This window comes from Rhinopithecus roxellana, chromosome 6 (genome assembly GCF_007565055.1).
Source record: "Rhinopithecus roxellana isolate Shanxi Qingling chromosome 6, ASM756505v1, whole genome shotgun sequence".
Taxonomy (NCBI): Eukaryota; Metazoa; Chordata; class Mammalia; order Primates; family Cercopithecidae; genus Rhinopithecus; species Rhinopithecus roxellana.
This window is the reverse complement of record NC_044554.1, coordinates 125,531,886-125,997,804: the sequence shown is the minus strand read 5'-3', so window position 1 is coordinate 125,997,804 and position 465,919 is coordinate 125,531,886. Positions and strand designations below refer to the sequence as shown.

Below are 465,919 nucleotides of genomic sequence, written 5' to 3'. Positions count from 1 at the left end.
TCTTCACTTGTTTGAGATTTTATGGAAGATCAAGTTTTCATGGTAAAAACACTGACCAGGCCGGGCGCGGTGGCTCAAGCCTGTAATCCCAGCACTTTGGGAGGCCGAGACGGGCGGATCACAAGGTCAGGAGATCAAGACCATCCTGGCTAACACGGTGAAACCCCGTCTCTACTAAAAAATACAAAAAAAAAAACTAGCCGGGCGAGGTGGCGGGCGCCTGTAGTCCCAGCTAATGTAGTCCCAGCTACTCGGGAGGCTGAGGCAGGAGAATGGCGTAAACCCGGGAGGCGGAGCTTGCAGTGAGCTGAGAACCGGCCACTGCACTCCAGCCTGGGCGACAGAGCGAGACTCCGTCTCAAAAAAAAAAAAAAAAAAAAAAAAAAAAAAAAAAAAAAAAAAAAAAAAACTGACCAAAAATCTCATAACGCGTCCATTGCCCTGCCTGCCTCTTAAAGAGCAGTTGCATTTAATGAGAGAGCATCCTGGCTTCACTTAGCCTTGTCAGTCACTGAGAACAATTCTCTTTAGTGAATAAGAAGCCAGGGGCCCCAGGAAACCAATGGAGGTAGGGCTACATGTCTGTGTTTCCTTAAAATCCTTGCTTTACTCTGTTCAGGGATAGGCAGTGATGGGAGACTTTGAAGGAGGCCTGATTTCTTTCCCTCGTGGTTCTGCTCAGTGGGTGGTGTTACTGTGACATGCCCTGAACAGGACTGCAATCACCGTGTGGTGAAAACCACTGTAAAATTTATTCTGGGTTTCCCTTCTTTCTGGTGACAGCACAATCCGTTGTTGTCATCAGTGGTGTGGCTGTTGTCGGTGCTGTGGGTCGTTTCCCTCTGTAGGGCTGAGGAACTGAAGGTGGTAACTCTCACATGCCTGCCTGCTTGCCTGCCCACCTGAGGGGGCCAGCCTCCCCTGCTCTGCCTGCCCCGAGTCTCCACTCTGCTCCTGGTCCACCACGTGTTTCCTTGGGGGGTGGGAGAGAGGTCTGACTTTCGTAGCAGCTTTTTTTTTTTTTTTTTTTTTTTCCAAGGAGGGGAAAATATGTGAAGCTGACCACAAAGTGAACACACTGATTCTTGGGTTCCAGTCATGGCTGGGTTTCTTGAGGCTGGGTGGCATGCTGTTGCCAAGCTCCTGCTACACCTCGTAACCCACAACCATTTGCTGAGCTCCCTGGGGTTGCCTTAATCCCAGAAGCCAGGGTCGCACAGAGGAAAATAAGAATTCTGGCACAGAAAGGAGTCATTTAAGTGCTTATTGCATTTCAAGCTTTAGTTTCTACTTAGCTAAAATATTTACCATTGCTGGAAAACAGTGTTTAAAATGTTGTGCTTATATGTTATTTAATGGCGTGGCCTATGTAAACCTCAGGATGCTTACATTTTGACAGTCTTCTGGAAATGTTTAACAGCACATAACCCAGTGAGTGGGGAATCAAAACGGGAACAAATGGTGCTTGAAACTGTTTGTAATCTCCTCCAACTAGGTATACAGAATGCAAGTCATGCTGGAATGCTTCAGGTAGAGGGAGGGAGATCTCAAAAAAGAAATTTGATGAGTCCTGTCTTATGACCCCATTTATCAACCTTCCAAATAAACTGTCCCTAACAGTCATCATGTGCCTTTTACCACAGAAGGCATACTTGTGGGGATGAATTTGTATCCTTGCCACTGAGCAAAATCCTATTCTCAATTCAGGGTAATCAAATGCTTTCAGGATGTGGATTTTTCCAAAGATTTTTAAGAGACACGTTCCCTGGTCAGAGCAGTGAAATGTTCTTCCCACAAATGGTACTGCCCACAAAGGGGTGTGTGCCTTTTGTTTTACCTTTGGGGAATAACCTTCACCAAAGAGTTCTGTTATGTTAGGAAGACCATGGGGAGTTCATTGCTTCATTTTAATGTCTGAGGCATCTAACAGCATTGTCACCTCTGCCTCTTTTTTTTTTTTTTGAGATGGAGTTTTGCTCTTGTCGCCCAGGCTGGAGTGCAACAGCGCAATCTTGGCTCACTTCAACCTCCGCCTCGAAGGTTCATGCGATTCTCCTGACTCAACCTCCTGAGTAGCTGGGATTACAGGCATGTGCAACCACACCCGGCTAATTATTTGTATTTTTAGTAGAGACGGGGTTCTTCCATGTTTGTCAGGCTGATCTCGAGCTCCCGACCTCAGGTGATCCGCCCGCCTTGCCCTCCCAAAGTGCTGGGATTACAGGTGTGAGCCACTGTGCCCGGCCACCTCCGTCTCTTGAAACAGGCAGTCTTCAGCTTGAAAGTCCACATCGGGATCCATGATGGTTGGGATTGTGTCTCTGATTCTCTTAGTAGAGGCTCCTAGTTATTATTTTGAAGGATGGATGAATGGATGAATTTTTGAGAAACACTCTGAAAAGCGCATGTTACCCTATTGCTGCCTGCCCTATTCCCGTCATCTCCCCATCATTGGCACCCATTTGCTTTTAAAATTCACTTTATCTTGAATCATGTAAGACAAATATATTCTGACATAAGTATTTAATTTCATGGTGCCTTGCATGATGATCAGAGGCACATGAGTTTGTGAAGGTGGAAATAAACTATTTGTATTTTTTTCCCAATGAGTGATCTCCATTATTGTCCTACTTTGCAGGCCTTTTCTACTGCTGGAGTTAAAACCATAACTGAATACAATCACAGTTTTATGTATTGATCATTTACAAGTCATAAATAAATATTTTGTCAAAACAATTAGAGCTATTTAAATTTTGTTTTAGTTGAGTCAGGAATTGTCACATAAACTATATGATAAATTTAAATTCCCTGGTCTTGGTTAAAAATAAAGCTTTTTAAAAATCACATCCTTTGAGATGAGTTTTACATTCCAACACGAGTTGAAATGTATTAGTACAATAGTTGTTCTTATCAATGAATGTATTACTGTTTACAGCTCACCTCTCCTTTTCTGAAGCTTTCCCTTCGAAGCTGCTGAAGACAACGGGAACTCTCTTTTAAAAGGGTTTGTTTTTAGCTAATGCATTAATTGACTCCAAAAAGAGTCCAAATGGAACACTCTGCTTTCATCTGCTAGGGTAACCTAATAAAATAATGTTGTTTGCTTTTAGACTCCCGGCCGTTAAGGGGGTTTTGCTCAAAGCAAAACCACAGTCCCGTCGAATAACTTTAGAAGGAAAATTAAGAAGACACAGTAATTGTACTTGTCTGAGCCTCACTTCTCCTGGGTCACAGACACACCCCCAGCACACTGGTCTGGCCACCAAGGCTCCGGTGCCTACCGCTGCTTTGGACAGGGCTCTGGCCCTTCAGAGGATGCTCCATTTTACAGTGGAGCATTTCTTTAAGTGCTTTTAAAGTAAAGTCAATATCCCAGAACAGACTAGTGCAAATATGCTACAGTCTATTCTATAAGATGGGGAAAGGGAAATACAGCTTGAGGAAAAGAGCTGAAAACATTATTTGTTGTCTTCTATCATTCCCCCCCACCATCCCTAGCTACTTACCCCAGCTCTTTTATTGGGCAGCATTCAAATGAGAAAGGAGCACGTAATTCAACTCCAATCCCAGATTTCTGTGGCCAGTAAGGACTCATTAAATATGAACTACTATGTGCCAGGCATGATCTCATTTAATCCTCTTTATCACCCTTAAGGTAGGTACTGTTCTTTTCCCTGTGTTACAAATGAGGAAACCAAGACAGGTTCATCTTCTTGCCCACAGTCTCTCTGAGCTAGCAAGTGATGGAGTTCAGATTTGCGTCCAAGTCTCATGGCATTCTGTCCTCCCTTGAAGATTTCTCAACAAACTATACCGAAAATTCTTATGATAGTCTTTGTCCAGTATTTCTTACTGTCTCTATTCTCAGTATCAGATATATCATTCTAGCTTAGAGTAGAAGGGAAGAATGATCTCTGTTTACTTACCATAGTAAATACATTTGCTACCTCAAAGAATTCCAGGGCCTGAGGACCAGGTGAAGCCTGACAAGCCTTTTGAGATTCCTCTTAAAACTATTTTACAGTCTATTAAAGTCAGTAAAGAGAGGAGTAAGGTAAACTTGAAGCATTTGCCCCACGGGGGTAAAATTGGAAGGTAATGTGGAAAAAGCGGAGGTAAATTTACAAACTGTTACAGTGCAACATGATATGATGCGAACTGAATTGGACCATCTTAAAAATCTCTACTATAATTAGAAAACGCCGTTGTTCAACAAAAGTTGGAAATAATGGAAAACCAAGTTAAAAGTAAATATCTATGGGTACTTGGCCTCAAAGTGTGTCTGGAGGGAATGGAGACAGTTTACAGAATGTGGGATTTGCTGGAATTACTTTTGGACATGAAATCCTCATCACCACTAATGGTGGAAAAGTCTTACTGCTACCCCTAAAGTTAAAGGAGAGGACACCTACCACTGCATTTTGGCAGCTCTCTGCCCCCTATTACATGAAGGAGAAAAGGTAACTGAATGACCCATGCCAAATATTCACAGCATATTCTTCCTGAGCAAAATAAAAACAAAAACATTAAAATGTAGCATTCGTCCTCTATTCTCGAAAGAGTAGTATATTTCAGAATGTGAATTTCTGTTTTGAAGGAGAATTTACTTACATAAGTTCTAAGCAGTAAGACATGCTTTATCACTTTGAAAATGTATGTCTCCTGACAATCAGCTGCTTAATGTAAGAGGCTATTTTTTATAATAAACTCTTCATTCGGGCTAGCTCCACTGTTATAAAAGGCTTACCTGTTACAGTAAAATCAGCAAAATTAAAAAGTGGACATAAAGAAAACTGAAGTAGGCATTTGTTTTTCTTCTGAAGACAGAAGTGAAGCCACTGTTTATTGAATTTTTTTTCCTTTTTTGCTATGAAAAGTAGAGATTTCTCTAGATTTTCAGTGTCAGCCTTTTTCCTCCCCACTATGTGGTACACGTACCTCATTCTTCCTAACCAAAGAAGCGGTCATACTTAACCTGAAATTTCGACTTATCCTTTGATCACTGCTTATAAAGTAGGTGATTATTTATTTATTTATTTTTCACGTTTGCCCATGTGAGAGTGAACGTAGAAAAACCAACTGTGTTAGTCCATTTTCAGACAGCTATGAAGAAATACCTGAGACTGGGTAATTACAAAGAAAAAGAGGCTTCATGGATTCACAGTTCCTCATGACAGAAGGCAAAGGAGGAGCAAAGGCATGTCTTGGAGGCAGGCAAGAAAGTGCGTGCAGGGGAACTGCTCTATTGTAAAACCATCAGATCTCATGGGATTTATTCACTATCTCAAGAATAGCAGAGGAAAATCCACCTCCATGATTCAATTACTCCCACCGGCTCCCTCCCACAACACGTGGGGATTATAGGAGCTACAATTCAAGATGAGATTTGGGTGGGGACACAGCCAAACCATATCACTGACTATTCTGTCTCTTTTTCGTACTTGAAATTAAGCATGTCATTCTTTCCTTTAATTCAATTTGGAAAGTGTCTTTATTTGGCTTTAATGACTAAGCTTTCTGATACTACACATATCTGGCTAAATTATTAAAAATGATAATGGCATTTGGCATAAGTTAAAAGTTATAACTGCCATATTTTATTTCAAAACTTTTAAAATAAATTTAAAAACAAACATAGCAATGTACCTTCAAAGCCCCGAAGTAAATATTAAAGAAATACTTTGGCCTCTATTGGAATCCAATTCTAGTTTACCTCTTTCTGCCTTAAAAATTATACCTTTGGGAGGCCGGGCGCAGTGGCTCATGCCTGTAATCCCAGCGCATTGGGAGGCCAAGGTGGGTGGATTGCCTGAGTTCAGGAGTTCGAGGCCAGCCTGGCCAACATGGTGGAACCCTGTCTCTACTAAAAATACAAAAATTAGCTGGGTGTGGTGTCAGGCACCTGTAATCCCAGCTGCTTGGGAGACTGAGGCAGGAAAATCACTTGAATCTAGGAGGTGGAGGTTGCAGTGAGCCGAGATCGCGCCACTGCACTCCAGCCTGCGTGACAAGAGTGAGACTTCATCTAAAAAAAATATATATATATATATATATGCATGCCTTTGGGAGATTTCTGCATCTGGCCATGATAGAATTGTGGAGAAAACTAGAAAACTGGACAAAAGTATGCAATACAATACATAGAAAACTGGACAAAAGTATACAATACAATACAATGTTTTTTATTTCTGTTTTCTTTTTTTTTAGAGATGAGGTCTCACCATGTTGCCCAGGCTGGTCTTGAACTCTTGAGCACAGACAGTCCTCCTGCCTCAACCTCCCAAAGTGATGGAATTACAGACCTGAGCCACTACACCTGGCCCTGTAATACAATGTTTTCAATCACTGGATATGAGGCAAAATAAGACTGTGAACTCCAAAAGAAAGGAAAGAGGTGAGACCTACCATTGCCCCATTTTACTGCCAGGAAGCAGTTTCCAACTATTGCGCAGAGAAGGAGAACCCAAACAGCCCAGCAGCAATCTCCCCAAATTAAAAAGATGGACATCAGAAATGGGGAAGACCATGATTGTTAGAATTTGTAAGACAAAATACCAAACAGAAGAGAGCTGCTTCTAGCTCTGGAGTTTTTCAGAGTTCTCAACTCTTTGGCCAAATATTGATCTATTCATTTGTAAAAGGAAACTATCTAAAGCTTGGGAAAGAATCACTAGAGAGAAAGAAGCAGAAAAATTCTGGAACTCACAAAGGGGAAATAGTTTGCATTTGAATCAGCCAGAATGCAAGGTCCTCATAATACATAGAACATCAGGAAGAATCCTCAGAAGAGTGTCACAATATAAATAAGGCTAAATTCATCCTAAAAGTTACTCTGCTCTTAAAGCTTAAAAACAAGACTTGACAGAATCCAATTGATTCCAAGTAGTTTAACTGTCAGAACAAAATTTAGTACTATTTAAAAGAATACAACAAAATTGCATAACATACAATGCCAAATTTACAATGTCCAGGATCTAAAACAACAACAACAAAAATCACTAAGCATAAAATGAAGATAGAAAATACAAACTGTAGCCAGGTGGATGGCTCAGGCCTGTAATCCCAGCACTTTGGGAGGCTGAGGTGGGTGGATCACTTGAAGTCGGGAGTCTGAGACCAGCCTGGCCAACATAGTGAAACCCCGACTCTACTAAAAAGACAAAAATTAACCAGACGTCGTGGCAGGAACCTGTAGTCCCAGCTACTCGGGATGCCGAAGCAGGAAAACTGCTTGATCCCAGGCGGTGGAGGTTGCAGTGAGCAGGGATTGTGCCACTGCACTCCACCTAGGCAACACAGCAAGATTCTGTCAAAAAAAAAAAAAGAAAGAAGGAAGGAAGGAAGGAAAGAAAGAAAGAAAGAAAGAAAGAAAGAAAGAAAGAAAGAAAGAAAGAAAGAAAGAAGAGAAAGAAAGAAAGAAAGAAAGAAAGAAAGAAAGAAAGAAAGAAAGAAAGAAAGAAAGAAAGAAGAGAAAGAAAGAAAGAAAGAAAGAAAGAAAGAAAGAAAGAAAGAAAGAAAGAAAGAGAAGAAAGAAAAAAGAAAAGAAAGAAAGAAGAAAGAAAGAAAAGGAAGGAAGGAAGGAAGGAAGGAAGGAAGGAAGGAAGGAAGGAAGGAAGGAAGGAAGAAGGAAGGAAAAGAAAGAACATATGAACTGTAGCAAAGTGAAAAACCAACCAATAGAAACAGACCCCAAAATCAAATGTGATGGAACCAGCATCAAGGCCATTAGGACAGCTGTTATAAACAATCCATACAGTCAAGAAGGTAGGGGAAAATGTGGTATGTAGAGAAATGAAAGATATAAAAGACACAAAGGAAATTTACAATATCTGAGTTGAAAACGCAGTGAGAATATAGTAGACACTGAAGAAACGAAGATTAGTAAGCTTGAAGGCACAGCAAAGAAAATTTTGCAAAATGAAGTAGAAAAAGAAAAAAAATCTTAAAAAAAATTTAAGGACAATATAAAGCAGTAGTGTGTGTCTGTGGCCCAGAAAAAAGGAGAACAGGAAAAATATTTTAAAAAGTAATAGCTGAAATATTTCCAAATTTGAGAAAAACTATATACCTACAAATCTATGAACCTCATTGCACCCCAAGAAAAACAAACCTAAAGAAAACTACACCAAGGTACATCATAATGAAAACGATGAAAGCCAGTGATAAACAGAACACCTTAAAAGTAGCCAGAGGAGAAAGGACCTATAAACCTCCAGAGAAAGATGATGAGAGAAGATTTTTAGTTGGAAAGTATATAAGGCAGAAAACAATGGGGTGATATCGTTAAGAATTGGAAAAAACAATGTCAATGAAGAGATACATACCTAGTAAAAACATCTTTCTTAAATGGAAGCAAAATAAGACAGAAAAAAGAGAATTCACATTGCTGATAAACTAAAGAACTGTTAACTATAGTTCATTAGGCAGAAGGAAATAATACCAGATGTAAATGGAGATCTATACAAAGAAATGAAAAGTGTTACAATGGGAAAGAATGGGTAAATTTTTAAAACAACTTTCTAAATTAGTTTTGGAATTTCTTAAACAAACAATTGACTCTTTAAAGCAAAATCAATAAGTATATATTGTTAGGTTTATACCCTATGTAGTAGTGAAATGCACAACAATAGCACAAAGGAGAAGAGGGAGAAATGGAAGCATAATATGAAAAGGTTCTTATACTATACATGAAGTGGTATACTATTATCTTAAGGTAAAGTGTTATAAGTAGAAAATATATGTTGTAAACTCCTAGAGCAAATGCTAGTAATAATAAAAATACAAAATAAATGAAGCAGATTTGGCTAATAAGACATTAGTGGGGGAAAATGGAAATCTTAAAAATAAAAATCCGAGTGAAGACGGGGAAAGAGGTAAAAAAAGAACAAAGAAGAGACAGGGCAAATAAAAAACAAAGACCAAGACAGTAGATGTACCTTACCATATTGATAATTACATTAAATATAAATGGCCTAAATACCCTAATTAAAAGAAAACATTATCAAATTAAATTTTAAACTGTAAGACACAGCTATATGCTACCTAAAGAAACCAACTTTAAATGTAAAGACACAGATAGGTTGAAAGTAAATTCATGGAAAAAGCTACACTATCTAATCACAAATTATAAATAAAAAGCTGGAGTTGGCTATACTGATATCAGTCAAAGTAGATTTAAGCAAAAGGACTATTACCAGGAATAAAGAGCAGTATTTCATATTGATAAAAGGGTCAGTTCATTGCAAACACATGAAATCCTCAATGTGTAGGCACCTAATAACAAAGCTTCAGATACATAAAACAAAAACTGATAGAACTGAAAGAACGAAAAGATATCCACAATTATAATTCCAGATTTCAGTACACGTCTCTCAGTAATTGACATAACAAGTAGGCATAGCTTGGCACAGTGGCTCATGCCTGTAATCTTAGCATTTTGGGAGGCCAACACAGAAGGATTGCTTGAGTCCAAGAGTTTGAGACCAGCCTGGCAACATAGCAAGACCCTGTGTCCACAAAAAGAAAAAAATGTAGGCAGAAAATCAGTACATATATAGAAGATTTGAACACATTTATCAAATAATAGGTGCAATTCATATTTTTAGAACACTCCACCCTACAACAGCAAAATACATATTCTTCTTAAGTACAAATAAAATTTCACCAAGGTAACCCATACTATGTGCCATAAAACTAGTCTCAATAAACTTAAAAGGATTGGAATTACACACATTATATTCTCTGACTGTAACAGAATCAAACTGGAAATAAATAACTGAAAGATCTTTGGAAATTCTCCATATATTTGAAGAATAAACCATATACTTCTATACAACCTATAGGGAAAATAAGAAATCACAGCAAATATTAGGAAATATTCCAAACTGAATGAAAATGAAAACACAACATATACAAATGTATGCAATGCAGTTACAGTGGTGTTTAGAGAGAAATGTATACCATTAACCGCTTACATTAGAAAGATGAAAGGTCTCAAATCAGTTATCTAATTTTTCACCTACATAAACTAGAAAAAGAAGAGCAAGTTAAACCCCAAAGATGCAAAACATAAAAAATAATGAAAAGCAGAAGTCAACGAGACAGAAAGCAGGAAAATAATCAAGATAGACAATAAAATCAAAATCTAATTCTTTGAAAAGATCAATAAAATTGGCAAATAAAAATCAGAAAACGAGGGAAAAAAACCCACATAATCATTATCAGGAATTAAAGCAGGGACTGAAGTACAGAGTCTACAGATTGTAAAGTGATAAGAGAATGTCATGCACAAATTTATGCCAATAGATGAAACAACATGGATGAAATAGATTCCTTGAAAGATATATCCTACCAAAGTCACTGAAGAAGAAATAATGTGAATGCTTGTATTTAAGTACTTGAATACTTGAATTCCTAGCTTAAAAATCTTTTTTTTTTTTTTTTTTTTTTTTTTTTTTTTTTTTTGAGACAGAGTCTTGCTCTGTCGCTGAGGCTAGAGTGTAGTGGTACGATCTTGGCTCACTGCAACCTCTGCTTCTCGGGTTCAAGCAATTCTCTGCCTCAGACTCCCAAGGAGCTGGGATTACAGGCACCCGCCACCATGCCTGGCTAATTTTTGTATTTTTAGTAGAGATGGGGTTTCACCATCTTGGCCAGGCTGGTCTTGAACTCCTGACCTCATGATCCACCTGCCTTGGCCTCCTAAAGTGCTGGAATTACAGGTGTGAGCCACCACACCTGGCCTAAAATCTTGCTCAAAGAAAAATCCAAGCCTAGTTGCCTTCACTATTGATTTCTACCAAATATTTTAAGAAGAAATAATGAAAATTCTGCAAAAATCTTAGAGAAAATGGAAGACAAGGGATTACTTCCCTAATTCATTTTATGAGGACAGCATTGCCACAGTATCAAAATCATATAAAGACATTGCAAGGAAAAAAAAACAAAAGTCTTTCTATCTTGTAAAAAGAGATAGAAATATCATTTTTAAAATGTGGCAATTTGAGCTCAACAATATAAAAAGGGGATAATCAATCCATTATGACCAATGGGTTTATCACAGGACAGTAAACATAACACTCAAAAACAATTGATATATTACACTAATTAAAAAGAAAATCATGATTATTTAAATTGAAATCAGAAAAGATATTTGACAACATTCAACATTCATTTTTTTGTAAAGTCTCACAAACTAGGAATGAAGGGAAACTTTACCTGATAAAGCCTGTAGCTTATATCATACATCATGTGAAAGATGGCATCCTCGCCAATACAATAAGATATGTAAAAGAAATGAAAAGCATAACAATTGGGGAAAAGGCAGCAAGAGAGAAGCAACTCATCACATATAAGGGATCCTCAATAAGATTAATAGTTGATTTTGTCAGAAATTATTGAGGCCAGAAGGCAATGGGATGAGATATTCAAAGTAGTCCAAACAACAACAACAACAACAACAACAAAAAAAAACCTGTCAATGAAAACTGATAAAACCATTCCTCAAAAATGAAGAAGGCCAGGCATGGTGGCTCACGCCTGTAATCCCAGCACTTTGGGAGGCCGAGGTGGGCGGATCACGAGGTCAGGAGTTTGAGAGCAGCCTGACTAACATGGTAAAACCCTGTCTGTACTAAAAATACAAAAATTAGCTGAGTGTGGTGGCACGCACCCGTAATCCTAGCTACTCGGGAGGCTGAGGCAGGAGAATCCCTTGAACCTGGGAGGCAGAGGTTGCAGTGAGCTGAGATCGTACCACTGCACTCTAGCCTGGGCAACAGAGCGAGGCTCTGTTTCAAAAAAAAAAAAAAAAAAAAAAAAACCAAGAAGAAGAAATTATGATATCCCTAGATAAGCATAAACAAACTTTTCCCTAACCTGTGCTACAATAAATGCTAGAGCAAGTCCTTCAGGCTGAAATGAATGGACACCAGAGGGCGATTTCATAATAATAATCAATTTATCAGGGGGATATAATAACCTTATAAGTATGTATCTAGTAACAGACCTTCAAAACGTATGAATGAAAAATTGACTAGGTGCAGTCGCTCATGTCTGTAATCCCAGCACTTTGGGAGGCTGAGGTGGGCAGATCACTTGAGGTCAGGAGTTTGAGACCAGCCTGGCCAACATGATGAAACCCTGTCTCTACTGAAAAAAATTCAAATATTAGCCAGGTATGGTGGTGGGCACCTGTAATCTCAGCTTCTCAGGAGGCTAAGGCATGAGAATGACTTGAACCTGGGAGACAGAGGTTTCAGTGAGCCAAGATCATGTCAGTGCACTCCAGCGTGGGCTACAAAGTGAGACTCTGAAAAAAAAAAAAAAAAAAAAAAGTATGAATGGAAAATGGAGAGAACTAAAAGATCAAATAGACAAATTCACAACTGTAGTTTCTATCTCAACATCACCTTCTCAATAATTGACAGAATGCACAGGAAATAAAAAAAAATTTATGGAACCACATACTTATGATCTGAAGAATTCATATTCTATTTAAGTATACATGAAACATTCAGCAAGTTGTTCATATGCTAAGTCATAAAAGAAATCTTAATAAATGTAAAAGCATTTGAAATACAGGGTATTTCATATTATATATGTTTTCTCACTAAGCAGAATCAACTAGAAATAAAAACAAAGTTTCTGGAAAACTTTCAAAATATTTGGAAGTTAAAACACTTCTGAAGAACTCATAGGTCAAATAACATACTACAATGGAAATTAGAAAATATTTTGATCAGAATAATAATAAAATCTGTTGCAAAATTTGTGGAATATAGTAAAAGCAGTATTAAGAGGGATTTTTTTTTTTTTTTTTTTTTTTTTTTTTTTTTTTTTTTTTTTTTTTTTTGAGACAGGGTTTCACTCTTGTTGCACAGGCCTGAGCACAATGGCGTGATCTTGGCTCACTGCAACCTCCGCTTCCTGAGTTGAAGCGATTCTCCTGCCTAAGCCTCCCAAGTGGCTGGGATTATAGGCGCCTGCCACCACATCTGGCTAATTTTTTGTATTTTTAGTAGAGACGGGGTTTCACCATGTTGGCCAGGCTGGTCTCGAACTCCTGACCTCAGGTGATCCACCCGTCTTGGCCTCCCAAAGTGCTGGGATTACAGGTGTGAGCCACTGTGCCCAGCCTAAGAGGAATTTTTATAACTTCAAAGGCTTATATTAGAAAAAAGTGTTACATCAATGATCTAAATTTCTACTTCAGGAAGGAAAAAAAAAAAAAAAGCAAATTAAGCCCAAAGTGGAAAGAAGAAAAAGTGAATAAACAATAAAGAAAATTAACAATTTAAAAAGCTGGTTCTTTGAACAAATTAATAAAATAACTCTCCTAGCAAGACCTTTTTTTTTTTTTTTTTTTTTTTTTTTTTTTTTTTTTTTTTTAAAGAAAACATAATTTAGCAACCTCAGGAACTTAAAGAGATGTCATTATGATTCTATGTACATTATAGGGTAATAAGAGAATAGTATGAACAGCTTTATATGGATACATTTGACAAATGAAATGGATGCATTTCTTGAAAAATACAACTTGTGAAAAACAACTTACCAAAATGGAACCAAAATGAAATAGAAAATCAGAATCCCCTATTTCTATTAAATAAATGCACTTGTTACCAAAAACGTTTCTACAAATAAAACTCAAGGGCTAGATGGCTTCAGTAGTAAATTCTATCAAACATTTAAGAAAGAAGTAATACCAATGTAAATGTCTTCACAAAATAGAGGAGGTCAGAACACTTCCCAGCTCCTCATGTAGGCATAATCATGTTACTAAAACCTGACAAAGACATTACAATAGAAAATTATAGATCAATATTCACAAGGAACAATTATGGGAAAACCCTTAAGAAATTACTAGCAAATAAAGCTTAGTGATATGTTAAAAGACTAATACATGTTGACCAAACGATTTTATCTCAAAGTTGGATTAACATTAAAAAATGTCAACCAGTATAATTCACATTATCAAAATAAAGGATAAAAATTATGTGACCATGTCAATAGATGCAGAAAAGAAGCATATGATAAAATTCAGCATCTACTCATGACAAAGCCTTTCCTAGCGAATACTGTAAGGCAAAAAAAAAGAAAAAAGAAGAAAAGAAACAGGAAAAAAGATAAGATTGGAAAGGAAGAATTAAACTTCATTATTTTCAGGTGGCATAATTGTGTATTTATTAACCAATTATATCTAAAAAATCTACAAGTAATAAGTATATTTAGCAAGGTTGCAAAATATAACATCAATATACAAAACTAAATTTATTTCTACAAACTAGTAAAAAATTTTGTAAAAAAATTGAAAAAAATAACAATAATATTTACAATAGAATAAAAGATTAGTTGTTATCTAGGAATAAATTGAAAAAAAATGTTTGCACAACCTATTGGTGAACTCTATTAAAGAAGACCCAATAAGTAGAAAGTTATATCCTGTTCTTGGATGGCATTGCCCCAAATATACAGATTCAGTGAAATTCCAATGAAACTCCAAGCAGTATGTTTTTTTAAAAGAATTCCACAGTCATTCTAAAATTCGTGTGCAAACACAAAAGACCTAGAATAGCTAAAATAATCTTTCAAAATGAGTAACAAAGTTGGAGTACTTACAGCACTTGATTTCAAGAATTAATATACAGCTATTGCAACCAAGACAGTGTGATATCATGTAAGAATATATAAATCAACTAATGAAACAGAATAAAGGATACATAAATATGCCTATACATATATGGTCAATTGTCTTTCCAAGAATGCTAATTTAATTTAATGAACAAAAAGAAAATAATCTCTTCAGAAAATATTGCCAAAACAGCTGGTTATCCATATGTTTAAAAAATGTTTACCACTATCTCATTTCATACACAAAAATTAATTTAAGAACCATCATTGACCTAAAGGTAAAAGCTAAAACAATAAAATATCCAAAAGAAAACATGAGACAATATTTTTGTAACCTGTGGCAAAGATTTACTAGAAGGTATGATATAATACTTAGTATAAAAGATAAAAATGGATACAATAGACCTCAACAAAATTTAAAATTTTTGCATATCAAAATATTATATTAAGGAAATGAAGTTCTAAAGCATATACTGGGAAAAATGTTTGTAACAAACATATCTGGCAAAGGAATTATATCCAGAATACATAAAGAACTCCTCTAAATTAATAATTTTTAAAAGCAGAATATATAAAAAAAACTCTTCTAAATTAATTTTTTAAAATACTATCTGATTAACAATAAAAAGAAATAATTTTAAAGTGGCCAAGATGTGGCCAAGATACTAGAAGGGATATTTTACAAAAAGAAGAAATAATATAATATTAAATGTGGCCAATAATCACATGAAAGGTGCTCAAAATCATTAGTCAGCAAGTATATGCAAACTAAAACTACAGTTAGATACCATTTCATACTCACCAAAATAGCTAAAATAAAAAGACCTACAATACCAAATATCAGAGAAGCTGTGGAGTCACTAAAATCCACATAGAGCCCTGGTGCGGTGGCTCACGCCTGTAATCCCAGCACTTTGGGAGTTTGAGGCGGGAGGATCACGAGGTCAGGAGATCCAGACCATCCTTGCTAACATGGTAAAACCTCATCTCTACTAAAAACACAAAAAATTAGCCTAGCGTGGTGGTATACGCCTGTAATCCCAGCTACTCGGGAGGCTGAGGCAGGAGAATCGCTTGAATCCGGGAGGTGGAGGTTACAGTGAGCTAAGATCATGCCACTGCACTCCAGCCTGGGTGACAGAGTGAGACTCCATTTCAAAAAAAATAAATAAATAAAACCAAATAAAATAAAAATTAAAAAAAATCCATATAAAGCCTATGGGCCACTATAAGGATTTTGACTTTTATTGCAAGTGATGTGAAAGCCATTGGTATGCTCTGAATGGAGGAGTTAAATGTTCTAACAATACCACTTAGGTGGTTATGCTGAGATGAGATTGAAGGGGTCAAAGGTGGACACAGGGAGACCCGTTAGGAGGCTACTACAAGAGTCATGACAGACATAATGATGGCTTGGGTTAAGTTGCTAATTCGAATATAAACTTACTTCTGGCCACCTCTTCTTTCACACAAAGGAGATAACTGGGTGCTCAACTCATGGCTCTGTCCATTGAAAAGCCTTTCCCTCTTTACTGTCTTTCAAGTTTCATCCCGAATGTGGTATAAAGTAGTTAGCTGTAATCCATTTACCACCTGTACCCACAAACTGAACAAACCCATATGTAAACCAAACTCTAACCTTTTCCTCTTCTTTCAGCTGTTCGCACAGAACTCACCCTCCCCACATATGGCCATGTATGCAAGCATGGAGGAGGTGTGCTGGTAAAATCCTGTTGGGTGATAATGGGTTTCTGAGCTACTTGCTTATGCAACTTACTTACGTTCAGAGCCCTCGGTTCTGTACATCCCAATGCACAGTTTCTATCTTATAAGCGGTTTCTTTTAGGTCTATCCAACTTTATGACTTGGTATAGCTGACAGGGCTCAACTTATAATGGGCTGTTTGAATGTGTAAAGTTTATATCCTATGGTGAAGAACTTCATTTCTACCAGGATTCGCTAATATGCCATGTGCTGTTTTTGCTTCAGATGGCATGGTCTTCCTCTAGAATCCCATGGGCCACTACTATAATTTTCCAGCTGGGACTTGCCAAAAATTCTATGCCACATCTTTTCCCACCATTGACACCACTAATACAGCATCTGCTGATTTTATGGCCCATGCAGCAGAGCTCTTAGCACTACAGTCTGACCTGCTGCAAAGTCCTTTCCCATTCTGAGTCTCACCCAAAACTGTGCATGCCAATTAGTAGATGCACCAGAGCAGTATTCTTAGATATGGAATATGTTAACTTCAAAAACCAAAGAGGCTTACCAGGTGCTGTGCTTCCTTCTTTGTGGTGGGGGCTCTAAGCTTCAGCGGTTTTTATTTTACTTTGGAGGGGCTTGCCCAGCATGCTCTTAAACATTCGGGAGATTCCAAAAAGCTCCACTGAAGTAGCAAGTCCTTAAATCTTCCTTGAATTTATTCCCCACCATCCGGAGTGCATATATCTTACCAAGGCTTCTGGTACATTAGTTAATTCTTGCTTATTCTGCACAATCTGTGTGATGCCATTGATGTAATGGATCAGTGTAACATCCTGTGGATGATCAAGCTGTCTAGGCATCTTTGGAGTATTATAGACGGAGAGACATTAGCATAGCCCTGAGGCAAAATTATAAATTAAAATAGTTCCTCCTCATGAGTGTAAACTGTTTCTGATCTTCTTTTATAGGTGGAATGAAAAAGAATGCATTCATCCATCAATGGCCACATACCATGTACCAGAAGCCTTATTAATCTGTTCTAGGAATGACACCACATCTAGCTCGGCAGCTGTGATCAGTGATCTTACTTGGTTGAGCTTGCAGTACTCATCAGTTATTCTCCAAGATCCATTTAATTTATAAAGGGGGCATACTGGGTTATTAAACAGATATATCGTAGGGAACACCACTCTATATCTTTTAGGACTTTAAGAGTGGCACCAATCTCTGCCATCCTCCTAGCTCTACTCTGAGATGTAATATTTTATATTTGCTATCTTGGCAGGGGAAGATGGGAATGTGGCAATTTCAGATGTCTCCATTTGGCCCTTCCTTCCTTGAGAGCTCTTATCGCAGAGGCCAAGTAAGTATAATTGATGTAAGTATATCAATTCTAATTGAACACTGAAGGATTGGAGGAATGATGGAATGGCCCACTGTGTGTGTCCATAGACCCAATGAGCCCACTGAGACCTAGACTTTGGTAAACACTCCATTACATTACCTTGTTGCCGTAGGTCACCACTCCCGTAACATTTCAATGTGAACTCAGATAGTGTACCCAATAGTCTTCAAATGTTGATTTGTTTCTTTCTGCATTGTATGTTCACCTGAATAAATGCCCATAAGTCCTTTTGGGGAAGGACCAGGGAGATCATCACAATAGATGTTAGCAGTGGTGTCCTCCCTCCTGGTGTCCTCCCTTCTAGCAACCTCCTAGCAATCTTCAGTCAGTGGGTTCTGGACTGGAAAACTGGCTCAGAACTGGACTGGACAGTGAGCAGAGGTATGTGGCTTTTTATTGAGGTAACAGTCTTCAGTCTCCTGCTTCTCCATTCTTGCTTCTATGTTTTTGGTCATAGAAGTTAAGCAACACCCTTTTGGCTGCCTGTCTGTTTTGCCACTAGGGATGCCATGTTCTTTTAATTACTCCCACAACTTCCTATGGGTAAAGCCTTCTTGGCTGCTTCTCTGATCTAGCTGGTCATTATGGCAGTTGTGGCTTCCTGACTTCTGGTGGTGAACTGCCACCACCTAGCCACTATTACTCCGGGGTCTCATCATCCCCATGGATATTAGCAAGCCCCACTCTGTGACTGCCTCTCCTACCATCAGCCCTGACCCACAAAGGAAAGCTACTGCTAAACATTCTAGAGATGCCAATGCCTCTCTCACCAGCTCATTGCTAATGGTTTTGAAGGGTGTGTACTCTGGGTGTTCCTATGTAACATAGCCCTTGAGTGTGTCTTCTGAACTTAAATAATGTATCTATTCTAACATATCCATTTCCTTCAACCTCTTTATTCCTTCCTGTACTATCTACCAGGGCAACTCAGGCATTTTCACTCTAGTGAATGTAGGCTACAGCTTCTTCAGACTTCTAAGAGTGACCCTATTCCTTAGGCTCTGTTCCAGAGTATAAAGTCATATAGCTTCCCTCTTCCTTACACACACACACACATACACAACCCTCAAAGTCAATGAGGGTTGACTTATCTACTTTTTATTTTACTTTGGAGGGGCTAGCCCAGCATGCTCTTAAACATTCGGGAGATTCCAAAAAGCTCCACTGAAGTAGCAAGTCCTTAAATCTTCCTTGAATTTATTCCCCACCATCCGGAGTGCATATATCTTACCAAGGCTTCTGGTACATTAGTTAATTCTTATCTAATCTAATCAACATTCTGGCTCCCTTGATCAAACACCTCAAAATCCAATCCCAGTGCTACTCCCCGGGCTCCTAATGGCACACACTATTTTTTGCAATTCTTTTGTGGTATAGTTTCTTTGTTCTTTTGTAAGGCTTAGGACATCCCTAGCCAGCTTAGGCTGGATAGCCATCAGACAGTGATGTTTGTCAGGCCTCAAGAAAGAGAGAGGGAAAGGGAGGAGAAGAAGGCAGGCAGGCAGGCAGGCAGGCAGGCAGGCAGGAAGGAAAGAAGGAAGGAAGGAAGGAAGGAAGGAAGGAAGGAAGGAAGGAAGGAAGGAAGGACGGACAGATGGGAGGGAGGGAGGGAGGGAAGAAAGTTGTCTAGTCTTAGATTGAAGTACAGTTCTGAGAAAGTTTTAGCAATGCTGACATAAAGTCCTAGAGCCAAAGTTACTTTAAAGAAGTCTTATGTCTCCTAGATACAGGCCAGCCTTAGGATCTTTGCCATACTTAGTCTTGGCTGGCAAGAGCATGCAGGAAGCATGACCTTGGTCAAACTTGGTGATGGGTTTCAAAACAAAGCAGCATAACTGTCATTCAACCATGTTCTCTGTAATAGGAAATCTGAAAGGCACATCTTTCTGGCTACCACATTTCATCTGGGACATTAGCTGGGGTGACTTAAATGGCTATGGACTGGCTGTATATTTCTCTTTATATCTACATGACCACTCCATGGTCAGCTTCTGTGTGGCCTGGAGGTCTCAGGGTAGTTGTACGTCTTACATAGTAGCTCAGGGACCAAGATTGTTTGTGCCAAGAAACCTAGATGGAGGATATACGTCTTCTTATAACCTTGCCCTGGGCTATGGACTGAATGTTTATGCTCACTCCCAAATTCATATGTTGAAGCCTAAATTTTCAATGTGACAATTTTTGGAGGTGGGCCTTTGGGAGATAATTGGGTCATGAGGGTGGAGCCCACATAAATGTGATTAGTGCCCTATAAGTAATGACATGAAAGAGATCATCTCTCTCTCCTCACCATGTGAGGATTCAATGAGAAGACAGCCATCTGCAACCTAAGCAGATGGCCTTCACCAGATATCAGATCTGCCAGCATCTTGACCTTGGATTTCCCAGCTTCCAGAACTGTGAGAAATAAAGTTCTGTTGCTTAAGCCACTCAGTCTGAACACCACAGTATTCTGTTATAGCAGTCTGAATTAACCAAGACATCCTGGAAACCACGTAGCAGTCTGAATTAACTAAGACATAATGGAAACCAGGTAGCATCACTTCCTGGCATTGTATCAATCACATAAGGTCAGCCCAGATTCAACATGGGATGGCCTGCACAAGAATTGGGAACTGCCTTGGAGACCAGCTACCACAGTGGGATATATAAGAACACATGTTCTTGTAACATTTTATGTGCCTAATATAAGTGACTCAGGTCTTTGTACTTTTCACATCATCACTCATTGAATCATTCAATTTGGTCTATCATAATAACTCACGGGTTTTGAATTTTTATTCTTAGGTACTTTACTGTATGACTGTGAAACTTTTTTTCCCAGTACTTTTCATTCAAATGCTTTTAAACCTATTTCAGATACTCATTTGTTATCTATAAAATTTTTATTGTTTACACAGGATTTCAATATCTAAATATTGTAGGATACTTGGAGGAAAGGAATACACTATTTTAAAAATAATAGAAACCGTACAGTTCAAGGAATCCCTACCAACAAAGCCCTAATGGAAATTCCCTTCCTAAAAAGCCAAAGCCTGTCTTCGAATGTTTTTCATGACTCAACTGCTATTTGTTTTCATTTTTCCTGGGCATAAAATGACCTTTTGAAAAAAAAAAGTTTATTAAAGTTGTTTATAGACATATTTCCTAGTCCAATAGTAATAAACATCATTTTTTCTGGTGCAAATTGTTTTTAAAAAGATATGTGTAGGACATTTGGTATTTGTTCATCTTAACCTACCTTTCTTACTCCAACAACTGTCTTTGGGCAAGGGTGGCTTTGGTAAAGGTGAGAAGGAGGAGCTTTCCACAAAACCACACACATTCCCTCATAAAAATAAAACTAGGAGTCTTGGTTTAAGTCTGGCCAGGTTGGCTGCTCAAATAAATTCATGATCGGTCTTTAACATGGCTCTAATGTATCTCTCCCACCTCTTGTCACAGCAGAATTCCAGTCAAGTTTTCCCCAAGCAAAGGATTTACTTACACTGGTGCAGACCTGGCTTGAAACATTTTATTGGCAACACTGATGTCATATTTAGGAACCATAGACTTTTGTCAGACTGTGTTAGTTTCAATGACAAGTATTAGTGGTCAATGATATTTGAAATATTGTTAAAGTACCTAGAAATAATAGGCATTAAAATTCATTTCGTTTACTGCAACAAACCTCTAAAGATTTCATGTCTTCAGTGGAACTGGCATACTGTAATTGTTATTTGGAACTTAATGTAACCTCAACAGCAACAGAGAGAATACAGTCCTCTCATTATGCACATGCTCTAGGATCGTTTATTTTAATGCTTTCAAATAAATACGTTCCATGCAGCACACTACAATAAATAAGGAGCAGCAATGTTCTTCTAGTAAATCCATTCATAATGTGAGTCACCATGTAAAACACCACATCTCAAGTCTTTGGCCCTGTACCATAACATGAGGCACACCACATCTGCACCCAATCATATCTGGCTTCATATGGATTTAATAGGACTATGCCAGGAGTGCATGTAAGCACAAATTTAACCAGAGGTTTCCAGCTATTAAATACAGCTACTAAGTAGTTAAAAGGCAGCAACTTAACCCATAACCCCCCTCCCCTTCATTTTTGAGACAGAAATATAAAGATAGAAACGCTCTGGTGAATTTTGGGTCAGTGGAAAGCATGGTGGGACACATTTAGAATGCTTAGAGCAAAGCTGGCACAATATGGCACCCAAAATGTCACAGCAGTACTGATACTGAATGGACACCGAATACAACAGACTTGACTGCAGACGCTGAGCTCTAGGACACAAAGCTGGGGGCTGCAGTGGGGGTGGCTCATTTCCACTAGGCAGATAACTCAACAGTGCCTTCCTCCTCGCTATCAGCTCTGTTAGCGCGAATCTCCACAAGGGTCCTGGCAAATCGGGTCCATTCATCATTGTGGGGAACTGCAAGCTGCAAAGCAAATCAATGGAGAAATGATAAACAAGATATCTTTCCTGTCTGAAAGCCCTGAAGCCTGAATGACTATCCCTTTGCCCTCACCCCCTCCAAAGCAGATATTTCCCTTGGAATGTAAAGGAAATCAAATATTCTTCTTTGGATCAAGCAGGGCCTGAGGTGTTGCTCTTTAACAAGAGAACCATGTCACTCTTGGAAGCAAAAGCACTCACAGAATTTATAAAATTTTAAAACCTATGTAAACTATACAGTTACAGTAGCCACATTAAAGTGCTTTTAGTAATGAAATTTTTTCATAAGAAGAGCAGACTTACAGTGAACACAGCAAATAAAAACTGCATTATTGACCAAGATTTTCAAATAACTGTATATTTTATTCCTAGTCAATGGTATTAATCCTTTTTCTAAAGTGTTGCTGATGGGGCAGTATGAAGGCAAAAGAATAGCTTATATATACAAAGAAATATTCCTCCTATGAAATAGTACTTAGGCCTTTCCAGTAAGATTTATATGATGATAACTATGAATAATAGTAATAGTAGCTATTATTTACCGAGAGTTCTGTTCTAAGTACATTACATGTATTAACTCATTCATCATAACAATCCTATTGTGCCTCATATTCCTAAATCAGAGGCACACAAAGATTAAATAATCTTACTAAGGTTGCATAGCTAGCAAATATCAGTGTCTTTTTGTTTTTGTTTTTGTTTTTGTTTTCTGAGACAGTCGGGCTCTGTCTCCCAGGCTGGAGTGCAGTGGCGCGATCTCGGCTCACTTCAAGCTCCGCCTCCCGGGTTCAAGCGATTCTCCTGCCTCAGCCTCCCGAGTAGCTGGGACTACAGGAGCCCGCCACCACGCCCGGCTAATAGTTTTTTTTTTTTTTTTTTTTTTTTTTTTTTTTTTGAGACTGAGTCTGGCTCTGTCGCCCAGGCTGGAGTGCAGTGGCCGGATCTCAGCTCACTGCAAGCTCCGCCTCCCGGGTTTACGCCATTCTCCTGCCTCAGCCTCCCGAGTAGCTGGGACTACAGGCGCCCGCCACCTCGCCCAGCTAGTTTTTTGTATTTTTTAGGAGAGACGGGGTTTCACCGTGTTAGCCAGGATGGTCTCGATCTCCTGACCTCATGATCCGCCCGTCTCGGCCTCCCAAAGTGCTGGATTACAGGCGTGAGCCACCGCGCCCAGCACAAATATCAGTGTCAATGGAATCTGGTTATGAGCATCCCTAGCCAGTATGCTATACTGATTCATCAAAAAGGGGATTTATAAAATTTCCAAAATATCTCCTGAGTACAATTCAGTGAGGAGGAAATTAATGCCTCTTCCAATGCAAACTGAATCTATGAATTTTTGTTAGTGGTTCTAAAGGATAATGTTTTCTCCACATAACATCCAAAAATAAATTGCTTAAAAATATGCAAGTATCTGGGATAGAATATTTAAGGATGAGAAACAGGATTTCATAGAAGTCTGAATGCTTTTCATAGAGAATAAAATTGATTTAGATTTTAGACGCATTTTCTTGGAGTTTTACCCTATAATATAGTGTAATTCAACCGTAGGTACTAGTGCTACAGTACATTATCCACATATTCCGTAAACATTAAGAACACACAGGCATCTCAATTAATATACTTTCTAATGAAGAAAGAGGAAGCAAGTAAACTTAAGCTTTGAGATTGCTTCTGCAGCTGGAAAATTTCTCACCACACAGAGCCAAAATGATTAGAACTTAACATTTTTATTACAAGGATAATATTCTCAAATACTATCTGTCCAAGAAAACTTATTGGAAAGTGGCAACTTCATTATGCAAAGTATATTCTTTTTTTTTTTTTTTTTTTTTGAGACGGAGTCCCGCTCTGTCGCCCAGGCTGGAGTGCAGTGGCCGGATCTCAGCTCACTGCAAGCTCTGCCTCCCGGGTTTACGCCATTCTCCTGCCTCAGCCTCCCGAGTAGCTGGGACTACAGGCGCCCGCCACCCTCGCCCGGCTAGTTTTTTGTATTTTTTAGTAGAGACGGGGTTTCACCGTGTTAGCCAGGATGGTCTCGATCTCCTGACCTTGTGATCCACCCGTCTCGGCCTCCCAAAGTGCTAGGATTACAGGCTTGAGCCACCGCGCCCAGCGCAAAGTATATTCTTAAATTAGTGTTCTGGTATTAAGGCTAAATGTTTCAAGTATATAATTCTGGAAATGATATACAGGCAAGGAAGGTAAGTTCCTTGACTTATTTTGCGCAGTGCAGTACCCATAAGAATTCTTACTTGGTCACATGAATGAGTTTCTGAATGGTTAAATGCTACTACAGTTATGGAAATGAATCCAAGTTTCTTTGTAGGCAATCACGCAAGTTCACAATAGTCTTGAATGATGCTGATAACTTTTTGCTCAGTCTGTTTTCCCTGCTTTGGGCTCTTATCCTGTATTCCACGATTCTTCATTTTTCTCTTCAATTTTAGAAAATACTGTACCTGGGAAATGAGGCCCCCAAAATGTATGATAAAAACAAACTCACAAAAAACATAACCAGCAAAGGGTTGGTATCACATTTACGTAAAAGAATAGGACCACTATTTCTTTTCTCTCTTCCAACCACTGAGCAAGCCTTTCCAAAAATAATCATGAAACAAAAGCCCAAGAAGAGACAAAAGCCTAATCATGACAACACATTTATAACTTTTTCCCATATAAAGTAAGAATCAAACTAAAGCTGAATGCCCCATAACTTCATATAACTTTAAATATTGGAGGAAAAAACAGGTCTCAATAGTACACAGTACCTTGCTCATAAAGAGCTGAGTTTTGTTTCCAAACATAAAGCTATATTATTAGTTAAAATGGTACAAATTTAAGTTAATATATGATGACCTATGCAATATTTTATTGATAGCAATGTGTATAACAATAAAATAGGTAAATGTATTTACATAGTTTCACATAGTAGTCATGGCAAGACTGTTCAAAAACAGCCCTAATAAAGATTATGGAACATTAAGATTTGAATAAATGTCTAGATACAGTTTAGAACATTTACACTATATAAAATTGCACATCTCAAAAATTACATAACTGAACTTCTCAAAATTGAATTTTATCAAATTTAAATGTTTCTTTTAAACACACAAAACATAAACCAGCAAGTGAACTATATGTGACTTTCTTTATGGGGGTGGGAGTAATAGTGCTGTAATACTAACACATGCCCTTAGAAATATAGATTCACCCAAAAGTGTCACAGTAATCTAACACATCTTGTCCTCTTTCTGATCTGCTGAAGTTTCATTTAGATTGGCAAAATGTTTGAAGTTGGTTTTTTAGGGATATTTGTTTTGCCAAGTCTTTTCCTCTTTATGGTATTATAATTTTCACATAAATATTTATTTTCTTGGTTCACAAAAAATTCTAGAGTAGAACATGATGAAAACACAATTCCTTCTAGAAACTTGAAATTAATTTATCTACCTCATCCTATTACACTTTTCATCTTGTTGACTGTAAAAATAACCCAAGGTGATTGTAATGCTAGATTTAGAAGGTGAACTGCAGACTGCCCCATTTTTAGAATTAAATATCACCATCAGGAAGTACTTTAAGTATAATCTTAGCTTGAACGTGTGAATGTGTATTCACAGGCTATTTCTACACCCAAAGTAATAATTTTTGACATTAGAATTACTTGTAGGTAAAACCAAACAGGTGTCCTAACAAACAAGAGAGCCACTCTTTTCACTTTGCTGTTTCCATGACTGTAAACAGCATCCGTTTGGACAGAACTGCCCTTCCTATCCTTGGCAGTTCCTGGCTCTTCTCACCTGGTACTCTCTGATTAGAAATGGCTAGAAAGGAGGCTCAAGAACATAAATGCGTTTATGATTTTCTCTAAGAGATTTTTAAATCCCATACTATCTTAATCATTAAATAGGAAAAATCTTTGTTCATGTTTCTTACAGAACAGACTGATCTCATGTCCTACCTTGCATATAAATTTATTCAATACTCATTCAATCAGCATTGATTGAGTACCAATTATATGTCAGGCACTGTGTTTGAATTAAAGATACAATAGTGAATTGTTTTGGAATATGATGACTATGAAATACTGACAAAAATTAATTATGTTTTTTGTAGGTCAAACTGTGTGAATACTGGCAAAAAAAAACTTCACTGACATTAAAATATGAATAGCCTAAAATTTACCTTCCTTCAGTGACAACTGTAACATTTCCTGTTATCTGTTGTGTGTCAAGCAAGTAACAGGGAAGCAAATGGCATGTTAATAACATTGCTTCAGCATCTCTTCAAGTTTCTATTAAGGCATTAAAGGCTAAATCTAGAGCATCACTATGGATTTTTTTTTTCTCTGAGAATAATAGCTTAGAATAATTTCCAAACAATTTACGTTTGTGATAGGAAAAAAATTTGTAAGTTATTTTGACCAATTAAAAATGTATAGTTAAGTTAAGGGAACACCATTAAAAAAACAAAACAAAACAAAACAAAACTTCAAAAATTGCCCAGCATTGTTCTAAGTCAAAGTGGATCTGGAAACATTTTCTGCCTCTAGATTCATCTCTGATGAAGTCTGCATCATAGGTTAGGGATGACTCAGATATTCCAACTGCTTCATCGACTGAGTTCACCAACAGCCAGTCCATCTCCTGATTCAATGACTGTTTTCTAATTTTTTGCTAAACATATAAAGCACTTTCATGCCAAAGCACTAGAGGTTCAGATTCCTGAGATAATAAAATCTTAACTCTAAGAGAGATCACTTTCTTTTCTTTTCTTTTCTTTTTTTTTTTTGAGATGTCGCCCAGGCTGAAGTGCAGTGGCGTGATCTTGGCTCACTGCAACCTCCGCCTCCTGGGTTCAAGTTATTCTCCTGTCTCAGTCACCCAAGTAGCTGCGATTACTGGCATGCACCACCACACTCAGCTAATTTGTTTTGTATTTTTAGTAGAGGTGGGGTTTCACCGTGTTGACCAGGCTGGTCTCGAACTCCTGACCTCAAGTGATCTGCCCATCTTGGCCTCCCAAAGTGCTGGGATTACAGGCGCGAGACACCGCGCCTAGCCAAGACATCACCTTTTATAGATATGATATGATCCTATTTTTATAGCCAATGAAACTAAGGGCAAAGGTAGTTACTGAGGTAGCAATTTGGACATAAGAAAGAGGTAAAATGAACCTCCGATTTGGACAGGAGACTCAAGTGCTGTTCTCATCTTGGTTGCTGGCAATGGTCAGGCACTTACCTTCTCATTGCCTCATTTGTAAAGTAGGGATGCTGATGTCTGACCCATTCATCAACAGAGATGTGGAGAGCATAAGAAAGGTAATCTAAGTAAAGGAAGTACTATAAGTTCATCATGGATTGTCATGCATTCTTTTTCTTTAAATTATCAGTCAAATTGAACAGGCTCCCCAAAATGATATGTTTTGTGGCATACATACCCATTTTACAGTATTTTTCTGTTTTTTTAAAAAAATTCCTTGGGAATTAATTCTGATTGTTATGTGAGGATGTTAAGAAGCAGGGCATAGACTTTTCTTTAACAGGTAGGAGAGGACAGTATAGGGAGCTAAATGATTTGCTAAAGACCACGTAACTTTCATCTGTTAGTGTGGGGCAATCAAGCCTCACCCCTTTGAGAAATGCCAGCATTCCATGACAGAAGGGCAGGCAGGTAATGTGTTTTGAATCACCTGCTCAAAGATTCTAAAGATTGTTTTAAATCTTCTAAGATTCTTGGAAGACAAAAGGTCAACAAGCAAAAGCAAAAGTGCAAAAATTGTGGAAAATTCACGAAAATGTATCATTTTAGCCTCCCAGAGCCCCACCCCTCAGGCTACCCCACTCTTTCTCTGACCATGTCAGGGATCTGTCCCCTCCTCTCTGCCTGAGTGGATTGGAGACTGCCTCTGGACCCGGTCCCACCTCACCCCTGAAAAACTTACCAGTCTAACCCCTCGCTCGCCTTGCCTGGGTGTCCTGTATACCTAAAGGGAGGCACAGATTGTGGAGTAATAACATTTGAGAATGGAGCCAGGGTTGACTTTTTTCCACTTCACTAGCCAGATCCTGCTTTTTTTTTTTTTTTCTCCAGATTTGCCATTAACTTGCTGTGTGTCTTTAGGGAATGTAGGGTTTTAACACTTCTGATCTTTATGTTTTTACTTCCTAATTTGTGTGAAATAAATTATAAGATCCATCTTCTAGGACTGAATATTAAATAAAACAAAAAAAATGTAATGAGCTTAACATAGTGCTTGTACATTATAAACCCTGAATACATGATGCTGTTTTTCCTTCTTAATGTTTATTCCTCTCTTCTAATTTTTTTTTATTTTCTTGCTTCCTTGCCTCTTCTCTTTCTTCTACTTTTTTCTTTTTACCTATTCAGAGTTGTACTTTTTTTTAGAAGTTTACCTTATATTTTATAACATTTTATGTCTTAAATATTCACACAAATAATTTCCTAAGTAATCAGGCTTTTAATAATAGCTAACTATCATGAATGGGGGACAGGGAAAGAGTTCTTGCAAATCACAAGAATTCTTTCAGAGTTGCTACTTTCCATTGTTCATTTAAAAATCAAGTTTAAAATATAACTATTTATTGTAACTATACACATCCACACACATATGTAGACATGCACTACATATTTTTTATTTTTCGCATGTGACTAATACATCCTAATCCATCTATTTCCTTGTGGCACTTTCCACAGTGGGATTCTTCATTTTTACCTAAACTTGTAAGGATTTATAACTGATGTACATGCTGTTAAAAAAATCAAATGACTTTTTATAACCAAGGTTAAACATGCAAATATCATTCATATGTTCCTTTTTATAATCACATGGCTAATAACCATTCTGAATAGTTCTCAGTCAAATCTTCCTCATTTTTTAGTAATTGCAGCTATAATAATTTTAAATAGCTGCATTATCTGCAGTAACGTTCACCATCCCAACGCAATATTTTTCATAGTAAAAATATCTGTCTCAGGTATTGCTTACTTTAGTTTTTTTTTTTTAATCTAGCATAATTAAGATGTTAGAAAAGCACTCTGATTTCAGTTGGTTTCTCACATACATGAAGTATGGCCAGCACATTAAGTGAGTAGGACTTTAAGTTTCAAGATAAATATTCCATGGGATGTGTGGCTCATCAGCCTCTTTGTAATTTTTCAGTTAGATGAAGTAATTTTAAAAAGTGTGTGAGACTATCATGTTAACCATTGATTTCCAAGAGATACACGACAATTCACCTCTGTATTAATCTAAAAATTAAACTTTTCTGTTAAGAAGATATCTTACAGATTTCCTTTCACTTTAATACACATTATTTTTTAAAGCATTTACAGAAAATGTAGAAGTGTACATTGGTTTCCACAGAACGACTGCCAACCCCCTCTAAGCTCTAAAAGCCTTTTTAAAAGGACAATTATTAATGGCACCCAAATTCAGGAGATGGTTGACTTACTGGTATACAAATACACGTCTGTGTTCAGAGGAAGCCTATATTTTTTAGGACAATTCCCTTTACCACACACACAGATGGGAGCAAAGTGGGAGGTAATATGCAATGAAACAGCCACTGAACGACCAAGCATACCCGCTTCATATAAATACAGCCCCACTGTATTTAACTCCCGGGAGAGTCTAGCATCACGGCTAACAATGGATGAAACCACGGACCAGAATTCCAAGCCAGAATGCAATATGCAGAGGGTGTAAATATACTACAGTGTTCTACCACAAAAAGATATATGGTATGTAACTTATTTAGAGCAGTTTCAGAGAAGTCGACAAAGTAGGAGTTACATTAGTCTCTGTACAGCACAGTCTGCTATTACCAGTCAATAGGTAAAAATTTCTGTAAAATTTAGCAACACTCTTACCTATGGTGGACAGATGGTATTTGATTATTTTTGAATTTCTTTTCATCTGGAAATCCCATCTAAGGGAACCCTCATCCACCCATGAAGCTTCAGACCTCTCTGCCAAAGGTCTCTTCCCTCATATCTTTAAAGGAGTGGTTTATTTTTACCGCATTTTTTTCAGGAGTAACACTTTTTAAAAAATCCATTACCACCTAATTAAGGACAGAAATAAAGGTAGGACATAAAAGTCAAAGTAAATAGTAACAAATATGAGTCTCTATCAACTTCAATAAGCCAGTGAATACAGAAAGAATATATATCCTTCTCCTTAAACACTATCTTAAGAAAGTAATATGTAAAATATTTTTCATGTTAAAATTTAGCATTATAGGAAGCATGACAACATTCTGAAGGTTTTACCTTTGGAAGAAAAACAACAACAACAACAACAACAACAACAACAACAACAAATAGCCAAAGAAAGAGTTAATTCACGAAGACCTAAAGATGAATAGTCTTGTTTCACATTTGTATTAAAATCTTATCATCATTTTTTCCTCAGAAATCTTTTAGCCTTATTGTTTTCCTTACTGTTTGGAATAATCTATTTCTCTGCCCAAAAGATGGAGAAAATGCTAAAAACGCTGGTTGATGGACAATAATGAAAAATAAACTTTCTAAACATGGATAACTTCTTTTTCCATAACACAAAAGATCAAGAAAATGGTAGGAAAAAGCAAAAGCATGTGCTACACAAGCTCACCTGTCACATAAGCTACTAAACACATATCCCTTCTTTTCCTGATATTATTAACTATAGGTTTTCTAGTAAATTCTTAGCAACCGCTGCGTCTAAGCAGTTTTGACAAAAAGAAGGCTTATTGCTAAACACCTTAAAAATATTTACCAAGGTAATAAAAGAAATGTCATTCCCTCCTACGGAATGTTTGGGCATAAAAGAGGTATTTTTATAACGCAGTTCATGATTTACCATATCTATAGTGTCCAAAAAAAGCACAATGAAAAGGAAGCATTTTTCCAGTGGTTTGACAACTGTTTGAATCAACTGTTATGCTTTTATTACACTAGTGGCCAACTGCTCACTTTTAAAAGCATAGGAGGGGAGGGAAACTGGGAAAGAGATTGGGGGGAAGGATAGGCATGCTTTTCTAAAGATACTTTCTAAATATCATTTTCCCTGCAACTACAGTTAAGTAATATTTTTCCTGTGCATCAATCTGTAGCCATCTTGGAGGCTACATCCTGAATGCTCTAAACAATTAAATTTTCCCTTACCTTTTCCTCAAATTTTCACATATGAATCATTCATTCACCCATCAAATATTTACTGGGTGCCTATTTTGTGTCAGGTACTTTGCTAGACTGGGTTATTGTGTTTTAATAGACAATCATCAAATAACCACTTTGTGTACAATTCTGTGGATGTGGTCTTCCAAAGGTTAAAAAAAAAAATCTGAGGATGTGATAATCAAGGGAGGGCTGACAATCTGAATTTTTTTTTAAGTCACAAGGGTAACTTTTTTTTTTTTTTAAATCAGAGAAGGTTTTCACTTTCTTATTTATTTATTCACTTTAAAAATATTCATTTATGTTCACTTTCTATCTAAGGGACCTTAATGCTGAGACCAACACAAATAAAAAATTTATTCTGAATATTAAGAAACTATTGGTTGGTTATTAGGAGAAAGAGCTTAGAAATGGTCGACTGTTTTATCTATTAGGTTAAAAGTACGAAATTGCTTTTACAATGTTAGCAATTTGGATATTTCTTAAGTGATAAGTAACTCATGCTTTAAAACTTAAAAGATGTTCTGATAGCTGACGTTCTCAAAAATTCATGTAAGCTTTCCTTGAAAGTGAAATATAATGATTCATTCACTTCCTCACTTTTATACACACTCACGTGGTGTATAAATATTTACACAGGAAACATGCATAAGCAGATACTTGATTATGTATTATATTTTAGATATGCCAACAGTAGCACACATACACGTGTAAGAAACAACTCCATTCTATACAGGCCAGAGTTAATCTAGATTCACAGATGATTGGAGAGACTTCACATTTAGCTTTTAAAGCTGTGATTTGAGGCTACTGCTCTAAGCAGCAATTTTTCAAGATAAAATTTAGCAATTTTGAAATTATAGAACCAAACACAATTTTGTCAGCCATAAAAAAATTAACACTATAATTAACAACTGCTTCATAATCCAAACTGCTATTGAAGATGACAGTTTGAAACCACAGAAGAATTGTGAAGATGATTAATTATACAAACTGGTTTTTCTTTCAGAAGGTTTATATTCATAGATCATTTATCACCAAAATGAGAATATATGAACTTCATTGAATATTGCAAATTACTATACACACATTAATTTGCTGTTTGTAGTATTAGATATTAGGGCTTTCTTTTCATTGAGTCAACTACTCCATAATACATGAAGTCATAAATATTTCTTGTCAATTCAGAAAAAACATTTGCTTGAGAAGATATTAATCCTGTAAGTCCATTTTCATATACTAATGCTACCTGAATAAGCATACTATTTATATAAAAATTAGTTTAATCATGGTCTTTTACATATATAATTATCAAAGTGAAAGCCACTGCTATTACACACACTATAAGATGAATACTTATAACATTAATTGGAATTAATTGCACCTTTTCTTTTTTAAATTAAGCACTTTTCCCAGAAGAAATAAAGTTAATACTAACATTACAATCATAGATTTTACCCAAAATATTTAATTTCAAATACATATAATTTATTATGACAAATGAATTAATATATTATTTCAAAGAGGCTTATTTTATTTAATTATATTTATTAGCATCCCAAATCTGCCCATGCAAATATATCTTTGTGCCCTTTGACTTAATAGCACAGCATTGTGGCTATAACACTAAAAATTCAAGTAAAAACTGAAAAATCTAGTTGAAAATCTTGATGCTTTGTTCCTACGTCATCAACTGCTATCTAGATGTTATAGACAGAACCAGGTATTTGGATTTTAACATTTTATCTGGATGTTTGGTATCACTGGAAGAATTTATGCCTAAGTCTTTTCTTTTTCATGAAGGGAAAATCAAAGGAAGTATTTGGTATCAGCTAAAGAAAATAATATTATTTATCCACCTAAGAATAAGCCAGTACTTGCAAAGGCCTTCAAGAATCCAGGAAATTAATGGCCACACTCATGTAATGAGAAACACCAATGTTTCAGATGATCATACCTGGATCTTGCTAAGCTGAGACCAACTCTGCTCTTCTGGAGGCTGCAAAAACTCAGCCATGCAATCAGGTTTGCCTTGTGCATGGGACAAAAGCCTTCATAAAGCACAGTTATTAAAACTGGATGATTGCAAATGCAGCTCTTTTTATTAAGGGACTCTTGTTTCAATTAACCTCCCAAATCCAAGTTTAACTTTTCAGTTTTTTGTTTTGTACACTCACTTCCTCAAGGAGGAGAATTATTTATATTCAAGGCACAGGCTGCTTATGGAGAATTGACCTAGGCCCTATACTACTGGAAAACATGAAGGAGTTCCACAAAGTAAACAAGTATTGCCTAAGTGTGATCCCCTTAAAAATCATTATTGTATTGTATTTATTTTGTGTCACTCAAACCCTTTTTAGCTCCTAGTACTTCCAGTTTATCAGATGCCACTACATCAAACTGCTGTTGAAAGCATTAAAAAAACGGCCCGTTGAATCTCTTTTCTTTTATTCTTATTCTTGCTGGCTATGAAACCTTATGAGGCACCTATTAACAGTTCTTACATGTAACACCTTGACCATCATTCTAAAATATATTGTGTAGGCCATTTTTCCTGTTGGGGTTACAAATAAACTTTTCACTCCTGATTTTTCGTTTTGGCTTTAAAATATATTCAAACGGACATTTAAAATCATGTTTTACTTTTTTAGCAGTGTTACATTTGATCTCTCATGTTAACCCACATCTTTCTTTTCCAAGAATTTTTCAAGGCCCATATTTCCAATGTTAAATGTATTATACTTATTGAAATTTATAATAAAATGAATACTATTCTTTTGGCCCCCAAATAGTCATATCAAACAAGCTATTTGAAATGCTACCAAAGTTCAGAGTTCAAATTTAAAGATTTATGCATATTTTCTTAGGTAATTAGTGAATAGGATATCAAATCAATAAAGCTAGGATAAGATTTGTCCATCTCTCAAACCATGGTTTTTAAGTTGCCATTTTATTCTTCAAATCCTACTTTGAGCTGAAAATGATTCTGTAATTTTATCATTTGACTACTGTAAAATATAATCAGGGATTTGAAACCTGTGTGAATTTATTACAACTGAAAACAAAATCTTCCCTGGAAGAGGTTAATGGAAAAAGAAATAATAGGAGGTGGAAGATAAACTGCTTCTTTCAAAACTGGAGCTGCAAACAGCATTCTAACTAATTCAGATAAGCAGCAAACATAGTTGTTAGGGGATATTTATGACAGCCGCATCTGTGTGACAGCACTGAAGCCTTAACAATGGCGGCAGGCTTTCTATAAAACACATCTGCAAGAAAGACAGGTAGATAGGCTGGCTATCAATCATCAGGACACATGAATTATTCTATACATACTGGCCTATGTGCTGTTGAAGTCAGCTCTATATATATAGAAAAGCTTGCTCTTCGGTAATGGAGCCATGGCAATGAGTAATTTTTATTTTTAATTCTTTAAAATGTGTGTTCATACATCATTTGAAAAAAAACCCAATAATACCTCTCTTTTCAGGTATATTAATAGTTAATTTTTGACTTATTATCCTACCCATGTTTCATTTAATTGCAAGGAATCCTTCCTATAATCCAAAACAAACAAATTGTATCCCATAGTTTGGAGATTTCTCAAAACTTATTCAGAATCTAGGCTCATTTTTAATTTTGAATCTCAGAAAATTTAAATGGTGCATGCAACCACTGTCTATGTAAATTAACTTTTCAAGGCACAAATAGAATAAAAATTATAGCCAAATAATAAAAAGAGGTCTTCTCTGTCTTTTGTCAGATTCAGATTCGCATAACTTCCATTTATGCTAATGGGAGTTCAGCACCTGCTCTGCAAAGAAAATAGACCCCTATCTGTGAAAATAAATGTGTACAGTGTATTTTCCAGATATAATGCTGAAATCAAACAACCAAAAATGTGAGCTATATAAACACAGCCTCATGTGACCTACCTGAAAACATTGCTGTTTTATATTTTACCTCTTGAGTAATAGGTTGTGGGATATTACTCATGTCTTTGTCATTTAAATGTAACAAAAAGAAAAAAAAAGGGAGATGGACAAACTCAGTCTGGTGATTTCAGTGAGCTCATACACAATCCTATGTTTACCCCTTCAGAAGTTCATAATAAATTGTATCACTAAATCTGGATTCAAGCCACTGCTCTCTGCCATCATCTTAAGTCATAGAGGATAAATGTACATAATAAGAGGAAGGCCTGGTCATGGGGGCACTGAGCTGGGGCTCCCCGCAGCAGCTGCAGCCTCAGCTGGGACAGGAGATGAGACAGATGATTGTCAGTGGCTGGTGACACCAGAGTCCCTTTCTGCAATGCCCTAATCAGGGAGTGCCAGGGCTCACAGGAAGGCAAGTCTACCTGGGCTTGAATGGAGATGTTTCCATCAGTGCTCACAGCAGTCTCCCTTCAGGGAGATCTCAAGAATGGTGTGGTCAGAGAAAGGCTGTCCCACTCCACTCCAACTGGGGTAGGCATCTCAGAGATCTTTCCCCAAATTATATTATTAATACATTTTTCAGGTAAAACTATGATGTGATCAAAACAGAGTTGTGGGAGGTGAACTGGGATCTTCAGCATGGCTTTAGCTCTATATGTACCTTGATGTTTATAATGGTAGAGTCATGGCCCTTCTCACTAAACATTTTTAAATAGTTTTAAGAAATAGGTAATGAGGCCGGGCACAGTGGCTCACACCTGTAATCTCAGTACTTTGGGAGGCCGAGGCGGGTGGATCACCTGAGGTCAGGAGTTCCAGAGCAGCCTGGCCAACATAGTGAAATCCTGTCTCTACTAAAAATACAAAAATTGGTTGGGTGTGGTGGCGTGTGCCTGTAATCCCAGATACCCTGGAGGCTGAGGCAAGAGAATTGCTTAAACCTGGGAGGCGGAAGTGCGCCACTGCACTCCAGCCTGGGCAAGAGCAAAACTCCGTCTCAAAAAAAAAAAGAATAAAAAGAGAAATAGGTAATGAGAAGATTGTAGTGTGTCCATCCATTTAACTACATTTCTAGAGCTTTCTCTTTCTTCCTAATGATCTAGGTTACGGTCTTTTTTTTTTTCTGATTTGCCTCATGAGTGGCACTAAGAGTAACACTCTAGTGGACAGGACCGGCTACATAATTTGCAGGGTTCAGTGAAAAATGAATATGTGGAATTCCTTCTTGACAAATTTTTAGCAATTGTAAGACAATTACCCAAACTCAGGGCTCCCCTAAGCAAGGGGCCCTATGCAATTGCACAGGTCCTATACTCTTCAAGACAGCCTCACTTGTGGAACAGGGTCTTGGCAAAAGCTAGCCTACAGGCCGCTTTTTTCTCCCCAGCTTAGAAGAAGTCTCCTCAAATCAACACTGGGAGAATGAATGCAAGATGTCTTCCCACAGACATCTATTCAATGTACTGAGGAAAATGGACCAACACTGTGTGCTCTAAAAAACCTACTATCTACTTTTTAATATAGATTGTATTACAAAGCCTATCTAAAAGCATTTTGTCTTCTTTCTAGAGGGTTCTATAAAGCAAGGTTTTCTATCTAAAGGCTAGCATGACCGTGGTTACCAGTTTCGTTTTAATAAGGACCAGGGAACCAATTTTGAATATTGGTAAATGGTGGCAGAGCCTACTGGCAATTTAGTCTTCAATGCCATATTTGTTTCTTCTTAAATAGCTCTCTGCTCAACCACCCTCCCTGCAGTCAGTCATGTACCAGCCTTAGATAGGACCTCTAATTCCAAGTGGGCCACCCTGCCGTGAAGCATTCCATCTGGCCTTTCACAGTTTAGGTGATTTGGAAGACTCAGAAGGCACTTGTCCAGAGGGTACACTTCTCTTTAAGCACAGTTACGTTCTGTCAGTTCTGGGCTGGTGAACGATCCTATAGTAATCACAATAACAGCAGCATTTGCCCTTAAGGGATCTACCCCTTTCAGAAGCAGGCTGCAGCTAAGCCTCAGAGGTAGGGAAATCATTTTTCCTTTTAGTACATGGTGCCTCTACAGACTAGGTCTTCAGCGATTTAGAATAAAGCTTAGTGGTGACAGAGAGAAACATAAAAATTCCCCTTCTCCCCAAATAAATATAATTTATAAAAATACTTAGAAAAAAAACACAGTTCAGGCAATTATTTTGTTAAGTCTGAGTTTTTCTGAGCTATGGATTGCTTTGTATATGATCAACAATACCTAAAGAATTGTTCAAGTGTATAAGCTTATCCTGATTTCCGGTCATTCAAAGAAGGGCTAGAGATTGTAATATTACCTACTCTCAATCAAATAGTATATCCTTTCTTTTTCTTGGTAGTGAATTTGTAGGGATAAACAACCCTACAAATTGTTTGGCCTATTATATGTCACAGAGATTTTTCTATAGCCTGTCTAGACTCCAGACAATAGGCGAGACTGGCCTATAGTTGCAGACATTTCTATAGTCTGTAATATCACTTAGAAAAGTAAGGGCAATAACATAAAAATGAAAACCAGCCTGACCTGCCAGTACGATAGTAGAAATATGAGTATAACAACACTTTGCAATTTAGAAATGATGATAGCATCCTAGAAAGAAATTTTAGCAGTCACATATCAGCCAGAGCAACTTTTGTAAAATCATATATACTCACAAAATATGTCATATTCAAGTAATTCTGTCCAAAAGCTATAAAATCACTTTTATTGCAGAAAATTCTGTATATATGTCATGTTGTTTCCTTATTGCATAGAGACTGTGTATGAATGTATGTGTGTGCATATATATAGTGTGTGTATATATAATATTTAAGTTAAAATAAAAAGACTTTTCAAAAGGCCTTTTAAAATATAAAACAGATTGTTAAACTATTCTGTTTTTCAGTCCTTTTAGAATACAACAAAGAGGGATAAAATAATTATATTGTATAATTAGTATATTGTATATAATTGTATTGTATTGTATATAATTATATTGTATATAATATATTGTATATAAATTATAAATAATATATTGCATAAATAATATATTGTATAACTCACTTAAGTGAGTTAAGGGACATTATGTATATGCAAAGGAGGTAAAGCAAAAAGTTTTTACATTTTATCTATTTTCTGCCATTGTGTCTCTGAGCATGTCTTCATGTCTATTTCTCTCCCACAATTACACTTGTTATAAACAAAGGAAAGGAAAAGGAAGAAAGGAAGAAAAGACAGAAAGAGAGAAAAGCCTTTTTTTTTTTACATTCTCCTTTGCTCTTTTTTATTTTTTAGGAAGTGACCAATAAAGAATATCTGTTTTTGTTATTGTCATTTAGTTTTACTTTGATGAAGGCCATGAGAAAGATACATCAAACATAAAGAATACTCATTTAAGAAAAAATACTGCTGTAACACTACTGGCGGTATTTCCGACTCAGAGGGTATTCTCTTTCCCAAAGACTCCAAAGTATATCGATAGTCACCAGACCATTTGCATCTTCATCACTGGGGCCAATATTAACAGAGTTTTTGTCACTGTTGGAACAACTCAGCTTGTGGTATCAGTAGTCAAGGGGGTGTCAAATGAAATAGATAACATGCAGTAAAAGAAAGAGATTTTTTTTTTACTTAGAATTATGCATCCAGAATAGAAAACTTCCATTTCTAAAGTCATTCGGTTTTTGTCCCTGGCTGAATTTTTAAAAACACCATCTAGCTTGTTTCAACATAATCAACTGTACCATATAGCAGTGTAAAATATGTCATCAAAAGTTCCATTGTAGAACAAACCATTTAGGATTGCCAAATTTATAGAATGCTGATTGATGAAACCATAAAGAACCCTTCTCAGTGTGATCAGCTAAACCCATCCACCAGGCACTCACAGAGTACTTTCTAGGTCTAGGATGCTATGCATACAAATGTGGTATATTTTCCCCCGGAATGCAAATGTTAGATTCATATTATGCCAAAATAGCATTACATAACACTCTTATTTTGTTTTGCTTGAAAGTTCAATATTTTCTTTTCCTTTAAGGAAAAAATTCTTTATCTCACCAGAAATGAAGGTTTTGGTCAACACTTTCTCATATAGTAAAAATAAACAGACAATCTTAAGTACAATTGACTGATAATGTAACATTAAATTAAGATCGTATACAAATTCAAGGAGATTTGTCTGAAATAAAAGATGTAATTTTTTTTTTCCTTTTTTACATGCCACGATGTTCAGGAAATTTTGAATATCACCAAACAGCACAAAATTCTAATTAATCTCATTTTCAATTGGCTACACTTTAATTAAAGAAAAATAGTATATATATTAATTGAACATACCAACCAAAACTTTACTTTTCAAGTAAACAAAAATTTCCAAATTCAATTTTAGCATGATGTATTTGGCAAACTTTTCTTCCTTTTTCTTGAGATGGAGTCTATCTGCCACCCAGGCTGGAGTGCAATGGCGCAATCTCGGCTCACTGCAACCTCTGCCTCCTGGATTCAAGTGATTCTCCTGCCTCAGCCTCCCAAGTAGCTGGGATTACAGGTGCCCACCACCACGCCTGGCTAATTTTTGCATTCTTAGTACAGACAGGGTTTCACTACGTTGGCCAGGCTGGTCTTGAACTCCTGACCTTGTGATCCACCCACAGCCTCCCAAAGGCTGGGATTACAGCCGTGAGCCACCGCGCCCGGCCTTGAAACTTTTCATTCTCATGAAATTAGTGGGAAGTGCCACTCTCCATCACAGGATGATGGGACATTCTACAACATTCTAAAAGGAGCTTAGATCATTAACATAAGTGTCCTGTGCATGGAGACAGAAGATCAAATTAGGCCCTAAGGAAGTCTCGCCAAACTAGCACTGAAGTCAATGGAAATCTGCAAGCATATTATAGAGGGTCCTTGTGGCCTACAAGGTCTTGCCAATAATTTCACTAGGTCTCTAAAGTCAAAACAATAACAACAACACAAACAAATACACATGTACCTCTCCAACATCATAGACCCAAATACGGCCTTCCGAGTCCCCAACAGCAACTTCTTTGCCGGCTTGGGCCCAACGAACACGGTTTAGGGCGGATGCTCCCTCAATGGCCACACTTGCTGTTGGAACCTGCCAAAGGGTTTGCAACAGAATAAGAGAATCTCTGAATATGAATTTAAATATACAAATTTGCAATAATACTTTTAACTGGGTGAGTCACCAACTGCCTTCAGGTGCATGAAGTAATATTCATCCCTTGTGCCGGGGGAAAAAGGGCTCATTGTTCTTAAATCATATGCTCCACTGAATTAAGGGGTAGAGAGAAGAGATATTTTAACAAAAAAAGAAAAGGAGGGAGAGTCTTTTTATATAGTCACCAGGCAGTAAGTGGCATGGATATTTCTTTGGATTACGACAAGTGTACATCCAACAAAAAATACAGGAGCTAAATGGGATCCTTCCCCATCGGGTCATAGTTTATGGACAGATGGAGAGAGAGAGATCTCAGGATTTACCAAAATTAAGGATACTAAAAAGGCAGAAAGGGGGTGTGTGGTGGAATAAAAGTCATATTAATGTGAGTCTTCGAGGAAAATGTAAACATATGTATTGATCCCTCAAAACCTCATCAGGGAGGAGATGATCAGAAGAAGAAAGGAAAACATAAAGGTAAAAAAAAATTTCAAAAAACTCAAATTATCTCTCTCTCTCTCCCTTTCTGTCTCTTTTGTTAAATCTGTCTTCCTCCCTCTGGCAGTACCGAAGTGTAATAAGCAATCCACAACTTTGGCACTATATCCAGGGTGACATCGTGATAGAATACAGCCACCCACTCATAGAAAATGCCTTATATCTCCTTTAATAAACACTTCAAATCTAAAAGCATTGATAATTATAATAGTAATAATAATTAAAGTGAACTGGAGGTGCTGCAATGGAACCTGTAGTATTTGTTCCAAGAACCTCAGTATTTGGAAAGACATTTTAGTGTGTCTACCTCTCTTCCATTATCTGTTGTGTGAAAGCTTGTCTTCAAGGTTAGAAGTTTATAATTGACATAAAGCTCAGATCTCTTGAGCCTTTTACAAGAATGTTGAATAGGAAATGACAACATGCCATTAAGAAAGGAAAAGGTAAATATTAAAACAAAAAGAAAAAATATGGTGAAAAGGGGGCCACTAAGATCATCTCATGCCACTGTTTAAGACCTGTGTCTAATAAAAATGTCACATTAGAATGGAAACACAACATGTACTGTGGCTTAGTACCACTGGCATTCTGTTATTCAGGGAATTGAAACCATCTGTTTATACAAAATTATTGACCCAACACCTATCTTTAAAATAGCAATAAAAACTCCATTATATGTAAGAATCTATGTTTAAACTTAATCTTGAAATCAATAAAAATTCTTTCACCTGCTTAAATCACTGTATGTCAATTGTCAACAACAACAACAAACAAACCAAAAGTTCCCGGCTAATTTATTTTTTAAAAATACACAATTTCTATAATAAAAGTACCTGTTGTGCAAGCTAGAGTCTGAATTTTTAACCAAATCTATCAAAGGCTGAAACAATGTGAATTTAGATGGATCATAATTCTGTCAATACATTTTATTATTACTGTGCTGCCCAGAAAACAAATCTGTGATTCAGCTGTAGACTCTTCAAAGTTAATTTTTAATACCACAATTTAGAAGGTTCATACAGGATTCTTACTTAATTCTACTACCTAATTCCATGAACAATCTGATATTGAATAGAATTAGGTAATCTATGAACAATCTTAAAAATAGAATAAAATGTTTAATCTTAATATGAATATAACAAAAAAAAAATGAAAATAAACTAACATTGTGACACATTTAAAATAATGCCTAATACATTTTCAAGAATTTTATTTATTTGGAATATAACTACTATAACAAACTGAAACAGTATTTTAAACATTTAAAAATAGATTCTTCTCATAGATATTATAAATGATAGAAAATAATTATCACAGCCTGTATTATGCTAGAAAATTCATAAATGCATGAAGAAAATGACAAAATATATTTGCATTAATCTGATCAGTAATGACTTTTCCAAAGTTGATGAATAATAAAAAACAATTCATATGTTCTCTCTGTCTCTTATTTTGTATTTTGTTGCACAAATATTTCCACAGTTTTCCTGGCTCAGTCATTTTAATTGCAAAGACAAGATTCATATATCATAAATTATTACATTAAGCAGTAGAAATCAGAAATACCAAGATGGGAAACATGAACTATCCTTGCATAGGAACAGATGGAATAACTTGGTCCAAAAATGTAATAATATGAACAACAACAACAAAACATACTGCTGTACTATAATTCAGATTTTTTAAACAAATCTAGTTTTTAATCTGACAAATATTTGAAAAATCTTGTTCAACTTGCCAGAAGGCAAAAATGATTTGAAGGTTTTAAAAAGTGTTCGGTTAATTACTGGATTTGAGCTGGACTCAATGTAACTCTACTATTATTGTGAAAGCAGAATTACGTTTACTATAAAACTAAACAGTTTGCATGACCAAAACTGATTTTAAAAACATGTTTAGCTATAAAACTCTTAGGTGGTTGTCTCTTGATACCTAGAGAGAGAAGGGAAAAAAATTACTTTTATCAATGTTGAGACATTACTTTCATTTTACCTAAGAAAAATTTTTTTAAAGAAAAACGGTTACATAGGAATTATTAAGGAGTTTGTAGAACACTCACTCTCCCTTCATATGCATTGTAGTTGGGTATCACCTAAACATTATCTCAACTAAGCTGGATTTCTAATACAGCGGTCTCCTAAGTCAATCAGGAAAATGTTTTTTTTTTTTTTGGTTGCTTTAAATGAATGAATTTCTCCTAGCAAATAGAAGCAATATGATTTTAATAAACAGTGATGAAGACTCTGGGAAACCCTTACAATATAGGGTAATAACATCTTTCTAATAAAAACAATAATGTTATAAACATTCCAATATCCAAATGATGGGGCATTTCACATACTCATGCCTTTTGGTTATTTTCAAAGATGCTTCATTACATAACTCTTTCTTGTTACAGAGTTCTTGTAGCTAAAAGGAAAAACAGACTCAAATTGAAAGATTTTTAAAAGATAACTACTTGGCAGCGATTATAGGTGTATATACCATTGAAGATACAACGAGTCAATAATAACACCTGAAGAATATTTCCCTGCCCCCTCCCACACATATGCAAAAAAAAAAAAAAAAAAAAAAAAGGGAGGGAAGTATGCTCCTCCTCAGATCCTCCAGCTGTGGGCTTCCTAATTAAAAAGGCTGAGCTGTTTCCTGCTCAAAACACTTCAAAAGACCTTTCTGTTGTTCTCCACTTGACATATAGTTTGCAGCACTTGTTCCTCTTACTTGTCCATTCTTATTTATAGAGAGCTTTCTTGGGTCAGAAACCAAGAAGTGATGCAGAGACCATTTTATTTTATAAAGTTGAAGGACAATAATATTTATGTTTAAAAAAAAAAAAAACTCAAAACATCCAAGTAGCTGAATTAGCAACTCAATAATTTTGCAAGACTGGCAAAAAGAAACAATGCATGTGGCATAGTTTTTAAAACATACAATTTTATAGCATAATTTAAAACAGTATTACTGGCTGTTTTTTAAAATAAATGGGTACTTTCACTTACTGTAAATGTGACATGTTAAAATCTCTTTTAAAAAAATACTGAGTTTGATATTCATGTTCAAAGTTAGAGGCTGTTGTAAAAGTCTGCCTCTGAGTTTGATATCTTAGACAAGGAATATTTACCTTGGTACAAATCAAATGGATGAAAGATCTAAACAAAAAATAGTCAACAGAATCGTCTTTTATGGATTCAAAATAGAAATGGTGCAAGTAGCAAACACTGACAAATAACCCCTTTTAAAAGCCCAATCTAAAAATCAACGTCCACAAAAGCTTTCTTTTCCAAGTGTTTGCCAGTAAAGTTATTTCAACACGGCTCTGACAAATGCCTGTGTGTACTGTCCCATAGGGAAAAGGTGTGAACGCATAACGTTTTGCTCTTTGCAAAAAAGGGTGGTTAATTGTCCAGGAGCTGCCACCGTTTAGGGATGAAGGGAGATTAAGTGATTTTTGGCCTATGCATCTGCCAATTCCCTTCAGGGTAGTCAAGAATGGGGGGCCGGCAACCCTGCTGCAATTGGAAGGTCTGTCCAAAAAAGGCCGTTTTAGAGAAAGAGGGAGAGACTGCGAGTGGCCGACTGCGCCCCCCTCCCAGCCCTCCGGCCCGGGCGCCTGAGCCGCCGCTCACCTCGGTGTCATTGTTGAGGTTCCAGAGGTCCAAGCGCCCCATCCCGTCCACGCAGGCAAAGAGCGCGGGATGCACGGGGGACCACATGACATCGTACACATAGTCTGCATTGTCTTCAAAGGAGTAGAGCGGCTTGTTGTGCTGTAAAGCAGAGAGACCGTGAAGACTTTGTGGCGCTGCTGCTGCCTCGGGCTGTCTAGAGAGCCTAATTAAAAACTTTGCACATTCACAAAGTGTCATAAAACTTCCCGAGATGAAAGTCCTCGAGAAGGTGAACCGGAGCTTTAATGTGACTAGAACTGTCCAGTGGCATAAATAAATACCGGGGGGAGAGGGGGCCTCTGAAGGGGCTGGGGGCTGGGACCGGGGGTGGGGAGGCGGTTTCAGACACAGTCGTATGAGGCATTCCAGACAGGTGGACGGGATTGCCCATTAATTCGGAATTCTCTCCCGGCAACGCTTTGCAAGATGCTCGGAGCCTAAACCCAACCGTGGTCGGCCCGGCTTGGTCCCGCTGGGATGTTCTGAAGCCCCGGCGGTCCCGACCGCCCCGAACCCTTTCATTGAAGGCAACCCCTGCCACCTCGTGGTCCTCATCTGTAGCTGCAACAGCTGCTGCTACCTCCAGTCCAACTCTAGGCCAAATTCACATTTTAAGGGTTCTTTTGCAGCGAGGAAAGCGTACAAATATTTTAAAGAGGATTAGTGCTCTTCCAGGAGGTAATCATTTCGTGATCCTACGCCTTTAGTCTCTCTGCATAGGGTCAGCTCACCCCAATCAGTTGAACTAGTGTGTCTCATTGAAGTGCCCCTGAACCTCTGTACAAAATGAACCGTATTGCTAGATCACCCAGTGTTTTCAGAATCCCGAAAACTGACTTTCGGGTGTTGGGGGTGTGTGTGTGGAAATGCGTTAACAAACCCCGAGTGCATACAAATGCTTCCACTCCAGAGGGATACAATAAATTAAAATGGCACTCTTGATTTCCAGTGAATATTGTCACATCAAAATAGCACAGAAGTCAGAGGCAAGTTTGAAAGTACACCAGAAATAAAACGTAATTGGACTTCATGAATTATTCATTCCATCTGGCTTGTCTTATTCTAATTTCTGCATAATGGCTTTACTAATCCCTGATCAATTAATGTAAAATGAAATTTAAATGATAATGAAAGCCCTAGAGATAAAAGAAATTAAGTATTCTTATATCCTCTGACAGAAATCTAAACAATGGGAGTTTTTTTCCCCAATGTCTTCTTCATCCAGTCAGCTGTCTGTACTCTCTTCATGGGTTCCACTGAGTGCCTGTACAGGCCAGAGTAATAAGATCAAGAAAAGATAACATACAATATGAACAATCAGATCCTTCCTGCACAGTAGGTTTCAAGAATGTATCTGTAGGGAATCGGCTCCAAATATTAGAGTGATCTCTCCAAGTGAACTGTTAGTTAATATAAAATGCACAAAATACATCTGCTGAAATGAAAGTGAGAAAAAGCAGTGTGAAAACAATAAAACTTCTGTAACCTAAATATCACGCAAAAATTTAATGTAGTAGCTGTGAGTCCTTTTTCCATGAATTGTATTTCTTTGACATTTAAAAATCACCGCTTAGAACTGAACAAACTTTTAATACATTAAAGCAACACAGAATGTTTTAGATGGGCCACTATGTGGATACAGTGAGATATGTCTTATTTTTAATTCAAAAAGTATCTCATGGAGGGTGTGATTTGAAAAGAATTATATGACATTGCGATAACAAAATGATCAACTGGACATTAGCTTTATAGCTTTTTAAGTTTTATGATTCTATAATACTTTTATGCCAAAGTATGTATTATATACCATATTTGCAGTGTTACTTGAAGCCAGAATTATTTGCTTATTGGATATTTCTGTAGCATCTTTCTTTCTCTCACTGTTTGGACTAGATGATTCAAACTACTTTCTCCAAAAAACCTAACTGTCCAATGACACCTGAAAATAGCATAATTGTATCATTTTTCCTTATTAATATTTTTTAAAAGGCAATGTGGAGTGGCTGCACGTTCACTGACTACTTATAAATATTAAATTGTAACTCTCAACAGAAGATTATTCCCACTGCAAATTCTTGATTTTATAGCTAGCCATCCCACTATTTGTTAAAGAACATGAATAACACATTTTTCTTAAAGTCAAAGGGTATTAAAGATTTATATATGTTTTAAAAAGTCAATTGTCAGGATCCTCATCAACTCGGATGATAGTATATCTGAGGGTATAGAGGTCTTCATATAGATAGACACATACAGACCTATAATAAACACGTAACACAATTGCAAATCCTTATTTTGATCAATTAAAAGACCACCCAGCTTTAAACAGTCATTTTCTAAGGAACTGATATTATTGGATACATTCATTCTTTAATTATCCTGTAAATCTTTAGTGTCTTGTTTATTTCCTTTTTTGTTTTAGTAGTTTCTTCTCTGAGAAATGTAACCAAAACTGTAGTATATTCTGGAGACTTCACATTTTAAGTATCTGGAAATAACTGCTATTGTTCATGTTACCAAAACCCAGTTTCTTATATTTAATAGTATTGATTGAAATGCTATTGCTCTTTAGGCTTTCTCCAACCTCCTTATCCCCCTTTACCCTAAGACTGAACCTTTTATTATAAAAGTCACTATGCAAGTAATTCTAGGCTACAGTACATGTGTGTTTGGGAGAAAGGAGGAAGGCTTATATTTTCAAAGACTCTGTTTAACATTGATAATTTGCAGGTTGGGAAAGTCTTGATCAGGATTGATTGAACTTGTTATCAAAGTACCACATAGGCTGACATCTATGAACCACTAATTGCCAAGTAAAGCACAGGCATAACCTATGGGCATAGGCAAATGTCACTTGCAATAGTGCTCTTTGAATATTAGTTGTATTTTTTGATAAAGGGATTTTATTAGTTTATTTTATTCAGGCTCAAAGGGTAATCTGAAGACCTGATTTAAAAAAATCAGTCTCAAATACTTTATATAAAAGATTTTAAGGTAAACTCATGTATATCATGAAGTATTAGAATTGGTAAACTCATGTATTATCATAAACTCATATATATTTTAAAGTATTACAACTTTCATAAAGAAGTTAAAAGCATGAGGTTCTAAAGATTCTAAAGATTTTGAATTTATGAGACATAAATTTCTGGATCCACAAACATGTTATAGCTTGCTTGTGCATTACCACTTATTTTAGAATACTACAAGTTTTGAAAAGGTTGGAGATGATGGGGGCAAATTTGACCAATACTTTTGAGAATGAATCTTATAATACTATTTGTACATATGAAAGCTACAGAAGCTTCATGATTTTAAAGATTTACTCTACAAAATTCTCAAGGCCATTTAGCAAATGAAATATTGTTCCACAGCAAGTTACTGTAAAAAACATTTTTCAAAACAATCAAATTTCACTAGAAAAAAACCCCCTTCACCTGTGTTTCCTTTTCTATGCCATGTTCAGTATCAGCAAAGTGTTAAAGGGGAAAAGGAAAACTAGACTGTTACATGGCCTACTGCACGTGTGGTACATGCCAATGAAATAAAGCTGTGGCACCTTGTGCTTCCAGGGCTGTTACAATAATGGTAAAGTATCCAGGCACAACCCAGCTTGATTTTAATACTCGGACTCAAACAGAGCAGAGAAGCAAGCTACCAGTCACCTCCCAGGCAGACATGAAGGGCAAGGGAGGGTAAATTGTTGGGTGTTTGTTGTGTGCCTCACTCTATATGTACATTGTCTAATGTAATCCGCATAAAATCTCTGTAAAGTAGACGGTATTTACAGAAAAGAAAATTACAGTTCAGGAAAGTTAGTAACTTTCCCAAGGCCACAAAGGTTGTTAAGTGGTAAAGCTGGATTTGGTTCTCAGGTTTTCCTAGTTGTTAAGCATATCCTCTATTTACTGGGACTATATGGTCCTTCTACAAAACATAGCAATGAACTTCAGTCCTTACTTAAAAAAAAAAAAAAAAAAGACCTGTTACCTCTATTTTTTTTACTCTTCCATTCAATTCAACCAATATTTACTAAGCACATACTATGTAACTTGTAGAAACAGTTTAAGAATAATGCAGTCAGATGCTTATTTCATTTCCTGAGTCTGTTGTTAATGATCCTGAGGATGTTATCCATATATTTGCAGGAGTCTTTAGCATCTTGTGAGATGAACAGGAATCTTTTTCTCCTGAAAGCTAGAAATAGGATAGGAATGGTCCTTTAGACAGCAGAGATGAACAGCAGGCTATGCACTGGAGAGTGGGAAAAAATGATGTTAGAAGGCAAGGACTTGGGGTCCAGTTCACTGAAGGTTTGTATGACTCTGGGTGAGGGACTGTAATTATATTATCTGAAAGATGGGAATAGCAAAGGTAGCATGGAGCAGAAAAGGTAATGGGAGACAGTGGAAAACTACAGACCTTGGGAAATTTAACTTAACATCCTTGGATCTTACTTTTCTCATCTTACGATGGAAAGCTGGAGCTACTGACCTCAAGGGCTCCTATTAGCTTTGTGATTCTTTATTACGTGCTTTGCTACCCTGCGGTAAGGATAGAATGGAAAAAAGTATGGAAAAATATTTTCCAAAGGTAACTATTATCATTAAAGCCATCCTCCTTTATGTTTTGTGGAGTTCATATCACAGTGATTTTTTTCTTACTCTGTATTTCATGAAAACATACATATAAAATGCACCAGGATGGTTTTCAATGAAAAAGTTAAAATTATGGAATTAGTAATAAACTTCTTATTTGATCAATTAGAGAAGGAATAAAAATATTAAATTCACATAGGAGAGGCAAGTAGTGAAATCTGTTTAAAAAATGAAACTCACAACATTTATCAATGTTTTACAATAAGACTTGATCTCTAGATTGAGCTTTAGTTTTATAAATATGTCTGAAAATGAATAGACCTGCTGATTTTTCTGATCAATTAAACAAAATGATTTCACAAGAGGTGAGTTTCTATTTCTGATGTCAGATATGTGCCAAAGTTAAATCTAGAGAATATAATGGTTGTTTTCCTCTGTATTATTTACTTTTCTCTTATCGGGCGCCTCTAGGCATCCCAATAGGATTTAGTGCTTTGAAGGCTGGTGAATAGGAAGATTTGTGTTAAAATGTCTCCAAACACCTCCAAATATTGTGGTTCTTGAGGTTGCATTTGTCTCTAAGTGACCCAAACCATGAAAATATCTTTTGGGTGGGTAGTGTGGTAGGGGGCACCATGTGGGTTGGTGGGAAAAGGGGCAGAAACTAAAAGTAAAATTTATAAGTTATAAATTCTGAAGTAAAAGGAAAACTCATGGAATCTTACCTTAAAAACTATATCCTGTTGGGAAAAATGATGACCAAAATAATAAACAATGAGTAATAAGAAAATGTCCTTCAAAAATTGTCATGTGGGTTCCTGTGAAGTAATTAAAATAAATAGCTAGCTAGTTCTTCCAGGAAACATTAAAATGTGAGACCACAATATCACTTTTAAAAAACCACCAAAGGACCCCAAAACTTCAGGCTCACACAAAAATGGAGGCTTCCACCATAAAAAGAAAGTGCTTAAACAAACAAGTAAACCAAAACTCACAAAACAAACCAAACCAAACCAAAAAACCAACTCTTTTGGCCCAAGGGAGGTGTTATGAATTTGGTACTATCACTGGAAAACTTTATTTGCAACTTAATTTGAGATCCTTCTAATGGACAAAATATCCTATATTTATCTTAACTTCTGTGACTAATATTCAAACAATACTATGATCTCTAAATGGTATCTTTACCTGTTTGTATCATGGTGAGAAATTCAAAACCGGACATAAACAATTTTGGTGAACTATTCTCAACAGACTATGTATGGTGGTCTATTTATTTTTTGTGTGCATTAACCAAAAATATGCAAGGACTTTAATCTGAATTAGTTAATATGGAACGATCTGAAAGAAGGCTATAGAAATTCAGGAATTTAGCATTTACTTCTCTATAAATGTAGAAGTTTTGCTAAATAAGTTCTGAAGCCACATGAAAGGTGTTCTTTGTTGCACTGCTTCTCTCTACTGCTTATTTGCATGGAAGAATCCTCCTAATCCAGGAGGCGCCACCAATAAAGAAGCTAATTATCCATATAAAAGAATGTATACATATTCACAGGTTTTGACTAGTATTGAGTGTTTAAAGCCATGGAAAAAAGCTACAAGCTTTGCTTAATTCATAAAAGGAGTGTTTCCCTCACTGGCATGATTTTCATGAATATCAGCTCCACCCAAGGTTCTCATTCAAAACTGGTGTTTTAATAGCACAAATCTATATAGAACCATTGTGAAAACAGGAAGCAAGGAAGGATGTTCTTTTGAATTCCTCTTACAGCCATTTCAACGGCTATGGCTCCACTGGCATTCTGGTTTCTTGCTTATTTCAGTCGAGGAGGGCAGAGAGAGTCACTATGTCTCCAAAACCAGGTTCAGCCAAGCTGGCTCATTAGCAAAATTGAGGCAGCTGTTCTCTGGATTGCTATTCTCATTCTGGACTGATAGTCCTTCTCTCTGAAAGATCATGTGGCAGTAAAGGAGGCAAGCAGGTTCAAAAGAGCCCCTCTTTGGTTGCTTTGCTCCAACTCTATTTTTACCATGGCTGAGTGGTTTCATGTCCAACATGGTATTATTTAGACAAAGAAGCATTCTATATATCTACGATGGCCAGGTTGATTAGAGACTGCATTAGGAGGTTGGAGGGAAGAGGTGGACACTGGTATTAAGGATTAGGAGGGTGTACAGGGATGAGGATGAACTGGACCTAGAGGCAGCTAGACATGTGGTTGTATCAGCGCCTTGAAGCTTTGAAAATTTAGAAGAATGAGCAAATAAAGTAGAATATGCAGGCTTGACTTATTTTGTTTATTTATTACTTATTCAATGTCAAATTGTGCAAACATATTTTAGTAGTGGGTAAGTTAAGTAGCAAAATACTTTCACTCTTGCCCTTAAACTGCCAACCTTTTACTCTAACATCTGGCTAACAACCCATTTCATGTATATAAATAAATTAAATATACATATATACATACACACACAATTCTTTTTTTTTTTTTTTTTTTTTTTTTTTTTGAGATGGAGTCTCACTCTGTCGCCCAGGCTGTAGTGCAGTGGCATGATCTCAGCTCACTGCAAGCTCCGCCTCCCAGGATCATACCATTCTCCTGCCTCAGCCTCCCGAGTAGCTGGGACTACAGGCGCCCACCACCACGCCTGGCTAATTTTTTTTTGTATTTTTAGTAGAGACAGTGTTTCACCATGTTAGCCAGGATGGTCTCAATCCCTGCCCGCCTCGGCCTCCCAAAGTGCTGGGATTACAGGGTGAGCCACCACGCCTGGCCTACACACACAATTCTTAAAGAAAGGCGTAAATATTTCAAATATAAACTCAGATCCATGGATTACACTTTGATTTCCCCTTCATATTTATTTCTCACATGCTCAGGTTAACATTTTCTAATTTCCAAAGCTAATCTGACATTAGTGATCTTGCTACATTTAGTAAACATGACATTTAGACAGATTTTATGTTTTTCAAGAAATATATACCAAAGTGCCCAGATTTATCCTATCAAACAGGTCTAATAAAATCTAATGGTAAAATTATCTAAATGTTTAATTCTATTTCTTGCATCAATAATAGACCATATATATAAAGCACACATTTTCAAAGAGTCAAGGAGAGGTTTTTTATGTAGCTCTGCACTCCCACATCTCCCATTGCTAAATGTTATGTATTTTACATCATATCTAATATGAGTACAGATATTACTTGTATTTATTTTAATGGTGGAGAGAACCAGCGAGGAGAATCACAAATAGCAGAAGTTCAACATACTTTGTTCAAATGTAAAATATATTTAATACGCTTCCTGCTTTGCAGCAGATTTGTTTACCTTATTCTGTTTCACTAAAGCCAAATGGAATCAATTTCTGTTCAAGAAACAAATATACTCTAAATGTGAGGTGAGGTGATTCAGGATGCTGGAAGTGGCAGTGGGAAAATAGTCTAGTACTAATTATGGGTCCTGGACAATTTGCAAGGTTCAGGTCACAGGAGGCTGGTCAAGATGGACCCACATTGGTTTGGTACAAAAATGGCTACTTTGGGGATAAAGATGAGCTTTAATTTATCTTCCAACATTAGACTAAAATGTAGGTTAGAGCAGAAAAGTGGGGTGGGGACATCTTTGATCTCATAATTATGTAGATAGTTGTATTTGTTATTCTCATTCTCTCTCTCTTTCTCTCTAAGTGTGTGCACTCTCTCTGCAATGTTATTACTTAGGAGGAGGATGTTGGGGAAGGCAACTCGTTTAGTATATCATTACAATGAAAAGGAAAACATTTCCACTCTGGTTAAAGGAGCAAAAGAAAGGACTCACTAAGTCCCTACTTGTTGGACAATGGTAAAGCCCAGTCAGCTGAATAAATTTCAAGTCTCAAAAGTGTCTGTACTTTTATGAATTATTCACAAGTCTGCATAAATATTTAACAGCCATAGGTATGTGTTGGTGGATGAATGTATGAATGTTTGTGGGTGGGTAGGGTAGAGATGGAGGTAAAAGGACAGGAAGTATGAACATAGGCCAAGTCTGGAGGTGACTTTTTGATTACATTCTTGTGGTTTCTTTCAAAGTCAAACGATTCTCCCTGGGTGAGCTTTAAGAAGAAATAAAAAAAAAAGGAAAGAAAGAAAAGAATTTGATGACTGGCACAGGTAGTTTTATTGAAAGCCAATTTTAATGTTTGCCATCTTATGTTAGGAAGGGGGAGTGAAAATGGGGATAAGGGAAGAAAAAAAAAAATAAGTCAGACACCACCTGAACATTGTGTTTATTAGAAAGGCAGCCAGCAGGGCTTTGGGGTTGCGGGGGAAAAATGCACTCTAAGTGTTACTGGCAGTAAACTATTGATTTTGTTAATCCTCTTGCCTGTTTCAAGTCTTATGTCTAGATGCCAGTGATAGCTAAAACTTCAACTTTTTATTTTTATCATGTTTTTCTTCTGATATTTTGAACATTTTTTTACCAAAATGTTCAAAATATCAGAAGATGTTTATTTCTCCTGCCATTAGCAGAAATAAAACACGCTAAGGTTCCTTTGTTAGAATGATGTCATTTTAGGAGATGTTTCTGTCTCAATTTAAAATAATCCAACTTACTTTAACAAAGCACATATTTCAGCAATGATTTTTTAAGGACCTAACATATGCTTTCTACTTTGGGTAATCAAAAGAAATACAAGATCTGATTTTGTTCTCAAGAGCAAACAATCCAGGTAAGAGAATGAAAATTATGATATAATAAGAGAAGAATATTGCTTATTTGGGGATCTGTTTTCTTACTTTGTTCTAAAAGGATTTATAGAGTCTTACAAGTTAAATATACTGCAAAATTAAGAACAAACACACAAAAGAGTTCTAAAGAAGGCAGGTAGAATACATAGCTATTACCAGGATCCTGAGATAAGCTGATTATTACAATATGGTTTGAAACAGCTCTAAATTTCCTGATAACTAAGACAAAAGGGAAAACACATCATATCACAAGGAGGTACCCGGATTTTTACCATCTGAAGAAAGGAAGAATACAAACTCCCCCTCAAAGACACAATTCTGGGAACAACTCTGGGACAAATCTACCATGTCTGCGAACCACTGGAAAACAGACTGGCTCTCTGCCTTGTTTATACCAAAGAAAGAGAACAAGTATGTAGCCAGGTGCTAAATTCTGTGGTACAGATGTTAGGTGCCAGAGGAATGTGAAGATTGGGGGCAGTAGCGGTGTGTTGGTGTTACCAGGGTCTGATGTGGTCAAGGACGGTGTTATCTAGGGCAGGTGAGGGGACCTGCCTTGAAAGATACATTGACTTTGACAGATGGTAAGGAAAACAGTCAAGAAGAGGAAAGCAAAACATGCAAAAACCTGGCTAAGTCAGTATGTTATTCCCAGACGGATATAAAGGTGAGAGGTGGGGACAGCTTGAGTGAACTCTGAGGATTTGTCCTAAGAAATAATGAAAACAAAGACATTTTGGTTTGGGTAGGGGAAAAGTGGGGTGTGTTATGAAAAGTCTTGGGTATGTAGTTAAGCCTTTCTGCTGCAATTACCTATTAATGTATTAAATGTGCATTGATAAATGTGCTATGTGCTAAACAGATTCAGAGATGTTTAACATTCACGAGAGTGTTTTCAGCTTTTCTAGTGCAGTCAACTGAATGATGAATACCATTAAATGAGTAGAAAATAGAAAAAATGGAGAAATAGAGGAAGATCTGATCTGTATTTTAAACACAATGCGTTTGAGCCTCTTGTGGAGACACTCAGGTTAAGCTGACAGTGGAAGTGCAGGTCTGATGTTGAAAGAGAGGGTGGGCTTGAAGTGCACACTAAAGAATCAGTCACAGGAGGTGCTGTGGGAGAGGAAAGAGCCGGGATGCTCGGCATGGTGGCTCACACCTGTAATCCCAGCATTTTGGGAGACCAAAGCAGGCAGATTGCTTGAGCCAAGGAGTTTGAGACCAGCCTGGGCAACATGGCAAAACCCTGTCTGTACAAAACAAACAAACAAACAAACAAACAAACCAAAAATTTAGCTAGGCGTGGTGATGAACACCTGTAGTCCCAGCTATTTGGAAGGCTGAGGTGGGAGGATCAACTGAATCCTGGAGATAGAGGCTGCAGTGAGCCGTGATTATACCACTGAACTTCAGCCTAGGCCACAGAGAGAGGCCCTGTTTCAAAAAGAAAAAAAGAAAAGAGTGGGGAGGATGGAGAAGAAGGACTATGGAGGAAATTTTGAACATTTGGGCTGAGACAGTAGAAGAGACAGAACCAGTGGAGAGGACCTAGACAAAGCAGGGGAACATAAATGGGCTAGAGAGAGCTGCAGGAATGAGGGGTGGATGATACCAAAAAACCATTGCATGTAGCAGCAATTAGGAATTCATTGATGGCCTTGAACAGAGAAGTGTTGGAAGATTGATACGGTTGGTTGAGGGTGGTTGGGAAATGTGGTAATGGTCCGTGTGGATGCACGCTGATTCTTCATGTGGTTTGCAAGCTAATCCAAATTTTAGGCCACGTTTGTGATATTTTAATCTAACCCATCTAATCATCAACCACTAATATCTAAGCAGATCATAATACTACTACATGAGTGTGTGTCTAGAGACCACCCACTGTCCATTTAGATATACATCCTTGATTTTTTGGACCATTTCTTACTTGGCGTTGTGTCTCAAGCACTTTGGCGTACAGTCTGGCAAATGGAAGGCAGATAAGATGGACTGTAATTAGGTGGTGAATGCAACCTTGAGTTCAGTCCTATTTCTGCCTGACACCTGTGAACAGAGCCTTCAGCCTTTCTCTGATGCTCTGGGCTTGGGCTTTCCTAGACTCCCCAGGACTGAACCTCTACTTTCTCAAATCAATTTTTGATTTGGCATCCTCCTTGGGTTAATGATTGTGCTTCCAGTATGTTACGTCCCCTTACTTTGGTACCTTGAGATCTAACCTCTGATGAAGGTCACAGTTGCTGCCCAGTCATGGCAAAGATTTCAGCATGTTTGAACACCATGGGAAAAGATCAGGAAACTGCTTCTGAGCAAGAAAGCTATATGAAAAATAGTAATGAAACGCAGGCCACTAGTGAGTTGGATAGTAGGAAATCTAGCCAGAAATATCCTGTGGACCACAGGGACAAAGCAATGGAAACTAAATGTGTGATTAATTTTATCTCATTAAAAACAAATAAACTTATCCTTTGACTTAAAGCATCAGTATGTACCTGAAACACACAAATTTCAACTGGAGAGACACTGAGAGAGAGAGAGAGAGAGAGAGAGAGAGAGGAATATATCTTTCCATGAAATATTCTGATATGTTTCGTCTGGAGAAGAACAATGATGCCTGGAAACAAGCACTGACTCTAAAGAAGCCTGAATCCAAACCAGCACCACAGGGCAACTAAATACCCTGCACCAGTCAGTAAATGTATTCTGAAGATGGTGATCATCGGTCTCTGTATTCAGCATCAGCCAAGCCACCTCTCATGCTAACCACATTGCATCAACATTCCTGCTACTTTCCCTTGACATCCTTGGGTCCCTTAAGGTTCTGTTGCCTCTGGGATTCAGCCTTGGAGAGACTGGAGCCCTTCAGTACTAGGATTAGGAAGTGGTGGTAGTGAAAAGGACTTATAGGAAGTTCATTATGGTTAACTTTTTATTTGTCCATAACCAAGAGTCAATTGTGATAATGTAATATCTTTAGCTCTTACGGGTGGAATTACCACCCTCTCCCTCCATCACCAAATTCATATGGTGATATCCTAATCCCAGTACCTTGGAATATGAGACTGTGGAGGTAAGGTCTTTAAAGAAGTAATTAAGATTCAGTGAGGTTGTATGGGTGGGCAATAATCCAGTATGACTGGTGTCCTTATAAAAAGAGGAGATTAGGACACAAATGTGTACAGAGGGAAGCCCGTGTGAAGACACAGGGAGAAGGCAGCCACCTACAAATCAAAATGAGAGGCTTCAGAGGAAACCAACCCTGATGACACCTTGATCTTGAACTTCTAGCCTCCAGAACTTTGAGAGGATGCATTTCTGTTGTTTAAACCAGGTTGTGGTAGTTTGTTATGGCAGCCCTAACAAACTAACGTAACTCTCAAAGGAGAAGAGAAGGCAGACTCTTTTTTCCCTCTTGGCCTCTAATGCACACCTACATGGGCACACTTCTCCACAATTCTGCACTTATGTAATTCCCCCAACAGTGCAATTTGAGAGAGACAGAAGGCAATTTCTGAGCAGCTATTTCTCTCCTTCCTAAACACATCCCTTTGCAATTAATGACTATGGCTCAACCATCAGCTATACTGTGCCTCCATTGAAGAAGGCAGGCTGCCTGTAATGAAAGAAAAAAAAAATATATATATATATATCCACACACACACATATATTCCCCTTTCTGAAGACAACAGAGCCTCTTTTCAACTTAGCTTTAAGTCATACCCATAGTTCTGTGATGTTCTTGATACCATCGGGACAAATATGGATGGCCAGTGGAAAGCTAATACAAACGGGTCAAACCACTCCAGGGACACAACTCAGCTTGAACCAGATATTATAATTCAGTTCAATCCAGTCAGTCAGTTTTGCCTTGAAGACAGCTACTTTTTCCTGAGACAGAAGTCTTCTGCACTGGAGTTTAAAGTTTCATTTGGTTTAATTTTGTCACCCTCTGCAGACTTCTTTTTATTTTAGAAATGGTGGCTACAGGGTGAGATGGGGAGTGAGTTGGGAGAGACGGCACAAAAAGACAAGGCAAGCAAGCAGGCTAGGGTAGGCAGAACTTGACCCGAGTCCTAAAGCTGAAACTCACTCACACAGAGTGAGTGTTAACCTTTAAACTCAAGAGCAGCCCCCTACTGGGGTGTCCTTAATCAGCTGCCTTCAAGGCTAATTATCGTTGAATAGGTTCCTGAGGTTGGAAAAATTATGAAGAATTTTTGAATACATTTCTGCAGTTCTCTTCTCTTAACAATAGGATCTATCAAACAGCAAGGCGAAGGCTCTGTTTAAGAGCTAAGACAGAAGATCAGAAGAATATGTGTGATTGCCAAAGTGACTAACTTATCTTTACACAGTATTAATGATGCTACAATAACCAATATCCATAGCCTGGTTTTGACAGTTTACTGCGAGGGTTCCCATTGTTTAGAAAAAAGAAAAAGAAAAAAAAAAAAAAAAACAAAAGAAAGAAAGTATTCTATTTTGCTAAATTTCCATTGTTAACAAAACTCTCCATAAGCAAAACCAGAGGTCATTAGCAAACAACCAAAACATGCCTGTCTCCAGAAGAATACAGGAATACAGCTCCCTTCATCATTTAAAATACAGCTCTGCTGAAAACCCAAATCATGATAAATCCTTAACATGAAAAATTCAGTGCAGACTTGAAACCACCTGACTTTACTTTAGGTTTGTGCTCCTTAAAATTACCTAGAAAATACCATCATCTCTTTGTGCGGCTGGATGTGGGCCAGGGCCCTGGCTCCAGAGGCGAAGGGCAAAACTAAAAATCATGTCTCAACAGACCACTCCACCCTCTCTCCCAAGTCCACTTGGCTTTGTGACAAAAAGTGAGGTATAAAGCACACTCATCCAAGGCCTGGGTTTTTGGCTAAAGCTCAAGACTCTTATAGGACAAACAAAAATGAAATCCAAAATGTTATCACCCCGCCTTACAAAGTCAAATGGGTTTAAATGGGTGAACTGCACATGCCAAATAGTCCACATTTGCAATTTAATAGGGAACCCATAGAACGAAAATGCGACTTTTTTATTCTGAGAAAGGTCATCAGCTGAGATTTAAAATTCCAAAGTGATTTTTGATAAATTGGAGTGTGTGTGTGTGCGTGTGTGTGTGTGTGAGAGAGAGAGACTATTTTTCCATACCAAATCAAGCACTCTGGGAATGAAGGGCTCACTATTGGGAAGTGTGAGGGTTCAGAGATTCCACTGTGGGGGCCTGCTTGCCTGACATGACTGCCGCCCAACTCTGGGTAAGCCTCCTAATGCCCTTTATTCTCCTTCACTGAAAGCTCTAGTTCTTAAGAATTCACTTTCCCCAACGCCCACCCACTCTGACACTCCCCACTCTCTCTCACGCTTTGGATGGGTGAGAGCCCGGAGAGACTGTCAAGTAATTTCCACCTCTCACCAAGCTAGTGACAGGCTCAGTACAAATAGCTACATTGAGAAAGTACCTCCATGCTACAGATCCCACAGCTAGCACTGTAACAAGACAGTCCAGGGCTATGAATACCACCATCTGATCCCACTGGGCAGATTCGTGCTGAAATGGCAGGACCAGGCGTTCCAAGTGTATTTTCCCCATCGCTCCTTAATTAAAACCCTCTGCTCCAGCCAGTCAGCTGCATTCACCATCTCCTCCACACACTGAATACATTCTGGTCTCCAAGCCTTTGTTCATGCTGCTTTCTGCTCTTAGATAATGTACTATTCTCTCTCCTCGCAAAGGGTCTGATCTTGCCAGCCAGATAAAGTCCTCCCTCACCCCATAATCCCCTCTCAAACACTGACAGAACACACAGGGATGTCTCCTTTTCTCCAGGCCTCAGCCACTGTTTTCTGACTTCTTTTCCGGTGTTCCATTTTGGGGCTGCCTTGGTGTCTGTCTTATGCTGTTATAGTTTTAAAATATATTCTTCCTTCATTACTGAAGTGTCATTTAGTTTTGCATGTAGAGCAAGGGTTTTTTTGTTTTTTTTTTAGACTTCATTTTTAAGAGCAGTTTTAGGTTCGCAGCAAAATTAAATAGAAAGTATACAGAGATTTCCCATATACTCCTTTCCACCACACATGTACAGCCTCCCCCATTGTAAATATCTCCTACCAGACTGGTGCATTTGTTGCAGCTGATGGATCCATATTGACACATCATTGTCATCCAGACTCCATAGTTCACATCAGGGTTCACACTTGGTATGGTACATTCTATGGGTTTGGATATATTTATCATGACACGTATCCACCATTACAGCATCATACAGAATACTTTCACTGCCCTAATAATCCTCTGTGAGAGCAAGGTTTTCAAACAATTAGCAGGGATGTGGGTTTCCTTCTTGAGGGATTGTGAGGTACCTATGAGTTCTCTAATGGAAACATTTATTCTATGTTTTCCTTTAGGTGAGAGTCAAAAAACCATGCTAGGGATCGCCTGCTTCCTGCTGCCTTATAACCATGTATGTAGGACTCCAGGCCTGCTGGAGTATCTTTGCTACAGTCGTAACAGACTTGGAGGAAGAGACCACACCCAGGAACCATGAATATGTAATGATGGACTTGTGCCACAGGAGGGTGGTTCTTGGAGCCATCACCCACACAGGGTCACGAAGGCCGCTGAACTGGGAAGAACCTGCACCAGGGAAGTCAGCCGGAGAGTCACACTGTGAACAGAACTTTAGTTTCAGTGAAGCATCACTTGTCACATTAAGTTAATATGATTCATTTAAATGGTATTTTTTGGGGGTAAATTTGATTTGTAAACTTTGGGGGAGGGCTGTAAAATTATCTAACAAGCTATAGCTCAAATATATTTTAAACCCCTCAGTGTCTTCTCATTACCCTTTAGAACGAGTCTAAACCACTCAGTGGACCAAAAAGACCATACATTATCTCACCTCTGATCAGCTTTTCAAGCTCATCTTCTGTCGGTTCAGTTTTTTTTTTGTTGTTGTTGTTGCAAGCATGAAGACCTCTGTCCTGTTCCTCACACAAGCCAAGTCAAGCTTGCTCCTGATTCACAGACTTTAACACTTGCTCCCTCTGTCCTCCACCTTCACAGGGCTAACTGCTTTTCAAGATTCATATCCATTAAAGCGTCCCCTCTTCAGGGCAGACTGTCCTAGTCACCCACTTCAAATAGTTCTCCCAAACCCCCATCAGTCTCCAGATCTGTTTCATTTTTTGGCAACATTCATTACTATCCGATATTTATTATACGCAATCATTCCTTTTTTTTCATGGATTCCATGGTTGCAAATTCTCCTACTTTCTGAAATTTATTTGTAACCCCAAAATAAATATTCCTAGATCATTCATGAACAAGCAAAGAGTGGCAAAAAATTTGAGTCCCCTGATATACCTGTTCCCAGCTGAGACAGAATAAGACTACACTCCTTTCTTGTTTCAGCTCTCATATTGTAAACAAATATCTTTTATTTTTTTGTGGTCTATTTGGTGCCATGGTTTTTGCATTTTTTTCCCCCAATTTCGCTGTTTAGAATGGCCCCAAGCATAGTGCTGAAGTGCTGTCTAGTGTTCCTACGTGCCAGAAGGCTGTGATGTGCCCTACTGGAAAAATACATGTGTTAAACAAACTTCCTTCAGGCATGAGCTACTGGCTAAGGATCCCAATGTCAATGAACCAACAATACATACTAAATCAAGTGTCTTTAAACAGAATCACACATCCAAGAAGATCATGTATTCATAGGTTGATGAAAATGTTGTAACCAGAAGCTCATAGGAACCAAATCCAGTATCTCCCTCAGAAGCAATGGTTCATTTAGTATTTGTCAATTTAGCATTTGTGGCAACTTTATAGAATACAACTGTTGTATATAACAAGAATTAACTGGCCGCGTGTGGTGGCTTACCCTGTAATCCTAGCACTTTGAGAGGCCAAGGTCAGTGGATCACCTGAGGTCAGGGGTTCCAGACCAGCCTGGCCAACATGGTGAAACCCTGTCTCCACTTAAAAAAAAAAATTAGCCAGGCATGGTAGCACATGCCTGTAATCTCCTGCTTCGGTAGGCTGAGGCAGGAGAATTGCTTGAACCCAGGAGGCGGAGGTTGCAGTGAGCTGAGATCACACTGCTGCACTCCAGCTTGGGCGAAAAAAGAGAATTAACCCTATTTGTTTCTTTGGTTTCCACACTGTTTCTTCCCACCAGAATAAACAGTTTGTGAAGTCAGGGGGGTTTTGTCTGCCCTTGTCACTGTGATACTCCCAGTACCTGAACTATAGTAAGCTCTCAATAAATGGTCATGTATTGAATGAATAAATATAAGGAATGTATAACTTGTTCTTTGTCTAGATGTATTTAAGTTACATTATAATGAAACTAACTTCAGGCAATACTAAAGGTGGCCAAAAGCCTTTCTTTTAAAAGGAGTTCTATTGATACAAGTTTTAGTAGTAAGATGTAGGCTATGAACCTGTTGGCACCAGAGATCGTGTCACGTTTTATATTCTTATCAAAGTTAAAAACACAAAGCATGAATTTAAAAACACATTACGTTCTCCATGAATGCTGCTTTAATGAATAAATAAATGACAAAATCTAACAAATCTAGTATTCTTTTGACTAGAAGGATAGAGAAGGCAATATTTGCCTTTACTTCATGACAGAATATCAATTACATTTGCACTGCTATTCTTGCACGTTTTGTAATGATAACATGTTGGTTGGTATGTGAACACTGTACATTTGATTGGACAGAAGAGGAAAGATCAATGGAGTAAAAAAAAAGGTGATAAATGGAGAACGGAGTAGTCAGAGACATCAATATGGAATGGACTGAGGTGTTTTCGTAGGTCCGTAGGAGTCAGTTGTGTTTCAGTCACTAGGGTGTCCAAATGAGGATGGAAATAAATTCACAATAAATATAAAACCTCAGAGATTACCCTGTCCTATAATTGTTGCCAGAAATATGACTGCTGGTAGCTTAATTTAATTGATATGTAATTGGTCAATAAGACAATCAGCCTAAATGACATTAACCATTTAGTACCCTGACTGAGAGCTATGGAGAGTAAAGGATAGATGTAAAATATGATTGCTGACCTTAGGAAGCTATAGTTTAGTGGAAAAGAGGGAAACAACACATAAATACAACAAAAATGTTTACATTGCATTCAGGTATTAAATTTTCTGGTGCTGATTAAAATTATTACGATAATCATTTTCTGACTATAGGAGTGTTGCATTATTGAGCCAGAAAAAACCTGGTAGATAATTTAGGCATCTGAGTGCACTACTAAATGGCATGGAAGAATAGGTGGACAGTTCAAAATATTAAACTATTTTATTTAATAGACCAAATTCTAACTGACCCAATTACAATTAACATAAGATGGGAAAAATATAGGCCTAGAAGGATCTCTAAATCACTCCTTTCTAGACATTTTTTTCTTTAACTTCTACTGTGAAAACTGGAATCTTCATTAGAACTCAGACTTAGAAAAGGTCCAGTTTCAAGGATTCTGACTCTCAGAGACTGAGCACACCCGTTTCCAGAAGTTCAAATACTTTCCTCATTCTCCTCAACTTCTGATCTCTCCAGTTCCAGTCAAAACTCAGAAGCTTTAAGGGGTTCAAATTAAGGACACCTTGTTTAACAAGTTCTTTAATTTTCCCTGGAGTTCCTACACCAAGGAGCACCACACACTTCTCCAATAACTTCAGCTGCCCCTGGACCTTTATGTGTCTAGTTTATGAGACTAATGGTTAGACACCTGTCTAAAAGTGTGAAGAACCATGAAATGCAGGTGGAGGTGTTTGAAATGATTAAGAAAGCAAGCAATGCAATTATCCATTAGTTTCCAGAGTTATGTTTTTCAGGACTACTGTTCTTTCAGTATGCTGCATTTAGGTTACTCTGATAATCTTCACATGCCATATATGCAGCTCATTCATGAAGAATAAATTTAAAAAGACCTCCCTACTAAAGATGCTTGTTGACTTTAACATTCTGCATATATATATACACACACACACACACACACACACATACATACATACACACACACACACTATATAGTAAATATATGCATATGGGATATGCATATAATATATAATATATATAGAGAGAGTAAATCATAGAATTCCTGCCCTTGAGAAAATGCCTGTTACAGTTCCACAGAATACACACTACTGTATGTTGTAGTATAAGGAAATGGCATAATGAAAAGTATATTTTGGGTAGATTATCTAAGAGGATTATGTAGGAAGAATGAGCATGGGGAGAGACCTACCTCAGAGAAACTGGTAATAATTTTATCACAAACTTGATAAAGAAGATACAGTCTTTCTCTGCTAAGAACTATTTTCCCAACAAATAGACTTTCTTGGGTGGAGCTGGAGGAGGTCATCCTTAGAGAAAAGCATGACCACTTTAATTTATTACAGATCAAGATAAACATAAAATACTGTAAAAAAAAAAAAAAAAAAAAGAAAGAATATCACACATAGGCACACACTCATAGACACAAACACACTTCATTGTGATGGTCTGTGGATTGCTATCTTAAGAAAATGGTCCTAATAGCAGAAGACAGCAAAACTCAGCTCATTGACTGGCCTTTGTTAAAGGAGGGTGATTGAGGGAAAAAAAGTCAAACCAACCAGACATAAATTAAATTCCATAGGTGGGTGGAAGCCAAGTGTCTCATGCATAACCCTGCTGGATTGGTGACCCGTCAAATCCCTTAATGTAGTTGGGTCTGGCAGAGAAGTAAAGGGGAACTCTGGTTTAAAAGTTAAGTTTTTAATCCTTAAGGAAGGTCCTAAGTGAGAAGGAAGTTGACAGATTATAAGAGACCTCCTCTTACTTTTGCCTTGGGCTTAGTTCAAGTCAGTGAACCAGGGGACAGGAGAGAAAGCTATTTCACTCAATCGCCAATTCCACAACATTCCTTTCCAGAAACTTCCACAAAGCTGGTGCATTTCCAGTAATAAACACTGAGGCCTGGTTCCCTAGAATTTATGGGAGGGCCAGTTACTTCACTCTGGAAAGAAAAAGAAGAGTTTTTTTCTTAGTATATTTCAATATTTCTTTTACATCTATGTATTTCTTTACCTTGTTTCACAATTTAGTGCATATTTACACTTTTTTTTTTGGAATAGGATATTGCTTTGCTCATCTTTATCCTGTGTCTAAATATATTAGTTTGCTAGTATTACACACAATATGGAATGAGTAGGATTTTCCCATTAGAAGTAATTACTACTTTATTATCAACATGGGACAAAACATATTGGAAGATTATTCGCATTCTTCTGGTACTTTGTTAAGAATAAATATAATAAGAATTTTGTAGTGGAAAAATAAATATAATTATTTTTTGAAAACTATTCTTTTTTATTATACTTTAAATTCTGGGATACGTGTGCAGAACGTGCAGGTTTGTTACATAGGTATACATGTGCCATGGTGGTTTGCTGCACCCAACAACCCACCATCTACATTAGGTATTTCTCCTAATGCTCTTCCTTGTCTATCCCCCAAGTCCCTGACAGGCCCCGGTGTGTGATGTTCCCCTCCCTGGGCCCACATTTAATAACTGGTGTTGGGAAAACTAGCCAGTCATATTCAAAAAACTGAAACTAGACCCCTTCCTTACACCTTATACAAAAATCAACTCAAGATGGATTAAAGATTTAAACGTAAGACCTAAAACCATAAAAACCCTAGAAGAAAACCTAGGCAATACCATTCAGGACATAGGCATGGGCAAAGAATTCATGACTAAAGCACCAAAAGCAATGGCAACAAAAGCCAAAATTGACAAATGAGATCTAATGAAACTAAAGAGCTTCTGCACAGCAAAAGAAACTATCATCAGAGTGAAGAGGCAACCTACAGAATAGGAGAAAATTTTTGTAATCAATCCATCTGACAAAGGGCTAATATCCAGAATCTACAAGGAACTTAAACAAATTTACGAGAAAAAAACAACCCTATCAAAAAGTGGGCAAAGGATGTGAACAGACACTTCTCAAAAGAAGACATTTATGTGCCCAACAAACATGAAAAAAAGCTCATCATCACTGGTCATTAGAGAAATGCAAATCAAAACCACAATGAGATACCATCTCAAGCCAGTTAGAATGGAGATCATTAAAGTCAGGAAACAACAGATGCTAGAGAGGATGTGGAGAAATAGGAACGCTTTTACACTGTTGGTGGGAGTGTAAATTAGTTCAACCATTGTGGAAGACAGTGTGGCGATTCCTCAAGGATCCAGAACCAGAAATACCATTTGACCCAGCGATCCCATTACTGGGTATATACCCAAAGGATTATAAATCATTCTACTATAAGACACATGCACATGTATGTTTATTGCAGCACTATTTAGAATAGCAAAGACTTGGAACCAACCCAAATGTCCATCAACGATAGACTGTATAAAGAAAACGTGGTACATATACACCATGGAATACTATGCAGCCATAAAACAGGATGAGTTCATTTCCTTTGCAGGGACATAGATGAAGCTGGAAACCATCATTCTCAGCAAACTAACATAGAAACAAAAAACCAAACACTGCATGTTCTCACTCATAAGTGGAAGCTAAACAATGAGAACATATGAACACAGAGAGGGGAATATCACACCCCAGGGCCTGTCGCAGGGTGAGGGTCTAGGGGAGGGATAGCATTAGGAGAAATATCTAATGTAGGTGACAGGCTGATGGGTGCAGCAAACCACCATGGCATGTGTATATAACAAACCTATGGCACCTATGTAACAAACCTGCACGTTCTGCACATGTATCCCAGAAGTATAATAAAAAAGAAAAGCCTTCAAAAATTAATTATATTTATTTTTCCACTACAAAATTCTTATTACATCTATTCTTTACAAAGTACCGGGGGGGCGGAGCAAGATGGAAGAATAGGAACAGCTCCAGTCTCCAACTCCCAGGGCGAGCGACACAGAAGACCGGTGATTTCTGCATTTTCAACTGACGTACTGGGGTCATCTCACTAGGGAGTGCCGGACAATCGGTGCTGGTCAGCTGCTGCAGCCCGACCAGTGAGAGCTGAAGCAGGGCGAGGCATCACCTCACCTGGGAAGTGCAAGGGGGAAGGGAATCCCTTTTCCTAGCCAGGGGAACTGAGACACACAACACCTGGAAAATCGGGTAACTCCCACCCCAATACTGTGCTTTAAGCAAATGGGCACACCAGGAGAATATATCCCACACCTGGCCGGGAGGGTCCCACGCCCATGGAACCTCCCTCATTGCTAACACAGTAGTTTGCGATCTAACCGCAAGGCAGCAGCCAGACTGGGGGAGGGGCGCCCGCCATTGCTGAGGCTTAAGTAGGTAAACAAAGCCGCTGGGAAGCTCGAACTGGGTGGAGCTCACAGCAGCTCAAGGAAACCTGCCTGTCTCTGTAGACTACACCTCTGGGGACAGGGCACAGTTAACAACAACAACAACAAAAGCAGCAGAAACCTCTGCAGACGCAAATGACTCTGTCTGACAGCTTTGAAGAGAGCAGTGGATCTCCCAACGTGGAGGTTGAGATCTGAGAACAGACAGACTGCCTGCTCAAGTGGGTCCCTGACCCCTGAGTAGCCTAACTGGGAGACATCCCCCACTAGGGGCAGTCTGACACCCCACACCTCACAGGGTGGAGTACACCCCTGAGAGGAAGCTTCCAAAGTAAGAATCAGACAGGTACACTCGCAGTTCAGCAATATTCTATCTTCTGCAACCTCTGCTGCTGATACCCAGGCAAACAGGGTCTGGAGTGGACCTCAAGCAATCTCCAACAGACCTACAGCTGAGGGTCCTGACTGTTAGAAGGAAAACTATCAAACAGGAAGGACACCTATAACAAAACCCCATCAGTACGTCACCATCATCAAAGACCAGAAGCAGATAAAACCACAAAGATGGGGAAAAAGCAGGGCAGAAAAGCTGGAAATTCAAAAAATAAGAGCGCATCTCCCCCTGCAAAGGAGTGCAGCCCATCGCCAGCAACGGATCAAAGCTGGTCAGAGAATGACTTTGACGAGATGAGAGAAGAAGGCTTCAGTCCATCAAACTTCTCAGAGCTAAAGGAGGAATTACGTACCCAGCACAAAGAAACTAAAAATCTTGAAAAAAGAGTGGAAGAATTGACAGCTAGACTAATTAATGCAGAGAAGGTCATAAACGAAATGACAGAGATGAAAACCATGACACGAGAAATACATGACAAATCCACAAGCTTCAGTAACGGACTCAATCAACTGGAAGAAAGAGTATCAGCGATTGAGGATCAAATGAATGAAATGAAGAGAGAAGAGAAACCAAAAGAAAAAAGAAGAAAAAGAAATGAACAAAGCCTGCAAGAAGTATGGGATTATGTAAAAAGACCAAATCTACGTCTGATTGGGGTGCCTGAAAGTGAGGGGGAAAATGGAACCAAGTTGGAAAACACTCTTCAGGATATCATCCAGGAGAACTTCCCCAACCTAGTAGGGCAGGCCAACATTCAAATTCAGGAAATACAGAGAACGCCACAAAGATACTCCTCGAGAAGAGCAATTCCAAGACACATAATTGCCAGATTCACCAAAGTTGAAATGAAGGAAAGAATCTTAAGGGCAGCCAGAGAGAAAGGTCGGGTTACCCACAAAGGGAAGCCCATCAGACTAACAGCAGATCTCTCGGCAGAAACTCTACAAGCCAGAAGAGAGTGGGGGCCAATATTCAACATTCTTAAAGAAAAGAATTTTCAATCCAGAACTTCATATCCAGCCAAACTAAGTTTCATAAGTGAAGGAGAAGTAAAATCCTTTACAGATAAGCAAATGCTTAGAGATTTTGTCACCACCAGGCCTGCCTTACAAGAGACCCTGAAGGAAGCCCTAAACATGGAAAGGAACAGCCGGTACCAGCCATTGCAAAAACATGCCAAAATGTAAAGACCACCGAGGCTAGGAAGAAACTGCATCAACTAATGAGCAAAATAACCAGTTAATATCATAATGGCAGGATCAAGTCCACACATAACAATATTAACCTTAAATGTAAATGGACTAAATGCTCCAATTAAAAGACACAGACTGGCAAACTGGATAAAGAGTCAAGACCCATCAGTCTGCTGTATTCAGGAGACCCATCTCACATGCAGAGACATACATAGGCTCAAAATAAAGGGATGGAGGAAGATCTACCAAGCAAATGGAGAACAAAAAAAAGCAGGGGTTGCAATCCTAGTCTCTGATAAAACAGACTTTAAACCATCAAAGATCAAAAGAGACAAAGAAGGCCATTACATAATGGTAAAGGGATCAATTCAACAGGAAGAGCTAACTCTCCTAAATATATATGCACCCAATACAGGAGCACCCAGATTCATAAAGCAAGTCCTTAGAGACTTACAAAGAGACTTAGACTCCCATACAATAATAATGGGAGACTTCAACACTCCACTGTCAACATTAGACAGATCAACGAGACAGAAAGTTAACAAGGATATCCAGGAATTGAACTCATCTCTGCACCAAGCGGACCTAATAGACATCTATAGAACTCTCCACCCCAAATCAACAGAATATACATTCTTCTCAGCACCACATCACACTTATTCCAAAATTGACCACCTAATTGGAAGTAAAGCACTCCTCAGCAAATGTAAAAGAATAGAAATTATAACAAACTGTCTCTCAGACCACAGTGCAATCAAACTAGAACTCAGGACTAAGAAACTCAATCAAAAACGCTCAACTACATGGAAACTGAACAACCTGCTCCTGAATGACTACTGGGTACATAACGAAATGAAGGCAGAAATAAAGATGTTCTTTGAAACCAATGAGAACAAAGATACAACATACCAGAATCTCTGGGACACATTTAAAGCAGTGTGTAGAGGGAAATTTATAGCACTAAATGCCCACAAGAGAAAGCAGGAAAGATCTAAAATTGACACTCTAACATCACAATTAAAAGAACTAGAGAGGCAAGAGCAAACACATTCAAAAGCTAGCAGGAGGCAAGAAATAACTAAGATCAGAGCAGAACTGAAGGAGATTGAGACACAAAAAACCCTCCAAAAAATCAATGAATCCAGGAGTTGGTTTTTTGAAAAGATCAACAAAATTGACAGACTGCTAGCAAGACTAATAAAGAAGAAAAGAGAGAGGAATCAAATAGACGCAATAAAAAATGATAAAGGGGATATCACCACCTACCCCACAGAAATACAAACTACCATCAGAGAATACTATAAACACCTCTATGCAAATCAACTAGAAAATCTAGAAGAAATGGATAATTTCCTGGACACTTACACTCTTCCAAGGCTAAACCAGGAAGAAGTTGAATCCCTGAATAGACCAATAGCAGGCTCTGAAATTGAGGCAATAATTAATAGCCTACCAACCAAAAAAAGTCCAGGACCAGATGGATTCACAGCTGAATTCCACCAGAAGTACAAGAAGGAGCTGGTACCATTCCTTCTGAAACTATTCCAATCAATAGAAAAAGAGGGAATCCTCCCGAACTCATTTTATGAGGCCAACATCATCCTGATACCAAAGCCTGGCAGAGACACAACAAAAAAAGAGAATTTTAGACCAATATCCCTGATGAACATCGATGCAAAAATCCTCAATAAAATACTGGCAAACTGGATTCAGTAGCACATCAAAAAGCTTATCCACCATGATCAAGTGGGCTTCATCCCTGGGATGCAAGGCTGGTTCAACATTCGCAAATCAATAAACGTAATCCAGCATATAAACAGAACCAAAGACAAGAACCACATGATTATCTCTATAGATGCAGAAAGGCTTTTGACAAAATTCAACAGCCCTTCATGCTAAAAACGCTCAACAAATTCAGTATTGATGGAACGTACCTCAAAATAATAAGACTTATTTATGACAAACCCACAGCTAATATCACACTGAATGGGCAAAAACTAGAAAAATTCCCTTTGAAAACTGGCACAAGACAGGGATGCCCTCTCTCACCACTCCTATTCAACATAGTGTTGGAAGTTCTAGCTAGGGCAATCAGGCAAGAGAAAGAAATCAACGGTATTCAGTTAGGAAAAGAAGAAGTCAAATTGTCCCTGTTTGCAGATGACATGATTGTATATTTAGAAAACCCCATTGTCTCAGCCCAAAATCTCCTTAAGCTGATAAGCAGCTTCAGCAAAGTCTCAGGATACAAAATTAATGTGCAAAAATCACAAGCATTCTTATACACCAGTAACAGACGAACAGAGAGCCAAATCATGAATGAACTTCCATTCACAATTGCTTCAAAGAGAATAAAATACCTAGGAATCCAACTTACAAGGGATGTAAAGGACCTCTTCAAGGAGAACTACAAACCACTGCTCAGTGAAATAAAAGAGGACACAAACAAATGGAAGAACATACCATGCTCATGGATAGGAAGAATCAATATCGTGAAAATGGCCATACTGCCCAAGGTTATTTATAGATTCAATGCCATCCCCATCAAGATACCAATGAGTTTCTTCACAGAATTGGAAAAAACTACTTTAAAGTTCATATGGAACCAAAAAAGAGCCCGCATTGCCAAGACAATCCTAAGTCAAAAGGACAAAGCTGGAGGCGTCATGCTACCTGACTTCAAACTATACTACAAGGCTACAGTAACCAAAACAGCATGGTACTGGTACCAAAACAGAGATATAGACCAATGGAACAGAACAGAGTCCTCAGAAATAATACCACACATCTACAGCCATCTGATCTTTGACAAATCTGAGAGAAACAAGAAATGGGGAAAGGATTCCCTATTTAATAAATGGTGCTGGGAAAATTGGCTAGCCATAAGTAGAAAGCTGAAACTGGATCCTTTCCTTACCCCTTATACGAAGATTAATTCAAGATGGATTAGAGACTTAAATGTTAGACCTTATATCATAAAAACCCTAGAAGAAAACCTAGGTAGTACCATTCAGGACATAGGCATGGGCAAGGACTTCATGTCTAAAACACCAAAAGCCAAAATTGACAAATGGGATCTCATTAAACTAAAGAGCTTCTGCACAGCAAAAGAAACTACCATCAGAGTGAACAGGCAACCTACAGAATGGGAGGACATTTTTGCAATCTGCTCATCTGACAAAGGGCTAATATCCAGAATCTACAAAGAACTCAAACAAATATACAAGAAAAAAACAAACAACCCCATCAAAAAGTGGGCAAAGGATATGAACAGACATTTCTCAAAAGAAGACATTCATACAGCCAACAGACACATGAAAAAATGCTCATCATCACTGGCCATCAGAGAAATGCAAATCAAAACCACAATGAGATACCATCTCACACCAGTTAGAATGGCAATCATTAAAAAGTCAGGAAAGAACAGGTGCTGGAGAGGATGTGGAGAAATAGGAACACTTTTACACTGTTGGTGGGAATGCAAACTAGTTCAACCATTATGGAAAACAGTATGGCAATTCCTCAAGGATCTAGTACTAGATGTCCCATACGACCCAGCCATCCCACTACTGGGTATATACCCAAAGGATTATAAATCATGCTGCTATAAAGACACATGCACACGTATGTTTATTGCGCACTATTCACAATAGCAAAGACTTGGAATCAACCCAAATGTCCATCTGTGACAGACTGGATTAAGAAAATGTGGCACATATACACCATGGAATACTATGCAGCCATAAAAAAGGATGAGTTTGCGTCCTTTGTAGGGACATGGATGCAGCTGGAAACCATCATTCTTAGCAAACTATCACAAGAACAGAAAACCTAACACCGCATGTTCTCACTCATAGGTGGAAACTGAACAATGAGATCACTTGGACTCGGGAAGGGGAACATCACACACCGGGGCCTATCATGGGGAGGGGGGAGGGGGGAGGGATTGCATTGGGAGTTATACCTGATATAAATGATGAATTGATGGGTGCTGACGAGTTGATGGGTGCAGCACACCAACATGGCACAAGTATACATATGTAACAAACCTGCACGTTATGCACATGTACCCTAGAAGTTAAAGTATAAAAAAAAAAAAAAAATCACCAGAAGAATGAGAATAATCTTCCAATATTTTTTGTCCCTGTTGATAAAGCAGTAATTACATTTAATGGGCAAATTCTACTCATTCCACATTGTGTGTAATACTAGCAAACTAACATATGTTAGACACAGGATAAAGATGAACAAAGCAATATCCTATTCTTAAAAAAGTGTAAGTATGCACTAAATTGTGAAACAAGGTAACGAAATACATAGATATCGTAAAAGAAATATTCAAATATACTAAGATATGCCTACACATACTTTTCTTAGATCTAAGACAAATGAAAGTACCTCTGTCTTTTTGTCTTGCCACATTTAAATTCCTTTTGAGAAGTCAGGACTTCGGAGAGCAGGTGTGAAAAGACTAATGGGGTTTTGGGTGAGGATTAGAAGTACTAGTGACAGGAGTTTGTTGGAACCAAGAAGCATCAGGAAGGGAATATATGTTTGGCCTCCAAATTTAAAAACAATTATAAGTTGATAAAAAGAAAAGCCAAACTGAAGATAAAATATAGAAGCCACTAAACATAAAGCTAGCAGAAAGGCCAGATGAGATAATTCTGCAGTGATCCATTCCAGAGGAGGTCGTGTGGCAGTGTATTTACAGAAATACACTTAAAATTATGTGACATCAGTGGCATAATGCCGGTCACATGTGATTATTCAGTTAAATGCAGCTACAATTATTATTATGACTACTGTAATCATAATTGGACTTCGTCTGAAAACTTAGATGTAGTGAATTGGGAAGGGCAGTCTCGTGAAGGATTGCAAAAGTTAATACTCCGGTCAATCAAGTTGCTGTCATTTTATGAGGTGGAATTGTGAGAGTGTACATTCATAATCCAAGCAACTACTGTGGAGATAGGAGGGAATGCATGGGATGTATCCAGGGGCTCCTCTGGAACACAAATACTGCTGGTAAATTGATAGAGCAGTCATCAGAGGTAGAACATTACACTATCACTGCTGTTCAAAATACTGAGGGGAAGGTGAGATGCCCTCCCTGCCCACCTTCACTCTACATGACATCAGGCAAGAGGTGATGTGGCCCTACTTTCACATAAGCTATCACTTTTGTCATCTTCAGAAGAAAGTCTACACCCATCGCATGGCATCACAAGGCTGCCTTTTTGCCTTTGGTCATCTGATCCCATTTTGTCCCCAGAGCTGTCCTTTCATTATTCTCTTCCAGTCATCTTGTACCCACTGCTCCAGTCTCACTAAAGCATTTTAGCATCCAAATAACAGCAACAATTACCATAATATTTAACAGTAATAATAGTAATTATTATTATTGCTACTTCTTTAATATTCTTACTCTATGCTTAGCATGGTTTAACATCTTTACAACTATTCACTCATTTAATCTTCACAAGAACTTTATGAAACAGGAGGTATTTTTTTTTTTTTTTTTTTTATTATACTTTAAGTTCTAGGGTACATGTGCATAACGTGCAGGTTTGTTACATATGTATACTTGTGCCATGTTGGTGTGCTGCACCCATCAACTCGTCAGCACCCATCAATTCATCATTTATATCAGGTATAACTCCCAATGCAATCCCTCCCCCCTCCCCCCTCCCCATGATAGGCCCCGGTGTGTGATGTTCCCCTTCCCGAGTCCAAGTGATCTCATTGTTCAGTTTCCACCTATGAGTGAGAACATGCGGTGTTAGGTTTTCTGTTCTTGTGATAGTTTGCTAAGAATGATGGTTTCCAGCTGCATCCATGTCCCTACAAAGGACGCAAACTCATCCTTTTTTATGGCTGCATAGTATTCCATGGTGTATATGTGCCACATTTTCTTAATCCAGTCTGTCACAGATGGACATTTGGGTTGATTCCAAGTCTTTGCTATTGTGAATAGTGCGCAATAAACATACGTGTACATGTGTCTTTGTAGTAGACTAATTTATAATCCTTTGGGTATATACCCAGTAGTGGGATGGCTGGGTCATATGGTACATCTAGTTCTAGATCCTTGAGGAATTGCCATACTGTTTTCCATAATGGTTGAACTAGTTTACAATCCCACCAACAGTGTAAAAGTGTTCCTATTTCTCCACATCCTCTCCAACACCTGTTGTTTCCTGACTTCTTAATGATTGCCATTCTAACTGGTGTGAGATGGTATCTTTGGAGATGACTAAACTGCAGCACAGAGAGGTTAAGTAACTTTTCTAAGTTCACACAGCTAGAGAGTACCAACTATCTCATGTGTCTGTGTTTTTGCATACTCTGTTCATTCTGCTTGAATGCCCTTTCCTTTCTCCCTTTACCTAACTAAATCTCCTTCAAACTTCTGCTTTCTTTTTTCAATATTATAGTTTCTTAAATATTTCCTAGTAGGATTTTTAAAGCTTAACCTCAGTTTTCTAATTATTATATTTCTAAATTACAGCTATGAATTTTACTGCTCAAAACCACTGCTAACTAAATATTTGTTATAGTATACTTTCAATGTACATCTTTTTAAAAACCAGCATTTATTTATTCATGTGTTAACTCAGTGATTTAACTCAGTGCCTACCAGGTCCCAAGCACTATGCCAGTTAATGGGATGCAGACAAAAAACACAGGGACTTACTCTCAAGGAGCTCATAGTCTTACAGGGAAAGGATGGCAATTCTATCCCAATTTCATACTCACTGTGATTCAAGAGATAAAAGTGTTTTTTTAAATCATTGTATTATTTATAATATACCCATACTTAACATTTATTGTAATATATAATCATTTTAATGAAGATATTTGAAAAGTCATAACTAATGTTCTTCCTTAGGAAAAATTGTTTCTTGTCTTTTTTATTCATAAAATTCAAATTACCGTTCTTTTCTAGTAGCTAACAGGGAAAACAATCAGCTAAGACAGCCATCTTATATTTTAACCCTGGCAGAGGATGTAAAAGTGAAATAGGTAATATTTATTGATTTCACAGTAGTTGCTTGAAAATTGAAGATTATCTTTCTAATTTGCGCAAAGACATAATTCTCCAGTCACTTAGAAAATTTTATTCTCAGAGCAGAGTCACTGTTAAAAGATTAGAGGACTGAGATGCATGTTAACTGCTAGGAAAGATTATACAATGTCTAAAATGTCAAGATGTATTCGGGGGAAGTCAGTGATTTCCATCAATCAAATGTGTATCATGAAAGGTTCTTGGATGACAGCACCCCAGGGTGGTGTCCAAAATCCACACCAAATACAAACACATGGGTTAAGTTAGGCCATATACCTGATCAGTTGATATAAAGGAACTGAATTTTAAGACCCAAAAGTCGAGAGCAGAAAGGATTTAGAGGATATATTCAATACAAATAGAAGAAACATAAGCCTGTTGAAGTCTGAAGAAAGGGACTGACCTGGCAAATACATAAACAGTATCGTGAACCTAAATCCATCTGAAGTTGTACCAGGACCAAAATAAATATTAACCCAACATTTAATTGGAATCCACTGAAACTTTCCAAACTGGATGCATTGATAAAAAAATCCAAAGACTCAGAACTTGTCTAGCCACTAAACTAAACTGCAGCACAGGAAAAAAAAATTATCCAAAACCTCAGCAAACAGACAAGCTGAGTGGAATAATGAATGTCTTAATCCAGCCAAGAGTACATACTTTATTTCTGAGCATCAGCTCCAGCATGTTTTGATGGATGGGAAATTTAATGTGCTAAGATACAGTAAAAGGTAAGAGTTGGTACTCAACAGAATTAATTCAGGCAATGCATTTTTAATACATTTTTTAAAGGATCACAAAGGGTAGACTAAAATATGTAGTTTTTTTTTTTTACTATACTCTAAAAGCAGCCTCATTGAAAAAAGGATGTTCCAAGGGACTAATCAACATTATTAAAGTAGCAAAGTCATCAAAGAAAATGAAAATGGCAAAATGACCCCTGGAACAGGCAAGAAAGCAGGTCAGGGCAACTTTTGAAGAAGCAGGTCTAGTGGCAATCATGGGGATAAATACAGGCTGTAGAGGGTGAAACTGCAGTTTGGTAGAAAAAGGCACAAGATAAACAGGATGGGAAAGGGTATTGTTTAGGACCTTAACATCCCAAAATATGCAATATCACGTTTGTCCTTTAGCCGCTACCACTTCAAAAACTTAACCTGTTCAATCCTCAAGGAAAGTTTGAATAAAACCATATAAAATAAATGGAAATATTAACTATTCAAATCACAAAGAGAATTGACAATGATTACATTTTCTCTAAATATGCTTTTTTTTCATTTAACTGCAATATTTCTAAGATCCTATGTAGAGAAGTTTCATTTTAAATTTGGAACTTTAAAATCATCACTTCTCTCAGGATGTGAAATGTTATTGTCTCTCTGGCAATCATTTAGCTATGCAAAGTGAATTCATATGGACTTTTCTATAGGCTTCAGGGTGAGATTCATTTTGCTCACTGTGCTAATTCCAGTTGACATTACCCCTGGAATACAGAATTTCTTTTTAAGTATTTTATTATTGTGTTAGACATGTGAATTCTTGGGCAGTAGAGTGTACAAAATACATATTTCTGTTTCCAAATTTTCTTGTTGTCGGGTTGTTTGCTTTTGATCTTTTTTTGGTTATCTTTTCGAGCTTATTATTATTATTATTTTGGGACGTAGCCTCTCTCTGTTACCCATGCTGGAGTGCAGCGGCTCACTACAACCTGTGCCTTCCAGGTTCAAGCAATTCTCCTGTCTCAGCCTCCCGAGTAGCTGAAACTACAGGCATGAGCCACCACACTCAGCTAATTTTTTGTATTTTTAGTAGAGACGGGGTTTCACCATGTTGATCAGGCTGGTCTCGGACTCCTGAGCTCAGGTGATCTGCCCGCCTCGGCCTCCCAAAGTGCTGGGATTATAGGTGTGAGCCACTGCACCCCACCACTATACTATATTTTATCAACAAAGTATTAAATTGCAGCCTTTTAAAAAATTTGATTTCATATTATTTCATAGTGTTGTTTCTTAGCACCAATTGTTTCTATGATTTGGAGGATTTTTCCTTATGTTATTTAATTTACAAGGTGAAGTGTGAGGCTATTACTAATCCTATTAAGACTCTATTACAAACTTCTTTGCCTTGTTTAAATGATAAAATGACTCCAAGTTATCCAATAAGTTTAAAGTAAAGATTACAAAGGTAACTATTATTGTCAGAAGGGACTAAAATAATTACCCATCTCATATCTTTGGCCCTGCTACACTTCTGTGAAAATTCTCATTGTCAGTAAGATGGAAAAAGGCCAAAAAACTCAATTTCCAATATTTTCAAGACAGCCTTCTTTTTACTTTGCCTCTTTTATTAAGATAAAGGTTATTTTCAGCCACAGTCCTGCAAAATGTCATTAGTAATATATATATATTAGTAATGTATATATATATATATATATATTTTTGAGATGGAGTCTTGTTCTGTCACCCAGGCTGGAGTGCAGTGGCAAGATCTCGGCTCACTGCAAGCTCCGCCTCCCAGGTTCATGCCATTCTCCTGCCTCAGCCTCCCGAGTAGCTGGTACTATAGGCACCCGCCACCATGCCCAGCTAATTTTTATATTTTTAGTAGAGATGGGGTTTCACTGTGTTAGCTATGACGGTTTCGATCTCCTGACCTCGTGATCTGCCCGCCTCGGCCTCCCAAAGTTCTGGGATTACAGGCGTGAGCCACCTCGCCCGGCCTGTGATTAGTAATTTTAAGAGATGTGACTGCTTCCTTTAAATTTTATGCTCATTGAGATTAAGAAGAGGAGAAAACCACTAGCCCATATTGTCAAGGGTTTCAAGCATAACTGTCTAGAACACCATAAAGGGTCATAATTAATTTGGGGTTTCAAACACATACACAGTACAAACCTCTGTCCAGAACATGTAGCATATTCATTATATGAGGAAACCCAGTTGGAGGTGGGACAATAGCTTTCATTCTCCTGTCTGAACCCTAAACTAGATCCCCAGTTCTCTAACACAACCCTGGGAGAAAGGAGGGATCCCTCAACACAACTGAACTGCCCACCAGCTCTGTAGGATGGGAAGTTTGAAACAGAACTTTACGGAGGTTTAGGGCATGGCTCTTTATATTTTAGCAACGTCTGGATTACCTGGAAGGCTTCTAAAACACAGATTGTTGGCCCCCATCCCCAGAGTTTTTGATATAGAAGGTCTGGGGTGGGGCCCAGAGAGTTTGCACCTCTCATAAGCCCCAGGTAATGCTGTTGCTGCTGATCTGGGGCCACAGTTTGAGAACACTGGCTTAGAAGAATTGTAAAGAAGTGGTGCATCTCCCAAACCTGGATCTGTTCACCTGCTCTAGTAATGGTGGGGACACACTGTGGAGAGCTTTGAATGTCAGATTCAGGAGATTTCTGTAAGAGACTCAACAATGGCAATTTTACACAATTCCTGGCACTCTTCTTATCACCTCATAAAATTTAAATTAGATATCACCTATGAAATACATCTGTGATATTCAGCCCTAGCAGGTTTTCAAATCTATGCAGTTCAGATATCCTCTGTAGTCAGGGCCCTGTCCCATCTCTTACAGGGCCTGGTCTAATCCTCCTTCCTCTCCCTACCACGTCCCAGTTCCCATCACCGTTAACAGATAACTGCCTCTGACTCCACCGAAGAAATGGGGGACCTTCTCTTCTTTCCTCCTTCCTCTTCCACTTCCATGTAGCTAAACCTACCTGTAAGCCTTTTTTTAGTCTCACCAATATTCTGCCCCTTCTCCCTATCCTAAACCTGACATGGTCACTTGGAATCATCTTCCTCTGGTTTTTTCTTTTAATTTAATTTTTATTCCAATAGCTTTTGGAGTACAAGTCGCTTTTTGTTACATGGATGAATTATATAGCGGTGAATTCTGTTCCTCCATTTTTTAAACCATACACCTTCTATTGGCTCCTCTTCAGGCCGCAAATACACTCAGGTCTCTCAGAGAGTATAATAATAAAATCCTTTCTTGGCCTGGCTTTCCCTGCTAGTCGCCTCTCTATCTCCTTATGTTCACTGCCTCATGTCTGAAAGACTAGTCTATATTTTCTGTGTCGACTGTCTTCCCTTTTCACTCCACAACCACTCACAATCTGTCTCTAGTGCTCCACTAAAATTGTTCTCACTGAGGTCCACGTGACCCTCTTCTTGCCTTGCCATCTGTATATTTCTTGATATCTCTGGTGTTTAACAGCCTTTATCACATTCTTTAACGAGCATCCTGTTCTCACGCCTCAGCACCTGAAGCATTAGCAGCTCCAAGATTGCATTCATAGCCTCTTCAATGCATGTTCTATTATACATTTCACCTTTGGAATAAACGACTGATCACTGTCATATCTATATTTCTAACTCATCCTTTGCCCCTGAGCCTCGGTATTGCTGTCAACTGAATATTTGTGTCCCTCCAAAATTCCTGTGTTGAAATTTGATCCCCACTGTGATAGTATTAAAAGGTGGGAACTTCAGGAGATGATTAGGTCATGAGGGCTCCACCCTCATGAATGGGATTAGTATCCTTATAAAGAGGCTTGAAGGAGACTGTTTGCCCCTTCTTCCATGTGAGGATGCAAGAAGAAAGCACCATCTATGAGGCAGCGAGCACTCACCAGACACCAAATCTACTGGCACCTTGATCTTGGACATACCAGCCTCCAGAACTGTGAGCAATAAAGACTGTTGTTTATAAGTTACCCACTCTAAGGTGTTTTGTTATAGAACCCTCAATGGACTAAGACAAGCATCTTCGATTACCTTGTGGGAATTTCCAGACACCTCAGTCTAAGCATGCCCAGATCGCTGATTTCCTACCTCTAACCCAAGCCCACTCCTCCCCTTGTATGTCCTGTCTCAGTCACTGGCACCACCATTCTTCACTCAGATGCTAATGGCAGAAATATCAGAATCATCACTGACTCCCCTCTCAAATCAGGTCTGCTGGTCACTGCATCTGATTGATTTTATTTCTCAGATTGGTGTTCCCCTCTACAAGCTCACTGCCTAAATTCTGGCTCTCACCTGGTTGACCAAACTAGACTTACAACTGGCTTCTTCTCTCCAGGCTTAACACAATGGTATGGAAAAGAACATAGTCTTTGGGGTCACTCAAATCTGAATTTGAATCCCAGTTTCCCCAGTTATTCACTAAGCACATCAGGCAAGTTATTTAAGCTCTCTTGTGCCTATTTCCTCTTACATAAAATGTGATACTAATATCTACTCACAGGTTTATTGTGAGCATTTAATGAACTAATGTATTTCAAATATTTAGTGCAATGCCTAGTACACAGTATGACCTCAATAAGTGTTGATCTTGGCTCCCCATACAAATTCATCTTCCATAGTATTCCAAAGCAAACTCCTTAAAATCAAATTTTGATTAATTCCCTCCTAAAATGACTTGCCATCACCTAGAAAATAAAAATAAATCAACACAATCAAGTATAGACCTATCTTTCCAGCCTCATTCCCTAAATGGATCCCAACCTTCCAGTCATTTGGATGAAAATGGCTGCTTGGACATTTGTTGACTCAGCTGCCTGGAATGCAGCCTGGTTCTCTGTTTGCCAGGTAAACCACTCCAATAAAGTTTCTGCTTCAATGTGGTCTTCCCTGACAGTGGTTAATAACGAAACTTGGTGTGGCAGGGGGTGCTGTGGGAGTAAAGGGAGGGCAATGTAATGTGTTTTAATTCCCTCTCCCTTCATGCTAACCTCATTGTGCTGGAATATGCAATGATTAGCATCCTCTTCTGAATCCTTGGCCCCTTTTATTCCATCTCCCCTTCCCATTCCCAGTGGGATCTCAGAGCATTTTCTAGAAATCTCTATTAGCACTTATTTCACCTGAACAAATCACTCACTGCACTCTCCTTTCCTGATGTTTCTACAACTCCCCTGCCTCACATCTCTTATTCCATGATACATGCCTTTGCCTCCATCCTCAGCCTTCTCATGGGAAGCTACCTCTCCTGCCTGCCTCAATGGAATCCTGACTCTGCCCTAACCTCACCACCTCTTCTGCCATCTCCTCAGGTAGAAGCTGTTCATTATCATGTATTCTATCTCAAGATAGTGAGAGGGTCAGCTTCTCACTTGCTCTCCAGGACTATTTTATCACTCCTTAGTCCTCCAGTAAAAAGTCCTATTTCTTTTAAGCTCAGGCCATCTGGCTGTATCATTCTCTACCTCTTTTGGTCTCTCCTCCGAATTCACTGAGGACTTTGGTACTGTGATCACTGTTTCCTTTTCCATCCCAGTCTAGCTATTTTCTGGCCCACTCCAAAGCCCACAGCACACCAGCACCTTGACCTTTTGTTTCTGTGACCTCCTCATTTGCAGTGAATTCCACCCTCACTAGACTTCAGCTATACACATGACCACATCCTTGACTTTTTAAAAAAATCACTTGGAACTATTTCTGTTGTGAAATGCTAAATCAAAACATCCCACATTCTAACAGTAATCTCTTATGTTACTAATTCTCTTATTCAATTACTTCCTTCATCTTTGTTCTTTGATCTTATAGGGGTGTCCAATCCCTTGCTCCCTTTACTTTCTCCTGTCTGTTTTTATTTCCTTTCTGCTCCAGCCTAACATCCTTAGCCTATAACATCAGACACTTTCTTGTCCATATCTCCCAATTCCTTGCTCTATTTTCCCTCCATCGCACTGTGGTAAGGCTCCTGCCCCATATCCATCTAATTCCCGTCATTCATGCCCATATTTCCACTGCTACCCTTTCTTGGAGGAAATCGGTCCTGAAGATTGAAGCTGCTAAAACATTCTGGTTTCTGACCATAACTGGACCCACCACACTGACCAGAGTCCATCTTTCATTCCCCAGTCAGCTCTTCCTATTCTTCTCTGTGATCAGCTGAAATCTGCTCCCTTCAGTAGCTCCACTTCCTACTCAGCAGAGTATTTAACCCCCCTACAGCGTTAAGAAAATAGCGATCACAGGAGAGTTTGCTCTGCCTTCCTTCACTAAATCTACACACGGACACACACATGATCCCATCCTTACCTGCTCTTCTGTTACAACAGAAGAGATGTTGCTGCTCAGATTTAAAATTCACTTCCCTGCCCATGCTATGAATTCATTCACAGCAACCTTTTCATGGCCCTTTCTCTACCTTACACGTACAGATTTTCTACTCTCCTTCACTGGCTCTTCCACAGCAGCAACATCCTTGAGCTCTTTATAATCTCAAGAAAAAAAAAAAAAAGGAAAGAAAACATCTTGATTTTAATGCTTTCTTGCTTTCCACTCATTCTTTAAAGCATTGTAATTTTTGTCCCACCCTCAACAAACTCCAAAGACACTGCTTTTGCCATGGACACTAGTGGCTTCTGAGTTGCTAAATACAATGGACATATTCCCGTCTTGATGTTTCTTCTCTGAAGTATTTGCCATTATTACTAATTCCTTTTTCTGCCTTTTAAAGGTTCTTTATTAGAGAAAATTTTAAACATATTCAGAGATAGAGAGACTAATATCAATCATCCAGCTTCAATAATTAGCAATCATGACCAATGTTAGTCACCTACATTTACAAGCTCTCCCATTCCCAACTGCTTATTTTGAAGCAAATCACTAATATCATGTAATTTCTTCTGTATTTCGATATGCATCCCTAAACGGTAACACCATTTCAAGTGATCATAACAATTATTGGCTGGGCGCGGTGGCTCATGCCTGTAATCCCAGAACGTTGGGAGGCCGAGGTGGGCGGATCACGAAGTCAGGAGTTTGAGACCAGCCTGACCAACAGGGTGAAACTCCATCTCTACTAAAAATACAAAAATTAGCCAGTTGTGGTGGCAGGCACCTGTAATCCCAGCTACTCGGGAGGCTAAGGCAGGAGAATTGCTTGAACCAGAAGGTGGAGGTTGCAGTGAGCCGAGATGGCGCCATTGCACTCCAGTGTGGTCAACAGAGAGAGACTCCATTTAAAAAAAAAAAAAAAAAAAAATTACTGAAAATAGTACTTCATAAATATCATCAAATATACAGTTAGTATTTGCATTTCCCTGGTAGTCTTCTAAAGTTTTTCACCTGGTGCTTGTTTGAATCATGATCTATGTAAGATCCATATTTTAAGATCCACTGAAATGTCCCAAGTTTTGTTTTGTTCTGTTTTTTTAATACATTGTTTCCGCTTCCAATTTGCCCTTGAGGAAAAAGTTTTGGTTTTGTTGCAGAAACTAAATCAGTTGTCCTGTAGATATGCCAGCAGTTTGGGTTTGGCTGATTGCATCCCTGTGGTGTTATTTAATGTTTTGCATCTGTATCTTCTAAATTCAGAGATCTGGAGGATTGATAAGATTCAGATTCAACTTTGGGTGTCAGCCTACTTCAAAGGTGGTATTGTGTATTTCCATAATTATGAAAAAGGTTGTTTCTATTTTTACAATATTGTCAGCAATAATCATTGCCTAGATTATGGTATTTGCAAAATGGTGATTTTCAAATTCTTTTCTTTCTTTCTTTCTCTCTCTTTCTTTCTTTCTTTCTTTCTTTCTTTCTTTCTTTCTTTCTTTCTTTCTTTCTTTCTTTCTTTCTTTTTCTTTCTTTCTCCCTTTCTCTCTCTCTCTCTCTTTCCCTCCCTCCCCCTCCCTCCCTCCCTCCCTCCCTCCCTCCCTCCCTCCCTCCCTCCCTCCCTCCCTCCCTTCCTTCCTTCCTTCCTTCCTTCCTTCCTTCCTTCCTTCCTTCCTTCCTTCCTTCCTTCCTCCCTTCCTTTCTTGAGATGGAGTCTTGCTCTGTCACCAGGTTGGAGTGCAGTGGCACGATCTCGGTTCACTACAACCTCCGACTCCCTGGTTCAAGTGATTCTCCTGCCTCAGCCTCCCAAGCCTCCCTAGTGGCTGAGATTATAGACACACCTCACCATGCCCAGCTAACTTTTGTATTTTTAGTAGAGACAAGTATTCACTATGTTGGGCAGGATGGTCTCGATCTCATCCCAAAGTGCTGGGATTACAGGTGTGAGCCACAGTGCCGGGCCCATTTTTTATTCCTATATCAGCTGAAATGCTGTAAAGAAAATGTCCCCTCATCAATGATTTAGTAACCCTGAAATACAATTCATATAGAAAAGACAGACTAAATGTTTCATTCTTTCATTTACTCACTGGTGAGTTTGTTTACCTAGTATTCTCCATAGGTGGCCAACGAGGTTTTTTATTTGTTTGTTTTCTTCAGTATTGTTATGAACTCATGAATCTATTACTCTTATCAATGTTGTCAGGGTCAAAAGAAGCTTACTCAACTTGGCTTCCAAGTCCTTTGACAAAAACTTTGTAGTGTTTGGTAGCATTTTTGCTTGTTATAATAAAATAATCTCAGTTTATTTTATACATTTCCTGCTCCACACCTACAATCAGTAATTTCTTCTGGGATCCCTGGCTTCCTTGAGTGGAACTTGTATTTGGGGAGCATATCCTGGGCATCAGGAAGGTCACTGCTACTGAACTGGTCACTGTTCCTAGATCTTTTTGTGGTCAGAGCAGTGAATATGTATTCTTTTATATTGAAAGATAATATATGCCATGAGTTCCTATACTTCCCACTCAGATTCAGGATTACTACAGAATTGTACTTAACTGCACGAGTCTGTATCTCCTTCCAACCAAGCTGATAATCTCAGTTCTCAATGACACCAAAATAGTAATTTAACTTATGTTATCATACAAATACAAAGGTCTCAGGGTAACAGTAGAAATGTGACAACCAGCAATATGAGTACTAGAAGTAGTTTAGATCCTTTTTTTTTTTTTTTTGGTAGTTTAAAAAAATCGTTAAAATATATCCTGGTTAGGAATGTATACCAAACATATAGCGTTTTAAAGTCACTTCAAATCATTCTGTAATGAATTTTGCTACCCATTTGAACCACATTAAGGTTGATTCATGTTACTTTAAATTTTTTAGGAATCAATTTTTAAATTTATTTCATTTTCTTTTATAACTATGTAAAATATTTACATGGTTCCAAAATCAAATGTAAAAATAAGGTATATTCAAATAAGCTAGCTATTATTTTTTTCTTTTAGCTTCCCATCTTCCTATAAGTAACTTTTGTGTTTATCCTTTCAACTTCTAAGTATATATTAATATAATTATAAACAATGATAATATACAACATACTATTTGCACTTCTCTCCACTTTGCTTTACTCATTTAAAACGTATCTTAGGGATCACTCCATAATAGTACATAGAAGTTTTCTTCATTTTTTCTTATACCTCAATAATATTACTCCCTTGGGTGGAGGTACCGTACTTTTGATTCACCCAGCACTCTATTGATAGATATTTTTGAGTTGTATTCATTCTTTTGCTATTCAAGTAATCTTTCAATGAATGTCCTTCTGCATATGTCTTCTTTCTTATTTTTGCAGTATATCTTTGGCATAGATTCCTAGAAGTGGAAATCGTTCTGTTAAAACATGTATTATTTTTAGATACTGCTAAATCCTCTTCCATAGTGTTGAGCCATTTTGCATTTCCAATGGCAATGTATGAGAATAGCTCGTTTATTTCGGCCTCATCACAGAGTATGTTGCAAAACTTAGATTTTTGTCAATCTGATAGTTGAAAATATGTTTCTCAACTTGGTTTTAATTTTAATTTCTCTTATAAATAAGGTTGTTATCTTTTCATATAGTTAAAAGCAAATTCTGTCCTCTTGACATGGTTTTTTCCATTAATACCCATGAAGCCGCAAAGAAAATTCTAATTTGTCTTCTATTTCCTGGGTTACTTTTAAATCTTCCTTTTCTAGTTCAATTTCTCCCATTTATTTCCTAAGTATTGCTCTCCCTCCAGATTGCATGTTAGTGTTTCTTTTAAAATCCACTCCTGGGCCAGGTGTGTGGCTCATGCCTGTAATCTCAGCACTTTGGGAGGCCAAGGCGGGCACATCATTTGAGGTCAGGAGTTTGAGACCAGCCTGGCCAACATGGCAAAACCCCATATCAACTAAAAACACAAAAATTAGCCAGGCATGGTGATGTGTGCTGTGGAATCCCAGCTACTAGGGAGGTTGAGGCAGGAGAAACACTTGAACCTGGGAGGCAGAGGCTGCAGTGAGCCAAGATAGTGCCAACTGCACTCCAGCCTGGGTAACAGAGTGAGACCGTGTAAAAAGAAAAATACACTCACTTGCGAAGATCACTGCTATTCTAGTGCATACAGGCTGCTGGGAGGTCTCTCTCTTCTTCTGACTCACATATCAAACTGCCTAATGGAGATCTTGAAATGAGATCTTGAATGCCCCTCCCGGGCACCTTTAGCTCAGCATATGCAAAGCTCTTCCCCAGCATGTTCTTCCCCTGCTGTTCTCCAGTGCAGTGAATGCTACAACTCACCAGCTGCTCAGATCATAAACCTAGGTTATCTGCTGATGACTCCATCTCCTACCTTCCTTCTACCAAATCTATCACCAATTTCTGTGACTTTTATCTCTTAAATGGTCCTAAAATTCATTTATTTCTCTCCATCTCAGACTACTTGTTTAAGTCAACGTTATTTCTTTCCTAGATTACTGCGCCTTCCTTCCAAGTGGTCTCTGCTTTTCTTCTTGCTCTCAAGCATGGACAGAATTACCTTTTATTTTATTTTATTTTGAGATGGAGTCTGGCTCTGTCGCCCAGGCTGGAATGCAGTGGCCCAATCTCGGCTCACTGCAACCTCCGCCTCCCAGGTTCAAGCGATTTTCCTGCCTCAGCCTCCAGAGTAGCTGGGACTACGGACATGTGCCACCATACATGGCTAATTTTTGTATTTTTAGTAGAAATGGGGCTTCACCATATTGGCCAGGCTGGTCTCAAATTCCTGACCTCAAGCGATCCACCCACCTCGGCCTCCCAAAATGCTGGGATTACAGATGTGAGCCACTGCTCCCGGCCAGAATTACCTTTTAAAACATAACATAGGGTCATTTACCAGCTTAAAAACCTCCAACAGCTCAAAATAAAAATAAAAAACCAACCAACGAACCAAACAAAAAAAGAACCCAAGTCCCAAATCATATATTTCCATAGGTACATATGTAAGTAAGTAGATACCACCAAGCTCCAGAACATAGACATGAAACTGATAAAAGTTTGCCTCTGGGAAGGGGACTGAGGTGCAGGCAGTGAAGGGGATGTTGTGGATGGGGTTGGGGTTGGTAGAGGAGGACTGCAGCTTTATCATTATTTGAATTGTTTAAATTTTTTATAATTAGAATATTTTCAAGTATTACCTATATGTTTAAAAACAAGTGAAATAGGCCGGGTGCGGTGGCTCACGCTTGTAATCCCAGCACTTTGGGAGGCTGAGGAGGGCGGGTCACAAGGTCAGGAGATCGAGACCACAGTGAAACCCTGTCTCTACTAAAAATACAAAAAAATTAGCCCGGTATGGTGATGGGTGCCTGTAGTCCCAGCTACTCGGGAGGCTGAGGCAGGAGAATGGCGTGAACCTGGGAGGCAAAGCTTGTAGTGAGCCAAGATCAGGCCACTGCACTCCAGCCTGGGCGACAGAGTGAGACTCTGTCTCAAAAAAATAAATAAATAAAAATGAAAATAAATAAATAAAAATAAAAATAAAAATAAATAAGTAAAATGGACTAGCTCTGGGGCAGACTGGCCTCACCAGAAGGTATATGAATTCCCAGTGCCAGGTTGCCTGGAAGAGGCTTTAGGGACAACTGTTTCCAGGGAATGAAAAACCATCTTCAGCCCTTATAATATATCTGAGAATTTCAGTCAAGATATTCTTACCTTTGTGGTCCACAGTTTGACAGTCCAGTCAAATGATGATGTGACAAACAGGTGAGAAAAGTCGATTGGGCCCACTGCCATGTGGCAGTTAATTCCCGTCACTGGCCCTTGGTGACCTTCAAAGACCTCACCAATACCTGCTTTGCTGTAGGAAAAGCACACATGAGCAGAATTCCAGTGACCTCTGAAAAGCAGTGATTGCTTAAAAAACAAAACAAAACAAAAAACCCCTCAACTCTGCATGATTACTTCTCCATAATTTAGAACAACCACACACCATCTAAATGAAATCATTTTTACAGTTATCCTGAAAGAAATTGTTTGCAAATATGTTACCCTAGTTTCGATTATTTAAAAACAATGTGGGGCAATGTAATCTTTTTAAAATATAGAATTTAATATCAACATTTATTATTTAATTCCTTTTGTGGAATTCCTCAAAGCCTATCATTGTTGATGCAGTTATTTTAATGGAAACAAATACACTTCGGTCTCAGAAGTTTTTATATTTATAAGATTATTTTATTCTTGAGATAGCATTTTGCACATGGTCTGCTCTATCTCCTTTTGGGGAGCCTACTGACTATAAAACTCCATCTATCCTTGAAGAAACAATCTTTTTTTTTTTTTTTGAGGAAATTTCTTAAATTAAGTTAACATAGTTAAAAATGTAACACTTTATGGAAACCCTTGTCACCACAAAATAATGCACATAATTTAAATATAATATGGAGAAAATAATGTTTTCTCTTTACTGAAAACAGAAGAGAGATTTACAAATCCTTTGTAAATTCCATATGGGGAGGTATCTTGTCTTTCTTGTTGCCAAGTGTCTGGCATATAGTAAGTGCTCAAGAAATTTGTTGAATAAGCTAGCTAATAAAAACAGACAAACTGATGTCTCAGTCCTTTTTTAAGAGAGAAGCACGTTTGAGAAATAATGATAGACATTTAAAAAATTACACACCGACAAATATTGCTTATTTAACAAGCTGGTATTATTTGCAGTCCTCTGTTATCACTTAGTATTCTGCATGCAATCATATGCAATTAGGAAGATGTGAGAAAACATACCAAAAATGTTGTATTTAAAATATTCATGTGCACAAGGTAATAAATACGACAAATATGTAGGAATTGTAGAATCCTAATATTATGTCACTAAGAATAAAAATGAGTTCAGTTATTAAAACATTTGGGCTTCTGGAGCACCAATAAATGTCAATGTGCTTAGCAAAATTTGGAATCATGAGCAAAGTGCGGCAGCGCATGTTCCATGTAACAGGCACTCAAAAATTATGCCCAGTGAAACTGCTAACAGCAGTTCCACACATGATCATTTAAATTTGTTCTAATGAACCTGAGGAACTGATCTTTGAAGTGGCCCCTGGTGAGACTCCACTTGCTCTTAACAGCATCCTGAAAGGGTTTATAGGGTGCAAAATGAGGACCTTGTTTAATTTATGGAAGTGGATTTGCACCTTCTCTATGTTAGGTGAAAAATAGCAATCCCCTGCTTCTCCCCCGTAGACCTCTATGACCCATTTAGAATGACTACAAAGCCAATGCCTGCTATGTTACAATTTTACTAAGGTCTGTATTTTATATTTCAGATGGATGGACCAATGTAAAAGCAAAATTAAGCTTGTAAAAAGATTTGTGGTGTGTGCCACAGGGACCCTTCTTTTGAACCAAAGTACATATTCTGATAGTGCTTAAAAAGTACAATAGCCACAGAACAAGAATGTTCATCATGTAAAATGTTATTCACTTTACATGGAAATTATCAATGAATGTATTCTATAGCCTTTGCAGATAATTAAGGACCTAGGTAAAACCATGGGTTAAGTCAACTGAACCTATGCCCTGTTGACTCTAATACACATATAGATAAAGCTGTGACTCCAGGTATGGCCTGTTATACTCTCTATGCCTCTAGTGCCACTTAAGACATTCTACTCATGCTCCAGATGTTTGTGTATTTATCTTTCCCACTGTCATCAGTTTTTTTAAAGAGAGAAACCAGGCTTACATGACATCTGCAGGCCTTGTAGCACCTAACAATGCACTTTGCTCAAAGTAGGCATACAACAAATATATTTATAAATGAATAACTTAATCAAATTTTTTTATGCTTTGATAAAGCTTTAATGTGTGGTTCTAGCCAGCTTTTATGAAGGAGGATCATTGGGAATGGACCATGAGGCATATCTTCCTAAGTCATGTTTGAATCATGTGAGGGGGCAAATACTGCTTGTTTCTATGTGCAGAACAGCAGGGACATCACAGCTTGTATAGTTTGAGTGGAAAAAGTCACACAGCTGAGCCATGGATGCCTGTTATTTCTACAGATCACAGAAACACAGGGATATGAGCTTGGAACAATTTGTGGTTCTTCATTACATCTTAATAGCCTGGGATGAGTGCAAGAGATGAAAAAAAAAAATAAATGGAATAAGAACTACTAAATTAAAACAGAAATTAAGCACCGGTGTGAACTAGTGACCCTTTCAAAAGATGTGAGGTCAACTGTTAAGTTTTGCATGCAATTTTACAATCTAGTCCAAACTATTGGATTCCACTTTATACTGACAACTCTGTCTTCCAGGGGCATTGTGAATCTCTCAGTTAAGGTAGAGTTCTTATCTATCACCTGGGAACTGCATGGTGGTTTGTGTGACTCACTCTGTTCTGACCCCTCTGACTGGGAGGAAGGGTTTTAAGGCGCTTCTCTAGATTGTATGGATTATATTATATATCATTTCTTTATCCCCAATATATATTATTAGCTCCTCACTTGCCATGTCCTAGGTACTGTGCAGGAAATCAAAGATGAAATGGAAATAACGTAGTAAGAGAAAAATGGCAGATGAATGAATAAACTAAAATATGATTAATGCTATTGTAGAAGCATTAAAAAATAAATGAAATTGTCAACTTGACAGCCTATAGTCCTATCCCACTTATTCTACTTTAATTTTCTCCATAGCACTTATCATTCTAAACTATATATTTATTTGCTTATTAGTAGTTTACTCTCAACTAGAATATGAAGTCTAGTTCTGCCTTGTTCTTTAATGTATCCTTTTGATGGTGCCTGGCACATGGTAGGTTCTTAGTAAATATTCCTTGGAAGAGTGAATGAATAAAAGAAATGAAAATTCTATGGGACTTAAAAGTGGGAGTGGTTTTCTTTGCCCAAGAGTCAGGAAAGGTTTCACATGGAATGATCTCTGTGCTGACTCTTGAATGATGAGGAGGAATTAACCAGGCCAAGAAGGGAGAAATGCTAGACCTGGTAAAAGAAGTTGAGTATACAAACTCAATGAGGCAAGGAGGGATAAGAAATATTTGGGGATTGTTATCTCTGATGGGCACATGTCTAGACCCTGAAGGTATGCAGAGATGCTGGGAAGGTGCAAGTTGTCTGTTATGATATGCTCAGAAGCTTCAGCTGTTTTCCCTCAAGGCAGTGTGAACCACCATAGACTTATGAATAGCTAATGACCAGAGCAGATGTAGCTCTTTAAGATAATGAAGACTTGAAGTTGTGCTTTCCATTTTTTCAGAGATGTTTACTCATAATGTAAGGTGGTTAAAATCCAGAATGTGATAACAGACTTTCGGAAATGAAGAACATGTCATCAGTAAGGAAACAGAAAATCACCTTCCATGACGACAAGCCGTGTAGACTGTACCTTCCTCGCTGCCAACCACGAAGTTATTGACGTCTCCTGTTGGGAAAGCCATTCCGGTAACAGCGACAGACTTGGACTTATTGTACACCAGCTCCATGCTCTCCTACCAAAACATGGTGTGGTTACATTTCCATCTGTCAACTCCTTGCCATGCCAAAGATAGCACGGAAAAATCATTTGGCTAAATCATCTGTTTGCTTTTCACACAGCGTTACAAAAGACCCCGGCTGTGCCAGAAACCATGCTTTACTGCCCCTGACATTCATGCTTCTGTGGATCTCTGGTTTCAGGCCGGCTGGATTTCATCAGCATGTGCTGCTGCTTCTTAAGTCAGGCAGAGATGACAGGTGAGAATTTTGAAACTAATGGTGCAGAAACTAAAGATAATACTGTAATGGTTACACTTGTCAGCTCCAGGCTTTAATAAAACACACAATACCCTTGTATTTACAAACATTTTCAAAATCAATTGTTCGTGAGAATACACATGTATTAATATCAGATGTACTAAGCACATTTGTCAAAGCAGGAGTATGTGTCCTCCATGGACTAAAACCAGAAAGTTGTCACTCAGGTCATAAAAACCAGATTTCAACAGGGACTAGATTTCATGCAGGGCAGCCATTGGGTGAATAGGCTATAAGCCTGAAAAGAACAATATTTAAATACATATTTAAAATAGCAAATGGAAGTCTTTCTTTTATATAATATGATTTTTAATTGAGAATTAAAGATTCCTAATCTTAAAAGATATACTGCTGAATTAAGTTTAATGACAGAAAAGAATAATCAATTATAACTAATATCCCTGAGTATTTCTGGCTATTTACATCAAATAGCCTATTTTGTGTGTCTGAAATAATTTTTTAAAAAATCATTCTGAGGTATCATATCATTATAGTTGCTTGAGAGTTTAGTCTTTCTTGTGCAAATGAACGACCATTTTGGCCAAGGAGTCCATTAAATTGAAAGCGCAAGCTAACAGTCTAAGCAGCACAGACAAATTCTGATCCTGTGACGTGTTCAGTTTGTGATATCCATGCATAGGGAGCACATCAGCAACTGGGATAAGGGAGAGGATGCTGTGACTATGTCATACAGAAAACTGGATCATCCAGTGATCTGCTTCACCACTAAAATTAGCAACAAGGAAGAAAAGTCCCTTTACCCATTTGTGAGAGAGGAAAACCAGGACAACTGTTAGATGCCCCTATTCTTCCCTGCCATCCATGCAAACCATGTCATGAAATCCTCCATCTTTGTAGAGACACAGGAGTCTGTGAGCATGCTAAAACTAATACAAATGGACTTAGAACCAACATACGACTGGTTTTAACCTAAACAAATACGTGTAATGAGCAAAATGGGCAATTAAAAATTCCTAAATAGAGGGTTTGCTCTTATGTCTGTTTATAATCTCCAGGCTTTTAAAAGAAAACAAAACATTGCTGAGAATTTTAAGACAAAGCCATAAAATACTAATCCCTCCAGGCCTCTATAATGTTAAAGATCAGCAAAAATAGAGGAACTTCAATTGTAAGCCGCTTATTAGCACTCTCTCTTTTCTCTTCCTAAAATTATTTTTTAAAACTTAGTATTCTTTACATCTGTATTTTGTGGAAACTTAAAGGAGGTTGGTTCTTCACAGTTTCCATATTTCCTTTTGTACATGTGTATGTGTGTGTGTATAATAAAACAATTATTATTTTTTGAAGAGACAAAGTCTCACTCTGTCACCCAGACTGGAGTGCAGTGGTGTGATAATAGTTCACTGCAACCTCAAACTCCTGGGCTCAAGCAATCCTCCTGCCTGACCCTCCCAAGGAACTTGGACTACAGACATATGCTACCACACCCAGCTAATTTTTTAAGTTTTGGTAGAAAAACTAAAGTTGTGTTGCCTAGGCTGGTCTTGAACTCCTAGGCTCAAATGATTCTCCCACCTCGGCCTCCCAAAGTGCTGGGATTACAAGCGTGAAGCACCGTGCCCTGTCTCCTTATGTACATTTTGAAACTTTAACTTCTTCTAAAATTGTGTGACAGACATTCTAGGGTTTTTATCCTGGGAAAGAATACGGGAGTGTTAACATTGAGAATTATTTCCTAGATATCGTTTTGCAGTTTTCTTCATGTTTCCTTACATTTTGGTCAAAGGCTACAATGACTTCTTCTCTGTTGTTTTTGGCTGCAGGATAGTGAATACTGTTTTTTCACACAAAGAAATATGGAAAAGTGTGTGTGTATGTGTTCATGTGTGTATGCGTATGTCTTGTGTGTTTGTCTACATACGCATATCTTGCAAGTTGCATTTAGTTGCCTCCCTTTGACAGCTTCTCCCACTTCTATTCCTTTGTTTGGTTCCCATTGTTGCAATCAGTATTGGTTTGCAGACTTGGGAACTTTTTCATTTTTGACTTCTCATTTACTGAGCGAGGAATGACAGGAGCCATACTAACAAATATTCCAGAGGGGAAAACAGATGGTTTGATAAATTCTTCATAGACACAGGCTGTTGTCTAGGCTATGGACACAAGCAAGGGCTTGGATTTCTGTTTTGCTGGGTTACCTTCCCTCCAATGCAAGTACCCATAAGGGATTGCTCTGCTGAGCTCCAACCTCGTTTGCATCTATTCAACAATGCTGTAGGGTAAGTACAATTCATACCATAGGTAACTTCCATAATTACTATGATTTAGAATGGATTATTTCATTTTCACTTGAAACTGACCTAAGGATTAATGTATTACAATAATTACATGATTTGTGGTAAAGGAAATGGGTTTTGGCTTCAAGAGAAGATTGCTGAAAGCAAGCCCTAGTCTTTCAAGTGCATCCATTGGTTTTAGCTCCTCTAGGATGTGAGGGTTTGGCTTTTAGGAACTATGTTCCATTAAGTAGGTATCTCTTTTAACCAGGATGGTGTTATGTGTAGGGAAAAACAAACCCACCTGTGGAGTTGAGAGCATGTCCAGGCTCCAGGAACACATTTTGCCATCAGTAGAGACAGTGATGAGGTTATGAGCATTCTGGGTCCCAACAACATTTACACAGTACACGGGATGCTGCAAAAACACAAACAAGGAAGATCAGACACAGATCCAAGAGGAAATGCTTACATTTGAGTGTCAAACACATTACTCTAAAACAAGGATTAAAGAGTGACATACTCCTACTATAATACAAGCATCAGGTCATTTGCTGCTTTTCATTTGAACCTGATTTCTTTCTAAAAGCTCTGGCAGCAACACATAATAGTGAAAATATTTACAAAGCTTCACCTTGTTCAGTCAGAATGCAATGCAGTGGAACAGAAGGAAGCTAGAACAAATGAGTTTTGATGGGGCAAAGGCAATGCAGGGAAGTGAATTTGGATTACTGAATTTGGATTACTTGAACAAGTCTCCACTGCATAGTTTGGCTTCTAAGCTCAACAAGAGTGATGGAAAAAGACAGTCTTCAAAAGGGTAGAACTACTGACTTTTGGAAGGAATATATGTTACTAAATCTGGAGTTTAATGCTTTATAGTCACAATGCCAAACACTTGTTAACATTCTTTATACAAAGTGGTTAATATTCATACCATTTTAATCTGGGGAAGAGATACTGGTGGTGAGATTATTGGCACAGTGTACCTAGTGAGATAAAATTAGCTTCTTTTATGTTACTACAAGATCTAGGATAATAATACATTTATTTTTCAAAATACCATTTGCAGTAGTATAGAGGCTTAGATTTGGCCGGGGCATTGAGAAACGTCATGTATACATCCCGGGAACCATACAGAAGATGCTATAACCCTCTGTCATAGTCTTGTGGGTTATCCCACTCTGCAGAATTCTAAACGGTAGGGTAAAATCATTTGCAGCTGTGTATTAGACACTAAATGGAAGGTTACCATGAGCAGAACCTACAGCAATTTGGGTTAGATTTCAGGCAGTTCAGCCATCAGTGGCCAAACCACACTTACTTGGTGCTTCTTTGTGTAAATAGCTGACAGTATAAGTCTTACCCTTGATGAGTTACTGTCCATAATACCTAGCCACAACTACAATGAAACAATATTTAATATTGGAAAGTTGATATTGTGTAAAGGATGGTTCCCAAACTATTATTATCATATAAACTGCTGGTCAGAAGGAGTGGTAATAATTATCTAATGTAGCTACTCATCTGCCTCAACCAAGAGGTCGTTCAAAGTCTGCTTAAACACCTTCCTTAAAGGGCAGCCAATTTTCGCAGTATCTTGGGGGAATTTTTTCTTCCACTAATGGGGATAAAGAAAGTTCAGGAGATACTTTCATTGCAGTGCCCTCTGAGACCAAACTAATCAAGTCAAAACAGTATAACTTTTTGAATATTTATAGACAGTTGTTCCCTATTACTCCTCTCCCTGCCAAATCTTTTCTTACCCAGACTATCACTAATTCCTTCATCTGTTCCTTGGGTACCTGGTTTTCAAAACCTTCCCTATCCTGGTGAATCTCTTTTGAAAATGCTGTATTTTGTCTGAGTTCCCCTTCCAGTGAGGTTCTGAGAATCAAACAGAACTGTCTACCTATAATCTGACCAGCAGAATATAGAAATCTGGGTAGCACTGAATTATCACTTTCATGTGATAAAAAATATGCCTGCATTTAATGCATGCTAAGATTACATCTGCTTTTTTGACAATTATATCACCTAGTTCCCCTATGTCGATGGACAGTCAGCTAAGTCCCTATGTCTTTCACACCATGTCCCTACTGAAACTTCCAAATGAATCAGCCTTAGTGGATCTGCACAGTGGTAAGTACAGCAGAGATCTGAAGCTAAATGTTATCCCAATCAATTCTCTAAGTATCAGGAGGGCTGATTGGTTGTGGGATTGTAGGCAATGCTCTTTCCCACGTCTCTGGTGCATGTAGAGCCTGAGGCAGCGTATTATCAAGCCCGGAGCCACACAGCACGCTAACCTCTGTGTGGAAATCCAATGGAAGATTGGATGTAACAAATTTTCACCTGAAAATGGTACAGACTTAGTAAAACTGAAGAATGGGAAGGCAGGGTCCAAATACTGTTATGAACCTGAAATCCATCTTGCTTTTCAACAGGAGTCCAGTGGGGCTTCTTTGATAACCACTGAGCATCAACACAAATCGTTAAACACTAACAGATTAAGACTCAGAAAGGTCCAGCAGAGAAAGAAAGCAAGTATAGAAGAATAATAGAGCTAGGTGCCTGGAGAAAGAGTGTGTGTGGCAGCCCCTCCCAGGCTTTAATCAGCAGTACTGGCCTGTGCTTCCATGAGTAATAAAACTCAGTTTAAAAGGAAAAAGAGGTGTAATGAAACCAAAACAGAAGCAGACACTGGGGCATGCTTACACACACACACACACACACACACACACACACACACACACACACACACCTCTATCATTAAGGAAGAGAAAAGCTACAGTACACCTAATTTTTCCAGTATAGATGCCAGATTGTTTTTATTTATTTTGGAAATAAACTTACTGTGTGCCTGAAGGATTTTGTTTTACTTATGATTTCCTGTTGTCCCATATGCATATGTGTGGTGGGTGTGAAAGGAAATTAGTGAGTAATCTGTGGTGGGCCTCTTTTTCCTTTTTGATCCTGGTACCAATCAGCCAGCCAATAGTGAAAGTTGAAAGACAGTCACAAAATTAACTGCTCACTTTCAGCTATAGATTAGAAAAAACAAACAAACAAACAAACAAACAAAAAACCCCAAAATAACAACAACAACAACAAAAACACACAGCAAAAGAGAAAGGTGGACAAGTTTTGTTTCTTTTTTTTTTTCTTTCTTTTTTTTTTTCAGAGGAAATCTCCCTCTGTCACCCAGCCTGCAGTGCAGTGCTACAATCTTGGCTCACTGCCACCTCTGCCTCCCGGTTTCAAGCGATTCTTATACCTCAGCCTCCCAAGAAGCTGGGATTACAGGCGTGCACCATCACACCCAGCTACTTTTTGTATTTTTAGTAGGGACAGTGTTTTGCCACGTTGGCCAGCCTGATCTCGAACCCCTGGCCTCAAATCTCGGCCTCCCAAAATGCTGGCAGTAGAGGCGTGAGCCACCATGCCTGGCTTATTTTATTTTCTAATGGAAGTAACATCAGTAAGTTTGATAATAATAGTATTTTAGTTGTGATGATCGCACTCTAAGTTACTTGCAAAAGAAATGTTAATTCTTTGGAAGAGTTCCTGGGTTTGAATTTTCCCCAAAACCTTACTGCTAAATGTTTTAACATTTGGATTTACAACTTCGGAAATTTCAGAAGGTACGTTCAGAAACACACCAGCCATCCAAACAGGGCCAAGACATGGTTTCACAGTACTTTGCCAAACACCTGCATCAAGCCCACCTTCTCCGGGCCACAATTTTCTGTTATTAGTTGGGGGAAATGGGGTAGGCAAGAGCAATTTCCCAAGATTCCCAAGAACTAGTTTCACATGCATGTGTCTTTGGCCCCAGTCAATCAGAATTGGGGCTGACTTGGTATTTGTCATTTCCCATTGATAATCTTACAAGAGTGGGAGAATTTTCCTCCTCATGGACTTAGCTAAACAGCTGGCAGTCCTTTTTCACGCCAGAGTGCTTTTGAGGCCAGCATATGAAACAAATGCGGCAAACGCATTAAGGAAATGGAAAACAAGAGTAGAGCTGTATCCTTGGGCATAATTTGGGCATTTCAGAGAAAGAACATCAGTTACCCTGAGTGTCAAGGTAGCAAGGATTGATGGAGACATGCCTGTCTTCTCATTCCTCTGAACAATTGCTGTACACACCTGTCATTCTCTTAAAGGAAATGACAGAGTAGTTGTCTTATGAACACTTATACTGAACCTCTTCTACTAAATTATGGGTAATGGTTTTGAGATGTTGACTTTTAACCCCAAGGATTATATTGTCACTGTAGACTTTATGCTGAGACTTACACTACACATTCCAGAATTTAAAGTCAAAGTACTCTCTCAAATCACAAATGGAAAAGGCCTGTTGGCAAACGTCCCGTATATCATCCCTTGACGTGAAATCCTCACTCTTCAGGATCTATTTGAAAATACATGTTTCTACCTTATAATGTAAATGCATAGGGTTTCTTTGGGAAAACAATTCCACAGATGCCTCGTCCAAGGTTCCTCTTCACTGGTGGCCTTTGGGAGAGCCAAGGAGATCCTCCCTACATCCTAGCACATGTAGGTTATTAAGAGACATACCTAAAGCCAGTGATTCCTTCATGTACTTTTTATTCAATTTTTAGTTGGTCAGGATTCAATCATAATAAAATAGATCCTCCCAACTTGGCATTACTGAAAACATCCATACTTTTTGAGTAGAGTTATTTTCTCTTTCAGGGCCTGGTGGCTCACAGGGATATGGCAAAAATTTGCATTACCGTGTGTGCAGCAGCTGATAAGGGTGTCCGCTGCACTGGAGTCCTTCGATGACTGCGATTGTCCCAGAGAACAATCTGGCCCGAGTAAGTCCCACCAACCACCAAGTTAGGATGGAAACGGGCAAAGCAGACTGACATCACAGAGGACTGTCAGGGAAAAGGAGAGAGAGAAAGAGATGCACTGTGAAATGGTTGTAGACGGCTTGTTTTTTCCTGAAAACAGTTCATCACATAAACTCAATACATCCTGGAAAACAAAAAGCAATTTAAAGCTGGGACTGTAAAAGTGCATAGTTACTAAGAAATTTTGTACATAGGCACGGGACTTGCTTGGAGAGGCTGACCAATGGTTGCTCCTTGCAATCTGAAATTTGAAGTCCTGTCCATTTTATCAAATAGGCATAAAACCTATCTTAAGTACATCATTGTTTTGTGATCTGTAAAGCTTGCTTTATGAACATTTCTCATTTGTCACATAAAATTGCAACAGAACTAATATTAATTCTCCACTAAAGCCTTTACGAAGCAATTTTTTACTTTGAGAGCATGGCCACATCAAGTTACACAATTTGCAGTGTTGGTAAAGGCAGAGTCATTCTAGCTTCAAGGGCTTTAAGATGAGGTCTTATTTTTGTTTTTGCCTTAATGTAGACTTCCTGGAAGTATACTGACCTCAGACTGATCCGACCGACTCCTCCCAAAATTCCCTCACCTCCCATGGGCATTCTTCCTGACCTTAATTCTGCCCACTGCAGAAAATTCTTAATGTTATTCCTTGCATATTTTAACAAACAACCAGAAATGGATTTCAGTCCAGCTCTGCCATGGTCTGTCATAGTCTGTCACAAATGTGGTTTCTGAAGCCCCACAAAAGACTACTGGGCACTACATTTTGTAGGAAATTACTTAGCTGACATAGAACCATAATGCACTTAAAGTCAGACAAGTTACTGTTCCACATCTACTAAGTCCATTTTGATTCCTACAGTACTTTTCATATTTGCATTTATAAGCTAAAGTAATTGTTTTTAGTCAATACATTTCATGCCTTAATTAAATTAAATGAAGTCACTGAGAACTTACCATGTGTAAAGAAGGCACTGTACCAGGAATGGTAGGAATAAAAGGGTAGTCATTGCCCTCAGCAAATTTGTGCTCTGGGAAAGGGAACTAAAAAACATAGACGCAGATGAACAGATGGGCTACCAGTCCATACGGTGCCTTTGTGGAAAACAGAAAAAGGTATCCTCTGCAGAAACACAGTCATATGGGCAGGTGCACACCTTGGCAAATGGAGAGTAAGATGGATTTTCATCCCTACGTGTCCCTTTGGCTTGACGTTCTTGTGCAGAGCACAACTTGCACGCCCAAGTAGCAGCCCTGAATGTGATACACGCTATGACTAAATTGTAGGAGCATGTGGAGTGTGTGTGTGTGTCTCTGTGTGTGAGGGGGATAGATGGAAGGAGAAGATTTGTTTTAGTTAGGGAGGGGGAGAGGAGGCTGGAAATGGTGACATGGTTGGAAAGACCTCATGGAAGAGGATGAATCACACCTTGAAGTATACATGGAACATTCAAAGACTGGAGAGAAGCAACAGGCATTCCTGAAGGATAGCATAATGAAGGAAAAGGACTAGAGGCAGCAAAACGAGACTTGTGAGCAGCTCATAGTCTTTTTTGACTGGAAAGGGACTTGCATGGAAGAATCAGATAGCAAGAAGTGTGGCTAAGAGATTGCCTGGGCTAGACAGCCGAAAGCCTTGAATGAGATTATTTGGAATTTTTTCTGTGGACAATGGTGAGAAATCACAACTTTTGGAGCAAATGAGTAAGAGGATCCAAGGTCATAACTGATACACCAGCAAAGTAGTAACAACAACAACAAAAAAAAACCCAAACAAAAACCTAAGACCTCTTTTTGACTAGTAAACTAAACATCTATTAAAATAAAACAGAACAAGACAAAAAACAAGAAACCGGCCGGGCGCGGTGGCTCAAGCCTGTATTCCCAGCACTTTGGGAGGCCGAGACGGGCGGATCACAAGGTCAGGAGACCGAGACCATCCTGGCTAACCCGGTGAAACCCCGTCTCTACTAAAAAATACAAAAACACTAGCCGGGCGAGGTGGCGGGCGCCTGTAGTCCCAGCTACTGGGAAGGCTGAGGCAGGAGAATGGCGTAAACCCGGGAGGCGAGCTTGCAGTGAGCCAAGATCCGGTCACTGCACTCCAGCCTGGGCGACAGAGCGAGACTCCGTCTCAAAAAAAAAAAAAAAAAAAAAAAAACAAGAAACCAAACCCAGATCTCCTATCAGCCTAAGGCTTCCTAGTTAGATTCCTAGTTAGAAACAGCCTCAGATACTCTGAGGGAGAATAAAGAATGTAAACTATTTTTCAATGTCATGTTTCTCTACTTTGAATGATTTTCAGTTTCAATTCCTTGAACATGATTCAATGGAGAACATGCTCATGCCCCAGTCTGGTTTTCATAAAGTTCAAGAATAACTCTCAATAATGATACTGAATTAAAGAAAAAGAAAATAATGCTGGTCAGCTTCTTGTTTTACACATCCCACAGAAATGATTCTTAGCTTTCAATTGATGAAATTCTTATGTTGCTGGAGCTGTGTTGGAAATTCTTTTTTAAAGCTTCAGAAAGATTTAAAATTATCCAGGTGGTATCAACAATTGAATTTACCAAAGCTCAAATCAATATGGATAAAGGAATGTCATTCAATTTTTAAAATGCAGAATTCAACCACTTGATTGCTTCTGTGTTTCAGCTAAATCCCAGCAAATATCCCTCCCAAGCTTGTACTGTTTGTTGAGACTAAACCAGAGGAAAACCAGCAGTGGAGGTATTTCTATAAAACTGAAACACATAGTCGGCAATCAACTAGAACCCAACCCCATAGGGTGACAACTCCAAAACCTACTTGTCCATTCATTAATTTGGTCATTCTTCATTCATTCATTCATCCAACACTTACCACCAACAAAGGACTACTAAACCATTTCAAAAAATTTTAAATGTCACAAAAGCCCCCATCTCAAATTTAGAGTTTTATTTAAATTTGATAAAAAGTGAAGCTAATGCTAAAAAAAAAGTAACACCAGCTTGCAGCGCCAGAGTTCTGCCTCCAGAGTCCTGCCTCCAGAGTCTACTTTGTTTTGCTGAAAACCTATTTTTACAATATATCCATGAGGAAAAAGAGTAGACTTTTTTTTCCATTTTCTGTTTGGAAGATGAGGTATAGTTATGTTCATCAATTTCACTTATATCTTAAGCTCAACACATTAATTATAATATATGTTATATGTATTACATGACATATATGTTAAAATATATATGGATATGTTTACATATCTATTCTGTGTTCAACACAGGTATCCAGGGTACACCACACTATGCACCATCATTCAGGTAAAAACACTAGGGTAGTAAGATCTCAATGACCTAGATGTAAACTTGAGAATTCAGTCATTTCACAAGATGTCTTTACATACCCTGATGTTTGATGTAATGGTGGCCAACATTTGGATGAGTGAGTTAATTTTTTATTTTTTATCCAAAAGTTTCCTTGCTTTGTTATTCTATAAGAATATATGTGTATAGATATTTTTATAGTCTTAACTACAGTTTGGACAATGAGAGCTCCTCTTTTAATTTGGAAAGTCCACATCAACAATCCTCAGAGTAAAAGATCTCAGAAATCTTTTACTGTTGAAACCCCCTGCTGTTACCAGTTACCTAGGTAGTCATTGCTGTTGCTGCTAATTGTCATAGAATTTACTGACTGTCAGTAAAAAGAGCAAATGATATCATCCTGTCAACTACCTTTATTTGGTTAGAAGTAAAAAAGCATTTCAGAAAAATTGATTGACACTACTAAAAAATGTGGGGATTTTTGTCCTACATTTTTAACAGTACGTTTTTCTGGAGATAAAATCTAAAACATCATTATTAGTAACACCATTGTTATTTTTCAAAATTTCATTACTTCCCTATGCAGTTGAAATTTTATATTAAGTTATTCAGTATTATAATAAAGCATTATTAAACTAAGACTAACAAAATGCAGACAAACAAAATTAACTGAAAACAAGAAGTTTCCTGGCCTTGTTATTCTATAAGAATATATATGTGTATAGATATTTTTATAGTCTTAACTATTTCCTATTCTATTTTATTCCTTAAAATGTTAATGCCTTAGAATTACTTTGAAAAATAATGTATGGCCTTTAAAAATTCAAATCAAGCTGGGTGCAGAGGCTCACACCTATAATCTCAGAACTTTGGGAGGCCAAGGTAGGAGGATTGCTTGAGCCTAGGAGTTCGAGACCAGCATGGGCAACATGGCAAAACCCCATCTCTATAAAACACTTATAAAAGAAAAATCAATCAAGTAGTTTACGTGAGTGGAAAATAATTATAAAGTTGGTGAGGATTTTTCGATAATGTTAACTAATCAAAGTAATCTTTCCTGATGCTACAGTTGAACTCTATTTTCACAAGGCTATTGATTTCATTGATGTGGCCATATTGTTGGTCAAATCAGGGGCTCAGAAATATGATGAGGTCATATGTAACAAGCTTAATGAAAAGCTGGTAAGACTGACTGTAAATATTCCAACACATATAACAGAAAGACAGTGTTACATCAGGAACCACAATTTCTAAGAGGGCAAGCATCACATTTTGATTATTTGCACAATATGTTCCTCCCAAGTTCAGACAAGCAAAGTTTTGAGACTATATTTTGCAGACCAAGCCATCTCTATTGACAGTTTCCAAAGTTTTTAGCAGATGCCTTAGACCAAAGGCTCCTGAGAAAAGGGTTTTTTTTTTTTTTTTTTTTTTTTGAGACGGAGTCTCGCTCTGTCGCCCAGGCTGGAGTGCAGTGGCCAGATTTCAGCTCACTGCAAGCTCCGCCTCCCGGGTTTACGCCATTCTCCTGCCTCAGCCTCCCAAGTAGCTGGGACTATAGGCGCTCGCCACCTTGCCCGGCTAGCTTTTTGTATTTTTTTTTTTAGTAGAGACGGAGTTTCACCGTGTTAGCCAGGACAGTCTCGATCTCCTGACCTCGTGATCCGCCCGTCTCGGCCTCCCAAAGTGCTGGGATTACAGGCTTGAGTCACTGCGCCTAGCCAAGGGTTTGTTTTTTAATCCTGAGAAGACGGCCCAGTTACTGGCCGCCCCTGCAAAGACAGACCACCTCCTTATCCATATAGCCACATGTTCACTTGCACATGAGCTGACCCACTAAACAGAGTTCCACCTCTTCATCATCTATTTAAAGAGAAGTCAGTTTATTTTACACCATTCACAGGGAATTCCACAGAGATGAGGGTGAGATTCAGCTTGGAATGTCTCCCTTCACTCACTGCACACCATCACTACATTCAATTCAAGTTAGCCCAGACCTGTCTTTAAGTGGCTGTGGAGGCTGTTTTCTATTTTGTAGAGCTAATCCAGGCCAGCTTAGAGATGGTACTTCCCCTTAACCACAGACCCAGATGCCCAGGGTGAACAACCTTTGGTCATTCCTGGCTGGGAAGCTTACCCTCTAGGCTCCCATTTGATCTGGTTGCCTCTGACCTTCCATGTGTGGCACTCTGCCCACTCCACAGCCATTATGCCTGGGTGGGAGAAATAGGGGTTCTGCTTTCAAAAAGCATCTCCTATTTCAAGTACCATCTCTTCTGGGGAGAGGATGGTCCTCAGGGAGGGACTGGTCATATTGTTGCCATATGCTGTTTAATGGTGGCTGACGTTTTATTTGCCTAAAAACAAATGCTTCACTGTCTGAGGGCTTTGAGGCAGACAGATCAGATGCTTCTAGCTACTAGTGAACTAGTATGTATTTCTGCCAGTACCTAAAAAACCCACAAAGATATTTCTTTTGTTAATGGAAAAGTGTATTTGGAGAAGACTGCTGTTGAAAACCCCTCCTATAGGCAACCATGTAGCACCAGGCATTTGGCAACATGGAAGGTGTGAAGCTGGTCAAGACGACATGAGTCATGGGTCAGGCACTTAACTTTATTTTTTTTTTTTATTTTTTATTTTTTTGAGACGGAGTCTTGCTCTGTTGCCCAGGCTGGAGTGCAGTGGCCAGATCTCAGCTCACCGCAAGCTCCGCCTCCCGGGTTTACACCATTCTCCTGCCTCAGCCTCCCGAGTAGCTGGGACTACAGGCGCCCGCCACCGCGCCCGGCTAGTTTTTTTTTTTTTTTTTTGTATTTTTTAGTAGAGACGGGGTTTCACCGTGTTAGTCAGGATGGTCTCGATCTCCTGACCTCGTGATCCGCCCGTCTCGGCCTCCCAAAGTGCTGGGATTACAGGCTTGAGCCACCACGCCCGGCCAAGGCACTTAACTTTAATTGAGATGAAGGGAAAGGGTCTTTTTTTCTTTATATTATTATTATTATTATTATTATTATTATTATTATTCTTGAGACAAGGTCTCGCTCTGTAACCCAGGCTGGAATAAAATGGCACAGTCACAGCTCACTGCAGCCTCGATCTCCTGGGCTCAAGGGATCCTTCTACCTCAGCCTCCTGAGTAGCTGGGATTACAGGCACATGAAACCACACCGAGGTAATTTTTAAATTTTTTTGTAGCGATGGGGTCTAGCTATGTTGCCATGGCTGGTCTCCGACTCCTGGGTTCAAGCAATCCTCCTGCCTCAACCTCCCAATGTGCTGGGATTACAGGTATGAGCCAACATTTCCAGCCTCTTTTTTCTTCTAAAACTATCCCTTCCTCTCTCTAAGTCTCTGTCCTGGGGTGCACAGGCTATTCTAAATTCTAAGAGGAGTAAGCATCTACCAAAAGTTATCACCCCATTAATGTGGGGATGCCCAGGAGCAAAGATTTGAGTTAGTTACCTGCTCCCTCTTGACACTGTTTATACTAAGAAATAAAAAGCAGCTGATTCTAAAATTTGATTTCCTATAGATTAGAAATCTTGATAACTTTTCTTAGAATTCCTTGGAATTTTCATGCCTTTCAGTATTTAGACCCTATCATGTGCCTTGTCCTGGCTTTTATGCTGAGAATACAAAGGTAGTAGGCAAACCACAAATAACATACCATTTCACATCCACTAGGTTGACTATAATTTTTTTAAAATGGAAGTAAGTGTTGGTGACAATGTGGAGAGATTGGAACACTCATTACAATGCTTGTGGGAATGTACAATGGTGCAGCCACTCTGGAGAACAGCCTGGCAGTTCCCCAAAACATTAAACAAAGAATTATCATATGTCCCACCAATTCCACTCCTAGGTATACACCCAAGATAATTGAAAAAATATGTCTTCACAAAAGCTTGTATACTAATGTCCACAGCGGCATTATTCATAATAGTTAAAAAGTGGAAACAACTCAAATGTCCCTCAACTGAGGAATGAATAAACGAAATGTGGTAAATCCATACAATGGAATGTTTGGCAATGAAAAGAATAAAGTACTGATGCATGCTATAGCATGGATGAACCTTGAAATCATTACACTAACTGAAACAACTCATAAAAGGCCACTTATTATATGATTCCATTTACATAAAATGTCCAGAATACGCAAATCCATAGAGTTACAAAGCAGAGTCGTGGTTGCCTAGGGCTGGGCTTGGAAGGAATGAGGTATGACTACTAAGTATGGGGTTTCTTTATGTGATGATAAAAATGTTCTGGAATTAGACAATGCTAATTGTCCAACTTTGTGAATATACTAAAAAAACACAAAACTGCATGCTTTAAAAGGGTAAACTTGTGGTTTGTAAAATATATCTTAATTGTTAAAAGCGTACAGACATGTTTCTGACCTCATGAAATTTACCAACCTTATTTGTTATCTTCAAGACAACTGTGTCTGGACTGCTTGAATCATCCTTTCCTCAAACAATTATTTTTCCCTCTTTCCTTCTTCCTGAGCATCATCTTCAGTTTCTACTCCCTGAGAAGCAGGGAGGTAGAAAGGGAGGACTGGCTGCCCAGAGTCCCAAGAACTGACTTTCTGCTCTGAAATCCTACTAGCTGTGTGAATCCTTTAAGCCTTAAGTTGTTTGTTTGCATATTTGAGGGACACTTTTCAAATTATTTATTTTTTAAAATTGTGGTGAAATATTCATAACATAAAATTTGTTACCATCCTAACCATTTTCAAGTGTATGGTTCAGTGACATTAAACACATTCACATTGTTGTGCAACCATCACCATCATCCATCTCCAGAACCTTTTGATCTTCTCCAATTGAAACTTGGTACCCTTTAAACACTAACTCCTCACTCCTCCCCTATCACCTATCCCCCATCACTCTTCATCAGCCTCTGGTAACCACCATTCTACTTTCTGTCTCTATAAATTTGACTATGTGAGGTACCTCATATAAGTATTATCATATAATATTTATCCTCTTGTGATCAGCTATTTCACTTAGCATAATGTCCTCATGGTTTATCTATGTTGTAGCATGTGTCAAAATTTCTTTCCTTTTTAAAGCTGAATAATATTCCATTGTATGTGTATACTACACCTTGTTTTATCCATTCATTCATCAGTGGACACTTTTTGACTATTGTGAATAATGCTGCTAAGAACATGGGTGCACAAACATCTCTTTGAGATCCTGCTTTCATCTATTATGGGTACATAGCCATAAGTGGAAATGCTAAATCATAATGTAGTTCTATTTTTGATTTTTTGACAAACCATCACACTGTTTTCTGTAGCAGTGATATAGTTTGACTGTGACCCCACTCAAATCTCATCTTGAATTTCCATGTGTTGTGGGAGGGACCCAGTGGGAGGTAACTGGATCATGGCGGCAGGTCTTTCCCATGGTGTTCTTGTGGTGGTGGGTGGGTCTCACAAGGTCTGACAGTATTATAAGGGGGAGTTCCCCTGACTGAGCTTTTATTTTTATTTTTATTTTTGCCTACTACCATCCATGTAAGACATGACTTGCTCCTCCTTGTCTTCTGCTATGATTGTGAGGCTTCCCCAACCAGGTGGAATTGTAAGTCCATATTAAACCTCTTTCTTTTGTAAATTGCCCAGTCTTGGGTATGTCTTTATCAGCAACATGAAAACAGACTAATGCAAGCAGCCGCACCATTTTACATTCCACCCAAAATACATAAGGGTTTCAATTTCTCCATGTCCCTCACCAACACTTGCTATTTTCTGTTTTCTGTTTTTTTTTTTTTTTTTTTTTTTTTTTTGCTTTCTTTTTAGTATTAGCCATTCTAATGGATATGAGGTATCTAAGCCTTATTTTGTTTTGTTTATAACAGGAGCATAACAGTTCTTACCCTACCTATGGAACAGGCATTTTCTTTGCCTATTTTCCCTGGGGCTGTTGGAAGATTTGAATTAGGTAATATAGTTTAAAGACAGACAAAGAATATATTCCCACATAGAATTAGAAATTACTACCTCCTGATTCGAAGAATCATCTCTAAAAACTGTAAGTGGTCCAGAGTACTCCTCTTGCTCAACAAATCTTTCTCCAGTAATTTCAGTAGTAATTCTTGGTCCTGTCCTGATGATGGAGGTTGTCCTGATGATCTAGCAACACATGTTACTACATCATTTATTATGTGGTTTAATTATTTTAAGTCCTTATTCTTGACAGTTTTTTCACACCTTGAATTAGAGCTGGACTCTTTTGATCTGTGCTGTGACTTTACATCTAATTATTATTTATTCATCATTTATAGGTACCCTTTAGACTATTTTCTAAATCAGTATTACTCCAAATTTGCCTGTAACTTAGCATCAATTGGGGGGGCTTTAAAAAATCTCAAATGCTCAGGTCACATCTTATACCAATTTAGTCAGAATTTCTGGGAGTGCGACTGGGGCATCAGTATTTTGCAGTCAAATGTGAAAAGTACTGTTTTAAATTAATGGTTCTTAAGCTTATCTGAATTAAAAAAAGCACTTGGAGAGTTCATTAAACACACAGATTGGTTACCAGAGGCTGGAATAGAAGGCCTGGGGAGATATTAGTCAAAGGACATAAAATTTCAGTTAGACAGGAGGAATAAATTCAAGAGATCTACTGTACAACATGGTGACTACAGTTAATAACAATATATTATATATTTAAGAATTGCAGAGTAGATTTTATGTGTTCTCACTATAAAAAATGATGTGTATATTAAATAGCTTGATTTAACCCTTCTACAATGTATACATATCAAACAAAACACCATGTTGTATACAATAGATATATACAATTTTGCTTGTTAATTAAAACAAACAAACAAAAAACACAAGCCCCTGGGTCCTCACTGTGATATACTGAATCAGAATTTCCAAGGTAGACATCTAGTGATCTGTGTATTTAACAAACACATGTAGGTGCTTCATATCATGGAGAAAAATGAAAAACACGGTTCTAAAACAATTAATTTGTGGAGTATGACCCAATATCATTGTGGAATAAGTTTCCTTCTGCGTCTGGATATTTGCCTTATGGAATCATTTGTCATTTTCGCAACCAGCCCAATCGAGAAACTTACGATATGTTCCTTTGCTAGAATACCACAGCTTAATTTCCTTCAAGGTTATTTGCTAGCTTTTTTTTTCTTTTTTTTTTTGAGACGAAGTCTTGCTCTGTCACCCAAGCTGGAGTGCAGTGGCGCGATCTCCACTCACTGCAAGCTCCGCCTCCTGGGTTCACGCCGTTCTCCTGCCTCAGCCTCCCAAGTAGCTGGGACTACAGGCGCCCGCCACCGCGCCCGGCTAATTTTTGTATTTTTAGTAGAGACGGGGTTTCACCATGTTAGCCAGGGTTGTCTCGATCTCCTGACCTCGTGATCCGCCCGTCTCGGCCTCCCAAAGTGCTGAGATTACAGGCGTTGGCCACCACGCCCGGCCTATTTGCTAGTTTTTACATCTCTCCTTGTTTCTCCTCTCCACTGAAATAATTAGGCTCTTAGAAAATGATAAATAAAAAAGAAATGAAGGTTTAGGTCCCAACTTCTCTTAACATCACTCTCCATGTAGACACTAGGAGTTTTCTTGTTTATTGTCAGGAATGCTAATGAACCCCCAGCTACATGGCTATTTACTTGTGGCCAGCATTCCAAAATTTTTGCGCACTTACTAAACAAGTGTCAAGCATATAATACACATCGCTGTATCAGTCCTACTAGGTGGGTAATATTGCCTATATTTTTTCGAATTAGGAAACCCAGGCTCAGAGAAGTAAGCCACTGGCTTAAGATCAAATTAATAGTAAGTGGCAAAGTCCAGATTGGAACTACAGCTCGGCTGACTTTGACATCAATATACTGTGAAAACTTGCATCGGTTGAATGCAAGTGCCTCTTCTCTTTGAGATACGCGTCCTGCCCGAGCATCACATTTCTTACTTCCTCACCTCTGTGGGACTGGTAGTCACAGGCTAAGCCTCATGCATACCCACATGGCAGAGAGGGCTTGTGGGTTCCCTCCCTGTTACAGTGGCCTTGGCAGTGAGTCTCTGACCTCTCTCCAGTTGGTTTCTGCTGCTGGTGTAGAGATCTCTCACCTCACTCAGCTCCCAGCCCATCAGTCGGGACAGGTGACAACACAGCTAATTAGTACCAATTGTGGTGATATTTACCATGAGTTGGGTACTTCCTGCTGGGAACTGATTGAAACCAATTAATCATTTCAGGAGAGTCTAATGAACAGTTAGCAGTTTGGAAACCAATTGGGTCACTCCTGACAAGCTCTGCATTGAGTGTCACTTTGGGAGAAAATGCTTTGTTTTCATCTTGTCACTACATAAACCAAAAGTGCCATTACAATCCAACAAGTTCTTTTGAAATTGAATGTGTCTATTCCTCAAAATAATTATGTGAATTATTATTTATTATTATGAAAACTGAATAGGGCCGCTATTGTGTGCTTTAATAAAAAATGGAACTTCTTAGAGACATAAACACAGGACCTGAGGAACATTTTTCTGAACTCAAATGATATGAAATAATATACATACTTTTTACACAGTTGTCTCATTGAGAGATAGAATAATCTTGGGCAAAATGGTCACATTTTGGAAATAAAAGGATGGCTTGCATTTAGGAAAAAGTTCAAAAATATCAATATCTAACAATATTTTGTTAGATGCTCACTGAAGCATGTTCAGATCAAAGGTGGCTTTTTCAGTACTGACTGCCAACAGTTCACCAAAGTCTCTCGTCTCTTTTTTAGAAAATATAAAACCCAAGTTTCTAGGCCTAGACTGGAATAGTGATGTGGTACAAGGTGAAGGCAAACTTTGTTTTATTTATAGAGATAAAAAATAACAGGAAGAGATGAAGATGAATATATGGTTGCCTTTGTATGTTAAAAAGCAAGAGTTTTCTTCAAATCAAATGTCTAAATCCTGCTTAATTAAGAGAAAGGAAGCTGATATTTGGATATGGTGTGTGTTGACATCCACCCCTTTGATTTATGAAAGTATGAAGTAGAGAGAACAGATTACTTGAGACAGAAGAAAGAGTTCCAATTTGACAGGAAAAAGTGTAGGCAGCATTAACTTCGGTGCTTGTTAAAACATGAAGGATTAGTAGCAAAAAGGGAGGGAAGACTTGTGAATGTCTCCAGTTTAGGATCTTCAGAAATGTTTGGGGTTTCTGAGAATGGCTAACCCAACCACATGAAAGTGACGCTAAGGGAGTCAGCCACACGACTTCTCTAAGTCCAGAGCTGGGACTGCTGTACGTTGACATCAAACCATCTTACTTGAAGTGTAGCCACAAATTAAATTTATTTTTACTGAAAAACTACTAAGTCCTTACAAAGGAGGAAAATACAGCATTCAAAAATATGGTACTTTCTTCTCATTCTTGACAGAATAAGCATGTAAAAGAAGAGCCAGCTTCTTAGTCTGTGTTCCCTTCCTGGGCCATATAAAAGAAGCAATAACGTTCATCAGCTACAGAATCCAAGAGAAAAATTCAGTTATCAGGTATTATTTTTTACCAGCACAATACAAAATAATAATAATAATAATAATAAGCTAATCAGATTCAGAACTGTTGCACTGGCAAGAATGTCTAAAAACAATTGCATGATACATATGTCCTGCTTTGGACAATTTCTTTTTGAATTTGTAGGATTCGGGGTTTGTTGTTTGAGGAGGCTGAGAAAAAAAGAAAAAAATTCAGTCTCCATATGTCACTCAATCCCTTGCTGGTAAAATAAATCTACGTTTGGAGGATCCACCCAAAGAGTCATGGACTAGCCCACATTAGATCATTACCAAGGCACTTAGGTCAGAAATTATAGGGAGACCATTAAAAAAAAAAAACAAAACTTAAAGTGTTCCACTATGCACAGCGTCTTCACATGGTTTTTCTGAATAACTGTGGTGGTTTTGCCAGCTGTGACAGTACACAGAAGCAGTTGGATCATTCTGAATTTAGCAAGAAAATAAAATAATTTGGCAAGAATAGGTCCTTCTTCACATTAAAACTATGTGGTGAATACAAACCTTGAAGAAGACAATAAGAAGTGAAGCCCTACACCCAACAAAGCAATGAGACCAAAGGTAGAAACAGTGTTAGTGAAGATTTGTCTTTTTTTATTTGCCTAGAATGACTTAGACATGCTTATGCCTAAAGCACAAAGATGAACCAGGTGACCTCTAGGACTATGTCTACCTTGATGGTTCTATCGATAAACTGATACTTTGAAGTACTAAAAAGAACTTGAAAAAACTGAATTTAAGTGCTAGTACTATACGGTATGTGGAAGAGACAAGGGTAAACTTATGTTTTAAATTGTTAACCAATCCCAATTCTTACCGAGCCCTCAATTTCTACACCATTGTTGTGTCCACCGAAGAGTCTTTGAAGTTTTGCAAGAGACCCATAGACCGAGAATGGCTGCATCATAGAAAGGACCAGAAATGTGTCCTTGTGGGTTCATTTCTAAGCTGAAGGCAATTCCCTCTTACCACAACATTTATGTGTACTTGGAAGATCAACAGTCAAATGGGAATCAAATTCCCCAGAGTTCAACCTGAGCTTGTTTTTAAAAGGACAAAATAACAAACCAAGAGATAAAGAAAAATATATGAATAAAAATTCTGGGGGGATCAAATGATTAAATTTACAACACTTCAGGGATTTTTCTCAGTCCACAAGGGAAATACTATTTTCAATCATAAGACGTAGGATGTACACATTAAGGGGCATTTACATAGAGGTTGAAATTTCCAGTTCAGGAAAAAGAGTCTAGAGGCATATTAAAGACCATCTGTCAGTAGAATTCTATTCTGAACCATGTTCTTCATCGAATTTATATGTGAGATATTATGGGTCAGCTAGAATAAATGTGATAATACATTCCTAAACATATGTTAGATTACACCCAATGTATGTGTCAGTCAATTATCATAATAAAAAGCAACATTTTGCTTCATACAAATCTAAATTAAAATGCACAAGGGCAGTATTTTTTCTTTTCTCTAAAAAAGAGAAAAATGAATTTATACAAAGAATAGGAATAGATTTCCCAGTAATTTGTGCTTTGTGCATAGACTTGTGATGATGAGTCTTTTATCTTTGGAATTATTGATTGGTGAGATTCACAAAGTGCCTGGTGCAATTCTCCAGGAGTTGAAAAAAACGAAGGTGTTCAATGATCCTGAGGAGCCAGGAATAATATGAAACCAGATAATGAAGAGTTAAGGAAAGCTTCTGAGCCTGCTAATGAACTCCATCCTGCCCTGGTAAGACCACCCTCCTTTTAAGTAAGAGGTAATTTAATATGCATCTAACTCAGTTGTGTTTGGGCTTCATCCAATCTATGAGTATCAGTGTGATAAATTATAATGAATTGTCTGCAATACTTCACAAAGTGACTATAACAGACCTGAAAAGCAAGATCCGTAGCTTGATTTTCCAGCTTCCTTTGAATATTTTCTGTCTCATTCCTGTCAGAACATTCCAAAACTTGAAAATATTTCTTACAGCTCCCTACACTGAAATTTACGTGCTCTGAGCCCCATTTGATTAGATCCACAGTTGTTGGCTGTCTCTATTAAACCAAGCCCCACACTTGAAAATGACACCAACAGTGAGACCAGCCAAGTAATATAGCAAGAGAACTAACATTACTCCTTTAGTTTCCAAAGGGTTTCTTTACATGTTAATTTCCCTTTGTAATCCACAGGGTGTGCTGGGAAGTAGGTTAGTGAAAGGCACTGGGTTCCTATTTCAGATTCTGAAAAAGCAGCTGGAAACTTACGTGTCTGCTGGGAGAAGGGGCACAAACTGAAAAGGGAGTCAGGAAACTCAGGTTCTGGAAAGGCTCTTTCTATAGCTGTGTCACTTGGTTTATGGGACTTAACTCCTTTAGGATGTAGTTTCTTCAATTAAATTAAGGGCCACTGCCTGAGAGAACAGGTCATCTTCCCTTTCTTTAATGGCTGTAGGTAGTTCTAGCTCTTCAGAATGCAAAAGCATGACTCTATCCTATAGATGAGTCCTCCTAAGTAAAAAATGATTTGATTGTCATTAAGCTGTTTGTTTCCTGCTCCGGTCAGAGGACAGCAGCCCTTAAGGTAACATACAAAGTTTGTGGGGAAGGGACAGGATGTGATTTTTTCCCCTTCATCCTATTCATAGGATATGGATGCAGTGGAAAGATCCACTGGTACTCAAGACTGATTTTCTATGTGAAAATCATGTCAATTCTATTGGGCTTAATTTCTTCACGGGCATAATAAAATGGATCCGTTGGAGTTGGAAGCCTCAGAAGGGCAGGAGATGGGCTTCTCTTCTCTCTGTGTTGTTCTTTGTGCCTAAGCCAGTTCCTAAGAGTTGGTAGGCATTAGCATTAGTTTGCTCTTGCTGCAGTAACAAATTACCTGCTAATCCCAGCACTTTGGGAGGCTGAGGCAGGAGGATCACTTGAGCCCAGGAGATCAAGACCAGCCTGGGCAACATGGCAAAAACCTGTCCCTACAAAAAATACAAAATTAGCCAGGCGTGGTAGTACATGCCTATAGTCCCAGCTACCTGGGAGACTGAGGCAAGAGGATCACTTGAGCCCAGAAGGTTAAGGCTTCAGGGAGCTGAGATCATGCCATGGCACTCCAGCCTGGGTGACAGAGCAAGGCCCTGTCTCAAACAAAACAAAACAAAAAACAAATTATGACACATTTAGTGGCTGAAAACAACACAAATTTATTATCTTACAGCTCTGGAGGTTGGAAGGACTAAAATGGAGGGGTAAATAGTGCTATGTTTCTTTTTGGAGGCTCTAGGGGAGAATCAACTACTTTGCTTTCTTTCCAACTTCTAGAGGACACCCTCATTTCTTGCCTCATGCCACCTTTCACCCTCAAAGCCAGCAAGCGTTGGTCGAGTCTCTCTCTCACATCACACCTTCTGATCCTGCTTCCATCCTCACATCTTCTCTGAGTCTGACCCTTTTTGCCTCTCTCTGCCCCTTTCACTTATGAGATACCTTGTGATTACATTGGGCCGATCCACATAATCCAGGATAACCTCTCCATTTCAAGATCCTTAATTTGTGAGGTTTTGGGGTACCCATAACCTAAGCAGTGTACACTACACCCTATTTGTAGTCTTTTATCCCTCACCCCCATCCCACCCTTCCCCAAGTCACCACTAAGGAACTTACTCATGTAAGCAAACACCATCTGTACCCCAATAACATATGGAAAAAATTTTAAAAAAATAAAAAAATCCTTAATTTAATCCTGTTTGCAAAGTCCCTTTTGCCACTTGAGGTAACATTCACAGGTTCCTGGTATAAGAATAGAGATGTCTTTGGGAGGCCATTATTCTATCATAGTGGTCAACAAATACTTGATAAACTTGTAAATATTTTGAGAAAATGATAAATAAAGCACTTCGAAGTATGTATAAATTCAGCTGATTCCCACAGCTCATCACTAGCTGAAGTCATGGTCACATATATACTGTACACTTCCAGACAAACAATCTTCATATTCAAGCTCATGTTCACCTGAGTTTATGTTTTGGCTTTAAAAATGGGCTCTAGTTCTATTTCACTTTCTTTCACCTGATAGAATATAATCTGTTGTGTGATTTTCCTAAAGAGGTTAATCTGAATTGTTTACTCCCATATTGAGACAGCCAAAGTTCCAGGCAGAATAGAGATTTAAAATTCCTTTCTACTTCCTATCTCATACTAAACCCCTTTCCCAATTACCATTTCAAACAGATCAACCAACAAAAAAGAGAGGATGGTAATCTTCAGACTGAAGCAGAGACACACAGAGCATACTGTAGACCCACTAGCAAAAACCCAAACTCTGCTGTTATTTGCAACCCATGAGTCACAGACCCTCTTCCTCCAAAATAAATCTTTCAAGTCTAAGTTACATTAACAGAACTACTCTCTCAGTAGAGGTGCTACCAACCATCACATCAATCACAATCCATACACCTTCTGTCAAAACTTTTTCAAATTTGTTCTCATGGCATGAAAAAAATGTAACAATAAACTTCCCGCCACTGTCCCCAACCCTCCTCCCACCAATGCAGATAAAATTTCAGGATGGTTTTGGCAGACCATAGGAACATATTTTCATTTTTTAAGTGTTTCAATTGTTTTGAAGCAGTGACATTTTATGCTGATTGGTATGTGTCACTTGGGCAAACTTCTACCCATTCTCTATCAGTACAATTACAGAGATCCCGTCTTATCTTTACCCTAGCTTCAGAAAGACATGCCAATGTATTATATTTGCCCAATTGTATTTGCCAGTTATAAAATGTATCATATATAACTGGTATCAAAGACTAATTAGGAATAATTGAAAGTTAACTGAACAGTACACTCAAGTATGTTGACAGAAAGATATGTCTTGAGAACTAGATCGACACACACCACCACTTCAATATTTTCTATATTCTCTTCTTTTAAAATATTCTCTTCTTTTAAAATTGGCAATGATACCATATCAACAACAAAATTCATAGATTTACTTACTGATGGACTTAAGCACAAATAAAATATTTCTGTGTGGGCCAGGAGGAAATAACTGCAAATTTCACAAGGTGCAAATTCTCCTGAGCAATTTTTCCTATATTACTAGTAGGTCATTTAATATGTGGTGCCTACTTTGAGCACAGATAAATATCCTACAGTGGGTTTAACATAGCATACAACTCTCACTGAAGAATGTGAATTTCTCTGGGAAAATCTAGTTCAAAGGCAAAAAAACCCCTCTACTTTATTTAACTTATTTTTTTTCCTTAGTTAATTCCATGTTCTTGAGCATGAGTCCTAAAATGAAAAGAAACTGGGTAAATTGGTACATATTAAGTATAGTTAATATCAAGAACTAGGGAAAGTAAGCACAAAATAAAAGTTGAATTCTAAATAACTAGACTACTTCACAGTCAAGAAATGTCACCCTTGGTGGTAATAACATCTTTCTTATGGCAAATGCAAGGTACTGTGGAAAGTTCTACTGTGTTTACATTTGTCAGGTCAAATACAGTGTTGAAGAAATTGGTAGAAAGGCAAAAAATAAAATAAAACTACCTTTTCCCAAGGCAATCAGACTTGGAAGGCAATAAGGATTCAATTTTCCTGTATGATTTGAATAACGAACTCAGTTTTCCACTCTCCTTCCAAAATGTAGATAGTGACTGTAGCTAAGCTCAAAGCTGTCACACATCTGGAAGACTATTTTAAAATACATTCAAAATGTTTTGATTACATGATGCCAAGCATCTGGCAATGCAAACTTCTTTTAGGTGTTTTTCTTTTATAGATATTCAGCCCTATATAGACAGTCATTGTGCTAGATTTTGGGTTACTTGTTTTATTTGGACAACAACAAAAATATGTATGCAAAGGTAAGGCTTTCCTTATGATTTTGATTAGGTAGGTTTAACCTAATGACATTAACAGAGTTGCCATTGATTCTTACATTACTTGAACCACCCTCTAGCTGGGCTCTCTCTCTACCCCCAAAAAGCCCTTCAGAGGCTTCTACTGGTCAGACCCTCCCCAGGAACAGTATTTCTCAAACAAACAGCATTCACTCACTTATCTAAATAGTAACGGACTTTATTAGTTTCATTCCACAGCAAGGATGAGGAAAAGCGAGGCTTCTAGTTTTCCCTGCCTAATAAGAACCAGCCTTAGGAATACCTGTGGTTCACCAGTCATCCCCAAACATTTGCAGGCTCTTGAGGTAGGAGGTAGGTATTCTTCATGTGAGGTCGCCTCCCTCCTAATGTAAGCTAGCTCAGACTTCCAAAGCCCTTTTCCACAAACGAACCTAACCATTCCCACCTCCACTCCACCGTCCACCTTAAGTCAGGTGACAATGCAGCGGCTGGGGTGTTCTGGGTAAACTACTCACTAGTTATTTGTTTTGTACCATGCATTCTACCTCAGATCACCTATTCTTGCTTTTGACCTAGTGGGGCAGGGACAGATTCCTCAAAGGCAAGGAACAGGTTGTATTTATCATTGTGGCCTCAGTACCTAGCACAGTGCTAGGTTCAATAAATATCTGTTGAATTGCTCTGAATAAAATGTCATCTGGGGAGGCCGAGATGGGCAGATCACCTGAAGCAGGGGGGTTTGAGATCAGCCTGACCAGCATGGAGAACCCCATCTCTACTAAAAATACAAAATTAGCTGGGCATGGTGGCTCATGCCTATAATCCCAGCTACTTGGGAGACTGAGGCAGGAGAATTGCTTGAACCCGGGAGGCAGAGCCGAGATCACGCCACTGCACTCCAACCTGGACAACAAAGAGCCAAACTCCATCTAAAAAAAAAAAAAAAAAAAAAGTCATCTGCCCCAGTGTTGAGGTAAACGGCATTACATTTCAAACTTGAAATATAATTAAACAGGTAGCCAGGTTTGAGTTTAAGCAGTGTTCACAGTGTGGAAGGCATGATCAGTGGGAGAGGTCTGCAGAGCTCTATTTGCAAAAGGGTGCTACTGGAACAACAGAAAAGACTGTATTTGTTATGAACAAGTGGAGTATCTAGCCTGTGTGTTTAGGCTTCCTTCAGACAAAGAATACACACTTTGGGGGAGAGAATCAATTTTGTCTCCTTCATGGAATATGCCCTGACTGCTGGCTTCAGTTCTGGAAGGCCCAGGACTACTCAGGGGTCTGAAGCATCATCAGCAACAATGGCGCTGTAGCAATGGAAACCAGCACCAAGTGATGGAGCTTGCTCTGGAGTGAGTGAGGCCAGCCCTCCGATGCTAATGGGGACAGGGCAGAGGGCAAGGCCTTGGGGCTTGAGTGCTAGAGTCATTGCAAGCTGCTTTTAGCTTCATGGGCAGTCATTGGAACCTTATTCATGAACACATTTGCAACATCCTCTGAGAACTCCCAGGAAAAACATGGGAGAATGTGAAGACCCCAGAGGGCCTAAGTTTCAAATGAGATGAGGACCAGAGAAATATGTTTTACACTGTTAATATGACTTCATTTAAAAACCAGTCTGCTGTGGCCTAGGAAAACCTGTATTTGATTGATTGCTAGATAGAGAGATAGATAGATAGACAGAAAACGAATTTGATGTTATGAAGCAACATAATATTTTGCCGTCTTATATTTAATAGCATAATATATTGCTATTTAACTTTCAAATATATTTTAAATCAAGTATTTGAAGCAGTTTCATGACCCTCTGAGCAGAAAATACACCTAAGAAAAATGTAGAAAGTCTCCTAAAGGGTTAATTGTTCCAAGGTGGAGAATATATTTCAATTCAAAAGTCTTCAAGAAAACCAGCCTTCTCTTTAGGTTTTTGCAAATAACAGCAATTGGTGGCTAATAATCTTAACCTTTAGTCAGTTTTCTGTTGATGAGAAATCAGAATCAGGGATTATTACTTTTCCAAAGAATGTTTAGACATCCCAGTGACATGATCACTATATAAAATATAATTCAAATTATCTCAGTTTAAACACTGACTTTGACAGTTAGTAAAATCATTTAATTTTCTACTATGGAAACTATTTTAATAGTTTTAACCACTTTTTAGATGATATCAATTCTTTGAGATGAAGTACGACAGAGAAATGAAAATAATCTGTAAATTGAGCTCTACTGAAAAAAATGATTTTCATTCTTCAGTAGGGATATTAATGGATAACCTTTCAAGCGCTTTTTTTTATTTCTCTTCTTCCTCTACCTCTCCTTTCTTACACAGCTCAAAGAAAATCTAGCTCATGAAAGCAGACTCTAGTTAATGATCCCCTTCCTTCTGCTTTCTCCCATTCTCTTTCATTCACATTCCCAACTTTGCATCTCTCTTCTCATTTTCCTTTTTTCTTTCCGGGGAATGACCACCTCAAAGGATTAATTCAGAACAGGCAGCAGAAAATGGTAACAAGAGTGGGCAAATCAGGATGTGGATTTAGAATCAAGAGGTATTTTAAAGGAGGAGAGTTACTCAAATTAAACATATGTTAAGAATATGGGTTTGTTGTTCATGGCATACCTGCTGCCTGTGATCCCACCCTGGTCAGATCAGCCTTCAAGGGCAGAGCATTCCCAAGTGGAATAATAAATACACCGGCTGGAGGGTACACGGATCTCAGCAGCTCTGACTTCACTGTAGGAACACAGGTGGTACTGACCTAGCTTAACCAGAGAAATGGATCAAGGCCCCTCAGGCTCAGAGCCAGTGAGAATTCAGGCTCCAAGTAAATAGGCTTTGGGCATATATAAATTCTAATATAGGTCTTGGCATTTATACTATGCTTTGCTTCAACTGATATTGCCTGTTTTCCAAGGCGTCATCTTTCTTACTTTGATACATGTGAACCAGGCAGTAAAAATCCATTAGTCTTCTTTTAAAAATGCTATACAGAGGCTTAGAGTGTTTTTTCACTGGGTTGATCTGCCATCAACCTAAGGGTATGGCAAATTATGTTATGCAGGTAACAATGAAAAGCCTTACCCTACCTCTACACTTTCATTTCTCCTGATGTATATTTTGCAACTCTTCGCTGTCTCCGAATTTTGCACCCAAACATTATTAACATGAACTAGTCACACATACAGCTCACCAAGGGTTTTCATCAGGAACTATGCAGAATATAAAACACGAACTATATTATTTACTTTCCCATTTCTGTCCTCCCTTGCTTTAGAAGAGTTTTGAGGTGGAGAACAGTCAAGTAATATATTTATGGCTTGAATTCATTCCATTGGTAGGCAAGATTCAACACTCTTGGATCCCTCAGGATAAGTATCCATGATACAGACGTTGTTTAAGAATTCATAAAGGTTTTTGAGAACAAATATTTTAAATTTAGTTTTGGAATAATACAGGTCTGAAAGGCTCACAGAGCCTATTTCCCATTTATTTTGATATTATTCCTGTAACACAAATACTAGCTAACTAGTGAAATTTTAACAAAATAATGAAGGGTATTTTTTTTTTCTTTGCACTGTGTATGAAAAAAAGAGTACTTGCTAACTAAAAGAATAATGTGAGAAAATAAATAGTTTCTAAGTCCTTCAATCTTTGTTTTTGTTTTTGTTTTGAATTTTTTATTGACATATCATAGTTGTACATATTTTGGGGGGTACATGTGATATTTTGATACATGTACACAATGTGTAATGATTGAATCACAGTAGTATCAGTTTAGAGATATGATACACAACCAACCAAATATTCTTAACTCTTCGTTAAAGCAGACAGGTCCCAGATGTTTAATTACAAGTTTGAGTTATAACACAGCATTGGTGTTCTGTTTCACTTCTGTAACAATGTCCCAAATCAGCAGCTGTCATATCAGAGGACCTGATATAGTGAAAATTACTATTGACACAAAGGATAGTTTGGAGACTGTAATGATTTGTTTTTCAAAAAAATCATTTAATTATCCTGGCCTTCTTTAGTAAATCATATCTCATTTGAGAATTGGCCTTCTCTGTCCATGTTGTCCAAACTTGTGATGTTTTACAGAACTTGGCTCAAAATCCCTCATACAAAGGGAAGAACACATTGGAATGTTCTAAAGGCAGGAAATTTATGTAAAGCAGTTTTCAAATAGAGAAGTGATCATCCACTGAAATTCTGTTCTGAAAATTAGCCAAGTACTCACAAATTTGACAAAGCACACAAAAAAACATGCAATAAAACATGTATGGGTCATCGTGAGGACTGTGACTGGGGAGAGGGGAGAAAGGCTCAGGTGGGGTTTTCTCTCCTCTGGGCATCTGCTCCAAAAGTGAAGTCTTTTCAACAAGTTTTGTGGAGATAGGTTGGCATGGTGTCATTTATGCCTGTGATAAAGTGCCTGGATTCTCTCGAATGCTTGCATCTTCCCCTGCCAAGTCATCACCCATTCCCATTTATTTAAAAAATTGATTATTAGATGAAACAACAAAATATATCTCCAGTTACACATATTAAGTGGGGCAATATGCAGAACTATTGATCAATTGTTAAGGTTGGCTAACACATTTTCTCTAGGGTTAAAACAAAATTAAATCTACAGTTGAAATACTCATGAATCCACACCAATTCCTGTGACAGGGACCTTCCTACTCTTCCTGCTCCCCTCTAGTTTTCTTCACGCGCACGTGTCCTTGCTGCCAAAGAAGCATGTTTACTTTGATAGTGGAGCTCCTTTAGCCATTAGAAGCTACAGTTCTACTTTTTATGGTTGGAAAAATGCTCCAAATGTGTTACTTTCAGGGGGAAGTAAATACTGGGCCACAGTTGACAGTCAAGCCCTTCAAAGCCTAGCAACGGTGTTTTGAAAACTTCTGAGTCTATTTTTGTAGAATCTTTGTCCCATATTTTCCCTGTGTGGATTTTCTGAAAGGCTTTGAGTCCTTGAGGGAGCATTCTTTTAGTGGCAATTTTAACATATCTGCTGAATGCTTTCATTTGTGCTGCTGGTAGGATACACAATAATATACAACATTAAATTAATAGTGTTCCCATACAGCAGTTCTTTTCCAGGAGTTGTTTGCTGGCTGTCCAACGGTGGGATCAGAGGGTGGGATACTGTTGATTTTAGACATAAAGAAGGGGACAGTGGGAGCTGAGCTTTTAGTGATGAAGCCTTTTAGGGTCCTGGGGAAACTACTATACGTCTTGTGTCAGATAACACAATATGCAACATTACTGTTCACAAAGAGCCCCCACCCAAGATGAAAAATCACAGATAAGGCAAAATAATTTACTAAAATGTGGACTGAGAGCACTTTCTTTAGAAAGTGTCTAGGAGGGAAAGCTAAATAAGCCAAAGGAAAAACTTGTGCGTAAGCTGCTTATCTGCTATTATTAGCAAGGTGAAGGGATCCTGGCAACACTTTGTGGTCTTCAAGGACATTTTGGCTTCTCTTGGCATGATGCTCTGGAATTATTTTTTCCATTTTTTCATGCTGTCTCTGTAACACAACCTCTCTACAGAATATATCTCAGGAAATGACAATTGGCTGTCGAATCCCATACAAACTGATTGGATATGACAGCTTATAGGAAGAAATATTCTGTAGAGAAGAAAGTTTTTACTCATACTTTTATATTTTAATCCTCTTTTTACTTTTTTTTGGTTAATTTTATTATTTCAATTAGATAATTTAAAAAGCAACACATCACATACCAACCCCTCCTAAGAGCAATCATAAGATTTGATGATTTTTCTGATAGACAGGATAGGGTTTCAAATTTGCATTATTTTATCTACTGAATTAACTATGAATTCTAAACCAAACTAATGCTGCCATATGTTTTTAAACATCTCTAATCTAAACCATCTGGAGAGGCATGGTTTTGCAAAGGCATCCCTTTCAGGACACTTTGGATTTTGTCACTGCTTGAGGTTTTGGCAAACCATCAATGTTACTATAATTCTCTTTTGTGAAATATAGCTTTTGACTAGGATTTGAGAGTCTTGGTTGTGTGTGTGTGCGCGTGCATGCATTTATGTGAGCATGAGCACTTGGGTACAGTTTTTGTTCCTATGCTTTTTAGTTTTCAGAAGACCATATTTATCATGAACATTTTAAGGAGACAAGGATTTTAATTTAATTTCAACTACTCAACATAACACTAGACAAAGTTATTGAAGAAGCAAAGATGTAATGCTGCATTACATAACTTATTGTTCATAGGTGCTAGAAATACTTGTTTAAAAACTCAAAAGGAAAAAATATACCAGCTTTAGAGAACAAAAAACAGTGAAGTTATAAAATAATTATGGATACAATAATTTGTAGCATATACGACATAAACTCAATATATTTTCAAGGAGATTAGAGTTAAAAATTAATGAAAATAAATTTTTCACCTAATAAAAGCAGCATCTTGTTCAATTCTTTGGCAAATAATGAACATACCATTTAAAAATAAACAACCAGATATAAAAATAGAAAAAGCAAAGTATAGACTATTTGTTACAACAAGGTTAGAAAACTTCCCCGGGAAGTAAAGATGATTCTATTTGCAGAAATTCTCTACAATAGTAAATGCTTTCAAATAATTCCAAAAATTAAGTTTTGCTCAAAGCCACTGTCTAAAATGAATTAAAATAAGAATGTGACTCCTGGAGAATATGAGTCTCCGTATTTATTAATAACACAGTGTGTTCGAAAAGCCCCATTCATCCAACAATATTAGGCAACTTAAAGACGCACACAAATCAGAAAGTGTGGACCTAGTTTGCAGAGGGGGAAAAAGCTATATTTTAAAAAAATAGATGGTCTGGAGTCTAGAAGTGGTTCCATCCCTAGAATATAAACAAGACGAAGCAATGTACAAGTATCCCTCTCGGAGGTGGTAGTGGCCTCTGTCCACTCTTGGTGGGTACTCATCTGGCCTGGGGCAACTACAGCCCACTCCTGCTCCATACTGGTTCCTTTCCTGAAAGGAGGTCCTCCATGCACATATCTCTGAGGGAGGGTGTTACCCTTCTGAGACTTCTCTTTCCTTTCGGACCACCTGGTATTCTTTTAAACCTGCTTTTGCCTATATGACAATGTTGTAGGATAAAGAAAATGCATAATCTGATAGTTCAGAGAATAGAAGCCCTACCAAAGGGTCCTTGGGTCATACATGTCTCTAAGAGGGACAGCTCTTAACAGATATGCTAAACTTGTATTAAATGAAAGTAGAAAACATTGGTCAGCCCCATCATCCTTATTCTTGCTTCACAGCCTACATAGTGTGTTAAGCATGGCAAATGGCCAGTTAGTCTCTAAATAATTCATTGTAGCCATGTGAGCTATGTAGGTACAAGAGGATTCATTTATGAAGCTGCGGCGTGGGGCCATCAGTGTCAGTAGTCAAGCCAAGGAATCCAATGCATCTGTACCTCGAATGTGGCAAAAGCACAATAACAGGATGATATTCAAGCCATACACACAGTATAACCTTATGGGTTATCAAAATGCTGAGTTCAGCCAGGCGCAATGGCTCACGCCTGTAATCCCAGCATTTTGGAAGGCCAAGGCAGGAGAATCTCAAGGTCAGGAGATCAAGACCAGCCTGGCCAACATGGTGAAACCCCGTCTCTACCAAAAAATACAAAAATTAGCCGGGCGTGGTGGTGTGTGCCTGTAATCCCAGCTACTTGGGAGGCTGAGGCAGGAGAATCACTTGAACCTGGGAGTCAGAGGTTGCTGAGATCGTGCCACTGTACTCCAGCCTCATGACAGAGCGAGACTCTGTCTAAAAAATAAAACAACAACAACAACAACAACAAAAAATGCTGAGCTTATTTTGCACTTATTGGTAAGATGCCCTTCTCTACCTGCCCCCAGCACTCTCCTGCTGCCTGAATAAATTGGTACCTCCCTGGAGAACCCCTCAGTCACAACCCCCCATTCAGCAACTAAGGAGGCAGGTCACATCCATACTATTTGGACAATACGCAAAGATTGCTAAATAGTTTGAATTTCATTCTTGTATATTCAATAATAACTATTGCTGACACTAACTGGGTACTTACTATGGGCCTGACACTAAACACATCATATTTATTTATTTATTGTAGTCTCATAACAACTGTTTGACTTACTTAATGTCACAGAGGTTCTAAGTGGTAGAATCCAAATTATAATTCCAGGCTGTGTGGCTTTATAGCTCACTCTTAACCACTATGTACTTAACTTCCTCCCAGAACTCAGAAAATGCCTCACCATCATTTAGTAAGGAAACAAATGGTTAAATAGTCGGGACGAGAGAACTTTGGAATTGTCTCAAGTTCCCTCTAGCAATCGGCATTTTAATATAAAGAACACACATATAAATTTGACCAATGTGAACAGGGCCCAGGCAATAGAAATAATTGAGAGAAGTCAGTCAGGTGATGGAAAATTAAGCATGGCTGGGATTGGGGAAAACTGAAGGGCTCTTGTGGAGAGGGTCTCACCTCCAGCCTATCATTGCTGTGAGGGCCTGGCCATGGTGGGTACCTCCAAAATAGTTGTTGAATGAATAAACACATGAATGGGTAAATGAATGAATCTAAGTTAGGTGAAATTTCTTCAGGAATATATCCTAGCAAGAAAAATAAAAATGCCAAGGTTTAAGCTTCTTCCCATGTGACTATCATGCAACAATAATAAAACAAACAGATGTAAAGAGAATACTTTTATCATTTCAAAGCAAGTTCACCAACTACTGTGGACTGAATTGTACTTCCCCCCATCGCGACCAAATTCATATGTTGAAGCCCTCACCCTCAATGTGACTGTATTTGGAAATAGGGACTAGAAGGAGGTAATGAAGATTATGAGGTCATAATGGTAGGGACCTGATAGGATAGGATTAGAGTCCTTATAAGAGATATCAGAGAGCTCACTCTCTCCATCCACCATGTGAAGACACAGCAAGACGGTGGCCATCTGCAAGCCAAGAAGAGAGCTCTCACAGATTATATCATGTGTAAGGCTATACACACAGTATAACCTTACCAGTTATCAAAATACTGATCTCATTTTAGCTCAGTATTTGCTGCCTCCTTGACCGTGGACTTCTCAGATTCCAAAACAGTGAAAAACAAATTTCTGTTGTTTATAAACTGCCCAGTCAATGTTATTTTGTTATAGCAGCCTGAGCAGACTAATATAACTATATTGTTTCTATTATCCTCATTATAATCTTAAGAGGTAGCTAGAATCCCATCTGTATTCAACCCAGATCCCTCAGAACACACATCTTCCTGAGACTAAGGCTTCTCTCACCTCAGTGAATGGCTGGACGTGGGTGGGTATTGAAGGGAATGGAGGGACAGCCCAGAAAATGTGCTCATATTGCAATCTGGCTCTCACTGCACAGCATCCGTAATTCCCAGGATAATTCCTGAATGAATCACACTGGAGAAAGCCTGGTTCAGACAGTTGTAGCACAGTGGATAGACAGAGAAGGGAAGGGCATTTAGGGAACTGGACAGAATCAGCAGTGCTGGAGTTTTGTGTTGACAACATGTGTGCACATTAATGGGATGCAACAAATGCTAATAAGAGGCTCAGTTTTTGTAATGATCTGAAACTCTAGCTTGATCATTTGCAATGTGACATGGCAAGACAAATAAAACAACTTTAAAACAACTTGTTTAAAGGTGTATTCTTATGGCATCCTCTGCATCAAATAGCTCACTTGGTATAGAAATAATCTCCGTCATTGCTGTTTTCAGATGAGGAATCACCTAGAATATGATCTCTTTGCTAGAATCCAGCTGGTAATTCTAACATCCCTAGATGTGTCCCAATGATCACTTCTGCTTCTTCATGAGTTGCTCTTTGGAGAAGACTCTAGAGGAGGGTAGATAAAGAAAGAAAGCCGGAGAGGCAGGTTTTCTGCTTCCAGCTTCCTGGGCAAAGCAAAATGAAATTCCTGCTGTTTGATTTAATAAGAATCATTGTCTAGCTCATCGGATCGGTCATACTCAATTGGCAGAAAAGAAGTGTTTTGGGATGTCTGCATTTCATTTTGGCATGTACACTGATATTCCCTTATGTCTTTTCGGAAAGGCACAAAGTAGCAATGTTGTGGCACTATTTCTCTGGTCTGATTCATGTAAGTTGTATCTTTTACGTAAGAGTTTAATTTTAACTTTATGTCAAAAGTAAGTTTAAATTTTTCATGATTTTATTCTTCAAAATGTGTATGATAATCTATGTTACACTGGTTGAGGTTTCCTATTCTGTTTTCCCATCCTGAGGCACTTTGAATATCACATTTGAAAACTGTTTAGGTCTCACTCTGGTTTTCATATTCTTAGCCATAGAGTTTGTTTGGCAATTATAAAGCACATACTATGTACTTTCATTTTGAATCCCAGGAATTCATACTAAATATGAAGCAGTAATTGTCAAAGAACTTTCTATTCTTTTATCCATTTCTCTTTTTTGACCTGTAATAACCACTTCTTAGCCTAGGCAAGAGAAAAACTTACAAGACGCCTTTTTCTTTTTATCAGCTGGGCCATAAGCAAGTTACTCTTCTTTTCACTTAAAAAAATAAATAAAAATCCTTAAGGAGATTTTAACACTTCTCTGGTCAAAATATACTTTATAAAATTAATGTCAATTAATTTATATCTTTGCATTCACAGCTGTTTTGTAGATTTGGATTGCAGACCACAACTGGGTTGGAGGAGGGACAAAAATTGATGGAGGAAGAAACGAGGTTTATTGAAATAAACTTTACAATTACACTAGAGACTAGAGAAAGTCTTCTTTGCATGGGATCGGGAAACACAACAATAAAGCCCCCATGACTCACCCAGGGTCACTCAGCAGTGTGGTCAGCTAGGAATGGAACTCCAAGTCCTAACTTTCTGTCCCTGTCCTAACCACCAGCCCACACTCCCTCCTGTGTTACCATCACTCTTCACAGGTGGAACTCTCTTTGAGGTTAGCAGGAACCTCATACAGAATCAAACACTGGGCAGCTGAGGCCGTGTGCAGTAATGACATCTGCACCCTTTATAGAATCTTAACGGGAAGTGAAGCCCATGTAGAAATAAAGACTGAGGGCTTTAAACACTGACACAAATGAGGTTAGCTGATATTACCCACTTCGCATTCTGCTTTGCCCTGAAATAGTGAAGGTTTCAGGTCATTGTCAGTTTCAGGTCATTGTCAGATCCCCCTCTAAAAGAGATTGCCAAGAACAAAGAAACCAAATCAGGAAAAAGTAAAAGTAAAAATAAAAACCTCTGACCAAGCTAAGACTCTAAATATAGCTTTTCCATTTACCTCAATGCAGATAATTCTAAGGTATATATTTCTGATTCTATTCATTCCATTTAAAAGAGAAAGACCACACCAGGGTAAGCAATGCAGGGTGGTCAGACACATAATCTAATGACAGTGTGTGGAAGCCACTACAGAAGACAGCAGGAGCACTGCCAGAGTGTGCTATGAGGCTGAGTGGCTGATTTCTATGCAGGGTTCACCAATATTTTCCAAGTATAGACAGTTTTTATTGAAATAAAAATAGAAAATGCAGGACCAGAGCTCATACTAAAAATTCAATTTAGTAAAGACACCAAAACTGCCCGTGACAGTAGAAGATATATTTTGGCCTTGCTATCCATAACAGAGAGAAATGAAACTTTATACTAAAATCTTTTTATGAGTAGGCTAAAAGCTTGTCAGTCTTTACAAAACACCATGGAGCTGATGTCTGTTTCTTGTGCATTTGCTTTCCACTGACTGAAACAATGCTTTTCTAATCCATTAGTTTTATTTACAATTATACACTTTTTAAAAAATATGAAGAATCAGCAGAGATCAGCAGGAAATGAATAGCTAATGCAATTACTCCAAAATTATAAAAGTACAGTCATCATAAGGTACTCTTGCTACTCTCTACCTCTGCCCTTTTTCTAAGTAATGTATTGTCTAATTTTGAAATTATCAGAACATCACAGAAGAATGTGGAAGCACATTAAAAAGACCTGATTTCCCTGAGTTAGTGTCTAGAAAGGACCAGTTGTAGTAAGATTTAGCAAAGATCAGATAGGACATAGAAGAAAAGTTATAGGTCAGTGAGTGAGGGCTTCGGTTTTTCCACATATATATTTTAATTCTGTGGGATCTCTAAATTTCCATTTAGGGTTAGAAGGTGGTAAAGATAGCCATGTCTAGAACCATGTCTAATCAATACCTTATAAGGGTACGTGGCCAAAAATATACCTTGAATGGGCTGTATAGCCTTTGCTATCAAGTCCCATGTCTGCCCACGTTTTTAGAAGGCAGCCTGGGTGATGGCACGATGTATGCGATAGAATAAGCCTCAGTTCCAGGACTGGCTCTACTGTTCACTAGCTGGGTAACCTCTAAAGTATAAAATCTCTCAACTGGAAAAAGAGAATAATAACATTTTTCCTACCTCCGTGTTGTACAATCAATGAGATCATGAAGGCAGAGTGTTGCGAAAATTTTAAATACAGAAACACGTAGATATTGCTACAGCTATTACACTTTAGTACAACGGTAACCAAATTGCCTTTATTATCTTATCCGTCTACCTAACCTCCATCACTATTTTATCTAGGACTTCCCTGGCTGCTGAATGTTTCCTGATTTGATCTCCCAACAGTTCAGAAATACTAAATATCATAGCAATTTTGTTTTTCTTTGGCAGCCAGTGATATTTACCTGTCCTTTATCCCAACTTCATGAGTATCACGTGTATCAAAGTGCTGACTACAAGTTTTTGGAATCAACTATTTTACTCAGCATCTTTTGGTAACTCTGGTATGACTACCTTGTTACTATATTTAGGGTACCTCTTGCTTTTTTTGAAATCGTGAGTGTATTTTCTTCTCAATGACATATATTGGATCATTAAGGGAGAAACTAAAAAAAAAAAATTGTTGGAGAAATGTTTAGTCAATGGTTCAAAAGATACACACACACACACGCACACACACACACACACACAAGAATGCCCTTTCAATTAATACTAGTATTAACTATTGTCATGTGGCAAAACAAGTAATTTACAGTTAATTCCTAAAACCTGTAGTCAGTTAATATAATTACAATTTAAAAATCATAATAAAGATCATACATATTGATTATAATAATATATTATTGTTAGATTTTTTAAATCAAATATATACTTCCTGTAATATCAAAATAAAAGGCACTGTTTTTCAAAAATGTGCTTTTCTTTATTTCTTAACCCTCACAGTATTTTCCTGGGAATTTAGCAAACCTTGTAAAACTGAACAAAATTAAGATTTTGTGCTTCTATGATTACAGAAGGAGCATATCAAGCTGACTTGAAAATCTTAAAAAAAAAAGAAGAAGAAAAAGAGAAAGAAAGAACCGTTCCTATTTCAAAGGCTCAGAAAATAAAGGTTATTTACCATACAGACCTAGACTTCTTGTTAAGTTGTTTTTGAGATAGCAAATTAGAAAAACATGGCCAGAGTTAGAGGTTACTCAATCAGGTTGAGGCTGGGACTCGATTCCAGCAGCTCCTATTCCTCAAATTATATCTGATAATGCTCTAAAGTCTAAACATATTTTAGTTCAAAAAGATACTTGGCTCTTAGATAGAAAATGGCACTAAGCTTCCAAAAATCAACAGGTTTACCCACCCTTTTCAAATGATGTATTTGTATTCAGAGTAATCTGCTGCTCAGTACCTCTGAATTGTAACATTTGAGAAACTGCAATTTTGAGCTGAAATGTTTGTTTTCTATTTGCCTGTGCATAATCACAGGATAGGAGCATTAATAAAAGGGTTGGTGTATTGGCCTATGCTGAGGCCTATTATTTAGGCAGAGTCATGGCAACAGAGCAATGTTGAACGTGTCCAAGGGTATCATAATTTCAGCCTGTATTGTGTCAAGTGGAAGAGAAGACATGTCTGCAGAGAGAAGGAATGAAAAATACAAACATATTTGAAATTAGCTCTGCATTTTCAAACCAGAAACAGCGTCTGTATTTCCAAGTAACTCAAGAAATATGGGTGGTAAGTCTTGCCCCATGCCGGCTACAAAAGTATTATCTGTTAAGCAATATGGCGCCCATAAACTTAAAATCAGCAAAATCCATTGAACTGCATTTCCAAGAGAGTAGGAGACTTGAAATGGTAGTGCTCTGAGGATGTCCACGTGGGTGGGCAAGCATATGTTGCTTTTAAGCAGAGGAAGTGGTACACCACGATTTCTTCCTAAGTGCGAGGTCTTTATAAACTCATCCTCATGGGGGCTGTTTTAAATAGAAAGAAAATGGCACACAGTCCCCAGCCAAGCTTCCTAACTGTTTGGGAGGGATTGCCACTTTCCCAAAACATTAGGTTACTGTGGGTAAATTTTCCAAAATTGTCAACAATTTCATTTTTAAACGGAGTTCTTCCTCTCAGCATAAGACAGATGCAATACAGCACAAACTATATTTGGTCTAGCAGGAGATGTAAGTTATTTTTACTATGCTGACTCCTACCTGACAGTGGAAGACGTATTCTGGTGTGGTTTTCTTAAACTTCATGTTCCAAACCAAGGCCACTCCATCTGGTTCATGGGGAGCATCTTCATTGTTGTTGTAAGAAGCCACCATCAGCTCAGGGTACTAAATGGAAGAGGTCACAAAGATGAATTATGCTAAGATGACAACACAACGAAAACTTCGTTATTCCTATGTACACAGGGTATACTGCATAGTGTAAATGGTGCTTTCTGTTATGTTGTGGCATACCTACTATCAGCTTACTGCTGCAACCTCCTGCAATCTTTCTTCTGCCTCTAACACTCTGTATGTGCTTGACATACTCACCAGTAACTATCAAACTACAAACATCACTTTACCTCTCTGTATTATTTGACACTTTGTGCTACTCCCTTCCTGCTCCAGTATTGGCTTCCATTACATCTTTCTCTCCTGATTTTCTTTCCTGACTTCTCATTTCAGTTCCTGCAGGTTCTCCTTCTATTACATATATTCCAAGGAGGCCTGTTCTCCCTGAGTAAATTCATCTACTTCAGTGGCTTTAATAAGCTTAACATGCTGGTAATTTTCAAATCTATATCTCTAGGCTTAATTTCTCTCTGAAATGTAGATCTTTATATCTGACTGCCTAGTGGGGATCGCTCAGGGTTGTCCATAGACACATCACTTGCAACACATAGAAAAATGAGCTCATTGACTTCCACATGAAACCTACTGCTCCTCCGTGTTCCCTATTTGAGCGACTTGCACTATCATTTGCCTGGCCCAGGCCAGCTATTCTACATTTATTTTTACTTCTTTCTCTTTCTCACTCCCATATACTAAATTTTCCTAATTCCTGAATACCTTTCAAATGAATATTTTCTTTCTATCTTTAAGGTCAGAGCGTGCTAACTTAATTTCTTATCTGGATGAAGGCAACAGCTTCATAAATGGCTTCCTATACTGACCTACTCCATTCTTCATCCTTTATCAGGAAGACTTTACAAAATATACATTTGGCTAAGTAATTTCTCAGCTTAAAATACTTTAATGGCTCATCATTACTTTCAAGGAAAAATGCAGGTCACATAGGATCCTTAATAATCTGTCATTTTCTGCCTTCCCTGCTTACTCTCCTATAACCTTCCCTCTTTCTCCCCACCTCCCACACCCTATGACTCAGCCTCACTGGACTAGTTTTGAGGCACACAGGTACATCTATGTACCTATAAGTCTCATACTCACTCTCACTGGGATGCCTCTTCTGTGTTGTTTACGTAATTAACTCATCCTTTAAGACTCAACACAGGCATCAAGTCCTCCAGACAATCCTGACTTAACCAACCACTTCCTTCCTTGCCTATTATCAACTCCCTTAGTATTATGTGTCTGCCCTGCCAATTAAAGCACATGTCAAATGCATTATAATTGTTTTTCTATACCTATGTCTTGTCACTAGATTGTAAGCTCTTTGAGTGTAGGGACTGGTTTTTATTGACCTCTGAATCCAGGGTCAATTCCTAGCACATAATAAACTTGTGCCAAAATTTCTTTAATGATTTAAAATTTTTAATTTTAGTAATTATGTGCTCAATAGGAAGGCTTTATATTTCATCCTTTGTTGTCAAACAATGCTAATAATTAAAGGCTTAAATGCAAGAAGCATACCCAGTAAAATAACAAGAAAGACTCTATAGTGATTCTAGGTGTTAGAAAGACCTACTCACCCTACATAAACTCTGCCCTGAGTGTTATTAAATAAACTAAGGACAAATCTCATAGGAAGTACTTATGAGTTAGGACACATTTCATGAAAATGTCATTACCACACAGAAGTCTCAAAAGGCAGCCCTATTAAATACAGCATCAGGATTATAGCAGATCATATCGCTCTCTTCTTATAATTTATTTTTTTCCTCCTTTTTCATTATTCTATACATATATTTTATGGAAGATTGTCTTTATGAATTTGAACACGGTTCTTTTTTTCTATTAAAAATAACTAAATCTAAGTCTTATTCATTCTTCCAGCAGCCTCAACTAAAGAAAGCTGCAGAGAGTTACAACTTGCTGGTTGTGCAGAGGAAGTATAAGCATACAGTGATACACATGTATGTGGCCACCAGGGGAAGTAATCATTCTTTATTAAAAAACGTTCCTCAGCGGATAAATCAAAGGCCTATTAAGAAAGGCCTTTGATTCAAAGCCCATTCAAAGAAACTAACATCCAGATAAACACAGAAGTCTCCAGACTGTCCATCTGAAGTTTAACTATGTCACATGTGAAAAGGCAACTCTATAAACATCAACACCAGTACCACAGGGGCCAAGGAGCAGCCAGATGTTTCTGCAATAATATCACCCAGCTGGGTCTCATTGTTGGCACCCACTTGCAGCTTTTCTTTTTCCACTTAAAAATATTTAAAATTATTTCGTTTTAAAACTCCTTTAGAAAACAGGGAGTGCTTTAGTAAAATTATCAGCGAAATGCCATTGGCATAATTTCTATAACTGAGATCATAAGGCCTAAAGATACTGATTTAAATTTTATCTCATGCAAGTTTTTGGGATTTCAAGGTGCCCTCTAGTATGTCTTTTTCCACTGTTTGTTTGAACATGATTGCTCATATTTTCCTTTTCCAGTAAAAATCTCTAAACAATTATTTAATCTTAAATGTTGTTCAAAATTATGATTTTAAAGAGAATATAAAGAATTACTAAATTCATGATCATTTAGTTACTCATAGGGCTGAATTATCCAATATTTACTCTAGGAGAATTTTACCTGGAAATTACCAGATATGCTTTCAAGCCCATTTTTTCTAACAAATAAATGAAACCGGGGGGTGGGGGGTGCAGTGGCTCACGCCTGTAATCCCAACACTTTGGGAGGTTGAAGCCGGCAGATCACTTGAGGTCAGGAGTTCGAGAACAGCCTTGCCAACATGGTGAAACCCCTTCTCTACCAAAAATACAAAAATTAGCCAGGTGTGGTGGTGTGTTTCTGTAATCCCAACTACTCAGGAGGCTGAGGCAGGAGAATCGCTTGAACACAGGAGGTGGAGGTTGCAGTGATCTGAGAGTGCACCACTGCACTCCAGCCTAGGTGACAGAGTAAGACTCTGTCAAACAACAACAACAACAACAACAACAACAACAACAACAAACTAGCATTTATTGGAAAGGAAGGAACCATCATGTTTTAAGTGCCCGTTAGGTACCCGACACTGATATGTTAATTCATTTGGTCCTCATAACCCTCTAAGGTAGGCAATGGTTTACTCATTTCCACAGACAAAGAAACGCAGAGCCTGGGTTAAATAACATATTCCAAGCTTTGTTGCTAATAAGTGATAAAGCAAGAACCCCACTTGAAGTCTGTTGGGCTTCAAAAGCTTTGTCCTTTCCTGTCCACTGTGGCATGCCTCAAGTGTCCCCTATAAATATGTAAGGCACCATGACAGGTAAAATATGTGACATGGATGCCCTGAATAATAGGCTTTTCTCTATAGGAACTTATCATTAGGCGGAGGGAGGTAAGACACCTGTAGAAATAACTACAAGACAAATACAAAAGCAGACCATGACATGTGCTAAGACAGAGGCAGAAGCAAGGTTCTGCAGAAGCATGGGGCCAGGCATGCTGACTCATGCCTGTAATCCCGGCACTTTGGGAGGTCGAGGAGGGTGGATCACCTGAAGTCAGGAGTTCAAGACCAGCCTGGCTAACCGGGTGAAACCGTGTCTCTAACAAAAATTAACCAGCCCTGGTGGCTCGCTCCTGTAATCTCAGCTACTCCGGATGGGGAGGCACGAGAACGCTTGAACCCAGAAGGTAGAAGCTGCAGTAAGGGGAGATCATGCCACTGCACTCCAGCTAGGGCAACAGAGTGAGATTCCGTCTCGAAAATAAATAAATAAGCATGGAAGCTGGTGTGGGGTGTGGCAGTAAGAGAAATGGAAAGGGATTTCTGAGAAGAAATGAGACCTTAAGCCTTGTCAAGTGGGTAGGTTATTAGGACATATCACAGTAGGGACAAGAGTCCAAAGAGGGGTGCAGGAGACCCCTCTTGGTATCTGCCTGGTTCATGTGAATCTCTCTTTGGAGATTACCCCAGTAAATGGAAGCCTAACTTCCCAGGGATAATTAATTAATTGCAGGGTTGATACTTGACCCAGCTGAGCCAATCGCGTTCTCTAACCAGAATATTGTCAACTTTGAACTGAGACACAGGACCCGGGAGCTGGCAAAGGGGTCTGGATAAGGACAGCAGCTTATTGGTGAGGTCCCTCAAGCTGCCCAGATTCCTACTATATCTAAGGTTTGGTTCTTCATCTTTTTCATGGATTCCCTAACTACTATAATGACTCCCCAGTAAATTCCTCTGTCTACTTAACGTAGCCAAAGGTAAAGTCTTTTTGACCAATACAGTGAAGAAGAATATGTCCAATAGACATCAGGTTGTAGTATTAATATGTTGCTAGGAGGCAGGCTATATCAAGCTATATAAAAGAAGAAAGGCCTGGAAATGCCTCAAGGCACCATCACGGAAGTCACTGACTACAGGCTAATGATTTTAGATTTTATTCTGGGGGACAAAATAGGAGTCATACTTTGCAACTAATGATAATACTGCTATTGCTTTTCTCACTACTATGTCACATTTATTGAGTACTTCTTATGCACCAGATACTTTTAAAATTATCAGTCCTTTATTTTTATTTTATTTTTTATTTTATTTTAAGACAGGATCTTGATCTGTCTCCCAGCCTTGAATGCAGTGATGAGATCTTAGCTCACTGCAACCTCTGCCTCCAGGCTCAAGCAATCCTCCCACCTCAGCCTCCCAAGTAGCTGGGACTGCAGGCATGCACCACCATGCCTAGCCAATATTTGTATTTTTTGTAGAGATGGGGTTTTGCTATGTTGCCCAGGCTGGTCTTGAACTCCTGGGCTCAAGTGATCCTCCTGCCTTGGCCTCCCAAAGTGTTGGGATTACAGGTGTAAGCCACTGTGTCCAGCCAAATTATCATTCCTTTATATACATTAATTCATTTAATACTCACAATAGCTGTGTGAGCTAGGTATTATTATCATCATTTCATGAATGAAGAAACTTAAGCCAAGAGAAGTTAGGCAACTTGCCCACGTTGATACAGAGTGTATAAGTAATCTTTACAAAGATTAATCTGGTAAAAGTACTTACACTGACTTAACCTTATAGGGACTGACATTAGGGAGACCAGTAAGAAGCTGTTTCCTAACATAAGCAAGAAGTAGAGAGCATGACATAAAGTAGATGTCAAATCCATGTTCGTGGATTTGCATTGGTGTCAATAGTAATCTTTTTGCTATTGTAAATTTGATTGGATTTAGCAACTAACTGAACTGCCAAAGATTACTCAGGTTGGCATCCTAGATAACTGCAGGAGTGGAAGATGCAATTTACATGTGAGAGGAAGTGAATATACATGGTGGGAGTAAGATCATGAGTCTGATTCTGCACACATCTGAAAACTCTGTCACATGGTGTGTGATAATATTATTGACTCACTGTGCTAAATAATGTTCAGTGGGTGACAAAGTTGACATAATCCTCCAGGTTCCCAGATTTCTTCCAAGGAATGATGTTGATGATATTTTGTAAATATTTCAAAGTTAAAGTGTTCTGGTTTAAGAAGCCCAGGAGATCAAAAAAAAGCTATGCTGAAACCTTATAATTTCTTCCTTTTTCTCCCCTCACTTCTATTCTGTTACATTCAGGAAATCATCCTAGACATACATGCCACCACTACACACCAAGACTGTTCCTCTATCTCTCTTCTTTCTTAATATCATTGGATTGCATCTAAATCCATCAAAAAGTCTCTTTATCCCATAAGTATGTAATCCTGGTCCTTTGAACCCCACAGAAGTGTTGTGATGTAGAAGCTGAGCATTCTAATCTCTTTTTCTTATGCCTCATATACAATGCATTTTTCAAAATTGCAAACCTTTCCCCCACAGCGTAGGTGGGTAGGTCACACAAAAATAGGGGAAAACAAATGTGGTCTCTCCATGGTAGAGTTTCTGTTATTTCCAACTTTACTTCCTCCAACACAAACACCATACAAGACCCTATGTGGAAACACATCCACGGGCAATGTGGCCCATCACCTACTGAGGCAAGGCAGGGACCAGCCTCACCCCATGCCTCCTCAGGGAGTGTTATCAGCTGACCCAAGAACAAGGCTGTAGTTGCCTTTGAGGAATGTGTCAGATAAGGTTCCTGTGTAATTCCCCGACTCTAAACAAGTGAACAAGCTGAGCTAAGTGCTTCCTCAGGCTTAGATCTGATTTCTGTGCACACACTCAAGCGTGCTCAGAGACCACCCACACACTGGCGGAAAGTGGTTGGGCAAACCCTGCTTGTCTCAGTCTCTGCACGATCATGCACTGTGTGCTTTGTTGTTTGGATACAAAAAGGGATTCAAGAGGAGAGAACATTCACCCACTTGATGGCTGATGAGGGTCTAGTTATGGGGAATTACACCCCTCTTTTGTTCCCCTGTTCTTCAATAGGATTAATTGGGACTTATCCATTTTATAGCTCTGCCGAGAACACCCTCTTCTCACCTCCATTTGTCTAAATTTCAGTCTTCTGAGAAGCGCTGTCTGACCAGAGGCAGATTCCAACCTTCACTGAACTTTGAGAGCACTTGCTATCTGCCCCATATCATTCTGCACCTTTACAAGCTCTTTTAGTTTCAGATCCAGAGGGTCTCTGTGGGAAGCAGTGGTTAAGAGCATATGCCTTGGGATGCTAAAACACTTTGGTATAAATCCCCACTATACCATACCCTAGTTGAGTGATTTTCAGCAAGTTACTTAGCTTCTCTGAGCCTCAACTTCTTCACATATGACATGGAAATAGTAAGGGTGGGCTGCCTCACATGATTGTTATGAAGGGAAAATAAGAAAGCCTTCACAGCAGCTGTCATGGTGCTTTGCATATAAGAAAAATAAATGAAAAGCTAGCTATGACTATTATTCCCAGTAAAAGCATCGATAACAAGAAAGCAGAAACCGTGTTGTGCATAAGCACTTAGGAGTAACAATTCCTGCTTCTCTCACTGTTCTTACGTCAGTGTTATTGCAGGAAGGAACACTGTTGTTAAGAATGTGGGCTCAGGCATCAGATGCTTAGGTTCAAATTCTGATGTCACCACACTAGGCTGTGTGTTTGCATATGTTACTTACCTACTCAGTGCCTGGTATATTGTTACCTAGTTGAGGTGGCTATTCGGCAAGTTGGCTTTTGGTAAATTTGCCTACTTTCACTCTGAATGCCACACTGATGGGCTTAAACTTCCTTTTTACGGGTAATGGGGAGTTTTGGTCCAGGGAATGAAGAGATCAGGTTTTTGTTTTTTTTTTGAGACGGAGTCTCACTGCGTCACCCAGACTGGAGTGCAGTGGCACAATCTCGGCTCATGGCAACCTCTGCCTCTTGGGTTTAAGCAATTCTCCTTCCTCAGCCTTCCGAGTAGCTGGGATTACAGGCATTTACTGCCACACTCGGCTAATTTTTGTATTTTTAGTAGAGAAGGGGTTTCACCATGTTAGCCAGGCTGGTCTCAAACTCCAGACCTCAAAAGATCCACCCTCCTTGGCCTCCCAAAGTGCTGGGATTATAGCCGTGAGCCACCGCACCCAGCCCAGTGATCCAATTTTTATTTTAGAAAGATTGTTTGGGTAGATTTCCACAAGGGAAAACTGTAGGTGGATAAGCATGAAGATAGAAATACCAGTTTGAAGGTTAAGAATAGTATTAGATGATGAATATATGAGTGGAGACATGGAAAGTCTTGGTGACAGACTGAGTCTGGAAGACTAGAGGAAGTTGGCAATGTTGATGAAAGTTCTGCTTTAGGGTCTTGGGTATATTGTGGTGCCTTTAACATAGAGGTCATATAACAGATAAAAAAAGATTTGGGATATATGAAAATAACGAGTTAAAAGTTCATTTAAGATTCTATGGGACAGCTAGAATAGTGGCTTTGTCTGGTGTACAAAGTGAAATTGAGCAGGGAGATTGGGCAGGAGATACAAACAGGCTATTCATGGTTGAATCCTTAGCAGTGGAAGAGATCTCCTGCAAAGAGCACATCGGGAAGAAGAGCAGCAGTTGAGGGCATGACCACAGGGACCTCAAGGATGGTTAGAGGAAAAAGAAATCTTGGAGAAGTCAGAGAACTAGGAGAGAGTAGAGAGAGTAGTGAGAATTCAATGGAAAGAGGATATTTCTATAGGCACAAGGAAGCTGACTAAGCTGTTTGACAAAGAAAGGTCAGGACAGATGTGGGCTTAAAAATATCCACAGGATTTGACAAGTAGGAAATCAGTGGTAATCTTAATGGAGCAGTTTCATGGACAGAACAATCTGGCTTCCTGTTTGGTACCTAGCACATAGTAGGTACTCAATAAATACAAATAACTGAGTAGAGAATTGAAACTGAAACCTCAACAAAATGAGGGGGAAAAAAACCAACAGGCATAGAGAGGAAATCATAGGCAAGTAAACAAATCTCTTTTTTTTTACAAATGTCATGAGAACACAAGCCCAGTTTGTCCCAGCCCAGCAATAATTCTTACCTGGAGGGACCAGTCCATACAAGTGACCACTCGATGCTTGGACCAATGCTCATCATAGAACTGACGGTTGAAAGAAAGATTGGCTCCAGCCTGAACGTCCCTAGGAGGATTTAAACATCAGAGATAAATATGGAGCTCTTTCTCTATGCTGCTGATATAGAAGCACTGATGTGGCAAAAGCCTGGCACGCAATACTCTCTGAGGCCAAAATGTTAATCTAGGCTACATACCCTGATCAAAATTAATGAACTAAAGATGGTCTTCTTTATGAAAAGCTTTTTCTAACCTGGCCCAGAAAGGGTTTCCGTGTCTTTTCAAGACTATTATGAAATGTCAGATTTGTTTCAAGTTCCCATCTTGACCAGTCCCAAGCTTTCTCCAACTCTGCTTCAGGCCAGAGCCTTTCGAAGCAGGGTTTATTAGAAATCTCTGCTATCAAGGGAGCACAGCACACCAGAGGATTCTTTGATATCGATACTACCTTATTTGTCATTAGACCAGAAATGATATGCATGTCTTTATTTACTTGTAAATGCTGATAGGCTGTAGCAGTAGTCTCCTCACTCAATAGTAAGTGATAATTTCTACCATGAGACAGGCATGGTAGACAGTGGAGGATTCACCAGATATGTTCCAGATACTTATCATTTCTGCCACGGACCAAAACAGCATCTGAGTCTAGGAGGATTACACTTTAGCCAGTGTTTACTTGGCTGACACTCAACTGGCCATAACACCTCCTTCAAGGAACTCAGTGCTGGTTATGCAGTTGCTCCACAAGCTGAGTATTTAAATCCAGTAATGTTTGCTCTGGGCCAGGAACTATGGGATCTGCATAAAAAGCTGCCTAAGTTGCCTGGGCTTTGGTTCAGAAATTCTTCTACACCCACCTTTCCTCTGTTCATTTGCTTCAACTGCTGGCTTGCACCCTGCATCACTTAACTTATATGGGTCTTGTTCAGATTGGGTGACCTGGCTTCCAACAAGTTATTTGGGCTCTAATTAGTAAACCTAATATGATTTTTTTTTTCTGCTAACCCTTCCTCAGCTCTGCCATCGCAAACTCAGGCTGTGTGTGTGTGTGTGTGTGTGTGTGTGTATATATATATGTGTATATATATATATACACACACACACACACAAGTCCTGCCAGGAACCTAGGATAATACTGAGCCAGGCACACAGAGGGAAATAGGGCCAACAAAATCAGTAAGTCATAGAAAAATGGCTTCTCAAAAGAACACAAAGATTGCAGAACATATATATTCAAAATATTATTGTCTCTTCAAGGCAGTCTAAAGATGCTGCTTACTGTTGAGAACATGTTCAGGACTCCCTTTTGAAATTGGTTTTCATGCCTCTGTTACATTCCCTTGAGCATCCTCAATGATGATAAGACATTGTCCTTTAAGAATGTATTTGGATTTTAGAAATGGCAAAAAAAAAAAAAAAAAAATCAGGCCTGATGAAAAAGGCAAGTGACCCTACCTTCACATATCATTCTTGGCCAGAAGAGATCTGGGGCTAAGAACAGCTATATTTATGTTCATAAGGCTCATATAGTCCCTCCTATTCTCCCCATGATGATGGTTGACAGTCATGGCCTTTTCTAGTACCTATGCTACAGTCACAGGGGAAGTCATTTAGGGACACTTGCTTTTATTGATTAGCTTTGTTTTGCCTGTAAATATATTCTTGCATATATTAATATGTTTCCTAAAAGGCATATACACATATGCATACTTTTATGGTACCAAATAGAGGAAACATTTTCCAGTCTCTATTCATCGTTACCCACATGAGTTAACTTCTCCCATACCTCATGTTTATTTTCTTCAATTTACTATTTGCTTGGACATCAGGAATAAATCTAGTAGATACAACATGAATCTCCTTTGCTGCTTATAAGAATGTTTTCTGAGGATAATGCATGTGACTCTGCAGTCTCTATCACCTGGACTGTTCCCCAGATATCAAGTTCAAAAGCATTTCACAGAAGCACATGATAATTACAAGGAAGCTCTAAGCCAGAAGTTACCACCAAAGCCCATAGTCAAAGCTGTTCAGCAAGATAAATTCCAAAATTTCACCCTCCTCTGATTTCTTAATTTGGAATTTTCCTAGTCAGAACATAAATAAATGTAGAATTAACAGATAACTTACGCTATTTTTTAAAGAATGCACACAAGAGACTAACCCATCTTTTTCTTCTAACTCTCGGCCGCTGTAGTCAAAAAAGATGTCGGAATCTTCAGCCAGGGCTCTTTCAATTACCCGTATTGTCCGATCAAAAAAGATGAGAAATTCCTCTGAATGAAGGATCTGCTGCTTTTCTTCCTCTGTCAGCTCTCTTGGAGGGGCTTTATTTATTTATTTTTTTGTAAAAGAGATTGTTAGGGAAGGAAAAAGGGACAATTAAAACTTATCAAGAGGAACCCAACTCTTGAGAGAGACTGCTTATCAAAGGCGTGGCAAGACACAATGAAACAAATCATTGCTAATATTGATTCTAAATTACTTATAAATTCACACCAAAGGCTTCTGCAGATGTCCCCACAAAAAGATTGCATATTTGGTCTAATTATTATTTTGAAGAGTTGAAGAAGATTACAAATAAAAATAGATTGGTGTGTTTTTAGCAAACAGTTCTAAATTTTTTTTTTAACCTAAAAACAGCTCAAATATGGCATAATAGATAAATTCACAAAACTATGTATTTATATATGCTATTGTACTATTGTCAAGCTGGCAACATTAAATAATTAGGAACACTCTATAATATGATCCACATAGTACGTTTCCTCTTTCTACTGAGTAAATTCATAAATTCATTTTATTTTAAATGGTTAGTTGGTAAGGCTGACTGATTGTTATATAGATTATATTCAAAAGCAGAAATATATCATTCCAAACCTGCTTTCACTCAAGATCTTCTGCTTTTAAACAAACACATGGAACAAATACATGCTTCTATAAAACAACCCACAATTGTTTTTCCGCCTTACCTTTCTAGCATGATTAATCTTATCGAACTAAATTTGAAGATAGGAAATGAGACAAAGAGATCAAATAACTAGCAGTATGTCATAGTTTCTGAAAGTGAGCTCACCTTAGAGTCACCATCTGGTTACATAAACCATTCCTTCAATTGCAAGTTTTACATAAAACTTTAGGGAAGGGATTAGGAACTCCCCAGTCTGAAAAACCCTCAAGGGCAGAAACTGTCAGCTGAACCTTTGTGGTTCTTCGGGAACCCCAGTTCAACTCTGGTGGAGAGAGCCTTCAATAAACTTTTTATTGGTTACTCTTTCAGTAAGTAGTACAGAAGCTCCTGAAGTTAAACTTACAGGAGGAGGGTAGTGCATTACAATCACAGGTGGAGCCTCTGGTGGAACCACTCACCCACAGGGTTTTTCAATTACTTCCACAATCATCCTAATAACCAGATCGATTTCTACCTGGCCACATGGTCAGAAGAATCTTTTAGGTACTATCACCTGTAGCATAATAGTTTATGAAAGTGTTACACAATTTGATTAACTGTATTTTGAAGCCTAAGAAATCTGTAGTGTCAAGAAGCCCTCCTACAGAGTCAAGTCATGGCAGTGGATCCAATGTTCATAACATCTCCCTCTTTCTAGCCTCCCCTTCCCTGCCCCAGACCATGATGCAGCGGATCTGGAGAAACATGAGAATCTCTATTTGTACATGAAACTAGAATGATCCTGATGTAGTTCGTTCACACCTTAAGAAATGCTCTCCAGGTAATATTAGGGCAACATGTGATTCATCCATTATAGCAGAAGAATTTCTCCTAACACACCCCACCTTGTAGTTTCTAGCAGCCGTAAATAAAATTAGAAATATTTCTTTGCTGTCTAAGTCTCTGGAGCCCTAAATATTCCAGTGTGTACTGGGACTTCCCAAGGACTCCATCAACTTCTAGTGAGCAGTGCTGCTGAGACACTAGTTTGTGAAATCAGGCAATGTGCACACTCAGACTTAAGCTAGGTAGTGGGAAAATAGGTGGAGGTCATAAATAACACAAAGAACTCTGAAACCAATCTAGAATCAAGCACCCTGCCATATGCTAGCTTTGATTCATTAATCAATGCACTGAAGCTCTCTGAACAGTAGTTTTATCTATGAAATGGGGATGATACCTAAACTTTAAGTCTGGTTTAAGAATAAAAGCTAAATATGCTGGGCTTCAATAATTGGTGATGAAGTAGTACTTTACTAGTCTGCTTTCTAAAACTCTTGTAAATGAGACATTTGAATTATTTCACTCCAGAATATAATAAAACTACATAATGGAACTAGGCAAAAGGGGAAAATACCCTACAAAATGATAGGTCCATTTTGTTTTGGTTAATACTGTTAAATAAATGAATAAACCTGACTAAACAAGAATACTATAGGCCAAGAAGAATGTCTTATTTAAAAAGACTCACTTGGCCTTGGTCATTGTTAATAGATGACTTGAGACACACTTGAAATTAAACAAAGAAGTAGGAATTTTTCTCCCTTATTTCTTTTTTTTGATATTAAAAGATCTTTCTAGTCTCTGTTTATCCTTTCTAACCACTTCTATTTCACCTGTATCTTTCCTTACAGGTCCATTACCTTGAATAAAAAATAGTATCTATGTAATTTTCTGTAATTTTTTTCTTCCCTGTAGCTTATTGTCACTTTGATCTCAGCTTTCAAGACACACAACTTCTTCTCTAACAGATACATAAATGGCTGATCAAAGTGTGCTTGCGGAGGCCAAGTTCAGGTAGGTGGAGCACTAGCCTCTCCAGATATTATGTTTGACAATACAATATTTGGCTTGAAATTAAAATGCTACTGAAGCAAACTAAAGATATATTTTATATTAAGCTTTGATGTCGAACAGGGATCAAATGACATGATTTGTTAGCAGAAAATAATCAGATGCATGTGCAGATGAGTACTTTTTAAAAGTTATAAACATTATTCAACTTAATTAAATAGGGCCATAGTAATTTTTGATTGTATAAACAAAACCTCCCATACTTAATCTTTAAATTGATAAGTATTGTTCAATATCATGAAAACACAATGAAGTATCCAGGAACCACAACCAAAAGGTGTATTCAGAGATAAAAACCTCTCCAGGCATCATATTTCATGAAAGAAAATTGGTTGATTAACGGAGTCCACAAAGTTCAAAATACAGGACTAAACAAATAGAATCAGAATTGTTTTACTCCAAGAAAAATGCCAAATTCTACCTGAAGTATCTGTTTCTACAGTTTTTCCCTATCCCTGGAACCTAATTATTCTTTAACAAGTTCATGGCATTAAAAAGGTAGGAATTTATTAGCAAAGGGCATACCAAAACAAAACATGGGCATGGATAATAGTTTTTCTTATAGGTTAAGCAGAAAATACTATTATAGCAGATTTTTTCTTTGTTTTCACAACACAAAACATGGGATGTTTCTGTGAAGAACTGACAGCTAACAATACTTTGTGCATTTAAAGAGCTCTTTAAGAAGTACATTCTACTCTATGAAAAGTAGAATGCATGGATATAACTTACTATAATCCAAATGATAAGATAATTTTCAAATTTACCAAAATTTAACCAGTTATATTATTTTATACCATGTATGAAAGAAATTTTACTGAATACATGAAATTCAGAAGACAGCCTAATTCTATCAAATTGTGGCCCACAAAATTAAAATCAAATATAAATTTCATTTAGGGTCCATTTTTTATTATAGAAATGTTAATTTTTCTTACTTTATATATGAAAATACTTTTAAATGTATCTTTCAAGCATGACTGTATCTCATTTGCTGTGTTTTCTTGACCTTTCCTGCTATCCTCAATGTATACTTTGTCAGTTTGTCTTTAATTAATTTATACTACTTTAAACTATATCTTCTGGGTTCTAGCCTTCTTGTGATTTTTTTCCCTCTATAAAAATGTACAGTTTATAATGAAGTTCACAACTTATATTGAGATTTTAGTATCTCATTTCTATGTTAAAAGTTATTTAAAAAATATCTACCACAAATATGTCTTGACTTGTTTCAGCAATGTTGCTTTAAATTTCAATATAAAAATTATTCAAAAATATTTTTCAAGAATCTCTAAGAGATAAAAAATAAATAAACCCATGTAGCCAGGAAAAACATTAGATTAAATAAGGACAGTGGCTCTCATGGGAATTTTACAGTGAAATCAGTTCATAAACAGCAGCAAGAAAACCAAACCAAACTAAAAGCGAAGGATATCTTTCTGTGAAGTCAATGTGAGGTTTATGAGCTGATTTCGTATTTACAAAAAAGTTAGGTTCCCCGTTGTGTTGTTTTGAATTTCTAAACATGAAGACATGAGGACACTGACATATGGAAGTTTTCTAAACTTTGATTATAAGCTAAAATATACCTGCTTTTTTCCTACTCTATGGCAGAAAAAAGTGAAACAGTAATAAATCAAGACTGCATTTCTTTACTGTTTAATGCACTTTGATGTCACATGGGCAAAAATGTCAAAAGTTAGTGAGTACTGATTGTTTTCCCCATGTGGCCCTCAACACTTTTTTCTTCCTTTTCACTCCAAAAAAAAAAAAAAAAAGCCAGATTTCTCAAAAATGTGTTCCCTGGTTTGAAACTGTGTATGTCAAGTTTCAGCCCAGAGCAAATTTTTATGGCTGAGTAATAAATCCCTGAAACGCAGGGTTCATAATGGAAGTGCTGACACAGCCCTAACTACTATGCAGTCGTGTGAATGGCGCCACGATTATATCTGCTAGAGATTCTTTCAAAAGTTTGCAAAATACTGTCTTGCTTTAAAAAAAAGCCAGAGTTTGATGCCAACATAAACATGCTTTTAACCCATTATGTGTTAATTTGCAGAAGAGCCATTAATGGAGAATAAGGCACACAGTGCAGCAGGAACAGGAAATGTTCTTTCAAACTTCTTTTTGACTTTTAACATGACTTTAATCAATTCCATGAAGCATGAGTAACAGTTAAAACTGAAGGGTGTTTTCACTTGGAACTTAAGAAGGAGGTTGCTTTGCTTTGCTGGAGAAGACGATTTGGAGATTGGGGCTGGGGTGGTGGTGATGGGGAATCCATGCCAAGACACACGAAATATACCCCAGCTCCTTATCACCAGGTATATTTTAAGAATATTTTGCAAAGGGTAAAGGAGTACTTTAATAGATCCTGACTTATTTTGTACCTCACCACACCTGTAATCATGATATTCTTTTCACCAACTTTTTTCTTAAAGATGTTTTTAGTATAAGTTTAAACGTGAGATCTCTTTGATCAAATTCATTTAGACTCTCAGAAAGAGTAAGCCTTGTGTCTTCTGTGAATGCCACTGTTAAAATGCTGAATCTTCTCCTAAACCTCAGTCACACCCTAGAACTTGACAGCGATTGAACTTCTCAGTGTCTGAGACCTAGCACAGTAACAGAAAGAAGATCTTTTATGATAGTTCTCCAACGAGTTTAGAGGACTTTGCTTGTATCTCTATTGATAGTTCCACATTTTAAAAATATACTAGCTGGGGCCCCTGGAACCATGTTCTTATTTCAAAGCTATGGGCTATAGCAAACCTAAGCACAGAGAGCTGGGGCTCCCAAGGGCATCCATCCCACCAGGGTAGAAACCAGTTATAGACCCAGGCACTGCAAGGCTAGACTACTAAGGATAATTTAGCAAACTTTTATACAGCACTTACTTTGTGCCAAGTATTGTTCCATACTAGCCCTGATGAGTTTTTTAAAAACCTGTTTGCCAGATGGGGAAACTGAGGCAAAAAAGGTTAAACTAACTTAGTCTGTAGTGATCACTCAGCTAATAATCTACAGAGACAAGATTTGATTCCAGGTAGTGTGGCTCCAGAGGCTATGCTTTTTCATTGTTATCTCGCACTGGCTTTTAGATACCTGAGATTACAAAAAACAAACCAAAACTAAATTAAACACCCACACTCAGACACACTTCAAATGAGCCTCAATATGAAGTGATTTTTAATAATTTTCTACAATTGTGGCTGGGCACAGTGGCTCACGCCTGTAATCCCAGCACTTTGGGAGGCTGAGGCGGGTGGATCACGAGGTCAGGAGTTTGAGACCAGCCTGGCCAGTATGGTGAAACCCCGTCTCTACTACAAATACAAAAATTAGCCAGGCATGGTGGCACGCACTTGTAATCTCAGCTACTTGGGATGCTAAGGCAGGAGAATAAATTGAACCTGGGAGGTGGAAGTTGCAGTGAGCTGAGATCACGTCACTGCACTGCAGCCTGGGACAGAGCGAGACTCTGCCTCAAAAAAAAAAAAAAAAAAATTGTCTCATTTAACTCCATATGATATGGATGTTAAATGATATGGATGTCATTTGTAATAGGTATTTGGGCTACTCTAATTTTCTCATGAGAGCACAAGATGTTGAAGTGAGGACCTGGGATCAGTATGTATCAATTCCTACAAAAGTCCCCAGTGCTGAACATCTGCCACACTGTGCCAGAGCTACAACCATCTTTAAAATTTACAAATCAAATGAGCTTCTAATCAGAGTTATATTGATCTATACTTGGGACACTCAATAGGAAATATGGAAGAACATTTTTAATCTACATTCAGTTCTCAGGTCCCACTCTCTATTTGCCAGCAAGTAAGACAAGTTCAAAATTCTCTTCTGTCTCCATGGGCTGAGAATCTCAAGGTAATACAAGGTTGGGTTTGTAAGGAAATGTTACCTGCAGTATTTCCTGTCCCTCCTTTTCTTTTCTCTTTTCTTTCTTTCTTCTTATAGGTACAGTGCTATCATGAGGAGGGCAACAGGGTAAAATGTACACTTTGGATTTAACTCTAAATCTTGGCTCATGTACTCATACATTGTGTATCTTTGGATAAATTTTTAGACCTCTCTCTTCCTAGTTCTCTGCCTACAAAATAGGGGTAGTAATAGTATCTGCTTCAAAATAATGTTTTAAGGAGTGAGTAATATCTGTGGAGTGCTTAGAAGAGAGCCAAGGGCATAGTGAGCCCTTAATAAATGTTGCTTAATATTATCACCAGAACATGTAAGAGGTTGTTCCTCCTTATACAGGCAGAGTTGCAGAAGAAAAATTTTAATAGCAGAGTTACTAGTGTTGATCACTATTAATGTTTCTATGTAGATCACATGAAAACACTTTAGAATTTATTGACAAAATCATTATATCTAGTCCTTTGCTTTACTGTTATCATTGGGAATATATGATTCTGTGAACAAGATAACATGGCAATTCATAACAAGTGTTACTGGAATTGTGACTAGAATTGTTACTGAAATTGTGGATGTTTTGCACTTTATTTGCCTTTATCAGTCAAGAAATAAATGACTCTTGCTTTGGAGATTACAGTTTATGTTGCTAAATGTAATGTATTGTACAATCATAGAAAATCTTCCATATAGGGGATGCAAATTCAATTTTTACTTAGCTGTATAGTCTCTTATATCAGTAAAGGCAAACAAAACAATAAGATGATTACTCAATTTATTTTCCATACCATACCTTCCTTCACTTCTTGTTTTTTGTCCTGATTTTCCAGTTCTGAGTCCTGGCCAACTTTAGGTTCCACCATTTCCTCATCTTCCTCATCCTCTAGAAAAAAGAAAGAGAAAAATACAATATTTTCTTTTCTCCAAATCAAAGTCTTTGGTTGATAGTGGGAGGTAGGGGTAAAGGGTAAAGTTCCAATCATTTAGGGCAACATCTAAGTAAATCAGTCCACAGTGAATGCCCAAGATAAACGTTCATGAATTTATGAATAAATTATCTCCAAAAGGGGCCTCTTTGAAAATTTCCCCAAGCTGTTGAGAAAACCACACCGAATGGGCACCTGTACATCCAGCTCCAGGCCCTTACCATGTGGGATGTCTTGGAATTGCCTCCCTGACCTCTGAAGCTTCTTCGAAGATGGCCCAGGAATAGATTTTAAAATGTTTCCACCTGGAGCACATTTTCCACAGGGGACACCTGTTGTACAGATGACTCATTTCCAATTTAATTCTCACCAAATTAATTTGTTTTTGACCTACAGGAAAGGGTTAAATACAGGTCTGACCCCAGGTCAAATGCCATTGGCAAGTAAACAACCAAGGGAAGGGCCCCCAAAGTCAATGCCATTGGTCTGGGAGAAAACAACTCAAAATGGTATTTACACATTCAGAGCAGTTCATGCATTAATGTGAATTTAATGAGACTAACAAGTCGACTGAGTTGGCTACCCCGCCAGATGTTACAGTGCCCTTCCTGCCCTATGCAAATGTATGCTCATTTTTCCTCTTCTCTCAACTTGCCTTTCCTAGAGGCCCCTTCCATTATAGAGTGTTTGAAAGCATCAGGCACAATGCAGAAGGTTTAGGGGAGAGTCAAGGTGTCACAAGAAAATCCAAATTATAGAAAATAAAATGATATAAAAAATAAAATCTCCTTTCAGTCTTTAAATATGGTATTGTACTCCATGTAGGTTATCGATTTCATTGGTTCAAATATAGTTGAAAAGAAATGACTTGCTTCTCTCTCTACCCCATATATTCGCTCATTCAACAAATATTTACAGACCTTCTATAAAATCTCAAGCTCTGTGGATAGTCCCATTTCCATCACGATAAATCCTGAGATTCATCAACTCAAAATTTCAGCACCAGTCGCTTAGAATACATTATAAATGCATACTTAAATGCTCAAATAAATAAGTATATCCTGAAAAACAACTTACAAAATTCTAACTAATATTAAGCAAGTCATTTGTGGAAGGAATATCAATTTTAAAAATATAGATATGTAAAGTATAGCATTGCAATTTAGATATTAGAATTTTTAAAATATGAATTTTAATTGAACTATTATACTCTATAGGCATGCAGGTAGACTGTGGAGCCAAGTTCACTACTTTATAACCACACTATACATATATAAGAAAGGAAGTAAAACATTCTAAAGAACTGTCATTTATTATTCACACAAACCCCTAAGGTCACATTTATTAGATGAAAAGTCGCACTTAAAATTTTGAAAAGAACACTCTTACCCAGACTTTTAAACAAATAAATCTTTAAAAAGTTGGCCAGGCGCGGTGGCTCAAGCCTGTAATCCCAGCACTTTGGGAGGCCGAGATGGGTGGATCACGAGGTCAGGAGATCGAGACCATCCTGGCTAACACGGTGAAACCCCGTCTCTACTAAAAAATACAAACAAACAAACAAACAAACAAACAAAAAAAAACCCGAGCCAAGCGAGGTGGCAGGTGCCTGTAGTCCCAGCTACTCAGGAGGCTGAGGCAGCAGAATGGCGTGAACCTGGGAGGCGGAGCTTGCAGTGAGCTGAGATCCGGCCACTGCACTCCAGCCTGGGTGACAGAGTGAAACTCCATCTCAAAAAAAAAAAAAAAAAGTTAAGTTACAAATAGCATATCTATGTTCTTATCCATATGTGAAGATATTAATGCTATCTCTTCATACACACACAAAAAAATCCATTTGGAAAGTCCTGATTAAAATATCCATCTCGACATGATGTATCTTCCTGACCCAAGGACTAAACACAAAGTCTAGTGAAGATCTAGCTGGAGAGGTTTCCTCTTTCAGTAATCCTTGGATGAAGAGGCAGTTTTCAAAAGGCCTCTCTGCTGCTGGTAAGTGGCTTCATTTCTGAACCTTCTGGAGACATTTCTTTAACAGATTCAGCAGCCATGCCCTGAAACTTATTAAGTACAGGGCAAATACAACAAAAACCAAGGTAATAAGGCCAGAACTATAGGTTGAACTGTGTCCCCAAAATTTATATGTTGAAGTAATAAACCCCAGTACCTCAGAATGTGGCCTTATTTGAAAATAGGGTCACTGCAGATATAATTAGTTCAAATGAGGTTATAATAGAGTAGGGCACCTAATCCAATATGACTGGTGCCATTATAAAAAAGGGAAATTGAACACAGACATGCACACGCATAGGAAGAATACCATGTGGAGATGAAGGCAAAAATCAGCCTGATGCTTTTACAAGCCAAGGAACACCAAAGAGTGCCAGAAAACCACCGGAAGTTAGGAGAACAGATTCTTCCTCACAGTCTTCAGAAGGAACCAAGCCCACAGACTTCTTGATCTCAGATCCCAGCCTACAGAACTGTGAGGCATTACATTTCTGTTGTTTAAATAGCCAGTTTGTGGTATTTTGTTATGGCAACACTAGAAAACTAATAAAGCCAGTAAGTGCATTTCCTTCTATAATCTTACAATTTAGTAAGAAGGGATACAGGAGATATTCAGTAATACTTAAGGCAGTGATGAGTGCATCACTTGTATAATCTAATTTATTTATCAGAACTTAGTACCATTAGTCCAGTTTTACAGATGAGGAGACAGAATAATTTCCCCCAAAGGAATTGCAACCACATCCCACTTCAAGTTCTGTCTGGCTCTGCCTGTTTTGGGGTCTGTGATCTTTAACCACGACGCAAACTGCCTCCTGAACCACAGCATGATGTGAAATAGAAATGCCACGGAGAAAGGGCTGAAATACAAGCAGCTGCAATGATATGTTGCAAGGTAAGGAGGCTTTGCAGGGACTTTTTGAGGTGGACTTGCATGGCCTCAACATGGATTGTTCTTCCACATTCAGGAGGTGAGCAAATACAAGTTGTAGCTGAGAAGTTATGTTTCACACCCTTGAGAGCTGTACATAATGGATTATTTTATTTATCAGGTATATATATGCTACAACCAAATTCTGTTCTAATTTTCATTCTGGAATCCACTGCTTTGAGACCTGGCCGGCAATGCTTAATATGAAGTGTTAATTCCTCCAGCCAGAAAGATTCACAGCTTGGGTGAGAGCAGCACCCTGAGGGAAGTATTTGATCTTGTTCCAGGCTGGAGTCCACCACTTGCTGGCCCCTGGATTTTATCCAATTCATAGGAACTCTCTGAGCCCCCATTTCTGATCCGCTGGAGTGGGATAATAAACCTTCCTTAAAACACATTGTTATTGTAAGAATAACTAAGTAAAACAACCAACACAAAATTGCTTTTTAAGCCATCAAGGTCATTGGGAACATACTTAAGCAGAAATCTTCAACACAAACGTTGCCTTAGATTCTAACAAATATTGACTGAGCACTTACTATGTGCCAGGTGCTGGGCACACACCAGGGAACAAGACAGACAAAATAATCTCTGTGCTCATGGAGCTTCCATTCCAGTGGAGAGAAACCACAAACGAATAAAAAAAACAAAATATATACTGTGTCAGACAAGTGCTATGGGGGAAAATACAAAATAGGAAAGAGATTAGGCATTCTGGTCAAGAATGGGAGAGTCTCAATTTAAAACAGAGTGAAAAGGCCCACCAAGGCCACACCGAGATGACATGTGAGCAAAAACTTAAAGGAGTTAAGGGAGTGAGTTGTGTGAAGACCTTGGAGGAAATAAGACTAATAACAAATTGATTCTTGCTTCTCAATCCATGGACCCGAAGGAAGTAATGGATCAAGGTCTGTATTCATTGATAATTAGTTATACTGATTATAGATAACAATTGTGCCTTCATTACAGCCATCTAGTTTGTGCACTTAAATCTTCTAGTTCTTAAAACTAAAAGCAGTTTTACCAAATGACTTTGAATTAGTCAGCTTTAAATAGTAACAAGTTCTCATCTTTCACAGCTATAAGGGTGTTTATTTTAAACATTAATTCTCAGAAGAGTCAAAAAAGAAACACCATGACCAAAAGTGCCACTACCAGCTTATTGGAAAAATATTATTCTGTGAAGGGCTTGGCTATGAAAAGGACTAGGTTTGTAATACGATGTCTAGGTTTATGCATAGAAGCATGTGAGGAAATAGCAGGTTATCTAATTCCTTAAATGGAAAATCCTTCCCCAGAGAATATGTTTTTGATCAGTCTAAAAAAACACACACACAACAAATATGTGTTGTGTTTATAGTATGTACAAAGTTTATAGTATGTACAAATGAGAAACTGTGAAATACAGTGAAATTTAAAAAATAGTACCTGCCCTTTTAAAGTGTCTACAAACCAGTTGTAGGTATTAATTTTTAGTGGCCACAGAATTCTTTGTCATCCTTTCAAAGACGTAAAGTAAGTTTTTCGGTGGATTTGCTAAGGAAATAAAACACAAGAGACTGGTTTGTTTCTCTGCATACTGATATGTTTGCCTTGCTCAGCAAAGAGAGTATATTTTTCTTTAAAACTCTGGTTTCCTTTCTGGTGCAATTGGAATTACTTCTGTTGAAACCATTTTCAAAACAGTTAAATAACTTTAAAGAAAAGGATTTATGTAGACCTGCTACAGACTACTGATATATGAGTTGTGCCACTAGTTCATACCCAGTTACGTTTCCTTTGAGATTGGAGGGAAAAAAATTACCACCCATGTATGGTTTCCTGTATCCAGGTCCACACAAGAAATTAAACTAGTGGCAGAAGTTAATTACCTGTCAGTCCAAGGGGCTAATTTCTAAACAATGGCATCTTTTAGACACATTATTTTATTTAATACCCATATTCTGACGTCTCCAGTTGCCACATTCATTCCGCCTGGTTGGAAAAATCTTTGGTAACCACTGTCTTCCTCCCTTAAGATTTTCAGAGGTCTAAGAACAAATAACTGCATATCATGCAGCAATCACAGATAACACACTCAGCACGAGGCTCGGCCCTTTGCCTGAGCTCTAGAAGAGTTCGTTTCCTCCATTAATCCATGGCTCTAAATCAAGCCGACGTAGACCGTTTTAGTATGCAGCAGTCCTCTGCTCACTGACTTGTTCTGATAGCCTTACAAATGTGAGTTATTTGACAGGGAGTGCAGTGGAACATTTGTCAGTGTTTGGCAATACAGTATAACAGCAAAACCCCTTTCTGTCCGGGGCATATTCCCTTTGTAGCAATTACGGATTGGTGATATGGTGGATCCTACTTTCCTCTCTCAAAGCCCAGTGGGAGAGAGTTTCCTGCTGTTCATCTCCTGGTGGCCAGGGCACAGACAGGATCTGGGGAGTCAGACTGGTTGCTCCTAACTCGGGCTTTGTCTTTGGATCCTTGCAGTCAAAGCTGAGAAAAAAGTTAGGATTCATTTTGGGGAAAAACCCAGTAGCAGCAGTGATGCCCAACATCCCAGCAAGATTGTTCCAGAATTCCCTTGGTGCCCACGCTTTTTCAAACCTGTTCCTTCTGCCTCCTGTTGATTCTGTGAGTACCAGATTTCCTTCCAATAAATTCCACTAGAGGCGTTGTCAGCACCAGATTTCCTTCCAGTAAGTCCCACCGGAGATGATGCCTGCTGCATGCAACCAGAACCCTCAGCGACACAAGGCGACCCTCTGTGAAGAGCGGGGTTTGTGTTTTACGAGGCCACTGGGTTCTTGCTTTCCTCAGTCCTCTTAGGGCTTGCAAAACCTCGGGATAAGAGGATCTGAGCTCCTGCCAGAGCCCTTGTTGCTCTGCTCCTGACGTTTCATGAGAGGACTGTGGCTCCTCCATCTGCCACCTCAGGAAGACCGCTAAGGCTGGCTCAGGTGGAGAGTGAAGGCAGGGAGTGGAAAGGGCCATTTCACTCCATCCTTCTTAGTTCCAAAGGGCATCCTGCTGCTGCCCAGAGCAGCAGGCACAAAGCAATGACCACTTTGACTTTGAATTGAGGGCCAACTATTGCAAGATGCACAATTATTTTATATACCACCGAGAAAGACGATTACTGCTATTAAACTGTAACACATCATCAATTTTAATGTGAAAATTGTGAATGTTAGAAATGATCAAATACGTTGTGGCTTATGAAATGAATAGAAACAAGCTTCCAAGATATAAACTGGCAAGGACACAGAGGCAATTCTAAATCAAGCTTCCTACTGTACTATTATTGGAGAATAGACTTGGAGAGAGATAAGGACCTGAGTTTTTCTGTTTTGTTTGGTTTGTTTGTTGTTTGTTTGTTTGGATATGTTCTTTTCAACTTAAGAACAAATGCCCTAGCCACTTTTATATAATTCCATGTATGGATATTCAGATGGTGATTCTTCTTATAGTTTTAAATTTTTAATAGAAAAAGATTTACCCCTTCAAGTTCTGTTAAAGTTTTTAAAAAAATATTGGAAGATATTCTTTGCAGTTCTGGTTTTTGGTTTCATCTTTTTGCATAATGCCTTTTGTCTCATCTTATCTTTTCTAATATTATATGCTCAATCTGGTTAGCACTTACACCTATATCTTCCACTATCACCTACAAATTGATTTCTCCAGCCAAGATATCCCTTCTAGGCTCCAGACTCTGTAGTGGACATTCCAACACGATTGTCTCACGGGCACCTCACACTTGACATGTCCACAGCAGAGCTCTGATCTGCTTAATGGTGCCACTGTTCATATGGAATCCCAGCTGGATACCTGAGCACTACCCTCAGTTCCCCTTTTCCATCAGGGACAAGTAAGAGCAGGGGGGTCTCAGTCCCATCCATTCCACCTCCAGCATCTGTCTTGAATCTGCCTGTCTTTACAGCCCTTTATGATGTAGCTCTAGCAGCTTTAACTCTTCCTCTAAAACAGATTTGTGAATCCCCTCCATTGTTCTGCCATCCACCTTGTAAATATCTCTACAATAACACATCTCATACCGTATAAAATTAGTTTTATGCTCTCTCTACAACCAGAGTAAATGTCCCTCAAAGACCTACTTTTTTTAGTATTATCAACGTTAAGTACTGAGACTGGCAATATGAAAACAGAAGACTGTTCTGGAAATTACTAATGGTACTACATCACGTAGGGCCTTGAATGGCAGAACAAGAAGTGTGGACTTCTTCCTAGAGATCAGTAGCCCACTTTAAAATCACATTCAGTCCATAAATATCATTAGCAATTTCAAAAGAAACCCAAGGCACTGGGGATGCTAAATATGGCTTTTGAAGCCACACTTCTCTCTTCCCCCGCATACCCTTTGTGCAGATTCCGATATATCTGTCTGGGGATGGCTTGACCCTCAATGAAAATCATTGCTGTCAATCTACCCTGCAGGGAAACTGGAGGCTTTAAAACACACAAGGGTCAAGTTATGATTTTGTTTAAGGATATGACAGCAACGTGGAGGCTGCAGGAGAGTGGGCAAGACTGAAGCCAGGGCACAGTAAGAAGGTAGGCCATAGCTGTAGTCCAGACAGCCGTTGAGAACCTGACTTTGGTCAGTGCAGTTGCCAGTGGGTGTGATGAATCAGACTGTGAATTTAGACATGTATTTGCACAGCAGACAGTGAGGGCTCTCGCGCAGAACTCACTCAAGCCACCCTACCCTTGGACCAACTTTGGATACAGCTTGCCAACTTTGCCGGGAGTCCAGAGAGAGCCACCCTCCCAATATGTATCACAGCAGCCAAGATAAAGTATAACATGCACCACTGAATGCTTACACAAACCAAGGTGAGCGCCTCTACGCTTTAAAAATATGCAGGAAAGACATATTTTGTGGGATTTTCAGTAAGCACTTTGTTAAATATACTACATGCTAATATTGAAAAAACCTTCACTTTCTGGTCTAGAAAAATCTGGCCAGAGTAAAGAAAACATACATTTCTCATCATACAGAGCACTCCTGTTAACACTCTAGGCCACATCAGATCTCTCCTAAGGCTCTAACATGACAGGACTTGGAAAGTTTACTTCCTGATGGAATGTCACCCAAGGCATTGCAAATAGGAGGAAATGAAAGAAAATATTTAAAATGAGAGGGGAAATCAGAGAATAGTACTTTTTAAGCAGCTGTTTCTGAAACTTGTAAGAGCACTGATATGTAATATATGCACAGTAAATATGTATTGAATTGAATTGACATGGGTCAGTCAGCTTGCATGGAAGGACAGAGATGAGGAAGAGAACAAGGACCTTCTCAGAGATACTCAGGCAGGAGTCTGTGGATACCTTCAGCAGTTTGATGTCTGGAGATAAGAAGGCCTGACTGATCTGTGTTTCCATACGTTTTTCTTCTTAAACACCTTTAATGGCTCCCTATTTCCTAGATTGGCTCAGCATTTAAGGCCCACTACCATCTGATCCTAACTTAATTCTCCAGTATTGCTCACAGCAGAGCAGCCTTTGACTCAACTGTGCATAAAAGAGGCCAAGTTTGTTGTCAGAACCCATTCCTCCACTATCTTCCTTATCTTCAGTCTTAGATCTTTCAGGCCCTTGTTATCCAAGATTTCTTAGAAAGTCATGGATCCTTTAGCCACTGAATAGAATAGTTGGATGAACTAATTCAAACTGATAGACTACATAATGGTTATCCAAATAAATTTATAAAAAATCTATAATGGCAAATTGCAGATTTTATGGGATGTGGGAAGGTAAGATATTTTGAAAGGGCACAGCCACTTCTCAAGTCAGTTCTCTTCCCTACATTCTTGGAAGCAAGGCCATCCCATTGCACAACTCCAGAAAGCAGCATCGCCATTATGGCCTATGTGAATAGGGCCTCCTTGAGGTGTGTAAGACACAGCCTTTATGGCTATCCTTGGCAGCCCTATATATGTATCTGTCCACATATGCATGCACATGCCTACGCACACACGCAAACACACACACACACACAGCAAAAAATTCAAAACAATTGAAGATGCAATTCTTGGCTGCTTGGAAAATAAGGAGGGACTCCTCTATTTTTCAGACTCAAATCCTTTCTGCTATCTACTTCTGCTTTTGGATAATTCCATTCTCTATTCTTTTGCTTTCTCTACTAAGTCTTCCCAAAGTGCAAATCCGCAGTTTCTCTTGGTGGGAACCTTGCTTGTGAAAAAGAAAACCGGAGTCACAGAGATAGAGATGTCACAATATTTAACTTTTAGGAGTAACTGTAGATCTGTCCCAAAGGAAGGCAGACACTCAAGGTCTTCACATACTAGAATTGTTATTGTGTTATGTTAACCAGTTTAAAAAAAGAGTAAAATAAATAGAAACCATTTAGAAACACTATTTTCGCTGTAAGGAAATTGTTCCTAAGGACAAAGTGGTACCTTCCATACCCAAGAGTCGCCAACTCTGTTAATGTTAGAGCTGTTGTCACATGAATCACTGCATACATAGGTCATCCCACTAATATTAGTACATGTTCTCTAGCATTCCTTTTATTAATAGGATCAAATCTCATCAATTCTATCTCTTTGTATACCCTTCTTTTGCACATCTCCCTTTATTCTCTCCATTTCCCACCTCCTTATTTTTTTGGTTAAGGCCACCTTGGCTTTTTATGCAGCACCTAGTCATTGTTCCCTACCTCCAACCTCTTTCCACGCCTACTCTTGCTACAAACAACACTGTCCGATCAATCCTCTTTAAACAACTTGTTCATATCAATTTCCTGGTGGAAACATTTGATAGCTTCGATGACATGCAGAGTAAATGCTGAGTTCCTTGGCCTAGTCTTCAAGTCCTCTAAGGTCTGGCCCCAATATGTGCTTCCTGTTCAAATTTCCTCTACTGTGTTCACCCCTGCACACACATGTATATACACACATGCATACTCCAGTCTGCCTGCACCAACACAGTATCTGCTGCACACATTTCCACATGCCATCTGTACTTTGGTTCATGCTTCCCCTCAGTCAGACGCTCCTCTTCCTTTTCTGTTACAAAATATGAGCACCTACTACGTGCTGGGTACTATTCTATGTATTGGAGATGCAGCAGTGAACAAAACAAGTAAAACTTTCCTGCCCTCATGGAGCTGGAATTCTAGCAGGAAGATGGAGAATAAACAAGATAAACAGTTGAAGTATATAGCAGGTTAGAGAGCTGCAAGCACTAAAGACAAAAAGACAGTGGTAGGTGTCACAATTTTACACAGAGAGCAAGGGAGGTCCTTACTGAGAGGTGGCATTTGGTAAAACACTCAAGTAAGTGAGGGATCAGGTTAGATGGACCCCTATGGGAGAACAACCTAGGCAAAGGAAACAAAAGCACAAGGGTAAGAGTGCACCTGGAGTGTCCAAGGCCTCCAATACTTTCTGATCTTCCCTACATGTTAATCCAGCTACACCGATGACCTGATTCTAAGGACTCCCCCCACCCAACAGTCCCCCAGGTTGTTCCTGCTCTACCTGTTGAAGGGATTTCTTCTTCCTTTAACCTCTCATGGCACTTCAGTTGGGTATCTCCTACAACCTTTTCTTCATCCAACTAAAGAACTATTTATGTTTAAGATTGTGGCATTTATCATTCTCCAGCCATGACATATTAATTGTAAGTAGAACATATTTCTCTACATTTATGAGTTTTTCCCTCCCAAATTCTTGGGAGTAGGATCCATTAATTATTCATATCTGTATGCCCCAAAATGGGTGTCTAGTAAATATTTTGACTGTTTTAAATTTTAATAATTTCCAATTTCCCCAGTAGTTCTAAAAAGAACATTTTCTCAGTGGTTTCCCCAATGTTTCAGTTGGATCATGAATCTCCTCACTCAGCATCAAAGTGTTTTCCTTTCCTTGATCACTAAGCCCTACCACCACTAACAGCAACTCTTGTCTACACTCATTCATGCCTCCCTGCACCCACTGTGAGGTTCACGGTCCTTTCTTGTTTGTTTCCTGTCCTAGTCACCGGTCACCAGGTACTTACTGACCACATATTGTGTGGTAAGATGTATTCCAGGCACTATGGAAAAACAGTAGCTATTGATTTATTGAATCCTGCATGTCTATCAGTCTATTGAATCCTCATAATAACTCACTGAGGCAGGTATTATGAGCTTTTTCTACATACAAGGAAACCGGGGCTTAGAAAGGGAAGACACTTCCACTAAGGTGAATGAGCTACATGCAGCAGTAGATTCAAGAGTCAAACTCATGTTTTTCCAACTCCCAAACCCTTTCTACTGCTAAACAGTACCAAACAGTATAAAGAGAAAAGGGGAAATATAATTGACATTTGTGGTTTTGACCATCCAGAACCCACCACCCCACTTCTTGGGATAACAGTCCCTCTATTCTTTGGTGGACACATCCTCCCTCTTTCCTTTAAGTAAATACTCCTTAAGATTTAGAGGAAGACTTTGTATCTGAGGTGAGGATCAATGAGACTATTTTTCCTTGTACTATTAGTAAAATGACTATATATATCTACCATAAATTGGGATACTTCTGAGAGAGAATGGAGGTACAATTAATAATTAAGCTGCAATGACAGGTGTCAATTGAGTGCCTGGGAAAACCAGACCTATGGTCATCATACCTGTCAGTCCACCTCCTTTGGACTAGGTGACTGTCTTGGGAAATTCTGGATGTATCTCCTGTTATAGAAGTAGACTCCTCTTTTCTATTGGACTGAGTGACTGTTCCGACTAAACCAGAACACAAGGTCACCATCAGGAAAGTGAACTCCTCTCCTCTACTGGATTGGGTGTTGTACTGCTGTGGAACTGAAGCTGCCATGGCTCACCACATGGAACATAAAAAAGAAGGAATAGATAAAGCAGGACTAAGAGATGGATCATGATAGCAACTTGGAACCTAAATTGAGCAATAGCTGAAGCTAGTATGACCCTAGTGCCTAGGGCCAATTTTTATTTATAATAGCCAACAAACTTTCTTTTGGCATAAGTAATTTTTGGTTGATTCCTCAGTCACTTGCAATAAAAAATGTGTGAGTCGTCAAGAACTAACAATGATTGAGTATCTTCTTTGTTATTTTTTCTTGATAATCCTTTCAGCATGCACACCATCCTGCAAGGTACGTGGGGTTAAATGCATGAGTTGCCATATTGCTTGGGTTCAAATCCTGCAAGTGCTAGCATTTTTACATTTCTACAATTTAGAAATAATCATGGGTTACTTACTTAACCCTTGCCCCTCAGTTTCCTCAGCTGTAGATAACAGAATTACCCTCCTTGGATAATGGCAATACTTTAATTACTTTATACATTTAAAAACATTTTGTTATTATTGATGACAAAAGTGAGGCTCAAAGAGGTTATATACGTTGCTCAACTACTAAATTACAGATTTTTGAACCCCAGTTTTTGAAACTCCACATTCCATTCTGTTTCAGCTGTGTCCACACTGGTGCCAGACTGCCTGAACTAGGCTGTGAAGGATGAAGGTATGTTAAAGGGTTTGGAGGTGAAAGTAAACATGTCCAGTGGAAAGGAAAAGTTGTGGAAGTTGCAACAATATTTGAAGCACAGTTGAAAACAAAGCTACTAGCTGTATCCTGTCAAACTGACTCCAGCTTCTTTTTCCTTGCCTATTCCAGTTTCAGTTGCCTATTATAGTTTCAACATGGCCAGTCGGATGCTTCACAGTCCATGTGTAGGTATAGTCATGTTCCCATCTACCGCATGGAGTCTTCCTTGAAGAGTTTTGTGTTCCCCAACACAAGACCATGCCATGTGTCCAGATCTATCTCATAATGCATGGGCTACCACTCTTTGGTTTGCTGACTATACTTCAACTGAGCTAGCTTCTTGGACATTTACTGATGTTGTCAAGAACTCATACCTCACAGCTTTTGCATTGGTATTCCCTGTACCTGGAATACTCTTCATCCAAACATTCATCTTTCTCCATGATGTCTTTAGGGTCCTTATTCAAATGTCACATCATCTGTGAGGCCTCCCCTCTTCCAACCCCAGTTAATATAGCAACATACCACTATCTGTTGTGCCCTGGCACATGGCACTTGTTTTCCCTTCACCCTCACTTGTTTTTTAATTGCATAGTACTGACTACTATCTGAACTTCCACATTTATTTATGTATGTATTTATTGTCTGTTCGTATTTTAGTGGTGGGAAGAATGAGAATTCTAGACCCTCTAGAATGAGAATTCCACAATAGCAAAGACTGTGTCTCTTCTTTGCCATATCCAAAGTACCTAGGAAAGGGCTGGGCATATGGGAGATGGCAATGAATGTTTGTTGGGTGATAATATGACTGCACAGGAGAACATCAAAGCAGCTGCTGTATCAAAACTCTCCCCCCCCCCATCAATTCTATAGGCCAGCAGAGCAATGGCAGATTCTATGATGGAAATCAGGGCATCCCCCTGCCCCATGCCCACCATCAACTTTGTCATAGATGCTTACAACCACACAGATCTGGTTCCTTGAAAAGAGAATTGTCTATCTCTTTGGAATTCTTGTTCTCTAGAAAATGGAAATAAGATCTTTGGAGTGCTTTTTGCTGACACCCATTTCACCATTTTCTCATTCTAGTGTCCAATTCCCAGCCCAGGGAGAACTGATATATTTTCCATCTGGGAATTCATCAAAATTCATCACAGTCAGATTCTCAGAGAAGATCATTAGCACATTTGTTTGCTTTTATCCTGGCGTTAACAACTCTATTTGGGGCTAAATTATTTCCCCTGGTTTCAACGTCAGGTTTTCCCATTGGCTCAAATATGAAGTCTCTTGTCTGTCAGTGTAATAATTTTCTATTAATTATAAAAGAAGAAAGCTAGCAGTTTGAGAGTCTTAAGGGAAGCATTTGTCTAATCCAAGAAACTGATTTTCCAGTTACTTGGACTAAGTACAACTCTCAGTTGTGGTCAGATTTCAAAGTATCCCTTGTTTTTACTTTCTGGTCAGTCTAGACAGACATGGTTCTTTCCTTCGTTTTTCAAGCTGTTGAAACATCAGGTTGGTCAAAAGAATCTGAATCTCTAGAGAATAAACTGAGCAGCATTTCACCAGAGACTTCATAACTTTCTATTGACAATCCCTCCAAGTAGTGAGCAATCCTCCCAACCTCAATGGTGCTAGGAGAGATTTCACTTCAAAGGCTCAGTGTGAGTGTGAGAATGAAACTGTGGCAACAAAATAATGACCACTATTGTCCTATTCAGAATGGAAAATAGTCTAGTGGTTAGAGCATGCAGTCATGAATTTTTTGCCTGTTCTCAGTCATTTCAGTTTCATGCTGGGTGTCCTCAATCCAACCTAAATTGCCCCCTTTAACAATAATTCTTCTATTCATTATAATTGAACACATGTTCTTCAAAACCCGGTATATTGAAGGCATAGGCTAAGCTTTATGATGACCACATAAATGAATCAAGAAAGAAGCTTGAAGTCAAAAAATTTGGCATTCATGCAGGGAAACAACAAATGTATGTAAATTTCTACATCAGAAGAGAGAATGCCTGGAGATGTGCTCTGAAAATTAAATAGAGGTGAGGTTAACAACTGGTGGAGATAGGACAAGTGGAGAGAGAGGAAAGGAAAGTGGGTTTTTTATGGAGTTCAATTTGAGTTGGATTTTGAAGAATGGTGGGACCTAAATAAGGACGTAGAGAGGAGAATGTGGAGTTTCATTTCAGGAAGAGAAAGAAGCATGTACAAATATATAGCAGTGCAAAGATGTAAACAGTGAGGGGCAGGTAAATCAGAGAGGAAATAATGGAAGGCCTGATATACCAAGATGAACACCAAGTTAAATAGAGTCATTCACATTTGCTATTTGATCCACTCAGCTCTGTTGAGAAGCAGCATTTTAAGTCAATAGTGTTTCAACTGATGTCAAAAGAGGGTTCTAAGGATCCCTGGGTAATTAGCAGTGCCATGACCCAGGAGGATAGTTTCCCATCACACATTTTGTAGTAGGTAAATTATCTACTTATTTTTTTCCCAAGAGACAGCACAGGAAAGTATGGTCTTATTCACTATATTTTGTTATATGGTATGTAAACAATAAATTCTTCAGCTTCTTTAAGATATACTTTAATATCTGTAAATGAGGGATACTAATTTCTGTGCTACTTACATAACAGAATTGCTGTGTGAAACAATGAGATAATGGATACAGAGCTGCTTTGTCAGTGGTAAAATGCTATAAGGTGTTAGTTATTAAGGTGGGGTAATTGTGATAATAATTACAGCTTCTTGGTGTCCAATGGCCCACCCAGCCACAAAAATGTGCAAGGTAGGAAGAAAGTTATGCAATAGGAAAGAGAAGGAAGGTATTTTAATTAGTAATAATCACAGAAACAAAGGGCTAGAAAGACCCACAGAAGCAGCTATCATTTAGTTGCAATAGGATTTGGGAATAAGGAGCATAAAGCATCTAAACATAGTTAAAACAACAAAATATGAAATAAGGTTCCAAGTTGTGTGAGATAGTCGCCTAGTCTTGTTGAGACTAGAAAGAGGGTGTAAGCTATGGGTCATCAGAACGGGCAATCAGATGGAGCTGGGTTTGCTGCAGGCATGAGCTTAGCTTTAAGGGCAGGTAAGGGTAGGATGGGCAGAGGAAGGGGCATTCCCAGCTACATCCTCTAGGTTAGATGCTCTGGACTCGCATCACGCTTCTTTATAGGTCAATAAACATAGTGAATAAAATTGAGTACTGAATTCTCTCTCTACTCTGAGCTGTCAGACCAATGTCTGACCCCAAAAAGGACTGTTTACTTGTGGGTTCAGCCAATCTGGGTACACTATGAAGGAAGGTGTGAAGTCAGGAGAGAGTGAGCACAATTCAAGGTCAAGGAAAGACAAGCCATGTGGAGAAAGGAGCAAGGGGAGAGAATGGTGGAAAGGCAGGAAGCTAGGTGGAAGCATGAAAGCTAGGCTAAGGCCTTGAGTTTTGATGGAGCAGTGAGAGCAAGGAAACAACTAGATTTAAAATAAGTATGTTCTGGTATTTATATACTCAACAGGCTACAGCTTTGGCCCTGGCCATAATGCAGTCTTCAGATGGGTGGACAGAGGAGAAAGGAAGCAGAACCAGATTTGTGTTTTCTACCATATGTGCCAACCTCATCCTCTGTCCCTGGCCACTGTTTGAGCCTTCGAGGTTTCAAAATATTACCTCCTACTATACAGGGAGGATTTGTGTTCATCTTCTGCCATTCTATATTGTTCCCAGTGCTTTCATATAAATGCAGAATCATGAAAACAAACAACTGAAAAAAATCCATAGAGACGACTATGGAAGTATTGTCATAAGATGGAAGGATCAAGTGTGCAAATCACATAGCATGTTGTTCAGCAAATTAAATAAAAACTAGGTAAGTGGAAATTAATATTTTCTTCTTCATTTCTCCATCCTCCTTCTCCACGTTCTCCTCCTTCTTAATTATCTTGGTTAGTTTTTTCACTGAATGGATGTACCATTGCCATCCATGGAGTTGAAGGGTCCCTAAACTCACACAGCCAGCTGATGGAAGAGCTCGGATTAGAAATCAGACCTGCTGACTCTCCAGTGCTCTCTCCATGCTGTGGTAGTAATATTGTCATGGAGACTAAGAGAAGCCCCAATTCCAATGAGATTTGAAGGAGAACTACGTCTAGGCAGAGGATTACCTGACACGCTCTCAGCCAGCTTCACCTGTCGAGAATGCTACTACCTCATTTACTTATTCCCCTTCTAATCCACATTCTTCTGCTTGCATGACGTCATTAGATTATACAAAGTTATTAAAGCTATCCTGTGGCTTCCAGCCAAGCCACTGTGGCCCATCAAATCCTCACTTCTAGAGCCCATGCTTGGCGGAGACATTTATAAGCATAACTATGCACTATTAAAATTTGAAGATTCTTTCTTGGAAAGGCTAATTAAAACAAATCACTCAAACAGGTCTAGACGATGCTGAACAGGGTTTATTATCTGGATCGGTGCCTACTGTGGTCCCACAGGCTTGGCTGCTTGTATCCATCTGCAAAGGAACGTCCTTGCCTGCTCTGCACAGTATCAACTATTGTACTTCTAAGGAGGAGTCAAATTTTCCGGTTCCACATTATCTGCAGCTGTGGGAACAACTGAGTGAAAGGATATTCCATGCTGACATACTTGAAACACCTCAAGTTTCTATCACTCTTCTCCTTCTCTTTTACTAAGAAGTGGACAAATCAAGTTTGCCAACTGAGTGTTCTATACACTAGGAGGAAAACAAGAAAAAGGAAGGCTGGTGGGCCTTTCTGGCCATTGCCTTCCTACACTGGTAGGTCATCCCTGTCTGCTGACGTAAGCATTCTGAAATAAAAATTGGGACATGCCATCTCCCTGCTTAAAATTCCAGCATTTGGCCAGGCGTGGTGGCTCATGCCTGTAATCCCAGCACTATGGGAGGCCGAGCAGGTGGATCATCTAAGATCAGGAGTTTGAGACCAGCCTAGCCAACATGATGAAACCCCGTCTCTACTGAAAACACAAAAATTAGCCAGGAGTGGTGGTGTCCATCTGTAATCCCAGCTACTCAGGAGGCTGAGGCAGGTAAATAGCTTGAACCCAGGAGGCAGAGATTGCAGTGAGTCAAAATAGCACCACTGCACTCTAGCCTGAGTGACTAGAGCAAAACTCAGTCTCAAAAAAAAAAAAAAAAAAATCCAGCATTTTCTCATTTCACACACAATGTAAAGGCCAAAGTCCTTACCATATATGATCTCCTGTGATCTAACCTTTGCCTAGTTTTTTATCCTTACACTGCACAAGTCCCCTTAGGGGAGTCTATATTTCAACTATTTTAATCTACATGTAATTGCCCCAGGGAGGCAGCGTATTGAAATGGTTAGGAATATCGACTTTGCAGTTGGACTGCTTGGGCTCGGGATGCTGCTAACTTGGCTAACATGTGTTAAGGACTTAATAGGTGTTAAGCATTGTTTTTCTCAATGATTCTCTCATTCAATTCTTACAATAATATATCAGTAAGTTATATTAATAGCACCATTTAACAGGTGAGGAAATCAAGGTTTAGCAAAGTTAAATGAGTCCAAGAAAGTTCATGTAGTTGGTAAGGAATAGAGCTGGTATATAAACCCAGGTCTAATTTAATTTTACAATTCAAGGTTTTAACCACTCCACCATACTGTTTCATTGTTCTCTTCCCCAAACTAATCTTCTTCCTGGATCCTAACTTTGGGATTGAGAACCAGTCACTGTCATCTAAGCTAGAATCCTGGGATCTGTCAGAAATGTCTCCGCTATGTCAAGTCACCACATTCAATCAGTTTATAGATTTGACCTTCTTAATCTCTGAAAGATTTTCTTCCCCTCTCTCCTCCTCAACCTACTGACATGGCCTTGATTTAGGCCTTTGTCAATTTTCACTGCTGCTGCCTCCTAACTTGCTGGTCTGAGCCCTTCCAATGTTGCTGGAAGTTGCTAAAAGGCCCTGTCATGACCCTGCTAAAATTCTTCCAGTGCATCTCCACTGTGCCTTCAGGCTCAGCACCCAAAGCTTTGCAAGATATGGCTCTCACTCCCTACCTCAGCCCCACATGATGACTTCACTCAAGCATTCAGAGCCTTTCATAGATCTCCACATTGTGCCACTTCATTCCTCTGAGCCTTTGTACCTACTGTTCCCTCTACCTGGAGTGTCCTTGATTTTGCTTCTTTCTCCACTCCTATTCATCCTTCAAAACATAGCTTCAAGTTTACCTCCCTGGAACATTTGCCCTGACCCCTCAGTTTGATTTAGCTGCTTCTCCTCTATGTAGAGCAACCTACCCATTTGTCATTTGTATGCCAAATGATAGCATTTGCTATGCTTAAAACTCCTCAAGGGCCATAATCATGTTTTGTTTTTTCTTTACTGGTCAAATGCCTGGAAAATAGTAGATGCTCAATTTCTGCACATGGAATTAACAGACAAGTTCGTTAAGGCATATTTTAGGACAGAATCAATGTCAACTTTTTATCAATGTATTCTCAACATGATTTATCTTCAGATTCTCTACAAGGCAAAAATTTGTTGATTAGCTTGGAAAATTGATGTTTAGAGATACAAGTTCTTATTAATTTGTTTAGAACTCAACTGAGTGTCTCATACAAGTGGGTGCTTATACATACTTTTTGGTTATAACATGAAGTATACATTTCTTTTTCTTTTCTTTTTTTAAAGAGATTGGGTTTCACTCTGTCACCCAGGCCAGAGTATAGTGGCATGACCACAGCTCACTGCAGCCTTGATCTCCTGGGCTCAAGCCATCCTTCTTGCTCAGCTTCCCGGGCCAATGTTTTAAAAAAACCTTTTGTAGAGACAGAGTCTCACTGTGTTGCCCAGGCTGGTCTTGAACTCCTGACTTCAAATGATCCTCCTGCCTCAGCCTCTTAAAATGCTAGGATTACACTTGTGAGCTATTGCATCTGGCTATAAAACATACCTTTCTTAATCATATAATTTTCTTAATCATAGAAGAAAGTTACTAGATTTTTCTGAGAAATAATGGCACATCTAGAATCCTTTGAGAGTCTTTCTATGGTTCTGATTCTCAACCAGACATTTGGCAATGTTCAATCTGGAGATGTTCTGGTTGTCACATCTGTAGGTGGTTGCTACTGGTATCTCATGATTAGAGGCCAGAGATGCTGCTAAATATCCTACAATGCACAGGACAGCTCTAGCAGCAAAGACTTAACCAGCCCAAAATGCCAATAATGCCAAGATTAGGAAACTCTGACCTATGACATTTAGAACCACTCATTCACTGAAGACATATACCTGCAATTGTGATAAACTGGATAACACTCAGCCTGTATTTTCTCCCAGTGAAGGCTCTCGTGAGTGGTGGTATTTCCTGTGAGTTTAAATGTGGCTTAAGATCAAAGCCACAAGGACAAGTTCTGTGATCCTGGGGATGGAGACCTTCACCCCTTTCAGAACCTACTCCTGGGTGTGTCCTTTCTTGTAAATTCCACAATCAGCAAACACTTTCCTGCTCCAGATGTGCTTCCTGGCTCCGACTGCTCCTCCCAATTCAGGCTGCAGGAGTTGTTTTCCCAATCCTGACATCTCTAGTTCATGCAAGATCATAGACTGCAAGAGCACCTGCATGTCTATAGGGTCAGAAATTTCTCCTTCTTCTGATGGATGGGTGCCCAATCAAGAACTCCTCAGACAAGACCGAGGGACTGGGAGCTTCTGGAAGATGAACAACTCTGAAATCTTGCATTGATGAGCAAACAGCAGCAGCAGCAGCAGCAGCAGCAGCAGCAGCAGCAGCAGCAGCAGCAGCAGCAGGAGGAGGAGGAGGAGGAGGGGATAAAGATCTTGGATAACATATTTATTTTGCGGGGAGGGGGATATTGACTTTAGAGGCGGTTTTGTGATACAAATAAACGGAGGGGTGGGGTGGGGTGGAGGAAGAAGATTGTCCTGAAATTCACTTTCCAAATGCCAGGTTTACGAAAACGCCACTGATTCTGAATTTCTAAGCAGCAACTCACAACTTCCTCTGACAGACAGATGTCTTACAGAAAGTTCCAATGAGTGCTGGGGAATTTCTGGTAGTAATATTTCACATAAGGAATATTTTAGCCTTATTTCATAGTGAAGTATCTTACAATCATTTATTTATTATATTGCCCCTACTGCAAACCAAGATTATGTTTTCAGAGCTAAGAAATATCAATAATTTGGAATCAGGGTTTTCTGATTACTCAATAAGCCATCGACCAAGCTGGAGTTTAAACTCAACATGTCCAGGGCTACACAACCACCAGATGAAGCAAAATCATAATGTCAAGGCAGTGAGTTGGTATCATATTAAATGAATTGAATGATGGACTTGAGTATTAATTTTTTTTTAACCGCATCATGTAATTCCAGAAGCCAACTAAATGAAGACACATGCACACGTATATTTATTGCAGCACTATTCACAACAGCAAAGACTTGGAGCCAACCCAAATGCCCATCAATGATAGACTGGATAAAGAAAATGTGGCACATATACATCATTGAATACTATGCAGCCATAAAAAAGAATGAGTTCATGTCATCTGCAGGGACATGGATGAAGCTGGAAACCATCATTCTTAGCAAACTAACACAGGAACAGGAAACCAAACACCGCATGTTCTCACTCCTAAGTGGGAGCTGAACAATGAGAATGTATGGGTACAGGAAGGGGAATGTCACACACTGGGGCCTGTCGGGGGTAGGGGGCAAGAGGAGGGTTAGCATTAGGAGAAATACCTAATGTAGATGACAGGTTGATGGGTGTAGCAAACAACCATGGCACATGTATACCTATGTAACAAACCTGCGCATTCTGCACATATATGCCAGAACTTAAAATAAAAAAAAAAATAAAAACAAAAAAAAGAGAGAGAGAGAAAGAAAGAAAGAGTCTTATTGAGCACCTGTTGTGTAAGTCGAGGGAGATAGCAAAGGTGGCTAAGTACAGCCACCTTCTCTGCAGACCTCTAAGTTTAGTCAGAGAAGCTAGCAAATAAGTACTTAATACTACATATTATTTACGTAGCAACTCCACATGCATGTGCCACATAGCCTCTGATCTCTGTGAGCTAAGTTCATTGAAATGTGGCCAGGTACCCAGGGATGAAACTGGAACATGGCTAGGGATACTCCTGTTATAGACTGTCAATCACATCACAGGAAAACCTCTCCTTTGTATGGAGATACAGTAAAGCATAACACTTTTCAGTTCAAATACTGTAATACTCTGCAAATAGTAGCTACTTTTATTAGCTAAAGCATAAATCTTCCAAACTTAGCCAAGTGTAATAAACAAGCACTATGTTACTCTTGGTAACAGGCACCTGTTCCTCCCACTCGGGTCAAAGATCCCTTAGATAAAGAATGTTACATAAAAGTGGAGCTGGATTTATAGGAAAGAGCACTTGGCATTAACATCCTTAACATGCATTAAGAGTGAATGAGAAAACTACTGTAGGCTATGTTCACAGTCATGTCAAATAATTATACATTTAATATAGCTTTTTCCTGAATTGAGCTTTTGTTCCTTGTATATAAGCTGGTCCTGTTTGAAATGTTTAGCTGAGTTGGTTAATGTGTTTCCAAAAGTGAACATTTTCATACATCTTTTCTTCTCAATTCTCTGTGGTGAAGAGCAAGTTTATTTCTTGTTTTAAATTGCCACCACTTAGGAGGCTGGGTCAGCAGGATTGCTCAAGGCCTGGAGTTTGAGACCAGCCTGGGCAACACAGCGAGATTCTGTCCCTAAAAATAAAAAATTAAATAAATAAAAAATTTAAAATTAGCTAGGTGTGTAGTCCCAGCTAACTCAGGAGGTTGAGGTGGGAGAATTGCTTCTGCCCAGCAGGTCAAGGCTGCAGCGAGCTGTGATTGCATTTTTGTACTTCAGCATGGGTAACAGAGTGGGATCTTATCTTTAAAAAAAATTAATAAAATAAATCAAAATTTCCAATCTGTTGCAAATTGTTTTAAAAATTATTTTTTAATGGAAAAATGACAAAGTGTGTATTTTTATGGCAGGCAACATGATATTTTCATACAAGTACACATTGTGGAATGACTAAACCAAGCTAATTCATATATTCATCACCTCACATACTTATCGAAACCAGCACGAATGCCTGGAAGTCACCGCAATGTTAAATCCCTATAAAAATTTTTAAAGGCTTACTCTTGATTTCTTTATTTACTTCTCTATAGACCGATAACTAATAGTTTATGGACTGGACCCATTCCAGGGAGCACATGTTGCATAGCACTGACATACGATATTCAAAAGACATATTAAAAGAAGGCAAAAAAAGTCATTGTCCATATATATATATAGAGAGAGAGAAATGGAGTCTCACTCTGTGGCTCAGGCTGGAGTGCAGTGGCGTCGTGATGTTGGCTCACTGCAAGCTCTGCCTCCCGGGTTCACAACGTTCTGCTGCCTCAGCCTCCCCAGTAGCTGGGACTACAGGCACCCGCCACCACGCCTGGCTAATTTTTTTGCACTTTTTTAGTAGAGACAGGGTTTCACCGTATTAGCCAGGATGATCTCAATCTCCTGACCTCATGATCTGCCTGCTTCAGCTTCCCAAAGTCCTGGGATTACAGGCATGAGCCACCATGCCTGGCCCATTGTCCATATATCTTTAAACAAGAAGACATCTAACATAAAGTCAGAATATTAAAAATGGAAATATCATTGAGTTTTAGCATTCAGCTTTTATTGCGTATGCCCTTAAATGCCTGATCATTGTAAAGGTGATGAGTGGCCAAAGACCAAGAGATATTCTACAAGCACCGTCTACACCAGCACTGCCCAAGAGAACTTGCTGTGTCAATGGAAATGCTCTGTGTTGTCCAATACAGTTGCATGAACCACACGTGGCAACTGGGCACTTGAAGTGAGTTAGTGTAAACTGAAGACCTGGGTTTGAAATTTTAATTGACCTTAATTATCTTTAAATAGCCCCATGTGGCCAGTGGCTCCCATACTAGATAGTGTGATCTAGCTAATTATGGTAATAGCAGAAAGATTTTTAAATAACCAATTTTTAACAACAGGTGACGTGGGAAGTATTAAAACATGAAATTGCCTGTTTTGAGCATGAAAATGCTTTTGAATACACAAGCCCTATACTCCCTTTTCCCTAATATCCCTCCCTCTCTCAATATCCCGGCCCTACTGCTTCCTTGGAGTTCATGTTTTCTTTTAGTGTTCACAGGGCTGTTCCCAGAGCAGTGAATGACGACCAGAGAGCATGGGAACCCCTTTTCTTTGTAATAGCCCACGTTAATGAGATCTCTGTTGCTCTCAAGACAGTCAGGGCTGTCTGGCCAAAGTGTTGAACCAAGGTGTTTGTGCCTGCATAGAATTAAGTCACAAGTAAAGCATTTATTTCTGACAGCAGATTTATAATAGGAAAATCTCAGCAGGAATGAAGAGTTGGAGACCCCAGCCACAGGCTTTTCATAAACTTTGCCTTGATTTAGTGACTCTAACAACTAGCAAGAACGGCAAACTGCAGAAGTAATCCTATCATCTTTTCTCCAAACAGCACTGCTCCATCTTCTTTGCTTCCTCACGCTGCTAACATGAATTCAAATCATCTGTGTTTAAAGTTAAACTCAGTGATTGACAGTTCTTTATAGTTTCAGTCCACATTGAAGATTATTCTAGATATCTATCAGTTATTACTACAAGCACAGTATGATATTCAATACCTACAGTGAAAATTGTTTTTAACAATGTAATGGCTGATCTGTTTTGAAAGCGATTTTAAAATAAAGAACTAACCATAACCAGGTGGCAAAAATCCAAACATGTTTCGCTTTCTTTCTTTCTTTCCCTCTTTCTTTCTTTCTTTCTTTCTCTCTCTCTCTCTCTCTCTCTCTCTCTTTCTTTCTTTCTTCCTTCTTTCTTCTTTCTTTCTTTCTTTCTTTCTTTCTTTCTTTCTTTCTTTCTTTTCTTTCTTTCTTTCCTTCCTTCCTTCCTTCCTTCCTTCCTTCCTTCCTTCCTTCCTTCCTTCCTTCCTTCCTTCCTTCCTTCCTTCCTTCCTTCCTTCTCTCTCTCTCTCTCTCTCTCTCTCTCTCTCTCTCTCTCTCTCTCTCTCTCTCTCCTTTCTTTGCCTCTCGATACGAGAAAGCAAATGTGGAGAGAAACACTGTTCCACTCACATAAAAAGTTACAACTTTGTTTTTACAGCACCCATTTCTTTTGAAAAAGCCTCATAAAACTGAATACATGCTTATAGTAATTAAAATTTGGGAATTTTATTTCCAAAAGATGCCAGAGTTGCTTATAAAAACTGCTGATGCCTTAGAGATTATGAAAATATGTTCTGAAGTGTATGTGAAGGGACACTTGTCTGTTTTATTCTCTACATATCCTGAGAACTAGAACAGCCAGGTACATACGAGATACAAAAGAAACATTTGCTGAATGAGTCACAAACTAGTTAAGATGTGGACCTACCATTGTAATTCTTTACCATGCAAAATGAAAGCCATTAGCTATTTTGCCCAGCATAATCCTGCTCCATGGTCACCCTTGGAGTCTTGAGATCTGGTGAAAGCTGAGCTCTGCTGGACAGGCAGACCCTGAAGGTCTGAGGCGATCAGTCATTCCCTAAGCTCCACTGTGAACGCGGTCACACGCTGAAGCAAGTCCAAAAATGAAGAAAGAGACACAGGGCAATACATTGCATAAAAGGACAGAGGAAGGACGAGGCAGAAGGAGCAGGACGGTAAAGTAAAAACACATTGAAGCTTTTTTTTTTAAGCATATTATGTAGCACCTACAAATTTTATATCTCCATTTATACAAAAAGGTTTTTGCCTGGTACAGAAATAACATAGCACTCACTTCAAAATAGACAGACTGTGGGAGGATGGCGTAAAAGCACTGAGCAGGGCCACGTGCACCCTTGGGCTTGTTGAAGATTTCAGCTTAGAACCTCCAGGTCAGGAAGTAAAAAGAGGTTACTTAGGTTTTGCTAGTAAAGTGGGGATAAAAGGGATGGGGAGGGGAGCCGCTGGGGATCCAATCTTGAATCTACGTCTTAGTCTTGATGAGGCACCTCTTGTTGCTGAGTTCCCAGTGGCATTTTCAAGATTTCTGTAATCACTAGTTGTCACTCTTTGCCATTAGTGAAGGGAGTTGCAAAGGGGAGGAAAGTATAAGCTAAAAAAATCTACCACCTTATGTCAGAAGTGATAAATGCATTAACAGTGACTTGGAACAAATCCGAGAGTTACAAGGATGAAAAGGTTCCATCATGAGGATGAGCAGGTAATCTGGGGTGGGAAGGACTGGCTGTAAAACAGACAGAATAAGAAAGCAGGGAAAAGAGAAAATGAAAGAGAGAAAGGAAAAATAAAAGGAAGGAAGAAAATAAGGGAGAAAATGATAGGAAAGATTCTTATTCTCTATTGTAAGACTCATTCAGATAGAGCCCAGAGCAAGCATTTCAGAATCAATCAGGTGATCAGAGCCTTATTAAATAAAAAGGTCCTTCTCTATTTGTCAAGGGGTTTTCTTTTCATCTACAAATAATGAAACATACATGATTCTGATAGAGATTAAAAGGAATATGTTCCATGAGGCTGTGGAGAACCCCACAGGAACATAAACAGAAAAGAAGCATCAGGACAAGTGCTTCCTGACCTTGACTTGGCTGAGAGTCTGATGAAGTCTCCAAGGCAAGAAGCATGAATGAGCTTACCCAAGAAACCATTCAGAAGTGCAGCTCTTTGCTGCATGAATACAGCACAGAGAAAATCTGCTGTGTAGGCGTGCAATCGTCCTCCTTGAAAAGAGATGGTGATACCATCGTGTCATGGAAAACGTTTCTTTCTCGTTTCATGAGCGGGAGGCATTTGAAAAGCAGCTAAAGCATAAGTTTCAGATAGTGCCATCAGAAAAGATATTTTAATCTTAATCTCTAATAGGATGTATTGGATGTACTGTTTCAAGTGGTAACAGACAACTATAGGTAATGAAGGAAAGAAAGAAAACAACAAAAGCCTTCTCAGATCCCAAAAAACATTCAAAACCTAAATCCAGAGAAAACTATCCCAAATTGGCCCTGAGTTGGGCCACCCCGTGTTTTATCATAATTGTGACAAAATAAGCATGACTGCCTCTCCTGTAGCACATCCCAGGCTTCGTAAATGCTGCCCATGACCTTTTAGGCTGTAAGGGTTTTGTGAAGAGGAAGGCCGAAGCTATATTAAGGATGAGATGAACTGAAGTCATATTTTCTTCACCACAGATTTGGGGGCGAGCATAAGGAGGAGAGCTGGAGCCTCACTGAAGAAATGTCAAATACACCCCTTAAAAAGAAAAATCAATTTCAATTATATCACGCAACTTCTGCAACGTGTGTTGTCTGCTGAGGAGAAAATAATGAAAACTTTAATGGTACAATCACTGACACCAAAATACACCTGTCTATTCTATTCAACTCTGTTCCTTCTTGGCTCGAACAATTTAATTTTGAAGTGTTATGAGACTAGTCTCAGGGAGTCAGACTCAAGAAAACAGAGAGATATTTCCCAATAGCTACAGAATTGTTCACATACCCTAATGTAGAGGTGATTCATAACTTTATTGTGTCAGGATTGTCCCATGTGTGGCTAATTTTTGTGATCTTTATTGTTGGGTATTTTATCAATATGCTTTTGCTGGTGCTTCTAAGATGATCCTGGTCCCAATTTTCACTTCCATTTTCTGAGTGTGATTGGAATTGCCCATTTCCCAATTGACCACAGCATTGCTTCCCAATCCTTTCCTTGTCTCCTGGACTGCATCTGACCTACTGACTCTCTGGTTAGTACTCTGAATTCAGTTTTACCAAATTCTGCTATGAGAGTTGCAGATGTCAGCACAGGACAAGGACAAAAGAAACTCAAGTTTCATTCATTACCTTTCTGGCAATATAACTTCTTCTTTATAAAAGACTCAGTGGCACATATTGAACAGACAAATTATAATTAATACACCTTTTTCATTGATTATCCCACACTAAAGACCATTTTTGGTCTAAAGAAGACAAAGTAAATATGGATGGGTCAATACAAATCCATGAAAGTTCATGGAAAATGCAAGCAAGCAAACAAAAAAGCCACACACCAAATCAACCAAACTGAGCCAAAACAAAACAAAACTTTCAAAACATGCTTGAAAAATGATGATAGTGACATCTTCATATCCAAAGGCTGGCAAGTGTTCATGATTATATGTCACTAGTGCTCTTTCAGTACAAGTCCTTGCAGAAATATGTCTCTCAGGGCCCTTGTGTTTTCTAAGCAACCATTTTGGACACTTCTTTCTAGAAGAGAAATGTTGAGTTGCCTGGCAGTGTGATAAATATTTACCAAATAAGGAAAAAGGAAAGAATTCAAAGTGAATACGTCTAAAAATAAAAGATTTCTAACATACCAGTTAAAGCATTTTGTAGGTAAGATTACTGCAAGAAAAAAAAAAGGAAAGAAACATGAGAGATTAATGGAAAACTAAAACTAGCCCCTTTATCAATGCTCAGACCAAAAGAAAAACTAACCATTGCACTATTTTTGTGGCTTTCTGGAAGACCTCTGTACATCTGAGATTCTACTATTCAGGTACAATTTGGTTATGATGGATGTTGCTTTTTAAAGGAGGAGTAGTATTTAAATCAGATGAACAACATACATTTCCATCTCTTACATTTACCTGTTAATTATAGTTCCTGGCAGTAGTACAGAACAAGAACAAAATCTCTTAAATCCTCACTGGTGAGAGCTCCGTGCTGAATGACTTTCATCTCAGCATTTAAAGGAAATCCAGTCAAGGCTAGTGAATATGCCACATCTACCAGTTCTAACAATCTCCCAGGATTTACTTTTTCCTTTTCCAACAATTTCAAGAATTTTTCTTGCAGAAAAGCAATTCCTCATTAAAAGCCAGCTACTCTGGTGAGTCAGGTTTAAGTTAATGGTCACTGAGAGACAAACATTTAAATGTGCAGTAAATTAACTTTCCCCAAAGACCGGGTTTCCAAGAGGTGAATTACGCATCACTTCCTCCCACCCCTGACAGGCCCCGCCCAGGGCAATAATGGGTCACTTAGTGCTCCAAGGATGAATGCACTTGCATAGGGGAAAGTGTAAATTCCAAAAGGGATTTATGTGCACAGAACCAGACCCTGAAATGGATCTCCAGAGCTACATTTTATGACTAAGCACACATACAACACTTGCTTTTAGCACAAAGTCTTTCACCTTGCCCACACTCTTTTTGTTCACCTCAATTTGATCTATATTCAACCACCCTCCTTAATTTCTCCATGAAGTCCAATTTTTTCCTAACTTTCATCATCATTGTCATCCCCTTTTGCTTGCCATGGGCTAAATCTCCTCCTCTGCAGAGTGAAGTTGCAAAAACAGAGTAAGATTTGGGACCTGAGAAGACTTGACCTGGGAAACTTTATGGTCCCAGAGGAAACCTCAGACAAATGCAAATGAAATTGCAACACCATCCTATAAACCTGACAAAGACATTAGGCATCTGGATAAAGCTAACTGCCTATCTGCTATTAAAGAATTGCTGAATAGTTGCTTCACTAACTCCTACTTCTCACAAAATTTCCCCTCAGCAGTCCTATTCATTCCACATGCTCCAGTTTTGCAAAATCTGTAGCTGGGTCCAGGTATGCCTCCTTGTTTTGGAAGAATATTAGGAAGTACTTATCTCAAAGCGTTGTTGGGGGAACTAGGTGAGTGAGTACATATAAAGTTCCTGCATAATCCTTTACTTAGACTAAGTACTCAATAAACGTTAGCTTTGATATTATTTCTACCTACCTACAGCCTGGAAGCAGCCCAAGGCAAGTTCCTCCAACTTACTTCCTTTCTGTTCTAAAGGATCAAAGGTGTCAGCTCAAGACCCAACTAGTCAACCACTGAGGTTAAATAAGCCACTCCCACTGTGCCCAATACTGGATGTGTTCTTGGAACCTCAATAATGCAGCTTGAATCCATAGTGATGATAGATATGAGCACTGGTCTACTCAAGGACATTGACAAATGTGGACAACTCCTGTCTATTATACCCACTTTCAGGCAGGCCTAGAGTCCCTCCCAGATCTGCAGCTTCAACCTCACTTTCATGTTGCTATCCAGAGAATTCAGTGCCTGTCTTTGTCTGTGGTGCCACCCAAAGCAAGTCTCACATACATATGCATGTCAGCTAAGGCCATCCTGCTCATTAAGATCAGTATACTACTGTCTTGAAACATCCAATGCCCTTGAAACACTTCTGAGGATCTCTAGGAGATGAAGTGATGGTCATGGCTGGCTCCTGCTTCCTTCCTTTGCTAAATTCTTACTTGCCTACTGTTGGTCATGGGGCTTTGCAATGATTTCAGCTCTGTTTACCACAAAATAGAACTCAGCCCCTTTCCTTGGTTGCTACCAAAAAAAAAAAAAAAAAAGCCACATACAAAGACCTGGTTTTTGACCCACTTATTAAAGGTTTGAAAAGATGGAGAGAATTTACAATGCAACAAGGCAACTCCTTAAAAATACTTAGTGGCCTTTTCTATTTTTGAAAGCTTCTCAGCCACATGACCATGATGCTTGAAAAGGTGTTCTTCACCTATTTTCTCTCAGCGCTTCCTCTCAAGGGCAAACACCCACTCTGATCCTAAATTTCTCCCATTATTTTATGCAGAGCATTTCAGCTGCCTTAACTCCTTTGCCTGTCTAAGCTTGGAAAAGAGGGAAATCTTGGAGAGATGTCAGGGTTTAGAGGAGGGATGGAGAGAAATCTGCCCCACCCCTCGCTATGGGTGCATGCATTTCCCATGGGTGGAGTGAGTAACACCTATGGAGGAGAGCTGATCCTGAGCTATCCCGGGCATCTCCCACCCAAAAACCTGCCATTTCTAAGAGAAGGCCTCAGCAGCAGGAGGCTCTGGGTAGACCAATGGTGGCAGGACTCAAGAAAGATAAGCGGAGGTGGAAACACGCTTCATAAAGTGGTTCATGAAACATTTAACACAGGCAGGGGCTGCCTTAGTGTTTTCTGGAACACAATCTGATAATTATCTTGGCCTTCTTGTTCAAAAGGCACATTGCTGTCAAAGAAGAGAGGCCATAATGACACAAACACACACACACCAACATGAGTTCATATGTACAGGAACACCGAGGTGAGTAGATATTTACAGAAGAAATGCACCTAAGATTTTCACAGAACACTGACTGTGCTAGACATTTTGCACAGACTATTTTATTTTTATCTTTTATTTATTTATTTATTTTTTAATTTTTGAGATGGAGTCTCACTCTGTCGTTCAGGCTGGAGTGCAGTGGCGCTATGTCAACTCACTGCAAGCTCCACCTCCTGGGTTCACACCATTCTCCTGCCTCAGCCTCCCGAGTAGCTGGGACTACAGGCACCCGCCACCTCACCCGGCTAATTTTTTGTATTTTTAGTGCAGATGGGGTTTCACCATGTTAGCCAGGATGGTCTCAATCTCCTGACCTCGTGATTCGCCCGCCTCAGCCTCCCAAAGTGCTGGGATTACAGGCGTGAGCCACCGCGCCCGGCCAACACACACTATTTTATTAAATCTTTACAAACGGTCCTTCATAGTACTATTATTGTCCCCATTTTTACAAAAGAGGAAATTGCAACTCAGAGAAGCTAGTTAACTTGAGCTGGCCCTTAAAAATACTAAAATTTCTACCTGCACCAGGGCTTTTGCATCACCTCTGCTTGGATCCAATACCTCCAGTAATCCAGAACTGTCTTCCTTGTCTTTTCCATGCTTCTCTCCTAATATCAGCAGACCAGGGAGTCCTCTGTATCCATCCTATGCCAGAGAACACTCTCCTCCCAACCAGCTGTCTGTCTCTTTTACTCCACTCCTTTTCTCCTCTATAGCGCACACCACCATCTGTGTCTACTTGTTTCTTTAATTTATTGCATTTCTTCCCTTGTCATTCAACCAAGATATAAGTTCTATGAGGGCAGAGACTGTGCCTTGTTCACTACAGTCTTCTTAGCATCTAACATAGGACCTGGCTCGGGGTATGCACTTACTAGATATTTGTTCAATACATTAATTAATCAATGAATGAACCGTAAGTGTATGGACTATGACTCTGTTCCACCCAAATTTATTTTAAAACGGTGCCCTCATACTCAATGAATGAGGCTCAGAGCCTAGGTGACTATTGCTTACATGTTTGACGATGTAATGGATTGCAAGTGAAAAGAATCACACCTCTTTCTAGGGTGCTGATGAAGATTTTTGTGGAGGAGGTGGCATTTTTAGAGTTTATTTATATTTATCTACATGTTTTACTTCAGCACTTCATATCATCATGCTTATGTGCTTTTCCAAACACTCTAATTGAAGATTAAACAATCTAAATAGGTAGAAAGAACATCTTTTTTTTTTTTTTTGTCTTAAATATCATTCTTTCTATATATATTTTTAATTTAATTTTAAGTTCCAGGATACATGTGGAGGACGTGCAGGTTTGTTAGATAGGTAATCATGTGTCATGGTGGTTTGCCGCACCTGTCTAACCATCACCTAGGTATTAAGCCCCACATACATTAGCTATTGATCCTGATGCTCTCCCTCCCCCTGCCCACCCCCGACAGGCTCCAGTGTATGTTGTTCCCCTCCCTGCATCCATGTGTTCTCATTGTTCAGCTCCCACTTAGAAGTGAGAATATGCAGTATTTGGTTTTCTGTTCCTGTTAGTTTGGTGAGGATAATGGTTTCCAGCTCCACCCATGTCCCTGCAAAGGACATAATCTTGTTCCTTTTACGGCTGCATAGTATTCCACAGTATGTCTATACCACATTTTCTTTATCCAGTCTATCATTGATGGGCATTTGGGTTGATTCCATGTCTTTGCTATTGTGAATAGTGCTGCAATGAACATACGTGTGCATGTATCTTTACAATAGAATATGTCATTCCATATTTTGGATGTGTTGGTGTGTTTTCTTTAAATAGCCACTGTACTAATTCTTCACTAAAAATAACCACAAAATAAACATCCATCTCATTAATCCTCCACTAGAAAAGAATGGTTTGTTTTTTTTATTATGTGTCACGTGGGTCATAAAATACCTGATGTGTAATGCTAAAAAAGTGAATGCTGCGAACTGAGTGTTTCAGAAGCTTGTCTGTTTCCCAAGAGCACTTTTTGTAAAAACAAAGAAAAAGACAAAGTGAATGTATTATGTGAAAGTTATTCTGAAGTTAACTTATTATATGAGAGAGCTGTTTCATATCACTTAGTTCTAAAGGAGTACTTTTTAAATCAAGATTTAAGAATCATGGCAAATATAAATTTAAATTGAAGGAATACTTATGCAAATTTAGGAATCTTGAGCAGAGATTGAAGATGCTATAAATTTAGTGGAAATGTTTTATTTAGAAGACTTTATTATTAAACTGCTCTTATAATTTACAATAAAATAGAATGCTTTCTAGAGATAGTAAAATAGAAAATAAACATTAGTTTTTATCATAAAATTTTAGGGGCAAGTAATATTTCTTTTTTCTCCTCTACCTCCAAATATATGCAATTTATTTTACAGTCATCTGTAGAGTGTCTAAAAATACACTATCATAAATACATCTGATTAACATCACACTATCCTCAACACATTTGTATTAAAAATAAATGTTTCCATAGCGTTATCCATTGCTAATATTTCTACTTGTGTCACTATTGCCACTACTGCTACTAATTCTTGCTACTACCACTACCACCACCAGTACCTACATCCCACCCCAATCATCACAATTAGCACTTAATAATTTACAAAAAGCTTTCAATACATGACCTTATTATTCATTACATCTTTATAACAGACCTATGAGATTTCCATACATACCTCATGATCCATATTACAGATGAGAAAAATGGGCAGAAAAAATCAATAACTTGGACAAGGTGAAAAAGTAACAGAGCCATTATTTGAAGCTGGATCTATCTAATGCCAAATTACCTCATCCAAAATGAGGATATTACAATAAAAAGATTCCAAAGCAATAAATTGCCATATGTGATTATCCTGCATTTTCCCTAACAGGTTAACATCTTCCCCTGCTCCCTGCCAATTTTTATCTTGTCATTATGAAAAGAAATTCTTTATTGGATTACCTACAATGCAATGTAGTTGCAAGCAACTGACTTCTGTTTTTCAAGACTCAGAAACGTTATCAAGTTTACCACCACGATGAATGTTATTATAACTTGAGAAATAGTTTGTCAGATTAGCCTGCTAAATAAAGTATCAGTGAGCAAAGATATGTAATCAATTTGTTATGTATAAGATACACTCATCTAGATAAAAATGCTCCTTGTCCTTCTGGGCTAATGCAAATGACAGGAAAATCTCATTGACAGAATGGATAAGAAAACAAACTGCTAAGGTCTCACCAAGAGGGAATTGAGAAGCACCCCAAGTTTTGCACGCTTCAGGAAAGCCTCAGGCACCAAAATGAAGAAGTGGGCCCAAGTAATAAGTAAAACTCCACTCACTGGAGGAGATGGGTACAATAAATTAGGGCTTATGCTACACAACTAACAGTTTTAATGTGAAAAGATATTACTAGAAGATGATTATGTTTGTAAGTGTATATATTATATATTATAGAGGTATACATATATAAGTATATATTATACACACATACACAAACACCAAGGTGTTAGCAATGTCTGGAGAAGAGCTGTGTTTATGATTGGTTGTAAACTTTCTTCTTGTTTTTCTATATGTATTTATTTCTTCTACATTAAAAATGGATTGCCATTGTAACAGGAAAAAGTAAAGTGTAATAATATTTTTGCATTTTTTTGTTTTAATATTTTTGGAACCATTTAGAATATTTCAGCTATAATGACGCTTCATCACTAACTACTTCAGCAAACATCTCATAACACAAGCACATTCTCCTACCAACCATAATACTATTAATATACCAAGAAAATTAATGATAATACACCAACATTCTCTAATATCTGATCTGTATGCATATATCTATAATTGTTTCCTAAATGTCTTTCATAGCTGCTTTTTTTGAATGAAGATGAAATAAAGTTCATACATCGAATTTGGAAAAAAAAATTTAATAAAAATTGTACATATTTGAGGTATACAATGTTACATTTTGATATGCATCTACACTGAAGAATGATTACTACAGTCAAGCTAATTAACATACCTATCACCTCACATAATTAACCATTTTATCCACGTGGTGAGAACATGTAAGATCCACTCTTATAACAAATTTTAAGTATCCAATATACTATGGTTAACTATAGTCACCATGGTGCACATTAGATCTCTAGAACTAATCCACCCTGCATAACTGAAACACTGTATCCTTTAACCAACATCTCCACATTTTCCCCATACTCTGGACCCTGGTAATCGACATTGCTTCTAGGAATTTAATTTTTATATATTCCACATATAAGTGAGATATGGTAGTACTTTTCTTTTTGTGTCTAATTCCACTTAGCATAATGTCCTCAAGTTTCATTCATGTTGCAAATTTCTTTTTAATACAGTCTTGTCCCCAATCATGTCCCCCACCTATCCCATACACACTTAAAAAATGTCATTCACTTTTAGTAGACATTCACATTCTTATAGATTATTCCATATTCTGTCTGTCTGATTGTTTTCTCCTGGAACAACTGTATTTTTAATTTCCAAACTATTGTCCTCTGCTTTTCCCACAACATCTTGTTCTTGTTTTCTGAATGTGAGATCATCTCATTACACAAAATATACTAATTACAGTAATCTTTTCTGGTAATTTTCTTCTGTTCCTTACGTTTTTCCTCTAGAGATTTTTTCTTTTTTTCTCTTTTTCTAGTATATGTTTTTTAAACACAACTTGTTTCACCTAAAAACCAGATACAGATGAAACGTCATTCTGTGGTTGTATCTATAAATCTGGGCACCATCTATGGCCAACTTCCCAGTCTGTAGATATTCTAGGATCTTATTTTTAGTACGAAGTGTTTAGATTATAGCTACTCTACTTGTGACTATTGTCAGTGCAAGTCCAGGGAAATGGTTCATTACTAACAACTTAGCTATCGTTTTGACATTAGGTTTCCCAATTATTTCCCTGTACTTCCCAGCATATCAGTCATGTATATAATTGAACTCTTATGAGTTCTTTATTTTATATGGCAAATACACATTTAATTAATCTCTCAGTAACTACTTCTCTGTAATAACTATTCTCTTGCAGACACACCATTCTTGAATTTAGTATTTGCTTGCCTATTTAGCAACTGGATGAGAGTATTATGAGAAATGTGAGGTGCGTGAGGTCACATCTGACTAGCTCCTTTAATGGAAAGAAACAAATTATCTGTGTTACTATATACTTTAGCTAAGACCAAAAAAAAAAAAAAAAAACCATGAAATTTCTCCACATCCTCACTAATACTTGTCTTTTTAAAATAATAAACATGCTAGAAGGTATGAGGCAATATCTCATTGTGGTTTTGATTTTCATTTCCCTGATAATTATTGACATTGAACATGTTTGCATATACTGGTTGGCCATTTGTATGTCCTTTTTGGAGAAATGTCTATTCAAATCTGTAGTCCATTTCTTAATCAGGGTATTCGTTTTTTTTTTTTTTTTTTTTTAAAACCTTTTGAGTTGTAGGAGTTCTTTATATATTTTGGACATTAACCACTTATCAGATTTATGATTTGCAAATATGTTCTCTCAATCTTTAGGTTGCTTTTTCATGCTGCTGATTGTTTCCTTTGCTGTGCATAAGCTTTTTAATTGGAGCCCTTGCACACTGTTAGCAAGAATGCAAAATGATACAGCCTCTATGGAAAATAGTTTGCCAGTTCCTCAAAAAATTAAAAATAAAATTGCTGTATGATCCAGCAATCACAGTTTTCAGTATGCATCCAAAAGAGCTGCAACCATATTCTTGAAGTGATATTAGTACTCCTATGTAAATTGAAACACTAGTCACAATAGCCAAGATGTGGAAACAACCTAAATGTTTATTGACAGTTGAATGGAAAAAGAAAATGTGGTATATTCATGCCATGGAATACTATTCAGCCTTAAAAAGAATAAAATTCTGCAATATGTGACATCATGAATGAACGTTGAGGATCTTATGCTAAGTGAAATACACCAGTCACAGAAAGACAAAGAGTGCATGATTCCACTTATCTGAGGTCTCTAAAATAGTTAAATTCATAGAATCAAAGAGTGGAATGGTGGTTAACAGGCTGAGGGGGAGGGGAAAATGGGAAGTTACTAATCAAAGCCATAACATTTCAGTCAAGCAAAGTGAGTAAGCTCTACAGATCTGCTATACAACATTGTATCTAGAGTTAACAATAATTTATGGTACAAATTTTTGTTGAGAGAGTAGATCTTATGTTAAGTGTTTCTAACACACACACACACACAAACACACACAAAGAACAAAAAAGCCTCAGTGTTTTTTCTTAACTTTGAGATGCTACAAGTCATTTCTTTTGAAGTTGTAGTTTCGTGTATATTTATATTCTTATATTTTTATTTTGCTAGTATTAAAAAGGGTTTGCATTCTCAAGTGATAGTATGAGATGGCAACTCATTTAAAATTCAAGGAGAGGCAAGAAGTCAGGCAGGGATTTTAAAACAAGTAAAATCCACCAGGTGGATAACACACATGATGATATTGGCAGTTAACCAGGCGAACTTAAAGTCTCTTCCAGTTCTGGGAGTTCTTTATTCTATGACTGGTGTTTTACAATGAGGACTTGCCTTCATTCTCTGTTGATATGAAGTCAGGACAACAAACTAACAATGTTTATGAGAAAGAACTATTTATCACACTATTTTATTTGTGGATATGTAACTGATCGGTTTTCAATGAGTTGTTTCAATATTTTATATGTTCAGCTACAGGTTTACATAATGGAAGCCTTAAGAATTACTTGAATTACTAAGTAAAAATTCCTACTTAGATGTTGATCATGTTTTGTTTGCCTTGCTTTTCCTAACAAGGGCTATAATTTGGGAAACAAAGCTTTTGTTTGTAATTTAACATGCGACCCCTAGTACCTAATAGTGTACCAGTATATCCTAGAGAAACTCTATCTCAGTAATCATCTGTTAACCCAAGACAATGTCCAAAATTGTTTCATTTCTCCAATTCATTGAGGGTGGCCATGGTTGGTTGTTTTCAGGCTGTTTTCCTGTCTCCACGTGGTTTTTGGTCCAACAAATTGAACAGCAGAGTTTACTCTAGTTATTTTCTTCATTATCTCTGTCCCAAGACCACCAGGCAATTATTGCTAGTGCTTACATAAATACAATTATCAGCGGCAAAATGTTCTTCTATAGTACTGTATAGAATGTGAACTGTGATTGTTCTCTAGGCTAATCTTTTATTGACACCAATGGGTGATCCCAGACTGAATTTATGAATTAATAATAAGGAGTTCTAAGTGTCGGATTTCATTTTATGTTACATCTTTTGCCACCACCAGGCTCAAAATAAATCCTGCTAAGAATAGCCAAGGAGAAAAGGCTGTGGGCGGCATAGCAAGGGCGACTGAAAGGCGGGTGTCTCAAAGGCAAGTGTCTCATTCACTTTAAGTATTTACATAATTTTATGTTAATTTTTTTTTTTTTAGAAAAAAAATGTGTCACTGCCTTCAGTGCAGTGTCATGTCACTTCTGCAAGGGTTTGGATTCAAACGGTGGGTCTATCATAAACAGAAATGCCAACATGTTTAAGAGCCATTTCTTCATGAAAATATAGATTTTGCCAAAACCCACATTTGGTGCCATTTCTGAGCTACCAAAAATGTCAATTATTATTTTTGCTTTACAAGAAACAAGAAACAAAATTATTTCCTTACAATTCTAGAAATTATTAAGTTTCTATATCTGATTAACTCTTTTGAGACACATCAATGGCTAAAATGGCTTCTGCTGAGGCTGTTTCCTTTCTAACGATACTTTAATGCACATAAGCAAACAGACTGGCACTGTTAGGAATGAGAATTTCAAACCGGCTGTGGATTCATTTGGACTCTTCTTTGCTGTGATTGCTGAGACAATGACAGCTGACATTTTATCAGAAATGAAGCTACTCTAATATGAATTTTCATATTTAAATTATGTTTTCAAAAAGTACAAATAAAGATACTCTGTGCTGGGTGCTGTGGCTCACATCTGTAATCCCAGCACTTCGGGAGGCCAAGGTGGGAGGATGGCTTGAGGACAGGATTTCCAGACCAGCCTGAGCAACATGGTGAGACCCCTATCTCTACTAAAAGATTTAAAAATTAGCCAAGTGTGATGACACAAGCCTGCAGACCCAGCTACTCAGAAAGCTGAGGCAGGAGGATCACTTGAGCCCAGGAATTCAAGGCTGAAGGGAGCTATGATTGTGCTACTCAAGCCTGGGCGACAGACTGAGACCCTGTCTTCTAAAAAAAAAAAAAGAAAAATTAAAAAATAAATAAAGATACTCTGACAAACTAGAAAAATTTAAAATGATGTGTGACTGTAAGTCTTATGCCTTCTGAGTTGTAAAAATCAGGTATTTCAACTTTCTGCCCCTGGTTCTAGTGTCAGTGGACAAGCTAAGACACGATCGAAACCTACTACTATGATCTTGAACAAATCACTTAACATTTGTGAGGCTTGGTGTCCTCAACTAAAAATGGAAAGGGTTCAACTTGATAATTGTGGAAGTTCCTAGAAGCTTGACATATTCAATGGTTTCATGTTTCTAATATATGCAGTGTGATCTTGACATTTTCTCAGGCGGGGTTAAACTGACAAATACCCTACCCAAGGACACTTCTAATTCCTTCATATGTCCTTTAGGTAGACAGATTTTTTCCATTCTGCTCAGGCCTTTTCCTAGAGTAGTCCCTGCCCAGCAATTAGAAGCATAAAATATCCATTCTGAGTAATGCCCACTGTCATGTTTGAAGTCCCTGACCAAGTTAATTAACCCCTTTTTTCTTTATATTAGCCATGATTATTACATTAATTTCTGTGTTGTGAAAATGTGCCACCATATTGTGTATGTGATTTTCCAGTACTGGTAGGAAGAAATAGAGATTTTCCCCAGTTTTTATTGCTGAATTCCTTTCAACAGTAAAAGTTGAAAATAAGCTACACAGTCACCAATAGGAGATGATAAAATAAGTTTAACTTTATCCTGCTATGGACAATATGTGACAGCTAAACATAATGAGGTAGAGAGCAACATGCTTTGACATGAACAGCAAATCTTGAAGATATTCTGTTAAATGGAAAATAGGTATTGAGCAATACGTACTATATAATACCATTTATGTAAAAATAAACACAATTACACGCATATAAATAGTAGATATAAAACCGCAGATTGTGAAATCCTTTAAAACCTTTCAGGCATGTTGGAAACTAAGACACTGGCAGCAAGTTAGACTGACAAGTAATTACGATTAACGCCACCACAATCAATAGTAAAATAACATTTAGCTGTACACTAGTTTAAATATAAAAAATTAAACACGAAAATGATCTAGAACAGAGATCAACAAACTTTTTTCTGTAAAGGGCTACTCAGTAAACATTTCAGACTTTGGGGGCCATGTGGTCTATATTGCAGCCACACAACTCAGTTGTGGCAGTGTGACAGCAGCCAGGGACAATATGTAAATAAATGGGTTTGGCTGTGTTTCAGCAAAACTTTATTTACGAAAACAGGTAGGAAGCTGGATTGGCCTTTGGGTTACAATGTGCTGACCTCTGAACTAGAACAATACAAACTAGTCTGATGAAAGGATAATCTACGTGGAACAAACTAAAACTGATGAGAAATAGTCAAGTGCAATTTTCTTTTTATCTGTATTGTTAGATTCTTTTACATTAAAAATGTATTCATAGGCAGGGCGCAGTGGCTCACGCCTGTAATCCCAATACTTTGGGAGGCCGAGTGGGCGGATCACTTGAGGCCAGGAGTTCGAGACCAGCCTGGCCAACATGGCGAAACCCCACCTCTACAAAAAATGCAAAATTTTGCTGGGTGTGGTGGTGCAAACCTGTAATTCCAGCTACTTGGGTGGCTGAGACACTAGAATTGCTTGAACCAGGAGGTGGAGTAGAAGTTTCAGTGAGCGGAGACCGCGCCACTGCACTCCAGCCTGGGCTATGAAGTGAGACTCTGTCTCCAAAAAAAAAAAAAAAGTATTCATGAATTACTTCTATAAGTAAAAATATAGCCGGGCGCAGTGGCTCCAGCCTGTAATCCCAGCACTTTGGGAGGCCGAGACGAGCAGATCACAAGGTCAGGAGATCGAGACCATCCTGGCTAACCCGGTGAAACCCCGTCTCTACTAAAAAATACAAAAAACTAGCTGGGCGAGGTGGCGGGCGCCTATAGTCCCAGCTACTCAGGAGGCTGAGGCAGGAGAATGGCGTGAACCCGAAAGGCGGAGCTTGCAGTGAGCTGAGATCCAGCCACTGCACTCCAGTTTGGGCGACAGAGCGAGATTTCGTCTCAAAAAAAAAAAAAAAAAAAAAAAAGTAAAAGATTAATTAACCTGATAATAAAAGAATAATTAGAAAATATTTCACCTGACATTTAACGTAGCAATACTCTGAATTAACCAGTTTTTCTACGATCTTCCCAATAAGCATCACGTGAAGCAATCTTCCTTCTAGGAAAATGCCAGGGCTTTGTTCTCCAATTAGCTGTCCTGTGAACACTGAAATACTGTAACCTAGAACCTACAGAGCTAAAGAACAAGAAACACTGGGGGCAGAATTCCACTCTGAAAAGCTTATGGAGCAACCAACCTCTCCAGTAAATGAGGACAAGCTACCCTGTTATGTTTCCTTTTTAAAAAAAAAATTTTTTTTTTAACATCAAAAACACATTGCGAGGTAGTGAGGACTTTAGGGACATCCTACCAAAACAGGCTGAATAATTCTGATATTGAAAACCAACCTAGTTTTAATTAACTGCCAGGACTCGGCCACATCCTCAAGCTCCAGATAGCCAATCACAATCTTGTAATTTCTAAATGTGAACGTCACTCAGGTGGAGACCAAATAGTGAAGTTTCAGCTTACCTCTTAAATTGTAAACATAAAATTTCAGATATCCATAGCAACCAGATCTGCCTCCACTTTAGACACCTTCTTCAAGAAAAGGGAGGAAATGCTGACGAGTTGATGGGTGCAGCACACCAACATGGCACAAATATACATATGTAACAAACCTGCACGTTATGCACATGTACCCTAGAACTTAAAGTATAATAAAAAAAAAAAAAAAAAAAAAAGAAAAGGGAGGAAAAAGCATTTCTGTGGTGGACGGTACATAGAGAGTTGTCCATTGAAACGATAACATTGAAACATAAATAGCCCAACCTTTTCATCATTTATTGACAAATGACTTACCAAACTGCTAGTGAAATCCTTTAAAAACCTTTCAGATATGCTGGAAATTAAGACACCAGCAACAAGTTAGACTGACAAGTAATTACAATTAATGCCACTCCAATCATTAGTAAAACACATTTAGGTATATATTTGTAGGCCAATATTTAATAGCAAAACAGAATTCTAAGAACACCACTGTGCCCAAAAGCTCTCTGATTTTTACCAATTTAGCAACCAGCCAGGCTAGAACAGAATAAAGATCACATGGTCTGGAAAAACGGGCTGTCCTGATTCTGAAAGATTGTGCTGGCTCTTGATATGGGGAGCCATCTGTCAATGCTCTTTGCAAAAAGTGAGAAATCAGGGCTGCTTCTCTAGCATTCGTGAATCTAACCTTCTGTGCTGTCACCCTTTCCCTGGGAAATGTTTCTTAAGAGCCAGATGTTAGTATTCATCTCAGTTCGCAAAACAGTTACTTCCCAAGGTCTATCAGCAGCAGAATGGATAAATAAATAATGGCACAGTCACACAGTGAAATACTACATAGTCATAGTAGTGAATGAACTACATCTACATACAACAACACGAATGATTCTGAAACATAATGTGAAATGAAAGATGCTAGCCATGAATGCATATGTACCATATGATGACATTTGTAGAAAATTTAATAAGGGGCATAACTAATCTATGATGTAGTGGCTACCCTTAGGGGAGGAGAGACTGAATATAGACTTCTGGGTTTCTCCTTATATTCTCTAGATTCTTGACCTGAAGACTGGCTGCATGGTATGTTCATGTCAAAAATATCAAGTTGTATACTCCAGATTTTAGTACTTTTCTGCATGATTTTATGCTTTCCAAAAATTTACAAGCAACAACAAACAACCCCAATATAATGGTTAATGAGCAGCATACCTTCCAGGCTCCATGAAGGAACTAAGAAAAATATGATAACCTTTAGCCTCCAAAAACTTATATTCAAGTAGGGGAGATGAGTATAAAAAGCAAAACCATATTGTTTTATGCGGTAAGGTTACATAAAACATAAAAAGTATTACATATTACAGTGTTAGGTAAAGGGAGTTCCAGGTGCAATTTCTTCTGCTCTCATTGTGAGCAAAGATCACAGTAGGTGACACTCAGCCAACCTTTGAGGACTGAGTTTAATACATAAATACAGGGTGAAGGAAAGGGAGATTCTAGGCATGGGCACCCTGGGAGGTTAGGGCACTGCAGGATGGAAGAGCAGAAAATACTAGTGATAGAATATGAAAATCATCCACATTGGATGGGCCTGGACAATTAAAACATGCTCATCTTTATGCATTTGTTGAGTACATCACAGTTTTCCAAAGGACTCTTTACTCGTATCCAGTTGCAGGACTCTCATCTTCGAACAAGGAGTATCTTGAACACTGTTGTACCAACTATGTAATACCAGTAAGGACAGAAGGGAGGGAGAAAGGGAAGAAGCCAGGCTCACACAGTAATACTCCTAACAAGCACAAGAAAACAGCAAGAACCACCACTTATGCTTCATAATATATACGCATTGTCCGTTACATTTCATCCTCACAACAATTCTAGGAGCTGGAGACTATTATTATCTACATTTGGTGGATGCCAAACTGAGGCTTAGTGAAGCTCTCTAACTGCCTGTGGCCACATAGCCAGTTGAAATGGTTTCCCAGTAAAAATTCTTTCAAAAGCCAGCTCTCAGGTAAAGGCAACAAAGGACAGCCACTACTGGAAACTGGCGGCACGAACTCTAAAGCCCAGGTGGCGAACACTGCACATGGTGAACACTACGTGCGCCCTTGGAATCTGGGGAGTGGGGCGAGGCACTGATACTCCCCCTGCAGCCTGTGTGGCAGTGGGAGCCCATGCAGAGAGCAGGCTCAAGCCAGCTCCCAAGCCCACGACAGTCTGGCCTTCTTCAGCCACTCAGCTCCTTGCACATATAACATGGGGGCTGATTTCTTCTCTAGGCACATTGTCACTTCCATAGTTCTTACACTGCTGAGGGGTCTTTAATACTTACAGCACTCTGGAAAATGTGTTTTTTGAATAGTAGTATCTTTAAAAGGCACAGCAAATAAAGTAACTTTGGTCTGAACCATATTGAGAAAATACCTGGAGGAGGTTATCTGGACACCAGAAATGACGACTCGGCCTCCTTTTGCAGGAACAACAATTTAACAGCAACATCAGGGAAGTCACGGCATTTCTACCAGGAAATATCTACAGAAATGGGTGCTATCCTGAAGGAGGAGGCAAGGCAATATTAGCTGGGAGGCAGGAAGCTTTGTTTTGTAAGTCTGACTCTCCATTTTATTTGCCCTGGCTGTTTCTTCCACAATGTAGGGTCTGATAGCAAACTGCTGAAACCAGGCCAAATGTGGCTGGCAGGGCGCAGGCTTCCATGCCACACCACAACACAGCCCTCCTGCTATTTCAGGCCTTGGGTTCTGTGAAACAGACGCTGCTGCCCTGCATCCTGGGTTGTGTGAAATTATGCGGTGGTTTGGTGAAGTCAACAAATAACTAGCACGAACCACATTTTGGGGGAAATAAAAAAGCGGCTGGCATCAGTTCTGGTCTTCAGAAGGCAGTGAATAAGGACAGCTATCCTCTGCTGCCTCTTATCTGAGAGCTGGATTTTAAAAGGCTTTTTACTGGGAAACGATTTCAAACTAACAGTTAGGTTGCAAAAATACAAATAGTACAAAGAGTTGTCTGTATGCCCTTTACCCCCATACTCAGCTATTGTTAATGTTTTACGTTATCATTTGCTCAGCCTTTTTCTCACTCTCTCCCCAACCCCCATGCTTCTTCGTGTATCTCCTAATTAAAGGGATACATTCTTCCATAACCTATAAAACAGTTATCAAACTCAATAAATTTAACATCTATATATATAATAGTTTTAACTACCCCACTATTCATATTCAGTATTCTCAGTTAATCCAATAATGGCCTTCAGTCCTAACACAAATGCCACCTCTACCAAGACCCCATCCCTAACATTTCCCTTTCCCTTGTGTCACTCCTTTAGCCCTTAGAGTTGCCTCTCTTCTGACTATTGTTATGTTCTGCCTCTCATTGTATGGACGGTACCTCCCCTAATAGACTGACAGCTTTATGAAGTTCAGGTAAGTATCTGTTGGATGACTTTCCAGGTGCATATACATAATATATTAGGGCTAATATAAATGGTTGCAGCATTCATTAACTTGTTATTAGATGCTTTAAGGACTTCCATGATGTCATTTTAAAAAATGAATACTTTTTTCCCCTCTTTGCTTGGGAAGATTCACATACTGGGATAAAAATCATCTGTAAACAGAACTATTAAAAACTACAGCAGTCTTTGCTCATGAGGTCAGTTTGTTAATATATTTTTACAAATCTTCATTGTATTGTCATATATTTTGAGTATATAATTTGTTCAAAATTTGGATTACAATTCCAAAGCATCTAAACAAATGAAAAAAGTAGTTTGAAAAACACACTCCATATCTATCTGCTAAAGATTAAATTAAACACAATATGATATGGGAGGGATGACAAGTGCTGTCCATATTGAAAAAGAGTCTCAGAAGAGGGCAGGTGGATCATTATGATTATAAAAGAACAAGATCAATAGTGTAGCTATTAAGACAATTAATAGACAGGTAGAAGAGGTGGTCTGAATCACAGTGTGGTTCCTTTATATCCCTCACTTGTGTCTTATCCTTACTATAAGTTTATATACCTTGTATTCATCTAACCACATATAGAGAGATGAGGAAAATTTGAATGTCCTCTAAAACAGTTTCAGAAAACTGTCCATGAAGCCAAAGTTACTGTATCTTCTCAAAGGGGGAAAAAAATAGATCTAAAAAGAAAAACAAAACGCTTGTAATTCTAACATTCAGAGATAACCACCATTAATCATTTTTTTGTAAACATTTCAGTCTTTTGTATGCATGTGTATAGAATAGATACCATTTTATCAGTATCAAATCAGATTCACGTACATTTTTGTCATGTATTTATTTTGTAACTTTTTTTAACTTAAAGTATAAGCTGTCATTTAAAATGGCTAAATAGTACTTCACAGTATAAACGCATCTTAATTTATATAGCTAGTCTACTAGTAATAGTATTTCTAGATTTTTTATTTTGTGATACTATAAAGAATACTGCAACGAGCATTCTTATAGTCTACTTAAATCTTTTTCTCTCATCCTTAATTACTTCCTGCAGGAATAATTCCCAGAAATTGAATTGATCAGTACGTACATTGCTTGAAATTTTATGATGATCAGTAAAACTAAGCTGCCTTTCAGCAAGATGAAGACGATTTTTAACTCCTGTAGCACTCTCCTCTGGAGCTGCCTAATGCACACCCTTGCCAACCCTGGGCATTATATTTGACAACTAAATATATGCAACAGGGCTCCTTGTTTAAATTTGGATTTCTATAAATTATGCATCAGGGTAAATATTAAGGAACTTTATTAGAAGTTTGTACTCTCCTTTTATGAGTTTGAGGCTACAGATATTTAAATGATAAAAAGAAAAACTAAAGAAGACAAAATAACATTTAAAGCATTATTTTAAATCCAGTAAAATGTAATTCAACTCCACATAATAAAACTGGCATAAGAAAGAAACAAGGAAGGTTTGTTCCAAGTTTAAGCATAAATGTCACTTGTGAACAAAGCTCTTGCTCTGCATCTATGAAGGATCAGATCATTTTGTAAAGTGCCTGTCAAATTTTGGCTATTTTCTATTTTCTAGAGAGCTGAATGTTAAAAATCAACAGAAATGTTACAGCATTTATGCCACCTTTAGAAGGGTTAGACAGACTCATGCCCGCAACATTCAAAGCCATTTCTGTTTAGAATCTTGGGAAGGAACCTATTCCAAACTTCCAGAATCACAGCTGGCAGGCTATAATTTAGAGTTGCATACAGGATAATGTGTATTAGTCCATTACTAAGCTGTAAGTTGACACCAACCTCTGGAATTGCTTTCTCAGAGGAAATGTTGAAGAGCCAATGCCTCAATCATTTCCAACAGGGCTGGGAAAAACATTCAGACAACCCATTAGATCCTTTCATCTCACATTTTGATGATTTTCATCAAAAGGGAGGTGGAAAGGGGGTGATTAGACACAAATTTTCACTCTGGTGAACATCCAAACATGTACTTTTAAGCTCAAGACATTGATAACATATTGACAAGTCTTGTCCCCACTTACATGAACCATCCCAGCCACCCAGAATATCCTAATGGCAATGAACGAGTTTAGAGAGAGGGGATGGGATGGTGAGCAGATATTAAAGCAAATATTGCAACTCATATTTTGACAAGCCAAAGGCATTTCTGTGAATACCAACAGAAACCTTAAGTCACCGAGGATTAGGTTTGAGGTTTTCAGTTGCCAAAGTCTATGTTGTATTGCATTCTCCTTGTGAGATCAGAGGGTTGTCCTTGGGTGAGTCTGTGTGATTATACAAGCTTTGGCTAAGGCCACCTAAGAGTCACCTAAGTGCCTCTAGGAGAGAGCCCACTTTTGACTAGGATAGATCAAAGATGTAACTTCCATTCCTGCCCATGCAATTTACAGTATTTCTTTCACAAGTCAGGATCAGACAGATACTCCCCCTTCAGCAGATTCCAAGTTGAACCACTGTGCTGTACTAGCTTTCCATGCCTTTGTTTTTGGATAAACAGAGCTTGATCTAATTCTCAGCCTCCCATCAAAATTATCTGAAATTTAAGGAACACTCAGAATTGTTCTAATGAGTGACCTAATGTGTTTCCACATTTCCCAATCTCATCAGAAGCAGAAAAATGCCATATCCTATCTAGCTCACTGCTGTCCGATGGAAATACAATGCAAGACACATATGTAATTTAAAATTTTCTAGGGGACACATTTAAAAAGCAAAAAGAAAAGATGAAAGTAATCTTAATAATATACTCTAATAACAATCCAACATATTATAATTTCAATATATAACTAATATAAAAATTATTGACATATTTTCCATTCTTTTCACACTATCTTCAAACTCCAGTGTGTATTTAGTATTTACAGTAAGTACATCACAAGTTGGACTAGCCACATTTCAAATGCACAGTAGCACCATATGTCTAGTGGCTACTGTATCGGAAGGAACATACATTTGGAAATTCAAATGTTAATCAGGACTACCAAAGCAACAGGACAATTTGATATGCAAAACACAGGAGACTGTATCTCAGAATCACTATGTTCATTTCATAAACCCAGCAGTGCAAAGAAACTTGGGAAGATGCTCTGTAAATCATCCATTCCATGCCCATGTATGCTTTCCAATAGGTCGATGACATCACACTCCAATGGGGAAAACTGTTCTCAATAATGGTCCCAAAGTACAATTCAATGACCCTCTCTTGTTTTTCCTTGGCAAATAATATGGCTATAAAGAGGTGCCCAATATGAAGAATATACAAAATTCTTTCCATGCCTTGGTGTCATTTCCTGATGGGCATTGTGCCTATTACGTTCCAGTAAGTAATTGTTATGCAGGACCTGAATTTTTAAAAATGTATTGGTAGATAATACTTCATTATAACCTTCCCTTTCACTCAAATGCCATTTGTACAATGATGTTATATAATTTCTGAATGGGTGCATCTTGTTTAAAGCAATGAAAAGAATGTTGAACAAATATTATGGGAAAGTTTAAATTGCTTTCCAATCATAACATACCATTGTTTTAAATGTGTAGAGAACTTGTGCAAATAAGCTATAAAATGTTGTTATCCCACAAAAATGATTCTTCGAGTACAGTATTCCTCCATGTCACACAACCTATAATTTAGTAATAATAATAATATTTTGCATGTGGATAGTACTTCACTATTTACAAAGCATGGTTTACACTGTCTCATTAAGCTTCACAAGAAATCTCATAAGGCATCAATGGCAAAATAAGCGAAATACAAGTTCTTTGTCACTGACTTTCTTCCAACATTTTACTTACTTTGGACACTAAGACTATTTACAAGGTCAGTGTAGGGGGTCTCTCTGTTTTTTTAAAAAATTACTATCAGTGACTCTTTCGGATTGCTTGATTAACTATGTCCTAATGGTCACTGGGTTTTCACGTTGAGTAAGTCAGAGTTCTTGTCCTACCTTATCCTGGTCAAATAAATTCTACTAGCCAAAGCAATTCCCTTATTATCCAGTAAATTCTAATTAAAGAAAATGGTGAGCTGAAGTCTTTACCCAAAGACTGATTTACCACGTAATTCACTTTACGTGTAGTGCTGGCTGGTGTGAGAACAGCTAAACCTCTGAACAATCCCTCGTGCAACAAGAAAAAAGATATGAAAACAAAAGGTCCCTGAAGAAATTCATTTTAATTTGAATTAAAAATGCAAATATGACTTTAGAAAAATCCGCTTTGAGATTAGGGTCAGGAGAGAAGTTTGATGAGAACTAATGAGCTAAATAAAATACGTCTTTAGAACTAAGAGTGCTCAAGACCACAGAACTCAATTTCCATTTTTAGAAAAAAAAAAGTAGGTAAACTAAGAAGGACTGGAAGGCTTTGAAATGACAAATAATTAAATAGTTCCATCTTTTAAAAGTATTTAAGCAGCTTTTTCAAAACCTGGAGTCCTGGCTTGACTGGGGGCTGCTGCTTTTCCTTAGTGCCTAAACCTAAAAGTCAACGAGAAAAATCAGAGAGAACGTGTTTGTGCATGGGGTGAAAAAGATACCATTTGGCTAATTATATATCAGCTACATATGTCCCAGCTCGTTGTCTTACACATGAAAGTGTGGGGAAGTCTGGGTATCACAAAAATAGCCCTTCTCCCCCAGCATGGAAATAGGAACGAATGAGAAGGACCCGAGCTTCATGTGTGGTTTTTACTTTCTCTTATGGTAAATGCCACACATGGAGTACAGAAAGAAAGGCAAACCGAGCAAAATAGGTTTTGGTTTCCTTAGTTAAACAGCTCAATATAGTTGGAAGTTCCCTCATGCCAAAGCAAGCTAACCAATCAGTCCTTCTCCAAAGAGTTTTGCCTTCTGTGTCCTACAGAAATACAAGAGTTACTCACTCTAGAGTAACGTTTGAAATACGTTTCCAAATATACCGAAGCATGTTTCAGAAGGTTTTTGAATTACTGAAACCACCTTTCCACCCACCAATATTAAAAAAGAAAAGAAAAAAATCCTGAAGAAAAATGTGATTTGCCATTTGATTTGAATGAAGATTAAAAATATAACACAGCAGCTGTTTAATTTTGTGTCATTGAAATTCCAGTTTCGTATTTTTTAATTGCTACTATGAAAAATTCTTTGATTGCACTTGATGGAATTAAGTTTTGCCTTTTTAATGATTAAACATGGGAAAATTCAAGTGTGTTCTAGTTAACAATTTAAATTCTTGTATGTGTTTAAAAGATGAAGTAAAATCTACTGGGACATTATTTTGTCTCAAGGCTAGATACAATACTCAGTAATTGCACAAAGCAGTTGCTCACTCAGTTCTTTCAAAATGACTAAACTATTCTTTCAAAGAATAAGACAGCAAGTATTTACTGGGTTAAAAGGAAACTGTAGGATCACACTGCTCACTACCATATTGCACAAGAGTCATTCTAAAGAGGAAAATGACATATTCATCATGAGTTGTGTGATACTCTCATGAGTCACTGGTCAGTCAACACGCTCATAAATGTGGTGCACATTTGACTCCAAGGATTTCATTTTGGAAGATGACCAGGGTGTTTGCAGACAAGAGAACAACTGAAGAACCCACTGGCTCCTCAAAGACCCCAAGATCACACAAGGAGTTTTGATGATGAAGCCCAGACCATGTGTTGCTTCCTGTAAGCAGAAAAATCTGTCCCAGACTGTAGCTGAACACTAAGATGGAAACTGTGGAAAGAGCTAGACTTGGTCTGAAATAAATACAAAGGAAATAATGGATTGAAATTGGGGCTTGGGCCTCACACAAGGGCTCTCCCAGAAAGTGTCCCCTTGTCCTCTAGATGTATTGCATATTTAGGAATCTGTAATATTTGTGAACTTTCACAGTCATAATAACATACTCTTTATAGTCATGAAATAATGAAACCCCCAAAATCTTGGCAGGTTTATCAATATGCAGGGTAAATTTTACATATCTTATGAACAGTTCCAGTTTTTGGATGGAAAAGTCATTTCTTCACCTCAAAGGAAATATATTTAACTTTCTTTTAAAAGTACTGGGTTTACTAATGCAAGAAAATACAAGGTCATGTCGATAAAGACTATAACAATCTTGGTTTTATGAACATAGCTATACTATTAATAGCAATTGTGCACAGAAAGGGGGAGACCATTTAATTATTTCTTTTTTTTTTTTTTGAGACGGAGTCTCACTCTGTCGCCCTGGCTGGAGTGCAGTGGCTGGATCTCAGCTCACTGCAAGCTCCGCCTCCCAGGTTCATGCCATTCTCCTGCCTCAGCCTCCCAAGTAGCTGGGACTACAGGCGCCCGCCACCTCGCCCAGCTAGTTTTTTGTATTTTTTAGTAGAGACAGGGTTTCACCGTGTTAGCCAGGATGGTCTCGATCTCCTGACCTCGTGATCCACCCGTCTCGGCCTCCCAAAGTGCTGGGATTACAGGCTTGAGCCACCACGCCCGGCCCCATTTAATTATTTCTAAACCATCAACTGAAAATTATACAGTTCTTGACTGAATGTGAAAGCGGCCACCTACTACTAAGTTACTCAGAGAATCCTCCTCCAAGGATAGTCATGACAATCCTAAAAATCGGGAATGAACTTTCTCGTACTTTGGATCCTTAATAAACACTTTCTGTAAGATAGAGCTGTAAGTCTATTAATAAGCAAAGGCAACCATGGTATTCAGAGCCCTGCAAATGGCACCTATGACAATAATAAATGTATATGATAGCAAATCTTGGAGAACCTGTTTTGCTTTGTCTAATTTAAAGTCATCTCTTAAAAATCAACCAAGATTTAGGAAAATAATGACACTGAGATGTAGGAACAATATATGATAATAAGAATTATTTTTAAAATGAACTTTTAATTTTACAATAGTCTTAGTTTAAAGAAAACTTGCGAAGGTAGTACAGTCTCCTTATGGATCCCCCACCTAGTTTCCCCTATTGTTCACATATGTTACTGCATCATTTGTCTCAACCAATACGGACACTCTCTAGAGTCCATTCTTTACTTACAATTCTTAATTTTTACCTAATGTGCTGCTTCTGTTCCAGCCTCTTATCCAGGGTGCCACATTACATTTATTCATCATGTTTCCTTAGGTGCCACTAGATATTCTTTGTTTTTGATAACCTGAGAATTTTTGGGAAAACAGGTCAGGTATTTTGTATGATATTCTGTTAGTGAAATTTGTGTGATGTTTTTCTCATGGTTAGATGGGGTTTGTGAGTGTGGGGGAGGAAGGCTACAGAAGTAAAGTGCCATTCTCATCATCTCATTCTAAAGGCACATGCTACTAACATGATTCATTGCTCTTGATGTTGACTTTGATCGCCTGGCTGAAGCAGTGTCTGTCCAGTTCCTCGACCATAAGATTGCTCTTTCCCCCGCTTTCCATATTGTGCTCCTTGGAAAGGAGTTGCTATGCACAACCCCACACTTCAGATGTGGGGAGCTATGCTTCACCTCCTTGAAGATACAAAATCTACATAAATTATCTGAGATCCTTCTGTATGGGAGATTTGTTTATTCTCTCCCTTTATATTTATTTATTACATCATTTATGTTTGCTTTATTATCCTGATTATATATTTTCTACTTTTGAGAATAATCCAGTAATACGCTATTCATTTCATTGCTCAAATAGTTCCAGCTTTGACCACTGGGAACTCTTTCAGTTTGCTCCTAAAGATTACTTTTTAAGAAGTTAATACATCTTTCCTGTTCTCACTTCATATTTTTCCCCAAATTATATATGAGAAAAGCATGCCAATATTCATGTTGATTTTGAGCTGTTTTAAATGTCAAAAACAGATTTTTAAATTTCATATGTGACGGCTCACACAGAGAGGACATCTTAGTTGGTGCACAACAAAATATTTGCCCAGAGTCCAACTAGTCCTCTTAATTAAAACTATGAATTGTTGCAGCTTTTCTCATATGATGTCATAACTTTTTCTCTTTTACTTTGTTTTACATATTCACCTAGAAGTGGCCTTGAAAAGAAGCTGATTTTTAAATTATTTAGAAACATGAAACCAAACATCAAACCTGATTAACTCTATGTTTGTGAAATTAACCTATATTTGTGAAAATAGAAGGGAAATCATATGGTATCTAGAGATAACATTAGCATAGCATATTTCTAGCTAGCCAACCCAGAAATAACTTTTTTCCTAGTCTTTGGAAAAACCTCTAAGTCTGTAACATAGGATCAGTAATAAAATATTATGTCTAGGTTTTTTTTTTTTTTTTTTTTGCGAGGGGGATAGTGTAACCTATGCAAAACATTATTCAGATATTTCATTAGAATTGCTAATTTGCAAGAGTGCATAGCCTTATATGAATATATAAAAATACACAGCAAAACTCTGGGTTTATTACTGAGAAAATAATCAGCATGTTGTCATTCAACTGTCATTCCATAATATTTCTGAGTTGCCTACTCTGTACAAAAGGAACAACTTCTTCAGTGTCCCTCCCATCTTGTCCTCAAAGGCTAGAGTAAAAAACAGTTCTTAAAACTGTTGAGCAGTACTCTTTTAAGAAGGTCTCACAAGATTTAAGTTCTGATACACTGTCTATTAAAATGGAAAAGTCATGAATTTTGGGAGATCGTGGCTGTTCCCCAAATGATAATATTTATGATGCTGTTTAAGGGAAAATAATGGGGGGCATGGTAAACAAAAATATGCTGTAACGATGAAGAATTTCAAATAAGCAATGCAAAGGAAAATAGAGAAAACTCAGCTCTATAAATTTTCCCCTCAAGGCCTCAGCAACCTTCCATTCACCTCTAGGAAGTTAGTTCTTTCTTTTTCCAAAGGAATTTCTTCAGTCTGACTGCTTTTACAGGTGCCAACAGCAACAAACCATCACAAAAAAAGGCAGCTGCTAAATGACACACACATGCACACCCACACACGCACACACACACACTTCTCATCCTTTTTACATCTATGCTTCCATAATTTCCCTCATGAACAAGAAGCTGTTTTGCCACCGCCAAGAAGGGTGGGGAGCCCCTTAGCCCTTCTTCCTTGGTTAGCAAGTGGAGAGGAGAAGAACAAGAGAAAGGAAATGGCCGAAAGGAAAACTACACACCCACAGGAACAACACCACCAACAAAAAACCACACCAGGCAGTGATCACTAGTGGACACTTAGACTGAGAGGCAGGGAAATTATAATGTAGCCCATAAGGTGTGAAGTGGCATAAAGAAAGCCCGACTTCCTTATTTAATGTAATCAATCAAGATTAAATGGATTCTCCTGTGCAACAGAGGAGTAAGGTGTTTTCCTCGCTCCATCAATTTGAAGACAGGGAAACGGAGGCAGAAAGGTCAGCTGACATCCTGAAGGCCACCCAGCAAGCCTCAGCTTCTCTTTAAAATAAAGGTTTACTTTAGATACTCAAATAGACATTTTTAAATGTTGTTCAAATCCAAAAACCTCAACCACTGGTCCCCATGTTTACAGTTCAGGATTATACAAATTTCCCTTGGTCCTCTGAGGCCTCATCTAAGAGACTTGATTGATGCTCTCCTGCAGCCCCAGGCCAAGGGGCAGAATGTTTCACGGAGAACACAGCCATTAGCTAATGGAAGACATTTTTCATCCTGTGGAAGGACAGCCGACTGCAGCCAGCTACAGGGCCGGCCAAAAGTGGCACCTACCAGCTATGAAGGGCGGCGAGTGCCCAGTGCCCACAAGGTGAAGAAAAACCACATGAAGCAAAGTTCAGATCCACCGAGAACTTTATCACGATGCTGTTGGCACAAACTGACGCCATCACAAAGATGACTAGCAAATGCAATTCCCGTGGTATTTTTGATACTTTCTATTTCACCACGTCTTCAGCAACTTGTATCGTTCTTGAATGACTGAAGGGATTGGGGGTGGGGTTCTGTAAATATACCTATATAAGTGGTGGGGGTTCCAGAATATCTTAGGAGGAGGTGCTTAAGCATAGCATTTTCTTTGGAAGGGTACTTGGGAGAGCTTTGGCTAGAAAGTTCGACTTGACGCTGTATTTACAAAGCAGTTTATAATATTTTATAAATATTGAGGTACTGTCAATAGTTCATCTCAAAGAATGGGGGTTCTGGAAGGGATATAAAAGGTCTTCCTCAGATCACCTCTCAGCACTGCCTGCCTGAAAGGAGAGGAAGCTTTTGAGTCTATAAAATCATGCCCCTCCCACCCATTTCTCGCTACCGAAGCCACGGACACCCCGTCCCCAGTCCACAATCCAGAGGCCAAGGTCGCACAGATATTTTCTCGTCATTGCACCAGGTCAGGGGATAACTGGCAAGGCCGGCTGGAAAGTGAAAGTGTAAACAGGCTTTTATTTTCCCCTTCTTTTGGCTCTCCATGAATAGAACTTTCACATAAGAACCTCAAGCTGATGGAAAAATTAGATAATCACACCCGGTTGCCCTAAACTACCATACTCATCCTTACTGTGGGTCAGCTAAGGGCTCCGCAGAAAAGGGAAGAAACACTAATTGCCTGGTTTTATTGATGCCTTTGGGGGAACGAAATAGGAAAAGGCACAAAGAAACAACTTTGATGAATTTAAGACAGTTTTCTCATTCTGATTGCTTTGACTGAATTAAGATAATTTCCCTGTTTTTGAAAGTGCTGAAATCAGGCTGTGAGGAGTTTTCTAAAAAGTAAACCAGCAGCGCCCTCTACTGGCCATTTTTCTGCAGTGTGCAGAATCCAAGACAGGACAAAGCGGCAAAACTGGGTTTAAGAGACATAGGGAAATGTCCAAGGGAAGGCTGCATATGTCAAGAAAACAATCAATGGTCACATAATAAAGGTCAGATGTGAAATCGTAGCTATTTCTCAATGGTCATGTAAGTACTCTGTCATAAGATACATGAAAATTCGTCCCTTATGTGGAAAACACAAAAAGAAAATGGAGAACAACTTAGATCTAATAGAATACAAATGTCTACTGATTATTCCATCGTTTTTATAAATAAACATATTCAAATATTAAACAAAATTTTCCCCTTTAGAGGAAACTGTTCAAATAAACATGGAGTGATATTTCTGAAACTCACATAATTTAGGCCAGTTTTTCCACTCAGATCCACACTCTGCTTACATACTCCAGTTTCAAATTTAAGGCGAAGAAAAGCTCGCCAATCAAAGGCTTTTATTGGCAATGGAAAATAAAGTTCCCTAAGCCTACAATGAACTGACTTTATATGGGAAATATTTGATTTTGAGAAATGTTTTTATACTTGAGAAAGATAATTTTTAGTCAGAAATACTTCCATCTGTGGCTAGTTTCTTTTAAATAAATATTTTAAATATGGGCACCAGTATGACTTCTAGATGTTCTTTGTTAAGCAGTTCAGACACAATGGTATAGTGCTGGGTATATATTCTCAGAGAAAAATCAAATCTCAAAGCTTCAAAAGTCAACAGATTCTCAAGAGTACTGATAACTAGGTATTTACTTGAAGGCAAATCAATCTCTTTTCAGGTTGGGGAGATCACTTTGTTGTTGAACAGATATGAATGAAAAGACTACCAAGCGCGGTTTCAGTTTCTCTGCCTGCGAACTGCAATGGAAAACCCTATTTATTGGCACATCCCAACTTAAACAGAAGAAATATCCTAACCTAACTGAAAAGCAAACAACTAAAATGTTTATCTGTTAATATGGGAATTTTGATCATATAAATGTATAGCCCATTTGAGTGAAAAGTGAAATTTTCTGATTTCATTTCATTGACAATGAGGAATTGCATTCTGTGAATTTATGACTTTTATTTGACTGCAATTTGCCACAGAGTCCTGTAGACAGTAGCACTGAAAAAATACATTAAATATAGTAAGAGTTTCTCACACATATAGATTCATATAGTTTTATAGCTCCAAGTGAACAGGAGAATCATTTAATCTAACCCTACTCCATCAGGACATAACTCCTCTTAGTATTCAATAAATTGTTTCAAAAAATAGCTTTACCTGAAAGGTACAGAAATAAAACATAAATATGCTTCAATGATTTTGGTTTATAAAATAAAAATTAAATAGAAAAATCAAAGCTCTGGAGACAGATGTAAGTTCAAATCCCAGCAACCCATCTCTTTAGCTATGTGACTTTGTTTGTGTTAGTCAAATCTCAGGCTCCTGATCTGTAAATACATTTCAGGGTTGTATTGGAGATAATAACGTACAAAGCTGCTGGAACAAAAGTGCTCAGTGAATGATAGCTATTACTATAGTTCGTTATTATGTGTTTGTCCTCCTTGGCTGTCTTTGTGACCACACAAAAATGTCATGCTTTCTGAATTAGGAAGAGCTTAATTATCTAAGTAACATGAAGGAAATGCTGGCACATGAAATAGAGTTCATTCACTATGTCATTTAAGGTATAACTGAGATCATTCATTTCAGGGTCAAGCAATGGATCTCGAGGGGCATAGAGTAGAAAATAAAACTCCATAAGATTTTTGCTTTAATCACAAGTCTCATCTTAATTAAAAAGCAAACAAATGATTCCATTTAAGAGAAGTACATAAGCAATTTCATTTGCTCAGTTTCCCTTTTAGGACATGACTTCTGATTACTTAAACAAGACTTCTGGAAGGAAAGGCCACGAGACCACGTGCCACAGATGGGCACAGCTGGCACCCAGCAGAGAGAATTCAGCCTAGACCTCTGTAATGAATTTAAGGGAAAACATGAATTAATGCAAACGCCAATTCCTCAAATGCAGACTTCATTCTCAAATTGCACACCAGTGGAGCCACTAATAAATTATTAGGTAGCTTCATTTTGAAATGCTTGTCCAACATTAACTAATTTGACCATATGATATTTTCAAAGGGATAATTATTATTCTCATCTTGCAGATGGGGAAATAAAGCAGGATGATCATCACATTTAAAAAGGAACATTATTTCATATTATGACTAATACCATATTCAGTTACCAATTTTATTAAAGGGTGAAAATATTTTGTCTGCATCAAAAAAACGACATGACTGACCCAATATGGGTAAGAAGTGTATTTTGAGCTTTCTTTTTAAATTATTTGCCCTCTTCCATAATCCACAACCCACAGAAAGGATTTCAAGTGGCTTATAAAAATAACCGTAACACAAAAGGGTACAGTAAATAATCAGGAATGTTCTAATGAGGGGAAATAATAGAGCCATGGACAAAAAAGCAGCCCCATCCTATTCAGCTGCTGGAAGTGGCTTAAAGCTTCCTAGTGAGTAAAGAAAATGAAAATAGTAATATGATTCATGGTGTCATGGATGAAATGTGCTTTGAATTGTTTTTCCAGGAGTAATAGGTCTGGTGCCCCATTCAGGCCTTCTTGCCTGGTACTTCCAATAAACCTATCAACCCAGTGCCTGCCTGGGTGAATGTATAGCTCTGACCATGAAACAGGTCAAAGCTAAAAGGCTTGCAAACAGATCAAATGCACAATTCTGCCCAAGATCAGAGCTTCTCACTTGGTGTGCCACTAATGGGTCACAAGTGTGTTGTAAGCAACTGATATCCTCAGCCCTGGGATGAGGATGGGGCTACCTCCTTCATTTACCCCAGTGTTCCATGCAAATACTCTGATATAAATGCAAAAAAGATTAGGAAGCACAACTATAGACAACTGAACTATTAAACCCGTAGCATTATTAGTGAATACAGACTAAAAATCAGACTCATAATCCAAAAGACTGGCAAGAATGCCATTTCCCTAATTCTATGTGTTACCTATGTGTATTAGTCCTTTCTCATGCTGTTAATAAAGACATACCTGAGACTAGGTAATTTATAAAGAAAAAGGGGTTTAATGGACTCACAGTTCCACATGGCTGGGAGGCCTCACAATCGTGGAAGAAGGCAAAGGAGGAGCAAAGGCATGTCTTACGTGGCAGCAGGAAAGGGAGTACAGGGGAACTGCCCTTTATAAAACCATCAGTTCTTGTGAGACTTATTCACTATCACGAGAACAGCATAGGAAAACCTGACCCCGTGATTCAATTACCTCCCACCGGGTCCTGCCCATGACACCTGGGGTTTATGGGAGCTACAATTCACAATGAGATCTGGGTGGGGACACAGCCAAACCATATTACCATGTCCAGCGCTCTTTCATATTTGTGGCACCATGCCCCCACCTCCACTCAAGAGCTCTGTTCTATTTTTACATCAGGACCACTTTACTTGGCAAGGATCAGTTTATGAAATTTCAAGAGAACTAAAAAATAATATTTCTATATGAATCTGAGGATGTAAACACATTAACATCTGTTTTTTCCCACCCAGGATAGAACCATGAACCAGGCTCTGGCTCCTAAATAGAGGTGCAAGTAATGAAAGAGACACTAGCTCACCTTAAGCAAACAAGCCAAAGGAAAAGTCTACATAAAAATATTAACAGACTATTTTTGCCAATAGTGGTACAGCATTAATCAAAGGGATTTAACTAGCTTTCTTTCTTTCTTTTTTTTTTTAGCCAACTTGCAAAAGTTGGTTCTCATTTTGGGAGCATGGGGGAGTAACTTTATTTCCAAGGATGCATGAAACCAATCCACTGCCACAATACTAAGACACAGGAAGTCCATCTTGGTCTGTAGCCCACCAATCTCCTGCCTTTGAGGTGGTCCTCCCACTGTTTAGAAGCTGACTCAAAGGCAGAGGAAGGACAAAAGTTGTGGGTTGTTAGTCCTTGACCAGGGCTGGTGCTAATGAGACTCTAGAAAACGGACACAAACAGATTGCCTCTCCTCCTCCTGCCTCCAAAGCTGCCTGGCATGTTGGTCAAAGAGGGGCAAGCCTGCATGTCTGGCTAGAACAGTTCCTTCTCTACTGCTAGAGAGATGCCTCGATGGGCATTCTTCTGGCAGGAGAACCTGCACATGATCAGAACAGGATTTCTCATTATTAATTATTCACTCTATGTCCCTGCAAATCAAGGTGTGGTAAAGACCAGCTCTTCAACCTGAGCCACATGCACTGCACACCCTGAACAGGAGAGATTAAATGTCATCCAAGGCAAATGTCCTCATGCCATGGAGAACAGAACAAGCCAGAGAAACTCCTTCACTCCATAGCTGCCTTTCCTCTCCTTTCTTAGCATCAAGATGTTCAAGTGGGCTGGATGCAATGGCTGAAGCCTATAATCCCACACTTTGGGAGGTCAAAGTGGGCGGATCACCTGAGGTCAGGATTTTGAGACCAGCCTGGCCAACATGGTGAAACCCCTTCTTTACTAATAATACAAAAATTAGCCGGGTGTGGTGGCACATGCCTGTAGTCCCAGATACTCGGGAGGCTGAGGCAGGAGGATCACTTGAACCTGGGAGGTGGAGGTTGCAGTGAACTGAGATCATGCCACTGCACTCCAGCCTGGGCAACAGAGCAAGACTCTTTCTCAAAAAAGAAAAAAAAATGATGTTCAAGTGGTGAGTGAGTGCTAAACAAGCAGCCTTAAAAAGATTGTATTACATGTTCATAAATTTGAGTGCTTGGGAATTCATCCTGCAGATGAGGGCATCCTTTATCATCTCTGAAGTCTTCTTACAGATAATCTGTAACTAGTTGCAGTGACCTTGGAACATGAGCTATATACATTTTTCTAATTTATCTTATTGGTAGGATAGTCCCCTTAAAAGTAGTGGTTCTCAAGATGAGATCCTTAGACCAGCAGCAGCAGGTGCTGACCTGGGAACTCACCACACTTGCGACTCACAGACCTGACTTCAGACCTGCTGAACCAGAAGGTCAAAAGATGAGGCCCTGCAATCTGGTTTGAACAAGCCCCCTAGGTGATTGGGATGCATGCTCAAATTTGAGAATCACTGCCTTAGAGTGTGTTATTTCCTGCTTCCCCAGTGGTTCAACTATTTCCTGAATGTAAGCTTGGGTCTCTGTGTCCTTCATGGGCCCATTTCCAACCAACCGGCTCTCAGGAGGAGTGCTTGGCATTGTTCCTTCCCTCCTTGCTTTCCTTCGTCTCACCTCTGGTCAGCCTTTTTTGACCCTTCACTGAAGCAGAGAAGTACATACCACCACTGCCTCAGTGTCACCTCTGTGGGGTCTCTCCACCGGCCTCACTCCAATAATCTGCCTCATTCTCAGACTCTGTGTGCCTTCCTCCTCTGGAGTGGACTTCTCCTCGCCATCATGGCTTACCTCCTGGCTTCAGATCACTTCATTTTGGTCACTGACAAGTTCGAACCTCCAAAACTGTGAAGTTTCTCTGGGTTCAAGACTCCTGCTCTGTTCTAATTTTTGACAATTGTGGGATTATCAAGCCATGCTGGCCCATTTTTTATACTGTGTCTGGAAACAGCATCATAGCTATTGGCAGAGTAGCCCAGCTATCCCCACGCTTGAGTGAGAATGCCTCTTCAGAACTCTTCCAAGCTAACCTCCTAAAAAAGTCACACCTTTAAAGTGTAGCTTTTACCATGCTATCCTTTCTCACCTCTCATTTTTAAAAGATTCCAAATCTTTAATATTGACCATTATCCAAAAAAATAATGATCACAACAAAGGTCGTGATGATAAAGATGACGATGGCCAGTATCAAAATGGCCAACCTCTATTACATGCTAGTCATGAGCAGCTGTGAGCTACATGTATGTATGATCTGATTTCATTTTCAAAACAACCCTGTGAGGGGTGCTATTGCCTCTCTTTAACAGGTGAGAAATCCGGATACTTTCAAAGTTCATGTAACTAATTAATGACAGCAATAGGACTTGAACCCAGTCTGTAACCTGTAAATGTCCGTAATTCTTATACCGATTCCTATTCTTCTAATGCCTTGACAAGGCAGCCAAAGTCCAATGCAACCTGATTTCCCATTACTCTCTGCTCTACTTACTGGCCCCAGCACACCTGCCTCCAAACCCTTGCTAATGTCCTGCCCTTCAGCCTCTCTAAACCTTAATCCATGCCTCCGAGCCCAGCTCAAGGCTTACCACTCCCAGGGATAAGTGTCCACTTTACATGGATTACACATGCATGGATGAACGGCGAGGGCTGTCAGATAATATAACAAAAAATACAAAACATCCGGCTTCTGGACACAGAAGTCCTGAATGCCAGTTAATCTGGGTGGGAGGAGGAACAGATGGGGGTAGCATTTAGGAAGCTGTATTATTTCAGGTGTGATGTAATAATGGCTAGAGTTAGGGTTTTAGCTCTAGGAGTGACATGAAATGTACAGGATCCAAGAAATATGAAGAAATAATTCACAGGCCTGAGGATGGACTCAATATTGGGTGGAAATGAAAGGAGAAAGAAGAATTCTGAGTCCTCCAACTCTGATCGGTCAAACAAAGCAAGAGCAAAGCCTTCATCCTTGCAGCATCCCTACGGGGGTCACAAGGTGGGACGATGCAAGGAAAAGAGGCAGGGAGATTCTTGCAGAGGCCTAACACTGGAGCCAGCTCTGCAACCAGTCTTCTGACTGGGGACCACCTCTGAAGTGCACTTGAATCAAGCATAACCTCAAACTGACCATCTGAGAAGGAGAGAGAAAGACTGATGAGACAGGATGGAGAACAAGGCTCAGTCTAGGTAATGCAGGTCTCAAAGCACCTAGCAAGGAGTTTGGACTGATTTCAAGAGCAACCAGATCCTGGGTCCCAAGTCTGTGGCTTGCATTGCCAAGCTCGAGAACTTGTCACACCAAAGTGGGTTAAATGTACACTTGAGTTTTCTGTACATAAAGAGAATTAAAATAATACAAATTTTCCTTAAAAAAAGAGCACCAGAAACCACGAAAGGGTTTTAGGCAAGGGAGTGATGTGATTTATTTATATTTTATAAAAGTCACTCCAGCTTCACCTCCTTTTCTGCCAGGTCCTTCTCTTCCTCCTTCCTCTTTTCTTTCATGGCCCAGGATCCAATTCCTTCACATTCCAGGACAGCAGATAGTGTGAGCATGCCCAAGCCATGCGCCCCAAAACCCCAGCTCTAGCACAATGTAGTCACACAGAAGATGCCCAATAAACACAGGTTTAAAAATGAATAGATACAAAATGGAATCTGGACACATTTTTGTTTTACATGTAATTTCCAACAAGAAGGTTCTCACAGCCAAAGATGTGGTTAGGAAACATCCTCATTACTGCTAGAGTTTGAAAAATATCCAAGTTGTATTTTCCATTCCCCACCCCCTACCCCTCACCCCTACCCCTGCCCTCCAAGTTTCTCCAGAGTTTTCAGCTGTTTTTTTTTTTTTTTTTTTTCTGCAGTCTCATTACCGAGCTCCTCTTTCTCCTCCCCATGAACTTTTGTCCTGCCATTCTTTCCCTTTCAATTAGAACTGTCTTTATCCCAAGTGTCTCTTTGGTATTTCATCAGTCTTCACATCCTCCCCTTTTTGGTCTGTTCCAGGAACAAACATAGTCTTTTTTCTTCAGACACTGTCTGGCAGAGCTGTGCCCAACTCTTTAATTTCCCTCCACTGCCGTTCCATAGTCCTCCCATCAACCCTACTCCCTGGCTTATAATACAGTTGATGTTTTGTCTTAAAAGTAGTCTTTTGTTTCTCTAGAGCTCAAGATCACATTTAACAAGGTACATTTCACTATGACTCTGGATATGATAATGCGGCGATGCCAGCTTTCCAGTGCTGCTCCACTGGGGATGCCCTGCCAAGCGCTCCACTCTCCATATATCTAAGCCCACACTCTTTCTAAACCAACCGCTGGGGAGAATCAACGGGAGTCCTAGATTCCTGGGCTGCTTGTGAGCAACCAAGGAGGCTCTCCTGCATTTGGCTATGGATGAATTCCCACCCCTCGCCCCACCCAGAAAGGCCAGACGACTGAATGCTAAATCCTACAGATTAGCTAGAAAATTGCTCAGGAAATCAGAGTTGAAGAGTTGTTCAACCAGTAATATTTAGCCATTTGGTATATTACTTCCTTTTGAAGGAGCATCATGAGTCATTCACTTTTTTTATTATTATTGTTTTCTGGTACAAAAGGCTGCATTATTTTCCTCAAAACTCTTTTAATGGTCTCATCAATAGTGCCTATCAGTGTTTTGTAAATCTTTGATATTTAGGGTCTAACACAATAGATGTTAAATCTACAGATCGCTATTTAGGTGCCAAATGCTTGCTTATAGAATGAAATGTGGAAAAACAGCTCATTTGCAAAACTAGAGAGCTCCATAATAGGGTTCTGTAAACAAATATTTTATTGCTTTATGAAACTAAGTACATGATATATACATTTTTATTAAACTCTATAAGTGCAATCTCCTTGCATGGGTAGTCTCCATCTCCTCTCATGGTTGTTCAACAAGGTTAAAAATAGCATTTCATGGTTTTCTTCCTTAAATAAGATACCCATAGACTGCTTAACTAAATTTGTCAACACCTAACACGACTTTGTGTTAGTTAAAATGTTATAAAAAGTAAATAAAACATACTTAACAATTATAAAAATTTCCATTTGTCACATTTAGTTCAATTTACTTACATAATTTGCAAGTATAGTTTTCATTCCGTTTATTTCTTACTACTCATATTTTGTTTTTAAAAAATAGAACTCAATTTGACAATGCTTTTCTACTTTTCCATGTAACTGATAATTCTGTTAAACAATATGTATTGAGTGTTGAATATATATATGAAACATTTTCTGAGACCAAAAAAAAAAAAGTAGATTGAGACATTTTCTCTCAAGTAGACTGCCCTGTGGTCTACTTGAGAACAAGGACCAAACGAACTGATACAGTCCTGATGAAAGGCAGAGACTTAGGATAGGAACCTGAACTGAAGAGGCTGTAGGAACTATTTGTGAGGAGATGAGTCTTGAGCTTTCAGCAGCGGAATGGGTAGGGTTGGGGCTAGTTAAACACCAGAGGGAATGTCATTGGAAGAGTAGGGAAGAGCAAGACCACAGGCACAGGGACAGGAATGTGATTTGACCATAGTGAAGAGTGAAGAGACCAACTGGCTGAGTCTAATGTGCAAGTGAGAGGAGGTTAGGCTGACTGTGCACAGCTTTGTGGGCCAGATGATTCTCCTGGAAGACAGAAGTCCTAAAGTTTTCCCCAAAATGTAAAGGGTCATTCTGGCAATTATATGGTGACTTATGAAAGCATGCACTATGTGACCTGCACTCATTTTCAGGTGCTCACTTAAACCCATGAGAGTAAGGCTGCTTCAAACATGAAAAAGCAGGGCAAGGATATGTGCTGGTATCCAAATATTTTTCCACTGTTTTGCATTACCTGAGAAGTGTGGGACAAGAAAAAGCAAGTATCTTAAAGATCAACAGCTTTGTCTTTGACTGAGCTGCCGATTTGAAAGCGGATGTTCTGCATGCAGATCTCAGTAAGGAAGCTGAGAAGGCACAGCTGCTTGGAGAGCTTAAGTGGTTTAGCTTAATTCCTCTGTAAACTGTATTTTAAATGACTATGAAACCACATTTCTGTGACTGGTATTGTTTAAAGAGATGGAAGCCCAGTTAAAATGCTTTGGTTTTCTTTCATAAATATTCAGATTTATTCTAAGACTTTTCCTTCACAGTCTCTGAGAATCAGCCACTTGCAAGCAATGAAGACTGGGCTGCCCACTGCATGTCCTGAGGACTCTGTTTGTCTTAAGCATTTAATTTTCTTGGAGCTCTCGAAGACTGTACTTTTTCAGGTGGCTTGATAATGGGGCTTTCTATAAATAAAAGAAGCAAGAGCAAATGTACTCCACCCTGATTTCCTCAAAGACAAATTCTCCCACCCCAATAAATATAAGCACACAGCTTAAAGGTCTGTTGTTTGAATAGCAAATATAGCAACTAAGTCTCAATCTTTTAACAAAAAAAAAAAAAAAAAAAAAAAAAAAAAAAGGCTAATTCTAGGAATAAATGGAAGTGAAAGATAAGTCCTTCACTGAGATCAAGGAATCACCGTGAGTACATGGTGGAAAATATGAAAAGATGGTGCTTTAAAGACCCTCAGAAAAGTTTGATTAAAAAACAACAGCCAAAGATGTATAAAAAAAGGAAAAGGCATCAATAAGAATTAAGCCTCTCACTCTGTGACAAGTGATTGAGACTCTATACATACAATATCTCATTTACTTTTTCCAAATATCATATTCAGTGAATTCTCTTTCCGCACTCCCAGATGCAGAAATCATAGCTCAAGGGGATTAAGTAACTTGTTCAAGATCACAGTTATAAGTGGTGAAATAAGAATGCAAACCCAGGTCTCTTTGGCTTACAACAGTCCATGCTATATTCATTACACCACAACAAGGAGAAGGCTTCCAGAAATAATAGAAACTTCAAGAAATAATATTTTACATATAATCGAAAAGGGCTACAAACTGAACATGTCTATCAGAAAACTTGAAACTGTTCTCTCTGTCTTTCCCAGAAAAAATACAGTTCATGCAATAATCTACAGTGCATCCTCACTGGGTCCTTACCGTTGGGAAGCCCTGTTGCTAAGAAGCATGCCCCCAAGAAGCATCAAAGCCAACTGGAGAGCTATAACACAGAGAGGTAAAAAGATAGCTTATAAAGAACAGTATGTCATTAATATTGAAATTAATGACTATAAAGACTACCAAGTGTTCTAGTAAAGATGAGAGAGAGCTACTTTTACATTGGGGTGATTGAGAGATCAAAGCAAAGGTGAGAGTGGGGCTTAATCTTTAAGGACGGGCAAAATTTTAATCTGCTCATAGTGTTGACAGGATAATGAAATGCCATCTATGAAAAAAAAAAGCCCAGACACAATGGAATGTTAGCAGAAGTCCAGTCCCTATCTCTGCCCCAAGAAAGACAAACCCCCTGGCGAACATCTCATGCAATAAAATGGAAGATAAACCCTTCAGCATCATCAGGGACCCCATGTGAGTTTGAGGCATAGGTCAGGAAAGAAGAGCAATATCAGCATGAGTCTCAGAATCTATAGTTGCTAAGCTTAGAGGAAAAATGACAGTGGCCTTTTTTTTTTTTTTTTTTTTTAAAGGGTGCAGATAATATGAATCTGCAGCTGAGTAGGTCTACAACTCAAAGTATAGAACCTTATCAGCACTCAAGTTTTGTATTCCCGGGAGCTATCCAGGGTACTGACCGATTCCATTCTGATCTCTCTGACCCAGTGGACCAAGGCTTGCCATAGTGTTTCTGCACTTACAACACATGAACCTCTTTACTTCATCCACTCTGAAACTACTGCTATTTATGACCTCAATTACTTTCCAAGCCAAAATGCACCTTGTCTGTTGCCTGCCACGGTTTATAATTCTAGGCCATCAATTTGGCTTCCAATTGGCATTCCAACAGGTAAAGAAAATAGTGGAGGCATTGTAGGTGAAAATAACACTTTAAACGAGGGTCAGAAACAATAAATTGACCCACTTGCTTAAACTAGAGAACTTATACAGGGAAACTGTAGAAATGAACCTGGAAATGTAGACTGAAACCAGCTTGTGAAAAGTACTGATTTCAATAAGGCATTTTGACTTGTTGCATAGGCAATTTCAGCATTCTGAAACTTTGAACAGAGATGTGACAAAAGGAATGTTGGGAAAATCAATATGGAAATATCATGCCAATGGGTCAGAGAGGAAAGAATCAAGTGGCAGGCAGATAGTCCAAAGAAGGAGCTAAAAGTTTTTAGAACATACACTTTAACTGAAAATTCTTCTCAAAGATTTTGGATTTCAAGGAAAAAGTTCTTCAAGAATTCAAGATCACATTCACTTCTGCTATTTACAGAAAGCTTATTATTGGGATGTGTGTATATATATATTTGTGTGTATGTATGTGTGTATATATATTTGTGTGTATATGTGTATATATACATATGTATTTTTACATATGTATGAAAAATCTCCCCAATACTAATCAACATGCAAATCCTAAAAGAATGTTCTTGGCCGGGCGCGGTGGCTCAAGCCTGTAATCCCAGCACTTTGGGAGGCTGAGACGGGTGGATCACGAGGCCAGGAGATCGAGACCATCCTGGCTAACACGGTGAAACCCCGTCTCTACTAAAAAAAATACAAAAATCTAGCCGGGCGAGGTGGCAGGCGCCTGTAGTCCCAGCTACTCGGGAGGCTGAGGCAGGAGAATGGCGTGAACCTGGGAGGCGGAGCTTGCAGTGAGCTGAGATCCGGCCACTGCCCTCCAACCTGGGCAACAGAGCGAGACTCCGTCTCAAAAAAAAAAAAAAAAAAAAAAAAGAATGTTCTATGATGTCCTGCGTCCGCCATTGGCTGAAAATGTGTCTCTTCATCTCCCGGTCTCCAGTCTCCTCTCATTTTGTTATAAATAATCTGAACAATTTCTCAATGCTGAGTATCTGTCACTTCTCTTTTGCAGAATTAGCTAGGCAAAGCACATCACTTATGGCTTACTAGGGCATATCTCCTTCTGTCCAGCAGCCCATCCAGCAGTTGCTCTGAAAGTCAGCTGCCTCCATCTTCCACAGATAAGCAGGGAAAGAGGAACTGGGGATCAAGGGCCTGAGGTCTGGCTAGGGTCCAGGTCCTTGTTAACAGTACTCTGGAATTAATGTCATGTGGATTCTGTCATATTGATGACCTTGCACCATAATGCAGTTGCCAGATTTAGGGCAGTCTAAACCTCTCCATATACCCTAAAATAAAGTGCTAACCAAGCCCACTTACCAGCTGCCAAGTATCTATGCCTTCAGAAAAAACAGGTAAAACTGGACTAGAAACCTTTTGATGTAGCCATGAAATGTTGCCAAACTGTCAACACATTCTCAGGATACTGCTACTCCTCTCCACCCACCTGTTCGTAGGCTCTCTTTGGGAGTTGCTTTCTGCTCTAAGCCAAGTTAACCCACAGCAGCATCCACTACTTTCTAGCATTCAACTAAGTACACCCTACCAATGATGCACATCCTCATTCTTTGGAGTCAAACGAACAGAGATTCAAATTCTGCTTCTACTAACTAATTATTGGTTATACCCTCACACAGCTCCACAATCTCTGTAAGCCTCAGTTTCCTTACCTATCAAAGAGGAATGATTGAACTTTCCCCACAGAGTTGTTACAAGGATAAACTGAAATAAAGGATCCAAAGCACTTAGCAAAGCCTGGAAAATGGAAGCATTCAATAAACTATGAATTGTGGTGCTAATAAAATATCATTTCTGTTCTTTGCAGACTATTCACATAACAGTTGGTTTTCCCACAAGCTGAAACATTTCAAACATTAAGCCTCCTCTCTGCCTCTTTATGTGTGGGTCTATCTTTTAATCCAGCTCCACTTATTGTCTTCACCTTTGCTTCCTCTGGGTTCCAGTCCTTAGCATGAATTACCGTCCAGTTAGAACTAGCTGTGACCAGCCTTGCTGCTCCCTGTTGGAGGTAGAAAAGGATGCTTCAGAAAATACAAGGTGCCACATTCTTAAAATGAATGCTTCCCTAAACAAGTTGGAGGCATTTGGGTAAAATGGCACAAAACACTTTGGAGAAGCAGAGTTTGATCTCAGTGTGCAAAAGATGTAAAAACTAGGAGAAAGTAAATATGTTCTTATTTCCCACCTTCAATATACAGTACTTACTACTAAAACACTAACTATATTAAATTGCCTCACACTTCACATTTCTCCTTAGTGGGGGTAAAGATAGCAAAAAATACTTGCTACCAAGATTTGGCCGTGGAGTACTGTAATATTATGCACTCCAGACGGGGCTGCACCACTAGGCTATCTCATGCCCATTAACAATTGCGCAAGGCTCAACTAAATTAATGAAGTTCCTGAGCCAGCCTGGAAACAGTCAGTGCTTTTGTAAAAACAAAAACACTGAACCAACTAGAAAGATAGCTTTCATACTGTTCTCCATGGAATAAGATGGGGGTAAAGTTTTCACACATGAATTAAACTAAACTGAAATAAGCTGGGCCATTGTTTTAATAAATTGAGGGAATGTGGCTGGCAGTAATTAGAATGGCCTGAATAAAGAACACGTTGAACTCCCTACGTTGGAGGGAAAGCACTTGGAATATTTCATTAGGAGGAGGAGACAAGTGGATTTAAAACATATCATGTTTTTAGACGACTACATTTCCCATGCATATGAGGCACAGTATAAATAATATTCTAAAAAATGCCATGTTCTTAAAATGTGATGGCTTCCCCAATATATAACATGAATGTAAACAAGATGTCTGTCAAGCATAGCAATAACATATTGCTCAACACAGCAAACTTATAATATGCACCTATTATTCTTGGTTCTCTTAATGAAAGAATCTAAGGACACTGCATAAATTCTTCAACACATGTTTCACTTCTTCAGCTGCCTTGTGCTGTAGAACATCATGCTAACAAGAAGTGATGCTAACAAGAAGCTAAAACCAGTGTAGCAAATGGGGCATTTAAATATATATAAACATACTGGCATTCATAAAGAAAGGAGCTATTGGAGGCAACTAAATGGATCCCTAGACAGACATATTTTACTTTAATATTCCATGTATTTTTCTACATGCTAACTATTTCAGTTCTGCTCAATAGCAGAAAAAACCACTCCGGTAGAGAACAAGAAGTCAGCATGCAATTATCTCCTGGGCTCATATACTAAAAACAATTATTTTCAGGGAAAGGAAAAAGATAGCCTCTTGAATTTCACAAACTTTCTTTGGACACTTTAGAGCCACCCTTAAATACCAATATTTGCAGACAGCAGCTAAAGAAACAAAGATTGTACTGCTTATACTAAACAACCCATCTGGCAGCTCATGTGGATTCAGAAAACCTGGATCATTTTATGCACTGGCCCATGAAAGTTGGAGAATCAGTTTCAGATCTTACTTACTCTCTTAAACATTTGTTCAGCATCACCAGGGAAATCAGTTCTTGTTGTTGATTGAGGCCAAATCTAAAAGCAGTGATTTCTAGTATATATTCAGAATGAAGAAATGGCTGGTCTTTTAGCCTAAATTATCCAGCTGTTTGGCCATCCCTTAAGCAGATGGCAGCCCTCATCTCACCATACTAGGCTTCATTCATCTGTTCACATCCTTCAGATTCCACAGCCTTCATCAATAAGCACTGTCAGTGAGCAATGCTGTTGCAGAGAATGGAACATTTTGAAAATGGCATTTTTGGTCAATTAAAGCAAGTTTCACATTAAAAGGAGTATTTGGGACCCCAAAAAGGCAACATATTGAAAATAGTTCAAGGGCCACACTTGGGTTGGAGAGGAGGGGGATAAGTACAAGCTATTCTTAAAACAGAAAAGAAAAATAACCTGTTGAATTTACAGTTTATTGGAAATGATATTTGGTATACACCCTGCTTCAGTCTGAAGATTATAGTGTAGCTCTCACTCATTTGTGATTATTCTTCTAAAAGTAAAGGTAGCAAACAGATGCAATGATACATTCTACTAGACATGCAGAGAATTCTATCTCTTTTACTACAGCCTGTACTATACCTCAGGCTCCAGGAAACCAGTCTGATCTTGGCCCAGCTCTCACAGGCAATCCAAGTTGGTCTGAACAGGTTCCAAAAGAACTGTGCTCCAACCTAACTGGGCACGAGTCAATGACTGCAGAGCATCATTTAAGCAGAAAGGGATAGTTATCTAGGCCTAAAATCAGCTGGAAACATACAGCTGCCACGTCAGCAGTCTGCCTTTGCCGGAGGCTCCGGCACACTTAGGTTGGGATCCTTTGTCATTTCCATCCAAGCTGACGCGGTTGCTTAAAAAAGAGGATGCCACGTTTGTTTGTTTGTCACACTTTATTTCTTTTTCTTCCTCCTCTATATCCAGGAAACAACCAAATAAGAAATTAAAGGATCTTTTAATATTTTCTTCTTATTCCATTTCAACTGGAGAAAATCTTTCATTAAATACACTCAGCTTATTTAGAAGGAACAAAGTCTAAAATATTTGGTATTGTACAACTCATTCCTTACACATTATTTAGAATGAAAATCTCATGAAACATACATGGTATGTTTCTTCTTAGTAAAACTTTTTTTATTTCATTTGTGCTAGGATTTCTTTGAGAAAGAGAGGATGGATGGCAAAGATTATATACCATAGAACTTCTTTTCCAAATAAACCAGGACAACAAGAAAAGCCCAAGTCTGTTATGGGATCAAACCCTCGTATTTTCCCTAACTGATATTATTCAAAATGAGTTTTAATGGTGAAAGGATAGCTTCCAAGGGGCAACCATTTTCCACATGGATTTCCAATTCCAAATCTCCTTAGCAGTGACCTCAGCTTGACTCCAAATTTAACTGTACACATCTAACCTCAAGTGCAGCTTCTCCAGAGAACCCCAGATAGTCCTTATTTTTCTTTCTAAAGCAATGTGTATATTGTATTTAGGCCATGACGATGGTGATTATTATATTAATAAAGCTACTGTTCCCTGGAGATGTGGCTTTGTGGTTTCCAAAGAGCCTTCTACCCTAGCCAAGGAGGAGGCAAAAATTCTTGTATGGGTTGTTTTGCAATGGTTTGTGGCAAAGAATAGCAGAATGTCACAAGAAGGAAGTAAGAATTAAAGGGGAAGGGAAATTTGAAGAGAAATACAGCTAGGATTCCTTTCCAGTGGCATGCTGAGCACAGGCTATGGAGCCGTGCTGAAAATACAGTAGGATGGACCTCGCTATCCATGGAGCCTCAGACACCCTCTACAGACAAGCTCCCCAAGCTGTGACCAGAAAAGGCAGCAGAAAAACACATGCAGACCCTTTCTGGGTCATCATCAGGGCAAACTCATGTGTCCCATGGAACAGATACCTCCTTGCATACAAAATACAGGTGAGCACCTACACGATAATAAGCATATTATTCACCACTATTTCTGCAAGCTGCTCTAAAATCAGAGGGTTTGGGGAATAAGAAGGCAAAAGAGATACATATAGAGGTAGAATAGAAGTCAGATAACAATGGCAGAAGTTCCTGGAGAATATTCATAGAAAATAATCAAATATTCAAAACTTACTTTAAGAGCAGAAAAACATCTAGCGATGTAGTTTTTCTCCCCACCCCCCCCCCCCCCCCAAGCCCGGCCATGTGCTTTAAATGTCCTAACGTGCTGGAAACATTGAATGAAAGTGGTGGCTTCTAACTTACTCCGCATATAGGATTATCCTTACCTGTGATTTTAAATTAGTTCAGCTCACAGCGTGCCTGAAGGAGTGGTTTGCTCTCTCCACCAACTGCTGTTCTCCATCTCCGTTTTTCAAGGATTCATTGACTGACTCATGCTAATAAATAAAAAATGTCCAGGATGATTCTGACTTGGTGGAACCAATACATCAGACCTGGCCATCTGGAGTGGAATGTGCCTGGGATTCAATCTCAAAGGTGCCTAGTATGGGGAAAGGCTGACCTCTGACTTGAACATCATTTCAGCCCAAGGGTAACCAACAGAAGATTCAGATTTCATGGCCCATGGAGGCATCCCAGCATCAGTTTGTTTGTGGTTGTTTTTTAAAGCCCCTCTGGTGATTCTAACACATAAGCAGGGTCAGAAATCCTTATGCAGAGCAAAATTACTGTGCTTGGAAACTCTCCGTCTCCAGATGTAACATGGTCCCTTCCCCATTGCTTTGATATTTTACAAGTCTAGAGGGCTTCCTTCATTCACTTAATAAATATCAATTGAGTATCTACAATTTGTAAGGCACTGTCTTAGGTGGTGGGGGTAAGCAAAGTCTGGAAACAAAGTCTGAGACTTGCGGATTTCACATTTGTGAAATATTAAAAATAATATTTTATAAGTACTTTGAAAAAAAATCAAAAAGCCTACCTTTACTTGGTGACAAAACAAAAACATTTAAAATGCCAGGTTGAGTTTTCAATAAAGTGTTATTTTTAAAAATGTCTCTGTGTTGTGTTTTATAGGATAGGTTGTTGTGTTTTTTAAAAAAGATTCCCATTCCCATAATGAAATTCTGAGTCTAATCACCAGGATAAGTGAAGATACTCCTTATTGTCCAGGGCATTAAACTTAATCAACCTCTTCTTTAAGCTCACGACAGTTTTTCTTTCACCTGCCTCAACTAGAAAACAGTCATTTTTAAGAAGATGAACTTTAAAGAAGTTCATTTAAAGAAGATGAACTCACAATCAAAAAGTAAATAAATAAATAATCCTCTGTGCAATGGATACACTGAGGAAAGTTAGTGATTCTTTCCTTTGCATAAATAAGTAATTTTATGGATTTACTTTCAGATATAAAAATAAAACAATGAGGTAGAATTTAGATCTTTCCACTGCCTACTACTTTACCCACACCTGAATTTTTGTAGTTGTCTTGGCCACACATCTGTGAGCAAGTATCTACTAGGGCATATTTCAGAACCATTCATCCTTTATACCCCCAATCACCCCAAGATATTATATGTAAATTGCATATGGGGGAACAGAAGGGATGGAGAAATGGACTTAAGAAATGAAACATTTTTAGTCATGTTATCTAAACCAGGGAGAGATCAGAGTCTTGTTCCAAGATGCTTCACTAGTGAGCCTTGGAACAACAATCTAAATTCAATGGTGAGACAATTGGTTGAAAACTCTACGGGATTTCCTAAATTAACACAAAACCCAGAGGCCCCAGCAGGTGGCCAAGTTTGATATTCAAATCATTAACATTTGGCATGTGGAGTTTCCATTAGGACAAGTTTACCACATGATGGACAATCTGTGTAGATTTGCAGATGTGCTGTGCGTGGCCATCTAACCTGTGTGGAGAGAATAATTCCCAGCAATCTCCACCTGACTATTGCTGAAGGCCATGTCCAATCAAAGTGCAGAGCTCAGAGAATAAATGAGTTGCTTTGACAGGAAATTCCAACAGCAATTTTAATTCTGATCAGGCTTCAGGAAATGGAAAGAATAAAAACACATCAATTATAGTGACAGGAAGTTTTAAATCACATGGCGAGCAGCTGCTGCCAAAAGATGTGTCTGCCAGCTTTGTTAAGGAGCCCGGTATTTTGGTGTGACCAAAATTTTACACCAAAATGTTACAGGCTGACATCACTCCCTAATTGCATGTTATCTTTCTACAAGGGTAAAGAAAATGACACGCTACTGAAAGCATATCATTATTGCAAAAAAAAAAAAAAAAAAAAAAAAAAAAATCAACTCAACTATAAGGGTTTGGAACACATTTTAAAAAATGAGCACATACAAATATACTGCTCTGCACAGCAAGCAGATCTGCCTGCCAATTAAGTTGCAACCATACATGGCTGATTATAATCTTGTTTAATCAACACTCAAGGAGGACTACTCATTCCACTTCATGACAAAGGGCTAGATTCTTCTTTCCTGCCCTGTAGGCTTCCTGTTGAATAGGCTCTTTCTCTTTAAGGTGTATTTCTTAATACTTTTAATCTAGGTCCACAGGAAAGAATGCCAAAAAAAAAAAAAAAAAAAATCATGGTCAATAGAAGACAAGTCAACACAGGATGGGCTACACCATCTGGGGGGCAGGGAGAGAGGTGACTTTCTATATGGTGTATCAAACAGGCCCTACCTTCAAAAGAGTTTTAACTCAGAGTCACTCTAGACAAATTATAACATAAATTCATTTTCCTAGGATTTATAAAGTGCCTTTCTATAAAGTTCAAAGGGGGCTCAGAACTTTCTCTGGTTTGTTGCTTTTCCTGCTTCCTGCTTAGAAACCTGGGGATAGATGTTAACGACCGTGTGCTCATAAACGACCTGTGGAAGAGGTTATAACTCAAATTCTACTTTTCCTCACCCAATTAAAGGCTTCCCTTTTTCCTAAAATTCCATAGTCCCTGGCATATCCCTCCTTTCTTAGCTGATAAAATCCTTGTTTATCAACTTTCATTGATAAACTAGAGATATATTTTCTATATTGGTCTTACAAGTTATAAGCAATGGCATTGAACAAGTATTTAAAAGTTATTTTCACTGTTCTCAGTCTAGCAGTGTTTACTAACATTTGATGTATTTGGGGTTTTAGGAATTTAAAAATATGCCCTTCAGTTGGATACAGAATAAATTTTACTTTTTAGCTTTCATATGGGGATAAATAAAACACAAACAGAATTGATGAGAAATATCACAGATTGACATTCTAGTGTCCTGGAGGGTAGAAATAATATTTTAGAGTCATTTGTAGTTCCCACAATGCACAGCAACACCATGAAATAATAAGCAGCTTGATTTCTGATTTCTCACTGGCCTTTCCTGTGCTTGTTTACAGGTGACATAGTTTAGAGAAAAGAGTATGGGATTCTGAGTCGGACTGAGCTGTGTGTGAAACCAATTCTAAATGTTTAATAATTGTAACTTTAGGCAAACTTCTTACTCTCTTTTTGTCAGCTATGTTCTCTGAAAATGGGAATAGTAATAATACTTAACTCATAAAGTTGCTGAGGGGATTAAATGAAACACTGAATTTAAAGTAGTCAGTGTAAGACTTGATATCTAGCAAATAGAAACATTAAGTAATATAAGTACACATTATTAGTAATGTTGGTATTAATAATCCTCATCAGTTTACCCTTTTGCCTCATATTTTGCCATGATGTTTAGGACGCTCTCAAGCTTGGCACATTTCTCCATGAAGACCACCTTCCTTTAAGCTAAACTGACATCAGCTTAGGGTTTAGGGCTCAGGGCTCTTCACTGGGCAAGCCTTAGCAGATGGTGCTGCAGGGATGTTCTAGTCCCACCTGAGGCCACTATATACTGTGTCTGGACTTGCCTAAGAAAGTGGCCATAAACAAGCAAGCTATTGCCAACCTTATAGCAGCCCAGCTTCTGCTATAATCAGTCCAGCACCAAGACTTCATAGACTGAAGGCTAAGTGCCTTCTGCCAGCTCTTCTCTTAGATAATTGCCCTAGGAGGGGATAGGTGGAGAAGATAGTTTCTCTTGCCTCCCTCTCAAGCTGACTCTGAACTGAAGGTCCATCACCAGGGCTAGCAGGCCCTGCTTTCACTCAGACCTCAGGTAATTAGTGCCATAAGACAGGATACTATTAGCTTGGTGCAAACATAATTGCAGTTTTTGCATTGTTGAAATTTGCTGTTTGATATTGGAATACATTCTTAAATAAATGTGGTTACGTTATACATCATTTTAATGGCCATTTCTCACTTTTTTTGTTAATTATTTATTACTTGCTGTTTATTTTATATTTATTTTAGACTATGGAAATGATGTTAGAAAAAAGCAAATTCGAACGATTTTCTTATTTGAGTTCAAAATGGGTTGTAAAGCAGAGGAGACAACTTACAACATCAACAATGCATTCAGCCCAGGAACTGCTAATGAATGTACAGTGTGGTGGTGATGCAAGAAGTTTTCCAAAGGAGACAAGAGATTTGAAGATGAGGAGTATGGTGGCTAGCCATCGGAAATTGATAATGACCAATTGAGAGCAATCATTGAAGCTGATCCTCATACAACCACATGAGAAATAGCCGAAAAACTCAACATGGACCATTCTATAGTTGTTCAGCATTTGAAGCGAATTGGAAGAGTGAAAAAGCGTGATAAGTGGGTACCTCATGAGCTGAGCGAAAATCGAAAATATTACCATTTTGAAGTGTCATCTTCTCTTATTCTACTCAACAACAATGAACTATACTCTATTGGATTGTGACATGTGATGAAAAGTGAATTTTATACAACAACCAGTGACGATCAGCTCAGTGGTCGCACCAAGATGAAGTTCTAAAGCACTTCCCAAAGCCAAACTTGCACCAAAAGAAGGTCATGGTCACTGTTTGGTTGTCTGTTGCCGGTCTGATCCATTGCAGCTTTCTGAATCCCGGTAAAACCATTACATCTGAGAAGTATGCTCAGCAAATCGATGAGATGTACCAAAAACTGCAATGCCTGCAGCCGGCATTGGTCAACAGAAAGGGCCCAATTCTTCTCCACAACAATGACCGACCACACATTGGTTGTATGTATGCACAACATACAACCAATGCTTCAACAGTTGAACAAATTGGGCTACGAAGTTTTGCCTCATCCACCATATTCACCTGACCTCTCGCCAATTGACTTCTTCAAGTATCTCGACAACTTTTTACAGGCAAAATGTTTCCACAACCAGCAGGATGCAGAAAATGCTTTCCAAGAGTTCACTGAATCCAGAAACACAGATTTTTATGCTACAGGAATAAACAAACTTATTTCCTATTGGCAAAAATGTGTTGATTGTAATGGTTCCTATTTTAATTAATAAATAAGTGTTTGAGCCTAGTTATAATGATTTAAAATTTAAACTGTGATTACTTTTGCACCAACTTATTATTAACTAGAAGAATCTATGAAGGAATGGTTAATTCCTAAGTTTGAAAGGAAGATACACACTCTTACACCCTATGCTTGCAGTGCTAATACAACAGACTAAATGTTTATGTAACCCCCCAAATTCAGGTATTGAAATCCTAACCCCCAAGGTGAGGGTATTACATGTGGGTCCTTTGGGAGATAACTGGGGATTGGTATTCTTATAAAGAGACCCTAGAGAGATCCCTTGCCCCTTCTATCATATCAGGAGACAGAGAAGATGCTTTCTATAAACTAGAAAGCCAGGCTTCACCAGGTGCCAAGTCTACTGGAATCTTGATGTTGGACTTTCCAGCCTTCAGAATTGTGAGACACAAATTTCTGTTATTTATAAGCTACCCAGTTTATGGTGTCTCATTATAGCATTCTAGAGAGACTACGGCAGCTAATAATCTTGGATGTGCAAAGATGCTGTGCATGAGTGGATGAGGGAGAGACAGGTATTTACAATATCACTTAATAGTAGTATAATATCAACATGTTAAATAGTTATCAAATTTCTTCATAAGTAATAGCAGAGGACAAAACCCAAGGCTTCATCAGAAATTCTCATCGTTTGGGAAAGGGTTATCCACCGAGGAACCAAATAAATTTTCACCTCACTTCAAAATTTTCTTTCAGTCTTTCACAGGGCAGACTGCAAAGAGATTCCAAACCCAATTCTCCAAGTCCCAACCCAGTAAGCACACTCTGCTGTTTCATTTAATATTTTTGTTTCCTGTTCTTTCCACTTGGCTTTGTTTGACATCTGTCTGTATTAACTATATTTTCCATTTACATTACTAGCTTTGGCAGCTCAAAGAAACAAACCTTTTGAGTCTGGCTGCGTTATTCCTCAGTACTTCCTAGATCTCTAGGTTTTGCACCATCAGCAGTCTTTGATACCTAAATCTGTACAATTGGTAGTTGACATTCACAGAGTGCCAGCAAGATGATGGGACCTTGTATAGGAACAGGAGAAAGGCACATGTTCTCAGCCAAGCAATTTATGGGACTATAAAGCCCAGGCGACATTTCTTGTTACATCACATTTTAAGGAAGTTATTGGAAGTGGTGTTTAAGATTTGTCATTTTTAGATATTAAAAAAGTCAAGACATTTGCAAGCCAAACTGTTTAACACCCAAGAAACCCTTTAATATAGTATCATTTCTGCTATATAAATATCATATGCTTTCTTTTCCTTCCCTTCTTTGATTATCACAGAGAAAAAATGAAGAAACACATGAACAGGACTTTCTTGAGTCACAAATCCATACTGCAAGTGCTAGTGAAAGCACTCCCTTATTTATATTTCTCGAATTGTCTTCACATAATAGTTGAATTTTTCATCTGACTCCTCAACATTACAGCCCTTCAGGATGAATAAATGTGTGTTTCTTTGGAAATCAGCCTGTTATGGGAGAACTCCAAAACATGCTTGTGTTTGGTAGCTGAAACCAGGAAGCTATTTTTAACCTTCCCTTTTCAAAGCTTACAGTGCCAAAATATATAAAGACTTATTAAGAAATGAAGAAAAAAGAAAACAAATTTAAGAAAGGTCATGAGGAAAGAGTTTATGGCAGAATTTGCAATTTATTTATTACTTTATAATAAAAAGATGCCAATTTTTTCAAGAGGCCATGGAGTCTGTCACTTTGAGCAAAGCATAAAAGCAAGTGATTGTGGATTTCACCTTTTGACTCACTCATGAAAATGGTATTGGACCTCTTCATTTTCTTCCTCTATAAGATAGCATTTGTATTGCTAATGTTATTTCCATCACTACTGCTAGGAGAAAATCCTTATAACAAAAATAGTTACAGGGCCAGGTGCAGTGGCTCACACCTGTAATCCCAGCACTCTGGGAGGCCGAGGTGGGCAGATCACCTGAGGTCAGGAGTTTGAGATCAGCCTGGCCAACCTGGCAAAACCCCATCTCTAATAAAAATACAAAAATTAGGCTGGGCGCAGTGGCTCACTCCTGTAATCCCAGTACTTTGGGAGGCCGAGGCGGGAGGATCACTTGGTCAGGAGATAGAGACCATCCTGGCTAACATGGTGAAACCCCGTCTTTACTAAAAATACAAAAAATTAGCCAGGCACAGTGGTGGGCGCCTTTAGTCCCAGCTACCCGGGAGGCTGAGGCAGGAGAATGGTGTGAACCCAGGAGGCGGAGCTTGCAGTGAGCCAAGATCGTGCCAGTGCACTCCCGCCTGGGCAACAGAACAAGACTCCCTCTGAGGGCAAGGCAGAGGCAATTAGCTGCGCGTGGTGGTACGTGCAGGCGTGTGCTTATAGTCCCAGCTACTCAGGAGGCTGAGGCGCGAGAATTGCTTGAACCCAGGAGGTGGAGGTTGCAGTGGGCTGAGATCACGCCACTGCACTCCAGCCTGAGTGACAGAGCAAGACTCTGTCTCAGTTAAAAATAAGTAAATAAATAAATAATTAGCTGGGCATGGTGGTGCTTGCCTGTAATCACAGGTACTTGGGAAGCTGATGCAGGAGAATCGTTTGAACCTGGAAGGCAGAGGTTGCAATGAGCTGAAATCATGCCACTGCACTCCACCCTGGGTGAAAGGGCGAGACTGTCTCAAAAAGAAAAAAAAAAGTTACAAAAACAAAATTTACCAGAACTTATAACTAAGATGTACCATGTTGGGGACAATAACCACTACAGGATACTTGAAATTGGGGGTCACCCACTGAAAGGCATCTAGAGATCAGACCGGACAAATGGGTGAAGAAGGTGGATATGTGACCAAAGGAGGAGTGAGGATGGAGTACACACCCCAAATCATTTAACTTCACATTGTGCAAACAGTGAGCAGACCAAATAAAGCACACTCTTCACCCCCACTCTGTATCATGCTCCCTTTCCCCCAATTTATAACCCCTTTATACCATTCTTAAAGACACTTAATATGTAAGAACATTAAAATTCTCCCTAGGCCACACACTTCATTCTCTTCATATGGTCTCCTTTCCATGTAGCTCTCTTATTCTCCCACACTGTGAACCAACCTGACACCAACAGTGTCCCCTGATTAAACATAAATTCAGGTGTCTCCTCTAAGCCCAGATGCCCAGAGACATCTACAAAGGCAAAAGTGGGCATGAAGTAGAGGTTAAGAGTGCATTTTTCTCTGTTTGCTTCTCTTACTTTACTACCACTTTTGATTTTTACCCTTAGGCCAAATGCAAAACCGTTGAATACATTTTCTAAAGAGCTATTTTATTTTGAAGCCCACAATCTGTATTAGCTTACTAGACCCATACTAGAGGACCACAGACGAGGGAGATCAAACATCAGAAATATATTTCTTCATAGTCTGGAGGCTAGAAATCCAAGTGAAGGTGTCAGCAGGCTGGTTTCTTCTGTGTCCTCTTTCCTTGGCTTGTAGATGACCACCTTCTCCCTGTTTCTTCACATGGGCTTTCCTCTGTGTGTGCCTGGGTCCTAATTTCCCCTTCCTATAAGGACACTAGTCATATGTTGGATGAAGGCCCACCTTAATGACCTCATTTTAACTTAATTACTTCTTTAAGGACTCTATCTTTAAATACAGTCACATTCTGAGCTACTGGGGGTGAGGACTTCAGAATATGAAATTTGGGGGGATACACAATTCAGCACATCACATCCACTAAAAATCACTCGTGGGTTTACTTTCTGTTACTTCACAGATTTTTTTCTAATAAACTATGTTCAGGAAGAATTTTAATAAACCAACAGTTTTCAAACTGGTGTCCAGACCAGAGAACCTGTTCGAAATGCAGATTTTAGGGACCCATCCCAAACATTCTGAATCAGAAATTCCGAGGGTGGGGGACTGAGCAACCTAATTTTTAACATACATTTCTGGTGACTACAATGCACACTGAAGTATGAGAACCTCTGAAATTAACCAAATGGCAATTTTAACGTACTTTCAAGAGCATTTCATTAATTTAATTGTATTTATTTTTTAAATTTTTATTTTAGGTACAGTGGTACATCTGAAGGCTTCTTATACAGGTAAATTTGGGTCACAGGGGTTTGTTGTACAGATTATTTTCTCACCCAGGTACTAAGCCTAGTATTCAATAGTTACTTTTTCTGATCCTCTCCCTTTCTCCTCCTCTCACCCTCTACCCTCAAGGAGGTCCCAGTATCTGTTGTTCCTCTCTATGTGTACATGTGTTCTCATCATTGCAGTCCCACTTAAAGTGAGAACATGTGGTATTTGGCTTTCTGTTCCTTCATTTTTGTTAAGGATAATGGCCTTCAGCTTCATCCATGTTCCTGCAAAGGACATAATCTCATTCTTTTTATGGCTGCATAGTATTCCATGGTATATAAGTACCACATTTTCTTTATCCACTTTGACACTGATGGGCATTGAGGTTGATTCCATGTATTTGCAATTGTGAATAGTGCTGCAATGAACATACATATGCACATGGCTTTATGGTAGAATTATTTATTACATTGGATATATTAGTAAAGGGATTGAATGGGAGTTCTGTTTTTCGCTATTTCAGGAATTGCCACACCGCTTTCCACAACAGTTAAACTAATTTACACTCCCACCAACAGAGTATAAGCATTCTCTTTTATCTGCAACCTTGCCAGCACCGGTTAGTTTTTGACCTTTTAATAATAGACATTCTGACTGGTGTGAGATGGTATCTCATTGTGTTTTTGATTTGCATTTCTCTAATGATCAGTAATGTTGAGCTTTTTTTCATATGCTTGTTGGCCACATATATGTCTTCTTTTGAAGTGTCTATTCATGTTCTTTGCCTACTTTTAAAAATGGGGTTTTATTGTTGTTGTTGTTGTAAATTTGTTAAAGTTTTTTTTATAGATGCTGGATATTAGACCTTTGTCAGATGATGACTACTTTGCAAATATTTTCTCCCATTCTGTAGGTTGTCTGTTTACTCTGTGGATGGTTTCTTTTGCTGTGCAGAAGCTCTTAAGTTTAATCCAATTTGTCAATTTTTGCTTTTGTTGTTCGCTTTTGGTATGAAAATGAAATCTTTGCCAGTTTCTATGTCCTGAATGGTATTGCCTAGGTTAACTTTCAGGGTTTTTATAGCTTTGTAAGTTACATTTAAGTCTGTAATCCATCTTGAGTTGATTTTTGTGTATGGTGTAAAATAGGAGTCCATTTTCAGTCTTCTGCATATGATTAGCCAGTTCTCCCAGCACTATTTATTGAATAGGGAGCCCTTTCTATGAGGGGTGTTTTGAAGGGAACAATGTGGTAGATTCTTTAAGGCAAAGAGTTCTTTTAAGGCAAAGAGTTTTTTTTTTTTTTAAGGCAAAGAGTTCTTTTAAAAACGTGAGTAATCACCTTTTAATTTTTGTATTTTGAAAATTCTGAATTTTAATGCCAACCCTTTTTTATAAGGAGGCATATCAGCAAGTCTGCTGTTCACACTTTGCAACAATTTTGAGTATACAGCCATACATATGTGAATATATATACTGCTAACTCTTATCTTTAGCTTGCTAATTTTTACTAGGCTTGCTAGGTAATATCTCCCATGTTCTATTTCAATTTATTCAGGTCAAACCCCAATTGCAGCTTCTTCCAACGACTTCTCCCAAGCATTCTCATTCCTTGAAAGGAGATTCCCCCAGGCTGAACTGATCAATGATCAAACTTCCTTGTGTCACATTACTTCAGAATTACCAAAATTACAGATTTAAGTGGAGGTCCTTCCAATTTTTTCCTCTTACATTCTAGAATTACAAATCAGTTCAATTGAGAAGACAGATGCTTTTCTGGCTATTTTGTGCCCAGAAGTAGAAAAATTACTTCTAACAGCTACTAAGTCATGTTTTGACTGTTGTTGTTTTAGTCCCAAATATTTCAGCAGCAAATAATGAAACCTAAGAAACTCAGAGGTGGCCTGCCGAAATGACTTTTATTCCTTTTGCAGACAACCAGGCTTTGGCAATTTTTTTGTCTAAGAAAATTCACATTTTGCTAAAATATCCATACAAAACACACACACATACACATGCATATGAGCACTTTTCTCTGTGGAGGACAATGGTGGCAAAGATACTATGCATTTATCACCTAACCAAGATGGGAATTTACATTTTTTCTGAGCCAATAACAAAAGTACCTTTAATTTTGTTTCTCATTATTTTTTTTAAAGACAGGGTCTCACTCTGTTGCCCAGGCTGGACTAAAATGGCATGATCATGGTTCACTGTAGCCTCAACCTCCTGGGCTCAAGCGATCCTCCTACCTCAGCCTCCCAAGTAGCTGGGACTACAGGCGTGCACTACCATGTTCAGCTAGACTTTTTGTATTTTTTGTGGAGATGGGGTTTGCCATGTTGGCCAGGCTTGTCTTGAACTCCTGGGCTCAAGCAATCTGCCCACCTTGGCCTCCTGAAGTGTTCAGATTACAGGCGTGAGCCGCCACTCCTGGCCTAATTTTATCTTTCATTTAAAAATATTTAATCATCCAAATGATAGGTGTTATTCTTGATTAGTCTTTAGAGTACTAACATTTTCATGAAGGTATTCAACCTAAATGGAGGTGAGGTGATCTAAAATTATGGCAGAAAGAGAAATGGAAGGTTAGTGTCCAGTAAACAGTGTCAAATCAAGGCCACTGTCACCACTGAACACTGAGCCTCTGAAGATTCATCTTGTAGGACAGCAGCTTTAACATGTCAATGAATTATAGATGGGTAACTTTAAGAATCTGATTAAAGCTATGGAAACTCTCCTGAAAATAATGCACCCAAGACCATACACCATCCTAAATACAATACTGGGGGGCTTGTAGGCTCTAAAATAAGCATTCTCACTATTAGGAGATGGACACCAGTCTTGAACTCAATTCAATCATCATCAGAAATGGAGAATATTAACTCTTTTCTCCAAAGATCTGTGTAAAGATATTTTGCAACCTTTGAAATACATGTATTTAATTTTTTATTGAGTCTTTAGTATATTAAAAAATCTGCAAAATCTAGTCCTTGCTCATAGAGAAGGGTGATAGCAGGTAGTGATAGGAAATATAAATGCTATAAGAGGGGTAAAAACACATTTTAAAAGTTTAAATGAAAGAGATGCTATGTTCAACTAAAAAGAAGAGGGGGAATTAAAAAAAGCTTCAAGGCATTGGAGAAGCACTTTACAAGATGAAAAGAATTTAAAAGGTATAGTTGGCCAGAGAAGGTGAAAGGGGAGGAGAGAGAAAAGATCTTTCAGGAGAAAGGAAGGGCTTTAGCATAAAGTGTAGAGTCAGGAGAATGAAGTAGTTTTTAGAATCCTCTTTGATTAGATCAGTGATCCTCTCAATCCCGGCTGTGCATTCTAATTACCTGGAGAGATTTTAAGACCCTACCCCAGACCATTAAATCAGAATCCCTGGGGTTCATGAAGCCCAGACATCTGTATATTTTTAAAGTTCCCTAGATGATTCTAATATGCAGCCCAGATTGGGTGCATATCAGAATGGACCAGAGCATAGAGACAGAACTGTGGAGAGCAGGATATGAGACTGGCTGAGTAGGTGAGTGTTACACACTAGAGGACCTCCTATGCCCACGAGGTGTCCTGCACTTAGCCAAGAATCCTGGAAAGTTTTAGCAGGGGTGACATGATCAGGGCTGTCTCTTTGAATTATTCTTTGTTGAAAACTGCCCTGTCATATACATTGAGCTCATACAGATTGAGTAAACAGAAACGAGGCATTGACTTTCTCTGCCATGTCTAGTTACCATAGAAACAGAATACAATCACTCATAAGGAAGTGTTTCCAGCTTGTTCTCTGTGATCATTACTGCTCCTTTAATATGTTCTCCAAATAAAACTGAAATGTCTTTTTGCCTATTGTGTTTCCATTGTCTGGAACTTCCTCAACTCTTTTGCACTTTGTTTCCTTGGTAAGGATTTGCATAGTCAGACAAGTGGCATACTTGGTTAATTCACTAATGTCAAAATATTTTGAGAAAAAATTGTTGTCTTCTTAAGGAGACTGGCTGTCTGGTTTGAGGCAGAATGGCATCATGGGAAGAAACTTAAAGTCAGGAAGTGCTGAGTGTGAATCCTGACTTGGTTATTTGCTAGCAAGTTAAGTTCTCTGAGTCTTAATTTTTTTTTTTAATGAGTGTGGGTTTTTTGCTTGTTTGTTTTGTTTTGCTTTGTTTTTTGAGACAGGTCTTGCTCTATCACCCAGGCTGGAGTGCAGTAGCGCCATCTCAGCTCACTGCAACCTCCACCTCCCGGTTCAAGCAATCCTCCCGCCCCAGTGTCCCAAGTATCTGGGACTACAGGCATGACACCATGCTCTGGTAATTTTTGAATTTTTAGTAGAGATGGGGTTTCACCATGTTGGCCAGCCTGGTCTTGAACTCCTGGCCTCAAGTGATCCGCCTGCCTCGGCCTCCCAAAGTGTTGGGATTATAGGTGTGGGCCATTGATTTCGGCCTGAGTCTTAGTTTCTTTATAAAATTGTAGAATAATACAATTTGTTTAGCATAGAAGTGAAGACTATAGAGGAAATATGTAGATTGCATATTGTACTGGGGAAGTAATAGCTCAATAAAGGATAGCTGCTATGCTATATTAAACAATGGTACCCAGATCTTAAAAGTAGGATTTATAGTATGACCTTTGGTAGTTTATGTTTTCTTCAGAGAGATTATTTTCATCTCCCAAAGTTGGAGGCCAAAAAATTAAGTGCAAAGAATAAAAATGTTGTGGGTTTTTAAAAATGTCTTTCTTTCTGATAATGACATTTTTGGAAGAGATACCACTACCCAAAACCACTTTTGTTTTTTGAAGAAGCTAAGATCAAGACCAGGCACAGTGGCTTACATCTGTAATCCCAGCACTCTGGGAGGCTAAGGCAGGAGGATTGATTGAGGCCAGGAATTTGAAAAGAGCCTGGGCAATATAGTGAGACCCTGTCTCTACAAAAAATTAAGAAATAAAAAAATTAGCTGGACATGGTGGCATGCATCTGTTTCCTCAGCTACTTGGGAGGCTAAGGGAGGATCCTTTGAGCCCAGGAGGTTGAGCCTGCAGTGAGCTATGATCATGCCACTGGACTCCAGACTGGATAACACAGTAAGACTCTGTCTCTTAGAAAAAAAAAAAAAAATGAAGGGCAGGGCGTGGTGGCTCATGTCTGTAATTCCAGCACTTTGAGAGGCTGAGGCGAATGGATCACTCGAGGTCAGGCATTCGAGACCAGCCTGGTCGACATGGCAAAACCCCATCTCTGCTAAAAATACAAACAAACAAACAAAAAATTAGCCAGGCGTGATGGTGGGTGCCTGTATTCCCAGCTAATTGGGAGGCTGAGGCAGGAGAATCACTTGAACTTGGGAGGTGGAAGTTGCAGTGAGCCAAGATCACGCCACTGCACTCCAGCCTGAGCGACAGACTGAGACTCCATTTCTGAAAAGAAGAAGAAGAAGGAGAAGGAGGAGGAGGAGGAGGAGGGGGAGGAAGGAAGAAGGAAGAAGGAAGAAAGAAAAAAGAAGGAAGAAGGAGAAACATCTTACAATAAGAATTCTAAAATGACATGCCATTCAGATCAGGAGAAAACACAGGGTTTCTAGAAATGAAAAGATGTTTGTTAATTTTTAATCAATATATGGAATATTTTATGGAAACATTAAGAAAGACATCTAGTTAGAATATGCGCAAATGGTAATTTTTAAAAGGCTTGAGTACTTGTAATGTACCATATATTGTAGTAAGCATCTTACATGATTTTTTTTTTATATTGACTACATTTGATCTTCACAACAGTCCTATGAGGCAGATTAGCTTTTACTGAGGTTGAGGAGAAAGAGAGAATACTGCTGTGTATGTAGCCTATGAGCTGTTGTCTCTATTATCCTTTTAACCTCTCTTCACTGTTGATGCCTGTAGTTCATTTCATTGACTTCCTCTCAAGAAATCACAGCCTCAGATTCTCATGACCTTCCTTTATTTCAACTCTCTTCCCATGGAAAGTTCATTGTTATCTTCCTTGCTCACTGGAAGGCTACAGTGAGCTATGATCGTGCCAGTGGATTCCAGACTGGGCAACACAGCAAGACTCTGTTTCTTAGAAAAAAAAAATGAAGGGCCGGGCATGGTGGCTCATGTCTGTAATCTTAGCACTTTGAGAGGCTGAGGTGAGCTCCTCCAATCTGAGCTTGTCTCTCTTACCTGTTAGTTTCCATGTCCTGGAAATTCTTCCTCATTTGTGCTGCATGTTTACCTGGAGCTTACTCCCTTCTGCTGAACCACTTCTTCTGTAACCATGTCCCGCTGGGGTCTACAATATTGCCAGATATTTTGTTGTGTACTTAATAAAGATGATGCAAAGACTGCCTTTCTCAGTAGTGTCATTTTAAAAGACTGACTGTGGAAGAAAATGGGTCAAGATAACTTCCCTGCAGTTCTCCTATTATTACCATCAAAGATCAATTTCCAGAATCAGAATTTGAGTCTATTCAGTCACATGGCTTCACTGATTCCCTCTATAAAGTTTTTTTGTTGTTGTTTTTTTCTTTTGAGACTGAGACCTCTATAAAGTTTTATTGAACAAATTATCTTTTAAAACTATTCAAAAATGCAAAAAATATCTTCATTTAAAGAACATAAACTTCTATTATTGATATTTTCCAAGACTTTGTTTTAAACTGATGCTGAGAATCACCTTTATGTATAATTCTTGTTTTTTAGGGGAGAACCATTAAAACTAGTTGACCAAAGGAACTAATTTTAAGACGAAATTCCACAATGGTCTTTTTTCATACTTCAAAGAATAATACATATTATTGGTATCCATATATCTTTCCTCAGATCTTCCAAACTGCTGCCAGATTTGAATTTCTTAAAAATCTCTCACTGCCAACATGTTGCTGGTGCTGAAATATAATCCGTGTCTCTCACAGCTTCGACAAACATATTTAACACATTTATGCATACATTAGTTAGTGTAAACATGACTCACTTAAGTATAAAAGGATTTTTAGAATTTTAAAATGTCACCACCATGTCATTCCACGGAAACTACCTTGGGGCTACTATGAAGAAGTTTCAAACATCTCTCACATAAAACATCATTATACATTAGTAGAAACTCCATTCAGTCAAGAAGAATGGCATACTGACTGGAGGCAGCTCTATAAATCGCATGCCATTTTAATTAAATTCATTTAAAATGCTGTGTCTCTTGGTAGATTTGAGGGCAGATAGAACCACTTAACAATAGCTAAGATCTAATCCAGTGTGTCAGAACTAATAATAATACAAATGCAATTTCTCACACAGGGACACATCCAAAAAGTTCACGAATGAGCAATTGTGAGGTCTTTTTTAAAAGTAATATTTATAAATTATTGCAAGATGTTACCAGCCTCAAACCATGGTTGCAATTTCTAATTCCAACGAGTTGATAAAAGGTGCTATTAATAAAACGGCACATTTTGGGCAGCTGACATAACTAATTGATCAAGTAATTTGAGTAAAAATACAGGATTTCACTAGGAAACCCGGACAGGGATGAAATCACTCAATTTTCCAAAAGCCAGAAGGCCTTGAAAAAAGAGGAGACCACAGAACACTTTTATGCCTAACCAAAACCAAATAAAATGATCCCAACGTACAAATAGGCTTCAGATGATATAATGTGACGAGAGATTTCAACTATGTAGGCAACCTTTCATTTTCTTACCCAAATATGCCAAGCCAAGGATTACCTAAATAGACGAGGGCAGAGTCCTATTTCCTCAGTGTGTTGTCTCTGTAAGGGTGGAAAGGAAAACTTTTTCCACCTCTTCAAATTTCGCTGTACCTCACTAATGTTCAATATAACATCTGGATCTCAAGATCTGGGTTAAATTTAAACAAAGTAAGAGAAAATCGTCCCAGATGAACATGAATTTACCTAGGCTGACACTTCTAGTAATGATTACTGGAAGATATGTCACTGCCAGCCCACCCAAGGATCTCTACAGCAGCCCAAATCACTACTTACTCAGAGCACCTGAAGATGATGGGGACACTAGTTCTGCTGGATGACTGCTGAGGCTACCACTGTGAATGAACTATGGATAGAGGGAAACTGATGCTCAAACTTTCTCTCTAGGACTTTAAGAAATATGGTGTATCTCTTTGACCTCTTCTGGAGAAAATAGACACCTCCCAAAGCTCAACATCACTAAGAAATACCCAGTTTCGGCAAGAACATTGTCTTGATCTACTTTATGAGGGGAAAATTGGTATCCATATAACTTTTCTCAGTCCTTCAGCAGCAAAACAATACCTATTATTGAAATAATAGTCCAAAGAAAAGTATTTTTTCCAACCATTTTGTCATTTTATCTTCACAATATCCTCTTGACAAAAAGGTTGACAGGAGATGTGAAATTTATGATCCTAAACAAAAGAAAATGGAATGAAGATGGTTTTGGAAATAGAGAACATACTGGAGGAAATAGGAAAGGAAGGAAATTTTAAATGGTTCTGCTGAAGATGAAAAAATACATATGAATATGGTGTCCTCACCCAGAGCATATATCAAACAAATGGGAGTTATGAGGGTAGCAATGTGCAGTGCAAATCCCACCCCTGTAAACAGTTAATAAATTATAAACTCATACACATTTAACTATATTTTCTTTCTTACCTTGGAACTCATATTATCCAGAGAACTATTAGATGCATGACCATATGCCTGACCCAAACTGCTTACTTAACCAAGAAATGTGAATGGGCTGCCAGGGGCCACCATATGACACTAGAGAATAATCAGGTAGAGGGAATCAAAGGTTATTCTCACTTGCTTTGAGCCATCGGTTCAATCTTATTTCCCATTACCAGAAAAATAATTAGTCTGAGCCTCCAGTATGCCACACTCATGATGAAAATGAACACGTGCTCTATTGATCACAGGAAAACAAATGCCACACTACAAGTTTTGAGCTATTGAAAGAGATCATTTGGTCCCGAATAGTCCAAGAACTACCTTCCTTTAGGCAAATGAAAAGTTTTCAGTCTGATATATCTTACTGCAACAAAATCGTCTGAAGTTCTCGCTCTGTCACCCAGGCTGGAGTACAGTGGAGCCATCTCAGCTCACTGCAAGCTCCGCCTCCCAGGTTCACGCCATTCTCCTGCCTCAGCCTCCTGAGTAGCTGGGACCATGCCTGGCTAATTTTTTGTATTTTTTTTTAGTAGTGACAGGGCTTCACCATGTTAGCCAGGATGGTCTCAATCTCCTGGTCTCATGATCTGCCCACCTTTATTTCATGCTGTGGCTCTATGGTAACAGAGATCAGGTTTTACTTTTTTTGCTTTCTTTTTCCTTGTCAAATAAGTCATCAAGTATAGCAAGCTTCCTGGCTCTCTTCCCTCACTAACCTACACAGTTAGTACCTTCACACACAGGCTCAGCATTGACACATATTCATAGAGAATTAAAAGGACTTCAGGGCTCAGCATCAAGGTGACTTTATTGCTGCTTCCACACTGACCCTGTAATCAATCCACTTCTACAAATGGGCTCTTTCCTTGTCCCTAGAATATAACCCTCTCCCCTCTGCCTAAGTTACTCTTTCTTGTGTAATTACCTATGGTCATTAATATTATCTTCAGTACTTTGATTTCTTCAGAACTGACATTTTGACATAATTTTCCTTCTACTGTTTGAGATTCTTAAGAGGATCAAATAAATAGCATCCAAATGAGAAATAAGAGAAAGATAAAAAATGGAAGGAGGCCAAAATAACACTTTCATTGTTGATAAAGAACGAGTGAAAATGCAGGTTATGGGAGGCTGAGATGGGCAGATCATAAGGATCAGGAGTTTGAGACCAGCCTGGCCAATATGGTGAAACCCTACCTCTACTAAAAATACAAAAATTAGCCGGGCACAGTGGTATGCGCCTGTAATCCCAGCTACTCGGGAGGCTGAAGCAAAAGAATCGTTTGAGCCCAGGAGGCGGAGGTTGCAGTGAGCAGAGATCACATCACTGCACTCCAACCTGGATGATAGAGCAAGACTCTGTCTCGGAAAGAAGGAAAAGAAAACGGAAAGAAAAGAAAAGAAAAAAGAAAAGAAAGAAAGAGGGAAGAAGGGAGGGAGGGAAAGGAAGAAAGAGAGAGAGAGAAAGAGAAAGAAAGAAAAGAAAGAAAGAAAGAAAGAAAGAAAGAAAGAAAGAAAGAAAGAAAGAAAGAAAGAAAGAAAGAAAGAAAGAAAGAGAGAGAAAGAAGAAAGAAAGAAAGAAAGAAAGAAAGAAAGAAAGAAAGAAAGAAAGAAAGAAAGAAAGAAAGAAAGAAAGAAAGAAAGAAAGAAAGTGCAGGTTATGAAGAAAGCCAAATGGATCTGCTAATTGATTTCCTGAAATAGGTATATTTACTCACTCTCTCACAGGTAAAGCTGGACTTGACAGGCATCCCCTCTTGCATGTGACTTGAGTATGACTCATGGCACAGAGGAGAAGAAAGTAACTTATAACCCCTACAGGTATGCTGGCCCCCCCAGGAAAAAAACTGGAGGTGGCCTGAAATTGCCCAGGTCAGTTTTGCAAACCTACCAATTGGATAAATCATTTCACCTCCTCTGGGGGTGGAGTCTGCAGGGTAGAGTGGAGTGGTAAAGGGGTGGCAAGAAACTAAGAGTATTCCACGAATGGACTTCACACTGGAAGAAACATCAGATGTGGACAGGAAGTGTGTTCAGTTGGTGGAATTCTCTCTTACCATGTGGGAAGACTGGGTTAGATTTCCAGGCAATGTACCAAGGTGTTGGGGTTTTGAAATAGTACCACTTTTTCCTGTCCAAGTTCTGAATTAATTGAAAAATAAGAACAGGAATAAAACAAATAACGGCCAAACTATCATCATTACTAGTAATAAGGAATAAGTTGACAATTATGTTACTGTGAAAGTAAAACTGGACTTACTACTTCTTCCCTCCAGATTCTAGAGCTTGGAACAGTTCCTATATGGCAGAGCAAACACTTACCTCTAACTGGTCTGGGGAGAAGGTTAGTAGAAAGAGACCAAATTCTTCATGCTTAGAACCATTGATAAGTTAGTTACATCCAATCAAAAAATGTTGGACAATTACCTTCCTACAATTATCTCTCTATTAGAAGGAGAAAAGAAAGGCATACAAGTTAGAAGTTTGAGGGAAGCTTGCTCTTTCTGGATACCAGAAAAGGGGAAGTAGGCATTCGTCTCTTAATGTACCCCCCATGAAGCCTAGGTCATATGGTTGAATTTCTAATACCTTCAACTAGATATGCAAGATTTTGACCCTTAACTGTCTAAAATGTATGGAGGCCACACAGAGCTCTTGTGCCCTCATTTCCATGTCTTTGACTAGTTATTTGTTAATGACTTTCTTTCTTGCTTTATGCCACGAGAGCTAAGCATGACTGTCTTTTTACTGTTTGATCATTTTATCACTTACTTTCCTTTTGCTGATCCTCTCCCCATAATTACTTCTTCTTCATTTCCCTACTATCACCAAAATATAAGACTCTTTTTCATGTAAGAGTTTTAATTCTAGTTACTATAGACTATAGAATTTCAGCCAAAAAAAGAACAATGGAGAATTTCTGTAAATAACAAAGTGCTCCCACTCACCTTCTTTGTGCTGTTATTAGAAAATATATTATTTTTCTATAGGTTATAGGCCAAATATACAATTATAGGTATAGTATTTTATATCACTGCTATTTAAATAAGTTAAGAGAAGGAAAAGAAAAAAGAAAGATGTATGTATACTATCTTTTATAGTTACATAGCTACCGCTACTTGTGCTCTTTGTTTTTCCCTATAGATTTGAATTCCTGCCTGGGGTCAGTCACTTTCAGTCTGAATAACTTTCTTTTATATGTCTTGTAAGGTGGGTCTGTGGCTACGAATTTCTCAAAGAAGTAAATGTCTTTATTTTGCCTTCATTTTTGAAAGATAGCTTTGCTAGGTAATGATTCTTGATTGATAGTTGTGGTTATTTTTTTCTTTTTATCTCTGAGTCCTAGGAATACATCACACCACTGTTTTCTGGTCATCATTATTTCTGATGAGAAGTCTGCAGTTTATCTTATTGGGGTTCCCTTGTAAGTGGAAATTCATTTTCTGTTGCTGCTTTCAGGATATTTTCCTTGTCTTTGGGTTTCAGCATTTGTACTATGCTGTGTCTGTGGAACTCTTTGCTTTAATCTTACTTGGAGTTTAGAGCCTGTTAGGTTTACAGTTAAAGTTTTTCATCAAGTTTGAGAAATTTTATTCCATTATTTATTTGAATATTTTCTACTCCTTTTTCTTTGTTCTATCCTTCTGGCATTCCTGTTACATGTAGGCTGATTTGCTTAATGGTATCCCACATTTCACTGAGGATCTCTTAGTTTTTCTTCATTGTTTATCCTTTCTCATCTTCAGACTGCATACTACCTATCAATCTATCTTGAAGTTTGCTAACTCTTTCCTTCTATTAGTTCAACGTTTGTTTATATGCCTTTAATGCATTTTTCACTTCAGTTTTTGTACTGAACTCTAGAATTTACATTTGTTTCTTTTTTTCAAAAAAATTTCTAGCTCTATTTGGTGAAATATAGTAATCATACTTTCATTTACTTCATTAAGTATGGTTTCTTTTAGTTCTTTGAAAAAACACGTACACACATACACAACTTTGAAGTCTTGGTTAAATCCATCTTGTTGCTCTCATAGGCAGTTTATGTTGCCTGCATCCCTGCCTGTGTAGGGGTCAGACTTTCTGGTTTCTTTGTATGCCTCATATATATATATATATATATATATTTTTTTTTTTTTAAAGACATTGACTTTGATAATATATTGTAGCACTGGATACCAGTCCCCCCAGCCCCCAGGTTTGTTATTGTTATTTGCTTGCTTATTTGTTTAGTGATTGGTTGGGCTATTTTGGTGAAGTCTGTTCTCCTTTGTCCTCCCGTAGTGTGAATCCTCTCATACTGATCCTGGAAGGGCACAGCCTTGGGCATGTGCATAGTTATCATGCGGTAACAGGTTTTTGTAGTCCACTTAGCAGTTCCTTTCTCTGATCACATCAACTGTTCAGTTTCACTAATTCACTGCCATTGAGTTCCATAATTGTTGCTCTATAGTTTTCAACACTGCCCTGGGGCACAAATTACTCCACAGGTTGAAATAAGCCTGAATTTAATTTATAGTTTTTGAGATCAGTTTTTGAGATGTGTTGTGATCCCAGAAGGGCTCTTCTTAGCTGTCTGTTTTCCTGGTTTTGTCTGGTAAACTAGCTATGTTTCAGCTTATCTACACATTTAGTACACCTACCAGTCTTTTCTTAATTGCTTTACACCACTACCTTGATTGTTTTGTGGATGCCGTTAGGCTTGAACATTGAAAATAATGTTAGCTGTTTTAAGAAGAGATTCTGAGCTCTCTGATTTTGATCTGCCTCTCTCCCTGGTCAAAATCTCTGCACCAAGATTCTGGAGCTGGGGGAAGGGACAATGGCACATTTCTTTCTGAGTGACACTCTTGCTTTAGCAGCGGGGTGTGTGGGAGAGTGCGGTGCTGCTATTGCTTCTCGTCTACTTAGCTTGCTTTTCCCACCATGAAACCTCTGCTTTACACATGAACCATGGTGAAGAAAACTGGGGTCCCATGTTCTCAGCATGTTGAACCCAAGGTAAAATCTCTATCCCTCAAGTCAGTGTTGGGCTGAAAAAGGGAGTCCCCACCTTGTATTCACAATTGCCTGGAACTTATCTCCTGAAACAAGTAGCTAGGGCTAATTCCTTGCCTCTTCCAGGAAGACACAGTAGCTCTCCAACTGGGAGCTGGCAGGAGAGGTAGCTCTGTGTTCTCTGCTGCATCCACCTGAAGCAGAGTTTCCTTAAAGTTGAATTGGGGGCAAGGAGGGAGTGGAGCATGATTCAAATACCATAGAATCTTCCTGTTTTTACCAAGTTGTTATTAGTTTTATCAGATAAATGTTTTTCTTTCTTTCTTTCTTCTTTCTTTCTTTCCTTCTTTCCTTCTTTCTTTACTTGCTGTATGCTGTATGCTATTAGGATTGCTCCCAGATATTTTAAATAGTTGTGCATTTTTTGTTGTTGTTGTTTATCATTTTTACCAGTTTTACTGGGAAGCAGATTTATGGAGCATCTCACATGGGTTTCCTACGCCTTGTAATATTATTTAGTTCTGCTATTTCTTGACTGTGTCATTGATTATGAGAGGTGGGCAAAAACAATTTTGGTGTGTAATGGGGCTTATATTTGAAAATTATTAATATGCTTTTCTGTTTGTCTTTGTGAATGTAATGATATTCACCCTAGTGTACCTAGGGCATTTATTTGCCAGTAGAGAGATTAGAATTTGATATAGAAGAATGAAAATAAAACAGCTAAAGTAAAACTCAGCTTCCGTCTCAAAAAATTGAATTTTGTAATCCCACTGTAGTTTGAGAGCCAAGTTTAATTGAGGGAGAAAGGATATTCCAGTTTTTTTCTTACCATTTAAAATATCAGTAACTACCAAGATCACTCCTATCCAGAACAGTAAAACCTTGAGACTCCATGGTAGAATGAAGATATAAATTGAAAGACGTTAAACAGGGGAATTTATTTCCAGATAGGAGCATTTTGGAAGAAGAAGAGACAAAGTTTCAGATATATCTAGATTTTCACTTTCTGGGGGAAGCATTAGGAGAGGTGGAGTGTTAAACTAAGAGGAGGAATGAGCACAAGGTTTTTGAACCACACTCCTTTTTTTGGGAATCTGAGAGGAGACCATCATGCAGTAGATCTTATTCACCACAGGCATCTGAGCTTCCCTGGGGGTGACTGGCATGATAAGACTAAGAGAAGAATGGTTGAGGACCTCCCTTAAATATTCTGAGGCACGGGCAATAAAGTGAGAGTCAGTATGCCAAGAGATCTGCTGTGGTGGATAAAGGCATGGCATGGGCTGAAGGTAGACCTCTAGGATGGAGAAAGGACAAAGCATCGACTCAAGGTCTGGAGACACTGACAGCTCAGAGAAGACTAAATCATCAAAAGAGAGATAGCCAATGCTCCGTAGGAACATTGCCACACTAAGCCAAAAGAACAAATCACAAATTCACCAGCTACACACTCTAGCACAGGGTGCCAGTGCCCAGATGGACAAAGGACATCATGCCAGAGGGCAACAGATGTCAGCCAGCATGCTGCCAGGGACTAGCACAAAGCCAGAGTTCCTCATCCTCCCTATCTCCACCAAGGCCATTAGATCATGTAAACCTCATCTTTCTTCCCTCTACAATTGGTCATGATCTCAGAGAGAGATGCAGATGAGAGGGGGACACTATGAGTTTGGGCATTTCTACCCAAGATTAATGGAACATACTAACAGGGACTGTTTAAAAGAAGAAAGTGAACTGAAGTTGTTTATTTTATATATTTTCTCCATGTCAACTAGTAGTATTATAAATGGCTGCAGATAGAGTAAAGGAACTGCATTCTCTCTGCACCTCTGATTTATAAGGTGAGTAAATTCTAGCAATGCTACAAGTGTAATAATGTATATGAGTGTGCTGAACACATAATAAATATTATTTTTCTCTTTACTTCTCTTTTTTTTTTCTTTTCCTTACACCAAAGTGGGCATTTTTCCAATATACATTCTTGGCCACTTAGCATCCAAACACCCATTGTTTTAAAAGGAAGGATATAAAAATAGATCAAAGTTGAGTCATAGCATCCCCAAACATTATGGGAAGCTGAACTGGGGCAGTTATTTCTCTGCCTTGTCCCTCACAGCTAACACAGGGGCATGTAACCCAGGCCTAGCTAATGGACTTCCTTGAGGGAGTACTGTCAAGAGGCAGAGAGAGTTAGAGATTTCCAAGGCAGCAGTGACTACAGAGTTTAAATCATGAGCCTAACAGAGAGTATCCAGAGACAGGAAGTCAGGAGGCTCAGGTCTTCTAACCAGGAAGGTTCAGTGGTATGATCTTGCTGTGTTAGCTGCTGTCTTAGTCTGCTTGGGCTGCCATAACAAATAGCATAAACTGGGTGGCTTAAACAAGGACAATTTATTTTCTCATAGTTCTGGAAGCTGGGAAGTCCAAGATCAAGGTGCCAGCCAGTTCAGTTTCTGGTGAAAGCTCTCTTTCTGGCTCGCAGACAGCTGCCTTCTTGCAGTGTCCTCACATAGCCTTTCCTCGGTGATTGCAAACACAGGGAGAAAGATCTCTCTCTCTCTTCCTTTTCTAATAAGGCCACCAATTAGAGATCCCTACCCTTATGACTTCATTTAACGTTAATTATCTCCTAAAAGCCCTTTTCCAAATATAGTCATATTGGGGTTAAGCCTTCAATATACGAGTTGTGGGGATACACAATCCAGTCCATAGCAGCTACCTAATTTACTTTTTATTTCAAACCTAATGCTCTGGCTTTTTTTTTTTTTTTTTGTCAATTCTATTAAGTATCTCATATCTTCTCAACAAAACTTTTTTCTGTTTAAATTTAATTAGAGTTAGTTTCTATTGTCAGCAACCACAAACTCAGTCTGGTACAGAAACTACCATCATAAGACAGTCACATGGGAAGCTGATGTTGGTTATCTGCCCTGGCTGATGCTAAAGAAAGTGAAAATTCAGTAAGAGTTCAGGAATGGGAATCTGTCAACTGTAACAAACAGCTACATAATTTTTCTTCTATGGTGATCTTTAATCAAGTGTCCATTGAAAAGAAGGACTTAAGGGATCAAATTTTCACTGCTATTGAATAGTGTAAATGGCATGAAGAATTTAAAGACACTAGGGTGAGGTGGATACTTCTAATGGGACTGGTACAGCTTTAAGAAATAGATGGCAGGCTCAAGTCTCTATATTTTAGCTCTAGGCATAGACCCACAGACTTTCTGTGCTTGTGATAAGTGTCTACAAAAATGTCAAAGTCAAAAGCAAAGTTTAAATTCTGTGGATTTCTGAATAAGGTCTGTGGAATTGCTAGTGTCACCAGGTGACCTATGTGAAAGTGACAGCAATAATCAGGAAATAATGGGAAATTGAATGTAGGTAAGAATACGGAGGCCTGGGAGTACCTCCAAACCATATTCTACACTAAGTCTTGCTTGACAGCCAAAGACCTAGCTCCTTTCTCTTTGCATCTTCATCATCCTACATCAGGGCTGAGCCAGTTCTGTATCTGTAGCCCTTGACAATTTCACCTTCAACATGGAGCATCATGTCAGCAGAACTTGGAGAGGAAGCTGTAGCTGGTACCTATAAGACCTAGTTAAGACATTATGTAGGCCAGAGGATGGAGGAAAAAATCTTTGAAAACATAAGGATCCACTATCTTAAGAAAGTCTGTATTGGTCTAGTCATCTGATAAACTCCAAAGTATATATGAATACCTCAATTCTCTAATATTAAGAGTCAAAATGCCTAGTGGGTCATTCTGGGTTTTGCAGGCAACATGTTCAACATTTGCATGTACTTATTCAATCCATTTACCCAGTGGTTCGAAAGTTTTTACTTTCAAATGGCTATACTACTTGGAAATTATGATCCAGCTGACCCAATGGTGCCTCAAGTGTCTATGGGAAATCAAACAAATGTCCCTAAGAGGTGAGTCACAGAAGAGGTGCTTGGATTTTAGAATAATAATGTGGCCTCTTTATTGCATTACTACTCTTCTTTTGAGAGAGATGTCTTGGTTTGCTACTGGGCCTGAGTAGAGATTAAACCTTGACCACAAGATACCAGGTGACTATCAAAACAAACTATGCATTATGCACCAGGTTGTGGAAATTTCCTCATCCTTCCTCCAGTGCGGCTTGCATCTTTCCAGCAGATTAAGAAATTCTCATTCCTCCAAGGGGACCATAGTGAACCTGGTGTTTCTAGAGACGTCTGGCATTATCTTTGTCATTCAACAGCTTTTCTTGGGTATTTATGATAAGCTGGTCATTTACTCTCTATAATAAAGATGCAAAAGACTGGCTCCTAAGCTCAGGACCTCATGGTCAGTACAGAAATGGGTTCATAATAGGCAATGCAGAGGCAGTCTTGGAGGGGACCATAATTTCTTTTTCCTTTCTTGCTACTTGGGAATAAAATTATGTGTTTAAAATATATTGGGGCAAAGGTATCCTTCTCCAAGTCAGTGCTGCCCATTCTCGGCCTTCTTTCCCTGCAGAGAAGGAAGGTCTAACCTTGTTGAAAGAACAGTATTCATGGAGACTTTATACTTATATCTTGCTTGTTTATATCACACTCTGGAGTGTTTCTCATAACAGATCATTATGATCAAAAATTAATACCCACTATGATGAGAATGTTCATTGCAGTGAAGAGTAGAGAAAGAATACTTAAGCTTGGGCAAATCCAAAGTACCTACCCCTTCATTTTCAAAACTAAAATGGGAATGTGTAAAAACTTGAATGCACTAGAATCCATTAGAGGCAGAACAAATCAATACTCTGAGATCATTAGTTTGAATATCATTAAACTGCTCACAGTTGAACAATGACAAAAAATAATCAGCATGCCTTCCTACATTATAAGCAACAGCAAGCCAAAGTGGATGTTATATATGCCACAGCTTCAAATGTTAGCCACCCAACAGCCTCATTGTGTCATAAAATTCAGTAGTTGTTTTCTGCCACTGAAAGGCGCAATTGTCATGAAAACATTGCCACAGCTCAAACCCCACAGTGGAGCCAGCCCACATCTGCCGCATGGTAGAACCTCACTGCCAAGTGTCCACTGCTCTGGGCAGCTCTCCTGCCAACCACCTCCCCACAGCAGGTGAAAGTGAGCACCAGCACCCTTGATGGCCAGGCAGCCGGGTGACTGCAGGCAGCCAAGGGTCAAGGCATCATTGCCTGAGGGGAGGGGCAGTTTGCTGAACCCAAATCGAAAGGTTTTTCTGTCCAAATCCATCCAGGATTGCTTAAATGTCAAGAACTACGGTAGCTAGCTTTGGGTTCTGTATTGTGGAATCTGAACCATCTAAATGCCCTTTACCACAAAAAAGCTTGATGGATCTTGTGAACAAAACAGAAAGAACTTCTGCCAATGGCTGAGAAATAAATTCCTCCTTTCCTGCTGCTTGGACCACAGCATAATGAGGGCTCCCAAGCTCTCCTTGCAGTAATAAAACGGAATGTACAGCCTTTTCCTTTTGATGTGTTCCAGTTTAAAACTTTAGAGCTGATGCCTTTTCATCCTTAATTTATCTTCCCTTGTAAATATTTCTTTACCACTTCCAATACCTTAAGTACACATTTTAAAAAATAATTCACTCCTACTCCTATTTCAATTGTATAACTTTATGCTATGGGTCAAGTTTTGGGCTAAATAAACATGCCTCCAGCTACAGCTCTGCAAATACCTCTGGCAGCAAATTAAGTCAAACAAATGTTTTGGTTGGGTGGTGAGGATGTTTTTTAACAATCTTCCTGTTCTTGTCTGGAGGCCCAAGGATAGACTAGGAGAACTCTCACAGGCTTTTCTAATTTTGTGTTTTCTTTTTCTTTTCTTTCTTTTCCCCCCAACTTTGTATTTTCAGCCACGTTAATATACAGGTCTCATTCGTTGGGTTGCTTGGTTGAAAAGCTGACCACCAGAGGGTGCCTACTTGTTTGCTTCTAAAATTCATTTCACTGGGGCTTGAAAAATGGAGGCCCTGCTACAAAAGAATTGTCCTCACAACAGCTTGTATAGGAAAGATTTTCAGAATGCCTGACGGCACCCCGGACTTCAAGGAATCTGATTCACTTTGCTTTTGGCGTTATTTTTTTAGAACCAAAACTGAAAACCTGTAGCTTGCACAAACACAAGTGCACTAATTTTTATATTTCCTGTAAATCACTAGGTGGGGAATGCTAATCATTTTTGTATTTCATGGCTTTTGTCCATATTTACTACATAACAACAAGGAACCCAGAATTCCAACATCCTCTTCACCACACCGAAAAATAAAATAACATAAAGTAAAAAGAGGATTTGTTTTGCTATAACAACGTTAGCCTCTAACAATGAAACTTTCACTTATCCTGTTTTCAGAATACACATCTCCCTCTTCTGCTTTTGCATAATCTTGCTCTGATAAAGTTTTGAATTCTAGGAGGTATTTATCAACTTCGACTTCTCTTATGAGTGTATTTTTATGATTCTCTGATATCCGTATGTGACTTTTTCACTTGATATTTTCTGGCATACACAAAGAAGTTATGGGGTTCAATTTCCATTCACCTCAATGGAAGTTTGCACGGGAAAATACTTTTAAATTGTGGTCAGAAACTCTCGTGTGTTGTCACCTCAATTGGCAAACCAAATCAGTGGTCAGCAAAGGTTTTCTGTAAAGGGCCAGGTTATAGTAAAGATTTCAGGCTTTTTGAGCCGTAAGGTGTCTTTCACAACCTCTCAACTCTGCCACTGAAGCAATAAAGTAACCACAGATGTCAATGGTTGGATGTGGCTGTATTCTAATAGAACCTTATTTCTGGGAACAGGTGGTGGGCTATAGTTTGCTAACCCATGCAAATGATGAATCTTAATGTATGCTTAAGATTCTTAAGGTATGCTTAATGTGTTCTTATTGATAAAATTCACCACTATTTCTATTATATTGTTCTTTGATGATTTTTGTTCTCCTCACATGATTTCGATGTAGTGAGATAAACCTCTTTAGTTTATCTAATTTAAAGTTGCCAGGTCACTTGGAAGAGTATCACTGAGTTCCCTCTCCATAGCTTTCAAACTCAGAGGAGCCTTTGGCTTTCAGTGTTATTAGTTTGTATCCTACGAAGAGCTCTTATTGTAAGAGGAAATCAACAAGGAAGATGTTACTTCCTGGTGATTTCTCCAGAGATAATAAGGAAAGTAAGCCGAAGACATAGTTTACCTTCAGACTGATGTGTGGCAAGAGGAGTCTGGGTCTCCTTTGAGTAGGATACTACTTCCCTTGGCAGGAAATCCACTTGGGTGACCTTTGACACGCCCAGTTTATGCAGTCTTCTTCTGTAAGTAACAAAGAATAAATGCTTAGAGAGGGGAGGCATTCCTTGCAGAAGAGCTATCAGTAATAAAAGCAAGCACTAAAACAAACAAACCACAAATACCCTCAGCTTCTGAGTGCAAGGGGCAGGATCATGAAGCAGAACTGGCTCTGGGCTGGAAGTCAGGACATGTGGGCTCTTGGCCCACATTGGCCCTTATAGGCTGGGTGATGTCAGATAAGACCCTCAACTTTCCTATCTGTAAAGTCTTGGTCCAGCTTACATGAGACCTCTTCCATTCTGAGCATCCCAGATTCTGCTTGGTGAAAATTTATTGAGGGAACTTTCACTTGCAATACAGGATTCTAGTCTCTTAGGAAAGAAGGAGAAAAGGAAAGTAATGCTTCTTAAATTTGAAAAAACAAAAAGAGAGGTGGGTTCCTTAGTGGTGTAACACATTCTCCATCATAGCAGTGAGGGGATTATATTTAAAGAGTGAGTATAACACTTCTCATTTCTGCAGAATAGGAACTAACACAGATCAGCATGTGAATTTGCTTGAAAGACACATTGATAGAGCACAGAAGAGTGAAAGGGGGCACTGGGTTCAGAGTGATAAAGCCTTAGCACAGCATTCCAGACCTAACTGTGACCATGTAAGGAACCATTTCTGAATATTTATGTAGCACTTGAAGGGTTTTCAGGCATCTTTAGATTCATTATGTTACATGCCTTTATGACACCTCTATGAAGTATGTGGATAGATGTCATAATCTCCATTTTACAGATGAGGATAGTGAGATTCCGTTAAGAGATGTGCCCAAGTTTATACAACTTGTAAATTGTAGAAGAAAGGTTACAGGTATTAGTCCATTGTTTTTCTACCAACTCAAACTCCTAACTAAGGTTCTTACTGGTGAGTTCTTGAGTTGCTGCAAAAATCGGAAGTGCCTCCTAAGACACCCGGGAAGCATCCAGTAGTGGGGGTATAATAGTATCACCTGGTGGTTACATACATAACCCCTTTTTTCACCAGCTGTGTGTCTCATCTTGAACAAGTCACTAATCTCTCTGTGCCTCTGCTTCCTCATCTGTAAAATGGAGACAGAGGTACTTTCTAATATGATTGTTATGGGTAATGTCTATGTACCACATACACATAATGCATATGCCACATACATATTATGTAGTCATATGTACATAATTTACAAACATATATATTTTAAAACAGCTTCTGGAACATTGGTTTTAGTATATGGTTATTATATTATTAGTATTAGACATATTCTACTATATTTCTAAAAATTTCCAGGCATGGAGTGTGTGCGTCTCTGTGAGAGAAAAAGAAAAAAAGGCATACTACCCATTTAGCCAAAATCCTGCATTCACTAGCTCTCTAGGAGCAACAGAAGAATACTCTATGCATATTATTGTCCTTAATTGTTACTAGCGGATGGCACAGCCTTATTTCTTTTTCTTTAAATTATTATTAATAGGAATAAAGTGAGAGAATGCATGGCACAGTTAGGAATTTTCACATACAATTTCTCAAACACTGTAGGAAAACAAAAATTCTTCTTGTCTATGAGTTACTAACACAATCTAAGATGTGCTCAAAGTAGGTACAAGCAAATAAACAAACAAATACTGGTTAGAGGACAAGCCTCACTGGCTGTCTCTGTGGTCTAAGTGACCGTGACTTCAGCCCAGGTTCCACGCAGACCTGGACCACACGGGCCTGTTTCACTGGGAGCTCTGGGCCACAGAATGCAAGAGAGGCCAGACTGGGCCCAGGCTGAGCTTTGCACAAGTGACAAACCTTGCCCCTTCTTACACAGAAATGGGGAAAGTACATACCACATATCAGAAACAAAATCACCAAATGAGGGAAAAGCCTCAAAGTTTCAAAGTAAGACATTCAAGGTATTATTTTAAAATCTCCTTGGGTCAGAAAAGAATGTTTTCCTGACTGAAATGGGTCTTTCTTGAAGCACCTAAAGAAGAAAACATGAAAAGACATCGCAGGACTGCTTGAGGCAAAGCCTCTCTGCTGCTTAGTAGCCCACAGCATCTTTCTGAGGCCCCAGTAGATCAGTCTTTATTATAAACAAGGAAGCGGAAAATAATCCACTTCAAATTGAGGCCACCCGAGCCCAGAGAGATCATCCTGAACCCTCAACTGCCCTGGACACCTGCATGAGACCCAGGGAGCTCCAGCTCTGGTTAAATGGTAGCTACACCTACAGGCAGGGTTTCCAGGACATCCTGCTAACATGATGTAAGCTGCAGCCCTATCTGGTTTGGGACCAGCAACAGGTGCTGGGCAACAGGAGGCTGATGTGTAATTTGATACTCCACCATGGCGGACTGAAACCAGCAGGTGAGACCATACGGCACAATGGTGAGGTCATGCACTCATTCTGAAACTGGGTTCATAGCTCTGCTTTGAACATACAGCTGAATGGTAGGGGAAAGCTTTGGACAAGTGACAAACTTCTCTAAGCCTCATGTTTCTTTTCTGTAAAATGGGTATCTGTCATTGAGTTATGAGGACTGAATGAAGCTGATGCTTATATAGCACTTAGTTTAGTGCCTGGTACCTATTAAGTGGCTCTTGGCTCAAGCAGCTCTACTTTATCTTTTCTGAGGATTATAATAATGTTTATATTTGTCAAAGAAAATCAGAGAAAGCAGATTTAGGAGTGTCCTAAATTAAAGATTCCTTAAGATAGTACAGTTGAAGATGATCTCTGACAATAAAATGAGAATCACACTCCTAATTTCTTTCTATGGGCACATAGATAGGATGTGGCTGCTTGGGAGAGTTCATTTGCTTTTCCTTAACTTCTTTTCTCTGAAACATCTGTTTTCAAAACGTAGGTGGAGTAAGTGTGTTTATCCCACTAAAACAAAACCTTTTCTTTTCTCAACAATCATTGAAAAGTTTCAACCAGTTCTTCACTGATGCTATGTTTGTGAGTTCAGGGTCCCACTTGTACCCCAAGACATCAAAAAGAAATAAAAGCTGAGTTGTCATCATTCGATTTTCCCAATGTACTGATCAGCTGACACACTGATAGGCTTGTGGTTCTTCTGGCTTGAGGGTGAATCTGTCTCAAATAATTTATAATTTTAAAGCAATTCCTTATAACACTTCTTAGAGGGTACTGGTAGATTACTGTATCTTTCCATATGATCTCTGGATGGATGAAGCTGCATTTATATCAAATGCTTTTATTCTTTGTGCCTATTTTGCTGCTGTTTTAGTAACCAGGGACTTACAATATGCCAAACACTTTTCATACGTCATCTTATTTTATCCTCATTAAAATTTTACATCATATTCCAATTAAAATTGGAACAGATGAGAAAACTGAGGCTCAAGTAATGTTAAGAAATTTTCCAAAATCACAAAGGTAGTGACAGAGTTGGGCTTTGGCTCTACATAAAAGTAAGTCCCAGGGCCATGTACTTAAAAACTTTGAAACTATACTTAAAATCCTTGTTTTCCTGCTGTTCTCTAATGCCTTATGACCATCCACTCATTGAGGCACACTTCTTGAAACCTAATATAGTGGTCCCAGCACATGTGATCATTTTATAAGCATGAGAGAGAATTCTTGAGAAGTAGCCTGGTTTAGATTATTAGGATATAATGAAAGGATTATGTTTCTGAGTTAAGTACCACACAATCACTCCCAGCCCTAGCCAGTCCAGAAAGGATGATCGGAAGGTCTCGTCCTTTCATAGCAAAGACCTTTTGCTTAGGGAAGTTCTCTAAGTTAAACTAAGCAAAGGAGGAAGAGCAAGGACAACACTGTGGTATTCACACCATTGCAGTTCCCGTCCCTTCTAGTTAGGCTACAGACTCTATGCTGGCTCCTCAGTTCTGACTCTGTGATACCTTCCCTGCCATCCCACCACCCCTCCTGCATAGCTCATGCCCTGTTCACTGTACACCCAGATACTGCTGCCATAGCCCTTGGTACTTGTCACTGTACAGTCATGTGTGGCTTCATGATGGGTATACCATCTGAGAAGGGCATGTTAAGCAATTTTGTCATTGTGCAAATATCACAGACTGTACTTACGCAAACCTAGATGGTATAGCCTACTATACACCTAGACTAGATGGGATAGCCTATTGCTCCTAGGCCACAACCCTGTACAGCATATTAATGTACTAAATACTGTAGGCAGTTGTAGCACAATGGTTGAGTATTTGCGTATCTAAAAATAGAAAAGATACAGTAAGTATACAGTATTATAATCATATGGGACCACCATAATACACAGTGCATCATTGACCAAAACATCATTATGTGACACATGACTGTATTCACTTCTTTTTCATGTCTGTCTCCCATGACTAGACTGCAAAGATACTTATTTATCCTTTACTAATTTATGCAATACCCTGGGCCTTAGTTTAGTGTCAGGTACAGAGCAGGCACTAAATAAATGTTCGAGGCAGGAAGGGAGAGAGAAAATGCAGAAATACAAATTGAGACTCAAATTATGTATATCCTGGCTGACAAAGCATCATTTTAAAATCATACGGCGTATTTTTCACCTTGGTAAAGTAAAAGGGTTTATTGAAACTTTAAAATTACTGAACTATAATGCTTTAAATAACTGTGGGAAAACAAATATTCAATATCACCTACGCAGTACAATAAAGTCTCATATATTTGGATTAATTGTGCCCAGAGTAAACCAAAACTGGAGAAATCCTAGAGCAGATTCCCAAAGTGTGGTCCCTAACCCCACCAGCAGCAGTGACATTTGGGAGATGGTTAGAAGGCAAATTCACAGTCCCCACCCCAAACCACTGAGTCAGAAATTTTGGGGTTGGGGTCTGGCAATCTCTTTTAGGAAGCTTGTCCACCTTCCCCCTTTCCCCACAACCCCTTACTCTGGTGATTCTCAAGCCTGCTAAAGGTTGAGTATCGCTGGTTTAAAAACATTAGATAGAGTGGAGAGATGAAAACTTCATTGTTTAAGCAGACCTGTTTGAGCTTCCCCACCCTGCCATCAGATCCCAGGCTACTCTAGAGGCTTTAGTGCCACTGAAAGGGCTAGATGTCTTTGAACTTCATTATGAAGTTCTATGAGACAACCCAGGTAAAAAGATGAAGGGAAAGGTAAGAAGAAGAGGGCTGCAGAAAGCAGATTGCAGTATATAAAATATTAAGAAACTGGCTCAAGAATCTTTGCTAGATATAAAACTAAAAAGTCAGACAGATGATTCCAGACTGGGCAGTGGAACCACAGATCCTTGACAAGCTGACTTGGTCTTGTCCTGAAGTGACATGGAGCCAACATCTCCCCAGAGCTAGGGTTTGACTTTCCCCTGAGTTTCTTTTCACCTTGTCCTGTCAACTTGGCTAAGAAAGCTGGATGAGCAAATCCATATTGCACGAAAGTTGAAATGTTTCTTCTGGAAAGAAAAATCAGGTCTTAATAAAGAATAAAAAATAAAGTTACTTGAAATTTGAGAAGGCTATTTGCCACTGCTCAAGGTGCAAAGATTTCCAGTTTAACACTAGCATAGTCCAATCCACCCAGGTTCTGTCCATTTATCCTTGATTGGACATTATGAATCACAAGAAGAAAACTACTTTATTATATGAATTACTGTCCCCATTCCCCTTTCCATTTCTGGCTCAATTGACACTTTCTCTATCCACTCACAATAAGGTTAGTATGACTTTGCTAGTTACTTATAAAGTTGTGTTATCCAAAAACAATGAAGCTCCAAGTGTGATGTAAGCATGATCTATGATAGCTACTAAAGCTGAAGAAAGTAAGGATTATACAAACTTACTCCCATATAAAACATGAGAAACATGTACATTACCAATGGAATTCTAATAAATATACTCTATGTGGCTCTTCTCTCATTTCAAAGATAAAGGAAAATTTGAGGAAAACCTGAATGATATTTTGGGATGTTATGAAAACTTTAAGTACTATTTTTAGTACTATGAAGAATAAATTCTTGCAAAGCATAGAGTTATCTACTAAGCTGGAATGCCCTGGCTTTCTCCACATGTTTTGAAAAGAGCTCCATTCCTTTCAGAACTATAAACAATGGAACTTTAGCTTCTAGAATCATTGCATCTACATCCTGAAATAAGAGGAGAGGCACTGTTTTGTGCCTACATGTGAAAGCCTAAAGAAAACCCACTAGATTTCAAAGAAACTATCTAGTTACCTTGAAAAATAAAGGCCAAAAATTTAAATGGAAAAATGATTTTGACATATCAAGGACTGGATAGGGGGCTGGTTACGAAAGGCACGGAGAAGCAGCAGAGGTGGTTGACCAGAGACTTAAGATCAAGACTGCCTTAATTTTTTTATTGAAATAAAGTTCACATGGTATGAAATTTCCTTATTTAAACTGTATAATTTAGTGGTTATTAGTATATTCACAAAATTGTGCAACCATCACCACTATCTAATTACACAACCTTTTGGTTATCCTCTCAAAAATCCTGTGCCTACTGGCAGCCACTCCCCATTCCCACCTCGCCTAGCCCTTACCAACCACTAATATGTTTTCTACTTACTTTCAAATAAATGGAATAATAAAAGATGTAGCCTTTTTGTCTCACTGTTTTCACTTAGTTTAATATTTTCAAGATTCAACAATGTTGTAGCATGTATCATTATGTCATTCTTTTTTATTGATGGATAAGATTTCACTGTATGGTTATACATTACTTTTAATCCATTCATCAGTTGTTAGACTTTTTATTTGTTTCCACTTTGGGTTATCAGGAATAATGCTACTACAAACATTTGTATACAGTTGGCCCTCTGAATCCACGAGTTCCATATCTGCATATTCAACCAACTGCTGATCAAAAATCCTCAAAGATAAACAATATCACAATTTTTAAAAATATAAATTTTTAAAAATACACTATAACAACAATTTATGTAACATTTACACTGTATTAGGTATTATAAGTAATACAGAGATGTTTTAATTTATATGGGAGGATGTACATAGGTTATATGTAAATGTACACCAGTTTGTATAAAGAACTTGAGCATACTCAGATTTAAGTAACTGAGAACAGGGGAATTCCTAGAACCAATCCCCCCAAGATATAGAGAGATGGCTGTACACATTTTGTGTAGACAGATAGTTTCAATTATCTTGAATACGTATCTAGGAGTGCAACTGCTGTGATCATATATTTAACATTTCGAGGACCTGTCAAATTATTTTCCAAAGTGTCTGTGCCACGTTACATTCCCACTAGTGGTGTATTAGCATTCTAATTGCTTTACATCCTCCTCAACTTTCATTATCTGTTTATTTTATTATAGCATCCCAGTGAATATGAAGTGATATCTCACTTTGGTTTTGAATCATGTTTCTCTGATGGCTAATGATGTTGAGTATCTTTTTCTTGAACTTACTGGCCATTTGTATATCTTCTTTGGAGAACATGCCTATTTGAATTTTTGTCCATTTAAAAATTGGGTTATTTGTGTTTTTTTAAATCATTGAGTTGTAAGAAATGTTTATAATTATGGATATTAGAGCTTTATCGAATATATGACTTGCAAATATTTTCATCCATTCTGTGGGTTTTTTTACTTTCTTTCTTTTTTTTTTTTTTTTTTTTTTTTTTTTTTTACGGAGTCTTGCTCTGTCGCCCAGGCTGGAGTACAGTGGTGTGATCTCGGCTCACTGCAAGCTCCACCTCCTGGGTTCACACTATTCTCCTGCCTCTTTATGGTGTATTTTGAAGTGCAAATATTTTCTATTTTAATGAAATCCAATATATCTACTTTTTCTTTGGTTGCTTGTGCTTTTGGTAACACATCTAAAAAATCATTGCCTAACCCAAAGACACAAAGACTTAAACCTATGTTTTCTCCTAAGAGTTTCATAGTTTTAGCTCTCACATTTAGGTCTGTGTTCTATTTTGAGTTAATTTTTGTATATAATGTGAGGTAGTGGTCCAACTTCACTCTTTTGCCAATGGATATCCAATTTTTCTATGCTTAATCTTCTTAATGTTCAGAGATAAAATTAAACAGGGAAAAAAAGAAAGGCTTCTGCCATGAATATTGATTTTCACTGACGCCACTTGCTCCAAGCAGGTGCTAAATCTGACCGATGAAGGATGGATTCGAGGGGAGAGACCCCATCACCTGCAAGCTTCCCAGGGGTTATGAAAGCTCTCAGAACACTTTTGCATGACTCCCACCACTAGCGTGAGCATTACTAGAGTCCAACTGAATCAGTTAGATACTATACAATTCAAATTCAGATACTTTGATTTCTGACAGCGATGAATTATATATAGCCAACTTGATGTTTCTGTGCTGCATATTTAAGAAAAGCAAAAAAAAAAAATTGTAAAAAGAGAGCTGTACTACCTCTATGACTTGGAACATAACAGCATTGGAGAACTGGCTTCAGACAGCCAAAGTTCTAGGTAAGATGGCTGCTGTGAGAATTCCATAGATGTCATCAGCTAATCCTCAAATAAAGGCCCATATCAGAGAATATTATACCTTTTATGCATACTACAAAAAATGGAAGGTAAAGCTGCAAGATAGATCTGCTCTGAGATTAGTTGAATATTTTGTTTTAGTATGAGAATGCAAGAACATGGACCAAGAGACAGAAGAGCCAGAATTAAAATATACTTCAGGAATTGAAGAAATTCTTGAGATTCCACAAACTGTGAATCACAAATAACACTCAGCAATGGTCTCTGAATAGAAATCACAGTGTGTTTAATAACTGGATATTATAATGCCGATGGTACATTGGTTAGATCTGGTGGCAGGAGAGGAGTATAGGTAGATAAGGTGGCAGGAGAGGAGTATAGGTAGATAAGGTGGCAGAAGCAGGAGCTTGAGTCAGAAGTATGGCACTCAGAAGCCAGGAAACCAAAAGGGGTCATTGCAATAATAGGCAGTTTCTAGAGCAGGAATGATTCCTGAAAGGCAAGCAGATAAAACCAGGAACAGATGTTGTTATGGTGTGAGTGTGTCTCCTCCAAAATTTATATTGAAATTTAAACCCCATTGTAGTATTAAAAGATGGGGGGTCTTTTGGAAAGTAATTACATCATGAAGGGTATTCCCTCATGAATTAATTAATGCCTAAAGAAAGGGCTACAAGAAATTAGCTTAGGTCCTTTTTGCCCTTCTACCTTCTGCCATGTGAGGATACAACATTTGCCCTTTTGCCATGTGAGGGTGCAGCAATAAGGCCCTCACAAGACACCAAACCAGTACGTTGTTCTTGGACTTCCCAACCTTCAGAACTGTGAGAAGTAAATCTATATTATTTATAAATTACACAGCCTATGGTATTTAGTTATAACGGCACAAATGGACTAAGAAAGGGATTCTCAGAGACAAAGAATTATTTGACCAGATGACAAAGTAAGTCAAGACCAAGGAATAAAAGAATATCTTCATATTCTTAGGCCAAGGATAAAATAATATCTACTAATTTTTACTCCTGCTATTCATATCATGATATTTCATCGTCAGTATACATTAAAGATGCTGCCATAGATTTTCCTAGTATTCTAAAATTTCTTCAGGTGAGTTTCTGAAAGATGAGTCCCTCAGAATGAGAGTGATAATGGTGCTATTTTCTTCCTTCTACAATATTTTTACATGGGTGGGATACAGTTTCCTGGATGAATGGCAAAGGAACTACTTTGGTCAACATCATATAAGCAACTGCAAATGATAGGCAAAGCACTATGCCAGATCCTTATGATAGAGAGAGAATAAGGAGATAGAATACATTAATCAAAAAGCAAATAGGAATAAAAGGTAAGAGGAGGTGGAGCAAAATGGCAGAATATGACTCTCCAGCAATTGTCCTCCCAGAGAAACATTAATTTGAATAACCATGCATGAAAATACCTTCACAAGAGTGAAGGAAAACAATGGAGCAATCATAGAACCTGGTTGTAGCACAATAATAAGAAAATACACATTTGAGACTCTGTCTCAAAAAAAAAAAAAAAAGAAAGAAAGAAAGAAAATACACATTGGAGAGGGCAAAAGGGACAGTTTTACATTACCCACATCACCAATGCCAGGTGGCACAGTACGAAGAGAGTTACCATCAATTGGGGAGAAGGAGAAGGAAGCAAGCACAGGATTTTTCCTTGGATCCCAACACCAGGCTCACAAAAGTAAAATCCAGCACCAGGCAGACCCCCATGGCCCCATATGCCAGGCTGGTACTTGCAAACTGAGCCTACAGACCTGCCCCAGCACCAGGCAGGATCCTGTAGCCTCCAGCTTTATGCCTACAAGGTGGACTCAGTCTCTGATTCACACCACTATCATGCAGACTTCAGCAGCCTCAGATTCCAGACAGCTCTCAGTGGCAGGAGATTCCAGACAGCTCTCAGTGGCAGGCAGGCTTCAGCTGCCAAGGGCTTCCAGTCTGCTGCAGCCGCCAAGGGCTTCCAGTCTGCTGCAGCCGTCTCAGGCTTCATGCATACCCCAACACCACATCAGCCCCAGTGGACTGGGACTTTGGAGCCATGCCAGATGGCCTGCCCAGAATCTCTGGATAAGGTGAATGTGGAAGGGACTTACCAGACAAAACTAGTCTGTGGAGACTGGAATAAGCATGTACATCCTTCAAATGCACAGACACTGATGAACAGCCTTGAGAATCAAAAACAATCAGGGAAACATGATATTCCCAAAGGGTCAAAATAATGTGCTAGTGATTGACCCTACAGAAAAGGAGATATATGAACTGCCTGACAAAGAATTCAAAATAATTGTTTTGAGGATGCTCAGCAAACTTCAAGAAAATACAGAGAAACAATTCAATGAAATAAGGAAAACAATAAGTGACCAGAATAAGATATTTAACAGGGAGGTTGAAATTATTTTTAAAAAACCCAAAAATCCTAGAACTGAAAGATACAAAAGCAAAATGAAAAATGGAACAGAGAACATCAACAGCAGAACTGATCAAGCAGAAGAATTTATGAACTTGAAGACAGGTAATTTGAAAATATAAGGGAAAATATAATAAATATATTAATACAATATATTATATTATATATAATAAATATATTAATACAATATATTTATTAATAAATACATTAATATATTATGTATCAATATAATACAATATAACAAATATATTATAAAAGTAATAAATATAATAAAAATATAACGTAAGGGAAAAAAGAACGAAAAGCAATAAAGAACGCTTATGGGATTCATAGAATAGAATTAAAGGATACATTTTGAGTCTTAGGAGTTTAAGAAGGAGTAAAAAAGATAAAAAGGTAGAAAGCTTATTTAAAGAAATACTATCATGAACCACATAATCACGTTTTCTTCAACAATGCATCATATATATGATGGTGGTCCCATAAGATTATTAGAGTTGAAAAATTTCTATAACCTAGTGACATCACAGCTGTTGTAACATCATAGTGCAATACATTAGACATGTTTGTGGTGTTATTGGTGTTTACAAACCCACTGCAATGCCATTCATATAAAAGTATAGCACATATAATTATGTACAGTATATAATTGATAATGATAATAAATGACTATGATATTGGTTTATGTATTTACCATACTTTTGATTGTTATTTTAGAGTGTACTCTTTCTACTAATTAAAAAAAGTTTACTGTACAACAGTATGCAGTGTTATGCCAGCAGCAGCCGCATACATCTCATGATTACTATGTCTCATTAATGCATCATTTTATCTTGTGCTTGACTTAATCTGATGTTATTTTTTTCATCATGGCCCCTAAGCATAAAAATCCACTGCTAATGTTACCAGTAAGAGGCCATATCAAGTGATTGACCTGGAAAAATAAATTTAAAAGTAATTAAGGACTAAAAAGGTGGAAAATCAGTTATGACTATTCCTCACTAGTGAGGCCTGTCCCTTTCAGACACAGCTATTATCTTAAAGAACAAGAACAAAGTGATGGAATCTGTTAAAGGATCTACTTCATTGAAGACAACTAGACTAACAAATACTCAAGAAGGGCCTATATCAGATATGTAAAAAACTTCTAATGACCTGGATTGAAAACCAGGCATAGAATTGTATCCCTCTCAGGACCATAATGACCACAGCCAAAGCAAAAAGTTTGTGACGTTGAAAGAAAAGGCTAGATGTGACTATGATGTTGAATTTACTGCTAGTCTAGGTAGTTTAAATGATTTAAGAATCTTTATTCACTACATGATATGAAAGTGACAGGTGAGTCTGCAGGTGCTGATGTGAAGACAGTTGAAGAATTTTTAGAAACTCTAGATAAGCTGATTGTGGAGGAAAATTACTTGTCAGAGTAAATCTTCAATGTGGATGAAACCTCCCTATTGTGGAAACAATGCCTGAAAGGACTTACATCCATAAGAAGGCTAAGTTAACATCACATTTCAAGGCATTTAAGGACAGTGTAACAGTCTTGCTTTGGGGCAATATTACAGGCTACAAATTGAAACCCATTGTGTTCTCGCACAGTGAGAACCCTAGGGTCTTCAATATCAATAAGCACACATTGCCAGTGTACTACAGGAACAATAAGAAGTCATGCATGACCCAGCTCCTCTTCCAAAGTGCCGTCCTGAATTGCTATGCCAACAAAATGAAAACTTCCTATTTAGAGAATAACATATCTGTCAAGATTTTGTTTATCATTAATAATGTTTCTGCACATACTTCTTTTATTGGTGATCTTCATCCCAAATAAACGTGGTGCTTCTCCCTCAAAATACCACCTCTTTGATCCAAACAATGAATCAAAAAATTATAGTAGCTTTTTTTTTTTTTTTTTTTTGGGACGGAGTCTCGCTCTGTCGCCCGGGCTGGAGTGCAGTGGCCGGATCTCAGCTCACTGCAAGCTCCGCCTCCCGGGTTACGCCATTCTCCTGCCTCAGCCTCCCAGGTAGCTGGGACTACAGGCGTAGCTTTTGAGGCCACTGTCTAATGAAGACCTTTACCCAAGCTATTGCTGCAACGAAAGAAGGCACTGAGAAGACACGGGTGCAATTCTGGAAGGATTACAACATCTATGACTGCATCAAGAACCTTGCTTGGGCTTGGAGTTATGTCACCAAGGAGTGTATGAATGACATCAGGAAAACACTCAAGTGTCTTCTCCATGACATCAAAGGATTTGGTAAGGATAAAGAAGCTACAAATGTCAACAAGGCTATGGTTGAGATGGCAAACCAACTTTTTTTTTTCTTCCTGAGACGGAGTCTCACTCTGTCGCCCAGGCTGCAGTGCAGTGGCGGGATCTTGGCTCACTGCAACCTCTGCCCCTCGGACTCAAGATTCTCCTGCCCCAGCCTCCCGAGTAACTGAGATTATAGGCGCCTGCCACCACATCCGGCTATTTTTTGTATTTTTAGTAGAGATGGGGTTTCACCATCTTGGCCAGACTGGTCTTGAACTCCTGACCTTGTGATCCACCTGCCTCGGCCTCCCAAAATGCTGGAATTAAAGGCGTGAACCACCACACCCAGCCGGCAAACCAACTTTAACCTGGGTTGGAATTAGGATGGCATTGAGGAATCCCTAGAGGTGATTCCCCAGGAACTGACTAATGAAGAGTTGTTAAACCTGAAACAGGAACACACAGCCGAAGAAGAAACAAGAGAAAACAAAAAGTGAAAGTTTACAAAAATATTTTTCAGACCTCAACAGCAACCATAAAAATTTTGAAAATGAACCTCAACACCAAAATGTTTTCATTAATAGAAAGGAATGTCTGTAGTACATTATCTGCTTACAAGCAAATGATGATGAAAAAAAGAAACTGCCATCAACATATTTCTGAAAAGGTTGACATTTCCAATGAAGAGGCTCAGCCAAGTCCTTCAGGAGGTATTCCAGAAGAAGGTATTGTTATCATAGGATATTACAGCTTCACGTGTATTATTGCCCCTGAAGACCATCCAGTGGGACAAAATGTGGAGGTGAAAGACAGTGATATTAATGACCCTCACACTGTGTATGCTTAGGCTAATGTGCATGTTTATATCAACAGTTCTTAACAAAAAAGTTTAAAAAGGAAAAATAAGTTAAATAGAAAAAGCTTATAGATTAAGAATATTAAAAAAGATATATTTTTGTACTGATGTAGAATGCATTTGTGTTTTAAGCTAAATGTTATTGCAAAAGAGTCAACAAGCTAAAAATATTACAAAGTTTATAAAGTAAAAATGTTACAGTAAACTAAGATTAACTTACTATTGAAGAAAGGAAAAAATTATAAATTTAGTACAGCCTAAGTGTAGTATTTATAAAGTCTATGATGTACAGTAATGTTCTAGACCCTCATATTCACTTACCACCCACTCACTAACTCACCCAGAGCAACTTCCAGTCCTATAAGCTCCATTCATGGTAAGTTCCCTATACAGGTATACCATTTCCTATCTTTTATACCATATTTTTACTGTACCTTTTCCATATTTAGATACAGTTAAGATATACAGATATTTACCATTGTGCTACAACTGCCTACAGTATTCAAAATAGTAACATGCCATACAGGTTTGTAGCCTAAGAGCAATAGGCTATACCCTATCACCTAGGAGCATCATAGGGTATATACCATCAACGCTTGTGTAAGTACATTCTGTGATGTTTTCTCAATGGCAAAATCACCAAACAATGCATTTCTCAGAACACATCTCCATCATTAAGCAACACATGTCTTTAACAGCAGAAAGCTTTCCAAATTTGGAGAAAAATATAAATATCCAGGTACAGGACAATCAATGGTCTCCAGTCAGATTCAATCCAAACAAAGCTACCCAAAGTAATCTTATAATCAAACTGTCCTAAACCAAAGACAAAGAGAGGATTCTGAAGATAGAAAGGGAAGCAAATAACATATAAAAGATTTTGAATATGACTAGCAGCAAATTTCTCAGCAGAAATTGTGCAGATCAGGAGAGAGTGGGATGATATATTCAAACTATGTAAGGGAAAAAAAATCTGCAAACTAAGAATATTGTATACAGCAAAACTGTCCTTCAGAAATGAAGTATAGATAACAATTTTCCCAAACAAAAACTGAAGGAGTTCATCACCATCACACCTGTTTTACAAGAAAAACTGAAGGGAGTTCTTAAAGCTGACAGAAAAGGATACTAATGAAAATAAAATTAAGTTTAGCCTAAAGCTGTCTCCTTATATATTTTAAGTTCTGCCTAATGGTTCCTTCATACATAGTGAACTGCAACCTATCTGGATGTGTAAATAGACTGTAACCTACTCTTGTACCTATCACCAAGCTTTGGCCAAAAAAAAGGTGGCCAACTGTTTATATTGGGCTCAACTCTGGCATGCTGAGCTGTAGCCAATTCATCTATTTCTGTACCTCACTTCCATTTTCTGTATGTCACTTTTTTTTTTTTTCTGTCTATAAATCCTCTCCAACCATGCAGCAGCATAAAGTTGCTCTGAATCTATTCTGGTTCAGGGGCCTGTCTGATTTGTGAACTGTTCTTTGCTCAATTAAACCATATTAAATTTAATTTGTGTAAAATTTTTATTTTAACATGAGTAACACAAAAACATCTGAAATTAAGAAACACACTGTTAAAAGTAAGTGCACAGTCAAATTCAGAATAATCTAATAATCTCATGGTGGTGTGTAAATCACTAACATTTTTAACATAAAGGTTAAAAGACAAAACTATTAAAAATAACAAGAAAAACAATAATTTGGATATGCAATATAAGAAAATACATATTGTGACATAAATTCAAAATGTGGGAGGAAACTGTAGTAAAAGTACAGAGTTTTCTTCCTGCAAGCAAAATTAAGTTGTTATCACCTTAATATAATATAAAATATCAATGCCTATGTTTGCTGTAAGCCTCATGGTAACCACAAAGCAAAAATCTGCAGTAGATACACAAAAAATAAAAAGCATGAAATCAAAACATACCACCAAAGAAAATCACTTAACCACAAAGGAACACAGCAAGACAGGAAGAAAAGAACAAAGGATCTACAAAACCAGTAAAAAATAATTAACAAAATGTTAGTAGAATATTTTTACCTATCAATTATTATCTTGAATATAAATGGATTAAATTCTCCAATCAAAAGACATAAGTGGCTGAATGGATAAAAAATACGCTGCCTACAAGAGACTCACTTCAAGGACACACATAGACTGAAAGTAAAGAGATGAAAAAAAATACATTACATGCAAATGTAAACCAAAAGAGGGAGGAGTAGCTATATATGTTAGATATGTTAAAATAGACTTTATTCAAAAATGTAAAAAGAGACAAGGTCATTGTATGAGGATAAAGGGGTCAACTCCACAGTTGTTATATCCCTAACAATTATAAATGTATGTGGTACCTAACATGGGAATATCTACATATAGAAAGCAAATATTAATAGATGTGAAGAGAGAGATAGGCTGCAATATAATAATCGTAAGGGACGTCAACATTCCACTTTTGGCAGACAGAAAATCAATAAAGACACATAAGGTTTAAATTTCACAACAGACCAAACAGACCAAGCAGACATAAACAGAACATTCCATCCATCAGCTGTAAAATATACATTCTTCTCAACTTGCAAATGGAACATTTTCTATAATAGATCATTGTTAGGCCACAAACAAAGTCTTGACAAATCTAATGTCTTACTTTATTTTGTGCTATTATAACAGAATACCACAAACTGGCTAATTTATAATGAACAGCAATTTACTGGCTCACAGTTCTCGAGACTGGGATGTCTACAATTGAGGATCAAGGGACCAAATATGGCAAGAGCTTTCTTGCCATGTCTTCCCCTGGTAGAAGGGCAAGAAGGCAAGAGAGACAAAAGGGAGCTGAATTTGTCCTTTAATAAGGAATCCAGTCATATAATAACAAGCCCATTATCATGATAATGACACTAATCTATTCATGAAGGAAAGGCTCTCATGACCTAATGACTTCTTAAAGAATCTCACTTCTTAATACTGTCACAATGGCAATTAATTTCAACATGAGTTTAGGAGACAAACATTTAAACCACAGCATCTAAAAAGACTAAAATCTTATCAAGTATCTTTTCTGACCACAATTGTATAAAGCTAGAAGTCAATAACAGAAGGAATTTCAGAAAATTCACAAATGCATGAAAATTAAACAATACCCTGCTAAGCAACCAATGAGTCAAAGAAGAAGTTAAAAGATAAATGTAAAAATTTCTTGAGACAAACAAAAATGGAAACACAACACACAAAAACTTACGGAATAAAAGTTTATAGCAATAAATATCTACATCAAAAAAGAAGAAAGAAATTAAATAATCTAATGTTTCACCTTAAGGAACTAGAAAAACAAGAACAAATGAAGCTCAAAGTTAATAGAAGGAAATATAAATTAGAGAAGAGACCGGGTGTGGTGGCTGACGCCTGTAATCCCAGCACTTCGGGAGGCCAAGGCAGGAGGATCACCTGAGGTCAGCAGTTCAAGACCAGCCTGGCCAAAATGGTGAAATCCCGTCTCTACTGATAATACAAAAATCAGCTGTGTGTGGTGACGGGCACCTGTAATCCCTGCTACTTGGGAGGCTGAGGCAGGAGAATCGCTTGAACCCAGGAGACGGAGGTTGCAGTGAGCCAAGATTGCACCACTACACTCCAGCCTGGGTGGCAAAGTGAGACTCCATCTCAAAATAATAATAAATAAATAAATAAATACATACATAAATAAATACATAAAATAAGAAAAATAAAGACTAGAAAAGCAATACAAAAGATTGATGAAGAACTAATTTTTTTGAAAAGATAAACAAAATTCACAAACTTTTAGCTGGGCTAACTCAGGAAAAAAGAGAAGACTCAAATAAAATCAAAAATATAAAAGAAGATATTATAACTGGTAAAACATAAATACAAAGAATCATAAGGGACTATTATGAACAATTATATGACAACAAATAGAATAACCTAAAAGAAATGGATAAATTCCTTGACATCTACAATCTACCAAAAATTTAATTATAAAGAAACAGAAAATCAGAAGAGGCCAGTAATGAGTAAGGAGTTTGAATCAATAATAAAGAAGTCTCCAGCCAAAGAAAAGCCCAGAGCTTGTGACCTTCACTGCTGAATTCCACCAAACATTTAAAGAAGAATGAATACCAATTTTTTCTCTGTTACAAAACACTGAAGAGAGGGATACTTCCAGACTCATTTTTATGAAACTCGCATTACCCTGATACCAAAGCCAGATAAGAATGTTACTGAAAAAAGAAAACTGGCAGGGCGCAGTGGCTCACACCTGTAATCCCAGCACTTTGGGAGGCCAATGCAGGTGGATCACCTAAGGTTGGGAGTTCAAGACCAGTGTGACCAACATGGAGAAACCCCGACTCCACTAAAAATGCAAAATTAGCTGGGCATGGTGGTGCATGCCTGTAATCCCAGGTAGTCGGGAGGCTGAGGCAGGAGAATCACTTGAACCCAAGAGGCAGAGATTGCAGTGAGCCGAGATCATGCCATTGCACTCCAGCCTGGGCAACAAGTGCAAAACTCTGGTCTAAAAATAAAAAAGAAAATTATAGTCAAATATCTCTGATGAACACAGATGTAAAAATCGTCAACAAAATACTAGCAAATCAAATCCAATAGCACACTATAAAGACCATTCACTATGTATGCACTATGTATTGCACACTATGTATGCAAATCAATACAGTAGTCCCTCCTTATCCAAGGTTTTGCTTTCCACACTTTCCATTACCCACAGTCAACTGTGATCCAAAAAATTAAACATAAAATTCCAGAAATAAACAATTCATAAGTTTTAAACTGTACCCTGTTCTGAATAACATGATAAAATCTTGCGCTGTACCACTTCATCCTGCCTGGGACATCAATCGTCCCTTTGTCCAGCATATCCATGCTGTATATGTTACCCACAAATGAGTCAGTTAGTATTCATCTCAGTTATCAGATCAAATGTTGTGATATTGGCCAGGCATGGTGGCTCATGTCTGTAATCCCAACACTTTGGGAGGAGACCAAGGCTGGAGGATTGCTTGAGGCCAGGGGTTTGAGACCAGCCTGGGCAACAAAATGAGACCTCTTCTGTTCAAAAAATTTAAAAATTAGCCAGGTGTGGAGGGTGTGCTGTGGTCCCAGCTGCACTGGAGGCTGAGGCAGGAGGATCGCAGGAGGCCGAGGCTGCAGTGAGCTGCATTCACAAACACTGTACTCCAGCCTGGGTGAGAGTGAGACCTTGTCTCAAGAAAGAAAAAAGTTGAGATATTACAGTGCTTTTGTTCAAATAACCCTTATTTTACTTAATAATGGTTCCAAAGCACAAGAGTAGTGATGCTGGTTACGTCAAAGAGAAACTGTAAAATGTTTTATTTATGTGAAAAGGTACACATTCTCAATAAGGAAAGAAGAAAAATCATATGGTGGGGCTGCTAAGTTCTATGGTAAGAATGAATCTCCTATCTGTGACATTGTGAAGAAGGAAAAGGAAACCCATGCTAGTTTTGCTGACAGACCTTAAACTGCAAAAGTTATGGCCACAGTGTAAGACACATGCTTACTTAAGATGGAAAAGGCATTACATTTGTGTGTGTAGCAGGAAAACACGAACAGAAACATGATCTGACTGGTAATCGGACTCAGTACTATCCATGGTTTCAGGCATTCACTGACAGTCTTGAAACATATCTTCCACATAGAAGAGAGGACTACTGTAAATGTACAAAAACTTTTTATGATCATTTCAATAGATGCAAAAAGGCAGTCGGCAAAATTCAATACCCTTTCATGATAAAAACACTCAATAAATTAGGTATAGAAGGAATGCACCTCCACATAAAAAGGTCACATATGACAAACCCACAGCAAACATCATACTCAATAGGGAAAAGTTGGAAGCTTTTCCTCCAAGATCTGGTACAAGGCAAAGATAGGCACTTTTGCTACTTCTATTGAGCATAGTCCTGGAAGTCCTAGCAAAACAATTAGGCAAGAGAAAGAAACAAAAGGCATCCAAATCTGAAAAGAAGAAGTTAAATTTCTCCTATTTGCAGACAACATAATCTTTTATATAGAAAACCCTAAAGACTTCACTAAAAAACCTTCAGAAATAATAAACAAATGCAGTTAAGTTGTAGGATGCAAAATCAATATACAAAAATTAGTAGCATTTCTATACACGAACAGTGAACTGAGTAAAAAATCAAGAAAACAATTTACAATAGAGACCAAAATAATACAGTACTTATGAATAAATCTAACAAAGATAAAAGATCTCTGTACTGAAAACTATAAAATACTGATGAGAGAAATTGAAGAAGACACAAATAAATTGATAGATATTCCATGCTTATGTATTTGAAGAATTAATATTGTCAAAATGTTCATACTACTCAAAGTGACCTACAAATTCTATGTAATCTCTATTAAAATACCAGTGGAAATTTTTACAGAACTAGAAAAAACAATCCTAAAATTCCTATGAAACCACAAAAGACCCCAAATAGTTAAAGCAACATTGAGCAAAAAGAAGAAAGCTGAAGGCATCACACTACCTGACTTCAAAATATACTACAAACCTTAAGTAATCAGAACAGCATGGTACTGGCATAAAAACATACATACCAACCAATGGAACAGAACTGAGAGCCCAGAAATAAATCTACGCATTTACAGCCAACCGATTTTTTATGCAGGTGGCAAGAACACACTATAGGGAAAGAACAGTCTTTGCAACAAATGGTGTTGGAAAAACTGGATATCCACATGCAGAAGAATAAATTAGTTAGACCTTTATCTTATCCCATATCCAAAAAAATTCCCTCAAAATTGATTAAAGACTCAATTGTAAAATATGAAACTACTATAAGAAAACCTAACAGGAAAGCTCTGTGACATTGTTCTGGACAAGAATTTTTGGGAAATGACCTCAAAAGCACAATCTGCAAAAGCAAAAACAAACAAATGGAATTACATCAAACTAAAAAGTTCTCCACAGAAAAAGAAACAATCAACAGAGTAAAGAGACAACGAACAAAATGGGGGAAAATATTTGCAAACTATATAAGGAACTCAATTTAATAACAAGAAAACAATAACCAGATTTTGAAATGGAAAAAGGATCTGAGTAGACATCTCCTTAAAGAAGACATACGCCAGGCGCGGTGGCTCAAGCCTGTAATCCCAGCACTTTGGGAGGCCGAGACGGGAGGATCACAAGGTCAGGAGATCGAGACAATCCTGGCTAACCTGGTGAAACCCCGTCTCTACTAAAAAATACAAAAAACTAGCCAGGCGAGATGGTGGGCGCCTGTAGTCGCAGCTACTCGGGAGGCTGAGGCAGGAGAACAGCGTGAACCCGGGAGGCAGAGCTTGCAGTGAGCTGAGATCTGGCCACTGGGCGACAGAGCGAGACTCCGTCTAAAAAAAAAAAAAAAGAAGACATACAGGCCAGCGCGGTGGCTCATGCCTGTAATCCCAGCACTTTGGGAGGCCAAGATGGGTGGATCACGAGGTCAGGAGATCAAGACCATCCTGGCGAACACAGTGAAACCCTGTCTCTACTAAAAATACAAAAAATTAGTTGGGCGTGGTGGTGGGGGCCTGTAGCCCTGACTGCTCGGGAGGCTGAGGCAGGAGAATGGTGTGAACCCGGGAGGCGGAGCCTGGGGTGAGCCGAGATCACGCCACTGCACTCCAGCCTGGGCGACAGAGCGAGACTCCATCTCAAAAAAAAAAAAAAAAAGAAAGAAAAAAAGGAAGACATACAGATGGTCAACGAGTATCTGAAAAAAATGTTCAACATCAATTAATCATCAGAGAAATGCAAATTAAAAACCACAATGAGCTATCACCTTATACATGTTAGAATGGCTATGATCAGAACGACAAAAGACAGCAAATACTGGCAAGATTGTGCAGAAAAGGGAACTCTTGCACACAGTTGGTGGCTATGTACATTAGTATAGCCATTATGTCAAACAGTATAAATGTTACTCAAAAAATTAAAAATAGAACTTCCATATGATCCAGCAATCCCACTACGAGACAAACATCCAAAGAAAATAAAATGAACATGTCAGAGAGGTATTTATACCCCCGTGTTCACTGCAGCATCATTCACAATAGCCAAGATATGAAATCAACCTACGTGTTTATCAAAAGACAAATAGATAAGGAAAATGTGGTTTACACAATGGAATACTACTCAGCCATAATAAAGAAAATCCTGTCATTTGCAACAATATAGATGAACCAGCAGGGCATTTTGTTAAGTGAAATAAGCCAGGTATAGAACAACAAGTACTATATGAGCTCACTCATGTGGAATCTTGAAAAGTTGATGTCATAAAGTAGACAGTAGGAAGGTAAGGTTATCAGGGCCTGGGGCAGTTGAGGAGGGAAAGATGGGAGATGTTGGTAAACGGATACAAAATTTCAGTTATACAGGAAAAGTAAGTTCAAGAGATCTATTGTATAACATGGTGACTATAGGTAATAACAGTATACAAAGATTTCTGAACTTACAATTGGGTTTCATTCCAATAAACCCACTGTAAAGAAAGAAAAAGCAAAACTGTAAGTCAAACACCAGTGTAAATCAGGGACCATTTGTACTGTGCTACTGAAAAATGATAAGACGGTGGATGGTAAGTGTTCTCACCATAACTATGATAACTATGTGAGGTAATGCATATGCTAATTAGCTATATTTAGTTATTCCACAAAGCATATATAATTCAATACACCATGCTGTATATGGTAAATACATACAATTTCATTTGTAAATTTAAAAATAAAAATAAAAAAGAAGAAAAGGTAGCATATAATAAGAGCCAACATGAGTGAGTCACATAATAAGTAAGGCAGGAAAGTATAATGGGTGGATTATTGTGGATAAGTGAAATAGGATTTCATAGAGAACAGAAGCTCTGGTGTGAATTTCAAGGATAGGCAGGAATCAATTAAGTGGAAAGGAATGGGGACAATGTCCTAGGGAGATCTCCCGGCATATACAAAGATCTGGAGACTGAATTCACATCTTATATCTGAGAGACAAGTTTTTCAGAATAGAAGTTTTGATTTGAGAGCAAGAAGAGATAAATTTAGAGATATATACTGAGACCAGATTAGTAGAGAGTTTTAAGTATCAGGTTAAAGAATTTGAACTTTATGCTGTAGACAGTGAGGAGTTATTAAAAGTTACTGGGTAAGAAATTGACAGCTGCAAGACAACATTTAAAACATGTTTGTATAGAAACTATGTAAAAAAAATGGAATCTAAATCCTTCTTTGACAAATGAGGGGCCAATGTTAGGTGTGGAAAGTCACTGGGCCTTAGAAGCTGAGTGTGGAGAAAATGGAATTGAGGAAGAATCTACAAGCAAAGGGGGATGGGTGGGTAGGTTCAGGAACAAAACCAAATCCAGGATAAACAATTCAAAGGGAGCAGCCAGAGAAAAGATTTGTGATTGATGGTCTAACAAAGTGTGGAGACTTGGTCCAGGGTGATGAGAAAGCACTAAGTGGCAACAGCACTGGAATGGAAAGAATGCTGCAAATTGGAGACTTTGGAAAAGAATTCAGGGCAGAGCTTAGTTTACTTGATATGGAGGGTGAAGGAAAGGAAACAAATTAGAGATTAATTGAAAGGTTCACACCTTGTAGGAAGAAAAGTGACTGGTGTAACTGGAAGACATAAAGAAATCTAGAGAAATACCTGCTTTGGAGTTAAAAAAATGCATACTTGGTGGATGAGTGTGATAAGGGCTCTTCTGATAAGAAATGTAGGACCAAAGGTCAGAGAAGACAAAATTCAAAATGAGGACCTGGGAGTCACCCAATGGAGTCATAGAGAAAATGTTGCATCTACAGAAAAAGAGAATGTAGAATGCTAACGGCACAGGAACTCATGTAATATGACAGACATTTTATAATGACAGAGTTAATTTGTTTTTCAGCTACTGAATTCTAATGTAATGAGGTGTCAATCTGACGGACTGATTCTTAGAGAGCTGGGTATGGGATACCACATGGAGGAATGGTGAGCATGGGGTACCACAATAAGGACAGGAACCTGGCCTTGTAGCCCCCTTCGTCTTACACACACACACACACACACACACACACACACACAGAGAGAGAGAGAGAGAGAGAGAGAGAGAGAGAGAGAGAGAGAGAGAGAGAGAGAGAGAGAGAGAGAGCGTGAGAGCATTTATGTTCAGAATGGGTGTTTTTCTCCAAGTACTGGGAAACAGCTTGATGGTTGACCTTTTCTGACTAACTACCTCAAGAAGGATGAGCTTCCATTCTTCTATGTTCACATTTAAAAAATCATTTTAGGAAGTATTTATTTCATTTCCATGGTATTTGCTTCTTACTGTGCAGAGATATTAGTTTGGCAGCAAAACTGTTTTTCGTAAACAGAAGCAAATGTGAAGTCTGGCTCAATCAATAGGCATAACCAAAGGGTTAGCTTTGAATTTCGTAACACGAGCAAATTTCTAGGATGAGAGAAGAACCAAAATAGTCATGATTATAACAGAACTTGGCAATACTGGAAGAGGTTCTGCTATTAAGGGCTCACTTTACAAAGGACATTGAAAGTTCAGAATAATAAGGACAGAAGGTACAGAAGTGAGTTTTCTCCAATAATATATATACATGACAATGATTATATTAAAAAATATACAGGAATGACCTTTTACTGCCTTGATACTTATGAACAAGCTTCCATACAATTTGTACCAACATAAAACTATAAAATTATAGAATTCTTCGAGTCACTGGGTACCAAAGTATAAGCATGCCTCCTTAATAACTGGCCTACATCTTTCTGAAATTGAATGAAAAAGAAATATTGTTTTTTGAAAATCCAGTTGCTAGTGTGGAATGGAAAATGCCCTATAATTGCTTATTCAAGATTCTTGAGGGCAAAGAACAAACACTGGCTGATAGAAAGTTCTCAATAAATGTTTGGGGACAAATAAATGATTATTACAAATGGTGAGCAAAACGCTTCCTTCCTCTCTTGTGACAAAATTTTGATTGGTTCTGTTAAAACCAATTTAAAACAGTTCTTCATGGGTCAGAATATAAATCTATATTTATAGATTCTGAAATCCATTTTGCTACTACATTTTGATACACACACACATATTACAAGATGCTGTTTCATATTTCAATTTATGTGGAAAGTGTGATTGAATGTTACCGAAGAGGCAGAGGTTGTCAACTTGCTCAAAGAATTCAACTGGCATTATTCTCAAGAACATACCAGGCATTGTTACATGACAAACCTTGAAAATTAATTCAAACCAGATATCAAAACATAATGCATAAGAATATTTGACAAAGCTAGGAGAATAAGCCAAACGAAGGTCTTCCTTCAATAAAGGCTAATGGGGTTACAACTGTTCTGTTAGGCAAATGGCAATAACTTTACAATGTAAAAAGGCCTCTAGAACTTTCCTAGTTAGATTTTCTGTAATACCTACCACCATTTTGGGGATTATATGCTTCTCTCATTTCTTTATATAGTTGATTTTACTTCTATTCTTGACAGAGTGATCTCTTTATTTCACCATAGCAGTTTGGAATGGTGCCTGGTAGATTGAAGAGTAATGCACATTCTCTCTTTCAGCCAAGAACACAAAGAAGACAGTTTAGAGAAAGAAGAGTGTTTGGACGAATGGAGGCAAGATGGCGCACTTCTGGATTCTTCATCACCAACTTTTCCCACGCACGCAAAAATGCAGCTGGCGCCCGGGAAGGTGCAGATCAACCGGGCATGCGCCAGGTGACGTCAATCCGAAGAGACCAAGATTTACCTGGCCGCACCTACAGAACGCCCCCCGACACGCCCGTGTCCCGCCTATTGCCCTCCCACTCCTAGAAAAGCCGCTCCCGGCGAGCGCGCCACGCGAACTTCCTCAGGCCCCACTCCTGTCGGGACTGCATCAGGAACTCCGCCCGAGAGCTCCACCGGGCGACTCTCTCGGCCCCCTTTGCCGGAGGCCAACAGACCTCACCCTCCACACCTTCTTCCCTGAAGCTAGGTGACCAAAAAATAAATTTGCAGTTTTGCTCCTAGCCTTGCCTACTTGCTGGTTCTTTTGTGCTCGCTCTGGTGGTCTTAGAAAAACAAATCAGTTGGTGCCAAAAACTCAGGAGGAGACCCCTCCTCAGGCCTCTAAGGGTTGAGGAACCTCCTCCTGCTTCCATGCCGTGGACGGACCAGGACCTGAGACCCTCTTCCCTCACTCTCACGGCCTCTTTGGGGTAAGTGCCCTTGTCTCCTCTTTACCTCCCTCAGCCAAAAATCCTGCGCAGGTCCGAGGCCCACTTTTGAGCCACCACGTGGCTCGGGAGACCCGTTCAGGACGGAGATGTCCGCCTGAAGGCAATCTCCACCTTGGCTCCAGGAGCCTCCAGTCTGTCTCTGGTGGTTCCAAAGGACGCTTTGAAGCCAGGCAGAGATCCACTTCCATTTCCATTGTGTCCATTGTGTAAGTAAAGAGGAAACAAATGGGAAACCCCCAGTCCAAATTTCCAAAGAGCACCCCCTTAGGGTGCCTCCTAGCCAATTTAAAAACCTTACAGCTCGAGCAAGACCTTAGGAGGAAGCAGTTAATTTTCCTTTCCACTGTGGCGTGGCCCCAATACAAACTAGACAATCAGTCTCAGTGGCCACCAGAGGGCACCCTAGACCGCAATGTTCTGATCGACCTCAGCAATTTCTGCCAGCGGCTAGGCAAGTGGTCCGAAATTAATTACATACAAGGCTTTTGGGCCTTACGCTCTCGTCCCGACCTGTGTAGCTGGTGCTCTTTGGCCCAAGTTATGCTAGCCAAGGACGCCAGCTCACAGAAACCCGAAAAAGAGGAGTCTTCATTCCTTTCTGTTCAGCCGGAGGACCTAGGGTTTCCTTTCGCCTCCGCACCCTCACTCCCGCCCTACACTCCTCCTCCTCCCCCCGTCCAGACTCCTCCTTCCTCCTCCTTATCTACTAGTAATCCACTCGGTCCCGTGCCTCCTTCGGGGCCCCCAACTAGAAAAACAAATCAAAGAGGTCACCACCTAATAATGAAACCACCTTTGTAAAAATTATGACAGTGAGAAAATTATGACAGTGGAAGAGATCTGATCTGACCAACTCTCATTTTGCCTTTAACCTCCAAACTGTACTTGGTCATTCCTGGGCTTGGGCCAAACTACTTTGGAAGAAATTTAGTTTATAGTTTAAATGATAATAGCCATTTCCCAAAATTAGACTACCTTTATAAAACTAATGAAAGGCCATCAGGTTAGGAAAATGAGAGGGGCCTGAATTCTGCTAAGACGTAGGCATAGTTAAACGATTACCAGCCATTATTCTGGAGGTCACAAGATTTGCAACTTCCCCAATTCAGTATTATACAATCTAAGATTGGCCTTTTAAAATGTCTTTTTAGGCATTTGCATTTCTGACAACCTGATGGCTGTCAGGCCTCTGAGCCCAAGCCAGGCCACCGCACCCCCTGTGACTTGCACGTATACACCCAGATGGCCTGAAGTAACTGAAGAATCACAAAAGAAGTGCAAATGCCCTGCCTCGCCTTAACTGATGACATTCCACCACAAAAGAAGTGGAAATGGCCGGTCCTTGCCTTAAGCGATGATATTATCTTGTGAAATTCCTTTTCCTGGCTCATCCTGGCTCAAAAAGCTCCCCCACTGAGCACCTTGTGACCCCCACTCCTGCCCACCAGAGAACAACCCCCCTTTGACTATAATTTTCCTTTAGCTACCCAAATCCTATAAAACGGCCCCACCCTTATCTCCCTTCACTGCCTCTCTTTTCAAACTCAGCCCACCTGCACCCAGGTGATTAAAAAGCTTTATTGCTCACACAAAGACTGTTTGGTGGTCTCTTCACACGGACGCACATGACAATGGCCCCACCCAGACCCTGGACTCTTGGGTTCCACCGGTCTGTCCTGGGGCCCCCACCCAGAAAACAGGCTCAGAGGTTGAGGACCATTTTCTACACCCCTACGATTGCATCTCCAACCAATCAGAAGCACCCATTCCTCTACCCTCCACCCACTAAACTATCCTTAAAACACCCTAGCCTCCGAATTTTGCAGGAGATTGATTTGAGTAGTAACTCTGTCTCCTACGTGGCATAGCAGGCCTTCATCAATTAAATTCTTTATTGCAATGCACTGGTCTCAGTGAACTAGTTTTGTCTGTGCAGCAGGCAGGAGGAGTCCGTTGGGCAAGTACATTAACGGTGTCTCTCAAACACTGAAAGTAAAATCTAAGTTATTCTGTGAAGGAACAGCCAAATCCTTGCTCACAGCTTCATGGTTTTCCTTCATTCTCTTTGTTTCCTAATGTTTTTAAAAACTCTATCAAGAGTTTGATATACTAATACGTAAAGGAGACATAATCATGAGGCTTCTGAAGCCATTAAATATTCTATAAGGTATTAGGTTTCATAATTTGGAGTGAAGGGCCACAAAATACCCTCATTGCTCACTGATATCTACTTAAAGTTGAGAATTTTTTTTCTCTCCCAGCCCTGCTCTTCTTATGTTGTCCTCAGCCCATCTTCTGGAAGACAGGTAATCTCGTGGGAATATTTGCATTTATGTTCTCCTCATAATACACACCAAAAAACATTTTAAACCTAATCCTTCCCTCAAATTTTCCCATTGCAGTTAGTTCCAAATTTCAATGACATATTTATTCACTTCCAAGCTACACAAGTTCTTTCTCTCCTGTGATCCTTTAGCTTACTCTTTTTATCCTGTTATTTCATCTTCCCCTTTAAGTATCTTCAATTCACCTAACCTATTATAATGGCCTAAGAAAGCAAAGCATTTTTGGTACTTCCATATGTATTTCCCTGGTAAAAAGGCAAAGCTGAGTTGTACTTATTTTCTCATTTTATTTACAATTTTCTTGAAGTTATTATTTTTTTTTCTGAAAGCCGTATCATCTCCCTTTTTCTTCTCTCTGCTGCCATTTGCTTTGCTGATCACATAGTTAACATACAAACCAGAATCAAGTGACATAACATTCGTGTTTCTGGCCAAAATGGAGTAATAGAGATCAAATTTACCCAGAAACCTGAACTTTAAAATAGGTAATGCTGAATAAAACAACTTACAGGCCACTAGAGGTCAGGCAATGAGGAACAGTGATATATGAGGGAGGGGCACAAGCAAGAGGAGCCCTACAACTGCCCCAGGTTACAGCATTGAGAGAGTTTCCAGGCCATGGTGCAGGCAGGAAACTTAGGTGAAATCCAGCAGACTCTCTAAGTTGTAGAGACAGAGTTCACAGTCCAGTGAGACCAGGTAGTTAGAATTCACAGGACAATACAGCAGACAGAAGAAATCAGCACAAAAGAATACTCAGAAGGTTGACTTTGAGAATTCAGCTCAGCATTGATCAGTACATTTATGTGAAGAAACTACCTGAGGCCAAGGAAAGAATGACCTGAAAACAATTACAGATAACAGTTCTGGGCATTTACACAGGAATAGGAATAGTTTCTGTTCACGCCAGCCAGACTGGAAAACCTTAAGATTTATGGGGCAATGTGTAGAACACATGTAAGAGATTTACTTCAGTAGCAGAAATTAGCCCTAAGCTGAGCACTGCTACTGTCCCAACTAAAAAATCTTAAAAGCAAGACCTTAAAAGATAAAACTTGGTCAAAGTTAATTTACTATATCTCAGAACAAATCATAAGAAATTTATAGAAATTCAAGTATCCGAAACCTAAAAAAAAATATTCACAATGTCTGATATAAATAAAAAATTACCAAACATGCAGGAGGACTTCAGCAAAAAAAAAAACAGAATAAGAGGCTGACAACTCTCACTCCACCCACAGAGCATCAAATAAACATATACATGAATCGATATCCTCTGAGAAAAATACAGAAACTAGTGGAGAGATTTCTGTATACTGGATGGCTGAGAAAATTCCCACTTCAGCACAGGTAAGAAAAGCTGAGACATATTCTCATTCTCACCATAAACCCTACCCTCAGCCCAGCACTATACAATTGCGGAGAACCTCCATCGTCTCAGTTTCTCCCTGAGGAGTAAAGAGTTTGTACCATACATACAGTACCCCAACTCTTAAAACCACTAGCAGAGGAAATGACTCCTAACCTACCTATCTTTGGAAGCTGATGGGGCCCAGCATTTATTAGACCCCTGGAATGGCAGAGAACAGAGGCAGCTTTAAACAGGCACTCAAGCATTTCCCATGCTTCTCCCCACTGGCTTAGCACAGAGTGAGCAGGCAACAAAGCCCAGCTCCCAGCTTTTCCCTAGAAGGGGTTAGATTGCACATCAAAAGCCCTGACTTTTCCAGCTGCTGCCCAAGGGTCTGGCTTCTAACTAGCCTGTATCTGGAAGTCAACAGGGCAGGCAATTACTAGTCCCCAGGGAGTTTAAATGGGTATGTAGGCACTTCCCACAGCTCCTTCCTCCAGCTCACTCTGGCAAAGAAATCAAACCTCTAGCTTCTCCCTGGAAGGAGTTGGACTACACAACAAATGACCTGATTTTTTTCATCTGCTGCTTGGGAGTCTCGTTACTAACTCACCTAACTGGGGAGCTGATAGGGCCCAATATTCACTGGTCACTTGGAGTCTCCAGAGAACAAAGCAGTGGTTTTGAATGGCCTTGCAGGCTCTTCCCATGACTCCTCCTGCCAGCTCATTTTACCAAAATGCACAGTTCTCAGATTCTCCCTGGAAGGGGTTACACTATACATCTAGTACCTTGACTATTCCAGCTGCTACCCATGGATCTGGCTTCTGACTTGCCTGTTTCTTGGAGCTAACAGGGCAGGCAGTTACTAGTCACTGGAAGTTGAAGTGAATGTGAGGATACTTCCCATGGCTCCTCCCCACAAATCATTCCAGAAATAAAACCAAGCCTATAGTTTCTCCTTAGAAGAACTTTTCTAGTCCCTCAACTTTTCTAGTCGCTACCAGAGGGACTGGCCTCTAACTTGTCTGCTCTGAGAGCTGAAGGTCCTAGCATTTACTAGACCCCTAGAGATGACAGAGAGTAAAGCAATGATTTAAAACAGCCTGCAGTCTGAGTGAGCATACAGGCATTTACCACAGTTCCTCTTCCTGCCTCAGTGCAGAGCAAGTGGGTGATAAACTCCAGTTCCCAGCGTCTTCCTAAGGAGAGATGCATTAAGGACAGCTGGAGATGCATAAGGAGAGCTGGAATAAATTGACGCATTAGAACACCTACCTAATACATCAATTATTCCAACTGCTACTCACGAGACTGGCTCCAATCTTGCCAATCTTAGGACTCTCTTAGGGTTTAGCATACTCTAGTACCCTGGGCCCACTAAGGAAACAGACTGCAGTTTGGAAGCACAAAGGATTAGGAAGCATCCAGAATCTCTAGCTAGCCTAATGGATGAAGATTGTCTCTTATATGAGACCAGTCAGTGAAGACTAAAAGAGGTGGCTGTTTTATAAAATGTGCAGAAACTAACACAAAGAATCAAAGAAAATGAAAATATGTTCCAAATAAAAGAACAAGATAAATCTTCAGAAACCTACCTTAATGAAATGGAGACATGTGATTTACCCAACAGAGAATTCAAAATGTTGATCATGACGATGTTCACAATAGTTAGGAGAGAAATGCATGAAGAATGTGAGAATCTTGACAAAGAGATAGAAAATATTTAAAAATACCAAATAGAAATAATAGACCTGAAGAATACAATAAATCAACTGAAAAATTCAATATGAGGTTCAACAGCAGACTTGATTAAGCAGAAGAAAGGAGAAGTAAAGTCAAAGACAGCTCACTGGAAATCCTCTAGTCAGAGGAGCAAAAAGGAAAAAAAAGAATAAAAAAGAGTGAAGATATATCAAGAGAATTACAGAGTAACTTCAAGTGAACCGATATACGCATTATGAAACTCACAGAAGGAGAACCAGAAAACTTATTCAAAGAAATAATGGCTGAAAAATTCCCAAACCTGGGGAAGGAAATAAGACATCCAGATTCAGGAAGTCCAAAGAACACCAAGAACACCATAGAAGAAAATCCCAAAGATGCCCAAACCAAGAACGTATTATAAATAAATTGTCAAAAGTTAAAAGCAAAGAGAGGATTTTGAAAACAAGAAAATGGCTACTTGTTATCTACCTGAGAACCCTCATAAGACCAGGAGCCGAATTTTCAGTAGAAATCATGCAGGCCAGAAGGGAGTGTGTGATATATTCAAAGTGCTGAAAGAGAAAACAAAAAACACAAAACTGCCCATCAAGAATACAATACCAGCCAAACCTGTCCTTCAAAAATGAAGGGGATAATAAAGCCTTTCTCAGACAAACAAAAGCTAAGAGAGGTTGCCATCACTAGTTCTGACATACAGAAAATGCTAAAGAGGCTGGGCGCGGTGGCTCATGCCTGTAATCCCAGCACTTTGGGAGGCCGAGGTGGGTGGATCACAAAGTCAGGAGATCAAGACCATCCTGGCTAACACAGTGAAACCCCGTCTCTACTAAAAAAAAAATGCAAAAAATTAGCCGGGCATGGTGGCAGACGCCTGTAGTCCCAGCTACTTGGGAGGCTGAGGCAGGAGAATGGCGTGAACCCGGGAGGTGGAGCTTGCAGTGAGCGGAGATCGCGACACTGCACTCCAGCCTGGGTGACAAAGCGAGACTCCGTCTCAAAAAAAAAAGCTAAAGAAAGTTCTTCAACTTGAAATGAAAGGATTCTAAACAGCAACACAAAAACAAAAGAAAGTATAAAATCTGTTGTTAAAGGTAAATATATAGACAAAACAGAAGTCTGTACTGCTATAAAGGTGGTGGGCAAACAGCTTTTGGTTCAAATATAAAAGTGAAAAGACAAATGAATTGAAAATGACTATAACTAAAGTATGTAAATGGACACACATTCTAAACAGATATGAACTACAACACCAATAGCACATAATGTGGGGGGAAATGAGATAAAAATGTAGAGTTTTTATATGCAAGAGAAAATGCTATCAGCTTACTATAATAAATTTTATGTAAGTCCCATAATAACCACAAAGAAAATACCTATAGAAGCTACATAGAAGAAAAAGAGAAAGGAGGCTGAGTGCCGTGGTTCATATCTGTAATCCCAGCACTTTGGGAGGCCGAGGTGGGTGAGGTCAGGAGTTTCAGACTAGCCTGGCCAACATGGTGAAACTGCATCTCTACTAAAAATACAAAAATTAGCCAGGTATGGTGGCACATGCCTATAGTCCCAGCTACTTGGGAGGCTGAGGCAGGAGAATTGCTTGAACCTGGGAGGCGGAGGTTGCAGTGAGCCAAGATCACACCACTGCACTCCAGCCTGGGTGATAGAGCAAGACTCTGTCTCAAAAAATAAAAAGAAAAAGAGAAAGGAAACAAAGCTTCTATTCAACATAATATTGGAAGTCTTAGCCAGATAAATTAGACAGAAAAAGAAATACAAGTCATCCAAATAAGAAAGAAGTAAAATGTCTCTTTTTGTAATGACATGACCTTGTATCTAGAAAACTTTATGGACTCCACAAAAATTAATGCAAAAATTAATAGTGTTTCTCTACACCAACAATGAACTATCTGAAAAAGAAATCAAGAAAGCATTTCCACTCATAATAGCATCAGAAAGAATAAAATACTTAGATTAACCAAGAAGGTGAAAGATCTCTACATAAAAGAACTATAAAGCATTTATGAAAAAATTGAAGACATAGATAAATGAAAAGATATTGTATGTTCATGAATTAAATAAAACAATATTATTAAAATGTCCATGCTTCCTAGAGCAGTCTACAGATTCAATGCAATTTTTTACCAAAATTCAAATACTTTTCACAGAGATAGAAAAAAAAAATCTTAAAATTCATATGGAACCCCAAAAGAACTTGAATAACCAAAGCAATCTTGAGAAAGGTATTCTCAAGAGGTATCACACTTCTTGATTTCAAATTATACTACAAAGCTATATTAATCAAAACAGTATGTAACTGTAACCAAAACAGGCATATAGGTCAGTGAGACAGAACGGAGATTCCAGAAATTAACCCACACATCTACAGTCAACTAATTCTCCACAACAGTGACAAGAATATAAAATGGAAAAATGATAGTCTCTTCAATTCATGGTGTTGGGAATACTAAATATCCATATTTGAAAGAATGAAATTGGATCTTTATTTTACATCTCACACACACACACACACACACACACACACAAAACTCAAAATGGATAAAAAATATAAATGTAAGACCTGCAACTATACAACTCCTAAAAGAAAACATAAGAAATGAGATTTTTGACATTGGCCTTGGCGATGATTTTTTAGATATGACACTAAAAGCACAGGCAACAAAGGCAAAAGTAGACAAGTGGACTACAGTAAGCTAAAAAGCTTCTGCACAACAAGAAAACAACCACTACAATGATAAGGCAATGTACAGAATGGGAGATAATATTTTATTCCATATTACTGATAAGGGGTTAATACCCAAAATATATAAAGAACTAAAACAACTCAATAGCAAAATTACAAATTGCCTGATACAAAAATGGACAGAGGCCCTAAATAGACTTATCTCCAAAGAAGACATAAGATGACCAACATATATATGAAAAAGTGTTCAACATCACTAATTATCAGAGAAATGCAAATCAAAACTATAATGAGATATAATCATGATCCCTATTATTAAAAAGAAAAAATAAGAAGTATTGGCAAGGATATTGAGAAAACAACCTAGTACACTGTTGATAAGATTGTAAATTGGTACTGCCATTATGGAAAATAATATGGAAGTTCCTCCAAAAACTAAAACTAGAGCTACATATTATCTAACAGTCCCTCTTCCAGATATATATATATCTAAAGGAAATAAAATTAGTATTTCAAAGAGGTATCTGTCTCTGGCCTGGGAGGTTGCAGTGAGCCAAGATCATACCACTGCACTCCAGCATAGATGACAGAGTGAGACTCTGTCTCAGAATAAAACAAAACAAAAAACCTCCTCCACAATAATATTCCAAACCCAAATAATTTCACAGGTGAATTGTATTCTACCAAATATTAAAATAATCACTTAAAAATCAAAATTATGTTAACAAAAGCATGATCCATAAAAAACAAATTTGTAAATTGTAATTAGTCAAAATTAAAATGGTTTGCTGGTTTGCTTTCTTAAAGACACTGTTAAGAAAATGAAAATGACAGGTCACAGACAGAGAAAATATTAACAAATTATAAACCCCATAAAGCATTTTATCCAGAACACAGGAAGAACTTTCAAAATCAATTATGAGAAAATAACCCAACTCAAAAACAATATATAAGACTAACAGATTTAAGCAGACATTTCATCAGAGAGGATACTCATATGGCAAATAAGCAACTAAAGAGATACTCAACATTATTAGTCATTAGGGAAATGCAAATTAAAACCACAATGAAATACCACTATACTCCTTTAATAATAGTTAACAAATTAATAATTTCTTTTAAAAAGCGCAAACTAAGTGTTGTCAAGAATGTGGAAAAATCGAGGCTCTCATAAACTGCTGGTGGGAATATATAATGGCAAAACCACTTTGAAAACAGTTTGACAATTTCTTAAAAAGTTAAATGTATATCTACTATATGATTCAACCATAAATACCTCTACTGGGAAGTATTTACCCAAAAGAAATGAAAGTATATGTGCATTAAAATATTTGTACATGAATGTTTATAGCAGTTCTATTTGTAATGGGCAAAAATTGTAAACAACCCAATGTATGTAAAAAGTGACTGGATAAACAAACTGTGGTATATCCATATAATGAAATAAAAAGGATTGAGCTGTTTATATACACTTAACCTGAATGAATCTCAAAATAATCCTTCTGAATGAAGGAAGTCAGTCAAAGGAGTACCTCCTGGATGATTTCATTTATATGACAATCTAGGAAATGCAAAATAAGGTATAGTGACAGAAAGCAGATCAGATGTTTGGGGATAGGGAAGAAAAGGAAGAAGCAAGAGTTTAGATTACAAAGGGGTATGAGGAAACTCTTGGGGATGACTAATGTGTTCACTATCTTGATTGCAGTGATAATTTCATGGATGTGTATACATGTCAAAACTATCAATTTGAATAGTTTAAATATGTGTAGTTTATTTAAAGTCAGTTATACTTCAGTAAAGGTGTTAATTAAGTGACAGAGCAAGCTATGGACTATGGTCATTCCCATGCCACAACTCAAGAAGGTGAAATAAAACTCTCTAGAAAAATCTAGAGATTTGTATTAAGGCAATATTTGAAATTGTAACATGGCTAAAATAATGCCATCTCTCAAATATTCTCTGAAAATGCCTTCAAACGCTCTAAGATAAGCCACTCACAGGCAGATGGCATTTAACCTAACATGCAAATATTCCTTCAACTTCCTTTTATACCTACAATAGGCATTGAAATTGATAGAACCTCAGAGATATATGCCCAGGAATCTCAGGAATTCAAAATGAATAATAAATAAATAAATGCCTAGTTTGGGATACATTGGTTTGTATTTAGAAAGTGAACAGAAAGTCTCCTATCTTCTCTCTCTGACGCACTGGGTTCACTCTGAAGTATAATGCAGCAGGTCAGGTGGGGCCACAGATACGCTCTCTCCCTAGAGTAAGTCACAAGTTTTAATCTGCATAGTCAACAGTGAGTTTTTGCTTGGAAAACAGATATAAATGGGAAAATTCCAAACTATTCCACATCAGCAAGTGTAATTTAACACTGCTGCAATCTGTCTAAAAATCTGTTAATTTAAGTGCATGGGGTAGTCTCTGCCAGTTCTCTCCCCCGCCTTTTTTTTTTTTTTTTTTTTTTAACACAATGTAATTCTGAAGAACTGCATTCTGAAGTTCCCCTGAACTATAACTTACTGTATATTCTCTGCTTTATTTAAGCCATATCTCTTGGTTATTTAAATAATACAAATTGAAATATAACATAAATGAACTATATAACTAAATAGCCAAGAATTTAGTAAGGTTAAAAAAGAAATAGTGCATCGGTTACCTAAATGGTAGGATATTTCCTTGGCTTAGTATTGTCATGAATCAGCTAAGAATTTTTGTACATACAAAGGATCACAGGCAGATGGCATTTAACCTAACATGCAAATAGCCCTTCAACCTCTTTTTATACCTACAGTAGGCATTGAAACTGATAACACCTCAGAGATATATGCCCAGGAATCTCAGGAATTCAAAATGAATAATAAGTAAATTCAGAAAGAAAAGATAATGGTCCCATAAAATGTGGTTATGAAACTTGCTATTCACTTAGAGATATCCAGTGCTCTGTCAGTAAATGCTTAATAAATTGCTTGTAGGAAAGGAGGAAATTTCTGTGGTGTAAATACTTCCACCATGGTTGATTTCCAGCTGATGTAACTGAATGTGAAGCTCAGAAGAGAAATGCACAATCAGCTCTCCTGAGCTTGATGACCAGCTGATACAAGTACCCCACTAGAAATGTCTCATGTTTGACTACGGCTAACTCCAATCCTACAATGGAAATAAACTGAGTTTCTAGGATATGTCTGTGTGTTTTATTCAACTCCAAGTCTTCATCTCTGAAGTTTTCTTTTAACTTGTGATAATAAATTTCCATCTGAAAAAAATGATATTTAGGACATAGGAGACATTACTCAACATCAAGTATTTGAAATATCTTTAGATCAAGGTATTCAATTAATTTCCTTGTTTTTTTTTTAAACAGGAATCCTTAACTGTTCAAACTTAATTCAAATTAAGTGCTTATTGTGAGTTCCCCAAAAACTGAAAAGAAAAGTAAACAAACAAGACACAATATTTTAAAACCGATCTTAGACAAAAGTTAACCTATGGCAACTTGTTAGTAAAGGGCAGGATGGTTATGATAAAGTCAAACATCTTCCATTGCAGAACTTGCGTGCCCCACTTTTAAGTAGATGTGTGGGTTTATGTTTGATTTTTGTTTGGGGGAGTGTTGTTTTGCAATAATAGGAATTAATAAGGAGAAAGCAAAAGCCATCTTTTTGTGGTGTTTTCCACAAAGAAAGATTTTCTTCAAAGCTTTTTAAGGAAAACTAACAGAAGGAAATGAACTTATCAAACTAGAAGTTCAACAAAAGGGGAGAACACAAGAGTAACAACAGCTCCAGCATTTCAACACAACTGTAGCAAAGAAATAATAAAAGGAGTAACAAAAGAGCAGACATATACCCAAGTTCTGAGTCTGACTGCAGCTGGAGCACTGAGGGGTCTGTGTCCCACTGCAGGGTCCTAATTGTGCAGCACAAAGGAAAAAGAACACAGAGAATTAACAAAAGGGGAGGGCAACAAACCAAACTAAACTATGTCATTCATCAAGGCAAGAGCATATACAATACATACACAGAACATGTCCCCCCTCCATCCCCTCCACCCCCAGTGACTATCAAACAATGAGAGAAAGTGAGGAGCCATCCTCTCCTGCAAACATCTGTTTAATATCGGGAGCTATGACTGCTTTCATGAAGGAAAGTCGAGATCAAGTGTTCAAACTCCACACACACCCCCACCCGTTGTTTTGTTTCGTATTGAGGCCTCATTGATTTGAGCAAGTAACCCACTGCATGTATCTCTGACACCCCCAAAGCCCATGCACATCTGGGAACTCCAAGCATCTTCTATGTGGTGAAACGCATGGGTGCAAATGGGTCAGGGCAGGGGTATGACTGCAGGACTTGGTGAATAACTGGCTTCCTTGGATTAGATACTACAAATGTAATGCATTAGATTTCGAGACTCAAGGGTATTTTTATGCTTATTTATATATTGTACCCCAAGATGGTCACCAACAATATCATTCCTCTCTAAGATGTCAGGGATTGATTATATCTTATATTTTTAAAACATTGCATAAACAATAGCACAAAGTATCAATAGTTACCAAAGCATCCAATTTCCCTTGTTGTTTCTCCTTGAAAATAAGAGGGGATAAATGGCTCTTCTATAAACAGAGCACATGCCAGGACCTTTCTCAGCCAGGCTCTTTAAGTATCCTGCACAGAACTGGTTACAGATGAATCAGGCATGAGGTTATCTCAGAGGCAACTAATGGACAGCACAAACTTTGGAATCAGGCATCTGTGATTCAAATCTTGCCGCTGTGACTTACCAGCTGTGTGACATTGAGCATGCTGTTTAGTAAGTTCTCAGCTGCTGCATCCCTTTGTTTACTCTGTGGCCTACAGAGCAGTAGCATCAGCATCTCTTGGGAGTTTGTTGGAAATGCAGAAACTCACATTCCACCCCAGACTTAGTGACTCCATATTACAGTTTAACAAGTTCCCCAGGTGATCCATGGGCACCCTAAATTTGAGAAGCCTTGCTCGGTTTCCTTGTCTGTAAATACTTACTGTAGCTTATATGATAACGTATGAACTGGCCTGCAGTGATCTTTCAAACTTCTCTCTAACCATTCATTCACTCACATTATGTCAACTCTGCATACTCCTTAATGTTCTTCCCTTAAACATCTCCATGGCTCATGACTTTGCTTCTTTTGTGTCTTGGCTCAAACGTCACCTCCTCAAAGAGGCTCCCCTGCTTCACTACCTGATCTCAAGTAGCACTTCCTTACCACTCTTCATTTCCTTCCTTTCCCCTACTTTATTTTCTTCATAGCATTCATCTTTACCTATGATTTTATTGTATATCACCTTAGTTATTTTTGTTTGTTGTCAGACTTTGGACTTAAGCTTCATAATGGCAGGGGTGGCTACATTTCTAGAATATAGGGATATGCCTAGAACTGTATCTTGCATATGTGCTTACGTAATACGATATTTATTGAATGAATGAATCTTTTGCTGGTTTTCTACAAGGATTAAATGCAAGTATACCTATAAAGCACATAGTAACCATATGATAAACAGCAGCTGCTTTTACTACTACCACAACAACTCTACCTACTCTTAATGTTTCTTTGAGTCAATGCTTGACCTATTTGACAGATCACACATTAACCCCTCCTGCAGAAGTAGCAGAATATGGATTCACAGCTTCCCTTCTATGCTCTGGCTGTGCTCTTTTTTTTTTTTTTTTTTTACATAAAACCTCTGAAAGATTAAAACTGAAGTCCAATGAGACACTAACTAGCCTGTGTTTCTTAGACCAGTGCTTCTCAAATTTTAATGCACATACAGATACCTGGGAATATTGCTAAAATGCAGAATCTGACTTAGTAGGTGTGGGGGTGGCCCGAGACTCTGCATTTCAAACAAGCACCAGGAGATACAGATGTTGCTGCTCTGTGGAACACACTTTGAGCAACAATGACTTGACTTAGATAACTGGTTCTCAAACTTTCATGTTCATCAGAATGACCTGGAGGGCTTTAATAAGCTGATACGCAACCCTAGACATTCTGATTCAGTAGATCTGGAGTGGGGCCCTAGAATTTGTAGTTCTAACAAGTTTCCAGGTGATGTTTACAGGGCTAACCATGGGACCACCTTTGGAGAATGACAGAGCTATAGTATTGCTTTCAGCAGTCAGCATGCAGAAAGCATCACTGATGCTCAAATACATCAGCATCTAAACTTCTGATTTGCTCAAGCCTGGCCTCAGGTCCAGGACACCCCTAGACCAATTAAGCCAGAATGTCTGGGGTGGGACCCAGGCATCTGTAGTTTTTTAAAGCTTTCCAGGTGATTCTAATGTGCAGCTAGGGGTGAGAACCCATGCTCTGAATTCATTCCCTGCTGAAGAAAATTAGCCCTTCTTGCTTCTGGGCACTGATTCTTTAATCTCAGTTCAAACTGTGAAAGTAATGGAATATGTTAACATAATTCATACTTGCTGTTCACGTATCTCTAGGGGTCAAATTTAAGAGCATTTCTTCTGCTGCAGACAAAAGAGCAGACTCTGGCTCTTGGTGATTGTAAGAAGCTTTCCTTGCAAGGAGTGGGATCAGCTGTTTGACCTCCATTTTCCTTGAGGTTTCTGATGGGCTGATCTTTAGTGACATTTTCCACTTCTCGCAGCAGCTCCCCGATGGTCTGGCTCTTCTGATACTTATTGGACAGATCATCTGAACTCACTATACCCTTAAGAAGTATAAATAGTGATTCTATCAGAATCATCCACTGAAAAAGTCCACAGATTAGTACTGGGGAGTTTGCATTTACTCGGCCAGAAAAACAAAGGTAGGAATGTGACACTACAACAGCCTTGCCTCCTGGCACACCTATGTTATTCAGTAACAGAAATCATAGTTATTGTCAGTAACAAGCTGTGTGGGGTAAGGCGTGAAGCCAAGGATGCTATCAAATGTGCCAGTTGTATTATCTTTTCATTTTTCCCATTATTATCTGTGGGGTGGTTCCTCTCAAGGAATATGTAAATATGCAAATTTTTTGAAAGGAACTTAAGGCCAATATGCAAAATGGGCAAAGGTTGTTTGTGTTTCCAGGAATAGCCTAGAAATATGTATTAAACATTTGCCGAATTGCTTCTGTGTAAACCGTGGAGGACAGCTTCCCTGCAGATGGCAGCATTTTAGAGAAGACCACGCCTGGCCCCAGGTGGGAGGTCTGTGTCCTGGATATGGCTTCACTGTGTCACCAGGCAAATCTCCTTTTGTTCCCAGCAAATGAGGGTGCAGGCCTCAAGGCCCTTTAACATTCTTCTCTGTCTGATATTTTAAAATCTAGGATGATTATTCAACCGCCTTTTAACTTTCCCTTCTCCAGTTAGAATAATTTATTTAACCAATGGGCAGAGATCTTATTTTCCAGCCATTTTATCAAGTAATTGTATCCCTGAAAATAAAATGATGGTGATATAGAAATCACCCTGTTTACTATAATAGTTCTATTTTTTATTCATTTCTAGAATGGCTGAATCAATGCATGCAGAGGAGAAAAGATTTTGATAGGAACATTCATTCGCTTATTCAAAAAATCTATTAAGAACATAAAATACAAAATACTGTAACACAGGGTTGAAAAAGTGTTCAAGGAACCTAGAGTTATTATGAGGAGATAAAACATATATAAATAGGCCTGGTGCAGTAGCTCACGCCTGTAAGCCCAGCACTTTGGGAGGCCGAGGCAGGCAGATTGCTGAAGCCCAGGAGTTCAAGACCAGCCTGGGCGACAGGGCAAAACCCTGCATCTTCAAAAAATACAGAAATTAGCCAGGTAGGGTGGTGCTCGCTTGTGTTCGCAGCTACTCAGGAGGCTGAGGTGGGAAGATAGCTTGAGCCTAGGAAGCAGAGGCTGCAGTGGGCTGAGATCATGCCACTGCACTCCAGCCTGGGTCACAGAGTAAGACCCTGTCTCAAAAAAAGAAAAAAGCCAAAACATATATATATAGTTTAGTAGAACAAGACTGAGAGTAAAACTTGCCATATTCTATTTGACCTGGTCTTGGAGGAGGGGGTAGGATTTAGGCCTAAATTCATTTTCCTCAGTGCTTAGTTTATTGGACTTAGGTGGCTGAGTTAGTCCACTAGGTCTTATAAGACTGTTATATTTTATATGCCAACTTAGCAATTTGTTGTGAGAACAATAATAACCAGGCAGACAAATACATAAGCCTGACAAAGTCTTCTCTCCTTGAAGCCCAGCTTCCTGGGAAGCCAGATATCCAGCAGTATCTTTGGGACTAGAGTAGGTGATGTTGAATGTTTAACTACGACAGCTTCCCCTACCCTGCAGTACCACATGTATGCTGAGGGACATGGAACTTGCACTTAAGAATTTTACATTTTGGTAAAAGAAATGAGACATATGAATATTTATGCCTAATAATATACTGCTAACATCTACAAGGAAGAAAGCAGCTCTCATCATTTGCTCAGAGACTGGCACAGTTTAAAGTTTGAATAAATATGAGCTGAAAATATTAATAAATGCCATAAGAAAGACAGATTAAGAACAGTGATCTTTATAATTTCCCTTCACTTAGTGTTTGCTCCGTGCCAGCCAGCTAGGCATTTAACTGCACTTTCATCATCCTTTGGAAGTCACAGCAGGGAGACACACTTCCACTGAAAAAATTAGAGATTCCATTTGACCTGGTCTTAGAGGAGGGGGTAGGATTTGGGCTTAAATTCATTTTCCTCAGTGCTTAGTTTATTGGACTTAGGTGGCTGAGTTAGTCCACTAGGTCTTATAAGATTGTTATATTTTAGATGCCAACTTAGCAATTTGTTGTGAGAACAATAATAACCAGGCAGACAAATACATAAGCCTGACAAAGTCTTCTCTCCTTGAAGCCCAGCTTCCTGGGAAGCCAGATGTCCAGCAGTATCTTTGGGACTAGAGTAGGTGATGCTGCATGTTTAACTACCACAGCTTCCCCTGCCCTACCCCACCATGACCTCATCTCTCCCCAAGACCAGACATCATCCTCACTGCTACCCAAGTCTACCCTTTCTGGAATTCCTGGGATGACCAACCTAGCCTTTGTTGTTTGATACAATCTTTCTTTAACTCTACCAATTAAATTTCTGTCTAGTATTCCCCGCTGGGGAACCATCCTGGTGTTGTTTGTTGGCTTATTTTTATGAGTTGCATTCGGCTGCTCTGATTAGTTTCAACTGATTTCTTAGGTTAACTTTCTGAGGCTCTGTGTAAGTGGGATCTCTGATCTCTGTTTCATAGGAGCCCTGTTATGTGTTCAGAGGCCACTGTTACGGTTCTATGGTCCCAGGGTTGGATTGGGTGTTTTGGACATGCCAATTAAGGTCACATTCCCTAACTTCGTTTCAAAATACAGAAGCTTCCCAACATGGAAAATAATCACTCACTTATTTAACCTTGAACATATCAAAAACATTGTAGCCTCTGGCATCTTACCCAAAAATGCCTACCATGTAGTAGTTAATTTATAATTTGTGGGTCAATTTGTTTTTCAATATTTTTAAAAAAGAATGGACAAACATCAAAATTCTTCAAACTAGCAGTAAACTATCAAGAGACAAGCAGAATTTCGTATTTTAAGCCTTGTACCAATTCATTACTTTCTAAATTCTTATTAAATTCGCCTTTCATTGGCTCAATTTTATTTGCTCAGTTTCAGTTTATGAGACAGAAGTGAAAATTTAAAAAAATCCTTGGCCATCTGTTGAAAACGAAACTTAGGAGTGAAAGACATAATGTCTGTGTTGCATAGACCTTGCACTCTGATGAGTGGTTAATTTCTTCCCGTTCAGCTTTTACCAACAAGCAAGTTGGTGGTTTCCATTCTTCTTTCCATCTTTATTAGACCTCAGAGCAGAAAGCCTTAGAATTACTTCCTAAAGAGTGTTTCTGTTCTTACCTTTTCTAGTCTTTGGCTATAAGAAAGAGATGTTCAATTAATATTTGGAAGGCAGTAGTTAACAAATCTCTCATTTATAATGCTAACTCTCAGTGTGGTTAAGGCACTCTCATACACTGTTGGCAGCATTTACATTAGTAAAGTTCTTTGGGAAGTAATATGCCAATATGTGGCAGGAACCATAAAAAATAGAATTACTCCTGGACTAGTTTTGCTCCCAGGAACTCAGCCTATGAAAATAAAACAGCATCAATAATAATAATAATAACAAAAAATGATAATGATGACGACAACCACCTCCAAATCATCAAATCCCATGGTCAGTTCTTGATCCTTAACTTTGCTCTCTCTCATTTTGGTTACTATTGGCTCCTTCTTGGCATAGTCTTGTTTTAGTTTTCTTGGCCCTGAAAATCTTATTTCTTTTCCTCCCTCTCTCACTGTGTTTTTGGCAGTACCCTCGCTCTTTCCATTCCAATAAAGACAGGCATTCTCCAACCAGGATTCTGTCTTCTCCTCTCACCTCTCTGTACTCTAACCCCAGGCAATCACATAGATGACCATATTATCTTCTGCAAAATAACTCCAAAGTCCTCATTACCATTGAGCTCTTCTCTGAGTATGCATATTTGAGAGCTGTAACTACACAGCAACATTTCCTTAGATTCAAATTAAATGTGTCAATTTACTTGTTCTTTAGAAGTAAGAAGAATCTTTATATTCCTTGAAGGTCTAGTATAGTATCTGATAGACGATAAATTCTCAATTGTTTACTGAATGACTTGATGAATGAATGAACAAATGAATATTCTTTACCTGGATTTTCTGTAGATGAGCGTGACGTGTGAGGGCAAGTTGATTCCAAAAGAAACAGTTTTTACTTTTTTATTAAAAAATGAAATAATAAATCAGGGCATGTCTGCCTAACTCCCTTAATATCCATCAAAGCACTTAGGGAAAACTCAGTCTTACTCAGTGTGATGTCACTACATGGTCGCAGGAGAGTTTTCAGACTCACTTCCATACTGAAGAAGGAAAGCATATCTTATCTAATAAAAATGGTGACCACTGGCCGGGCCCGATGGCTCATGCCTATAATCCCAGCACTTTGGGAGGCCGAAGCAGGAGGATCACTGGAGACCAGGAGTTCATGACCAGTTTGGGCAACATAGCGAGACCCTGTCTCTATGAATATTATGTTTTAAATGCTCAACATATTGCTGATTTGTGGTAAAAAAACAAAAGCAGTCCAGCCATCTTCTCTTAGTAACTTTAATTAGTCCCTGAAGCAACTGCACCGGAACTCAAATTTTCATGTTCTTTCTTTTCTCTCTAAGATGGAGAGAAAGCTCAAAGCCAGAATACAGAGCTTTCCTGAGTCCCACAGTTTCTCTGAACTCTTGTTCCACATGTCTTCTCTGTCAAACAAATCACTAGTGAATAATCAGTCAGTGAAAACAGTTTGGGATTATGTAAGCATAGTACCAAACAGAAAATATCTAGTCAATGCTATCGCTAAATATCTAATTTTTTAAAATGCTGTTTCCAAAAGTAATACACGAAATAATAAGGACATTTTAAAATCCATCATATCACTCAATCTGTCACATTCATTAAAGTGATGTTAATTAAGAAAGGATGGAATTTAAATAATGAGTTAATGTTTTACTTCCTGGCCTCATTTTTTTCCTTATTTAGGACAGGCAATGATGATAAAGATTTTCTGATGTCAGAAATAAAAGTGGAACAGTGAAATACATACTTGCATCAGGTTCTTTTTAAAAAGCATTTTTCTTAATTTATGGTGGGAGAATTTTCCATCTGTTTTCTAACACCTGAGCCCTAACATGGAGCTCCAAAGCGAGCCACACTAAGCCACATGGGAAGTCCATCTGAGCTGGATTCAATAAGAAATGTAGGACTTCCCATCATAGAACAAGAGCATGTTTTCCCAAAATCTTACACAGAAGTCCTGCTGTCAAGCAAGCAGTTTCTCTAGAAGAAAGCTCAGCTACCCCTTCCTAAAATAGATGCTTACTGTGTTACTATAACCATATGGGTACATACAGTACACTTTGCCTGAAGACAATGATATCAAAAAATTTGAACTAATTGTGCTGCATAAAGGAAAACTCTATAGTGTAAATCTTATTTTAATTTACAAAGAGACTGACTTTTAACCAACCTTGAATTAGTGACTTCAGTCTCCCCAAAGTCCAATTAGCTGGTAGTATCCTGTCAATCTCTCTTTATATAGTGATACTTTAAAATTTTTTTGTATAAGCAAAATTTTAATAGTCTTATTAAATTTTCCCCATAGTCTTGTATTATTTATTATATTTTTCATCTTTACTAATACTTCCTTTATGCCTTCCCTTTAGCCTTTGATTTATCAGAGCATCTTGGAAGATGATGCTGGTTTTACCCAAATGGGTCAAGAGAGGCCTATGTAGTTCCAAAGAATTCTGCAGAATCCAACTGTGGATAAAGGTGAAGGTCCTAAGGATTTCCTTTGAGTACTATGCCCACGTGGCCCCAGAACACATTTTTCTTTCCTGAAGTCACTCAAAAAAAAAAAAAAAAAAAAAAAGTGGTACCTACATGCAGACAGGACAAGTTGCCCACAACAAATTATTGTAGCCCAAAAACAAGTATCTAAATTTTACCAAAGCTTTTTGTCATTAAGAAACTGAATAGTAATTATATGGAGGTCCAGTATTCAAGCTGAAGAGAGAACACTGAAGAAATCTGTCCCTTTGTCCCTTCTAATCGAAATACACATGCAGCTGAAAGCCTAAGTGACTTTTAATCCATTACCTTTGTACTATCATTCTCCTGTGACATGCTTTAGAAGACATTTCTCCACCTGCTGCATTTGTGGTACCCTTGGCAGGGGCCTCACCTCCCTAGAGAAAAATCTACGAATATTAGGGTTTTGGGTTAAGAAATGCTGCTAATTGTGAGCACAGGCATCAATTTTAAATACTTCGGGATTTTATTGGGGTCAACTGGGGAAATGTGAAGATAGTGTAGATACTAGATAAGGTAAAAATACATTGAAATATAAAAATACAGATACTTGATTGGAAAAGCAGGTTCAACAGTTTTCACAGTAAGATGTCACTTATCATTATACATGATGACATACATATTATATAAAAGAATAAGCACCAAGGTGCTAAGAGTGCTGATCTCTGGTGGTGGAAACATGATGTTTTTATTTTGTTATTTTTGCTCATTTATATTTTCTAGTTGTATAAAATGCACAGGTGTTGTTTCCACAATAGTAAGAGATTTTTAGGCTGGGCAGAATGGGTCCTGCCTGTAATCTCAGCACTTTGGGAGGGAGAGGCAGGAGGATCCCACCACTTTGGGATGGAGACGGAGGAGAATCACTTGAGGCCAGAAGTTCAAGACCAGCCCGGGAAATATAGCAAGAACTTGTCTCTACCAAAAAAAAAAAAAAAAAAAAAAAAATTAAATTAGCTGGGTGTGGTGGTATGCACCTGTTCTCCTAGTTATGCAGGAAGCTATAGTGGGAGAATAGCTTGATCCCAGGAATTTGAGGCTTCAGTGAGCTAAGATTGTGCCATCACTCCTGGCTGGGTGATAGAGAGACTTTGTCTTAAAAAAAAAAAAAAAAAAAGATTTTAAAAATAAAATGTTGGAGGAAGGCTTGAATGTCTTGATTGATTGAAAAGTAGAACTTGCCAGGCGCAGTGGCTCAAGCCTGTAATCCCAGCACTTTGAGAGGCCGAGACGGGTGGATCACAAGTTCAGGAGATCGAGACCATCCTGGCTAACGCAGTGAAACCCCGTCTCTACTAAACAAATACAAAAAATTAGCCGGGCGCGGTGGCGGGCGCCTGTAGTCCCAGTTACTCGGGAGGCTGAGGCAGGAGAATGGCTTGAACCCAGGAGGCGGAGCTTGCAGTGAGCAGAGATCCGGCCACTGCACTCCAGCCTGGGCGACAGAGCGAGACTCAGTCTCAAAAAAAAAAAAAAAAAAAGAAAAAGAAAAGTAGAACTTAATGATGATGTTAAGACCAAAGATGGTAAAAAAAAAAAAAAAAAAAAAAAAAAAGAAAAAAAAGACAAAAATTAATTATTTTACTACCCTCCACGGCACTTCTCATCAAAGACAAACATCAGAAACCTCCCCTTCAGACTATTTTGTTAAGGATGTTATGCAATGGGTGTTATTATTGTGACAGGAGATTGCACAGTATGTTATCATGTTGAGAGATTTTTTTTTTTTTTTTTTTTTTTGAGACGCAGTCTCACTGTGTCACCCAGACTGGAGTGCAGTGGCACGATCTCGGCTCACTGCAAGCTCCACCTCCCGGGTTCACCCCATTCTCCTCCCTCAGCTTCCTGAGTAGCTGGGACTACAGGTGCCTGCCACCACGCCCAGCTAATTTTTTGTATTTTTAGTAGAGACAGGGTTTCACTGTGTTAGCCAGGGTGGTCTTGATCTCCTGACCTCATGATCCACCCGCCTTGGCCTCCCAAAGTGCTGGGATTACAGGCGTGAGTCACCACGCCTGGCTGAGAGCTGTTTTAACTTTGAAAACATTTTCAAAGTTTCCTTCCATTTGGGACAGGTTTTAGCCTATACCGTGGTGTCCAGCTGAACTTTATGAGGTCAGTACACTTTCCTAGATTTTTGCAGGCCAGTACACCTTCTAGTTCAGCTCTGTCACTGAGAACCCTAAGGAATTACAACTAAACATGAGAAAATTCCTAGTGCAAAGTGCCCTGTGAGCCATCCATGTGAATGAGAAGAATAAATGTTGGCGGAATGATTTTCACTTAGATCAATTCACTCTGGTTGTTATCTGAAGGTTAGTGAGTAAGGAGTAGGCAACCCAGAATGTGGTCTATAGGGGCAAAGATTGTCCTTTACCTTGTCATGTTTAATAATTTTATATAATTACTTTGGATAAAGATACAGGCAATGCTTACTAAAATTGAAAATGACACCAACATGTTCTACGAGAGGATCTAAAAAGATTTTTCCCCATCGGAAAAATGGCTAAATTAAAATGTGAAAAAATTATAATAATTGCTAAAACTCACATATAGTTAGTATACACCAGCCTCCTTTCTGAGTACTTTATAGAGTATTACTTTGTATAATCCTCACAATAACCTTATGGAGTAGGTTGTGTAGCACTCATATCAACTACTGTTAGAGATTATGTAGCATAGAGGTATACGTTGCGGAAACTTGAATCAACCTGCCTAGGTAAAAACCTAGCACTGTAGCAAAACAACACTCTGTATGAACTTGAGAAAATTACTTATTCTCTCTGCGCACCTCAGTGTCCTTATCAGTAAAAAGCAGAATTTTTTTTTGAGACGGAGTGTTGCTCTGTCGCTGAGGCTGAAGTGCAGTGGCGCGATCTTGGCTCACTGCAAGCTCCACCTCCCGGGTTCATGCCATTCTCCTGCCTCAGCCTCCCAAGTAGCTGGGACTACAGGCACCCACCACCACGCCTGGCTAATTTTTTGTATTTTTAGTAGAGATGGGGTTTCACCATGTTAGCCAGGATGGTCTCGATCTCCTGACCTCATGATCCGCCTGCCTCGGCCTCCCAAAGTGCTGGGATTACAGGCGTGAATCACCACGCCCGGCTGACAAACTTTTTTTTCTTTTTTTTTTAAATCTTGGATGCTATGTTGCCCAGGCTTTTCTTGAACTCCTAGCCTCAAGCAATCCTCCTGCCTCAGACTCCCAAGTAGCTGGTATTACAGTTCTGAGCTACCACACCTCACTCAACAAACATTTATCAAATACCTACTACAGGGGTATCACTTAGTCCCTACTTTCAAGGAATTCACCACTTTCTGAGGATGAGTGACATGTTCAACTAAACAAAAGCCGTTCTTCAGGGCTATAAAGTGCTAATGCTTCACTCTTATGTATAAAAAACGTAAGCTGTTTCAGATAAATATTCTTTACCATATTGAGAAAATATTTTGTATTACTAGTTTACTACATTTTAAAACACAGGAATAAGTGTTTAAATGTCTTAAGTATAATTTAAGTACATATTGCAATGATTATTTTTCCTTCTTTGACCTTTTTGTATGCTAAATTATATAGTAAGACATTTTCCTATACTAAAATAACCTTGCATTTTTGAAACAATACTAATTAACCATAGCATAGTATCCTCTTAATATGTTGGATTCCAGTTGCTTACAGTATATCAAAGATTTTTTTCATTTATGTTTATAAGTAAAACTAACCCTTCAAACTAACCTTTTCTACAAGCTTTTAAAATCCAAGAGCTTGTTGCTTGCCAATATAATTAACTAGCAATGATTAATTGATTCTACCAAAACTGATCAGGAGATAGAAGATAAAACCACAAATATAAGTTGTAAATGAGAAATGGAATATAACGATGGAAGCATAAATTGCAAAACAAATTGTGACACTTTAAGTGAAATTTTAAAATTAAAGCATTAGCATAACTGGAAACTTATATATTTCTACTCTCTACCCATTTTTAAAATTTTTCTCAACTGCTCTTAAAAATCAGTAAGAGGTGGCTGAGTGCAGCGGCTCTCGCCTATAATCCCAGCACTTTGGGAGGCCAAAGCAAAAGGACTGCTTAAGGCCAGGAATTTCAGACCAGCCTAGGCAACATAGCGAGACTCCATCTCTACAAAAAGTAAAAATAAAAATTAGCTGTGCATGGTGGTGCACGACTGTAGTCCCAGCTACTCAGGAGGCCGAGGCAGGAGGATTGCTTGAGCCCAGGAGTTTGAGGTTACAGTGAGCTAGAATTGCACCACTGTACTCCAACCTGGGCAATGGAGCAAGACAGTCTCTCTTTAAAATTAAAAAAAAAAAAAAAAAAAAAAAAAAATCAGTAAGAGGGATTTTTGTTATACTTTTTTAAAAGCACTATTTCAACTTCTTCTCTATAATAAAGTACATTGAGTATGCCAATTTGCAGATTAACTAGTTACAAGGATTATAAGAAATGTTTGCTAATTTTGGCTTTCTAAAGAAAATTTTAGCTTTGGTTTGAAATTTTGGCAAATGAATGAGAGAATTTATATGTGCCTTTAGCTATGGCCAGATGTGTTAATTTAATTCTTGTTATCTTCTGAAAGATTTTCCACTTTTTGAAGAGTTCAAATTCCACACAAATAGGCAAATTTATGAGCACAGAGTTATATTCTTAAGAATTACAGAACTATTTTCCCAGTCTCCTGTTTTATGAAGTGTTAAAGTTAATATAAATTGATTTCAAAGATGTGTCTTCTACATAAAAAGACATTCAAAGTGGAATTTTAAAAAACTGAAATATAACATTCTCCTGCAATTTAACCTCATATTTATTTTATTAAAGAAAAAACATAAATTTGTGTGGAATTTTCCTAAGTTCAAAACAAGGGCAGAATTTACTAAGCCATTCCTAATGTGTTCTCCTCAAGCAAACTTTGTGCTTAGTTTTTCTGAAAACTATCATGTTTCAATGCAAATTTTCTTGCATTTCTATGAAAGCTGCACTTTGCAAGAGATTTATTCATTGACTTCTAATTACTCAATCTTGCAAGAACTTTCCTATAAAGAATTGAAGGTACTGTTGTGTTGGGTAGGAAGGAGTAGGCTGCACCTCTTCCAAAGTGATTCACAAAGTTAAAAACAAAATCACTTAAGAAGGGGAAAGAAATAAAGAGTAAAATTCTCTGAGAAGAAATAATTGCTGTTGTCCCCAGAGTACTAAGAGCATAGGTCAGCTTTCTTTAGAAAGTTTTCAAAAGGGCTCCTCAAATGTGAAGTCAGTAATAGAATTGAATGCCGCCAACTGCACCCCTGAAGCTAAGCAGTAATGAGACGCACCATCATGATATAGAAATGGTCAAATACATTAACTTAATGATAGACCAATGGACGCCACCCCCCAAGAAATGTGATTATATTGTGCCAGCTCTTGAATAAATGTTAGATCTTACACAACTGTGTTGCTATTACTTTGTTCCCCCCAAAGACCTTTTGAAGTGTTCAAAGCAAAAGATGAGAGAAGACGTGTGCTGCCCCAAATCACAAAAGCGATTTGCTAAAATAAACCAGCTTTGTGCCCTCAAAAACCTCTACTTTTTTTTTTTTTTTTAATTGAAAGCAGTGTCCACTGGTCTCCAAAGGGCCTATAAAAACAAAATATTCAAGTCTGAAGGACACCAACAGGCAGAAATAGGCAAGGTAATTCCAGTCTCACATGTTGGTTTCAAAAGCAAAAAAACCCTGCAGCTCAGGTCAATGCTAGATTATCTTCATGTCCAGATTTTCAGCTACCAAATTAACTATGCCTGTATAGAAATAGTACACTTTCAGAAGAAAATGCTTATGCTAATGCCTTAGGTGGAAAGAGAAAAATGCAAAATTTTATATCTTTGCCCCAATAATACATATGGAGGCAAGAAATGCACACAGACAAGGACTGGAAAGGTACGTAGACAAGCCAAAAGGATGACTTCTTAGAACAGCAGTGCTGTGGATGATTGTTTCTTCTTTTTTTTTTAAACTTGATTAAAGTATTTTATGATTTTTTTAAATTAAGAGTCAAAGCTAGAGTTCATAAATTGCCAGGCCACAGGCCAAATCTGGCCCATAACTACTTGGAACAAAAGTCATTAACATTTAACATTTAGGAGATTATCACCTGAATATCTGAATCTGTAGCTTCTCAGGAAAAATTGGAAAATGCGGAAAAATTGGGTCCGTCGTCCCATGTGAGCTCAACCAGCTTGATCTATGAGGGGGACATCCGGCCTTTAAGAATTGGGTGCAGTTGCCGTACTCACATAAATTCCTGCCTGTGGATCCTGGCGTGTGTGAACACTGGCGAAGACAGCTGGATTTGGAGAGCTACCGTGACTCCATCTACATTTATGAAACTTCTCCTTTCTTCTTTGTACATCTTTACCATTTGGATACCTCTTCAGTGATTAAATTACAGAATGTCTATATCCACTTTCAGAAGTTACATAATCTGTGAATCTACATAGTATAATACAAACTTGGCAATGAACTCACTAAACAGAAGCAGCCAATCCTGATACTACTACTACCAATAATAATACAATAAAAATACTCAGGTGACTGAGTTTTCAAATTAGTCAACTTTTACTAAGCAAATAATACACTTAAAAAATTAAATTTAGAATTAGAACATCTCAGTATTCTATTCACAAAGACTTTCATGGAAACCAAAACCAAAGTAGGATAATAAGAAGCTGGATATATATTCAGTTTATCTTTGCTCTCCCTGCCTTTTTTTAAAAATTATAATTATACTTTATGTTCTAGGGTACATGTGCACAATGTGCAGGTTTGTTACATATGTATACATGCCTTTTTTAAGCCTAAGCTAATGGATATGTTTGTGTTTGTTAAGCAAGACACACGGTACTAAATGAGCCCACTGAAAGAAGGATGATATATGTTGATCATTTCTAGTGTTCAAGATGATTGCTATGCCACTAAAAACAGCAAGCCGCCATAAATTTAAACATAAAATGTCCAAGTACACATACAGATACATGCACATTTCACAGTATTCTAACAGTGTTGTTGTTGTTGTTTTTAATTGGCACCCGTCATGGCCTTTTAAAGGGACAATTCTTACCTTGTTAATGGCCCCAGATCGCCTGAGTCTTGGCTTCCAGCTTCACTGGGAGTGCTCACTGATTTCGAGGAGGGAGACATAGGGGTTGGGACTAAATAATGAAAATAACAGGTATCCCATGTTAAAAAATGCAATGGCTGCACTGGTGAAGAGCAGTGTCAGACAAATCAAAACAAATGGGCCCAAATTAAAGTGGTTGTATGGCCAGGAGACATTGAGATGGGATTAAGAAAAAAAAAAAAAAAAGGAAAGAAAAGGAAAAAAGTCCAGTGAATTTTTTTGTAGTTTGGAAATTAAAATTTGAAATGATTTAGACAGAATTAACATAGGGATTCTGAGGCCATGTCCACCCTAACAAAGTAAAATGGAGAATCAAAATAGCTATCCAGATAATTCAAGTCAAATATCTCTCTAGCATGAACCATCCAGATAATTTTGATTCTTCATATTATTTTGTTAGTATAGATGTGACCTATTAAAAATAAAACAGGGTGTCTATAAAACTTTAAAACATTATTAAATAAGTGATTCTGAATAATTTTAAATGGTCAAGGACAGTCAGAAAAATCTGTTGTATGTCTGCATTTCGAGGGAAATGTACTCTGTGGAATAAAAGCTGCATTTGCCATGAGAGCCTACGTGACAGATAGAGAAAGGGTAAATGTTGAACCTGGTAATTAAAAAGTCTCTTTCAAAACAAAGAAAAATGCCAGGCTGCTTTATTTTTACATTTAATTAACAGTTGCATTCCATTATACTGTTTACTGTCTTTGGGACTCGTTTTGCCTTGCCTCCAGCAGCTCTAGAAGACACTGCCATGTGCACAGAAGTAAGCTTCCACTCTGAAGACAGGAGACAAGTTCAAAGATCAAGGTCAGCACAAGCTGAAAATCCGAAAGCAAGCATAATAAAAGATAAAGGCTAAAGTCAATGCAATTTTCCCCCTTCCTTCAGATACAAGCCCAATGTCCTTCAGATAGAAGTTGCACCAAATAGCCAAGACGGCTCCAGGCCAGGCAATTCAACGGGTTCTCAATATCACATATGCCAAAGAAGCCATATGGATAGAAAGAAACGTCAGTACATAAGTGTAGATTCCCATTTGGTTTCAATCATGTGCAATTTCCTTTTATTTATTTAATAGGGTAAAGGGCTTAACTATTTTGCCCAAATCCTATAACACAATGGCAGATCTGTCAAGGAGCTAGGAATTTTCACGTGGTCCCACAATTAATTCACTGATTACCCTCTGAGTAAGTTCAGAGGGTAAGTCGGAGAGGTGACTGAAAAATGAAAACGGGGCCCTTGCCAGGGTCCCTTGGCAGTAATGCAGGGATCCTTCAAAAGTTGGTCATGGTTTAGAGATGTTAATCTGTTTTGTTCTTAAAGTTTAATTACTGGCTTTACGTAGGGTAGGGGAGACTAGGGCATACTATTATTGTGTTTAACCAGTGTTCACAATGCAACAGAATTTCAAAGGCTATTTTAAGGCACAAATATAATTGATTGCAAGGTGTCTAATTCATATCCGATGTCAACTAAGTAGAAAAAAAAGTGTATCAGCTCCTAAGTAGAAAAGAAAGGCCATCAGTCAAATATAATACCCCCAGGCTACGTCTTCCACAACATAAAGAAATTAAACAAAAGAATTTAATCTTATTGGGGCTTATTATAGCATTGTTGAACATACTGTTTTACCTATTACAAATTGAGATTGAGTATAAAATGCTTATTAATAGTGTTTTAGTTTTGTATGTATTAAATTACATCCAGCAATACTTAATAATTTGCAAGCTTATTATATATTGTTATTTTTATTATTCACATTGATATAAACATTTGCCATTTTGTTGTACATGGAATAGTTTTTATTCTTAGTTTAAGTAGTTACGGAAATAAATGATAATTTATTTTAATATAAAAGTCAATTACAGAATTAACTTCAGAAGAAAGTATTCTAAACAAAAGACCTGAATACTGTATTTATTTTTATGTATTCTTTTAAAAGGGTTTTTAACTATACTGGATATAATGCAGTTTTATAGACACCCTAGGATTAATCTTAAATGTATGGAAAACAAAAGGATAAAAGAAAAATAAAACTATTACCTGAACGATATATAGGTAAGTGACATAATAAACAAAATATGCACAAGTAACCTTCAACACAAAGAAAACAAGTAATTCAATATCCAAGCTTTAGTGATAAAATGAGGTCACAGACAATCAACTAGGAATGAATGAATTAGAGGAGGAGCACTGCAGTGAAAATGCCAATTAGTAATCAAATCAAAATACAATAAAGTCAGATTAATTTAAACTTGTTAATCGGCTGCTAATCCACCACCATTTTGTTTTCCTTCAAATTTCCCACTGTGCCTTCTGTCTTCATCATGGACTAACTCTATGCCTGTGGTAGTTATGAAATTCATAACCAGATCCACAGTATTTAGATTGGCAAAGAGGCGCTGGAATTCAGCAATGAAAACAAAGAACAATTTAATAAGAAATTCCAAGATTTCTTATATTTACCAAGTGGCAACTCATCTAACAAGTATAAAATAATCTACTAGTAACACGGTGGAGAAGGTTGACCATCTAATCAGTCAATAAGCAGCAAACTACTGACAATTCTATAACCTTTCCTCCCACCTCCTTCCCGCCCCCTCAATTCCAAAAATACATGCAACCTGAACCATAAGCCACAGAATGACTTTAAAAATAAAAATTAAAAAAAGTTAAAGACTTAAAAGAATAGTAAACACTGGACATGGTATATCGCACACAAGTTGATTCTGAGGAATAGTAACAGGAAGCACTTTTAAGTACCTAGAGGCGGCTCCGGTGAGATACCAATGCTTTGCAGCAAAGCCTCTGTCTCTCGTCGTTTGCGATCCAGATCAGAGTCATCCTGAACAGGTTCTTTCTTCTGCTGCATATCAGCCTAGAAGTAGGCATCAGTAAGAAAAGTTAATAACATAACTAAATGCTTTTCCTGGCTGAAACGGAAAATGATAAATGCATGGCAGTGAAGACAAGGTGAAAGCCCTAAATAGATATAATCACATGTATAAAGGATGAATAAACACCATAATTGCTCCATTTAATAATTACTGGCCCACTACTTTCTCTTTTGGTTGAAGGCTTTTTCCTGCTTCTATCACATGAGATGAAAGTTTCTCTCACAGGTTTTGGAAGAGAAAACATCAAGGCAAAGTATTTCTGGCAGGGGATATAATATAAAAAAAATTCTGACTGTTTTTTTAGACCTCCTTGTCCCTTCTGGGATATCAGTTATTGATGACTGTGTCTGTAATATTTAGGTCCCATGTTTGGGATTGTGCAAACCAGGAATTGTTGGGATCTTGCAGAAAAGTAAAACTATGAAAATGTTTAACTGTAAAACACACTATTTGTATTGCTAAGACAAATTTGCCATGGTTTAAGATAAACCGGGCTAAAATCTGTATTAAGGCATGCGATCAATATTGATATGTCTTGGTACTTGATTCTAATTCTCACAGGATTCCATTATATATACTAACTAGAAGAAGAAAATTATCATGTAGAAAATAAAGTACAGCAAATCATTTACAAGAAATTCCTTTCACAAATTCTGTCTAAAAACACATTATGTTTTTCATACCACCCTCTTAATGTCAGATCCTATGCCAGTTGGTGTTTTTACAGATTAGTGACAAATTAAAAGGCAGGTAAACAAGATATGTGGTGGGATTCTAGGGGAAATTTAAACATTCCAAGTCTCTTCTATCTTTCATAATACAGTTATTACTTAAGATAAATTATTTGCTCCACATCTGAAACATGATAACATCATGTTGATGTGTAACTACCTCACAACAAAGCTTTGTGAGCTTACAGAAGTGAGGTTGTCTTAAAGCCTGTCAAAAAACATTTCGTTATGAGACATACCTTCTTCCCCAGGGGAAGCTGGGTAAGCTAACAAGTACATTACTTTCTTTGGGCATGTAGAATACATTTTGAAGCAGTGAAGCATTAGTTACATTGTAGTATCTATAAGCATAAAGAGTTTATGCAACTTTTGACTTACTCCCAGAGGGTAACCTACACACTGCTTATAAACTAAGTGCATCTTTGCACATGTCTCTGCGCTCAACAATTCTGTTATTATTAACTTTGGGCTAAAGCACTCATATTTTTGAAGTCTATCTGTCATCAGAGGGAAGACTACCATTTGAAGGCCAGTAAGGGCTTATAAGAGTCCTACAGTATTTCAGACATTCTGCGTAACCCAAAATTATGAAATGCCAGTTTAATCTCTTATCAGTGAAGATATCAAAGTTCATGTTCTTTTGCAATTTTAACACTTAAACTACCAAAGCAAGTCCCAAAGTTTATGTATACAACAGAGGCAAAGATAGAACTAAGATGAGAAAAAAGGTGTGGCAGAGTGAGGATCTGTATCTACTACAGAATCCTACTATGTTTTAATCATTCAACAAGCAGTGATTTTGTAGCATTAGTAATTAAAAATCTTCAGAGTGCCTTTCTCAGCAAGTGATATTTCTGTTTGTGTAGAGTAATCACAGCTGAGACCCAGAGAGGATAATCGAAGAAAGAAAAATTTGTCAGCTGAGAATTGTCAATCACTTTTCCACAGACATTTCCATATTTATTAGAGAAACATGTGAGGACGGGCCAGGAAACCCCTGGTCATTCTACCTTGCAGCAATTCGGCAAAAGGCCAAGGACAGAATGAAACTTCAGAGTGGCTCCCACTGAGCTCACCTCATTGCATTAAAGCCAATTTTTAATGAAATTGGGCCAGTGTCTTAAATGGTGGCCACTATATTTATTTTAAAATCAGATTTCATCCATAATATCACAGCCAAGAAAGCAGTTGACATCCAAAAGAGCAGAGGGTGGTAATTTTACACAACATGGACATAGTTTTCTGAATTCTGTGGAGATAATCAACCTGGGTGGTCCTAATTCACACTAGTTTTTATATTCATGGCAAAAAAAGGGCACTTAGTTTAGTATTAAAGAGCATTTCTTTTCTTTTTAATGTTAAATTTATTTGTTTTATTTAAAATATAAGCCTAAAGAAAGTTTATAAAAATGAAGGCTATTTAAATCTATTTCTAATTCTCTATAAACAACACAAAACTAGAAAATCTTAAACTCGGGAGTCAGTGACAGTGGCCAGTCAATATTCCATGGATTCAGGATCAGAAGTTTCCAAACAAATTTGCAGAATAGAACTCCAGATGCTTAGACAGGATGTCTGGGACGTGCCTCACAAACCTGCCCTGACTAGTTCATATGTACATTTATTCACTCATTCATTCATTCTATAACTCCTTTTTGAATGCCTACCATATGGTAAAACCTATATTAGACATTGACTCAATGATTAAAAAACAAACAACAACAACAAAAGCATATAGCCCTGACCTTGAAAGCTTGCAATCTATTAGGAGAAAAAGACAAGTGAAGGGGAAAATATAATACCTTGTACTAAGTGGTTTGATAATGTCAATGATAGGATGCAGAACTAACCTAGTTATGAGGAAAGAAAGGTTTCAGAGGCAGCTTTCTGGAGAAAGTGACATATGAGATGAGAACGGAAAGACATGCAGTTAACAGCCAGGTGAAGGATAGCCAGGTAAAGTTGACAGCCAGGTAAACTTAACAGCCAGGCAAAGGATGATAGGAAGAAGTAGATCAGTGAAAGCAGAGGAAAGAGAACATCTTAAGTTCTCTGTCAAGAAAGAATGTAGTCCATCAGGGTACATGTAAGCAGCTGCATCTGACTGGAATGTGGATTTTAGGGAGAAAAAAAATGGGGGCGAAAAGAGAATCCTGTTATGCCTGTGCAGACCTGATGATCACTGCAAATTGGGGTAGGGAGTGGTGAAAGGACGACTTCAGGTTTCTGATCTGGAAAATTGGCTTGATGAGCCTTAGAGGTAGCTCCCTTTTATCTCCAGACTCCTTCATGTGATTGGAGATAAAGGGGGACTGCCTCTAAGGCTTAGACCTCTGCAGCCCAGCTTCCCTATGTGAGAAAGAATCAGAATAGATTACTTCCAGATTCCTTTCAGCCACAAAATGCTCCAATCCCATGAAACTGGGGGCCTTGAATTCTAAGATCCTTCCAAAAATGGGACATTTTTATAAAATGCCCTCACCAGCAGAGATCCTAAAAATGTATGCGACCATTCTGTGAAGCCCCATTCATCTACTCTGATAGCTGATCTCAGAAGCAGAATGACAGCTGTCTCTTACTGCTCTGGGATCTTCTCGAATCCTCTTTAATCTGTGAGGAAGACATCATTCCTTTCTCCATTTTACAGAAAAGGAAACAGGTTCAAAGAGGACCGATACCCATTCAGGGCCAGTCTGTGAAGGGCAGATCCAGGCTTCCCAGCCATGTTCCACTCAAAAGCCCCTGTGCATAATCACTGTGTTAACTGTCTTCAGTCTTACAGCCCCAGCTGCTCAGAACCAACCAAGTCAGCACAGTTGCAGAGTGTGCATGGAAATAACCAAGGAAAGATCTCTTTGAGGGGAGATGGATGTGAAGGGAGAAGATTTCAAGCCAGGAGAGATGTTAAAGATGATGTGGTCCAGTGGATCCTAAAATCTGGCCCTGCTTCAGATCACTCAAATCAGAGACTTTGAGGATGGAAGACTTGGACTCTGTATTGCCATCTGACTCTGTGGAGCACAGTTCAGTTACCACAAGCTTCAATCACCATGTTAGTTTAGAAATGAGAAAACTAGGACTTCATATGATGTCAATCCAGAATGAGGCAGCAGCCAGGAATGTCTCGAGTCCAGGTGTTCCATACCCTCCACTACCTGCAGCCTCCAATCTCCCAGGGCTCTTCTTGCTGTGAAACCAGCTAAATCCTCACCAGGCAAAAGAGCTTGGTTGTAGAATCAAAAGGGGAGCCTGCTTCCATCAGTCCAGTGTGCCTGTAATTTCCTCAAAATGTGTAAAATGAAAAAGATGAAGCAGACAGCATAATTTGGAACCAAATTTCCCATATCACATCGCATTTTGTGGTAATTCTATGAAATTCAAGTTGGATATTAGAATGTCAGTTTAAAAGGAAACTGGTTATTAGTAAAGGATAACAGGTGCTTTAAAACTACAGTAAGTGTTGACATTTGAGGGAAAGGAAATATAATAACTTAATGCTTTTTTTGGCTTTGCATGGAAATGAATAGCCATTCCTTGTCAATTCTCACCTCTACTTCACTCAAAGACTGCATATGTAACAGCAAAGATCTCAAAGGGAAAAAACATTATGTGTGATGTCAAGGACAAACAAATGATCACATCAATCAATGGGTAATGGTATAGAGAGATGAGAGATGCCAGAAGGCTAAAATGCAACTGCAATTATCTTTTACTTTGTTGGAAAATAATAATTGTTGTAAATCTGTTACCTTGGTCTCTCAGCCTTGTAGTATGAAACAACACTTATTTAGATTGTAAGGCATCAAAATAAGTTTTCTTTTTCCTTACAGAAGAACTGCATAGGGAAGCAGCTCTGGTTTCTATACGCAAAAGCATATCATACCACACAAAGTTTTTTCTTAGAAAACTATTCAAAAATATCTTTGGTGTCTGGTTTTTATATAAGATGTGGGCTATTCCTACACTGCCACAACAAATTAGGGAACTAAAAATAAATTATTTGTTTGATTCACATAGTGGAAGAAAACGTGACATGACAACAAGGCATTGGATTGGGATTACAGAGTCCTAGATTCTAAGTCTAGAAAGCAGAAAAGCTACATTTCACCTCTGGGTCTCTGGTGCTTTGTTGGCATAAAGAGGGGCCTGAATGGAAAGTCTCTGAAATTTCAGCCAGATCTAACATGTAATAATTCTTTGTACTGTATGTACTATCCTATCTACCTTCTCACAAAGAGAAGGACAGCCTTCCCCTTACCAAACCTAAGATGTTTATTTACCATTAAAAAATGTATGCCACTTTGGAAACAATGGAAATCCACTGGCATAGTTTTCTAATTTTCTGCTAAAATGTTCCTGCTGGTAGATTTTTCAGAAAAAAAGAAAAGCCTTTCCTTAAAACTAACATTTATTAAGTACTAACTATATTCTAGGTACTGCTAAGTACAGCCCCACAAAATAAATGTATTATTGTTCTCATATTAAAAATAGGAAACTGAGGCACAGAAAGGTTAAGAAGTTTCTAACAATAACAAGATCACAGACCACCCTTAGAATTCTGTTCAAGTCTGTGATGAACCTGGAGTCTGGAGGCCTCTGGAGCCTCTGGATCAAACATTATCCCCCATTTAGGTGATGGCTGACCAGTACATAGCAGAGGGTAACAACTTTATCATGCGGAATAGGGACACAGTCAATCATTTTATTCCGATATCATAAAAGGATTCTTTTAGGTGGTCCTGTTTATCCATTTGACCAGCCCCTCAGAATCAAGTGATCTTCCTTTTTCCCCCGCAACACCCCAACACCCAGGATTTACCTCTTTCTTTTTCCTCTCCTCTTCCTTCCGTTTCTTCTCTTCTCTTATCTGTGCTAAGCGCTGCTTTTTGCGCTCTAGCTCAGCTTTTAAGTCACTTTTGTCAGACATGTTGGTTTCCTTGGAGAAAGGGAAAAAAAGAAGTGAACATATATAAAAATAACTTTTCTGTATATCATTGCAAAAATCATTTGAAAGAAAATGCAATTTGAAAATGTGACTTTTGGGTGATCAACAAGAGGTTGTATTATTTAGCCTATGTGAAAGAATCAAAGAAACACATTAAGTTAGATCTTGTCCAAGGATATAAAATATTTCCCTTTTAGGTATATATACATAAATATCTGAAGAAATACAAGGTTATTATCTGGCCTAAGCAAGGATAGCAACTTCCAGATAAGCAACACATTTTCTGTACAAGTTTTTTAGCAAATAAACAAAAATAAATAAGAGAATCAAAAAAGAACCATCATCATGACTTACAATTTAGATGATAATGGAGCAATTCATTCCCACACTGAGAAAAGAAAATAGGCTGTCATAAACCCTTAGAGACGTGCCCTGCTCAAATTTCTATGGACTCAATAAACATTCCTCCACTGAGCTAGGACGCATGGAGATTTCATTTTGCCTAACATTATTTGCATCAGGGAAGACAGCTGCTGAAGACCTAACATGTTAATCTTCTTTCTCTGTAAAACTCCTGAAGTGTCACAGTTAATTTCATCTCCAACACAACCCTATTTCTATAAAACTTTCATTTGCATTCTGAATGTAATATTGCTTATTCTGGCACTTTCCCTTTCCAAAGCAAAGGGTGTTTGTGAGTACATGAAACGGGAGATAACACCATGGCAAGTTCTTGGGAAAATTTATCCAAACGAGATTTAATTTTAATGTTAATCATGGTGATGGTGCTGGTAGTGATGGTGCCAGTAACATTTTTAAATAAAATCAGTTCGAAGAAGACTCTTACTAATTACCAATGATTATATATTTGAGGCTTTTGTGCTCCCAACTGAAAACTAACAAAATGGAAACCTTGAGAAATGAAGGGCCGCCCTCGCCCAATTTTCTAAAATAATGGGGAAAAATTGACTAACCATAAATGTCATGAGTATTCGTTCGCATACTATTTGCATGCAACTAGGATAAGTATATAATGCATCTTGAAGTAGATTACAGAGCAATGGAAGGCAAAAAAAAAAAAAAAAAAAAAAAAAAAAAAAAAAAAAACAAAGAATACAGAACAATGAAAAATTCTCAACTTTTTGTCATTGTCCCCAGAAGGTAATCATGAATCTGCAGTCACTCTAGGACACACTTTCAGACAAACAAGTTGGGAAATACACTGTGTTTCTACTCTGATCACAGTGTGACAGCAGAGATTTGTGAAATAATCAGAATTATTGCAATAACCAATCTCAGCCATTCATGATCATACTCTTTCTTCATTTATCAACAAATATTTGCTGTATTTAATCTGTGTTAGGCACTTTATAATGAATAGGGATACAAAGATAAGCAAAACCAGATTCTCTCCTTCAAAGAGCGTATAGCTCAAATTTGTGGACATGCAGTGTGGATAGAGATGTTCTCTGAGATATTGGCTTATTGATTACTCAGTGCCAGGCCCTTGACATTCATTATCACATGTAATCATATCAATCCAAGTAAACCAGTATTATTACTAATTCCTTTTCATAATTAAGACAAAGGAGGTTCAGTAAGAACTGAGACTGCCTAGCCAATAGATGGCAGAACCTAAATTCAAGCTTGCCCGTGCTCTGACCTACTACATGTTTGTGATCCCCAGTGTACAAGTTCAGAGGAATGCAGAGCAAAATGATAATCAAGGTCTGGTGGAGTATGCCAGGGGAAGCATTGAGGAATAGGTAGAATTGGGACTGGGTATTGAATGAGGTCAGAAACTAGCAAACGAAGGGCATATTTGGATGTGTGAAGACCTGTCAAAGAGGGAACTGACAGATTGAGTGCAAGAGATGCAGATAAATTCAAGTCAAGAAACAGAAAGTTGAGGCCAGGTGTGGTGGTTCATAGCTATAATCCCAGTGCTTTGGGAGACTGAGGCAGGAGGATAGCTTGAGGCCAAGAGTTCACGGTTACCGTGAGTTATAATCATGCACTGTACTCTAGCCTGGGTGACAGAGTGAGCCTCTGTTTCAAAAAAGAAAAAAGAAAAAAAAAGTTTAATTGGTAAGAATGGATATGTTGAGGCAACCTGGAAAGCCTGGACAAAACAGAAAATTGAGTTCTATTTGGTGTAATGGGTGATGGGCAAACATAGCAGATTTTTGAAAAGAAAAGTGACAAAATAAAAATGGAATTTGCGTAAGCCTATTCTTGTCCCTGCCTGTATAACAGACTGGAGCAAAAACTAGAAATAAGGCAAGCTACTGGGTAACTAATGCCAGCTTCTCTCTGATTCAACTGTACCTGTACAGGGATGGTAGGCAAATGTGGGACAGAAGTAGAGAATGTGCACTAGGGAGAGCACAGCCAAGAGGGACCAAGGAACTCTTAGTAGCCTTTAAATATGGAAGCAAAAATGGAAGGTCCAGTAACAATTTGACTTTGAGAGGGCAAAGGGGATGGCAGTGAAATTAGGAAGAAAAGACAAAGAGGAAAACTGTGAAAAAACCTTGCAACATGTATTTCATAATTTGGGTATCAGTGGAACTTCTGGGCAGAATGCACAAATACAACACTACAGATGGGGGGACAAGTGGAATGGGGGACTGAAGTTGAGGAATAGAGTTTGGAGTCATCCCCCTACAAAGGGCTGTTTAAACAGAAGATGCAATTCGAAGTCTTAACAGAGCCAAGGCAGTAATTGAGCAAGCAGAGCCGTGACTGAGGGCCAGCCAGAGAGGAAATGCCCGGTCCACAGTAGGTAGCTCCACCAGGTCCGACTGAGAGTCCACATGGAGGGACACAGGCCCACGAAGTTAGATCTTCTGATATTTTTCTTTCTAAGAGAAGTTGCAGAACTTCACAAAAGCGAAGTTTATCACTAAAATACAGGTTGCCAATAATTTTCAACACCAATGGGTAAAATTCCTGGCAGGAATTCCAGAAGTCATCTGAGACGTTATAAATAGCATTGACCAATAAGGGTCCATCTAACTAGTGTGCTGGAAATTTTTTGGTAGTCAGAAAAGAAATGTATGATCAGAAAAATCACTGTTAAAGCAATAGCTGTTTCATTCTAAGCTGAAAGCAGCCAGGAGACTCTTCTTAGAAAATGTGTTTTCCCCTCCTCCACATTTCCCCAACTTTTACTTGACCTTTCCCCAACATTGCTTTACCTTTCTCCAATTCATCAAAACTGTCTGGTGCAACTTCAGCAATATTTATTGTCATTAAGGAGCAAACCATAATATAAGAAAGTCTTATATTTGTTATGATTTTCTTGCAAAGAATTTCAATCACAAAAGGGAAGTAAAATGTATTCTCAGAAAATTTCTGTAAAGTGCAAAGGCTTTCTTGCAAATAATAAATACGTCTTACAATGTTGATCATTTAAGTTGGAATTCCCAGCCAGAGAGTCAATATTTTAAAAATAACAACAAAAACATTGAGGGAATTTTTTAAAAAAGATTATATTAGGTAGTGATGATCCAAATAATTTAAGTCTTTAAATGCAGTAGGTTACAATGCTAGAAGACACAACTGTAAATGGCCTTCCATTTATTGATTTTTTGATCCATTCCAAAATAGATGCTTAGCATCAACCCCTAGGAGAATAAGGAATCTCAAGAGAATGCCTCATAAAGGGTTTGGAAAGTACACATTATAGTGAATGAATGAGCCTTTACACACAGTAAAATGACTTAAATAGTAGCATTAAATGCAGTGTCAGCACTGAACTCCATAGGATTTCCTGGGGGGTTTGCTCCTCTGACCCACTAAATCTCCCTGCACATCAAATAAAGCAAATCGAGGAACAAAGCATGAGGGACATGAGTTATAGAGATTTCTGTGGCTAATGCAGGTCATTGCCAAGGCAATTCTGATGCACTCAGTCTAAGAAAATAAGAGTCAAAGCTACCTACTGCTAATTATTGCTCATTTACTTCATACACATAAAAAGCTGGTCTCTCATTTACAAATGGCAAGGGATCAAGTGGGTAAATCAAACCCACCTCTGGGTATAGGGCTCCTCCCTGTCTGATCATCTGCGTGTTCTACCACACACCAGCCAACTCTGGGCTTGACTCCACCCAGACTTAGGAGGAATCACAGCTCAGTCTTTCCCCAGCCCCATCCACTGCAATCAGTTGCACTTTTGTACCTCCTGCTCAGCATCCTTGGAGCAGAGTCCCACATTCAGAACTCTTTTTCCATCTGTGGCATCTCCTCTTCCTCATTCACTTTCACCCACCTTTGTTGCCAAATCCACACTTCTTATCTCCCTCCACCCCCGCATCACAGCCCTTGTTCTCCTGCAAACCCTCCAGTTTTACTATCACTGAACACAATCCCCATTTCACCCCTCGTCTTTCTTTGTCAAGCCAAGTTATACTCACCCCAAAACAGATGTCTCAAAGTTCAAATCAGCTACTACATTTCCCCTGACTCCATACACCAATCCCTAGAGCCTGCTAGCTTTTTTTCAAATTTCAGCTCTCTACTACTGATTTCCCTTTTGTTCCTTGATTCACCCTTTATCCTCTGCTTAGTGTTGTCATTACAGCTCGTCTCCACTCATCCTCCCAAATGTCTCAGTTCTGATCACTGTGGCTTCAGCACATCTCTGATCTGGTAAGCTGTCATTCTTTTGATCCAAATACATGAGTCAATAAAAGTAAAGAGCTAAAAATTATGCCTGGCAAATCCTAAACACCCAAGAAAAGTTGTTTCTCCTTCTCCTCCTTCTCCCCTTCCTTTTCTATTATTATTACCATTAGTTTACCCTGCCCACTCTTGCCCACATCACCAATTGCACCCTAATTCAATAACCAAGTCGTCACTCCAAGTTCACTGCAATCATTTAAAAAGTGTTACTGTGAGAATTACATGAAAGACATGGGACATTACTGATTTAATAACAATACATTTAAAGTAAGGAAATCCAGTCTGTGTTCCTAGCCATTCTAAAACACTTCAGAGCAAGTAGAAGGAGCTTCTCTATCTAAATGAGTTATAAAATGGAAGGCATGTGGGGAAAGGGATGTGACTCAAAAAACAAAAAACAAAAAACAAAAAACACCTTTTAAAAAAATTAAGTGCAGTCATTTAGCTTAACAGTAAAAAAAAAAAATCTTCTCAGTTTTTTCTTTTGAACATAAGAATTACATATCAAGCTGTCCCCAGCAGACATCCCCTGCACCTTACCCACTTCCCCCAGAGGATGGGTTGGTATATGAAGACATGGTTTCTTCTCTAGTTAGGAAGTTAGTTATAGCGAAGGTCTCTCCTGCTGTTCCATTATACAAATGGCTCATGGTCCTAAGTTTCTTTTCTTTTCTTTTCTTTTTTTTTTTTTTTTTTCTGGGACAGAGTCTTACTCTTTTACCCAGGCTGCAGTGCAGTGGCACGATCTCAGCTCACTGCAACATCCACCTACTAGGTTCAAGCAATTCTCCTGCCTCAGCCTCCCAAATAGCTGGGACTACAGGTGCATGCTACTGGGCCCGGCTGATTTTTGTGTTTTTTTATAGAGACGGGGTTTCACCATGTTGGCCAGGCTGGTCTTGAACTGCCAACCTCAGATGATCCTCCTGCCTGGGTCTTCACTGGGATTACAAGCATGAGCCACCACACGCGACCCCTCAGTTTCAATAGAGGAAAAAATGGAGAGAGGAGGGAGGGAGGCAAACATGAGAGAGAGAAATGTGGATACCGAGGAGGGAGGAAGTAAAACTAAAACCAGTTTCACATCTTCCCTTGCCTTGCCAGGTTCCCCTACATCTCCTTTACATTCCTTATGTCTGCACATATCCATAGAGAAAGGAAAATGTCCAGCTTTTCTCGAACCCAACAATGATATCTATTGCCTTCATTTTTATTTCTGCACATATCATCATGGCACAGTTTGGTCCTATTTAGAACCAAGTGTCTAGCAGAGGAGATGCAAAGGGTTTAGTTCTGTTTACACAGCTGCTGAGTAACAGCACCTCCGAAGGCTTAGCTTTTGAACAATATAGATCTCTATTTCCTTTCAGTTGTCTAAGTTGGCAGCCGTTTGGGATTCCATTCCTAATGCTGGCATATGCAAATGTATTTTTAAGCTTAAAGTTGGAACCCTAGGAGGTTTAAATCATTGCCCAGCTGTTGCCAGACTTATTGAGAAAATACCCAGAAATAAGTTATCTTTTCCTGCCTGAAAACAATTGCTCTTGTCAGCTCTTCACTATCATGTATTGAACTTTTCATCTGCCACTGGATACGTGTAAGAAATTTGATCTTTCACAGCCCCATTTCACCTGCTTAGTGTCTCAAAATGCAGCTGCCTCCTTCCACTTGAATGGGAGGCCAAGGGATGATACAGACGACAACCATGAGCCCATTTTTACAGCTATAGCTCAGTCAAAAAAAAGAGGGTGATAGACATCTCAGGAGGGAGTTGGCTGGTGAAAGGAGGGTTATTTCCTACATTTTTACAGCCATCAGTACACTATGAAAACAAAATTTTAAATAAAACCCATCTTATAGTAGGACGATGCTCAGGACTGTTCTACTAACACCACAGAAGAGCAGTTCTCAAACATTTTTATTTCAGTACCCTGTCATACTCTTAAAAATTATCAAGAACTTCAAAGAGCTTTGGTTTATGTTTTTATGTAGGTTATCTATTAACATTAATCATGTTAAAAATTAAAACTGATAAAACTTTAAGTATGTATTTAATAATTTATTTTAAAGTAACAACATACATGTTATTAATATTTTGTGAAAAAAACTACAATTTCCAAGACAAAAAAAAAGAAGTAAGATGAATGTAATGCTTTTACATGTTCACATATCTTTTTAACATCTGGTTTAATAGAAGTCAAATGCTGTCTTATAGCTACTTCTGCATTCAATCTGTTGTGATCTGTTATTTTAGTCAAAGTATATGAAGAAAATCTGGCCTCAAACAGATATGTAATCTGAAAAAGGAGGAATATTTTAACAGCCTCTTTGGGTAATTGTGGATATTCTTCACTATTACACCAAAAGTCAACAAATAGCAGTTTCTTAAAGGTCAGCAGCAATGTGAATATGAAACCATATCAATCAATGAACTTTTTGTACTCTGTTACATTAAAATCCATTGGTCTATCCTAAACACTGAATCGATCTTTTACTCATGTATGATTTTATAATGTCATGAATAGGTTACTTGGAAAATATAAGTAACTGGAAAATAATAAATCAGGCAGACCTTCCAAATGTTGACACATTATGTTATATCTGAAAATCAAATTTAGTAACTTCATCGCCAAGCTCTTTAGAAGTCTTTAGGTGACATAAAACTGTCAAGCTCAGGGTGGCCCAAAATTCTACTTTTTGTTTGAAAGCTCAAATTTTATCATTAGCAACAAATACTGTCAGTTATGTTCTTGAAGTGACAAACTCACACCATTGATTTTTGAGAAAATGTCTACCAAACAGTGAAGTCTGAATCACCCTAGTTTGTCAGTTGTTCAAGTAAAAAATAGTGTTTCTTTTTTTATTAAGGCAGTTAGTTTAACTCACAATTCAAATTATTGCACAAATGTTTTTCCTCAAGACAACTATTGAGTTGGTAGCAGAAGGCTTTGCTTGTTCCCATTTGTCACACAGTAAAACATACACCCAAGACTAGACATTTAATGTAACTAATTTTTTTTTCTGCTTTATGAAGGACATTCTTAAGTGAAACTGGGTTTTTTTAAAAAACCTGTGCGTGTAGCAGTGAAATTTGGGCCACTACTAGTACAGTTTGGTGCCACTGCCTCAAATCGCATTAGAGTACCAGCAGTTTTACCCATGATTGCTTTTATACCATCACTGCTAATGTCAACACAGTAGAAAAGACAGATAACATTTTAGTGTTATTATGAAAATAGCTTTGACCTTACAGATCCTGAATGTTTCTGGGGAACCCCAGGTTCCCCAACTCCTGGGGAACCACTAGGGGTTGCCCAACTTAGGTTAAGTCAACTGTGACTTAACCTAATTCTGCTAAGATAGAGTTGATTCTAAAGCTTACAGAGACATTTCCTTGACAAAATTTTGCTAAGTGTATATATAAATAATCTAAACAGAGGGAGTTCATGCTCTTTCTTTTTAGGGAAAGAGGTAGTGAAAGACTAGCAAAATCACTAAGCATTAAAAATTCAAGTTAGAGTCAAAAATTCCACAAACTATGATTCAAAAATACCTGGGAGATCTAAGTAAGACCTCTAGATACAGCATAAGGAAAACCAGAGTTAGGGGGAAAGCGAGGCCTTGAGGAAAAGGCCCCATAGAGCATGGTGGCAGGCGTCTGTAATCCCAGCTACTCGGGAAGGCTGAGGCAGGAGAATCACTTGAACCCTAGAGGCAGAGGTTGCAATGAGCCAAGATCGCGCCATTGCACTCCAGCCTGCTCAACAAGAGCGAAACTCGGTCAAGAAAGAAAGAAGGAAAGAAAGAAAGAGAGAGAGAGACCCCATAGAACAATGTGTGAAAGATTTCTCACCTGCCTAAGCCAGGTAACAGGTAAGGAAGACTAATTGAGAAGCCAGTTTTCGTTCCCCATTCTCCTTCTCCCCTCACTGAACACACACACACACACACACACACACACACAAATGGGCGTTAGCCTGGTTGTAAAGTGAACTAAGACAGTTGTTAATGAACTGTAGATTTATGTTTGTGTGATTGTTTTTAATCCTTTGTCCTAATTTTGCTGTAGGCTGCTTTTTTTTTTTTTTGGTCTTATTTATATTTAATTTTACAAAAGAAAACAAAGGGTGATTTTTACAGACTTCAATTATACCTAGTAGGCTTCTTCATATCACTGAGGAGTTTGCAAACCATCATCTTTGTTTACAAAGGCATTCTCAATTCATTTTACTTTTTAAAATTTAACTTTAATTTTAAAGTTCAGGGGTACGTGTGCAGGTTTGTTACATAGTTAAACTTGTGTCATGGGGGCTTGTTTTATGGATTTTATCACCAGGTATTAAGCCTAGTTCCCACTAGTTATTTTTCTTGATGCTCTCCCTACTCCCACCCTCTATCCTTCAACAGGCCCCAGTGTGTATTGTTCCCCTCTGTGCGTCTATGCCTTCTCATCATTTAGCTCCCACTTAAAAGTAAGAACATCTGGTATTTAGTTTTCTGTTCCTGCCTTAGTTTGCTAAGGATAATGGCCTCCAGCTCCATCCATGTTTCTGCAAAGGACATGATCTCATTCCTTTTTATGGCTGCATCATATTCCATGACATACGTGTACCACATTTTCTTTATCCAGTCTACCATTAATGGGCATTTAGGTTGAGTCCCTGTCTTTACGATTGTGAATAGCATTAATAGACTGCTTTAATAATTACAATTATACATGCTCATTTCAAAACAGGAACTTCAAAGATTTTATAATCCAGTACCAGCATTTTACCCATAAATATGGAAGCAGATATAGTCATACACATTTACAACCATGAAATGGAAGAGTTAAAATGGAAATGTCAGACTTCATTATTCTTGGACACTTTCATTAAATAATGCTTTCCTTCCAGTGTTTACTTATTCCAGATTTTATTAATTTTAATCCAAAGAAAGCTCTTAAACAAAAAGCCGTTATGATGGATGTTTATCAGTCTACTTCTGGTCCAATCTTGCTATCCCTCTGTATCACCACCTGGTGGCATCACATGTAAATTGCATGAGCGAGCTGACACCAGAAGGAAAAGCTTTGCCTCTGAAATTCCCATACACCTCAGCAAAGCCAATACTGGGTAGTCCCAAGCACTGCAAGAGTTTCAATTTACATAGGAAGGACCTATTTGTGTCTGTAGAGAACTACTATTTTGGAGGAAAACCTGTATCAATCCATACACACAGCTGAAACATTATGTTGATTTTTCTAGGTTCCTCTCAATCTTACTCATATTGGGTAAATTCTTGACTAGGAAATTCAGAAATTTTTCTAAAATTAAGCCTTTAGTATCACTCTTGCTGAATTTGTGAGATGTATTTAAGACTGTTGTGTCTACGTATTGTCTCTAGTCCTATTTTCGCTGTTTTATGATTCTGAGCTACCCAAATTGTACTACTTTAACTGCAACTTGAGCACTGGCAATTGCAGCACATTAAACAGGAGAGGCTCTTGAGCCCTCAGCACAGAGGCCCATTATGCTAGAGAGAAAAATCAATCCATGGGGTATCTGCCCTCTTATCTAGTTAACAGAGTAGAGATGAGAGCTCTTAAATCTTAAAGGACTCAAAAGCCACTGTCATCTTTGCCAAAAAGTTTGGAAAATTTTTGTTTAATTTCTGACTCCTATGGTGCATTCCACCAATTTAGAGATTCAGTATGCTTCTCTTTGGAAAGGGAACTGTTCCCCAATTAAGAGAATCAACCATTTTCTTAGAGTATCTTCCTTCAAGAAACACTCAGATGATATCAAGAGTCCTTAGGAAATGAGAATCTCAAGTAGAATCCTTGAAAGAGTATAAAACTAAAGATGGAATGGTTTGGACAACTAGAGAGCAGTAGTTTGGAATTGGGTCACTGGGAATTAGGGCAGAAGAGGAACCGGAAAACAGAATCAGAAGAAAGGAGACGGGAGCCCTCTGGGCACTGTCACAAGGACAACTACATGAAGAAAGAAGTGAGGCCTTGCAACAGGATCCCCAGGAAACACAACCTTAGGTCAGAACAGATAGGAAAGATAAATCATATACTTAGGCCAAGTATCAGGCAAAGAAGCCGAACAAAGAAAGCTACCATGACTGCACTTTATATAATAGGAAATTATGCGTCTGTGCACCTAGACGTTCTAAAACATTCATTGAATAGAAAGGAGCTGCTCCATCTCAAGGAGCATTCCCAAGGAGCACATGGAAAGGGGTGGATCCTCCATAGAGCATCACACAGCTTCCTTTGGAACTCACACGGTGGCTCTTCAGCATCACATTGGGCACAGAGTAGGCACTGAGTAAACATTGGCTGTTATATAAATGGGTTAAAGATGGCCCCTGGACATTGGTCCCTATGTTGTTTATTTCTTCACAGCATGCTGGGACCATTAGCTCATAACCCACTGGCATAAAACACAAATTCTCACACATCCAATCGCTTAAAATAGAGTTCAAATAGGTATATTTTTAGCCATTTAGACTCTGTGTGCAACCAACATCTGCTAGCCATAGATAATACAAATCCTGTGGCTATAGAAATAATTCTAAACTGCTGTTGCTCTTTGGAACTCTCTGACCCAGAGACTCCCCAACTTGCAGCTGAGCAACATCACCTAGACCCATAGGCCCCATCTTCCATTCCCTTCTCCCCTGGGAGGTCCCTTGTCCTCTTTCACTTTGGGTGGCGGCCTCATGGTGCTGTCTTTGGAAGGTCTGCTGCGAGAGACTTCCTCTCATCCGGTCCTGTCCAAGTACCACCCAATAAAGCTGTTTTGCAGTGCTGCCATCTTGTCTTTTCCTTGGTCAGCCCCAAATCCTCAACCTCACCACACCCCACAACCAATTTTCAAGTACTCCCAATTTGACCACCTAATATTTACCAGCCTGCCCTCTTCGACCCATGTCCTTTCACATTGCACAAGGCCAGTCTTCATCATTGCTTCTGACAATTGCAGTACTCTCCTAACTCATCTTCCTCTGCTAACCTTGCTCCCTGATGATACATTCTCCACGCAGCATCAGGGTGAGCTTTCTATCACCCAAATTTGATGATGGGTACACTACCATCAGATTTGGGTGACAGAACACTGTTTAAAACACTGTTACAAAATATGTCCCAACTCCTTATCATGGGCACATAAGATGCTCTTATTTCCCACCTCTCCATCCATATATCCTTCCACTCCCTAGTTCACAATTTACTGGTGCATAGCAAGAGGTTTTTTTGCCTTTGTACCTTTGCAAATTCCAGAAATGTTTTTCTCACCATGTTTAATCTGATGTCCCCTATTCATCTTTCTGTCTCAACTCAATCACATTCCCTCCAGAAAGCCTTCCTAGGGCATCCAGTGTAGAGGAGGAAAAATACCTTTTCCTTCTACTTATCTTAGGTTCACTGGCTGAGACTCCTGTAATGAAAGACAGATTAGAAGGAGAAAATCATACAAATGTATTTAATGTAAGTTTCACATGGCATGGGAAGCTTCATAAGGAAATGAAGACCCAAAGAAACAGTTAAACTTGAATGCTTTTATAGTAGGCTTCATGAAGAATGAAGAGTTGTGAGGAAAAAATTGACTGGCCAAAAAGTATTATCTAACAGTAGTAACTGGGGGAAGCATAGCCTGGTGTCTTTGTTCAGACTCCTCTCTGTATCCTGTGTTTTCAGAGATAAGGATGCACCCTTCCTCTCACATGAGCATCCTTTGACTTGCTTCAGAGAAGGGGAGGGGATGGTCAGAGAGACCTTCCTGCACATGCCATTTCTCAAATTCCTTCAGCTTAAAATATTCAATATGCCAAGGTGCCATATTTGGGGGTACCATGTCTAAACCCCAGCACAAGCCTGAGTCATGCACCCCTCACTGGTGCTGTTGGAGTACCCTGCATGTAGTTCTGCTGGAACATGTACCATAGCGCATGACTATACTCTGATTTTTCTCCTCCTGTTAGACTTAAAGCTCTTAAGACAGGGGCCATGTCTAATTTACTTCTGTACCTGTAGTGCCTAGCATTGAGTGCTCAATAAATGTCTCTTGAATTGCTAAACAACTATTAGAGACATTATGTCCATATTGTCCATATTTTCACTAACATTTTGAGAACTTTCCAATCATCAATAAGTTAACTCAGCATACTATGCTTTTAAATGACCAAATCAGCAAAGTTATTCCTTATTATGCAACAAATCTTTATTCCCATAGGGGATGGCGGGGGAGAGTCACTGTCTCACTCATTAGTACAAATGTGCAACAAACACATACTCCTAACATTGCCTCATCCATTCAAATATCTTTTACTAAATCACTACCATTATATATCCATTGATATAATTTTTCCTGCCTGATTTACATTTTTAATCTCTGTTTTCTGACTCTAAAAGGATTATGTAGCAAAATCCATTAATTTATAATTGACAGTCTCTATTGTTGATCTCAACCAATAAATTCAGCAGTCTTGAATTTATTGCCCCAAATTCCTTGAGGATAAATTATCATGTTGTTGGTTGGACTTTCTCTTTAACAGTGATGTAAAAATAATCTATGATTTAGAACAGAGCCATCTATTGCACTTGGAGCTGTTTTCTCTGAGTTGCTAAGATGATAAATGAACATGTCTAAAAATAAACTACTCTCAGGTAACCTGGCAGACTGATCTTTAAAATAACTGATAACAATCAAATCTTTAGACATGACTAGCTTTAGCTTTGACTCTGAATTCTTGGGCCTGCTGTATTATAAAGGAGCCAGATTCTCTGTGCAACAAAGTTAAATCAAGACGGCATAGGCCAGTAGGCCTGCCGGAAGTGGGCACTCTCTCTCGATAGAGGATGCAGGCAAATTCAAGCCACGCAGCTGTTTTTGCAATCCCTAGTGAGCACAAATTTGAACTACCATGTTAAAGGAAGTTTCAATCAAGATACATTAATCACAATGAAGAAAGGAATAATTTTAATGTCAATAATTAATTTAAATATTATTTAATTCAGATAATAAAGTAAAATTAGATTTTCCCAAAATAAATCAGCAATACACACGCTCACAAAAAATCAATTTATTCCAATCTTCTAAAACTATAAGTTAAGAATATCTCCACATCTTAAGACCACTTAATTCTCTCTCAAATTCACTACAAAATATGTATGAATTTGTAATTAAGGCTACCTAATTTTAAGGACCACCAATCCCTGTTGGGGTCATGATGAGTGGAAAAGCACATGCAGAGAAGAGGCTTCTAAGGTAATACTCTATCCTCACAACCAAAGCAAACAACTTTGGCATGTGAAGATCCAGGATTCAAGTCTCCACAGCACACCATGCTCTTAGCCACTTAGCCACTGCATAAGCCTGTAGTTACGTTTTTGGCATCTTCTCTTGCCCCACTCTGTTGGCCATATCATCTCTATTGATTTATTCTACTTATCTTATATTCTTTCTTCGCCATAGTCACCCACTTTATGTCAGCAGTTTTCCTTCTAATGTTTGTTCAACAGACGATAAAGAATATGACAGCTGAGGAAAACACAGTTACTAAAGATTCCATAAGTCAGTGTAGTCTGTGGTTACCACCTTGCTCACAAGAAAGCAGTGAAAGAAGGTTTCCAAAGAGTAGGTGACTCAACAAACCAGAATGGAGGAAGACCAGATCTGAGGAAGGCACAGGTGAGTGGTGCATCCCAGGCAGAGGGGGAAGCATGGACAAAGGTGGAAGGTAAGAAGAATGACCAGTTTGTGGGACAAGTAACGGGATATGGATGGAACACTGAGTACAAAACGGGGTGGAGGAAGATGAGAATGGGAAGGCAGTCAGAGACCAGATTCCAAAGACTGAGTGACCAACCATCTTAGTTTGCACAGAAATACAGAGGTACACAGGACACAGGATGTACAGTGCTAGAACAAGGAAAGTCCCAGGCAAACCTGGCCAAGTTGGTCACCCTATAGCCAAAGGTTGGCTACGCCATGCTTTAAAGGGGTCTGAACTTCTCTGTACACAGGAGGGAAACATAGAAGGATGTGAGCAAGCACAAGACCAGATAATTAATTCCTAGTGTGTAATTCACTCTACACCAGCCTTTTAAAACATGGGTTGCAACCCACCGGTGAGTTACAAAATCAAGTCAGTGGTCAAAGGCAGCCATTCCTGTGATGTAACAGATTATAATTATTAGAACGTACTGTACATGGTAAGAAACTTGTTTTGGACACATATACATACATTTACTGCTACATATACATATTGTTTATAATTGTTAGTTGCAGTTAAACTTTTGAAATATATTGAGCTACATCAATTCTTAAACTGAAAATTTTTTAATTCTAAATTAATCTCTACCTTTATCCTTTCTCAGCCAACATTTTGCATGTTATGACACCCACAGATCATGATGACATTTGCAAGGTATGTTAGGGTAAACAGAGAAAGGTGTTCACTACCACAGGACACTTACCAGGCTCTGACTACCCTGAGGGCTGCCAAGAAATTAATATTGGGTATACATGGAACCTGTGATCCATTCACAGAGCACTGGCAGGAAAGCTCTATCACAGAATGACCAAAGCAAACTCCACTCTATTTGTTTAAATCTACCAGATGATTAAAGAGAAAAAACATAAAATAAGTCCCTCAATACCCCAAAGTACAAACACATCAAAGTGGGTGTTCTTGAAAGATTAATCAACTTTCCCAGCTACCTTAATATGCAGATAAGAGTGTAGAAAATCAATACTGCCTGAAATGCAGGACCATCACATATTCCCTGCAGACCATGTCAACACAAATGCTGAACGCCACTCTAGGATTTGGATATTTGCTATTTGCCCCATCAGCACAACCTTTATATACCTTTTAGAAAGCAAATACCCTTCTGAAAAGCTTGGCTGCAAATTCCCTACCCTGGCCCAGCACACAGCATTTTGTACACGAATGGATAACTCAGTGGTATGAAGCAGCATTCAGAGCAGATTTCTGAACCAGCTCTAAAAGGCTTAAACCCTTCTGATACTCATGTGTATTTTTTTTTAAATTCAAGACTTTTAAAAAAATGTAGCTAGAGCCGGTTTCAACCATCTGTCACTATGAGTGAAAATAGCATGCAGGCATGTATACATTAGCTTTTAAAGAAAACCAATTCTGGAAGAAAGAATTAAAATGGAGGAAGAATTATATCTAAATTTTCAAGACCATGCATGCTAAGGAGTCACAAAATATCCAAAATATGTAGTAATTTACATGAATACATCTATCTCCTTTTCTCCTGCTAGGATGCCCCATATTTCAGAACATTCTTTATTGAATGGTACTGCAATTATACCTTTCCCACCCAATCACATCCTTGGGAAGTAGCAGAGTGGAGACATAAAAGTGATTTCTCTACCACCACATAATTAGTGGTAATCAACTGCAAAACCTATTACAATAGAAGGAGAACAGAGTCTTAAACCATACAAAAAGGGCACGAAGTTTTCAGGTTTTCCCCAATGTGTGCAGGGAAAAGGCGCACATTGTGCGCCTGACCAAATGTCATTGTCCTGACCAACTCACGTCACCCTTCCTGTGTGTCTGGTAGGTGAGTCACCTCAATGGTGCCAGCACGCCACCGTGAAGCACTAGCTGTGACAACTGTTCCCTGGACCCTGGCTTCATGTGCATCCAGCTTTTGATCTTCTCCACTTCAATCAAAGCAACTGCTTCCAGCTACTCAGGCCAAAAGTCTTGGAGCCATCCCTGATTTCCCTTTCCATCAAACTCCACATCCAATCTATCAGCAAATTATCTCTTCCTTCCAAACATTTCCAGGATCTGTCCACTTTTCACCACCTCCCCTGCTACCACCCTGTCTAAACCACCATCATCTGTCATCCATATTTCTGCAAGAGCCCCCTAATGGGTCTCCTCATTTCTATCTTTGCCCTCCCTTGCAGCCCATTCCACACAGCTGCTACAGTAATTCATTAAAACACAAGTCAAGTCGTGTCACTTCTCTGCAAAAAGGTCCCCAATGGCTCCCATTTCAGAGTAAAAGCCAAATTCCTTATAATGGCCTCCATAGCCCTACACAACACAATCCTATTCCTTTCCTGATCTCATCCCTAGACACGCCAGCCTACTAACTGTTCCTCAGACACATCAGGTACACACCCCCGTCAGGGTCTTGGCATCTCCTTTTCCCTCTGTCTGTTATGCATTTTCCCCTACATATCTGAATGGCTTGCTTCTTCAAGACTTAGTCCAAATTTCATCTCACTGAGGTCTTATTGACAATTCTATTTAAAATAGCAAACTATTCCCCTCCCACTGTCCCTGCATTACCATCTTTTCTGCTGCCTTAAGTTTTTCTTCATTACATATGTTAGACTTAACGTTTAAGTATTTTTTGTTGTTTGTCTCTCCTTTTAGAAGTTAAGCTCCAATGAAGGCATAGATTTTGTCCATATTGTTCACTGATTATTGCCAATACTAAGGATAGTGACTGACCAGAGTAGATAATCAATATTTGATGAATGAACAAATTTGGCTTCAAAAAACGTGTCTGAGTGAACTCCTTTCCCTGTTCCTAGCCTTATGTTCTATAAAAAGTGTCAATGCTCCATTGGCTTTAGGATTCCCCTAGATCTATTTCCCCACCCTCCCTCTCAACCCTTTTGCTTTCTTTTGGTGCCCTCAATTGCTATATTATTGCCACACCTAGATTCTGCCTCCCTTCCCAGCTCTTTTGAATGTAGTAACATAATTGGACCACCTGCTTGGTTTTTCAATGCCCAGGTTACCTCTAGACTCAGCCTTTAAGATTATCCTTAATAACCTCACACTAGTCCTGTCCTAGCCATGCCTATCCCAAACCAAGGGCCCAGAAACTCAAGTTCTCAGAAGAGTTCGGAACACTGACCTATAAACAAGGGCATTTGATTCAGTGGGAAGTTAGGTTTCTCCTGGCAAAGTTAGTAAGTTGGCATTTTATGTTGGGGACCTAACATATAACATGTATTTACATTGGGTTGTATGTTTGCCCATCAGTAAGTTGCTAGAGAATGTGGGCTATCTAAAAACAATCTAACATCTAGACTCTCAAAACTAAGATTCAGACCTTAATTCTGCCTATCTATATAGCTAACTGCTGGTCCTCATCAGCTGCAATATGATAGCTGACTACAGGTAAGAATGTTGATGCTCAAGAGTGTCACCGGGTTATTTTCAGCACATGAGCATGTACCCACACACATGTCCATATATAGTCACATAACCCCAAATTCCTTTAGCAGATCAGAGCACATTTCTCCCCACTGCTCCAGTCCCTGCTGCGCAGTGACTCTTTGCAGGAATGGAGTGGTGGGGCCAAGGGGAAGGACGCTGGGATGATTTACCTTGATGGAAGGAAATGGGAAGACTACCTTGGGCTTCTGAGCAAGGTCCTCCATATGTTTCTAAAGCAGGGAGAAGCACACTAGTCAACCAAAATTTTTAATTTGCCAAGAGTCAGGAAGCCTAAGTAGTTGGCTCCACGATGCTAAATTTATCTTTATGTTAATTCAGTATAATGAGTTTTTTTACTGAGCCCCTACAAAGCACACAGTGCTGTTCTGGGTACCATGGGACTTACACAAATGATCAGTATAGAGTCTGTCTCAAAAAGCATGTAATATGGGAGGGTCTGAAAACACTAACAACATTGCAGGGGAAATGGGATACATGTGTGATAAAGGTATAACGTACTAAGGAGTGCTTGCAAGAACTGGAGCACAAAGAGGGCTTCCTAAAGGAGGAGCACTGAGAGCCAGACATTGACATGTGAGTAGGATGGGAACTGGGGATCATTTACTATGGAAGTGGCCGATGTTTGGGGAATAGCACAGTTCAATGGGACGGTAGCATATGGTCGAATGGGTTTGAGGTGGCAGGGGCGCAATGGGGAACAAGTTGGAAAGGGGAATGTTTGGTGCCACACTCTCAGGACATAACTGACCCAGGGCTATTTTTTTCTGCCCTTTGGTCCTGCCCTGCTTCAGAAGAAAGTGATTTATTTTTAGAACACATAAAAGTCTTGAAAAAATATCAAGAATTTCCATGTTAAACCAATTCAGTCTATTTAAATCTGCTAATCAAGGCAAACTACTGGAATTAACACTTTTCTTTCATATTACACTTTTGCTGTATAGAATGAAAGAGTGAGAAATTAAGTGTCCAAAATAGATATCTTAGCATTTGCGATACATATATTTATATATATATTAAGCTCCAATGAAGGCATAGATTTTGTTAATTATATACAATGTATATGTATATGGTATTGGGGTTTCTGGCATATAACTTTGAAATGACATATTTGTCTACTCTCTGTTTTGGGGAAGGAGGATCAGATTATAAAAAACCATCAGAGTACATTAGGAGATTACTGAGTGAATGAATGAATAAAGGATTTGGTGAAAGAATGAGCCATCAAACACATGGTGGCTTGGTCAATTTGGAATTAAGTTAGCAACATTTCTTGGTTTTTGTTTGCTTGTTTGTTTGTTTGAGATACAGTCTCACTGTGTTGCCCAGGCTGGAGTGCAGTGGTGCGATCTTGGCTCACTGCAACCTCTGCCTCCCAGATTCAAGTGATCCTCCCACCTCAGCCTCCCGAGTAGCTGGGACCACAGATGCGCATCACCACGCCTGGCTAATTTTGTGTATTTTTTGATAGAGACGGGGTTTTACCATGTTGTCCAGGCTAGTCTCGAACTCCTGAGCTCAAGTAATCTACCCGCCTTAGCCTGGGATTACAGGCATGAGCCACTGCTCCAGACCTATTTGTTTTTAATGGTTGTCACTGGCTGTTAAACTCCCTGAAGTTACTATAACCCTCCCATTGTCTGGCAGGAAGAATTTATAAATGTTTGTTGAAGGCACAGATGAATGAGTGTTATAATTTAAACAGTCCCATGGAAAGGAAATAGGCAAAAGTTGTTACATTTTCCCAATTTGGCACCTGCCCCCTTGTTTATGCTGGCCCCAGGTGAATGGCAGAACCTGGCCAAAAGAAAGAATAATACAAAGTTCTGTCTCATTACAAAGGATCAGAGATTCTTAAATTTTGAGGAAAATTATGTAGAAATTACCAGAGCTTCTCTGACCTCTCACTGATAAGTCTGTTCACAGACAATGTTCACAGGAGGTGACATGCTTGAACTTCCCTAGGCATTGGGAAGTTCACTACCTCACAGACAGCCCAGCCCATTTTTTGAACAGCTTGAACCAATTAAGGGTTCTCTATTACATGGATATTAACTCTGTTTTTTACAAGAAGTTTGGGCTACAGCAGATAAGTATCCTCAAAGCTATTTGCCAAAGACAGTCTTCATGCCCACCCCTTCGCCCACTTACAGCCCACAAGCTCTGCAGCGTCACCTCAAGTTGCCCCCACTTTGCATTCAAGGAGTGGGTGGGGAAGGCAAAGAAAAAACAGAGGAGAGAGAAGGTGAGCATCTACCAAGATGAGCCTCACAGGCTCCCCTCCATCGTACCCAGACTCTAGCTCATCAATCCTTTGCTATGGCACTGGTCCCAACCACATGGACCTTTTAACGTTCTGGAATCAAACAAGTAGAATGCCTCCATGATTCAGTCACAATTTATTTATACCACATTAAATTTTAATTTAATTTAACATGACTTTGAAGTGCTGGGGTGGGAATAGGGGAGCTAGGAAATGTACCTCCAATAGACCTGAATTACCAGATCTATCAGAATAGAAGCCAGATTGACACTCTAGAGCTCTCTAGACTATACGGTTGCCTCTCAGACTAGGGAAAATATTGACCGAACATCTGACCCTGAAACACTCCCACGACCCGAATTCAGGAAGGCAAGCCTTCCAGAATCCCAGGAATTACTAAGCCCACATCCATTTGGGACCCAGACACCCAAGAGGTGGTACATTTCAGGAAGTCAATGTTTGTACTAAGCATATCGAAATGATCCAAGGGGAAAAAATTAAATCCTGTAAGAAATGGAAAATTAAATGGGATTTATTCTTTCAAACCACAGCACAACACTAGGAAGTGGATGCTATTATTATGAATCCTATTTTACAGAGGAAGAAAATTAGGTACACGGAAGCAAAGTAACTTGTCAAGATTGCATAGCTCGTAAATGGTGAAACTCAGCTTTGAATCTTATTTCCAGAGGTCATGTTCTTATACTACCTCTTAATCATAATCACTGTTTTAATTTTTTCTGTGATCAAATCAGGTCCAAAAACAAAAGAGGAGGATGAATGTAAAACATTAATTGAAATGTTTTTGTCTGGGTAACACTGATGTCTGGTCAGTCTGCAAATTGAAAGAAGTGATTACTCACTTAATTATTAATCACTCCCCTTATTGAATCCCCATTGTACTTTGTTATATCTCTGAGGCATTTATCCCATTTTAACATACGTGATAATCATTTGATATGTGATAACATATAACCACATTGTAGGTAATTAATTATTCTATTTTTCCCCCATTAGACATTGGCCCCTACGATCTGTACTTTCTTCATTTTCATGTGCCCACCAAGCACTCAGTCTTACTCAGGGCTGGCATTCCATAAGTTCTAAATGAATATTCTTGACTATAATTGAAGGAAGCTAATTTTCACCCCATATATATTTCCTTTATTCATTATCAGTAAGATTAATATTTGTAAGCTCAGTTTTCTGGGAACCTGTTATTCCTTATGATGCTAAAATCATGCAAATGCATTTTATATTTTAATGGGCATTCGTTCAGGTGTTAGTGATATGGACAGGAAGCAAGGAAATACTGGGTAGAAGAGGGTGGTTCCTCAGCAAAGGCTCCACCCTCAAGCCTGGAAACCCATGGCCCTAAATGGGAACAGGCATTGCTGTTTTCATATACAAATGTCGCCTTTTCTAAAACCACTCTGGCCTGCCACACCCCCATCCTGTACCCACAAAAACCCCAAACCCCAGGATCCATGAGCAGAAGAGTGGCAGAGCAGCAGAAAGGAGTGGCAGAGAAGGAGAGAAGAGAAGGGGCATCTGAATATCGAGATGAGTTCGGCTGGGGAAGGTCAGAGAGGTGATTGGCCACAGGATGGCTGAACTCCAGGGTAAGATCATCTTCCCACTCCATCCCCTTTCCAGCTGCCCATCCATCCCACTGAGAGCAACCTCCACCACTCAATAAAACCACTGTGCTCACCATCCTTCAAGTCCATGTGTGACCTGATTCTTCCTGGACGCCGGACAAGGATGCAGGTACCAAGAGGGCAGAGTGTAAAAGGCTGTCACCCTGACTCTCCACGAGTTGGTTTAATACTTAGCCATCCACAGACATTAACTGCTAAAAGAGCATTAATTATAACACATCCTTCCATGCTACCATGGGGCTGGGGCCCAAAAGCATTCATCCTGTCTCCTGCACCTGCCTGTCTGCATGCTCCCCATCCCATACAGGGTTTGAGCATGCAGTGGCTGAGCAAATGAGTGACCCCTGTTGCCAGTCCCACAAAAGGCTCAGGAAACTCTCCCAATTCACTTGTAGAGTTGGTGGCTGAAACCACTACATATGTGGTTACATATCAATCAGTGTCCCTAGGGGTGCCCCATAGAGACTGCAGTTATTAGCAGGAATAGGCAGACCTCATGTAAGTCCCTCCCTTCCACGGTTATTTGAGTTTATTACAAAAATTTCAGTTCCCCTCCCGTAGGATTACACTTAACGATGCCATTGTAGTCAGGCATGGCCGCCCAACTGGTTTTGGCTAATGAAACATGAGTAGAGGTGTCATATGTCACTTCCAGGAGGTTTAATATGCAGTATGCAATCTACCACAGGGATTGTAGAAGCATATATCAAGATGAAGCCTCATGCAGCATGGGCCTCTGAGTGAACATGATGAACACAGCCCCTTGTTGACCCATACTGGACATGTAACATGGCCAAGAAAATTTTTTTGTTGTGTTACTCCACTGAGGTTTGGCAGTTATTTGTTACTGCATCATGATACAGTCTAGCCTGATCAAATCCACCCCAATGAGTCAGAATTCTTGTTACTTTTCACCTTCCTTGACAGCGTTGACATCTTCAAGCACCCCTCCTTTACCACCTCCAACTTAAAGTGCTATGGAATGCCCCACGAGGAGGGTGTAAAGAATAAGAAAGTACTAAATGTCATTAAAAACCACAGTCTCCAGAGCATGCGCCCTGGTTGAAGCAACGTTCTGTATTTTCCTCCAGGGAGTTTAGAAAACACTTTTTCCATGTGCTGCCCAGATCTGCCCTTCCGGCATTTGGGAAGGTAGCGGTGGTGTTGACAATGTTATAGGGTGATGTTTCCAGTACCCTGACCCACCGTCAAAAATAAACTTTTGCCCAATTTACCGAGAAAAAATGGCTCAGTCAGGGCAGACTATACCAGGGAAAGGGAGCACTCAAAGAGAGTATATCTTCCTCCTCCTCAACGATAGTTTTGTAATCAACTTTTCTATCTACTTTAAAGTCTATAATTTACTGTCTTAGAATTTTTTGAACTCACATTTCTTCATTTTAAAAACAAGGGATTCTCAAGGGAAATGAGCACAGTCCCCTGGCTTTAAATTCTCTGGCATAAGATATGGGATTTCACCCTTGCTTGATATGCCAATTACTTTTCAGCAGCATTTGACAAATATTAAAAAGCTTAAAATAGGAGGCAAGAAAATGTGTAAATATTCAAACCCCCAAATCTGGCCTTTTACAACGTCCCTGGGTGGTCCGTATTTGCATTGGGAGATTTAGTTTGGCATTTTTAACTTACCCAAATAGATTCTCATTTTCCTCTAAGCCTGAAGGCATTCAAAGAGGGAGGATCCTCTTTCTGAATCAGCTGTAACCTATACCTTCTGAAAGCAAACAAAGTCACACTTTTCAAGAAAACAGGCAGAGAAAGGTGTTTTTTTTTCTTTTGTTATTCTTTCTTCCACAAAATACACACCAATTCCCACAACCTCTTGCTATATTGATACTAACGGGCAGATGGTGAAACAGGAGACTCACCGTCATTTTAAAAGGGGACATTGTGTCAAAACACACATTCCCCACAGAGCCTGCTTCCCTTTCCGTCATCCAAACCCACCAACTGACATTCCACAAGTTGGTTCTGAGACAGAGTCTCAGGGTCATCCCCTGCACTCAGGCTCCTTTTAACATTCAACAACTTGATAAACATTTAGAGGCTTCCACATGGTGTGCTATAGGATCTAAAACTGCATTCAGAAGGAGAGGACTTCATTCCATTTCAATGAGTGAAGTCTTCATCTTGACAAAGAAATGTGTACTATTTCAGGTCAGAGTAGACAATCTAGCATGTATTCTAAATGGGAAAGTGAGGCTGGGCGTGGTGGCTCACACCTGTAATCCCAGCACTTTGGGAGATCGAGGTGGGCAGATCACGAGGTCAGGAGATCAAGACCATCCTGGATAACATGGTGAAACCCTGTCTCTACTAAAAATACAAAAAATTAGCTGGGTGTGGTGGCAGGCGCCTGTGGTCCCAGCTACTGAGGAAGGTGAGGCAGGACAATGGCGTGAACCCAGGAGGCAGAGCTTACAGTGAGCCGAGATCACACCACTGCACTCCAGCCTGGGTGACAGAGCGAGACTCCGTCTCAAAAAAAAAAAGGGAAAGTGATTGTAGGCAAAGGATGTATAATGTTGTGTCATCATTTATTCACTAGAGTGAATGAATATTTCATTTATTCAATGAAAATATACTCATTACTTGGCTTCACTCTGGACATTAGAATAAAATATAAACCTGGTAAGGAATCAAAATGTCCCTTCTACCAGAAAGAAGCCAATGTACTGGACTGCTCACTGGACAGTGTCAGACCAAAGCCAGACCAAAAGGATTAGCCTAAGGGGTTCAAAAAGGAAAACATCAGATTCAAACCATGCTGCCTGTCATTTCTTCAATGAAATATTGTCCTCCTTAAGACTCCCCTTCCCCCAGCAGAAATGCTCTGCATGATCCTGATTCAGGAAGGCAAGGCTTCCAGGATTCTAAGCATTACCAAACACACATTCATCTTGGGCACAGACACACAATGGGTGCTACATTTCGGGAAGTGAATGTTTTTACTAAACACATTAAAATGCTCCAAGGGGAAAAAGAACTCAGTCTTAAAAGAAAAGGAATATTAAGTAGGATTTATTCTGGCTAATATTTCAGGTCAACAAAAGCTTGTTGAGTATTCACCATGTGTAAGGTTCTCTGCTGGAAGACACAATGATGTCTGAAGGAGCCTAAAGTCTAGAAGAAAGACGTATGTCAATGAGTAAATTTAAATCAAGACAATTTTTTTGTTTTAAAAAAATAAAGCATACCTTTGGTTCAAAGGAAGGCAAGATCACACACATCCCAGATAAACTAGAGAGTGACATAACTGTTGTTTGATAATAAAAAGAATCATCCATGTATTTAGCATGTACCATGTGCTGGGACCTGTACACTCATTGTCTGCAATCCTCACAATAACTTTGCAAGCCAGGCATCATTGTCCCCATTTTACAGATGAAGAAACTGAGGCTCACACAGGCAGTAAGTGGGATATCTGGCCTCTTCTTCTCATTACTTTATGCTGCCTCTTACATGCTCTTAGATGTTGTGCTTTTTACTATCTTGTAAAGACCAAAAAAATTGAGTTAAATTATTAAACAGGGAAGATTTCGATGAGAAAACTAGAACTTCTAAAGCAGAGTTTCATAACCTCGGCATCATTGACATTTTGGGTCAGATAATTCTTTGTTGTGGAGGCTGTCTTGTGCTTTGTGGCATGTTCAGCAGCAGTCCCAACCTCTACCCACTAGATGCCAGCCCTTCTCCCCAACTGAGATAATAAAAAATGTCTCCAGACATTGCCAAATATCCCCTGGAGAAGACAATTGCTCCTGGCTAAGAACCACTGATCTAAAAACTTGCTGGGGCCAGGTGCAGTGGCTCATGTCTGTAATCCCAACACTTAGAAGGCTGAGGGAGGAGGACTGCTGGAAGCCACAAGTTCAAGACCAGCCTGGGCAACACAGCAAGACTCCATCCCTATGAAAAAAAAAAAAAATTTAACTAGCTGGTGTGGTGGGACATGCCTGTAGTCCCAGTTACTTGGAAGGATGAGTTGGGAGAATTGCTTGAGCCCAGGAGTTGGAGTTGCAGTGAGTTATGATCATGCCACTGCACTCCAGCCTAAGCAACAGAGTAAGACCCTGTTTGTAAATAAATAAATAAAACTAAAAAGAAAAGAAAGCACTGGAATGAGCCCATCTTGTACTGAAAATCATTAAATAGAAGAAAGATGAAAGACAGCTATCCCGTCACCTCTACTTGAGAGCAGAAAATGGGACCAGCCTCTGTGCAGCTCCTTCTGGCCCTACTCACCTCTAATTTGAGTCCCATACAGAGAAGGCAATGGGCCTGACTACCAGTAGCTGTGCCACACTGACCCATAACACACAGCACCTGTGCTAGATAAATGTGCAATCTTCAAACCGGCATCTGCATACCCCTGGCCTCCACAGAGGCTTTCTTTTTTTAAATTATTATTATTATACTTTAAGTTCTAGGGTACATGTGCGTAACGTGCAGGTTTGTTACATATGTATACTTGTGCCATGTTGGTGTGCTGCACCCATCAACTCGTCAGCACCCATCAATTCGTCATTTATATCAGGTATAACTCCCAATGCAATCCCTCCCCCCTCCCCCCTCCCCATGATAGGCCCGGATGTGTGATGTTCCCCTTCCCGAGTCCAAGTGATCTCATTGTTCAGTTCCCACCTATGAGTGAGAACATGCGGTGTTTGGTTTTCTGTTCTTGTGATAGTTTGCTAAGAATGATGGTTTCCAGCTGCATCCATGTCCCTACAAAGGACGCAAATTCATCCTTTTTTATGGCTGCATAATATTCCATGGTGTATATGTGCCACATTTTCTTAATCCAGTCTGTCACAGATGGACATTTGGGTTGATTCCAAGTCTTTGCTATTGTGAATAGTGCCACAATAAACATACGTGTGCATGTGTCTTTATAGCAGCATGATTTATAATCCTTTGGGTATATACCCAGTAGTGGGATGGCTGGGTCATATGGTACATCTAGTTCTAGATCCTTGAGGAATCGCCATACTGTTTTCCATAATGGTTGAACTAGTTTACAATCCCACCAACAGTGTAAATTTAGAAAACCCCATTGTCTCAGCCCAAAATCTCCTTAAGCTGATAAGAAACTTCAGCAAAGTCTCAGGATACAAAATTAATGTGCAAAAATCACAAGCATTCTTATACACCAGTAACAGACAAACAGAGAGCCAAATCATGAATGAACTTCCATTCACAATTGCTTCAAAGAGAATAAAATACCTAGGAATCCAACTTACAAGGGATGTAAAGGACCTCTAGAACTACAAACCACTGCTCAGTGAAATAAAAGAGGACACAAACAAATGGAAGAACATACCATGCTCATGGATAGGAAGAATCAATATCGTGAAAATGGCCATACTGCCCAAGGTAATTTATAGATTCAATGCCATCCCCATCAAGCTACCAATGAGTTTCTTCACAGAATTGGAAAAAACTGCTTTAAAGTTCATATGGAACCAAAAAACAGCTCACATTTCCAAGACAATCCTAAGTCAAAAGAACAAAGCTGGAGGCATCACGCTACCTGACTTCAAACTATACCACAGAGGCTTTCTAAAGAGCCTGCAGGCAAGGGAAAAGTTAATGACATTAATTTCCAGATCCGCAGCTTCTACCTATATGCTTTCCTAAAACTGCCTACCAGAGAATGTGCCCATGGTTGTAGAATTATTCGGGGCCTCTTTTCCCATCTCCATTTTCACAAAATGCCTTCTGCCATATTAACGTTAAAGACAAATATAAACTAAACAAACAAACAAAACTTCAGGAAATCCCAAATCTTACTGTGGTGCTTAATTGCAAGATATAAAAACATCCCTTTGTGAAAAGAGCGTCTTCCCATACATTTTAAATTGAAGTTGGTATTTAGATTTTAATTGGATTCAAAGAACGATGTCACGGTTTTATTTTTAACTGTCAAAGTTTACAACATTCTGAAAATCACATTAATTGTGATTCTATAAATTTATGATGAAAAGCATTAGATGTAACCTAAAATGTGTGGAGATGATGGAGCTGCAGAATTTTTTTAAATTCTTGAGAGATTATAAAAGAGAAAAAAAAATGTTGGAAGAGCACTGAGTTAAAGCATAATGAAGCACACTGGAACTGTTACCAGGCAGGTCTGTTGATCAAGTACAATCATCCTCTATAGTGCTTGAGATTCATTTTTTTTTTTTTTTTTTTGCGACGGAGTCTTGCTCTGCTGCCCAGGCTGGAGTGCAGTGGCCGGATCTCAGCTCACTGCAAGCTCCGCCTCCTGGGTTTACGCCATTCTCCTGCCTTAGCCTCCCGAGTAGCTGGGACTACAGGCGCTCACCACCTCGCCCAGCTAGTTTTTTGTATTTTTAGTAGAGATGGGGTTTCACTGTGTTAGCCAGGATGGTCTCGATCTCCTGACCTCGTGATTCGCCCGGCTAATTTTTTGTATTTTTAGTAGAGATGGGGTTTCACCGTGTTAGCCAGGATGGTCTCGATCTCCTGACCTTGTGATCCGCCCGCCTCGGCCTCCCAAAGTGCTGGGATTACAGGCGTGAGCCAGAGATTCATTATTTTTATTATGAATGCCCTCAACTCTGACTGAAATTTCTGCTTTGTGTGTTTGCCACATTGATGGCATCAGCTGTTCTGTACCCCCAAAATGAAACCGTGGGTTGTTCTATGCGATCATAGCAAGAATATAGGTAAGTGGAAAACTGTTAGGGCGTAAGTAATAATTTGGAAGCAAGAACAGCTGCTTAAGAGGATTTCAAGACTGATATGAATTGAAAACTAAAGAGCACATAAGTCATCTGGTAAGCAGTGGCCCTCCCAGGATTTAGGAGTGAGTCAGTGTTCCGGATCATGACACAGCTGCTACATCAGGGAAGCCCGAGAGGACAGAACAGCCTTAAAGAAAATTCATCTTTGCAATGATTAAAGTTTTGATTTGCAGTTACCCCTGCAAGATAGTTTTCAGGTGGGGGCTGCTGTGCATTTGGTACTTAGCAAGACACCTGGTGACAGGGGAAGCAAATGTGGAGCTTCAACTCACCTTAAGTAAAGCAGGGCTTGCTTTTCTTCTGCCACATTGGGAGACATATTACTTGTTGTTATTCCTTTGATAACACTTTTAAGCTTTTCTTATCAGTGTGTGAACATATTTCTTGAGGGACTCTTAGTCCTGCGACAATAAAAAGCTACACTAAACAATACTTTTTTTGGTATCCCACACAGGCAAACAATGAGCTATAGTAGGAAGAGAAGAAGCAGACTTTGGAATCAGGCCGACCTGCATTTCAAATCCAGCCCTTCCACTATCTGGCTCCATGTGACCTTGACCAAGTGACTTAATCCTTCCAAGCATCTCCTTGTTTGTCAAAGAAAGAAAAATGTCCACCTTAGAGGGATGCTGGGATGATTCAATGAACTAACACATCTGTAAAGCACTGACTGTGCACAGGGGAGGTGCTCAATGAATGACAAGCTGAGCTAGGACTGCCTGCCATGCCTGGAGGCCTGACTCAGTTGCAGGCCTGACTCACTGTCAGTTGATGTTTGCTGTACCTGCCACCTGGACTCCTGGTAAAATGCCAAAAAATGTCCTGATAGCCAAGAACATTTTATTTTTTGGCTGCCACTGGTAGGATAGTTCGGCTTTGTCTTCGATACATTTCAGCAGAGTGACCTCTGCTCCTCTCCCCTTTTTTAAACAGCATATGTAAACCAGTGATTCTTCATGTATTTTTAGTTAGCAATATCCCCATTTTTTTCCCTAGAAAACTGCATTTATGCACAAATGCATGAAAATTTGCATCAATTTTAGTGGGTTCATTGACCATCTGAAAACCATTCATATGCCTCCCTTTTACAGTATCTATGGGTTGTTGTTTAAGAAGGTTCCTCCAACAAAGAATCAAGGATGTTTTATGAGTATGTGAGCTCATGAGGATTAGCACCTAGGCAGTGGTATCTATGTTACAATGGAAACTTCACTCTGAGATTCTGGGGCCAGGCCTCACGCAGAGAGGAATCAAGGAACACAAGTCCAGGATATTGATGAAAAGTGTCTGTGAACAGGAATAATTTTTTTTTTTTAAAAAAAGATAGGGTCTTGCTCTGTCACCCAGGCTGGAGTGCAGTGGTGCAATCTTGTCTCACTGCAACCTCCACCTCCTGGGTTCAAGTGATTGTCCTGCCTCAGCCTCCCGAGTAGCTGGAATTACAGGCACGAGCCTCCAGCCTGGTCTCTAACTCCTGACCTCAAGTGACTGGCCTGCCTCGGCTTCCCAAAGTGCTGAGATTACAGGTGTGAGCCACTGTGCCCAGCCAAGAGGAATAACTTTTACATGGACCTGGTCAAGGATTTATACATTGCAAAGAAGAAAAATGAGAGTTGAATTAACTTGAGTTAATTCTCAAAAAAAGTCAACTCTAGAAGCTCCTAGTCCCAGCAAAGTTCCCAAGAGAATATATGTTCTCACATGCTCTAGGGAATGTAGAAGCCACAAAGGTTTCTAGTAAAAGAGATCCCTGATTAAGGTAGCAACTATTTACACAGCATTTGAGATCCACAAAGTTTAACAGCTAATTTCATTAAGGAGACAAAAACAATGCCATATATTATTTTAAGGGGCCATGGGTCTACTTTGAGTGTGCATATATTATTCACAGTTACCAATCAACTGGCAAAAAGTGTGGCTATACTTGTGGCTTTAAGAAAATAACAATGGATCACCCTGAAATTGGACAGCAAACCTGAAAGAAACAGACATACACTGTCTTTTTTGCCTCTCACACAGCACAATAGCCAAAATGGATGGGTCCTATTTTTAGAGTCTTTGGAGAGACCTTATTTGAATCCTACCTCTGCCATTTATTAAATGACATTGAGTATGCCATTTAATTCATTTAATTATTTGTAAAATATGGATAATAATGTCTACTTCATAGGATTAATATAAGAATTAAAATGAGATAACATAAGAGAAGAGCTTGGTATTCAATATATGAAAATTAACCACTGTAACTGTTTTATAGTATGGAAGAGAGAGGTTAAAACTCCCGGCCTGGAGTCAGGCCTTGATTCAAATGCTGCCTTGCTCAACTTAGTAGTCGAGCATAAGTTACTTGACAGCTTACAGCTGTGTGTCTTAGTTTCCTCATCTGTAAAATAGGATTACAAACAATATCTGCCTCATAAGATTTTTGCGATGTTTAAATAAGTTAACACCTGTGAAAGTATTTTAAAATGCAATGCCTGGTAAAATGCTCAATATATTTTAGCTATTGTTATCAATCTTTGTTTCATTTGGTGGAACAAAGTGCAGGGAGAATAAAGTAATGAAGGAATATATTTGTTTGAAACAGATTTTGAAACAGATGCATGTGACCTTTTCATTTGATGCTACATTAAACAACAAAGAAACTGGAGAAAATGGTAACAGGGTGAAGCCTGTGCACACTGTCTGTACTAAGAGGAGTACCTAGATTTCAGATTTGGCATGCATTTTACAAGACCATTTTACATGGTCTACATCGCTGTTTTGAGTATGGACAGAGCAGCACCCAGGCTGGATCCTTGACTCAGCACTGTCATCAAAGGCAAGGCTCATTTATTAAATGTAGACTCGGGAAGGAGTGTTTTTGGAAGCAGAGGGATTGGGAAGAAAGATCCTAGAGCCTTCTCTGAGATATAAAACATGGTGACTGAAATGCCAAGTGACTTCCTCTTACTCTCTTTGAAGTTAGTCAGAAACTGAAGACCATGAACCGCTATTCTAAGAACTCTGCCCCTTCTCCTGCGGGTCGAGTTTATTTTCTCTGCCCATATCCCTACTGGTGATTTTATCTAAAGCTTTAACAGTAAAACAACCATGCATGTTTTCAGTAGCAAAGAGGGAGGAAAGGCTGGGGGGTGGGGAATGGCTGCAAGCCACTCCCTCCTCCTCCAGGGGACTGTACACCAGAGGCTGCAGCATCTCAGAGGTCCAAAGAGGGAGGAAGCAAGTGCATTTGTATCTGAGGCCTGAGACAAGGAAGAAAAAGTAAAATGCTTAGATGCTGTGGGCCAGAAACAGGGCTAAGAGCTTGACAGGCTGGAAAATCCTGCATTCGACCCCCAACTGTATTCTAAAAACTTCCCAAGTACGGTGCTAGAAGTTTTAAGAGGAATGGGTCTTGGAGCACTGGATCCTCAGACCTGAACAAATATTCAAGAGTTGGTTCCTATGAAGAGAACATCTGGTGACTCAGTGGCAGGTGTTTCAGATTTTATTTTATTGAGAAATATGATCAAAAGAGCTGAGTTTGGACCCCTTTTTCCACACCAAACCTTTCTGAACAAACGGCATTGTAAATAATTAGAGGTAGTATTACATTCTCACCAGTACCCTCAGCTTGCAAATTGCACTGAATATTCCCTTTTCAAATTTACTAACACTGATCAACATATATCTCTCTAATTTCCACAATTAAAGTATGTACACACACTGTTACTTGTATCTGTGTTAACATCAGGCATTGGGTTGTCACCTGCAGTTGCCTATGCCTTACTGTTAGCTGTTCTTTTTGCTAATCTGGAATGTTTGGAAGCAATTTTTCACGACTCTGAACTACAGTAGGTCTACAATGCCCACTTGAAAGGCATTCCAAGCAAGAAAATGGCTGGCTACTTGTTCCTGCCCCTTACCTAGGATTAGTAGAGGCCAGAATAGCGAATATATTCCATCTTCTGCATGTTGTTGAGTCTCTGATCTCCTATGTAATTTCCTGTCCTGATCCTTGGCTTCTGTTTAATCTTATTAGCCAAGGTACAAGTCATGAGACTCCCGCACACTCAGTTCCCATCAGCGCTGCCAGGATCACTGCCCTTATGATGACGACGCACGGATTTATAAGGCCAGAGCGATTCCGAGTGGGAGCGGGGGAAGGAGAGCCAGGCGGCCGGGAAGGTGTTTACCAAAACATCATCCCTCCCCACACTTTTTCCGCAGCAGAGAGAAACTAGCATCTTCTCGCTTTGAAGTGTTTAATCAATGCCCTGCTGGAAGTGAATTCGCTCCCTCCGACTTGGAGGGTAGTGACAGCATCTAAGAGCTTTGCAGACAGCTCCAAATGTAATCAAACAGCATCCTTTCCCCTCCCTCTGCAGCTTCCCCCCTCCTCCGGGGGCAGCCAGCCGGTGGCCCAGAGGGATGCAGATTTCAACGCAGCTCGCCCTCTACTCCCCCGGGAAGACTGAGGCGGGGCGCACTGGGACGCCCCTCCCAGCCCACAAGGTGGGCGACCAGGTGGTGACACCACGACCCTTCCTTCTCTGCCCTAGTCTCTCGGCTCTGCCGAGAGCGGGATGCCACTGGGGGGCTTTGGCCGCCTTCGGGCTCAGCGGAGCACGCAGGAGCCTGGGCAGGGAGCAAGGGCAAGGGTCCGGCTGCGGCTGCAGGGGCCTCGGCTCCAGCCTAGTTCCCAGCGCAGACGACACCGGCATGGGGAGGGTTGGGAGGGCTGGGGAGAGGTACGGAGGCGGCGGTCCGGGGAACGGCGACATCCCGCTCCAGTTTACCTGGACGCGCTCGGCAGCGGCGGAACTGGGCTCCCCGAGCCGGCGGCGGCTCCTGGGCGGCGGCAGCGTTGGCGCAGGCGACTCCCGAAGGTGGCGGGGCCGGCGCGGGCAGGATGTGCTGTCTCACGCTGCGCCGGCCGCTCCGCTCGCGCTCCTCCGGGAGCTATCACTTCCTCTCTCCCAGAGCCTGACACTGACAGCTCCCCGGAGCACCCAGTCTGCGGGGCTCGCCCCGCCCCCTGCCCACGCCCTCCACGCCCGCGCCCCTCCTGCGGGAGGGCCTCCGCTCCGCGTCTACCGCGCCCGGTCTCGCCAGGAGGGGGTGGCGCGGGTCCGGAGGCTGGTGGCGAGCAGGGGACCTGGAAAGGTCAATTCGTCTATCCCTCTGCCGTCGGCAGGACTTAGACCTAAGTTGCTGCAAAGAGAAGAGCTTCAATAATCTGGGAGCTCCTGCTGAAATGCCACCATTGAACAACTTTCACTCCCAGGCAACAACACTTCTAAAGGTCATTTAAATAGAAATAAAGAAAGCTCAAATCTACCTGTTGTACACAATGACTTATAGGTCTGATTGATCCCAATTTTCCTAGAAGAAAAAAGAATTAAGTGTGTGTGTGTGTGTGTTGTGTGTGTGTGTGTGTGTAGCTTGCCTTCACATTGCTTCTTAAAGTCCCAGTTTTTAAAAATCTCGGTAACTAACCAGACGCGGTGGCTCACGCTTGTAATCCAAGCACTTTGGGAGGCCTAGGCGGGCGAATCACCTGAGGTCGGGAGTTGGAGACCAGCCTGACCAACATGAAAGAACCCTCTATACTAAAAATACAAAATTAGCCGGGCGTGGTGGCATATGCCTGTAATCCCAGCTACTCGGGAGCCTGAGACAGGAAAATGGTTTGAACCCGGGAGTCGGAGGTTGCGGTGAGCCGAGATCCCACCACTGCACTCAAGCCTGGGTAACAAGAGCAAAACTCCGTCTCAGAAAAAAAAAAAAAAAAAAAAAAAAATCTGGGTAACTTATTATTGAACTCTGCAAAAAACAAGCTTGCCACAACAGCTAAGTCATAAGGCCAAAACATTGAGTTTGGGATGTTAGGGGGTTTGGCACCATTTTATAGATAAGCTTTTCATCATATTTCTTGCACATCTGTGAAATATTTGTACACGTTAGAATGTAAATTAGTGGAGGGCAGGGACTTTATCTTGTTCACCGCTGTATTCTCAGTATCTAGAACAGCATACACTATATAATGGGTATTCAGTAAATATTTATAAACTTATTAATTCACAAGTACTACAGTAATTTCAAAATAAATACAGATTCTAGTATGAATACAGTATGAATACATACTCATCTGTAAATGGCCATCCTTATTCTACTTTGGTCTTCCTGGCTAATCTACTGTGATCATCACTATGGCTAGAAAAGAAAGAGCTGAAATGTCTAGGTAGAAGATATTCAAGGTATTCCAGAAGGAAAATTCTATGAAATAAATACTTGCCACTACCATGACTGAATATTTAATACATGTCAATTCTACATACATTTTACTTTAACTTTTCTATAACATCATGTAGTACATAAAATGAATGCCATGCCCCCAGAAAAGGAATTTGAGTCAAAGAAGTTGACTCCCTTGCCCAAGTTCCATAGCCACTGAGTGATCTAGCTGAGATTTGAATTCCCATTCATCTGCAGCTTGTACTTTAACTACTTTGTATTCTGGTCTTTCCAACGTTGCATTGTTTTTGTTGTTGTTTTGTTTGTGTTTTATTGTTTTTTCTTTTCTTTTCTTTTCTTTTGAGACAGAGTCTCCCTCTGTTGCCCAGGCTGGAGTGCAGTGGCACAATCTCGGCTTACTGCAACCTCTACCTCCTGGGTTCAAGCGATTCTCCTTCCTCAGTCTCCTGAGTAGCTAAGATTACAGGTGTGCACCACCTAGCCCGGCTAATTTTTGTATTTTTAGTAGAGATGGCATTTCTCCATGTTGGCCAGGCTGGTCTGGAACTCCTGACCTCAAGTGATCTGCCTGCCTCAGCCTCCCAAAGTGTTGGGATTACAGGTGTGAGCCACCATGCCTGGCCTCAACATGGCATTGTTGAGTGCCCATGAAGTAGGAGGTGGGACTTAGACACTGGACCAAATTGAGGACTAGCTAAAACAGAGATGGGGCGGAGGCAGCTTTCCGCAAGAGATGCTCACCAGTGTGCCATGTCAATTTACCATTGCCATAGCAACACCCAGGAGTTACCACTCCCTTCCATAGCAATGACCCCATGACCCAGAAGTTACTACCCTTTCCCTAAAAATTCTGCATAAACCTTGATCTACAAGTAACTAAAGTAGGTATAAATATGACTGCAAAACTGCCCTGAGCTGTTACTCTCTGCCTATGGGGTAGCCTTGCTCTGCAGGAGCAGTCACAGAGCTGTAACACCACCAGAGCTGTAACACTGCCACTTCAATAAAGCTGTATTTTTCAACCCTACCACTGGCTCATTCTTGAATTCTTTCCTGGGCAAAGCCAAGAACCCTTGCAGGCTAAGCTCCAATTTGGGGGCTCACCTGCACTGCGTCACACAACCTGCAAAGCATTGTGCTTGGAGCTTCACATGATTTAAAAAAGAGAAGACTATAATCCCTCTTCTTGAAGGGGTTAAAACCCAGTTGGAGGTGCAAGGATAGGTAATGGCAATATAATTAAAAACAAACAATGAGGAAATAGCCAAAGCAGTACAATGGTTTGGGTGGATGAGATGGAAGGAGGAAATTAGAATTATGACAATAGATAATATTGAAATAGGTAGGGTTTTAGGGTAGAAATGAAGAGCAGAGAATATTTTCGGGCATAAACAAAGCTCCAAAGAAGAGAAAGAACAAAGTGTACTCAGCAAATAGTGAGTGGGCCAGCTTTTTGGAGCATGACAGACTCATGGGAGAGCCAACTGGGGCCCTGAGAAAGGCTGTAGAGCAGATAATGGAGAATCATTAAAGGCCTTTGAGTAGAGAATGACACTTGGGAAGAGTCATCTGGGGCTATCTTTGGGTAGAGGATTGTAACAAGGAAAGGCTTAAGAGACAAGTTTAAAGTTCATTCAAAGAATCCAGGTCAGGATTTAAAAGGCCTGAGTTTGCCAAGTTGTATTCATCACAAATAGTCTGTAATATATGCCCAGAGCAAATTAAGCCCTCAATTTCAAAGTTAGTTATAATATTATCACTTCTCAGTATTTAACCAAAATAATTCAAAGTAGGATTTCAAAGAGATATTTGCACATTCATGTTCAATGCAACATTATTCACAATAGCCAAGAGGTGGAAGCAGCTCCAATGTTCATGAATAGGTGAATAAGTAAAGAAAATTTGGAATATATGTATGCATACAGTAAAATTTTATATTTAAAAAAGAAGAAAATCCTGTTACATTCTACAGTGTGGATGAACTTGAAGGACACTATGGTAAGTGAAATAAGTCAGTCACAAAAAGTAAAATAGTGTATGATTCCACTCATATGAAGTATCTAAAGTAGTCAAAATCATAGAAAAAGAAAGCTCAGGCATACTACAGAGATACTGCGAGCTCAGTTTCACACCACCAAATATCACAATAAAGTGAGTCATACAAATCTTTTTTGGTTCCTAGTGCATATAATAGTTATGTTTACACTATACTGTGACCTATTAAGTGTGCAATAGCATTATGTCTAAAACATGTATATGTCTTAATTTAAAAATACTTTATTGCTAACAAATGCTAATAATCATTTGAGCCTTCAGTGAGTTGTAATCTTTTTGCTGGTGGAGGGTCTTGCCTCAATGTCGATGGCTGTTGACTGATCAGGGTGGTTGTTGCTGAAGGTGGGGTAGCTCTGGTAATGTCTCAAAATAAGACAACAATGATATTTGCCTCATCCATTGACTCTTCTTTCCATGAAAGATTTCTCCATAGCATGTCATGCTCTTTGATAGCATTTAAACAAATTTATGGGCACATAGTAGGTATTTAGTATTTATAAGGTACAGGAGACGTTTTGATACAGGCATGCAGTGTGTGTTTGGTAGCCTTTATCCACAGAACCTTCAAAACTGAAGTGAACTATGTCAAACCTTGCCACTGCTTTATCAACTAAGTTTATGTAATATTCCAAATCCTCTGTCATCATTTCAACAATGTTCATAGCATTTTCACTAGCAGTAGGTCTCATCTCAATATATCACTTTCTTTGCCCTTCCATAAGAAGCAACTCCTCATTCATTGAAGTTTTATTATGAGATTGCAGCAATTCAGTCACATCTTCAGACTCTACTTCTAATTCTAGTTCTCTCACTATTTTTATTACATCTTCAGTGATTTCCTTCATGTAAATTTTGAGCCCCTCAAAGTCATCCATGAGGGTTTGTATTGGTCCATTTGCACTGATATAAAGGGACCCCGGAGGTTGGGTAATTTATAAAGAAAAGAAGTTTACTGTGGCTCATGGTTCTGCAGGCTGTACAAGAAGCATAGTACTGGCATTTACTTCTGGTGAGGACCTCAGCAACCTTACAGCTATGGCAGAAAGCAAAGGGGGAGCCAATGCATCACATGAATAGAGTGGGAGCAAGAGCGAGAAGAAAAGTGCCACACTCTTTTAAACAACCAGATCTCCTGTGAATTCAGAGTGAGAACTCACCATTACCATGAGGAGATCACCAAGCCATTCATAAAAGATCTGCCCTCATGATCCAAACACCTCCCACCAGGCCCTACCTCCAACATTGCAGATTACAGTTTAACATGAGATTTAGAGGGGACAAATAAACAAAACATAACAGGGTTGGAATTAACTTCTTCCATACTCCTGTTAATGTTGATATTTTGACATCCTTTCATGAGTCACGAATGTTCTTAATGGCATCTAGAATGGTGAATCCTTTCCAGAAAGTTTTCATCTTACTTTGCCCAGATATGTCAGAAGAATTCCTGTCTATGGCAGCTATAGCCTTACAAAATATATTTTTTATATAATGTAACTTCAAATTCAGAATGACTCCTTGATCCATGGGCTGCAGAACGAATGTAGTGTTAGCAGGCATAAAAACAATATTAGTCTCCTCATACATCTCATTGGCGCTCTCGGGTGACTACGTACATTGTCAATAAGCAGTAATATTTTGAAAAGAATCATTTTTTCTGAGCAGTAGATCTCAATAGTGGGATCAAAATATTCAGTGAACCATTGAACCATGACTGTCATCTAGGCTTAGTTATTCTATTTATGCAGCATAGGCAGAGTAAATTTAGTACAACTCTAGGAACCTTAGTATTTTCAAATGGTAAATGAGCATTGGCTTCAATTTAAAGTCACCAGGTGCATTAACCCGTAACAAGAGAGTCATCCTATCCTTAGAAGCTTTAAAGCCAGACATTGACTTCTCTCTAGCTCTAAAAGTTCTAGATGGCATCTTCTTCCAATACAATGCTGTTTATCTGCATTAAAAGTCTGTTGTTTATATAGCCACCTTATCATTTATCTTTATATCTTGTGAATAACTTACTGCACCTTCTACTTTAGCACTTGCTGCTTCACCTTGCGCTTTTATGTGATGGAGACGGTTTCTTTCCTTAAACCTCCCGAACCAACCTCTGCTAGTTTCCAACTTTTCTTCTGCAGCTTCCTCACCTCTCTCAGCCTTCATAGGGCCTTGATATGGATTGGGATAAAGGGAATGTTGTGGCTGGTCTGATTTTCTATCCAGACCACTAAAACTTTCTCCATATCAGCAGTAAGGCTATTTCACTTCCTTATCATTCTTGTATTTATTGGCGTAGCACTATTAATTTCCTTTAAGAACTTTTTCTTTGCATTCACAACTTGCCTATTTGGTGTAAAGTGGCCTAGCTTTCAGTCTGTCTTAGCTTTCAACATGGTTTCCTCACAGAGGTTAATCATTTCCAGCTTTTGATTTAAAGTGAGATATGTGACTCTTCCTTTCACTTGAACACTTAGAGGCCACTGTAGGGTTATTAGTTCACCTAATTTCAATATTGTTGTGTCTCAGGAAATAGGAAGGTCCAAGGAGAGGGAAAAACATAGTAGAATGACTGGTCAGTGGAACAGTCAGAACGCATACAATATTTATCGATTAAGTTCGCCCTCTTATGTGGCATGGTTCATGGTACCCCAAAAGAATTGTAACAGCAAAGATCACTGATAATATATCAATATAACATAAAATAATGGTGAAAAATTTTGAAAAATTGTGAAAATTACTAAAATGTGATACAGAGACACAAAGAAATCACATGTTTTAAGAAAAATGGCACCAATAAACTTCCTCAATGCAGGGTTGCCACTAACCTTCAATTTGTAGGGGAAAAAAGCCAGTATCTGGTAAGCACAATAAAATGAAGTATGCCTGTATAAAGATAATTTCCAAGGACTGGGGGTACAGGGATGGAGGAGTTAGTGATTAATTAGTAAAGAATTTCAGTTTTGCAAGATGAAAAAATTCTAGAGGTTTGTTGCACAACAATGTGAATGTACTTAAAGTTACTGCACCATACACTTTAAAATGATTAAGTTGGTAAACTTAGTGTTAAGTTTTTATGACAATAAATAAGTTTTAAATTATTTTAATTTTTGTGTACACAGGAATGGTACAAATATTGGCTACGGGCCTGGAAATGAATAAGAAATGAATGTTCTCTATCTCCAAGAGACTCAAAATCTAATTAAAACATACAACTGCCTTTTAATACCAAGCAGACTAACAAAGGTACAATAATGGAAGACATTTGCCATGAAAGATTGAAAAAGGAAAAGTAAATTCCAATTAAGAATGCTTTCAGGCTGGGTGCGATGGCTCATACCTGTAATCCCAACATTTTGTGAGGCCAGGGAGGACAGATCATGAGGTCAGGAGTTTGAGACCAGCTTGACCAATATGGTGAAACCCCATCTTTACTAAAAATACAAAAATTTCTCTACTAAAAATACAAAAAAAACTAGCCGGGCGAGGTGGCGGGCGCCTGTAGTCCCAGCTACTCGGGAGGCTGAGGCAGGAGAATGGCGTAAACCCGGGAGGCGGAGCTTGCAGTGAGCTGAGATCCGGTCACTGCACTCCAGTCCGGGCGAGAGAGCGAGACTCCGCCTCAAAAAAAAAAAAAAAAAAAAAATACAAAAATTAACCAGGCATGCTGATGGGTACCTGTAATCCCAGCTATGCAGGAGACTGAGGCAGGAGAATCGCTTGAACCTGGGAAGAGGAACTTGCAGTGAGTCAAGATCATACCACTGCACTCCAGCCTGGGCAACAGAGTGAGACTCCATCCCCCCAACAAAAAAAAAGCTTTCAGTTTTCAGTCTGGAATGGAAGGCCTTGTTGAAGAGGTTCTGAGGGTGTGTGTATAGTTAGATATGTTTCAACAAATGATGATGGTATTTGAGAACGGGGTTAGAGATCAAGCAGAAAAACAGCCCTATATGTCTCTCTCTCACTCTCTCTCTCTCTCTCTCTCTCTCTCTCTCTCTCTCTCTCTCTCTCTCTCGATAGACCTTAGTTTTTAGAGCAGTTCTAGGTTTACAGAAAATACAGAGAGTTCCCATACACTACCCTCTCTCTAACCCTCCTCCCTCTTAGCTTCCCGTATTATTAACATCTTGTATTATTGTGGTATATTTGTTATAATTTATGAGCCATTATTGACACATTATTATTAACTAAGGTCCATGGTTTACATTAGGGTTCACAATTTGTGTTGTACAGTTATATGAGTTTTTGACAAACACATAATATCATGTATCCATCATTACAATAACACACACAACAGTTTCACTACCCTAGAAATCCTCTGTGCTCTACCCATTTGTCCCTCTCTTTCTCCTTCCGAACCTCTGGAATCTACTGACTTTTATACTATCTCTGCAGGTTTGCCTTTTCCAGAATGTTATATGGTTGGAATCAAATTGCATACAGTGTAGTTGGTCCTGTGTATCCACAAGTTATGCATCCCCAGATTCAACCAACTGCTTATAGAAAATATTTGGAAAAAATAACAATATAGCAATTTTAAAAATACAAAAAAGCCACAGTATAATAACTGTTTACATAGTATTTGTAATGTATTAGGTAAGTAATCTAGAGATGACTTAAAGTATAGTAATCACAGGGATACATCCTGAGAAGTGTGTATTTGTGCAACTTCATCACTATGTGAATATCAGAGTGTAGTTCCACAAACCTAGGTAGTATAACCTACTACATACCTAGATTAGATGGTATAGCCTATTGCTCCTAGGTTGTGATCCTGTAAACAGGCCAAGTGTGGTGGCTCACATCTGTATTTCCAATGCTATGAAAAGCCAAGGCGGGAGGATTGCTGGAAGCCAGGAGTTTGAGATCAGCTTGGGCAACATAGCAAGACCTCCTCTCTACAAAAAACATTTAAAAATTAGCTGGACAGAGTGGAGTGCTATGATAGTCCTAGCTACTCAGGAGGCTGAGGCAGGAGAATTACTTGAGCCCAGGAGTTGGAGGTTACAGTGAGCTATGAGTATGCCACTGAAGCTAGCTAGCTTTTAGGGTACAGGTGGTTTTTGTTTACATGGATGAAATGCATAGTGGTAAAGCCTGAGATTTTAGTGCACCCATCACCCGAGTAGTGTACATTGTACCCAATATTGTGTTTTTCTTCCCTCATTTCCCCTCCCACCATCTCCACTTCTGAATCTCCAATGACCATTATACCACTCTGTATGCCTTTGAGTACCCGTAGTTTAGCTCCCACTTATAAATGAGAACATACGGTATTTCATTTTCCACACTTGAGTTACTTCACTTAGAACAATGGCCTCTCTAGCTCCATCCAAGTTGCTGCAAAAGACATTATCTTGTTCCTTTTAATGGCTGAGCAGTGTTCTATGTTGTATATATACCATATTTTTTTTACCCACTCACTGGTTGATGGGCACTTAGGTTGGTTCCATATCTTTGCAATTGTGAGTTATGCTGCAATAAACATATACATGGAGGTGTCTTTATATAATGACTTCTTTTGCTTTGGGTAAATACCCAGTAGTGGGATTGCTGGATCTAATGGTAGATCTACCTTTAGTTCTTTGAGAAATCTCCATACTGTTTGCCTAGAGGTTGTACTAATTTATATTCCCACTAACAGTATATAAGCATTCTCTTTTCAGCACATCCTTGCCCACATCTATCATTTTTTGATTTTTTATTAATGACCACTCTGACTAGGGTGAGACGGTATCTCATTGTGATTTTATTTTGTATTTCCCTGATGATTAGTGATGTTGAGCATTTTTTCATGTATTTGTTGGTCACTTGTATATCTTCTTTTGAGAAGTGTCTATTTGTGTCATTTGTCTTTTGATGGCATCTTTTTTTTCTTGCTGATGTATTTGAGTTTCTTGTTGATTCTATATATTATTCCTTTGACAGATGCATAGTTTGTAAATATTTTCTCTCATTCTGTGGGTCGTATGTTTACTCTGATTTTTTTTTTTTTTCTGTGTGGAAGCTTTTTGGTTTAATTAGGTCCCATTTGTTTATTTTTGTTTTGTTGCATTTGCTTTTGGAGGCTTGGTCATAAATTCTTTCCCTAGGTCAATATCCAGAAGAGTTTTTTTCTTGGCTTTTCTTCTAGAATTTTTATGGTTTCAGGCCTTAGATTTAAGTCAAGATTAAACCACCTTGAGTTGATTTGTGTATATGGTGAGCGATAAGGATTCAGTTTAATTCTTCTACATGTGGCTATCCAGTTTTCCTAGCACCATTTATTGAATAAGGCATCCTTTCCCCAATTTATGTTTCTTTATGCTTTGTTAAGGATCAGTTGGTTGTATTTGGCTTTATTTCTGGTTTTTCTATTCTGTTCCATTGGTCTACGTATCACTTTTATACCAGTACCATGCTGTTTTGGTTACTATAGCCTTGTAGTATAATTTGAAGTCAGGTAGTGTGATGCCCCCAGCTTTGTTCTTTTTTCTTATGATTGCTTTGGCTATTTTGGCCCCCCCCCTTTTTTTTTTGGTAACATGAGTTTTAGAATTTTTTTTCTAGTTCCATGAAAAATGATGTTGGCATTTTGATGGGAATTGAATTTAATCTGTAGATGCCTTGTGTAGTATGGTCATTTTCAAGATAATGATCCTTCCAACCCATGAGCATGGGATGTTTTTCCACTTGTTTGTATCAGTTGTGAGTTCTTTCAGCAGTGGGTTTTTTTTGTTTTCGGTTTTTTTGTTTTTGGAGACAGAGCCTCACTCTGTCCCCCAGGCTGGAGTGCAGTGGCACGATCTTGGCTCACTGCAAGCTCTGCCTCCTGGGTTCACTCCATTCTCCTGCCTCAGCCTCCTGAGTAGCTGGGACTACAGGTGCCCGCCACCATGCCCAGCTAATTTTTCGTATTTTCAGTAGAGATGGGGTTTCACCGTGTTAGCCAAGATGGTCTTGATCTCCTGACCTCGTGATCCGTCCACCTCAGTCTCCCAAAGTGCTGGAATTACAGGCATGAGCCACTACGCCTGGCCTCAGCAGTGTTTTATAGTTAGTCATATAGAGAGCTTTCACCTCTTTGGTTAAGAATATTCCTAGATTTTTTTTTTCAGCTATTATACAAGGGATTGGGTTCTTGATTTGATTCTCAACTTGGTCGTTGGTGGTGTACAGCAGTGCTATTGATTTGTGTACATTGATTTTGTAACCAGAAACTTGACTGAATTCTTTTATCAATTCTAGAAGTCTTTTAGAAGGCTGTTTAGGGTTTTCTAGGTATAGGATCATATAGTTGGCAAACAGATAGTTTGACTTCCTCTTTTCCAATTTGGATGGCCTTTATTTCTTTCTCTTGCCTCATTGATCTGGCTAGGATTTCCAGTACTGTGTTCAGTAGAAATGATGAAGGTGCGCATCTTTGTCTTGTCCCAGTTTTCAGAGAGAATGCTTTCAACTTTTCCCCACTCATTATAATGTTGGGTTTGCTATATATGGCTTTTATTATTTTGAGGTATGTCCCTTTTATTTATCATTTGTTGAGGGTTTTTTTTTTTATCATAAATACATTTTCTGCATCTACTGAGATGATCATATAATTTTTATTTTCAATTCTGTTTAGGAGGTGAATCACACTTATTGACTTGTGTATGTTGAACCATCTCTACATCCCTGGGAGGAAATCCACTTGAAGATGGTGAATTACCTTTTCGATGTGCTGTTGGGTTTGGTTTGCTAGTACTTTGTTGAGGATTTTTGCATCTATTTTCATCAGGGATATTGGTGTATAGTTTTCTTTGTTATGTCCTTTCGTGGCTTTAGTATCAGGGTGGTACTGGCTTCATAGAATGACCTACACAGGATTTCCTCTTTCCCAATCTTTTGGAATTGTTTCAGAAGAAATGGTAACAATTTTTCTTTGAATGCCAGGTAGAATTTTGTTGTGAGTCCATCTGGTCCTGAGCTTTTTCTTGTTAGCAATTTGCATTACTGATTCAATCTTACTTCTTGTTATTGTTCTGTTAAGGATTTCTCTTTCTTCCTGATTCAAGCAGGAAGGGATACAACAAGAGAGGGTTGTGTGCTTCCAGAAATTTATCCATTTCCTCCAGATTTTCTAGCTTGACTACATCGAAGTGTTCGTAATAGTCTCTAATAATCTGTTATATTTCTATGGTTTCAGTTGTAATGTGTCCATTTTCATTTCTAATTGAGCGTATTTGAATATTTGCTCTTCTTTTCTTGGTTGATCTAGCTAATGTTTTATTTATTTTCTTTATCTTTTCAATAACGAACTTTTTGTTTCATTGATCTTTTGATTTTTTTGGTTTCAATTTCATTTAGTTCTTCTTTGACCTTTGTTATTTCTTTTTGTCTGCTAGCTTTGGGTTTGATTTGTTCTTATTTCTCTAGTTCCTTGAGATGTGACATTAGAGTGTCAATTGGTGATCTTTCAGACTTTCTGATGTAAGAATTTAGTGCTATAACCTTTCCTCTTAGCACTGCTTTCACTGTATCTCAGAGGTTTTGATAGTTTGTGCCACTGTTATCATTCATTTCAAATAATTTTAAAATTTCCATCTTGATTTTATTGTTAATCCAAAAAACCATCCAGAAGCAGGTTGTTTAATTTCTATGTATTTGTATATTGTTGAAGGTTCCTTTTAAAGTTGAGTTTTAGTTTTATTCCACTGTGAACTGAGAAAGTGTTAAATAAGATTTTGATTTTTTCAAATTCATTGCTATTTCTTGAAAAGACTATCTGAGGCATATATTTTTCCTTTGATTTGATATTTGATTGGAGAGGTTTTAAAAGCACTATCATGTGGTGCTGGCCAAGTTAGTTATTTACAACTACATACCTCTATTGTTACAACCCAAAGTTGACTTTGCACTGGGTTGGGGAGTAGTACATTAAAAATAGTGGATCTTGGCCGGGCGCAGTGGCTCTGGCCTGTAATCCCAGCACATTGGGAAGCCAAGGTGGGTGGATCACGAGGTCAGGAGGTCGAGACCATCCTGGCTAACACAGTGAAACCCCGTCTCTACTAAAAACCCAGAAAATTAGCCAGGCATGGTGGCGGGCGCCTGTAGTCCCAGCTACTTGGGAGCCTGAGGCAGGAGAATGGTGTGAACTTGGGAGGCGGAGCTTGCAGTGAGCTGAGATTGCACCACTGCACTCTAGCCTGGGCGAGGAAGTGAGAGTCCGTCTCAAAAAAAGAAAAAAAAGTGGATCTTGCTTTACTTAACAACCTGAGAAGTTCAATCTACTCACATTTTCATTACATAAATTGATGTACAATGCTGGTAATCTACTATTCTGTGATGAATCCTTGTGTATTATAATTACCCACCAACTTGCATGTTAGATTTTCAAATACTTTATTTCCCATAAATTATGGACACTTTGATGCAGTGAAAAGGGACATAAGAATGGGAAAGAAAGGAATTCATCCATGCAAATTGACATATCTCAATACCAGTATCAATCCCTTTACTCCTATAAAAAAGCATATCAAATTTGAAATGTTACATACCATCACCCAGTCTCAAGCCTACCTCAGATACAAAAATTACACTGAGGTTAAAATGAAATGGTCTTTGATAAGTTTTTTTATAAAATATGTACTAAGAGCCATTTACAAATTAAATACTGCTTATTGCAAATGTACCCATTTTACTTCTTAATTTAGTTATTACTCTTAAAGTCAAAAGAAAAGCTCAAAGAAGTTAAATAGCTATGATAAAATATGCTGGCCAAATTCCTAACTTACTAGCCATTAAGTGGTGCTTTCACACATACACACACACACACACACACACACACACACACACACACACAGTCTTCAGTTTTAAAAGAGGAAATTAAGAAATATCTATGTGGTTTTAGATTTTTCTAAATGTTTGTTAGATAATTTCCAAATACAGCTCTAGTTATGCTATAACTACCCATCTTTGTAATATAATCATATTCTAATTATCCCATTTCCACTCATTTCACTTTTGCCTCCATATGTCTTCATCTTCTCTTCTTTCCCCTCATTCTTATATTTCCTTCCAGCAGCTTTTCTTTCAAGTATAATGCTAAGCCAAAATGCATGTTTTTAACAATTGGTAATAAAATACAACCAGGAAAATAACCTGTACAACAAAACCAAAAATCTTTAGATCTTTGAAAAATCAATATAAACACTTAAATGTAAAGGGAAAAATCCAATGATTATAAATATGAATTATGTACGTAGTTTTCAACTCACTTTTCATCATTGTCTAAATATAAATGTTTATTTTTCTGAGCTGTGAAATGAGTGTGTATAACTTTATGTTATACCTTGATACTTATTATTTCAATTTTAAATTTCTAGAAATCAAATAAACCTACCTTCTCGAAAAACAAACCACAATTTTGGTACATTACTTCTCGAGATTATAGCCTAGAAACATACTTTATAGTTCTTGTAACTGATCCTTGGAAAGATTAATCCTAATAGAAGAGTGATACACCCATCTGTCATAGTTCTCCAAACATCTTTTTAAAAAGTGGAAAAGCATGTAAGTCATCTGTGTTTATTTACAGATAATTTAACCTATATACATTGGTACTATGTATGTGTCTTTAATCAGGAAGTTTGAGGATTTTTCTGTGATGCTTCACTATTTGTTATTTCTTGTGAGCTAACTTTTAATGTCATTTTACTATTTGATAAGTGAAATCCAGACATGTTGTGTGTTTTAGAATATATATTTTATACATTATGTGCTTCCACTTAATTCTCTCCCTTCTTATACTTGCTTCATTATAGAGTTATACTTTAAGAAGAATTATAAAACAGCTTGTACAAAATAACAAACTGTATTTTCTAGCATTAAAAGAATTTCTAAATCAGAGATATTACATAGAGGTTAAGAACTCAAGCTTCAGAGTCACGCATACCTAGGTTAAAACTAGTTCCTATGATTAACTAGCTGTGTGATTCTGTACAAATTGCTTAAACTCTTTACACCTCAATATCTTTATTTGTAAAATCTGCATAATAGTGCCCATCTGTTGAGATTGTAATAAAAATTAAATGAAATTATGCTCATAAAGAATTTGGTATAGTGATTGGCACCAAGTAAACTCTAAATGAATATTAGATATTGTTATTAGTATATAGGTGTGGATAGAACAAAGACTGAAAAATTGCCCCAGAACACTAATGGTGGCTATTTTGAGTGATTACATGATAACATTTTTTCTTTTGAGTGTAACCTTATTTTTTAATGGCCCTATGATGAATATTCATTATGTGTTCCAATACATCTGCCAGATACCCGGAATAGTTCAGTGACAGCAATAAGTCACTGAAAAACAACAGAAGTTTCTATTATAAGCTTTTTCCTTTTGAAAGCTCCTTAAATACAGACTAAATTTTATCAGTTGGCTGTGGTTACAGTATTAGGAACAACAGTGGATATTAGGAACAATAAGCTTCGGACGGGTAAGGGGCTGCACCTCCTTGTTATAAGGCACACAAAGGATAAGGATGAAGTCAGGATGAATGGTGATGATTGTGCCCACTTCCTCTCTGGATAAATACCATGTATTGTGTTCTTCTCCTTCTGAACACTACATCCAGCACAGACCACATAGGGTTCCACTGAAATGCAACGAACCATGAAGAAATCCCTCCCCAGGGATCTTATAATAATATACTGCAGTCTTCTCTGGAACTCATCTGGGGCAGTATAACCTCCCAGTATATCCTCCAGGGAGATGCTTTCATGCTAATGATGAGGGGGTAGAACCAGGTCGCCAGTGGTGCCCTTGCAATCCCCAATCCTTATTCTTCTACTTTTACTAGGTATTAAGGTGAAATTCTTCGTGGAGGATGATACAATTCACATTACTGATGAGATGATATTTAAAAATATGGGTATATGTGAAATATAAGTTTAAATAGTTTATGAGAGGATACTGAAAGAAAGAGATCCTCTTTTCATTTAAGTTTTTATCATGAAAACCAAATTGCACACAAGAAGACCTTTAATGTCCTAATGGTCTCATTTAAGAAAAGAACCATTTCTTTGCCTCTTGGATGTGTCTACCAAATTTTGAAAGATGTTCAAATTGACATTTTAGATTGGTCCCTTTATTGTTCTAAATATATATGAATGTGTGTGTGTGTGAATTTTGAATAACGGTCTGAAGTTGATAAAGGACAATTCATAAACATCTTTAAAAATTAGTGTATTTCCATTTGTCATTGGCCTTGGAATCACATTTTGCTTTTCTTTTTTCAGCTTACATGAAACTATTTAATACCAATGAATAAATGATTGTTCCGAGTACTTTTAAAACTCAGTTTTAATTTTTATCTTTTGCTAGTGAATTTATAATTAACAGTTTCTTTTTAACAAGATTTTTTTTTACTAAAATTTTCTTACCATATGGACTAAAAGTCACAGAAGATTAAATATCACAAGCTGTTTAAAACTGATATGTCTTTTATCACTTTGATGTTTTTAATATTCATCATTTTCAAGTTAAACTTCCCCTCTCTCCTACTAAAGGCTCATGTTGATGGAGATAAATTGCTGAACTGTTCAAATATTTTCTTAACATTCTAACTTGTTAAATATAAATAAGGTCATAGAGAATCATGTTAAATGGGGTGGATTACCATCAAGAGTCTAAAAGTCTTTTTTTCTTTACAGTAAAAGAACTATAAATACAAATACATTTGTGTATTTTGAGAAAAATTATTTCTGAAACATTTCAGGTCAACAAATTAGTAGAATCCAGGTTTTGTTCAATAAATCCAATGAGTATATTTTATATCTATGATAGAGTGGAGGGGGAGAGAGAGATGAAGAGAGAGAGAAAGAGAGAGAAAGTGTCCTGGGAAGAAGTTCCAAATAGAGAGAAAACAAACAGAAAAGGGACAGGTAGTCAGGAAACTTTAAAATTCGCAGTAATGTAAGATAAAGTACCCCATTCCATGTTACTGCAATCACTTTTGAACCTTGAATCAACGCTAATCGGGTCACTATCAGTTTTTAAGTAATCCCTTCACCAATAGAAAGCATATGAAGCATGTTATTTTCAAACATTGCTAAAATAAAGGCTTATTTTCCAATAGAATTCCAAGAATTTTATTCATGCATGAAGTAGTAACTTACATTTGTCATACATTCACTCCACTCCTAGCAGGTGTCCTGTTCGTGAATTAACTAGATACATAGCCTCAGTGGACTTTTAAATTCATAGCTCATTAGATTGCTTTTATTTTTCTGTGCAAAATCATGGCCACTTCCTTCCATGGTGTCCAAAGTCAGAATCAGGATTTATTTTTTGAGCCACTTTCTCCAAATCAGATATATATATATATATATATATATATATATATTTTTTTTTTTTTTTTCTGCAAGTGTTCTATTAGGCACAATATATGGAAGAACATTCTACAAGGCAGGAAAAAAAAATTGGGGAAATCAACATTTTACCTGCTACTCACAAATTGCCAATTATTCTTTAAATTGTTGCATTGTTTTTACTTTTCAAAGTAAAAGATGCATATGCTTCATTATTAGCTTTTATTTTAGGGCCTTAAAATTAGCTGATATCAACACAAAATATTCTGTAGGTTGTTGTCTCAAGTGTTGGTGGAATGAGAGGGTTTCAAATGAAAGGAAAGCAATGGGGCTCCACTTTAACAAATGACAATGTTGCCACTTTTGTCAACACATGCTCTTTTGTGAAACTGAGACTCAACAAATACTGATCAAGCACCTACTATACGCCAGACAACAGAGATACAGCTTTCTACTACTGCTAAGCTCTTCCTGGTGTATTAGAGACCATTATCGTAATTTCCTGGTTGATACAGAGGAAAGCTGAGGCTCAGAGAGTTTCAGTGACTTGCTCAAAATTGCATAGGTTGTAACAAGTAAAGCCAGAACCCTAACTCAGGTGTTTGATAAGACAGCTCAAATGCTTCACTTGCTATACAACCATCATGAAATTTTCTTTGGTGTTTTATCAGGTCTGCTATAGCCAAGAAACAGAGCTGGGTTACATGCACAAACTTACCAAAACTGTAATTTGGACCACAATAAATATTTACTTGACTTCAGTCAGATTAGTTATTTTGTGCCTTAAGTTCTTCATTTGTAAAATGGGGATATTAACAGAACCTACCTCACCGGATTGGCCTGAAAATTAAATGTGTTAGCACATAAGAAGCACTTAGAAAACATTCACATACACTGTGAGGGTATCATTAAATATTGTGAGCCTTTATTATTTAGAATGTGTTCTAATAGATTTTCATTTCACCAGGGGGCTTTTTTTTTTAATTCTCTGTTTCTGATTTTGGAGGATGGTAAGAAAAAATAGTAACAGCTGTTCAGCTGTTAGTTTTAAAGGAAGAAAGCTGCACAAAAAGGCAGTGGAGAAGCATAATTACTTCAATAGACACTAAAAGGAAGAAAAATAAAGAATATATAATATTCCATATCAGAAGGAGTCTCTAAAAGCTACCCCATAGTAACACAAACACACATCTTGATATTTGTCTCTCTAGAAATCAAAACCTGGGGCATTCACAGTAAACAAATAGCACATTAAACCCAAGACAATAAGTACATCAGGTGGGGTAAAATGAGCAGGACATAATGATACAGTTACATCTTCAGAGTGCCCCCACACTCACTTTCGGCCATTTTCTCCCTGCCACCTACTCTTGTCCTGGATGATTAGCCTAGATCTCTGGCTTCCCACTAACCATGATTCTGTGTATTTTGTATCTGCTCTCCCTCCAGTGGTTTCACTCCACCCACTGCACTGCATCCCCAGCCTCTGCTATATGCACTGCCCCTTTTTAAGACATTGGTCAGGCACCAGTGTTGAAGTTTGTATTCCTACCAATGGTGGTCTTCAAAATTATACCAGCTCTGAATCCGAAACATGGTCAGACTTGCAAACAATGCTTATGGACTCCTTTGTAGCAGTGCGTGGTAATGAAGAAAAGCATATCAGTTCTAGCAGCAAGCTGCCTGAGAGTAGTTATGAACGATTAACAATTACAAAGCCAGTGGAGAATGGAGTTTCTAGAGTCAGTGGAAACTACACTTACTAAAAATGACCTCTTAGGATAGAACTTCTTTTAACTTCAGTCTGCACTTCTTTTTTTCAGTTTCCATTCTTTTCATTTGTGTAATAACCTTTGGCCTTCTTTTTGTGGAAAGTTTTGACCATTCCTAAATGGCAGAGGGAAAGGGCTTTTTTTCTGTGAAGAAGTGAGAAAGAGAAAGTGTGTGTGTGTGTTCACACAACTGCACACACACGCCCACACAAGTGCGCCTGGTAGGTTGGAAGGTGCACCTGGGTGGGTAGGAAGACACTATTGAGAGGTGACAATGTACTAGCAGCCCTCACTCTCGACACCTCCTCGTCCTCGGCGTCCACTCTGGTGGTGCTTGAAGAGCCCTTCAGCCCACCACTGCACTGTGGGAGCCTATCTCTGGGCTGGTCAAGGCCAGAGCCGGCTCCCTCTGCTTGTGGGGAGGTGTGGAGGAGGCACAGGCGGGAACCAGGGCTGCACGGGGTGCTCATAGGCCAGCGCTAATTCTGGGGGGCACGGGTGCAGGCTCCGTGGGCCCACACTCGGAGCGGCCTGCTGGTGCCACCAACCCATGGCAGTGAGGGGCTTAGCACCCAGGCCAGAAGCTACGGAGGTGGCACCGGGTCCCTCAGCACTGCTGGCCCACATGCACCATGCTGAAATTCTCACCCAGCCTCAGCGGCCTCCCCTGCGGCAGCACTGGGGACCTGCAGCTCACCATATCCGAGCCCTGCCTTCCCCGGTGGGCTCCAGCACGATCAGAGCCTCCCCAGCTGGCACCGCCCCCTGCTCCCTGGTGACCAGTCCCATCAACCGCCCAAGGGCTGAGGAGTGCAGGCGCAGCTCGGGACTGGCGGGCAGCTCTGCCTGCAGCCCTGGTGAGGGATCCACTAGGTGAAGCCAGCTGGGCTCCTGAGTCTAGTGGGGCCTTGGAGAAATTTTATGTCTAGCTAAGGGATTGTAAATGCACCAATCAGCACTCTGTGTCTAGCTCAAGGTTTGTAAATACATCCATCAATACTCTGTATTTAGCTAACCTAGTAGGGAGTTGGAGAACTTTTCTGTCTAGCACTCTGTGTCTAGCTAAAGGATTGTAAATACACCAATCAGTACTCTGTGTCTAGCTCAAGGTTTGTAAATACAACCATCAATACTCTGTATTTAGCTAACCTAGTAAGGAGTTGGAGAACTTTTCTGTCCAGCACTCTGCCTCTAGCTAAAGGATTGTAAATGCACCAATCAGCACTCTGTCAAAATGGACCAATCAGCTCTTTGTAAAATAGACCAATCAGCTCTCTGTAAAATGGACCAATCAGCAGCATGTGGGTGGGGCCAGATAAGGGAATAAAACCAGGCTGCACCAGCCAGGCTGTGGCAGCCGGATTGGGTCCCCTTCCACAGTGTAGAAGCCTTGGTCTTTTGGTCTTTGCAATAAATCTTGCTGCTGCGCACTTTTTGGGTCCACGCTGCCTTTATGAGCTGTAACACTCACTGTGAAGGTCTGCAGCTTCATTTCTGAGGCCAGCGGGGACCAGGAACCCACCGGGAGGAATGAACAACTCCGGGCAGGAGAAAGGAACAACTCCAGACGTGCTGCCTTAAGAGGTGTAACACTCACTGTGAGGGTCTGCAACTTCACTCCTGAAGTCAGCAAGACCATGAACCCACCAGAAGGAAGAAACTCCATACACATCTGAACGTCTGAAGGAACAAACTTCAGACACATCATCTTTAAGAACTGTAACCCTCACTGCAAGGGTTCGCGGCTTCATTCTTGAAGTGAGCGAGACCAAGAACCCACCAATTCCAGGCACACTATCACTTTTAATACTTATTTTTTGAGCAAATTTTTGAGACATTGGCCAAGTCACCTCCTCACTGAGGACACTACACTTTTTTAGTCACTTCCAGCAATGAGATTATAAGATTTGATGGTTCTGTGATTTGATAAGAATGGATATCATGAAAAAGACTTTCCTATACAAACAAAAGCTGAGGGAGTTCATCATCACTAGACCTACCTTACAAGAAATACTAAAGGGAATTCTTCAAGCCAAGAAAAGAAAGGTACTAATTAGTAGTATACCACCATATGAAAGTATAAAAACAAGTAGAGTTGGCACTTTGTATCCATGAGTTCCGCATTCATGGACTCAACTAACTGGGGGTCAACAATGGTTAGGGGGAAAAAGCTTCTGTACTGAGCATGAACAGACGTTTTTCTTTGTTATTATTCCCAAAAGAATCAGAACAACAGCTATTTACATAGCATTTACCTTGTATTAGGTGTTATAAGTATTATAGGGATGATTTAAAGTATATGTGATGATGTTCATAGGTAATAAGCAAATACACCATTTTACGTAAGGAACTTGAGCATCCTTGGATTCTGAAATCCGTGGAGAGTTCTGAAAACCAATCTACCACAGATACTGAGGGACAACTATACACAAATTCTGAATACTCCAATATTTTAATATTGGTATATAAAGCATTTACATCTTTAGTATGAAGGTTAAAAGACAAAACTATTAAAATAATAATAGATACAATAATTTCTTAAGGAATACACAATATAAACAGATGTGGATTATGACACCAAAAGCACAAAATGTGGGAGAGAAGAGTGCAAAGCTTTTGTATGCAAGAGATGTTTAGTTGTTATCACCTTGAAATATCATAAATGAAAAGTGTTTTATGTAAGCCTCATATAACCGTGAAGCAAAAATCTATAGTAGATACACAAAGATAAAAAGTAAGGAATCAAAGCATACCATTAACAGAAAATCATCTAATCGCAAAGGAAGACAGCAGAGAGGAAGAGAGGAATAAAGTATCTACAAAACAGTCAGAAAATGATTCACAAAATGGCAGTAGGGAGTCCTTACCTATCAAGAATTATCTTGAATGTAAATAGATTAATTTTTTTAATCAAAATATATGCTGCTTACAAAAGACTCACCTTACCTATAAGGACATACATAGATTGAAAGTGAAGGGATGGAAAAGGATATTCCATGCAAATGGAAACTGAAAGAGAATGAGAATAGCTGTACTAATATCAGATAAAAAGACTTTAAGTCAGAAACTGTAAAAGGAGACAAAGTCCATATATAATGATAAGATGATCAATTCCTTGAGAAGATAAAATAATTTCAAATATATATACAACCAACATACACCTAAATATAAGCAAATATTTCTCTGAAGGGAGAGATATACTGCAAAACAATAATATTAGGAGACTTCAGTACTTGCAACAATGGACAGATCATACAGACAGAAAATCAATAAAGAAACATTGGACTTGAACTGTACTTTAGACCAAAAAGACCTAACAGACATATGCAGAACCTTCCATTGAACAGCAGTAGAACTCATATTCTTCTAGAGTTCACACAAAACATTCTGCAGAATAGATTACATGTTAGGCCACAAAAATACTCTTACTAAATTTAAGAAGATTACAATCATATCAAATATCTTTTCCAACAATAACAGATTAAGCTAAAAAGTAGTAATAGGAAGAATTTCTGAAAATGCATAAATGCATAGAAATTAAACATGATCTTGAACAATCAATGGGTCAAAGAAGAAACAAAAAGGGAAATTAAAGAAATATCTTGAATAAAAATGGAAACACAACTTACCAAAACGTATAGATTGCAGCAAAAGCAATTCTAAGAGGGAATTTACAGCAATAAATGTCTCCATCTAAAAAGAAGAAAGATCTAAAATAAACAACCTAACATTACACCTCAAATAATTAGAAAAAGAAGAACACAGTAAGCTCAAAGTTAGTAGAAGGAAGTAAATAACAAAGATCGAGCCAGAAATAAATGAAACAGAGACTAGTAAAACAATACAAAAGATCAATGAGACTAAGAGTTGCTTAAAAACAAAAAAAGATAAAATCAACACATCTTTAAACCAAGAGAAAAAGAGAGGACTCAAACAAATAAAATCAGAAATTAAAGAGGACACATTACAACGGATACCACAGAAATACAAAGGACCGTAAGATACTACTATGAACAATTATACACCAATGAATTGAGTAACCTAGAAGAAATGGATAAATTTCTAGAAATATACCCTTTACTGAGATTGAATCACGAAGAAATAGAAAACCTAAGCAGACCAATAATTAGTAAGAAGATTGAACCAGTTATAAAAAGTATTCCATCAAGGTCAGGCGCTGTGGCTCATGCCTGTAATCCCAGCACTTTGGAGGGTGAGGTGGCAGATCATGAGGTCAGGAGATTGAGACCTTCCTCACTAACGCGGTGAAATCCCATCTCTACTAAAAATAATGAAAAAATTAGCCGGGCGTGGTGGTGGGTGCCTGTAGTCCCAGCTAGTCAGGAGGCTGAGGCAGGAAAATGGCGTGAACCCGGGAGGCAGAGCTTGCAGTGAGCCGAGATCACGCCACTGCACTCCAGTCTGGGTGACAGAGCAAGACTCCGTCTCAAAAAAAAAAAAAAAAAAAAAAAAAAAAAAAAAAAAAAAGTATTTCAGCAAAAGAAAAAGAAAAAAAGCTCAGGAACTGTTAGCTTTGCTGCTGAATTCTGCCAAACCCGTAAAGAAATATTACTGATACTTCTCAAACTCTTACAAAAAATTGAAGATGCATAAATATTTCCAAATTCATATTACAAGGCCAGGATTTCCGTGATACAAAAGCCAGACAAGGACATTGCAAGAAAAGAAAATAGACCAACATCTCTAATAAAAACAGATGCAAAACCCTCACAAAATACTAGCAAACTGAATGCAAATGCCATCGTACATTTTAAAAATCATTCACCATGATCAACTGGAATTTACAGGATGCAAGTATGCTTCAACAAACCTAAATCAATAAATGTGATATACCACATTAACTTAATGAAGAACAAACACTATATGATATCTCAATAAATACAGAAAAGTATCTGACAAATTCAACACCCTTTTGTGATAAAAACTCTTAACACATTACATATAGAAGGAACGTACCTCAATGCAATAGAGGCCATATATGACAAGCCCACAGCTAACATCATACTCAACAGGTAAAAATTAGAAGTTTGTTCTTTGAGACCTAAAGCAAGGATACCCAATCTCATCACTTCTATTCAATAAAGTACTGGAAGCCCTAGCCTGAGCAGTTGGACAAGAGACAGAAATATAGCCATCTCAAATGAAAAGAAAGAAGTCAAATTGTTTCTGTTTGCAGATGACATAATCTTACACATAAGAGATCCTAAAGACTTTAACAAAAAAACTGATAGAACTAGTAAAAGAATTCAGTAAAGTTGCAGGATTCAAAATCAACATACAAAATGAGTAGCCTTTCTGAATACTAACAATGAACTATTCAAAAAAGAAATAAAAAAAGAATCGCATTTACAGGAGCTACAAAATAAGTAAATTACTTAGGAATAAGTATAACCAAAAAGATGAAATACTGTACACTAAAAACTATAAAGCATTGATGAAAGAAATTAAAGAAGACACAAATAGATGGAAAGATACCTCATGTTCATAGACTGGAAGAGTTAATATTGTTAAAATGTCCATATTATCCAAAGTGATCTACAAATTTGATATAATCTCTTTCAAAATTTCAATGACATTTTTCACAGAAATAGAAGAACATAATCCTAAAATTTGTGTGGAATCATAAAAGACTGAATATTCAAAGCAATCTTCAGCAAAAAGAACAAAGCTGGAGGCATCACACTACTTTATTTCAAAATCTACTACAAAACTATAGTAACCAAAATATCATGGTACTGGCATAAAAATAGACACGTAGACCAATGGAACAGAATAGAGAGCCTAGAAATACATCCACAAATTTATGGTCAATTGATTTTCAATAAAGATGTCAAGAACGCACAGTGGGGAATGGACAGTCTCTTCAATAAATGGTATTGGGAAAACTGGATATCCACATGCAGAAGCATTAAATTAGACTCTTCTCATACAATATGCAAAAATAGACTCAAAATGGATTAAAGACTTAAATAAATACTGCTAATTAAATACATTTACTTATATATGTGTATATATGTACACACACAATAAAATCAGTATGTTGAAGAGATACCAGCATTCTCATGTTCATTACAGCACTATTCACAATAGTCAACATATAGGAACAATGTAAATGTTCATCAGTGGATGAATGAGTAAATAAAATGTGGCTTATATACACAATGGAATATGATTCATCCTTTAAAAAGAAAAAAATTCTGTCATTTGTTACCACATAGATGAATCTGGAAGACATTGTGTTACATGAAAAAAACCAGACACAGAAAAACAAATTGTGCACGATTTTACTTATATGCAGAATCTAAAAAAAGATGAACTCATACTAGCATAGAGTTAAACAAAAAATGATAGTTACCAGGGGCTGGAGGCGTAGAGGAGGAGATTGGGAAGACATTGCTCAAAGGGCAAAAAATTTCAGTTTGTCAGGAGGATTACATTCAAGAGATCTATTCTATAATATGGTGACTATATTTAAAAACAATTTCTCATATACTTGAAAAGTGCTAAGGAAATAGATTTTTAAATGATTTCACTACAAAAAAAGGATAAGTATGTGAAATTCATAGTATATACATATATCCAAACATCATGTTATGTACAATAAACATATACAATTTTCCTTCATCATTTATAGTTTTTTTTAAAAAGAACTAATCTCATGATTCCAAGAGGTGCTAAGAAGCACTTCTTTTGCGTTTTGAACTGTGAAAAATTAGGCTCCCTTTGTTAATTTGAAAGAAAAAAGAGTTAATCGTTTAGGTTATTAATGTATTAAATGGAAAATCAGAAAAAAGTAAAACTGTCACACCTGCCAAGTCACTCTACTTTTGCTAAAATTTGCTTTATAAGCTTAGTCAAAGGTTGGGGCACTATAATCAAATGGTTCCAAACTACAGTGGACTAAAGGCAACAGAGGCACATTCCTCTCATGATATATGGCCAAGGTGAGCAGTCAGGCTGGTGGGCAACAGGGAGTTGTGCTCAAGATGTGCACTCCCTCAGGTTCCTTGTACCCTCTGGTTTTGTCAGAGCCTGGTCTCCCTATGTGTGGTAGAAGCTGGGTCACATGAAAGGAGTGTGCAAGCTCAGTGTCTTATCACCTAGATGTTGAAGCAGAACATGTCTCTTCTATACACACTTCACTAGGGAACTTGGTCATGTGACCACATCTAGCTGAAAGAGGGGCCAGGAAATGTCATTTCTAGCAGAGCAGCCAGGACCCAGCTGCAAGTCTATCATACAGAAAGGGATCTGTGTTTTGATGAACAACTGGCTGTCTCTGCCATAATGTTTTAATTCCTAAATCTAGACTTTGGAGGAGTTCTAGATATTACTGATCCAAAAATAGAGTCAATAACTTGTTTTAAAAATATAATAATGCTGAGTGTAGAATGTAAGATGGCAGAAAGTTGATAAATAGACAACCTCATATGCTGTCAAGGATATTAGTTATTTTTTAGGAGATATTTAGTAATTAGTCTAATACAACATCTGTAATAATGGAAGTAGGAGAGGTATAGTAAATTATTAATTATGAAATAATTATTAGCTGACTTGTTCAGTTGACAAGCACACACAGAGTCCAATATAATGTAAACAAATGTTCCTTATTTCAAATTAAGCCATATCTTCCAACACTAAATGAATCTAGAGGAGTGCAGGGATTTGGAAGTGGCACCTTTACTGTATTCAGTTTGCCCTTACAGCTACTTGCTATGTGTGTGTCCTTTTATCCAGGCTGACAAGACTATCCCAAATGTCCAAGCCTTAGTCAGTCTTGAGGGAAAATCTCTCTTCTCTCTTCTTTCCTCAATCAAGAAAGTGTAATTTTTGTCTTTTTCATCCCTTTCCCCAGAATCTGGCTCCTTTTCCTTAATCTGCGGATTGTTATTCATCTGGGGCAAATGGAATCTGCGTGAAAACTCAATACCTTCATACTGACCTCATTTAGCATAACTTTTGTCAGGATTCTGCTAAAAAGACAAAGAAAAAAAAGCCCCTTTTCCTTCTCAGCCTGAAGCCCTACTCAAGGCTAAGAAATAAGTGGATGAGGGATGGGGGAGGGCGGGATGTGCGGTGAGCCCCATAGGTGCATCCCGCTCATCACAGGTCAGATAAGAGCTTGGTTAGATTTCACTCTACCCTCGGCAGAGAACTGTTCTTTGGTCCTCTGCTTCAGAATCTGGACCACCCACTTATCTCTAACAACACCGCACCTTCTTCTTAGTGCTTTTTCTCATCACACTGATTAAGCTCACCAAGCTTAAATTTTACCAGCTTGAAATATAAATCTGTGCAAGTGGCCTGGTCTCCTCCCCTCTTTAGGGCTATAGTTACACCATCCTTATCCAAGGTTGAGGATTCCTGGGCTCCCATGCCACTTTCCTCTTTCTCTTCTTTATCATTCATCTCCAATTTCTCCTCGCAGAGAAGAGAGGGACTCTTTATCTGCCTCATGTGGGGTATATGAATTCTGTCATGGGTCCTGGTATCAGTGTCCTGAAGCCAGATGTTTTCCCTCCCTATCGTCTGCTTAAGAGTACAAACCTTCCCCACAACAAACCACACCTCAGTCTTTATTTGGTGACATGGATTCCAATTTGTTTATTACAAGGTTCTCTGCTAGCAGTCAGTTATGTTATGCCTAGCTGAGCTCTTGGCACTGTTTCGGGGTGACTGCGTATTTGATTTTCAGTCTTATATGGTCCTACAGTAGCAGGCAAACTTTAAGATTTTTCAAGTTTTCTTTCAGTGGAGTTATACTATTTATGGGAACGAATCTAGGGAAATAGATTCTAATGACACTGTTTTTGTGGATTAGGAAGTATATTTATGTGTTTGTCTTCTTTATCTGAATGAAGAAATACTAGAGATTTTTGGATAATGCTCTCTTTTGGATAATGAAGTCTAGCTCTAGTTTTTTTTGATAGTCCATAAATTAGAAGATAGTCTAAATGACTTCAGTTATTTAAATGTATTGACATTTGTTTTGTGGCCCAGTGTATGGTGTATCCTTGTGAATTCCACACTACTTCCAAATAATATATATTCTGCTATTGTTGGTTGTAGTATTGTATAAATATCAATTAGACTATATTTATTGTTAATGTAGTTCAAACCTATATTCTTACTGATTTTTTGTATAACTGCTCCTTCAATTATTGTAATCTCCAACTACAATTTTGAATGTGTCTGTTTCTCCATTCAATTTGATCAATTTTTGCTTTACGAATTTTGAGCTCTGTTATTAAGTGCTTGCATATTAATTATTATTATAAATTCTTAGTGAATTTATTTATCATTATGAAATGTCATCTTTTATTCATAGTAATATTCAGTGTTCTGGATTATTATTTATCTTACATTAATATAGCTACTTCAGCTTACTTGTGATTAATATTTACATCATAAATCATTTTCTAGCCTTTTGCTTTTAAGTGACACGTATCTTTATATCTAAAGTAAGATACTGTAAGAAAATAAAATTACAGACCAATATATTTTATTAACATAGAAACAAGATTCCTTTAAAAAATATTTGCAAGTGGGAATCAAGCAATCTGTAAAGATGATGCATCATAAACAAGTTGAGTTTATCTCAGGAATAGAAAGTCAGTTTAACATTTAAAAGTCAATGACTATAATTCATCATATTAACAAACTATAAAAGAAATACTATATGATCTTTCTAATAAATACAGAAAAGCATTTCACAAAAAAAATCCACACTCATTCATTAAAAAAAAACACTCAAAATAGTAATAGAAGGAAACTTCCTTCAACCTGATAAAGGGCATCTATGAAAAATTTGTAGTTAACATCATATTTAATACTGAAAGACTGAATGCCTTCCTCATAATGTCAGAATGGCTTCTATCACCGTTTCTATTTAATATTATACTGGAGGTCTTAGCCAGTGCAATAAGACTTAAAATCAAAGGCAAAGAGATTGGAATAGAAAAATTGTCTTCACTTTCAGAAAACATGATTGCCTATGAATCATCACCTAAAGACTCTACAAAAATCCTACTAGGACTAATATGTGAGTTTAGTGAGGTCGCAGGTACAAGGTCAATATACAAAAGTCAACTCTATTTCTATATATTAATAATAGCAAGAACAATTAGAAATAAAAACAAATGTAGTGCCATATATAATAGCATCAACAAACCTGGAATATTTAAATATACATTTAGCAAAGTATGTTTATAAATTGTATACTAAAAATTACACAGTATTGCTGAGAGGAATTAAAGATGGCCTAAATAGATAACTATTTTGTAAAGATTGCAAAGGGGAGATCTAGAATAATAGAAACAATTTTGAAAAAGAACAATGTTGGAAGACTATTTCACTTGAATTCATGACATAAAATAAAATTACAGTAATGAAAATGTGATATTGGTGTATGGATAGCTTCGATTAAGGGAACAGAATAGAGAGCAGAAGTAAACCCACAAATACATGGACAATTGATTTTTGACAATATTGTCAAAGTAATTTCATAGAGAAAAAAATCTTGTCAGTAAACTGTGCTAGATCAATTTGAATATCCTTATGAAGAAAATAAATGAATCCCAACCTTTGTTGCACACTGTATAAAAAATAACTGGAAATTGAATATGGACCTAAAAATAAAGCAATAACACATAAAACTTTAAGATAATTTGATTAGCATATGTCTTAAAGGAAAAAAATTGACAATTAATTACTTTCTCAGAATGAAAACTCCTGGTTCAGATGGTTTAATTGGTGAATTCTATCAAACAAGTTTTAAGGAAGAGGCAGAAGCAATTTTAAGCAATGTCTTTCTAAAAATAGAGAAGAACAGCTCATGAGATAACCAGTTAGTTACACATCATCTTCCCCAAAAGGTAGTAGCACTAAGAGAGTAAAAATGAAAACCATAGAGTGGGTTAAGATATTTACAACACATAAAACAGATAAAGGACTCTTGTTCAATATAGAAAGATATTTGACAAGGAAAAAACAACAACAACAACAACAACAAAATCGTCAAAAGACTCAAATGAGCATTTCCTAACTAGGATATCCAAATGCTCTTAAACATGAAAATCTGTTCAATTCAGTAGTCTTCAAAGTAAAGCCATAATAAGATAACATTACTTACCATCAGAATAGGCTGAAACAGACTGAAAATAACAGACTGTGCTGCCTTTTGATATGTGCATGTACAATGATGATTGCATCAGATTATAACACTCTATTTTTACTATATCTCTTCTATGTTTAGATACACAAATACTTAACATTGTCTTGCAATTACCTGCAGTATTCAGTACAGAAATATGCTGTACAGGTTTGTAGCCTAGAAGCGGTAGTCTGTACCGTATAACCTAGGTGTGTAGTAGGCTATATTATCTAGGTTTGCATGAGTATATTCTGTGATGATCACACAATAACAAAATCACCTAACAGCACATTTCTCAGAATGTATCCCCATTGTTAAGCATCGCATGACCAGATAGGTGAAAATGTGTAGCAACAAGAATGCTTGTCACTAATCAAAGTGTTAATACAAACACTTTGGAAAACTGGCACTGTTTATTAAAACTCACTATGTTTATCTTATGACCCAACAATTTCCCTTCTAAATGTATACATAACAGAAATGTAGGTACTTGGGCACCAAAGTCATATGCAAGAATGTTCATAGTAGCATTATTTGTAATAGTTTGTAATAGCTCCAAAATGAAAATAACCCAAATGTCCAAAAACCATAGAAAGGCTAAATGATCTTTTGCATAGCCGTAGAAAGAATTACTATACAGCCATACAAATAAATGAAATACACTACCTATGACAACATAGATTAACATAGCAAACAGCATTAAGCAAAAGAAACAAGATACAAATTAATATATGCTGTATAATTACTTTATATAAAGTTAAAAGAAACAAGCAAATCTATCCTATGGTGCTAGAAGTGAGAATAGCAGTTACCTTTTGGGAGAAGAGAAAAGTTAGTGATTAAAAGCGAGCTTCTGAAATGGTGAGTAATGCTTTCTTCCTTTCTTTTTTCTTCCTAAAACAATACATATTTAATTTTTAAAAATTTTAAATTTTTTATAATTCCAACTTTTATTTTAGTTTCAGGACATACATGTGCGGGTTTGTTATATGGGTATATTGCATGATGCTGAGGTTTGGAGCACAAATGATTCCATCACCCAGGTAATGAGCATAGTAGCCAGTGGTTAGCCTCTCTCTCCCTTCCCCTCAGTTGTCCCCAGTGTCTACCGTTGCCATCTTTATGCCCATGAATACCCAATGTTTAGTTCCCACTTATAAGTGAGAACACGTGGTATTTGGTTTTCTGTTCCTCTGTTAATTCACTTAGGAAAATGGCCTCCAACTTCATCCATGTTGCTGCAAAGGATATGATTTTATTCTCTTTTATGGTTACATAGTATTCCATCGTGTTTATGTACCACATTATCTTTATCCAATCAACAATTGATGGGCACCTAAGTGGACTCCATGTCTTTGCTACTGTGAATAATGCTGCAATGAACTTATGAGTGCATGTGTGGTTTTGGTAGAATAATGTATTTTCATTGGGTATATACCCAACAATGGAATTTCTGGGTCAAATGGTAGTTCTAAGCTCTTTCAGAAATCTCCATACTGCTTTCCATAGTAGCTAAACTAATTTACATTTATACCAGCAGTGTATAAGTGTTCCCTTTTCTCCACAGCCTCAACAGCATCTGTTGTTTTTTGACTTTTTCATAGTAGCCATTCTGATTGGTATGAGGTAGTTTTGATTTCCATTTTTCTAATGATTAGTTATGTGTAGCATTTTTCATATGTTTGTTGGATGCTTGTATATCTATTTTTGAGAAGTATCTGCTCATGTCTTTTGCTCACTTTTTAATGGGGTTACTTGGTTTTTGTTTGCTGAATTATTTAAGCTCCTTGTAGACTCTGGATATTAGATCTTTGTTGGATGCATATTTTATAAATATTTTCTCCTATTCTGTAAGTTGTCTGTTTACTCTGTTGATAGTTTTTTTTGTTGTTGTTGCTGTTATGCAGAAACTTTAATCTAATTAGGTCCCACTTGTCAATTTTTGATTTTGTTGCAATTGCTTTTGAGGACTTAATCATAAATTCTGTCCCATGGCCAATGTCCAAAAGGTGTCTCCTAGGTTTTCTTCTTGGATTCTTACAGTTTGAGGTCTTACATTTAAATTTTTAATCCATCTTGAATTAATTTTTGTATATGGTGAAAAGTAGGTGTATTAGTCCTTTCTCACACTGCTATGAAATACTTTCTGAGACTGGGTAGTTTATGAAGAAAGGAGGTTTAATTGACTCCCAGTTCCATACAGCTGAGGAGGCCTCAGGAAACTTACAATTATGTTGGAAGGGGAAGAGGCACGTCTTACATGGCATCAGGCAAAAGAGAGCATGTGTAGGAAGTGAAGGGAGAAGAGACCCTTATAAAACCACCAGATGTCATGAGAACTCACTCACTATCACAAGAATAGCATGGGAGAAACCACCCTCATGATCCAGTCACCTGCCAGCAGGCTCTCCCGCAACACCTGGGGATTACAAGTCAAGATGATAATTTGGGTGGGGACACAAAGCCTAACTGTATCAGTAGAGGCCCAGTTTCATTCTTCCGCATATGGCTAGCCAGCTATTCCAGCACCAGTTATTGAATAGAAGGTCCTTTTCACATTGCTTGTTTTTGTTGACCGTCAAAGATCCAACAGAAGTAGGATCTTTATTTCTGGATTCCCTATTCTGTCTCATTGGCTTGTGTCTATGTTTGTACTAGTACCATGCTGTTTTGGTTACTGTAGCCTTATAGTATAGTTTGAAGGTGGGTAACGTGATGCTTCCAGCTTTGTTCTTTTGCTTAGGCTTGCTTTGGCTATTTGGGCTCTTTTTCGTTTCCATATAATTTTTAGAGTAGTTTTTTCTAATTCTGTGAAAAATGTCATTGATAGTTTGATAGCAATAGCATTGAATCTGTAGATTGCTTTGGGCAGTATGGTCATTTTAATGGTATTGATTCTTCCAGTCCATGAGCATGGATGTTTTTTCATTTCTTTGTGTCATCTGTGATTTCCTTTAGCAGTGTTTTATAGTTATACTTATAGAAATCTTTCACCTCCTTGATTAGATGTATTCCTAGGTATTATTTTTATGGCTACTGTAAATGAGATTGTGTCCTTGATTCTTGATTTAGCTCTCAGCTTGAATGTTATTGGTGTACAGAAATGCTACTAGTTTTCGTACATTGATACTGTATCCTGAAACTTTACCGAAATTGTTTATCAGTTCTAGGAGCATTTTGCTGGAGTCTTTAGTGTTTTCTAGGTATAGAATTGTATTATCAGTGAATAAAGATAGTTTTACTTCTTATTTTCCTATTTGGATACCTTACATTTCTTTCTCTTGCCTGATTGCTCTGGCTATATGGATTTTAATTTTAATTCTGTTTACATGGTAAATCACATTTATTAATTTGCATATATTGAATCAACCTTGCATCTCTGGAAGGAAGCCAGTTTAATCATGCTGAATTAACTTTTTGATGCGCTGCTGGATTCAGTTTGCTAGCATTTTTTGAGGTTTTTTGCATCTATATTTATCAAGAATATTGGTCTACAGTTTTCTGTTTTGTTGTGGTTTTGCCAGGTTTTGGTATCAGGGCTATGCAGGCTTTGTATAATGAGTTAGGAAAGACTCCCTCTTCCTCAGTTTTTTGAAATAGCTTCAGTAGGATTGGCACCAGCTCTTCTTTGTATGTCTAATATAATTTGGCTGTGAATCCATCCAGTCCAAGGCTTTTTTGTTTAAGATTTTTATTACTGATTTAATTTAAGAAGTCGATATTGGTCTGGTTAGGGTTTCAATTTCTTCCTGATTCAATCTTGGGAGGTTGCGTTTCCAGGAATGTATCTATTTCCTCTAGATTTTCTAGTTTGTATACGTAGACAGGTTCATAATAGTCTCTGAGGATCTTTTGTATTTCTGTGGCATTGGTTGTCATGTCACCTTTGTCATTTAGGATTGTGATCATTTGGATCTGCTCTCTTTTTTTTCTTTGTTAATCTAGCTAGTTGTCTATGGATCTTGTTTACCCCCTCAAAAAACCAACTTTTGGTTTCATCGATTCTTTGTATGGATGTTGGGGTCTTGGTTTCATTCAGTTCTGCTCTGATTTTAGTTATTTCTTTTCTTCTGCTAGTTTTGAGGTTAGTTTGTTCTTGTTTTTCTGATTTCTCTAAATGTGACATTAGATTATTTGTTTGAGCTCTTCCTAACTTTTTGAGCTAGGTGTTTAGTGCTATAAAGTTTCCTCTTAGCACTGCTTATGATGCACCCCAGAGATTTTGGTACACTGTGTGCCTCCTTTCAGTTATTTCAAAGAACCTTTTGATTTCTGCTTTAATTTCCTTGTTTACCTCAAAGTAATTCAGCAGCAAGTTGTTTAATTTCCATGTCATTATATGATTTTGGGAGATCATCTCGGTATTGATTTCTGTTTTTATTCAACTCTGGTTTGAGAGTATGGTTGGTATGAGTTCTATTTTTTTAAAATTTATTAACACTTGCTTTGTGGCTGAGAATGTTATTGATCTTGGAGTATGTTCCATGTGCAGGCAAGAAGAATGTACATTCTGTGGTTGATGGTGTTTTCTAGAGATGGCTATTAGGTCCAATTGGTCAAGTGTCTAATTCAAGTACAGAATTTGTTTTCTGCCTCAATGATCTATCTAACACTGTTCGTGGGGTGTTGAAGTCTCCAACTATTATTGTGTGCTTTTTAAAAACTCTTTTCATAGGTCTAGAAGTGGTTGTTTTGTGAATCTGCGTGCTCCGATGTTGGATATATATATTTAGAATAGTTAACACTTCTTGTTGAATTGAACCCTTTCTAATTACGTAATGCCCTTCTTTGTCCTATTTACTGTTATTGGTTTAAAATCTGCTTCATCTGATATAAGAATAGTGACCCATTGGCTGGATGTGGTGGCTCATGCCTGTAATCCCAGCACTTTGGGAGGCCAAGGCGGGTGGATCACCTGAGGTTGGGAGTTCGAGATCAGCCTGACGAACATGGGGAAACCCCGTCTCTACTAAAAATACAAAAAATTAGCCAGGCATGGTGGTATATGCCTGTAATTCCAGCTACTTGGGAGGCTGAGGCAGGAGAATCACTTGAACTCAGGAGGTGGAGGTTGTGGTGAGCCGAGATTGTGCCATTGAACTCCAGCCTGGGCAACAAGAGTGAAACTCTGTCTCTAATAAATAAATAAATGTGACCTATTATATATTTTTTTGTTTATTATGTGTTTGCTAGATCTTTCTCCAGCCCTTTACTTTGAGCTTATGGATGTGAGAGATGGGTCTCTCAAAGACAGTAGAGGAATGACTCTTGTTTTTGTTTGACTTGCAACTCTTTGCCTTTAAGTGCAATTCTGTGCCTTACATTTAAGGCTAATATTGATATGTGAAGTCTTGATCCTATCATGAAGTTATTAGTTCGTTGTTTTGTAATTTCTATTGTGAGGTTGCTTTATAGGGTCTGTGGGTTGTGTACTTAATTGTGTTTTTGTGGTAGCAGGTATTGTTCTTTTGGTTCCATGTTTAGTACTTCCTTAAGGATCTCTTATAAGGCTTGTCTACTGGTAATGAATTTTCTTAGCACTTGCTTGTCTGGAAAAAGATTTTGTTTCTCCTTTGTTTATGAAGCTTATTTCAGTGGGATATGAAATTCTTGGAATCTCCATTCTTTAAAAATGCTGAAAATGGACTCCCAGTCTCTTCCTGGCTTGCAAGGTTTCTGCTGAGAAGTCCACTGTTAGCCTGATGGAATTCCCTTTGTACATGATCTGGTCTTTTTCTGCAGCTGCGTTTAAGATTTTTTAAATTTAGTGTTGACATTAGACATTCTGGTGACTATATGCCTTGGAGATGTTCATTTTGTATAGATCTTGCAGGTGTGTTCTGGATTTCTGGTATCTGGATGTCTACGTCTCGAGCAAGATTAGAGAAATTTTCTTGAATTATTCCCTTAAATTTGTTTTCAAGGTTATATTTTTTCTCTTTCTCTCTCAGGAATGCCAATAATTTGTAGGTTTTGTTGCTTTACATAATCCCATATTTCTCAAGACTTTATTCATTTTTCCTAATTCTTTCCTCTTTTTTTTCTTTTTTCTTTTTTTTTTTTTTTTTTTTTGGTCTGACTTGGTTAGTTCAAAAGACCAGTTTTTAAGCAGTGAAATTCTTTCTTCTGTTTGCTCTAGTCTATTGATAAAGCTTTAATTTTGCTTTAAAATTCCTTAAGCAAGTTTTTCAATTCTAGAAGCTTTGGTTGTTTTCTTTTTAAGGTGTTTATTGCTTCCTTAATTTCCTGGATTGATTTAGAAGATTCTTTGTGTAGATTTTCAATCATGTCTTGGGTCTCATCGAGCTTCTTTGCAATCCATGTTTTGAATTCTTTATTTGTCATTTCTAAGTTTCTATTTTGCTTAGGGACCACTGCTGGAGAGCGAGTGTAATCCTTTGGCGTTGTCACTATATTCATATATTTCATAGTGCCAGAATTTTTATGCTGATTTCTTCTCATCCGGAGATGCTGGCATTTCTAATTGTTGTAATTATTTTCTTGTGGGTAGGATATTTTCTTTTTCTTTATTTGCTATATTATTGTGGAGGGTTTTCTTGTTTCCCTTTCCCTTTCTCCCTCTCCCTGGGAGTATAAATGTAGAAAATATTGGGCATGGTCTTTGCCTTCACTTCTATAGCCCTGTGAATTTCTTTCAGCAGATTTTATATTGGGCTGTGCAGTTTGACCTACAAGCCAGTAGGTGATTCTTACAGGTAACAGCTGGCTGCAGTCAATGTGGCTGGGTATATACTTTATCTTTGTTTACCAGGAGAGGCTCTCTGGTGCCTCAGGCAATGGACTGAATTGTGGAGTACACAGTGGTGTGAGCTCCCTGCTCAGCCCCAAGAAGGTAGGGGGAAAGATGGCTGAGGACAGACTGGGCAGGCCCACCTACAAGTCCCTTGATGGCAGGCACAAACACCAGTTCTGAGGGAGAATTCTGCGCATAGCCACCAAGCACCCAGAAGTGTGCCTTGGCATGGAGCTGGGAAAGTTCCTTGGTCCCAAGTTCTCTGCACAAGAAGGAGGTGCAACCTAAACTCTTAATCTAGGAAAGTGGGTGCTCCAGAAGCCTAAAGATTGGCCTTGGCATGGAATGTAGAGGGACCCACTGCACCACAATCTCTACACAGGAAGGGTGGAGTGGCCCAGGCTGCTAATCAAGGTTATTCAGTGCTCTGACTGCCTGCAGATGTGCCTGGGTGTGGTGCAGAGAGGGTCCTATGATCTTTGTGCAGGAAATGGGGGTGACTCAGGCTGCTGGACCAGGCAAGTGGGTGCTGCTCCTATACAGAGATCTGCCTGAGTGTGCAATTGAGAAGTGCTCCCTACACGCTGATCACTGCACAGGAAGGCTGGGGTGAGTCAGGCTGTCAATCTAGGCAAGAAGGTGCTCCAAATGCCTGGAGATCCACCAGCATGTGGAGTGGAGAGGGCCCTGCTGCACCATGTTCGTTGTGCAGGAAGCGTGGGTGACTCAGGCTGCTGAACCAGGAGAGCAGGTGCTCCTACTGCCTGGAGATCTGCCTGGGTGTGCAGCTGAGAAGTGCCCCCTACATGCCAATCTCTGCACAGGAAGGGTGGGGTGACTGGTGCTGGGTGAACAGGTGCTCTGAATGTCATGAGTTCTGGCGAGGCATAGAGTGGAGAGGGCCTGCTTTACCCTGATCTCTTCACAGGAAGGGTAGGGTGGCTGAGGCTGCTGGTCCAGGAAAGTAGGTACTCTAAATTCCTTGAGTTCTGCCTAAGAGTGGAGCAGAGAAGGCCCCACTGCACCACAATTTCAGGGGAGCAGGCTGGGGCACCCACCAATGACACATGCAGAACAGTGCCAGGTTGTGAAGCTGGCCCTGGCTGCAAGTCTCATCAGCCAGAAGAAACCACAGCTGTAGCAGCTCTCCCACTGTCCCAGGCTTGCAATTATGGAGCAGGTACAATTCCAGCCATACTGCTAAGGTGCTTTCCACAATTATGGCTTTGGAGGTCCCTACTCTCCACAAGAGCATGCCCTCTAGTCTTTGGCTTGAGAATAAAACAACTGCAGAGCCACGCTTCTGCATCATCAAAGAATGGCTGACTTTGTATGCACCCAGATTAAAACTGGCATCCTGTTCTTGGTCCCAGTTCTGGGAAAATGCCTGCAGATGTTCCCGGTGTCTTTCCCTCTCAGCACCTCCAAGACTCTCCCCAAATTACCGCAAGGGCTTGGGAGAAACAAACTGCTCTCCCTGGGCCTGAGTTGCTTGGATCTCCAATAGAATGGTGAGTCACAGAGGGAGGCTCTCTGCCTCTCTCACATACTCAGGCTTCACACTTTTATCACCTAGATGCCACCACAGGGCTAAATGCCCACATACTCCTCCCTGGGATCTGGGATGTCCTTAACGATTCTGGTGGATTCCCATATTCCTTCTTGAATTAAAGCTCACAGAGAGATTTGGAATGAGTAGGTGGAGCAGGATGGCCGAATCATCCAGCAATCATCCCTCCCACAAGAACACCAAACTGAACAGCTATGCACACAAAAAAAGCACCTTCATTAAGAATCAAAACACCAGGTGAGCAATCACAGTGCCTGGTTTTAACATCATATTAAGGAAAGATGCACTGAGAGGGTAGGAAAGATGGTCTTGAAATGCCTATCCACCACTCCCTAATCACCTGGCAGCAGCTATATAGTATGGAGAGAAAATTTGTGCCCTTGGGGGAAGGAGAACCCAGTGATTGTGGGACTTTGCATTGCAACTCAAATTCCTCTGTCACAGAGGAGAGCAACATGGGGCAGAGTTCAGCCAGCACCCACGAGGGAGCATTCAGACCAGCCTTACCTCAGAGGCAAGTCACCTGTTTTAGTGGTCAGAACCCGAGTTCCAGCAAGCCCTGCCACCATGGGCTAAAGTCCTCTGAGGTCCTAAATAAACTTCAAAGGCATGTCTAGGCCTTGAGGACTCCAATTCCTGGCTAAGTCCTGGTTAGTGCTGTGCTAGGCTGGGCTCAAAGCCAGAAGATTTGGGGTGCACATAACCTAGTGAGATATCAGCTGGGGTGGACAAGGGAGTGCTGTTGTCACCCCTTCCCCAACCCTGGGCAGTGCAGTTCACAACTCTGGGAGAGACTCCTTCCCTCTGCTTGAGTAGAGGAGAGGGGAAAGTAAAGAGGACTTTGCTTGTAGCTGGGGTACGAATTCAGCCACAGTGGAGTAGGGCACCATGTGGGCTCCTGGGGTTCTCAATTCTAGGCCTTGGTTCCTGGATGGCATTTCTGGACTTGCCCTGGGCTGGACCAAAGCCCACTGCCCTAAAGGGAGAGACCTAGACCTGGCAGCATTCACCACAAACAGACTGAAGAGCCCTTGGGACTTGAATGAACATCAGCAGTAGTCAGGCAGTACTTGCTGTGAGCCTGGGGTGGTGGTGGCCATGGGGAGAGACTCCTCTACTTGAGGAAAAGGGAGGAAAGAGGGAAAATACTTAGTCTTGCAGTTTGAGTGCCAGCTCCGCCAAAGTAGAATAGAGCACTGGTTAGATTCTTAAGGTTTCCCCCTCCAGGCCCTGGCCCCCAGACCAGCATCTCTGAACCTGTATGGGGCTAGAGCAACTCACTGCGCTGAAGGGGGAAGAACACGAGCTTGGTTGGATTTGCCACTGATGACTGCAGAGCCCTTGGGCCTTGAGTGAACGTAAGTGGTAGCCAGGCAGTGATGACAGTGGGCTTTGGGTGAGACCCAGAGCTGCCATACAATCCAGCAATCCCACTCCTAGGTATATACCCAAAAGAAAGGAAATCAGTCTATCAAAAAAATGTCTGCACTCCCATTTTAGTTGCAGCACTATTCACAATAGCCAAGGTTTGGAGGCAACCTAAGTGTCCATCAACAGGCAAATGGGCCAGGCACAGTGACTCACCTCTGTAATCCCAGCACTTTGGGAAGCCAAGGTGAGCAGACTGCTTGAGCCTAGGAATTTGAAGTTAGGCTGGGCAACATAGTGAGACCCCATTGCTAAAAAAAAAAAAAAAAAAGAATTAAAAAAATTAGCCAGGCACGGTGGCATGAGTCAGTGGTTTTAGTTTCTCAGCAGGCTGATGTAGGAGGATTGCTTGAGCCTGGAAGTTTGAAGCTGCAGTGAGCCATGAACATGCCTAGGGGACAGAGTGAGACCCTGTCTGAAAAACAAACAAAAAAACAAACAGATTAATGGAGAAAGAAAATGTGATACATATACACAATGAAATCCTATTTAGTCATAAAGAGGAATGAGATTTTGTTATTTGCAACATGGATGGAAGACATTATGTTATGTTAAATAAGCCAAGCACAGAAAGACAAACTTCACATGCTCTCATTTATTTGTGGGAGCTCAAAATTAAAACAATTGAACTGACAGAGATAGAGAGTAGAATGATGGTTACTAGAGGCTGGGAAAGGTGGGTTGGGGACGTGGGGATGGTTAATAGGCACAAGAATATCGTTGGAATGAATAAGATCTAGCATTTGGTAGCACAACAGGGTGATGGCAGTCAACAGTAATTTATCATACATTTAAAAATAACCAAGAGTATAATTGGATTCTTTATAGCACAAAGAAAGTATAAGTGTGAGGTGACGGATACCCCATTGACCCTGATGTGATTATTCTGCATTTTGTGCCTGTATCAAAATATCTCATGTATCCCCAATATATATACACCTACTATGTACCCACAAAAACTAAAAAGCTCAAAAGTTGAGCTTTATGTACCATCTTGCTATTTCCATATGTCTGAGGCACACTAAAAGCCTCTAACCCACCATCTGGATATGCTCAAATATAGTTGAAAGAAACTACAGACACTTGCCTTTATATAGCTTCTATCATATAGTTGCCATCAGAATTTTTCCTCTGTCACTTTCTCTCCTATGTATAAAAGATGAAATCACGAACAACCCTCACTGATGCAGTCTGGTCAGGCTTCAGGCAGGGGCAGGGAGAGCTGCTGGGTTCTCCTCAGAGTCCAGCGATCTCCACTCCAGTACAGCTGAAGTGCCACTTTATGGTGGAGAGGGAAACTTTCTTTACAGAAAATTTTTCAGTGTCACCATGTCACTGGAATTGGGACCTTCCAGATTTGATTCCCTCCAATTTGGTGCTTTCTGCCCACTCCCTTCTCTTCCTAATCCACTGAATCCAAAACTCATAATGTTTTAATTATTGATCTGGGGGGTGGTTATACAAGAGTGTTTACATTGCGATGATTTATTGAGTTCTGCCCTTATGGTTTGTGCAATTCTCTGTGCATATTTATAAAGTGTAAAATGAAAATATAAAATTGTTAGCAGTTGCTAATTATGGTGGTGAGAACGTATGTGTTTGTCATATTATTCTCTGTACTTTTCTATATCTTTTAAAGTTGCCAGAAGGAAAATTAAAACTCTGTCTATATATATGTATTTCCAGATATGTGTGGATAACTTTTTAGGAAAATGTAATTTTTATATGACCTTTGTAGCAATAAAAATATAAACAGCCCATACGCCTTAGAAGAAACAGAGGCATTTTCAAAGTGCCCTCACAAAGAAAGCATCCACCCCAGATGATTACTCCAGAAAATTTCACAAAATGTTGAAGATTAGATAGTCTCAATACCACCTAAACTACTATTGAACATAGAAAAGTAAGTTCACTTTTACCTTCTTAATGAAGTAAGTATAATGGGTGATAACTAAGCCTCTTACATATTGTCTACATTTTTTATTAGTGTCCTGAATATATTAAGTCATCGAACATAAATTAATTGTAATTTTCAATTCCCTGTCTGATAATTCTTTTTTTAAAAAAGTCTTAAAATTGACAGATAAAATTGAATGTATCTACCACATACAACATGATCTTTTAAATTATATATACATTGTGAAATGACTAAATGTAGCTAATTAACATATATGCATTACTTTACAGTTATTATTTTTGTGGTGAGAACACATTACATCCACTCTCAGCATTTTTCAAGACTGCAATATCGTATTAACTATAGTCACTATGTTGTACAATAAAGCTCTTGAATTTATTCCTCCTAACTAAAATTTTGTATCCTTTGACCAATTCTGTGTTCCCACCCCACCCCAAGTCTGACAATTCTAACATCTGTGCCATAGCTGAGTCTGGTTCTAATGAATGCTTGTCACTGCCACTGTGATTTTTTTCCTTGCCTTTTGTCATGCCTTGCAATTTTCTTTGGAAAGCTAAACATGTTGTATTGGGTTACAGGATCTGAAGTAAACTGACCTTCAGTGTGTGGATTTGTGTTCGTCTGGCTAGGAGTTGAGCTATGTTTAATGTTTGCTGTAGCTATAGGTGTCAGAGCCTTTGAGTTCCCTCAGTTTCCCTGTTTTTGTATTCCCTCTTCACTTTGGGCTTCCCAAAGTACTCTTCCTCAGAAAGTCTGTGTCTTGTAGCTCCTAACAATTGCAGTCTGCTGTTATTCTACCTCAGCCCTGTTGGTAGGGTGGTAACATGTAGGGAAGGGAAGCCTTCTATAATCTTAAGATTAAATCTCAGTCTTTTAGTGGATGTATGTCTCAAAGCTATGACTTTCACAAGTACTTCTCTAGTGGTACGGCTTCTTTTTTCCCTCTGCTCCTTACCTCCTTCTCTGGCTGTTGGGGTCCGCGTGTTTCCTGAACAAAGGAATGAACACGCAAGACAACACAAGACAAGACAAACATGGCGGGCCGCCCCGAACGACACGCTCCGCTTTATTTTATACCGTCGTCTGTGGAATGTTACCAAGTCACAAGACACATTGTTGTTTTTCTGACCTTTCCCTGACTTTCTGGATTTCCAAGATGTTTACATATAAACAAGCCCCCAGGGTCTGCTATTTGCAACTGAGGCCAGTCTTGTAGGCTCCTTTGTCCTCCCTGTTTGTAGAGGAGGAATGCCCTGCTTCGTTTGCAAGAGCAGGACTTATAATATTAATGGGGAAATGCCCTGCTTCGTTTGCAAGAGCATACAGTCCTTTGCATTTCCCCTTTCCTTATTTACAAGTTTGAATTTCTTTCAAAACCATCATTACATGTTGAGCTCGCTGGGATTCGGGGTTTGCCCTTTGGCACCATCCCTAGCAGACTGTGAAAATGACAAAAGCAAGAACAACAATCAATGCATTGCTAGAAACAGAGGTCAGTAAGGTTTTTACAGGGCTCATAGGGTTCAAAGACGTCAAACTTTGTGCAATACCAGTCATCAAATCTGCACCAGTCAGCAATGGTAACTGATTGCGAAATGTTTCAGAAATGTTCTGTGTTAATTCTTGTATTTCTCGGGAAAGATTATTATGACCAATTAAAAGTCTCTATCTCAGTCCAATTATGTACAGTGCTGTTAAAAGGAACAGGAGTAATACAAAATTGGGTAGTATTCCAATCACATTTCAACAAAGCTCGTGTATTCAACACTGTTAGCTGATCTCCCAACCAAGAAACCACTTGTTCCAGATTATCCGCTCGCTCAGTCAAATGAGCATCTATGTCTCGTTGCTGCTGCCACAACAAATGTGATTGTTCATGCCACTGTTGCACAAATTCTGCATTTTGTATACTCTGGTGTAGAGCTAATCCAGCAACAGCAGCGGTGGAAGCAATTGCTACAGGTCCTATCACCAAGGTCACGATGATTCCAACCATCCTCCGACTGCGGTGGACAAGATCTTGCATAACCTTGTAAATTTGAGTAACCCCAGCAGATTCACTCCAAGTACGTGTTAAGTTTAAAGGTAGCCAGGTTTCTTTTCTGGCTCTTAGTATATATAAATTGGAATGAGACTCATTCCAATTACTATTCCACCAAGTAGTATTTATACAACTTAAGAATGTACAATTGTTTGTACAGTTAACTACCCCTGTATTATTATCCCATTTAAAAATTCCTGTCAACAACAAGTAAGGCTTTCTTACACATGCAATAACATGTCTAGAACTATTTCGATGCAAAGATATATGGAAAGGGTTAGCAATATTAGTAAGATTTAAGAACGTGTTTCCCGTGAAAGTGAACACTGGTTTACCAGCAGCTAGCAACTTCCAGATATGACTTTGTATTTGTGAAGTATTAGCCAAATGTGGCATAGGGGGTGATAGACCACCATCATGCCAAATAATAGTTTCATTGCCATCCACAGCAATGCTGTGATTACCTTTATGCCAACGTAGGTTGACATGGCTGAATTTAGTTTGAAAATCTCCATGTACACTCCAATCTGTAACAAGGTATTTACGACTCTTCCCTTTTACTTCTAACAACAATCATGGCCCACTGCCTCTACACCTAGTCCACTCTAGTTGGGAAACACATCCGGACACATCAGGGATAGGGCATAAAGATAATGTAGTTGGTAGAGTTTCATTAAGTACTGCAGTATGATTATACTTAAAACTTTGAGCCACAATAATCATAGTAAAGGCAGAGATATGACTATGGTTATAGCGAACAGCCCAAGCCTCATGAGAAAGATGCAGACAATGTGGACTACTCCCAAGACATATAGGTAACCCTTCAACCCCAAATTGATATGAACTATTTACTGTGCCAGTGTCTAATTCAGGATCCTGGTTTAAAAAGGGCAATGGCATCCAAGCAGTATCATTAGTAAATACTGGGACTTCTCTGTCTCCCCAGGCCACACCTTGATATAAGGGTGGAAAAGGAATATAAGCCCAGTATGTAAATTCTCCAGCCGTTACCTGACAATTTACTACGGCCAGCATAGCCAGGAATAAAGTCAGTGGGGTTTTGGGCTGCCCAGCTTGTTGAACAACCCCTTCAGCTTTCTGAGTAAGCTTTTTCAGTTGCCCTCATGTCGGTGGCTCCGCACGCCCAGTCCTGAAGGTGAATGTTCTCTGAGCGCTCAGATTCAGCTCCTGAAATTCCTTGAGGAGCTCTTCGGATCGGCTCCTCTTCGCCATGGCACTGTTTCAACTGTCAAGATGGAAACCACTCGTCTCCGGCACCTGTACAGACAAGAGCATAGCCTCGGCCCCATTGTGAAACTTTTCCTTTTAAATATTTCCCTTGTAATGAAGGATAATACACCAACAGATTACTGTTTTGCAGCTTTTCTAAAGGCTGTTGAAATGTTTCACCACTGCAGACTGCTGTAATTGGCGCCAATGGTTGAGAAAATTTAAAGTAAATCCCAAATATTGAATAGGAAATTGAGTCTGTATTTTCTCAGAAGAAATATGTAAATTATATTAAGTTAATTGTTGTTGTAAGACCAGAAAAACTTGACCTTGTAGGACTTTATCAGGAGTTGCTAATAGAATATCATCCATCTAATGGTATATTAACACAGTAGGGAATTGACGTCTAACAGGATTTAAGGCTCTATGAACAAACTCTTGACATAAGGTAGGACTATTAAGCATTCACAATCTTGGGGTTGTAACGGGATAGTTAAAAAAAAATCTTTAAGATCTATAACCATTATTTTCCAATTTTGTGGGATAAGAGTTGGATTAGGAAGCCCAGGTTGTAAAGTCCTCATAGGTTGAATACAAGCATTTACAGCTCTACGATCAGTTAATAAGTGCCATTTTCCTTTTTTTTTTTTTTTTTTTTTTTTTTTGACAAGACAAACACAGGGGAATTCCATGTAGAAGTATCTGGTTCAATATGCCCCTCAGCCATTTGTTCCTTAACTAAATTATTTAAAGCCTTAAGTTTTTCTTTAGATAATGGCCACTGTTCCACCCAAACAGGAGTAGGCTTGTGGACAGCGGCTAAGAGTTTAAAAGATTGTAGCCCATTTTGAACATCATATTTTTGGCAGCTGTACTGCATTTTATAATCTTCAAAGTTTTAAACAGGAATGGTTTAATCAAAACTAAACAAGATAGAATTATCAAATGAATTTATAACAAGTATGATGTCCTTGTTGTCCTTCAGGTCCTACACAGCTCAGGGGCTCGACACTTTGGTAGACTATAGAAGCAGTACCTAGGCCGGAACAATGTTGTTCAACATGGGCAAACAATCGCTTCAAAGTCTTATGTTCCTTAACTAACTTCTACTCCTAGAGACATCAACAGTCCCTGGAGTAACCGCAAATATTCCGAGGCCAGAGAGGTGGAATTCTCCATAATTTTCCCGTGGGTCACCCTTCATTTATTTATTTACCTGCCCACGGTCTCCCCGCGCCTGCCTGGGGTGTTCCCCCTCCAGTTCCTTGCTCTCGTGGAGCCACGGACCCTGCTCGCTGCGCCTGATGTTGGGGTCCGCGTGTTTCCTGAACAAAGGAATGAACACACAAAACAACACAAGACAAGACAAACATGGCGGCTGCCCCGAACGACACGCTCCGCTTTATTTTATACCATTGTCTGTGGAGTGTTACCAAGTCACAAGACACATTGTTGTTTTTCTGACCTTTCCCTGACTTTCTAGATTTCCAAGATGTTTACATATAAACAAGCCCCCAGGGTCTGCTATTTGCAACTGAGGCCAGTCTTGTAGGCTCCTTTGTCCTCCCTGTTTGCAGAGGAGGAATGCCCTGCGTCATTTGCAAGAGCAGGACTTATAATATTAATGGGGGAATGCCCTGCTTCGTGTGCAAGAGCATATAGTCCTCTACACTGGCTATCATGTTCTCAGTTTATTTCCCTGAAGCCCAGCCCCTTTAGGTAAGGCAAGAAGGCTGAAGGAAGAATGCCCTTTTCTTAGATGGAATGAGTCTCTGGCAAATTCCCTTCCTGCAGAATCTACCTTGTGATGGAGAAGCACACAAGGATAATTCACCATGAAGAGGATCTTTCCTGGATCTTGGCTATGAGAACCTGATGAAGTTCTGGAGGTAAAACCAGTGACAGTGTGGAGTACCTCCTAAGACTTTGGCCCCCAAGAGATTTTCACTATCACACTAGTCCACACTCAACCTCTAGCAATGAGTCAAAATTACCATTTAAGTGTTCCTACCAGTTTATGACTTTAACAGCCTCTGCTTCACCTAAGCAGATCTCAGTTGTGACTCCCCAGATACACTTGTTGCTCCAGATGTTGGGGTGGCAGTTTGCCACCCATGGTCTTCATTCTAGATGGGTCCAGGAAAAGTCATTGATTTCCAGTGTGTCCAATTTTTTTCTTGAATTAAGAATGGGAGTGACAACTTCCACACTGTTTACATGGTATAGCTAAACTAGAAGTCTCAAGAAGTTATGATAGAAACCTGCAAAATCAACCTTAATGCACAAGAAAGGAAATAAGAAAAATAAGGGCAGAAATTAGTGAAGTAGGCAATGAGCCTCCAATAACTAAAATCAACAAAAAAGGTGGTTTGTTGAAAATTGATAACATCTAATAAGACTAATCAATAAAAGGGAGAAGGCACATAAGAGTACCAGAGCTGGAAAAGGTGGCATCACTGGAGATTTTCAAGCCAATATAACAGTAAATAAGACTATATCAACATATTAGAAACAATTTTATGCCAATGCATATGAACATATAGAAGATATGACCATACTCCTATTAAATACGACTTACCAAAATGGACAGGAGAAACAGATATCTAAATAGACCTACACGGTTAAATATTTACAATTTCTATAATGCAAACGAAATATTAAAGAAACTAAATCACTAGTATAAAACCTTCCCCACAAAGAAAACTCAAAACTCTGACAGATACTTCAGTTCTGTTTTAAAAAGTAAATAATAAATAGCTTCAATATTTTGTAAGTTTTTCAGTAATGTGCAATTATAGGAGGAAGAATGCATGTCAGATATTGGGCAGCCAGTGGTATGGACAGGATGGACATTTGACAGTCATCTTTGGTTGCCCAGCAAATAGATCCCATTTATATTGTTAAAACCAAACAAGACTGGGTGCAGTGGCTCATGCCTGTAACCACAGCACTTTGGAAGGCTGAAGTGGGAGGATTGCTTAAGCCTGGAGTTCAAGACAAGCCTGGGCAACATAGAGAAACTCAAAAAATAGAAAATAATTAGCTGGGCATGATGGCACGCACTTATGGGGCCAGCTACTCAGGAGGCTGAGGTGAGAGGGTCACTTGAGCCCTGGAGTTTAAGGCTGCAGTGAGCTGTGTTTGCACCACTGCACTCCAACCTAGGCAACAGAGTGAGAGCCCCATCTCTAAAAAAATTTAAAAATTAAAATAATAAATAAATAAATAAATAAATAAATAAATAAATAAATAAAAACACCACAGCACAAGAGTGTTTGTGAGAAGCAGAAATTTAATCCCACTGAAAATTTAAAGGACACCAGATGTTCTCCTCCTTAACTGGGATTTTGAATGTGGAAGAAGAAACATGAAGACACAGAGAAAGTTAGATGTAGTTCATGGTGGTGGAGTCAATATGGCACCCAGGCACTGCAGTGGGATTCTAACAGACATTCCTGTGACACAACAGTGGAAATGCTATCTGCTTCCCATGCTCCCTGGAATCTGCCCATTATCTGAGCTAAGGTCTTTAACTTTCCTGTCAAACCTGTGAGCTGCATAATAGCATTGTAATACATTCATTTTCTGGTACGTTTAGCCAGAGTTCAAAGGTACAATCATCATACATATCCTTCGTACTTGGAGGTGATACAGCTGAGAAAGTATTAGCTCTTTCCACAACCTGTTTCTGAGGTATTACAGTACCTTCTAAAAACCCTCATTAGTTAGTGTTAGTTTTTGCCATTTCTGGAGCAAGGTTCTGGCCTTTAGAGAAGACTCATTTTTTCCTTACTTGAAGCCTCAGCTATTTTCTGTCACCTTGAATCTTTCCACTGGGCTCTTTGCCAGACTTCCACTCTCAGGTGGAATGACCGTGAAAGTTTTAGGTTACATAACTCATGGCTGCTGATAGGTAGTACAGCCTTCAGGATGTAAGTCTTTTTCATCCCAAATGACAAGAGACTTGAGACTGGCAATGCAATGAAATATTTACATTTCTGTTTCTCAGGCCTTAGCTATCATAAATGCAGAGATGATAGTTTGTAGAGCTGCTATCCATTGCTGCCTATTTATGCTTAATTTAGTAGTGGTAAGGACACTAGTCAGGGTTTTATATTTGGCTATACTATTAGGTCGGTGCAAAAGTAATTGCGATTTTTGCCATTACTTTTAATGGCAAACTTTTAATGGCAAAGTTACTGGCATTAACTTTTAATGGCAAAAACTGCAATTACTTTTGCACAAATCTAATACAAAAGGGTACTGCATTTCATATAATCTGAAAATTTAACCCACATATCCTTCTTGACAGCTAAGAATTTTAATTTATGATCTCATTGCCAGACTGAATCAACCTAACTGATGCTATGGGCTCCTTTACTTGGGGGTACTCCTGTTTTGATACCAATTCAAGCCTTCCAAGTTGAAATTTATGTGAAATATTATGAGGGCTGAGAAAATCCAATATCCAACACGAGTTCTCAGCATGGTTGCTCACAGGTTTCTTCCCACCTCTCTCTCTCTTAAGGATCCATGGGACTTCAATACTCTAACCTCAGAAATATTTCCAGGCTGTGGGCTCATCCCCTATTGAGACACAATGTGCTCCTCATATGTCACAAAGTTGTAACAGTGCCAACCCTTACAAGGTCAGTTCCAACCCTGCCTCCTTCAGTAGTCTATATACTCTACTCTACTCTCCAATGTCCTTCTGAGGATATCAGTACTTCCAAACATTTCATTTCTTTCTGCTGCTGAGGGACCTTGGAAATATCCTGAGTCACTGTCTAAGACTGGAAAAATCCTACCAGGTATGTTATCTATCTTCTCATTATTATCTGTATTCATGAGTGGCTGACAACAAACACATATAACACCACTGATTCTAATCCGACAATCTAAATTTGTGTTTTCAATATTCTAAATTTAAAGTACAATTTACTGGTTAAACTTTTGTTCAGTTCATGACAGGCAAAAAATATATATATATATATATCCTATTTTTTCCAGAGTTCATGCATACCATGATGATTAACTATACATAAGGGTTCTAAGACATGATTTTTCTGGTTTTAATTAATAATTTAAAAATATGGTTTCCAAAATAATTTATCTCAGAATGATTTTTTTCCAATCTGTTTACTTTTTTGAGCTAGGGTCTCACTATGTTGCCTAGGCTTGAGTGCAGTGGCACAATCACAGCTCACTGTAGCTTTGAACTTCCAGGCTCAAGCAATCCTCCCATCTCAGCCTCCCAAGTAGCTAGAACTACAGGCACACACCACCATTCCTGGCTGATTTATTTTATTTTTAGTTTTTGTAGAGATGGGGCCTTCCTATGTTGCCCAGGCTAGTCTTGAACTCCTGGGCTCAAGTGAACCTCCTGCTGTGGCTGCCGCAAAGTGTTGGGATTATAGACATGAACCACCACACCTGACCCTTTTTTCTTTTCATTTCTTTTTAGTTGACAAATAATAATTGTATATATTTATTGGGTAAATATTTTTATTTCAACTTTTATTTTAGATTCAGAGGGTGTATTGCAGGTTTTTCACATAAGTATATTGTGTAACACTGAGAATTTTGGGGTACAAATGATCCCATCACTGAAGCAGTGAACATAGTACATTGGGTAAAATTTGATGTTATGCTACATGTACACTTTGTGGAGTGATTAAATCAGACTAATTAACAAATTCATCAGTTCACATATTTATTATTTCTTTGTGGTGAGAACATTTACAACTTTTTTTATTTTAACGATTTTGAAATATACAATATATTACCATTAGCTATATTTCACCATACTATGTAATAGATCACTGGAATTTATTTGTCCTGTCTAACTGTAAACTTTGTACCCTTTGGCTAACATCTCTGCTTTCCCTATCTACTCTCCTTCCACACTTATGCCCTGGTAACCATTGTTCTGCTCTCCATCTCTATGAGATCAACTTCTATAGGTTTCACATATAAATGAGATCATGTGGTATTTGTCTTTCTATGCCTGATTTTTTTCACTTAACATTATGTCCTGTACATTCATCCATGTTGTCACAAATGACAGAATTTCCTTTTTTAATAAAAGACGGAATAGTATTCCATTGTGTATATACACCACACTTTAAAAATCCGTTTATCATTGATAGACACTTAGGTTGATTTCATATATTAGCTACTGTGAATAATGTTGCAATGATCATGAAAGTGCAGGTATCTCTTTCACATATTGATTTCAATTCCTTTGGATATAATTCAAAATGATTTTCTAAAATGTATTGCCTATTGTTTTGCCCCATTCTGCAGATGCATATACCTTTTCTCCTAGATTATTGGTTTACCTTTTGTAATTCACTATGTGCCTCGGGCCCTGAGAAATCACCAAGAGCACATTAAACTAATGTTGGAACCTCCTCCCCAGCTTCCCAGCTTCTATCTCACCTTCCTGACAAGGAACACTAGCACATAAAGCATGTTCTGAGATTATGGCTAACAACCATAAGAAGCTAACACCCAATTACACCTGTCTTGACCTAGGTTTCTCAAATAGCAGAGCCTGAGAAAAAAGCTCATGTAATATCTTATTAAAGAATGTGATCCATGGAGCAAGCATGAGAAACAATGGAAGGCCAGAACAATGACATGTTATGAAGTTGGCTGTCCATATCTGTGACTGCTTGCTTAATCCCGTGGGATCACTGAAATTATGAAATTTATCGTAATCTAATCTAACTTAAAAATAAATATTGAATTCTTAGGGCATATGTTTTCTGACCACAATGATATTAAATTAAAACTCAATAACAAAAAAATGGAAACAACTCAGATGTCATTCGATGGGTAAATGGCTGAACAAACTAGCACATTCATACCATGGAATACTATTCAGCAATAAAATGAAACAAATTATTGATACACACAACAGCTCAGCTGAATCTCTAGATAATACACTGAGTGAGAAAAAAAAATCTCCAATTTTACATTCCATGTGATTCAATTTATGTAGTATTCTTAAGATAACAAAATTATAGAAATGGAAAACAGATTAGTGGGTGTCGGGATAAGGCATCCAGGAGTTCGGGAGAAATTAATGTGACTATAATAAAGCAACACGACAGATCCTTGTGATGATGGAAATCTTCCATAACTTGACTGTATGAATGTCAGTGTTTTGGTTGTGATATTGTACTGTAGTTTTATTAGGTATTATCATTGGGGGATAAAAGGTACATAGTATCTCTCTGTATTTCTTTACACCTGTCTATGGATCTATAATTATCTCAAAAGAAAAAATGTTCAATTTTTAAAATGAAAGAAGAGCCCTGTCCACAATTTATATGATTATCATTGTTCCAGTATCATTCAAGTGCCATAAGCAGAATGTAACCAACGATCTTATTTGCCACCTGTATCTCACTCCATCAAACCACAGATGAGAACTTCCGTAATTGAAATGCCAGAGGTTATGCCATGCTGCTGCATGACTTCAGGAACAGGTCCCTTATGGCCATCTGACTTGTGAGCAAACCCGTTTCAGAATCTCATCCTGAAGGCCTACTCTGAAGGTCCACTACAAGTACTATAGATGGGTTCCCCAATATGCAGACCCTGAGACAAAGTTCAAACTCCAACAATTTACTGGGGGCTATGATCTAGAAAGTAAAGGTAAGAGCTAGTGAGATCAAAGCAGGAAAGGGTAGAAAGCTAATACAAAGATGGGTTATCAAGCTGGCTACCACCGTGGATGACTGGTTATGTGATAGTTAGAATTCTAAAGATCTCCCCCAAGATACTCATCATCTGGTTATTTAACCAAACACAAATATAGGCACTACTAGGAAAGGACTTTGCAGATGTAATTAAGGTGACTAAAAAGCTGATCTTAAAATACGGAGATTATCCGAAATTAATAGATGAGCCCAATCTAATCACATATGCTCTTAGAGGAAGAGAACTTCCCTAGCTGGAGATAAGAGCAGTCTTGGAGACATGTCATGGAATCTTCCAGCGACACAAATGATCTTGGAATTGGATTCTCCTCAGAGAATTCAGCAAAGAATCTAGGCCAGCAGATACCTTGACTTTGGTCTTCTAGAACCCAGAGCAGAGAAACCCATCAAGCCAACCTAGACTTGTGACCTAAAGTACTGGAGATAAAAACTTTGCATTATTCTAAGTCACTAAGTTTGTGGCAATTTGTTACAGCAGCAATGGAAAATAAATAACGGGTTGATGCCTAAAAGCAACTCAGGAACTGTACATCCAGGGAAAGAAGGAGGGAAAATTTACTCATTGACTCTCATCTCACATTAGTGAAGGTTATTGCACAAGGCAGTAACTGCCTAGGTTATTCGGGGTTCTCCAGAGAACACACACACACACTCTCTCTCTCTCTCTCTCACACACACACACACACACATATCTCTAGGTAGACGGAGAGAGAGAGACATACAGATAGAGAGAGAGAGAGAGATATTTATTTTTAGGAATTGACTCAGGTAATTGTGGAAGCTGGAAAGTCCAAAATCCCAGGGGAAGACTTAATGCTTCAGTTTGAGTCCAAAGTTTATCTGCTGGCAGAATTCCCTCTTTTATGGGGGAGGTTAGTCTTTTTCTATTAAGGTCTTCAACTGATTGGATGATACCCTCCCTCATTATGGAAGGCAATCTCCTTTACTCAAAGTCTACAGATGTAAACGCTAACCTTATCTTAAACAGTATCTTCACAGAAACAGAATTTTACCATATGTGATCAGATATCTGGATACTATGGCCTGGGCAAGTTAACACGTATAATTAACCATCACACTGACCTACATTTTTGAGTTATACATACATGAGTGCTCAGCAGTTTCACATCCAATTTACTATGATAATATATCAATTTTTTAAAAAAAAGCCTTGGGCAGGAAATAATCCAGTGTGAGGGGCAGGCCTGAGGCAAAGTGCTACCAGGCTGCACGTAAAGAAGCAGGCCAGGCCGGGCGCGGTGGCTCAAGCTTGTAATCCCAGCACTTTGGGAGGCCGAGACGGGCGGATCATGAGGTCAGGAGATCGAGACCATCCTGGCTAATACGGTGAAACCCCGTCTCTACTAAAAAATACAAAAAACTAGCCGGGCGACGAGGCGGGCGCCTGTAGTCCCAGCTACTCGGGAGGCTGAGACAGGAGAATGGCGTGAACCTGGGAGGCGGAGCTTGCAGTGAGCTGAGAGCCGGCCACTGCACTCCAGCCTGGGCGGCAGAGCAAGACTCCGTCTCAAAAAAAAAAAAAAAAAAAAAAAAAAAAAAAAAAAAAAAAAAAAAAAAGAAGCAGGCCAGAATGCAAGGTTGTTTTCACGCTCATCCCATAAAAAGAAAGACCAAGGAGCCGAGAAAGGAACAGCTTCATTTTTCTGGATCTCAGACCTGTGGCACATCCAGCTATGACTCTAATTTGCACAAAGGCACCATATGTGCTAGCAGCAGTCCCACTGAGGTGGCATAATGAAGGTCAGTAGGGTCAAGAAGGCAAGAGTTGTCTGAGAGAGTTAGCAAGAGAGATACCAGAGTAATAAGGCTGATGATGGAACATGGCAGAAGAGAAATCTGAGGCAAGAGGTGCCATCTTTTGGCCTTGGTGTGAAATAGAAAATAAAGATAATGATAAAAAGGTGGTCTCCTTAAAGAGAGTGGCTGCTTGTAGCCTGGGATGCTTTCTTCCACCACATGCATTTCTCTCTATGGGTGAGTTGTCAGGTTGGGCAGATTCCCTAGGCACTCTGAGGCATTTAATTTCTTGTTTCACTTTGAATATCAGGGTGTTCCATTCTGAGAGGTTATTTTCCTCTCTTCTTTGCCACAACCTCACACATCTACATCCAGACCCATGGACTGGGTCCTGAAATCTGGAAATCCCCAGGCTAGAGGGACCATATCTTCGGAAGATAGATCGTCCTCTCCTGTGTGGTGGTGGGAGGCACTCCACGGCTTCCCATCCTGAACCCCACTATCATCTGAAGAATTACAGGGCACCAACCCTCAAGTATTGCTAATTCCCTGTGTCTTCTCTCATTTGCTATCCTGGATCCACCACTTACTGGCTGGGTGATCTTGGGCCAATTGTCTGACTTTTCCTTGCCTTTTTCTCTTCATCTATAAAATGATGATAATAAAAACCCATACAATCAGGCATTGTTTAATGATGAGGATAATTCTGAAGAGAAATGCATTGCTAGGTGACTTAGTCATTGTGCAAACATCATAGAGTGTACTTACACAAACTGCGATGGTACCTACTAATAGGTATAGCCTATTACACACTCAGGTTGTATGGTAGACCCCATTGCTCCTCGGCTACAAACCTGTAAAGCATGTTACTGTACCGAATACTGTAGGCAATTGTAATATAATGGTAAGTATTTGTGTATCTAAACAGAAAACGTACAGTAAAAACACAGTATTAAAATCATATGGAACTACCATCCTATATGGGGTCTGCCATTGACTGAATGTTGTTATGCAGTGCTTGACTGTACTTTATATAATTGTGGTTTAGCTTAAATGGGCTAATGTAAGTAAAGCGTTGGGAACAGTGCCAGACCAGAGATTAAAATCAACCTAAAATATAGAGTATTGATTAAATGAATTACAATTCGACCATAAAATAAAATACCATGCAGTTGTTTAAAAATAAAGATTTATAAGATATATTAATGTTGAGAAGTTGCAAAACAGCTTGTATAATATCTGTGTAGAACAATATGGCAAAGTGATATATATTTATATGTGGTTGTATATGCATAAAATTACTCAGGGAAGATACACAAGAAACTAATAACAGTCGTTTTTCTATTTGGGTCATAAAAACTTGGCAAATGGGTGACAGTGGTAGAAGAGAGTTATTTCCACTGTATATTTTTATATGTTTTGAATTAAGAACCATATAAATGTACCATCTACTCAAAAATATATCAAATACTTTTAAAACAAAATAAGAAAGAGAGGAAGAATTCTAATTAATTATTGGATCTAGGAAACTCTAAATGCATATGTGAGGGTCATGATCCCTAAAAGTAGATTTTATACAGTAGATGATCAGGCTTCTTTCTTCTTTGAGAATTTCTGATCAATTGCAGTCCTGAGCCATGAATGCCTGAGTGCTCAGGAGACCTATCTCACAGCAAGGGTGGCACCTGCAGGACAAACTGAGAATTTGTTGGTTTATTTGCTGAGCAGAAGAGTACTATAGCTGTAACAGAGCTGGAGGTGAGTGATCATGGATTTCCCATTAGAGCTGTTACACAAAGAAGTTCCATAATCACTGTTGGCAAACTGCAAGCAAAGGTAGGTTTCATTTAGGGCATCCAGGAAAAGTGCTTCCCACTAACTAGTTGTATTTTTCAGTAAAGGCATTATTAATAGCCTCTGGAACATGATTCCCTCAGGTGTGAAATATGGATTATGAAGCCCATTTTTTAGAGTTGTATGGATTTGAAATGAAGTATCTGAAGTTCATCATCCAGCTCCTGGCACACTCTACAAGTTCAGTAACTACTAGTTATCAGTATTGTTACTGGCCACTGTCTGCCCACTGCTTCTGTTTCAGCCAGATACTCAGCTTGGTACAAATCAGCCCCTTCACCACCTTCCAGATGAAATCCAGTCACCCCATGCACGACATGATTTTTGAGGTTATACTTCAGAGTCTTGCAGAAGGGTCACCTGAGCAGTCATCAGAATCCCTTCCAGGGCCGTTCTCCCTTGTTGCATTCAGCTTCTGAGACACCTGTGTCCTTGTTCCAAGGCTCTCCCTGACTTGTCAACTCTCTGCCTGCACCCCTTCTCTGACTTCTTACTTATTCAGAGTGATGTCTCTCTCCCACTTTAGACTTCTGCCAAATGAAAAACACATCTGGACCTAAGTCAGCAGCGACTTTACTCAAAAACACTATTGCAGTAGGAAGAGAACTCTTGGAATCAATGGAGAAAATGCTTAACTGTAAGGTCTATATGCCTCTCAATGGTCAGGCAGAAAGGGTTTTTATTTTATAAGGAAGAGTAAACCAGGCTACAAAGAACTGGGAGTGGGGAGTAGGACAAGTAGGTGTCATGATCAGAGAGGTGACCTGGAAGTATCATTCTTTGAGGTCCAGAGGGGTTGTTATATGAAATTGTTCCAAATTCCAACGCTTGCTTAACCTCCTAGGGGACAAAGTTTAGAGATCTGCAGGAAGGGGAGAAGCCTGACTAAACTTTCCTTGGTCAAAGTAAGTTAGCAGCACTTTGCTCAGTTGATCAAATCAGAAAATCATATGATGTTGAAAGTTGGTTAGTGGGGAAAACAGTTCAGCTATTACATCTTTTATAAGATGAAAAATGGGAATATGGAGAACTTGTGTCTTGTCATAGGTAAGCAAGGCAGTCTTATCTAAGTTTGGGAAAAGGTAATTCTTTGCAGTAAGCCTTTTTCTGGAACTCTGGAGGATGGGGGCAGTTCTCAGCTGTTGTAGTGTTCTAGGAACACTTGGATCATGAAGAGTTCAACATTGTCATTTCCAGAGTGGCACCTTACACTACACCTCCAACTACTTTTTATTTGGAGCCATTTACTTATCATTCTCTGTCTCTGTTTCTTCACTTCTTTGTATGTAGGAAAAAAATAATTACTAAATTAATTATGCATTTTTAAACTAACTGACAGCAAGAGGAATTTATCTTTACAATTATAGAAAGTTGCATACATCAGAATGTATTTCTTTTTTTGTTTGTTTTTGTTTTTTTGTTTTGTTTTTTTGAGATGGAGTCTCACTCTGTTGCCCAGGCTGGAGTGCAGTGGTGTGATCTTGGCTCACTGCAACCTGAGTCCCCTGGGTTCAAACGATTCTCCTGCCTCAGCCTCCTGAGTAGCTGGGATTACAGGCTCCTGCCACTGCCCCTGGCTAATTTTTGTATTTTTAGTAGAGACGAGGTTTCACCATCTAGGCCAGGTTGGCCTTGAACTCCTGACCTCGTGATCCAGCTGCCTCGGCCTCCCAAAGTGCTGGGATTACAGGAGTAAGCCACTGCGCCCGGTTGGGAGAATATATTTCTTAAGAAGAACATTCTTCTATAGAACCATAGTAATATTATCCCCCTTAAAAAATAATGTTATGGTATTTTCTAATGTCCAGTCTATATTCTAATTTTTCTATTCTATTATTTTTCTATTCTATTTTTCTATTTCTATTAGTCCTCCAAATGACTTTTATTGTTTTATTCTCCCTCTTGAAACAATAAACAATCTAAGTTCACACATTGCATTTGGGATTTATGTCTCTTCAGTTTCCTTGGATTTTGCTACTCAGAGTGTGATCCATGAATCAATATTATCAACACCAACTGGAAATTGGTTTGAAATGCAGAATTTGAGGCCCTGCCCCAAACCTACTGAATCAAAATCAACTTTTGAACCAAATCTCAAGGTGATCTGTATGCACTTTAAGGACAGAAGAACATGGCTCTGGCACATTGTTCCCACATTTTCCCCCAGGATACTGAATTTCTGGAAAGTTGAGAACAGTTACCTTTTTTTCACAACTACTTTTACAGTCACTTACCTGAATATAAAAGTCACTTACATCCATTTTTGTATATTTGGAAAATGGCGATTTTATGTTCTACTTTGCTTTTCTGTTTCTGGGTGTGCTTTAGTATCTTTAAAATATCCTCTTCCTTTTTTCTCATCCTTTCTTTTGATCATGTAGGTAATACATAATTACTGCTCAAAGAAAAACCTAAGCCAGATTAAACTTGACTGAGTATAGTTGAGCAAAGAGCGATTTGAGAATTGGGCAGCCTCAGGAGCTAGAGTAGGCTCAGAGACTTCAGCGCAGCCATGTGGTGGAAGAAGATTTATAGACAGGTAAAGGAAAAGTGAGATACAGAAGCAGTCAGATTGATTACAGCTCAGCGTTTACCTTATTTGAACACAGTTTGAACGGTTGGTCCCCTCTGACTGGCCAAACCTCAGTGATTGGCACAATAGTAGGTTACAGTCTCCATGTAAGTTATAGTTTTCTATATACAGAAAAACTTTTAGGCTGAACTTAAGATATGTGAGGAGAAGCACTAGACTAAACTTGATTTAATAGTACATTTTTTATTGTAAAACTTTAAATAATTTAGAAATCTACAAATAAAAGTCTGCAGTCTTCTTTATGTTTTTTTTTTTTTATCACTTTTATTCCTGTTTTCAGAGGTAACTACTGTTGACTGATTAATACTTATCTGTATCATCCAGGATTCAGTGAAAGATGCAGAACCATGATGAGAATTATGGAAAGAAGAGGTTTTTTTTAATAGGAATTAGACCTTACAAAAATGTGGGCAGTAGTGGAGAAGCAAAAGTCTGGAAGGGGAGTCAGATAGCAAAGTCCCTAGCCAGAGTGCCTGGGAGCAGTGATGTAGGCAAACCAAGCCCTGTGCTTGCAGGGGAATTTGAGCAGCCAGTCATGTTCAACTAGCAAAGTGGGATCAAGAACAGGAGCTAGTGTGGAAGGCTATGCATGGGAAGCTATTACCTCTGCATAACCACCTCTCTGTGGATCCATAGCCAAGCATTTTTGATCAACTGTGGCTGCTATTGGATATCAGGGCAAGACATAAGAAAGAGCAGATGGACATGGAGGTTTGACCCATTGGCCAACACCATATCCAACCACAGTGACCTTCTGAGAGTAATGGCTGCTCTTTTGCCTCTGCCTTCCAAATCTTATACAAGTTCCCTCATGGCCAACTCTAACCTGGATTGAAAAAGAAAGCACAACCCAGCACTGCCTCCTACCCCGCCTGAATGAGTCTATATGGATGTGCATTCTTTATATAAATGAAATCACACTGCGATTTATTTATTTATTTATTTTTGCCACTTTCATAAAGTTTAGGTCAGTTAGTACATATTACATATGAAACAAAACTCCCTCTTTTCACATTTTTGCATCTCTTTAAGGTACATTTTCAAACCATTGGTGGTATCCCTTCGTGGTTCATGGACTTAGTGTGTCAAAAGCACCACTAAAAAGGATAGACTAGAATAGGAAATATAAAAGTGTCATAGCCCTTTGTAAGGATAACTACTACTTTGTCAAATGTTTGTTTTAGCTAAATATGTGTGCTCTGTAGACACAGCCTGAAATATATCTTACTGAAGGAAACAGCAGTTAAGAAAAACATTGCCTTTGAAAGTTTTTTCTTCTTTCTTTCATTCAATTTCCCCCAACCCTATGTTTTTGTTTGGTTGTTTATTTTGATGTATAACCAGAATTTGGAAAAGAATAGAGCAATATCTGGGGCTAATGGTTTTTGAACTAAGGGAATGAGAGAGAAACTACTAAATTCACCTTTTGTAAATAAAAAAAGCCAAAAAAAAAAAAACCCAGAAAAAATAATGTAAATAATATCTTATACATCACCAGTCTGAAGTTGCTAGTGAGCCCTAGAGTAAGATTCTTCTTCAGCAACCTGAAAGAGAAGAGAGCAAATATAAATATGACCAGAAAATCATACGATGTAGAAAGTGCAAAAAAAGAAAAAAAGAAAAAATCTCTTTGGACAATGTTGAATGTTAAAAGAGTTTGACAGATTTCGTTTCTGAACTTCCACAACCAACAGTAAAACATACATTGATTTGTTTGGTAATGGAGACCTCTAGAGAGTGCATGTCAGAATTGCAGCAAAACTTTTTTTTTTTTTTTTTTTTTTTTTTTAGCACTAACTTTTAGTTGACATCATAGATTTTAGGAACAGTAAATGGATCTGAGAGATCCTTGCATTCTGTATACGTGGATCTTCCTAAGACTTAATCATCACCTCTTCTATGCCAAGAAGTTTTATAAATAATGTCTAATTTAATTTTGACAACAATCTTGTCAAATGGATACTATCACTTGTGTTTGCATGTGAATAGACAAATAAATGATGACTCAGAAAGTAAAGTGGCATGTCTAAAAGCTGAAAGCTAGAAAGCAGAAGAACCAAGTCAGGACTCCAGATTCTCAGGCCAGTGGTTGTTCTACTATATCACAATATTGAAACAGTACAAGTTTTTTTTTTTTTTTTTGAGACGGAGTCTCGCTCTGTCGCCCGGGCTGGAGTGCAGTGGCCGGATCTCAGCTCACTGCAAGCTCCGCCTCCCGGGTTTACGCCATTCTCCTGCCTCAGCCTCCCCAGTAGCTGGGACTACAGGCGCCAGCCACCTCGCCCGGCTAGCTTTTTTTTGTATTTTTCAGTAGAGACGGGGTTTCACCGTGTTAGCCAGGATGGTCTCAAACTCCTGACCTCGTGATCCGCCCGTCTCGGCCTCCCAAAGTGCTGGGATTACAGGCTTGAGCCACCGCGCCCGGCCCATGCCCTTCATTCTTTACCAGGAAAAAATGACATACAGAAAAAAGAGAAAAGTGTTGGCGATCACATAGCTAGTAAAGAATAGAACCTAGGCAGTATTCACGATTCTTGGTTCTCAATCTCCCCCTCATACTGTATGAGACTAAATATATTCTACTTAATAGTACTGTGGAAATACTCTTATTTCTGGCAATATGACAGAAGAAAGAAAAAAAGAAAAGAAAAAGAAAAAATATACACATACTTTTAAGGGAGAAAAAAAAAAACAAAAATTCTAGATAAAATAATTAAAAACAAACTTTTACTTTCCTAAAATAGAAATTCCTAAATTTGCAAGTTGAAAATTTTAAAGTTAAGGTAGAAAGGTATCAAAAAAATTCAGAAGACAAAAAGTAGTGAACAAGGTAATCAAAGTGAGGAATTTCAGAAGCTATAGACTACTCAAAGGGCAACTACATTTTATCTGGTCGCCTCACAGGACATCAGAGCAAGAAGCAAACCTTCAGGCCTCCATAAGACTAAAGTCATATAGGATACCACTACATAAAACTGGGACACCAACAGGATAGAACCCTTAGTTGGAAAAGTGAACCAAAAAATTAAAGTTAGGCTGGGCACAGTGGTTCACGCCTATAATCCCAGCACTTTAGGAGGCCAAGGTAGGAGAATCACTTGTGACCAGGAGTTTGAGACCAGCCTGGGCAATATAGTGGAATCCTGTCGCAACAGATAACTTAAAAAGTAGTCATTCATGGTGGCACATATCTGGAGTCCCAGCTAAGTGGGAGGCTGAGGCTGGAGTATTGCTTGAGTCCAGGAGTTCAAGAACAGCCTGGGAAACACAGCAAGACCCTGTCTCTACTAAAAATAATTAGGCTGAGTGCGGTGGCTCACGTTTGTAATCCCAGCACTTTGGGAGGCCGAGAAGGATGGATCATTTGAGGTGTGGAGTTTGAAATGAGCCTAACCAGCAAGGTGAAACCCTGTCTCTACTAAAAAAAATAAAAAAATAAAAATAAAAATTACCCAGGCATGGTGGTGCATGCCTGTCGTCCCAGCTACTTGGGAGGCTAAGGCAGGAGAATTGCTTGAACCTGGGAGGAAGAGGTTGTAGTGAGCCGAGATTGCACCACTGCACTCCAGCCTAGGCAACAGAGTGAGACTCCATCTCAAAAAATAGTGATAATAATAATTAGCTGGCCATGATGGCATGTGCCTGTAGTCCCAGCTTCTTGGGAGGCTGAGGCATGAGGATCGCTTGAGCCTAGGAGTTTAACGTTACAGTAAGCTATGATCACCACTGTACTCTAGCCTAGGTGACAAAGCAAGACCTTATTTCTAATAACAATGATAATCACAATAAAGCTACTCTATAAATGGGAATAGTATATACTGCCCTTCTCAAACTTGGTGCTGAGTTGGGAGAAGAATGAGTTGTCTCCCATGGGAATTTTGTGTGAGCACTTTTTTTAAAGTTAGGTTTATTAAGGCATGATTTCTATGGAGTAAAATTCACTCTTTTTAGTATACAGTTTTATGAATTTTGACACATGCCTACACTCATAACCACAACCTTAATCAAGATATAGAACAGTTCCTTCATCCCCTAAACTTCCCCTGTGCCACTTAGTACTCAAACCGTCCTCCTACCCCCAGCCTCGCAACCTCTGATTTTTCTGTCCTGAGAGTTTTGCCTTTTCAAGAATGTCATATAAATGAAATCATGCAATACTGTAGTCTTTTGAGACAGGCTTCTTTCATTTAGCGTAATGCCTTTGAGATAAATCAGTGCCATTGTGTGTATCAAGAAGTTTTTTCCTTTATATTGCTGAGTAATAGCCCATTGTATGGATATAGCATCCTTTGATTATCCAATCACAAATTGAAGGTGTATTGTAAATTTTACAAACTTTGTATTTTGCCGATGCGTGAAATCCTCACAAATAGGCTATAGTGCTCTACTCAGGTGATCATGTGCACTTGTGTAAGGCAGGCCCTTGACACAAGTTCCCCTTCTTGCCCTTCCTTGACTGTGGCCTAGTGACATTCAAACACTCCAATGAAATTGCCTCCCGCCTTTTGCTTGTGTACTATGCTCTGACCCTCAATAAAGGCACTTGCTGATGGCCCTCTCTGTCTCTGCCTCTCTGTCTCTGTCTGTCTGTCTGTTTCTCTTTGTGTTCCTCCTGCTTGAATAAGCCCACTCCTGGGAGCTCTCCCATATGGCACCCTGTGTGGTGTGCCGAGACTCCTGTCTCTAGGATCTGTGAATATAATAAATAGATTAATTTTATATGCCTCTGTCATTTCTGCAGTTGTGTTGGAGTGATCTTTAAAGACTCCATGAAAAGGACTAACCCCTCCATTTAAAACACAGAAGGATATTTGGGTTGTTTTCAGGTTTTGGTGATTACAAACAAAGCTGTTATAAACATTCATGAATTGTTTTTCTGTGAGCATAGGGGTAGGATCATTGGGTGGTATAATAAGTACATATTTAATTTTATAAGAAACTAGCTAAAATGTTTTCCAATGTGGCTATGCCATTTCACATTTCTACCAGCAATGATGAGAGCTCAAGTTATTTCCTCATCAGCACTTGCTATGGTCAGTTTTTAACATTTTAGCCACTAGATGTCAAAGATCTTTTCATGTGCTTTTCTTCTAGCCGTATGTCTCTTTGGAAAGCTGCCTGCTCAAATCTTTTAATCATTTTTAATTGAGGAAGCTTATCTGTTAGTGACTTTTGAGAGTTCTGATTATATGTGCTTTTTAGCTTCAAGTTTTTATTTTGAGATAATTACAGATTCTTATATAGTTATTTTAAAAATTAGAAGGCAGGTTGCTGTGGCTCAAGCCCATAATCCCAGCACTTTGGGAGGTTGAGGTGGTCAGATCACTTGAGGTCCAGGAGTTCAAGACCAGCTTGGCCAACATGGTGAAATCTCATCTCTACTAAAAATACAAAAATTAGCTGGGCATGGTGCCATGCACCTACAATCCCAGCTACTAGGGAGGCTGAGGCAGGAGAATCGCTTGAACTCGAGAGGCAGAGGTTACAGTGAGCTGAGATCGTACCACTGCACTCCAGCCTGGGCAACAGAGCAAGACTCAAAAAAAAAAAAAAAAAAAAAAAAAGAGAGAGATCCTATGTGTCTCTTTATTCAATTCCCCATAATAATAGTATGTTGCAAAGCTATAGTACACTATAGCAACTAGGATACTGACACTGACACAGTAAAAATACATTTCCATCAACAAAAGGATCTCTATGTTGCCCTTTTGCAACCACACCCACTTTCCTCTACCTGTCCTCTCTTCCCAACCTCTATTAACAGCTAATCTGTTTTTCGTTTCTGAAATTTTGTCATTTCAAGAATACCATATAGCCAGGCATGTTGGCTCACATCTGTAATCCCAGTATTTTGGGAGGCCAAGGCAGAAGGATTGCTCGAGACCAGGAGTTTCAGACCAGTCTGGGCAACATAGTGAGACCTCATCTTTACAAACATTTGTATTTTAATTATCTGGGTGTGATGACACACTGCCTGTGGTCCCAGCTACTCAGGAGGCTGAGGTAGGAGGATTGCTTGAGCTGGGAATTTGAGGTTGCAATGAGTTGTGATCCTGCCATTGCACTCTAGCCTGGGCAAGAGAGCAAGACCCAGTCTCAAAAAATTATAATTAAAAAGTAAGAACACCATATAAATGGAGAAATACTTTATATAAACTTTTGGGATTGACTTTTTTCACTCAGCACAATTCTCTGGAAATTAACCCAAGTTGTTTTATGTATCAATTGTTACTTTTGTTTTATATTCTCAAATGGGTTTCTGTTTTCAATTTCACTGATTTCTCTTCTATCTTTATTATTTCCTTGGATCTGCTTGCTTTTTTTTTTTTTTTTTCTAGTTTCTTGAGGTAGAAGCTTAGATTATTGATTTAAGATTGTTTTATTTTTCTAAGGTATACACTTAGTATTATAAATTTCCCTCTCAACACTGCTTTAGTTGTGTCTTACAAATATCATATGTTGCATTTTAATTTGAATTCACTCAATGTAGTTGAAGAATATTTTTAGACTTGGATTTTACTGATGGATTATTTAGGAGTGTGTTGTTTAGTTTGTGTTGCTTCTATTAAGTATGTGGAGATTTTCTTGTTATCTCTCTTTTATTGGTTGTAGTTTAATTCCATTTGGTTGGAGGGCACACCCTATATAATTTCAATAACTTTATATTTGGTTGAGATTGCTTTGATGGCCAAGAATAAGGTCTATCTTGGTATATGTCCCGTGGGCATTTGAGAAAAATGTGTATTTTGCTTTAATTAGGTACAGCTTTCCTTAAACGTCATGATTAAACATGTTAGTTGGCTAAATCATGTTAGTTGATGGTATCGTTGAGTTCTATATCTGTTTGATTTTCTGCTTAGTTGTTCTATCAATTGTTAGAAGAGTGGTGATATAGTTTCCAACTATAATTGCAGATTTATCCTTTGAGTTCTATCAGGTTTTGTTTTCCATTTATTTTTCAGCTCTGTTGTTTGGTGAATACTCATTTAGCATTATTAAATTTTCTTGGAGGATTGACCTTCTTATCATTAGGTAACTATCCCTTTCTATCTCTATTAATGTTCTTTGCTCTGAAGTCTACTTTATTTAGTATTGTATCATCATTCTTATTTTCCTTTGATTAATGTTTGCATGATATCTTCATCCGTCTTATTTTTCATTTTTTTATTTTCAACTGGTCTGTATTATCATATTTGAAATAATTGTATTTGTAGTAGATTATACTGGGTGATGTTTTTAGTGCACTCTGTCAGTGCAATTTTTTGCTTAGCATATTTAGACTATTTTCATTTATTTTAATTATTTATATATTAAGGCTGAAGTCTGCCATTTTACTATTTTCTCATTATTCTGTCCGTTTTCTTTCCTCTAGTTTTTTCTGCTTTCCTGTAGATTAAACAGTGTTTAGAATTATTTTTTGACTTATCTATCATGTTTTAAGTGAATCTCTTCACACAGTTTTTTTTACAGTGGGTTTCAAATATGACATTTACATATACATAACCTATCACAGTCTACTGCTGTCATCATTTACCAGTTCAAATGAAGTATAGAAACCTCAACTCTTTTTAGGTTTCTTTATCCTAATTCATTTATAATATAATTTAAACAATATTTTCTGTATATAAAGACAGCATTACACTATCCATATCAAATAGTGTTATAACTTTTGCCTCAAACATTAAACATAAATTAGAAAATGCAAGTGGAGAAGAAAGTGTGCTGTATTTACTTACATATTTGCTTACCATAGTTTTTTTTCTTTTAATTTTTATTCCTTTCTGATGCTTCCAGTTTCCTTTATCAATTCTTTTCTGTACAGAGAAATTTTTTTAGCCATCCTTTAAAGGTAGGTTTGCTGGCCAGGTGCGGTGGCTTATCCCTGTAATTCCAGCACTTTGGGAGGCTAAGCCGGGAGGATCACCTGAGGTCAGGAGTTCTAGACCAGCCTGACCGATATGGTGAAAACTTGTCTCTACTAAAAATACTGGTGGCAGGGGCCTGTAATCCTAGCTTCTGGGGAAGCTGAGACAGGATAATTGCTTGAACCCGGGAGATGGAGGCTGCAGTGAGCCGCGATTGCAACACTGCACTCTAGCCTGGGCAACAGAGCAAGACTCCATCTCAAAAAAAAAAAAAAAAAAAAAGTAGGTTTGCTGGTGGCAAGTTCTCTTAGTTTTTCTTCATCTGAAAATGTATTGATTTCTCTTTTCATTTGAAGGACAGTTTTCCCCTGTAAGTATGATATCTTATTCTCTGGCTGCTATCGAGGCTTTTTTCTTTGTCTTCAGTTTTCAGAAGTTCATTTTTGATGTTTCTTGGTGTGTATTTCTTTGGATTTAACCTGTTTGAGATTTGCTCAACCTCTTTAATATGTAAGTCTGTGTTTCCTGACAAATTTGGAAAGGGCCACTCCATACAGGACTCTGTTGACATAAATGTTGTATCACTTGTTATATTCCCACAACTTCCCTGCTTTTTTTCTGTTCTCTATTTGCTTGGTAGATTTTTCTTCAACCGTTTAGTTTTAATCTATGAGTGTCACTGCATTTGAGAGGGGTCTCTTGATAACAGCATACCATTGGGTCTTGCTTCTTTATCCATCTTACCACTCTGTGCCTTTTAGTTGGGAAATTTAGCCTATTTACATTCAAGTTACTGTTGATATGTGTGGATTTGAATATGTCATTGTATTGTTAGGTTGTTGTTACACAGACTTATTTGTGTGGTTGCTTTATAGTGTCAATGGTCTGTGTATGTACTTCACTGTGTTTTGTGGTGGCTGGAAATGTTCTTTCCTTTCTATATTTAGTGCTTTTTCCAGGAGCTCTTGTAAGGCAGGTCTGGTGGTAATGAATCTCTCAGCATTTCCTTGTCTGAGAAGAACCCTTTTTCTCCTTCAATTTTGAAGCATAGTTTGGCTGGATATGAAATTCTTGGTTGGAAATTTTTTTTTGTGGTTGTTGAATGTGGGCCCCTTATCCCCTCTGGCTAGTAGGGTTTCTGTTGAAAAGTCTGCTATAGACTTTTGGATTTTTATGGACTTTTTAGCCTGATGGAATTCCCTTAGGTGACATGCCCTGTCTCTCTGGCTGCCTTTAATGTTTTACTTTCATTTCAATCTTGAAAAATCTGATGATTACATAATTACATGTCTTGGGTATGATCTTCTTGTGTAGTATCTTGCAAGGGTTCTCTTTATTTCCTGAATTTGGATGTTGGATTCTCTACTGAGGCTGGGAAAGTTTCCATGGATGACATCCTGAAATGCATTTTCCAAATTGCTTGCATTCTCCTCCTCTCTTTTAGGAACACTAACGGTTCATAGATTTAGCCTCTACATAATCCCATGTTTCATGGAGGTTTTGTTCATATGTTTTCATTCTTTTTTCAAAAAAAAAAAAAGTTTTATCTGATTTTCTTATTTTAGAGAGCCAGTCATCAAGCTCTAAGATTGTTTCCTCAGCTTGGTCTATTCTGCTGTTAATACTTTTGATAATATTGTGTCTGCAGTTGGTTCCTTCTGGTGGGTTCGTGGTCTGACTGACTTCAAGAATGATGCTGCAGACCTTTGCGGTGAGTGTTACAGCCCTTCAAGATGGCACAGACCCAAAGAGTGAGCAGTAGCATGGTTTATTGTGAAGAGCAAAAGAACAAAGCTTCCACAACATGGAAGGGGACCCAAGCGGGTTGCCACTTTTGGCTGGGGTGGCCAGCTTTTATTCCCTTATTTGTCTCCTCCCATGTTCTGTTTCTGTCCTATCAGAATGCGCTTTTTTCAATCCTCCCTGTGATCGGCTACTTTTAAGATCCTGCTGATTAGTACGTTTTACAGAGTGCTGATTGGTGAATTTTACAGAGCACTGATTGGTGCATTTTACAATCCCCTTGATAGCTACAGAGTGCTGATTGTTGTGTTTTACAATCCTCTTGCTAGACAGAAAAGTTCTCCAAGTCCCCACTCCACCCAAGAAGTCCAGCTGGCTTCACCTCTCAACAGTATGAAATTCTTATACTGTATTTTTTAGCTCTATCAGGCCACATAGGTTCTTTTTCATACTGGCTAATCTGTTAGCTCCCATATTATTTCATTTTTATTCTTAGCTTCCTTGAATTTGGTTTCAAAGTTCAACTGAACCTCAATGATCTTCATTCCTATCTATATTCTGAATTCTATTTCTGTCATTCAACCATCCCAGCCTGGTTGAGAACTCTTGTTGGAGAGCTAGTGTGCTTGTTTGGAGTACAAAAGACACTCTGGGCATTTGACTTGCCAGCGTTCTTGTGCTGATTCTTTCTCATGTCTGTGTGTGTATGTTCCTTTAACTGTGGTATAAATTAAGTATAGTCAGTAGACTTCTTTTCTGCATTTTTCCAGAGGGCTGAGGCTTTGCGTAGGGTCTTTATTTGCAGCTGACTTCTTGCTTCTGGTTTTACAAGGGGACACGTTACCAAAGTATTTTTCAGTGTTGAAGTTTTAGAGTGTGATCCAGTAGGTGGCACTTAAGTGTAATGGTCAGTAGATAGGGTCTTGTTCAGTCATATGGGTCCTCTATATTACCTCACAGCTACAGCCGCACTCCCTCTCACAGCTGAAAGAGATACTTTATATACAAAGTCCTGGGCAGATCATCAAGTGACTCATGCAGGATTATCAACAAAGTAACAGTTTTAGGTACTGAACTTCAATGGAAAACCAACCAGGTTTCAGACTCTTATGGGTAGTACACAATAGTGAAGATGAGAATAACATTACAAAGACTTTGAACAATAATTTCATATTTGAACTACAACTCACAAAAGTAGGCCATAAAATGTATGCTAAACCTAAGTAGCTGGAATAACTGCAAAAAAAAAAAAAAAAAAAAAAAAAACTAACTAGGAACCTTGTCTCATCACATAATGTAACAAATGTCTAGAAAACAATAGAACACTACTCATTTTACAAAAACAAGGAAAATGTGAAATTGAAAGAGAAAAGACAATCAGCAAATGCCAGCACCAAGATGACATGAATTTTGAAATTATCTGCCAAGGATGTTAAAGCAACTATTATAAAAAAACAGTAGTTACATTCTTGAAACAAATGTTTTAAGTGGAAAGTCTCAGCAAACAAATATAAGATAAAAAGAAAATAAGATGGAAAATTTAGAACTGAAAAATTCAATAACCTAAATGAAAAATTCACTGGATAGGCTCAATAAGAAAATGGAAGTGACAGGGGAAATAATAAACTTGAATATAGATCAATAAATATTCAATCTAAGCAATGGAAAAAAGATGACTAGGAAAAGAATGAATAGAACCTCAGATAACTGAGACAATAACATAAAATTTAACATTTGTGTCATCAGAGTCACAGAAGAAAAGGAAAAAGTGTGTAGGGCAGAAAACTTAAGAAAAAAATAATCATGGTGGAAAAACTTTCCAAATCAGCTAAAACAAACTATAGATTTAAAAAACTGAGTGAACCAAAAAGAAGATAAACCCAAAAAAGTAAATTTTTAGAGACATCATAATTAAACTTCTAAGAACTGAAGACAAAGTCCTGAAAGATCCAGAGAAAGTCCTGAAAGATGCATGACAGATTGCTTACAGGAAAAAAGCATTTCCCACAACAGTGGAATTGTCATCCAAAACCACAAAAGTCAGAAGGAAGTAGCAAAATGTTTTCCAATTGTTGGAAGAGAAGACCTATCAATCCAGAATTCCATACCCAACAAAAATATCTTTCAGGAACTCAAGTTAAATAAAGACATTTTTAGTAAACTACTTAACATGGTTCTGAGAGGTGACAACGTGCTAGCAGCCCTTGCTCACTCTAGGCACCTCCTCAGCCTCCGCGTCCGCTCTGGCCGCAGCTTGAAGAGCCCTTCAAACCGCCGCTGCGCTGTGGGGACCCCTCTCTGGGGCTGCCCGAGGCCGAAGCTGGCTCCCTCTGCTAGTAGTGAGGTGTGGAGGGAGAGGCGGGGGCGGGAGCGAGCAGCGCTCGCCGACCGTCGCGAGTTCCGGGTGGGCGCCGGCTCGGCGGGCCGCACTGGGCACCTCCGGCGGGCGCCTGCTGGGCTTGAACGGAGCCTGGGTCTCCTGTGTCGACCGCCGTTTCCTCTTCACGGGGTCGCTGGCCACGATGGCGGATCTCCAACTCTTTCCCGCTTTTCCTCTTTTCCTCTTGGTTGTCTGGGACAGCTCCCTTCCTGGGGCCAGAGTTCCCGAGCTAGGTGCCTCAAAGTCCGGCAACCAGTGCCAGTGAGAGGTGAAGCCAGCTAGGCTTCTCCCATAGGTGGGTACTTGGAGAACTTTTCTGTCTAGCTAAAGGATTATAAATGCACCAATCAGCACTCTGTGTCTAGCTACAGGTTTGTATATGCACCATCAGTGTTCTGTGTCTAGCTAATCTGGTGGGGACTTGGAGAACTTTTGTGTCTAGCTAAAGGATTGTAAAGGCACCAACCAGCACTCAGTGTCTAGCTAAAGGTTTGTAAATGCACCCATCAACACTCTGTCAAATCGGACCAATCAGCTCTCTATAAAACGGACCAATCAGCTCTCTGTAAAATGGACCAATAAGCAGGATGTGGGTGGGGCCAGATAAGGGAATAAAAGCAGGCCACCTGGCCAGCAGTAGAAATCTGCTTTGGTGTTCTTTCATGGAGTGAGATCTTTGTTCTTTTACTCTCCACAATGACTCTTGCTGCTGTGCAGTCTTTGGATCAGTGCTGCTTTTATGAGCTGTCACACTCACCATGAAGGCCTTCAGCTTCACTCCTGAAGCCAGCCAGATCATGAATCCAGCAGGAGGGACAAACAGCTCCACAAGGGAGAAAACGAACGACTACGGACGCGCCACATTTATGAACTGTAACACTCACGGCAAAGGTCTGCGGCTTCACTCCTGAGGGCAGCAAGACCACGAACCCATGGGAAGGAACGAATAACTCCAGACGTTGGGCGTTTAAGAGCTGTAACACTCACTACGAAGGTATGCAGCTTTACTCCTCAAGTCAGCGAGACCACAAACCCACCAGTAGGAAGAAACTCTGGCCACGTCCAAACATCAGAGGGAATAAACTGGAGATACCATCTTTAAGAACTGTAACACCTGGAAGGTCAGGAGCTTCATTCTTGAAGTCAGTGAGACCAAGAACCCACCAGTTCCGGACACAGTTAATTTCAAATAAACCACCTAACGTTACACCTCAAGGAATTAGAAAAACAACAAAGGAAACCCAAAATAAGCACGAGAAGATAAGAAAAAGAGCATAAACCAACAAAATAGTGACTAAAAATACAAAGTATCAATGAAATCAGTTTGTTTTGAAAAGATAAAATTGACAAGCTGCTACCTAAAAAATGAAAAAATGTCAGTAAGGCTAACGTAAAAGAATTAAGAAAAACATTTCAACAAAAAGAAAATAATTGAAACAAACCTAGAGCATCAAGAATAAATAAAAGAGCAATGGAATAGGTAAATATAGTATCATTTTCCTTATGAGTTTTGAAAATTATATTACTCAAAAAGTTACATTAATTGGAGGCAAAATTTTTGAATTATCTAATGTGGTTCTCAATATATATGGAGAAAATATTCGGAAAATTTATATTACAAAGGGAGGAGGGAAAAGTGACCTAAATGGTGATACGGTTTTGGTGTTATTACTTGCAGTGATAAAATGTCCACAGTAGTAGGCTATAATAAATTACAAATGTATATTGTAATACCCAGGGTCACTACCTAAAATACTACATTAAGAAGTATACTCAAAGATATTGTAAGTAAATCAAAATGGAATACTAAAAAAATGTTTAGGTAACCCAAAGGGAAGCAGAAAATAGAGAAATGAAAATAGATAAATGAAATAAGAAAGAAAGATGGAAACAAGTAATAAAATGGCAGACTTAAGTCCTAATATATCAATAATTACAGTAAACGTAAATACCCAATTAAAAGACACATTTTAGCAGAGTGAACAAAAACTGTGACAAAGTATATGCTACTAACAGAAAATTAATATTACATGTAATGATATAGTTAGATTAAAAGTACGTGATGTAAAAATACGCTATTGAAACAGTAATAAAGAAAAAGAGTGGCTATCTTAAATAAAGTAGACTTCAGAGGAAAGAAAAGATACGTAATGACAAAAGGGTTAATCCACCAACAAAGATCACAGTTTTCAATGTGTACACAGCAAACAATCAAGCTGCAAAATATATGAAGGAAAAACTGACAGAACTTAAAAAAAGATGAAGTATAGAGTAAATTTTACTTATAATTTGTTATTCTTCCAGTAACCAATAGAACTAATGGACACAAAATCTGAAAAGTTATAGTAGAATTGAAAAATACTACCAATCAAAAGGATCTGATTACTATTTATAAAACACTCTACCAAACAACAGCAGAATACAAATTTTTTTCAACTGTATATGGAATATTCACCAATACCACATCCTTAGTCTTTGAAACAGCATTCAACAAATTCAAAAGAATTGTAATCACACAAAATATGTTCTCTAACCACAATGGAATCGAACTAGTAATCTATTAGAAAGTTAATAAAAATATCTTCAAACACTTAAAATTTTAACCATGCACATTTACATAATCCATAGGTCAGAGAAGAACTCTAAAGGGAAATAAACTATTACATTAAATAGAAGAAAAATGAAAATACAACATATCAAAATATGTGAGATGCAGCTAAGCAGTGCTTGAAAGGAAATTTTTAGCACTAAATGCTAATATTAGAAAATAAGAAAAATTTAAAATAAAAAAATTTAGCTTCCTCCTCAGGAAGATAGAACAGAAGAGAAAGATTAACTCAAAGCAGCAAAATAAAGGAAATAATTTGGAGAATAGAAATAAATGCAATTGGAAATAGACAAACAAGAGTGATGTCAATAAGATGGCTGACTAGAGTTACCTAACACTTATCCCTCCCACAATAAATGACAGAAACAACAACAAGAAAAATACTTCAATTAGAAAACTGCATTTAGAAAAGTCTAAAGGAAAACACCGGAATACACCAAGGGATTCACAGAAACGCTGTGAAGCACAATGAAAGTTTAAAATTCATTGGTAGAGGTAAATTGGTATATAGTCTTTCAAATCTCTAGTACAAATGTTAAAATGGTTGATGAAATCTATATTTTACAATGAGATGTTAAAGACCACACTATATTAAAAATATAAATTAGGGCTATAAAATTATAAATTGCACGTGGAGGGCAAAAGTCTAGAGTATTAGTGTAAGACAAAAGTCAAGTTGTAAACTTTTAAATAATATTCCACATAAACAGAAACTGAAAGAGTGCAGGAGTAGCAACCTTATGCCAGATAAAATAGACTTCAAGCCAAAAACTTAGAAAAAGAGATAAAGAAGGCCATTATATCATGATAAAGGGGTTAATTTGGGAAGAGGATACAACAATTTTAAACATGTATGCACCCTACCCCAGAGCACCCACATATACAAAGCAAGTATTATAAGATCTAAAGGAAGAGATAGTAACTCAAAATGGATTAAAGACTTAAATGTAAGACCTAAAACTATAAAACTACTAGAAGAAAACATTAGAGGAATGCTTTATGACATCAGTCTAGGAAATTATTTTTATATAAGAACACAAAAATACAGGCAACAAAAGCAAAAATAGACAAGTGGGATTACATCAAACTAAAAATCTTCCGCACAACAAAGGAAATAATCAGCAAAGTGACTAATGAGAGAAAATATCAGCAAACTATGCATCTGACAAAGGGCTGTTGTCCAGAGCATATACGAAACTCAACTCAATAGCCAAAAAAATAAGTAATCCAATTTAAAAATGGAGAAAGGACTTCAGTAGATATTTATCAAAGGAAGACATACAAATGGCCAAAGAGTACATGAAAAAATTTTCAAAATCAATCATCAGGAAAATGCAAATAAAAAACCTCAATGAGATAGAAACTCACAACAATTATAATGGCTATTAACAAAAAGATGAAAAATAAATTCTACCATGAATATGGAAAAAAGGGGACCTTTACACATATGCTGTTGATGGGAATGTAAACTGTCATAGCCATTATGAAAAACAGCATGGAGTTTCCTCAAAAAATTAAAAATAGAGCTGCCATATGATCCAGCACTTCTACTACTGGATATTTATTCAAAGGAAATAAAATCAGTGTGACAAAGGATATCTGAACTTCTATGTTATTGCACTGTTGACAATAGCCACGATATGGAATCAACCTAAGTGTCCGTCAACAGACAAATTAATACAGTCTGATATATATACACAATGGAACATTATTCAGGCATGGAAAAATAAAATCCTGTCTTTTTTGCAACATGGATGAACCTGAAGGACATTGTTAAGTAAAATAAGCCAGGCACAGAAAGACAAATACCACATGATCACACTCCTTTGTGGAGTCCAAAAAAGCTTAACTCATAGAAATAGAGTAGAAAAATGGGTTGCCAGAGGCTGGGGAGTGTGGGGAACTGGAGAGGGGAAGGACAGGTCGGTCAACAGGTAAAACATTACAGTTAGGTAAGAGAAATAAGTTAGGGTGTCCCATAGCACAGTAGAGTGACTACAGTAAACTATATTATAGTGCATATTTCAAAATAACTAGAAGACAGAATCCTGAATGTTTTCACCACAAAGGAATGATAAAAGTTTGAGTTGAAGTATATGCTAAATACCATGATTTAATCATTATACATTGTGTCCAAACATTGTGCTATTCCCCACAGATGTATATAATCATTATGTCTCAATTAAAAACAAAAGAATAATTTAAAAAGAAAATAGAAAAACAGTAGATAAAATCTATTTATCAAACCAAAAGCTGATTGCTTGAAAAAGATTGATGAAATTGATAGACCTGTAATAAAACTGACAGAGAAGAAGAGAAAGAAGACACATATTACCAGTATCGGGGGGAAAAGTGAATATCACAAGAAAATCTGTAGCTATAAAAAGATATTAAGGGAACACTACCATCAACCATACACACATAAATTTGACCAGTTAGATGAAATGAATCAATTTCTGCAAAACTGCAACCTAACAAATTTCACCAAAGGTGAAACACATAATCTAAATAGTCCCGTAACTATCAAATAAGTTAACTTTGAAAATAAATACTCCAAAAAACATCCCCAGGATGGTTTCATTGGACAATTCTCACAAACATTTAAACAAAAATTACCTGAATTATACGCATTCTTCTTTCAGAAAATAGAAGAAAAAAGCACCTCCTAACTCATGTTATGAAGCTAATAATATCCTTATACCAAAATCAGCAAAGATAGCACAAAATAAAACTACAGACACAAAAAACCTCAACGAAATATTAGTAAATTATATCCAACAGTACATACATAAGTAATTATGTATCACAACTAAATAGGATTGATTCCAGAAATATAAAGTTGGTTTAATATTTGAAAATCAATGTAATTCAACATATACAGGTTAAGAAGGAAAACCACACAATCATATAAATTGGCATAGAAAAAGCATTAAAAATATTCAACACCTTTTCATGATGAAACTCAGAAAACTCAGGATGGACAGGAACCTCCTCAACCTCATAGAAAGCATCTACAAAAGCCTACAGCGAACATCATGCTTAATGGTGAAAGACTGAATGTTGTCTCCTCTAAAATTAAGAACAATGAAAGGTCTACTCTCACCACTCCTTCAACACAGTGCTAGAGGTTGTAGGCACTGCAATAAGTCAAGAAAAGGATATAAACAACACATAGACAGTAAAGGAAAAAATAAAATGGTCTCATTTTCACATGTCACAATTGTCTACAACAGATATCAGCAAGCTTTTTCTGTGAAGGACCAGATAGTAAATACTTCAGCTTTGTAGCAATGTAGTGTCTATCACAAGTATTCGTTTCTGTTTTTGTAGCATAAAAACAGCCATAGACAAAATATAAATATACATGTTCTTATGAAAGTTAACAGAGACAGTGGCCTGAATTTGTCCCACAAACCATAGTTTGCAAACTTTCTAGTGTACATTAAAAAAAATCCCCAAAAGTTAAAAAGAAATCCCTTGAACCAATAAATGAGTTTATTAGGGTCACAGGATCTGATATGGTTTGGGTGCATCCTTATCCAAATCTCATGTTCAATTGTAATCGTCAATGCTAGAGGTGGGGCCTGGTGGGAGGTGATTGGATCATGGGGGTGGAGTTTTCGTAAATGGCTTAGCACCATACCCTGCTTGGTACTGTATGGTGAGTGAGTTCTCACGAGATCTGGTTGTTCAAAAGTATGTGGCACTACCCCTTTCTCTCTCTCTTCCTCCTACTCCAGCCATGTAAGACACCTGCTCCCACTTTACCTTCCACCATGAGTAAAAGTTTCTCGAAGCCTCCCCAGAAGCCTGTACTGTTTGGTTCTCCCATTGTTATTTAAAAATATCTGAGACTGGGTAGTTTATAATTGGCTCATGGTTCTGCACACTGTACAGGATTCTTGATCAAGAAATCAATAATATTCCCATAGACTAGCAACTAACACTGAAAACCAAAACTTAAAAAACAAGACCAATTAAAATCACTAAAAAAATGTAACTATTAGGCATCTGTCTTAGTAAACATTTACAGGACTGTATGCTGCCAAGTACAAAATGCTGATGAAATAAATAAGAGAAGCAGCAATAAAATGGAGAGACACACTATTCTCATAAATTGAAAGACTTACCCTAGTAAAAATGTCAATTCTTCCTAAATTTATCTATAGATTTAGTGCAATTCATATCAAAATCTTTATAGTTTTGTAGATATAATCTAGGTTAATATAAAATTAATATAAAATAGCAAATAAACTAGAGTAGGCTAAATATTTTTGAAAAGTAATAAAGTTCAAGAAATCAGACCACCTTGGTCTAAGATTTACTATATAGCTACATTAATCAAGACAGTATCATAGAGGGAAAGACACACAGATCAATGGAACAGAACAAAGAACCTAGAAAGAGATCCCTTAAAGGTATGGCCAACAGATTTTGAAAAAAACGCAAAAGCAATCAATAAAGGAAAGGTGACATTTTCAATGCATGGCACTGGGAAAACTGGGCATTCACAGCCGAAAAATGAACTGTGACCCAAACCTCACACTTTATGTAAAATTAACTCAAAATGAACTATAAATCTACATGGAAAATATAAATGTATAATACTTATATGGGAAACATTTTAGAAAAATATCTTCATGACTTGGGGGTAAGAGATCTTAGATGTGATACCAAAAGCACAATCTATGAAAGAAAATTTGATAAATTGGACTTAATCAGAATTAAAAACTTCTGCTCTGTGAAAAAACTCATTAAGAGGATGAAAACACAAGCCACAGACTGGGAAAGCTTTTTTTGCAAATCACCAATAAGACAATGGCGTAATAAAGAACTCCCCAGGTTTAACGACAAAAAACCAAACACCACAATTTTAAAAAAAAGGTAAAAGACTGAAGCAGGCATATAACCAAACAAGGAATGCAGATTGTAAATAAAAGCACATATAGAAATGTACAACATTGTATCTTGGTTATGAACACAGTTATGCTGAGTGAGAAAAAGCCAATATTAAGGGGTTACTTACTGTATGATTCAATTTACATAACCCTCTTGGTATGGCAAAATGATAGAGATGGAGAAGAAATCAGTAACTGTCAGAGTTAGGGAGGTGGGTGGGCAAAGAGGATCTGACTGTAATAAGGTAAAATGAGGTAGGGTCTTTGAGATGATGGAACAGCCTCAGATCTTGTGGTGGTAGCTATATGAATCCATACAAGTGATAAAATCTCATAAAACTGTATACATGTAAAAGATCAGTTCAGGTAAAAACTGGTGGAATCGGGTAATGTGTGTAGCCTAATCAACAGTATTTGGTTTTGGTAATGTGCTAGTACATATAAGATATTAGAATTGGGGGAGTTGAAGAAAGGGTACATGGAACATGTTTGTGCTATTTTTGAAATTTCTTGTAAGCCTATAATTGTTTCAAAAAGTTATTAAAAAGGAACCACTTGACTGCCATTCCTATTACCACCTCAATGACAATTTTATGCTAGTGAATTTGAAAACCTAAGTAAAATAGGCACATTTCCAGAAAAATATTACTTACTGAAACTGACTGAAGAAGAAAAAGAAAATCTAAATAGCTCATATGTACACATTAAATAAATGATTCAAAATTATAATAAAATGTCCCCCATTAATACCACCAAATAAATTCTACAAAGCTTTCAAGAATAAACTTTAGTCAAGAGAATAGATATGACACATCACAATCCAATGTGAATGTGCTTCCTCCTAACAGTTTAAATTTTATCTTTTCATTTCCTTTATGCATAATCAGGGATTTTTCCTGAAATTATTGATATTTATGATCCTGTATGTAGTAATACTATTATAACATTATTTGCACAATTACATTTTAATAGATAATATAGGGAAAATGTGATCAGGAAAGATAAGAGAATACCAAGATTTTAGTTTGGAGCTCTGGGTTTTGTCTCTGTGGTCTAAGCTTATCCTTACTGTTTTTGATAGTAACAGTTCATTCCTCTTTTCCCTTTGTTGGAATAGCAGAAGTTCCTTACTTTTGAGCTGCATGAAAACCATTTATCCCTATGTGGTCTACTATTTTGTCTCATGTGGCTTACCTGTTCTTAAGATGGTTCTATCCATTTCTTTTCATGTCTAGAATAAGCAGAAGTTCTTCTTATTCTTTCTTTTCTATTAAGTTCTTTGGTATGTCCTCAACTCCCTACCTTCCCCTGCAGCCCCCTTTTCTTGGTCTATTTCTTTTAGATCCATTCTAGTACCAAATAATCTTCTTTACATCTTTACTGTCTAATAACAGTGTCCTTACCATGTTTATCTCAACAGGGACATCATTACATCCCACCTGTATTTTTAGTTGCTCTCATAATTGTAGTTGGATCTGGGGACATCCTGCCTTATAAGTGTACTAACCTTGATTACACTTACATAAACAACAATTCGTCTTATATGTGTGCATTATGCTCATGCTCTTTCTCCCGGTTTTATCAGTATTGTTTTACTTTTCTGAAATCTTTCCACAGTTTAGCTCTTAAGCTGTTGTTTGGATTTTACTATCTAATTTTCCATTCTGCAAACATCCACTTCAGATATTGACTGAATATTTCACTGATATTTTCAGATATTGAAATAATGACTGTCTTTGTCTGTGACCTGTATGTTGTCTGAATTCCACTCCTTCCTTTGTTTTTAATGTTAGTGTGGTAGTGTGTCAAGGAACATGATATCTATATATCCCTTTATGACCATGTGGTTTCTAATTCTCCGACTTGGTATCTGAATTCTTTAGCAATATTTTGTAATTAATAATATTGTGTATTATATATTTGCCATATTGTGTATTTATTATTCTGTGGTTGAACCTATTTTATGCTTGCTATAGCATATACTTTTTTTTAGTAATCATGAGGGATCTCTCTCTTTGTAAACCCTATCATATGGGTTGTTGAAATCTCCCATTAGAGTGTTAATTGACGGGCCCAGAACCCCCTGGGTCATTATATTCATCAAAATATTTATGATATGCAGCACCATCTGTTGGAAACAGAGGTTTACCTCTTCTCTTGTTTTTTCCCTAATTCTGTCTAGATCCTCCACTGTTTCAAATCATAATTATCACATCCTTTACTGCCTAGTTTTCTCTTATCCATTTGGTCTAAACATCTTGGGAGTTTGTACTCCCAATTCACTTCCTATTTTAGGTTTAAACCTAACTGTGTATATTTCTAATATCTATTGGCTTACTTTAAAAAATTATGTCTGCTTAGTCTGTTACACTAGTAAATATTCCTTTCACTTAGTTACAATATCTTTTAAATTTATTCGTAGTTTAAGATTACTAATGAATTTCTTTCAGTTCTCCATCTCAAATTCTATTTTGCTTTAGTCTTATACACATACAGGAGCATATCATTCTAAAAACATGATGTTGTGCATATATACATAAAGCTAACAGAGATTCAGAAGAACATTTACATTCTGAAGGTGCAAAAAGGTCAGGCTCAAGCTTAGTAACAATCCCGGAGGAGAAAATGTCATGTCATTATGTGGATAAATGCATGTTATTGTCAGGTGCAAAAAAAATGTATAAATATAATTTGTGATATTTTTCCTGGAAAATGAAATAGACAAGTCAAGAGTTTAAAAAAGCGGTCCCAAATCATGAGTTCAGTGAAGAGTAGAGAGATGCGACTGTACTCGTTTGATATTAAGAGATGCAAGGAATCTAAATTAGGCTTGGTGTGAGGAGCTTGTTTGTAGAAAAGTGAATAAAAGGTGATAATGCATCATGGTGGGGTGGGGTTGAAACAGTGAGTCTTTGGGGTAAGTGCAGTGATATCAAAGGATACATTAAATGGCAAAAATGCACTGGCTAAAGGTTACTGAGAACCAGCTGTGTGCCAGGCTCCAAATTCAGCAGGTTACATGTACTCGCTGTCGTATTACACCAACTCTGCAAAACGGGCAGGGTTGTGCATATTTACACATGGAGAAACTAATATTTCATATTTACACATGAAGAAACTCATATTTCAGACATACTATTTTTCATTTACCTAAAACAGCAGAGAGAAAACATGAAGCCAAGTGTTTGAGGCTCTGAAACTACATTTATCTCACCACTCTGCTCTATGGTTAGAATATTTCATCATTCGTTATTTAAACATTTCTGCTCAGCTATTTCATTGAAGTCTCACTAGCCCCTGCCTCTAATGCATACCTTTTAGGGAAAAACAAAACAAAACTGAATCCAGCAAGCAAAATTTCTCAATTTATCCTGCAGGTGCCACTATAACCATATATCTCTTTCTAGCTCTTCAACTCTGATTTCTCAGGGCTGCCATAGACCAGAAATTCTAGAAGATAGAAGAAAGCAATTTATGTAGCTGACAGTTCATTTTGATAAATCTGTGCATGTATTTCCAGCTCTGTAGTTTCAATATATATGTAAAAATTGCATTTTTCCTTTTTAAAAAGATTTCTAAGCTTTTGAATAGGGAATGTTTATATTATTCAAAAATAGAAAGTATAAAAAGGCATATAATAAATAATCTCCCTTCCACTACCAAGTACCCTTGTCTGTCCAGTTCTTATTTGTGACCTCAAAACAGATGACCACAGTTAGTCAACTCTTGTATCATTCCAGAGTCTGTGTGTGTGTGTATATAAATACACACACATTTATATATATAGATACACACACACACACATATATATACTTGTTGCTGCCTCATTTGTTTACACAAATGGCAGCATATTATACGGACTATTCTGTAATTTGTTTTTTCACATAAAAATATACATTAGATATTTCTATATCCGTGCATAAAATGTTTCTTTATATTTTTACACAACTACATAGTATTCCATTGTATGAATGTACAATTCATTTAGATATTTCCCTGTTGATGAGCGATTAGGTTGATTTCAAGGTGCTTGCTACTTTCTGTTTATCAACTCCAATTAACATAATATCAATATAGTAAACCTATGAGTCAAAACTCTGATTATTACCAGGTCCCTGTGACTCATTAAAATAATCACTCCCATTTTATCTCTGATGGTAAAGCAGAGACACTTGGCATCTACCATTCTAGGATCTTATTATTCCCATGAAATCAGACCCTATTCCAGGGCAACATATCTATCATTATCACATGCCTACTAAATCTAGCTTTTAGGATAGAACTTTTTAATAAATAAAGGATGATGAACAAAATATCTTCTGATCTCTCTTGCTAGTTATAATTGGGTGTGAGAGGTGGCTATATAACCTATATATAAAGAGATCCACTCAACATTTCCATATTCACAAGTCTTTGAACTCTGCCATGTACAGCTTACTCGAAAAATTCCAGCCTCACAGCCTCATTAGCAGTAGGTCACCAGTGCTCAGGCTTCAGTTAATCAGAGCAAGGTGCTCCAGCCAACACATTAAACTATGAATCCTCTGTGAGCAACTCTATCTATAAATGTGGCCAGATATCATCTTAGATTTCATCTAACACACTTAGAAGCATTGCTTTTGTACGCTCCCTAGACCCCTACCAATACAAGTGGACAAGATGTCTCAACTCATTCAGAACGTTTTTAATCTCCTCCCAGAGCCAGCCTCACACTCTGCCTTTGGGCTCTGCTGGTATTTAACTCTTACTGTGGGTCTGGAGGTACATGAGGGTTGGCAAGACTGTGTTGGGGAGGATTGATTCCCCTTGTGAGAGAAATGCTCTAGGTTAAGTCAACAAATGAAATTTATGTAAAGGAAATCAAAATCCCTTGGGAAAGGGGAAAAACGGATGGGCTTCTTAACTAGGCAAGGAAGATTCAGGGAGATTTCAGGGTTCAAGACTCAGTCTTGCATGGTTAACCAACTGTTTCTACTCCAAGTCTCAGAATCCCACTCCTTATTAACTAGTGCCTTCAATGGCACATGATACCTGGAGATGTTGAGCACTTATATGCTGCTGCTTCTCTGCATTGTGTACAGTCAGTCCTTGGGCCTAATATTTAGTCACGTATGCACTCTACAAATAAGAATTATTTTAATATCACCATTGAGGCTTTTTGATTCTCTCTTTGTTCTCTATGTTGGAAGCTCAAGTCTAGTCTTCAGGCTTTTATTTTCTTTGTCTAGCTCTCTAAGGCCATTAGGAGTAGCCAGACCGCAAACTGCAATGACCACGTGTTGCCATAGCTATTAAGAGCTATGGTCATTTGATCATGTTTTGCCATTCACTTCTACTGCATCCCACACCAATGATAACTTGAGTAATTATAATATTGTTGCATACTACAGAGTACGCTAGAGGATGCTGTGTGCTGCACTGAGTAGAGGTCAGCCTCCTGGACCAAACGCATGGCAGAAAAGGACCAAACGCATGGTAGAAAAGGACCAAACACACGGCAGAAAAGAATGGAAATGAGGCGGGGAGACCAAGGAAGAATAACCAGCACACTGGTCTTTCTCTTGTGCAAGGATGTATGTACGACAAATTCATAGAAGTAGACTTTTTGGACGAAAGGGTAGATGTATTTGTAATTTTTATGGAATTTTCAAACTTCACCTCATAAGGGTTCTATTAGAGCAGGTAATACTTCCTCCAATCCTGTGTGTGACTGCCTTCCGCCCCAAAGCTTGTCCACCATGTGTTACCAAATGTTTCGGACTTTTATCAATATGAGAAGTGAAAAATGTTATCTGTTTAGTTTCAACTTGCATTTCTTCTTTCTATGATGGGGTATGACAGCTTTCATATAAATTAAGTTACAAGTGGTAGAAAATGCAACTCAATTGGTTTAAGGATAGAAGGAAATATTCATATAAAATAAAGTCAGTGGGTGCATTTGGAGACAAGCTTCAATCCAATAATCCAAAGATCTCATCAAACCTGGCTCTGCTCCAATCTCTGTCTCTGTTTCTCTCTCTCTGTCTTTCTCCCCACCTGCCCCACCTCCAGGCAGTACCGGGCCTTCATTCTCATAGCTTCAACTTTGACAAAAAGGCCTAGACCTGACTCTAATTGACTTCAATTTTATCACGTACCTATCCCTGAACCATCACTGAAGAGTGGGGAGGCACAGCTTTGTTTGTCCAGGCCTAAGTCACAGGAATAGCACATCCTTCTACCCATACATACATGTGCAGAAGTGCCCGTGTCAATATAGTACGGCCATGCTGCTCACAATAAAAACTGTGCCCATCCACATCTCAGAGAGAGGTGAGGTGAACAGCCCAAAACTCATAAATAAACTTATTGTCACTCTAAGTCCAGAATCTTTGGGTGATGAATATTTTTCTTGTTCGGGTCCTAATGTGGCTTCTCATAGTCCAGCAAACTGTGATTAAATGAAAACCGTAATTCACATGATACACTTAACAGGGAGAGATGATCACAATTGAAGTAAAGGCTTTCAATTGGTTTTCCAGAGTTGAGGTGAGCTATTTTGTCATATGACTTTAGCCACCCTGGAAGTTTCTCTCCTGTCCTTTATCTTCCATGGCCCATTTAAAGTGAGAACTTTCAGGAGGATGCCCCTTCCATGGACTGCATCTGTTCACCATCTCATTTCCTGAGTCAGTGGGTTTGGGGGCCTGGAATTGCCTCAGGGATTGAGCAACTGAAGGCTACTCTTTGTCAGGTTTGGGGTTTCTCTGGCTAAGAAACTCCCTTCAGAAGTTAAGAGACAACAGTCCTTTAAAGTGAGTTTTATTATCCTCATTTCATAGGTGTAGCCTCTAAGCTCAGTCACGTTAAGTGGTTTTGTGTAAAGCCACAAAGCTGGGGAGTGACAAAGTCCAATATATGTTATCAGAGTCCATTTTTACCTCTCTATTCCACATTGATTCTCTGTGTGCCTTATATAAAAATAGTTTTGTTTGCAATGTCTCCATTATTTTTAGTAAAACTTTTTAGTAAAACTTTTACACCTAGCAACTCTAAGTGGAAAATTCACGCTCAATACCTGCCCTCTCTATGCCCTGCTGATTTCCTCTGCCAGTAAGAAAACAAAAAAAAAACAAAAAAAACAAAAACAAAAACAAACAAAAAACAGGAAAAATTCTCACTTTGTCCTGCAGGTGTCACCCTCATCATAGAACATCTATTTCCAGCTTTGTAGCACAGATCTCTCAAGGCTGCAATAGTCCAGATATTCACAGAAAATGGAAGAAGCTGGTTCGTTCAGCTTATACATTTCACTGCCTAGATCAATAAGGTTGATGCATGGTTATTTATTTATTTATTTTTTTCACTGCCCGTTGTTTCACTGACTCCCCAGCCCCACAAAAAAGCACCAAGAAACAAGTTGAAACTTTTCCATTTGTCCTGTAGGTGCCACTGTAACCATAGGATATTTCTTTACACATCTGCAACTGGTTCTCTCAAGGCTGGAAAGGATTAGAAATTCTAGAAGATGGAGTCTAGTCTACGCACAATTCAAATTAAAGACCCCTCACACCCCGCCCCTGGGTGTAGAGTTCCATAGCTCCAACATAGAAGTGAAACATTTTCCCCTGGAATTTCTTCACTGCCTGTTTTTAAATTGTTCTGTAGCCTGTAGGTCCTAGTGAGAAAATTTAAAAATTTATATTCATTTAGTTTTTGAATAAGTAATGTTTTTATATGGTTCAAAAACAAATTAAAATGATAAAAAGAATATGCTAAAAAATTTCCCTTTTACCTATTCCAATCAAAGGTTAGCAATGCTATTAGTTTCTTTTGTACTTCCAGAGACCATTTTATGCACATACAAACAAATATTTTAAAAGCAAATTTTTATTTTGCATGATAATGTACTATAAAGCCTTTTTTCTTTGTCTTAATTATTCCACATAACACTATATCTTGGAAATCCTGTATATCAGTACATAAAAATTCCTCTTTGCCCCCATCTCTCTAGCTTTGGAGTATTCCCAGTTTATGGATACACCAACATTTATTTACCCAGTTCTCTATTGATGAACATGTAAGTTGATTGTTTTACTATATAAAATAATACTGAAATGAGCAGTTTTGTATAGGGTCCATTTTGCATGTGTGTCAATATATCTAAATATATCTGAGAATTCCTGCTGAATTCCTCCCAGTAAGAAAAAAATAATTAAAAAACAGAAAAATTCTCACTTTGTCATGCATCTGGGGATACATGTATTTGTCATGTTTATGGGCATTTTCAAATTGCCCTTCACAGAGCTTGTACCAGTTTATGCTCTTGGCAGTCATGTAAAAATTGTCTATTTCCCAAAAGCTTAGTCAACACAGTATGTTTTGAATTTTTTTTTTTTTTTTTTTTTTTTTTTTTTTTTTTTTTTTTTTTTGAGGCGGAGTCTCGCTCTGTCGCCCGGACTGGAGTGCAGTGGCCGGATCTCAGCTCACTGCAAGCTCCGCCTCCCGGGTTTACGCCATTCTCCTGCCTCAGCCTCCCGAGTAGCTGGGACTACAGGCGCCCGCCACCTCGCCCGGCTAGTTTTTTTTTTTTTGTATTTTTAGTAGAGAGGGGGTTTCACTGTGTTAGCCAGGATGGTCTCGATCTCCTGACCTTGTGATCCGCCCGTCTCGGCCTCCCAAAGTGCTGGGATTACAGGCTTGAGCCACCGCGCCCGGCCTGTTTTGAATTTTTGCCAATCAATCTGAGAGTAAAAAAAAAAAAAAAAGTTGTATCAATTGTTTTCTTATTATTGTGAGTTTGAGCATCTTTTGGTTTAAGAGCCATTTGATTTAGAACTGTTTTGATTGCAAGCAATAGAAAGCTGCAGTCTACCTGGCTCAAGCAAGAAGATGTTTGTTTTCTCATCACTGAAAAGCCTGGAGGTAGATGTAGAATTTCCAATGGGCCGTACTCCAAAGGCTTAAATGTCACCCCCAACTGTGGTTTCTCATTCGTGCTCTCACTCTCTCTTACTCTCACTTCCACTCCAGCTCCCTCTGTCTTTGCCCTGTCCTTTGACAGGCTCTCTTCCCCTTCATTCTCACAGCTCCAATCTCAGCAGAGAGATCTTGCTTGCCCTGAGTCTCTCTGACCTGAATTGGACAGGATGCAGTGTTCTGACTGGCCAGGCCTGAGTCATACAACCACTTCTGGAGCCGGGGATAGAGCCAAAATCACTCCAACTAGATGAATTGAGAGATGTGAGAGATGTGGATTCCGGGTGTCCAACAGAAGATCAAAGTGACCTTACATGAAGAAAGGCAAATAAGCACTGGCTTGGCTAACAACACAGGTTTTAGCTGTAATCCACACCTTCAATAACACACTGTCCCTTCTACTCTCACATATCCCTTCAAAAACGCCAGTTCCTACCTAATGAAGCCATAATTAGATACCATGGAAAGTGCACTTTCCTCTTCTCAGAGGGAGACAATACAAAGACTTATCTAGTTATTGCTCCAAGTTCAGGATTTCTGGGTGATTCTTCTTAGTCAGGTCCTGGTGTGGTGGTTTCTTCTGGCTCAGCAAACTACGGCTCCAATACAACCATAAATGCAATACATGAAGGGACAGAGAAAGAATAGGATAATTACCAAAAAAATCATCCATTCGGTAAGGAAGAGAATGGGAAACAGCAAAAAGTAGTCTCTGCTACGTAGCAGTTCCTATGATGTGCAGAACTAGAAGCACGAAGTATCCTGACCTGAGGTGATGTGAGCTCCTTAGCCAATCTGGCTGTCCTGATGAGTTCTCTGCAAGGATCTCCTTTGTCCCTTGTCTTCCGTGGCCCCAGTCAACTCTGGGTGACGTAGCCCACAGGTTTAGAGACCTCTTCTGTGGGCTACATCTCCTTAGCAGCTCACTTCCTGCTGGGATAGGTTTGGGGTGTTTAGGATTGTCTTAAGGGTTGAGTACTCACAGGCCGTTGCTTGCCAGGTTTGGGGTTTCTCTGGCAAAATAAGTCTTTTAAAACACTGAGGCATTAACCTGTAATATAGATAGCATATTTCACATATTTCAGGTAGACATAACTATGACTCAGAAATATTAAGTTCCTTTACCTAAAGCCATACAACAGGGGCATAACAAAGAGCAGGTAACAAAGCCAATGTTTGTAATCAGGGATGTTTAGCTCTAAGGTCTAAGTTTCTAATATGCTGGTATAAAAATTAGGTTTGCAATGACTAGCAACTGTAACGTCACCTCCTTATCTGTGCCCTCCTAAACTTTGACTCCCCCTGCTCCATAAAAAAGCACCAGGAAATAAGCTGAAACATCTCCATTTGTCCTGTAGGTGCCACTGTAACATTGGGATATTTCTTTACAGATCTGCAGCTGGTTCTCTCAAGGCTGGAAAGGATTAGAAATTCCAGAAGATGGAGTCTAATGTACACACAATACAAACTAAGGACCCCTCACATTGCGCCCCCGGGTTTAGAGTTCCATAGCTCCAACATAGAAGTGAAATCTTTTCCTCTGGAATTTTATTTCATTTTTGAATAGGTTATGTAGTTACAGGTTCAAAAATTAAAATGTGCAAAAAGATCTTCACTGAAAAAGACCCCCTTTATCTCTGTCCTCTACGTAGGCTTTGCTATGCTATTTCACTTTTTGTATGTTCTTCCGGAGATTTTAATGCATATGCAACTAAATATGAACATATATTCCTTCTCCCACCCCTTTAAAGCATAAATTACAGCAAATTCTTCATATTATTTTCCTGTATTTTTCTAAACAGCTATATATTATAGAGAACTTTCCATTATCAGTTTCTAAAGAAATTTTTTATTCCTTTTAATGGATTCAGAGTTCTCCACCATGTAAATGAAATCACTTCTCCAGTGATGAACGTTTGATGCTTATTGTTTGTTCTTTGGAACAATGCTGTATAACCTTGTACATGCCTCATTTCACAGGATTGAGTATATATCTGTGGGACAAATTACACAAAAGCCTAATTGCTGGGTCGAAAGATACATGTATTTGCATCTTAACAAATATGTTTAATTTGCCTTCTTCAGGGGTTGTTAAACTGCTCATCAGTAAAATATGAGAATGCCTATTTCTCCACAGCTTGGCCAACATAATGTGTTATCAATTTTAATTTAACTTTTTGCCAATATGATAGGTAGAAAATGTCATCTCATTTTTAATTTCTACTTTTATTATGAGTGAGGTTGAGCAGCTTTTAGTATGCACCATTAGGTACGGCTAGAAGTTTCTTTCAATTACAAGTGAAAAGAATCACCTCAGTCTAGCTTTAGAAAAAGAAAGTTATTGTCCTTACAACAGAAAAATCAGAGATAAATTCAGGGCTTCCAATATGCCATCAAAGGATTCAAACAATGCCATTGAAGTGTGTACGTGCTCTCTCTCCTCTCTCCCTTCACTCTTTCTCTCTCCTGCTCCCTCTGCCCAGACATTCTCCATTCGCTTGCTGGACTGGGAAGCTTCTAGATTGCATCCTCATAGCTCCTTCCTTGGGCTATATTTCTTTAGCATCTCATTTCCTATTGATGCAGGTTTGGGGTTGTCTCTGACACTGAGCAATCACAAGACCATTTTGGCGGCAAGGTTGGTATTCTGTAAGTGACACAATTCACTTAAAATTTATTAGGCAAAACAGTGATAGGGTAGATATTATTATCCACTGTTTATAAGGGTAGAAACTATAACTTTTAATAAATGTAAATGCCTTTGCCTAAAGCTACCAAGACAGTAAATTATAGGAACAGGATTTGTATCCTGCTGTATCTGACAGTAAATCTACAGTGATGGTCAAAACACTTGTTCAACAACTCCAATAGAAAAACCAATCATTATACCCCTATCCACAGGCCACCTCCACCTCTCTGAAAAATAAAAATAAAAAAGGAAACATAAGATTCTCACTGTGCCCTGTAGGTGCCACTGTTGCCATGGGATACCTCTTTTCAGCACTACAGCACCGAGCTGACATTCTAGAAGGTGGAAGAAAGCCCGCTCATCCAATTTATGCAGCTGACATTTCGGCACCAGCAATCCATATATGACTTAGAACTCCATAACCTCACTCTATTGTTATTGCATTTTTCATTTTAATGTATATATGTATATATATTTAAATATATATGTATATATACACATACACAAACATCTATCTATCTATCTATCTATCTATCTATCTATCTATCTATCTATCTATCTATCTATCTATCTATAGTTGTGAAGAGTTTCTGTAGTTCCCAAGATTTGAAAATACAAGGTATACAGTGGAAAAAATCCCCTTCCCAATCTTATCCCCAAACCCATGTTCCACTTCCACCCCATGGATAACTATACTTCTCAGTTTATTTTCTGTCTTTACTGAGATATTCATACACATATAAGCACATATGAAAAGATATTTCCTTTCATTTTTCTATTTTCACACAAATATTTTACACAAACATCTGCACTTTTAAAAATTTCTTCTAACATATCTTGAAGGTATGTCCATATTTAGAAAAAAAGAAATTCCTCATTCTTTTTTACAGCTCCACATATTACCCTGTATGATGATTTTTCATTTATCTGGGCTCTTATTGAAAGATTTTTGACTGATATATTTTACTATTACAGATAATACTCTAAGGAATACATGTTTACTTTATTTCACATTTCATATTTCCAAGAGTATATCTGCAGAATAAATCCTAGAAATGAAATTGTTGAGCAAAAAGGTAAATACATTTGTAATTTTGACAAATGTTTCCAAATTACTCATCATATGTATTGTACCATTTTAACATTCCCACCAGCAAAGTATCATAATTCTATTTTCATAAGTTACACAAAAAATGAGTTATCAATATATTGGATATTTGCAAATCTGATTGTTGAAACTTGGTGTGTCCGTGTGGTTTTATTATTGTTTCTCGTATTCTAAGTGAGGTTATGCATTGTTTCATTTATTAAAGAACTGTTGGATTTAGCTGAGATTTTTGCACTCACAAGGGTTAGAATACCAGACTCATAGTGACTGAATCAAAGAAAGGAAATTCATTTTTCACATAACTGGACAAGCATGGGCTTCAATTTCAAAGTCAAGGATCAGAGTTAGGATTAGAATTTTCCTAAGGAAAATTAGAGTTGTATAACATAAATGAAAATGAATGAGTACCAAGATGGGTACCCAGCATCTACATGTATCTTTCTCCCTATACATGCATCTCAAAAAGTGCTCATGTCTACAGAAAAATTTTAAAATCATTTACTTGTTATCTAGAGGGAGGCAACCTAGTGTTTATTACTTCAAATCTGGAGTATCTAAGTGATATGCATTTTTGCTTATATTTAGACTTGGTTTCTCATGATCCAGCAATTTATAATACATCATAACATTAATCATCCTCAATCAATATACAATTAATTGATAAAGGACAATATAAGTGCCATAAAAACTCCATTGTAAGCACAGAAAATGGGAAACACAACAGTGCTGCCTAGAACACAGTCCATGTCATATCTTAGCCTTAGCAATATAATCTGGCCCTTCTGGTTTTGTTCTCTGGAAAATTTTCCTTTGAAATAGTCTGTGTTTAGCTGTGACTTTTAGCTGCCCACTTCCTGTTGTGTGAGTTTGGAGGACCTGGGATTGCCTAAGGTTTGAACATCCCTGACTTACCGAAGCTCTGAGTTCTAAAGAGATAACTTCAGTATGCTAGACATTTAAAGGAAAGCAATATTGTCCACATTTTATAAATGAGGAAACGAAGGCTTGGAAAGATTAGGAATCTTAGCCCATAGTCACAAAGATATGAGTGACAAGAACAGTGTCAGAATCCAGGTGTATTTCCTTCTTTCAGCATACTGTCATCCCAATGTGCTCTCTACAAATTGGCTTTGTTGGTAGTGCTTATATCAGTAATTATCAAAACTTTTATTTCTAGCAACAGGAAGTGGAAACCCATGGTCACAACTCCCAACCATGTTTTCTAAACTCTTGTCTTTAAAGGGAGACGAAAGTAATGAAACTTCTCAATTTGTCCTGTAGGGGCCACTTTAATCATGGAATATTTCTTTTGAGCACTACAGCCCTGATCTTTCAAAGCTGCAATAGATCCGAAATTCTAGAAGGCAAAGAAGTTTGATGCGTCAATGTACGCAGCCAACAGGTCAGTACTAGGACCTCTACACATGTGTTTAGTGATTTATCATTATAATAAATGAGTTAGGACTCTGTTACTTTCTTTAAAATAAATTTATTGGATTTTAAAAATAAGGAATACATTTGTATGACTCCAAAATTGAAAGGAATAGGAGAATATTTAGTAAAAACAAAAACAAAAGCTCCCTTTTAATCTTGTCTCATCTGGTAAGTCCTCATGCCTGCTTCCTAAATATGTAACCTCTCATTGTTTCTTTGCATGTCCTTCCAGAGATTGACATATATATGAATACATATTTTCTGTCCCCTTCCTTTTATATGAGTGGTAGCAGAAAATTAATTGATTCACCAAACAACATATATTAGAGTATTCCACTTTATGGTTGTACCATACTTCATTTAACCAGTCTCTCTTGATGGACATTTAGGCTCATTTATATCTTTTGTTATAAACAATAGTATAATGAATAGCCTCATACATATATAATTTTTCACATGTATAAGTACATTTGTAGAATAAATTTCTAGCAGTAGAATTCCTGGGTTTAGTCCATGAATTTTTTATTTTAATAAACATTCTCACATTGCCCTTTATAAACACTGCAAGCAACTTATATTTCATCAACAGTGTATGAGGGTACCCACTTTCTCACAGCTTGGCCAACATAGCCTGTTACTGAACATTTAGATTTTTTCAAATCAGATAGGTGAAAATGGCATCTCTTTTCATTTTAATTTGTTTCTCTTGTTTTGAACAAGATTGAGCAACTTTTCATAAGTTGATAAGAGACAACTGAAAAAGTCAGAGGACTTTTACAATTGCAAGTGTCTGAAAACCAAACACTATCAGGCTTAAAGAAAAACTGGTGATATTTTTTATAAGTTTATGTCGATATTTTATGAACACTTAGCTTCCAGATTTCTGGGGCCTTGCCTCTAGGTCATGAAAGTCTCCAGAAAGCAACTATGGTCAGGTCTCTCCCTCTGCCCCTGTGTTAAGGGACAGTGATAACTTCTTGGTCCGGGGGCTGTTGTTTTCCCTCTCAGATATTGACTTATTACTACATGTGACTCTGGGGCAAGCAGCTCATATGGAGGTGTGGGGATGATCTACTTACAAGACTAATTCCTCTTAGAATAGATTTTTTAAAAATTTAACTTTTATTTTAAGTTCAGGAGTACATATGCAGGTCTGCCATATAGGCAGACTTGTGCCATGGGGGTCTGCTGCACAGACCACTTTGTCACCCAGGTATCAAGCCCAATACCCACCAGCCATCTTTCCTGATCCTCTCCCTGCTCCCACCCTCCACCTCCCAGCAGGCCCCAATGTGTGTTGCTTCCCTCTGTGTGTCCATGTGTTCTCATTATTTAGCTCCCACTTTTAAGTGAGAACATGCAGTATTTGCTTTTCTATTCCTGCATTAGGGTAGATTTTTATATCAATTTGGTTGCCTTTCCTCAACCGATAGTGTGAACTCCTCACGGAGTTAATAAATTCAGCCCCCCAGTTCAAGATAGTTGCCATAGTCACCTTGTCACCCTCAAGAAGGAGTGTTTTTCTCCATCATCGTGAACCCAGTGGAAACAGGCTCTTCACTGAAATTTCTTTACCCTCTCTGCTCTCTTCCCTAAAATCTGGCTGTTGCTTTTTCCTTTTCAGTCAACATTTCTGCAACACTCATCTCTCCCTCTTCCACCTTTCATAGTCTTGTATTCCTTTTTAACATTACCACAACATACATTTGTCATCATGTGCCTGTTATCGAATGGACGCAACCTTGTCCATTCATTTGCTTTACTGACCTAGCTCTTATAGGCACCTGTCCCTGAGACCTAGAGTTAATCTCCTGTGTAATTTGAAGAAAGGAAATACAAGAAAAGCCATATTTTCAAATTCCAAATTTAAATCAGGAGAAGAAAAAAATTCCAGAGTGTAATGCTTTGCCGACATGATGCCAAACTAACTATTCAAGAAAAAAATTGCTGTCCTTCCAATGAATTCAGTCGTTTATTTTTTTATTAAATTGGTTTAATTGACCAAATTTTTTGGTTTTAGATGAACATAGTTTCAGCCTGCTGTTTTATGAGCTTGTTAGAGGCCATGGGTTGATTGGAAAAGCCAGGAAATCCCAATGATAACCTAGAAAACATTTCAAAGTATCAGAGGAGTCTACTGTAAATGTCATCTTTATTATAGCCTCTTCACAAGGCATCTCTGTGTAGAATTTGCACATATTAATGTGGAAAGAACAAGAGCTTTGGAGCCAGCAAACCTACATCAAACTTAGCCTCAGTCTCATGTTTTTGCTCTGATGCTTAGAAAATTATTAAACCTCTCTGAGCTTATCGATACACAATAAAATAATTAAGGATCTATTTCCCAATCACTAAACATTTAATCTACCATGATGTAAGCTCCATGATATTTGAAACATAGTAGGTAGTCAGTAATATGTGTTGTAGTGCCAACTATACCCCCAGACATTGTGTAAATGCCTATGTATACAAGTGATCAAGACAGAGTTCCCTACACCCAGGGAAGGTTGAAAACTAGTTGGTCAACCAGACAAAAAGGCAGGACATTTCAGTGTAGTTATGGGTGGGTACAGGGAGGAACATATAAATTTGGGAAACTACACACAGTTCCCTATACCTATGCAATAGAATGGGGTGGAGAGGAATGGTGAGCCATGAGTTTGAGCCATGAGTTTGAGGAATGGAGAGCCATGAGTTTCAGGCAGCATCTGGTGGTCAGGTAAAGGCCTTTGGCTTCTATCCCAAAGCAAAGGGGGAACCCCTGAAGGACCTAAGACAAAGAAGTGACATAACTGGATGCATGTTTTTAAATGTTCAGCCCAGCTGCAGAATGTGCAGGAAGAACTGGGAGGAAGCAAGACTCTAGAGAAACTTGTACAGGCAAGAAATAATGGTAGCCTCAACCAGGAAATGGCAATGGAGCTGAAAAGAAGTGAATGAATGTGAGAGATATTAAAATGTTGAAACTGAGTGCAATGATTGATTAGACAGGGAGAGTTAGGGGAGCTGGAGAGGAATCTGAAATTTCTGGCTCTTACAACTATGTGGATAGTAGTACTATTCTAATGAACACAGAAGATGAACACGAATTTTTAGGTGAGTGGGAAGAAATAATGAAAAATACAGTGTATATGATCATCATGAGATATTAATGACATATCCATTGGAGTTGTCTAATTGGTTGTTACGTGTATGGGTCATGCTTAACAGAAAGAGCTGAGAGATATTAGTTTGAAAATCATCAGCATGTAAATGCTAACTGAAACCAGAAGTAGATGAGATTGGTCAAGGTGAATGAGCAGAGCAAGAAATAAGAGTCTAGACTCTGCAATGGTCTTCCACCCAGCAATCCTTAAGGCTATGATTGTGAACCCTGGTTGGATGCTAGAGTCACGGGAAGTTTATCAAGAAAAGTCATTCCAGGCCCCTATCACAAACTAATGACATCAGAACTCTGGGACTGAGACCCAGGCATCAATATTTTTTCCAAAACTCCCAGGTGATCATGGTTAAACTCTGACTTAAGGAATAAAGACAAAAGAGAGTTTGGATAAAAATCCAGGTAATGGCTGGATACAGTGGCTCATGCCTGTAATCCCAGCACTTTGGGAGGCTGAGGCAGGTGGATCACTTGAGGTCAGAAGTTCGAGCATGGTCAGCATGATGCCTGGTCATGCAGCCTGGTCAGCATGGTGAAACCCCATCTCTACTCAAAATACCAAAATTAGCCAGGCGTGGTGGCAGGCACCTATAATCCTAGCTACTCAGAAGGCTGAGACAGGAGAATTGCTTGAACCTGGGAGGCGGAGGTTGCAGTGAGCCGAGATCATGCCACTGCACTCCAGTCTGGGTGATAGAGCAAGACTCCATCTCAAAAAAAAAAAAAAAATATCTATCTATCTATCTATCTATCTATCTATCTATCTATCTATCTATCTATCTCCAGGTAATGTGGTATCACAGAAGTCCAAAGGAAAGTCTGTTTGAAACAAAAGGAGTTGGCAATGGTTTTATGTGCCTTGAGGAGTGGCAAAACATCACTAACAACTTGAACGGTATCAGGAGTGGGGAAAGTGAAGGAGGATTGGCAGATTGCTATAGAATATTAGTTAGGATTTTGATACTAACAGCCTCCAAAAGAATTGCTTAAATAAGACAGAAGTATATGTCTCATTCAAGTCCAATAAGCCTAGGGATGTTGGTTCAGTCTGGAATGGCATTCCATTGTTTCTGTTACCTAAAGTTTTCCATCTTGTTCCCATGTCATGTGTGGCTTCCATTCCAAATTTAATTCATGGTCCAAATTGGCTGGTGGCATTTGAGCCATTTCATCCACATTCCACCAGAAGAAAGGAGATAAGACACAAGAGGTTATACTCTCTCCATTTAAGATAATTTCTCAGAAGTTACACATGTCATTTCCATTAGCATCCCAACAATCAGAACCTAGAGACATGGGCACACAGAACTGCAAGGGAAGCTAGAAAATGGTCTTTACTCAAGTGCCTTTACAGTCTTTAGAGTCTTTACAGTCAGGTGCCTGGCTAAATGCTAGGGTATTATTGCCATGAAAAACAGGAAGACTTGATAGGGGGCGACAGCTAATGATCTCTTTTAAAAGTGGGTTGAGAAATAAAGGGAGCAAAATAGAAATAGAATATAAGAAAGTCTTTGAAGATGTTTGGCTTTGTAAAGGAAAACAGCATAAATCATTCACTACCTGGAGATAAGAGGTTATAGGGCAGTTTTTAAAAATGGCTTGAATGTTGATTTAGAATGGGAGAGATTTAAATGTTTAGATGTGTTTGAGAGGATCCAGCTGAGAAAGTAGGTTTGTTAGAGAAGACACAGGAACATTTGAAGAAACCATGTACCTGAAGAGGTAAGGAAGGGCACTTTTTTGTTGCTGTTTTTTTTTTTTTTTTTTTTTTTTTTAGCAGAGCCTCTCAAACTTGAATTATGTTGTTAAAAACCAGATTCTGACTCAGTAGGTCTACATGTGTCTGAAGTTATGCATTTCCAACAAGTTCCCAGGTGACGTTAATGCTGTTGTTCCTAACTCACACGTTGGAAGGATTAAATCTAGGCAGGAGAATGGGTGGGTAATGAGGCTGGGTGTAGATCAGCTATGTTGTAGGGAGGACAGAAGGAAGTTGAGGGTCCTACCTAAAAGGCTTCTTTCCCTCAGTGAAGTAGTATTTAAGTTTACTTACCAAGAATTAGGAGAGAAGCAGTACAGTAGGAGATTTCAGGAGAATGGAGAAAGTTTGTAATAGCTCTAGGGTAAAGAGTGGAAAGAGATGACTCGAGAAATACAGGATGGCCAATGTTGAGGGCTTAAATGGGGCAAAGACTGCATACTGGCAGTGAAATCAATCTGCATGCTCTATGGTTTTCTGTAATAGTCCTCAGCAGCCAGGTGTAGAAACATAGAAGATGGATTGTCTTGAGAATTAAACTTTATTTCATTTGGTGAATATCCAGCATCATGCCTGGCACCTAGTAGCACACCAAAATGTTAACACTCACTTCTCCAGTGGAAATCATAGAAGATATACAATATTAAGTGGTGCAAAAGTAATTGCCAAAACCACAATTACTTTTGCACCAACCTAATAATAAGATTTTGGCAAAGACTGCAATTACTTTTGCATCAACCTAATAATAGGACCAACCGTCAGGGCCTCCCAGCTGACCTTTTACTTACATCTCATCTTTGTGGGTGTCACCCAAACCAATCTGCCTGTTACCTGCTAATTCTCCCCTATCTCTGTGCAATGTTTTCCAACTTTACTAGGCCTACATATAATCTGGAGTAGTTGTGAAAGACAGATTTTAGCTACTTCCAGAGATTTCTGCTCAATAGATTTGGTGGTGAAGTTCACTTGTATGTGATTTTAAAAAAACAGTCTAAATGATCCCAGTGCAGTTGGTCCATAGATAGCACTTTGAGAAACAACTGTTCTCAATCAGGCATCTTTTCAATGAAACATCCCATCACCGCTGCTATTCTATTTGGAACACCTGGAATTCCTCTTTGCGCTCGTTTAATCACAGTTTAATACTAATTTCTTCCAAGAATCCCTAGCTATTAATTTTACTCCATACTTAATAGAGAATGAACAATGGAGCACACTTCTTCAGCATTTTTATAGAGATGCCTATATGATTATATGCATGGTGTTATCCTGTGCCCTCTTGTTATGTCACATAACATTATTTCTATTTTCCAGTCCTCCATCACTACTTTAGACTGTGATCCCTCTAAATTCAGGAATCCTATCTCTGACCAGCATGGTGTTTAACCCTGAAAGTTACCCTGAAACTATATGCTGAGAGAATAGATAGGTGAACACATATGAGAATGCACAGAGAATCAAGAAACAGAAAAATTGATGGGAATACTAAAAGCAAGCAGTGTAGTGGAAAACAAAGATGTGATAAAAAGAATAAAGTAAAATAAAAAACCAGGATTTCACGGGAAGAGAATCATTAGAGCCTAGAAGACAATGTGGGTGACTTAATCACAAATAGTTTTAAGAAACCTGAGAAAAAGAGTCTGCAGGCAATTTGAAATAGACTCTTAAGTACCTGACAAACCTGAGAAAAATAGGTAGGAAAGAAATCAGTGCATTGAAACCCAACAAAGCTTCAATGTACCATCCCTTTTCAATCACTTGGAAGGAAAATGATGTGTTTAGTACATCCTCCTTCTTCATGTTTGGATCTTTAAATAGGGTATTTGGATTCACAGACTGTAGCCTCCTCGGATTGTCTCTCCTACCAGCACACTGCCGTGCTTTTTAAATGACACCAGACTTCCAAGCAAGATTGATTGTAAACTTGAAAAGGTTATATGTGATGTAATGAATAACACATGCTACCCCCTCAAGTGTATCTCTAGAAGGGCACATACCTAGGATCCTGTGTGTTCTCATCATTCAGAAAAGATTGGAAGGAATCTTGCTGGGCAAGCTGAAAGAAAGTTTCCTATTACGCTTATTTAGTAAACTGCCTGATCTTTAGTTCATTCAGTTTATGAACGCACAATTATTATGAACCAACTATTTTTGGCATTCCATAAATGTTTGTGAATAAATGTGTGGATAAATGGATATTATATGCAAGTTGGAGCCAAAGATTCTGTGAGGATATCAAGATAACACAAACAGGGTAGACATTACAACCTAGTAAGGAAATCAAGACATAAATAACACCTTCTAAGGAAAAAGTGATAAGTCGTATCACAGAGTGTACATATTGCTATGAGAATAGAGAATACAAGGGAAAAGGGGTTATTTCAAATGGTTGTTGGAAAAGGACTTTTGCAAGAAGTTGTGTTTGAGTTGAACTTTGAAGGATCTGGACATGCAGAATCCAGGAAAGTTTATCTGGGGCAGAAAGCAGGAAGTGAACTGTGTTGGGATGTGTGGAAGATGGAGAAGAGTTTAATTTGGATCAGATCTGGAGTTTATGAAGGACAACACTCACTGGGCAACAATGAGAGTTTGCATGGAGATCTTTTAAAGTTTTGGATTCATAACATAACCCAGGATGGTTAACTGCTAATATTTATTGAATGATTACTATCGTCCAGGCATATTGTAATAACATAAATTATCTCAGCTAAAGTTCACAATAATCCCATACATAGGTCCATGAAGTCTTCCTTATCCAAATATAATTGGTGTTGGGAAAGGCTAGGTTAAAAAAAAATCCCACTTGAAGCAAAAACCTTGATTTCATAGTAAATTGTGTGCATGTGGTTGTGGGTTGGAGATGGGGAGAGTTTGATTAGAGCATATCTTTTTAAAATGATTAACATTATAACATACATTTATTTTATCTTACATCAGCAATACATACACACACATTGTAACTACAACTTGTACCAGTTCTTAAAATGAACAAAGAATGATTCAAGTGGATGTTTTTTGGGAGGACACACACTTTTTCCAAGAAAATTACATGATTGCATAATACAATATTCTTTAGGTTTGCATTTTTAAAAAGATCATAAAGAGGAAGTTTTTACAAGATTATAAAAAATTCTGATCTTTATTTTCATAAAGAACTCAAATTGTGATTTTCCAAAATTTGAGTTCTTCATTATTTTCCTCAGAACTGCAAGATGAAATTTAGTCTTCTTTGAAATGCCTGTCATGTCATTGCTCTGGTTAATTGTTTTTTTCATGAAGTGACTTTGTATGTGATTCAGCTACTTCTCCACTTCTACTGAGTTTGTGAGACCTTGCGTTAGTTGCTGTGTTCACATTTTTGTTTACATTCATTTTAATTATATTCTTAATTATTGTTACCATTTTCACAAAATGCAGAGTTTCCAGTGTTGGATGATCAGTAAGAGTCTGATCAAAGCAGACATTGCTAGGCAGAGTCAAGGCACTTGAGTGGGGGATTCAATTGAAGAGGTCAATTCATGACTCAAGATTTTCAAATTATGACACATTTTATTATTTTTATTTTCCTATAAAAGATTGGCCAATAAATACCTGGATGATGAGAGCTCCCTGTGTTTTATGATTCCCATGTTACAGATCAGAAAATTTAAAGACCCGGGAAAGTCAAACAATGTGCTCACCACCACATGTCTTGTAAGTGATGGATTCAGAATTCCAAAGCAGCTTAACTTTCGTAGGTAACCACTAAGCAGTGTAGGGGGTGGGTCAAGTGCCCCTACTTGTCTATTAGCGATAAGTCAAGGCCTCACATTTACAAAACACTAGAAGCTCATCTTTCCTACATTGCATGCTAACTTATAAGTGTTCTTTTTCTCCCAACTTTAATGTTAGAGAGATTCTTAATTTTCTTCTTTATAAATCAGTATAAACTTGCATTTTTAAAAAAATTTCTATTTCCATAGGTTATTAATTTTCAATCTGTGTTTTTCCTGATATTTGTCATCAATGTATTTAAAGATTGGTTAGCTTAAACTCACAAGTTTTGATATAACAATCTCTTCATTGACCCATAAATTATTTTGAAATATGTTTTTAAATTTCTAAACAGAAGAATTAGTACTTTTTGACAGTTATTTTTCATCTTTTTGCATTATGATTTGAGAATATCATCTGCATGATATAGTCTCTAAATCCACTGGTGTTTGTCAAGGCTTGTTTTGGAACCATTATATGGTCAATTTTTGTAAATCATGGGCATGTGTTTAAAAACAGTGTGTATTCTTTAACTCTTGGATATAGGATGCTTCTATAAGTAAATTAGATCAAACTCATTAATTTTTCTGAAATTTATTTTAAATATTTACTATTTTTATTTGCTTTATTCATTAATTATGGAAATAATTATATTAAAAACATAATATATTCAAGGATTTGTCAATATTTCATTGTAATTTAATCAATTTTTATTATTTTAGGTTTATTATTATTATTATTAATATCTTACCCTGTTGCCCAGGCTGGAGTACAGTGGCGTAATCTTGGCTCACTGCAATCCCCGCCTCTCAGGTTCAAGTGATTCTCATGCCTCGCTTGGCCTCCTGAGTAGCTGGGATTACAGGCGTGGGCCAACATGCCCAGCTATTTAGGTTCACTGTTTTTAAGTTTTTAGTCAGTGTTTCAAACAGGTCCTTAAATAACAATTTAGCTGAGTATAAACTAGGTTGATAGTTACTTTTCCTTAGCCCTTTAAATACATTATTTCACTACTTTCTCGTCTCCAGTTTTGCTCTTGAAAAGTTTTTTGTTTTTGTCTAATAGTTGTGGCTTTCTTAGTTAAGTAACTTTTGTGTTTGCTTTTAAGATTTTAAGCTCCACAGCTTCACTGTGATGTATTTAGGTGTAGATTTCTTTTTATTTATCCTTCTTGAAAATGACATGGTTCTTGATTTGATGAATTCCACTTCTGGAAAATTATTACAAGAATTTTCAAGACTATATCTCTCCCATTTTTTCTATTCTGTTCTTTTGGATTGCCTATTAGGGTACAGGGACCTTCTAATTCTACCTTCCATGTTTGTTAAATCTTAATCAGTTTCCCTTTCTCCATGTTGCAATTTCCCAGTGCAATACGCCATCTAATATCCCCAGATAGAGCTTTCAGTTCATCATTTATTTAGCTGCCTAATCTGTTTTTTGTCAATTTAAAATTTTTTATCTGCTATTGTTTTTCCTATTTTCCTTTTCCCAATGTGCCTGCACATTTCTCTTTTTTTTTTTTTCATATTTTCTTATTCCTTTTTAGGGTTTCAATTTTTCATGTCTTACTTATTTTAAGCATACTTCTGTTATATTCTGCTTCAGATTGTCATCATATTATCTCAAGTTTTAGGTTATAATTCTGCTGTTTTTACGCGCTCTCACTGTGGTGAACGCCTTCCTTGTGTGGTTTGTAATTTTTTCCATGAGCTCTCTTATTTAGCCTATTTCCTTCTACTTGAATCCCTTCTGGCCTGCAGGTGAGAGTGTCCCTCCAGAGTGTTTAGTTTCAGTCAGGAGCTTAGGGTATTATTGGCCTAGGGATTAATATAACAATTGTATATTAATTTCTTAACCTGGGATTGAAGGTTTAACCTACTTGAGTAGACTAAATTCAAGCTCTAAACCCACTTGAGGCACAGATCTGTGGTATTAAATTATCAGGGGTAACTCTTTGCTTTGATTTCTTCAACCAGAATCCTGGCAGAAACAAATACATTTATCTGTTGTCTCTCTTTGCTAGGAATCAAATTTATTTCTTGGTCCACTCTTAGATTAAAAGTGCAGTACTTTCAGGGCAGCAGCCTCATGTGGAAAACAGTTCCAACTTTCTTCCTCACTTGGGTCTGCTCAGTTGCCATAAAAAAATACCATAAACCCACTGGCTTAAAAAACAAGACATTTATTTTCTCATAGTTCTGAATGATGGAAGTCTAAGAGCAGGATGCCAGCATAGTATGGTTCTGGTGAGGGCTCTTTTCTTCACTTGTAGACTGTTCCTTCTCACTATGTCTTCACATGGTGGAGAGAACTAGAGAGCAAATTCACCAATGTCTCTTTTTATAAGGGCCCTAATCTTATCATAAGGGCCCCACCCTCATAACCTTAAGTAACTTTAATTACTTCGGGAAAAGGAGGTCCCATCTCAAAATACTATCACATTGGGTGTTAGGGCTCCAGCACAGGGAGTTGAGTGGAGGGACACAAACATTTAGGTCATAACAGGCCCAATCTTTCATCTACTGTCCTTTAGTGAGTGTTAAAGCCAGGTTTCTAGTTTAGCAAGAGAAAGGTCCTCAGTCTTGCCCCACATCCTATTACAGCATCAGCTTGAACCCTTAGTGAATCAGCTGTCCAGCATGTTTAGGGTTTTTCAGGTCTTCTAATGTTACCTTATTGCTAGAAGCAAAAGCCTCTCAGATTCAGCTTTCACCTCTGATTTGTGTGACCTAACAAGTCTTTTGAATTTCCATTCCTTTCCTATTAAAAAGGGATGAAGTACACAAGTATAATTTTCATTCATCTCGTACAGTAATTCTGAGAAAGAGCAATTAGAGATAGCAATATGTTGCAAATTAAAAATGTTAAATATAGCAAAAGCAGATAGAGATTCTCTAATAATGCATTTTAATTATAATGCATTGATATAACACATTTTATCTGAGGATATTAAAGTATATTACAATTACATTATAATTCCTTGAAGAGACCATGAATGTTTCCAACCTAACAACCGTAGAAGCCATTTGGGATATGATTGTAAATTAAGTATTATTGACTCCCTTTTTAAAGATTATAATACAGTTCCTGGAGTGTTACACCATTGGTGAAGAGAAGGTTACCTTTCTCAGAACATGTGCTGAGTAATCAGAATGGTTGATTTCAAAGATGCGTCCTACAGGGTGAACAGTTCAAAGATAAGTGAAAAGGAGCTAAATATACAAATAGTCTTGGTTGGAGGCAGTATAAACATTGAGAATGGATGGCCCAGGAGTATCTTTATTGTCTTGCTATAGTCCCATGGTTTGGGAACAGATTATATTTTCCCAGGGTCTTTTCTCTTTTTCTTCAGAAATAAAGAAAAAAGATTAGTTGAAAATATTATTTGCTATTAAACACGAGGTCAAACCTAGTGTAGTTAGCACCTGCAGGAGAAGGCAAATGGAAAAACTAAGTTGACTTTCTTCATAATTTACAAGTAGCAGAGTCTGTTTGGGGCCTCCAATTCATGGTAAAGTTTATCCTTCAAAGATCAACTAATAATCATGGAATCAAACTGGCTTCCCTGGTATCCTGCAGAACAAGAATCAGTTCAAACTCAAGCCAGATCTCCCTTCAGAAACATGTAATGCTGATATTAAGGATTTACTTACAAAATTCAATATGGGAAAGAAGATGACACCAAACACGGTTAGCTTATTAAAGCTGCCGGGCATTCTTCCTGCTAACATTTAAGGAGTGTAAGTATCTAGGAATAATATTCAGGCAACTGATATGGCCATAATAACTGCTACAATATGGAGAGATGACCACTCCATACACTAATCAATTTCCAGTCTTAGCCCTAATGTAACTCATCTGATTTGACCACAACTTGCAATGGTTTGATTTGCTGTACAGTTTGGTTTGGTGTTTCAGACCCCAGACTTCACCCTGACCCTAAAAAGCAACTGAACTGAGTATTCAAGTGCCTGGCCACTCAGACCCTTTTTGGTATCCCCACACTATAACCAGAGGATGTTCTTGTAAGATAGTGAGATATCATTGATTAAATTTTTTGCATATTGTCCTAGCCTGAGCCTACAAGCCCAAATCAAACAAAGGCCTCCAGGTTCCAACCTCTAGTGCTTCCAATATACGTATCTCAACAGTCTGATTTTATGAGGGTTTCATGCTTGGTTTGAAAGATTCATTTTGACTTCCTATATTGCTGACCATAATGCTGCATGTGCTCTATTGCACTTGATCCTAGAGTTTTTGATTTCTTAGATTCAATACACAAGTAAATCAGTATTTAAGTATTTTGCACACTGACATAATCTTACCAACTTTTTAATCTTACCGCTATTATTCCATGCCAGAAAGAGCAGGACATAAATTATAATAAAAACACTTTAAAAACTTACCATATGAAAAACTCACTATGTTGTCTTCGCCTTTTTCATTGTGCCAAGAACTAGAGATAAATTAACCACAGACTGGGTGTGATCAGTGGCATTTGCTAACCTGCACTGTACTCTATACACTAACCAATTTCCAAGCTTAGCTCTAATGAAACTCTGCTTTAACCACAAATCCTAGTTGTTTGATTTACTGCACAGTTTGGTGTTTCAGACCCTGGACTTCACCCTAACCCTCAAGTATCAAATGAAGACAGACTTAGCATTAGCCATGTCCTTTCACTTCTCCCACACTGCTGGAGGTGAGCATGAGCCATGCAATTCTAACATTTACATTTGCTTCTCGGTCCCAAGGCTGGCCCAGAAGCCATATTTTATAGTCTATCTTTTTCTCCTTTCCATGTAACACGTACGTTTATTTGCATGTGTATTATCTAATAATATTGGAGTTTTCCTGGCAACATGAATTGCTCCAATAAGACTATGCAACTACGTAATCAGAACTTGATACCAGGGAAGATAGTCAATACCTTTCCTACGGAAAATTGTTTTCTGGCTTTGAATAAAAGTATCTGCAAGGACCTTTCATCTCTATACTCAACTACATCAAAGAAGGAAGGCTTCTGATGTATATTATAAAACTACAGAAAAGGGTTTTATCTGATACTTGATAATTGTACCAAACTGTGTGTGGAGGAAAGAAAACACTTCAGCAGCAAAATAGAAAGGCATAATTGATTACACTATTAGGAGCTGTGACAACATGAAGTAAACAGAATAAGATTATAAGAAGATTCAGCTAATAATGTATTTCTGACATCAATAAAATTAGTTGTTTTCATCTGTGTTGTGAAATTTCTGATTCATTTTAGCCCTGTGTATTATTCTATTACAACATGATGATTCTCATTATGCTTCCACAAGCCTATCAACAAATAGAGCCTAGATTCTAATTATCTCTATATTTAGTCAAAATAGTCAGGCTTCATCTGTTTCCAGAACAGTTAATGTATTTGGCTCATTACTCTGAAATCACTGAGTACAATTTAGCTCACTGAAAACACATCCAGCATTAGCTTATGTAAGGAACATAAAGGTCCACTGTGTGATGATTTTATTGTTTCTCTATTGCAGTGAGTCGGGATATAATAGCTATTACCGTTGATCACTAACTATGTACCAGACACTATGCTCACCTTTTATATGCATTATTTATTTAGTTCTTACAATAGCAAGTTATTATTCTCACTGTACCAATTTAGAAGCTTACCTAGAGTCATGCACCTAGAAAGTGTCAGAGCCAGGACAGTCTGATTTCAAAGTCTGACATTATAATCACTCTGCTATAGGACATACTTGATTACACAGATTCAAACTTTAAATCTGATATTTATTCAAAGTACAGCTTTGTCCCTAAAGAGATGGACTCTAGTGCCTCAACCCTGACATGAGACTGCTTTGAATGTGAAGATGGCCTTCCTTTTTATTTATTTCTCCAAGACGATTAGTCCCCTGTTGAAAATCTCTGAATGACTTTCCATTGGTTTTGGATAAAAATCCCAGTCTATGAGTTCCTGGGCACTTGGACTGTTCTCCATTCCAGGCTCCTTTATTTACTCTGGTTCAATTGCTATGGCTTTCTACAGTTCCTCCAATACTCCACACTATTTCCTTCTTTGGGACTTTCTGCCATCCTCTACCTTCTGACTCAGATATTTTTTCCTGCTTCTACTTATATCTCCAGACTCAGTTAAATTTATTTCTAAAGAGGCCTTCCTTCCTTGACTTGGTTCTAACCCCTCTCAGATACAGATCACCCATCCAGTGATCCAATAGAAGCCCTCCCAGAAATTGGAGGGAAGCCACATCTGTCAGCCACCTGGTAATAGGCCCACTGTCTGCAAACCCGGAAGTGGACTGTCATCTCATGTCAGCTTCATAGAAAAAGGCACTGGTGTTTCTGGGATCAAAAAATCCTAATGCTGAAGTCAACAAACTTTGTACTTTTTTTTTTTTTTTTTTTTTTTTGAGACGGAGTCTCGCTTTGTCGCCCAGGCTGGAGTGCAGTGGCGCGATCTCGGCTCACTGCAAGCTCCGCCTCCCGGGTTCACGCCATTCTCCTGTGTCAGCCTCCGTGTAGCTGGGACTACAGGCGCGCACCACCACGCCCGGCTAATTTTTTTTTTTTTTTTGTATTTTTAGTAGAGACGGGGTTTTACCATGTTAGCCAGGATGGTCTCGATCTCCTGACCTAGTGATCCGCCCGCCTCGGCCTCCCAAAGTGCTGGGATTACAGGCGTGAGCCACTGCGCCCGGCCACTTTGTACTTTTTCTGTAACAGTTAGACATTAACTGCTATTTTACAGGAATAAATGGTTAAAAGGGGGCTAACAAGAAGGGAGAAATTATCTGTTTAAAATCTATTTCAAATTGTGTACTCTCCCATAAAAATTTTAGCTATTTTCATTACAAAGGTAATTCATGCTTATTATGAAAATTTTAGAAACACTGGAAAACATAAATCATTCAACTTCCAACAATTTCGAGAAAATCTTAGGTAACATATGGTGTGTTTCCTTTCAGTCTTTTCCTGGGTACTTTTAAAACATAGTTGTGATAAATTTGTATCACACAAGATTGATTATAGTTTTTAAACTTTATCTTTTATTATTTATAGAAAGAAGTATGCATGAAATTATAAAATATTTAGGGAAAATAGAAAACATAAAGTTAAAAAGTGAATATAACCACATATGTCACTACCCACAGATAACTACTATTAATATTTTGGCATATGTTCTTGTAGTCTTTTTCTAGGATATTTTCTTAAGTTGTATTATAACATAGATAGTGATTTTATAGCAGAGTTAACACAGCAATATTCACAGATCCTAGAATGTTGCAGAATAATTTCTGAGGGCTAATAGTTTTCTATTTCAGTTCACTTTAGTTTACACACAAAGCTCAATAGAATAAAGCACTCTACAGTACCAAGCATTTTTTTTATTGTTATTATACTTTAAGTTCTGGGTTACATGTGCGGAACGTGCAGTTTTGTTACAAGGTGTACATGTGCCATGGTGGTTTGCTGCACCCATCAACCAGGCATCTACATTAGGTATGTCTCCTAATGTTATCCCTCCCCTAGTTCCCAACCCCCCACAGTCCCAAGTGTGTGATGTTCCCCTCCCTGTGTCTGTCTGTTCTCATTGTTCAACTCTCACTTATGAGTGAGAACATGTAGTGTTTGGTTTTCTAATCTTGTGATAGTTTGCTAAGAATGATGGTTTCCAGCTTCATCCGTGTCCCTGCAAAGGACGTGAACTCATCCTTTTTTATGGCTGCACAGTATTCCATGGTATATATGTGCTACAATTTCTTAATCCAGTCTATCACTGATGGACATTTGGGTTGGTTCCAAGTCTTTGCTATTGCGAATAGTGCTGCAATAAACATACGTGTGCATGTGTCATTATTGTAGAATGATTTATAATCCTTTGGGTATATGCCCAGTAATGGGATTGCTGGGTCTAATGGTATTTCTAGTTCTAGATCCTTAAGGAATTGCCACACTGTCTTCCACAATGGTTGAACTAATTTACACTCCCACCAACAATGTGAAAGCGTTCCTATTTTTCCACAACCTCTCCAGCATCTGTTGTTTCCTGACTTTTTAATGATCGCCATTCTAACTGGTGTGAGATGATAGCTCATTGTGGTTTTGATTTGCCTTTCTCTAATGACCAGTGATGATGAGCATTTTGTCATATGTCTGTTGGCTGCATAAAATGTCTTCTTTTGAGAAGTATGTTCATATCATTGGCTCATTTTTTGATGGGGTTGTTTGCTTTTTTCTTGTAAATTTGTTTAAGTTCTTTGTAGATTCTGGATATTAGCCCTTTGTCAGATGGATAGATTGCAAAAATAGTCCCCCATTACGTAGGTTGCCTGTTTGCTCTGATGATAGTTTCTTTTGCTGTGCAGAAGCTCTTTAGTTTAATTAGATCCCGTTTATCAATTTTGGCTTTTGTTGACATTGCTTTTGGTGTTTTAGACATGAAGTATTTGACCATGCCTATGTCCTGAATGATATTGCCCAGGTTTCCTTCTAGGATTTTTATGATCCTAGGTCTTACATTTAAGTCTTTGATCCATCTTGAGTTGATTTTTCTGTAAGACGTAAGGAAGGGGTCCAGTTTCAGTTTTCTGCATATGGCTAGTCAGTTTTCCCAACACCATTTATTAAAAAGGGAATCTTTTCCCCATTGCTTTTGTGTGTAAGGTTTGTCAAAGATCAGATGGTAATAGATGTGTGGTGTTATTTCTGATGCCTCTGTTCTGTTCCATTGGTCTATATATCTGTTTTGAGTGCCAAGCATTTAATTAAAACTTTCTTTATTGATTTCATATGTGGGCTAATACACAAGAGCAGACTGTCAAATCAGGCTCATTCTGAGAGTTCTCAGCCAGTAACAAGCCTTATTAAAAATTTCAGGTCATGGTCAGTCAAGAGGCATGGACAAAGCAAAGACTGGGACATCAAAGGGGTCCTTTTCCCCACATCAGACATGTATTCTGTGATAATAGTAGCAGAGGTTTTAGATAAGGCTTTTCAGGTTTACTTCACAGAGCAGGAAAAGTGCTTAAGTTATAAACATCTCCATGGTACACTCCAGAGAGTTGTGTAACATGTGATCTTCTTTAGGGAATCGTGTGTCATAAATCTGTAAATTCTGGGCTCATTTACTAAGTGATACTTAGCAAGGACGTCCTGCCATACATCAGTAATTTGTGTCATTAGATAAGAATCTTTCCTTTTAGCAAAGATTAGTCTATTTACCTGGAGTTCCAGGTGGCAGAGATTAGACTGGGTTGATCTGCCTTTTTATTCCCCCCTCCATGGTAATTCCTCCCACCACCCGCAAAGAAAGTGAATGGATCACAGACCAGCTGTTTAAATGCTTTCATTCTCAATGAGCAATAAGGAAAAACAGTATGGAAGTTTCTCAGATTCAAAATAGAACTACCATATGATCTAGTGGTTTCATTATTGGCTATATATACAAAGGAAATGAAATCAGTATGTCAAAGAGATATCTGCTCTCATGTTTATCCCAGCGTTATTCACAATAGCCAATATATGCAATTAATCTAAATGGCCATGTACAGATGAATGGATAAAGAAAATATGATATATACATCTCCAATGAAATATCATTTAGCCATAAACCAGAATGAAATTATGTCATTTGTGGCAACTGATAAACCTGAGGAACATTATGTTAAGTAAAATAGCAAATCACAGAAAGATAAATTACTGTGTGATTTCACTCATATGTGGAATCTAAAAACGTTGATTTCATAGAAGTAGACAGTAGAATAGTGGTTACCAGAGGCTGGAGAGGGAAGAGGCGAGGGAGGGACCAGGAAAGGTTGGTCAATGGGTACAAAGTTACAGTTAGACAGGAAGAATAAGTTCTGGTGTTCTCTTACACATAAGGGTGACTATAGCAAATAACAATGTAGTATATATTTCAAGAGCCAGAACAGAAAATTTTGACTATAATCACCACAAGAAATGATAAGTGTTTAAAGTGATGAATATGGTAATTACTCTGATTTGATCATTATATAATGTATAAATGCACTGAAACATCACATTGTATCCTATAAATATGTATAATAATGTGAATTACAAATTTTAAAACTAATTTAAAATTTTAAAAATATGAGAAAGCAATATCATGATAAAGAGTGTCACACAAATATTTCGGTTTCCTAGTATATATAACAGTTATGTTTACACTATACTTAGTCTATTAAGTGTACAATAGTATTATATCTAAAAACGTACATATTTTAATTTAAAAATATTTTATTGCTAAAAAGTGCTAATGACTATCTGATTCTTCAGTAAGTTGTAGTTGTTTTGCTGGTGGAAGTTCTTACCTCAGTGTTGATGGCTGGAAACTGATCAAGGTGGTGTTTGCTGAAGGTTGTGGTGGCTGTGGCAATTTCTTAAAATAAGACAACAGTGAAATTTGCCTCATCCATTGACTCTTTCTTTCATGAAGGCTTCTCTGTAGCATGTGATGGTGTTTGATAGCGTTTGACTCACAGTAGAACTCTTTCAAAATTGGAGTCAGTCTTCTCAAACACCGTTGCTCCTTTATCAACCTAAATCTATATAATATTCTAAATATTTTGTCATTTAAACAATGCTCACTGTATCTTCACTAGGATTAGATTCCATTTTAAGAAAACACTGTCTCTGTTCATCCATAAGAAGCAACTCTTGGTTCGTTAAATTTTATCATGAGATTGTAGCAATTCAGTCATGTCTTCAGGCTCCACTTCTAATTCAAGTGGCTGTACCAATTTTCCTTCACAGAAGTAAATGGAATTCCTGTTGCTTCACATCCTCACCAGTATTAGTGCTTACTTTTTAACTGGGTTGTTCATTTTCTTATTAATGAGTTTCAAGAGTCTGTGCATTTAGTTAATCGTTATCATACTTTCTATTCCTAAAAGTTATATGATTGTTTTAAAAATTGGCTGTGTATTTTTTTGCAGTTTCCTATTTGCAGATATTTTCAAGCTTTTCCTTTGTTAAACTTATAGAATATCATTATTTAAAAATATTTGCTGACAATTCTTATCTATATTGTCTTATGGCTTTGTTTCTGGCACTTCTCACTCGTGGTAGCTTGTTTTCTTGTGTGCTTTGTCATTTTTGACTGTGTGTTGGAAATTGTCCTTGAAACATTATTTGTGGAGAATCTTTGAGGCCTCAAACAGAGATACCTTCTTTCAGAAAGCATTTGTATTTATATTAATGTCAGAAGCCTAGAGGCATTACTAGCCTAAGACCAATGTAGACTAAAATTAAACTACATTCATGGCTTAATATTTTTGGAACTACTTAGGTGACGTGAATAGGACTGCACACCTTCACAATGACTAGTTTATAAATACAGATTCTAAGGGAAATATTTTATTTCCCCTCTTCTTTGCTTAGCACAAATACAGTCACCTGGTTTATTTTGGGTGGTGGGTGTGATGAGTCCACCTCTTCTCATCCTTATCATAATAGCGTGGCTATTTGAAATCTCAGCTTAATGTGGGAGGGACCCTATTTAACTCTCCCATTTCAGCATGCCCTGGGACTTAATGTAAAAATCAAAGTTCACAGTTGCAGAAACTGACAAAGGCCATGGGAGACAACAGCACTGCATTTCTGGGTCCCCATTTTCTTCACAGGCCTCATAATTCCATACTTTCTTATCATTTCTTTGATGTCTTCAAGTTTTTAAAATTATTTGATGCAGAATTTTTAGTTATGAAAGGTATTTATATTTGACATAGAATGCTTAGCTCTGTGAGGGGTTGGTCCCAACCTACCAGTTTGCTTTAGTCTCAGAAATGGAAGTGTCCCTTGTGGTCTTCTGAATCTTTTAGCCCTTTCATATCCTTTACCCTCCATTCACCCTGAAAAGTTGTTATTGTCCAGATTTCTGACCATGGCATAATTTTTCATTTGGATATTTACTCCCTTGGTTTGCTGACAGTCACTGGCATGGGCTAACATCGTCTTCAATGCAACGTTGCTCTGAGCTACACTTTTCCTTGTGGATGTATTTGCCTGCATCTCACTGAACTCAGCCTTTTCTTAAAGCAGCTTCTCTCCTTTTGTCATACTCATCTATGAAACAGCACCATTTTCCCCAGCATCAATCTCAACATGTAGAGTCACATGAAGAGTTGTTCTTCATGCTGTGTAATCTATGCCTAACAGTGCGTCTCCGACAGGACTCCTGTCCCCCAATCTCGTCAGCTCTCATCTGAGCCCCCACCACCTTCTGCCTGGCTCCCTTCTCTGTAATCTTCCACCTTTGGTCTATTCTGAGCATTGCCTCCATCATTGACCTCTCTTTTTCAGAAACCCTCCATGAATTCACGTGGCTCAGTAGACAAACACCCAGACTCCTTAACCAGCTGTCACTTCTGCCCCACATCATCTGCCCTGATGCTTTCTTTCAGGTGTGTAGCCCACACCACACAGGCATCAGGCCAACTTAACAACTTGTAAATTTCTGAACACTTTATATTTTTCCTACCTCTATACTCTTGTACATTCCATTTATGTTCTGGAAGAGTCTCCCTGCTGAATCTTTCTTGAAATATAATCATGCTAAATCATGCCAAATTCTAAATGTCACTTCCTCCAAAAATGTATTTCCCCTTCATCTTAGCCTTCCTTTATTTTTTAAAACAAATATTATTGTGTGCATTTCAGTTTCACAACATGATGTTGTGTGATACATATAGATTGTAAAATAGTTACTATAGTGAAGCAAATTAACATATCTTATCATCTCACATAGTTACTTTTTTGTGACAAAAGCAGCTAAAATTTACTTATTTTTAAAAGTTCTTAATACAGTACAATTTTATTAACTATAGTCCTCGTGTTGTACATTCAGTTACAATAGTCAATGTATGAAAACAACCTAAGTGGCCATCGATGGACAAATAGACAAACAAAATGTGATATATACATAACACAATAGAATATTATTCAGCCTTAAAAAATATGACATACATATGCACAGTGGAATATTATTCAGCTTTAAAAATGAAGGAGAACCTGCCGCTTGCCAATCACCATATGAATGAAGCTGGAGTGCATTATTCTAAGTGAAATAAGCCACAAACAGAAAGAAAAAGATCACATGCTCTCACTTAAATGTGGAATCAAAGAAAAAAGATAGGGAGATGTATGTCACACAACACAAAGTAGCTGATATCTAATCTTTCTTTTCACAAAAATATAAGTTTTTATAGGTCAAAAGTGTTTATATATTGGCAATTTCATATGAGTCAACCTAAAACCTAGTTCTCTGCATAAAATTAACATGTGGCTAATAAATATTCATTTAAATGTGTGAATTGACATTTTGAGAAAAATAAGCAATGCAGTCCAAAAATGAAAGAAGGTCTAGCTTAACACTTTCAATGTAAGGAGTATTAAAACTGTATCTCTCTAAATGTATAAATAATTATATATCATATGTATGCATGTGTGTATATATTTTATATACATAATATATACAATTGCCTAAGGAAATTAAAAAGCACTGTGACTAGAGTGCAGAGAAGAATAAGGACAGTGAAAGTAGCAGT

The 465,919-nt window shown here is 38.4% G+C and overlaps 1 protein-coding gene across 3 annotated transcripts; it reads right to left on the bottom strand.

Moving 5' to 3' along the window:
• Positions 1-9,163: 9,163 nt before the first annotated feature.
• Positions 9,164-351,576, bottom strand: DYNC1I1 (dynein cytoplasmic 1 intermediate chain 1). 3 transcript variants are annotated; one of them, XM_010356265.1, is made up of 17 exons: positions 351,309-351,576; positions 317,768-317,884; positions 312,084-312,198; positions 309,255-309,396; positions 293,515-293,574; positions 255,097-255,212; positions 151,565-151,654; positions 144,205-144,367; positions 142,008-142,107; positions 133,388-133,513; positions 99,952-100,098; positions 95,493-95,606; positions 92,514-92,647; positions 88,847-88,991; positions 44,643-44,783; positions 40,330-40,455; positions 21,247-22,189 (listed from the first exon to the last, which is right to left on the bottom strand). In XM_010356265.1, the coding sequence occupies exons 2-17, from the start codon at positions 317,873-317,875 to the stop codon at positions 22,079-22,081; spliced, it is 1,938 nt and encodes a 645-aa protein (XP_010354567.1). In that variant the 5' UTR covers positions 317,876-317,884; positions 351,309-351,576; the 3' UTR covers positions 21,247-22,078. The 3 variants fall into 3 exon arrangements, with proteins under 3 accessions (XP_030789043.1, XP_010354567.1, XP_010354569.1); XM_010356267.2 differs by having other exon boundaries at positions 21,530-22,189; positions 309,255-309,345; positions 351,309-351,514; XM_030933183.1 differs by lacking the exons at positions 21,247-22,189; positions 293,515-293,574 and adding an exon at positions 9,164-9,506 and having other exon boundaries at positions 309,255-309,345.
• Between the last annotated feature and the right edge of the window lie 114,343 nt (positions 351,577-465,919).

What these genes read in the sequence shown, in the direction of transcription:
- DYNC1I1 (XM_010356265.1), bottom strand. Translation starts at nt 317,875, where the DNA reads ATGTCTGACAAAAGTGACTTAAAAGCTGAGCTAGAGCGCAAAAAGCAG. An exon ending in AAAACAAGAAGTGAAGGAAG is followed by an intron (nt 144,368 to 151,564) that starts GTATGGTATGGA and finishes AAATAAATAAAG; the next exon opens with CCCCTCCAAGAGAGCTGACA. An exon ending in ACATGCTCTCAACTCCACAG is followed by an intron (nt 92,648 to 95,492) that starts GTGGGTTTGTTT and finishes ATGTTTTGGTAG; the next exon opens with GAGAGCATGGAGCTGGTGTA.